The following is a 575000-nucleotide window of genomic DNA, read 5'->3' on the forward strand; positions in this document are numbered from 1 at the left end:
CTGTTCCTCACACAGCAGATATTCAATAAGAACAAACCATGCAGGGAGCTGGCGCAGTTCAGGAAGAGGCTGCTGGCAGCTGGCGCTCAGGTGCAGAAGTGAGGGTCTGCTTCCAGACATCCTGGCATAGTCCAGTGAAGCCTCTCCTCCTCTCTCACCTGTTTCTTGGTGAAAATGAAGGTGTATGCTCATCCTTCCTAATTCAATGTATTCTTTTGGTCTGTTCCTTGATAGACACTCTCAGTTCACATTGCCATAACCAGCCAGGGCTCCTGACTTTGAACAGCTGAGGAAGGATGACCTCTGGGTCCAGGTCAGTGCTAAGTCAGTACAGCTAATGCTTCTGGTCAGAAATGTCCTAGGTCAGAGCAAGGTGTGTCTCCCATCAGTCTCTCCCTGCCAGAGAGCACAGACTAGCATCCAGGCATTTGTGTGATGGTCTGGCAGGAACCATTACCCTGCTTTTCCTGAATGGCCTACTATTTGGAAGTGAAGGTGGAGAATGAAACTAAGGAATGGAAGGATGTGACATTTCCAGAGTTCACATCAGCCTGAAGCTCTGATAAAGAAAACTTTGTGGCACACTTCCTTAGAACTTCCCCTAGTTATCACCCTGTAGCATTTATTTCTCCCTTCCCCTGAGCCTAAGGCAAACAAAGCTGCTGTATGACATTTCCTATCAGTGTAAATTCCTCCTCTTTTTCCTAAATTCCCTATCCTGCGGCCATGCTCCCCTAGATAAGATGTGGGGAGATCTCAGGCATTCAAGTTTCAGTTAAAAAAGAAAATTGAATTCTATTTATGAAATGCCACAGTAGCCCCTTCACAAACACACACACACACACACACACACACACACACACACACCACAAACAAACAGATGTATGTCAGTTGTAAAAAACAATATGAACCAGGTGTCTCCCATGTATAATCCTAACTACTCAAGAGTTTAAAATCTGAGGATCACAGTTCAAAGCCAGCCCAGGCAGGAAAGTATGTGAATTAACTATCAAAAAGCTGAAAGTGGCGCTGTGGCTCAAGTGATAGAGTGCTTGCTCTGAAGCTCAAGGACAGCACCTACCCTGAATTTAAGCCCTAGGACTGGCACCAAAAAACTTAAAAAAAACATTTATGTGTGGGTATAAATATATATATATGTATATGTATATATATATGAGAAAGGGAATAGTCCTCATTTGTTTAATAGTTTCCTCATGTAGCATTTGCTATGGGCAAAACCAATGTCCATAAACAAATGTATTTCCTCAAGAAATACATGCTAACTTTTCTAAAAACCCTCCCTCCCTCCCTTCTTCCCTCCCCCACTTTCTATTTTTATACTGGCTCTAGAAAGCCTGGACTCAGGGCCTTGTGCACTCATTTGGACACAAAAAGGAAGGTATGTCAGCTCAAATAGAGAGCAGACTCAGCCTTTCTCTGTCTTGTGTCTTTTGGTCCCTCAAAGGATCCACACCCAGAAGGAATGTTTTAACAGCTCAAAGCACTCCTTATCCCAGTCAAACTGACACATAAAGGGAGCCATCACAAAAACAATTTTGATCAATTATTGGGGAAAGAAAAAACAACCTAGTATTCTGAGGTGGGGCCATTGGGGCAAAGCAAGTCCAGGAAGCAGACCCGACACTGGTTTGGCACTCTTAAGAGTCTCTGCCAGAAATTTCACCTAAAAGAAACTCAATATAGAATCCTGTACAGAATAACTTTCATTTTAGATTTCACAATCTAAAACTTAAAAGCCCATTCCAAGCCAGGCATGGTGGCTCTCGTCTGTAATCCTAGCTACTCAGGAGGCTGAAACCTGAAGATCTGTGTTCAAAGCCAGCCTAGGCACTAAAATTTGAGAGACTCTTATCTCCAATCATTTCCACAGAAGTTTAAAGTAAATCACTGGTCTGCCATGCCAATAAACAAAAAGTGAGATAATCAGCTTATAAAGAGAAAAGCTTTATTGCGACTCTCAGTTTTACAGGTTTCACTGCTTACCTTGTAGCCAGGAATTAAAAGGAGGAAGAGGGAAGAGAAGAGTCAGAGTTTGGAGGCACAGCTCTCTTTGAGGGCATAATCCCCCCAAACCCAGTAACTTAAGGATTCTCCACAAGCCCCCTCTTCCTAAAGGCCCCCAGTACCTGACATGACAATAGCATCACTCTGAGGACAAGGACTTCAACATCTGGATCTTTGGAGGGACAGTCACAGCAAAATTATGGCAAGGGCTCAGTAGATGGATAGGACACAGGTCAGGCTTTCTTCTGGTTCTCTTCCTTTGCCAATACAGAAGTGAATCATAGGTCCTTTTCCCCAAAGGCAGGTAGTATTTTCTCCCATCTCAACAAGAATTTAGGAAATGTAATTGCCTCTAGCATTTCATTAGTCAGCTAACCAGACTCTCAAGTAGGGCTACCCTTAAAGACCTGTGTTTAAGCTTATGCCTATAACCCTACTCAGGAGGCTGAGATCTGCCAATCATGATTCAAAGCCAGCCTTGGCAAAACTATCTTTGAGACTGTTGTTGTTAATTAACCAGCAAAAAGCCAGAAATGGAAGTGTGGCTCAAGTGGTGCAGCACCAGCCTTGAGTAAAAAGCTAAGCCAAGTTCTCTGAGTTCAAGTTCCAGTACTGGCATGCATGCATGTGCACATGCACACACACACACATGCACACATATACACAATCTATGTCTGTCTATAGCTGTCTGTATCTGTAGCTCTCTATGTATATCTATCCATATCTAGATATTCATACATCTAGTCATAGATCTATAGGCATTTATATCTATCTAGATATAGAAATCTATAGATAGATAGATAGATAGATAGATAGATAGATAGATAGATAGATAGATAGATAGACAGACAGATAGAAATGTGCCTCTTTGATGGGATATGGTTCAGTGGTGGAGAGGTAGCCCCGGGGTGAATCTCTATCAATACAAAAAAAAAAAAAAAAAGAAAACTCTCTCATACCTCTTCATGACTAAGAGACACTGGACTAGTTATATTAAAAACTATAAATTGTGAGCCTCATCTTGTCTAGCTGGGAAAACTCTGATATTGAACATTTCATTCTCTCTTTGCTCTCCTGATACACATAGCCAGGACTCCTATTTGTTAACTTCTGGGGGAATTAAAAAATCTTTTTGCTTTCCTTATAACATCAGTCACGTTCTTTCTGTACCCTCCCTGAGTTTTCCACAGGAGTTCTCACAAGGGAAATTCAATACCCACTTTTCTCTATATTTGCTCCGCAGCTTGCACACTCATCAGAACACCCAAGCCATTTGATACTTCAAAAGATTCTTTCCCCCTTAGGTGATGTGGGAGGCCAGGGGAGCTGGGCAGGGCTCAGGTGACTGGGTTCTGTTCTCATTTCTACTACTGACTCTGTAAATGCCCTTGGGTAAGTCACTGAGCTTCTTCATGCTTCAATCTCTGGGGATGAAACCTGCCAACTGCACCATGTGGATCTGAACGTCATTGCTCTCTGGGATAAAAATGGGGGGCGGGCTGTTTTGGTCTCCACGTGTCCCCAAGATGATGGGCAGAGGATAACCAGGGGACTTCAGAGATATCCTTGAGCTGGAAACTCTGTAATATGATCATGAGATATCAGTGGCCCGTGGGATAAATTCCAGCACTTAAAAAAGTTTCCTAGCCCAAACAGGGAGTGATAATAGCCTTCCACTCCCAGAAATACTGCAGTGGCAACTTCTCTCCATTTTCCCTGCCATAATATTTGCTTTTGATGATTATTACCTGCTTGGTTACTAACCTCCTAGACTGGAAGCTTCTTGAAGGAGAGGCTCATGTCTGCATTATGCAACATCAACCATTAGTATCTATACACAAAAATAGAAGTTGTTTTTGATTATGTTCTAAAAACTAAGTGCCAGTGATTGTATAGATTCCCTTCTTGAACACTTGTTTGTTAAACATGTCATTTGAAAAATGATGTAAAAATCAATGTTAATGAATTTTTTAATAAAAAATAGAAGTTGTGCAAAAATTACTTTGCCAAATGAACAAGTGAGTGAATGCTACCTAGATTCCATAGAGTAGTGTGTTTTAGTATCATCACGCCCATCTAGTCCTGGCCATGATGCAGTGGGACCATGTTGTAAGGAAAGCAGGTCATACGCCTCCTACATCATTGCCTCTACATAGTTACTAGTATGAAGATCCAAAAGCATGGGTTCATCTGGTTCTGTACAGTCAGCAAAGTTCAGGCTCTTTGACGTTTCAGGTACCTTGTGTGTCCATCATATGAAAGATTCTCTTCAAAGAGACAAAAGAATATTCTGATGACCACATGCTCATGAGCACCAGATGGAATTGTCTGGATTACGGTTGAACAAAGGACATGTTTAGAATCACACTTCTGATATCATTCTAAAAAAGCTAGCCACAATTTTGTATCTAGCTTATGTAAGAGTCAGGTAGCCTGAGAGTTGAACATCATCAGATTCCCTAAATGCCCAATGAAAGCATCCTTTTCTATGATGTCTTTTTATTATGAACAAATGCAAATGCTGTTTCTATCGTTTGTTTTACTCATTATCCAAGCTTCTGCTGCTATGGATTACAGATGAAGCTAGTTAAAGTGGTTAGGGCAACTAGCTAAAGAAAACTTTCACAGTAGCTGGGTGCTAGTGGGTCATACCTATAGTCCTAGCCACTCAATAGACTGAGATCTGAGGATCACAGCTCCTATCCAGCCCAGGCAGGAAAGTCTGTGAGACTTTGATCTCCAATAACCACCAGAAAACTAGAAATGGAGTTGTGGCTCAAAAATGACAGAGTACTACCTTTGAGTAAAAGAGTTCAGAGACAGTGCCCAGGCCCTGAGTTCAAGCCCCACAACTGTCAAAAAAACAAAAACAAAAACAAAATCTTTCACAGTTAACTAATGGACACAAGTGAAGTGGCCCATGTATTATGAAAGCAATGTAAGAGTCCCAGGAGTTCCTGCTCTTTGGAAATGGAAGGAAGGGTATCTTAATATAATGGGCTTTCTTCCAGGCTTCCTCAGCCCTCAGGGAAGTGTGCTCTGTGAGCTAGCTGGCTTTCCAAGGTGAACCTCGGTGCAAAGCATGTAACCTGGAGGACTGGAACACTTACAGATTTCCTTACAACCTCCTTCTCTATGTAGGTAATTGCAAGTGGAAGGGAAAGAGATCTGACAGACAGGATAAGTTACATTTATTTATCTCTTTCCTCTTTTTGTTCTAGATATATACTAGGGCTAGGTCAGATAAAGATTTATCTTAGATTTCTCCATGTTCTCACTCAGTCTTCTTGCCTCTCAGCTTTGGCCACCATTGCTCTGCACTTGTGATTCAGCACACAAAGGTCAGGAACATGCATCTTGTGGGGGGTGGTATTCCCAAGTTATTAATATCACTATTGATCTACTGCTCTGTGATACTATAGCTAATGTGTCCCCAGAATTGTATCAATATTCTCATACACACACACACACACACACACACACACACACACACACACACACACACTTCTATCTTTTGTGTCTACTTAGCCTTCAAGTTCTTCATTGGAATTTGTGATTTTCTCTGTATTTCAGGCAATTTGGAGATTCTGCTTAGATGTAGTTGCTCTGTTCTGTAGTCTAGAACCTGCCCCTAGCATAACTAGCTTCCATACATCTCTAGATATAATACACGGCTTGGTGCTGCTAACCCCTACTGTACTCCTGGGTGAATTCTGTCCTGACCACTCCTGAAGGGCAAGGCCTAAATGGGAATCTTCTAGCATCTCTGCTTCCCCCGTGAATTTGACTCATAGTGTCATCATGGCCTCAGGATAAGTTTAGGAGTCTTTTCCCATAATAAACAAATGCTTCTTATTATCTATCCCTTGTAAGGGGAAATACTAAGGAGAAGCTGTAAGTTTTTAGATTTTGTGACTGTGACCTTAACACAGATTTCTTCAAGACCAGCCGATCAATTGGTTGAAGTGGTGCTGAGGCTCAAGTGGTCGAGAGCCAGCCTTGAGGAAATCCAAGGACAGTGCTCAGGCCCTGAGCTCAAGCTCTGGAACAAGGGGGGGGAAAAGAAAGTTGAGCACATGGATGTAGGAGTAGGGCTGCTGCTTCCTGATCTACTTGTGTGCTGGGGAACCAACCAGGGATATTTATAAACCATGCCATAATCCTCTTTGTGGCAGCATGGCACAAAGCCACTGCAGGAACCCAGGCAGCCCTGGCATGTAGATGCCAGTGGGGAAGAGCAGCTGCATGGAGAAGCCCCTTGCATTCCACAATGCAGCCCCCCTGACCCGGAAGAGCTCTGTGAGCAGGGCCAAAGTTTCAGGGAATTATTCCAGACTTCTCTCAAAGTTTTTGTTCACATTCAGAGCCAGAGGGAGCCCTGGAATGGTAAGGTTGTTTGCTATTATTTCACGTGCAAGGGAAGAAAACGTCTGAGTTTTGGGGAGGAGGGGAGAGACGAGCAAGGCACTGCTCAGACTTAAACCCAGGGCCTTGTACGTGCTAGGCTGCTGCTGGGCCGCTGGGCTACATCTCCAGCAGCTATTGATTTCTTTACCTACCTTACTGTAGTTATATTATCTTTATTTGTTTAGTTCTTTAAGCCACTCCTTAACAGACTTTGTACTCTTTACAAAACTTTTTTATTGTGATTATAAATGGTGATATACTGAGGAGTTACAGTCATATAAGTCAGGTAAAGAGTACATTTATTTCTGGACAATATCACCTCTTCCCGCACTCATAATTTTCCCCTCCCATCTCCACCCACAGGTTGTATAATTCATTTTCAACACAGTGTCCATTGAGTGTCACTACTGCATTTGTTTGCTCTCTGTCTCACCATTCTGGTGCCAAAGACATATTGGACTTTTCTTTTTCTTAATGTTGAAATCCAGTCGGCAGACACTAACAGTTGTGTAGTTGATATGCAAGTTATATCACCACCATAGCTTAACATCTTAGGTAATAGTAGATGCAATGACTTAAAAAAAAATAATGAATTTGGGCTGGGAGTTTGGCCTAGTACTTTGTGCTTGCCTGGCATGCACGAAGACCAGGTTTGATTCCTCAGTACCACATACATTAAAAAAAAAAAAAAGCAGGAAGTGGTGCTGTGGCTCAAGTGGTAGAATGGTAGCCTTGAGGAAAAAGCCCAAAACCAGTGCTCAGGCCCTGAGTTCCAGGCCCAGGACTGGTTAAAAAAAAAAAAAAAAGAAGTTATTTTTAAAAAATCCTAAAGGTGCTATACAGAGGGATTACAGTTATATAAGTCAGGTAATAAGTGCGGTTTGTTTTTTGTGGGGCTGGGGGGAGAGAGAGGAAGCGTGGTCCTGGACCTTGAACTCTGGGCTGGAGTACTGCTCCCGTCTTTTGCTCAAGGCTACTGCTCTATTAGTTGAGCCACAGTACCACTTTGGGATTTTTGAGTAGTTTATTGGAGATAAGAGTCTCACAGACTTTCCTATCCCAGACTGGCTTTGAACTGTGATCCTCAGATCGCAGCCTCTTGAGTAGCTAGGGTTACAGGTGTGAGCCACCGGCAGCCAGCTACATTTCTTTTTATTTTCTGCTTTGGGAATATGTTGCGATGGCTTTTATTTCCACAAAAGTCAACCTATTGATTGAAGTTTAATTTGGACTTTACCCCTTTAGCACTGGTGTCAGACTTTGGAGTGGGCTCTCGGGATCATCTCCCTGGAGGTCCCTCCTTACTCAGCCCTCCACCAAGAGCTGAAGTGGCAGCATCCATTTATTGGAGAGAGACAGTTTCTGGCTCGCCATTGTCCTCTACCTGCCATTGGTATCAACTCAGCCGAAACTTGTCATGAGATATGCTCATAGTCCTTTGCTGGCACATACATTCATAGACCAAATCTCACTTGAGCCTCCAGTCACAAGGCCCACGTTTTCTCTTGATCTCAGGCTTCACTGCTTGTGGCAGTGCCCTCCAATGCTGCTGAACCTCTTGTTTGCACAGGCATGACTGCTTCTCTACCCCAGCTGCCAGGGCATGGGTAGTGTCTGAGACAGTCACATCCACCCTTGCTGGTACCTTGTCCGATGAGGGCTCTTCTATGCTTGCTCAGTCCCTGGCCCAATCTCAGGGTTAGTGAATCATGGCCTGAGCTCTTCTTGTCCAACATGGGTGTGGGCTGTTCCACCTGCTTAGACTCAAGCAAGTAATCAGCACATTGGCTGTTTGCAGCCCTCCTTTCAAAGATATTAATACTGTTTATATCAATTTTTTCCCACAAATGTTCTCTCCTCAGATGTACAGTTCTAGATTACATGGCTTCAATAACAAAGATGTTAAATACTCCTAAGTAAAGTTTAAAGCAATGCAATCTCACTCAAAAGTCTAAACTGTGGGCGAAGCATGGTAATTCTCTACTGTAATCCCAGTTCTTGGAGGGCAGAGATGAGAGGATCATAAATTTGAGATGTCTTGGCTGTATTACAAGATCCTGTCTTCAAAAATAAAAAAAAATGAATGTGCCTACCTATAATTTATTTTAGGAGAAACTTGGTATACTTATTCTAATTGTGTAGGGAGAATTAAGTTCCACAGGTAGTTAAATCTTGACATGGTAGAATTAAAGAGAGTAAACTTTCTCCCAAACATTGAGATACCCTATTTCAATGGAGTAGAATAGGACAACAAGAAAACTAGTTTCTCAGTCTCTATTATTCAAATTGTTTGTTTTTCAGGCAGAAGGTTTAACTATGTAGCCCAGGCTGGCCTCAAACTCTTCATTTTCTTTCTTAGCTTCCCAGGTGCTAGGATTACAACAAGTGCTAGGGTCTCACCACATCTGGCCTAGAGTTTGGGTGCTGAATAACCCTCAAAGGCTACAGGCCTAAAGCAAAGGCCAAATGGGCATGGACTAACATTCCCAAAACAAAATAGACTTGCTTTTCCTTTCTATTTCTTTTTTCTTTCAATTTATACTATGTGAATTGGCTATATGAAATAGAGGGCAGAGGGGCCAGCAGTTTGGCCTAGTGCTAGAGTGCTTGCCTAGCATTCATGAAGACCTGGGTTCGATTCCTCGGTACCACATACATAGAAAAAAAAAAGCTAGAAATGGTGCTGTGGCTTAAATGGTAGAGCGCTAGCCTTGAGAACATCTAAGGACAGTGCTCAGGCCCTGTGTTCAAGGCCCAGGATGAGAGAGAGAGAGAGAGAGAGAGAGAGAGAGAGAGAGAGAGAGAGAGAGAGAGAGAGAGAGAGAGAGAGAGAGAGAGGAGGGAGGAGAGGGAGGAGTGAGGAGGGGAGGAGGGAGGGAGGGAGGTGAGGGAGGGAGGGAGGGAGGGAGAGGGAGGGAGGAGGGAGGGAGGAGAGAGGAGAGAGAGAGAGAGAGAGAGAGAGAGAGAGAGAGAGAGAGAGAGAGAGAGAGAGAGAGAGAGAGGCCTTCTGGGTTGCAAAACAGATGAAGGTACCTACTGAGGATGTATGCCCAGAGAAGGCCTGGAGGCTCCTTGCCCCTCCCACATTCCCTGTCCTTGGCACTAATTCTTCTTGGTGTTCATCTATATCTTTGGTAATTTCCCTTGGGATAAGTAATTCTAAGATTTTTTTTCTTTTTTCTGAGTTCTGTGATCCACTTTGGCAAATTCATTGAACCCAAACAGTGGGTCATGGGAGCCCCAGTTTATAGCCAACTGACCAATCTGAATTTGAGATTGACATCTGAAATGAGAGGCAGTCTGTGAGACTGAACATATAACCTGTGGGCTCTGAGGCTGTCCCTAGGGAGACAGTGTCAGGACCAAATTAAAGTAGAGCACATGCAGCTGGCATTTTCTGGAACAGTTCAGGGTGTGTGGGGAATAATTGCCACAGACGTGGTCAAAGAAGGGTTTTGTGTTGTGAGTGGAGGAGGAGGAAGAAAGACTTGTTGCTGTTGGAACTGTATCCTAGGAGAAAGAATACAAATGACAAAGGTAAAATTAGGTAGAGGGCTTTGAATGGAACGTATGCAAGAGGCAGCCCTTAAACTTAAGCTTTACTAGACTCCGGGTGCCTTTGCCTTCCAATATAGAGCCATACAGTGAGCCACAAGGAAACTACAAGGCCTACATGGCTGTAACAACTCTAGCTGTTTGGGGAAGATAACAGGTAAAGTTATGTCAATACCATCTTCATTGTTGAGATAATGCTATAAAGTATTTGCTTAAATTTAAAAAAAATGTAAATCCTAGTGATTAAGGAAGGTCTATTCAGGTCCACAGATTGCAGTTTGCAGCCAGACTAGGCAGGAGAATCTATGAGGTTCTTATCTCCAATTAAGTGGGCATATGCCCTCTCGTGCATGTGCTCGCGCGCGAGCACACGCACAAACACACACACACGCTCACACACACAAAGCAAAAGTAGAGTTATGGCTCAAGTAGTAGAGCACCAACCTTAAATGAAAAGCTCAAGTACAGTGCCCAGGACCTGAGTTCAAGCCCCAGGACTAGGACAAAAATAAAGCAAAACAAAATAAAGGGCTAGAGTTATGTCTTAGTGGTGGAGTATTTTGTTGGCCTGAGCAATGTCCTAGATTCGATCAACTAGCACAACAAAAGAAAAGCAAAGCTGTATTGTGACAGAAGTAATCCCAGCCCTTGGGAGGCTGGAGCAGGAGGATTGTGAAGCCAGACTGGGCTACAGAACTAGACTTTCTTCCAAAACAAAGGGAATGGGGGTGTGATATTCTAATAATGGGAATAACATGGCTCAAAAATCTCCCGTCTCTCAGGCTGAGGACTAACTACATGTGAAAACCTGCAGACAGACCATAGAGATAAAGTCAGGAAGTCCTCGTGCCCCTGGCCTGGCTAGGAATGGTTAAAGAGAATTATTTCACAACATTTCTGCATGTGTTTGTTTATTTTTAGACAAGCCTGTCTACCAGGAAAACTGCTTGAACTAAGAGGCTCCTTGAGATTCGTTGGGATGTGCTGTGACTTGCCAGGCTCTGCTCAGGGCTGAGGGTGAGGGTGTGTTCCTGGGCCGTTGCTGATTTTCTCTGCCCCAGCCAGTTTTCTGGGAGGAGATTGCCAAACTGTTCCTAGTGGGGTGGTGGAAGCCTGCAGCAGGGGACAGCCCCCAGGAGGAGAAACTAGTCTCTCTTAAGTGGCACTTATCATAGCAAGGGGACTGCAGGAGACCAGGAGATACCAACACACAGCATAGCACTTCGCAGGATGATTCTTTGGATTGAAGACAATGAAAAAATAACAGACTCCACAGAAAGCTCTCTCCCTCCTTCCCCACTATTTGCCTAAAAGCAGGCTTAGACTCTTAATCACCGGGCTCTTTGATCAGCCCAGAGGAAGAATGAGAGGAATCTATACAACAAACATGAAAACAACCCTTTCCTTCCATCCGGCTCCCCCATGTATTTACCTTCCCACAGCTTGCTGCCCTTCTAAACATCAGACCCTTCTCTTTCCCTTCCCAAAAAGTCATTGTCCTTTGTTAACATATCACCTAGGCCCCAAGTTCCAACATTTCTTTTTGAATTATTTCTCCCAGAGCTTCTCCTGTCTGTATGTGGACTATGCCTGTTAATAAAGTCTTTCTCTCTCTCCTTTCTTCCCTCTCTCCTTTCTGCCCTCCTACCCACTTTCCTCTGGCTGTCTTTAGTTTAATTGGCAAAGCCCCAAGTAAGGAACCAAAGAAACAAAGGTAGAAGCTTTCTCCTGGCCCAGCTATAAAGAGCAAGAGCTAGCAGCACAAGCATGTGAACAATGCCAGCTGTGGCAGGTGTTCCCTGGTTCATTTCATGCCCAAAATAGATATACTTTTACTAGTCTTCTTCCATGCAACAAAATTATCTTTGATAATTTCCAATAAAATGGAATAGATGATAATAATGGTCAGAAAAGAAACAGCAGGGTTTTATTGTTCTTTAGGCCTAAATTGCTTTGGTCTCAAATTCTTGAGCTCAAATACTCTTCCTCTCTAGCCTCGCATATACAAGGATTCTGGAAGTGAACCACCACACTCAGCTCAGGAGTTTTGAGACAGGATAGACAGATGAAGAGATGGGGACAATAATAGTTCTTTTAAAAATAAGTATCAGACTCAGAAGCAACTAGAAAAAAATGGTTAATAACAGCCTCCTGTCAAATCTCTATAAATGGGTAGAGACAGAAACATAAGTATATCTGGAAAGAAGTCCTGAAACTTTCCATGTGATTCAAAGTTTTGGGAACATATTGCAGAAACACCTTCAATGATTTAGAATAATCAGCCACATTCATCTTGGCTACCCAGAACCATGGTCTAATGGTTGGGGATTGCTAGGTGATGAGCATGCTCAGAAAAAATAATGGCACGCAGATTATAGCTGTCATTTTGAGTCTTTAACTACCATTTCCTGTATGGGGAGCAAGGAATTTTCTCTTTCATCTCCTTTTCTTCCTGCTTTAATGTGTTATACACTAATAAACTCTTTTTTTTTTTTCCAGTCCTGGGGCTCACGGCCTGAGCACTGTCCTTGGGTTTTCTCAAGGCCAGCACTCTACCACTTAAGCCATAGCACCACTTCTGGCTTTTTTCTATGTATGTGGTACTGAGGAATGGAACCTGGGTCTTCGTGCATGCTAGGCAAGCACTCTATCACTAGGCCAAACTCCCGGCCCACTAATAAACTCTTATTTAGACAAACTTTCACCTTTTTCAAAAGCCACTCTACTGTGTATCAAAAACAGAACAGCTTTCCTTTTAATAATTTTATTGTAATATTTATTTCATTTAATTTTTATTTCTTGGTGGGCATGGTTTATATATATGAAATTTGATTTAAAAAGACTACCATGCAGCCACATGCAGAAAACTAAAACTTGACCCTCACCTTTCACCATGCACAAGCATTAACTCAAAGTGGATCAAAGACCTCAACGTCAGACCGGAAACCGTGAAACTGCTACATGATAAAGTAGGAGAGACACTGGAACTCATAGGCACAGGCAAAAGATTCCTGAACAGAATCCCAGGGTCACAACAGATTGGAGAGAGACTCGATAAATGGGACTACCTAAAAATAAAAAGTTTCTGTGCAGATAAAAACATAGTCGCTGGGGTCGGGAGTTTGGCCTAGTGGTAGAGTGCTTGCCTAGCATGAACACCTGGGTTCGATTCCTCAGTATCACATACATAGAAAAAAGCCAGAAGTGGTGCTGAGGCTCACATGGTAGAGCTCTAGCCTTGAGAAAGTCCAAGGACAGTGCTCAGGCCCTGAGCCCAAGCCGAAGACTGGCAAAAAAAACAAAAAAAAAAAACACAGAAAAACAATAAAAAAACCAAACATAGTCGCAAAAGTAGAGATACAGCCAACCAACTGGGAAAAGATATTCACCAACAATACATCTAACAAATGCTTAATATCCAGTATCTATAGGGAACTCAAGAAACTAATCTCCCCAAAACCCAATACACCATTCACTAAATGGGCAAGGGAACTAAAGAGAGACTTATCAGAAGAAGAGATTAAAATGGCAGAAAAGCATATGAGAAAATGTTCATCATCTATGGTCATAAAGGAAATGCAAATAAAAACAACCCTAAGATACCACCTTACCCCAACAAGAATGGCCAAGATTTTGAACTCAGACAATGACAGTTGCTGGCGGGATTGTGGAGAAAAAGGAACCCTACTGCACTGCTGGTGGGTGGGATTGTAAACTAGTTCAGCCACTCTGGAAAGCAGTGTGGAGGTTCCTTAAAGAACTGAAAATAGACCTTCCCTATGATCCCGCCATACCACTTCTGGGCATCTATCCTAAACATCATGACCCACAATATTATAAGGACACCTGCTCAGCTATATTCAGCTCTGCACTATTCACAATAGCTAGGCGATGGAAACAATCCAGATGCCCGACTGCAGATGAATGGATACAGAAAATGTGGTATATATATACAATGGAATTCTACATAGCCAACAGACAAGATAAAATAATGGCATTCACAGGGAAGTGGATGAATCTAGAGCGAATCATGTTGAGTGAGACAATTCAAGACCTAAGGATCAAAAGGCGCATGGTATCCTTAATATGTGGCTATTAAATCCAAAGAGTACAAGAGCGAGGACTCAATAACTGCATGCCCAATGCTATGGACATGGTAATGGAAATATAATCCTAACTATATAGATATAAAAACCTATGACTCTATAGACATAATGTTTTATTTCATAAATTAATATGTTTCTATGACATACAAACCCTTAGTCTAATTTTGATTAAGTTCTAAATGCTAAGTCCCAGAGATTGTAATTAGAGATTCCCCCCTTGAACACTTGATTGTTAAACTTGTCATTTAAAATATGATGTAAAAATCAATGTTAATAAATTCTTTAATAAAAAAAAAAAGACTATCTCCTGGGCTAGGAGTTTGGCCTGGTGGTAGAGTGTTTGCCTAGCACGCACGAAGACCTGGGTTCGGTTCCTTGGTACCACATACATAGAAAAAAAGCCAGAAATGGTGCTATGGCTCAAGTGGCAGAGTTCTGGCCTTGAGAAAGCCCAAGGGCAGGCCCTGGGTTCAAGGCCCAGGACTGGGAAAAAAAAAAAAAGGACTGTCACCAGAGAGTAGATGAGGGATAAGGAGTTCCCTCAGCTTAGGATACACTCATGAAAAGCATTTCAGGGATCTCAGGAGATGAGCATTCTGACAATGGTTAATTTCAGCGTAATAACACTAAAATAAATAACCTCTGCCACATAGTAACCTGTTATTTACTTCATGATCATTCCACAAGCAGGAACTCTGTTTCAACAGAGGCATGAACTCTGGACTGGGACCTCCGGAACCATGGCCCCAAATAAATCCTTTCTCCCTTAAATTGTTTCTGCCAGGCATTTTATCACAGCAATGCAAAGTTTCACTAAATATCCATGAGGGACTCAGTAAATAAAATGGATGGTGACTTTGGTGGGGCACAAATGAGAACCTCACTGAGCATCGTAGTCTGGAATACCTAAACTGTATTTATTTTGAAGGGTAGGACGCCAGGTAGCAGGGCTGAGCAAAAGGCAGCAGGCACAGAGGGAATAGCATATGCAAAGGCACAGTGGCCCTTGACAATAGGCAAAGGATTTACCATGTTTCTCTGATGAATGGAATGTGATAAGGCAGACACCCAAGAGGCTTAGAGTGCCTCAGAGACTAGTTTGCAGGGAAGAGCCATTGGAGGAAGAGATGGAGGATACAAGTCTGAAACAACCAAGCTGGAGCAGACTGGAGGATCATTGAAGGTAAGCCATGAAGAGGCACTCTGTTGCCCTCCACCCCAACCCACCCCAGACTTCTTTCTCTGCTCTATCTTTCAGTTGTATTTCATGCTGCAATCAATTTAGTGATACTTCCCACCCAATCTGGATAATGGACTACTGAGCAAAACAACCTCTGAACTTGGTTTCTGCTCTGGAAGTTCCCATGCTTACAGCACTGCAAGGTGTCCTGAATTCAGCTTGAAACTGAGTTCCTGCAGGGCTCAGCAACTCGGAGCCACTTGTTGCCCTGTCCTCCTGAGAGAGGCTCAGGGAAACATGGTAACTAGGGCTCTGTGGCTTGCTCAGAGGGCAAAGGTCTTGCCTGCTGCAGTCTGTGCTAAGGCAATTTTTTTTCTTTTTTTATATTTTTTATTGTATTTAATAAAAGGGTTACACGATATTTGCCAGATAGAAGGTACATTAATTCACATACATTGATACCCTTTCTCATGTCTTGGTCCCCATTACCCTCCCTCTAACCCCCCATCTTGGTTTCCCCCCTTCCCTATCCAATTTCAAATAACCAAATACAAATATATCCAATATATCAGATAACAAAGTGAGATACTGTAACAATATGAGATAACCAAGGGACAGCAAAAGAGATGAGAGATAACATAGTACATTAAGGACAACAATCATTCGTTATATGGCTTTTGTTTCAGTATCCTGGAGGTCTTTTCAATTAGCTTCAGACTATATGGCCTTATGTACCAAGGTTTTGCTCTATTGCAAATCTCTGCTAGTAGAGCCCAAGGTTTCTACTGATTATGACAAATGAGGGAAACCATTGAGCCTAAGTTCCTTTGAGTCTGGCTTACTTCACTTAATATGATTTTTTCTAAGTCTTTCCATTTCCTAACAAATGGGGCGATGTCATTCTTTCTGACAGCAGCATAGAATTCCATTGTGTACAAATACCACATCTTGTTGATCCACTCATCAACTGAGGGACATCTAGGTTGGTTCCATATCTTTGCTATGGTGAATAATGCTGCAACAAACATTGTTGTGCTAGTGGATTTAGTATGTCCTTGTTTCTGGATGGTTGAGTAAATGCCAAGTAGTGGAATTGCTGGGTCATAGGGGAGCTCTATGTTTAGTCTTTTGAGGCACTGCCATACTGCTTTCCATAGTGGTTGAACGAGTTTGCACTCCCATCAATAGTGTAGTAATGATTTCTCCTGGCCACATCCCCTCCAGCATCTGTTGTTATTAGGTTTCTTGATCCTGGCCATTCTAACTGGAGTAAGGTGGAATCTTAGAGTTGTTTTGATTTGCATTTCTTTTATGACCAGAGATGTCGAGCATTTCTTCATGTGTCTATAGGCCATTTTTGTTTCTTCTTCAGAGAAGACTCTCTTTAAGTCTTTGGCCCATCTTTTAATGGGATGGTTGTTACTTTGGAGATCAGTTTTGGAGTGATTCAATTAAGGCAATTTAAATGGAGAGGAGAGGGATGCACAAAGCTCCTTCTCCGCCAGCTCTGCACTGATGGCGTTATGTTTAGGACATGGGGGAAATGCCTTTCCTAACCCAGAGGAAATTCAAACTTATGAAGGGGAAAACTTGGCATCACTTTAGCAAAATTCAAGTCAATTCCACATTCTACTGGAACCATGTAGAACGCCTGTGCTAGTTTTGTCTTATACTGCAGGTGACACTCTGACCGGACAACCTTGCTAGGTTATGACACATTCGAGGCGACACTATTTTGCCTCCACTTTTTGTTTGTAATGTAAAGAGGGATTACAGTTAAATTCACCAGGTAGTGGGTGCATTACTCCTCACACATTGAGACTCCTTCTCATGTTTTTGTCCCCATTTCCTTCCCCCCAGTCATCTTATTTCCCCCTTCCCTTTCCTATTTCAAATAAATAAACATATATACAATATACCAGGTAACAAACTCAGATACAGTAACAATATGAGACTAACCAAAGAGCAAAAAAAAAAAAAGAGAAGAGAAATAACATTAAGAACAATAATCACACAAGATAAAGCTCATGTTTTATGCCCTACGTTTTTCAGAAGAAGAAGGAGGAGGAGGAAGAGGAGGAGGAGGAGGAAGAGGATCTGGAGGAGGAGGGGAAGAGGGGGAGGAGGAAGGGGAAGGGTAAAGGGAAGGGGAACAGAAAAGGGAGGAGGAGGCAGAGGAGGAAGAGGAGGAGGAGAAGGAGGTAGAAAATGATGACAAGATCTGAACTTTTGTGTGCTGATGCTGGGGCTGGAACTCAGGGCCTGAGCACTATTCCTGAGTTTGTATACTCAAGTGTAGCACTGTATCACTGAGCCACAGCTCCACTTCTGAGTTTTTGGTGTTTTTGGAAAGAAAAGTTTTCCCCAGGCTGGCTTCTAACCACAGTCCTCAGATCTCAGCCTCCTGAGCTGCCAGAATTATAGGTGTGAGCCATTAACACCTGGCTGAACTATTTTTCAACTATTAAAATTGTTGGCTGCTCTCTACTCACCCGTCACTGCTGGGATCCGCACCGTGCCTCTTCTATGGTCTTTAGATTTGGTTAGACTAAAAGTCCCTGTGCTCATCAGGGATCTCCTGAAGTTTTCTCTTCAACCTTATATCGTGCACCCATAAATTTACTTAAGTATTCTAGAGCAATCTGTAATCATTCTGGGACCCCTGGAGGCCAAGCACTGTTAAAGATTTTGCCTGTGTTAGCTTCTGTCTTTTGTAACATAAAGAAGGCAAAACAAATGTAATGAATTTCACTTTATTTATTTGGCAGCACTGGGATTTGAACTCAGAGCCTCATACTTGCTAAGGTGTTCTGCCACTTGAACCATGGCTTCAAGCGTTTTATTTTTAGTGTTTCCAGTCCAAGTTGCACAGCAAGAGTCACCCTGTAGAAGTTCCATGAATGCCTGTTGACCTGACTTTACCTCAGGCTGTGAACCTTCCAAGGAAAGGGATGGTGGCTTTTTTTTTTTTTAATTTTATTGTGGGGCTAATGTATAGAGAGGTTACAGTTACAGTTACATTTACCAGATAGTAACTGCATTACTTCTCAGCCCTTCTCATGTTTTTGTCCCCATTTCCCTCCACCTCCTCCCAATCTTTCCCCCTTCCCTTCCCTATTTCAAATGAACAAATAAATGTGTATACAATATACCAGGTAACAAAGTCAGATACAGTAACAACATTAGATTAACCATAAGGGCAATAAAAGAGAAGAGAAATAACAGTAGATTAAGAACAACAAACAAGATAAACCTCTTGTTTCCTTATCCTGGAGTTCATTTCACCTAGCCACATCCTATATGACTTTATGTATCTAGGTTTTGAGCTATTGTGATCCTCTGCTAGGAGAGTCCTAGATGTGTACTAGTTATTACAAACGAGGGAAACTACTAAGCCTATGTTCCTTTGGGTCTGGCTTACTTCACTTAATATGATTTTTCAAGTCTTCCCATTTCCTTATGAATGAAGCGATGTCGTTCTTTCTGATGGCATCATAGAATTCCATTGTGTATAAATACCACATCTTCTTGATCCATTCATCTACTGAGGGGCATCTGGGTTGGATCCATATCTTACCTATGGTGAATAATGCTTCAGTGAACATCGTAGTGCTAGTGGCTTTAGTATGTTTTTGTTTCTGGACATTTCAGTAAGTGGGATGGTAGCTTTTTGTGACCTTCATCAATGAAGTCCACAGATGTTCTAGTTTTTCTTAATTTGGTCTGTAGGCCCAAGAGCCTGTACAAGTTTCCCGGAGCAAAGCATGTTATAGTGGCACATAATCGCAGTATTTAAGATTTGAATTAAAAAAAAAAAGAAATATCACTTAGGGCAGGCAAGAAGAAAGAAGTCTTCAGAGTGCTGAAATTGCCCTGCCATTTCATACAGGTGTCAACAGAGATTCAGGATCAAACAGAAAACTACCTGCTTTCAAACGTGAAGCATCACCAGCTCAGTATAAGCCTGGTGATTGATAAAGAAAGCTCTGTCTGTCCCAGTATGACAAATGCATACCACCACTTCTGATTTCATCCTCTTCATGGCCACGTGGCCATGTAGTGATTACCTTCCTGACAGATGCATAAGTAATATAGCTCTTAAAACTGATGTATTTATTGGTCAGGGTTCTCTAGAGAAAAATCAATATGAGATCTCTGTCTCTCCCTGTTTCTGTCAATTTCTCTCTCTCTCTCTCTCTCTCTCTCTCTCTCTCTCTCTCTCTCTCTCTCTCTCTCTCTCTCTCTCTCTCTCAATCGTTCTCACTCTCACCTATCTCAGTGTGTGCTCCCTGATGCATGTAGAAAAAGAGAGAAGCAGTCACACAGAATAATTGTGAAGAATTTGGTTTATTATGAAGAATTAGAATTATTATGAAGAATTAATAGCATCATCTACAAGGTGGAGACCCAAGAAAACTGGTGCTAGAGTTCAGTCCAAGCCCCGAAACCTGATAACCAAGGTATCCAATGGTGTATTGCCTACTCCTGTAGACGAGAGGATAGATGTCATCTGCAAAAGACAGAAACATCACTACTTATCTTGGTGCACTACTGATCTTTGGATACTACCTATAGGATTTCTATGACTATTATGAGAATGATAGGAGTTAAATGACAATCATCATGAAGTCCCTTTATTAAAAGTATTAAATTCAAGCACTTATCTGAACTCTAAAAATGTTATTATGGCATATAATCATAATGATAATAATAATAATGCTGAATGTCTTTGATTAAAAGAAGATAAAAGGGTGACAAGCAAAAGTCATGTGTAATCTTTTTTAAAAAATGTATCTCAGGGCCGGGGTTTGGCCTAGTGGTAGAGTGCTTGCCTAGCATGCACGAAGATCCAGGTTCGATTCCTCGGTACCACATACGTAGCAAAAAGCCAGAAGTGGTGCTGTGGCTCAAGAGGTAGAGCCCTAGTCTTAAGAAAATGCAGGGACAGTGCTCAGGCCCTGAGCTCAAGCCCAGGACTGGCAAAAAAAAAAAATGTAGCTCAGTAAACACTTGCCTAGATGTACAAGGCTATAGGTTCAAATCCTAGCAACACATGTGTGCATGTATGCACACACATACACACACACAAAAAAGAAAAAAGTTAAATTTAAAGAATATTCTTTATATTTTATAGTCTATCCGTTTAATATATTTCCATCAACTACAATTCTACAATTCTGTATATGTATTTATCCAATCAATAAAAGTTAACAATTAGAAAAGGCAGGAAGGAAATAAAGGAGCAAATAAATCTCTCTTTCTTCCACCCTTTGTTCTGGCCCAACTTCAAAGAGAGCGCCACCACGAACTCAAGTATAGAAGAGGGCCATCTATTTTCTTGAGCCCAGGAATTCAAATGTTAATCCCACCTGGAGGCACATTGTGTGTTCCATCTTCTCTGAGATGAAATCACTAGCGCAAGCTACTTAAAGGAAGGATTTATTTTACTCATGGTGTCACAAGCTTTAGTCCATCATGGTGGGTGGGCGTCGTAAAGCTGAGAGCAGCTCCTCATTATGACTATCAGGAAGGGGGAAGAGAAAGAGAGAAAGACAGTCACAGGGACAGGGACAGAGAGACAACAGAGACAGAGAGATGGAGAGAAATGGAGAGTGAGAGTGCATCTCAAATACCTACAAATACCTATGCAAGCTGGCTTCTCCTTTTGTCCTTCTATTCTACTCCAGCTTTTTTTTAACCAGTCCTGGGGACTGAACTCAGGGCCTGAGAACTGTCCGTGGGCTTTCCTCAAGGTTAGTGCTCTACCACTTGAGCCACAGCACCAGTTCTGACTTTTCTATGTATGTGATACCAAGGAATCGAACCCGGGTCTTTGTACATGCTAGGGAAGCACTCTACCACTAGGCCAAACTCCCGGCCTACTCCCGCTTATTATAGTGCCACCCACATTGCAGGCAGGGCTTCTTGATTACGTTACTGGAAATACCCTCACAGGCACATCTGGAGGTATACTTTACTCTTTTCCCAGATGCCTCTTAATCCAATCAAGTTGACAATCAGGATAGCCACCCTGCCTTTGTAGACACACCCAGATACAATGTTTAATCTGGGTATCCCGTGGCCATGTCATTTGACCCACAAAATGAACAATTATGTCTAACTTCTTTAGTATCTCCTAAGAGGCCCATAATTCCTTATACCCTTCCATAAGGTTAGAACCATCAGTACCATGCTGCCCCAGAAAAGTTAGTATTGATAAAATGTTATTATCTAATGTACAGTTCGGTCTTTTTCTAGTCATTCTAACAATGTCCCGTATGTGTATACATATAACTAATATATATGTAAAGCATTCATATATATAGTCATGTATTAATATATATGTACTAACCCATGTATCATACACATATTAATAAGTATTAATATGTGTAAAATGTATGATGAATTTTCCCCCTGAGCCAGGATCCTGTCAAAGATTACATGTAGCATTTAGTTTCCACATGCCTTTAATCTTTTTTTTTTGTTTATGTGTTTGTTTGATTTTTGGCAGTCCTGGGATTTGAACTCAAGGCCTGAGCACTGTCCTTGGACTTTCTCAAGGCTAGAGCTCTACCACATGAGCCTCAGCACTACTTCAGGCTATTTTTTTTCTATGTATGTGGGACCAAGGAATCAAACCCGGGTCTGCATGCATCCTAGGCCAGCACTCCACCACTAGGCCAAACTCCCAGCCCAACACATGTCTTTAATCTTATTTACACTAAAACACCTAACAATTATGCATTATTGTTACTATTACTATTTGGACCTTTCCAAGAATAGTCCTACAACCCAGGGAGTCTTTAGAATCTGCTTCTCTGTTCACTTGCTTACTGGTAATCTCCAGCTCCTTGTGATTACAGGACTAAGACCTTCATTTGGGATTGATAAATTCAGAGACCACCCTCAGTTCTCAGAGAATACCCACAATGCCTTGCCACATAGCCTGCTCAGCATGCCGTTTGCTTCCTCACAGTTAGCAAGGGGAAGAAAGAGTGTAGTATGGTGACTTGTGTGGGACTTGATCGTATAATGGTGTACACATGTTCACACACATTTTGCTACCTCTGTTCTATTCTGTCGGCATCACAGTAGGTCACAGAAGATTGAGACTGACAGTCGACCACTCAAAGTGTAGGATCATCTACTAAGCTTTAGGTGTTGCTATTCACTGAAACAGGCAAGACACAACCAGAGCCCAGTGTTTGCCTCTATCCCAAACCTCTTATGAATTTCAGACTTGTATGAATCACAGGCTATGAAATATCTTTTATCAGACAGCTCAACTGGCATCTCTCCTTGTTTTTGTTAGTTATGGGGCTTGAACTCAGGGCTTGGGCACTGTCCCTGAGATTTTTCAGTGAAGGCTAGAACGCTACCACTTTGAGCCACAGAGCCATTTCTGGTTTTCTGGTGGTTGTTGGAGATAAGAAGCTGCTTGGGCTGGCTTCCAACCATGATCCTCAGATCTTGGCCTCCCAAGTAGCTAGGATACAGGGATGAATCTCTCTCTCTCTCTCTCTCTCTCTCTCTCTCTCTCTCTCTCTCTCTCTCTCTCTCTCTCTCTCTGTGTCTCTCTTCCTCTCTCTGTCTCTCTTCCTCTCTCTGTCTCTCTTCCTCTCTCTGTCTCTCTTCCTCTCTCTCTCTCCATTCCCCTCCCCTCTTTCTCTCTCTCTCTGTGGATCATAAGGCTTGAACTCAGCCTGAGCTCTGTCCCTGAGTTCTTTAGCTCAAGGCTACCATTTCCCATTTTCTAGAGGTTAATTAGAGATAAGAGCCTCAGATCCTTTAGTGCCCAGGCTGGCTTTGAACCTTGATCCTCAGATCTCAGCCTCCTGAGCAGTTAGGATTACAAGAGTGAGCCACTTCGCCTGGCTAACATCTCATTTTTAACATGTCCCAAGATACATATACATCCTTGTTCTTTTCCAAGAGGAAGTAGGTTCTATGCAGTTAGGGACTTGTATTCACTTTTACAGAGCCTAGATCAATATTTCTTGTGTAGGAGATGTTCTATAAGTAATTGCTAAAAGAATGATTTGCTATATCCCCAATGTGACCTGAGAGGTCATCTGGTCTGGACCCAATCCAGAAAAGGATCCAGGCTTCCATGCATTTAGTCAGCAGTAGGGCTGGGACAAGAACTTGGGTTTCTTTTCCTCTGATCCATCCATCTGCCTTGTCCACTACTTTCTGTATGAGATGAACGTTCTACATTGTCAACTGGTAGTTAAGTCAAACAATAAGAAATAATGTTGAACGTGTTCCTAAAGGGTTAGCCAAGTGAAACTGCTTGACTTTTAAAAATCTATTAACTTATCACTAAAAGCAAATGTCAACAGTGAACAGAAAGGATCGAAACATGAGTTATTATAACAGATAAAGTAGAGGATTATTGATTAAGTGACTCACTGTCCCACCAGAGAACAATGGCCTAACTTGTCTACTAAGAAAAATAATTGGTAAAAACTCACATTGGGAAGAAAAATATATTACAGACAGTAAGAGGCTACTAACAGTAACTAGTAATGAGAGAGAATAATTCTTGAATGAAAAAGAGAAATCAGTTGGTTCCTTTAAAGCACACATAAACGATTGGTCTTGCTCTGACCAATGGCCCCTTTCACTTTGTTCTTTACCTGAAAAATGGCTTCTTGAGCTATTTTTCAGACTCAGTGTCTCACATTAAAACTTAGGAAGAGATTCTTTCCCCCTCTAATGGCTTGTCTGCTTCTGCATAAAGGATGACTGTACAGAGCAAGGCACACCTCTTCCCTTGTGCCATCCTCACCTTCTTCCTTTGCAAACTCTGCTTCGTTGGAACAATCTCATTAAGTGAAACACAACTTTCCAGATCCCCTTCCCCCCACTGGGCTGCTTCTTTCTCCCAGTTTTCATGTTATTTCTTTTCTCTGTACTCTGTTCAAGTTTCTTTTCTTTTGCTTTTTTTTTTTTTTTTGGTCCTATGACTTGAACTCTGGGCCTGGGTGTTGTCCCTGAGCTCTGTGGTTTGTTTTGGGGTTTTTTTTTGGTTTTTTGGTTTGTTTGGTTTTTTTTTTTTTGCCAGTCCTGGGCTTGAGCTCAGGGCCTGAGCACTGTCCTTGGACTTTCTCAAGGCTAGAGCTCTACCACTTGAGCCTCAGCACCACTTCTGGCTTTTTTTCAATGTATATGGTACCAAGGAATGGAACCTGGGTCTTCATGCATGCTAAGCAAGCACTCTACCACTAGGCCAAACTCCTGGCTCCCTGAGCTCTTTGGCTCAAGGCTACCACCCTCCCCTGGAGCCAAGCCTACTTCCCCTTTTCTAGAGGTTAATTGGAGATAAGAGTCCTTTTGTGCCTGGGCTGGCTTTGAACCTTAATCCTCAGATCTCAGCCTCCTGAGTAGCTAGAATTACAGGTGCAAGATACCACACCTGTTTTTTTTTAAATTAATTATTTCTATTTTTTGCCAGTCCTGGGGCTTGAACTCAGGACCTGATCACTGCCCCTAGGCTTTCTTCAAGGTTATTGCACGACCACATGAGCCACAGCACAACTTCCAGCTTTTTCTATGTCTATAGTACTGAGGAATCAAACCCGGGTCTTCACGTATACTAGGGAAGCATTTTACCAGTAGGTCAAACTCCCAGCAACTGTCCTTAAACTCTTTTGCTCAAGGCCAGCTCTCTGCTATTTTGAACTATAGCATCACTTCTGGTTTTCTGGTGCTTAATTGGAGGTAAGAGGCTCACAGACTTTCCTGCCTGGGCTGGCTTCAAACTGTGATCTCCAGACTTCAGCCTCCTCAATAGCATATGTGACAGGTGTGAGCCACCAGTGCCCAGCTGAAGTTTATTTTCTATAGTGGTCATGTTGTGCCCAGAGGAGGGGTCCCCCAAAGAAGACCACTGAGATCGAGGCGTCCAAAATGCCACAGCAAGGGTTTATTGCCAGATACAAGCCAGGCAGGGAACTCTTCTGCAGGCACACAGCAGCGGGGCTGGGAGGAGTTGATAGGGTTTACACAGCCCCTTTAAAGGCAAAAATTACACCCATCAGGTGGTCGAGTGAGATAGGGAGCTTCCCAGGCTGGTGGAAACTGACAGAAAGTTCTCACGCCAGCTGGGTTCTATTCAATTGTTATGGTTTTCAGAAGTTCCTGTTTGTACTGAAGGGGGTGGGTCTGGGGGTCCCTACACTCACACACTGAGGTGGGATGAAAACTCAAAGAAGAATAAATAATAATACTTAATTGGCATATTTCTATAATTCATACTGCAATATGACAGGTGAGAGTTTAAAGAAGTTTAAGAAGTTCATTTGTTTTATTGTTTTATTTTTCTAAATATTTATGTACAACATGCTGGTTTAAAGTGGTAAATACTGTGCTGTACATATATGTAAATTTTCTCCAATACTGTAAGAGTCAAGGCTATTAGTTGAAGAAATCTACTCAGAAGACTACCATCTAGAAGTGGTTATGCAAGCATTGTATTATTCTAAAGCCAGACATGGTGTCACACACCAGTTATCTCAGCATTTAGGAGACTGAAGCTTGGGCTACATAGTAAGACTCTGTGTCAAAAAGGAAAAAAAGAAAGCACAAGACAAGTAATACTACATAATAGTATTCTGCTCTATGCAGCAGAATCTTCACAATTATTCAGTCTAGTGTCCTCTTTGAAAGATGAAGGAATTAGCAAAATGAAAATGGATAGTTATTCAAAATTACATACCTTGTTAGTAGCAAGGATTTATCAACTGCCCCAAATCTCATGAATATGGTGAACACTAGGTAAAGAAAGCTTTAAATCTGTAGTGTCAAACATTTTTGGATAATTATTGGAGATAAGAATCCCATGGTAGGCCGGGAGTTTGGCCTAGTGGTTATAGTGCTTGCCTAGCATGCACGAAGACCCGGGTTCAATTCCTTGGTACCACATATATAGAAAAAGCCAGAAGTGGTGCTGAGGCTCAAGTGGTAGAGCTCTAGCCTTGAGAAAGTCCAAGGACAGTGCTCAGGCCCTGAGCTCAAGCCCAGGACTGGCAAAAAAAAAAAAAAAAAAAAGAATCCCATGGTCTTTCCTGCCAGGCTGGCTTTGAGCTGTGATCCTTAGATCTCAGCCTCTTGAGTAGCTAGGGTTGCAGGCTGAGCCCACTTGCATCCAGCTGACAGAAATGTTGTAAGAGGCAATACAGGCTCCTCGGTGGGAAAATAGGACCCTTAGATGGGAACTTTAGGACCAGGGAGAGATGAATAGCAGGAAAGGGGAATATAATAATGGAGTCAAGAAAGAAAAATTAAACAAGATTTGGCTACCCCTCAAAGGGAGACTCTATGTGGGTTGTTGTGAAAGTGTAGATTTTGTTGAAGAAGTTAAAAAGTCTAGTAGATTAGTTAGGGTCAAAAGCCCCCAGGGAATATCTTTGTAGTAGAAAGTATTGCTAACTTGGCCCACAGAGCCCAGAGAAAATACAAGATTGTTTAAAAAAAAAAAATTCCAGCTGCAGAGTAAAATAGAATGCCTGCCTTTGTATCTTTGGGCACTACTACGTAATAATCATAGAAGTAGGGGGCATTGGTGGGAGGGAGATGCATGAGGCAGACCTAATTGAGAGCCAGGTCTGCAGATTCATAGAGATTCAGTAGGCCTTTGTCCTACACCCTATTTGCATAGGAATAGCCAATACTCCTAGACTCAGCTACCTGAAGAGAACAGCAGCAGCTTTCCAGAGAGATACTTTCTCAGAAAGATAAAAATGGGAGAAGTCATTGCTTGTACTGGGATGTTACCTAAGCAGTGGGTGCTGTTTACTGTGAGCAAAACAACAACAAAAAATCTGTATCCGCTGAAGACTTGACATTATCTCTAGGATCCATATAATTGGGTAATGGTTCCATAGTAGAAATTTGTCTTTTGGTAATACATTTTATGCATATAATTAAATAAAATCTATGACATGTTATTGACCTAGACTTAGCTTCTGAAAAGATTAGTCTAAAAATAAAAATGATGTCAGTTGTATTAAAGTTCTTATCACCAGGATAAAGATTACTCATATAGCTGGTCTTTCAAGAATCTAGGATTTGAAGTAACAGCCAAATTTCCCAAGCAATCCAGCTTCCATTGGCACATATTGGAACTATCTCTACTTTAATGCTTACTTACCCCAAAGAAGTAACTTGAAATAACCTAATATTAAGCATCAGTTATTTTCTTATTCTGTCTTCCTGTTCCCACCTTACAAGGAAAATAAAGTTAAAATCAACCATCAATCCACTTTTTTTTCCCCTCTGTTTTCTTCAGGTCTTTTGTTTGAAACCTCTGCTTAGTCAACAGATCACTTAAATTCTCTTATGGAATGAAGTATTGCTTGATTCTACAATTTAGGAAGATCTTTGCAATTACAGTTTTCTGTTAAGAGTTACATTGCAATTTATCTTTTGCTAAGAATCTCATAGAAAATTTGGATGCGTTAGCAATCTTGGGTTTTAAAGTATTTCTACTCTAGTATTTAGATTGCATTCTTTCCTGTTGGTCTATCACTCCCCAAACAGCTCTTATGCCCTCGGGCCCTGGCTATAGCATCCAGTGAAGTGAACAGAATGCATAAGTAGAGTGAGGACTGTGGACTCTCATTCTGTTTTCTTCAAGCCATTCCTATTCAATTTGCTAGACTTTTTCACCATATGTAAGTATATCTTTATACTTATAGTATAATAGTATAAAGACTGAAGATTTGAACCCCAGATCCCATTTCTTTCTTTTTGTGGGTTATGGGGGCTGAACTGGGCCCCCAGCGCTGTCCCTGAGCTCTTCAAATCAAGGCTACGACCCTACCCTTGAGCCAAGCCCCACTTCCTATTTTCTAGAGGTTCGTTGGCTGTAAGAATCTCAGGACCTTTTGTGCTAGGGTTGACTTTGAACCTTGATCCTTAGATCTCAGCCACCTGAATAGATAGGATTACAGGCAGGAGCCACTACAAATTTGAAGAGTAAGGACTGCCTGGAGGGAGAAGGGCAAGAGTTTCTTCATTCTTGAATGAAGGAAGAAGTGGGAAAGAGCAGGGATGTTTGGTAGGAATGACATAGACTACAAAGAAGATGAACGGAGAAGGGCAAGATTGAGGGCACAGCCACCAGAAATGAAAGGAAGAAATGGCCGTGAGCAGTGGCGGGCCGTGGTTCTGCCCTTCAGTGTGGTTCATGGACAAGTGGAAGAGTTGCCTATGAGCCAGGTAGAAATGCCCTGTCCCCATGGACTCTCAGAATTTTAGCAAAATTCCTAGATGATTTCTGTACTCTTTAACGAAATCTGTAAACTTGACTGTGTTTTTCTCTCGTAGGTGGGGAGCACACTCAAATCAACAGGAAGGCCTCCAACTATTTGTTAACCAAAATTTATTGGGGAGATTTCCTAACTCAGTGGGTGGCATCCGGAATGTGTCACTTCCTTTGATATTTTGATCTAGACAGAGCTCGTCCAAGTTAGACTCTGACAGGATTCATAGAATGTCTCTTCCAGCTCCAAAGTAATAGCTGTGGAGGAACCAGGAAGTGGAGTGAATGTCTTCCTCTATCAAGGAAATAGAAAGATCAGGGTTGTCCTTCCAAACATATCTGGTAGTAAAGCAGACACCCTTCTACCTGTCTCTTCAGCTCCTGCTGCCCTACTTTGCCTCTGAACAACAGAGAGACTTTTGTGCCCTCCATTTAGGTCCTTCATTGTGAGTTCTGTAGAAAGAACAATGTAATAATGGCTTTGGGCAAGCTACTTTCTCTCCCTGCCCCAATTCCCTGACATGAAATGAAAGCTTTAAGCACTGCAGTTCAGTGCCCAGGGTTTCCCAGTGCAGCGGGGACTGTAACTGCGGCCTTCTGCTCATGATTTGTACTGTGGATTGCATTTCTGTAGCTAGTCAGGTGAAGCAAATGGGAGGAGTTGTTCAGTGTAAAATAAGAAAGCCAGGGAGCATGAGAGAATACTCGCCCTGTGTCACAAAGACAATTACTGCTCAGTCTTGCCAGTTTACAGTATGAAAGGATTTCAGCCCCAGGATAGCCAGACAATTTTTTTTTGTCCAAGAATAGTTAAAATTTCAGACTTTTAGGCTACTTAATTTTTTTTTTTTTTTACCAGTCCCGGGGCTTGAACTCAGGGCCTGAGAACCATCCTTGGACTTTCCTCAAAGTTATCACTCTACCACTTAAGCCACACTATCACTTTCAGCTTTTCTATGTATGTGGTTCCAAGGAATTGAACCTGGTCGTCGTGAATGCTAAGCAAGCACTCTACCGCTAGGCCAACCTCCCAGTCCTAGGCTACTTAAATTTTTAAAATGCTAATAATGAATTCATTTTGACAAAACAAAACAAAAATCTGGTTCTTATACAAAACAAATTTAAGGGCTGATATAGCCCAGAGGTCACAAGTATATGGCTTCTGTCAAATGTCTTTTACAAATGAATCGGCATTTTCATCAAACAGGATGAAGATTTGCGAATTTACTGCCTGTTTCAGTGTGGAGGCTCTGGTGATTTTTCTTGGGTTTGAACTCAGCACCTTGTACTTACTTACTAGACAGATTCCTTACCACTTCTAACACACACACACACACACACACACATACATACACACACACACACACACACACACGTACACTTTTGCTTTAGTTATTTTTTGGATAAGGTTTCATAGGTTATGGCTATTGTTATCAGGACTTGAACTCAGGACCTCATGCTCATTTGGCCTTCTTGCTCATGCCTGGTACTCTACCACTTGAGCCATATTTCTAGCCTGTCATTTTGCTGGCTAATTGGAGATGGAATCTCATGACTATTCTGTCCAGGATGGCTTTGAACTTTGATCCTCCAGATCTTAGCCTCCTGCATAGCTACGATTTTAAGTGTAAGCTACCAGCACCCAAAAATTTGCTCTTCTTGATGGATATATTGTTGTCACAGCCTTTCTTTGCAACCCCATCTAAAAACCCCAAAACATTCAACTAGTCATGTACTATGGAATGAAGAAAGCCCATCACAATGAGTTGATTAATCATTGTCAGTCTCTTGTTCTGTCCTGATACATGAGTAATGTATGTTCAGAGTATTGATTGCATCTGAGCTAGAATTCCTTTTTGGCCAACACCTGAAGGACACAATGACCACAGAGGTCCACCTCAAGTTACTGCCTTTTGCAAAGTGATAATGGGGTGCACAGCCAGATGTAATTCAAGCACATCTTCCTACAGGCAGTGGGTGGTTTTTGCTGCACCACTGTAGCTGTATTGCTTTCAGTCTTAATGGGAATCTTTATTGAAACAGAAACCTAATTCCATTTAGGTTAATAATATGCCCACTCAATCTTCCTTTCCAGAACCAGCTTGATCTTTATACTTTCTGAAGGGAGTTGGCAGTGATTCCTTCTTTTGTAGGTGACTAGCTCACTAGATAAAGCAGGATTAGAAATGACTTGCTTTTTACTCTAAGATGTTTTGATTCCTTTTCTCATAGGAAAGTGCTGTAACTCTCTTATCTCCCATGCAGTGGTACTAAACGTGGTAGAGGACCGTGGTAGGGAGCACATTTGTCTCCTCAATGTATCAGCCTGAAGCTTGAGATGGGAAGAACATGCTTTCAGAGTGGGAATCAGGACTACACTTGCTGTAACTTTGCTCTTTCTATGTAGACTCTTTTGCCTGCTCAGTGGCTGTAGAAATCATTTACAGGGAACAGAAGTGGGGTTCTAGGAATAGGACAACCAAGATGTGACTTCCATCTTTCCTATGGTCAACCCTCAACTTCTTGGCTTTCAGCTATTTGCCAACTCCACAGGTGACACGGTGCAGCAAGCGAGGCCTTGGGCTTTGGTGTTTGTTAGAACAAAGTATCTGAGATCATCAAGTTAAAGAGAGGAACGTTTCTTTTGGTTCACAATTTTCCAGTCCTTGGTCAGTTGGCCCCACTTACTTTTGTCTATGAAAAAGCAGTATATCATGGTAGGAATGTGTGGTACTTGAAACTGCTCACCTCCTTGTGTCCAGGAAGCAAAAGAGGGGGCCATGGGCTCACTTTTCCCCTTAAGGTCCTGTTCCATTTGACTTGATTTCTTCCCACTAGGTCCCACTTTTTAAAGAGCTTGCCACTTCCCAATAATGGCACAGATTAAGGATCAAGTGTTCAAAACACAGGCTGTCGGGAAACATTCTAGCTGTAAACTATAGCAGGTAAGTTCCGGGCAGACAGCATTGTGAGGTTCTTTCTCCTTCTTCCTACACAATCATGCCAAAGAGAAAGCATGGAAGGCAGGAAACCCAGAGAACTGGGCTACTAAAGACCCAGTGCTGGGTTTTCTTACCAAAGCCAAGAAGAAGCTAAGGCTTCTCTACCTTGATGCCAGAGTGGTGTACAAAGTCTGGGGGATGGGAGAGAGGCATTCTGCAGCTACTAAACAGTGAACTAGCTGTTTCTTTGGTTCAGCCTGTGAAATCTCAGAGTTCCTCACCTTCTACCATGTGTTCAGTTTGTACCACTGAAAGCACTCTATTCCCACAAACCCAAAGAGCCACTTTGAAAAATAAGATGTACTTACAAAGAGCCTGCATCCAGAGAGAGGCTAATCAGAAAAAGCAAAATTCATCCCAGCACGAGAGTGCTGAGTGTGGGAGGGGTGGGAGTGGAGGTGGCAGTGTAAATGAAAATCTAGCCTCACTTCTAATGGAGATAAACAATATTCCAAGGGTTTAAGAGGGAAAAGAGAAAGAGGTGAAGTGATTCTAAGGCTAGATTCCATGTTGAGTCAGGAGAATCAGGAGATAGCAGAAGCTATCGTCTAAGAGGGGCTATGCAACTTTTGATGACAAACAATAGTACAGGTTGAATATCCATTATCTGAAATGCTTGGGACAAGATGTGTTTAAGATTTGGGATTTTCCCCCCAAAATGGGGTTTCCCCCATTTGTATGGAATGTCTATAAACACAAAATTCACTAGGTGAGACCTCATCTTAAAAATAACCAAAGCCAAAATGAGAGTGTGGTTCTTGTGGTAAGATATCTGCCTGGAAAGCACAATGATCTGAGTTCAGTCACTATACTGAAGAAGAAGGAAGAAGAAGAGGAGGAACAGGAGGAAGTAGGGAGGGAGGGAGGGAGGAAAGAAGGAAGGAAGGAAAAAAGGAAGGAAGGAAGAAAGGAAGGAAGGAAGGAAGGAAGGAAGGAAGGAAGGAAGGAAGGAAGGAAGGAAGAAAAAGAAAGTTGGAAATAAAGGAACTGAAAGCAAAGCTAGAAGAAAGGAGCCAGGTACAGTAGTATGTACCTGTATTCTCTCCACTTCTCAGGCGGCTGAGGCAGGAGAATTACAAGAATTTAGAGACCACCTTTGGCAACACAGTAAGAAAATGAATAAATAAATAAGAAATATTATTACATATGATGCAATAAGAAAAGCACTACAGAGAAATTATTATGTAATGAATCCAAAGGCCCAACTAACATAGCAGTCAAAACTAAGATCCCCAGAAATTCAAGAGAAACCCACTCCCCACCGAACAAAATGGTGGTGGAACATTTGTATATTCTCCATTTGTTGAATACATATAAAATAGAAACAGAGGACAGAGGAAGTGAGCAATATGATCAATATAGTTGAGGCACAGACATTCTGTGCCTCAAAGAGAGAACGTAGAGTTTTTGTTGTTGTTGTGTGTCAATTAACCCCCCCCCCCCAAATCAAACAAGAAAGTCTGTACTTGGTCATAAAGAAGATATCACATTTGCTGTACCAAGGCTTTAACTCAGGAGTCTTATGCTTGCTTGGCTTGTGTGCTTGCTCAGCCTTTTGCTCACAACTAGGTGCTCTACTAAAAAATTTCTAAGACAGAAGACAATGTATAAAACTTATAAAAAAGACTACCAAAAATATATACAAACATTACTTCTTCTAAATATCTGAAAGAAAATGATGAGAGATTGTTCTTGAGTAGTCCTACTTCTGTGATGTTAGTTATGAATCTAGGCTATATCTTTACTATAATTCCATAAACTATGGAGCACCTAGAAGCACTAGTTTTAAAATCCCTAAGATCCATGTTTCAAATGATAGCCTGAGGTAATTTTATCTTCGGCTGTTTAAGGCAATATAGGTCCTGGGAGGACTCAATCAAGAGCAACAAAATCAGATTTCCAAAGACCTCCTCCCTCCTTTCCTGTGTCCAACCTACCCTTCCTCACATAGAAATCATCTGCACCCTTTCCTATGGAAAAATTGTGTCACTCAGTTCTTTTTCTTTTTTCCCCAGTCCTGGGGCTTGAATTCAGGGCCTGGGCACTGTCCTTTGGTTTTTTTCAAGGCTAGTACTGTATCACTTGAGCCACAGCACCATTTCTGGCTTTTTCTGTGTAAGTGGTACTGAGGAATTGAACTGGAGACTTCTTGCATGCTAGGAGAGCATTCTTACCACTGGGCTATGCTCCTGGCCCTTACTTCGTTTCTTGGTGCCAGAGCAGTTACTAAAGTTGCCTTTAGTTCCTGGAGCATCATGTATTATCTGATTCACAGTAAACAGTAAGATAACATCTTCCTGGAAGAATAAATACTGGGTCTGGTCTGAAAATTTCAAACTGTTCTATCTTGGCTTTGAAATTTTTTTTCTTTTTAAATTCCATAACAACAAACTTAAAATAGCTCTCGGGGATAGTGCCATTTGAGCAAACTCAGGAGGAAGTTCCTAGGGGAAGGAAAGTCTTCTGTACCGGATTAGGAGCCATGCTGGAGCTGTTTTCATTCAGACTCGGGTGATGTGTGTCTGGGGAGGCAGATGGTCTGTCTTGAGCACCTGGGGAGGAGCTGTGGGTGTATCTCAGAGAACTTTAACCAACAACAATAATAAACTGTTCTCCAAACATGGGTCTATTGAGAACAAAGGAAATGACCTAGTAAAGACTTCTCTAGTCTGGCTAGGAGACCCTTGAAGTGGGCCTAACAGTTTACACACACACACACACACACACACACACACACACACACACACACACACACACACCATAATTCCCTGGAGGGCTACTTCAACAACATTGCTGAGTTCCCGGCCAAAGTTGCTGATTCTGGAGACTTGTATAGAGATGAAGAATTGTCATTTCTCACAAGTTTCCCAGCAGTGCTGCTTCTGGGGCTACACTTGAGGGACTACAGCCCTATGGCAGGCAAAGGAAATCCTCCCACCCACATTGTTCTGCTTGGACAGTGACCTTAAGATCCTTTGAGGAAGAAAAGCCATTGAGTTGGATACTGGGGTCACCTTAGAGCTGTAACTCTTAGGTGGGGGTTTACTGGGGATTGTACTTGGAGTTTCCATTGTGGTCAAATGTTCTAAACTTAAGATATGCCCCCTCTCTTTCCTTGTTTGTGTTTTGTTTTTTGATACCTTTGCTTAGCTGGTTGGCCTAAAACTTATAATCCTCCTGCCCTTACAGTCCTCTTAAATCCACCTACCAGATTTTGGCCCCCTTGATCTGGTATGCAGACACCTGTTTCTACACTAAGTCCTCAGACACCTGACATGTGACTATCATCCATCATCTGTGGCTTGAATGGTGGATGGGGCTTTTGTTTGTTTGTTTTTTAACTACACCAGAGTCTATCCCCCAAAGTTATACGTTAATGACACTGGGGACGGGGGACTTAATTCAAGCAATATACTTAGAGCTGTGAGAGTGATTCATATTAGAAAAAGTCATGAGCATGAAGCCTCTGTGATTGTGTCCGGCAGACTTTGTAAGGAGACAGCTCAGACAAAGACCTCTTCCTCCCTGCCTTTTGTTCTGTGATGGGCTATGCCAATTTGGGACTTTGCTAGCAAGATTGCTATTGCCAGCAAGAAGGCTATCAGCAGATGTGGCCCTAAGACTTTGCATCCTGAGAACCATGAACCCCAATAAACTTTTATTCTTAGTAAAGTAGCCTGCCCATTATTTTGTTATGATAAGAAAACAGATTGACATACTATTTTGTTAATGCTACTTTATGCTGGGCACTTCATGCCCTGCTAGTTCCTCTACACTAACCTTGTCAGATGTATTTCTACTCTAAGGGGCCATAGACTGTCTTCTTGATCTATGTAGAGGAAAATAGCTTTCCTACCTAGATTCATGGCTGGGTTCCTTCTAACAAGGGGGATTAACAAATGCAAAGCACAAAAATTATTTATTGTACATTTTACATGACATGGAAGCCTCCACCAGGAAATGAAGACGTAAAGAAAGGAGCAGGCTTTTGTATTTATTCATGTTAGGCTTGATGAGGAAGTATATAGCTGCGAGGATAACACATGATTAGGCAAAGTGAGCAGGATTTAATGGGATAGCCTGAAGATCACTAAGCAAAGCGTCTTTGTTTGGTGATGGTTGTGGTGGTGGTGGTGGCAGTGGTGGTGGTGGTGGTGGTGTGTGTATGTGTGTGTGTGTGTGTGTGTGTGTGTGTGTGTGTGGCCTTCCTATTTCTGCTATTTGTTTGAATGCCTAGGTGTCGTGTGTGGCATATTTGAATCCTGGCACTCAGATACACTTCTCCCACCCAGCTTTTCATACTTTCCACTAGGGACTTTGTACAGTAATCCATCTGTCAGGGAACCCCTTCTAGCACCCACCTAGGATCTCAGCACAGTCAGCTCCCCAGACTGCCTGTGGCTGTCGCCCCTCCCCTGAATTATTCTCTCTCCATGCAGCTGTTGCTAACATTCTACAGGCTGTGCCTGTCCTGTTTATCATCCACCAGGGAAGCACAAGGAAGAGGGTTATGTCATTGTTATGACCTAGTCTGGTATACTGAGCCTAGAACTTTCTGGTAGAACAGGCACAGTGAACAAAGGAAATCTTCACTGAGCCAAGCATTACTTTGTGGAGACTTGCTGAATTTAGTGACATGGTAATTAGACCTCTCATTGGTTGGAACAGTTTGAATGTAACAGTAAGAAAATAAAACAGAGAATGTGGAGTTGGGGTAAGCAGGGCACAGATTGGGCAGAGAGGAAGCTTGGGCCCTGGCACTGCTTACATTGGCCCTGGGGGTGTTTCTTCATCAGATCTGAGTCAGTGGCTGTCTCATTGGCTCTTACTGGAGACAGAATAGAGGTAGTCTAGTTAGCAAGCCTGACAAACTCTACACAGCCCTAGTGCAGGAAAGCAGGATTTCCTTCTCAAGTGCAAAGGAGTGGCCCAAAGAGTGTCTTTCAAGTAGCCAAAAACTCAGCCAATTTTGGAGGGAACTTGAACTAGTTTGTCACCTAGAAGTAGCAGCTGGACAAGCACCAGCTGGCATCGATTAGGTAGGGTCAAACAAGGGTGTTTGTGTAGGAGTCACTCGCAGTCAGCTACCAGACAGATCCCGAGGCAAAAAGGTAGAATCTAGACCTATAATTTAGCTGCATATGCAGACTTAGTTTGGTTGGAGTGTTGTCTGACAACATCCTTGCCTAGTGGAAAAATTAAGCATTTCCCCTCAGCACCTGTTTCTAACGGACAGCTGAATGGTGACTATTTTGCAGCAGTAGAGAAATTAAGTTCCTTATTGAACTTTAAGGAGAGACCGCAAGTTCAGGCTACTGGGGCTTATCTCGTATTTGAACATGAGAAAAGGGGTGGAAGCTGAATGGTTGAGTTCACATAGGCAGGTGCTCTGGTCGTGCTTCATGGCACAGCACCCATGTGAAGAAAGATGAAAAGGAATAACATGATTTTACAATGAATAAACAGACTATCCACAGTGAGCAACTGACTAGCCACTGCATTCAGTACAGTTCAACTCCACAAGTAGCAGTTGCGACTTAGAACAGGAAATCCTCCGTAAATAAAAGCTGAAGAGAGGGTGTGATGGCTGTGCCTTCTATACTGCAGGTCCTCAAGTTGTTCAGTAGGTAATTTAGAAAACATTACTCGTATCTCCATCAGGAAACTGATGAGAATCTACGATGTGATGCTAGGTATAGGTGGTATTTTGGGGAAGAGACATCAGCTGGAAGCTGCGTTCAGGGACAGTTTAGTAAAGAACTCCAAGATCAAATGTTTGGGGACCTCTGAGTTGAATAAAGTTAATCCTGTCTGTTGATGGCATTCTTTTACAGGCTAATGTGTGTGGTAAATTTACAAGAGAAGGCAACAGGACTATGTCTCAAGTTATTTGACCATAGAAAAACTCGACAGTCATGTTCCCACTTGCATACATTTTGGGACCTGTTGGGCAGAAGGCTGGGTCTAAGTATACAGCTGATAAGCAGATTCCATTTGATTGATTGGAAAAGGTTTAGTCACTACTAGGTTAGTGGATGAGCTTGCTCGCTCTTGGTCTCCCTCCCTCCTTCCCTCCCTCCCTCCTTCCTTCCTTCCTTCTTTGTCCTGATCTCCCTGTCTCAGCCTCTGTTGTGCTGAGATTACAGATGGAAATCACTATACCTAGCTAGATTGATGAGTCCTGGAAATGGAACATCCGTGTAAGTGCCTCTGCAGACAAACTCAAGGATGACCTTTCCCGGGTACACATCCCATCACAAAGCTCTGACCAGACCTGCTGGGAGGTTTTGGTATTGTATTTGTTTTTGTGCATTTAAAGTACAGTTAGCAGTCTACCAGGCCGACTTTTACTAACCTAGAAAGGATTGCAGTTTGCAGTCTGCAAACCACCAAATTCTATCTAAAATAAGCATATTAAATCTTTAGGCTTCTTTCTTGGAAGAAGTCCTTGGGTAAAAGAAGAGCAAAGGGGAGCTTTGAGCTGTGTTTTTCTTCCAGGAAAGGTCAGTATATACGCAGTATTGCACCTGTTTCCCCGGTACCCAATCTGGACTAAACTTGTAGTTTTGGAAGAGATGAGGAAGAACTGTGGTTAAAACTGTTGTTAACATATTACTTTCGAATTTTAAGTGTAGTTTCATATTCTAATCTTATTCTTCTATAAATACCTCACATCTGTGCCCTATATTAGATCTAATGGAACTAACATGCTTGTTCCTTGCCTTCTGGTATACCAAAGGCATGCCTTATGATTTTTTAAAATAGTAACCAAATGTGATATTTTACAAAGCATTGTGATTTTTTTCCAAGCCTTCAAGAGGTCTAGAAAAATTTGTCATTTTAGTTTTCCATTTTCACTCTTTCCTCTTTCCTTATTCACTTGGTTTCTTTCTGAGCAGTTTGGCTATGGATTTCCTTATTACTGTTCCTTGCAACAATGTCTGAAAAATAAAATGCAGTCTTATTTGCAAAAATAAAGGGAATATATAAAGGGCAAGTAAAGGGCTTAAGGAATAGCCATGGTGATTGGGAGCAGTAGAGATGCTAGAATAATTGTAGTCTACTTGGAATGGCAAGTCATTCATCTAATTTCAAGACCAAAACAAAGATTGGACTTTACTGTCCTAAGTCAATTTAACTGTTCAAATGATTATTGCTCCCCTGGTACTTATGAAAGCATGACAAGAAAAGGGGAGGATGAATCAAGATTCCGAGGTTTCAGAAATTATTAAGTCCACAAGGTCCAATGGACTTTTGACTTGATGCTATCAACCCTAACCTGCTGCTTGCTATGTCTGCCTTAACTTGGTGGTCGAGAGAGTGCCTCTGAATGTGGTCTCTAGCCTTGTCTCTGCTAACGACTCTGGGTATCTACAGGCAACTCACTTGACCTTACCAGGCCTCAGTTTCCCACTTTGAAAATGGGAATCCTTCACAAATGTACTTACTACATAAGGTTATTGTCAGGATTTAGTGAACTAATACATGAAAGCACTAAAAAGTTCATCATGTGAATACTCAATGTATTCTGTTAGGAAACTACACAAAGAGAGTTGCTACAAGTAAACCAAGATTCAGAGTGTGGCAGAGAAATCCACAAAAGTCATGCAAAAAAAATCAGCCTGGAAGGCTTCTTATTCCCCACCCCAAGCAGTGCAGATTTGCCTCTGAAGCAACTTGCCTCTCCAGACACACTTGCAATGTTCAGAGACATATTTGCCCATCAAAGTGCAGATCCCTATTGATTTATGATGGAGTTATGTCCTGCTAAACTCATCATAAGTTGGAAATATTGTAAGCTTGGATTGCATGTAATACACTTAACCAACGGAAGATTGGTTACACTGTAGAGTCTGAGCAACTGTGGTCGTAGGCCCAACAACTTAGGAAAGCATACTGCATATCACCAGCCTGAGGAAAGATCCCAAGTCAAAATCTAAGGCACAGTTGCTACTGATTTTGTACAATCATGAAGATAAGAAGTCATGAAGGCCATCCTAAATCAGTGCTGTTTAAAGTGTACATAGGGAAAGAGAAGAAGGAAGTGTGACTGGCATCTAGAGCAGAGCCAGGAATGCTGTTTAGCAGCCTGCACTGGGCAGAATCATCCCATCACCCACACAACAAATTCATCTGGACTAATATGCCACTTGGCTGAGGTTAGGGGGGAAAAAACAACCACAACAACTGACCAACCAGTCATTTCAATGTCTTGAATGTCAGGGTAAAAAAGAAAATAAAAAACAAAGAAGGAAAGGAAAAGCAAAGAAACTCTAAGCAAAATCTTAGGAAACTTATAAAAGAAGTCTGAATTCCTTAAGGGTCACACCCTATAGAGGAAGAAGTAGGAAAATCAGAATAGCGGAGTGCTTATCCACATTCTGTTCCAGTCTGAGCACAAGTTTACTCTAAGGGTTTAGTTTGGCAGGAAGAGAAAGTTTTGATGGTAATGTGGATCCTGAGATTAAAGGACAGAAGTACTGACTCTATGTACTGCATCTTGACTAATCATATCTTAGATTCATTTTAAAGTAAATATAGCTCAGGATAGATCCTTCCTAGAATGCTTGTTTTGCTTCAAACAAATATATTAAGTTGTTTTGGTGGTTCTCTTAGACATGTATAATTCCAAAATTCCTATTGACTCTTGTCAAAGAGGAAAATGTGCTTTCAGGTGTTGATGACTTCTTGTCTTCAATTTGAGATCAGAGCATAATGAGACACCATCTAAATCAGTCTGAGAAATGTCACTGTCACTACTCCCCAACCCCCTGCACCCCCGCCCGCTCCCCCACCACCAACCATCCTTGAAGAAGGAGTAATGCAGTTCTCAGTGAGTGAATGGATGAGGGAGTCTTCTGAATTTATTGTCTATTGTTACAAGCCACCTTTGGCTTTTATCTAGCAAGGAGGAAGGAGATAGAATAGCAATGGAACCTGTAGAGTACAGAAGGGCAGTCTGGAAGCTCTTCTCTCCACAGCCTCTGGGCATGCTTGGGCATTTTACCTGAACTGGGTAAGAGCCACTTCTATGGTTGATGTAGGGAGGTTGGAGGAGAGCATAGCTAATGGAAACACCATGCAGAAAACCCTTGGAAAATGGCACCTGTCTTCATGTTAGCCCCTTACCATCCCATGTGGCTATTGAGTCCAAGGTTACCGGAAACAAGCACTCTGCTGCCTTTTTTTTTTTTTTTTTTGCTAATGCTGGGGCTTGAACTCAGGGCCTGAGCACTGTCCTTGGGCTTTTTTCTCAAGGCCAGTGATCTGCCACTTGAGTCCCAATACAACTTCCAACTTTTTTTCCATATGTATGTGTTACCGAGGAATCGAATCCAGGTCTTAGTGCATGCTACGCAAACACTCTGCTGCCTTTTTATTCTTTCATTTTGAGACAGGATATTACTAAGTTGCCTGAGTTGGACTTGAACTCCACATTCTACCTCAGCCTCCAGAGTATCTGGGATTATAGGCTTGTATTTCAAGTGGCTCAATGTGCCACTTGAACTTCCATTAGGGTTTACTCCACTTTAAGAAATCCTAATGAAAATTGGATGCTGGTTACTCAGGACTGGAATCCTAGCTACTTAGGAGGCTAAGGCTCATAGTTTGAAGCCAGCCCAGGAAGAAAAGTGCATACAGCTCCAGAAAAAGCTGGAAATGGTGATGTGGCTAAAGTGGTAGAATGTAAGCCTTGAGCACAAAGAAGCTCAAGGACAGCACCCAGGTCCTGAGTTCAAACCCAAGGAACAAAAGCAAAAGCAAAAGGAGGAAGAGGAAGAGGAGGAGGAAGAGGAGGAAGAGGAGGAAGAAAAGAAAAGAAAATCGGGCTGGGAGTTTGGCCTAGTGGTAGTGGGTTTGCCTAGCATGCACAAACACCCGGGTTCAATTCCTTGGTACCATCTACACTGAAAAAAGCCACAAGTGGTGCTGTGGCTCAAGTGGTAGAGACTTGAGGAAAACCCAAGGACAGTGCTCAGGCTGTGAGTTCAAGCCCCAGTATTGGCAAAGAAAAAAAAGGAAAAATCCTCTTGAATTTGTTCTCAAATTTAAATTGCAATTGGAGCTTAACCCCTTATATTATTACTCTGATTTACATTTGAAAATGTTTCAAAATAATATAAAAATTGTTTGGGGAACAGTTAAGCATAAGGGACACGCTGATCTACCATTTCCTGAGCAAGTGTAATCTTATGTTATGTTTCAGATCAATCACAGGAAGTCAGTACAGATTACCCAGCTGCTTCACTTGAATGCTGTGCTACACGGTAAAACTCCTTAAAAATTTAGTGTATATGGTCACCTTTATTGCAGAAAAGCAATTCAAGTGGTTCTCATAAAGTCAGTAGAGGTGGCTCAATAAAACATTTCAAGGCTGGAATGCTCTTCAGAGCACAGGAGGAAACATCTGCAAAAAAATAACTTCTACTAAGCACTGTATTTTGACCACGATGTAATAATTTCCCCTCTCTTCAAAATGTTTGGCCAGGGAGAGGCTCTTACAGAACCCAGAAATCAGTATGAGAAAAACTAACAGCGAATGGAAATAAATATGATTGACAGAGTCCTGGTTCTGGAACCCAAAGAGTAGGCAAGCTTTCTACTACCCTGTGACTCTCAACAGTCACTCTCAACCCTAGAGCCCCATTAGTAACTGAAGACAGATGATGGCAGCTGCAGTGTATTTGCCACTGGGCTGTGAACTGGGCTGAGGAAGACTCATATACTTCCACAAACCACCAGAGTCTCGCTGCTCTCATTAAAAGGTAATGAGGGAATCAAATTGTATTCTATTAAGGAAATATGTTTATAACCAGATTGCTTCCTGAGAACTTTGTGTTTCCTGGCATGGTCTTTCATTTTGCTCCTAATATAAAATCTTTTCCTGAAGTAGAAAATTGTGTAGCTAGTAAGTATATTTTAAAACATCCAATTTTATGGACATCTCCTTTGGTCTCATCTCTTTGATCATTTGGCGATCTTAGACAATTGGTTTTTATGACAAGGCATAGAAGCTCATCTAAGTTAGTACAAATAAGAGAAAGCTGGCTACAAAGACACAACCAAAACATTTGGTTGCATCCTATATGCATCACAACTGAAGTAACCACTCCACCAGCAAACCTCACTATAAGTCCAGGAACCACAACTTCAGCCAGGCAGTGTGCCCAGACTCAGAGGAGCTTACTGCTCTCATCTTGTCATGCTTGATACAGTTTCTGTGTCTCCAGTTAATTTCTTTCCTTCTTCCTTCTTTTTCTTATCTGGAATGCAGGTGTGACGCAGTTTGAGCCACATTAACTATCTCTTTAGCACTTAACAGTCTATTCAGAGTACACTAAAGCAATAATTCACTAAAGCAATAAGGTGAAATATTCACTAAGGCAATAATGTGAAAACACATTTGTTAGTGTACTTCCTCAGAACCACCTCTGGACAATTGCTCAATCCCTCTGTGCCTCAATTTCTTTATCTGCCAAACAAGAATATTGTTCCCATCTACAGTGCCTGGTCCATAATTCTGAACATTTGCCATTATCATTATAAATTTCAGGGAGAAGTTAATTTATGAGACCACATAATCTAAATTCTTAATTAAAATCTAAGATAAGATGATCTGCCTTGATCATCAGGCAAACCCCCAGAAAAGGTGATTTTTACATAGGTCTTGAAGGATGTGATTGAAATGACTTGAGAGAGAGATTCGGGTTTTCAAAGTTATGTAACAAACCATGTAAAAATTTAGTGGCTTGAACTATTAATTACTTATAATTCTGCAAATTGTGAGGGGTTTGACATCTCTCTCCACCTGGTGTCTACTGGCTAGGCCATCCCAGGTAGTCTCCTATTTCCATATCAGATAGGGGCTGGCCAGGAATCTCTGCTCATGGGCCTTTGACTTGGGCTTCCTATCATAATGATTGTCTCAGGGTAGTCAGTCTTACAACTCGAATTCTCCAAACACAGAGACAGAAGTTCCAAAATGTGATTTCTGGTCAAAGCGATCAATCATAAGTCTGGTTGTAAGAGTGTGTTAGCTTTTTGTCATTTTATATACATGTATATAGATAGATAGATAGATAGATAGATAGATAGATAGATAGATAGGTAGGTAGATAGGTAGATAGATAGACAGAGACAAAGAGAGGCAGATATATGTATACATACATTTTTTTAAATTGAAAGAACCTACTTGCAAAGAGAAAAGGTTGATCTTGATTCACAGTTTTTGAATTCAGGTATAATCAATTGGCCACATTGGTTTTTGGGCTCTGGCAAGGCAGAAGCACATTCTGATGAGAGCACGTGAAGGAGAGAAGATGCTCTCCTCATGGCCAGGTAGCAAAAAGGAAGACAAAAGGGCCACGAATCCCTATAAGAGCACAGTAGGTCTCTCTTCATGAAGATGCCACCATCTGCTCATAGTGCTATTTGGGCCCTCAATGTGTGCTTTGTGGAGATGTTTCAGATACGAGCTAGAGCAGAGACCATCCCTCTAGAGAGGAGTAGCCTCTCACCAGAGGAGTAGCCTCTGCCACAAGCACCTGCTGCCACGGTGTTCTGCAGCAGCAGGGGCTGGGAATCAGCAGAGGAAAAGAGCTCAGCTCCCAGCTGGTGACTGATGCATGACTGTCACCCTGCAATGAATCACACCCCGCTTGGCAATTCCTATTTTGTTCCCCTTGTTTGTCCCATAGGACTCTTCTCCCTGCACAGACGTATCCAGGGAAAACAAGAAATGAGTTTCTTAGAAACAGCTCTGTCAACAGCTACCCCCTTCTTCCCCATTTCCCAACTCTGCCAGGAGTAGTAAAACTGTAAACAGCTTTTATCAGAAAACTGGCACTTGCAAAATACAAAACCAATTAGGGGGCTGTGAAATGGCTCCGGAGACAATCATCAGAGAGCTACAAGGGAGAGCTACATATATATATTGGACATGACCTTTAAGATGTAACCTTTCGGAAGACAGTATTAATTGTAAATAGTCGAGCTCTAAGTTTTAATCATTCAGTGGTAACTGAACTTTTAGCTAACAACTTTTTGTGCATTGTAAGATGTTGGACTGAGTTTTTATCAAGGGAGAATGTCTAGCTATTTTTTTCTGGGAGATGTTTTATGTGATATACTTTTGCCTTGTATATTATTAATTCATCCAGGCAGCTGTCACAAGGTACCATAAATGGAGTGGCTCCAACAACAGAATTATTATTTTTTCTTTCTTTTTTTTTTTTTTTTTGTAGTTCTAGAGATTAGAAGTTCAAGAGCAAGGTGTCAGCAGGTTGGCCTCTTCTAAGGCCTAGTTCCTTGGCTTGCAAATCCCTTCCTCCCCCACCCCCCATCTTGCTGCCTTTTCAACTGGCTGCTCCTCCCAATGTCACCTCTGGGGTCTCTTCCAGGACACCAGCCACTTCCTTTTACCTCTTCAAGGGCCATTTGACAGGAATTGTGAAGCTCCACAATTCACTGCATAATGCTCTATTGCTTAGGGGAATTGAAAAATAACTTCCTTTTTTCCTTTTAACACTCATTCTGCCAATTTCTTGAATTGCTGAAACCAGGAGGGGCTGCACACAGCCCAGGGGATTATTCAGGGAACTTCAGGAGGGACTGCAAGAATATGAGTGCTACGTTGTCTGCGTTGTCTGCTCTTTAGTTCAGTCTAGCTGCACCTCTGCCTCTCTTGTGAAGATCTTTCAGTTCTTCCCTTTTCTGTCTTCCTTCCTTCCTTCCTTCCTTCCTTCCTTCCTTCCTTCCTTCCTTCCTTCCTTCCTTCCTTCCTTCCTTCCTTCCTTCCTTCCTTCCTTCCTTCTCCAGTTCTGGGCTTTGAACTCTGAGCCTGGATGCTGTCCACACTAAGCTCTTTTTGCTTAAGACTTGCACTCTACTACCTGAGCTACAGCACCACTTCTGGCTTTTTTTGTCATAAATTAGAAATGAGTCTCATGGATTTTCTTGTCCAGGCTAGCTTTGAACTGCAGTCCTCACATCTTAGCCTCCTGAGTAGTAATGATTACAGGCAGGATTCATTGGTGCTTGGCTTCTTTTCTTAATTATTAACAAAAGAATTCTTGTATGTTCACTACTGTGGAAACACCATAGGAGGTAATATGATGATATTTTCATCTGAGTATAGGATAAGGAATTGGCTTGCAAGCTCTAGGTTCTCCATTGCCAAGGGATACATAACATTTACAGTTTTTTGTCTTTTATTTTTGGCACTATTACTGTTTGATTTCAGGTCCTTTCTCTTGTTAGAAGAGAACTCTACCATTTGAGCCATACCTGAAAGCTCATTTTTTTCCTTTTCTTTTCTGTCAGTCATGGGGCTTGAACTCTGGGCTGTCTCTGAGCTCTTCAGCTCCAGGCTAGTGCTCCACCACTTTCAGTTTTCTGGTGGTTCATAGGAAATAAGAGCCTCATAGACTTTTGTGTCCTGGCTGACATTGAGCCACAATCCGCAGATCTCATGCTCCTGAGTAGCTAGGATTATAGGCGTGAGCCACCAGTGAGTGCCCAGCCCGTATTTTTTCTTTGAATTTACTTTGCAGGTAGAGTCTCCAGTTTTTGCCCATTATCACTCTCAGACTTTGATTCTCCTACTTCCATTTCCTATAGCTGGGATTATATGCAAGCACCACAACTACTACTTCTTCCCCTTCTCCTCCTCCTCCTCCTTCTTTTTCTTCTTCTTCTCCTTCTTCTTTTTTGTGGGTCATGGGGCTTAAAATAGGCCTGGGCTCTGTCCCTGAGCTCTTCAGCTCAAGGCTATTGCCCTAACCCTGGGGCCTGGGTGTTGTCCCTGAGCTCTTCAGCTCAAGGCTACTTCCTTACCCTTGAGACAAGCCCCACTTTCCATTTTCTAGAGGTTCAGTGGAGATAAGAGTCTCAGATCCTTTTGTGCCCGGGCTGGCTTTAAACCTCGATCCTCAGATCTCAGCCTCCGGAGTAGCTAGGATTACAAGCATGAGCCACCGTGCCGGCACACCCACAACTTCTAATGGTATATAATACACTCCCCAAGACAGAAAACTTAGGCTCAATGTGCTAGCACATATCAGCAATCTTGGGAGACAGGAAGATCTTGAATTTGAGGCCAGGCAAAACAAATTTAGTGAGATCTTATATCAGATTGATATACTTAAAATAATAATAGTTCCCTTTTTAAAGGGAATTGCCATTCTCAATGTGCTATTTTAGCCTTTAGCACATAAGAAGATAGACATATTATCTTTATTCAATGAGTTTGTCCATTATTACTGTAGACTAGAATTTAATGAACTATGTCCCAGATAAATGTTACCAGAGGGATGATCTTGGTATAGCTGTGGGATGCATATTTTTGATGCTATTGGCTTATGGGAGTTCTATATTCTACTTTCAGATCATAACTAGATTTTTTTCATCTCCCAAAAGAAATGTCCTAAGCTGTCAATCAGTGGCTCACACTTGTAGTCCTAGCAACTCAGGAGGCTGAGAGCTGAAAATTGAGCCAGCCCAAACAGGTAAATCCATGATTTGAATCTTAATTTGAAATGCTATCATTTTTTCCTTTCTTTGTGAAACGCATTTGAGATGGTATCATTGAGAAATTATGTGCTATGTTTTGTTCTTTCCTTTTGCGTCAAGAGCCGTTTAAACTAATTTAAATTTCACAGTCATTTTTTTGTATGTAATAGATAATAACTGACTGAAGCTTATATTTCCTTTTGAGGCTGCCTAAATACTTTTCTCACCAAATAGTAGCAAATGGAATAATTTACATAATTAGAGCAATTATTTAATATTGAATATGCAAATTCATGTGTTTTCACTTATTAAGGTCTTTATCTTGTGTTTTTGGGAAAATCTTCCATACAAAAGTATGCCTTAGCACAGTAAACATTAGCACAGTATATACATGATTTACAATGAAGCAACTTCTATATAGGATATATTTGAATATTCTGATTAAAAATTTAAAATCTATTGACTAAGAGTAAAAACAAAGCTTTTCCTAAAATTAAAAAAGAAATGGAAAGATAGGGAGAACAATGGAAGGGAGGACTTTGGTCAAGATGCAAAATACTTATAAACTAATACACTGAATTGAAATCCCTTTCTACAACTAGCAAAAGATTACAGGGGCTGGGAGTTTGGCCTAGTGGTAGAGTGCTTGCCTAGCATGCATGAAGACCTGGGTTCTATTCCTCAGTACCACATACACAGAAAAAGCCAGAAGTTGTGCTGTGGCTCAAGTGGTAGAGCTTGAGCCTTGAGAAAGCCCAGGGACAATACTCAGGCCCTAAGCTCAAGACCAGGAATGGCAAAAAAAAAAAATTATATATATCGGACCTAGAGTTTGGCCTAGTAGTACTTGCCTAGTATTCATGAAGACCTGGGCTAGATTCCTTAGTACCATGTACATAGGAAAAGGTGGAAGTGGTTCTGTGGTTCAAATGGTAGAGTGCTCTAGCCGTGAGAAAGCCCAGGGACAGTGCTCGGGCCCTGAGTTCAGGCCCCAGGACTGGGAAAAAAAAATATATATATATATAATATATATGTGTGTGTATGTATGTATATATATAGATATATCTACAACGATTGCATATACACACACATAGATACATGCATATATTTAAAAAAGAGAAAAAGTTGAGAGAAATCTTGGAGAATGCATTTACAAATTGCTTCTTACAGGTTAATTTTTAACCTGTATTTTGCATATTTGATTCCATAATATTTCATCCTGCTTACCTTGCATACCTCTGCAAAATTCATTCTTGTTACCACAATGATTTATTCTTTTTTCTTGACTTTTTTCTTCATGGAAAATGTACTAATTTCCCAAAGTACATTGGAAAAGTTACACATGTTTTGAAAGTGTTTTTTAGTCTCTCACATCCACATAATTTCTTTCCCCTCCACCCTTGTTTTTCTTCTTCCTCAGTGTGTGTATGTGTGCGTGTGTGTGTGTGTGTGTGTGTGTGTGTGTGTGTGTATGTGTGTGTGTGTACTGGAAATTGATCTCGGCTTCACACGTGCTAAGTACATTCTCTACATATGAGCTACATTCCCCAAGCTAGAACAATTTCTCACTAGACATTTTTTTTTTGCCAGTCCTGGTATATGAACTCAGGGCCTAAGCACTGTCCCTGGGCTTTCTCAAGGCTCCTGCTATTGCACCACTTCTGGCTTTTTCCTGTGTATGTGGTACTGAGGAATTGAACCCAGGTCTTCATGCATGTAGGCAAGCACTTTACCACCAGGCCAAACTCCCGGCCCTCTCACTAGACTTTTAAAAATAGTTTTGCTTCCATTTAAACAAGTTAAGTGGGATTCTTAATGTGTCAAGGAGTTTACATAACTGTTAAATCTTGAACAATGCATATAATATTGGGTAGGAATAGTATATAAAACTCCTTATGACAATAGTAGGCTGTTATCAAGTATAGACCACATAGCACACTGCTTGACAAGTATAAATCTAGAGAATAAAGGACTCACCCAATAAAAGGAATGAGATCTCTGAATACAGACTACAGCGTTCCACTCTGTATTCATAGATTCAACTAAACATTTTCTTTATTATCATACTAAGTGAAGTAAGCCAGACCCAAAGGAACATAAACTCAATGGTTTCCCTCACTTGTAATAATTAGTACAAACCTAGGACTCTCCTAACAGAGGACTACAATAGCTCAAAACATAGATATATACAGCCATATAGGATGAGGCTAAATGAAAGGATTATCGGGATGTGGAAACAAGGGCTTTGTATTATGAGATTGTTGTTCTTAATGTACTATGTTATTTCTCTTCTCTTTTTTTTTGCCCTTTGGTTAATCTCATATTGTTACAGTATCTGACTTGGTTACCTGGTACATTGTATATACATTTATTTATTTGAAATAGGAAAGGGAAGGGGGGAAACAAGATGACTGGGAGGGGGTGGGGGGAGGTATATGGGGACAAAAACATTAGAGGGGGTGTCAATGTGTGAGAAGTGATGTACACTCTGGTGAATGTAACTGTAACCCCTCTATACATTACAATTTAAAAAAATCTTCTTTACTGATGGCCTACTGGGCTCCAATGTTAAGATGAAGAGTAAATTAGAGGTCTATGTAGTCCAGCTCTAATTACACGAACTCTACTGACCAGGACAGCCAGTGAGAAATGCCAGTATCTCTTAGACAGGTACGATGAGTTTAAATAATAATGTATAGAAGGGCAGGGAGAGTTGCCAAATATTAATTATCTTCTGCAAAGCCTGGTAACTATTTTTATATTTCAACCATAGTTTTTTCTTCTCTTTCTTTCCTTCTTTTCTTTCTTGCCTCTTTTTTTTTTTTCTTCCTGGTCCTACGCTTGAACTCTGGGCCTGAGCACTGTTCTTGAGCTCCTTTAGCTGAAAGCTAGTGTTCTACCACTTGAGCCGCAGTACCACTTCTGGCTTTTTCTGAGTAGTTTATTGGAGTTTCACAGATTTTCCTGCCTTGGCTGACTTCAAACTGTGATCCTCAGTAAGCAGGTGGCATGAGTAATACTGTCAGGTATTCCTTTTTATTTATTTCTTTTTTTCAAGTCTGGGGCTTGAACGCAGGGCACGGCACCATCTCTGAGATTCTTTGTGTTTAAGACTAGTTAGCACTTTACCACTTGCACCATAGTGTCACTTCCAGCATTTGCTAAATAGTTTATTGGAGACAAAAGTGTCACAGCCTGGGCTGGCTTTGAACTGCAATCCTTAGATCTCAACCTCCTGAGTAAGTAGGTGGCATGAGCCACTAATCCAGCTTGGTATTTCTTTAGAGTGATGTAAAAGTATCACACTGATAGAGAAGTGGTCATCCATGGATGCTAAGGTGAGTAGAATTTTTTCTGGCTACTCATTTGTCTTCTCCATGGACTGACCCCTCAATCTCTGCAAACTAGGTCCCTTGGTTTCCAGTCCAAGTCTACCACTCATTACAGTAATCACATCTATCTGGTTTCTCGGGTTAAATATTAAACCTGGCATGTATTGTACAGAAGGGGGTGAGTTGGGTTTAGGTGGAGAGGAAATATCCTGTAATTTCCATTGCTATTAGTAGCCTAGTTCTGTAAAAACAGGACTTCATCCCTGGCCTATGGAGAGAAGTTATCACTACGTTCTCAGAGACATCATGCCTGTCTCCCTCACCTGCTATTTGCTACCTTGGTGTCTACAGAACAAAATTATCTGTGCCTGACACAGAATATTTACTCCTGCACATCTGCTTCTCTGAGCCTTGGAATCCTCTTCTGATACCTGCCAAGTCAATGCCTTCATTTCACCCTCACGTAGTGTGGATTATTGCTTTTCCCTGGATGCTTGCAACCATTCTAGAGGTGTTTTTGCACCATTTTCTGGGGCCCTGCTGGAGTGTTGCATCCTGCATTCCATGACAACACTCTTAATAAACATTGAAAGTCATACTTGGCCTGGTTTTATCAAACACTCTCAGAAATGTCCCATGGATTTTCTCCTGGCTTCTGCTAGTATCTTGCTAGGCCTTGCAATGGCTCCTTTTTAGTCAGATAAACTACATTGTGATGTAAGCCTAGTCACTGACCTAGTGGCCAGGAGAGAAAGTTGGGGACACACCTTATATTGTCCTCAAGAAGATAGTAGTGGTCCATACCAGTGGAAACTGATGGGCCCACTCAGTTCTGTAGAGACCTCAACTTAGATGCCCTATTCTATCAGGTTTCTTCTATTCTCTCCAGTTGAAGAGATTAGTTTTCTTTGAATCTATCCTCAAAATAAATTCTGAGCCCATCTTTAGTTTTCTCTGTACATCTGCTGTAAGAGACGACATCCCTTTAGTGAAACCAAGGGTGTCCTTTGGCTTTATACACTTCTCTTTGAAAATAAACCAAACAATCACAGACTTTCCCAAAATGCCACTTAAGCATAGCAATAGCCGCCTTTGTTGTCTTTGAAGTTATCATTTTTGTGCATTGTTGAAATCACAGCCTGTTGAAGCGAGTGCATTGCAGCCACCAGGTTCAAAGCCAGCCTGGGCATAAAAAGACCTGAGACTATTATCTCCAATTAACCTCTCAAAAATGGAAAGTAAGGCTTGGCTCAAGGGTAGAGTGGTAGCCTTGAGCTGAAGAGCTCAGGGATAGCACCCAGGCTAAGTTCAAGCCCCCAAACCTCCCCTCGCCCCCAAAAGAAGCACCGGTAATTATAATTTCCTGAACCCATTCAATTTCATCTTCTCATAATTTACACTGTGGAATCATTATAGACCACTTAGACCCATCACTTTTGGTATAGAAATGCCCATTTTTGTTTACTTGTTTTTTAAATTAAAGAACATACAAATGTATCTGACCAAATATTAAGTGCATTAATATCAGGTATCCATTACTAGCCAAACACTTCTTAAGCAGAGTACCAATTCTCACCTTTCAGACAAATTTGTTGCACTAAAATCTGCATTTGCTGCTCATGGAATCTTGGCAGCTCTTACATAGGAAATCACAATACTGCCTGGAACCAGTGGCTCATGCCTCTAATCCTAGCTACCTACTCAGGAAGGAAAGTTCACTAGACTCTTAATCTTCAATCAACCACCAAAACCTAGGAGTGAAGCTGTGACTCAAGTGATAGAGTACTAGCCTTGAGCTAAAGCTTAGGGACAGAGCCCAGGCCCTGAGTTTAGCCCCTGGAACAGTTATAAAAACAAAAACAAAATGAAAAGAAAGAAATCACAACTCCTAGGACAGAAATAAAGTAGGAGACATCACACACATGCGCGTGCATGCATACCACACACACACATAGCCCCTTACAAAGAAAACTAACACATTTAATGTGAACTAATTCAAACCTAAGTAAACCGAAATACGTAGACCATAAAAACAGTATGGACAGGTGCTAGGTTAGCTGATATTTCTGAAAGCACTAAGAGCCCTTTCTCATATCATTTACTAATATATATTACAGACAAATATGATACCAAAGGCAAAAGTTACCAATACAAAAATAGATAAACTGCACTTGATCAAAATAAAAGCTTTATTGCTTTTAAGAAAATCATTAAGGGCCAGGAGCACAGCCTAGTGGTAGAGTGCTCACCTAACATGCATGAAGCCCTGGGTTCAATACCTTGGTACCACATACTCAGAAAAAGCCAGAAGTGGCGCTGTGGCTCAGGTGACAGAGCACTAGACTTGAGCAAAAAGTGTCCAAGGACAGTGTCCACGCCCTGAGTGCAAGCCCCAGAACTGGTTAAAAAAAAGAAAAAGAGGCCGGGAGTTTGGCCTAGTGGTTAAAGTGCTTGCCTAGCATGCACAAAGACCCGGGTTCGATTCCTCGGCACCACATACATAGAAAAAAAAAAGCCGGAAGTGGTGCTGAGGCTCAAGTGGTAGAGCTCTAGCCTTGAGAAAGTCCAAGGACAGTGCTCAGGCCCTGAGCTCAAGCCCAGGACTGGCCAAAAAAAAAAAAAAGAAAAAGAAAAAAAATCATTAAGAAAGTGAACACCATAGTTGGAAACCAGGTAACTTGTACTGTGGCTCACTACTGCTGCACAGCATAGAAAGGGAGACTAGTTTGGGACAAGATGAAACTCTATATGGTCTGTATTAGATGTATATTGATTTCATACTATCACAAAGTTGAAAATCATTACATCAAACTACCTGTATTTAAAAGTCCTTTAAACTAAACAATAAAGAGACAAGCACATTTTTTTTTTTTTGCTTGGTCATGGGACTTGAACTCTCGGCCTGGGTGCTGTTCCTGAGCTCTTCAGCTCAAGGCTACACCCTACCCCTTGAGCCACAGGGCCACTTCCAGTTTTCTAGTGGTTAAGTGGAGCTAAGAGTCTCACGTTCTTTAGTGCCTGGGCTGGCTTTGAACCAAGATCCTCAGATCTCAGCCTCCTTAAGTAGCTAGGATTACAGGCGTGAGCCACCTCACCACTCTGACAAGTACAATTTAAAAAGGAAAAAAAATGAATAAAGAACAGACACTACTTCAATAGACATACTTCAATACACATTTTTACAAAGCATATAGAAAGGGCTAGCTAGTAAGCATATGAAAAGATATTTGATGTCATTAGTCATTAGAGAAGTGCAAATCAAACTACGATAAGATACCACTTCATATCTACTGGGATAAAGACAGACAACAAAAAGCTCTGAAGGATGTAAAAATCAAACAAACCTGGAATTATTGTATGTTGTTAGTGGAAATGTATCATGGTGTAACCATCTTGGAAAACAAGTGGGCAATTTCTCAGAAAAGTTAAATTCACAAGGCTGGGTATGTAACTCAGGGACAAAATATTATCTAGCATCCATGAGATCATGGATTTGATCCCCAGCTCAGTAAAAATTATACATAGGCAGAGTTGCCACATGGTCTAGCAATCCCACATGTAAATACATATCCAAGCAAAATGCATATATGTTCTTATACATGAATGTTGGAAGCAGCAGTAGTCTTTACAGCAAAAATGAGAGACCACCAATGTCTATCCACATGTCATATGTCTACAAATTGGTCTATTCCTCAGTCAGAAGAGGAAATGAGAAACTGATAGGTTTGTTACAGTGTGGATTGACGTTGAACACATTATGGTATGCAAAGAAGCCAGACACTGTCAGTCACTTACTGGATGACTCCATTTGTATAAAAACATCAGAATAGGCAAATTTATAGAGGCAGGAAATAAATTAGTCATTGCCTGAAGCTGCATGTGGAGTGGTTGTGAATAAGTATGGCATTCCTCTGAGGGATGATGAAAAAGTGCTGGAATCTAGTGGAGATGGTTGAACAACCATGGGAAGTTTGAAACCAGACTGATTAATAAAATGCATGCGACTTCAGGCATACATATTGCTAAAACAAAATAAGGCCATTTGCCTGGGGTTAGTGTAACCAGTGCTGTTAGATTACCATGTAAAAACTTAATTTGGGGGCTGGGAATGTGGCTTAGTGGCAGAGTACTTGCCTAGCATTCATGAGGCCCTGGGTTCAATTCCTCTGTACCACACCAATAAAATAATTTTTTAAGTTAAAAAAGCCCAAAGCCTTAATTTGGAAACATTTCTAGTAACTGACATGGCTAATATAGGTAGCCAGCTAATTAGCTATATAAGTTGGGAAATGCTATCAGACTACAATTCAATAAGGCAGAAATATCTAGCAATAGGAAATCAGGTGATTTCTCTGCTTTGCTCTTCTGTTAAGCCTCTATCAGGATACCACTCATGATGTGTGGGCTTCTTTCAGTCTTGTCTTGTTCTGAACGCTGCCAGATTCATGAATTATTCTCAAAGCAAGTGTTAATTTTTTTCTAAAATTCTAAACGTGTATGGACTACCTGAAGAGAGATATCAAGTGATTTTTACCTTCCAAAAAGTTTGAAAAGAAAATTTCAAATGAAGCAGGCCCCTTAAATCCCAAGTTATTTTAGACAAAGAGACACATCCTTATTAACTGTGAACTACTACTTCTAAGATTGCAACAGGCAGAGATTTTTTTCTTTTTCCTTTTTGTCAATCCTAGGGCAAACTTGGGGCCTGGGTGCTGTCCCTGAGCTCTTTGGCTCAAGGCAAGCACTACTACATAGAGCCATGATGCTACTTCCAGTTTTCTGTAGTTAGCTGTGAATACGGGTCTCACACACTTTCCTGTTCGGGCTGTCTTTGAACTGTGATCCTCAGATCTCAACCTCCTGAGTACCTAAGGATTATGGGCATGAGCCACTGGTGCCTGGCTGTTTTCCATCTTCTTTTACTCTGCTTATTCTTTTCCTCCCCTCTTATAGTAAATATTACCTTTGCAGTTAGTTAAAAAAATTCAAGTTAACACAATTCTAAAGCTGAAATTTTAGCCGTGCAAGGAGACTCATGCCTGTAATCCTAGCTACTCAGAAGGCTGAGATCTGAGAATCACAGTTCAAAGCCAGACTCGGCACAAAAGTCTGTAAGACTCTTATCTCCAATTAACCCCCAGAAAACTAGAAGTAGCCCCATGACTCACGGGGTAGGGCAGTAACCTTGAGCTGAAGAGCTCAGGAACAGTGCCCAGACTCAGAGTTCAAGACCCCTAACTGAAAAAAAAAAATTGAGATCTTAAATTTCTCTAATCATTTAGATGACCTAATGTAGGCTATTTTCATTAAATTCCAGAATTAAAAATTGTGCTGGGACAATAATGAGAAGATTCGTTTCTGTTGTAGTGGAGGGGCACATTGATGGAAACGGCAGGAAGAAAGTGCTGGAATGGATAACAATGACCTGCATGTTGATGGAGGTTTTAAATATACATGAGACCATTTGCCAAAGCTCACGGAATGTACTACAAACGGTACCTTTTATTGCATGTAAATTTCACAAAACCCCCCACCAAAGCACTGTATTCAGGGTAGTTATATGCATATCATACTAATTAGAGGAAGTCTATCTTGAAACATGTATTTAATAAAGTGAATTAGGGGCCAGGAGTATGACCTAGTGGTAGAGTGCTTACCTAGCATGCAGGAAGCCCTGGATTTGAGTCTTTGGTACCACATACACAGAAAAAGCTGGAATTAGTGCTGTGCCTTTAAAAAGCCCAAGGACAGTGCCTAGGCCCTGAGTTCAAGCCCTAGGACTAGCAAAAACAACAAAAATAAGGTGAATTAGACCAATGCCATCTAATCTTTAATAAGTAAGCCAAAATCATAAGATGGAAGAAAGTCTCTTCAACAAATGATGCTGGCAGAATTGGGTATACAGGGGCAGAATCAATTCCAAATGGATCAAAGACATCAGTGTAAGATCAGATGCCCTAAAGATATTATAAGAAGTCTTAGAAAAACACTAGGGCTCCTTGGTACAGGTCAAAACTTCCTAAAAGACCTAGAAACAACAAGTCAAAGAAAGGCTAGATAAATGGGATTGCATCAAACTGAAGAATTTCTGCCTGGCAAAGCATGTAGTTAGCAAGATAAATAGCAAGATGAATAGAAAGTCCACAGAATGGGAGAAGATTTTTACTAGTTATTCCATCAGACAAGGGTCTCATATCCAAAATATACTTAGGTACTATGTTGGAAATGAACTTTACAACTTGGGGAGTCAGGGGGACCGAGAAGGGAAAAACTGGGAGAAAATTAGGGGGGGTAACACTGTTCAAAAAATGTACAAATTATCTGACTTATGTAACTGTAACCCCCCTGTACATCATTTTACAATAAAATTTGAATAAAAAATAAGTTGATGAGGAGAGGTAAGAGATGCACAGTAAAGCAAATATTGTAAAAACTTAGTGTTAGAATGTAGGTCATGGATGTTGGGTGTTGGTTACCTCATATTTAGAATTTTTAAATAAAATATGAGGAAATGAGGAACACACTACAAAGATTCTATTATCTCCAAAAGTTTGAATGCCAAAACAGCATCTTCCTTAATTGCCTCTTTTTCCTGTTAGGTATTTCCGTCGGTTTTAGAGTTCATCTTCAACTCTAGCAAATTACTCCAGCTTTTCCTTTTTTATTACTGGTAACTCCATTCATCTAGTTGTGAACATTTCCCAGGAAAAGAGTAATTATTCTTTCCCTTCCTTTTCTTCTAACCCAGCTTTACATTCTTCTATTTTCACTGTATAGTGACACACCATTTGCATCATAGTACCATCTTAATTATACATCAAACAGCACCCTAAGACAACAGTGTACATGTAATTTAAAAAGATATGACATTACAAGTTGTCTGTTGAATAGTTCTAAATAGAATACTGCATTAGAATATCCTGTTAGTCTCCAAACTCTGAATGCCATTCTTACTTCCTCTTTATATGGTGATGACTTGAAATCAACTTTGATTAATTTAGATGGATACACTGTATCACAAAATACAAAGGCAAGCATTTTATACTCTGGTTGATCTCCCTAAACAATATCCCTGTTAAATGAACTATGATAAAATCATTATTTTGGCAGCTATTGCCACCAATCTACCATATTATTTGTTTATCAACAGGTCTATTTATGACATATACCTTGGAAGATTCCAAGATAATTACTTTATTCCATGGAATAAAATTGCCATAGTTAAGGTATGTTAACTTCTTTTTCCTGATAGATGTACCAGTGGGTTGTTGATAGCCTCTACTTAAAATGTTTAAGTCAGTGCAGCTAAGAACTTTTTATTTTTTTATTTTTTTTTGCCAGTCCTGGGGCTTGAACTCAGGGCCTGGGCACTGTCCTTGAGCTTTCTCAAGGCTAGAACTCTACCACTTGAGCCACAGCATCATTATCAACTTTTTTTGTATATGTGGTACCAAGGAATTGAACCCAAGGCTTTGTGCATGCTAGGCAAGCACTCTACCACTAAGTCATGCCCCTGGCCAGATACAGAAATTTGTAGTCTTATTTATCTGTCTGTATGTTGGAATGCAACTAATTTTAATGAGGTAAATTTGGGCTCTGTCAAAACTTATTCACAAACTAAGAACCTAGGCTATTTAGAAGGATGAAATCTGAGGATCCTGAGTTGAAGCCAGCTGGGGTAGGGAAGTCTGAGAGATTCTTTTCTCCGGTTAATTATCAAAAAAGCTGCAAGCTCAAATGGTAGAGCATGAGCTTTGAGTGAAAAAGCTAAGGAGCAATGACCGGGCCCTGAGTTCAAACCCCAGTACTATCACAAAAGAATAAAAAAACAAAACCAAATTTTATTCACAAAACTGTGGGTGGTCTTTAGGGCCAGGAGTTTGGCCTAGTGCTAGAGTGCTTGCTTAGCATGCACAAAGACCCAGGTTTGATTCCTTGGTACCACATACATAGAAAAAGCTGGAAGTGGTGCTATGGCTCAAGTGGTAGAGCTCTAGCCTTGAGAAAGCCCAAGGACAGTGCTCAGGCCCTGAGCTCAAGCCCCAGGACTGGCAAAACAAACAAAAAAAAGGAAATAAAGAAATGTACTTGTTGTTTGATTTATGTAACTGTAACCCCTCTGTACACCACCTTTATAATGGAAATAAAAATTTAAGGCTCCTTCTGTGAAAAAAATTTTTTTTTTTTTTTTGCTGGTAATAGAGGGTAAACTCAGGGCTCAGGCAAGCATTTCTACCACTTGAACCACATTCCCAATACTTTTCATTTTTGTTTTTCACATTGGATCTTTTTGTTAAGATTGGCCTCAGACCTTAGTTCTCCTACCTGTACCTCCCAGGTAGCTACAATTATAGGCATGAGTCACTAACTAGCCTCTTTTCATATATATTTACTTAATGCCTGCTTTGTCAGGTATTATACTAGATGCTTTCAGTGTACTATTAATGTATGAAACAGACACCCTTATTTTAGAAATTAGGATACTGAAGCTCAAACAAGTTGCATAGCTTATAAATGGCAATAAACTGGTTTCAAGGGGAGGTTGGTTTGCTTTTTAAATCTGGTGGCTTTGCCCTACTAGGTAATTCTCCACTATATCACACACTACAGAGCCTTTGACATAAATGGAAGTTAACCCCTTCACAAATAATTGTGTCTTTAACCTTATTTATAGTTTAACAGTGGCTTCACTTATATTCTCAACCTTCCTAAACAAAAAGAAAAACAGCAACAAAGAAAAAACACCTCATTTCCATTGCCTGTAGTTTATTTGTTATTTATTTTTGTCAGTGATGGGGCTTGAATTCAGGGCCTGGGTGCTGTCCCTGAGCTTTTCACTCAAGGCTAGTGCTCTACCACTTGAGCTACATACAGTTCCTGTTTCTGGTTTTTAGTGTAATAATGTATTTCTAAACTGACTAAAATCCTTTTGGATTCATACCCCATTCAGGTATAAAGAAAAAGGAAACAAAAAGTTCATCTAAAGCTCTCTAGTAGTTACTTTCCCTTAATGTTGGCTGAGTCTTCTCAGGTTTCTTATCTGGTGTACACACTACTTATGAAAGAGCGGAGGACTTTTCTATTTTAGACTGCCTCTGTTGCTTGTAAACAGTGAATAAACTCCATCATATGCTTCCAACAGCATACATTTAGTCTTTGTATGGATAATCACATGTCTGAAGAAAGGGGGCTGGCTAATGATCGAATGTTCATAACAAAAGCTAATTTAAACATGGCATTGTTTGTCCCCTTGCTTGGAGGGAGCACACAGCTTGGAGATCTACTAATTGCTATCCTGGGTACATTTCACTACTATCTTCAGTCTGCTCTTAAAATGCCAAAGGTACCTGTTCCCATTAGGAAGTACAGGTTATCTCCTACTAGAAATCAATCTTCGTCATTTTTGGAAGCTGTTCTGTACATGCTGCCTTTTTCTAGATGGCCCAAGTTCATTGTCATAATACAGGACCTGATGTTAGAGAGCCATTCAGAGGGAACATTCTGCTTTGGTTTCAAGTGAATTTCTTGGTAACAGTAAGTGTGAGCTAGCACGGAACACTGGATTGCTTCTTGCTCCTTTGCAAGAGGCACCCACCTGGGGTTATCATTTAGAGTTGCATCACGTTTCTTTTTATACTACCATGCTTCTACTGTTGATTCAGACCATTTCTCCTTTCTCTATATGGCATGGTTTGGTTTTGACCTGATCAAAACACTTATCTTACACTTGTAGTCACTTCGCTGCTTAGAAGTAACTCTTGACAATTTCAGGGGTCAATTCTCTAAGTCACAGACAACATCTGTGACTTGAATTCTCAAAGACTTGGCAAATGAAACGCACTAGGTTTGGAGTAAAGGTGGAGAGGAGCAACACTACATAGCATCCTTCCATGTCAGTTGACTATTAATAATGGGGGAACAGTACATGTTGAATCTCTGTTTCCAGAATCAAGTAATTAGTGCATCCAGTTGAGACATGGGAACAGGTGTATACTTGAAAAAAAAATTCAAACTGATACATGTTATAAAAAAAAAAAAGGCTCAGCAAGAATTCTTTTTTGGGGGCCGGAAGTTTGGCCTAGTGGTTAAAGTGCTTGCCTAGCATGCATGAAGACCCGGGTTTGATTCCTCAGTACCAAATATAGAAAAAAGCCAGAAGTGGTGCTGAGGCTCAAGTGGTAGAGCTCTAGCCTTGAGAAAGTCCAAAGACAGTGCTCAGGCCTTGAGCTCAAGCCCAGGACTGGCAAAAAAAAAAAAAAAAAAAAAGAATTCTTTTTTGCCTGCTTTTAATATTTTCTGGTTGCCTGAACCTTTAGGTAACTGAAGTAAGGAGATCAGGTCTAAGTAAAAGGCTTTACTAATAGAGAACATCGTTTCGATTACAAATGTGTTTGAATTGGTAAGTTCTAGTCCGCATTTGATTTGTTTTGGCTTAATTTAACATCTTTGTTAGATTTGAGTGTCCACTGGTTTTTTTAAATTTATGTTCACATCTGATTTGCTTTCTACCTTTTCATTTCATGCACCTTGTGTGGTTTTGGGGTATCTAAGCAGTGTTGGTTCTATTCTGGGCAGTAGGGCTTTGTGGAGTGCCCCTGCCATCTGCTAGTGCTCCAATAAAGACTCCAATCTGCCTTTTAAGGAGTGGCTGCTCTGTTCTCATGCCTAGATCTACCACACAATAGTGTGAAATCCCAATGGAGGTAGAAGGCCAAATAGAATCCAAGTTTCCTATTAATCCTAGGGATTCAGGGTTGCAAGAATATTAGTGATCTTGACACACAAAGCTTCTGTTTGAGCATCTGGGGGTGGGCAGATCCCAGTGAAGAAGCAAAACTAGTAATAAAAGAAATGGGCAGCTTAAGTTCTTCTGGTAAAACATTCTAGTGGTTCAGTTTCATTATATTTTCATGTACTGTGAATTTACAAAAGATTTTCTTTCTGACTAATCAAAGAGATTTGACGATAGAATAATTTAGCTTCCTACTGACACTGGTTAATCATCTGTATGTGCCAAGCTAGAATGCCTGATGAGCATGAGGTGAAAAGTGCCCTAGTAAAGACAAAAGGAATCCATAATGACACCTCACTGGAGTTAAAAGAGCAGGATTTCCAGGAAAGACGGCCAAATACTAACATTACTATGTCTTTGACTTCAGGGCCCAAATAGAGAACATTTATGAAAGATGTCACAAAGAGGTACCTCAAGGAAGATAGCAACTGGGAAAGGGAGGGTCTTATCTCTGATTTCTTTATGAAATTACCAGATAACCTAGTTTCTTTTTTTTCCTTTTTGGTACCAGTACTGGGGCTTGAACTCAAGGCCTTGTGTTCTCCCATGGTTTATTCCCTCAAAAGTGGTGCTCCACCACTTGAATCACACCTTTTTGGGTGATTAGCTTTCTGCAGCTTTTTGTTGATGAGCTGGAGATTAGTATTTTGGATATATCTGCCTGAGCGGGTTCAAACTGTGATCCTCAGACCTCAACCTCTGAACTAGCAAGGACTACAGGTGTGAGCCACTGGGCCCACAATCTGCAAGTTTTGTCAATTGCTTGTTACTTACACATTGTGCATCTAAGACAAAATCATAATGTAATGTAATCTCTTCAGTGGTAAGAATGCTTCTCATCTGTAATTGGTAAAAAAGAGAATGAACTCAGTGTTAACACTGTAACTTTAACTGTAAAGAAGAAAGAAAACAAGTTAGATCATTTTAGCTGTATTTTTAGAGAACTAAAAGGTATCTGCTCCCAGGGCTCCTCCCCAGAGAGGGGAATCCAGATCTTGCAGATCCTGAGTCCTGGCAGAGTACTGCCTCCCATGATTGGAGCTTCTCTCGAAAGACTGCACTACGCTAGGCTGTTCTGTGCGTCTTTGAATGTTTTCCGAGGTATCCTCTACCATACCGTAAGTGCCCTTCCAGGCTACAGGTTATCTCTGGAGGTACAATTATTGCTTTTGTTAGTGCTCTCATTATAAATATATAGAGATTTTGACATTTGTTCCCCAAGCTTACTGTAAGTTCTGTTCTCTTAATAGACATGTTATAAACTGTGTTCAGTTTGTTAGGTACATGTATTTTATATCATAGAAGAAATCCTGTCCATTGCACTTGGATGTTTACCAGGCAGGAAAAATCATTATAATTAATTAACTACATCACAGGAATTATAAAAAGTGACTCTGAGGAATGACTATATTGACAATGATCCTAATTACAAGAATTAAGCGTGGTTGTAGGACTAGACTACAGAATCTTCAAAAGCAATTTTTATTTTCATGATCCATTTATCATTATTGTTTTAGAGAAACAGAAGGTAATTTTTCATTACTGAGAATTGATGAATGATCTTCCATGAATTCAAGCTGAATAACTGGAAACTGTACTTGTTTTTCAAACCACTTGGCAACTGTGAGAACCTGCTTGTCACAAAATGCAGGTCCAATAAACTGCAGTCCTATTGGCAGCCCTTGGCTTGAGAGAGCCACTGGGATGTTCACTGCTGGCAACCCTGAGGAAAAGGAAGAAATTGAGTTGATAAATTCTCCAGTCAAAGATGTAAAGACCTCTTCCATTTTCTTCTTTTTTTTTTTTGGCCAGTCCCGGGACTTGAATTTAGGGTCTGAGCACTGTCTGTGGGCTTTCTTAAGGCCTAGTGTTCTTGTGCCACAGCACCACTTCTGGCTTTTTTTAATGTATGTGGTACCAAGGAATCGAACCTGGGTCTTTGTGCTTGCTAGGCAAGCACTCTATCAGTAGGCCAAACTCCTGGTGCTATCTCTTCATTTTCTATGCTAAGAGCTATAGGAAGAAAAGGTTGTACAAAAATGTCCCATCGTTGGGAGTGTGGCCTAGTGGTAGAATGTTTGCCTAGCAGGCTGGAAGACTCAGGTTTGGATTCCTCGGTTCCTAATACACAGAAAAAGCCAAAAGTGGTGTTGTGGCTCAAGTGGTAGAGCACTAGCCATGAGAAAGCCCAAAAACAGTGCTCAGACCCTGAGTTCAAGACCCAAGACTGTCAAAAAAATTCTATCACATACATATTTTTGCTTTGTTCATTTAACAATATATCTTAGAGGTTGTGTTGTCTCAGTTCATAGAGATCTTCTTTTCCTTTTTATAGCTGTACAATGCTTTTATTATGTGGGTTTTTGCCATATTCACCAGTCCTCTACAATTGGACACTGAGGTCATTTTCAACATTTAGCTATTTTATTCAATACCTTATGTGTCCTTGTTTTTTGATATTTTTGAAGAAACTTTTTATAGATGAAGAGGGCTTCATCAAGGGATAAATGAACATGTAATTAGAAACTCCCCTCTAAAGAGGGGAGATGCTTCTTTTCCTATATCCTTGCTCTGTTTGGACCAACCCATTAGATAAGAAAGTACCTCAGAACCAATGGAGTCCCAGATTTTAAGTACATTACCTTCAATGTAGTTTCCATTCAACACATGCGAGAGGAAAAGTACAAGATCCTAGATATCTTATTATGCCATAAAAGCAAGAAAATTTTCAGTAATTGAAATAGAAACAAGTTTTGAGGATATATACAACTTGAAAATTAGGACAACTTCAACATCAAAAACAATGACAATAATTTCTTATGAAGAAGTAAAAAAAGAAAAGAAACCCAACGGGTTGAAAGTTTGGCCTATTGGTAGAGTGCTTGCCTAGCATGCAGGAAGCCCTGGGTTTGATTAGTTGGGATCACGAATACAGAAAAAGCCAGAAGTGGTGTTGCTGCTCAAGAGTAGAGTGCTAGCCTTGAGAAAGCTCAAAGACAGTGCCTAGGCCCTGAGTTCAAGCCCTAGGACTGGCAGGCAAGCAAACAAACAAACAAACAAACAAACAAACAATAGCCAGGCACAGTGGCTCACACCTGTAATCCTAGTTACTCAGGCTGAGATTTGAGGATCACGGTTCAAAGCCAGCCTGGGCACTAAAGTCCATGAAACTCTTATCTCCAATTAACCACAAGAAAACTGAAGTGGCGCTGTGGCTCAATGGGTAGAGCGGCAGCTAAAGAGCTCAGGGACAGCCCTCAGGCCCAGAGTTCAAGCCCCACAAGCAACAAAAAAAGGTAACTGAGGCATAGAAATAGCTTCCCAGAGAAATTGCTCTTACTTACAGAAGGGTGATAGCTAACAAATATAGAAGAGAGCAACCAGCATTTTGTAATTCTCTAAGTAGTAAGTGATTCAGGAAGAATTATCAGTGGATAAAACCTGGGTTTGAGATATTGAGGAAATAATGTAATCATGTTTCTATTGCTCTAGAAGTTTCTTATAAATGATAAAGGAAAACTATACCTCTATACCTTTATAGGGACAATCTGGCAGTTACCTCCGAAAGTTATCTCAACTTAGTTTCCAAAAATGGGACAAAATGATACCAATTGCTTTGTGAGGTGAAAAGTATATAGTGTTTCTGCCAAAAATGTTTAAGTCAACCCAACTATGAGGGGACAATCTGACAAATCCAGAGTATAATGGGACATCTTACAGGACAAGTGGATTAAACTCTCCAAAAGCCATCTGTATTGCTAGGTGATTGTGCAATGGTGGTACATGCCTGTAATCCCAGCACAGGAGACTGAGGCAGGAGGATCATGAGTTTCAAGCCATAGCAATTCAAGGCCTGAACTATGCAGTAAAACTTTATCTACAAGTGCTGGGGATGTAGCTTAGTGATAGAAGATTTGCTAACTGTGTGTAAAGTCCTGAGCTTGATCTGCAGTACCATGGATATCACTGAAGACAAAAAATTTTAAAGTTGGGTGACTTCTCATTAGAAATTTCAGTGGGACAAAACTAGGTGTCACAACATATTTCACATGCCAGAGATGGAGACTACTGAGCCAGAATACCATATCCAACAAAAATAACCTTTAAAAATGAAAGGGAGAAGCTAGGTATGCAGTGAAGTGGCAGAGTATCTGCAAACACTCACGAGGCCCTGGGTTCAATCACAATAGAGCATCTAAATAAAAGAGAAGGGTGGATGATATGCTTTCCTCTGCAGTCATTACATTATGTTTGATGACTAGGACAAAATTATAACCTGCTTGATGTGGTTCTTTAAAAAAAAAAAGAAAGAAAGAAACCTGAGAAACTTCAGTGATTGCTGTAGATTCTTAAAAGATATTATAAACAAATGTAATATCTTTGGGAGGAAAGGCAACTATAAAAATTTAGTACAACTGAGAAAATTGAAATATGGACCTAGTTCAGATTATTATTGAATAAATTCCAACTCTTTAGGTATGATCAAAGGAACTCTGGTTATGTAGAACACCTTTTTTTATGCAAGAAGTATCATGCCTAAAACTTTTAAAATAATTATGCTAAAAATAAAAAAGCAAGGGATGTTGTGTCCGTGTGTGTGTGTATGTGTGTGTGCATTTGTTTGCATCTGTAGAATGAAGAAAAAAATGAGGCATACTGTTAACAATGATGAATTCAGATAAAAGGCTTATCAGTATTCATTATATTACTTTACAACTATCTGTGTATTTCATTATTTTCAGATTAGAACTTTAAAAATGTTAAATGTGTGTGTGTGTGTGTGTGTGTGTGTGTGTGTGTGTGTGTGTGTGGTATTAGCATTTACATTCCTAAGTATTCCAGAAGAATAGGCTATTGCTTCTAGGATACAAGTCAGCTAGAACCTAGTTGAAGATAAGGATGTTGTACAAAACTTTGGAAGAAAGCAGAACATTCTTTTTTTTTTTTTTTTTTTTTTTTTGCCAGTCCTGGGCTTCAGCTCAGGGCCTGAGCACTGTCCTTGGACTTTCTCAAGGCTAGAGCTCTACCACTTGAGCCTCAGCACCACTTCCAGCTTTTTTCTATGTATGTGGTACCGAGGAATCAAACCCGGGTCTTCATGCATGCTAGGCAAGCACTTTAACCACTAGGCCAAACTCCCGGCCCCGAAAGCAGAACATTCTTAAGGGATCCTCACCTGCCATATTTACAGCCTGTGTAAAAATATCATCCTGGGCACTTCGAGTTCTGTTGTCTTCTTTGATGAACTCCACGTATGGCACTGCCTCACTCAAGGTAGTGGGAGTCAGCAAGACATCCACTCCAGAGTTAAACACACTCACAAAATCGTTTGCAATGAGGCGCCTCACTTTCTGTGCTTTGATGAAATAATGCTCATAGTTCCTGTGGGAATAAAACAGATGACACTCTAAGGACATTATAAAAATACTTTTACATTATGTTTTTGTTAAAGAATCACTGGATTCTCAGGGAAAAGGGATACATAAAGCAAACGAAAACTAAGTTGGATCACTGAATTTTTTTAGACAATAATAAAACTCCCTGCTTAAATCTCTAACAGCAATAAGCCAAGGTGGCAATAACATTCAAATAATAGTTTTTGAATATACGCAAATATTATTTGGTTATATTCCATACTAAAAGACTGATTTCCATATTGACCAGATCCTTATAATGACTTAGGTATAGGAAAAATGAAATACTGTCTCAAAGTTTCTTATGCAAAGACTTTTTAAACTGAAGACACTACATTTGCTGAATACAACTGATGAGAATCACTAAAATAATAGGATAATTAGTAAAACAAATCCTTCAGGGCTTCCTACTTACAGTTGTGCTTATTATTTACTTGGCACAACAATTAAAAAAAAATTTAAAGTATCATACAATAGGCCTTTCCTAGCCCAAGCATGAGGATTTTACTTAATAAACCTGATAGATGTGCTACTGTTTTATATTTGAGATTATTTTGGGGAAAATTCTCTAATAAACTGTCTTACTCTTTTAATAAGAAAAAGTTTCCTGAGAGAATTCTTCCTCTCACCACATCATTGAATCCTTCTCTTCTGGTTGCAGCATACATGGCTTCAGTAGACACACTAGTATTACACCTGTGACCTGAACACAAAAGAGTAGTAATATTTTGGCTGAAAATTAGGCCTATATTGAAATTTTTGGAAATTGCACTTCGTAGTTCTTCTTCTCTATCAGCCTTATGACTGACCACAGAAAGAAAAGAACATAATCAAAAAACAAACTTCATCCATCTGTTCACTCCCCACCCCCATCTAGCCTCCAGCCACCTGCCCATCCAAACATGTATTGAGTTCTACCTTTTCTACCTTGTGTCAGGAACTACATTAGATGGGCTGAGCCCACAAAGTCATTAGCTCTTTCAAATATTCAGTCTGGAGAAGTAAACAGAACATATATTTATGATGAAGAGCTTATGCACATAAAATGCTAAAATGACATAGTAAAATGATTCATCAGTTTACTTTTCTGAATCATTACTGTTATCTTAGGTGTGTGTGTGTGTGTGTGTGTGTGTGTGTGTGTGTGTGTGTGTGTGTGATTGTGTGCCAGTACTGGGATTCGAACTCAGGGTCTCATCCTCTAGACTTCTCAGCTGTTCACTCATGGGTGGTGCTCTATTACTTGAGCCATCCCTCTACTTTTTGCTGTAATTGGTGAAAAGAGAAGTCTCTCAGATTTGTGTGCCCTCAGATCTTGGCCTTCTGAGTAGCTGGGATTATAGGCATGAGCCACTGGTGCCCAGCTCAAGGGAACCTTCTGAATGTCTGCGGGGCAACTAATTAAAAAAAAAAATGCAGTATCTGCTGGGCATCAGTAGCTCACACCTATAATCCTAACTACTCTGGAGGGTGAGATCTGAGGATTGTAGTTTGAATCCAGGCTGGTAGGAAAGTCTATAAGACTCTTACCATTAGCCTTGAACAAAAACAGTTTAGAAGTAGCACCAGGCCCTGAGTTCAAGCCCCGCCACTGATGCCAAAACCAAAACCAAAACAACACCCAGCTATCTTACCATATTCTAGACCATCAAATCTTGCCATGTTTGATGCCACTTCGGATGTACACAGTACATGGTAGCAGACAATCGAATAACGGGTGTGGGGCAATGACACTTCAATCACTTTGGCTCCCTCAGACTTAAAGAGGTCAGCAGCTTTGGACCAGAGAGATTGTACTTCACTTGATAATTCTGGTACAAGATATTCCTTATAGGAAAAAAAGCCAACATACAGAAATGAAAACATCGATATAGGTTTATAAAAACTTGTATACTAAGATCACTTATAACACCTGATAATAGACGGGTGCTGGTGGCTCATGCCTGTAATCCTAACTATTCAGGAGGCTGAGAGCTGAGGATCACAGTCCAAAGTCAACCTGGGCATGAAAGTGGTGAGACTCTTATCTTCACTTAACCACCAGGAAACTGGAAGTGGCGCTGTGGCTCAAGTGGTAGATCACTGGCCTTAAGTTGAAGAACTCAGGAGCAGCACTCAGGCCTGAGTTCAAGGCCCAGGACCAAACCAAACAAAAAAACAGCAATCAAAAAACTTGACAATATTGCTGGTAGAGAGTAAGAAAGATTGAGCCAGGAGTGTTTATGTTACAAGGACAGCCCCAGTTGTTATAAGCTGGATATAATAATTTAAAGATTGGAGATCTGGCTGGGAATTCATATTTGCTAAGTACTTAAGTATTACATAATGTGCTACATGCCTTCAAAGGTTTGCTCATTGAATGATTCTGACAAATCCACTATGGAGGTATTATTGTTCCTCATTTTATGAATGAAAGGTATTGAGACTCAACAAGTTAAGTAACACTCCTAATATTTATAGTAGGCTGGGATCCCTTAACTGGGTCTGTTTCCTAAGCCTGTGGTCTCAGTCCTTAAAAGGCACAGGTAGTTAATTATCTTTTTTTTTTTTTTTTGCCAATCATGGGTCTTGAACTCAGGGCCTGCGCACTGTCTTTGGACTTTTCTTAAGGCTAGAGCTCTGCCACCTGAGCCACAGCACCACTTCCAGCTTTTTTCTATGTATGTGGTACCGAGGAATTGAACCTGGGTCTTCGTGCATGATAGGCAAGCACTCTACCACTAGGCCAAACTCCCAGCCTAGTTTAGTTACCTTAATGAAAGACTTTTTAATAAAGTAGCATTTCTCTAGAGTAGTGGTCCTACCTGAGGGCAATTTTTGCTTCCTTTTCCCAAGCCATGGGGCATTTGGGAATTTCTGGGAATTTTTGCTTCTTTTTCCCAAGCTATGGAGAATTTGGGAATTTTTGGTTGTGAGGTTGTGATGGTGGTAAGAAGTGCTACTGGCCTCTAGGGGACATAGATGGAGGGGCCAGAGGTGCATGTAAACTTCTGATAAGTACAGCATCATCTTCTGCAACAAAAAAAATCAACCTGCCCCAATGCCAGCTGTACTAAGGTGGAGAAACCTCCTTATTCTGCAGGGTAATATAATTTTGTAGGCAAGGAAACGGGCCTGAGAGATATTAGCACATACTCAAGTTGCATGTCTAACAAAAGTAGTGGTCTTTCTAAGCCTATTCAGTTTGAGATTGCAGTTTTTCTGTAAAGAAATATAAGAAAAAATAGCGCTGTGGCTCAAGTGGTAGAGCACTAGCCTTGAGTAAAAGAGCTCAGGGATAGCACCTGGGCCCCAAGTTTAAGTCCTACAATCCAAAATAAACACAGCTTCATATATAGGCTGGGCACTGGTGGCTCATGCCTGTAATCCTAACTACTCAGGAGGCTGAGATTTGAGACTGCAGTTTGAAGCTAGCACGAGTAGAAAAGTTTCATGAGACTCTTATCCCAGTTACCACTCAAAACCTAAAGTGGTGCTGTGGTTCAAAGCTAGCCTTAAAAAATGCTCAGGGAAACCACCCAGAACCTGAGTTCAGGCCCCACAACCAACCTCCCACACCACCCCCCCCCCAAAAAAAAGTAAGAAAAAAAAGCTTACCTTGGGAATTCCTATACATAATTTGCTCACATCTGTCAAAATTGGAGGCACGAATGGCTTAACAGGATCTTGTACTGTGGTAGAATCTTTGGGATCGTGTCCAGCCAGTACATCTATAAGGATAAATAGTTATGTGCAACAGTCTCATGTTATAATTTTATAGTAAAAGGGTTTCAAATAATATGTAATAAAATAGATACCCAACACAATTGCTGTATCATCCACACATCTGGTTAAGATTCCTGGCACATCCATTGAATTCACCAGGGGAATGAGACCATGACGAGAAACTAAGCCATAGCTTGGTTTGAAACCAACAAGCCCACAGTGGGCAGCAGGATTTCTGGTCGATCCTCCAGTATCTGATCCTAAAGCCCTGCAATTTAAATGGAACTCTCTTTAGAAGAATGGTATATTTCAAGTATGTTTGGAATCTATCTTTTTACAATGTGTACCTTAAAAATATACTTTTACAGGGTGCCAGTGATTCACATCTGTAATCCTAGCTACTCAGGGGGCTGAGAATTGAGGATTGTAGTTTGAAGCCACACTGCACAGGCAAGTTTATGAGATTCTTATCTTCAATTATTCACAAAAAGCTAAAGTGTAGCTGTGATTCAGGTGGTAGAGTGCTAGCCTTGAGCTGAAGAGCTCAAGAACAGGGCTCAGGCCCAGAGTTCAAGCCCCACTATCGACCCCCCCCCCAAAAAAAGAAAAAAAAGACAGTATTCAGGCCCTGAGTTCAAAGCCAGCACTGGCACCAAAAAAAGTTAGGCTCGGGGCCAGAAATTTGGCCTAGTGGTAGAGTGCTTGCCTAGCATGCACAAAGACCCAGGTTCGATTCCTCGGTACCACATAAATAGAAAAAAGCCGGAAGTGGTGCTGAGGCTCAAGTGGTAGAGCTCTAACCTTGAGAAAGTCCAAGGACAGTGCACAGGCCCTGAGCTGAAGCCCAGGACTGGCACCAAAAAAAAAAAAAAAAAAAGTTAGGCTGAAGGTATGGCTCACGGTTAAAATGACAGACTACCACTAGGAATGTGAGACTCCTAGTTAAATCCTAGTACTGACAAAAAAGAAAAAAAGAAAGAAAACAAAAGGAAGGAAGTGAGAAAGAAAAGAAAGAAGAAAAAAAACAATGAAAAGGAGGAAGGAAGAAAAAAAGGAAGGAAAAGTAAATTTCTACTAACTAGAAGCAAAGTCCAGTCTCCTACTGGACATATATACCTTCCTTTGATATTATTGTATAGTTAATGTCAATTTTTAAATATGCCTTCACATTGATTGCTTTTCGATGATGTGCATGCTTTGAAAAATTTTCTCGTTTGTATGTATACTACCCTACTATAGTAACTATTCATCTACTTGCCTACACACTTCTTCCAGAAATTCAGATACAACCTTCTGCTAGAATCATGGTGGAGATGTACCTTAACTTACATAAATATTTACATCTGTCTCCCAAGTGGAATAGTATCTCTGTAATGGACACTTTTTTTTTTTTTTTTTTTTTTTGCCAGTCCTGGGCTTGAGATCAGGGCCTGAGCACTGTCCTTGGGCTTTCTTAAGGCTAGAGCTCTACCACTTGAGTCTTAGCACCACTTCCGGCTTTTGTCTATGTATGTGGTACCGAGGAATTGAACCCGGGCCTTACATGCATGCTAGGCAAGCACTCTACCACTAGGCCAAACTCCCGGCCCCTCTGTAATGGACACTTTTAAACGTAAGGTGTTTGCCCTTGTATCTGGTTACTTATAGACTATATTCCAAGAAGCAATTTGTAATTATAAATTTTTGTCATTATAAATTGTTGACATATTGACCAAACTACTTGCCAGGAAGAGTATTCCAATTTGTATTTCTAACTGTACAAGATTCAGTTGTTTTAGTACTTAGTATCCTTACTAAGTACTAGTAGTTTTACATAATAACCAAAAGTTTCATTGATGTGCATTTCTGAAAACTTTTTCACTCATTTGTATGCACACCAACTATAAAGTGATTATTCACACTTACAGGGTGTGAATCCTGTTAGCACAATTTGTTTACACTTATAGAGTGTTAATCTTGTTGGAATAACAACAACAAAAACAAAAAGCCTACCTTGAAGACATTATGCTAAGAGACATAAGCCAACGACAAGAAGATAAATACTACAGTACTAAAGCACCATAGAGACAGCAGAAATGCAGTTACCAGGGTTAGCAGGGAGGTTAGTAAGAAAAAAAAGTCCTAGTTGTGCAAGATGCAAAGAGTTCTAGTGATTAGCTGTACAACAATGTACTTGACAGGACTGAAGAATGGTGAGGATAGCAAGTTTCATGTTTAAAATAAAGTTTCAAACAACTTTCAGAAAATTTAGGGGTACTGATACAAGAGTAGTATATATCTATTGCAAAAATTAAATGTAATGTTATGATATGGGGAAAAAAACCCTAGCCCTGTTTTGATCTTTTCAGCCAGACATTTTCGTGCAATGACTGATATCCATACTGTTATTATTTTCAATAGAAATAGGACCATACTCATATACTCATTTCTCTGTAACTTGTGTTTCACCTTAACAGTATACCCTGACAGCTTCCCATGTCACTATATAGCACACTATCATTCATTTTAGTGGCTGCAAAGCACACCAACACAAACAACAAAAACAGTATAAAAGGAATAAATCAAAAGGGAAAAACAAAAACAGAAAACTTCGTAGCTTGGGACACATCAATGTGGTTACTTTTAGTCTGTGCTTCTACTGGTTGCATGTAGGGTAAGAAATACTCCTAACAGTAACATGGCACTTGGGTTCCTCAGAGAATGCAAATTATATTTCTTTTCTCACCAAGTCCATTAAAACTACAAAATCAGACGGTTGCTTTCACAGTTTTAAAAGATACATTCTCTCATTAGCATTCACTGGCGGCTGTGTAAATGTAAAATCTACATTTCCATAGGAATTATGTGTCAAAATGCCATCTTCTCAAAGCACATTCAGAAAGATGAACACTAAGTGGGATGATGAGGACAGAAAAAAGCACCTAACCCTGCAGTTCTAACTTGTCAGAATGCTCATTAATATTAATGCAATGCTATCAAATTCCACAGAGATAAAAATGAAATGGTTTTACTTGTTAACAAGATTTCAGGAAAACTAAGAAAAAAATGTGAAGAAACTAAGGCTCTACATTCCAAATTATATATATAACTTACTGGTTGCAATGTCTGTGAAAGAGCCAGAGCTTTAGTGGATAATTAAGAAGAGAAAAAGCACATTTCGTAGTACTGAAGAAACATTTCAATTAGGTAAAAAGAGACTAAGAAATATAACAACAGCCATACTTATTTATTCTTCTTTAGATGCTGTAAGCTTAAGAAATGCTTCAAAAGTGGGACTCAACGTATGACTAAGGGATTCCTACCAAATACGCAGTAAGGCAAATAAAGAAGATTGAAATCCTGTTCACCTCTTGTACAACCATTTGCAGATAATTAAAAAGTTGTTTACTGATACAGTTTTAGCTGTACATACAGGAAAGCGCTATTCTAAATAGTCTATTGATATATACTAAGGCAATTTTTTTCTTTTAAAGTCAGATTATATAGAGGAGAAACCACTATCAGCTCAAGAATATTGAACTAAAGCCATGGAATTATAGTCCTTAATATCTGTTCACTCAGTAAGTAGATATGAAATGCACTGAAGTCCATTTATGCTCACTGCTTTATTATCTAAAGTCCATAAAATGTCTTAAAAGCAACCAGATAATTAAAGTAAAATATATAAAGCATATATATAGTGTGTTGTACAGCTCAGTGTACTCGTAGGATATAATCCTGATGTATTTTTAAGCACAGACAGCTTACTAAAAAAGAAATAAAAATACCAGTATAGGAATGACCCTATTGTTGGGTTTTGCGTGTGGTTTATGATTATTATTTGTGTTTGGATGGAGTAAATACAGACTGGAAAAGCATCTTACACAAAGCATGTGAATGCTGCCACAGCAGCAGCACTTCCGCCGGAGCTTCCACCAGTTATGAGCCAATTAGAATTCGTGTTCTCTTCACAGGGTGTCTGCTGCCCCCTTTCTCTATATTGTCTTGAAAAACTCCAGGGGTTTTTAACTGGTCCAAATATACCATCCGTGCTCCCAGATCTGAGATAGAGAAGTGAGGCAAGATACCTTAGTAAAACTTCCAGTTTATGTCCAATTCTCAATTCCTGAGTCAATTATTTGCTCTGATACTTTTTTTTTCATTTATTTTATTTTATTGTCAGGTAGTAGGTGCATTACTTCTTATACACTGATACCCCTTCTCATGTTTTTGTCCCCGTTTCCTTCCCTCCACCGCCTTCTGATACTTTTAATCTTTAAAAATCCACTGTAATTTGAGTTGGAAAAGGTAGGAAGCCTACTCAGCAGGCATTTGTACTAAACAGGCAGTTAAAAAGATGAAAAAAAAAACATTTTGGGGGAAAGTAGGAGAAATAATTAGCTAAGGAAATACTAAATCCGAACAGATAATCCAGTTCAATTAAAGACAATCTCTCTTGTAAATTAAGTCTTTCAGTTGAAAAGAACTCCAATTAAGAAATCCTCTGAGCAGGACCAGGAGTGTGGCCTAGTGGTAGAGTGCTTCCTTAGCATGCATGAAGCCCTGGTTTCTAGTCCTCAGTACCACATAGGACTGGGGAGGCAGGGCGGGGAGGGGGGCGGGGAGAGGAGGGAAGGAAAAAAGGAAAGAAAGAAAAAGCTGGTGCTATGGCTCAAGTGGTAGAGCTCTAACCCTGAGTAAGCCCACTGACAGTGTTCAGGCTCTGAGTTCAAGCCCCAGGACTGGCAAACAAAAATCTCAAAAATAAGAAATCCTCTGAAAGAATCTGTTCTCCTAGCAAAAGTTTCAAGAAAAGCATTGTAAATAGAAGCTTACAGCTTATTTCTAAATTTTGAAATAATTTTATTCGGATAAATTATTTAAAAAAATCAAAACAATTTGTAAACCACTTCATACACCATCCAAAGTAATGTATGGCTAATATTTCACACACCCGTTGTATGCTTTTTGTGTGCTTATATCTGTACAAATATATATATACTTTCCCCTCCAAATTTAAATTATATATACCATGCCCTTTACCTATAAATACTTTAGCATGTATTTGATACTCATTTTCTAAGAATAAGGGCATTCTGTAACAAAATCAGTATAGTTATCAATCAAATGAAATTCCCTTCAATATAATAATGTACTGTAGGCAACCCATCTTTGACAGCTTATTTGATAATATACTTTACAGCATTTTATCCTTTCCCAAGATCAAGTTCCCAATCAGATTCTGCATTTGGTCATCATTGTCTCATAGTGTCTTTTTTGCTGTGACTGTTTTTGTTTCTTTAATCCTTTGTCAGTAGATGCTGGGCAATTGTGAGGTTGGAGTAATTATGAAAAAGCTACTATAGATGTTGTACTCAAAGGTTCTTGCCAGTGCTTTTGTAAAAGCATAAATCTTCATCTCCAACTTACATCTTCCAAAATTTTTGTTTGTTTGTTTGTTTTTGCTTTCTCATGTTTTAGGAGTGTCTTTCAAAGATCAGAAGTCTTTAAATTATAACAAAATCCAATCTATCAATTTAGTAGATTTGTATTGTATGCATTCTGTGACATTGTGCCTAACTCATGGTCATTCCCAAGTTTTCTTTTCTAAATTTTATGGTTTCTTGTTTTACTTTTCTTAGACTCTTTAATTTGTAGCATTTTCACAGATTTTGTTTTCACAATATGCACTTTAGATTTAGGTTAAACATTTTCTTCTACTAGAATATCATCTAAGTAATGATCTATTCTTAAAGAATCAAATTAAGTTCAGAAACTTAAGACCAAAATAAGGCAAGTCAAGTGCATTTCATCCTCCCTAGCAGTGTTTATTTTAATAAGAGGAAGAAGACAACATCCAAAGAAACATTTGTTCAGGTTTACTTCAATGGATTAGTTCTTTAACCACATTCCTACAGAGTACCAAACACCGTAAGCTTGACAGTCAAGGGCTTTGTTTCTATAGGGAACACAGACCAGGCAAACATTGCAGATGTGACAACTATTGTAAAGGGAAAATCTAAAGGGCTTTTGGTGAAAAACTGAATGCTTTTTCTCAAAGAAAAGAACAGGAACAAGGCAGGAATATCTGTTTCCACACTCAGTTCAATAATATTAAAGCTTTTAACTGGTACAGTATGTTATATACATATATACACACATATATACATATAAAATTAAGTATTATATATTAGGTATTCCAAAGAATTCATGAAGAACAAATAAGTGAACTTTAATTAAGAAAGTCATGGGACATGCAATTAATATAGAAAAATCAATTATATAGGCCGGGAGTTTGGCCTAGTGGTTAAAGTGCTTGCCTAGCATGCATGAAGACCCGGGTTCGATTCCTCGGTACCACATACATAGAAAAAAGCCAGAAGTGGTGCTGAGGCTCAAATGGTAGAGCTCTAGCCTTGAGAAAGTCCAAGGACAGTGCTCAGGCCCTGAGCTTAAGCCCAGGAGTGGCAATAAATAAATAAAATAAAACATATATTAAAAAAAAAGAAAAATCAATTATATGTCTATGTAGTAGCAATAAACAATGTGAAATTGAAGAAGATTCCATTAAAAAGTATAAAGCTGGGGGCCAGGAGTTTAGCTTAGTGGTAGAGTGCTTGCCTAGCAAGCACAAGGCCCTGGGATCAATTCCTCAGTACCACGTACACAGAAAAAGCCAGAAGTGGCCCTGTGCCTTAAGTGGCAGAGTACTAGCCTTTGAACAAAATGTGTTCAAGGGCAGTGCTCAGGTTCTGAGTTCAGTCCCCAGGACTGGCAAAAAAAAAAAAAAAAAGTATAAAGCTGGTTGCTGGTGGCTCACAACTGTAATCTTACCTACTCAGGAAACTAAGATTTGAAAACTACAATTCAAAGCTGGCCTGGGTAAACTAATACTGCCAATAAACTAGCAAAAAAAACCCCAAAACCTGGAAGTGGAGGTATGCCTGAAGTGGCAGAACATCAGTCATGAAATTGAGAGCTTGAGGTACACACACATTGTACATGCACATGCACATGCACACACATACACACACACACACACACACACCCAGCATAAAACTCTGTGGAGTATAAATTATATATATTGTTGTGGGAGGGTAAAAAGTAAACAATATCTCAATGTTGAAAATCAAGGTGTTCACATATTAGAAGATAAATAGGAAGACACCAATTTCTCTTTATAGAAGTCAGTCTAGGGGGCCCAGAGTTTGGCCTAGTGACAGCGTGTTTGCCTAGCATGAACAAAAACCCAGGTTTGATTCCTTAGTACTACATACATAGAAAAGCTAGAAGTGGTGCTATGGCATGTGGTAGAGTGCTAGCCTTGAGGAAAAATCCAAGGACAATGTCCAGGCCCTGAGTTCAAGCCCTAGGACTGGGAAAAAAAAAAAAAAAAAGGAAGTCTATAAGTTCCACACAGTCAAAATTCCATCAAACTTCTTTGTAGGAAGAAATCAATTCTAAAATTATTATGAAACACAAAGCACTTAAAACATGTAAAATGTTTTAAAATGAAAAAGAACAACAAAATGAAAAAGAATCTCACTACCTAGTTTAAAACCAGAGTCCAGAAAGTCTTTTTTTTAAAAAAAAAAGCCAGACTGCTGGCTCATACCTGTAATCCTAACTACCTATGTGGCTGAGATCTGAGGACTGAGGTTTAAAGCTAGTCCATGATGGAAAGTGCGTGAGATTCTTCTCTCCAATTAACCACTGGAAACCAGAAGTGGTGCTATGGCTCAAGTGGTAGAACACTAGCCTGGAGCACAAAAGCTAAGGGACAGCACCCAGTCCCTGTGTTCAATCTCCACAACTGACCAAAACCAAACCAAAACAAAACAAAAAAACAAAAACAAAAACTAGTGCAGGTAATTTAATGAGGACAGTATTATTATTATTATTAAAAACTAATATAGGACAAAAATAATGTAGGAACTAGTAGATATTTATATGTGAAAAATACTGAGTTGTTTTGTACCATATACAAATTACTATACAATGGATAAGTCTAAATGTATGAACTAAAACTAAAAACTTCTAAGAGAAATAGCCTTTAGACTTTGAGCTACTAAGGACATACAAAGAATAAATAATAAAAGAAAAAGTTGATGAACTGAACTTTATCAAAATTAAGAAACCAGAGACTTGGAGAATATATTTGTAAATCATCTGTCTGATTAATATACCAGAATTCAGAATAAAGAAAGAACTCTTACAACTCAACCCAATTAAAATAACAGACAAAAGATTTGAATGTATTCATCATTGAAGAAGATAAAGGAATGGCAAAATAAACACATAAAAAGATATCGGGTGTCATTATTTATCACTGAAGCAAGCTAAAACCAAAATAAAATATGCTTATCTTCCTCTTAGAAAACCAAACATAATCATACAACAGGATTAAGAAATTGGTATTAGAATCTCCAAGAATCCTCAAGGTACCTACATTTAGTGATATTAAAGGCATAGATAGGAGAAATACAACAGGAGAAAATTTCTGTTTTACTTACCCCATGGCAAACTCATCTAAATTTGTTTTTCCCATTAGTACAGCTCCCTGATCCAACAACTTCTGAACTACTGTTGCATTATAAGGTGGTACATACCCTGAAAAAAAATTGTTACTATTGCTGAAAATAGTGAACATGGAAATGATATGCAGGAAACACAACTTTAAACTTTAATCGATTCATACTGATGCATTAATTATTCCTAATTTGAATAGTAAGGTTGAATTTTCTTTTAAGAGTTCATTTTTTCTCCCAATAACTACATGTTTTCCATTGGTAGTCTGTACATTATTTATTGATTTCAGCCAGGTGCTGGTGGCTTATGCCTGCAATTCTAGCTACTCAGGAAGCTGACATAGATGTTCAATGCCAGCATGGCATGAAAGTCTGTCAGACACTTCTCTACAATTAGTCATCAGAAAACCAGAAGTGGCGCTGTGGCTCAAAGTGGTAGAATACTGGCTTTGAGCAAAAGAGCTCAGGGACAGTGCCCAGGAACTGATTTGAAGCCCCACAACCAACCAATAAATATTAACTCCAACTATAGCATGACAGTAATATATACCCAATTCATTTGATACTTATTTCAAATCATTATGTTGCTCACTATGCTTGAGTTTTCTTCATGGATGATATACGGTTAGAAATTTTATTCTCAATTAAAATTTCCGCTACCAATTAAAAAAATTTATCATATATTCCAGAACCATGAGCCCCAATCCATCCACTAGAGGAGACTGGAGCATGTTCCTTATAGACTATTAGTGTGATATTCAGTCAACTTCTTTTTCATTTTATTTATTTTTACCCAGAATCTAAATATCTTGATAAATATGCTTGCGTTAGACCTACTAGACTATGAGGAACAAAATTAAACATCAATATACTGTGCTAAAGAGATGGAAGAATCAGGAAATAAATAACTGTTGATTTAAGAAATTCTCAAACCACCCTTAAGTGAGGAATAATGACAACAGTTCATAATTGTGCCCTTGTTTTACACAAATTGGAGCTGGAGGTCACTTTGTGTGTTTGTGCTGATCAGTTACTGAGTCATCTTAAACAGAATTTCTAAAACTTCTGAGATAGAACTTATTCATTAAGCTGATCTAACCTAAAGAATATTCTGCATTCTAAAGGAACAGTAAAGAACCCTAAGTATTTTTCCAAATTACCATTAGTCTAAGATTATCTTGATGCTTTAGTATTTCATCTTTTACTAAAAAAATGCTCTGATCGGTTACCTTTTAGCATATTTGATGCACATGTTGTCTTGATGCCTGATGTGCTGAAATTGTCTTTTACGGAAATAGGAATTCCATCTAAATCCCCAAGTGACTGACCTGAATTAAAATCCAAAAGAGTGATATAGGAAAATCTGATTCAAAATATAAAGATGTATCTTTAAATAAATACATATGTATACATTTTAATATGCTTTTAGCTGTTTTAATAATTACTACTTTTAGCAAGGGGGAATTAAATTTATCCTTTTATACAGTTAGACATTATAAAGCATCACATATCTATTAACCTCATTTTTACTATACCTTGTGGCCAGTTCTTTAAATACAGGTATGTTTTATATTTAACTTTTCACTTGCCAAAAAAAAGACCACTGTATCCAATTAAACTCTTCCTCTAGAGATATAGCAAAGTACCTTACCTTTCTTATAATTAAAAATAATTTACCTTCCTTATATCTTTTCTCTGATTCTTCAGCTTGCTTTAAGGCCACCTCTTCTGATACAGTAATGTAAGCATTTAGAAACTTGGTTTTCCTGATGAGGGACAGACATTTCTGACAGAGCTCTGTTGGTGTAATCTGGCCTTGTTTCAGTGCTGCAGAAACCTATGTCAGATACAATTCAAAAACCTATTACTATTATATGAAGTGGGCAATAGACAGAATGGCTAGAAAAGTTTTGAAGTGAATCTCTGATTCAAAATCCAGACAACCCAATATTTAAGATAACATACTGAATGAAGGGTAGGATGTTAATCAGCTTGAAGATAAAAATAAAATAAAATAAATAAAAGTAATGTGGAGGCAAACTTCTTCCTGGCTAATTTTCTAAGTTAGGCTTTAGCTGCTGATAGAAACAGTTTTTGTAAGTCATCCTGGCAAGAAGCAGCTAGAACTCTGCTGAGTAAAGGATGAGTTAAGGAAGATTATGTATAAGGAGCAGCTGACTGCACAGCAATTAGTCCAGAGAAAAGAGAAGGAAACTGAACAGGCACTGAAGGACTTTATGTTGCTGGATAACATCATTATATCTAGCCAGAAACTGGTGGCTTATGCCTGTTATCCAAGCCACTCAGTACTCTGAGATCTGGAAGATCTCAGTTTGAAGCCAATCCTGGCAGAAAAGTCTGGGACTATCTCCAATTAACCAGCAGCAAAATGTTGGGCTGGAGGCATGGCTCCAATGATAGACTGCCAGCTATGAACAAGAAAATAGAGTGAGAACCCAAGGCTCTGAATATGAGCCCAAGTGTCAGTTAAAAAAAAAAATCTTAAATGAAAACAGATTTTATATCTGTTGTGGAATTGAGCAAGAGACATTATAAATTGAGAGTAAAGCTAGTAAGCTATAGGTTCAAGGGCAACTGAAAACTTCAGGAATTCTGTCTTTTGTGTTCTAGGAAGGCTAATGAGGAAATTGTTTAAACTACAGAAGAAATGACCAGAACTTGCATGATAGGAAGTAAGGCCTGAAATGAAGTGATGATTATCTAATATTTCCTGTAGTCGCTAATAATAATATGAGCTAATGAATCACAAAAAGTGGAGGTGTGGCTTAAGTGGTAAAGCACTTACCAAGACAGGGCCCAGGCCCTGATTTCCAGCCCTAATACCAGCATACACACACACACAAAAGAGTTTTATCATCCCCTGAGACAAGAGTTCAACAATAGAGGGGGATGGGGAGAACAGGAAAAGGATTATTATTACTATTAGTAGTAATTAATATTATTAATAATTATACTACTAGTAGTAGTATTTGCCAAGAGGTAGCCACTGTTGATTCATTTGCCTTGGTAACTCATTTAAGACCAAAACAAACAAACACATATGTTCAGTATTACTAACCTTACTTGACAGATAAACTAAATCTCAGAATAGTAAGGGGGAGGGTGACTTCATAATACATCTTCCTCACTATTTCTGCCTCTGTTCTTGTGGAAATGATTTTCCAAGTACTGTATTTTCCCACAGCTGATATGCATCAAGTATCAGGAATTTGCAATTGAACATATTATTAAAGGCACAGCATTTTCAGGGTTAGGGTTAGTGAGAAGAAGGGAAAGAAGCAATTGAGAGAATCCCTAATGCTTGTGGATAAGAGAACTAAGACTTCCAGTGGAAGGCTACAGGAGCAATTAAGAGATGTGACAATGTAAAGATGTAACTCAGTTAACAGTGATATTTCTATTGACTGGCTTGTCAATAGAAATGCAAAAGAAGAAATCAGCTAGAAAGAAAAGATAGTTGTGTCCTAATGTTCTGAATGGAAAGTGCAAAGACAGAAGACGATGGTAGGCTGGGTGGAGGAGTTTTTACTAGCAAACACCAACCCCAGACACACAGAAGTAGATAGAAGCCTATCACATGGCAAGCAGTGCTAACACAGAAACTTGTGTCTGGCACTCCTCTCCTTTCTTGATCCTGATTTGTGTGAAATGAAGAGTTCAGAGGTTACAAGGTAGTTAGATGCTCAAGAAAGGGTTATGTAGGAGCACTCCCTGAGTATAGGGCAGATCTTCATTAGGGTCACCTTTAGGAATCCAGTGTTGAGAAAATCAGTAAGGGAATTGGAAAACAGAAGTGAAACAAAGATGCTAATTAGAGTGAACCAAGCATAAGGATATAAATGTAAATTGATAGCCCTCTTGGGATAAAACTGCAGGTGTCATATCTCAATAGAAAACAAAGTTAATTTTTTTCTAAAAAACCATAAATCCTTTTTATTGTTAAGTCATAAAGAGGTATCAAAATTAAAAGCAAAAATTACAGGGCAAGACCTAACAAAACTATCAGGAGCATCAAAGGAAGTAGGCGCAGGGCAATATGAATTAATGAACACGGGAAGGACAAGGATAGGGAGAACACTGAGCATGTGCTGAAGAGCTAGGGGAGAGGAGCTGGTGAAATTTTGATCTTAAGACATGCGCCTAGGTAAAGAAATAATAGGAAAAGATCCCTAAGCCCCACTATGTGCTTAAAAGTCATCCTCGCCATTGGCGCTGTCTCTGTCATCCTCTCCTTCCTCAGCCTCTTTTTCATCATCCTTGATCAACTCCAGCTGGTCTTCCCCCTGATCTTCATTATCATCATCATCCAGTAGGTCCCCCTCCTCTGCAGTCATCTGCACCCCCTCAGACTCCATCTTCACATTAGTCTCATCTTTCTTCAGGGAGCTGCTGCTCTGTTCCTCTTCTGACTTATCATTCTTCACCTCTACGGTCGATGATAAGGACAGTTCTGCTTGTTTGCTCTGTTCCTTTTCTATTTTTTCCAGGCTGTCCAGTAAAGAATCCACTTTTTGTTTAATCTGGGTCAGCTCCTTCTTAATGGCTTGAAGGTCATCTCCTTTCAACTTTCCAGACTTGGAAGAAGATCCTCGCTGACTACTCTTAGAATTGAAGCCACTTTTGCCCCTGCGTGAGGTGTTTCCTAAAACACGCTGACGTTTAGAGGGCACTACAGCCCTAACAATAGGAGGCGGCGGTGGCACACGTGTTGGATAACTGTATATCCTGTCATAATAATCTCGTTGAAAGTCATAGTCCAAATCAAATGAGGAGCTGAGTAGAGGGGATGGAGAAGGGTGTTCTGGTACTGACCCGTACATCTCCGCTGCAGATGGCTTCACACCTGCTTTTCCTCCATTCACTTTTGGCTCTGCAGCCAGATTAATATCTAAAACCTGGCCGGCAATCATCCTGCCATCTTCTCCTGCCACAGCAGCAGAAGCATTTCGCTCATTAACATACTGCACAAAGGCAAAGCCTTTATGAACAGAGCAGCCTACAATTTTCCCATACTTCGAGAAGATTGCTTCCACATCAGACTTCTTGACCACAAGTGTATTGAGATCCCCAATGAACACACGGGAGTTCATGGAACGAGGATCTGTCTTGTTGGTAACGTTGTTAGCCATTGTGTTTGATAGTTTGGCTCCTCACAAAGTGTAGCTGAAGATCAAAAAAATCTCACTGAAGGCGGGAGGGAAAAAGAGATTCTATTCGAATCTCCTCTCCCAGGTTCTGTGAGAAGTCGACTGCTGCTCGAGGTCGACAATGAAGAAACAACTGGCCAGTCTTCGTCTCTTCACAAAAATACAAAGTTAATTTTTAAAATTTTTATTTAAAAGATTCTCTCTTCTGGCACATGTCTACTGGAAATTGAGCTTTCCCGAGACCACTGTTGCCCATTTTGCTCCTACCTAATACATCTCGCAGTCCAGTGGGGAAGGGGTGTGCAGGTAGGTGTCTTCCTAGTTCCTTCATACCCTTGCTCTTCCCTCTTCTCTTAACAAGCTCAGGCAGTCTCAAGCTCAAGCTTTGGAAATGATGGTCCTATCCTCGTCACTATCATCTTTGTTCCTATTGTCCTAGTTCACTTCACACTTCAAGTCCATGTGCAGTGATAACCAGCCCTTTCCCACTTTTTTTTTTGGTCCATCATAGGACTTGAACTCTGGGCCTGGGCGTTGTCCCTGAGCTCTTCAGCTCTGGGCTACCACCCTGAAACTGTGAAAACTTTTCACACCACCACTTCTGGTTTTCTGGTGGTTAATTGAAAATTAACCACCTCAGGGACCTCTGTGCCCAGGCTGGCTTTGAACTTCGATTCTCAGACCTCAGCCTCCTGAGTAGCCAGGATTACAGGCCACTGTGCCTCACCCTGTCCCTCCTTTCTTTGACCTCAATTCACACAAACTGTTCTTTAATCACATCCCAGTTACTAGCTTGCCTAAAGGACAGCATTAACTAATCCTACAATGTCTACATATCAATTCTGCCATCCACATCTTAGTCCCACAACCTCAGAAGACACCCAAACCTCCAGATAAAACAAAAGCTTTTAGCTTTGTGATTCTCTAAGCAGAACCTTCTCCATCTACAACTGTCAATAAAACAATTAGAGTGTTTCTAAGCTACAAAGGTTTTTTTTGTTGTTGTTGTTTTTGCTATTTTTAATTATTATATCTACTTTAAAAGAATGGAAAACAATGGAACTAATCTTAGAAAGTAGGGGAAGGGAGGAAGTAGCACTGTGGCTAACGTGATAGAGCACTAGCTGTTAGCACAAAGAGGCTTAGACAGAGTGCCTAGACCCTGAGTTCAAGACCCAAGACCAGAAAAAAAAAAAAAAGAATTGGTTGGGCCAGGAATTTGGCCTAGTGGTAAGAGTGTTCACCTGGCATGCATAATTCTTTGGTACTACATACACAGAAAAAGCCTGAAGTGGTGCTGTGGCTCAAGTGGTAGAGCACCAGCTTGAGAAAGCTCAAGGACAGTAACCAGACCCTGAGTTCAAGCCCTAGGACTGGCAAAAAAAGGGGAAAGGAGAATTATAAATAACCTGGCAATTTTGTCCTTGTTAAAAAAAAATAATAGCTAGTACTTACTTACAGACATTTTCTCAAGATGCCTTATATTTCTTTGAATGTTTACTTCCACACTGAGGAGCTGATGTTATTAACTGCATCTTACTGATAAAGTACTTTAGCTTCTGTTTGAAGTCATATAGCTAAAAAGAGCTGGAATTCAACCAAGGCCTGATTATGTTTCCAGAAATTCTTGATTGGAATCACTAAATTAGAATATATCTGTGTGCAAGGCACTATGCTATCTACTTAATGAAGTAGAACATTGTTATGTACATGTGCCAGACCTGGAACCTGGACTCTGAGCACTGTCCCTAAGTCTTTTTGCTCAAAGCTGGTGCTCTACCACTTGAACCAAGACTCTACTTAGATAGTTAGAGATAAGAGTCACCTGGCTTTGAACTTTGATGTACAGATCTCAGCTTCCTGAGTATCTAGTATTACAGGCATGAGTCACCAAAAAGCAGAACTTTTTTTTTAGTAATTTTTAAAGGTAATGTCTGAGAATTACTTAGACAAAGAAATGTCTCTCAAGAAGAACTGCCTTTGGGCCGGGAATTTGGTCTAGTGGTACAGTGCTTGCCTAGCATACATGAATACCCAGATTCAATTCCTCAGTACCACATACATAGAAAAAACCGGAATTGGTGCTGTAGCTCTAGTGATAGAGCTCTAGCCTTGAGAAAAAAGCCCAAGGACAGCGCGCAGGCCCTGAGCTCAGGCCCAGGACTGGCAAAAACAAAACAAAACAAAACAAAAAACAACAAAAAAAAGAATTGCCTTTATAAAAGCCACAGCTTCAAAGCTGAGTGTCCAGCTAGCTGATATTCTCTTTAATATACAGCAGTCATGTTTTGTGTTCATTGTTTCAAGACTGCACATTCCTAAAGCTAGCAGTCAATAGCTTGCCCTTATTTTCCAGTACATCACCTCAGTAGCATGAAGATGGGATAGTTTTGGCACACTTCACCTGGGTCTAAGCGCCATGCCATCTTAGTTTTTCTCTTGCCCCTTTGGGCATTTCAAGGTTTCTTATGCTGGTTTTACTTACTATTGCTGACAACAAAAGGATGAAAAATTTTAGGCCTTTTACTTTTAGTCATTCTCCCAAGGTGATCTCATCTGACCATGTAATTGGAACTATCTTCTATACTCTTCACCCATTTATAGCCTCAACTACTGTGGTTTCCTGAGCTCTAAGCTCATTTCCACCTGCTTGTTCACCCTCTTCACTTAGATATCTAGGTGGCATCTGAACATTAGCATCTCTAAAACAGAGCTCTGAACCTTCTCCTTCCAAACATGCTGCCCATCAGCAAGCCTCCACTTTAACAATCTCCAGGCTGAGGTGTAGCTCAGGTGGCAGTGTATCTGTCTAGCAAGTGTCGGGCCCTGAGTTCAACTCCAATATCATTTCTGCCCTCCCTCCCCCAAAAAAAGAAAAGAAATTCCCCTTTACATTTCCTCTACTATCACCACTTTGCCATCTTTTAAAAAAAAAAAATCAATGTAATAGCCTTCCAACAGTTCTTCCTTCTTTCTAGGTTATTTCCTATAAATTGAAATCCTTATGATCAGGAGAAACTGAAGGAGCTATTAAATGTTGAATCAGATGATGTCCACAAATTCAAAACTTCTACATTTCCCAGTAGACTTGAAATAAAATCTGCCTTCTGTACTGTAGTCAGCTTTAAAAGTTATGATTTGGCTCTTGCTGTTCCTCCCTTCCCCAAACCTCATTTACTTCTCTCCAGGTATCCCAGTCTTCAGACATTCCTGTAATAGACGGAGCTTGCTCTTCTTAGCTTTCGTACATATTAGTGTTAATTCTACCTGAGCACAATTCTCCTTTCATATCCCCTCAAGTATCATCTACTCAATTTGAAAAATGTCTCTGACTAGCTGAGTCACTCTATATAAACCATCTAGCTTCCACTGTTTTTCTCCAGAGTTTTTATATTACTTGAAATCGTATCCTTCACTTAAAAAATTAATTCTTGCTTTCCTACCAAAAGAAGAAAAGTGTATGTTTCATAAGAAGAAGACATCTGTCTTCCATGTCAATCTCTAGTGTTTGGAACAAAGGCGCTTAATGAATGTTAGCTGAATAACTAGATAGCATTTCACTTCAGAACAAATAAATCCCTTTTAGTTTAGAGTCTCAAGAAGACTATTATTTTAGAATTAATAAAATTAACTAGTGTTGAACTCTAAGAAACACTGAGATCAAGCCACAAATGAGAAAGATAACAGTGAAATGGTTCCAACTTTCTGAACATACCTGAGTAAAATTTACATGTAGAGTTTTACCTCCTATTTATCATCTTATTTCATTTCAGTGCTTCTTCCCAGAGCTCATCTCTTGTCCTAGACTTCTATCTCTAGTCCCCAAGTAGCCTCAAATGTCCAGTTTCCAGTTCTTCTCTCTTACTCCCCTCTTTTTTTCAATTATTATCTCAACTTACATGTGGCTCATGCCTATACTCTTAGCTACTTAGGAGACTGAGACCTGAGGATTCTGGTTGGAATCCAGGCAGGGAAAGTAAGTCTATGAGAGGCTCTCTCTCTCTCTCTTTTTATTTTACCTGTGTGTGGGGGGGGGAGGGTCATGGGGCTTGAACTTGATCTGAGTGCTGTTCCTGAGCTCTTCAGCTCAAGGCTAACACCCTACCCTTGAGCCTAGCCACACTTCCCATTTTCTAAAGGTTAATTGGAGATAAGAGTTTTCATGTCCTTTTGTGCCCGGGCTGGCTTTGAACCCAGATCCTGAGATCCCAGCCTCCTGAGTAGTATGAGACTCTTTGATCTACCAAAAGCCAGAAATGGAGCTGTGGCTCAAAGGGCAGACTCTCTTAAGCAAAAAAGCTCTGGGACTGTGTTGGAGCCCTGAGTTCAAGCCCTAGGAGTAGCATACACACATTCAATCATAGCATCAGTACACACTGAAGAGAGAATATATACTAAATTAATCTCTAATAGGTAGAATGGGAGGCATCAGAACACTAAAATGGAAAAACAGAGCAGACAGAAGATACTTTTGGAGGCAACAGCAGAAATCAGGTGAGATGGCAGGAGTATAGCCTAGTGATACAGTGCTGGCTTAGCATGCACAAAGCCCTGGGTTTGCTTCCTCAATACCACATACACAGAAAAATTCCGAAGTGGCACTGTTGCTCAAGTGGTTGAGCTCTAGCCTTGAGCAAAAGGTGTCCAAGGGCAGTGCCCAAGCCCTGAGTTCAAGCCCCAGGACTGGCCAAAAAAAAAAAAAAAAACCCAAAAAGTCAGGAGAGAAAAAAAACAGATTGCAATCATATTTACAAGATAAACTGGCTGGGCCTGTAATCCTAGCTACTCAGGAGGCTGAGATCTGAGGATCAAGGTTGAAAGCAGCAGAACCTGAGATTCTTATCTCCAATTAATCTCTAGAAGTGGAACTTGGGTCAAGGTTAGGATGGTAGCCTAGAGGTGAAAAGTTCAGGGACAATACCCAGGCCTAGGGGTAGGGTGGTAGCCTTGAGCTGAAGAGCTCAGGGACAGCATCCAGTTCGATTTCAAGGCCCATGACCCACCCAAAGAGAGAGAGAGAGAGAGAAAGAGAGAGAAAGAGAGAGAGACAGAGAGAGACAGAGAGATAACTTAAGAGGGCCTGGTGATTTATTAGCATCAAAGATGAACAATTTAAGAGCCAAAGGGATAACAGTTACACTATTTAAATAATCTTTAAAGGACTACGTAAAAAAATCCAGGAAAATCAAGGGATGCTTGTTTTCATACGGTTACATGATGACTTCAATCTTGGTTTCGGTGTGAGTTGAGTATGGGGCCCAGAAAGCCCTGGAGACTGTGTCCAGGAAATGGAGGCAGTGGTCAGGAATCAGGTAATCTTGGAGGCATCTGAAGCCTAGAGGATGACTTTTTTTTTGGGGGGGGGTGAAGGCATAATTCTACTACCTGATTTTTCTCCCTCCAACCATCACCTGTGGGTTCTAATTTTTTATGTGTCGGATTCGCCACGACCACAAGCGAGAATGGCACACCTGGAGAGAGGTGGGGCCAATCTCCACAGCCCCCAAATGGTCAAGCCCGACCTGGTTCCAAGGCTGCACAGACGACTCATTGGGAGAAGCTGGTTGAGTACACTCCACAGCTCCGCGGTGCTCTGCCCTCCGCCCCGAGGGGCTGCAGTCTCACGGCCCAGAGGTGCGGATCCCCCACCCAATTCGGCTACTGGGCCCAAGAGGCGTGCTCAGGCCCTGGGACGGGTCCCCGAACCTTTCCTTCTTCCAGGGACCCCCGCCGGGATAATGCCACTCACTTCTCGGAGGGTCCGGCCCAGCATAGTCGCTGTGTTCAGCTTGTCCCTAGTCACTAGAGCCAGGTGACCGGAGGGAAAAAGAGGTCAGGAGCAACCGGCAGTGTTACATGGGCGCAGCCATCTTGGATCGTCACGCAGCGCTTCAACACCGAGCCTTCCGATTGGTCCATTCACAGCCCGAGGAAATGATCCGAGCACATGATTGGCTCGCGCTCCAAAGCTTTCGCGGGAGGCACCGGAGAGGAGACTGGCAAGGAGACGCGGGGCTGGGGTCGCGGCGGGAGCCGGGGAGCCTCGGATTCCGCGTTGCTTTCGGGGTCGTCAGCGCTGTTTAGTAGTCCCGCCGTGGGGACCAGACTCGGAGCCGGGCGTTTCACGCATGCTCTTTTGTTGTAGGGGTGGCGGTGTGTCAGGGAGGGAGGAGAATGGGCAGAATCGTGATGGGATGTTAATTGGCCCCGTTCTCCTGCCAAGTGCGGAATCATAATTCCGCATACTTTCGTTAGTCTCATCAGGTTCCAATTCATATTTGAATGCTCAGTTTTTGAAAACTGTGTAGTGTGTGGGGGGTGAAAATTTGAGTGCACTTCCTCGGAGAACCCAGTTCCACCACTGTTTGCAATGGAGGTTTTGAAGACTTGTGTACTCAGAAGAAATGCTTGTGTTGCGGCCTGTGTCTGGAGAAGCAAGGTTGTAGCCAGGTCTTTAATTAGGAAGATTAGTACTACTTCTCCAAAGAGCACTGTCATGCCCGCTTGGGTGATAGATAAATATGGGAAGAATGAAGTCCTTCGATTCACTAAGAACATGATGCTACCTCTCATCACCTATCCAAATGAAGTCATTATCAAGGTCCACGCTGCCAGTGTAAATCCTATAGATGTTAATATGAGAAGTAAGTTTTCCGAAACGTTGTTATCTTTTTTTTGTTTTAAGTCAGAATTTTGCTAGGCATGCCATTATTATTATTTTTTTGGACAGGGTCTTCTTTTGTAGCTCTATCTGGTTTCCTGCTCAAAATCCTCCTGCTTTAGTGCTGGGATTATAGATGTATATTACCACATCTGGCTAGGCACACATGCTCACACACACACACACACACACACACACACAATCACTTTTAATTTGACTACACTTTTGCTGACAGGAAGAAGTGATTTAGGTTTTTGATATCTCTAAATATTTCTGAAAACTTTTGAGATCTGAATGGCCAGAATATACTTTATAATCTTTTACAAAATGTAAATTTGATTATTTACATGTTTCCTTAAAATGTTAATTGGGATGAGAGATATGTCTACAAGTCTATTTTCATGACAATCTTAGATCCATCACAGGTTTGAGAGGTATTTTTATGTTTCTGCATTAGTTCTGAATTAGCATTTTTATAATAATTCCTATTTTCTTTGCTCTGATATCACTTACTGAAGGATTGAGCCTGAGTGCAGTGTCTTCCTACCAGTTGATCTGGTGGCGCTCACACAATTTCTTTTATTGATCCACTGAGCAAAGCAACAGCACTTTGTCTTACTTCTCTCTAGGATGTGAGCACATTTTCTTCTATTTTATCTTTTTAAAAAACAGATAAGCTGGGCGCAGTGGTTCACACCTGTAATCCTAGCTACTTAGGAGGCTGAGATCTGAGGATCATGGTTCAAAGCCAGCCTTGTCACTAAAGACTATGAGACTCCTATCTCCAATTAACCACTAGAAAACTGGAAGTGATGCTGTGGCTTTGCTTCACATAGAAGTGTATGACTTATCTCAGCATTCAGGAGGCAGAGAAAGGACAATCAAGGGTTGTGAGTTCAAGGCCAACCTGGGCTATATAGTGAGTGAGCCCTTGTGTTTACAAACAAGCTGGATGCTGATGGTTCAGGCCTGTAATCTATAATTCTACCTTCTCTGGAGGCTGAGGTCTAAGGATCACTGAAGCCATCTTGGACAGACAAGTCCCTGTGAAATTCTTATCTCCAACTTACCACTCAAAAACTAGAAGTGGTGCTATGGCTCAAGTGGTAGAACACTAGCCTTGAACACAAAGAGGCTCAGGGACAGTACCCAGACCCTGAGTTCAAGCCCCATAACCAACAACAACAAAAACCACCAACAAGCAAAACAACTTTTCCTGTTCTGTTCCTTTTTATATTGCAAAAATATCTAATGGGGGGGGACTGATAAAAGTTGGAAGAGCTCTATATTCCTTAAAAAATATGTATATATACATATATATACATATATATATATATGGATCTTTATTATAGTGCCAAAGATTGATTTGTATGAGTGAAATACTTTGGCAAATAATTGACAAAAATATTGTCACTCTTGCTGGTGAAAACTCATCTATATCTCCTGAAGGCATTGAAAAACATCATTTGGAGTGATTAAGCTCACTATTAAATTACAGATAGTTTGCCACCGTGTTAAGTAACCTGCTGCCTGTCATTTCATTTATGCATGGGTTAGTGTTTTGAAGGGCTTATGTGTACCTCCATAACAATTCTCATACATGATGAGAATTAATCTATATAATGAATTTATTTTTCCATATGTATATTCAATTGTATTATTAAAAACAATGATAGAAGGAACCATTTCATGGAATTTATAGTGATGTAAATGTTGTGACCTCAATTTCTCCCCCCAACCTAAAATGATATAATAGAGTAAGAATCATTTTTCTTCCCTCCTTTCCCCTCCCCTCCTCTCTTAATCTCCCCCCTCTTTCCTTACCTCGCTCCCTCCATCCCTCTATTCCCTTCCTTCCCCTCCATTCCCTCCCTCCACCCCTCTCTCTCTCCCTCTCCTCTCCCCTCCCCTCCCCTCCACTCCCCTCCCCTCTCCTTTCCTTTCTTTTCCTTTCCTTTTGGTTTCAAGACCTCTTTGCACTTAAAAGTTTCTAGAACTTATGTGACCTATAACTACATTATTTGAAACTAAAAATGTTAAACTATTTCTTTGTTTTGGCAGGGGGGCTTTTTTTTTTTCTTTTTGATGGTCATGGGGCTTGAACTCTGGGCTTGGGCACTGTCCCTGAGCTCTTCAGCTCTAGGCTAGATCTCTACCACTTGAGCCACAATGTCACTTATGATAAGAGTCTTATGGACTTTTGTGCTCAGGCTGGCTTTGAACTGTGATCCTCAGATCTCAGCCTTCTGAGTAGCTAGGATTACAGGTATGAGCTACGCAGGCACCACCTGACTCTTTTTTAAAAAAATTTTGGCACCACCTGACTCTTTAAAAAAAAATATTCTTTATTATCATAGTGATGTATATAGGGTAATAGTTACATTTGCAAGTAGTGGGTACATTGTTTCTTGAACATTGTCACCCCTTCCCATTTTTCTCCCGCTTTCTCTCCTGCTACCCCTCCCAAGTTGTAGGGTTCATTTCCAATGTATCCTCTTGTGAATACCATTGTTATGCTGGTTCATCCTTTGTCCTTTGACTCATCTTGTTTTTCCCCTTCCCTTCTCTGATTCCAATAAGCAAATAAATTTTATACAAAGCACCAGGTACCAAAGTCAGACATAGCAACAACAGAGGATAAACCATAAGGAAAAGGAAAAAAGAAAAAGAGAAAAAAAGGAAAGAAATAACTTCACATAGTACATTAAAAACAACTACAAGGATAAATCTCTTGTTTTCCTACTCTGGAGTTCATTTTGCTTAGGGTCTTCCTATATGGCCATATGCACATAGCTTTTTGAGCTATTGTGCTCCTGTGCTCGGAAAATCATAGATGCATACTAATTATTACAAATGAGGGAAACCATGGAACCTTTAGTTCTTTTGGAACTGGATTATTTTACTTAATATGGTTTTTTTTCCCAAGTCTTTCCATTTCCTTACAAATGGTGAAATGTTATTCTTTCTGATAGCAGCATAGAATTCCATTGTGTAAGTATACCACATCTACTGAGGGGCATCTGGGTTGGTTCCATATCTTAGCTATGGTGACTAATGTGGCAGTGAACATAGTTGTGCGGGTAGGTTTAGTATGGCCTTATTTCTGGACATTTGAATAAATGCCCAGGAGTGGTATTGCTGGGTCTTTTCAGGAACCACTACATTGCTTTCCAGAGTGGTTGAACAAGTTTACATTCCAAGTTAAATCAGGAAAAAATATTAAATGGTTGTGAGAAAAATACCTGAATGAGAGACAAGTACATATGTGAAGTACTAGAACCTGAGGTCTAGTATCAAAGAGTATAATGAAGCTAGGTATTGGTGGTTCATGACTGTAAATCCCAGGTACTCAGGAGGCTAAGCCAGGAAGGATTACAGTTGCAGGCTGGTTCAGGTTAAGAAAAAAGTTTGCAGTATCTCATCTCAACAGAAAACTGGATGTGGTGACCAGAGCCTTTCACCCCAACCATAGCAGGCTGCATAAATTAGGAAGTTGATGAGCTAGTCTGGCCTGGGTCAAAATGCTAGACCTTATCTCAAAAGTAACTATAGCAAAAATGGACAGTCTTGGCTTAAGGAGTAGAGCATCTGCCTAGCAAACACAAAGCCAGTTCAAATGTCAGTAGAATTTTTTTTTAAGTTATAATGAAAATAACTATTTTGCTAAATGAGGAAATGTAGTGAATGGGTTAGCGTTTTTCCCCCCATCTTTACATGTCTCTACTGTCGAATAAGACAATGATTTTCATAAGTCCTTCTGCAAACTAGGATGAGATGTTTGACATTTTTCTTTTTTTGTACTACTTGAAATTTGACTGCGCCCGGTGAATGCTGCTATCTTTAATTTAGTGATTATTTAGACTTATGCTGCTGAGTAGTCTCATGTGGCTAATTTCAAATAGTACAAAAAAAGAAAAATGTCAAACATCTCATTTAGGTTTTTTATGTTAGTAAGCATAGCTTGGTTGTACAGGACTTCCTAGCTTTCATAAGATGGTGGTTTGCATTTCTAGCACTTAAAGGAAAAGCAGCATTTCTTCCCCACTTCCCAAAAGGCATTTCATGGCTGTAATACAGCATTTGGGAGGTAAAGGCCAGAGAATTTAAAATTCCAGGCCACCTAGGCTACATGGCAACACCTGTCTTAAAATACGAAGAATTATATATCGATTACAATATTAGTCTGATAGTGTTATGGGTATTTTGAGTGAAATAATCCTAAAATAAATTAATTCAGTGTTAAATTATATATTATAGATTGTGGTATTTCTTTTGGACAGCACTGGACTAGACAATGTGAGAGTAACTATATTGTACAGTTACATATTTGGGAGAATAGATTTAGAGGAAGTCTTTGGAGTCTTAAAATGTTTGTGGCTAGGGGCTGGGAGTTTGGCCTAGTGGTGGAGTGCTTGCCTAGCATGCATGAAGGCTCAGGTTCAATTCCTTGGTAGCACATACATAGAAAAAACCGGAAGTGGTGCTGTGCCTCTAGTGGTAGAGCTCTAGCCTTGAGAAAGCCCAAGGACAGTGCTCATGCTCACGCCTGGAGTTCAAGCCCCAGGACTGGCAAAAAAAAAAAAAGTGTTTGTGGCTAGATACATCTATTAATCTATTAAGAGTGAATTAAAGCTGAGAATTGGTGGCTCATTCCTAAAATCCTAGCTGCTCTGAGGATCTTAGCTGAGATCTAAGGATCATGGTTCGCAGCCAACCTGGGCTGGATAGTCCGTGAGATTCTTATCTCTAGTAACAAGAGTGAATTGAAATACTTTTTATCATTTTTGTGTCATGAAATCTGTTTTTTGTTTTGTGTTGCTGAAGATTGAACTTGGGCTTTGAGTATACCAAGCAAATGATCTACCATGAAGCTACATTTCCAACTGTATTTTTGTTTTGAATAGTTGAAATACACTGTACAAGAAACACTGAACTTTGGAAGACTTATATTTATGTCTGAGGATAATTGAACTCCTACAAAGTGCTAATTGCATTTATAGATTTGCAAATCCCTCGTTTTTTTTTGTTGTTTTGTTTTTGTTTTTGTTTTTTTTGCCAGTCCTGGGCTTGAGCTCAGGGCCTGAGCACTGTCCTTGGACTTTCTCAAGGCTAGAGCTCTACCACTTGAGCCTAAGCACCACTTCCAGCTTTTTTGTATGTAAAGGTACCAAGGAATCGAACCCCGGTCTTTGCGCATGCTAGGCAAGCACTTTAACCATTCGGCCAAACTCCCGGCCCACAAATCCCTCATTTTTGACTGTTCTCTTCAAATCTAGATTTCTCACAAGCCCAAATCCCTTGCTCATACTCAAGCTGCCTCTCAGCCTGGTCTGCATACTAATTATTATAAATGAGGGAAACCATGGAGCCTTTAATTCTTTGGAACTGGCTAGCTTTCCATTTCCTTACAAATGGTGAATGTCATTCTTTCTGATAGCAGCATCGAATTCCATTGTGTAAGTATACCACATCTACTGAGGGGCATCTGGGTTGGTTCCATATCTTAGCTATGGAGACTAATGCAGCAGTGAACATGGTTGTGCTGGTAAGCTTAGTATGGCCTTATTTCTGGACATTTGAATAAATGCCCAGGAGTGGTATTGAATAGTTGCTATTTCTTATTTATTCTTTTTACAAAAGGGCTTTTGCTTTACAAGTTGCACTTACATGATTTTTGTTGTGTTAATGTTTTTAATCTCAGTAGATGATTTCCTTGGTTGTTATTTACTGTACATTTTACGTTTTTTTCCCCCATATTCTTGAGATAGTTTGATGCTTTGTGACTGGACTGGGAGTACTATTTGCAGTTATCCAACTATGGATTTTTTTTTTGAGAAAGCGTTATTGTTTTTGCAAAAGATATCTGTCATGGTAGCTTGGGGAAATAAAATAAATAGAAGATTATAAAACTTCTAGAAGCAGTTACTTCTCTTGCCAAGAAAACAAAGGATGCATATATTTTATTTTGAAAGATGATGGCTGGCTGTTTTCTGAAGACAACTACCCGTTGGATATATAATTGTAAATAATAGAACAGACTAGAAAAATGAGGAAATTTAAAAATACAGCATAATATCAACAAAGCTTAGTTTCTTTCATGGAAATAAAGTCTGTGAAACTGATAGATTTATTGAACCTTGTTCTCCGCTAATCAACCCAACTCTAAACAAGTGAAACCTCTGAATGAGGTGAAACTCTCAAGAGCCCTATTCATTATCACCAAGCAGGTAGGTTCTCAGCGACTACCAGCTGGCTACCTTCTGGATTTGGGCCAGTTTGGATAGGACCAGTGTGCCATGACTACACTGGATGCATTAGCTTCCTATGGTAGGCTCCCCAGGTTCATATGCTTTCTCTTGGTCCAGCAGCATATGTCAGATTACTATCTACCCTCTAAGTCTCCTTTACCCCTTACCCATCCTGGAGGAAATTCTACACCTCAAGGACAAAAAGCTTCTAACCAAGGCACCAAGAAGGTCTGCCCAGTGGAGAGAGATATCCCAAAAGCCAAATAGTCAAGGTAGTCCTTAGAAGATGCCAATTGCCTCAGGCTTTCAAATCAGGCCAAAAGCAGTTAAGGGGCTTTAAACAAATCGGTCCAACAACATATAGACTTAGACAGGAGTATCTGCTATGGAATGATGTGCTTGAAAGAAAATGGGAAAAATAAAGCAGTGGCTGGATGTAACAGGACAAGAAGGAGGGCAGCCTGAGGGAGGGTTTTGCAGTGGTTTCTCCTCCTCCAATAGGGAGAAATGACAGCAAATTGATGTGTAATGTGAATAATCCAGGAGAAAAGAAGAAGTTGAAAGGCAGAAGAGAATTGTTGAAATGATACTCTAGGGTAGAAGAGAGGGGTTGGGATCAAGAACACAAGCAGAAGGCTGGCCTTAGATGGATGGCACCAATGACAGTACAGAAGCAGAAGGCAAAGTAAATTCAGGGAGAGTCGGTGACAGGTGGATTAGCATGCAAAAGTTGTTTTTCTACTGAAAAATCAAGACACATTGGAGAAAGTGTTTGAAAGCTGAGACCGTCCTAGAAAAATCTAAGCTGAGAGGTTATGCCAGCATGATACATCTACCATCTGGAGAGTTAGGACTGTACTCTATCAGAGGGGAAAAAAAGAACTTTACATGTGAGAGTCACAAAGACCATAAGTTCACTTTTCTTGTTTCACATTCCTTTCATTGCTATGATAAACAATTACTCACTGAAAGTATGTTACGTGGTTTGAACAACATAAGTGGGCAGTAAGCCCTATCAAAGTTCAGCTGTTTCACAGCTGCAAGAAGATTTCAGTTCTCTTTAGGGTTCTGAGTCAGGAACTCAAGGGAGTTCATAAACTATTCTTTATTACAGATAAAGTACCCAGTTTTTTGAGCCAAACAAATTATAATTAGATTTTTTTCAGCCTTTTGAAACTGATATGTATGCAAATATTTTTTAAAAATAAAAAGGTATGTACAGGAAAGCAGTTGACCTGATTTAAGCGATCAGAACAGATGCAGCCCAATGGCTTTTTTCCAGTCAGGAACCTTTGTGCTGAATCTAAAGTCATTTTTTCTGGAAAGACTTTTACGAATCAGTGCCAGTACTTTATATTCTTGCCTTGTTTGTTCATTAACTTTTAGTATAAATATTAATAGCTTAACATTTGTGTACTTTACCAGAGTTGGCACCATATATTTTTGTTGTTTAAAATGTTCTTGAACAAGTCTACTGCTGGTGGCTCAGCCTGCAATTCTAGCTACTCAGCCTGCAATGCTAGCTACTCTAGCTAGCAGCTGACATTTGGAGATTGTGCTTTGGAACTAACTGGAGCAGCTCCAATTAACAACCAAAAAATCGGAAGTAGTGCTGTGGCTCAAGTGGTAGAATGCTAGCCTTGAGGGGAAAAAAGAAGCTTGGGATCAGTACCCAGGATCTGAGTTCAAGCCCCAGGCACACACATGCATATGGGGGGGGGGTTCGTGGTGGGTGAGGGTCAGTGGCTGGTGGTACAACCTATAATTATGAACTCAGAGATGGGAGAAAGAAGATTAAGTTCAAGGCCAGCCTGGGCTAGATAACAAAAAATAAAAATAAAGAGTTTACCAATTAATAAAATAATAAAGAGCTATCTTTCTTTCTTTCTTTCTTTCTTTCTTTCTTTCTTTATTTATTTATTTATTTATTTATTTTGCCAGTCGTGGGCTTGAGCTCAGGGCCTGAGCACTGTCCTTGGACTTTCTCAAGGCTAGAGCTCTGCCACTTGAGCCTCAGCACCACTTCTGGCTTTTTTTTTTTCTATGTATGTGGTACCGAGGAATCGAACCTGGGTCTTCATGCATGCTAGGCAAGCACTTTAACCACTAGGCCAAACTCCCGGCCCCAAGAGCTATCTTTAGAAGGCAAAGTTTTTGTTAGTATTTATTTATGGTGCTAGGAATTGAGCCCAGGACCTCAGGCATACTAGGCAAACAATATATTACTGAACTTTATTTCAGCTCAACATCACTAAAAGTTCTGGACAGTTTACACATCTGTTTCACCTGGATTTAAAGCAATTGTAGCTTCAGTTTATAAGTGATTGTGACTGTCCAAGTGATTTTCTTTGAATAAAAAGTCCTGTTGTTTTTATGCTTTCTTGTATGGTGTCAAAAAGTTATGAAATGTTAATCCATTTATAATATACATCTTAAGATGCTCACATCATTCTTGGCCTGTGTCCTGTAGTTGTTTTAAAATCATATTGATCTTACTTTTGTAGTAAATGGCTCATTTGTGGTTTGTAGGTGGCTATGGAGCAACAGCTTTGAATATGAAGCGTGATCCTTTACATTTAAAAACCAGAGGACAGGAGTTTCCCCTGACTCTGGGTCGGGATGTCTCTGGTGAGGTGATGGAATGTGGACTAGATGTGAAGTACTTCAAGCCTGGAGATGAGGTGCGTTAAACCTTTTACTCCTTATTTCTTATTTTTTATTCCTCATTCTAAATGTGCAAATGTTCTCCTTTCTCTTTGGGAAGTATGTCTATACCACTGACTAGTTTTCTTCTTTTCAGTTAATGGCCTAAGCCTTAGTCAAGTACTCTTGATTTTGCCATTAGTAGTTTTTCAAATAATTAAAAGTAGCCTGACTGTTATTAGAAAACTTGATTTTTCTAAGTGGAATGTGTAAGAATCACAAGATTGTGTGGGTCTTAAAATTGGGAGGCAATGATGAAGAGGAGACACCATCTTACCCAACAAGTGTGTGTGTCTGTGTGTGTGTGTGTGTGTGTGTCTGTGTCTGTGTCTGTGTCTGTGTCTGCATAATGGCACAGTTAGGATTGTGGTCTTCAAGTCAGCTCTTGTAAAAACAAAACAAAACACTGGGCCAGGAGTTTGGCCTACTAGTAGAGTGCTTGCCCAGCATCCATGAAGACCCGGGTTTGAGTCCTTGGTACCATATGCATAAAAAAGCCAGAAGTGGTGCTGTGGCTCAAGTGGTAGAGCTCTAGCTTTGAGAAAGCCCAAGGACAGTGCTTAGGCCCTGAGTTCAAGGCTCAGGACTGGCAAAAAAAATAGGAACCAACTCCCCCCCACACACAAAAAACAATAACTGAAGTAAAAAATGACTGGAGACATGGCTTAAGTGGTAGAGCATCTTTTTGCAAGTCAAAGACCCTGAGTTCAAGCCCAGGTACTACTAACAAACAGCAAAACTCTTTAAAAATAGAATTAGAACTTTTTTTGGAAGGTCCTTTAAGTGACAGCTTCTACCTGTAGATTAGATGTTCTTAAAATAGCTAAAGTTTGTTGTAAGTTCCTTTTACTTGTCACTTTGAACATTTATGACAAGAGATTTTAGTGAGCTCATAAGAATAGTATTTTGGTTGCTTCACATAAATAGCTAATCCTTGTGAGGTGGATGGCACTCAGCTTAGCACACAGATGAAGAAGCCATGCTATAAAAAGTTCTAGAGCTAAGCAGTGGTTGAGCCAGGATTCAAATCTCAAAGACCAGATCTTACTGGCACTTTCAGGTATGTTGTCTGCTTTCAGTGTAGTTTCACCTGATCAATGCAAACTCATAATTTGTTTTTATCATGTGGAGCTAATTCTTTTTTTTTTTTTTTTTTTTTTTTTTTTGCCAGTCCCAGAGTTTGTACTCAGGGCCTGAGCAGTGCCCTTGGACTTTCTCAGGGTTAGATCTCTACCAGTAACTTGAGCCACAACACTACTTCCGTTTTTTTCTATGTATGTGGTATGTAGGAATCGAACTTGGGTCTTTGTGCATGCTAGGCAAGCACTCTACCACTAGACCAAATTCCCAGCCTGCTCATTCTTTTTGTATATTGTTCACAGAGAATATGCATTAGGTGCACCTTCATACTTACCTTTGGTCATCACATTCCTGTTCCTTTAATGAGGCTGTATGTCTGTGTGTTTCAGGTCTGGGCTGCAGTTCCTCCTTGGAAACAAGGCACTTTCTCAGAATTTGTTGTTGTCAGTGGGAATGAGGTAACTCGTCGTCTTTGCTGAAATGCCATTAGAAAGTCTAAAAAACACTGACAGATATCTCAGAAATGATTGCTTATTTTTAGGTCAAGTTTGTGTTTATGGTAAGTTTTGAGGAAGCTGAACCAAATGAGTTTTTGAAAGATTAAATAAGGATTTAATGTGACTCAGTAGCACTGCTTATCAGAACAGTTGTCTTTGCCTACCGTAGTGGGGATGTGGTATGAGGTCTAGAATACTGCTGGCTTCCTAACTCTGCCTCACATAAACAGTGGAACCAGAATGCCAAGGGACAGTATAGATTCATCATGTTTAGGCATGGAAGTGTCAAATTGATTTGAATTACTTTAAACACAGAAGCCTAAACCCAGCATGATGTTGCAGGCCAATAATTAACACAAGCTATTCAGGAAGCAGAGACAGGAGGATGGAGAGTTGAGAACAGCTTGGGAAAATTGAAGTTGTATCTCAACAAAAACTGGGAATTGGGCAGGGAGTTTGACCTACTGGTAGAGTGCTTACCTAGCATGCAGGAAGCTCTGGGTTTGATTCCTCAGTACCACATACACAGAAAAAGCTGGAAATGGTGCTGCTTTTCAGGTGGTAGAGTGCTAGCCTTGAGAAATCTCAGGGATAGAGAAAAAGAAGGAGGAGGAGGAGGAGGGAGAGGAAGAGGAAGAAGAAGAAGAAGAAGAAAACCAACCCAAACTTCTGGGAACCTAGCTCACATGTAGAGGATGCCTCAGTAATGCAAAAACAAAACCAGGAACAAAGAAAAAGTGCTATCAGATATATTCTGACCAGGGACAAAGCTCAAGTGATAGAGCACTTGCTTTTGAATAGAAAGGGGCTAGCATTGAGGAAACTGGCTACTGAAGAGGTCTTGGAAGAAGATAAAGAGTGTTAGTAAGATTGTAGAAGGCTTTAGGAAGTTTACTTTCCAGAAAATGAAAGTGAAGGAAGCAGTCAATTGCAAAAATAAATTGGAGGGCCGGAGTTTGGCCTAGTGGTAGAGTGCTTGCCTAGCATGCACGAAGACCCGGGTTCGATTCCTCGGTACCACATACATAGAAAAAAGCCAGAAATGGTGCTGAGGCTCAAGTGGTAGAGCTCTAACCTTGAGAATGTCCAAGGACAGTGCTCAGACCCTGAGCTCAAGCCCACGACTGGCAAAAATAAATAAATAAATAAATTGGAATGTGTTTATGAGAGTTCAAAGTCTAACTACATGTCTGTCTGAGGATAGGGCTAATGGTATTATTACATATAATCGATTTTTATAAACAGTGCAGTAACTAATAATGTAGTCTACAAAATAGTACAGTACCTGAATATTTCCCCTTCCCCTCAGGTTGTGGGCATGAGCTCAAGGGCCTGGCTGCTGTCCCCAAGCTTTTTTCACTCAAAGCTGTCAGAGACCAGTGGTTAAGTAGAGATAAGAGTCTCACAGACTTTTCTGCCCAGGCTAGCTTTGAACTGTGATCTTCAGATGTCAGACTCCTAAGTAGCTAGGGTTATAGGCATGAGCCATTGGCAACCAGTTTTGGAGAATATTCTTTAGAAACAATCTTGAAATACACTGTACAAGAAACACTGAACTTTGGAAGACTGTTTTATTTATTTATTTATTTATTTATTTAGCCAGTCCGGGCCTTGAGCTCAGGGCCTGAGCACTGTCCTTGGACTTTCTCAAGGCTAGAGCTCTACCACTTGAGCCTCAGCACCACTTCTGGCTTTTTTCTATGTATGTGGTACCGAGGAATCGAACCCGGGTCTTCGTGCATGCTAGGCAAGCACTCAACCACTAGGCCAAACTCCCGGCCCCAAGACTGTTATATTTATGTCTGAGGATAATTGAACTCCTACGACATGCTAATTGCATTTATAGATTTGCAAATCCCTTATTTCTGACTGTTGTCTTCAAATCTAGGTTTCTCACAAGCCCAAATCCCTTACTCATACTCAAGCTGCCTCTCTGCCATACGTAGCCCTCACAGCCTGGTCTGCCATAAACAAGGTTGGTGGCCTGAATGACAAGAATTGTGTAGGAAAACGGTAAGTGTATCAGTGGTGGCAGCTATCCCTTCCTTTTTTTCTTTTGTTAGTTCTTAAGAGCAGATCTTTAGAAGCAGAGTTATGCTAATATTTGAAACAATTGCACTTTCAATTACACTCCAATTAGCCCAATCAAATTGGGGATTCTAGAAGAGTAAGATGGACTGTGTGAACTGTCTGTAACAATGTAAAAGTTTACATGTGAATCTTGAGGAGGTCACTCTATCCACTTTTTTTTGTTGGTTGTGGGACTTGAGCTCCTGGCTTGGGCACTGTCCCTGTGCTCTTCAGCTAAAGACTTCCACCCTACCCCTGGGCCTGGGTGCTGTCCCTGAGCTCTTCAACTCAAGGCTACTTCCCTATTCCTTGAGCCACAGAGCCACTTCCAGTTTTCTAGTGGTTAATTGGAGATAAGAGTCTCACAGACTTTAGTGCCTGGGTTGGTTTTGAACCGAGATCCTCAGATCTCAGCCTCCTGAGTAGCTAGGATTACAGGTGTGAACCACTGCGCCCGGCCTCTATGTACTTTCTGAAGAATGATGTTGAGATGAATTTTTTTTAACTAACCAGGAATTACTCTTATGTTTATATATTTCTCTGAAAATGAGATATAAAAGGCCCACAAAACATCGGCTCAATCCTTGATACCCTCTCAGTCAGCTCTGGTGTTCTATGACTTGAATGTATGCTTATCTGAGTTAGAAACAGCATACTATCCAGAAATATCTCTGGTGTCCAGTCCTCCCCCACTAGTGGTTTCACTTTCTGTATTTTCACATAGGTTTCTATACCTGTGGTTAGCCATGGTCTCAAAGGCTGAGTACACTATGGTAAGATGTTTTGAGAGAGAAAGAGTACATGCACATTTGCAAAACTTTTCTTACAGTATATCATGTAGTTATGTCCTGTTAATGCTTTACTTGAGCAATTTGTCAATTCAACTTTTATCTAGGTCTGTATGTATAGAGAGCAATATCATGGATACAGGTACTATCTTCAGTGTAGGCATTGCTGGAGTTTTGGAATGTACACCTGTGGCTAAGAGGAAGTATTGTAATTGAATTTGGGTTTAGGTTCTGCCACTTTCTAGCTGGTTGACTTAGTTGAATTTTTTTTAGTTTGTGTTTTAAAGATTAAATGAGAACACAGTAAAGCTGGTGGCAAAGGTGTGGCATATGGGAAGCTCCCTATAAATATTAGCCCCTAATATTGGTCAGAATATAATGTACTCATTATAGAGAAAATTGATACTTTCAGGGTTTAATGAGAAAACTATGTACATTGTACAACCACTTAGTGATTGTAATGAAGGGGAGAGCCATAAGCCAAATTATAATAAACTAAAATAACAATCCTTTTTTTCTTTTTGTGTGTGTGTGTGTGCGCGCGCACACATGCATGTGCATGTGCTGTTCCTGTTGCTATCCTTGAGCTTTTTTTTTTTTTTTTTTTGGCTTAAGGCTAGTGCTCTACCATTTGAACCATAGCTTTCTTGCATGTCCTGGCTTTTATCTGTGATTCTATGATCTCAGCCTCCTGAGTAGCTTGGATTACAGGCATGAGCCACCTGTGCCTGGCCATCATTCCTTTTTATTACTAAAGATTATGCAGCTAAAGTGTGTATTATAAAAATACAAAAAGATTGCACTTTACACATAATTGTGGAGCAATAAAGCATAGACTTCATTGCAAGTTCAAGCATTATTTCTGAAAGCATTGTGAAGACTATTCATCTAATGAGGTGTGGCCATTTATCTTAGAATTCAAGACCAATGTTTATTCTAAAGGTCACTTCTGTTTAATTTTAAGCTTTTGTGGAGTATCATTTGTGAAGTTGCCATTTTGGTTAAATACTTTGTTTACATTAAATTTATGGATCACATTTTTTTTCTAATGGTCTGCTGTAGTTAATCACCTTGCCAAAAAAAATCTCAGCTCATAGTTTTAGACTTTTATTATTGGTATTGTAGATCCTGCAGTGACATCACTATTTTATTGCTTTGGAGTTTTCCCCCCTTAAAAACATGTACCAGCATGATTGTAAGAACAACGATGGTTAGAGAATTCTCTGGAGTTCAGGACTCTCTGGATATACTTTTAGAATACTGTAGAAAACAACTTAGAGACAAAGAACTGGCTATTTTTCCACTGGACTCACAGTATGTGCCCTTAGTTTATTGTTGGCTTCGTAGTTACTTCTTCAGTACACTGTTATTGTCTGTGTAAGCAATAATGACCTACAGCTGGGAAATTGGAACTCTAGATCCTACTCTCCAGTCTGCCATTAAGTAACCATGTGCTATTTATGGTTTCTGAAGTTTCCTCTGAATTACCAATTGTAGGATGCTGTAGACTGTGAGGGGAACTTAGAGAAATGGAGAGTATCATACCTCATAATGCTATTCTATATTGTGTTGGTGGTAGTGGTGGCGAATGTGTTCACTGATCTAGAGTGAGATCCATACTAGAGTGAGATCCATTGTAGAGTCTCAGTAATTCACGTCATGGACTGTATCCTCCTTGTGTGTATAGTGACCAGGAGGATTATATGTTGTGAGCAGTAGGAGAGAGCCTGATGTCTGGATCCCTTCAACCTGCTCTAAGTAGATATCATAAACTGGTGACTTACAGATAACACATTATTTCTTACAGTTATGGATGTTGAAAGTCCAGGATCTAGACACCAGTATATTTGGTGTATGGTGATGGCCAGACAGAGCCTTCTTACTTTTCTCACACTCTGAGAGGGGCTGCTCTTTGGGGTCTCTTGTAAGGGGACTAGCCTTATTCATGCCCTACATAGGCATACCCACATATCCTAAATACCTTCTGTACCTTAGGGGGAGCTCTCAACATCTTAAATAGAATGGTGGGACCCAAACACTGCAGACATTTGAACCACAGTGCTAGGTACTTGGTGTTCCTAGAAATGCCAGTTTACTAAAAATTACCAACCATGGGTTGTTTGTAATATTGTCAATTTCGTCATGCTTTGGTATTACTACAAACATCAAGTAAAATTATTCCTTTGTTAGCAACCTGTCCATGCTTTCTTCATGATTTATTTGTAGGAACACACAGATAACTTAGAGGTTTCAAGATGAATAAGAGCCTATTTAAAAAAAAAACTTTAAACTTTTAAAATTTGATATAATCTGAGGGTCCTTTGCCTGAACTTCATCTTTTGCGGGGAAATTTATACTTGTCTGACACACATTATAGAAATGGAGCAATTTCTCTTCCACAAAATAAATTTGACTTTAAAATTTTATACGCTTGAAACTCAATGCAATGAACAGGAGTACTTTTCAGCTTCATTTTTCAAAATAGGGTTTATCACATTAGGAATTTTTCATTTAAGTGCAAATTAAGATTCTGAGTAAGCCAGGTGCTAGTGGCTCAATCTGGCCTATAATCCTAGCTGCTCAGGAGGCTGAGATCTGACACCAGTAAGCATAGCATCTCTTGAAATTAAAATGATGGCCTACTAATTCTACCAACTTCCTTCTTTCCCATGTCTTCACTGCTTATGCTTCACCTTACCACCCACGTGGCTCTCTGCACTCCGCTCCTGCCACCTCTCTAGACTTTGGGTTTCGTCTGCATGTGCCTGGGTTGTATGGTTCCAGGCACTGCGGAAGAATAAAGAACCCAGTCCTCTAGTATTGTAACTGTGGGATTGTGGAGAAGAGGGTTGAGGCACTAGCCTGGTCAGCGCAATGCAAATGAAGCTCCCCTTACTTTGAGCCCCTTGTTGAAACCCTGAAGTTCTGTGAGGGATTTGTGGAAACTTCACTCACGTCAATTGTCTTTTATGGATTAAGGGACTGTCTTTTGTAAGGCCTAGAACTTCTTTACTCACACTGCTCTGTAATCTAGCTCCCAAACCTTGCCTTTCAACTGTAGCTGTCAGAGATAACTAAGTGCCCAAACTTAATGACACATTGAATTCCTTAGTCTAATATGGTCTATCTGAGGCAGCTGGCATGGCTGACCACCGCCTTAAAACTCACTGTTTGTGTGTCTTTAGGGACACTAGATTTCTCTTAACTTCCCTCTTGGCATTTGGGTTATTCTTGTAATATCTGTAAACTACTATTTTCTTCCTGTCCCTTAAATATATTGTATTTCCAGTGTTCCACTCCATCCTTCCTCTCCATCGCCCAGGACTAGCTGATCTACTCCCAGGCTCGATTTAGATTTTGCTAACTTACACTTATTTCTCCTTCCTTCCTTCCTTCCTTCCTTCCTTCCTTCCTTCCTTCCTTCCTTCCTTCCTTCCTTCCTCCCTCCCTCCCTCCCTCCCTCCCTCCCTCCCTCCCTCCCTCCCTCCCTCCCTCCCTTCCTTCCTTCCTTCCTTCCTTCCTTCCTTCCTTCCTCTTTTTCTCTGTTGGTCATGAGGCTTAAACTCTGGACTTGGGCACTGTCTCTGAGCTCTTCAGCTTAAGGCTACCGTCCTACCCTTTGAACCACAGTGCCACTTCCAGTTTTCGGACTTTAGTGTCCAGACTGGCACTCAGATCTTAGCTTCTTGAGTAGCTAGGATTACAGGCGTGAGCCACCATGCCCTGCAGGTTGTAGCTTTTTCAGTCTTCCACATGCATAGTGTTTGCTCTTTCATGGGAGATCGTATTTCATTTGTGAAACTGGAGGTCAATAGGTCAGATGATGTTAGCATATTTTCTTGTGCATTTCTGAGCTGAATAGACATCTGTATTTCTAACCCTAAACTTTTCTACTGAGTACCAGTTAGCTGTTTCCATTTTTTTTTTTCTTTTCCTTATCAGTTGTGGGCCTTGAAATTAAGGCCTGGGTGTTGTCCCTGAGCTTTTCTGCTCAAGGCTAGCACTCTACTGAAATAGAGAGTTGGGGTCTGGCTGGTGCCATCTTGACCACTGGGAGTTTTCTGTGACCCTATCTCTGACCTGACCCTTGACCCTCTTTAGGCCCTGACCAGATCAGGTGCCTTAATGCCATGCCATGTAGCTCTGTCCCTTGACTGTTCTGTTGTCACCATGGTGTCCCAATTCAGTGATCCATTGGAGCTGAATTGGTTTGTTGGTGTCATTTTTTTGTTCTTTCTTTCTTCTCTGGCCTTTATGGCTTAGTTTCCTAACTGTGTTAAGTATATTTGCTGGCTGCTGGTCTTGAGACAAGAGTCCCCCATGCAATCACTACCCTTTTAATAAAAACTCCTAGAGTCAACCTCTCAAAATGTGGCTTCTCTGATTTCCCACCATATAATATACCACTTTGAACCACAGTGCCACTTCTGGTTTTCTGGTGGTTAATTGGAGATAAGAGTCTCATGGACTTTCCTGCCCTGGCTTTAAGCCTTGACCCTCAGATGTCAGCCTCCTGAGTAAATAGGATTACAAGCATGAGGTACCAGCACCTGGCAAGCCATTTCCTTTGTATCTCAAACTCAACTTGTGAAAAACAAGACTAACTGCATCAAAAGAAGACATATGTAATCTCTAACTTTCCTGGCAAGGCACTATTATGTTATCAGAAATTTGGGACAGCTAAATTGACCTCAGTTCTTTGTTTTATGGAAATTTGATCATGAGATACAGAGCAGCTACATTTTTGAGCAGTCAAATTAAGATTCTTTTTTATAAAGCCAATGACTGTGAGTAGACACATGTCCCCCAAAATTTGCAACCTCTAATACACTTAATGCTGCTTAAAACAGAGCCACAAGGGTAGTAAAGGATAGAAAGACCAGACAAACATTGTCAACAAACCTGATCAACTCTAATGGAGAACTGAAAAGGGTTGCCATGGTGACTTAAAGACTGTCAGGAGACATGAGGCATGGTGCCAAATAGCATGGCACAAAATGGCAGCTGAGCTGGTCCAAGCCTAAATAGGGTCATGGGCAGAGGGCAGTGTCACAGGAAGCTCTAGAGTGAGAGTCTTAGGAGTTCATGGCACAGGACTGGCAAGTGCAGTAACCTCTTGTCCAAGTCCCTGCCTCTGCCTCTAGGAATTCAGGCACTCCCATCACCAGGGGGTGGGACTTCACCTTCATCTACCAAGAAGACAAGATGGTGCCAGTTAGACCCAATTTTCTATCATCCACCATCTTACCAAGAGAGCACCAGTTAGACCCAGTGTCCTTATTTCATCTTGAGTCTGACAAGAGAATTCAAGGGAGAGGAGGCCACTGTAAAGGTGATAGGAAAGTTTATTAGAAGAGCTTACATGGGAGAGAAAGACATAGGCATGCCACGGGATAACAGCATGTCAGCCCATGTCAGTCATCTTGCCTTATCTTGAGTGTTACAGAGATTGGCCGTGGATTGAATAGGGAGAACTGGGAGTCCTTGAAGATGGCTTTCTGATTACTGGGTCTCTCTTTTGTTTCCTATAAGGTCCTGGCACCAAAGATTTAGTGTCCTGTCTTTGCTTCCTTATTCTTTTTAGTCCTTCTTCCTTGTTCTTTTGTAGCCTCTTGCCCCCATTTAATTTGCAGGCAGGTTTTGGTTTATCAATTTATCTTGCAAGCTGTATAGGCCTCAATTCCTTGATTACCTGATTTTCTACTAAGTCCTGTCACTAGTACCTGGACTCTCCTCTGTATTCCTAATGTCAGTTAATTATTATTTACTTTAAGCCCAAACTTGAGAGTTGTTGTAAAACCTGCTCTGTCCTCTTCTACTGCATAATTCTCCATTGTTCATGCCATGTAAAATTTAGAATTGCTGTCAACTTTGGAACAATCTCTTCTCAAATTTCTTTTGTATATGAGCTGTAAGTTTTCTTTTGTATATGATTGCAAGGCATTTCAAATTTGTAGTGAATAAGCTTAAAATACAATTAGATTTTAATTAACAAGCCTTATTAAGTAGTTTGTTGTTAATGTCTTCCCTATTGGGATGTATTAGAAGTTTTTGCTTGTCTTAATTGGAAGAATTTTTTGTAGACCAATTTCTGGTTCTGCACATCACCAATCTTGTTAAAATTAACCTTGTTTGTCCTTTAGTATCCACAGAATCCAGTACTAGGTGCAGTGGCACTCAGTTTTACCTTTAATAAAATGTCATGTTTTGGTGAGTTGATTTGGTGAGCAGTTGGGATATTCTTAGAAGGAAATCTTAAACCAGAACAGCTGGCAATAACTGAATCTGGCAGAATGACGGTGAACTACATCAGCTTTTCCCACTTAACCTAAAGCAAATGTACAGTAGTCCTCTTTTATCTCTGAAGGGATATCTTCCAAGACCACTAGTGGCTGCCTGATAGTATAGAATTGTATGTATATTATCTTTTCCTGTACATACAAACTTATAATGAATTTTAAGTAATAAAATAGGCACAATAGAAGATTAACAATGAATAATAAAATAGAACAATTATAACACATAGTATAATAAAAGTTATTTAAAATTTGTAAATTATTGTCTGTGAGTTTACATTTAATCTCTGTGGGCTGCATCTTACTGTAGGTAACTGAAATCACAGAAAATGAATCTGTGGGTAGGAAGAGACTCCTTCTCTAAATTTAACTTTTTAGCTAAATCTAGTATCACCTGGAACTAGGGGAAGTATGATGGAGGAAGTGTAGGAATGGAAAAAGTGCAATCTCAACTACTTGTAATTGGCATGACTTAATTTTGCGGATTTTACAGAAACATGTGCCCATACCAGTATACTGCTGCCCAGTTCCTTCCAGAGCTCTGTGTGTAAGGGAAAGGCCTGAAATTTCAGCTTCTTTGGTTCTTTGTAAATATAGTTCTCTGACCATGCTACTTCTCTCTTTCATACACTGTTATTATTAACCTTATAGGCATTCCAGCCCTCCATCTTTTTTTTGTTTCTTTTAGTGCTAGGGATCAAACCTAGGTACTTTCTTGTGCATTTGAGGCAAACACATGTGCATTGAGCTACACTTCCACTCTTCCTCTGTCGCTTTTCATATGTACAAGATTGAAGGAACTATTGATTTGGGGCAATTCCCACTGCCTGTCCCATTTGGGATACAGTCTAGTAGCCCTGGTTGAGATTCTGAATACATCTCAAATAATAGAACCATTGTTATCCCATGTATGAAGTTCTGGGTCTATTATGCATTAGCTAAACCTTTATAAACAGCTACCCTGGGCACCTTGCCAAGATGTATAAATAGCTTTGTTTTCACGGGAAAAATGTGTTTAAAATCCAAATGTCTAATTCACACGTGAACTCCCCTGTAAATTAGGAAATGTCAGCATGAATTACAGAGGCTTAGAAGAAAACACAAATCAAGGCAATTTGATCACATTCAATTGATTTGTTTTATAGCTCTAGTATTCTTCTTATTCAAATTAAGTTTCTTATTCACTATAGGGAGTAAACAGCATAGTGTGTTAAAGATACTAATCTTTCACCCTTCTTTTCCCTCAGATTTAAAAAACAGTATGTGAAGCTAAAAAGTGAGATATATTTTCAGCTTCTCTCTCTTTATCTGATTCTGTTTCCCCTCCACCAGTAATGGGGCTTGAATACAGGTCTCTTGCTTGGGTTTATTGTTTTTGTTGTTGTTGTTTATGTGTTTATTTTTTCACTCACCCTTCTATGAAATCTCAAGGATTTTCCTTCCTGGGCTGGCTGTGAACTTTGATCTTCAGATCTTAGCTTCCTAAATAGCAAGGATTACAGGCATAAGCTACTGGCTTGAACTCAGAGCCTGGGTGCTGACCCTGCTCAAGGCTGGTGTTCTACCACTTGAACCATTTCTGTACTTCCGGCTTTGGGGAGGTAGTTAGTTGGAGATAAGAATCTTATGGACTTTCTTGTTTTAGCTGGCTTCAAAGCTCAGTCCTCAGCCTCCTAAGTAGCTAGGATTACAGACATGAGCCACTAGCACTTTGTTTATCTTAATTTCTTAAAGAAGATTGAACCATATTTTAAAAAAATCATCTTTGTTTCTAAGCCATTAGGATTTAACACTAATTTTGTGATTTGATCTCTTTCCCCTCCACAAGTATGCAGTCTAGAGGTAATCAGGAAGGCTGTGTACTTCTATGGTAGAAAGGTGGAGAACTGAACTGTAAGTTGCTTGAAAGCACCAATTGTTTTTCATTATATTCCCAGAGTATACCTCTGTGATCATCATTTCATAGGTGTATCTGAGACATAGAGATTCCATTAGTGAGAGAACTGAGACTTCCCAAGTTTCTAATTACCCAGCCCTCCTATTCAAAGACTTCTGGGGCCAAGCCAGAATACAGAAATTTGAAAGATGATTCTCTCCCTCTGTTTCTTCTGCTGTTTTGTAATTCATTGCACATATTTATATATATTTATTTGTAAGGCAGTAGATGACCTGCTTCATAAAATTGAAATACTGAAAACTGATCTTAGGTACACATACTAAATAACAAATGGTCTTTGTCATGGAGAAGGAGACAATTGCTTTAATACTCTATCATTTAGGGACAAGTCAGATATGAGACAGAAATGATGAGCAGGTTAGAATTCAGGACTTAAGAAGGCAGAGTGGTATAATAATTACTCAAGCTTTCCCCATATTTTCTGTATCTGTCACTAGTGCAATCCCCCTTCATTCCAAAGAAAGCTCTCCATATGCACGAGGAAGTCAAAGAGGTATGTGATTAAAAGTCATGTCAACTTTGAATTACAGTGCTTCTTTCAAGTGTAGTTTTAGGACCACATTTTCCTGTAATAACCATATATATATATATATATATATATATCTCCTATATAACCAAAATACAGCACACCTTTCTTCACTGAACCAAGTAGGCATGTACTTTAACAAGAGTTTGCGTGTATAGTGTAACCAGTAAAATTACAGCAAGCTAGGTGAAACATATTCCATAAATGAAGAGCCACTCTGAGGTAAACAAGAGCCATGTTTCTCCTTAGCACCCAAGTACTTTGAAGAGTACAAATATAATTTAGCCACAGGTCTTCAGACCATTCAGCCTAATGCTGTGACTTGAACATTTATTTTGTCTGCTGTCCTTTTAGGGACTTAGTTTATTTGGAAAGGAAAAAAAATATGGGCCCTGGCTGACCCTGCACAAAATATAACAAAGTTTACAGGATGGAGAATGTCCTCTGAGCTTTTTAACAAGCTGACAGCCTTGAGTGGGCCTCATTGATTCTTTTGCACTTTAGGGGCGCCATCAGGTGACAACATGAGGAACTGCAGCTGATGTTGCTCACCCTCTGCCTCTGCTGTCCAAGCCTTCCGTGAATAATAAAACTGCTTTTTCATTTGAGGAAATGAGGCTGCTTTGAGTAATGGAGAAGAGCTGAACAGGCAATTATGAGGTCAGAAGAATATCTGACAGTTGGGCCCATAAGTGGCTGATATCCTTCCCATATAGCCTTTTCAGAAGAAATTGAGAAATTTCAAGGTTTTTTTGTTTGCTTGTTTGTTTTTTTTTACTGGAAGAAACTTCAGTGTAGTGTTTGTAACACCTAGATAATCCCCTCACTTAAGGTGGTAGCAGACTGTTGACCTGATCATAGGATGTCTTGAGATTGGTTTTAAGGTCAGGAGACATTGTTCAGGCATCTGCTACATCCAGGACAGTATGGCCAGAATAGGACATTAATGGGAGGTCTCTTTCTTTAAATACTTGCAGAATCACTTGGAATGCAGGATGTATGTACAAATTCATAGCACACCAAATGCCAAATGTGTGATGTAGTTATCAGATTCTGGATTATGTCAGAATATTATGGAGGAAAACTGATACTTGGTCCTTCAAGGGACCAGGTACTAAAGGCATTTTAGATCTGGAGGAACAGGACCTATGTGTAGAGGTTGTTGGGAAGGGTGAAGAGACTAGGGTCTCTGAGGAGGAGAATTACTTTCAGGAAATAGAAGAAAAGTAGAGAGTTGCCATGATTAGATGATATATATATTTTTTTTTACAGTCCTGGGGCTTGAACTCAGGGCCTGAGCGTTGTCCTTGGGCTTTCTCAAGGCCATAGACCATTTCCAGCTTTTTTCTACATATGTGGTACTGAGGAATCGAACCTGGGTCTTCATGCATGCTAGGCAAGCACCTTACCACTAGGCCAAACTCCCAGCCCCTGATTATTATTATTTTTTTACTAGTGTATATTAGTTGCACAGGGGGAATTTCATTGTGACATTTAATCTATTATATACTCATAATATATCCCTCTCCTCTCACTCCCTATCCCCTTTACCTCCTCCCTTCTCCTGTCCCACCTTTGGGATAAGCAATCAGTTGGTTGGTGGGTCTCAAGGAGCAGCATGAGCAGCCCTGTGAAGGTCCTGGAGCCCGGATGCATGTGCTGCTAGGGCTCATTTAATTAAATACTTTTAACAGGATCACAGCAAGGATAAGATTATTGCCATTTGATAAGCTTTGCATATCAAAAGGTCTGAGCAGGACAGGAATGTGGTCAGGAATATGATTTTTCGGGAGGGGGGGCAAAAGCTAAGTCTAGTACATTTTAAAGGCCCCAAATATCCCCCTTGCAGAAAAAGCTGTAGTAACTCTAGCCTACAGAAATTTTAAAGCAGATAATCCAGAATACCATACCAGCTACTAAAAACACTTATAGTTTTGTTGATATTTAGTTTTCTTCATAAAATTTCATAGACTATCTGATGTTATATACTTGACAGCTCCTTAGTGAACCCAAAGCAGAAGTCTTTGTGTGATGTAATCTTAGGGAACTGAGTAAGTCTGTTTGCTTTGGAAACTCTCCCTGAGTAAGTTGTAATTTTCAAACATTTTATTTATCCAGTGGTTTCTTTTGTATTGCAGTGTTTTAATCTTGGGTGCTTCAGGTGGAGTTGGTACTTTCGCAATACAGGTAAGACAAATTTTTAATCTTCTAAATTTTGATTTTATAGATTAACATGCTATAAAATATGTTTCCTTCAAAGCTGAAGGAAAACTAATTTCAACTTGCTTTTCTAGAATGAGCATATTCTAATAAAGAAGTAGTAATCTTTCTAGTAGTTTAATATGTATGCTGGGTATATGGAGAACTCCTTGAAAGGAAGATCATTGGCAGAAAGTTGAGGTGGGGCTTAAGGGGTAGAGTACCAGTCTTGAGTAAAAAGCCAAGTAATAGTGCAATGTCCCCAAAATAGAATTTTTTTCTTTATTAACATTGATTTTTACATCATATTTTAAATGACAGGTTTAACAAACGAGTGTTCAAGAAGGGAATCTCTATTTACAATCACTGGGACTTAGCCAAAATAGAATTTTTAAAGAAAGAATATATACAAATGGTTCATGAGTTCATTGTACTTACTCAGCTTATAAAGAGAAAAGGTTTATTTTGGATCATAGTTTGGAGATTTGAGCCCACGATTGCCTGCTGTCTTGCTTTTGGTCATGATGTACTATGGTAAGACAGCACATTGTGGCAGCAACATCTGAAAAAAATGTTTCACCTCATTGCCAGGACATGAGGAGGGAAGGGAAGAGGGAGAGGGATTACTAGAGTCCTGTGATCCTCTTTAAGGGTATGCCCCCAATGACCTGAAACTTTTTACTATTGAAATTACTACCCCCTCCCAACTGAGAACTAACCATTTCACACATGACCCTTTGGGATATTTGAGGTCCCTCATACATTGCTGAGGGACCATAAAATACTGTAGCTGACATGAAGATAGTGTGTTGTTTTCTTAAAGTGGTAAGCATTCATTCAAACAAAAACTAGCACACTAATGTTCAAACCTGCATTACTCATGATAGTGAAAAATAGAACTAGCTATGGTATGAACTGATAGTTGGATAAACAAAATGTGCTATGTACTTATAGAAAATTATTCTCTATAAAAAGAATGGAATTAGCTGGGCACAGTGGCTCATGCCTGTAATCCTAGCTACTCAGGAGGCTGGGATCTGAGGATCAAGGTTCAAAGCCAGCCCGGCACAAAAGGATCTGAGACTCTTATCTCCAATTAACTGCTAGAAAACAGGAAAGTGGGGGCTTGGCTTGAGCCTACCCCTTGAGGGTTGGGTGGTAGCCTTGAGCTGAAGAACTCAGGGACAGCTCACAGGCCTAGTTCAAGCCCCATTACCCACAAAAAAAAAAAAAAATGGAATTATGACATTCAACAAAAGCTAAACGAATCTTAAAAACATTATGCTACGTAGATAGGAATGATGGGTGAATCCTGTAGAATTAGCTCCTTAGGGATGGAGATGAGGAGACCACTTGCGTTTCGTGAGACTCTGTCTCAAGCGACAGCTAGGTGAAGCCAGCTAGGTGAAGCGGTGCACACCTGTCCTCGCAGTGGCTTGGGGGAGGATCACACTCCAGGCTGGCAAGGTCATAACATGAATCTACCTTGGAAATAACCAACTTGAAAAAGGGTAGGAGCCATGGTTAAAGAGGTACAATGCCTGACTAGTAGGTGTGAGGTCCTCAATTTGGTACTGCCAAAATAAGTAAAATTAAAAAAAATATATATATATATATGCTAAGCAAAAAACTGCCAGAAATAAAAGGTCACATACTATTTTATTTATCTCATATTCCAGAGTAGATAAACCCACAAATACAGAAAACAGATTAGTAGTTATCTGTCTTTTCTGATAAGGCACTGATCCTTCTTGAAATGGATTGATTAAAACTTCCTGCTATGGTCAGGAGGCTTGGTTCAAGTGGTAAGAGGCCTTGCCTGGCAAAGGAATTCAATCTTCAGTACTATAAAAAAAAAAACAAAACAAGGAAGTGGCACTATAACTCAAGGGGTAGGACAGTAGCCTTGAGCCGAGGAGCTCAGGGACAGCACCAAGAGTTCAAGTCCCATAACTGACAAAAACAAAACAAAACAAAACAACCCTAAATGCCACAGAGACACCTGATTCTCTTATGGAAAACAAAATCTGTTTTTCTTTCTAAACAAACATTTAGTCACTTTTACTAGTTTCAAAGGCTTCCTATAGTTCTCAATAGGACAAAGTACTTAAAATGTCGTAGAGAAAAATTAATATATGTCAGTAACTTAAAAATAATCTGTTTTTCTGTTTGATTCCTTTTTTCATCAGATAATGAAGGCTTGGGGTGCTCATGTGACAGCAGTTTGCTCTCAAGATGCCAGTGAACTTGTAAAGAAGCTGGGGGCAGATGATGTCATTGATTACAAGTGTGGAAGGGTAGAAGAGCAGTTGAAAGCCTTAAAACCGTATGTATTAGAATAACACTCCTGCTGGGCACATTGGCTTGTGCCTTTTCTTTCTCTTAGTTATATGGGAGGCTGAGATTAGGAAGATTGTAGTTCAAGGCCAGTATGGATCAAAAGCTGTCGAAAACCTCATAGATACCAAGGAAAAGCTGGCTATGGTAGTCTGTGGCCTGTGATCCTAGCTACTATGGAAATGTAAATGAAATGATTCTAGTTCAGGCTGGCCTAGAAATAATAAATGTGAGACTTTCTCTAAAAAGAACTAAAATAGCAACAAAGTCTGGTGGCTTGACTCAAGAGGCAGAGCACTTATATAGTAAATGCTTGTCTAGTGAGTTTGAGCCCCAGTACTGTTACCAAAGAAAAAAATAGCAAGAACTAGCAATGCTCCCATTTGAAGTACACACCAGGGCAGTTGATAATGTAGGTGTCAGGTGGTTTGGTGGCTTTTCAATTATGTTGAAAGGAGATCTTTGAAAAGTATCTGAAAATATAAGAGTACAAGGGAAGGAGTGACATTATCAAGAAAGAAATGCACTCTCTACCTGACTTAATGTAACTATAACCCCTCTGTTCATCACCTTCATAATAACAATAAAAATTTTCAAAAGGAAACAGTCTGAAAATATGCCTTCGAGTTAAGGTACATTAACATACTATGGTATTTACTGAAGAAGCTACTTTATCTGATCTTTTTCTAATTTTATTTTTCTTCTGGTCCTGGGGCTTGATCTTAGGACCTAGGGGCTTGTCCCCCTTAGCTTTTTTGCTGTATCAATTGAGCCATAGCTTTACTTCTGCTGCTGGCTTTTTGGTAGTTAGTTGGAATAACTAGACTTTCCTGTGAAGGCTGGCTTTCAACTGTGATCCTTACATCTCAGCCCCAGGAAGCTAGGATTACAGGTTCAACTTCTTTTGCTTATTTTTAAGATAACTTTATTAACATGTATTGCTGGTTTGTAAAGATCTGCAGGTAAAATTGGAAGTGCTGCTTCTCTGGTGTATGTCACACAGGAGGAGTAGAGTAGTTCTTAAAACCATGTGATTGACACCAAACACAGCTCCAGTGTTTTGGAGTTATAAGAACCTAAGAGAAGCAATGTAAGGGTAAATGCTAGAGAGAGAGAGAGAGAGCACCCCATGTCCTCAGTGTGTCTGAATGCTCACTAGGCTGTGGTTTGGCCTGAAGCAGTGAGAGGGGCAGATTTTCTTAAGCTCTGTTGCTCCAGACCATGATTCCTTTATTAATCTGATTTTCATTGGCATGACAGAACCCAAACCAAGAGACTGTTTTACTGGCGTGATTTCAAAGATCTTCCTTTAAAAAAATATATTTTAATTAAAAAAATTGTTTGGCCAGGCACCGGTGGCTCATGCCTATAAAAACCTAGCTACTCAGCCCAGCGTGGTGGCTCACACCTGTAATCCTAGCTACTCAGGAGGCTGAGATCTGAGGATCAAGGTTCAAAACCAGCCTGGGCACAAAAGGACCTGAGATTCTTATCTCCAGTTAACCTCTAGAAAATGGGAAATGGGGCTTAGCTCAAGGGTAGGGCCAGTAGCCTTGAGCGGAAGAGCACGGGGACAATGCCCAGGCCCAGGGGTAGGGTGGTAGCCTTGAGTTGTAGAGCTCAGGGACAGCACCCAGGCCAAATTCAAGCCCCATGGCCCCCCACCTCCACACACAAAACTCTAGCTACTCAGGAGGCTGAGAGATCTGAGGATCATGGTTCAAAACCAGCTCAGGCACATAAGTCTGTGAGACTCTTACCTACAATTACCCACCAGCAAACCCAAAGTGGTGCCATGGCTCAAGTGGTAGAGCCTTGAACTGAAGAGTTCAGGGACAGCGCCCAGGCCCAGAGTTCAAGCCCCACCACTGGCAAAAACAAATATTTTTTCAAAACCCACTTATTCTTGCCCATGTTGAGTAGATTATTTCGATAGGTTGAAAGACGAGAGATCCCTATGACCTACCCATAACACTCTGAGGTACCTACCCAGAACATTACAGTTCAGGACACAGTAAAGACACTGTGCACCCACGTTCATTTCTGTACTATTCATAATAGTCAAGTTATAGAAACGGCCCAGATACCCTACAATGGATGAATGGATTAAAAAAAAAGTGCTACCTATACACAAGGGAACTTTACACAGTAGTATATCATTTGCAGGGAATTGAGTGGACCTAGAACAAATCATGTTATGTGAGGCAAGCTATGCTCAGAGAGACGGGGTATATAGTCTCTCATATGTGGAAGCTAGATCGAAAATACAACTGGACACGATAATTATATAAAAGCTTCTAGCCATTCACACACAAACTGACGGAAAGGCAAACCCAAAGGTGTTAACACCACTGAGCATTTAAAATATTATTTATCAAAATGAATTCCAGGAATTCTTGAATACTTGTTTGTTAAATATGACATTTGAAATATGATGTAAAATCAATGTTGAGACATTCTTTAATTTAAAAAAAGAAAAAAAATGAATTCCAGGAAATGAAAGCATGTTCTATTTTTGGTGTTTGTTTTTACTTTTGGACGTTTTGTTTTTGTCTTTGTTTTTCTAGGGGAGGGTGAGTGAGGGGGCAGAAATGGAGGGAGGAAGGGTGAACAAACAAATTTGAACTGTGCAACTCTGTAGAGGGATGAGGGCTAATACTGGAGGAAAGTGAAGGAAAGAGTGACATTGTACAAAAAGAATTGTATTCAGTACCTGAGTTAGGAAATATAACCTCTTTGTACAACGCCATACTAAAAACAAATTATATTTTTTCAAAAGAGTGCAGGGAGGAGCTCATCTCTGACAATGCCTACTCTTGGACAATCCACCAACTCCAGTGTAGTACAGCATGAGCCAGCTGAGTCATCATTCCTTTCACTATTTAGCATCTACCCTTGCCAGTCCTATCCTAAATCTTGGAATAGCGGTGAACAAGACACTTCCTTGCTGTGATGGAGCTTACATTCTAGTTGGGAAGTTTTAGTTTTTAGTATTCTGAGAAACATTGATGCAAGAAAGGAGGAAAAGTAAGTGATTGGAAAGAAGGTTGTTATAGGTGGAGTGCTTTAAAAATGCCTCTTTGATGGGTCCAAGAGTGTGCCCTAGTGGTAGGGTGCTTGCCTAGCATGCATGAAGCCCTGGGTTCAATTCCTTGGTATCACATAGCCAGAAAAAGCTGGAAGTGGTGCTGTGGCCCAAGTCGCATAGTGCTAGCCTTGAAAAAGCCCAAGGACAGTGCCCAGGCCCTGAGTTCAAGCCCCAAGACCAAGACCGGCAAAAAAAAAAAAAAAAAAAGTTGCTTCTTTGAGCTAAGCTCTTGTGGCTCTTGCCTGTAATCCTAGCTACTCGGGAGGCTGCGATCAGAGGATTGAGGTTCAAAGCCAGCCAGGGCACAAAAGGACCTGAGGTGCTTATCTCCAGTTAACCTCTAGAAAAATGGGAAGTAGGGCTTGGCTCTAGGGTACGGTGCTAGCCTTGAGCTGAAGAGCTCAGAAACAGCACCAAGACCGAGTTCAAGCCTCATGACCCCCCCCCCAAAAGATAAATAATCAACAAAAATTGAAAATGAAGCTGGGTGTGGTGGCTCACACCTGAAATCATAGCTACTCAGGAGGCTGAGATCTGAGGATTGAAGTTCAAAGCCAGCCTGGGCATGAAAGTCTGTGAGACTCTTATTTCCAATTAACCACCAGAAAACTAGAAGTAGCACTGTGGCTCAAGTGTTATAGAGCTAGCCTTGAGGTGAACAGCTCAGGGACAGTGCCTAGGCCCAGAGTTCAAGCTCCACAACCAACCCAAAACAAAAAAACAAAACTCTCTTAAAGACTCAAGGTTAATGAAGATGGCAGAAGCCTATCTTAGAAGCTTTGATGTTTGACATCATCCTGATGAATTTAGATGGGAATAAGTTTTACTCAATCAATGGATTTGCTTAATTTATTCTCTCTCTCAAAATAGGTATTTGTTTTCAAACAAGTATTTAAGATCTTTAGAGGGCTGTTATTTGTTTTAAGTAGAATACAGTGATTATAGCTGTTTTAGGTTAGATTTAAGGATATGAATATCTCTCAGATCCTCTGGATTCCATTATGATGGATCTTTTGGCATGTTAGAACAGAATTGAAGAGCAAGAGGAGGGCATTAACCTCTCTTCTTATATCATCCTTATTCCATACATGAAATTAAAACATAGAACACTCCAAAAGGTAACAAGGCTACTTCTACAAGCATTTCTGGCTGAGGAAGGAATAAAAACAAATCTATCTTATAAGCAAAAACGTATTCTTTTCTTTCAAGTATTCATTTGCACCAAAGTATACGTTGAATGCATTGAGTGGATACCTTTGCCATTTTCTTAGTTCCTCTATTGATTATTTAGGATTTCCTACTTTTTTGGTATGAGAACCTTTTCTGTGCACCTGAGCTTTACCACTGAGTTTAAGTTGTTTCCAAAGTTTTAGAAAATACTATGATTTTTACCGCAAGAAAAAATCGCTTTCAGAAGTGGAGCTGTTGCTCAAGTGGTAGAACATTAGCCTTGAGCAAAATAAAGCCCTAAAGGGGCTGGGAGTTTGGCCTAATGGTAGAGTGCTTGCCTAGCATTCACAAAGACTTGGATTCAATTCCTTGGTATCACAAAGCCAGAAATGGTGCTGTGGCTCAAATGGTAGAGCTGTAGCCTTGAGAAAGCCCAAGGACAGTGCTCAGGCCCTGAATTCAAGTCCCGGGACTAGCAAAAATAATAATAATAATAATAATAATTATAATAAAATGCAAGGGATGGGAGTTTGGTCTAGTGGTAAGAGTGCTTGCCTAGTTTACATGAAGACCCCAGTTCGATTCCTTGATACCACATATAGAAAAAGCCTGAAGTGGTGCTGTGGCTCAAGTGGTAGAGCATTAGTCCTTGAGGTAGCCCAAGGATAGTGCTCAGGCCCCAGGACTGAGCTCAAACCCTGGTACTGGCAAAAAAAAAAAAGCCCAAGGACAGCACCTCCGGCCAGCGCAAAATTTACCTTGGAAAAAAGTTACTGATTGAGTGGGAGTCATCTTCCATAAATAGCTGCCCCTGTGCTACATGCATAGGGAGCCACAATTTATAAGCTGTCACTGCAATAAAATCTGTCGACAGTGGATAATGGTGAAATAGATGTATCAGAGCCTAGTGAAGAGCTAACAAAGATGTTTTGATTTGACTTTCTGTCTCCAGGTTTGATTTTATCCTTGATAATGTTGGTGGATCCACTGAAAAATGGGCTCTAAATTTTCTCAAGAAATGGTCAGGAGCCACCTATGTGACTTTGGTGACTCCTTTCCTCCTGAACATGGACCGCCTGGGCATAGCAGATGGCATGTTGCAGACAGGATTCACCATGGGTACCAAGGCGTTAAAGGTAGGAAGGGCAATCTTTGTTGGTGAGATAAAGAGCAAGCAAATGCCTTTGTGCTCAAAATTAGTTTGCCAATTTACCTTCTCTTCTCTTAGAACACTGTATCTGTCAGTCAAGGCCTGGATTCAGATTCTGAGTCCTACTCAGAAGCTGTGTGGCCCAGTACGAATTACTTAACCATCTATGAATCCAATGGTTTCCCCTATAAAATGAGATTAATAATCTATGTACTTTACTGAATTTTTGTAAGCATCAAATGAGATAATCAATGTGAAGAACTCGGTTCAATGCATGGTATATTAAAAGATTTTATTAAATATTAGTCATTATTACTATTCATCTGATGCCCTTGTACTTTCTTCCTGCTTATACTTGATGTCCTCTATTTCACTAATCTTAACACAGATAGCTCCTTGTATTTAAAAGTAGGAACTTCATTAGGTCAGTATACAGTTGCTGCTTTTATGACAGAATGGGGATATAGCAAATATTCCTATTGGAGCTTTCTGACTTTATGCAAGGTTACTGCATTTTATTAAAGGATATTCAACTACTATTGTAGTTGAGGCTTCAAAGGCTAATACAGCTATCATTTCCCTACTGAGATTATATCACTTTGTCCTGGCATGGAATATGTCCTGTGAATTATAAACTCTAGTTATTAATGGCATTCTAGGAGTTTTCTGGACTTGATTAGTTAGCTTGACTCTGCTCATAGTCTGCTGTTGCCAGGATTGTCCAGAGCTAAAATCTGAATGTACCCATTGAGTGGTGGACCTTTGAGACTAGCACTCACCCGTCTCAACTATGAGACTGACTGTAGAACTTGGGAGTCTGCTCTGGACTTAATGCCCTGGTTTGTGTTCATCACAATGAGGACAGAACCTTATAATTCCAGGTTATAAATGGTTGGTAATTATAGATCCCTGAATTAGTGTTGAAGTGTAGAGTATGTAATAGGAAAAAAAATGGTTTTTAAATTAGACTCAGGAAAAAGAAAACTCAAGTTAAAAGGTTGAGTCACTGGGTCAATTCAGCCAATTCTTGCCTTACTTGTTAGACAGTAGGCATGCTAATTATTTTTGGCTGCTTCTCTTCCTCTGCCTTCCTCCTTCCCTCATCTCCTTTTTTCCTTTCCCTCTCTCTTTCCTCCTTGCCTTGGAATGGTACAATTCCTATGAAGTGTATGGGTAGTAGAGATGAAACAAAGCAAGCTTTGCATCTTGGCATTGGAGAAAGGGATCTTAGCTGTCTTCTGTCCCCTCCTCCTCTTTTTTGAAAAGCCTAATTTTTCCTGTCTTTTAAAATACAAGTTGTATCTTTTTATAAAATTCTACATTTTCTGCACCAATCAGACCTCTTTCAAGTTGTCTTTCAGAGCTGTCTCCAAGAGTAAAGACTCCACTCTTGGTTTACCCTTCAGCCTGTGCTCACATCATAGTTGTGGGTGGATGTAGAAAATACAGAGCAGTAGTATCACCTCTGGATAGTTCCTTTTGATGAGCTGTAGTTGGCGAGTCATTGAGTATTATGGAAACAGCTCAGCTGAGAGGCTGAGGCAGGAGGACTGTGCTTTTGAGATCCACTTGAACTACATAGCAAATCACTGTCTCAGAAAAATCAGAGGAGGGGTGGGCTAAAGGAAACCTGTGCTTTCAATAATTGACATAAAGAATATTAGTTAAAGTGGGCACAGGAGTAGAGTTAAACACTCTTAGTGTAAGATTTTTGCTCGTCTTCATCTGGAGAGCTCTTTGTCCCATAATAGATGGGTTGGTATTTGCCAGAGTTGTAGGGGAAACCAGGCAAAATGTAAAGTACATTTATACTTTTGACTTTAAAGCTGCTTTATTTCTGACAGAGCCCGAAAAAAAAAAAAAACCCTGAGTTTTCTTGTCTGAGGTAATATTTTGTTGGCTTTTTTCTCCTGAGACAATTTGAAAATTGATTTTTCTGATGCCTCTAGTCCTTTTTTAAACCTTGATGGAGAAATCTGGCTGTCCTAGCCCCATTTGTCCTAGGGAGGCAGTTTGGTGTGTGTCTTTCAGGGAAGGATTTCCTGTGCTCACTACTCATCAACTTGGAGAGGAAGCCTGAGCTGACATGAACACATCCTGTTCATTTGTTTATTTCTTAACCATTATGGAGTGTCAGGTCTCTGTCAGTCACGTGCTAAGATGCCAGGCATAGCACACATGTGCCAGCATGAAGTGGAAAATCAATTTATCTTAGTCATCCGGGAAAGGCCTTTCCCTGAATTGGTATTTATCCTCTTCTATGTTTGACATGTTTTGCTTTCTTCTTTTTAGCATTTCTGGCAAGGAGTCCATTATCGATGGGCCTTTTTCATGGCTAGTGGTCTATATCTAGACGAAATTTCAGAATTGGTGGATGCTGGAAAGGTAGGTGTCTCTGAAAATCTTTTATTAGGAACTTAAAAAATGTTTTGCTTTTATTATAAAGGGGATATACAGAGGGGTCACAGTTACATAAGTCAGATAAAGAATACATTTCTTGGGGCCAGGAGTTTGGCCTAGTAGTAGAGTGCTTGCCTAGTATGCACAAAGACCCGGGTTTGATTCCTTGGTACCACGTACATAGAAAAAAAGCCAGAAGTGGTGCTGAAGCTCAAGTGGTAGAGCGCTAGCCTTGAGAAAGGCCAAGGGCAGTGCTTAGGCCCTGAGCCCAGGCCCAGGACTGGCAAAAAAAAAAAAAAAAGAATACATTTCTTTTTGGACACTGTTACCCCTTCTTTCATTCTCAGTTTTTCCTTCCTATCTCCATCCACAAGTTGTATAGTTTATTTTCAACATAGTATCTGTCCAGTGAGTACCGTCACTCTGGGTTTTTTTCACCCTTTGTCCCTCCCTTTCTGTGCCTCACTTTATGCATATAAATGAACACATATAAATGAACAACTGGACAAAAAGAAAAGAAGACCAAACAGTAAAAAAAAAAAAATAGGAACTTTTGTATTACTGGAGCACCTCTTGTAGACCTGTCTACCGTGCCCTCCATGGCAACTCTATGGGGCAAGCCTGGCAAGATTATGTACCGCTTTCCCTGTCCAAGTTGAAGTGTCATTGTCATATTTTTTTTATTTCTGTTGGCAAGAGAATCATAGACACAGACTGAAAAAGAACTTAAACTATCTAGTTCACTCTCAGGGTTGGTAGGAAAAGAGCCAAGTCCCAGAAGGTTTTGTTCCTCCCCCCCCCCCGGCCCCACCCCACCCCCCCCAAAAAAGACAAGCGACTCTGAAGTAGATGGTAGCAGAGTAGCAGAGCTGAGATCTGCATTGGGCTGCATATGTGAGAACACAGTAAATGCCGGTACAGCTGCATCTAGAGCTTGTTCAATCTAAGGTGAGGCTGCCCCAAAGGTGAGTTACCAAATGAGAGAGAGACAAGTACTACATCCCACTGTAGCTAGATTAGGATGTCCCCAATGTCTCTGGAGTTCCAGTGTAGTGTTGTAAAATCTAAGACAAATAAATGGTACACAAAGGTCAAAGGCTAGGGTAATGGGTGATGATTGATGGGGTGGCTGATATTCTCTGACTATTGTCATCTGTCCTGTGGGAGGTTTTTGTGGAAAGAGACTGCTGCTTCAAAAGTCTAGTCATCCCTTTTGTTTTCAGAATCTCTTTCAGGGATCCTGAAGATAGGAAGGCTTCTCAGCTGCCACTTGCTGATTTGGGTTCTTATGGGCTGGAACTGCCCTGGCTTTCCATTCCTGACATATCCAGAATTTATAGTCTGGTGCTGATTCGTGTGATTCTAATGTACTTCTATTAAGAGACTTATGGAATTATAAGATAAAGAACCTGTGTACCTTAGAGGGTTATATGAAATCATAGATACAATGATTTTTCAGGTATGAGTGAGAAAACTAGTTCAAAGGGGAAAAGGGATTTGGAGACATGGCTCAGGTGGCAGAGTGCCAGCCAGTGAGTAGAAGATCAGATACTGAGAGTCCCAGTCTTTTTTCAAAAACATTTTTTATTGTTATTAGGAAGGTGATGAACAGAGGAGTTACTTTTACATAAGTGGACAATGCCACTCCTTCCCTCACCCCTCCCCTACCAACAAAAAGTGGAAAGGGATGGGTTTATGCTTTCAGAAGTAGGACCAGAACTCATATCCCCTGATTCCCAGTTCAGTGCTGTGCTTTTCCTTCTCCACAGTACAATCATTTTCTTAGTGCTTAGGGCTGACTTGGGACTTCAGTTTTGGGGCTTGTCATTTCGCAGTGCCTAGGAAAAGGACTGAAGTCGAGCCAAGATTGCCATCCAGGAGTTCAGACATTTGGATAGAGCCCCTGGAGGCTGGCTGTCCTCTGCCCTGTGCCTCCAGCTAGACTCATGCTCCTTGTTGACTACCTCCTCTTTCCATTCTGATTGTAGAAAAGAGTAATTTTAGGAACTCTAGTGTCTGCTTTTTGTGCATTTCAGTTTTTTAATTCTATATAGCGAAAGAACTACATATAGAATATAGCCAGTTATTGCTTCTTTAATTTTTGGTTCCAAGTTGGTAATCTTTTTCTTGGGCTTTTAGATTTTGGCATGTCTTGGGTAGAGAAGGGGTTTAGTGACCGTGAAAGTGCCTCTTTGTGGCCTTCTTCCATACCCCACAGGGATGCTTATTTTACGGATGGAAAGAATGAAGCAAACTCATCACGTAAGTGCTTCATCAGAAGGTTCCATTGTTAAAAGAGGTCTCTGGCCTCCAGAATGAAGATCCTGTTCTCATGCATCAGGCTGTCCACCTACTTGTTGTTGCTCTTTTTATTAAAAATATTATGACTTTCTCTCTACCTAGAATTTATTATTTACCCAACAGTGATGAAAGGTGACTGGCATGTATGTACCAACTTTAATTTGGCAGATAACTGGTAGAATGGCTCAAAAAGAAAGATCAAAAGATGCCCTTGACATGTCCTTAAAAGAGGATGAGTAGCTTTTCCCTTTCCTTGGATTATCTGCTCTCCTATCCAAGGTGTTGGGCTTGGGACTCACTTTGACACTGAAGGGCTCTGGGCCTGTGTAAGTGGATAGTTGACACTGGATGTCCTGGTGAGGTCAGCCATCTTGCTGTGTCCTTGCTTCCAGGAGAATGGGAGTAGTCATTGCCTATGTATATGGACACAGCAGATCTTAGGTTATGGTGAGATCAATAGAGATTTGCTGAACTAGATGAAGACACTTAAGTTTGTCAGACTTTAGCCAATCAATTAGCAGTTATTAGATGAGATACAGAGGCTTCTTCTTTTTGGTCGGTTGTAGGGTTGGACTCTGGGCCTGGGCACTGTCCCTGAGCTCTTCTGCTCAAGGCTACTTCTACCACTTGAGCCACAGCACCACTTCCAGTTTTCTGGTGGTTATTTGGAGATAAGAGTCTCACAAACTTTCCATCCCCAGACTGGCTTTGAACCACTATCCTCAGATCTCAGCCTCCTGAGTAGCTAGGATTACAAGAGTGAGCCACCAGTGCCTGGCTTAGAGGCTTCTGTTTCATTATTTTAGGTAAATATATTCACAAGATTCAAACCCCCCAAAATAGGGAAAGTTATTTCAATTAAGCTTTCCTTAACTCCTGTTAGAGACTCTTGCCAAATACAGTTAATACTGCCCTTTTTGATTATTACAAAGACATTGTCTCATCCAAATGGGAAAATTTTTATCTATTCCAAACACTACCATCTTGCATTTTTAATATCAGGCCTTGAACTTTATTTCACATTAGTATATAAAAATTTTCTATGCTGACCCCCAGTGTCTCTTGCCTGTAATAGCTACTCAGGATATTGAAATCTGAAGATTGCAGTTCAAAGCTAGCCCAGACAGGGCTTCAGTTAACACTAGAAAGTCAGAAGAGTAGCTGTGGTTCAAGTCACAGAGTGATCAAAACACCCAGGGACATCACCCAGACCCTGAGTGCCAGCCCCCAGGACCAGCACACAAATTTTTATTTTTATATTTTTGTGGGTCATGGGCCTTGAACTCTGGGCCTGAGTGCTGTCCCTGTGCTCTTCAGCTCAAGGGTACTGTCCTACCCCTTGAGCCACAGCCCAACTTCCTGTTTTCTAGTGATTAATTGGAGATAAGAGTCATGTTCTTTAGTGCCCGGGCTGGCTTTGAACCACAATCCTCAGATCTCAGCCTCCTGAGTAGTTAGGATTACAGGCCTGAGCCACCACACCTAGCAAAATTTTTTTAGTTTTTATTTTCTAAACAGCTGCATGGTATTCCTCAGTCTTTTGTTTTATAAACAAATTCATTGTATTCCTTTGTGTATGTGTATTTCATCATTGTAATACTTCTGTGAATAGCTCAGTATTTGTGTAGAGTATATAACTATGAGTACATCCATATCTCTTTATAGAAATGGAATTGCTTGAGTTAGAATAGATCCACAATTTGTAATTTTGATAAATATTGTAATAGCTAGCTTTTGAAACTTTAGTGTCTAGAATTTCTCTTGTTGCCTCCCTTCTAACCTTTTTTAAAATTTACCATTGTCTTAATTATTTCTAGAAATGGGATGGTCTGACACTCTCCCTTTATCACTTGTCCTAATTTTGTAAATGTGATGTGCTACAGTAAAAATGACCAAGACTGAGAGTTAATATCTATAATAATGAGCATTGTCAGTGAGTCCATGAAAGCTTTCTCCTTCTCCCAAGGTTGGCACTCAGTAGATATTTTGAAATGGATAGTTCTCTGCCTTTAAATATAACCACCTTTCTGAGGCCCAGAAGTGATGAGGGGCTTGTGGAAGCTCCCAATCCATCCCCCTCAAGATACTGTCTAGGCATTGTATTACATAGCTATCGGTTTGAGGGCATCAGTAGGATGTCATAGTTACATTAGCTGTTCATAGTTTGACTCTGAGTTCTAAGTAGAATTCGCATTGTATCTTAGCAAACTACACCAATAAGCCAAAGCCAAGATGAGGCTTTTAAAAAATATCCTCTGAGGGGCTGAACTAAGAATGGCTTTTTAAAAATAATTTTGAGGGGCGAGGAATATGGCCTAGCATAGAGTGCTTGCCTAACATACACAAAGCCTTAGGTTCGATTCCTTGATACCACATACACAGAAAAAGCCTGACATGGTGCTGTGGCTCAAGTGGTAGAGTGCTAGCCCTGAGTTCAAGGCCCAGACTGGCAAAAAAAAAAAGTTTAAAAAATGTTTAATGTTTTGTTTTAAAAACTTACAAAACAAAGAAAAGTATAGATGATGTGAAGCTTGCAAAGTCTCAAATATTTCCTGTCTAGCCCTCGATTGAAAGAGTTTGTCGATCCTTCTTTTAGGCTACTAGTTAAGTTTTTTTTTTGAAGTACTTATTGTAAAGGTTATGTATAGAGGGGTTAAAGTTCCACAGGATGGGTAATGAGTACATTTCATTTTGAACAGTGTCACTGTTTTCGCCCAGTTTTTTTCCTTCCCAACCCTCCTCTCCCATAAGTTATATAGTTCATTTTCAACATAATGTCTAGTAAGAGTATCCACTGGTGGATTAGTTCACCCTTTTTTACACCATTTCTGTTTTTAATCATGTACAGAAAAGGCAGAAGAGGAGCTAATAAGGAAATGACAGGCTTTTCCTACAAATGATCCTTCTCTTTCCCTGCAGCTGTTCCACATCCCCAAGGACCTCTCGCTCTCAGATCAGTATGCAAAACTGCTATAGGATAGGGATGCAAAGATGTAGGGTCCATTTGCAGCTGATCATATAAAATAATTATCGGAATGTACTCCAGGAAGTAGAAACAAGATTTTTTTTTTCCTTTGTTAAAAAGAAGAGAAAAGCTACTGGCTGGGCAGTCTCAAAAGGAGTCCTTGTTATTAGTACATTAAGTGAAATGGACTGCTAGTGCATGGAATTGTGCTGCCTTCCTGAAGTTTCTCTTAAACACAGTGAGCTTCGCTCATCTTTTTAAAATACTATTCAGCAAATCTTTTAGAAAGTAGAGAATAGGAAATCCACAGCAAAAATCACGTTCAAGTCAAGCATATAGCATTGTAATCAATGTAGCATAGGTTAGACGCAGAAAAACCTAGTACTTTTCTACTGTCCTTGGCTCTCATCCTCACTCTGCCAATGTGTCACATCTGAACAGAACAATCTCTAGGAAATTAAATGGCATGCTCAAAGTCACACATTTAGGTCCCTTGACCTCCTAGGCGACTTCTACCTACTACCTTTTGCTGTCTCCATTGTTTCCTCATTGTATAGATAATCATTCAAACCAGATGTCAGTGGCTCACGTCTGTAATCCTCACTACTCAGGCTGAGATGTGAGGATCATGGTTCAAAGCCATTCCAGGCACTAAAGATCTTATCTCCATTTAAACACTAGAAAACAGGAAGTGGTGCTGTAGCTCAAGGAATAGGGCAGTAGCCTTGAGCTGAAGCGCTCAGGGACAGTGCCCAGACCCAGAGTCCCAGCCCCTTAACCAACCAACCAACAAACAAACAAAAAAACAGAAATGGTGCTGTGGCTCAAATGGTGGAGTGCTAGCCTTGAGCACAAAGAAGCTCAGGGACAATGCCCAGACTTTGAGTTCAAGCCCCACTACTGACAAAAAAAAAAAAAAAGTCATTCAAACATTACAGAGAATTCTTGGAATTTTGTCAGATCTTTTTGTCTTTGCTCATTGTTTTTCAGAGCTAAGGAGATGGGGTAAAGTAGATTCATATCTCATAGTCATAAAAATGACTGTTTCAAGGCTAGAAGTTTAGCCTAGTGGTAGAGTGCTTGCCTAGCATACACAAAGATCCGGGTCGATTCCTCAGTACCACATACATAGAAAAAAGCCGGAAGTGGTGCTGAGGCTCATGTGGTAGAGCTCTGGCCTTGAGAAAATCCAAGGACAGTGCTCAGGCCCTGAGCTCAAGCCCAGGACTGGCAAAAAAAAAAAAAAAAAAAAAAGACTTTCAAGAAAAAATATTTTTACATATGTGATTATATATGAATGCATATGTTTCCTATCTCTGTAACAGATTACAACAAATATGATGATTTAAGATAGCACTTATTTATTTATTTATTCATTTATTTACTTATTTGGTAGTAGGGCTTAGTCTCAGGGCCTGGCACTGGCCACATATATTCTCATGATTCTGAAGGCCAGAAGGCCAGAAAGGCTGTGTTCTTCTTGGAGGAATGTAGAGGGGAATCTGTTGTGTTGCTTTACCCAGCTACTAGAGATTGCCTGTATTTCTTGCCTGTGCCATTCTGATTTCCATTCTGTCATGATGTCTCCTTCTCTGACTTTTACCTTTCTGCCTCCCTCTTGTAAGCACTCCATGATTTCATTGGGCCCTCTTAGATGATCCAATTGACCTCTCCCATCTTAGGGTCCTAAACCTAATCACATCTATAAAGTCCCTTTCCCAGGTAAGGTAATATTTTTACAGATTTGGGGAAACACACTATAGGTATATATAATATATATGTATTATTAATAAAACATAATTTAGTATTTTATTAATATATAATGCTATGTATTAAATAATACATATAATATATATTGTTTTAACTACCATGATGTGTAAAATGTCTGGAGGGATAGGAAAGGATCTTGAAATATTCGTTGCCCTGAGGATGGAAACTAGATGGCTAAGGATCAAACATAAAAGTGACAATTTTTCTTGTTTCCTTTTCTCCATGTATGTATATATTTAAGGAATACTATGTTGCCCAGGCTGACCTTGAACTCCAGAATTCAAGTAATCCTACCTGCTCAGCCTCTGAGTAATAGAGACTACGGGCATTCATTGCCATACCTGGCTCCTTTCTGTATTTTCTGAGTATGTTTATTTATACACTTAGATTTTTCATACAATTGTATGTTACAAATTTAATGGTCCCAAGTATCCAAAATCCTAGTTGATCAACTAAGCTTCTTGGTTAAACAGTGATGCAGACTTCTCAAACTTTTAGTCAGCCTTGGGAGAATTCCTAGAGTTCAATTAAAACTTTACTGAGAACCCCTTAGTACTCTGCTTCATGTAGTTGGGTATGGAGAGATGTGCTGAACTCGCTGAGTTAACCTGAGCAGCACTGACCACTAGAACTTTCTGCAATGATAGAAATGTTGTGTCTGCATTGGCCAGCATGGCATCAACTAGCCACATGTGAGTGCTGAGTGGCTGGTTCAACTGGGAGGCTGAATTTTTATTTACCGTACTTGATTCAATTTAATTGGCCACATGTTCCTAGAGGCTACCCATATAGGGAAATGTGAGTTCAGAGGCAGGTAATTTTCCAGATCCTTCTATATTACCAAGCCCTAAATTAGTAGTAGACTGTTTTCCAAACTAGAAGTTCCATATTGCAGCTAGATTCCATCCATAGAAAAAAATGTAATGATTAGATTGAACTCTGAGGACTACTACAAAGTTAGCTTGCTGCGTATGGCAAGTTTCTTATGAATCTCATAGCCCTGATGCTTCAGAAGTATTTCCAGATGTTTTGATTTTTGTTTTCTGACGCTAGTCTTACCATATGACCTAGGCTGGCTTAGAACTCGTGACCCTCCTATCTACTCCTGAGAGCTAGCTGTTACTGGCATGCCTTTTCTGAAGTTTTGTTGATACTCCTGGAATTGTTTCCATGGGAGAAATATATGAAGGGTTTGTCTGTCAGCTGGCTAGGATAAGTACTTGTGGAGAAGTTCTGAATGCTTTCTAAAATGTGGATATTTACTTCCATGGAGAGCACCCTCGTCCACACCCACCTTCTGTCTCGTCACCTGTCTTCTGGCTCTGACTTTCCTGGAAGCATGAAGTACTTAAGAAATAGCAAACTGGAGCAAAAGTTACTTCTCAGCTCTTTTTCCCTCTTTTCATCTCAGGAAATTGAAATTCATCTTCTTCCCCTTTTCACTGACCAACTCTGGGAATACCGAGCCTGTCACAGGTCGGCCATACCTGTCTAATGAGTGTTACTGGGATCGTGGTTCTGCTGCCTGTTCACAGGCATGTGGATTTACACTCAGACCAGGAGCCCTTGGTGTCTGTCCTCATACACTGCCCTAAGACCTGTAGCTTCTGTGCCTAGGATGGGGCCAAGGAGCTGGGGAAGGATTGGACAGACTGACACCCAAACCACACCCATGTCCATTAAACCATGGATCCTGAGTCCAAGACTGACTCTGTTCCTGACTCTGTTCCTGTGTGGCATATTGCACCCAACTGCTTGTACTTCAGCTTCTAGTGTGTCAAAACAGGCATGCCCAGCGATGGGGATTCCTTTTGGCACAGTTCTTTTTGTACTTGGGGGAAAATGAGATTTACCAGAAACTTCTCTGCTTGCTCGTGTGTCTGCCTAGGTGATGTCTTCTCTCCACTGGAAAACTCATTCTTGCAGAGTTATAGGTTTTTCCTTACCCTGTCCCTCAAGGGCAGACAAGTCTTCTGCTTCAGAGTGGCTAGAAAGTGGCAGTATTGTAAGGCCACATTGAGAGTGTGTAAGGTTCTTCCTGTCTCTGTGTTATAGAAGGGATGTCAGGCAATGGTTGCCAAATCCTGGGGCCTGACTCGATGCAGCCTTTGTTAAGAAGAGGAAGGAATCCCTAGGAGACACCACACATGAAGCCAAGGCTGAATGAGGCTGTAGTAGACACCCCCTGGTCAGCCGTGAGCCTTGGTGTCTAGGTGGCAGGGTGGGTGGCATTGTGCCTGCCTGCCTGCTTTATAACAGGTCACTGTGCCTGCCACCCTACAGCAGTGTCAGCACATAAATGCCCCCACTTCACTGGGAGTAACCTTTCTTTCCCCTCTCTGGATTTTAACTCTGATCCCTTTGTCCTTAACGAACAAGCACTCTGGGTCTGATGGGAGGCCGTGCCTAGACACTGCCTCATTATGCAGTTAATCTCCATTTGCTATCACATATTCAGCCAACAGTGGCATTGCCTGCCTGTAATTTGAAAGCCTTTTTTTTGTTGTTGTTGTTGTTTAATTTTTTCATTGTCACCTACAGGACTAGCTGAATGACTCATTATGCCATGGTCAGCCTCCTGGGTTCTCTGCTACAATAGGCCTGCCCAGCCAGATTAAAGGGAGCAGCCACTGCAAGCGGCCAGGTCATCAGGTCAGCTTCTGTGGCTGTGGAGGGCTCTGGAGTAGATGAGGCTCCCGGTAGGCAGTTCACTCCTAGATCCTGGTTCCTGCTCAAGATTAGTACCTTGCACTTAGCTGGCAGACACCTAGTGGATCGTTGTGGAATGGATGAGTAGGTGTACCATTAAGTTGAGGCCTCTGAGAATAATTAGCAGAAGGACACAGTGATTCCTACTATAAATGCAATGCACATCTCTTGGGGAGCTTAATCAAAATACATTTTTTTTTTTTGCCAGTCCTGGGCTTGAGCTCAGGGCCTGAGCTCTGTCCTTGGACTTTCTCAAATCTAGAGCTCTACCACTTGAGCCTCAACACCACTTCCGGCTTTTTTCTATGTATGTGGCACCAAGGGATCGAACCCGGGTCTTCGTGCATACTAGGCAAGCACTTTAACCACTAGGCCAAACTCCTGGCCTCAAAATACTCTTCCCACCCCTAAGGAGCTTGATATAGTTGTTCCAACAGGGGTCCTTGATACTACAGTCTAAGCATATATCCAAGTCATTTGGTATCCAGTTAAACAGCATCTAGACATCAGTGTCCTTGGGGTTCTATGGAGAGTGATGGGGTTTTAGAAGGTTTTCCCTAATGTGTGATATAAGGAAACCTGAATGCCTGCCTTCCTTTAAAAAAAAAATAAACAAATTAAAAAAAAAATCCCAGAGAAAGCCATCTCAGATCAGTTTGTAATGGCTGCAGTGTTGAGGGACGTGAGGACATGCTCAGTATGCCGGTGTTAATCAATTAGTGATGTCCTCCATGGGTAGATGGAGTGTTGGCACGTGCCAAATAATCTGTCATCTTGGGGACCTGGACAGACTGTCTATAGATCAGACCCTCAGCTTGCACAGAGAAAGCAGACCAGAATGTAAGTTGTGATGTTATCCTGGATACCTCCCACTTCTTTAATGGGGGAAAGGAGGGAAGCAGCAAGTGATAATGGAAGCCTCAGCATGTAATGGTGAGAGCAGTGGCATTAGGTTGAATCCTGACATACTACTTAGCAGTGGCTTACTTAGCTCTGTCCCTCAAATTCTTATAAAATGGGAATAATGGTTATACCTAACTCAGAAAGTAGTTATGGGTTTTAATGGAACTCTTGAGCAGTGTTTGGCACATAGTGAGGAGTTTGTGCTAGATGGTTTTGTTATGGACTTATTGTGGGTTGTGGTTATGAAAAACTCAGCTCTTGGAGAAGGGACCATTCGGGGTTGTGGTGTTCTTCTGGTGGCTGGGCTATGAAAGCCACACTAGGAAGCTGCCTCACATGTATCTGATGTCTCAAGGACATGTCTGCATTTTGTGAAAGAAAAAGCTGCATCCAATGTGTGGGTGACTTGGGCCTTCAAGCAGCCAGTCCCACCCAGTGGAGCTGTGGGAGGTGGGCCAGAGAGATTTCCACTGGACAGTGGCAAAACTTTGTTTTGAAAAGGAAGAGTTCAGTTGGACCTAAGCATGGAGAAGAGAGGCATTCCCTGAGACTGAAAGTAGGCTGGAAGTTATAGTATCTGATGGGAACCCCCAGCAGCACCCTAGACTTGCTGAGCTAGTGGGAATCAACGCTAAGCACTGCGCTGCTGTTTAGCACAGCCTCCCTGAGTAAGCTGTGGCTTGACTCATGTTCTCCAGAACGCTGTCGCAGAGAGCTCAGAGGACACTCCTGCTCCCTACCTAACCCACTGGTTTTCACTGAAGTGACAGCCAGTGATTAGCATTATGCTGGGGGATAAAGGTAGATAGAAAAGAGTTGACTTGAAAGTGAAAGAGTGATAGAGGAGGTAAGATTGATTGGAATATACTGTAAATGTGTGAAAATGTAAAAATGAAATCCCACTTTGTCTAACTAATGTAAAGCTAGTTAATAAAAATAAAAAATAAGGGCCGAGAGTTTGGCCTAGTGGTAGAGTGCTTGCCTAGCATGCACAAAGACCCGGGTTCCATTCCTTGGTACCACATACACAGAAAAAAGCCAGAAATGGTATTGAGGCTCAAGCGGTAGAGCTCCAGCCTTGAGAAAGTCCAAGGACAGTGGCCAAGCCCTGAGCTCAAGCCCAGGACTGGCAATAAATAAATAAATAAATAAATAAATAAATAAATAAATAAATAAAATAAAGTTAAAAAAATAAAAAATAAGAAAAGAGGCCAGCCTTTAGTAGCTCATAACCTGTAATCCACCTGCTCAGGAAGCTGAGATCTGAGGACCACTTTTCAAAGCCACCCGAGGCTAGAAAGACTATGAGATCTTAATCTCCAATTAACCAGCAAAAAGCTAGAAGTGGAGGTATAGCTCAAGTGGCTGACTGCCAGCCAGCCTTGAGTAAAGAAGCTGAGAGCCCAAGCCTCTAAATTTGTATTGGTGAAGAAGAAGGAGTGGTGGGGGGGGGGGGAGGAGGAGAAAGGAAGAGGAGGAAGGAGGAAGGAGGAGGAAGAAGAAGGAGGAGGAGGAGGAGAAGATGGAGTGGTGAAGAAGAAGAAGGAGGAGGAGGAAGAAGGAAGAGGAGAAGGAGGAAGGAAGGAAGGAAGGGAGGGAGGGAGGGAGGGAGGGAGGGGAGAGAGTGAGACAGACAGTTTTCAGAGGGGAAGCATTCCAGAAACACAGCAAGCACAGCATCTTGGTAAAGCATAGACTGCATGAGGGCTGAGGTCAGGGTGGCGGTGGCTTCTGAGTGCCAGGCTGCATTGTTGCCGCCAAGTTCTGAGTAGGAGTGACAGGAGAGCAGCGAGTCAGTTGGAATGCTGGTGGAGAGGGGGTGAGGAGGTGTGATGAGCAGCCCCAGAGGCTGCTCCTTCCCAGGCACGAGTTCCCACCCTGGCACCTGAGAGAAACCTAGAAGAGACTGGCCTTGAGGAATTCTGAGGAAATCAACCAAGATACTGTCTACCTTGAAAGATGAAGGTTTTCCTTTTTTTCTTTTCTTCTCTTTTGCCAGTCCCAGGGCTTGAACTCAGGCCTGAGCACTGTCCTTGGGCTTTCTCCAGGCTAGAGCTCTACCACTTGAGCCTCAGCACCACTTCTAGCTTTTCTATGTACGTGGTACCAAGGAATCAAACCCAGGTCTTCATGCATGCTAGGCGAATACTCTACCACTAGGCCGGACTCCCAGCCCCAAGATGAAGGTTTTCTTAGTAACCAATTTCTTCTTATGTTTTACAGATTCGGCCAGTTATTGAACAGACCTTTCCTTTTTCTAAAGTTCCAGAAGCCTTCCTGAAGGTGGAAAGGGGACATGCCCGAGGAAAGACTGTAATTAATGTTATTTAAATAAATATTGTGTGCAATTTTGTGAATGTTACTATTCTTTGGTGAGTTTATGTAGTCCAAATGTATTTCTCGCCATCTCCCACAGATATCTCCTTGACTAGATGATATATTTAAAAAATAGCCATACCTTTTAACCAGTAATTTGTCAATAATTACTATATAAGAACTTGTTGTCTGTGGTCAGTGAGAATTACACATTGTTTTCTTTGAGCTAAGTTTTTTTTGGTTCAGCTTTAACATTACAGTGGCACCTTCTCTTCCAGTAACTCAAGCCTTATTAACCCTTATGAGGTCCCAAAGTTGTCAGTGTGCGGATATTAGTATGACAAACTTTAAGATCTAGTCTCTTTGTGATTTCATCAGTGAGCATTTTTCTGACTGGCTGCTACAGTTTGGAATTGAAATGTCTCCTGATGGTCCATGTGAGTGGCTTTGACTCTTACCTCTGATGATATTGGGTGGTGGTAGACCCTTTAAAAAGTAACTTAGTGGGAGGAAGTTGGATCAAACAGCATATCTTTGGGGGAGATTGAGACCCTGGCTCTTTCTGGCCTCTGTATCCTGGCCACCATGAGGTAACTTTTCCCTTACCACTTACTCCCACCACGATGTGCTAATGACACTATTTTGGGTGGTTATGTAAACTAGGAAGTAGCATAGGTCATCTAGGTGTGTCTTGAGGTAGCTTGGTCAGGATCCCTTCCTGCTTCCCCCTCGTCTGCTTGCTATGATGAGATGAGAAGCTCCTCCTGCCATTTGATGTTCTAAACCCTCTTAAACTGTGAGCTAAATCTTTTCTTTTTTTCTTTTTTGCCAGTCCTGGGCTTGAGCTCAGGGCCTGAACATTGTCCTTGGCACTTGAGCCTCAGCACCACTTCTGGCTTTTTCTATGTATGTGGTACCAAGGAATCTAACCCGGGTCTTCCTGCATTCTAGGCAAGCACTCTACCACTAGGCCAAACTCCCAGCCTCTTAAAGTGGTTCGGTCAGATCCTTGGTCACAATAATAAAAGCAGTGAATACAGGGGTCTTTGGAATGAAGGCTGCCCATGTTAACCTGGCAAAGAACTTGGGTAGTTCATTCATCCATTATGCATCTTTGTGTGAGGCTGAATTTAAAAGTGAGGACGAAATTTGGAGACAACACAGCCTACAGGCAAGGCAGCAGGAGGGGTAGTTACTGAGTACTCTTAGCCACTTTTACAGTGAGAATAAAATAAAGAACAGAGCAGAAAAATGACAATCTTTTTCCAGTTAGACAAAATTGAGGATGCTGCCGAAGAAGGGGAAGTTGCTAAAGAGGTTAGCACCATGGTGTGTAGGGGAACACAACCCAAAAGTACTCTGCACCAAGACAACAGAAAAGATGCCTGGCATCTTTTCCTGCCAGGAACTATGAAGAGCCTGGGGGCGGCAAACTACCAGGTGTAAACTTATTTCAGCTTCCTTTGAGTTGCGAACCCTGAGGTGATAATGTTCACAGGGCCACGTAGAAAACTTTTTGCTTGGGGTCACTTCCAAATAGTCATGGAGGCATTGAGGCCACTCAGCTGTGGTTTGAGAGCATAGGTGCCGCTCACAGGTGAGTGTCACCCATGGAGCTGGTTTTGCATGCATGAAGCAATGCAAGAGTCACTGAAGCATCCTCCAAGAATTGAAGGAGGGTCTCGGAGGCCAGCAAGTGTTTAGTAGGACTAAAGTGCCCGGAGACTGCCTCTGATGGGGTGATGTATGGCTCTGAAAGTGAAGCCAAGGTTGCAAGGGAGACCCCAGGAAATTAGCACATTGAGAACCTGTCAAGGGAAGATGTAGGCTGTCAAGCATAGCCAGCCCAAGAGAGTAGGTGGGCATAGGAGCTGCGACCAGCAAGGCCATAGTGATGGGCTACGCAGGCTCTGTGAAGCTCCTATCACATCCCATGTATCCCAGGTGCCAGACGTGAAGCTAGAGGGTCTAATGTGTTCAGTCTTGCCTTGTTTGGATGCGTCCTTTTCATACTGCATGTTGACCCCTGGGCCACAAATCTATCTTACAAGTATGTAACCTGGTTTTATTTGTACAGAGCTCTCAAGTTTGCCTTGACTCTCCAAGGAGATTTTGGGCATGGATTGTTGAGCAGTGCTGACTCTGGAGAGCAGCTGAATGCATTCAACGTTGTAAAATGGATGAGCCTTTGGGGGCTCAGGTCCTCGCCTGGGCACTATTAGGGGTGACAGGACCTCGGGGAAGTTGGGTCATTGGAATAGGCCTTTGGAGGAGATCCTGCGGCCTTGGCTCCTTCCTGATGAGCAGAGCTGGGGGTCTTCTTCCACCATTCATTCCCACCATCATGTGCTATCTCACCACAGTGCCAGAAAGCAACAGAACCAAAACAGCCATGGAGCAAAACCTCCCAAGCTAAAAGGTTAGCTGACATTTCCTTTTGCTTATTTCCCCATTTCCTCATCACAGCCTTCACAATTCTGAGTTGCATAGGCTTCTGTCTAAAAATTCTGTCATTCATTTTAATGTCATAATACTGGAAGGTGATGCTAACCTTTTTATTTTTTGCCAGACCTGGGGTTTGAACACAGTGCCCGGGCACTGTCCTTGAGCTTTCTCAAGGCTAGCCCTCTATCGCTTGAGCCACAGTACCACTTCCGCCTTTTTCTGTGTATATGGTACCAAGGAATTGAACCCAGGGCTTCGTGCATGCTAGGCAAGTACTCCACACTCCCGGTTCAAGGCGATGCTAATTTTTTTTTTGATGGGTCATGGGACTTGAACTCAGCCTGGGACTCTTCAACTTAAGGCTACCACCGCACCCTTGAACCAAGCCCCATTTTCTGTTTTCTAGAGGTTAATTGGAAATAAGAGTCTCAGGACCTTTTGTGCCTGGGCTGGCTTTGAACCTTGGCCCTCAGCTCTCCGCCTCCTGAGTAGCGAGGATTACAGGCGTGAGCCACCGCGCCCGGTTGGTGATGCTCAACGTTCAGTCTTTTTTTTTTTTTTTTTTTGGCCCCCTTCTCTTTCTGGCCCCACTCGCTCCGGCCCCGCTTGCTCCGGCCCCTTTCTCGCTCTGGCCCCGCTCGCTCCGGCCTCGCTGGCTCTGGCTCGGCTCGCTCCCGCACGCTCCGGCCCTGCTCGCTCCGGCCCCGCTCGCTCCGGCCACCACTCGGTTGGGCTCCGCTTGCTTGCTTTCGCTCTCTGTCGCTTGTTGCAGTCTTGTCTCTGCCACTTTTCCGGTTTGGTTGTGTCTCGTCTCTGCCACTTCCGGCTTGGTTGTGTATGTGGGATACCGAGGAATCGAACCCGGGTCTTTGTGCATGCTAGGCAAGCACTTTAACCGCTAGGCCAAACTCCCGGGCCTCAACGTTCAGTCTTACCTTCCGCATTCGGAGCTGGGCCTCCTTCAGTAACAGACAGTGTCCCATGGCCACTGCCCTCATTCCAGGAGTCTGCTGTTGACCATCTCCTGACCTCACAGCCTACATTTAGGTTTCTCACCAATAAACCTTCTATGACATGTATTACTCTATCTCCAGGCATCAAAGCTGTGTTTTACTATTTTATTCATCTATATCTCCTAAAAGCTTAGATATGTTCTTCTACCTTTTGATGTCAGTAGACCTGTTTTTGCTTTCTACTTCATTACTTCCTTTTGAGACATTCATCTAGTCGCATGATGGATAATGGGACTTTCTATGGGGTTCCTTGTAGAATTTGCCCTCTTGGCTTCTACATGGTGTCTCAGCTCTTGCCTCTGAGGACTCCAGGATGGAAGTGAAGAGTTCCGTATGAGGAGGTGGGGGGAGAGAATGTGACCCAGGATATCCCCTCCTCCCTATCTAAAAAAGTGAGGATTAGTCAAACTCTTCCTGCCCTAATGTATAATCTGTCAGATACTTGCTTTTAATCTGCCAGTTGACTCCTGGAAGTGTGCTGAGGATTCCTGAACAGACTCAGATCTCAGCATTGTACCAACCAGAAGTTTATTCAAGAGAAACATTCAGCAGAACCCACTGTAAAATCCCCTGCCCCACCATACTGTTACGATATATGTACACAGAAGGCCTAAAATCAGAGCTACACAGGTAAGACTGAGCATATTAAATGCTGTTATATGTGTGTGAATGCTGTAAACTGATGACAAGATCCTACCATGAGCCCCAGAGAAGGAACACACTCTAAGCAGATATAAAGAAAATCAGATTTGTTCTACCTGTGACACGAGCACCAGTGTTCAGTGATCAGGACAAAATGAGGAAAAATATATTCAAGGAAATGTTTACAAATTTTGTTTAAAACTGGAACATACCGTGAGCAGCAAGGGATGAGCCCATGTGCCGACAGCAGTTAAAGTTTCAATTTGCATTCAATTTGCATTCTTGAATTGCTTAAGAGTTTTAAACAGCCCTGAGGGGCTCCTCTCCTGCGCTTTTCTGGATCAGTGCTAGTATTCCTCTGGGGCATTACACCCCATTTGTGCTACCAGAAGAATGTGATATTGAGGCAATAGCGCCAGAAATGAGGCTGGAATGTCTCTATGTTAGCAAAAAAACTGCAGAACATGTCTTCAGTACTTGCTGTAGATTAGGAAGGAGGGTTATTTAATAACTTAGGCCATGGTAATACTGTTCCAGTAGCAGCTGTAAAAAGGCATTAAGGGCTCACTTGGGATATTTAGTACAGTCCATATATGAGTTGTAATAATCCAAGTCCTGCTAAAAAATGTTAGCAGACATGGACATGAAATTTCACAAATGCCTTCTTATTTTTTGGCCAGTCCTGGGGCTTGACAGGGGCAGGGGCCTTCTCAAGGCTCAAGTTCTACCTCTTGAGCAACAGCACCACTTCTGGCCTTTTCTGTGTGTGTGGTACCTAGGAATCAAATCCTAGGCTTCATGCATACTAGACAAGCACTCTGTCACTAGGCTATGCCCCCAGACTCCTAATTTTAATATTAATTGAAAATAGTGTTTGTTTATACTCACTGAATTTATACCATTTCTGAATCTATAAGACTTTCCACTATTCAACATAATGGTTCTAGTAAATGTTGAGGCCATAGACCAAAAATATAGGCCTATTCTTCTCAGATATGAACAGTCTTTTCCCTTACACACCTGGCTTCTAACCTTCCCTTTAAAGGGGCTTGTAAGTCCACGAAGTCAATAAACTTCATCTTTTTCCCTCCTGTCAATGCCTTTGAAAATAATTTAAAATGTACAGTTGTGATATAACATCTTTCAAAACTCAAATGCTGCTAAGGTTTAAGTAGCTACTTAGAGGAACTGAAAGGCAAGAAATGAAAGGGGGACAGCTACTGGTTCAAAACTACCAGTCTTTGAAAAGATGAGATAGTTCTCCTAGGCATGGCCGTATTAACCCAGGTCTGAAGGAGTTTGTCCACTTCCCACTGGGCTCCTCCGTTAGCACTGAACTTTTATGCTCCTTAAATAAGGTGGCTGGGAAGACCCCCAGAACGGTTGCTCCTTCTTTCTTCCTTCAGCTTTACAACACCATGGCTTCCCACACTTGCGTCAACTTCTCTTGATTGACTGTGTTGAGGATAATGTGGTTTTGATCGTATTGTGCACCTCCTGGGAAAAAAAAGGACAGTGAGCAATGCACCCAGGGAGAAGGGGCAACAGCACACACACACTCTCTCTCTCTCTCTCTCTCTCTCTCTCTCTCTCTCTCTCTCTCTCTCTCTCTCTCTCTCTCTCTCTCTCTCTCTCTCTCTCCATTCCAGTGGCCAGGGAACAAGAGTTGACAGGGCAACACTGGGCTCCAAGGAAAGAAGCTGGATGAAGGCCTAAGGTCTGTGTAACTAAATGGTCAACCTGCTGTACAAGATACGAAAACCCATCACACAGGATATCTTATCTTGTAGGTTTCCTTTCTTATACCCAGTTCAACAAACCAGCCTACAGTCATTCCATGCCTGAAACTGGGAAGCAATGGGGACAAATGTAGAGGAGGAAGAGAACAGAGACAGCACTGGAGATTTAGTGATGAGATGGCTTTGAGATAGTAGAAAGGTCTAAGCGGGCAGACCTAGAAGGGTAGTAAGGAGTGGCTATGAGAGGCAACATATTTTGCATGAGTAACGAAACACAGTTGTGATTAGGGGAAAGGCCTGAGTAAGCACAGGGATACGGAAGCACTCCTGCTGCTGCTGCGAACTCAGTGGTCTTCTACAACTTCATAGCACTTAAGATGCTGATCACCACTGCACTGTAAAAGCAGGGTCACAGACTCCTCAGCTCTCACTGGAGTGTATATGAGATGGCTGTTCCAAAGGTACTTACTAGAAATTTCAGATACCTTAGCAGAAAGCCAGCTTCATGGCTTGTTCAATAGGAAGGAATCATCAACAAAGAAAGGGTATTCTGATCTCCGCTCCCCCACCATAGTGTGGAATAAATACTTTCAGATACCTTAATCTTCTTCAGCCAAAGCCTCAACCAAGGCTTTTTCATCAGGGACCCCACAGAAATAAAACTGCACATGTATGCGGGGCATGCCTGGGAAATCATAGTTCGTCCTTAGGCCAAGAAGTGGCCATCTTTCCTTTAAAACATATAGAGCACATGGTATCCTTAATATGTGGCTATTAAATCCAAAGACTACAAGAGCGAGGACTCAATATTTGCATACCCAATGCTATGGACATGGTAATGGAAATATAAACATAACTATATAGACATAATGTTTTATTTCATAAATTAATATGTTTCTATGACATACAAACCCTTAGCCTAATTTGGATTAAGTTCTAAAAACTAACTCCCAGTGGTTGTATATAGCGATTCCCTTCTTGAACACTTGTTTGTTAAACTTGTCATTTGAAATATGATGTAAAAATCATTGTTAAAATATGACGCTAAATGAAAGGACCTCTAGGATATAGAAAAAAGGCCATATAATGAGTGATTGTTGTCCTTAATGTACTATATTGTCTCTCATCTCTTTTGCTGTCCCTTGGTTATCTCATATTGTTACAGTATTTCACTTTGTTATCTGATATATTGGATATATTTGTATTTGGTTATTTGAAATTGGATAGGAAGCAAGCAGCCTTGAAATTGGATAGGGAAGGGGGGAAAACAAGATGAGGGGTGAGGGTGGGGGGGAGGAAAATGGGGACACCAAGACATGAGAAAGGGTATCAATGTATGTGAATTAATGCACCTTCTATTTGGCAAATATAATGTAACCCTTCTATTAATTACAATAAAAATATATGAAAAAATATATAAAATGAAAAAAAAGTTTGTTGAAAGAATAAATAAAAATGAAGAAAGAAAAAAATCAATTATTTAATTAAAAAAAAACACATGTAGAACATCAGAAACAACTTACATGGTGGGCCTAGGGAGTCAGGGAAGAAGTCTTCCTTCCTACTTCCATAAGAAACCAGTGTGTTATCACTGATAACCCAGAGGCTCTACCCTGCAAGGCAAGCTGCCATGGGCCCTTTATGGATAAGCTTGCAATGGGACATAAAAGTTGCCACCATTCAGACACCAGTTGGAGGTGAGCCCTGGTTCAAGAGGTAGAGCACCTGCCAAGCCAGCACAAGGTCCTGAGTTCAAACTCTGGTACCGCAGCAACAAAAAAGCAAAGAGACCACGAAGATTTCAGAAAGTACCAAGGGCCTTACTATGTACCTTACTATGTACATTTTTTTGTTTTTTCCCTACAGGACATTTTACTATTTAGCTTTAATTATCTTTATTACTATTATTTAGCTTTTAATAGTAGTACATGAATGTTATACCTTTTTATTAAAGAATTTATTAACATTGATTTTTACATCATATTTCAAATGTCTTGTTTAACAAACAAGTATTCAAGAAGGGAATCTCTATATACAATCACTGACATTTAGATTTTAGAATATAATTAAAATTAAGCTGAGGGTTTTTATGTCATAGGTACTATGTACATATTTTTATGTATATTACCTTGATTCTAATTAGCATCATAAAGCCTAAAAAGTTCTTGAGAAATAACTTGGTTAAATTTTGGGGATGGGAGGGAAAATTCAAATCATCCTAGTTCTTTTTATTATTTACCTCTTTAAAAAAATACGGGACTAGTCAATACAGACAACGGTATGAGACAGTACAAATGACTATGAAGCTGAACAAGCCTCTTTCTTTCTAGACACAAATTTGATGACAGAAGGACTCTCCTGCAAAGCCTGATCCTAGAAGTATAAACAGAAAATGGATCCTCCATTGCCAGAAGGCCCAGCTGCCGCCTGGCTATTCCAAGTCATTCTTTACTGCTAACTTACCTGGGAAGGGCTGTTATATATGTTACATTTCAATTCTTGGCACGTAGGACTTAAGAGTAACTGGAATAAATTTTACCTCTTATTTTAATGAAATCATTCTTACTCCCTTAAGTATTAAGTTTCAACAGAAAGGTGCTGCCAGCATTGTATGCTTGCAGTCCTAGCATCCAGAAGAGACAAGGAAGAGGAGGAAGAAAGCTGCTACCTGGTTCATTTAGTTTTCATGATCTACACAGCTGCTTGATTTGTTTGCCAGACTTTTGATGTTTGGAAAAGTGAGCATGATCCACTGTTGTCAGATAATGTGGTCTGGATAATACTTGAATGTCTCCCAAAACAATTTACGCCCCAAATACAAGCCGAAGAAAGAGTTGATCTAACAAGTCCTATGGTAGTTTTTACAGGTAACAAATGGTTCCCATGTAGCTAATGAAAACCATGGCTTTCTCCTAAGGACTTCTTCCTTGCATAGGAGGCAATCTGTGCCTTACTCTCACATGTCCAGAAGGTGGCACCATTCACCCACATTCTGAATGGACATGGCACAGAGAATCTGCATACTGGGCAAGTTATTAGTGCCTGAAATGAAAACTCAGGAACCTCCTGGAGCCCCATGGCTTGGAGCCAAGGACATTTCTCTTCACTGTCAAGCACAGAGCCTGCCACACAGTGGCTGCCCACACAAAGAGGACTTCCCTGAACAGAGGAAACGAACCACACTGGAGCAACACAGGTGTGTGTGCTTCTTTTGGGGGGGTCTAAATAGTCTAATTTTCTGTATTTCCTCAAAATTCCAATGTTTTCAATTAGTTAATTTCCTTGTCTTCTCTGAGGATCATACTCTTGTCTGGATTGAGCAATCTTGTCACAAAGTTGGTCATAGTAACATTAAAGACAGGTCTAGCTCAGTGATCCTAACCAGTTTGAGTTGTAGACTGAGCATTTGTAAAACGGGTATTTTGCTTCTCTGCTGTACCAGTGTTAATAGAGGAAGGTATATTTGAGTATTACATTTATTTTCTATATCTAAGATATGTCCTTGTATTTTATATTTCTACCTATAATACATTTTGGTCCCCATCTATCCTGCAATCCTATTTGTGTGCCCTAAGCATGTCCTCTGCCTCTCTCAGCCCCTGCCCACTTCTCAGTCTTTGCGGTTCTAATCTCACAGAGCAGGCTGGCCATTCTGCCTTCCAGACATCATCAGACTTGAAAAATACTTCTAGTTCCCCTGCAGGAATCAAAGTCCTCGGTGAAAATGTTCCGGCTTTACTTTCCGTTTTCCAGAAGTGTCTTAACAAGATCCCAACTGTTCCTTTACTTAGTCTTACTTTTTCATAATAATATTAACCTGAATCACTGACTACAGTAAACTTGAACCAGCTCTAGCTATGATTTGGAATGGAGGAGCGAGTACGATATTCTTACATTTTCACAAGTTCACTGTATTATAAAGCTTAATCATACTGGTTTTCTTGATAGGGAATAGAAAAATACCTATTGATAATTTGCAAGGTATTTCAGATAAGAATAAACACTGCTTCCATGTGCTTGTAAATAGCAAAACACTAGCTCATTGAGTTCCCATGCAGAGGTTAGGGGCAGTTTTGTGTAAATTGCTTTAAATTTCCGTTAACTATCCTCCTGCGTGCGATTGCAGCATTCGCAATACCCAGGTTCTTGTTAGGAACATTCCCTGGGTCAGTAGCTCCAAAGACAAGGCCATTAGTATGGGGTTTCACCCTGAGCCACACCTCCAGCCCATTTTGCTTCAGATTATTTTTAAAATTTCTTCCCCCTCTCTTTTTTTCTTTTCTCTTTTTGCCTCACACCGGCCTTGAATCTCAATCTTCCTATCTATACCACCCCATAGCTGGGCTTATGGTGTATGCCCAACTTATTTGCTGAGAATGGGGTCTCAAAAATATCCCTCCTCCTAAGCAGCTGAGACTATAGTTATGAGCCACCATGCCTGGCCTCAATCTATGTCTAAAACACACTTTCTAAATGAGCTACTACAAATGAAGTTTGAGGACCACTGGCCCAACTTATTCTTTCCAAGCACCATCAATTCACTATGGATTAACTTCATCGAACGCATCTTCCAATGAAATCCTCCTGGCAGTTAATTCTTTTTATTACTTAGGTCTGTTAAATAAAAGGCCACAGGGGCCAGGAGTTTGGCCTAGTGGTACAGTGCTTGCCTAGCATGCAGGAAGACTCAGGCTCGATTCCTTGGTACTACATGCATAGAAAAAAAGTCGGAAGTGGTGCTGAGGCTCAAGTGGTACAAGTGGGAGAGCTCTAGCCTTGAGAAAGTCTAAGGGCAGTTCTCAGGCCCTGAGTAATAACAATAATAATAATAATAATAATAATGGCTACAGGTGCCAGGCACTGATGGCTCATGCCTATAATCCTAGCTACTCAGGAGGCTGAGATCTGAGGATTGCAATTCAAAACCAGCCTAGGCAGGAAAGTCTATGAGACTCTTGTCTCCAATTAAATCACAGAAAATGACTGAAATGGGGCTGCAGCTCAAGTGGTAGTGTGCTAGCCTTGAGCAAAAGGAGCTTAGAGACAGCACCTAGGCTGAGTTCAAGCCTCAGGACTAGCAAAACAAAACAAAAACCTACAGGAATACAGATAAGAACTACATTAAGTAAGAAGAACAGAGCATTTTAACTGTTACTTTTAGACTCACACAGTTACAAGAAGAAGAACAACAACAACAACAACAACAGGGCTAGGAGTATAGTCCAGTGATATAGTACATGCTTAGCATGTGCCCTGGTTTCGTTTCTAGCACCGAGAGAGAGAGAGAGAGAGAGAGAGAGAGAGAGAGAGAGAGAGAGAGAGAGAGAGGGAGGGAGGGAGGGAGGGAGGGAGGGAGGGAGGGAGGGAGGGAGAGAGAGAGAGAGAGAGAGAGAGAGAGAGAGAGAGAGAGAGAGAGAGAGAGAGAGAGAGAGAGAGAGAGAGAGAGAGGACAAATCAGTCAAATGTCCAGATTCAAGCTTAGCACTTACAGAGATGAGCCATGTAGAAACTCATTAACCACTCTCTGCTGTAGGTTTTTTTGAGCTATTGCTTTCTGGCTATTAAGCTGAAAGGGAGCAGAGCAGGAGGGATGGGGAGCACAGACTGTTTCGACTGCTGTGGACTGAGTTGTGTGTATGGACTGTTTCACGCAGTGGCCAGCAGGGCGGCACTTAGGTCAGTGCATTAGCACTCCTCCTTTTCAAAAGTTAGGAGGAGACTTTTTTCCCTTAACATGAAAGGTATACTGCAGTGAAGGAAGTTCTCCTTACCTTTGATATCTAGAACCAAATTAGGCTTTAGCTTGCTGTAGATCCTTCCATCTGACTTCATGCACCAGAACTGACAGTCAGCATTCTGGTCCAGTGCCAGGCCAAGCTTGGAACCCGATGTTACCAGGCTGCCCACAGTGGTCAGGCAGCAGTCTTCCGCTATCTGCTCAGTGGAAAACAAAGTGTTCTCAAAGAAGGATATAGGTTAAATCTCCAACTTTATTCACAAAACCAACCCAGGCTTCCTTTATCCTATGTGAGGCATTTCAACTGTTAGCTAAAATAACTAGCACCAAACAAATATGGCTTTTATTTCAGATGATCTGAGCAATGTTCTTACTCCCCATTCATTGCATAGAAGACTTCTGTCATTCTAAGACTCTCAGGATAACTAGTGAAGCGGCCTTAGGTTAGTAAAACACTCGTGCAGGTACTTTTTCTTGGAGGCAGTGACTGTGATCTGAGCCCAGGTCTGTAGCTCTCTCTCTCCCCGACACTCACACCACTGCATTGCTCGACCTTCCATATGTGATTGCGCTTGTAATACTCAAGCGCTGGGGTAGCTACACAGCATTTTATCTCAAAACTTGAAATTACACTGGCTGCCTGTCTTCCCCTCCTAAGAAATTCCATCAGTATGCTATCCAGATAGAAAAAGTAAAAGAAAATGCAAGCTCTCTGGAGGCCATTTAAATGTAAACATTATATTAAAGAAGCCAGCCTGCCCTTGTCTATTAACGGTATGGTAGTCATATGCCCGTATACCACTAACATGCTTTTTTTGGTTTGTTTTTTTTTTTAAAGCTGGTGGAAAGGGTACTATTCTATGCTAGAGGTGTAGCATGGTGGCAGGATACTTTTCTAGCTTGTGAGACACTGGGGTTTGATACCCAGCACCACAAGAAAGAAAGGAAGGAAGGAAGGAAGGAAGGAAGGAAGGAAGGAAGGAAGGAAGGAAGGAAGGAAGGAAGGAAGGAAGGACGGACTGTAATACTATGTTGAGACAGAGCCACTGTGATCATAAATTAACATTTCACTTTCTCAGTGACTTACTAAAGTTGAATAACATCACTTCCCAGCTATGAGAAATCAGTGCTGCAAGTACCACTTTCTTGCATGCATGCAAGTCCAAGACAAAGTGGCTTCTATCTGCTGTTTCTGAGGTGCTAAGCTGTGCTTGTTTATGGAAGAGTTTTTCTCAAGCACAACAGCCCTGGAAGGCCATGTGCTCCTCTCACAAGGCTCTGCCCTCTGATGACTCATGGGTAGTAAGGTTTTAAAGCAGCAGGGGCATAAAGCTCATAAAGTGAGGGAGTCAAAAAGATGCTTCCAATGACAGACGCGTGAGCTTCGCTCATCAAACCTAATGACATCAAGTGTTTGCATGTTTGGCCCTGGCGGGAGGGTTGTGAGAGGGTGATGGGCCATTTCTCACTTTTTCATCCCACATTTTTCCATTAGTAACAATTCGTTGTACAAGAGTCATTTCTGTCAATGTGCTGGGTTACAGTTTACTTCTACAGGCAGATATGGGAAGGGTAAGAGTAACATCACTTCCTTAAGTTGGAAGTAGAGATATGGCTCAAGTGGTACAGTGCTAGCCTTGAGCAACAGAGCTCAGGGGCAGTGCCCAGACCCTAAGTTCAAGCTCAGAACATCTCTCCCCGCCCCCTCTCTCTCCCTCTCCCTCTCTCTCTCTCTCCCTTTTTCTCTTTCTCTTTCCTCTCTTCTCTCCCCTCTTCTCCCCCCCCCTCCTGTGCTATATTTGCCTAGCATTTTAAGTTCTCTGAACTGGAAACATGTTCACTAGAAAGACCTTTAGATTTGTTCCTGAACACGCTCCAGGAACTGTGAAATGAAGTCAACTTGAAGACAGGACAGAGAACAAAGGAAGAGTCACTTGGTGGCCGAGGCACTACAGACTCCATCTCCTCTTAAAGCTCACCCTGCATTTGATGCATCCTTCCTGATAAATCCATATCTGGTCATCAGCACCAACATCTTCCATAACCTGTATTCTTAGAAGCTTCAGGTCATCTAAGTTGCCATTGGTTGACAAAAATAACCCTGTTGTTTTGTTTCGAAGTCTGAAGTAAATTCGTTTCTAGAAGACAAGAACCCAGCAATGGTCATAAACACACTGCTGCTCGAGAAGCTAGACAGACATCAACATCTGCAGAACCTAAAGTGATCTATCGATGAGGGAGTCCGGTTTTCAGACTTATTTTTTCAGTGATGAGCGATAGAAGGGCCAGGCCCCGTTGGCTCATGCCTATAATTCTACTACTCAGGAGGTTGAGATCTGGAAGCACAGTGCGAAGCCGGTCTGGACAGAAACATGGTCAAGACTCCATATCAAATTAACTATCAGTGAAAGTCCAAGCTGGGATTATGGTTCAAGTGGTAGAGTGCCTGCAGCGAGCAAGAAACACAAGCGGGCTCAAAGTCCTGGTACTATCAAGAAAAAAAAAGGAACTGAGGCAAGGAGCCTGCCTGTGGACAAGCCAGAGCCTGGGACCCCCTGTGTTTGGTGCTGGGTTTAAAAGCATGTCTAGGCAGCCACACGTCTTGATACCACAGCCCAAACACTGAGAGTGGGGGCGGGGGGACGATTGTAAGCTTTAAGTAAAAACTAAAAGGTTGACTTGCATACTGGTTCATGACTATTATCATATTTGGGAGGCAGACACTGGATCAGCCAGCATGTGCAAAAGTTCACAAGACCCCATCTCAACCAGTAAACACTCAGTGTGATGATACATGGCTATCATCTCAGCTATGAAGGAAGCATAAATTGGATTGTAGTCTAGGCTGGCTCAGACATAACTATGAGACTCTATTTGAAAAAAGGGAAAGCAAAATGGTATTCAGGTATGGCTCAAATGGTAGTATATTTGCCTGGTAAGTGAATGAGTTTTGAGGGGAAGTCGTAATACTACTTCTCCCTACCCCCCAAAAAAGCTAAATTATATTTACAAGAAATAGTTCGGGGAAGAGTTTATTTATAGAAGAGAAATGAAAAATGTACCTGAGCAAATGGTCGTAGAGAACCTATTTGGCGACAGCCACTGAATTCATACCAATTAGGAACTTCTGCAGGGGACAGCAGGAACTGACGTCCTCTATAGTTACCAAACTCATAAGTAATCCATCTGCAGAGAAAAAGCAGAGAGTCACTGGACCATGGACCCTTATCCATGCTTTTGTTCTTAGAATGCTACCCATTCCGAGGCAGGACTTTATACATCGTGTGCGTGTAAACTATTTTCCAGAGCACTTAAGAGTCTTTTCGTGTAGAAAAATTTGAGTATGGCTTTATGCTCAACAGGCTCTTGGTCTTTTAGCAGGATTCCCTGGTCTTCTCGAGTTACTCAGGGTACACTTCACTGTGAATCTTCGTTTAGGTAATTCATATTTGCAAAGCTTTCAGTATGTAGCACTAGGGAAAGGTCAACAGATTAAATAAAAATAACTTTTCATTTAAAACTAATATGAGTGATAGGATGAGGTGGATTGGGATGTTACATATATATAAATAAACCTCCCTTGGCCAGGCACTGGTGATGACCTGTAATCCCAGCCACTCAGGAGGCTGAGATCTGAGGACTGTGACTCAAAGGCAGCTTGGGCACAAACGCTCATGACACTCTCCTCTCCAGTTACCCACCAGAAAACCAGAAGTGGCACGGTGGCTCAAATGGTAGAGTGCTACTTGAGTTCAAGAGCTTAGGGACAGCATCCAGGCCCAGAGGTCAAGCCCTACAATCCACTGACAAACAAACCTCCCTTGCACAAGTGTCTGCTAGTTAAGAAATGAATGTCTTCCTTAAAGACAGGAAAATGGTGCCGCTGTTTGGGCTGCTGGCACTGTACATGTAAGCAGCACCGGAGACTGGCAGGTGTGTGGCCCGCGGCCCTCCGTCCTGTGCTGTCACAGCAGGCGAGCCCTCCCTAGCAGCAAACCTGGCGTTCTCAATGTTGACCCTGTGGCCACATTCACAAGATACTCTCTAAGGTTTGTTAGAAAGATTACCACCTATAATTCAAATATTCCTTTTAAAAACAATGCACACACATGGAGCAGAGTTGTGCGTTTAGTGGATGAAACATATTTCCAGTCAGGTGTGATATATACACTTGAAATCTGAGCATGTGGGAGGCTGATGGAAAGTCTGAGAGTTTGAAGCCAGCCTGGATTGCACACATAGTGAGGTACTGTCTCAGTTCTCTTTCTATAAACACACTTAGTACATTGATGACCTTTATTTTTATATACTATTGAATTTCAAAATTATTTAAAATTACAAATCCTCCCAAGTTGCATTTTAATCATGTGCAACTCCTGCCAATGAAAGAACAAGCTTTCTCTTAGCTCCCAAACCAAAATCTTATTCAGAAACTACTCAGAAAAAAAGCCCAAAATGGAGCTGTAGCTCAGTGGTAAAAGCATTAATTATGAGCAAAAAGCAGCCAGGGACCACACACAGGCCCCACGTGTAAGCCCAAGGGTGCACACAGGTGCACACAGACAGACACACGTGCACATGCACTGCGCGCACATGCCCTACGTATATCTTTAAGGCCACCTATGGTAGCGCATGCCTGTAACCCCAGCACCCAGGAGGTTGAAGCAGGAGGACTGTGAGTTCAGGATCATTAGCCTGAGTTGACAGTGAGAGGTTTCTTTTCTTTCTTTTTTGTTTTGTTCCACACTGGGGCCTGAACTGCCTACCTGCCACCATTTTCACTCACTGAATAGCATTCTACAAACTAGTCACGCCCCCAACTCTGTAAGATATTTCTTCAAAAAAACCAAAAAAAAATATTTGATTACATCAACAGGCAGTGAACTCACATGCCACCAATAACCTGAACAGAGCGTATCTGTGTGTTGAATCCCAGTGACTGGAGATTAACTGTTTCAGCATTAAGTTCAATCTTTTTTCCTTTGAAGTTTTCTCTTTCAAAAAGAATTATCGCTGGTTCAGAAAACTCCTGTTTGGGAGAAAAATAAGTCTCTGTTATTCAAAGTGAATGTAAAAGTCATCTAGTAACAAGGCCAAAGCACACAACTTGCCAGAGTCGCTGATTCGTACACTCTCTTCCCCAGGCTTCAAAGCTAACAGGACGCCGGATGCTGGTGTCTGATGCCTGTAATCCTAGCTATTCCAGAGGCTGAAATCTGAGCATCTGTTTAAAGCCAGACTGGGTATGAAAGTCTATGACACTCTTATCTTCAGTTATCAACCAGAAAACAGGAAGTGGTGCTGTGGACCCAAGTGGTAAAATGCTAGCCAAGGACAGTGCCCAGGCCCTGAGTCCAAGCCCCAGGACTGGCAGAGAGGCAGAGAGGCAGAGAGAGTCAGAGAGACAGAGAGACAGAGAGAGAGAGAACCAGGCCCAGAGGAATAATTAGATTATAAGCATAGAATAGGAGCGCTTCTGATGCAGTTTCCAAGTATTTTTCGGTGGAAGCGAGGGGCATAAATGGTGAGGATCACGGGGCTGCGGTGGCCTGGCGTGCACTGCACAGAACAGTCTGCCCTTGCATGTGTTGTCACATGTCCTCCTTCATCTTAACTGCCAATTGGACAAAGATTTTTATCATGCTCCTTAACTTTCCTGTATGAGTCACTTTGGGGGGGGGAGAGGAGGGGACTTGGAACAGTTCAAACTTGAGCATGACTGCATGGTAAAGAGGATTAAGCATATATTCCCATTGATTTCAGTAAAACAAAAAAAACAGCAGCCTTCCCTTGTTCAAATTAGGCATCTGAACCTAAACTAAAATCTGCGAATAGTATTCCTAAAGTAAGAAACCATGTACCAAAACAGCATGTGGAGTTACAGTGGCTTTCCTACTTGCTTACAATTTTGCAGCAACTATATGGCACTTTCTGGCTTCATTTGTGTGATGTGTCTGTGTAGGAGATTGTGCCCATCACTAAACAGAGGGGATGAGTGTGTGTACACACGCACACGTGTGTGTACAAGTGTGGTGTATGGTCTAGGAATTAACTTATACAAAACACACAAGAAGGAGATGACAAAGATTACAGCAGCACTACATTATCAGTGTGGATAAAAGCCAGTAACACAACTTGGAAGTATTAAGTTACAATTAAAAATGTAAGCTAAGCATGGTGGTACATGCCTACAATCCTAACATTGGGAGATGAAGATAGGAGGATCGTGAGTTTCAAGCCAGCTTAGACTCAAACATGTTTCAAAGAAAAAATATAAGTAAGGAGAACTAGGGATGTAGCTCAGAGGTCATGTTTGTCTAGTATGCATTTGGCTCCAGTTCAATCTCATATGCACACACATACACACACAAATCTATTTTTATACGTGTGTGTGCTGGTTCTGAGGCTTGTACTCTGGCCCTGGATGCTGTTCTGAACTTTTTTGTTGTTGTTGTTCAAGGCCAACACTCTACCACCTGAGCCATACCTCCACTTCCGGTTTTTGGTGGTTAATTGGAAATAAAGAGTTTCACGGACTTTCCTGCTTGGGCTGGCTTTGAACCTCAATCCTCAGATCTCAGTCTCCTGCGTAGGAAGGATTACAGGCCATGAGTCACCAGTTCTCAGTTATCTGTCTCCAGTGCTAATTCCTCAAGAAGTTTTAGCTGCAATGTGAAGCACCCATTTCTATAAGGCTGTGTTCACCATTGCAAGTACTTACAACATCTATAAAACGAAGCGACTTGAAGGTTGTTCCAGGCAGGAGGCCCATTGCAGAGAGACAAGGATAGTGCCCTTCCTCCAGCACGTACTGATTACCAGAGAAATTTTCTCCATCGTAGGCAACCCAGCTGCAGCAGGGGGAAAAGCACATGTACACGTACGTACACACACACACACACACACACACACACACACACACACACACACACACACACACACACACACACAATGAGATTTGAATAATCCTGTTCAGAAATAAGATTTTCAGAAGCAACCTGCTATTAAAAAAAGAAAAAAAAATCAACCTAAGTTATAGCTAAATATTCTTTCTTTGAAGATATCTGGGTATTTATGGCATTGACTGATCTTTAATCAGTGAACTTGGCAGTTGTAGACTGACCTTCATTTAGACTGACTCTCCCCACCCCTAGGTGCTACCATGCTTCCACCAAGGTGGCTTCAGGCCTGGAGACAGCTTTGTCAAATGATCTCTTCCATCTGTGCAGGTATCAGTCACCACGGTTTATCCATATCTTCTGAAAATTTCTCTCACTATTGTCTTTTCCTGATTTCCAATCCCTCTGCCATGGGCCAGGAATGCAAACATCACTGTGACATGAATAAGTCCTTTAGCTTCCCTGGGTCTTTACTACCTATGCTGGTCAAATGGTACTCTTCCGTGCTTTCCAAGCGGAAGTTTTATGTTTTTTTTCTTAAATACAAACAATGGTCATGGAGGATGAATTACATGCCAGGTAATTTCACAAAACAAAGTCCCTGCCCACTTGAGGTACCTACTCCAGTGAGCTGAGACAGACCCTAAATCACAAAACACACATATCTGGCAGTGATAAGTGAAGCAGGGCTGGGAGGTAAAGATCTCAGTTGGGGTGAAGGTATCTGCTAAGAAATGGAAGCTTCCCACTGGGTCTGGTTTGAGTGAGAAGTCATAGTCCTTTTGCTGTGCCTCGCTAACTGGGGCGATGGCGCCTCAGCCCATGAAGAACTGTATGACTGGAGCACTGCAGCTGTTATGCTCTCTTCTTTACAGATGGCTCCCAGGATTTCTGAGTTTCTCTCACCTCAGACTTGACCTTTCCTAATGAGGCTTTGGTAAAACTATTGCATTTAGCCTAGAGAGCAGAGTCTATAGCTTTTGTCCCATCTTGTTTCCTTTGGGGTCCATTGAAACTCATGATATGCTCGGGGGAATCTTCATAGATGCAACCACCCATTCCAAGCCGGCTTCGCTCCTGCCCAACACGAAGCCTTTGCAGGCAGGACATGTGGCTGCCCCTTGGCCAGCAGACTCATCACTTCCCTTGCCTACTATGCACAGCGCCTACCCTACTCTGCGTGCCTGTAAAACCGCTGGCCTAGGGAAGTACCTCAGCGACCACCTCAAGTCCAGCTCTCCTTTTCCAGATGATGGAGCAGGCGTTGCCAGTACAGAGCCAGCTTGAACTCCACTGCACGCTGGAGCTATCTCAACTTCTCCCACTCACACCATCTAGACTCCAGTGCTACAGGCTTCTTCCCAACACACATGGTGCTTCATGTGGTGCCACACCCCTAGCAGTTGTCACCAAGTACTTGTGGATGTGTGAACTCTGCCCCCCCACCCCTGTGATCTGACTCTGACACACCACTATTTGCTTACCTGCCTCCCAAAATTCTGCAAGACTTAGTTGAAAACGAATCATCAATTTGACTTGTAGTCTCTTCAAAACTTTGACTTTGACCTTGAAACTGTGGTTCTGAAAACAAGTGAACCTTTGAAAACGTAAGCAGAAACACAAATTATTTTCCCAAGCATGCTAAAACTCAACTTTTGAATTGATAACCCAAACCTGACATGCTATTTCATATGACAGTAAACAGGTGTCAATTTTATATATCCTTTCATTTTTTTATTTCATCATTAATGGTCAATTAGAAACATGCTGGCTGAGCCATGTTCAGAAACCTCAAAGGAAACCTCAAAATAGAGGCGATTTTCTATAGCACACCCTACTGTTAACAAGCTATGAGGCGTTATGAAGCTTTCTTGTGGCCAAAACTAATTGTTCATCAGTCCTAACATGAACTATAAACTGTATTTTGGAAACATGTAGACTAATTTTCCTTCCTCTCGATGGAAGATACTTGCTGACTTATCAGAATCAAATGCAGGCTAATAAAGGCAACTATGCTGATATTTGTGCCTTTATAATTACGGCTGTCTGAACACTTCCATTAAAAAACCTAACTAACAAATGGAACACTCCAGATGATTCCAGAGTCAGCAAGCAAAAGGCTTGAGTAACAATATATAAAATGTCTATCTAATGCAGACACAGCAAATCTGAAAACTAATGTTACTATGTTATTAGAATTTCTTAGTATACTAAATTCTAATTCAATGTTCTTTATATATAGTACTTAATGAGAAATAGATATGGGTTAATACTATCAATGAAGTAATGAAGCTTAATTCATTTTATTTTTAAAATGCAATTATGTTTTGGAACATAAAAATGGGTAAAACTAACAAAGTGTCCCAAATAACTAATATTTTATACATATGAATTCATTTTTTAACAGGAGGCTAGATTATAAAATACCAATTTTTAGTTGTTTTTTTTTGTGGTTGTTGTTGTTGGTTATGGGACTTAAACTCAGGATGTTGACACTGTCATGAGCTTTTTTGCTCAAGGGTAGTACTTTACCACTTGAGCTACAGCACCTCTTCTGGTTTCTGGTGGTTAATTGGAAATTAGACTGCTGCCTGGGCTGGCTTTAAACCATGAGTCTCAGATCTCAGACTCCTGAGTAGCAAGGATTACAGACGTGAACCACTGACACTGAGCTTAAAGATTCTTTAAAAAAAAAAAATACCTGATTACGTCTCCTTGGGCCAGCAAAAGAATCCTAAAATCAAGGAAAACAAAATTAATAGGGCATGTTGAAAAGTTTTTCTTCCATATCATTAGTAAATTCTGCTGAGGATCACTTCAGAATATTTTCTGTAACAATCAAGTTTACATGAACCAGAAACACATAAAGGAAATCCAGATTGCACTGAAGTATTCTCATAGGAAAGTTAATTCCTTACCAAACATATGGGCTGAACAGAAGAGATCTTACAATTTTTTCCTCCCCAGTCCTCAAAACTGGTGTAAAGACCTTTATCCAGAATGTACTGCTCTCCTGTGAAGTCAGGATTTTCATATGCTACCCATCTAAAGAAACACAAACACTAGTTATGGCTCATATATTATACATAACACTGTCATACACATCTGGATAAATATGCTTCATATAAAAACATCCATTTATTTACTAGTCAATAACCTTAATTTTCTGGCCCTGTTCACTTTTAGGAACAGACTGGATTTGTCTATATAATAAATCACAGTGATAATGAGAAATTTTTTGCTTTATGTGAATTTTTTTGTGTTTTTACTCATCAGATCTTTATTCCTTGAATAAATTCCAATGAGGATAATTCTCCATGTTTTTTTTTCCTCCTTACTTCTACTTTAGGAAAATAATTGGATTTTCAAAAATAGCCTACTTCTTTCAAATTAAACAAGGAAGAATTATTTGTGTGTTCAACACAAAGACTGAAAAGATCTTAACTGGAAGCTATGTGTCAAACAAATCACACTGCGGAACAACAAAAAAATTAAATGCTAAAAAACATTGTTTCAAAAAGTATTTCCAGCATAACTCAACAAAATAAGCAAAATCAAACTCACAGAAATATCACAAAAGAATCCTTTTGGAAAGTTTGCATTTCACTTTTCAATGATCTACATTTAAAGAGGAAATCGACTATGGCTACCCAAAGGTAAAGTCTTTATGGGAAAAGCCTTTGATTCTGTCATAGTGCAGAGATACTTGGAGTCTACTTGTATTAGTTTATTGCATAGTGGCACTCTTACAAGGGATAGGAATAATATCTGTCTGTGTAGAACTTCCCCAAATTGCCTCCACAACTATCAAATCACATTTACCTTAGGGAGATATTGGCGTGCTCATTTCACAGGTGTGGAAACAAAGATACAGGAAAGTAGATATATATGTTCATTCAATAAACACTGGAAGTCAGGTGTGGTGGCTCACATCTGTAATTCCAGCTACTCAGGATCTTGGTTCAAAACCAGCCTGGGCACTAAAGTCTGTGAGACTCTTATCTCCAATTAACCACTAGAAAACCAGAAGTGGTAGTATGGCTCAAGGAGTACGGTGATAGTCTTGAGCTGAAGAGCTCAGGCCCAGAGTTCAAGCCCCACGACCCACAAAAACAAAACAATAACAACAAAACAAACTGGAAAGCCATTTGCCCTGTGCCAGAGATTCAAACATGAAAAAGACCAAGTGCCTATCCTCAAGTGGCTCAGAACCATTATAAGGATTAGCTGGTACTTGTTCTAGATGGAACTTTGTCTAGAGTCTTGTGTCAACCAGTTAATGGTCATAACATGGCTGAGGCTGCAAAATTTAAAGGTCACCAGGCACTCTACTTTATGACCTGCCTTATAAAATTCCCTTTCCTTTACTATTCTAGTAAACCACACCTGAAAGAGTCTACACGCTTCATAATTAAAAGATGCAATTTTACTATCTATGGAACTGATTAAACAAAAGTACAAATATAATCATTGCCAGGAAATAAGGAGCCATCAAAGAGAAAAGGATTATACAGAAATCTCAAAGGAAGCTGGGTAAGATGCCACATCTTTACAATGGTCTTCAGCTACTCAAAAGGCTGAAGTCAAGATTTTGGTTTAGGCCAGTACAGGCAAAATTTCATGAGACCTCTTTCTCATCCAGCAGCTGGTAGGTGGCATGTATAGATCATTCCAGCTAGAATAGTAGAAACAGAGTCCACATATGCCCCTGGTGGGGACAAAAGGGGTGGAAAGGGAACTACAGCCATCTGACTCAGCTATAGAGTGCCTGCCAGCAACAGTGAAGGGCAGCTTGCACACACTTCTTTAAAACAAAGAAGTCAGGTGCCAGGGGTTACACCTATGATCCTACTACTTAGGTAGTTGAGATCTGGGGATCTTGTTTCAAAGTAGCTTAGGCAGAAAAGTCCATGAGAACTGGTAAGGCTATGCAACATGGGCTACCTACCACACTTTCTCTGCACACAGCCTTAGGCTACCTTCACAAGAATACTAATGAAAGAAGACCCGGGTTCAATTCCTTGATATCACATACAAAGACAAAAGCTGGAAGTGGTGCTGTGGCTCAAGTGGTAGAGCTGTAGCCTTGAGAAAGCCCAAGGACAGTGCTCAGGCCCTGAGTTCATGCACCAGGACTGGCAAAAAAAAAAAAAATAAAATAAAATAAAAAATATATATATATATATATTTTTTAACAAAATTCAGGACTTCCAAATGTAGTTAAGTTGTAACACAAAAGATTTCCTGGTAGGGATTTAGGTCCCTAACAGTTTCAAGAAGAAAAGGCTAAGCCCGGGCACTAAGGTCTGTGAGACTATTATCTCCAATTAACTACCAGTAAACCAGAAGTGGTACTTCAGCTCAAGGGATAGGGCCTTGAGCTGATGAGCTCACGAACAATGCCCAGGTCCAGAATTCAAGTTCCATGACCAATAAAATAAAAAAGAAGAAAAGGCCAATGGTATTTTTGTTTGATCTTAACTGTGGAGAATTAGCCCGAGGGCGGAAGGCGACACTGAAAAGACACCTGAGCTCATGAGTAGCCAGCCAGCCCTCTGTTTTTTGTTTTTTGGGTTTTTTTTTGGCCAATCCCAGGGCTTGAACTCGGGAACTCGGGGCCTGAGCATTGTCCTTGGGCTTTCTCAAGGCTAGAACTCTACCACTTAAGCCACAGCACCACTTCTGGCTTTCTTTTATGTATGTGGTACTGAGGAATGGAACCCAGGTCTTCATGCATGCTAGGCAAGCATTCTACCATTAGGCCAAACTCCCGGTCCTCCAGTCCATATTTCTAACTAACAAGCTTACGTGATATTTCCCAGTGAAATGAAAATAAACTATTTGTAAGAAAACACCCAATAGCCAGGTAAGCCTATCTAATTCACTGAGGCTGGAGCAGGAAAATAGCTCATTAAGAGGTTTCCTAACCTTATGCCTATAATCCTAGCTACTCAGGAGGCTGAAATCTGAAGATCAAGGTTTGAAGCCAGTTGGGCAGAGAAGTCCATAAGACTCTAATTAACTACCAAAAAGCTAGAAGTAGAGCTTTTGCTCAAGCCTTAAATGACAAAACTCAGGGACAACACCCGGGCTCTGAGATCAAGCCCCTCTATAGGCACCACATACATTTTTTTTAATGGGTCATAGAGCTTGAACTCTGGGCCTGGGCCCTGTCCCTGAACTCTTCAGCTCAAGGCTACCACCCTACCCCTTGAGCCACAGCCCCACTTCTCGTTTTCTAGTGATTAATTGGAGATAAGAATCTTATGCTCTTTAGTGCCTAAATTGGCTTTGAACCCCGATCCTCAGATCTCAGCCTCCTGAGTGGCTAGGATTACAGGCGTGAGCCACCACGCCCAGCAAAAAGATGTTTTCTATAGAGTAGCAAGGTTCTCATTTCTAGGCACAGCCCCAAGTGAATGAGGAACAGAAGAGAGGGATGAACCCCAAATGCACAGATATGAGAGTTTGCCCTATATATGAGGCAGAGTCTACATATAGTTAGGATTCCTTAAAAAAAAAAAAAAAAAAAAAAAAAAAAAAAAAAGGCCAAGAGATTGATCTAGTGGTAGAGTGCTTGCCTAGCATGTGGGAAGACACGGGTTCGATTCCTCATTACCACAAATATAGAAAAAACTGGAATTGGTGCTGTGGCTCAAGTGGTAGAGCTCTAGCCTTGAGAAAACCCAAGGACAGTGCTCAGGCCCTGAGTTCAAGCCCCGGGACTGGCAAAAAAAAAAAATGACAAAATAAAACAACAACAACAAAAAAACCCACACCTCTCTGGATACATTCATATGGATTCTGTGTATGTGAATCCATTCTTCTCTGTTTAAATGTGAATGAAGAGCACAGAGAGAGGCAAGGTGAAGTGGTAACAAGTCAGGGTTTGGCCCTTGAAATAGCTGCACATGTCATAAACGCAGCAGGGCAAACCTGCTGAAGGAGAAAGACTAAAGGAAGACGAACAACGAACAGCAGCACTTCTATTTTTTCTCTGAACTCAAAAAAAGACTTCACTTTCCTTTTTCTTTTTTAAAGTAGTCACCCAATTTGCACTATATGAGCCAGAATACAGTACAAAACTAGACATAGATGAGAAACAGGACTGTAACAGGAGTCTGACACACCAGGAAGAAATGTAATGCAGGCCCTAAAATTCTCAGTTGGTTTTTTAAAGGCTGTTGCTGTTGGAGAGCTAATAATGAGTTTGCTACCTTGGAAATTTAGTGCCCAAGATCAAGCCTCCTGGGAGATATTTTCACAGAGCTTGAATTGCAAAGAGTTGTTTTTTGTTAGTTTGTTTTCCTAACTGGGCTTGGTGGCAAATACCTATAATCCCAGCACCAAGGTGGATGAAGCTGGCAAATGGAGACTTTCAGACCAATCTGAGGTACAAAGGGCAGCCCTGTCTCCAAAATGAAAACACAACAAGATAAAGAGTTTCCTAACTCTGCCTTTCATGGTAAGAAATAGACAACCATCACATTTTAGATGCTTGTTTACTAGAAAAAAAAAGTCATTTAAATGAAACCATTCTTCTTTGAAATTTAAAAATGAAGAGGGTAGGAGTGTAGGTAGAGTGCTTGCCTAGGAAGCATGCAGCTCTAATCCCCCATTACTTCAAAAAGAGGGGGGAAAAGCTAGTGTTCCTCCTCATTTTGGCGCAGCTTAACCTTCTCTTCAATAAAAGTCTTATCTGCACCCAGAATACAAATTTCTATCTGGTTCATTTCCAAAACATTTAACTTCTTTTTTTGTAGCAATAAGTATTTGTTTTACATAGTACTGTAACTTCTCTGAGGACATATGATACTTTGCATGTACAATAAATATTCACCAAAATGAGGAAGCAGCTGAGCTGCTAACACAGAAGCCTTTCTGCAAACAATTTAAAGGAAGTGTGACCCTGTATGTGGGCCTCCCTTCAACTTCCTCTCCTCACACCAAAAAAAAAAAAGCCTAAGCCAGGAAACACACCTAGGAATGCCTAAAAACACGAACAGATGAGCAAGATGTTGTCATGGAAACTGCTTTTGAGTAAGCAGGGTCTAGGGAGTAAAGAAAGACCTAGTTCAGCTCAGTAGCACTACCTGGGCCAACGGTACAATCTACACCAATGTCTACCCTGCATCCTTTGTGGCCACTTTTGCCAGAGGAGATGACTGGACTATGACTCATGGAACCAGCACACCTAGTGAATATCAAATGCACAACTCTTTCACTGGAGTTAGTGTATTTTTCTGTCAAATAGTTAGTTGTAAAGGTGGATCCACTGCATCATTTCAAATGCCTTCTCAGCTCTGAAGAAATGGAGACAGCAACCATGATTCTATAATACCACGGCTTCAGAACATGATCTTAATAAAAGGCATTCTCTGTGAACACTGGAAGACCCAGATGAGACTGCTGTCATATTGGCAAGATGGCGCCACAAGTAGGAGCCTATACAAAGATGTGCTAAGCATGACTGACAATAGAAAGATACTTGAAGCCCACCTCAGATATACACAAAATACAACAGTGATGAGGCTGAATGGACTCAATAGCCTGTGTCAGTCAATGACATAAGAAACAACTAACACCAACACTTTCAACAGAACCAATGTCACTTTCCCCACCCCATTTATCCATAAGAACATTCTCACATCAGAAATTAAAAGGGACATCAACTGAACCACGAGAATGATCATGCAACTCCCTACCATACACACTGCTTATTCAGCCATGTGGGATCTATCTGCACTCCTTATGGTTCTGGGCAGAGTTCACCCTCATCATAGCCAAGTGGCTCCTGGGATGGACCAGGGATGGCACATCACCCAGGCACAGCCAGTGTGATGCAGTGAGAGGGGAGAACAAAAATCACAGAGCACCAGAGGGAAGAGGGTGGCCTAAGGTGAAACAGCCTGAAAATAGCTCAGGCAAGACATAGCAACCAAGTTCTCAGGAGAGTGCTGGATCTCTTCCAGGCACTAAGACATAAAATCTTCTCTAAGACGCTTCATTTTCTAAGCCGATGAGTTCCATTTTCACCACTTGCTCCAATAAAGTATGGCTCCACTTACACCCCAGTTATTTCTCTCACTGCTCATCTTATAATAAAAACTTTTGTCATTAATACAATGTTGAGCTGGATGTGGTGGCACACATCTAGAATCCCTGCACTTAGAAGGCTAAGGCAGGGGGATCATGAGTTTGAGACCAACTTGAGCTACAGAGGCAGACTATCTCAAAAAAATATACATGCATACATATGTACTGCCACTTCACACAGGCACTGCTACCTCCTCGTACACATGTGTACCTGCGATAAGCCACTGAACTGCTAACCTCAGGGAAACTGAAATGACTATTAAAATAATAATGAGAAACACACTGGAACAGGTGGAAGAGCACAGGAAAATTCAGTGAGACTTTGTTGAGGCCTCAGGTTTAATGTTAAAGGGCTATTATTGACTGTCATAAGATATTTATAATCTTTCTATGCTGAATGACATAGGAAGCAGATTGGCAGATTTCTGTCCTAATAGTCAAAAGTCTACTTCAATGTTCTATAACACGTCAAGGAAAGGTTACATGAGAAATCTTTGTGAAAGAGAATTACAGTAAATATTAGGGGACCAAATTGGTGTTTAGCTGTTGTGATCTGCTGAGTGGCTACTTTGTGTTACCCACACTATTAGTTTACCCTGAAACAAGATAAAACCCAAGTTCAAGGGCTGGGAATTTGGCCTAGTGGTAGAGTGCTTGCGTAGCATGCACAAAGGCCCGGGTTCGATTCCTCGGTACCACATACATACAAAAGAAAAAGCCGGAATGGTGCTGAGGCTCAAGTGGTAGAGTTCTAGCCTTGAGAAAGTCCAAGGACAGTGCTCAGCCCCTGAGCTCAAGCCCAGGACCGGCAAAAAAAAAAAAAAGTTCAAGATCCCACCTGGAGGACTGCACTTACACTCCGCTCAGCACATGAATAGACTGTGTCTTCACGCCATATCCGGTCTCTTTTAAATCAGCCACAATCCCTAACACATCAATACTGGAACTTTTGGATCCGAAGTTCTTTTCACTGTACATTATCATGTGTGCATTTGAAAAATCCTATTAAGAAAAAAAATCCAAATTCAAAGGGGAGCTATTCATCACCAAAGACACCCAGTCCTAACCATTAGCCTTTTTTAACTTACACCTAATATAGGTCGTAAAGACTGAAGCTCTCCATTGTAACCGCCCCAGTCTTTCCAGTCCTTGTATTCTCCTTCTTCTAGCAAATACTGATGACCAGTAAAGCCAGGCTTCTCATAAGCCACCCAGCTGCAAAGAAAGAGCGGCACAGAGTCATGGTTTACACTTCTCTCACACACAGCACTGTCATGACAAATACCAACAGCTATGAAGCAAGTCATAAATTTAGGTATTACTATAATACTCTAAGGTTTAGGAAAACAGTACATTAAAAAAAAAAACAAACAAACAAGAGACCAAGAGTTTGGCCTAGTGGTAGAGTGCTTGCCTAGCATGCATGAAGGCCCATACATAGAAAAAGCCAGCAGCGGTGCTGTGGCTCAAGTGGTAGAGCTCTAGCCTTGAGAAAGCCCAAGAACAGCACTCAGACCATGAGTTCAAGCCCTGGGACTGGCAAAATAATAATAATAATAACAATAATAAGGGGCAGGAAATTTGGCCTAGTAATAGAGAGTGCTTGCCTAGCATGCACAAAGACCTGGGCTCAATTCCTCATTACCACATACACAGAAAAAGCCAGAAGTGGCGCTGTAGCTCAAGTGGTAGAACGCTAGCCTTAAGAAAGCCCAAGGACAATGCTCAGGCTCTGAGATCAAGCCTCAGGACTGACAAAGAAAAAAACAAAACAAAACAAAACTAAGAAATACATACCTGGACTGATGGACTGGGTCAAATAGTAGAGAACCTGCCTAGCAAGTGCAAGGCACTGACTTCAAATTCCAGTACTGCTAGATAAACAAAAGCAAAGCCAGGTACTGGGGACTCATATTGCAATCCTAGCTATTCAGGAAACTCAGATCTGAAGATTGTGGTTCAAAATCAGCCTGGGCAGATAAATCCAAGAGACTTTGATCTCTAACCAGAAAAAAGCCAGAAGTAGACACATAGCCCAAGTGGTAGACAGAGTGTTAACCTTGAGCAAAAAAGCAAAGAGCCAGCATCCAGGCTCCGAGTATAAGCACCAGTAGTGGCAAAAACAAAACAAAACAAACAACAACCAAAAAAAAAAAGGGGGGGGGAGATGAAGAATGGCACAGAGAGACAGAGAGAGAAAGGAAAGGAAAGAGGTAACTATGTATGAAAAAGGGAAAAGAAATGTAAAAAAGGAATTACTGTATCATAGAATAAGAATTTTATTTTGGGGAAAATAGGTCATTTCTTACTTTATCAAGAATAAAGGAAATTCCTACCAGTTACTCCTCTACTTACATGCCTCTTAGAACTTTCATAGAGCCCACTGATGTGAAAGGCAAATGACCATTTCCTGTTGTTTCTTCTGCTTCGCCTCCTTCTGTCAGAAAACTACATATTTCTGTTTCTAACTCCATACATTTTCCTTCAAACAAAGGCTTTTCATAAATGATGACCTACAACAGAAATAAGGTATTCCAGGTTAACTATCTCAGCAACTTAAATAAATTAGCCAGCAGGGCACAGTAGCGTACACCTATAATCCTAGCTACTCAGGAGGCAGAGATCTGAGGATCATGGTTCAAAGCCAGCCCAGGCATTAAAGTATGTGAGACTCTTTATCTCCAATTAACCACTAGAAAACTGAAGTGGCACTGTGGCTCAAGCAGTAGGGAAGTAGCCTTGAGCTAAGAGCTCAGGGACAACGCCCAGGCCCAGAGTTCAAGTTCCACAACTGACAAAATAAATAAATAATAAATTAGCCATTTCATGCAGAAACTTCTAGAACACAAAATAAAATTCTCTATATTTTCAATTTCAATAGAGAAATTTTCTATTTTCTATATGCACTTTTCTTTATTTTCAATGTAATTTTCATGATGTAATTTTTAATTAAGTAAATAATAATAACTAATAACAGCTTAAAAAATTACTGGGCTTTTCTTCCAGATGTGGAACAGTCCAAAGCCACGGTTCAAAAGATGGCTTCTTTTTTCTTTTTTTGTGCTTGAACTCAGGGCCTGGATGCTATCCCTAAGTCTGTTTTTTGCTCAAGGCTTGCACACTTGGCACTTGAGCCACAGTTCACTTCTGGCTTTTTGGTGGGTAGCTGGAGATATGTGTTTTAAGGACTTCCCTGCACAGGCTGACTTAACCATGACCCTCAGAGCTCAGCCTTCCAAGTAGGATTACAGGCTTAAGTCTTAATTTTTGTTTTAAGCTGGGAACTAATACTTAGTACACTGCTTAGATGACACTAAACGGAGCCATCCTGGGCAGACAAATCCAAGAGACTCCTACAGACAACTACACAAGCAATGAGCATAGCATAGCATAGCACAGAAAAAATAGTAATAACAGAAAGAACTATTTGGGAGTAGGAAAAATGGGCCTTGAGGAAGTTTCTTCCTGGCTATGGGCAAGCAGTGACAGCCCATACAGTTAGCAAATACAGCCAGAAATAATAAACTTAATGGAACAATGAGCCTTGAGGGTGGGGCTACACATCCTGTTATTGATATGGAATGCCCTCAGGTTCATCTTCCAGCCTGTGGACACCTGGGTAACTGAGGCCCACCAACTCTGGCTACAGCAAAATGGGATAGAAATTGGTATATGTACAAGTCACATGAGATGGAAGAGGCATATATCGACACACACATGTGTACATACAACAAGCACATTTACCTTTGGATCTGTAGGGAATTCCACTTTACGGCCACCCTGGGGGGAAATAACAGAAGAAAAATTGTTTTTCATTGCTGCCTTACCACTACCCACACCCTCATTTACATAAGAGGATGCTAAAGTTACCAATAATGGAAATGAAGACATGAGACACACAGCCTAGACAGACTCAGAAACATATAGGCTGAATGTGTATGGGAGGAGAAAATTTCTCAGTTAAAAAAATCAGTATTTCTCATTTTATTGACAATCATAGATCTGGCCATCTGTGAACCTAAATCCTCACAGGCAGCCACCATTTCCTAGTCTGGTTCATTCTGCTCAGGACGGGTCTTTGACCAGTAGGGGCACTAGCTGGAGTAAGCCACTTCCACCTCTCCCCACAGTTCCTCTACTACCCAGCCTCGCCCATCTGCATTTCCTGCCTGGCTCCAAGAGCCATCTCACTCTGCAACCCATAGCCTACAAAACTGCTGAAGATCATGCATACAACCTGGAAGACTGTGAAATAATATGATATAAACTATTAGATAGCATTTAAAACATCCCAAAGGAGGGTGTAGGGGAAGTTGCTATACTTTTATAATAAACCAGACTAAAAATCAATTAGAGAAAAGGTTAAAGTAGTTCACAGGTCAAGTTAAAAGTCAGCAGTTGGAGAGTCAGAACCTCTCTCATCAATGCGTCTTTAAAAGCTTTGAAAAACTGCTGTTCAAGATGTTCAAAAGTACCTAATGAGCTGTGATAATGAAAGATTAAGTCTGGTTTTGCTCAATAGGCCAGAGCTTATAGAGCCAAATAAATACTCTTTTTCAAAAGGAACCCTGTTCAGTCAGTGTACATCCATAGGTTTAAAATGATCCTTGTATCTCTTTGCAAAACCCCAGGGTCAGGAGTTTGGCCTAGTGGTAGAATGTTTACCTAGCATGCATGAAGAGCTAGGTTCGATTCCTTGGTACCACATACATAGAAAAAGCCAGAAGTGGTGCTGTGGCTCAAGTGGTCAAGTTCTAGCCTTGAGAAAGCCCAAGGACAGTGCTCAGTGCCTGAATTGAATCCCTAGGTCCAGCAAAAAAAACAAACCAAAAAACCATCTTACATTCACAAAAGTAGAAATTAAAATTTAAAACCCTTAATTATCTACAAAAAACATTTAGATGTTAAACAAATGCTGTGGCAGGAGGTATAAAATGAAGATAAAAAACTACCTTCCTAGGCCAGGAGTTTTGCCTAGTGGTAGAGTGCTTTAGCATGCACCAAGACCTGGTTCGATTCCTCAGTACCACATACATAGAAAAAAGCTGAAGGTGGTGCTGTGACTCTAGTGGTAGAGCTCTAGCCTCAAGAAAGCCCAAGGACAGTGCTCAGGCCCTGAGTTCAAGCCCCAGGACTGGCAAAAAACAAACAAACTACCTTCCTAGCTGGAGCCAGTGGCTCACCACTACAATCCTACTGCAGGTCTACTGAGAGGCCTGAGATCTGAGGATCCTGGTTCATAAACAGCCTGGAAAAAAAGTTTGTAGAGCCACAAGTAGAGCTGTGGCTTAAGAGGCAGGGTATGAGCCTTGGGAAAAGCTAAGAGATACTCCCCAGGCCCTTGAGTTAAGCTAGAGAAAAATAAAAAGATTATTTTCCTAACTTTCTAATTTGTCTCACATAAATTCTGAAGACAACTGCATGGTGGAATTTCACCAACATGTATAATTCAAGTATCCAGTGAGGACCTACTATAGTGCACAGGGCACAGACAGTGGCCTTGCTCTTCCCAAAGCCTGTGGCGAATCAGAAGAGACAAAGAGCAAGGCAAATACAACAATTCCAGATGAAAGAAGCAGGAGCTCCTTCTGGAAGGGCAAATACTTGAGAGAAGTGTGTGAACATCCAGCTTCCCATAGCTGCCAGCTGCCCAGCCTCCTGTCACTACTCAGGGGATCTAGAAAGCTATAGCTCCTTATTTCTAGCCAGGAACAGGACCCAACTTCATGTTGTTCAATGCTTCAAAATCACAAAGAGCCTCTGCCTTCAAGAACACAAATCCATCTTCACCATTTTCAGAGGCCTCATGGACCCAATGTATGCTTCTTCCGTATCCCAGAAGGATAAGTCAGGGTATTCGCCAGGCTCCAGGATGAAAGGGACACCTTGAAATCCAGGTTCTTCATAAATCAGCCATCTAAATAATCACCAAGAAAAGGCAGAACTGGTCAGCTCAGCATTGATTTCAGCTACAGGACCCCTGACAGGAGGAACACAACAGAAGAGGATGCGGAACAGCAGCTGTGTGGTAGGAGGTGTGGACCTTCTGTCCTCTTCCTCTCTCCTGGGCTAGCCCTGCCTGCTAATTGCTTCTAAAGGAAAACTTCCTATTTCCTCCACATAATAAAAGTAGTTTGCTTTTTAGAGTATATTTACTCAGAGAGAGCAAGGTGGGAAAACGCAGGCCTGGTTTTAAGTGAACATCTCATCTGTAACCAAATACTTAGTGGTCCACCCTAATGATTTTTCACGGTGTAGTGTCAAAAATTCACCCAGAGCGGACATCTCCCTAAAGCTCATAAGGCATGCCACCTACGATTTTATCTAATCCTCACAACAGTGCTGCAAGGAAGGCAAGGAAGAAGTTTTTACAGAAGAGATTAAGTCACTGCCCCAGGCCACACAGCAGTAAGTGTCAAAGGCTGGGTGACCCAGTCTGACTCCAGAACCCAACACTTAGGCTTCCTGTTACTAGCTCATGGGTTTTTCTCATTATAGGGAGTAGACCCAACAACTTACTCTTTTCACAATTACTTAGGATCAGGCTCTGAGCATTACTCACAGTGATGAGTAATTGCTCAAACACACAGTGGTATTCTTAGGAGCTTGAAAGGCCTATAGGCCTGTGGACCCAGCTGCAAAGCTTTCCCAGTTCTTGGTTCTGATTTTAATGGCTTTGCAATGCCCCACCCACATATCAAGTTAGTCAGCTGTCAGTTCTGCTTTGGTCAAGGAATGGCAGCCCCACCCTCCTCTCTGGTGCTAAAGCCTGGGGATCATCAAACCATGCCAGTCAGGACTCTCTGAAGACTGTGGTCCTGTAAGGGCTCTGGGAAGGAGAGGTTGAAGAGGGGTGATGTATGTAAGATAGATGTTGTAGGATGTCTCACACACAGACTCAGCAATCACTTCCACTTGACACACTTTGTTCTTCCAGCAGCAAGGCTAGTTGTGGTATCCCACCATGTTGCATTCCCCCCACAAACCCGGGCCAGCTCCAAATAACATGGATCAAAACCAGTCTGAGGCTCCACTCCTTGCTTTTCCCCCTATACTCAATTTTGGCACAAGGCACACTTTTAGTGCTAGGATTCCTCTGGATAAATCAGTAAATTAGTTTAGAGTAATTACAACACGATTTATCACCAGAATCCTACTAACGTTCAGTCCGATAATGGCACACAAAGGATACTGGGTAGCTGGGTGCGGTACACAGTGGGGATCACAGCTCACACTCAGCAGCGTAAGAAAGCAGAACAGTGAGTGGATGGAATATAGAAAACACGGGGAGGAAGAATGAGAGACTTCTGAGGATGCTGGAATGTTCTATTTCTTGATCTAGGTGACAGTTCCACTTGTGGAAATTTGCCTTAGGCACTTCCGATTTGCTGTAGAGCTTTTTGTACAAATGACATACAGAACAAATTAACTGAAGGGAAAAATGTGGCTTGTCTTTTAAATATCCTCATAGGGCTGGGAGTTTAGCCTAGTGATAGAGTGCTTGCCTAGCATGCACGAAGACCGGGGTGCAATTCCTGGGTACCACATACATAGAAAAAAGCTGGAAGTGGTGCTGAGCCTCAAGTGGTAGAGCTCTGGCCTTGAGAAAGTCCAAGGACAGGGCTCAGGCCCTGAGCTCAAGCCCAGGACTAGCCCCCCCCCCCCCCAAAAAAAAATTAAATATCCTCATAACCACAAGAAAACAAGTAGGAAGGGAGCACTTTAAAGCTGCTAATACTTAAAGACACGAAGGATGTATTATACATTTTTGGAGCTCAGAACATCACAAGCCTACTCTGTGTCCTTTGGAATAACTTCCATTTTTGGCTAACAAATCAAAGGCCTCAGAGACTTACTCCATCAAGTGAATGGACTTTAATCCTTTACAACAGAAGGTGTGGCTCTTGACCATGGCACTGAAGATCTGAAAGGAAACTTTCCAAAGGACCCTTTCTTTAGGCCTTTCCTTCTATAGAGTTGGAGTTCTGGAAGGATTTTATCTGCTGATACTAAAATATCACTTTCCTTGGAGTTGGGCTAATCACCTGACATTAGGTGGAGGAAAGCAAATTGGGGCAGAGAAGATTAGCAAAACCCTGAACATACAAACTGGTATATTCTGAACAGACTATCATAGTACTTCATATGCATATATAAAAATAGAATAATGAAGAATGTTCGCATTGTTCCTAAAAAGTGAGGGGAGCTAAGAAAGAACGGAAGAATGAATTCTATCCAAGTACATTATATACATGCATATAAATATCATAATGATACCCTTTAATATGATTAATATGCATTACGCTGACAACTGATAATGCTTTTATGTGTTTTGTGCCAGTACTGGGACTTGAACTCAGGGCCTAGCACTCTCCCTTGGCTTTCTCAGTCAAGGCTGGTGCTCTGCCACTTGGACCATATTTCCATTCCACACCTTTTTTTGTGCCAGTCCTATATACTTTAACTAGGCCAGGTCTCTGCCCCGACGCTTTCTTGCTCAAGGCTAATGCTCTCCCCCTTGAGCCACAGCTCCACTTCTGGCTTTTTGGATGGTTAACTGGAGACCAAAGTCTCACAGACTTTCTGCCTGGGCTTTTCCTTTCTGCCTGGGCTGGCTCTGAACCTCGATCCTTATATCTCAGCCTCCGAAGTAGCTAGGATTACAAGCAGAAACCACCAGTATCCGGCAATTTCAGATAAGAGACTCATGGACTTTTCTGCCTGAACTGGCTGCCAATCATGATCCTCAGCTCTCAACCTCCTTTGTAGCAAGGGCTACAGGTGTGAGCCAGTGGTGCCCTACTCAAGACTTAATAAGTCTTAGCCGGGACTTGCTGGGTACCTCAGACGCATATTTACGAAGGCTGGGTGCACTCTGAGATCTGAAAACTCATATAAAGCATGATCAATTTTTCAGAAACTGTTCCAACAAGATATAATACTCATGAGGCTATCAGAAGAGAATGGAAAGTATCTTCAGGTGATGTTGTTTCCGTTTATGAAGGTACTTTCTTTTCCTTTGCATTTAAGCAACGAGCTTTTGCCTGTATACAATAAAAAGCATGACTAGTTGAATGTGGCTGGGAACGACTGTGATCTTGGAATTCAAGTTGCTGAGGCAGAAAAGTTATTAGTCAAGTTAATTCTGAGTTACGTAGCCGGACACTGTTTAAAAATATATGTGTGTGTAATATATATGTGTATGTATATATATGCACATGTGTATATGTGACTTTAAAGTAATAAACTGTACTTTTAACAAACATGAGTGCAGACAAATGTATTCATAACAAACATTGTTGAGGTAGTAACAACGAACATTCACATGTGTATTAAAACTGTGATTATATCTTTTATACCCTTTGACTCACCCAAGAAAAAATTGGTCCTATCTTGTCTACTTATTCTTGAACAAGTAATCTGTTATTACTACCTACGAGGCAAAGTTAAACTTACAGTATTCCCAACTGGGTCCTGACATGTGGTTGAACATAAATACTGGTCACTGACAGGAAAAAAAACTGGACACTTCAAAGCTTAATGTGAATGTTACAGCTTTAAGTTACATAAAACACAGTGGCTGTGACTCTCAAGTAGGAAATGTACTTTTAAGTGGCACCACTTCAACTGAGCAAACAAAAGTTGGCATCATTAACAGGCAAGCTGGTTAGTACGAGTAATCCAACTGGGTAAAGCCTAAGTATATGGCACTAACTGAATGAAGCATCAAATTTTCCAAAATTTGCCAAAATTGTTCAACCTGCATTGAAGGTATGGCACTAACTGAATGAAGCACCAAATTTTCCAAAATTTGCCAAATTTGTTCAACCTGCATTGAAGGTGTGGCTCAAGCCACGAAACACGTACCTGGCAAGCGTAAGAACCTGAGTTTAAATCCCAGTACTACACACAAAAGCATGGTTCCTCTTTACAAAATACATTCCTGAGAAAATGTGATTATGAGCCATAGATTGCCTACTGTGATAGACATATTGCTAAGTTTTTCTTAGTTAATGATAATGCAAGTTGTTCAGGAAAAGGTCAGTATAAAGAAATAATGAGTAAGGTCAATATAAAGATAATGAGTAAGGAGGTCTGCTATTTGCTACTTCTTTTCAAGTGCTTAGAAAAAGATGACACATGATCCCAGCGACTAGATGGTAGAGAATAGGAGGATGGAGGTCCAAGGTCTAGACCTAGACCAAAATATGAGATCCTATCTGGAAAAGTGACTAAAGAAAAATGGTTTGGGGCATTAACTTAAGTGGTTGAGAGCCTGTCTGGCCAATATGAGGCCCAGAGTTCAAAACCGGTACCACCAAAATCAATAAAAGTGATTAAAATAAGACAAAATCAGTGGATCAAGCAGATGGTACACAGGTGTTTATTTAGCTATTTTCATGGATTTGAATAATAAAAGCCTTTGTAATAAAAATTGGGCTCTAATGGTGCATGCTACACAATGAAACACAGTAACTATTAAATAGCATTTTTTTTAACACTAAAACACATGACTACTTACCAGTGTGGATAATCTTAGGCCAGAAGGGGACTCAAGAAGGTGAAAGAGTTCTGATACAGAGCTGGGAATGGTCTGGGGTATGGGTTAGGTAGTTTGTTCATGAGGGTTTGTTTCATTATTAGGCTCCATAATTCATATATGTATATATTATTCTGTAGATATCAACTGTTATGCAATAAAAATGATCAAAGACAGTTTGGCCAGTAAAATCCAGGCCTTTCATTACACCCATGGCATTCTATGCACAATCGGCTACAACTCGCCCTGGTCTGAGGAAAGTGAACAGACTCTGTTCTCCTTGCTTAAGTGAAGGTGCCAGCTTGAACCACAAACATTATGAGGTTTAGAAGTTCTGTTTATATTAGAAATGTAAAAATACACATTTTTAATGAATACAAAATAAATAGTATTTTATGTCTTTAGGAAGAGCTGGTATTACTAGCTGTTTAAAACAAAAGTTGAAAAACAAGATGTCAACTGAATCTGAGAGGCAAAATTAGTTAGGAATTTCCTTTCCTTAAATAACAATTGGATAAATGTCTATGTGAAGAAACCCATTTTGAAGTAGCTGGGATCTAGAAAAGTTCCCTTTCCACTGAGATTTCTCTACTTCAATTCAGGTTGCTGGTGCACCAAGATAAGCAAAATTAACTTTTTTTTCTCAAAATGAACTTTTATAACAGACCAGTCACATGCTTTCAACCAAGCCAGTCCTGGTGGTACATGCCTGTAATTCCAGAACTGGGGAGGCTGAATTAGGACTGAGTTGGAGGTCAACCTGGGCCACATCAAACCTTGTGGGACCCTGTCTCAAAAACTCTCTCTGAATTTAGGTTATTAAATTTGCAGGCCTGAGTTTGGCCTAGTAGTAGGAGTGCTTGCCTAGCATGCACGAAGACCCGGGTTCAATTCCTTGGTACCACAAACATAGAAAAGGCTGGGAGTGGTGCTTTGGCTCAAGTGGTAGAGCTCTAGCATGAGGAAAGCCCCAGGACTGGGGAAAAAAAAAAACAAACCAATGAACAGGGCTGGGAGCATAGCCAGCCCTGTTCATCTAGCATGCAGAAAGCCCTGGGTTTGATTCCCTGGAACCACATACCCAGAAAAAGCCAGAAATGGTGCTGTGGCTCAAGCAGCAGAGAGCTAGCCTTGAGCAAAAAGTGTCCAAGGACAGTGCCCAGGCCCTGAGTTCAAGCCCCAAGACTGGCAAAAACTAAATAAAAAAATTTAAAAAGATATTAAAAAGAAAACAAGGAACAATCTGGGCACCAGTGGCTCATGCTTGTAACCTCAGGTACTCAGGAGACTGAGATCTGGGGAAGCTTAAACTTGGAACTGACATCAGTAGTAGAATCCATGAGCCTAATGACAGAAATGAATAGCTAGCAAAAAGAAGTCTATCCCCGTGAAAGGGGGACAGACACATCTGTGACCACCCTTCCCCACCCCACCCCCCCAGGAGGCACAGCGACCCTGCTGCAAAGATTAGAGAAACGTGGAAAAACAGCTCCATCAAGCCCAACATGGCTGGATTCTGAGTCATGGACCTTCCCAGGCCCTGTGATTAAAATCTTCAGGCTGACACCCTTCTCATTCTTCTCTCAGGTTAAGTTCACTGCTCAACATCACTGCTCTGAAAAAAGCTATAGATTCCTTTGATGTACAACAAAAGAAAGAAATCAAAAGGCGGCAAGACATAAAGTCATTTTCCTTGACTTAAGATTGCTGCTTTAACTCCCAAGTTCTAAATATGCAAGAACCTCAGACACATGTGCCCCATCTCTCTTCCCTCCACAGCACTGTTGCCTCTGGACTGTCAGGCAATGCCTGGCTTAACACCCTCCCTAGGTGAGGACCCTCTGTGGATGTGCAATGGCAGCTCTGACTCTACGTGTCCAAAATCAACCTGAATTTCACTCTTCTACCCAACCCACTCATCTACATCTTCATCTCAGTACCTGGCCCTTTCATTCAGGTCCTCACACCTGCATAAAAGCTGTCAGCAGATGCTGTCCACTTGAGCTTCATAATGAGCCCCAAGTCTGGCCATTCCTTATCCCCATTACTACCCTGAATAATGTATGCGCCCCAAATCCCTACCCTCATCACCACCCTGACTGATCCAGATTGGTTTCCTTGCTTCTACCCTTGGATAGAAGAGGTAGTGATAGGAGGACTGTGGTTCAAGGTCAGACAGGCAAGAGCAGAAGACCCTATCTGGAAAATACACTAAAAAGCAAGAGGTGTCACTCCAGAGGTAGAACACTTCACTAGGACAGGTAAGGCCCTATACGCAATCTACAGCAAGTCAGCCTGGATAGAAAAGTCCATGAGAATCTTATCTCCAATTAGCTAAAATAAAATTCAAAAGTGGAGGTGTGGTTCAAGTGGTAGCATTAAGCAGAAATTAAGGAACATCACCCAGTGGCTCTAAGTTCAAGCCTCAGCACTGGAGCACACACGGGCACATGGACAATTTTGAAAGTAGAAGGTGAATATGAGGAAAGGAGCCAACAGGAGAAGGGAAGGGAGACAGTAGAGGGGAAAATATAATCAAAGCATACATGTTTGAAAATTTCATAATGAAGTACAGTACTTTGTACTAACTGAATAAAGGGCAGATCTGTTACAAAGCCAGTTCAACTTGGCTTCTTCAATCTGCATTTTGCCATGTGATCCCTTGTACTCCCCCTGAGATTCTACAGATTCCCTCCAGCAAGACCTTCATTAGATGTGAACTCCAGACCTTATGAGCCAATAACCTATATTCTTCATACATTACTCAGCCCACGATATTTAGCTATAGCTCTGAAAGTGGATTAACATGGGGAGCTGTTTTCTGAGCAACGGCCTGGCACAGGCTTCTAGGGACAGGCTGTGTGAGAGTACTTGAGTACTCATTAAGTTTTAACTGGACATTTACATTTTTTCAAGGTATAGTTTTGGTAAATAATAAACGAACAGCCACAAAGGCTATAGCTAATTCACACCTCAGTCCTCCTACAAAGCCACAGATAAATCCTCGTCTGTTCTGTACTTGAATACTTCCTATTCACTTCCATTTTTACCACTTTAATGATTTGAAAATTCTTCCTGGGTCCAAAAATCCTTCCTGGGTCAAGTCAGAATCTACCATTCTAATTTCTACTGATTTTCCCTGAGACCTTGTTTGGCCTACCAGAAGCAAGGGTGATTTCTCTTCCACATGACTACCTTGCAACTCTTCAAGGCTGCAACTCTTCAACTAACTCATATTTGCAATTTCCATGCAATTCTCCATTATATTAGTTTTGCGCTGGTACAAGGCTAGCACTCTATTACTTTGAGCCACAGCTCTACTTCCAGTTTTCTGGTAGTTAACTAGAGTAAGAGTCTCACAGATTTTCCTGCTCCAGCTGGTGTTGATCGTTGCTCCTCAGATCTCAAGCCTTCTGAGTAACTAGAATTGCAGGAATAAGCCACCGACACTCGGCCAAAAGGTTTTAGTTCCTGATTTCCAAGATTCTGCAGCTCCTACATTCTGAAAGTCCAATCATTTTCCATGTTAAAAAGAAAAACTAAGTAAACAGGGCCTGGAGTGTGGCCTAGTGGAAGCATGCACAAAGCCCTGGGTTCAATTCCTCAGTACCACATACACAGAAAAGCCGAAACTGTGGCTCAAATGTTAGAACAAAAAAGCCAAACAAGAACACAAATCCCTGAGTTCAAGCAACAGTACCAGTATTCACATTAAAAAATGTATGCTCCCCCACTGCCATCATTCTTCTAATAAAGTTATTTTTATAAACAAGGTAAATCACAGTAATACAGGTATAAAATAATCAGAATTTAATGTGCCATATAAAAAATATCTTGCAGTCCATATTACTGAGTGGAACATCTGATCAGAAATAGAGTATCTCAATCTCTGGCTCCAGTGCTACACTCCCAACAAAGCTTCATTCCAACTATCCACATAGCAAATACTCACGTGCCCCAGTGCACTTTAATGGAACAAGTCTTCTGCATTACACCAAAGCCCTGCATTTCTTCAGTGTCGTCGAAGTAGGAGTTAAGGAGTCCTAACCCTTCTGGCTCAGTAAATAAGTCAATTTGACTAATTCTGTAATCCTGAAAAACATATACACATACACATAAGACAGCTAGTAATCATCTTACTACATACTTAATTCTATACTAAGCTCACCATTCTTTTTTCTAGTCACTTTCCAAGTGATTAGAATGAGCCCTGTCAGGTTTCCATGACTCATGCCTGTAACGCTGTTATATAAGAGGTTGAGGTCTAAGAATTGTGGTTTGAAGCCAGCCTGGGCAGGAAAATCCAAGAGTCTTTTAGACCCCTGATCAAAAAACAGAAAGTGAAGCTGTGTAGAAAAGCTCAGAAATAGTGTCCAGGCCCTGAGTTCAAACCCTAGGACCAACATATACAAAAAAAGAATGAGGGATTGGAGGCATGACTCAGGTGGTAAGGCACTTGCAATGAGTGTAGAGTCAGATACCAAGTTCAAGTCAAGGTCTCAAAAAAAAAAAAAAGGAGCATTTAATAGTCATATTCACAAAGCTCCTGTCATTATTGTATGCCTTTCCCGTTTTCAGTCTTGAGTTCAAACAGTAACCCCTTGAGGGATATACAGACATACTACTTTTGTCACAGACCTCAGAGTCACACTCAAGCCTGGGTCATTTTGAGAATCTTACTGTCACCCTCACTTGACTTTCTTTAGTCAAAGGAGTTTGCCTGCAAAGTAAGTATCCAAGACCATGGTCTATGAGGTTCCTTGGCTGGTACTAGTCCTTTATGATGCTAACTTGATCTAAAAGGTCAAGGATAAACACACATTCACAGTGACTTGCAAATCTCTACATTTTAGTAATTGTTCTAGTAATTGTTCCATGTCCCATATACCCAACCACCCACTAAGCACACTGAACACACTAGGGTTGTTTCCCAAGCTTCTTCTATGCACACAGCCAGGTAAATTACAATATAAGAGAAAAAATCTTCATGCTTGGCCAGTTCAGGTGAGATTCAATATCACTAAAAGCAGTAAAAATACTAAACCAAAAGCAATGTCTGGGCCGGGAGTTTGGCCTAGTGGTTAAAGTGCTTGCCTAGTATGCACAAAGACCCGGGTTCGATTCTTTGGTACCACATACATAGAAAAAAAAAGCCAGAACGGGTGCTGAGGCTCAAGTGGTAGAGCTCTAGCCTTGAGAAAGTCCAAGGGCAGTGCTCAGGCCCTGAGCTCAAGCCCAGGACTGGCAAAAAAAAAAAAAAAAAAAAAGAAAAGAAAGAAAAGCAATGTCTATCTCGAACATATATTATGACTTATGGTTCATGTTTTAAATATCCAGCACACAATTTATAAAGAAAAGGTAATCTATACCTATCAGGAACCCCAAACATGCTCCTCTCCTTCAATATAGTAGTATTCAGAAGAATTTAAACCAAGGAAATTATAAAAAATGAATTTTTTTAATATTTATTTTGTCCAGTACTGGGTTGGAAGTTTGGAATCAGGTGCTCATTTAGTTCTTTTGCTCAAGGCTGGTACTCTACCACTTGAACCATAGCTCTCCTCTGGCTTCTTGGTATTTAATTGGAGATAAGAATCTCAGACTTCTTTGTCTAGGCTGACTTTGAATCTTGAACCTTTAGATCTCAGGGTACTGAGTAACTAGGATTATAGGCGTGAGCCACCAGAATCCAGAAAAAAAAAAAAGATAAATTATTAAACATACAAAAATCTATTCTCATAGTATTATTTACAATGGTGGGGGGGGGAATGGAGAGAAAGGACCTTAAGTCTACTGATAGGGAAAATACTCAATGATGCTCCCTCACTTATCTGCTTAGTGATAAATACTAACCCTTTATTTCAAGGAAGTAAAATGTCAAGCTAAACCACAACCCACATAATGATGTAGAAAGCACTGGCTCTATTTGCCCAGTAGGAGCTCTCTTTCCCAATATGTTCCACTTCCCTTTTCCCACCATCCAGTGTACCAGATCCTCTCCCCACAAGATCCCACCACCTCCCCCAGTCAGAAATCACTGAGGTAGCTTCTTGGGAATGTGATCAGAGAAACAAAAAGAATTAAGAATTACTTTTAAGAGGAAAAAACAGAACAATGGATTTGTGTTATGGTTACAACAGAAAGAGCAGATTAGATCATGACCAGCAAAATGAGAGAATTGAAAAGTGATTGGTTCATTATAAAATAAAACAAAACCACACACACACACACACACACACGCGCGCGCGCGCGCGCCAACCACAGTGACACACACTTGTAATCCCAGCACTGGGAGGCTGAGGCAGGAGGATCTCAAGTTTGAAAACAGAAGTCTTGGCTACAAAGTGAAGCCTTGACTCTAAGAGCAAGCAAATAGACAAAAGGCAACAATAAAAAGAATAACTCGTACCATCAAGTTACCAAATAAAGTACACTTGGAAGACTGAAATAGGAACCAGGATGAGAGATTTACACCTTGAAGACTTACCATGGAAAAATATCAAGCCTAGTAGAACACTTCTTTGCCATGGAAAAATATCAAGCTTAGTAGAATGCTTCTTTTCTAATTCATTTAAGGCATGCAAATATTTAAATTATAGGACATATACCCATAGAGTACCAATAAAATACTCTCCAGATCATTTATATCATAAATTCAACATCTCTTTTAAAATACAAACCAAGGCTGGGAGCTTAGTCTAGTGGTAGAATGCTCACCCAGCATGCACAAAGCCCTGGGTTTGATGGCTTGGTATCACACACAGAAAAAGTCAGAAATGGCGCTGTGGCTCAAGTAGCAGAGCATTGGCCTTGAGCAAAAAGTGTCCAAGAACAGTGCCAAGGCCCTTACTTCAAGTCCAGGACTAGCCAAAACTAAAAAAATAATCCTGGGATGAGATATTTGTTGTACGAATGAATTCATATTTACCGTAACATACCTGGACCACATGTCTGATTGAACCAATCACCACAGGCTTATCAGTCTCAGCTTCCTGGTTTCTTTCCAAAATATCTTCCACACTCCAAAGACCAGAAAGTTCTAATTCACCTTCTTCAAGGGGAACAGAATGCCCTTCAAAATTTGGTTTCTCATACAAAATCCAGCTAAGAATAAAACACAGGAACACCATTAGACAGTGTTTGAAAAGTTCCAATGAATCAAATATTCAAGCCAATGTATGGTACATATCAGTGACCAGGCCTCTAGGAACTAGAATAACAAACACTCTAAAATAAACTTTACTGGGGGGGGGGGGGTGAGTGGGGGGGAGGGTAATGGGTACCAAGACATGTGAAAGGGTATCAATGTATGTGAATTAATGCACCTTCTATCTGGCAAATATCATGTAACCCTTTTATTAATTACAATAAAAAATATAAAAAAACTTTACTGGAATAATTAAACCTCTGCTAATTCAAAACCTATATCAGTATCATGAAGAATTTTATGAAGAATTCTAGGAGAATTTCAACTACTAACACTGCTAGTTAGTGGAGACTAGAAATTATAGTAGATCAACTATAGTAGATGTTTATAACAATATATTCCTTATGCAGATAAAAAACATTAATTTTAAAGGAATTTTATTTTAATAGAAAGGAGATGTATGCTAATAGAGAGTTCAAGCCCCATGACAGACCAAAAGAAAAAGAAAGAAAGAAAAGTCTTTAAGTGAAAATCTTATCAAACATTTAAAACTCAGGAGAGAGCCAGCACCTGTGACTCCTGCCTGTAATTATAGCTACTCAGGAGGCTGAGGATTGAAGTTCAAAGCTGGATTAGGCAGATAAATGCCAGAGATTCTTATCTCTAACCAGCAAAAACTGGAGACGTGGCTCAAGTGCTAGAGTGCTAACCTTAAGCAAAAATCAAAGGCACTGCATTAAAGACCAAGTACCCGCCCAGAATAAAACAACCAACTAACCAACCAACCAACAAAACAAAACAAAAACCCTCACAAACCAAGAGAATATTCTGGGCCATGATGGATAATACTCTAAAGCTATGTTCCACAGGGAAATAAAGAAAATGCTCTATTGCACTTTCTGACATTTTTCCCATAAGCACATATACCTCCTCTACTCAGAAATATGACTCAAACTCAGTTTCTTAGCTGTGAACTCCTCACTGGACCACACGTAGTATTTCTAAGTAGGGAGAGGACCAAAAACATAAAGATGCTGGGCATTGGTGGCTGTAATTCTAGCTACTCAGGAGGCTGAGATCCGAGGATCATGGTTCAAAGCCAGCCCAACCAAGAAAGTCCATAGGCCTACTATCTCAAATTAACCAATTAAAAAACTGGAAATACAGGGCCAGAAGTTTGGCCTCGTGGTAGAGTGCTTGCCTAGCAAGCATGAAAACCTAGGTTCGATTCCTGGGTACCACATACATAGAAAAAGCTGGAAGTGGTGCTGAGGCTCAAGTGGTAAGAGCTCTGGCCTTGAGAAAATCCAAGGACAGTGCTCAGACCCTGAGCTCAAGCCCAGGACTGGCAAAAAAAAAAAAAAAAAAAAAAAAACTGGAAATGGAGCTATGGCTCAAAGTGGTAAGATTGCTAGCCTTGAATTAAAGAGTTTAGGCTCGGTGCCCAGGACCTGAATTCAAGCCCCATGACTGACCAAAAAAAAACCATGAAGAAGGAGGGAAATCACAGGCTAAGCAAGGATGGCCCCCACACACTTACCATCCTCTAACCACTTTCACGAGGATCACTGGAGAGAGGCTCCAGGAGCTGCAGTCCTGAATATCTCCAAACACCTCAATGCACTCCTCCGAGACTTCAGGCTCACTGAATATCACTACCTACAAGCAAATCAAAAGGCTAGCACCAGTTCGCACTGCATCAGAGCATAATACAATCCAGGCCAGAAACAGAGTTGAGTCTTACCTTCCCTGGCCGGGGATTAAGTTTACTTTGCAAGCTTCCTCTAAGGGTCTAGAATCAGACAAAAAAACAAAACAAAACAAAAAAAATAATAATTAAAACTCTACACAGCAACTTTTTTTCTCCCTCTGAACTTTCAGAGATCATACTTACTAATTTATCAATTTTAAAACATGTCTGTCCACCCAGCTTTATGCTCAACTTATATTAAAATTTTCTTTGAGTTTTGCTTATTAAATTTACAGGCTGAGAGTTTGGTCCCATGGTACAGTGCTTGGCTAGCATGCACAAAGACCTGGGTTCAATTCCTCTGTACCATATACATTAAAAAAAAAAAACCAGAAACAGTACTCTGGATCAAGTGGTGGGGTGCTAGCCTTGAGAAAGCCTAAGGACAGCACTTAGGCCCTGAGCTCAAGTCCAGGACTGAGAAAAATAAATAAATAATAAAATAAAACTGCAAGCTTCTCTTATGCAACTCAATTTGCCATTTCAATTTTGCCTCATTTAAGCCTTTTTTTTTTTGGCAGTCCTGGGGCTTGAACACAGGGCCTGAGCACTGTCCTTGGTCTTTTTCCTTGAGGCTAGTGCTCTGCCACTGAGCCATAGCACCACTCCCAGTTTTTCTAAGTATGTGGTACTGAGGATCAAACCTGGTTCTCTGTGCATGCTAGGTAAGCATTCTACCACTAGGTCAAACTCCTGGCCCCATCAATTTCCCCTCATTCAAATGTCAAGAATATGTCCACCAATGCTAGAAAACTCAGGGTCCAAGTCAGAATTCAGTTTTATATGAGTTCACAGGGTAAGAACCAACGGTTAGACTATGATTCAAATAATTTCAAACAGATAAACATTAGAAAGCACTTAATCGCTTATCTACAAGAAGCTGAATCAATTTTGTTTTGTACACACACACTATCTGGAGGTGTAAATATTGTGTTGCCATGGTAACAGCCACCATCATGTAACAATTAACTACCAGTCTAAATAAAAGTTGGTAGGTTATACTTTATAACACACATTGTACCCAGTATATTAATATAATCTTCTCTTTCTTTTTTGTTTGTACTGGGGTTTAAACAGCCCTTGAGCTCTCTCTGGGCTTTTTATCACTCAGAGCTAGTGCTCTACCACTTGAAACACACCTCTGCTTCCCATTTTTGTTGGTTAATTGGAGAATCTCACAGATTTTTTTTCCCAGTCTGACTTGCTCAGATATCACAGCCTCCTAGGTAGCTAGGATTACAGTCGGGCATGAGCCATCAGTGCCCCTGTAACCCCCTTTACTGATGCACAAAGTAAGTATCTTTTTATATGGCTTCAAAAGTAATCATTTTCAAGACCATGTGACATGACCAGTAAAACTTGAAATCCATAAGATAATAAAAACGAAAATTACACATGCATAAAATATTACAAAACCTGTACCGTGTCCTGTCCTGACAGAGATGCCTGCCTTTAATCAGACAACTCTTGCATCACTCCAGTGGAATATGACCACAGACTAGAGAAAGGCCCACTGTTACATTCTTATTACCTACTTGGCCTAAACCTATCTATATATGTGTGTGTTAGAAGTAGAGAAATGAACAAGAAGCTTAACATTTAAAACAAAATTAGGCAAAACATTAAAAATAGGAAGAATTGATGGAAGGGGCTAACATTGACCAAGATGTGTTATTTTCATAAATTGACATAGTTTTTTTTTTGCTTGGTTGGTTTTGTTTTTGTTGGTTGTAGGGCTTGAACTTAGGGCCTGGGCGCTGTCTCCGAGCCTCTCTGCTCAAAGCTAGCATTCTACCCCTTGAGCCACAGGGCCACTTCCTAAATTGACATATTGAATTGAAACCCCTTGGTATAACTAGTTAAATTTTTTATAAAGATCTTAAAAAGCAAAAACAGAAGCATTAAAAATAGAATAGCTTTATAGTCAACGAAGGCTAGAATCTGTAAGACAGTTTTGGGGGCAGTCAGCGTTTGAACTCAGAACCTTGAACTTGCTAGGCAGGTTTTCAACACTTTGAGTCATGTTTCCAGGCCAAGAAAGACATATGAATATATTTATTTTTATCATAAAAAGGTCTAGAAAAAAATACTATGTATTCGTTTCTTTTTTTACTCTATGTGACTTGCTTTTTATAGAGAAGCTTTGTATATTTTGTTATCAAGACTGTCAAATTGCAGTCAAGTAACACATAACCTAAGAATAATTAAAAAGATCAAAGCTATAATGAATAAGAAGTAGACCAGCAGAAATTTTGTGCTGGAGAGAAAGAGTTAAGAATCTTAGCCAGAGGCGCTGCACAGTGCCTTGCTAGTCTTGAGTACTACTCATGACTGAAATCCATAGATTATGATTCCATCTCTGGTTAATTAGCAAAATGCGAGGCTAGAGGGATGGCTCAAGTAGTAACATGCCAGTATAACCTGGAAGGCGCTGAGTTCAAACCTTAGTACCAGAAAGTAAAAGAGAATCTTAACCAGGAATGTAAGTTTGTGCCTTATAATCCTTTCACTCAGGAAGCTGAGGCAGGAAAATCTCAAGTTCAAAGCAGCATAAACTACATAGTGAGACTCAAAAAATAAATCTATCCTGCCCCTCCCTGCAAAAATCTTAGGATTTCTGAGTAATACAGTTAGACAGATACTCTTCTGTCAAAGCTATTTTCATACCTTCTTACTTTTTTGAGTTACATTCCTCAAAGCATTCAGTGACCTGCATGGTTCTGTGACGTGGTAGTATCATTGTTCTGAAGGCAAGCAGCTTGTGCACTTACATTTTCTGGTGTTTTAATTTTTTTTTTTTGCCAGTTTTGGGACTTGAACTCAGGGTCTCGGCACTGTCCTTGGACACTGTTTTTTTTTTTGGGGGGGGGGAATATATATATTATATGTATATAAACAAAAGCTCTTTGAAGTTCTCAATTTTTAATGTAAATGGATCCTAAGACCAAAAAGGAACCATCACAGGAACAGCGGGACTGGGACTACTGCTGCTAGACATCTACATACACATTTCTAGAGGTCTTGCTAACTAACCTAAGCTGGTCTGGAGCTTGAGCGTCTTCTGCTTTTGCTGCCTGGATACTGGTATGACAGTTATGTTTCATCACATTTGGCCAACTTTGGATTTTGCAAGAGTTTTTCAAATCACATCCTTTGACAGAATCATAGTAGAACCAATGCAAATCACTGAACTCAGTACTAGGTAAGGAAACATGGCAGGTCATTTCTGCCTAGTGAACCATGTAAGATCCCAGTCTGCGCCTGCATGTATTTAGCTAGTAGGGTAGACCACTGCTATCCAAGCTCCATTCACATTGCTAGACAAAGACACATATTCTGCCTTCTTCTTTCATTTTCCTCCCTCAACTTGAATATCAAGTATGGCAGCAAAGGGGCACAAATTCACTTGAAAGCTGAATAGCAAAGACAGTTGCTGGGCTGGAGAGGAGAGCTCAGTGGCACAGTGTATGCTTAGCAGGTAGAATTGGTTTGATTCCCATCACTTAAAAACAACCAATCAATTGGCTGGCCTGTCATCCTAGCTACTCAGGTGGCTGAGATCTGAAAACTGCAATTTGAAGCCAGCCCGGGCAGGAAAGTCCATGAGACTCCCATCTTCAATTAACTGCAAGAAAAGACTAAATAGAGCTGTGATTCAAGTGGTAAAAAGCACTAGCCTTGAGCTGAAAAACCCAAGAACAGCACCTAAGCCCCGAGTTCAGCCCAGAACCTACACACCCCAAACACACACACACACACACACACACACACACACACACAACCTAAACAAAGAAATAAATGATAAAACGTGTAGCAAGCCAGTAGTGATGGCTCATACCTATAATCCTAGCTTCTCAGGAGGCTGGGATCTAAGGATTATAGTTCAAAACCAGACTGGGCAGAAAAATATATTAGACTCTTATCTCCAATTAACCAGCAAAAAGCCACAAGTAAAGATTTGGCTCCAATGACTGAGTGACAACCCTGAGCAAAAAAGCTAAAGAAGAGTTTGCAGTCCTAAGTTCAAAGCCCAGTGCTAGCACAAAACAAACAAACAAACAAAAACTATTGCAGATTAAAGACAATGAAGAAAAGATAATTGTCTCTCAAAGACATATTTTACTGTACTCTTTATAATATTAAAGAGCCAGTGGAAACCAAAATGCAGGAAAAATTCTTTCACAGCTCTGTAGGACATACACTGCTGCTTCTGGGAGAATGAGGGAAATCTCACAGCACAGAAGGAAGAAGGAAATGGTCCCTTGGCTGGGTGGGGTCTTGGCAAATAAAGGGAATTGTTCCACAAGTCTCCTAAATTCTCAGTACAATACCGAGTGTTATTACTCAAAATAGGAAAGAAAAGGTCCGGTCTACCCAAACTCAAAACATCAATTCTACCAGCCACATATGTAGACTGCACATGAAAAGTACTTTCGTACCTTGTTCTTGGGCCTTGATGGTTTCCTGTGCATAGCTGGTTTTCAAATACATGATAAGTAGAAAATGATCAGGCATAGACACAACTGCTTTCCAGGGACAGCACAAACTGCTTATTGTCCTGTCCCTCCCAGCTTTGTAAATACCCCAGGCCACTGGTACACGGCTGGTACTTACCGCCGAATCTGGTAATGACATTCCAGAGAAAGAAATGCCTGGGTCATAGCGGCTTGGCTTGAAAAGACCCATGAAGTCAGCATCACCATTTCCGTGGTTTGGCAAGTGGGGCTTAAGAGCACTCTCCATGTGGTTAGCCTTTTCTATACCCTCGTGGTTCCTCGGCTTGGAAACGTCAGAAAACTTCATTTCTGGCAAGTGCAAGTTGCTCCGTGAATTCACTTCTTCTTTGGTTTCCTCTTTTGGTGGATATTTTTCCATGTGGCTTGAACTTTTCAAACTTGAACAAGATGGACTGGATGAGGTGAAGTTGAAGACCTGTATGGAGCTGTGGGGTGCCGGATGGGGCTGTTCTTTGTCTGAGGCACAGGGCGTGGCACCTTCTGTCCTAGGCTGCGTTCCTGAAGAACGTGAGAGAGAAGGACTTTGCGAAGTGCTAAAAGATGTGGTCATCGTATTGACTGATGTCACTGAGGGAGAAAAGACCTTCTCTTGCGGCAAGGAGGACAGCATGCTGGAGAAGAGGGTGCTTTTTTCTAGCCTCGATCTCTTCACTCCACCATTGCTGACCTCCCTGCTCCCCTTGTCACTGACTTTGGGGGTGGCCTGAGGCTCACTTTTCCCACTCCCATTAGAGTGCAAGGACTTGAAGAGGATACTCTGGTCCGCAGATGCACGTTTGGGTCTCAGTTTAGATTTGGGATCCAGGTTGTCCATTAAATGCAAAGCTGGTGACAGTTCTGGCAGGCTCTCCTTCTTCCTCCCCAAACCAAAAGTGAACACATTGGGATCCAACACCTTTTCTAGATTGTCCTCGTGAATAGGAGGCATAGCGAAGTGAGGGGCAGGAGAGTTGGGCATCCTGGCCTTCTTCTTCTTCTGAGGCACGCAAACTACGCTGTCCATGTTCTTGATGATTTCAGTGAATTTTTCCATATCAGAAGAAGAATCAAAGACACTATCATCACTAGCAGCAGAAATGTTCAAATGACCTGCAGGACTGTCCTGGCCATTCACAACATTTTCATTTGGCCTCGGAGGCATTTCTGACTGAGTTCTAGCTCTGGGGAGGTTGGGGGAGCTGGCTTCCGCAGAGAGGGGGATCCTGATGCTGTGATTTGGAGCATGAGTGGTCAGCGATCTTGCAGACTCTGGTGGCACAACAAGCGAACCTGGCTCTACCACAAGTTCCTCTGTGTGAGTAGTGTCTGTGGGCGAGGTGCTCTTGTTAACCGTTACTTCCTCTCGCTGAGGATCACAACTGGTAACGGAAACCACTTCAAGTTCATTACTGTGGCAACTTGGCAACTGTGCTTCTCGAACTTCAGAGCTTTCTGAGATGATCTGGGTACTCACATCCTGGGTGCTCTCTGCAGGAAGCACAAAGGACCTGACCTGTACAAGGACCTTGGATGGAGCCTCATGTCCCACGGTTTCTGAGCTGTGCTCTGGGGACAAGGGAGGGTTGTCTTCTCCCGCTGTAGCTGCAGAGGGTGGCACTTGCTCAGTGTGAGGAGATGATGGCAAAGTGCATCCATTATGGCTTTCTGACCCTTGGAGGTTGGGGCACAAGTGGCTTACAGCAACTTGAGCACAACCATCTTGGGGAATGTCCACAAGGGGAAGAGAAGGCCCCTGACATGACTCAGACGGGGGCTGTGAGTCACAGAGCAGATTCTGTGGCTCTGGAGGAGAATCTTTGGTATCAACAATGGCAGAGCTCTCCTGAGCTGCATTGAGCACAAGTCTTTTGCTGTCTGCAGCCTCTGAGTCATCCTCTCCTGAGAGCACAGGGTTCTTGATGGGAACCGGACTGGGGGCCTCTGGTTCTGAAACACAGCCAGCATCTGTCTGCACATCAGCTTCGCCTCCTTGGTTAGGCTGAGGAGCGAGGGTGTGGCTCTCAGGGAGCTCTCGGCCAGCTCCTTCAGTCACTGGGAGAAGATGAGCTTTGGTTTCTGCCGGGGGTTCCTTCTCCAGCACCCCATTCTGCTGGCCATTTGGCACCATTTTCTTTTCGAGTTGCTCCATTTCCTTGGCTTTCTTGGCTAAATTCAGTTTTGCCCTCCCAACAAACGTCTTATTGGAAGGAGGAATGTTCCTCGCGTGGCGGACGTCAGGGTGTCTGGGGGTGCTGTTCATCCGCTTGTTTTCAAATAGAGAGATTTTGTTGGCCGTGTTTCCCTTATGAACTGGCTGGCTAAATGAGTTGTGCTCATTTCCTGAACTGTCAAGATTCTTAGGGGTTTTCAGATTTAGTTCCACATTTTTGGGTCTGGCAGGGCTGCAAGAAAATAGCAGGACAGTTATCAACCTGGTTTTAAAAAGTTAATTTACAAACCAATTTGCTACAGAACTATAGTCACTTTCCTGGTATTCAACATTTATTCTCTGTTTTGTTTATGAAACAGATTACCATGTACCCAGCTGGTCTTGAATTCTCCATCCTCCTGCCTTAGCCACCTAAGTACTACAATTACAAGCATGTACTAACATGCCCAGCTAACATTTGCCTTTTTATGTATGTGCCAATCCTGAGACATAATTCAGGGCCTGGGTACTATTCCTGAGCCCTTTTGTTCAAGGCTAGCTCCCTACAACTTCTGGGATACTAGTGGTTAATTGGAGATAAGACTCATTGACTTGGCCGGCCAGGTGTGGTGGCTCACGCCTGCAATCCTAGGTACTCAGCAGGCTGAGATCTGAGGATCAAGGTTCAAAGCCAGCCTGGGCACTAAAGTCAGTAAGACTCTTAACTCCAATTAACCACTAGAAAACTGGGAAGTGGTGCTGTGGCTCAAGGGGTAGGGTGGTAGCCTTGCGCTGAAGAGCTCAGGGAAAGTGCCCAGGCCCAGAGTTCAAGCCCCATGTCCTGGGTGGCAGCGGGTAGGGGAAGACACATGGACTTTCCCAGTTAGGATGGCTTTGAACTGTGATCCTCAGGTTGTAGCCTTCTAAGCAGCTAAGATTACAGGCACGAATCACTGGCATCCAGCCAGTGCCTTTTTATGAACCTTTTAAAACAATCCTAAATATACTATCAGCTAAGGTTTGTTTGCTTTGTTTTTAGTGCCAGTACTGGAGCTTAAACTCAGGGCCTGGGAAATAGCCCTTAGCTTTTTTGCTCAAAATTAGCATTCTACCACTTGAGCCACATCTCCACTTCCAGACTTGATGCTGGTTAACTGGAGGTAAGAATCTTATGTAGGAAGTGGTGCTGTGGCTCAAGTGGTAGAGCTCCACGACTGACCAAAAAAAAAAAAAAAAAAAAAAAAAAACTTACAGATTTTCCTGCCCAGATTGGTTTCAAACCACAATTCTCAGATCTCAGCTTCCTGAGTGGATAAGATTACAGGTTTACATCTGGCTACCAACTAGTTATTTTATCAGTAGTTATTTATTTTTGGTACCAATCATAAGGCTTGTTCTCAGAGCCTGGGCAAAGCCTCTGAGCATTTTTGCTTAAAAGTACTGCTCAAGTGAACCACAGCTTGCTTCTCATTCTTCCAGAGGTTAACTGGAGATAAGTTTCCTACACTTTTCTCCTTGTCTGGCTTTGAATTATAATAGTTATCTCAGCCTCTTAAGTAGCTAGAAATACAGGTGTGAGCCACCAGTTTGAAGTTTAAAAGGTCTTTTTAATGTATATATACCAAAGTCCGCCATATGGATGGACTTAGTTATTTACTAACTAACCAATGATTTGTGTTGTCACCATTTCCTGAGCAGTCACACTTCCTGTCTAATGGGATCACTACCTTCGAATGTACAAAGAGAAGGTGCTGTCCGGCATCTGCTCCTGGCTCCCACACTAACTGTGATTTGAACTTGGTCAAGTTACTTCTCCCCTGGCCTCTGCCTTCTCTATCTGTAAAAACAAACATAAACTAAACGGCTTAGAACAGAGAACAGCACTGCAGGACAGCGCTGCCTATTTTCATCCCTATATGTGTTTTGTTTTTTTTTTTCTGGTCAAACTGGGATATGAACTCAGGATCCTCAAGCTTGCTAGGCTGGTGGGCAGGCTAATACCCCTCTCCTATCTCTAAGCCTGCTTTACACTATCTTTAGAAGAGGGTATTGCCCGCTGTTCCCAAGCTGTGATAATGACTTTCATGCTTCCTGTCATCAGTGGGATCACAAGTCCACCACCACTTCCAGCTTCCTTTCCGTGGATAGAGTCTCATGGACATTTCTTCTCAGACTGGCCTCACATAGTAATCCTACCAATATTCCATGGCTTAGGACAGCAGTACCCACCACTGTATTCAGTTATGGCTTAAGATGTGTCTCTCACCTTTTCCTGTCTGGGCTGACCTTGAACAATGGTCTTCCCATTCTCCACCTTCCAAGTAACTAGGATTTCATGAATGTGCCACAAACACCTGGCTTCACTTATGTAGTCTGTTCATTTTTAGTGCCCATCCCGGGGCTTGAACTCTGTCCCTAAGCAAAAGATGCTACAGCACCACTTCCAACTCTAAGTAGTTTATTGGAGTTAAAGGTCTCTTGTAGACTCTCCTGCCCAGGCTGGCTTTGAACCACAATCCTCTGATCTCAGCTTCCTGAGTAACTAGGATTACAAGCATGAGCCACAGGCATCTACTCCCACTTATATTTTGGCTTTCACATATGGTTTGTTCTATTTATTCATTTAGTTAGTCGATTATGAGGCTTGAATTCTGGGCCTGGGAACAGTCCTTGAGCTTTTCAGCTCAAGGCTAGTGCTCTACCACTTTGAATCACAATGCCACTTCCGGTTTTCTGGTGGTTAATTAGAGATAAGAATCTCATGGACTTTCGCGCCTGAGCTGGCTTTGAACTTGGATCCTCAGATCTCAGCCTCCTGAGTACCTAGGACTACAGGCATGAGCAACCAGTGTCCAGGTTCACTTATGTTTTACATATCACTTATACATAAGCTTTCAGGAAAGGATTTCAAGGGTTAAAGACAATTAAGGGTAAAAAAAAGAAACACATTAGTCTAGTAGTTAGGAAAACAGAAGAGATACATAAGAACTACTCACAGTCAGATTGCCAAGCACTTGAGAAATGCTTCAATCTAGCTGACTTACTGTACAACTTTGTACATTCTATTTTGGGGATGAAACTGAAGCCACACAGCTAGATGGGGACGTGATTTGTAATAGGTACTGTGGTGTCAGATGCTGCAAGACTGCCCACTGAACTACTGTGATTGTATTTAGGGCCAGAAGTAGCTATCCCATTTTATACCACTTGGTTATCAGGAGATCTTTAAGATAGTCCGGCTTTAGAGAACACTTAATAATAGAACAAAAGGTGAGAAGGCACAGAAATCCATACTGTCTGGCAGCAGGTACTTGGCCTTTAAGAAAGGCTGGGCCTGGGGCCCTCCGGAAGAGCAAGCAGTGGGGATAGGAGTTGGTAGAAAGCCAGGCAGTAGGAGAATCAAGGCCTGGCAGCTTGCAGATGGCAGGATAAGCTGATAAACCCACACAACGACATGGGGGAGGGGACAAGCAAATAGTAAGGAAATAAGACAGGGTACTAAAACTTTTGGTGCCAGAACTGGTAAGAAACAGGAAGGAGACATACTAATCAGCGACTTTCAGGACACTAATTCTCACTATTAACAGTATTTATAATTTAAGGCCAATCTCAATACTCTGAAGATTGCTGAGGTGAGCTGAAGTGCTGTCCTCCACGGCCTGCGCATGCCACAGGCTCCCTGTCTATGCTGCATTGCTCTTCTAATAAACTTTCCTGTCACCTTTACTGTGTTCAAGTTCTACTGAAATTCTTCTCTCGTTAGACAAGGATGGAGGCAAACTTAGCTGTCTTAAGTTTCTGGTCAGACCTTCCCCTTGGATGAAATGAGAAGTCTGTGGTAGTGTGGTAGATATCCTCCAGTCCTTTCCAAATGAGAATTTAGATTTTTATTTTTATTAATATAACATTTTAATAATATTTTAATAACACAACATAGTATGTTTACTCTTTTAACAGCATATTAATAATATAGTATATAATTTAATATCTTAATAATATACATTTAAATATGAAATATTTAATCCTAATAATATTACTGTCATTAATATTTGTTTATAAATGTATCCCAGGAATTGCTTTATGTTACTGCAGGCTCATATTGTTAATTTTAAAGCAAAATTAGAATAAAGATTAAGGTTTTAAACCAGTATGCTTAGAAATAGAATGTTTACAGATGCAGAACCAACTAGTGATGGATGGTCACAAACCACAGAACATTAAAACAAATTCTCACCAATCAGGGCAAGGGATAGTACTCCATCAAAGATCAAAGCACACCCTATGATGTAAACAGAAAACCTACAAGCTAGCCAACAGCTCTCTAAGGACAGGAAACACATTAAAGATTTGCACTGAGATCAAAATACCATTTACAACCAAACTTCTGTGCTATTAAGCTCTGTTACCAGAGTCACTGCAATTAACCTAGTTAAGAATGATTAGAAGGAAGGCTCCTATAATTTCTGTCATAATGCCATCAGCTAAGGTTAGAGGGAAGAAGAATCTGGAAGTTGAAAAGCCAAAGTGGAATTTTCTTCCTATTTTAAATACACTATTTGAAGAATTTCAGCAGTCAGCACGTGGTAGAAAACTTGGAAAATAATTTTTCTAGCAACATTACAACCAGGTAACTTCTTGGTCATTTTTAGGTAGTTTTTCTATCTTTTCGATCAAGTTTTGTTTTGTTTTTTTTAATAGTCCAACTATCATCTTTACTTAGAATACGGTCATATGGGACCAAGTGCTGGTGAATCACACTTGTAATCCTACCTACTCAGGAAGTTTGAGATCTGGAGGATAGGGGTTCAAAATTAGTCTGGCAGAAAACTCCCAACATACTCTATCTCCAATTAATCAGGAAAAAAAAAAGCTGGACTGGAGTAGTAGTGGCTTTTACATAGTACAGCACCAACCAACAAGCAACAACAAATACAGTCATATGAAAAATCAAAGGGTCTCAAAACCCCTGTTGAATAGAAATGGGTCAGAGGAATAGAAAGAATTACTGATTTATGGTCCTATAGTTTGCCAAGTGTAAGGTACTGAACAAAACTAAATAAACTGAGGTGGAAAAGAAAATGTGTGTAGGCAGAAAACAATCAGTACTGAGAAAAAAAGGACATGTGGTTTAGTTCTAGGAAGCAGCACAAGAAGAAGAGCAGCATTGTAAGGTCCTTTCCTGGGGATGTTAGTTTACCCTATTCCTTAGCAGTGTAACATTTCTGGTTTGTCCACTGCTGCCTTCTGATTCAAGACAAATTAAGTGTTCCTAATCAGGTAAGGAAGCTAATGTTTCAGAGGTTTCAGCAATTCATTCACCTGGTCTTATGCAAATAATGAGCATCATTCCACTTAGGTTATTTTTTTCTCTGATGCTACCGTTACAGAATAAATAGCTGACTCTATCAAAGGTCTCCAGGCTAGCAGTGGGAGTGAGGTAACCCATGTTATTCATTAAGCACATTTTCCTCAAGTTCTTCTCAAACACACTTCCTAGTTCAGAAATCTAATAGAATGAAGCCATTCAGTCCTCAGAATGCTTATGCTGGGCAAATCATCAGCTCTTCTTAACTCTTCCACCTGTACTAAAGGATAGGGAATGGCTGTGTAGCCAACTACAACCTGTTCTGTAGACTGTCCTCTCTGCCCTGTTCAGTCTATACAAAACACATTCGCCATCAAGGTCCCAGCTCCTCCAAAAACAGAAACAAACAAACAAAAAAGCAGTGATTTTTTTTCCTTCCCTACACTTCTCCAGCCTTTACACTTTACCCAGAAAAGGAAGCCAGAAGCAATTACTCAGCCTTTACACTGGTTAAAATCCATCTGGCAGTTTAATCAGATAACTCACATTTTCATTTGGTTTGTGTGCTTTTTATGTGCCAAAAGGGCATAAACGTTTCAAGGGCAGCATGCTGAATCATCCCAAGACAGAAACTCCTCAATAAACATTGGTAAAATCATTAAGCTTAACTGCACCTAGTTACAGTCTGCTGGTTAGTGCCCTTTCATTTAGCATATAGTTTTCCAGCAAAAAGACTGACTTGGGTTGAGGGAGCTGATCAGTGGTAAAGTGTTAGCCTAGCTGTGTTCTATCTTCAGTACCAAAATGAAACACAGTGATCTTTCTGCATTTCAATAACTAAAAACTAGCATTCAGCCCCAGAGCAGGAAGTTTACGAAACGTTTACTATCACCACAGAGGGGAAGCACAACCAAGGTACTTGTATTACAGAGTACCTTTAAATGAATCCTAGCTACCTGGGGTGACCTGAAGATTGGGGTTTGAAGCCAGGAAAGGTCATGAGATTCATCTCCAATTAGCAACCAAAAAGCAGAAAGTGGAGTTGTGGCTCAAGGGGTACAGCAAAATAGGTAAGATAGCCCTCAGACCTTAAGTTCAAGCCCCAGTACAAGTGTATGTACACACACACACACACACACAGTGCACTACATTCTATAATAGGTCCCCCTGTTGTGCCTACATACATACATCTGGGAAAATTCACATAACTCGTCAGTCCAGAGAAGGCTTAGAACAGTAAGCTTCAAGAGAGATCCTAGTTTTACACTCATTTAACTCTAGATCTCCCACTGAGCTACACATTTTCTGACTGCCCCATCCTACCTTTGTTCAGGAAACTGGCCCTTCCCATTTTGGAGTCCAACTCAGGAGCAAATTCAAGGCAGATCACTTCCACAAACGCGAAGACCACCCGTTCCCCGCCCCCCAGCCTCTGCAGCCTACTCACAGGGTCACTTTAGTGGTCACCGTCGATCTGCCCACGCCGAACTGGTTCCTGGGTTTCAAGCCTTCGGGGTCGGAAGGTCCGGTGGCCCGGCCCAGCTCCCGGCCCCGGCCTTCGAAGTGGCTGGGGAGTGGACCCCTCTTGTGCTCGGGCTTGATCTCGGGCAGCAGCGAGCTGCTCTTGACCGTGAGCTCGCGGGGGATCACCCGCGCCCCGTCCTCGCCGCCATCCGCCGCCCCGGAGCCCTTGGCTCCCGAGCCGGGGTCGGGCGCCGATGCCCTCTTAGGCGGGGACTCCTTGGCGGGAGTGCAAGGGCCGCCGGCAGGCGCGCTGGGCCCGGCGTCCGGAACGCGGCTCCTGCCCTTCCTCTTGGTGGGGGATGTGGCGGCGGGCGCGGGGCGGCAGCGCTCGGGCTCCCCGCGGAGCTGCGCTCGGGGGCCGGCGGCCGAGGTTACGCCCCCGTCGGGCGCCGCCCGCGGAGATTTCACTTTCCTTTCCGCCGCCGCTGCCGCCACGAGGCTCCCGGGGACCGCGTCTGGCGCCACCTCGTCGTCGAACACCGCGTCGTCCCGCGCGGCGCTCTCGGGCGGCCCGGCGTCCGCGCCCGGGGAGTCGGTGGATTTCTGCGATCGCCTCCGCCGGCCAGACCTGCGTCCGCTCGACTTCCTATCCATGTCGTCCGAGTCGCCGAAATCTTCTTCTGCCGCGGGAGCGACTCTAACCGGCTCGTCCGCCGGCGCCACCTCGGTCTTGCACAAGTGGATGTCCAAAGTCAACACTTTGGAGGGATGCGCGCGCTCACCCGGGGCGGGCTGGCCGCACGCGTCCTCGGGGGGCTGGTGGCCGCCGCACGCACCCACGTCGGGGGCTGCCTCGGGGACCTCGCCTCGTCCTTCCTCCGACTTCTCCCGGGTGGGTGATCCCCGGGCTGCCTCCTGTGGGTGGCCAGCGTCCTCTCCGGGATGGCGGGCGTGTGCCTCTTCGCTCTCTCGCCCCGAGCAGTTGGGTGCTGAGGAATGCGGCTGCTTGGCAGCGGTGGTGGCATCTGGGAACCGCTCTCCCTCTGCCTGCAGGGGTTCTAATTGAGGTGAATCACAGTCGTGGCCCGGCTGCCCGGCCTGGGCACTTGGCGAGCAAGGTGACATTTCAGCCGCGGCGTCGCCCGAGGTTGCCTGGACACCGCCCTCGCCTTGGGTCTCCTGGGAGGAGCTGTCTTCGCTCGGGTCCGGTGGCTTGGGCTGGTGGTTCTCACCTTTGCTTTTCTCACTGGCTCTTGCAGGGGCGTTAGAAGAGGTTAGGTCTTTGGGAGAGGCTGGCTTGGTGTTTGAACTGGTGGAACTCTCGGAGCCATTCCTGGTGTTCCTTCTCCTTCCAGCCGCGAACAGAGTGCCAAGTTTCCCCAAAACCGGCTTCTTTCTGGTATCTTCCGGTGGTTGTGCTCTGGACTGGAAAATAAAAAGGGGTCAGGGAAAGGAAAGTGAGAATCCGGGTTTTCTCCCCTTTACTAGTACATCACAGAGTCACTAGAAGCCACTAGTCACTAGTCACAGAGTCACTAGAAGCCACAGAGTCACTAGTTAGCGTGTTAAACTAGAGACATTTCATTTCAGTTAGACCTCTGGCTGACATTGCTAAAATAAAATGGGGAGGGCGGATGGGGAGGGTCCCGGCTCACACCTATAATCCCAGCTGCTCAGGAGGCAGAGATTTGAGACGCCGCATTCAAAGCCAGCCGTGGCGGAGTCCAATTGACTAGCAAATGGCTAGTGTGGTTCAAGTGAAAGCTTTGAGGGTAAAGGCCTGGTGAGAGTGCAAGGCTCAGACTGAGTTCAAGCCCAGGTGCAGGCACATTGAGACTGAGGCAGAGACGAAGAGAGAAAGTGGGGGGGGGGGAGACAGGGAGACACAGAGCGTCTTTATTACATTCTTACCAAAAAAAAAAAAAACCCTCCCTAGTTTTATTTTTTTGAGCTTTTACTAAATGGAGTTCTAGTGCTGCGTTAACTTGGAACGGCATTTCCTTTCATTTGCATTCTTGGTTTCTTAAAGGCGATCAATGCACAACGCCCAATCAACCCAGACGACCGCGCACTGCTCAGTTTTTGCCATGTTTCTGCTGTTACCGCCTTCCTCAATAAAGATGCGATTCAGAACCTGGGAGCGGGGCGGGGGGCGGCGGCGCGCACCGAGGCACCTGGAGATGGGGTTCCAGAGCCACGCGGGGCTCCTTTTCTAGGGGGGAAAGGGGCGAGGGAAAACGACGGACTGGACGCCCACCCCACCCCCAAACCAGTAAGCAGTCACGAGGGCACCACACCTGCAGGAAGAAAACATTAGGAAAGTGGCACCCCACTCCGCCGGAGCGGCGCGGCGTTCCTCCAATGGCGGAGGCCCACTGCATTCAAACTCCCGCCGCCCCGCCCAAGCCCGGCTTCACGCGAGCGCCCGTCGGGGTGGATAAATACCGGGAGGGACCGGAGACAGGGGGTGGGGTGGGGGGGTGCTGGCTGGATCGGGATCGCCCCGCACACCTGGCCGGCCGCCCGGGTACGCGGGCGGAAGGAAGCACGCGGCCCGTGGGATCCGCCCTCGGCGGGCGGGGCGGGGCGGCGGGAGACCCTCCGCGGGAGTGTCGGAAGGAGGCGGAGAGGGGAGAGCCCGCCTCTGACTCCGCCCGGAGCCGCGCGACCCGCACCGGGAAGCGGATGCTCGCGGGAGAAATCAATAAACGCAGATCCCACTGGGAAAGTGTTTGCCGAGCCGAGAGAAAGGATGGAAAAGGAGGAGGCTGGGAGAGGAGCTCTGAGCCCACCGTGGCCTCTAGGTGCCGTACAGTCCCCCCAAGAATTAACTCTTTGCTAGGCACCAATGCAATGATCCTAGCCTCCCAGGAGGCTGAGATCTTCGGATCCCGGCTCAAAGCCAACCCCAAGGAGGAAAGTTCACGAGACTTCAATTAACCAGCAAAAACTGGGAGTGGAGCCGTGGCTCAAGGGGTAGAGAGCCAGCCTTGAAAAAGCTAAGGGACAGTACTCGGGCCCTGAGTTTAAGACCAGTACCGACACAAAAACAAAAACAGATCACTCTTACACTTAGAACCCAGGTGCTAGCTGGAGACCTGATGAGGGAAAAGCACGCGCCCCACTTTCCTAGGGAGGCCATGTGGACTCTCTGCAGAGATGCATGGCTCACTGACAGGGGCCCCATTTCATTGGAGCTCCCCCGGGCTTCGAGATGAAGCATCTGTTCAGGCAGCCCTGCAGTGTGAGGGCCTGGTGAGTAATTCTGAGAGTTACCCAACGGCGGAGACAGGGGGGGGGGGTGACGAAGCGGTGGGGAGGAAGTTCCCAAAGCAATTCCAAACCATATTCTTTCGGTCCATTCCGGCTGTCAGATCCACTCAGGACAAGGGGAGGCGCCCACCCACCACTGCCCTCCCCTCCCCCCTCTCTCCCCCAGAACAGAGCTGCTGAACCCATGGCTCAAGAGGCAGATCACACCCCCCACACACACATACTCCTCCCCACCCCGCCAGAGCCTGGGCCTGAGACGCGCCAGGTGGAACTTTGGAGGTACAGAGCTGGACTAATGGACTAAGGATGGCCCAAGGACGGAGCCCTTCTCCCAGCTCTCAAGACTGAGGCGGTGTGCTGCTTAAAACCTCACCAGAGGTTGTTGCTCGGAAAACAAACAAACAAAAAACTGAAGCTATCCTGGCTTTCCAAGGAAACATTTGGATTCTTTTACTACGAGTCAAAGGTATTTCATGATTTTACATCATAGCACATATTCGCAAGCCCTCCAGTGTGTTAGGACACCTGCTAAGTGGTTTATGTAGGTTTTTTTATTTTCTTCAAATAGTCTTCATGCTAGGTAGTCTTTTTATGCCCATTTGTCAAGGATGTGTAGCCAATGAAGTCTTTCTGAGTTTTAATATAGAGTTCTTTGTCTCTGCCTGGACAGGCCATTAAACCTACCTTGAAGAAGTTGCAGGAGGAAAGTAGGTTAGAATCTGTTGGCTCAGTTCCAGACCTTGCCCCAATACAACTAGGCCTGGATCATGCTCTCCTGCCCCAGGAGAGAATTATGTTGTAATCTCATTTTCCCATGCTGTAAAATGTCCAGTCAGCAGCAGCTTTCTCTCTGCTCACTATAGTTATTTCTTTTTCAAGTTTTGGCTAAATTTGCTTTTGGGGTTTTTTGGTTTTGTTTTTTTTTTTTTTATGCCAGCCCTGAGGCTGGTTCTCTGGGCATAGGCATTGTGTCTGAGGGTTGGTTTGTTGTTTGATTATTTTTCCCTCAAAGCTAATACTCTACCACATGAACCACAGCTCCACTTCCTGCTTTTTAGTGGTTAATTGGAGATAAGATTCTCACAACCTTTCCTGCTCCAGCAGATGTCAATGTGTGATCCTCAGATCTCAGCCTCCTGAACAGCTTGGATTACAGGCATGAGCCATCAATGCCAGGCAAAAGTTGCTTTTTACAAAACGAATTACTTGCTCTTCAATTTACTATCAACTGCTTGATTCCTCCTGCCCTCCAGTCATTCAGACTCTTTGGCATTTGCCAGATTGAACTGCTGAATTTTCTAAAAGAAGCTTTTGGAACATGTAATGACATAGGTGAATCTCAAAACATAATGCTAAGTGGGTCTAGGGGTTCAACTCTGTAGTAGAATGATTGGCTAGCACTCTTGAGGCCCCACAGCCAATCTCCAACTCCATAAAACTCCATTATCACATTTATATGACATTGAAGCCAATGTAAATCTAATACATAATGATAGAAAATAGATTGACAGTTGTCAAAGGCAAGAGGTGGAGGAGAGGGAATTATGATTAGAAGGAGACACAGAAACTTTGGGGGATAATGGAAATATTCTATATCTTAATTGTAGTGATTGTTACATATGTGTACATACTCTTCACACTTCATCCAACTGTACATTTAAATGAGCATATCAACTAGGCACTGTGCTTCACAACTAGAATCCCAGCTACAGGCAAAACTGCTTGAGCCCAAGAATTTGAGGCATGCTTGGGCTGCATAGCAAGACTCTGACTCTTTAAAGAAAAAAAAATGAGCATACCAAAATTTGGTGTAAATGGTATCGTGGTAAAGTTGTCTTAAAAATAAAGCTTTTGCCCTCCAACATAGAGAATACGCGTACAGTGTGTGGTACTGCCTGTCTGACTTCAGAACACATTTCACATCTTAGTAGGAAGGAAGACCCTTGAAGTCATTTGGAAGGGCAGAGTCATCTACGAAGAATGCAGCTTACCCCTGGGGGCTGTGATAGGCAGAAACAGATCTTTGATTATGATTTGGCTAAGCAGAGTTCACAAGATCCCATTCCTTGTATAAATGTCAGAAATCTGTGCTGTCTCTTCATTTAATGGAAAGCTAAAGGCCAGGACATTTAGGAAAATTATTAATATGTTGCAGTATGTGCAGTATCATACTTATTGTTCTGTGTGGATCTGTTAAGTTTGTTTTGATTTGATTACCACTTGGTATCACTGATTTAAATTTAGAAATACTTCACCTAAAATCATTTTTGGAGGATAAAGAAATATTATTTGAAAATGTAATCAACCGTTTTTAAAATACATCTTTCGCCAGGTTCTGGTGGCTCATGCCTGTAATCGTAGCTACTCAGAAGGCTGAGATCTGAGAATCAAGGTTCAAAGCCAGCCTGTACATGAAAGTCCATGAGACTCTTATCTCCAATTAACCACCAGAAAACTGGAAGTAGTGCTGTGGCTCAAATGGTAGGGGGCTAGGCTTCAGCTGAAGAGGTTAGGGAGAGCACCCAGGCCTAGAGTTCACGGCCCATAACTGATATAAATAAATGAACAAACAAGTACATTTTTCATGTATTACCTCCCTTTTCATTCCTTGATAGAACATAAGCCAGGAGGAAAAATGGCCTATGTGCCTTCTCAGAAGCCATCACAGAGGCCTCTGGCTGCAACAGGACATCAAGTATTTGCGGTGCTAAAGAATTTAGGAAAGGAGAGCTATGGTTCAAATGGTAGAGTGCCAGTCTTGAGTGCAAAGGCTAAGCAAGAACACAAGACCCCTGAGTTCCAAGAATTTAGGACCCAGGAGTGGTGGGTGGTACATACCCACAGTAACAACACTTGGAAGGCAGGAGGTCAGCTTCAGCTGTAATAGCAAGTTTGAGGCCAGCCTGAGCTACATAGAAAGGCCCTATCTCAAGAATAAGTATATGTGGAGCTGGGAGTTTGGGCTTGCCTAGCATGTACAAAGACTAGGGTTTGATTCCTTGGTACCACATACATAGAAAAAGCCGGAAGTGGTGCTGTGGCTCAATTGGTAGAGCTCTAGCCTTGAGAAAACCCAAGGACAGTGCTCAGGCCCTGAGTTCAAGCCCCCAGTTGACAAGAAAGAAAAAAAAATAAGTGCATATATATATATATATATATATATACAGAAACAATTAAGAGCATCCTTCTTCCCTTACAAGGAGTTCTCACCACGCTTGAGTATAAAACAAAAACCAAATGAAAATCTTTTCTGCCCAACACAGTATGGTCAAGAACTAACTTTTTGCCCACGGGAGGATTTTATGCCCAGACGCTGCTGTTGGCGCACACACTCAGCTCCTTCAGTTTTACTGCTGGGCCCCAGCCCAGCATTGACTCAAGAAGGCGGGTCAAGCTCTTTCTACATGCCCTGACCTGTGCATCCTTCCAGAATGTGGTCATCAGAGCACCAACAGTCTTTATGAAAACGTTTCTGATTCCTGAAGATCCCACTCTGTTCATTTCTAGAATTTGCCTTAGCTCTTAACTTCTCGTCAGCCATGATGAGCATGATTCAAGTGGATATTATTAAAACTAATAGAATTAGCAATATTAGTTTAGGTTCATAGCATATGTTTGGGTGCTTAGCCTTTGGTTTAGTGGACTTTTTTATCTGAATAGGTAAAAGCTAAGGAACAGTGCCCAGATTGTGAGTTCAAGTCTCAGTACTGGCATGTCCACCTGTACATGTATATAGATACACGCAAACACACACACATATTCGCGCGCACACACAAAGAGTGAAGACGAGCATTTGCCCTAAAGGATCATAGGGATGAACACACTCTTTAGTTACAGCTAATGAAAAGCATTATAAATTTAAATTGCCACATCCAGCCCTTTTGGTTCACTTTCCTATGGTAACACAGCAGACCTCCAGAGTTCTCTTCTCCACCATCTCTCCTCAGGCACACAGGGAGTAGTCTTGCTTGTCCCAGTGCTGTCCTAACACTTATCACTACTTCCAATGCCCATCCCATCTCCTAGGCTCACTAGCTGTTGTTTAATCTCTGGTATATTGTTTTTCTGGGGACTGGCATGGAGGTTGAACTGTTTGCTGCCACCTAATACCACACAACAAGCATGTCCCATTGTGCAAAACAAATTTATGATTACAATTTTTTAACTTCCAAGTTTCCTGGGGCTTGAACTCACGGCCTGGGCTCTATCCTTAGGCTTTCTCAAGGTGAGTGCTCAACCACTGGAGCCACAGCACCACTTCCTCTTTTTCTGTGTCTGTGGTACCAAGGAATAGAACCGGGGGCTTCGTTCATGCTAGGCAACCACTCTACCACTAGACCACACTCCTGGCCCAACTTTCAGGTTTAATAATGTCAAAGAGAAAGAAATACGGGAAAAAAAGAAAGAAGAAAGTGAGAGAAAGAGTGAGAAAGAGAGGCATTACTGAAGATGAAGTCAACATTTATGAATGAGGTTAATTTCATTACCTAAAGAGTTTAGTCCAGTGATAGTGGCTTACACCTGACATCCTAGCTACTCGAGAGGCTGAAATCTAAGGATCTAAGTTCAAAACCAGATCAGGCAGAGAAGTCTGTGAGACTCTTGGCAGAAGCTGGTGGTGTGGTAGAATGCCAGACTTAAGCAAAAAACGTAAGCAAGAGCACCGGGCCCTGAGTTCAAACCCCAGTACTGGTACAAATAAGTTTCCTTTAAAAAAAAAATCCCCAGATTCAGGGAAGAATTATGTTGAAATCATTTACTTCTTGACAAAGACAAAGTAAAAACTACTTCTTTAAAGCTAAAAGACAATATTGAGGATTGTTTGAATTGTGGGATCAATTACTTAGTAATTTCACTAACAATTATTGAATATCTACTTTGTGCCATTAGTGTCTTCTTACTTTAAAAAGGCAAATCATAAGCCAGGTTCCAGTGTCGCACACCTATAATCCTAATTACTCAGGAGGCTGAGATCTTAGGATCACAGTTTAAAGCTAGCTAGTGAGAGGAAAGTCTATGATACTTTTATCTCCAGTTAACCACCAAAAACAAAACAAAACAAACAAGCAAAACAACCCAGAAGTAGGGCTGTGACTCAAATGCTAGAGTGCTAGCCTTAAGGTAAAAAAGCTCAGGAACAGCAGCTAGGCCCCAGAATCAGCACAAAAATAAAAGGAAAAAAAAAGGCGAGCTATGGCTCAAAGAGAGTAATTTTCCTAAGACATAAATCAGGCTTTCTAGAAGTCAGCTCAGTAATGGTTCCTATTTGATAATATAATATGTTACTAGAAAAAATCAGACTTGCCAGCACAGTGGCTCAGACCTGTATTCCTAGCTACTCAAGAGGCTAAGATCTGAGGATCAAGGTTCAAAGCCAGCCTGGACACTTATCTCCAATTAACTTCTAGAAAACAGGAAGTGGGACTTGGCTCAAGGGTAGGGCGGTAGCCTTGATCTGAAGAGATCAGGTCAACGCCCAGGCCCAAAGTTCAAGCCCCATGACTGACAAAAAAAAAACCAAACTACACAAATTTTCATTTTAATATATAAATATATATGTATGTGGCCAGGAGTTTGGCCTAGTGGTAGAGTGCCTGCCTAGCATGCACAAAGACCCAGGTTCGATTCCTTGGTACTACACACAAAAAAATAAGAAATAAAATACAAAAATATATATATATATATGTATGTATTTTTTTTAAGTCTAAAGGTGATGAACGTAAGTAATGAGTACATTTCTTTTTTTTTTTTTTTTTTTTTTTTTTTTGCCAGTCCTGGGCTTGGGCTCAGGGCCTGAGCACTGTCATTGGACTTTCTCAAGGCTAGAGCTCTGCCACTTGAGCCTCAGCACCACTTCCAGCTTTTTTTCTATGTATGTGGTACCGAGGAATCGAACCCGGGTCTTCATGCATGCTAGGCAAGCACTTTAACCACTAGGCCAAACTTCCGGCCCCATGAGTACATTTCTTTCTTTTTTTCTTTTTGGCCAGTCCTGGGGCTTGAACTCAGGGCACTGGGCACTGTCCTTGGTTTGAGCACAGCACCACTTCCTGCTTTTTCCTGTATATGTGGTACTGAAGAATCAAACCCAGGTCTTCATGCATGTTAGGCAAGCACTCTACTACTAAGTCACATTCCCAGACACTGAGTACATTTCTTTTTTAAGCACTGTTACCCCTCCCTCCAAAACAGTATCAAGATTCTACCTTACCCCAGTTAGAATGGCCATTATCAAGAATCTAATAACAATAGATACTGTCAGGGATGTGGCAGGGATGTGGTGGGAATGTAAACTTGTTCAACCACTCTGGAACACAGTATGGAGGATTCTCAAAAGACTAAACATAGCACTCTCCTATGATCTAGTAATCCCCTGCCTAGGTATTTACCCAAATGACCACAAACAAGGCCACACTAAAGCTATCAGCACAACCATGTTCAGTGCAGCATTACTTACCATAGTTAGGACATGTGACCAACCCAGACGCCCCAGAGTAGATGAATGGATCAAGACGATGTGATATATATACACATGGAGTTCTATGCCTCCATTAGAAAAAAATGACATTGCCCCATTCATAAGGAAATGGAAAAAATTAAGGGAAGCAAGCCAGGCCCAAAGAAACTCAGGTTGCATGTTTTTCCTCATTTGTAATAACTAGAATATGTCTATGATATTCTTACCAGGGGATCACAATAGTCCTATTGCTAAGTGCATAAGACCATATATAATGAAGCGTATCAAAATGACCTACGAGAACTGGATATGAGCTGGGTGCTGGTGGCTCACACCTGTAATCCTAGCTACTCAGGAGACTGAGATCTAAGAATTACAGTTCAAAACCAGCCTCAGGCACCAAAGTCCATGAGACTCTTATCTCCAATTAACCACCAGAAAACTAGAAAACTGGAAGTGGTGCTGTGGCTCAAGTGGTAGAGCCCTAAGCTGAAGAGCTCAAAGACAACACCCAGGCCCAGAATTCAAGCCCCACAACTGACAAAAAAAAAATGGATATGAGGTTCTTTTTATGTCTGTATGTAGTTGTTTCTATTTTTTCTTTCTGTTTCAATTTTCTATACCCTTTGTGTTATATATGAGCTTCTCTGATCCATGCAAGGGAAAGGGAATCACAGAAGCATCAGGACAAGGAATGAATTAATGCAACAAGACACTCACTAGATACTATGTTAGAAGCAAACTTTACAATTTGAGGATGGGGAGTGGGGCATGGTGGGATGGAGAAAATGAGGTGTGCCACACTTTCTCAACTGTGTTCATTGTATGGAATGCATTACACTTATGCACATGCTCATTTCCAGGCCCAACAGTTCAATAAGAGATGAGGAAGCACAGGGCAGGTAAACCTGCCCTTGTGCTGGAACTCTGCTTGGAATTGTGGTAACAGTGTAAAGGACGTGCAGAGATTTCTGCTGGCTTACCTTTCTTGTCAATGTGCCAGGCACCTAATCATAATGGAATGTAGAAACTGACTCCTTTTGACCTTTGGTTTTGGTTGGGTTCAGTCAGTGTGGATCATTGATAGGAGGTGAGAAAGACACACACACACACACACACAGAGGAGGGTTGAGAGAGAGAGACAGACAAACTAAAAGGACATCAAGCCATTATTTCAACATGTTCCCTTTAGGACATATTGAATGTGCAGTTTGACAAGGCCTTTGTCAGGCAGTCCTGTCCTGTAGCTAGAAATAGGTTCTAGAAATAGCCTTCTCCTTCAGACAGGTCAAAAAGGGTCTCAACAATAATAATAAAAAAATAGATGTCAGTGTAATCCTCACTACACAGGATATGAAGATCTGAGGATCATGGTTCAAAGCCAGGCCAGCAGAAAAGTCTGTGAGAGGAAATGGCACTGTAGCTCAAGTGGTAGAGTGTTAGCCTTGAGCGGAAGATGTCAGGGACAGTGCCCAGGCCGAGAGTTCAAACACCATGACCAACAAAAAAAAAAAAAAAGAAGGAAAAGAAAGAAAGAAAGAAAAGTCTATGAGGCTCTGATCTCTAACTCCGCTGGTACCGTAACCTTGCATTTCCAGCCTCCAGAGTGACATCCTCTCTACCTTCCAGAATACCTTCTGGCACAATCTCTTCTAGTATTCTGCAATAGGGCCACAATACTCCCAAGTAAATCTGCTCTTCTTTGTGCTTTAAGTCCTGGAGCCTCCTACCTCCCATGACTTGTGCCTCAGGGCCATCATGAAGTAAAGGGAAGGGTTACTGGAGGCCCAGCACTGTGATAAAGCATCTGATAACTGACGGCCAGCACAAGGTGCACAGTGCGTGATGGTGACTTGGGTTGGGGCGGATGGGATAACAGGATACACAAGATCTGCTGCAGACAAAGACACGATTCAAAGCATGCATCAGCTCTATGCCTGGAGTTCTGCATTTGATATTGCAGATTGCAGGTCAGGTCACAGGTAACAAAACCCGTGTAAAGGAGAAGTCACAGATGGAGGGGAGGACCTCTATCCTCTTCTGTTCATGTGACAATAATTTCTTCATCTTCTCTTACTTACAAGTGCAGCTGAGGCTGTTTAAAATTCCCTTCAGAACTCAACTCGAAGGAAGTAAATAAATACATACATAAATCAGTAAAGCCCTCTACTCTAACGCTATGACAAAGACAGAAGCAGTGGGGGCAGGGGGCAATCAATCATTACCAGATACCAAAGGATAGACTGAAAGAATCTAAAAAAAAAAGTTGGGGTGGGAATGTGGCCTAATGGTAGAATGCTTGCCTAGCATGCACAAAGCCCTGGGTTCAACTCCTTAGTGCCACACACACAGGAAAATCTGCAAGTGGTGCTGTGGCTCAAGTGGTAGAGTGGAAGCCTTGAGCAAAAGTGCTCAAGGACAGTGCCTAGGTCCTGAGTTCAAGCCTAAGGACTCGCCAAAAATAGGTATACAAAGTAAAATGAGAAGAATGATAGGAGAAACACAACCACCACACTCAATGTGCAAACAGAACTAGGAAACTCCATGAAACCGGTGGAGGAAGGGGATTGTGGGAAGGGAAGAGGGATGAAGGGTGGGCTATGATCAAGACGTACTGTACACACAGATGGATGTGGTCGGTCAAAGGTAATATTCAACTTTCAAAAAGAATTAAAATTATGTTTGTGCATAAGGTCTTAGAAGAGGCTGTGTGAGTCAAGAACTTTTTTGACCACCATTGGACTCCTTAAAACCTTGGATATCCCTTTTAAACTATTCTGTATTACTTTTCTCAACTACTCAAGCTAGTGGGCTATGTGTTTCTTGGGATGAGTATCCAAGCAACAAGTGTGTTTGATGGTGAAGAAAAACTAAGCATAAATTCAACAGTCACTCAAGCATTTTCTCTTTCTCACAAAGGTACCTGTCAGATGAAATTAATTTGCTTTACAGCTGAGCTATATAATAATTTAGCAAATATTTTTCTTGCTCATAATGTCTAACTAAAATGAAATATAGGAATTTGTGATTGATTGCAAAAGTACTTCTTAGCTGCCTCCTGGGTCATATGCTTATCCTGATTAACATTATCAACTCACTAATGAGGGAACTTAATTTAATGAACGTTTAGGTAAATGGAAAAATGGGAAATTGCTCATTATGTAGTCAAATGAGATCTTGGACTCAGGAACAAAAGAAAGAAAAGAAATTACTATGCAATTTAAAAAGAATGGTCGGCACAACCTGTTCAAAGATCAAGAGTGGTTACTTTAAAATACTATTGAGCCCCCAGTGGGCCTGAGAATCTAAGTACTAAAGAAGCAAGGACTAAATCTTTAGCTAGGAATGGATGAAATTGACCAGGAACTAGTCCAGGAGAGAGGACGGACAGACTGAGGCCTTCCTACCAGCCTCTGAGGACCACCAAGGAGGCAGCACTGAGAGGTGATGGAGACCAGCGGAGGAATGGAGAGGGCAGCGCTGAGAAGAAGGGAAAAGCCTTTCCAACCCAGCGCCATTAACAGAGACCACTAATAGCAAGAACATGAGCCACCATGTTCCGATGCATTCTGCTTTTTAATTTGAAAAATATTAGCCAAGTATGGTGACATACATCTGTAATCCCAACCCTGAGGAGCCTGAGGCAGGAGGATCTCAAGTTTGAGGCCAGGCTGGGAATGTGGCTTATTAGTAGAGTGTGTAACATGGTTTCAATTCCTCAGTACCACAGCGAAAGCCAAATGTCACACTCAAGTGATAGAGTGCTTGACTTTAGCAGAAGAACCCCAGGAATAGTACCCAGGCCCTGAGTTCAAACCCCTGGCAAAAAAAAAAAAAAAAAAAAAAGTTTGAGGCCAGTTTGAGCTCCATAGTGAGACCTTGGGAGAAAAAGAAAGGACTAGCCAGGCCCCAGTGGCTCATTTCTGTAATCCTAGGTACTAAGGAGGCTGAGATCTGAGGATTATGGTTCCAAGCCAGCCCAGGAACAGAAATCCATGAGACTCTTATCTCCAATTAACCACCAGAAAACTGGAAGTGGGACTGTGGCTCAAGTGGTGGAGTGATAGCCTTGAGCAGAAGAGTTTAGGGACAGCAGCCAGGTCCAGAGTTCAAGCTCCACTGCTGTAAAAAAAAAAAAAAAGACAAAAAAGACAAAAAAGAAAGAAAGGAAAGAAGGAAGAAAAGAGGGAGGGAGGGGGAAGGAAGAAAAATGTCTTTGTGAAGATAACTCAGAATATTATCATTGATCCTACTAATTCCACATCTGCTGTACAGAGGGTGGAGAAATACACAGAAAACCATACATATAAACATGCTTTCAAAGCATACAATATCCAAGTGACAGTTTGTATTAAGAGTCTGACATAGGGCTGGGAGCATGGCTTAGTGGTAGAGTGCTTGCCTAGCATACACGAAGACCCAGGTTTGATTCCTTGGTACCATATACACAGAAAAATCAGGAAGTGGTGCTGTAGCTCAAACGGTAGAACACTAGCCTTGAGAATGCCTAAAGGCAGTGCTTAGGCCCTGAGTTCCAGATCCAGGACTGACACAAAAGAGAAGAGTCTGACATGGGGCTCAAAATGTGCCTTAGTGGTAGGGTCCTTGCCTAGCATGCATGAAGCCCTGAGTTCAATTCTTCAGTACTACATAGACAGAAAGGAAAAAAAAAAAAAGTGGTACTATGGCTCAAGTGGTAGAGCTCTAGCCTTGAGCAAAGAGAGGCTCAGGGACAGAGCCTTGGCCCTAAGTTTAAACCCCACGACCATCAAAAGAAAAAAAAAAAGAGTCTGACATAATGCTGATGCTTTATACTACAGGCTGAGGTTGAAGGTGCTAAGTAACTACTGAGAGCCTAGTTTGACTGATGAGATGAAGTCTAATATAGCAGGGCGTCCCATGCAGTTTTCAAGAGTTAATGCATCATCAGGATGCATCTCTAAAGTGTGACAGCTGGAATTTTAAAAAATAACCACAAGTCTATTATTTACATTTTTTTGTTGTTGTTGTTGCAGATTATGTTAGCAGATACTAAGTCCAGTACGCAGGCCTTGGCTCATCCTGGGTAAAAGACCCTCACTTTCACTTTCTGTAACCCTGACTCCTTTACTTTCTTCTTAGCAAGTGGTACAGCTCCAGCCTTGCAGCAGCAGCAACAACAACAACAACACACAACAACAACAACAACACACACATACACACACAAAGTGAAATGTTGAGGCTTGAACTCAGGGCCTTATCTTATCTAGTCCTGATTTGATGGTACTGGTGCTTGAACCCTAGTCCTTGCACTTACTAAACAGGCCCTGTATCAGGGAATTACATCCCTTGGCCCAATTTCTTCTGAGCATAGCACCGAGTGTGTTTTAAACACTTCTTAGCCTTTCATCGTTTCCTCTTGTGATTTATATCAGCTAGCATTTTTTCAGTATTAACCATTGCTGGGAAATCCATAACAGCCGTGTGAGGGGTGGGCGCCATCCTTATTTCACATCTTCAACAACTGCAATGTATACATGATTTGTCTCAGGTCACAACTGGTGGGACAAGGATGCATGGGTGTGATATTTCTTTTCTCTGTCCTTTTCACTGGCTGCATTTTCACACACACTCCCCATACATATACATACACACAAGCAGAGTTTCTCTATATTTCATACACATACAGACATGAAAAGGGGAGAAGGAGATAGATCACTTAAGACACAGAAGTAGAAGCAAATCCTGCTGCAAAAGGAGGAAGGGTAGCCAGACCGGTATGGTAATCCAAACTTTTCAGGAGACTGAGTTCCCATAAGACTCTTATTTCCATTTAACCAGCACAAAGCCAAACCTGGAGCTGTGGTTCAAAAAGTAGAGCACTAGCCTTAACTGAAAAAGCTAAAGGACAGTGTCCAGGCCCTGAATTCAACCCCTGCCTCCTCATACCAGCACCAGAAAGACAAAACAAACACACACACACACACACACACACACACACACACACACACACACACACACACACGAAGGTAGGACAGGAGGAGGAGCCCAAGTAAGGAGGGGAAACAACCCTGGGCTAGGAGGGGCAGTTCCAGTCATGCCCCAAGCACTGCCTCCAAGATGGAGAGGCTCACCCTTTAGTAGACTGGGGGATGGGAGAGCTACAATAGTCATCTACCTGCCCGGCATTCATCAGCAAGTGTCTTTTTTCACTGCCTCTCTACTCCCTTTCCATCTCAAAAAAGATCAACTTCCTTTCCCCTCCTGTGGAGCCCAGCTTTGTATCCCCTCCTGTCTTTTGAGGGGCTGGTGGGGGGTGGGGGGAGGCTGGAAATCAGGACTAAATCTATCTCTCCGAGGAGACGATGCAGAATCTATTGCTCCTTCAGCTGTGAAAAATCGAACATTTCCTTGTGGGCCCATTCTTCCTGGCAGGAGGTGTGAGCTGGGTGCCTTCTCTCTGCCTCAGCTTGTGAGCTTGGATTGCATTTTGCAAACCCAGCTCCTGTACGGGCTTGAGGCGGACAAGCCTGCACACCCAGGCTTTCCTGCACTGCCCTCCTCCTCATTATGCCTGGAGACACAGGCCACAGGCTCTGCCCATTTCAACATCCCCAGTTAAAATTAAAATTCAGATGTCGTTCCCACTAGCCACTATACCACAGTGCTGCCGGTGTGGGTATAACACTGTGTACCTTTCCGTTTATCTTTAATCTCCTGTTGCAGAGAAAAATCAAGAGAGAACCTTCAGAATCATCAGTAGGGGCCCCTCCTACAGCTCTCCCAGCCCAAGCTTGTCCAGCCACGAGAGTTCCAGCAGTCTACTTATAACCTTTTTAGATATTTACAATGGGGCACTAATAAGATGGCTGGTCAAAACCAAAACAGAACCCCAGAATTTCACTTCTTAAACTTCAAAGACTTTTTGAAGTTTCATCATCACATTACTCTTATACCTAGGTGCTTGGATTTTTAATTTTTTTTAACTTGGCAAATCATTTCTTAAAATGCCATTTGATACCCAGACACTAGTGGTCCACTCCTATAATCCTAACTATGCAAGAGGCTGAGATCAAAAGATCTTGGTTCGAAGCCAGCCCAGGTAGAAGAGTCTGTGAGACTCTTATTTCCAATCAACTATTCAGAAAAGGCCAGAAATGGCACGGAGGCTCAAGTGGTAGAGCACTAGATTTGAACACAAAGAAGCTCAGGTAAAGTTCCCAGGCCTTCAGTTCAAGCCCCAGGACCAGCAAAAGAACTGCAATTTGTTTTGCAACTTTTCTATTTTGGTAAAATATAAAGAGACTAATTCTATAAAGATTTCCAAAAGAAAATCAAAGCTTACACCTTAGTGTAAAGACTTCTCAATAAATTTATGAAGCCATTGTGTCTGAAATTACCAATGACGGGGAAAGTGTTAAACATTAAAGTTTTAATAGAGAAAAATGAATGTAAAATGCTTGGCTCTTGCTAAAGTTTTATACCTGTGTCTGTATGATTAAACTAGTAAATAAATTTTAATAGGCCTTACATAAACTTCTTTTTCTAAAAGGTTTACAGGATTTTTTTTTCTCTTAACTTATTTTAATCCCCAGCACTTCTGGAATGATAGGGTTGTAAGAAGCTAAGTTGTTCCTATAAATTTCTGCACCCTAATAATTCCCCTTTGGGGAAAGTATGTGCAATACATAATAAGTTGCCAAGGTGCAAGGCAGGCAGATGCGAGCTGCTGGCAACCAACACCCACTGCAGAATATATTTGAAAGATAACCTATATTTTAAAAGAATATGCAGTAGATTTCGAACTCATGCTACTGTGAAGAGAAAGAAAATCCATCTGGCCTTTCAAAACAATGTTTCTCTAAGAGGTTTGTTTGGGTTTTGGGGGGTTTTTTTGTGTTTTTTTTTTCTCCTCACCAGGCTAGATATCAGTTTATCTTTAAAATTGACAGAGGCGGGGAGAAAAGCTGTTTTGAACTCCAGGGTAAGAACAGGATTAAATGAATTCTTTAGAGCACACCCAACCACAGGACTATAAAACAGAAACAGTGGTAAGAATGGCAGAACAAACTCCATTGTATTTAACAAGAGTAAGCTTGCTAGAGACCCCCAACTTCTTCATTTCCACTCAAGCTAAAGTTCCCAGGGAACTCAGCCGCCTCCTTCTCTAGTCCTTCTATTCACAAGTGCTTAAGATGATACAAGCCAGAAAAAAGTTTATGAAGCTATTGGATGCTATTAACACTAATACCTTTAGATAAGTTCAAAGCAAACTTGTAGGCAATGAAGAAAAAAAACTGCTTCATTTCTTACCATGGTGTTGCTTTCTTCCCAGATTTCTATCGAAGCACCAAGATAATATAAGAAATAGTTGATAGTTGGGCCCACATAACCAGAAAGAACCAGCTTCCTTCGGCCTCACACCTGGCCTCTTCCTCCTGCTCTGCCCTATTCAGCTGTGGCCAACTCACCAGAAGGACTGACACTGACTGTGTGAAAAGTACATCTAAGAAGGGTGTGTTTGATTCTAGAGTTGAAAGAGTTAAAGAGGTGTGCCCTTTTTTGGGGTGTGACATGAAGTCAAAATTGCTGAAAGACAAGGGAGAAGTCCTAGGTTGTTTGGGGAAAGTTGTCTTGAATATCTTAAACCATATAAAAAAAATCTGCTAAAAAAAAAAAAGAAAAGAAAAATCTTTTACAGGTGGATGAAAGTGAAGAGGGGAAAGGGAGTTTGGAATCTTAGCTTTGATTTCATTTTCTTTCTTTCTCTGAGGAACAGGTCAGTTGTCTCTTTTTCTTTTTTTATGCTAGTCCCAGGGCTTGAATTCCAGACCTGGGCACTGTCCTTGAGCACTTTTGCCCAAGACTAGCAGTCTGCCACTTGAGCCACAGCACCACTTCCAGCTTTTTCTATGCATGTGGTACCAAGGAATTGAACCCAGTGCTTCATGCATGCTAGGTAAGCATTCTATCACTAGACCACACTTCTGGCCCTAAGGCTGGTTTTTTAAAATTCAGTTTTGTTATAATTTCAGCTTTTACTTACTTGGGCACTTTTTAAAAAAAATTTATAATTTTTTTATTGTGATTAATAGAAGGGTTACATTATATTCACCAGATAGAAGGTGCATAACTTCACAAACATTGATACCCTTTCTCATGACATGGTCCCTCCCCCGCTTATCTTCATTTCCCCCCTTCCCTATCCAATTTCAAATAACCAATTAAGCACATATAAAATATATCGGATAACAAGGTGAAATATTGTAACAATATGAGATAACCAAGGGATGGCAAAAGAGATGAGAGATAACATAGTACATTAAGAACAACAGTCACTCATTATATGGCTTTTGTTTCCTTATCCTGGAGTTCCTTACATTTAGTGTCATACTATTTGGCCTTATGTCTCTAGATTTTGTTCTATTGTAAATCTCTGCTAGGAGAGCACTTGGGCACTTTTTTGTTTAGTTAATGTGAAATTATATCCTACCAATCACATCTTGGGTCACATTATTCAGTAATATGTGTGAGTGCAGAATGTCAGTTGCCTGTACTTGTAATCCTAACTACTTAGGAGACATCCATCTGAGGATTGAAGTTTGAAACCAGTCAGGAAGACAGAGACTTATTTCCAACTAGCCACCAAACAAACAAAAAAGTAAAACACCTTGAGCAGAAAAGCTACAGGACAACAACCAGGCCCTAAGTTCAAGCTCTAGAATAGGCACAAAACAATAAAAATAAAAAAGACAACTCCAATTAATGTCGCTCCTTCCTTAGCCCATGCAAAGAACCATTCTCCCTTCTTCCTAGGTAAGTTGCTCTTAAGACAGAATCATGGCCTAGTGGTGAGTGCTTGCCTAGCATGCACGAAGACCCAGGTTCGATTCCTTGGTACCACATACATAGAAAAAAGCCGGAAGTGGTGCTGAGATTCAAGTGGTAGACTGCTAGCCTTGAGAAAGTCCAAGGACAGTGCTCAGGCCCTGAGCCCAAGCCCAGGACTGGCAAAAAAAAAAAAAGACAGAATCACATAGAATTGATCTTTTGATGATTTGCTTGTTCTCTTTTGATTTTCATTTCCAGGAATCAAACCTAGGATCTCGCCCTCACACATGTCCTACCACTGAGCTACATTCCCAGGCCTTGACAGGCTTGTTTCTTAGCACAGCTACTAAACACTACATCCTCAATGGCCACCCATCCTGTAGCATGTCAAATATTAAATTTATTCATTCAACAAGCCTTCAACAAGGTTGATGGTTCTATGACCTAACATCAATAAACTCCCAGTTTGAGGTACATGGAAGGAATAAAGACAATACATAAAGGAAATACAAGAAATATGTTATGTAGAGATATGTATAGGATACTGTAGGTATGTAGTAACAGCTACCATTGATGAATGGTCCATGTAGAAAAATAGTGCTGTGTTAAAGTGGTGTCATTTGAATTAATATTTGCATGTACCCTACCTATGGAGGTTTTTTTTCTTCCTTTCTAAAGAAATACTATAGCTGAAAGCCAGGTGTCTGTGCCTTATACCTGTCATTGTAGCTACTCAGGAAGCTGAGATCTGAGAATCGAAGTGTGAAGCCCATCTGAGCAGACAATCTGAGACTCCTACTTCCAATTAGCCAGCAAAAAGCCAGAACCCAAGGTGTTGAGGTGTGACTCTAGTGGTAGAGGACCAGGCATGAGCAAAAAAGCTAAGCAAGAGCATGAGGCCCTGAGTTTAAGCCCCTTGTACTGGCATACATGCACACACCCATAAATGCATCCACACATGTGTGCACACACAAATACACGCAAATTGTAGTGGATAAAACCTTATACATTACTATTCATCAAATTAATAAATCAATTCTGAGGAATCATTCATGTTTAAAACTTTGGCATTATGACTGTAAGAGCATAAACTGAAAACAAGAATTTTCTTCCTAGCTCAACCTGGCAGAAAAGATGAAGCAGGGGCTGGGAGCATGGCCTAGTGGTAGAGTGCTTGCCTAGAATGAACGGAGCCCTGAGTTTGATTCCTCAGTACCACATACACAGAAAAGGCCGGAAATGGTGTTGTGGCTCAAGTGGTAGAGCACTAGCCTTGGGAAAGTCCAAGGTCAGTGCCCAGTACCCGAGTTCAAGCCCCAAGACTGGCAAAAAAAAAAAAAAGATATGAAGCAGGTTCTATCTTCTATGTGGGGCAGCCCATGTGCCCACCATCTAGGGGATAGAAAAGACAGGACTTGACTCCTAGAAGCTCATAGACACGTCCATAAAACAGCCACCAGTGCACAGGCAGACATATAATTAACTGCTGTCATGTGTAGAGCTGAACAAGTTCAAAGGGGAGCTCAGTGAGGGTGTTGGCACAGCCCACGGAGCAGCCTGGCAGCACTGAGCTAACGAGGCTCGGGTTGCTGGAAGACCCTGCAGACAGAGGGCATATCCTGACGAAAGGCAGCCTTGGGCACAGGGCCCTACTGGAATGATGAGGCACAGTGTAGGCTGGTGGAATATTCACGTGGAAGGTTGGATGAATCCTATCTGGAGAGCCTTGAGAGGCAGGCCTGGGAGTGGGGTCAGGGGAACTAGGAAGCAGGTGTGTGTGCTGGGAAGGGATGGGTTCTGTCTGGGGGGGGGGGAGGTAACAGCCTCTTCTAGGCCCCACTGGATGGAGACCTGGAGACGGCAGTTCAGATGTGAAATCAGATGTCGAGTCACCAACAGGTAGGGAAATGAAGGGAAGGAAAGCAGGGACTGAGCGGGCCCAGACACAGGAATAGACAAAGATGAGCACACTTCTCAGGATGCAGAGTGGGGAGACCAGGAGAATACCGGAATGTTCTACCCATGGGAGGGATGGGAACCAGCCTGGGTCACATTGAACTTACAGGACAGTTAATGTTCCCCCATTTTTACGCTTAAGGCTGTACATCTAGACTGTTGTGCTGAGTTTTGCTTTGAGAAGCCATTTGTTGGTGGTTTTTTCTTTTTAATTTTTGATGCCTGTACAGAGATTTGAACTCAGCATGGGTGTTGTCTCTTATTTTTTCACTCAATGCTGGTGCTCTCCCACTCGAACCACAGCTCTACATCTAGCTTTTGGGTGGTTAATTGGCAATAAGAGTTTCATGGACTTCCCTGCACCAAGCTGACTTAAAATCAGCTCCTCAACTAAGTGCCAGTGATTGCATATAGAGATTCCCTTTCTGCATACTTGTTTGTTAAACACATCATTTGAAATATGATGTAAAAATCAATGTTAATAAATTCTTTAATAAAAAAATCAGCTCCTCAAATCTCAGCCTCCTGAGTAGGTAGGATTTCAAGTGTGAGCCACTGGTGCCAGTCTATTGGTGCATATTAAGGGGTCTAATCGTGATCTTTCCATTTGTGCAAATGACGCACTTTGATCAAATTCACTCCCCTGTTGTTCTTTTATACATCTGTATTTAATCGGAGTGACAAAGTCACTAAGACTACAGTTTGGTAGGAAAAGTACCAGACTGTGTCTAAAAGGTACTACTGACTACTACAGAGCAGGAAGTCTTGTGATAACAAAGGCCTCCAGCCTCCAGCCTCCATCCATCGGGATTTTGAGTCCATCCCGGGTGTGTACCCTTCACACAGCTGGATCACACTGGACAACCTTTGTAACGAGCTCATTGAGCACAGGTAATAACTACATGATTGGTACTTCACCATTTTCTTTAAGAGGTTTTGGGGGGTTACCCTTTGTGATGATCATAATGAATGAAATAAAAATAGCAAGCTTGTAGTTTTATTTTGAAGTGAACTAATGAAATCTTCTTGCAAGGGGATTGCATTCCTTAAATGAACACCATCTGGAGATGAGAGGCAGCTATGGTAGTCTTATGTATTTCCGGCCGGCTCAAGAGTTCATATGATTTTATGAGGATACTTTGGCTAAAGAATAGATGGGTAACAGGCCCTGCAGGCATCATGAGTATCAAACCTTGTTACAGAGAGTCAAAAAAGAGGAGAAGTCAGCGCCTCTTCTACTCCCTGGCTTCTTCAGCAAATTCTCCAGGGGTCAATTCTAGTTTGAATTGACCTCACATGGTCACTGTTTCTGGGAATCTGTATTTATGCCCCCCAAATAAGAATGGATTTCTGCAAAACACAGATGTGTAGGTAGTGCAAAGCAAAATGCCTGACTTCCTTCCCTCATTTGTTGGCCCTTCCCTAACTTTTCCTTCCCTTGCCTTTTTTTCTTTTCCCTTCCCACCACATTGAGGGAAATAAATCCATGCAAACATATTTTAGCTACAGACATAGACTGTGAGTATACAATCTTGTGGCTTTCCCAGTGCCAAAATTCCATATTTACACTTCAAATTTTTCCAAAAACAAGAAAACTACATATATACCTTGCTGTCCTCTACTTTAATCTGATCAATTGGTTGTATTCTGTTTCAGTTTGATCTGCTTCCCTACTCTCCTAGGTGAAACATCATCCCACACAATGAATTATGGATTTTCTTTCTGTCCTTATTCCTTTTGTGAAACTCAGGCCAGGCCAGCCTGAGAAAAAGGTGGTTCTGTCATGAAGGGTTCTCCCTTCTAGGGAGACAGCCCTCATTTGCATGGGGGTAAAGGAGAAGTTCTGGCCCAGAAATTCATTGTACTTCAATTTTGGAGATCTATTTAGGTAAAAACCAGGGTAGAACTGGGTGCTGGTGGCTCACGCCTATAATCCTAGCTACTCAGGAGGCTGAAATCTGAGAATTGAGGTTCAAAGCCAGCCTGGGCACACAAAAAGTCCATGAGACTCTTATCTCAAATAACCACCAGAAAATCAGAAGTGGCACTGTGGCTCAAAGTGGTAGAGTGCTAGCCTAGAGCTGAAGAGCTCAGGGACAATGTCTAGGCCCAGAGTTCAAGCCCCACCACCACCAACAACAACAATAATAAACAACAACAATAACAACAACAAAAGCCAGTGGCTCACACCTGTAATCCCAGCCTAAGACCTGGAGGTCTTAGCCAGTTTGGGCAGACAAAAAGTTGGCCTGAGGCATAGGTCAAGTGGAAGAGTGTCAGTCATGAGCAAGTAAGGCCCTGAGTTCAACCCCTGAAACTGGCATGTGCACATGCACACACACACTCATACAGCTACACAGTGCAGTGTAGAAGCCTGAGAATTTGATATTGACTATAATGTGGACTAATTTATTAAGCTAAGGATTCTCTTCTAGTTGGCTGGGCTGTGGCTCAAGAGGTAGGGCGGTAGCCTTGAGCTGAAGAGTTCAGGGACAGCACCCAAGCTCAGAGTTCAAGCCCTAAGACCCACAAAAAACAAACAAACAAAAAAACATTGCCTTAATTTGTGTGTGTGTGTGTGTGTGTGTGTGTGTGTGTGTGTGTGTGTGTATGTGTAAGAATTCTAAGACCATTTCTAGATTCCTGCCTCCTATATACTTGTGTTGTATAATTAATCCCTTCTTTTTGGGTGTGGGCAGGACCTGTGAATAGGACAAATGTCATTCCCTTGATTAGACTGCATTTCTTGGCAAAGGTGAAGGATTTTTGCAGGTGTAATTGTTCCCTAATGAGCTGGAATTTGGAATTACTCAAAAGGAAGTATTGCTGGCCTAATCAGATGAGCCCTTCAAAAGAGTATTTAGAGGTAAGGATTTGTAGCATTAGAGTCTCTGATGCTATAATGAGGGGAGCTACAGCTGCAAAAACATGATGAGAGCCGTGTGAGCTTGGAAGATGTCAGCCTCAAATGACCTTCAGCCCTCACTCATTGCAGCCCGTGACACACTGAACAGTGGACTCATCTCAGCCTGGACAGACATCTGCCCCGTGCAAATGGATGTGACTGCCATGAAGAGTTCAGCTAGGGCACTGTGATAATGTATAATGCATCATGGAAAGTGAGTTCAATATGCCATAAATATTTCCTGGGTTGATCTTTATGTGCTAGACACGGTGCTATCCTTTGCATTGCGAAGGCACGGCTCAGTCGTAGAGCTGAGTTCAAACTCCACAGAACCAAAAGTGCTGAGATGTGGCTCAGCAACAGAGTGCCCACCTTACAAACATGCATGGCATTCTAGAATTCAAACCCCAGTACCACAAAAACAAAATTTAAAAACATCAATGAAATAGCAAGAGGTGGGAGTCCAACTAACAAGGCCAGTGAGAAATTCCTGGTGAGTGAAGACAAGAAATGCTGACAACCCAGCAGGCATTATATTAGGCCCTCAGTAAAAGTTTACTGCATGTTAGCTGGGTGTTGGTGGCTCATGCTTAGCTACTGCAGAGGCTGAGACCTGAGAATCATGGTTTGAAGCCAGCCTGGGCAGGGAAGTCTATGAACTCTTATCCCAGGTGTTTTGTTGCCAATCATTTCATATGGTCATTGAATCTGAAGAGGTGCAAATTGTTGTGTCTATTTTACAAAAGTAGAAAGGAAGTTCGAGCAAGGGTAAGTAAGGGGAATGATTACAAGCCTGGAGCTGGTGGCTTATACCTATAATCTTAGCTACTCAGGAGGCTGAGAACTGAGTTTTGCAGTTCAAAGTCAGCCTGGGCAGGAAAGTCTGTGAAACTTTGATCTCTAATTAACCACCAGAAAACAGAAAGTCGAGTTGTAGCTTAAAGTGCTAGCCTTGAGCAAAAAGAGCTCAGGGTCAGCACCCAGGCCCTGAGTTCAAGCCCCATGATTGATGGGAATAAAGAAACAAAACCAATTCAAAGAAGGCAAATAGAGTAACTCACGGGTACAGAATTCATTTCAGTGACTAACTCACACCCAGGGCCCCAGGACTCCAAACTGTATCACCAGCTCCCACAACCACACTCTCCAGAAACCACTATGGTTTTGTCTAAAGTTAGGAGGTGGTCAAGATGGTTGCCCAAGTGCCTTTATCCACTGGCTTGAAATTCCGGGGTTTGTGTCTCAGTCTGTTCTATATGTGATGACCATGCTGAACTTTTAAAATTGCAGGGAAGTCTTTGTCTCTCTTTTGCTTAAAATGCACTAATAGATCTAGGACAGTGGTTCATATCTGTAATCTTAACTACTCAGGAAGCTAAAATTGGCAGGATAGTGGTTCAAGGTCAGCAGACGCAAAAGTGTTGATGAGACCTTCATCTCAACCCATTCCTGGATATAGTGATATGTCCCTGCTATCCCAGCTCCAGTTGGTCCAGGCTACCTTGGCATGAATGTGTGACCATATTTAAAAAAAAAAAAAAGCCAGGCATGGTGGCTCATGCCTGTAATCCTAGCTACTCAGGAGGCTGAGATCTGAGGATCCCAATTCAAAGCCATTTCAGGCACAAAAGACCGTGAGACTTTTATCTCCAGTTAACTACTAGAAAACCAGAAGTGGTGCTGTGGCTTAAGGGGTAGGTTGGAAGCCTTGAGCTAAAGCACTCAGGGATAGTAATCAGGCCCAAAGTTCAAGGACTACCACCAAAAAAAAAAAAAAAAAGGTGGGAGGGGCTGGAAGTTGGTAGAGTGCTTGCCTAGCATGCAAGAAGACCTAGGTTCGATTCCTCAGTATTAAATACATAGAAATAGCCAGAATTGGTGCTGTTGCTCAAGTGGTAGAGCTCTAGCCTTGAAAAAGCCCAAGGACAGTGCTCAGGCCCTGAGTTCAAGCCCCAGGTCTGGCAAAAAGAAAAAAGAAAAAAGAAAAAGAAAAAAAAGGATGGGCAGCTCACATAGTAGAGAGCCTGCCTGGAAATCACAAGGTTACAGAAAGAAAAAACAAATCAAAGTGCCTATGATCATCTACATGCTCTGTCCCTCTTCCTACTTTGCCCCAAATCCTCCTCATCGGCCTCACCCACCTCTCTCCAGCTCCATGGTTTGTATATTGTTCTCTCATACCTTTGTAGTTGCTGCTTTTCCTTCTGGATGGCTCTTGAACCATGTTCAACAAACCAGTCCCCCCAGAGAAGCCTTCTGAGAGTCACACTCTACCTAGCCCACGATGCCCTTCTGTGTCTCTACTGCTTTCCCAGAGCTCCCTGTGTGAAAGATCTCCTGGGTTACTCTCTGCCTCGGGCTCGAATGGAAGCTCCTGGAAATGGGGCTTACATCAATATCCTTCATCCAAGTCCCCAGTGCCCGACGGAGCTGGCCCATGACATATTATAGGAGGCAATTCAGAAACAGTTATAGGATAAATAGATTCATTTCACATCATGGAATTATTTTTAAAAGCCCATCATGGGGCCCTGGGAGAGAGACAATACAAAACACAGTGTGGTGACTGGAGGAGAGTCTGTACATGCTGCCAAGGTATGTACAGGACCCAGAGAACTCTTAAGAGTAGTATCCCAGAGACCAAACAGGCCTGAAGATAAGAGGAGTGGCCATAGGATAGACACCTAGAGAGGGCTGTGCCCAGGGGATGTTGCCAGGGGTTGAAGGACCCAGCCAGCTTGCAGTGGCCAATAGGGAGGAATCTAGAAGGAAGGTCATGGCCTCGTTTCCTCAGTTCTCCACTTCTCGTTCTCTCATCCCTGCCAGGACTCCTTTGACCTCAACAGAAAGCCTCACCAAAGCTGGTGGATGTGATGGTCCCTGCTGGACACAGAGAAGGAGGGAGAGGGGTGGGACTGAGAGGAGGTAAGGAGGAGGATCTGTAGGAAATGAATGAATGCAGAGGAGGCCATGGGGAAGAGGGAGCTGAGCCTCTCACCAACACTTTCCCAGCAAGAGAAGCAGAGGTTAAGGAAAGGAATAGCTAAGGTCTAGGTCACCATATAGACTGTGGGACTTAGTAAGAGACTGTCAAGCGCATCTTATCCAACCTCTCCTCACTAAATTCTGTGCCTGGTGGGTTTTGTAATTGCTCTCTTCATGAACTCAGTGGTACAGTCACAGGAAGTTGAAATTTCACCTCTACTGTAATGGCCACATTTCCTTTAATACAAAAATCTTCTTGCTAACTCCAGACTGCAGTCAGTTACTTGATGTCCTGTTTACCTGTCACACAGTGACCAGTCACAAAAACTGTCACAAAACTGTCACTCTGCAGCTTATGACAATCTATCCTTCAATGATGTACTCCTTAGCATCAGGACACTGAGAAAACAGACTCTTTTCTAGCAAACTGTATCAACATTCCATCTACCTCACACACAAAAGTTAACTCCAACTAGATCAAACACCTGTGATGTGAAACTATGAAACAAAAGAAAATATATGTTGAAGTTTTGAACTTAACAACTAGTTTCTGTCTCTTTTTTCCTTCCTTTCTTCCTTCTTTCCCTTCCTTCCTCCCTCCCTCCCTCCCTCCCTCCCTCCCTCCCTCCCTCCCTCCCTTCCTTCCTTCCTTCCTTCCTTCCTTCCTTCCTTCCTTCCTTCCTTCCTTTTGTCAGTTGTGGTGCTTGAACTCAGGCCCTGAGCTCTTTTGCTCAAGGCTAGCACTCTACCACAGCTCTACTTCCAGTTTTCTGGTGGTTAGTTGGGGACAAAGAATCTCAAATTTTTCTGCGCAGGTGGCTTTGAATCATGGTCTTCAGTTACAGGATAAACAGATTCATTTCACATTGTGGAATTATTTTTAAAAGCCCATCATGGGGGCCCTCAGCCTGCTGAGTAATTAGGATTACAGTCATAAGCTACAAGAGCCTGGCCAAGTAAAAATTTTAAGGGAGAACTTCATCAAAACCAGACATTCATACATTGAAGAATGTTACCAAGAAGGTGAAAAGAAAAGGAAGTGGTGGAGAAGGCAGATTTGTTAAAGTATACTGTGTGCATGTCATATTACCAATGTATGCTAATTCAAAAATAAAAATAGTCATGGGTTTTAAAAAAAGAAGATGAAAGCCAAAGAATACTGGGAAAGTTTTCGCAAATCCCATATTTGGTAAAAATGTGGTACACAGAAGGCTTGAAATTAAACAGTGAATAAAAATAATCCTGATTAGAATGAACAAAGCTCCTGAAAAGACATTTCTACAAAGAAGATATGTGAATGGGCAACAAGCATATAAAAGATATTTAATGTGGTTAATCATTGGGGAAGTGCAAATCAAAGCTTAAGTGAGATTACAGACACGCCTAGAGGCAGTTAAGGTGAGGGAGATGAATGGTAGTGTTGAGGAGGTGGAGAAATGGAGGGATTGGGAAATGGTGAGGTTTGGCAGTCCCTTTAAATATGAAATACAGAAAGAATTACCACATGGCCCCATACTGAGAACTGAATGTTTGTGTCACCTCACTTTTCACATGTTGTAACCTTAACCCTGATATGATGGTAGTTGAGGAGAATCTTTGAGGGCTAAGTACATTGGGCATGCTTATGATCTCATGGTGGGATGAGTGTCTTTATGGGAAGAGATGTGGGTCGCTCTTTCTCTTCCTTTCCTTTTCTCCTCCCTCTCTCTCTTTCTCTCTCTATGTCTCTGTAAAATACACACACACACACACACACACACACACACACACACACACCCACCCAGGAAGGGCCATTTGAGTCAATAATAATAATAATAATAATAATAATAATAATAAACCCTATCTACAACTTAAAAGGAGAACACTCACCAAAAATTGCACCTGCCTACACTTCAGCCTTGGGTTTCCAAGCTCCTGAGGTGAGAGAAATGAACATCTGTTTTACAAGTCACACAGACTATAGTATTTTCTCATAGCAGCCAAAGCTGACTAAGACACCCAGTAATTCTGCTCCAAGATAGACATCCAAGAGGACTGGAAACATCTGCACATGTGAGAACTTGTCCATGAATGCACACAGCAGAATGATTTGTAAAAATTCAAAAGGTAGAAACAACACAAAATTTTTGTGAACTCAAGACTAGCTCAATAAAACACAGCCTTCTTTGAAAACAAATTTAAAAAAAATAAAGGAAAACTGAAGTTGCAAAAAAAAAATGGTATCTTGGAACAAGCTTAAGGCTAAATATATAAATGTAGCCTGAGGTTCCTTTATCACTCTCATGTTGGTGGCTCTGAAGAAAGGGAAAGGGAAAGAGGAGAGAAAAGGATTAAGGTCCGGAAAGTAACACCCATAAACTGCACTGACACCTAAACCTCTAAAACAGGGTGGAAAGAGAACATTCAGCCCTGCCTGGTGTTCTTGAGGAGACACACAAACTCGTATTACACTTTTCGGGGTTTTTTTTGTTGTTGTTGATGTTGTTTTATTTGTTCTTTTTTGTTTGGTTGTTTGTTTGTTTGCCAGTCCTGGGTTTGAACTCAGGGCCTGAGCACTGTCCTTGGACTTTCTCAAGGCTAGAGCTCTACCACTTTACCTCAGCACCACTTCCGGCTTTTTTCTATGTATGTGGTACCAAAGAATCGAACCCGGGTCTTTGTGCATGCTAGGCAAGCACTCTACCACTAGGCCAAACTCCTGGCCCCATATTTCACTCTTGATTGGCTATTTTGCCCAAAGCTGGCACTCCACCTCTTGAGTCATGCCTCCACTTCTGTCTTTTCGATGGTTAATTGGAGATAAGAGTCTCTAGGAGCTGGATGAGGTAGCTCACCCCTGTAATCCTAGATACTCAGGAGGCTGAGATCTGAGGATCATGGTTCAAAGCCACTCTGGGGAAGGAAAACCCATGAGACTTATCTCCAATTCACTACTAGAAAACTGGAAGTGGGCTGTGACTCAAGGGGTAGGGCAGTAGCCTTGAGCTGAAGAGCTTAGGGACAACACCCATTCCCAGAATTCAAGCCCATAACCAACAAACTAACTAACTAAATAAATAATAAAAAGAGTCTCTAGAATTTGTCTGCCTGGGCTGTATTTGAACTATGACTCTCAGATCTCAGGTTCCTGAGTAGCAAAATTCTCTAGAGAGAATTCTTCCCCCCCAACACTCTCTCTTCTTCTTCTTCTTCTTCTTCTTCTTCTTCTTCTTCTTCTTCTTCTTCTTCTTCTTCTTCTTCTTCTTCTTCTTCCTCCTCTCTCTCTCTCTCTCTCTCTCTCTCTCTCTCTCTCTCTCTCTCTCTCTCTCTCTCTCTCTCTCTCTCTCTCTCTCTCTCTCTCTCTCTGCTAATCCTGGGGTTTAAGCTTAGAGACTGAACACTGATCCTTAGCTTTTTGTTCACCAGGCTAGTGTTCTAACACTTGAGCTATGGCTTTATTTCTGGCTTTTGAGGGTGATTAACTGAAGAATCTCATAGACTTTCCTGCTTGGGCTGGGCTCAAATCTTGATCCTCAGATCTCAGACTCCTGAGTAACAGGATGACAGGCATGAACAACCAGCACCCAACAACAGCAATGCTTACTTTTAATGACATTAAAGACTCAATTACATTGAGAAAGGAATTTTTGTTCCTCATGAAATCACATATAATACATTACAAAATAACATGTTTAGTATATTTAACTTATAAATTATGTCATTATATTACATTGTATTTGTGTCAAAATATTAATTTGTGAGCTGGAGATGTAGCTTAATGAATGAACACTTGCCTACTGTATGTGAAGCTCTGGGCTCTGGGCTCTGCTCCATCCCCAACATGGTAACAAAATAAAATATAACACAATAAAAACGCATTAATTCATTAAAAGTAAGGATTTAGCACTTGAGCTTGCAGAGTTTGAGAACAATCAAGAGAACAAGCAAGACTACAGCTAAAAATTAAATTAATAAAGATTTAGAGTATTATCATTATTTTAAACAATGTCTTTGGTATTTGTTCGTGTGTGTGTGTGTGTGTGTGTGTGTGTGTGTGTGTGTGTGTGTGTCCCAAATGCTCAAAAAGCTATGCCAGGTTAGAATTTGCTATTCATGTCCTATGCAGCTTCTCCAAATCAAAAGCATGTGACACACAGAGTAGCTGTTGCAGGCTGGATGTCAGTATAACTCTAAAGGCATATGCTGAAAGCCTGCTCTGAGAGTGGAGTACTCACATGCCTTTAGAACCTTTGCAAGAGTCACCAGAATGCTGCCTTCTCCCTCTGCTCTGCTAAGGGAAGCTACAGAGAGTCAGTATTCTACAGCCCAGCAGAGGGCCTCATGAGATGCAAATCAAGCTGGTACCATGATCATAACCTCTAGAACTGATGTGGATACAGTTTTTATTGTTTATAAGCCTAAGGCATTTTGTTGTAGCAATCTGATATAAAACAGGGAGAGAAGAAAATCTCTATGGACATATGTAATAAAAGTCTCACAAACTTTCCTCCCTGAGCTGGCTTTGAACCATGATTATCAGATCTCAGCTTCCTTAGTAGCTAGGATTACAGATGTGAGCCACAGGTACCCAGCTAAAAAGCAACCATAGCCTACATATAAAGCACTCTGAAAACGATGCCTAATTGCTGGAAATAACTTTTACTAATGTGTAATGTCTTAATTTTTTAGATCAAAAACCATGTTCATTCATCCATTCAAATATTTATGGAGCATCAACTCTTATCCATGCAAGGTTTCTCTAGCTTCCTGTGTATGCCTAATGAAAGACAATACAGATTAGAATAAGCCTTCCTTAGCAGTGAATTGAGAAAGGCTTTGCCCACTAGGCCACAACAAGTTCAAGAGCAGAGCAGAAGGCAAGCAAGTGGCTCACAGCTGTTATCCTAGCTACTCAGGAAGCTGAGATCTAAAGATCACAATTCAAAGCCAACCTGTGCAGAAAAGTGTATGAGACACTTATCTCCAATTAACTAACAAAAACATAGAAGTGGAAGTGTGGTGCAAATGGTAGAGTGCCAGAAAAAGCTAAGGGGCCAGTGCTTGGTCCCCAAGTTCAAGCTGTAGTACTGGTAAAAACTAACATGAAAAACCACCAAGTAGAAAGGTGTATAGCCTTTCCCTGGGCTCTAGAAACATGGAATGGCTGCGCAGAGAATCCCTTTGACTTGGGCATACTGCTTAGTGATTTGTGCTCTGCCAGATGTCATAGTTCTTTGCAGATGTGTGAGAGCCACAGCAGAAACTCACACTATCCCAGGTGGCAATTATTCTCTGCACTAATTCAGCACTTACATCAATCTGGAGATTGTGGCTGTCTTCCATCTCAGCGCAAACCACAGTTTAACTGGCTTTATTTGCTTATAAACATAATTAGAATTAAGGTTGAGGAGGAGAGATAAGCCAGATCTAATCTTAACACAAAAGAAACCACATGAACACTCATTAGTTTTGTTTTAACTCTGTCCACCATCATTACTGAAGAATATCAGGTGGTGTGCAGATTTAACCTTGCAGGACTCTCTTGAAATCTTCTAACCCTACAGAGGCAGTAGGGAGATTCATGTCCTCTTCAACTGCCTTAGTCGCAGCAACAGGGCATAGCCTGACACTTGGGCTAGCCTTGGACACCCTGCCAGGGAGACCAACTATTATCCCCCTCTTTGTAGAAGGACTTCCCCTGCCCTGCAGGGGAGGAACTGGTGCCTTGGCGCAAGCCTTTCAAATGGTTCCAGTTCCACATTCTGGATCAACTCAGGGAGAATGACTTAAAATCCTTCAGACAGGAAGAAACATTCACACCCACTTTGGATGCGCCCCACAAAAATGGCTTCTTTTCAGCCAAGGGGCGTAGAGAAACTTTAGGAAAACCCGAGCAGAAAATTTCAAGAGAGAAAAAAGGAAGGGCAGGGCCACCACAGGCTCCATAGTCCATGTACTTCTTTCTCATTTCTGTTCCTTTTTTTTGTTTGCTTGGGTTTTTGTTGTTGTTTTGTGTTTGCTATTTGAACACAGCTCAGCTCACCAGGATGTCTGAGGGAGACCTTTTTCTAAGAGTTTTTAAAAACTCAAGTAAATGAAGTGCAATTTGACATAATCTCAGATATTTTGCTGACTATAGGCTAAAGACCAATCTTAATTTGCTGTCTAAACTGAGGGAGCTTTCCTGTCACTAGGGGCTCATACTGATAATCCTAGTTACTCAGAAGGCTGAATCTGAGAATTGTGGTTTCAAGCCAACTCTGACAGGAAAGTCCATGGGTCTCTTATCTCTAATTCACAAACAAAAGGCAGGAAATGGAGGTGTGACTCAGATGGTAGAGTGCCTGCTTTAAGCTGAAAAAGCTAAGAGAAAGTGTAAGGCCCTGAGTTCAAGGCCTGGTATGGGCATAAAATATGGAAAATAAAATAAAATGAAGGAGCTGGATGAGTTTTGGAAACTGAATCATTGCTTCAGTTGAACTTGACATTGGAGGTCCCTGAATTGCATCAAGACTTTTTCTTACAGACAGCTTTTCAATGAATATTCACTAGCTATGAAAAACACAAAGCAAGCAAGAACCCCTGCCTTCAATCATTCTAACGCTCAACCATTCATCCTGCTCTCTCCTATTTACTATTGAACATTCCTCCTTAAAACTAAGTGGGCAACCAGGCACAGAGATTCACGACTGTAATCCTAACTACTCAGGAGGCTGAGATCTGAGGCTCAAGGTTCAAAGCCAGCCCAGGCACAAAAGGACCTGAGACTCTTGTCTCCAATCAACATCTAGAAAACGGGAAGTGGGGCTTGGCTCAAGGGTAGGGTGGTAGCCTTGAGCTGAAGAGCTAAGGGACAGCGCCCAGGCCCAGTTCAAGCCCTATGACCCCCTCCCCCCCCCACCAAAAAACCCACTAGGGGCTGGGGGTATGCCCTAGTGGTAAAGTGCTTGCCTAGCATGCACAAAGACCGGGGGTTCGATTCCTTGAACACATATATAGAAAAAGTTGGAAGTGGTACTGTGGCTCAAGTGATAGAGCTGTAGCCTTGAGAAAGCCCAAGTGCTCAGGCGCTGAGTTCAAGCCCCACAAGTGGTAAAAACAAAACAAAAAAAAACCTAAATATGCATCCACACCAACTATATACACCCTTAGTAAAATGTAAGCACACAGAAAATGCCTAGAAACAATGTCATTCTATGCCTTAGGAATTATATTCAGGTGAACAACAATGAACATCATTCAAAGAGCTGAACTGATCTTGAAGAAAAAAAAGAAAGAAAAACTGGACCCACATAATTATGACTCTGTCTTCTAATGCCTTCCTAAATAGACATCTTTCTCATTGCTTTGCCTAATAATAATAACAAATATATCTCTCCTCAATTTACCAAGTGCTTATGGTAAGTGGTACTCTAGATACATGATGGGCAATAAACACACCTCATCTCACAAAGATTAATAAAATGAAGCACAGGTATATTAACTACCACAGGATCACTTAGCTATCAAGTGGTCAAGCTTGGGTTTGAACCTTCATGATATCACTTTAAAATCCAGGATTTTTTTTTAACCATTTCACCATACTTTATTCCTTTTCAAAGTTGATTGTGGTTCTGCATGAGGAACTGACTTCAGTCAGTGTCCTTCAGACAGTTCCTAAAATATTCACAAAGGGCCTCAGTGTGCTTTCCCCAAACCCCCTTCACTATTACAAAAGGCCTATCATCAAGAAAATTACATTAATAAGCTAATGTATTTTTCTAGGTGATTCACGGGGTGGGAGGGGGAGGGGGATATAATTTTACATACTGAATGGCTTAATAACATTGATACATAATCAACAGTAAGGGGGGAAAATTCACCTGAAGTTCCCATGAATTAATCACAGATAAATTCATTGCTGCAGCATTCTTTGATGTCAGAGTTGCCAGGAAATTCAGGGCATGTGACTTAGTGTATGTGGAAATCCACTTAATGCTCTGTTTGTGTTAGATCTACCTTACCTAACTGCAGAAGGACAGAGAGGCAAAGGGTCTGGAAGTGTAAGAACTTTCCTCAGTGATGCTGCCCCAGGCCCTGGGAAGACCATCACAAGAGCAAATGCACCCACGTCACAGTGTCAAGGCCTTTCTTACCACTCACCCTTCCCTCGTGATAGTTTTCAATAAAAATGTAATTGTTGCACCAAATTTCCAAATTGGTGACTTTAGCACTTGCCAGTGTTCGATATAGATAAAGCTAACATACTGATATAGCACAGGTTGGATTTTTGGCAACATATTTAATCTAACTCAAATAATGCATTTGATGATGTTCACTTATTTACTTAGAGAAGCAGGCAGCTCATATCATAAAACATAAAACATCTGGAGGTCATGAAATAGGAATGTGGTTTGTGGAAAAATGGGTGGTACTTTTTATCTCACTTAGAATAATAACAGAATAGAATGATAACAGGATAGAATATAACTCTATTATATTTCAACATCACTCATTTGTTCTCAGTAGAAAGTGTTGCCAGTGTTTCAGAAGTCCATTAGATGACATTCCAGTGTGTGTGTTTAAAATTTACTTATTAGATATTTTTTTTTTGCTTGCACTGGGGCTTGAACACAGTCCCTTAGCATTTTTTGTTCAAAGCTGGCATTCTACCACTTAAGCTACAGCTTTACTTTCAAGTACTTTCTTACCTAGGCTGGATTTGAACCCCCAAACCCTCAAATCTCAGCCTTTTTAGTAGCTAGATTATAGGCATGAGCCACCAGCACCCAACTTGTTCCACTGTCTTTGTATACAGATATCAGATCCTTGGCTTTCTCTGGTCCATGAGCTCAGGACCTGTGCCATCTGCTGAGTTCTTGTCTTCTGCCAGATCATCCAAGTAAAGTCACTTAATTATTCTCTCACATCATAGACTCTATCTCCTCATACAGGTTCCAATCATCTTCAGTGACTGTCCACTTTCTTCAGGACAAAGCCCATCCCCACACTCCCCTGTACCTGTCATTCTGCCTTATGTCTCTGTACATACTGTCCCCTACACCCAAACTACTTCCTGCTCAGGTCCCCAGATGTACCACTTGCCTGTGACCTTCCTTATCTTTGTTCCCTCCCTGAATGTTACTTCACCAGCTGGTGCCAGAACATTTCTGAGTCACAGGGTGGAGCCCAGCCCAGAGGTGTCCAGAGCAGCCCTGCCACTGCTCCCTACTCCTTTAATGTTTCTTTCCATAGCAGCAGCTTGTATTTGCTGTCCTCTATTGCTTTCCTGCCTCCATGTGCATTTCATCCAGTTTACAGATTGCTCTAGGGAAATAAACATATCTTAGACTAACAATATTCCTATATGCCTTGAACACATTTTTAAAAGGCAAATATCAGAGCCCTGTTGATTTCTTGTCTGTCCTCACTACTCTCCCTTTACTTGAAAAGCTAGTTCTTGTTGGGTGCCAGTGTTTCACGTCTGTGATCCCAGCTACGTAGGAGCTACTCAGATCTGAGAATCAGAGTTCAAAGCCAGTCCAGGAAGGAAAGTCTGTGAGACTCTTATCTCCAGTGAACTACTCAGAAAAAGCCAGAAGTAGTGCCATGGCTCAAGTGGTAGAGCTAGCCTTGAGAACAATGAGGCTCAGGGAAAGTGCCCAGCCCCTGAGTTCAAGCAACAACAACAAAAACCTAAAAGTTAGTTCTTAACACTCTTGGAGTGGTTTTATATGATTATTGTAAAATCTGACTGTTTATTGAATATATCACCAGAAAGAGCTTTTTACCTATGCCATGAGTTAGATCTATAGGTTAAAAAAAAAATGCCTGGGGCCGGGAGTTTGGCCTAGTGGTTAAAGTGCTTGCCTAGCATGCATGAAGACCCGGGTTCGATTCCTCGGTACCACATACATAGAAAAAAGCCGGAAGTGGTGCTGAGGCTCAAGTGGTAGAGCTCCAGCCTTGAGAAAGTCCAAGGACAGTGCTCAGGCCCTGAGCTCAAACCCAGGACTGGCAAAAAAAAAAAAAATGCCTGTTAGAATAAGAGAATTACAGGAACAAAGTAACTTACTCTTTGGGATGCTGAGGCAGGAGAAGCTCACATTTGAGGTCAAAGAACTCAAAATAATACTACGATCCCACCATACCACTCCTGGGAATCTATCCTGAACATCATAACCCAGGATATGATAAGGGCTATGTTCATCTCTGCACTATTCACAATAGCCAAGTGATGGAAACAATCCGGATGCCCTACTGCAGATGAATGGATACAGAAAATGTGGTACATATATACAATTGAATTCTACATAGCCAACAGACAAGATAAAAATATGGCATTCGCAGGGAAGTGGATGAATCTAGAGCAAATCATGTTGAGTGAGACAAGTCAAGACCTAAGGAACAAAAGGCGCATGGTATCTTTAATATGTGACTATTAGATCCAAACAGTACAAGAGCCAGGACTCAATATTTGCGTACCCAATGGTATGGACATGGTATTGGAAATATAAACACAACTACATAGACATAAAAATTTATGACTCTATAGACATAATGTTCTATTACCTAGATTAACATGTGTCTATGACACACAAACCCTCAGCCTAATTTTAATTATGTTCTAAAATCTAAAAGCCAGTGATTGTATATAGAGATTCCCTTCTTGAATACTTGTTTGTTAAACACATCATTTGAGATATGATGTAAAAAAATCAATGTTAATAAATTCTTTAAATAGAGAAATCAAAATAATAATAGTACCGACTACTACTAATGCTAATAAACAATGCGTCCAATAGAGAGCTCACCTAGCATGTATGAAGCCCTGGGTTTAATTCCTCAGTATCACATACACAGAAAAGAATGGAAGTGTTATTGTGGCTCAAGTGGTAGAGCACTAGCTTTGAGAAAGCTCAAGAACAGTGCCCAGACCCTGAGTTCAAGCCCTGGGACTGGCAAAAAGAAAAAATCCAAAACAAAAAACAATGTACCCAAATGTGCTCCAATGTTAATGACAAAAAGAGAACAAGACTATAAATGAAAACTCAACTATGGTATGTTTCAATATTTTTATAATGAAATTAGTTAAAATATTTTAATATCTTACCTTTTAAAAATATACTTTCAAAATGTTCTGAATCCAAATTTTCCCTCTCTAACCCATTCACTTCCATTCTATAATACAAGCATCTGCCCAGGGACATCTCATCTTCACAGTCATGCTCTGAATACATTTCTTTTTTTCCCCCAAGGGAAATGGCTTTATTTCAAAAGTTTCTTTGATAGTGGTTATGTTTTCCAGTTGTTCACAAAGTAAGTACTAATTCTGGATATAACATTTCTGTGTAGTAATTGCAGGACTCACTGTGAGGAGGAAATGAAGCACAAAGCAATCAGGCCCACAGTTTCTGAGCACTCTTCTTGTACATAGCCTCCCCTGGATTACCTCTTGGCTGTGGGGTTCCCTCCTGGCCACAAGATGCTAGCCCTCAGCAGGATAAAGAAGAGGCCCATATAGGACTTTAAAGGGAAGCCATTCTTGCTAAGAAAAATATTGGATCTAAACTTCACTTTTATGTCATCCTTTTTTTTTGGGGGGGGGGTAGTGTTGTTGAAATAGGATCTTACTATATATCTTGAGATACTCCTGTTTCAAATACCCAAGTGTGAAATTACAGACATGTACCACTAACACCCCTTCTTAACATAGAATTACTTAGAAATTTTAGGTACATTCAAAGCACTAAATAAAAAAGCAGTACATTTATGACTTTAAAAGATCAGTTAAACTTTTAAAAGACATTTAATCTTCTTCAAGGTAAAAGTACTTTTTTAAAGAGCCAGGCTTTCAAAGCTCAAACCTGTAATCCTAGATACTAAGAAGGCTAAGCTCTGAGAATTGTGGTTCAAAGCCAGCCCAGGAAGGAATTTCTGTGAGATGCTTATTTCCAATTCACCACCAAAAAATATCTGGAAGTGGAGTTGTGGCTCAAGTGGTAGAGTGATCAGAGATAAAGCTCAGGGGTAGCAGAGATAAAACTCAGGGGTAGCATCCAAGTCAGAAGTTCAAATCCAGGATACACACACACACACACACATACACATACACACACACACACACACACACACACACACACACACACACACACACCAAGTGCAATAAATGGAAACATGTAGTATATTTATGAATGATCGAAAGTTGTTATATACTATAGTGATTCCTAGTAAAATGCAATGTTTGAACGGCAAGAGAAGTTATATCGTAAAGTACTAGTGGCTGACATCTATAATCCTAGCTATTCAAGAAGCTGAAATTTGAAACATCACATTTGAGGCCAGTCTGGGCAGAAAAGTTCATGAGACCCTATCTTAAAAATAATGACCAGGGCCGGGAGTTTGGCCTAGTGGTTAAAGTGCTTGCCTAGCATGCATGAAGACCCGGGTTCGATTCCTCGGTACCACGTATAGAAAAAAGCCGGAAGTGGTGCTGAGGCTCAAGTGGTAGAGCTCTAGCCTTGAGAAAGTCCAAGGACAGTGCTCAGGCCCTGAGCTCAAGCCCAGGACTGGCAAAAAAAAAAAATAATAATAATGACCAGGCCAGGTGCTGGTGACTTACACCTATAATCCTGGCTACTCAGGAGGCTAAGATCTGAAGATTGTGGTTTAAAGCCAGCCTCAGCAGGAAATTTCGTGAGACTTTTATCTCTAATAAGCTATTCAAAAAAGGTGGAAGTGACATTGTGGTTCAAGTGGTAGAATGTTTACCTTGAGTGAAAGAAGCTCAGGGACAGCGCCCAGGCCCAGAGTTCAAGCCCCAGGACCAGGGGGAAAAAATAACCACCAAAAACCATGGCAGAAGATATGGCTCAACCTAGAGTCACAACCTAGAAAGCATGAGGCCTTAATTTCAAACCCCAATATCCGAGGCAGAGATGAAAAAGTAGGATGGGGGGAAGATATATGAGATCCTTGGTTCCATCCCTGGAACCATAAAACAAAACAAAACAAAACCAAAAACTCCAAAACACACATCAGTAAGATATAACAGTCACAGCTCATTAGACACGTAGTTTTCAATATATCCTTTTTAGAGAATGACCACAGCTACAGGTTACAAGACAAAGTTCCTTTTGTTTGTTCTAATCCTACTCCAGGTCAGCTTTCTGAGTCACAGGATAGTTTGCCAAATGTGATCACGCTCCCCATTCTTTCTGGCAAGCAGTGCTCTTATGAAAATCAAAACCACACGGAAACTCTGGATTCCTCGGGGAAGAAGTGAAAACACATTTATCCCGTGGACTTAGGGCAAGTCTATTTCACAGTTAGTGCAGATGACAACAGACTAATGCATTTCGAAACTACACAGCCTTCAATTGCCTTACGACCCACAGAAGGAAAAGAGAAAGGTTAGCCAAGTGACAGTGGCTTGCATCTGGAGGCTGAGATTTGACAATTATGGTTCAGAGCCCATGCAGATAGAAAGGTCTATGAGACTCTTATCTCTAACCTGCAAAAGAGCTGGAGGTGTGGCTTAAATGGTAGATCTTTAGTATAGAGTGAAAAAGCTAAGGGAGGAGGATGCTTTGGCTCTGAGTTCATGCCCCAGTACTAGAATAAGAAAAATAATTAAAGAAACTAAAGAAATAAGGATTCACTCTTACTCTAAGAGCTTGAGGTCAGCATTATAGTGAGCAAAGAGGCCAGGAAAATAATATGGAAATGAAGCTGCAAGTCAGCAGGAAACATTTCTGTGGCCCAGAACACTGTAGTGGCCTTCTGGCCCGACTATTGCCTATGTCTCTTTTCCTTCATAGCAAGAGACACACATAGAAGAGAGTAGGCAGAGGGGAGAAGTAGTTAGGAGGTGAATATAATATATGCCAGAGACCAACTTCTGATAGCTCACTTTAGCTTGTTTCTCTGTGCTTCCTGTGTCCTTAGGACATGAATGCCATCTGTCGCTCCTCATTCAGTGCTATCCCCAATTTGTGGTCCTTTCACATTAGCTTCTTTTGCAAGAACTAGGATTGCCTCAAGTGTATCTTTCCATTTCACTGGGAACATTAAACCATCCCAGGATTCTGCTGTCCCAATGCTCTTTTCAGGTTCTAGTTTTCTCTCGAAATCCTAAGCTGTATCTGTGTTCACTGTCTCCCTCTGTCTCTGTCTCTGTCTCTCTCTTGCTCCCAGACTTTTCACCAAGTAGTATTGGAGAAGTAGGATTTCCCCTGGTTATTTTCTGATTACTCTTTTCATCCTCTTTCATCTTCTTATATGGTTCCATAAACTAAAGACAAACCAAGTTTTTCTTGAGGTCCCAACTACCATGCTCCTGTGAAAAGCCTTTCTAAGGTCATATATTTTCCCTTTGCCTTTAACCATGCACCAGTCTAACAGCTTCCCATACCATCTCCCCCTTGCCTCTGCCCCTTGGTTTTCTCCTCCCTGTCACTTGCTGTTTTCCCTGAAGGAGTAAGGCTACTCACTACCCTTCTCCTGGTCTGCACATGGTCCTAAGAATTCTACACACTGTCCCAAAAATTGACTCTAAAAGATGGGTCAGTCTTTAACTACCCCAAGGCACATTATTTCCAATTGGATGTTGTGCGGTGGGAATGCTGAGGCTTGAACTCAGGACCTTGAGCTTACCTTTGGCTTCTTCATTCAAGTCTGGCTCTCTACCACTTGAGCCACACCTCTACTTCCAGATAAGAGTCTCTCTAACTTTTCTGCCCTGGTTGGCTTTGAACTATCACCCTCAGATCTCAGCCTCCAGAGTAGCTAGGAATGTAGGTGTGAGCCCCTAGCGTTCAGCTTCTAATTGAATGTATTTAATGCTAATAAAGACGGATTGCATAGTGCAGAAGACCCAAGTTCAAGGGAGGGTCAGGAATTCCCAGATTCTTTGGGGAGCCTGACGACATACTGCTTGAAGTCTGGGCACTGACACCTTGCTTTTCTTTGTTTGCAAAGCAAGGATAATGACACCCAACCCAGGAGTTCCAGTAGGGGCTAATTAATGATTTCCTAGTGCTATGTATATGGACGCTTCAGTGTACAGGCAGGTAGCATGGCCTTTCCCCAGTGATACCCATTAATTATACAGTGTGGGCCTGTAGAGCTGTCAGTCACCTTGACGAAGGAAGGTGGGCTAAGCAGATCTACATGCTTCATTTGTATGATTATATATTTGCTTTCCAGTTCCGGCTCCAAACTCGGCTTTATAATAGTGTTGAGTATTTTCTTACTATTTCCTCTGAGAGTACCATGAAGAAAGGGCATTTGGAGAGGTATTTTAAATGCTAGGTGTGCCACACTGTTGTTGGAAAGACTGAGGAGGAACCATGACAGCCCGCACCCACAAGTGAGGGGCAAGGGAGAAGATTCCGTGTCCCAGCGGAAGTCAGGGCAAGGCCTAGGCCTGGGGGCCAGCAGAGGTATTGTTCCTCCCTTTAGCACTGCCAGCTGGCACCATGACAGCTCACTGTCCCTACATGGCCATAGGAGGCAGAGTTGCCAAAGCTATTGGTCACAGAACTACCTCTCAATAAAAACTCCTGACTTGCTGCCATGTAACATAGAAGCAAAGAAAGAGTCTGTTGGTTTTTATGTGGTTATTTGAGGCAGTATGTAATTCAGGGCGGCCTCAAGCTTTTGATCTGCCTGGCTCCACCTCCCAAGTGCTAGGATTTCAAGCATATTTTAATATCTAATCTTTGTTTCATTCCTCCACCATCTCCTCCTTCTTCTTCTTCCTTTTCCTCTTCTTCTTCCTCCTCCTTCTTCCTCTCTCTCTCTCTCTCTCTCTCTCTCTCTCTCTCTCTCTCTCTCTCTCTCTCTCCCTTTCTTTCTCTCTCTCTCTCTCTCTCTGTTGGTTGTGAGGCTTTAAATCTGGGCCTGTGCACTGTCCCTGAGCTCTTCAGCTCAAGACTAGTACCTACTAGTTTGAGCCACAATGCCACTTTGGGTTTTCTGGTGGTTAATTGGAGATAAGGGTCTCACAAACTTTTTATTTTATTTTTATGTCAATCCTGTGACCTCAGGTCCTGGGCAATGTCCTTGATCTTTTATGGTCATGGCTAGTGCTCTACTACCTGAACCACAGCTCCCTCTTCTGGATTTTTGGTGATTAATTGGAGATAAGAGTCTTACAGACTTTCCTTCTCTAGCTGGCACTGAATCCCAATTCTCAGATCTCATCATCCTGAGTAATAAGATTACAGGTTGAGCTACTTGTGCCCAGCTTTTTTTTTTCCTTTTAATTGGGCCAGTGGATGAGAAAACTGTGGCTAAAGGAAACAGAACATGCTTCTGGTTTGCTGCCAAAGAATCCTGGCAGAGGTGATTACTCTCAACAGTTATAAAAGAAGCAAATTTAAATCAATAAATCACATCAAATTTAAAAACAGAACAAACTCCTAAGCTGTCCTTGAAAAATCAAATAATTAAGGAAACTAAGTCAAAAGTAAGAATTTCAGAGAAAACATGTACTCATTCATTCAAAAAGTATTTACTAGTAATGTGCCAGTGGCACATACCTGTAATCCTAGCTACTAATGAGGCTGAGATCTGAGCATTGCAGTTTGAAGCTAGCCTAGACAAGAAAAATCTGAGACTCTAATCTCCACTTAACCACCAAAAAGCTAGAAATAGAGTTATGGATCAAGAGGCAGAACTCTAGCCCTGAGGTGGAGTGCACAGCTCAGGGACAGCATGCAGGCCCTGAGTTTAAACCCTAGGAGGAGCGTGCATGCACAAATGTGCCAGACCTCATGCTAGGAATGTGAGTTAAGCAGTAGCCAAAGAGAATCAGGGCTGTTTCGTGAAGGATGTCACTGAGAAGGAAAGACAGATGATAAATGTGCCGAGAAATATTGAGTCAGATATACTATGCAGATAATTCTTAGAAGGTAAGGGGACAATGTGTAAAGGGCTTTTGTACAGAGGTTATATTTAAGTCAAATGTGAAGAACAAGCAGGAATCAGGGCTGCGGGCTGGGACAAGTGCATTCTGGGCTACATAAACAGCAGACGCTACCTCCCCAAGGCAAGAAGGAGCTTGAGAAACTGCTCTAAGGATAAAGCTGGGAGAAGGACAGCTCAAGGGAGTGGTAGGAAACAGGGCCCCTCATGAGGCAAGGACCCAAACACAGGTAGTAGGACCTGGCTTCTATATAAAAAGTTGAATTGTAGGGTATCAGGAGACATCAATGAGGCCAATTTCAGTGACTGTTGCAGGCCAGTAGTTGGGTTCTTAGACCTGGCTATGGCCACACCTGTGTCTTAGCTAGATAGCACCACTGTTGCTGGGTTGTCCATCCAATGTCCAGCAGCGGGGCCCAATTAAGTGAGTGCTCTGGGAGTATTCTGCAGTAGAATGGAGTGCACCTCTGATTCTGAGTTGGAGCATGTGGCCTTTGCTGGCGTGCCCACAGGTTCTCAGTGGTGGTGCATACTTGTACACCTGGCTCTCAGCCAGATAGCACAACTGTTGCTGGTTTGGCCACCCTGTTTCTAGAGGCCAGGCCCAGCTAAGAATGTGCAATTTTGGAATTCCTTCAGTAGGGCGGGGCACCTTTCTGGTTCTCAGGGTGGGCCCTCGTTGCTTGTTGGTCTGCCCTCCAGCTCCACGGGTGGATTGGAGTTGCCTGTCAACCATGCAAAGTCAGGCAAGTGCACAGTCCTGAGTTCAAACTTCAGTTTCAGAATTTAGAAAGATGATAACATCTACATAGAGCATATTAGTTTTTAATGGCAAAATATGTGTAACTATTTTCTCTAAGTGAAATAATTAAGAAGGCCTCATATCAGTTCTGGTCAAATTTTTGCTGTTAAAAAAGTGTTTTAAAAGTTGATCATGAAAATACTCTTAGGGCAAGTACCCAAAGGCACAATACCTCTGAACATTTAAAATGATATTTACGGAAATGAAATCCAGAAAATGGAAATAAAAAGTTGATAATGAAAAGAAAAGAAATGGGGGAGGGTAATGGATACCAAAACATGTGAAAGGGTATCAATGTATGTGAATTAATGCACTTTCTATCTGGCAAATATCATGTAACCCTTTTACTAATTACAATAAAAAAAAGCTTAAAAAAAAGAAAAGAAAAGAAATAATCAACCCTTGGGGTTTAAGGTATAGCTCAGTTGGTAAAGCAATAACTAATAAGCGAAATGCCCAGTTGCAGTTCTGATCTTGGGCCAAAAAAAAAAGGGAAGGAAGGAAGGAAGGAAGGAGGGAGGGAGGGAGGGAGGGAGGAAGGAAAGAAAGAAAGAAAAAGAAAGAAAGAAAGAAAGAAAGAAGGAAAGAAAGAAAAGAAAGAGAAGAAAAGGAAGTGGACCATCTTCTAATTTGTCTGATGATCTCTCAGATCTGTTCATACTTCTTGCTCTCTTTCTCTAATTTCTTTCCAGGATGATCATTTTAATGATGTCCCATCCACTTTTGCTCACAATATACACAGCTTACTTTTGTGGGCTCTCTTGACTCTGATGTCTATTCTAATGGTGAGACAAAGTGGTGTAGAATTTTAAAAGTGTCTTGCTTTAAAAGGGTAACTTGTCTTTTCTTCTAGGCCTTATTTAGGCTGAGTTCTTTGTAATTTATGTGAGTGATGCAGTGTAGATCTGCAGGGATTGTGTGTGTGTGTGTGTGTGTGTGTGTGTGTGTGTGTGTGTGTGTGTGAGAGAGAGAGAGAGAGAGAGAGAGAGAGAGAGAGAGAGAGAGAGAGAGAGAGAGGGAGAGAGAGAGAGAGGGAGAGAGAGAGAGAGAGAGAGAGAGAGAGAGAGAGAGAGAGAGAGAGAGAGAGAGAGAGAGAGGGAGGGAGGGAGGGAGGGAGAGAGGGAGGGAGGGAGGGAGGGAAGGAGGAACAATAGTAACTAGAAATTGAGGGAAGCTTTACAAATCAGGTAGTATAAATTAGAATTTTCAGGATAAATAGACACATATAATTAATTGTTCAGTATTAAATAAAAGAGAGAAGGAAGATGGCACTGAAATACTAGGGATCCAGCCTAACTCTAGCACACACACACAAAAAGAATGGAAGGGGGTCCCAGAAGCATTCAACAACTACAAAACTAGGAAGGAACAGAGAATTATACGAATTGGAAAAGAAAAACAGAAAAAGCTCATAACTAACACACTCAAAGAAAGAGAAGGACCCCTTCCGCACCCCTCGCAGCAGAGTCTTGGAGCCACAAAAGCAGCCAGGAACCCCAAGATTCCAGCAGGCTGCAGAACCCAGACGCAGGCAATGCACACAGTCTCAGCTGAGACGGGAGTGGAGACACACAGACAGGAAGGAGCCCTCAGCACCGTGCAACAGCCCACAGCCAGACCCGGGCGGGAACAGTGAATAGCCCACCAGGATCCCCCCACGCCCTCAGGAGAGCAGTGCTAGTGGCGAGTTACTGAAGTTAACTCCCACCCAAGAAGGAATGGCAAACGTTGGGGGAACAAGGAGCCCAGAGTCCTCCTGCCCCTCCCCACAGCCCTCTTCCCCAAGCCACAGACACTGGACATGGGCACTCAGACCCTGCATCCCTACAATACTATCAGATAAGTGTGTGTGTGTGTGTGTGTGTGTGTGTGTGTGTGTGTGTGTGTGTGTGTGTGTGAAGATCTGGTGGGGCTCTCTCTGCTGCTGGGAGCTGGTGAGAAGCCAGCAACAGCAGGGCTACCCCAGTGAGACACATTAAGACAAACACCAACAAAGGCCCTGAGCTTCCACTGGGAGTTTGGGGTGCACTCTGCCCCCAGGAAAAACAGAAAGAGTGGAGATAGCAACTCCAAGCCACCCGTGGCGCTGGAGAGCAGACCAGCAGCACTGTGCGCCACCCTGAGAACCAGAAAGGTGCCCCGCCCTACTGAAGGAATTCCCAAATTACACATTCTCAGCTGGGCCTGGCCTCTAGAAACAGGGTGCCAAACCAGCAACAGTTGTGCTATCTGGCTGAGACCCAGGTGTACAAGTATGCACCACCACTGAGAACCTGTGGGCACGCCAGCAAAGGCCACACGCTCCAACTCAGAATCAGGGGTGCACTCCATCCTACTGCAGAATACTCCCAGAGCACTCACTTAATTGGGCCCCACTGCTGGACATTGGATGGACAAACCAGCAACAGTGGTGCTATCTAGCTAAGACACAGGTGTGGGCACAGCCAGAAACTGTGTGCCTCCACTGGGAAGCCGTGGGTTTGTCAGCAGTAGCCGCCAGCTCCTATTGGGAACTGAGTACACACTCCACCTCACTTCAGAAAACCCAGAAGAGAGCAAGAGAGCACCTGCAGCTGGGCCCTGCTGCTGGACATCGGTGTGAAACATAGCAAAAGTTGAGCTACCCAGCCGAGACCTAGGCACTCGCACGGGTAGCATTGCCAGCCACCACTTGGAGCAGGAGGATGTGCCATCAACAGCTACCCGCTCATACTGGGAATCAGGTGAGTGCCCCGCCCTACCGCACTAAAACCAAATGCGCACATCAACAACTGAGCCCTGGAAACCTGGTGGACAAGCCAGCAATAGTTGAGCTATCTAGCTGAAACCCAGGTGTACACACAGACAACTGTGTGCCACTGCTGGGGATCATTGTGGGCATGCCAGGAAAGGTGGTGTGCCCTGCTGGAAACCAAATGTGCACTCCTCTCGACTCCAGAAATACTGAAAGTGCACATCCACAGCTGGACCCAGAGGCTAGAAACCAGCTAGCAAGCCAATAACTGCTGTACTGGCTGGCTGAGAACCACACATCTTCACAGATACCTAGAGAAAACCACCAGCCCAAGACCAAATAAAGAACACCAACCTGTTGGCCCCCAACAGAGCAGACTAACAGCAATAAGTGGCAAGGCTTTAAGCCCCAAGTCACAAAGACAAATCACGAAATTTATAAATAATCAAGGTCTCACACAAACTTCAAAAGTAAATAAAAGTGAAGAAAAGGGAGATAGGATACCATTGAAAGGGATGATATCAAACCTGGCCAACAAAATAAAAAGAGAATTCCAAAAACAATTCCAGGAACATAAACAGGGAACTGACAAAGAACATCTTGATTTTAAAATAAAAATAGAGACAAAAATAGACAAAGTGTATACTTCTTTAGATGGAAAGAGGGACATCCTCAGATCAGACATAGAAAATATGAAGGGTTCAATTTCCATAATACAAAGAAGAAGCTATAGGTAATAGAATAACTACACGGAAAATAGACTATCAGGAGCAGAAGATAAAACACAGAAGCTGGAGCTGAGAGTCATTAATCTGGAAAAATCACTCAGAATTCACCAAAGGGCAGACAGAGAATGGGAAGACACAGCCAAAAAATATAATCTTCATATAATTGGAATCGACAAAGGGAAGGAATTTCAAACGAAGGGAATACAGCACTGATTCACCATGATTATAACACAAAACTTTCACAATCTCAAAAAATAAAATCTCACTCACGTAACAGAAACCTATAGAACACCTAATAAACAAGACCCCAGAAAAAACACTTCCAGACACATCATAGTAAAAACGTTAGACCTGAATAGCAAAGAGCTGGTCCTAAATGCTGCAAAAACAAAGGAAGAGCTATACTACAATGGAAAGAAAATTAGAATCACTGCAGACCTCTCCTCGCAAACCTTCAATGCAAGAAGAATATGGCAAAATATCCAAGCCCCGAAGAGCCAACACAGATTGATACAGCCAGTGAAACTAGCATTTACATTCAATGGAAGAACAAAAACATTTCATAGCAAAGAAAAATTATATGAATTCATGCACAATGAGCCAGCATTACAAAAATATTAAGTAAACAAGAACAAAGAGTAGAAAAAAACTACCAGCAGGGGAATCACATCAAATAGCTATCATATGTAGACCAATTTAGTAAGCACAAAGGGGGTGGGGGAAGAAACACAGAAGGAATGAAGAAATGGCAAAAAAATTACTCACTTTTCCATAATTACCTTAAATATCAAGGGACTCAACTCTCCAATCAAAAGAAAAAGAACTGGGTAATGGATCAGAAAACAAAATCCGTCTATCTGTTGTCTCCAAGAGACCCACCTCACTGCCAAGGACAGAAACAAAGAGTAGCAGAAAACCAGAAGTGGAGCTGTAACTCAAAACTAGTAGAGTGCTAGCCTTGAGCAAAAGAGTGTAGATACAGTGTCCTTTGACCTTTGGCCTCCAACCACTGACCTTTGCCCTCGACCTTCAATATTTGACCTCTGACCTTCAGTCTTTGATCCTTGACCTTTGAGCTTTGATCTTTAATCTCTGCCCTTTCGCCTCTGACCCTCCGCCCTTGACCTTCAACCTCCGACCCTTGATCTCCAGCATTTACTCATGACCTCTGACTTCCAACACCTGACCCTTGGCCTTTGACCTCTTGCCCTCCCTTTGACCACTGACCTTGGACATCTGACCCCCGATCTTTGAACTTTTGACTTTTGGCCCTGGAACCAGTGGTTGTGAGACCAGCTGTGCTTTTCTCCCTACTCCAGAAAAAACAGACAGGCACATCCACAGCTGGGCCTGGCTGCTAGGAAGCAGGTGGCAAATCAACAACAGTTGTGCTATGTAGCTGAAAACCACACATGCGCACTGATACCCAGGGTGAACCTTATCAAGCGTTTTAAGTTTGGCCTTAATATCTGGGAAACATTGGGAGAAAAAGTAACTCATTATTAAATTTGGCTATCCTGTGTCTCCCGGTCCAAATTAGTGTATTGGAGACAAGCCTGTGTCAGGCATTGAAGGAAAACTTTGTTTTTCCTAAATTATTTGAGTTAATTTGTCATAATTAACAGCTTTGTTATTGGCTGTTTGGGGACCAGAGACAATGCAGGTTAAAAAGGACTGGTGAGGAGTTATAATCCCAGGGGGCTGGTGTCTGGGAGTGAGATGGTCCTAAGTGTGTGTTTTAAAGTGGAAGAAAAGAAAATTAGGACTACCAAAATGATTGTTTTGTTGCTATTCCAGTTTGCCTTGCAGGTTATTTATAACAATTACAGGCAGATGATTCTTTAAAGTTTGTAACTTTGGGCCTTAACAAGTTCCAGGTAAGACCATGCGTGAAAATGATTGACTGCCTTTTTGCTTTTAAAGTGGAGTTGCCTTTTAAGAGGATTCACTTGATCTTAAAGCTGCAGTTCAAAGCTAGCCTGGACAGAAAAATAAATCCCTGTGGGACTGGCATCTCTAGCCTGCCAACAGAGTGCTTACATGCATGCAAACAAACTTTTAAAATCAATTACCTACTTCATTAAATTATGGGTTGGATTCTAATCAGTACTTTGAGAAGAAAAAAATATATAAATAAAAAAGACCAGGTCAGTTTGTAGAAGTGAAGCTCACAGAAAGCATCCTACAGACTGCTTTCAATAGCTTCAAAGCCATCCTGTACACAACAAAGCAAATGCATAAATGACAGGTAGATTAGAGGGAAGTAAATAGGCAATAAACCTGAGCTTGGGCTGATTGTAAGGGCCTCTTACACTGCAGCTCAGGACATTTAATTCTAGAGTAAAACACTACTTTACAAATTGAGGATTGGAGGTCTTGAGCAAACAAAGTTGAAGACCTTGATTCACCTCTTAACCTTAAAACACTCAGGGAAATCTAGAATACCAAAGGACATTCTGAGATGTTGATTCCAAATCTGAAAGTTAGCATTCCACTTCTCAAAGTATGTTTATGAACTTGCTATTATCTAATTGAAATAAGATTTTGATCCAGATATTGGTATTACGAGCCTTAGGATCTGAGGATCACAGTTCAAAGCCAGCCCAGGGAAGAAAGTCCATGAGACTCTTATCTCCAATTAACCCCCAACACACTGGAGGTCATGCTATGGCTCAAGGTGGTAGAGAGCTAGCCTTAAGGGAAAGAACTCTGGGAGAGTGCCCAGGCCCTGAGCACAAGCCCACAACCAACAAAAAAGAAGGCTAAATCTCAGATTTAAAAATAATTGGCAGAAAAAGAGAAAGAGAAAAGAAGAAGTAGAGGGACAGAGATAAAGACATTAAGAGAGAGGAGATAAAAGAATAATAGTACATTAGTAGCTATCATTCAGGATACTTATAGATAGATGAGACTTAAATATTTAGTTAGCCATCCAGTAAAGTAATAAGTATTGATTTTTCAGCCATGTAAACAGCCTATTCAAACATTATTATAGAGAAAGTGGGGGGGGTGAGAAAAGGGAGGGAGGGAAGAACCAACGACTCAAAGAATTTCCTCAGCAAATACTTACCTCAAGATCTCTGTCATAGCACCTAATTCTGGAATTGTCATATCTATTCCGGCTGTCAAAGCCCCTGTTCCGAGAGTCCACACTCCTGCTTCGGTTGTTGGCACACCCATTACACCTGCCACAGCCACAGCCACAGCAGGTTCGACCTCCCATGGTGTTGGGTTGGACTGGCCTTCACACGTTCTCCAACAGAGAATGGTATTGTAGAATCAAAGTAATGTCGTCAGCTACATAAACAGTCAGATAGCTTTCTACTGCTCTCAAATATAGTCAGGGTTCAGCCAAAGAATGGTCTTTGTTCTTGACAAAAGAATGAATCCCCAAAGAGAGCTTTGTGATGAAAACCAATATTCTGTGATTAAGAAAGACCCTTCACCAATTCAAAAGAAGACCAATTCTGACTTTGTCATCTCTCCAGCCAAAATGATGAAATGATCCTCTCCCAATGGCCTCAGGAAAACAAAATGAGCATCACTGGCCAGTGACTCCTCTTTATTACAGCGGTGATGTCACCAGAGCTCTAATTTACTCCTGTATGGCATTTGCTGATAGGAATTCAGCTTGAATGTAAGAATGTCAGAGAACAATAACAGTAATTACCACTTACACCAAGCTTTATTATTTGCCTTGTGATTCCTAGGAGTGAGATGGGCTTGTTAGGGAGGCGGGTCACCACTGACAGTGAGAGATGCCCCCCACTCAAGCTGGACGTGGGGGGCAGCGTAAAGGATTTAATTTCCACATCTGATGTACTATGTGGAAGGGAGTTGTGAATATTTTCAGTGTCATATGCAAGGCATTTGTATGAACACAGGGAATATATTTCAGTTCCTTTACTGATAGACTATTTTACTTCTATTGATTAAAAAAACATCTCAGGGGCTGGGATGTAGTTCAGTGGCAAAGCGCTTGTAACTGGGTTCAATCCCCAGTACCAAAAAAAAAGAAAAGACACAAAAACAAGTCAAAAGCCACACTTCTCCTATGCCACCCCAAAAGCACTTTTTTATTTTTATTTTTTGCCACTTAATGAATTCTGCAACTTTTTCACATCCAAACCATACAATGGGTACAGATGCTAACTGGATAACAGCATTAATGAAAAAGGAGGAAGAGGAAATGAAGACAGAGAAATTTTAAATGCGTCATATAAACCCCAAATATTACCCATTCTAAATAGAAACGATTATGACTTTATCATAGCAACTTCAGAGAACCAAACCAATGTAAACACCTAAAGGAACCATAGAGAATTTTGTTTCCTGAGAAACAAAATTTTGTTTCTCTTAACTTCAGTCTGTGTGTGTGTGTGTGTGTGTGTGTGTGTGTGTGTGTCTGCTGTCTGTCTGTCTGTCTGTCTTTCAACAGTACTAGAGCTTGAATGCAAGGCTGGCACTCTACTACCTGAGCCACACCTTCACTTCCAGCTTTTTGCTGGTTAAATGGAAATAAGAGTCTCTTACATGTGTCTGCCCAGGCTGACTTTGAACCTCATATCACTGTCTCCTGAGTAGCTAGGATTCCAATCATGAGCTACCAGTGCCCAGATCTAATGTTAATTGAAGAATCACACATTCAAATAATGTAATACCGCAGACCAGCAAAATGAAAAGGACTGATTATACAATATTCATAGAGTAGTAGGAAAAAAGAGGCATCTTCATGTACTTTGAGGAGTATAAGTTGGTAGAAAATTCTTAATGAGCAATTTGATATGTACAAAAATATGTATTCATATTCATAAACATTCACACAATAAAATTATATATTTTTATTTTATTTTTTGTCAGTCATGGAGTTTGAACTTGGGGCATGGGTACTGTCCTTGAGCTCTTTGCTCAAGGCTCGCTAGCTCTCTACCATTTTGAGACACAGCACCACTTCTAGTTTTCTGGTGGTTAATTGGCAATGAGAGTCTCATAGACCTTCCTACCTGGGTTGGTTTTGAACTGCAATCCTCAGATCTCAGCCTCCTGAGTAGTTATGATTATATGTGTGAGCCATCAGAACCCAGTTTATATATTCTTTCAATTTAACAATCTCACTTCTAGTGAACTTAGTCCACAGAAATAACCAAGGAGAAAGTGTAGCACCAACATTGTTTATACAAGGTTAAAAAGTAGAAACAATTTAAATTCCCATAAATAAACACTAAAAAAACTATGATAAGTATCATAGTATATATGGGATAATATGTAGCAATAATTGCTAACTTGAAAGAGGATCACAAATATTTCTTAGTTTAAAAACCAAGTTAGAGAATTGTATGTAGTATGCAATATTTTTGTTTAATATGAACAACAACAACCCCCCAAAAGTAAATCTCTATTGGCCCAACTCTATAAATACATTTAAAAAACACCCACTCCAAGCCAGTCATCTCTCAAGGTAAAAAACCTTTTTGGGGGCTGGGAGTTTGGCTTAGTGGTAGAGTGTTTGCCTAGCATGCACAAAGACCCTGGTCCAATTCTTCAATACCACATACATAGAAAAAGCAAAAAAAAAAAAAAAACTTTTTGGTGCCAGTAGTGGGACTTGAACTTAGGGTCTGAACACTGTTTCTTAGATTTTTCACTCAAGACTAGCACTCTATCACCTGATCCACAGCTCTAGTTCATGTTTTGGACTTTCCTTCAAGGGCTGGCTTTGAACTGTAACCCTCATTTTCAGCCTCCTGAGTAGCTAAGATTACAGGCATGAGCCACTGATGCCTGCTACAAAATAAAGGTTTCTGAGGCTTTGATTTTTATACCTTTTTCTTTTTCTACTTCGTTGTTTTTTGCCAGTGCTTGGGCTTGAACTTGGGGCCTAAGCACTATTATTGAGCTTTCTCAAGTCACTCAGTATTTTTACTGTACTTTTCTATGTTTAGATATTCTTCTTCTGCCAGTCCTGGGGCTTGAACTCAAGGCCTGAGAACTGTCCTTGGACTTCCTCTAGGCTAGAGCTCTACCACCTCTAGCTTTCTCTATGTATGTGGTACTGAGGCAAGCATTCAACCACCAGGCCAAACTCCCAGCCCTATTTTTACACTTTTTGCAAGAAGCAAATAAATATAATATTTTCTAGAAAAATAATAAACATCTTTTAGTTTGGAAAGGGACAGGAAATGAACTAGCTAGTGCACATTTATGTTTATTTATACATATGTAAATAAGCAGCACCCACAATCACTACCTCAAATGAAGACACACATGTACTTGAGAAGAAAAGAAAAACAAATCACTCTCTGAGCTCAAGCAAGAAGGCTTTGATAGATAAGATTTCCTTGTCAAAAGTACAATCATGTGCCAGAGTATATTTTTTCATTAACTTTTGTAAACCATGTTTTATGGATAACCAAATACATTTCAACAGTTTTGAAAAATCAGTGTTAACTTTCCAGTTGGCAGAAGAAACCTGACCAACTCCTATTACTTGATACCTTTCAATTAAAGACATGCAAAAGAAAAAAAAGTGTTTCCGGAGGGCTGAGATGAATGTAACACCATACTCATCACTGCTCCCAAGCTTTCTTAATTCCCCTATTTTTTTTTTTTTTTTGCCAGTCCTGAGGCTAGAATTCAAGGCCTAGGCACTGTCCCTGAGCTTCTTTTGCTCAAGGCTAGCACTCTACCACTAAGCCACATTCCTCCCCTGACTTTTAATACAAAATCAAAACTCAAAACTTGTTCTCCCTCCCTCCCTCCCCCTCTCTCTCTCCCTTCCTTCCTCTCTCTTCCTTTTTTCTCCCCCTTTCCCCCCTGAACAATGTGTTCCACCTTTCAGAGCACAGGGTCTCCCACCATGTAGACACAGAGGCATGAGGCATCCTAATCTCAGGAGAATAATTAAAGAGAGAGCAACTAGCCCTGCATATGTGGATTGACTAGATCTCAGGGTGAGCTGGGGTGAAATGATATCAAGATCTCACTGATGATAAGAGCAGAGGTGTTGGATATGGAAAGGACCAAGGGCTCTGATCTATCTAAAGGCACAGGTAAAGCTGAGAATATAGCTGGGTGGTACTGTATTTATTGTCTAGCATGCATAAGGCTCTGGGTTTAAATGCACTGTATTCAGTTGGTCCAATAAATGCATCGATCACTTAAAGTGAAGTCCTGATAGAACAGTGGAATGTAGTGTTGGGGTGTCCTGTGCAGCAGTGAGGGAAGGTTGAACCTTGGTTAGAAAACACCATAGTCTCAGCACTGAAGTAAAGTTGAAAAGTTGAGTGGCCCCACTTCTTTCAGGATGATTTTAGCTGGTCCTGAGCTTAGCATGATTGACAAAATACAATGTGTAGCCCTAGTGACTAGTGTTCCTGCATTGGGTTTGAGGGACAGCGCAGCAGTGGGGAGACACTACAGCATGCCTCGGGAAGGCACAGGCTTGGGCTAGGGTAATGAGTCTGAGTCCTCTAATATCCTCAACTTGGTCTGGCATAAGAAATGAGATTGGAACTTTGGACAGTCACTGAGACAACAATGGAGCAGGGAGGAGCAGCTATGAAGAGAGCGAAAAGGGAAGAATAACAGGAATGGGAAGGGAGCTAGACAGAAGGATAATGGGCTGGGGTGGGGCTTTGAGGTAGAGTGTGTTGTGCTTGTTGAATTAAGTTGTTGCATTTCCTGACCACATTAAACCAGGCTGGGCACTGGAAACCACACCTCTTTGCCAAGTCAAAGGTGAAGTGGGCAGTGTGGAAGCTGTCACTGTGACCGTGGAAGAACCATATCTGTATGGTCTGTTCTGGATGATCTTGGAGCATGTTACTTTCAGGAGAGAAAGGGTAAAGATTCCAGATGTCTCAAATCACAGGGCAGAGATGCAGCACTGAGAACCCAGCTCTGTACCAGTGACTTCTGGAAAAGAAGGCCAGGATTTGGCAAGCTCTCTCCCCTCCATAATTACTTTTATTCCAAGGAGAAGAAAGTTCATCTGTCTTTCAAGAAAGTGCACACATGCACGCACATGCACTTGTACAAAATGGGAGATTAGGGTCTTACTGAGGTCTATGGCAGGGAAAACATTTCCTAGCACTGGTGAGGCTGAGGTGGGGTGAGGGGGCGTGCAAGGTCAAGGTCAGCTTTGTATGAACCCTCTCCCTCATACTAAAGTTTATTCAGCTGTTTATTCTGTTCTTATGCATTTTCTGTTTCTTATGGATTTGGTATTCCTTTTCTCTGTTAAGTTGAAAACATATAATCATAAAAAAGAAAAAAAAAGAAGAAATAGCTGGGTGCAAGTGGCTTATGCCTGTAAGTCTGCTATTCAGGAGGCTGAGATCCGAGGATTGCAGTTTGAAGCCAGCCTAGGCAGAAAAGTCCCCAAGAAGCTCTTATCTCCAATCAGCCACTCAAAAACCAGAAATGGCACTGGGTCTACTACCTTGAGCAAAAGAGCTCGGGGACAACACTCAGGCCCTGAGTGCAAGCCCACTTTTGACAAAAAGAAAAGAAAGAAAGCAATCAAGTAAACAAAAAAGAACCAAAGCCTGGGGATGGGAGTTTTGCCTAGCGGTAGAGTGCTTGCCTAGCATTCATATAGATGCAGGTTGAGTTCCTCAGTACCACATACACAGAAAAGCTGGCAGTGGCACTGTGGCTCAAGTGGTAGAGCACTAGCCTTGAGGAAAGCCCAAGGACAGTGCCCAGGACTGGCAAAGAAAGAAAGAAAGAAAGAAAGAAAGAAAGAAAGAAAGAAAGAAAGAAAGAAAGAAAGAAAGAAAGAAAGAAAGAAAGAAAGAAAGAAAGAAAGAAAGAAAGAAAGAAAGAAAGAGAGAGAGAAAAAAAGAAAGAAAGAGAGAAAGAAAGAAAGAGAGAAAGAAAGAGAGAAAGAGGAGAGAGAGAGAGAGAGAAAGAGAGAGAGAGAGAAAGAAAGAAAGAAAGGAAGAAAGAAAGAAAGAAAGAAAGAAAGAAAGAAAGAAAGAAAGAAAGAAGGAAAGAAAGAAAGAAAGTATAGCCAGGAGCATGGCCTTGTGGTAGAGTGCTTGCCTATCATGCATGAAGACCCAGGTTCGATTCCTCGGTACCCCATACATAGAAAAAACAGAAGTGATGCTTATGGCTCAAGGAGCAAAGCACTAGCCTTGAGCAAAGTGTCCAAGGACAGTGCTCAGGCCCTGAGTTCAAGCCCAAGGACTGGTTAAAAGTAAAAGTGCCCGGTGTGGTAGCTTATGCCTGTAATCCTAGCTATTCAGGAGGCTGAGATCTGAGGACCAAGGTTCAAAGCCAGCCTGGGCACAAAAGGACCTGAGACTTTTATCTTCAATCAACCTCTAGAAAACGGGAAATGGGGCTTGGCTCAAGATTAGCCTTGAGCTGAAGAGCTCAGGGACAACACGCAGGCTGAGTTCAAACCCCATGACCCACCCACACAAAAAAAGGTCTGATGTACTATAATTGAAGATGTTTTCTTGATATATAGAATGTCCCTGTACATCACATTGTTTGTTGATTTTCTAACTCATATTAGTTATTAAAGAATTTTCGAAGATTAAAATGCAAAAGAAGAAGGAGAAGGAGAAGGAGAAGGAGGAGAAGCAGCAGCAGCAGCAGCAGCAGCAGCAGCTTAGGTACTAGTGGCTCACATCTGTAACCAATGCTACTCAGGAGGCTAAAGGCTAAGATCTGAGACCCAGAATCCAAAGCCAGTCCAGACAGAAAAGTCTGTAATACTCTATCTCCAATTAACCAGCAAAATGCCAGACTGGGGTGTGTCTCCCTTGATAGAGCATTAGTAGAGCAAGCACACTTAAAGAGAAGACAAGGCTCTGAATTCAAACTCAGGTACTGGCATGAAATTAATTAATTATTTGTTAAAAATCCCTCCAAAAGGCTGGGAGGTTGCCCTGGTGGTAGAGTGCTTGCCTAGCATGCACCAAGACCCAGGTTCGATTCCTCGGTACCACATACATAGAAAAAAGCCAGAACCGGTTTGTGCCTCAAGTGGTGGAGTTCTAGCCTTGAGAAAGTCCAAGTTCAGTGCTCATGCCCTGAGCTCAAGGCCAAGGACTGACAAAAAAAAAAATCCCTTCAAAAGAGGAGAAATGACTCAAATAATTAATGCAAAAGTCATTTTCCCTCTGAATTAAATTGTATAATTTCTAGTTATTCCATTATCTGAATGTGGTTCAAAAAGATTGAAAATATAAAAAATATAACAATTTTACTGTAGCCACATAAAATTTTCTAGATCAAAGTAAGTAATTAGAATTGAAGAGCGATTAAGAGATTTTTTTATGCTGGGAATCACTGAATTTCTCACTAAGAGAACTATCCTCCTTGAAGATGGGGTATTGCAAGTAATACATTGTTCAGTCTTCTTGATCACTTTTAAAGAAATGCTTTAGTAAGTCAAGATATTTCTTCATGCCATAGAAATAACTTCTTACAGTAAAACAAAGACATTGTAACTTCAAAATAAATTAAGTAGTAAATTTCACATAATTAATAGAAGTACATATGTGGATACAAATGTAACAAAGTAATCTATGTTGTTAACTCTAAAATACAAAGAAAGAACCACACTTGCCATATATAACACATAACATTTGTGCTTTTACTTAATGAAACAACCTCTTTATGCATTTTTCTAATTCAAAATAATGTTCTGGAAGAAATAAAATACTTTAAACAAATATATTTTCTTCCTTAAAAAATAATAAAGAGGGGCTGAGAATGTAGCTTAGTGGTAGAGCCTAGCCTTGAATTTGCCTAGCATGCTTGAAGCCCTGGGTTTGATTCCTCAGTACCACATAAACAGAAAAAGCCTGAAGTGGTGTTATGGCTCAAGTGGTAGAGTGCTAGCCTTGACCTGAAGAGCTTAGGAACAATGCCCAGATCCAGAGTTCAAGCCCAATGACCGACAAAAAAAAATAATAAAGAGAACTGCATGCTGGTGGCTCAACATCTGCAATCTTGGCTATTCAGAAAGCTGAGATCTGAGGATCTCAGTTCAAAGCCAGCCCTGGCAGGCAAGTCCATAAGACTCTTATCTCCAATTAATTAGCAAAAAAACAGAAGGGGAGCTGTGGTTCAAGAGGTAGAGTGCTAACCTTGAGGAAGAAAAGCTCAAGGACAGTGTCCAGTCACTGAGTTTCCCAGGATCAGGACACACACAAAAATTACTAAAGAGTTATATATTTAATAGGTAAATATAAAATTCTCAGTGAGACTTCCTGCCTCAGACTTAACTTCTAGAAACATTCTGATTTATAGTTACACCTTTTCCTCTAGTTGTACCCATGTAATTGAGAGGTGATGCTATCTTTGTAATTATAAACCTGCATTTCCGTGTATACAAGCAAGTGAATGAAATGTCTTCTTTTAATGGAAGGATTCAATGTATCATTGTCAGCTTCAAGGAATGTTGTTACAGCATGCTAAAATAAGCAACAAATCAATAAATACAATAATTTACAATGGATAGAATAGATATAGAGTGAGTGAATCATGATTATCTAGAGAAATGCAAAATTGTTTTAGCTTTGATGAAAATTTAAAAATCCAAGTAATGTTTTATTAAATAGCTATAACTCAAAGGGCTAGCTCCATGAAGAGTTTTTTGTTGTTGTTGTTTGCTCCTGGTCCTGGGACTTGAACTTTGGGCTATCCCTGAGCATTTATGCTCAAGGCTAGCATACTATCCCTTGAGCCACAGCTCCATTTTCAGAGAGAGAGAGAGAGAGAGAGAGAGAGAGAGAGAGAGAGAGAGAGAGAGAGAGAGAGAGAGAGAGAGAGAGAGAGAAATTTAATAGAAGTAAGAGTCTCTCAGACATTTTTGCTTGGGGTGGCTTCAAACTGCCATCCTCAGATCTCAGCCTCCTGAGAAGCTAGGGTTACAGGCGTGAGCCCTGGCACCTGACAACACAGGGATCATAAGGAGAACTTGTGCCTTCTACCTGGGAAGGAAGGCCAAGGGTGACCCTGCTAGAACCTGGTTCAGCTTCATAGGAAAGAATGAGGGCTCCTGGAGAGAAATGCCAGAGAGAAGGGGAAATTAGGAGGTGGGGAGGTTGCCCTGGCACCCATCTTGGATATGAACTGAACAGAATTTTCCTCCTCCACCTTCGTGTGTGTGTGTGTGTGTGTGTGTGTGTGTGTGTGTGTGTTGCTGAAGATTTAACCCAGAACCTTGAATCAGGCAAGTTCTCTACCACTGAGCCACATAGTCAGCCCTTTAACCACACAGTAAGTGCAGTCAGCACTCGTTTCCTAGTAAGACTGGTGAGGGGGGCTGGGCAGGGTGAGCTGCTAGTCCACTTGGCCTCTCAGACATGATGTTAAAAGATATGAAGTTAAAACTATCAGTGGGGGGGGCCGGGAGTTTGGCCTAGTGGTTAAAGTGCTTGCCTAGCATGCACGAAGACCCGGGTTCGATTCCTCGGTACCACATACATAGAAAAAAGCCAGAAGTGATGCTGAGGCTCAAGTGGTAGATCTCTAACCTTGAGAAAGTCCAAGGACAGTGCTCAGGCCCTGAGCTGAAGCCCAGGACTGGCAAAAAAAAAAAAAAACTATCAGTGGGGATAAGAAAGGTTGTGGCTAAGCTGGGCTCTGGTCTGGTGGCTCACACCTATAACCCTTGCTACTTAGGAGGCTGCAATCTAAGGATTTCGGTTCAAAGTCAGCCTAGCAGAAAAATTCATGAGACTCTTCTATCCAATTAACCCCTTCAAAAGCCTGAAGTGGAGCTGTGGCTCAAAGTGGTAGAGTGCTAGCCTTGAACAAAAGAGCTTAGGGACAGGACTCAGGCCCTGAGTTCAAGCCCCATGACTGACAAAACAAACAAACAAAAAAGCTTGGGTCTCCTTTTCCAGCCCTTGCTAACAGAGAACAGGGGACAGAGGGTGTGGAAGGGTGGGGGACGGGGGGCAGGTCCTAGGGCAGTGAGGAAGAGGGAGGGAGGAATGCTAGAGAGAGGAAGTGAGGGCAGGGCTGGAGAGGAGCAGAGGAAGAGACAACAGGCAGATACAGATATAGAAGCTGGTTCTTCCAGATGGAGGCATCTGCACACCCCCCCTCCCTCGCCAGAAGAGTATGAACAGCCTAGACAAGAGGCACTGCCTGGCTGACCTCATTCCAGGTGACACTGCCTGCTTGCCCTTCCTTATGCTCTGCCTCCATCCTACCTTGGCAGGAAAGTTCTCTTGACCATTGCTCCAAGCCTTTGCCAGTACAGGGACTGGGCTCTTCCAACTCTTCTCCCGTGTGCTGCCCAGTACCCAAGGCTTCTTGGCTCCAGCCTGGGACGGTAAGCCATGAGCTACCAGACCACTGGTGTCGAGAAAAGACTGTGGCTAAGGACAAAGTAAGGCAAGGAACCTTGAAGCCTTTTCTTGATAGCATCCTCAGGAAACAATTGCTTTGAAATCCGTCATGGGGCTGCCTATGGCTGGGAGTCTGTGCAGTGTGGATTCCTGGGAGAGAAAGGTTTGCAGAAGCAGCCTTACCTTCTTCATCAGGGCAGAGTCTACAGGTGCAGGAGCAGGCATCTCTCCCATGGAGTGACATGCCTGGGACTCCCCACAGGGCAGTGGAAACTCCTGAGGTTCTTGCTGGCTTCCATCTGGTATATCCAAAACTCTATAGAATGGGAACAGTAATGTCAATAAGCCAACAACTCTGGAAAGTCAGCAAACCCAAAGGCGTTGTTCCCCATGCCTTTTTCTTTTCTTTCTTTTTGGGGCTTGATCATCGTGCTAGCTAGGCTGATAGTTTACTTTTTGAGTCACGCCTCCACCCCTTTCTGCTTATTTTTAAGATTTTCTTTCTTTCTTTCTTTCTTTCTTTCTTTCTTTCTTTCTTTCTTTCTTTCTCCCTCGTCTAAACCACAGTCCTCCAGTGTATGCCTCCTGAAGTAGCTGGGAAGGGTACAGGAGCATGGCCTAGTGGTAGATTGCTTGCCTAGCACTTGCCTTGCACAATGCCCTGGGTTCATTCCTCAGTACCACATGTACAGAAAAAGCCAGAGGTGGTGCTGTGACTCAAGGGGTAGAGTGCTAGCCTTGAGAAAGCCCAAGGACAGTGCCTAGGCCTTAAATTCAAGGCCCAGACTGGCAAAAACAAAACAAACAAACAAACAAACAAAACCCTGAATTAGCTAGAAAGAAGGAAAAAGGAGGTTTCATGGACATTTTTTTTTTTTTTTTTTTTTTGCCTAGGCTAACCTGGAACCTCGATCCTGTCAATTTCAGCCTCCTATGTAGCTGGCATAACAGGCACATAGCACCATATTGGTCGAGATAGGGTCCCATGAACTTTTTGCTTTTTCTGGCCTCAAACTGTGGTCCTTCCAATCTCTACCTCCTGAGTAGCTAGGATGACAGGTGTGAGCCACCAGTACCAGGCCTCCTTTCCTTTTAATTTAGTGGCTCCTGTTTGTCATCTTACTTGTGAAATATAGATCAGAAAGATCACAGTTCAAGTCCTGCTGGGGCAAAAAGTGAGATGTGAATCTCAAACGATAATCCAGACATTGTGATCCCATAAGTAGGAACATCTTTGTTCCAGCCAGCCTGAAACAAAAGCTTGAGACCCTATCTGAAAAGAACTAAGGTAAAAAAGGGCTGGTGTGTGTGTGTGTGTGTGTGTGTCTGTGTGTGTGTGTCTGTGTGTGTGTGTCTGTGTGTGTGTGTGTGTGTGTCTGTGTCTGTGTGTTTTTCAAGTGATAGATCAGTTGCCTGCCTAGCAAGCCCGTCCCACCTAAAATCCCAGCACTCCAGAGGCAGCGGCAGAAAGATTATGCGAGCTAGCATGAGTCACATTGTGAGATGCTGTCTGGGATAAGATGGAGCGTATTGTCACTTCAGGTATTCAAGAGGTTGAGATGTGAAGATTTCCATTAGAAACCAGCCAGTCTAGGCAAAAATGTCCTTGTGACTTTTATTTCCAACTAACTAGCATATAAAAACAGCATGAGAGGTGTGGCTCAAGTGGTAGAGCATAAGCTGTGAGTGGGAAAAGCTGAGTGGGAGTTAGAGGCTTTGAGATTAAATCCCAATAAAAGAAAGGAAGGGGGGAAGGAGGGAGGAGGAAAATGCTAGAATAAGACAAGGTTTTTTATTTTTGTTTGTTTTGTTTTTACAGTGCTGATCAATGCCAGGGGCTCACAGGCTAGGAAAGTGCTCTACTACTGAGCTACACCCCAGCCCTAAGATTCTAAGATCAAGGATTGCATGAAGCTTGTCAATGAAGCAGAAAGAGAACTAAATCTTTAAGGCCCCATTGCTTCACAGAAACAGTGTATCCATACTCTAGTGAAGTGTCCACCAAGTTGTGCCAAGGATGAAAAGATAAACAATACAAAGCACTAGTACTCAAAAAGGCAAGAAGGGTGTTTAGCAATGTGATAATGTCACCAATGAAAGTGTGCAAGAGATGAGTATAATCTGGTGAATGCAACCTTGCATCTTTGCATTATGTTAAATGTGAAAATATATTAGCAACAATATACTTCTTTTTGTCTTTCTATAATTTTTATATTCTAAAAACAATACTGCCAGGCACTGGTGGCTCATGCCTATAATCCTACCTATTCAGCAAGCTGAGAGCTGAGGATCATGGTTCAAACCAGCCCAGATTTCCAGCCTGGACAGGAAGTTCATGAGAATCTTATCTTCACTGAATTACCCAAAAGCCAGAAGTGGAGCTGTGGTTCAAGTGGTAGAACACTAGCCTTAAACAAAAGAGCTTAGAGACAGTGCCTAGGCCCTGAGTTTTTCCTTTCTGTTTTTCTTTCCTTAACTTAAGGGAGCTACATGGTCATTCTCAGAGAACTTTATCTTTGAGAGGCCTGAAACTTATATAAAATGCATTCCTGAAGAACAAGAAAACACATTATCTTTTTAAAAAAATGTACAGTGCTGGGATCCCTTCAGAGTCCTTGGATGTGGCCTTGAACCTTGAATTTTATCAACATCCTATGAATCTGCCTAGTTTTCCAAATGCTAGTTGGCCCCTGCAAGTATTTTGATGTGGTTGTGCAATGTATAGCAAATGAAATGTATTTCTTTACCCATAATTCTTGCTTCAGAGATAATGGGCATGTGAAATGATTTAATGAAACCCAGAGATCAACTTTAGCAGCAAGATATAAACCGATGATATACTGCCATCTATGGTCCATTCAAAGAATTACCAGTGTGTTCTGCAGACTCAAACGTATGGTTTCCAAGTTGCCCAAAGGTACCTGCCTCTATATGTATAAAATAACTTCCTAGAGGGGGCTTCAAACTCCAGTCCATAGAAGCACTCTTGTGAATTAAGACATTTGTTACACATCTATTATATAAATTTCTTGGCCACAAGAGAAAAGTGTGCGTGTGTGTGTGTGTGTGTGTGTGTGTGTGTGTGTGTGTGTAGAGGTGCCAGAGCTGGAACTCAGGGCCTGGGCACTATGTTTTAGCTCTTTTGTTTAAGGCTAGTGTTCTACCACTTGAACCACAGCTCCACTTCTGGCTTTGGGTAGTTCATTGTTCTAGGCTGGTGCCCCACCACTGGAGCCACAGGCTCCCCAGTCCTGGGGCTTGAACTCAGGGCTTGGGCTCTATTCCTGAGCCTATTTGTGCTCTACCACTTGAGCCACAGTGCCACTTCCAGCTTTTTCTGAATAGTTTATTGAAGATAAGAGTCTCACAGACTTGCCTGCCTGAGCTGGCTTTGAACTATGATCCTCAGATCTCAGCCTCCTGAGCAGCTAGGATTATAGGCGTGAGACATCAGCGCCAGGCTCACTTTAGCCTTTTTTTAGGTGGTTTATTGGCAATATGAGTCTCACAGACTTTACTGTCTGTCCTGACTTCAAACCAGTGCCTTCAGATCTCAGCCTCCTGAGTAGCTAGGATTATAAGCATGAGCTACTGGTGCCTGGAAAGGCACTGCTAATCCAGTAACAAACTGTGGCAAGCACCCGTATAGTAAATAGAGAAACACTGTCTACTGAGCAACCTCCATCCTTTTGACATTAGAGGTTGTATTAGATTACAGACACATATCATCAGATAGTCCAGGTCCTATAAAGGGTCCTTGCAATTATGTGGTGCCATTGTTTTAGGCATGTTTGAAAAGACATTGCCCCTGAGAAATCACGTGACTGATGGGACATGGAGTCCCCTGGTTGCCCATATGTCTGGAATGTGGCCAGTTTCCAAAGAGGTGCCTAATGACCACAGGAGGATAGAAGTCAGATGATGGTGGCTCACACCTGCAAGCCTAACTACTCAAGAAACTGAGATTTGAGGATCACAATTCAAATCTAGCCCAGGCAGGAAAGTCTGTGAGACTCTTATTTCCAATTAACCACCAAAAAGCTAGAAATGGAGCCGTAGTTCAAGTGATAGAGCACTAACCTTGAGCAGAAAAGGCTGAGGGACAGCACCTAGGACCTGAGTTCAAGTCCCAGGAGCAGTGTAAAACCCAAATCAAACAAACAAAAAATCAAGACAAAATCCAATAGGAGAGAGCCATATAAATATGACCCCTTAGAAATGTAAAATGAGCGGGGGAAGAGGGAGGGAAATGGGGACCATGTCATGAGAAAGGGTATCAATGTTTGTGAAGTTATGCACCTTCTATCTAGTGAATATAATGTAACCCTTCTATTAATTACAATAAAAAATAAATTTAAAAAATGTAAAATGAAAGTCCCTTTCCCTTGAAGGAAGGAATTTAAATATGCAGAATTGGCATTTCCTCAAGAAGCAATGTTGTTCTTCATATTTATATTTTTTCTCAGCTGACCAGAGGATGAAATACAGCAATGTGTGCACACAGATTTCAGAGTCAAAGACTAGCTTGGCCAATAGCTGTGTGATCTCAGGGTAATTAATACCTCAAAGCCTCAGTTTCCTAATCTAGGGTAATAATATTACAATAAGGATAATTAAATTAGGTAATCCCCATAATAGGCTTGGCCTAGTAGAGGCACTTAGTAGGTTCTCAATTAATAGCAGCATTTATGAATGTCAGTTGGTATTTCCTGAGTAATAACTTATAAGGTGTTGCTTTGAGGGCCTACATTTATCAGGCTGAGATATGAAATGATATACAAAAGAGAATATCTGAGCTAGAAGATGCTTTAGAGACAACCTCTAATCAAAACCATCCTAGCCTGTCGTGGTGGCTCATGCCTGTAATCCTAGATACTCAGGGAGGCTGAGATCTGAGGATCAAGGTTGAAAGCCAGCCCGGGCACAAAAGGACCAATCACTCACTAAAAAAATGGGAAGGGGGCTTAGCTTGAGGGTAGGGCATTAGCCTTGAGCTGAAGAACTCAGGGACAGCGCCCAGGCCAAGCGCAAGCCTGATGACCCCCTACCCCTGCCCCCCACACAAACCATCCTATTTTGCATATGAGTACATGGAGGTCCAGAGACTATAAGAGACTACACAGCTCCAAGCTCAAATTCTCAGTGCATTAGTTTTGCAACTACAAATCTCCAGTTTTCTGGGGAAACAGAAATGATTTTCCATACTTATTCAAGGTATAATTTTTCCAAACACCCTCAAAAAGCTTTAGCTTTAGCAACAAGTCTACATCCATCAATGCAACCCTTATTATCATCAAATGGTAATAAAATGCCCAAACTCTGCCACCTAGTGGCTGCACAAGATATCAATTTAGACATCCTGTTAAATGTTTTTGAAAAAGTAAGCCTCCCCTCCCTGAGTGCTGGCATTATCCTGGGTGCAGTGATTATTACTGGTGAGTTAAAGGCTGAGAGCCATTTCCCAATGTGCGGTGTGAACAGAAATGTCAGTTTCCCTCAGCTACACCATACAAGGCAGGTCATCCCCTCTCCAGCTGAAGCTGGGCCCGGGCTCTCTCCCTGCCATTTGCTCACATCTACCTTTGGGAGGCAACAGAGTCAGTGAAAACTGCCAAGCTATCTCAGGAACAATATGATATCATTTTTGATTAGTTGGGATCACTACATGCTAACCAACTATGAGAGTCACCTGGAGACAGGCTGAACTCAACAAGGTTTGGTTTTCTTAGCATAAGTTGCAGAGGAATGAACGGTTCCATTCCAGACAGGAGCAAAGAGAAGGAGGCCAAGGAACATAGCCTGGGAACTTCTGCATAAAGCCTCAGAAGAACTGAGGAATTGAGGGCTGTGCTTTGAGGAAGGGCTCAAGTTTAAAGTCTTGTGTGTTGCTGGGCATGGTAACGCACACCTGTAACCCAAGCAACTTGAGAGGATGAGGCAGGAGGATCACAAATTTGAGGCTAGCCTGGGTAACCTAGCAAAATCGACTCTAAAAAAGAACCCCAACAAACAAACAACAAACCCATTAGGACTAACAATGCAATTATGTGATGAGGATGAGCCTAGCATGCACAAGACATGAATACCACACCAAAGAAACCAGAGAAGGAAGAAGAGAAAGAACCGGAGGAGGAGGAGGAGGAGGAGGAGGAGGAGGAGGAGGAGGAGGAGGAAGAGGAGGAAGAGGAGGAGGAGGAGGAGGGAGGAAGAAGGAGGAAAAGGAAGAAATGAAAGGAAGGTGAGAAAAGGAAAGGAAGGGAAGGGGAGGGGAAGGAAGGAGGCAGGCAGGCAGGCAGGCAGGCAGGAAGGAAGGAAGGAAGGAAGGAAACAATATGGGTAATTACAGAATTTTATTTTCTGTAAAGTATTTGCTTTTTCAGGTCTGATTACACGAGCTAACATTTCTTTAGTTTTCCCATCCTTACCTGTATTGTTAAGAGGATATATTTTACTATGAATCCTCTATAGGATTCAGTTTAAAAAAAATCCATGAGGGCTGGGAGTTTGGCTTAGTGGTAGAGTGCTTGCCTAGCATGCACGAAGACCCGGGTTCAATTCCTTGGTACCACATATATAGAGAAAAAGCCAGAAGTGGTGCTGAGGCTCAAGTGGTAGAGCTCTAGCCTTGAGAAAGTCCAAGGACAGTGCTCAGACCCTGAGCTCAAACCCAGGACTGGCAAAAAAAAAAAAATCCATGAAACATGTGTCAGGAGCATGGCCTAGTAGTGGAGTGCATGCCAAGCATACATGAAGCCCCGGGTTTGATTCCTCAGAAAAAGCCAGAAGTGGTGATGTGGCTCAAGTGGTAGATTACTAGCCTTGAGAAAGCCCAAGGACAGTGCCCAGGTCCTGAGTTCAAGCTCGAGGACTGGCAAAAAAAAAAAAATCCATGAAACATTCCTACCTCACAGGTACAACACCTATCTCTCTTGGTCCATCCCAAGAATCATTGGAATCATTGTCCTAGTTCCTTACTTAATGTCTTCAGCTTAGTACTCCAGTGTCTCCTAGACTGTTTCTAGCTTTAGGACTAATCTGCCAGGTAGATTCACTTCAAAAGCTCTTAGGCGGTTTAGCACTCTCTAAAGAATGTAGTCATAACTTCACAATTTAGTTATCAAGTGTCTCCATCCTTTTTTTAAAAGTATGTGGTACAGAGAAATTGAACCTGGGTCTTCATGCATGGTAGGCAAGCATTCTACCAATAGGCCAAACTCCCAGCCAAATGCCTTCATCCTTGGTACCAGTCGCTTGTCCTCTGTCTTTCTTTCTCCCTCCCTTTCTCTCTTCTTCCCTCCCCCCCCTCTCACACACACACATCCTATTTCAGATAATCTTGTCAGATGAATTTGAGCTTTATGATAACCATTGGCAGTTCCTACTTTCATCTCTAAGCACAAAGTCCTTAATGGATCCCTGTGTAAGTTTCCCTTCATTTCTTGCCAGGGCTAAAACGACATGTCACCTCGGAAGATGCTCAAGGAGGGGTTCATGGGTGAGCAAATACAAAGTATCTCCTGCAAAGATGAGCTAAGCCAAAATTTCAGGAGCTGCCTGCTGAGCCTGTTTCTGTTTATGACTTTCAAATACTGTCAATAGAAAGCTTTGCTTCAAAAGCACCTCCTCCTGGCCCCAGCAGTTACATACCAAGTTTCTAGGTCTGGTATTCTTTGCAGATGTCTGTAGTGGAGATGTCACAGGCTTTGAAGTTGACTTTACAGCATCTTTAACATGCATCATCTACAGGTTTTGTTTACCTTTGCCACACCTTCACTCACTTGTCCAAAAAGGCTCATGAGAATGGCAATGAATAAAAGCCTCAGAAACTCTGGGGCCTCCTACAAGCTTCACACTGCATGTAGCAGCTACCATCTGTCCAGACCCTCAAGCACTACCTTCTTCAGTTTTGAGGTTTGCCAATGCACATATGCTGCCAGAAGGACTATTTTGGTGCATGTCTAGAAGCAATGTAATAACTATCCCTAGCATCAAAAATTGTAGCATTTGGGGGCTGGGACTGTGGCCTAGAGGTAGCGTGCTTGCCTAGCATGCATGAAGCCCTGGATTTAATTCCTAGTACCACATACTAAGAAAAAGTCAGAAGTAGTGCTGTGGTTCAAGTGGCAGAGTGCTAGTCTTGAGCGAAAAATGTTTAAGGACAGTGCTCAGGCCCTGGTTCAAGCCCCAGGACTCCTCCTCCTCCTCCTTCTCCTCCTCTTCCTCCTCTTTCTCCTATTTATTTATTTATTTATTTATTTATTTATTTATTTATTTGCCAGTTCTGGGGCTTGAACTCAAGGCCTGAACACTGTTCTTGAGCACTTTTTGCTCAAGGCTAGCACTCTGCCACTTGAGCCAAAGCACCACTTCCAACTTTTTCTGTGTATGTGGTATGGAGGAATCAAACCTAAGTCTTTGTGCAGCTAGACAAGCACTCTACCACCAGGCCATGCTCCCAGCCTCTCCGTCATTGTTCCATTGTAAGTGATTTCATTGTTGCGTTTTCATACATGTGTGGTTCAAGCATTTCACCCTCCCTCCAGTCTGCTGGTCTCCACTCCCAAACTGAGCTTGTTTCAATTCCTGTTATATTCATCCGTAAGGACAAGAATCCACATATGAGAGAGAACATGTGATGTTTCCTTCTCAGTCTGGCTTATTTCCTCTAACATGATGATCCCAGACTGCCAGTGAGCCCAGCTCTCCGCTCTTTGCTTACAGAGACATGCATACTGTATTCCAAATGACACCTCCAAATCTCCCAACGAACTGAACCTCCGACATCACTCTCATCTCCCCTTCCTCTCCACACAAACTCAAAATGAATGTGTGGTCCACGAGATTGATTTGTCTTCCCTTATATACATACAGCACATACAGGTGGCTTCATCATTACAAGTCTTTGCTTGAGTTTCCTATTCATGTCTTTGATAGAAAAATGACTTTAACTGGAAACACTCATCTACTCCCTTGACGGTCACATCCTGAAAAGTTCCAGAATTGCCCTCCTTTTAGATCAAGCTGAATCAACTCCCCCAACCCCGACCCTGTAGCATAAAACAGATAACCTGTAAACTGAGGGCCCTACTGTTGGGTGACAAGATGCTGTTAAAACAAACCCCCTCTCCTGAAACTCAAGATAAGATTCTTACTCTATACAAAAAGCCTTTTCCCTGTTCCCATTCTCTCCCCTCTACTCCAGCCCAAATCTCTAATCTCTTCCCAATGTGACATCACTTTTTTTTGCCTGATAAAAAAGAGACATGAGTAGTCCGGGAATCTGGCAATTTCTTCTCCAGTGGGGACTGAAGAGGACGTGTATGCCCTTCTCAGGTTGAAGTCAATAAATCTTTTGGCCTGTGAGGTTTGTCTTTCTGACCCCGTCTTTATTCACACTTGTGGTACTTGGAATATTTCCTTACAGTCTTCCCTTCTTCCTTTGCAATTTTAGCCTATCAAATTCTAACAAGTGTAATGTGAAAATTCTCTTCTTACAAATTCAGGAATCAATGTGTCCTTACTCTTTAGTTGTCCAATTTGTGCTTGAAAAAAAAAAAAGAAATCTCAAAATAACTCAAGAGTTTAGGAACCAAAACTTGTTTGTAGGTGATACAGGAACTGTCTGTGGTTCAGCCTGGTATTAATTTGTTCTCATGTTAGGTTTCCATGAACATATATATGTCAGTCATACACTTTGGAGGAGCCAAAAGCCATGTTGTTTTTGACCACAGAACCTGTGGGCATAAAATCAATGCTTTTCTTTATTTGTTGTTTAGTGGGAGAGGATATAAAACAAGTTTTTTCTTGTGCCACTGGCTGAATGAGAATCTAGGTTTCCAGTGCCAAGAGAGAATTGAGTCACCAAACCACAAAGCGTTCTGTCCCAAGGCAACACTGATTTTGTTTAACAGGATTTTATGTGGTGGGGTGGAGGTGGGGTATCTGCGTGAGTAGGCAGAGGACTGATTATTCTTCTGAGTCAGCCATCCCCATACACACAGCTCCATTTCTGCACTTAGGGTGAAAGTAGGAGCATTGACAACATACATGAGAATCAGGCATAATCTAGCAGAAAGAACAACATGGCCACACTCTGTGCTGAAGACCATCTTCATGCTGGTTTGTAACAACAACAAATGCTTAAATACTGCAGATAATGCCAAAAAAAATAAAGTTGTCTTTATGAATGAGATTAATGGTAGAACATCTGAAAATACTTCTAAAGTGATCAAATCATAAAACCAAAGAGAGATAAATTTCATTAAAAGTGTTCTGAAATGAACAGGTAATCCTAGTACTCATGAGAATGAGATCTGAGAATCATGGTTTCAAAGTGGTTCAAAGCTAGCCTGGTCAGGAAAGTCTGTGAGACTCTCATCTCCAATTAAAAAGCTGGAAGTGGTGGTGGCAGTGGATGCCTCAAATGGTAGAGTAGTAGTAGCCTTGAACAAAAAGCTCAGGCACAGGGCCCAGAAGAAGCAAAACGATGTTTTTAAAAATTTTAAAGGGAGGAACAGCACCCAGGCCATTGTACACACACACACACACACACACACACACACACACACACACACACACACACTCCAGCAATCTATACAAGGTCTGTCAGATGCAAGCCTGCCATGGAAATGGACTGTAAGTAGATCTACAAGGGTGGCAATGCTGATATCCCAGGCCTCCAGCAAATAAGACACCCTTCTGCACTGAAAATCCTCAGGGGTTCTATCAGCCAAAAAGCAGATCTCAATTAACCCATGTATTGCTAACAACGACCCTAGTCTTACACAGGGCAGAACACCTCAAGCTCCCACAAGCTGTCAGGCTTTCTGGCCTGAGAAGGAAGAATCAGTGCCCTCAGGCCTTACATTCCCGCAACATTTTTCAAAGTGAAAGGCAGTGCCATCCTGTCCATTGTCCCTTTACCCTCACAGCAAGCCTAACCTGTTGTTATTTTGTTTTGTAAAAATAATAGAGGGAAAATATTAGTACAAGAATAGAATACAGAGGTGGGCCCTTGTGGCTCACTCCTGGAATCCTGGCTACTCAAGAGACTAAGAGCTGAAGATCACGGTTCAAAGTTAGCTGGGGCAGGAAACACTGTGAGACTCATCTCTAATTTACCACCAGAAAACCGGAAGTGGTGCTGTGGCTCTAAGTGGTAGAGAGCTAGCCTAGAGTTGAAGAGCTTAGGGATAGCACCCAGGCCCAGAGCTCAATGTCCATCACCACCACCACCAACAACAAAAGACTAGCCCTCTACCATGTTGAGCCACAGATCTACTTCCAGTTTTCTGGTTAATTGGAGATAAGAGTCTCACAGACTTTCCTGCCTGAGCTTTGAGCTATGATATTCAGATCTCGGCCCCCTGAGTAGCTAAGATTACAGGTGTGAGCCACCAGCAGCCAGCTGTTGCCCCTGCCTCCTCCTCTTCTTCGCCTCCTTCTCCTCTTCCAGCCCCTCTTCCCTTCCTCCTTCTTCCTTCTGCTTCAGTTTAGGGCCTGGGCACTGTCCCTGAGCTCTATGTGCTCAAGGCTAGAACTCTATCAATTGAGCTATATTACCTCTACTTCTGGATTTTTGATGGTTAATTTGAAATAAGAGTCCCATGGACTTTCCTGCTGGATCTGGCTTTGAACCATGATCCTCAGATCTCAGCCTCCTGAGTAGCTAGGATTATAGGTATGAATCACCAGCACCAAGGTCCCATGTAAAATGTCTGAGGTGGGCAAAATGATGCAGAAATGAATGAAAGTTCAGAGGCGAGTAGAAAAACTCATACTTGTATTAAAGGTGATCCATTCCCCAAAGAATCTGGGTTATGAGGTGCAATTAAGAGATTATGGTTATTTGCATTTTTTCTTACTAAGAGCTTCAAGAGAGGAGTTGAAATTACAAGACAGCAATGATTTCTCATGCTAGAATAAACACACTAGTCCATTAAGACCATCTTTGGTATTTAGAGCAGTATTTCCTACCAAATAGGGACGGCCCATACCGTTTATAAGCTAATTGACACCTAAGTAAACAATGTAAAGAAGCTCCTTCAAGTCAACACAGCCTTGTAAGTGACAAATCCATGCTGTCATTTGTGCCAGCTGACAGACAACTCCTGGTCCTGTGAGGCCAAACTGGGCAAGCCCAGTGGAGCTTTGCCTCTGGCCAGACTCCTCGGGAGCCAGCCATACCAATTTACATGTATTGGAGGGGTGGTGCTGGGTGGAGGAGGAATATGAGCTTTTATGAGAAAGGTCCCACAAGGGAAAAGAGTGATCAGTAACATAGATAAGACACATTGACCTCCGCTCCCCTGTGCTGTGATCTTCCTATCTCTGGTTGAATGACGAAGAAGTCAATGAGATAGAATCATAGAATGATTTTCTTCAGATTAGTATCTTTGTTTGCCTGGAACAAGGAAAGTGTCCACCTGTGTCTGTAATTTCCTCTTCTTTGAGTCTACTGCATGCATAGTACCCAAGATGGTTTAGATCTGAATGTTTTACTCTAGAATGATCTTATAAAAGAAGCATCTGACTTGGTTAAAGATTGAAGTATTGAGTCCAGTATAATGGCTCATTGAGGCAGAAGGGAGTTCAAGGCCAGCCTGAGAGGTCACAGTCAGACCCTGTCTCAAACAGATTAAAGTGTCAACTATGCGTTAGTTTATATATCAGTTGGGTAAGTTGTTGATTCTTTTGAAAAAGGTTTAAAATAGTTGGGGCTAGCCAGGCACTGTGAAACATGCATTTAGTCCCAGCTACTGGGGAGACTGAGACAAGAAGATCAGTTGAGTCCTCAGGTTCAACACTGGCCTGGGTAACAAAGTGGGACACCACCTCAAAAGACAGAAACACCATCAAGCCCGGAGTGGTAGGTTCACATCTGTAATCCTAGCTACTAAGAAGCCTCAGCTCTGAGGATCACAGTTAAAAGCTAGCCCAGACAGGGCAGTCTGTCAAAATCATCTCCAATTAAGCACCAGAACAAGCCAGAAGTGGCACCATGGCTCAAGTAGTAGAGAATTATCATTGATCACAAAAGCTTAGGGCTAGTGCTCAGGCTATGAATTTGAGACCTACCCTAGGACTAGCAAAAAAAAAAACAACATAAAAAAACAGCTTGGGTTTTAGGTGGCCCTGACAATTCTTCCTTGCCCTGTATGGTGGCACAATGCTTCTCAAAGCAGGCACTCTTTTGAGTGCCTTATTAGAAATGCAGATATGGCTAGGTATAGTGGTTTATGCCTGTAATTCCAGTACTGGGTGGCTAGGGTGGGAAGATATGGAATTCACAACCAGCTTGAGTTACATAGCAAAATGTTGTCTAAAAGGAAGAAAGAAGCCAGGCCGGGTCACTAGCAGTGTATGCAGGTATGAGGAAACAGAGCATCACAGAGATGAAGCAATCTGTTTTCTACACACATGTACAGTAAATTGTGGACCTTGAACATCCACCTTTAATATAAAATAGTTTCAGGGGCCAGGAGTTTATACTAGTGGTAGAGTGCTTGCCGAGCATGCACAAAGACCCAGGTTCGATTCCTCAGTCCCACATACATAGAAAAAAGCCAGAAGTGGTGCTAAGGCTCAAGTGGTAGAGCTCTAGCCTTGAGAAAGTCGAAGGTCAATGCTCAGGCCCTGGGCTCAAGCCCAAGACTGGCAAAAAATAAATAAAATAAAATAAAATAGTTTCATTATGGCATTACTTTCACATTTAGAGAACAATGCACCCTATAGTAGCTAAAATGAAAAAGCTATTTTTGGTCTCAAGAAGTGACTTAAAGTATTTTTTTAATGTAATTCAGCATCCTGAGTATCTAAGATCAAGGCATGTGCTCCTGGCATCTAGCAGCCTGACCATCTTAGTGAAGAGCGGCTCCTGTGAAGCTGGCATTTGGTTTGCCCTCTCCCCTTGCTGGGCCCTGTCCTGTGCCATTTGCAGCTTCTGATGCTTTTCCTATGTCAACACATATCTTCTTGTTGTTACTCAGAGAGGACATACCCAGTCAGCAAGGCTGGGAGAGGGCCACAGGCCCACACAGAGGCGGAAAGTAGAAGAAACAGAAGACATTTTGCCAGAGGTTAAAGTTTCCAAATCACCAGCTCTGCCTGGTCTCAATTTTGTTTTTCTATTCCAAAGTATAAGAAGCTGTTTTTTTTTTAAAGTCATTGTTTTAACTGTTCTAACCCCAAGGTTTAGATTCTTCTAGAATCCCAATGAAGAAGGCTCATTCACAAAAAAGGAGTCGATACTCTCATTCATCTGATAGAGAAGTGACTGTGCCTCACAACACCTGGTCCCCAACTCCACAACTTCCCCAACTTCCACTGCTTCTCCACTTTGCCAGAATTCTCCAGAGTTTAGGATGACCCTCCAAGGCACTGAGCAGGCAATGGACTGGTGCATTTTCCTGATGCCAAACAGTTCCTATTTATCCTAAAGGAAAAAGAAGAATCTGATTTGGCATCTGAACATCCTACATAAGCCATCTTCACCACATCTAACTATACCAGTTTGGGCAAGAAAAGCAATCTTTCTGTGAAATAAAGACAATGAATCAGGGCACCAGTGGCCCATGCCTGTAATCTTAGCTACTGAGGAGGCAGAGATCTGAGAATCTCAGTGCAAGGTCCATGAGAATCTTACCTCCAATTAACCACCAAAAAGCCAGAAGTGGCACTGTACTATACTCAAGCGGTAGACCACGAGCCGTGAGCAAAAATAGCTCAAGAATAGTGCTCAAGCTCTGAGTTCAAGTCCCCCCACAAAAGAACAATGATACAGCATCATCGTTATAAAACATAAATGAGATAGCACTTATTATAGACTACAAAGCTCATTACCACTTTTGATGATTATATGGTCCCTTACTTTATAAGAACTTTTTACTATATTATTACATTAGTATACCACTTTCAATATTCCAAATAAAAGAAAACCCAGGGCTTCATGCATGCTAAGCAAGTACTCTACCACACTCTTGGCCACTTGTATTTTCTTTTTACATTAGATACATCAAACGCCAAGAAAAGTGAAAAATATTAATTTTTAGTACCTATTAATTTTTTATGTGCTGGTACTGGGGCTTAAACTTAGGACTTTTTACTCTCCCTAAGTTTTTTTGTTGAAGGCTGGTATTCTATCACTTGAGCCACAGTTACACTTCCAGTTTGTCTTTTTTTTTTTTTTCCTGTTTAATTGGGGATAAGAGTCTTATAGACTTTTCTGCTTTGGCTGGCTTTGAACTTGAATGCTCAGATCTCAGCCTCTTGAGAAGCAAGGATTATAGGCATGAGCAACTAGTGCCCAGCTCAATTTAAAGAGTATAATTGTGCCTTTCAATAGAATTTTAAGCAACTTGCCACAGTAAGTTACAAGCCTTCTCAAGGAACTTTGAAGGAGAGAGACTAAAGAGACCGAAAAAAGTGGGCTAAGGGGGTAGAGCGATGGAAGGACTGTGAAAGCTAGTCAGCGCAAGTCTCTCAGAAGGATAATGTCTGGCATAACATGGTGAGCCAAGCACATATATGAGCAAAGAACATTCTCATGTAGGAGACCAGCAAGATCAAAGCTGAGCTCAGTGTGGTCCAGAAAAGACAAAAAAGCCAGTGTTTGTAGGGCTGCACAGGAAGGCCAGCAGCAGGAGAAGATGCACTCAGGAACCAGGTCCTGGGCTCTACTTTGATTCTATTCTGGGTGTGATGAGGAAGCACTGGAGGGCACTGTGTAAGGCAGCATCACATAAGGCAATGCCATGGTGCATCATCCCGGTACAGACTGTAGGAGGAGCAAGAAGGAAATGAGGAAGACCCAACAGATCATTGGAAGAATCCAAGCTAACGATGGGCTACCATGATGCAGTGAATGTGCTAGATCTCTCGTCAGACTTTAGACATATGTACAGGGGAGGAATGAAACATAGCCAAATAGAGGGGCTGGGGAAAAAAATCTTGATGAAAGCAATCAACAAGCCTGGCTTAGTGGCTCACACCTGTAATCCTAGCTATTCAGGAGGCTGAGATCTGATGATCTCGGTTCAAAGCCAGCCAGAAACTAAAGAATATGAGAGTCTTATCTCCAATTAATCACTAGAAAACCAGAAGTGGCACTGTGGCTCAAGAGGTAGGGTGGGAGCCTTGAGCTGAAGACCTCAGGGATAACGCCCAGGCCCAGAATTCAAGCCCCAGAACCGACAAAAAAAAAAAAAAATCAAGATGGATACTAAGGGTGGCCAAGGGAGAGCCAGAATCGGAACTCAAGGGAATGCTGAGGTCCTGGTATGTGGATTGAAACACTGACTTACATCGGAAGTGGGTTCCCATGATGCTCTATCCTAGCCTTCTGATTTTCCTTTTCTTTTTTCTTTTTGCGCCAGTCCTGGAGCTTGAACTGGTGGCCTGGACCCTGTCATTCCTGACCTTCTCCTGCTTAAGGTTAGCACTAGACCTCTTTAGCCATGGCTCTATTTCTGACTTTTCATTTCTTTTTGTAGTTAAGTTTCAGGGATGTTTCTGCCTGGGCTGGTTTCAAACTACTATCTTCAGTTGTCATTCTCCTGAGTAGCTAGAATTACAGGCATGAGCCACCGCACCTGGCTTTGCTTTTCTTTCTTAGAGGCCCAACACTGTCATGTGAGCTGCAGAGGTCCTGAAAGCATTCTGGTTGCAAGCTGCTGAAGAACACATTTGCAGGCAGAGGCTTCAGCATTCTTGAATTCATTGTGTATAGCAAACTACCCCACTCTTCCACTGCCCCAAAAGGGACCAGACACCAAACTTTTGTCAAGTGCATGGCAAGAATACATCATCATCCAGACCTGAAACTCTGAAATTGCTTTCTACCTATGCCTTTACTTCCCCAATCCACATCCAAACAAGTGCTAACTCATAATGATATTTATGCTCAGATACCATGCATACATTTTGCTACGATGGGGCCTAGATGGCGACAACCACCTTTCTTCTTATCTGCCCTAGCCTCCATTCACTGCACTGCACTCTCCGTATCTCTTGGGTGTGCCTTGAAATGGAGGGGGAGTGACTCCCTTATTTTCTCCTCATGGGATGGCTTCCTTATCTTCTCACAAATCCAGACACTTGCTAGCAGATCTCCCTTTTGAACATCCCTGAATTAACTCTCTCACAGATCTGCAGGCAGATTGTTAACCTACTCCATCAGGTGAAGAACTGTGAGCACTGTGGAGACTGCTGGAAGGACTCCTGCACTGGCTCATACCTCATAAATTGCTGATACACTGAGGAAAGACTGCAGTAATCTGAGAGGAACTTGACAGACTGGTGACCATTCTATGGACTGACTGATCCATGGACACACAACTCTATATCAATATGTTAGTCTGGCTGGAGGGCTGGAGATGGCGTCAACCTCCTGTACAGAGGGGAACAGAGACTTCAACATGACTACATTTGATGGTTAGAAAATGTTGCTCCTGCTCTGAGATTTCTGATTATACATCAGAGTTGAAGCTGGGCATGGCAGTACATGACTATAATCTTAGCACTTGGGAGACTGAGGCTGGAGGATCTCAAGTTAAAGACTACATGTACTATATAGTGAGATCTCATATATATATGTGTGTGTGTGTGTGTGTGTTGTGTGTACATATATAATGTGTGTATATATATGCATACATATGCATACAAAAGTTCTAATGTTCTACTTTTTTCCTTCTTTTTTTTTTTTTTTTTTTTTTGCCAGTCCTGGGCTGGGCACTGAGCACTGTCCTTGGACTTTCTCAAGGCTAGCACTCTATCACTTGAGCCTCAGCACCATTTCCGGCTTTTTTCTATGTATGTGGTACCGAGGAATCGAACCCGGGTCTTCATGCATGCTAGGCAAGCGCTCTACCACTAGGCCAAACTCCCAGCCCCCTAATGTTCTACTTTTATTAATCACTAAAATAAAATTCATTCATTTAGGTCTCTCCCTTTGAGAGCACCTGCACTCTCAGAGTATGCCTCTGCCTTTCTGCTTGTCTTGCTGTGTCTGCTTGCTTGCTTAATCTATAAAGCTCTGCCACATTTTCTTAACTCCTCCCGCCCCCAAAATTCATTCACTTACTGAAATATTTACAGCATTCTCAAAATTTCAGCTGCAGCCCCGCCACACCTGGGAACAATGGGCAGTGTGTTGTAGAGACAGGCATGAGAGAGTCCCAGGCTGACAGAGGAAAACAGCAGAACTTGTCTGACAACTATCAGCCTTTCACCTCCAGCTTATATAATATAAAACTCAACACCTGAGTTGCTCTTTACAGTGCAGCTTATGTTTGGGGGTCCTTCCTGGGAAAAGGGATCTGGGCAGTGAGCATAGCTGCTTTCTCTCTCCAGTTGCAAACTAAGTGATGCCCCCAGGAAATGAAAAAGGGAGAATTAGGAATTCAAAGTGACCACAGGAAGGAGGTGGTTCTTCCTTCCTCATGCATGCTTTCCTGCTGTGGACTCCTGGCCAAGGCGCTGCACTGGTGCATGCAGTTTGCCCTTTGTGCTCTGGACTTTGGGACATCCAGAGATAGCAAGCGCTGCTGGCTTTCTGCCAGGACAATGTTCAAGTTTGCTACATGGGTGCTGCAAATCCACCAGCCTGTGTTGTCCTGACTGGAACCCTCAACATACCTGGCTGCTGGAAGCAGGACCCTTAAGGGCTATGGAAAGAATGATGCGGGGAGGAGCTCTGCGAAGCCATCTAGGAGGAAAGCAGCATCTCTTCTACAGCAAGGAGCCACCCCAAGTCATCCTGAGAACCAGCCAGCCAGCACTTGGATAGTTGTCCAAGAGTAAAGAGACATTGAACTTGTACAAGCTGAGTAAAAAAGATTTTTGCCAGGTGCAGGTGGCTCACACCTGGTAATCCTACATGAGAGCTGAGGATCGTGGTTCAAAGTCAGCCAAAGCAGGAAAGTAACTAAGACTCTTATTTACACCTACACCTACACACATACACATACACACGCACAGCCAGAAGTGGAGCTGTGGCTCAAGTGGTAGAGTACTAGTCATGAGCAGAAAAGCTCAGAGTCAGTGCCTGGACCCAGTGTTCAAAGGCCCAAGATAGCACCTCCCCCTTCCCCCCCCCATAATTTGTTTTTTTACAGGGTCCACTTTGAAGACTTTCTCCCCAGGCCCAACTTTGATAGTGGAAGAAGAATCTTGGAAAATAATTTTACTTAAACAGAACTTTGTTTTTCCGTTTTGAAACAGAATCTGGCTATGTTATTCAAGCTAAAATTACAGGTGTGTACCACCTTTATAAAAAGAAGCATTTAACCTACAGAAAACTAAAGTTGGGTCCTTATATATCACCCTGCACCAGAATTAATCCCAAGCAGATACCCTGAAAGCTGCACAGGAAGGAATAGGAGACACACTAGGGTTCCCTGGCACAGATCAAAACTTTCTTAATAAAGGCCCAGAAACACAGCAAATTAAAGAAAATTTGGACAAATGGGACTGCATTAAACTGTAGAGCTTCTGCATGGGAGAAGATCTTCATTAGCCATACAACGGATGAGGGTCTCATATCTAAAATATACCTACAACTAAAAAAAATTGAAATCTCTCAAGAACAAAGAAACAACCATCCCATTAATTGGTGGGCTAATGACTTAAAGAGAGGGTGCTCTGAAGAGGAAATAAGAACGATCTATAGACATGAAGAAATGTTCGACATTTCTGGCCATAAAAGAAATGCAAATCAAAACAAACTCTGAGATTCTACCTCATTCCTGTTAGAATGGCCATTGTTAAGAAATCTAATAACAGCAGATGTTGGCAGGGATGTGGCCAGAAGGGAATGCTACTACATTGTTGGTGGGAGTATAAACTTGTTCAACTATTCTGGAAAGCAGTATGGAGGTTCCTCAAAAGACTAAACATAGAGCTCCCTTATGACCTAGCAATCCCACTCCTGGGCATTTACCCAAATGTCCATAAACTGGGAAATACTAAAACCACTAGCACAACCATGTTCATTGCAGCATTATTGACCACAGCTAAGATATGGAACAGATCCAAATGCCCTTTAGTAGATGAACAGAGGAAGAAGATGTGGTGTTTATACACAATGGAATTCTATGCTGCTATCAGAAAGAACAATATCTCTCCATTTGTAAGAAAATGGAAAGACTTGGAAAAAATCATATTAATGAAGTAAGCCAAACCCAAAGAAACATAGGCTCTACGGTTTCTTCATTTGGAATAATTAGTACATGCTTAGGATTCTCCTAGCAGAGGAGCACAATAGTTCAAAAGCTATGTACATATGGCTATATAGGATGAGGCTAAGCAAAATGAACTACAAGATAAGGAAACAAATGGTTTATCTTTGTGATAGTTGTTCTTAATGTACTATATGAAGTTATTTCTTTTCTTTTTTTTCACTTTATGGTTTATTTCATGTTGTTACTGTATCTGATTATTTGAAATAGGGAAAGGAGGAGGAAAAACAAGGATTAGGAAGGGGTAGGGAGAGGGAAAATGGAAGAAAAACATTGGAAGGGGTATCGATGTTCAAGAAGTAATGTACCCACTACCTGATGAATATAGCTGTAACCATCTATACATCACCCCAACAATAAAATACAATTAAAAATAAGAAGAGGTGTTTATTTTTTATTTGGTTATTTTCTTTTGTCAGTCATGGAGCTTGAACTCAGGGCCTACATGCTGTCCCTGAGCTCTTTCACTTAAGGCTAGCATTCTTCTACTTTCCATTTTCTGATGGTTAACTAGAAGTGAGTTTCATACCATTCTTGTCTGGGATGACTTTGAACCAGCACCCAGAATTAAAAAATTAATGGTTAGCTGGGCGTGGTGGCTTACACCTATAATCCTAGCTACTCAGGAGGCTGAGATCTGAGGATCAAGGCTCAAAGCCAGCCTGGGCACAAAGGAACCTGAGGCTCTAACCTCAAGAAAACGGGAAGTGGGGCTTGGCTCAAGGGTAGGATGGTAGGGACAATGCTCAGGCCCAGAGATAGGACAGTAGCCTTGAGCTGTAGAGCTCAGGGATAGCGCCCAGGCCCAGTTCAAGCCCCATGACCCACAAAAAAAAAATTAATTGATGGGCCAGCAGCACTCTAGTGGTAGAGTGCTTGCCTAGCATGCACGATGACCTGGGTTCAATTCCTCAATACCACATATATAGAAAGCTGAAAGTGGTGCTGTAGCTGAAGTGATAGAGTGCTAGCCTTGAGGAAAGCCCAAGGGCAGTACTCGGGCCCAGAGTTCAAGCCCAGGACTGGCAAAAAAAAAAAATACTGTAATTATAAAGGTGATGTACAGAGGGGTTACAGTTAGATAATTAAGGCAAATGGTATATTTCTTTTTGGACAATGTTGCCCCTTCTGTTTTGCTTTTTTTGTTTTTAGCAGTTGTTGGTTTAGAGGTAAGGTTCAATGATAGAATATCTGTCTTGCTGAAAAAGCACTTGTTACACAGGATTACAATATCCACTATCTCATGCAATAATAGTAATTATAATAACCACCTCCTGGAAATAATTAATTACATCTAAAATATATCGGCATATAATCTCAATAAGGAACTTGGTGTTACATAATTTAAGAAGCTGAAGTCAGGCCCAAGGATATAACTTGATGGATGATCACTTGCCTAGTATGTGCAAGGCCAGGGGGTTTATCTCCATGCTGCACCAAAAATAAATAAATATATTAAAAATTTGAAGTATGAAATAGTTTGGATATTCTATCAACTTGACTCCGCATAGTCATGGAAACATAACTAAAAACCTGGCTGCATTATTTCTTTTATCTTGAAGCTAACCAGGTCATTTCTGGCAACGTTTGAAATCTGATGTGTCCTTTATGAAAGAGGAGGAATTGCAAATTGTGTGTGTGTGTGTGTGTGTGTGTGTGTGTGTATGTGTGTGTGTGTGTGTGTGTGTGTGTGTGTGTGTGTGTGTAGGAGATATGGCACTGGGGCTTAAATTTAGGGCATGTGTACTACACTTGAGCCACAGTTCTATTTCTGGCTTTTTGGTGGTAATTAAGATTCGCACAGACTTTCCTGGTTCAGCTAGCTTTGAACCACAATCCTCAGATCTCAGCTTCCTGAGTAACTATGATTATAGACATGAGCCACCATGCCCAGCCTTCAATTGGAATTTGAAAGCACCCTGGGTGGGTTGGAAAGAGATGTAGAATGCATCAATGACCTGTGCCTGCACAAAAGGGTTAAGATGCTGCCTCCCACACTCTCCACTAATGGAAGGTCACAGGCTTGTGAGCCTCCAGTGTCTTCTTTAGAAGAGCAGCAGGGAAAGGAAAACTCTTCTTCTCCTGGTCATCATACCTCTGTCTGGTCCGGGCATAGCATCCTAAACACTGCCTGTAGCCTAACAAGGTTCATATAGTGATAAGGCCAAAGCATACATGAAGTCCAGCCAAGGTAAACACATGGTGCTGCTTTCCTGCCTGCTGTGAAAGTAGACTTTGCTTATCTTTCTCGCGAAGAGAATGTAAAGAACTTTGAGCTCCACATAGTTGCCTCAGCGTACAAGTCAAGATCTTCTAATTCTCAGCAAACCTTTTGTGTGTGTGTGTGTGTGTGTGTGTGTGTGTGTGTGTGTGTGTGTGTGTCGTGGGCCTTGAAATCTGGGCCTGGGCACTGTCCCTGAGCTCTTCAGCTCAAGGCTATGGGCCTACTCCTTGAGCCTCAGCCCCACTTCCGGTTTTCTACTGGTTAATTGGAGATAAGAGCCTCACAGTCTTTAGTGCCTGGGCTGGCTTTGAACCGTGATCCTCAGATCTCAGTCCCCTGAGTAGCTAGGATTACAGGCATGAGCCACTGCACCCAGCTTCAGCAAAGCTTTTTTATAAAGGAAATCAGAGGAGCAGAAAGTGGTAGGACAGCTTTCCTTTACCCAGGCTCTGGGAATGACCCATGCCAGGGCAGACACATGCTACAGAAGGCTCTTGCTGTGTGGTTTGTGCCCCCCCCCCCCAAGCATATGAGTTCCAACAGAGTTCAGGTCAGGATTTATTTTCATTGGAAATGTTGTTTGCAAAGGCAATTTTCCACTATTCCAATAGTAGAAGACAATAGAAATTTTAGAAGTATCTATAAGGGGCCCAAACGATTTTTTAAAAACCTCTTTCTTTTTATTCTTTTGGTTGTTGTTTTTGTGTCAGTAATGGGGCTTGAACTCAGTATCTCACCTTTACTTAGCTTTATGCCTCTCGAGTCTGGTGCTCTACCACTTGAGCCACATCTCCACTTCCAGCTTTCTGCTGGTTGACTGGAGGTAAACGTCTCTTGGATTTGTCTTCCTTGGTGGGCTTCAAATCTTTCAATCCCCAAACCTCAGCCTCCTGAGTAGCTAGGACTGTAGGTGTAAGCCGCCATGCCTGGCTCAGAAATCTCTTATTTCATTTTACTGCTCTATTCTGATGACTAATATTAAGAAAAGTCAGGGACAGGAGGTGCTAAGGGACATCATATTGTGACATTCCATCGCGCCTTGTCTTCTGCAACAAGGTCCAGAACGCGCCTTGTCTTCTGCAACAAGGTCCAGAACAGCTTATGAACTTCAGGATGGGATAGCTCCCTGGCCCTCCTAGCTGCTGCTTCTTGATGCTCACAGAACTCCAGGGATAAATCAAATCCTAATTCTGACCAGGTATAAATCCTTTTAAAATTTGTTCTCTGTCAGTACTACATACCTATTTACGTTTGCAGGCCTAGACTTTTCTCTGCCTCTTTTTTTCCAGAATTAGAGCCAGTTACATTTTCCTGGGGGACTCAGTGCTACCTGGCTCTGACTGTGTGGTTCTGTGGTGACAGAATGAGTGCTCCAGGCACAGCGCCAGTGAGTAGTGAGGAGGCTGGGACAATCTCACTTCCCAACCTTGCTTATGAAACCCAAAGCTGGCCAATGAATCACAAGACCACATATTTTCTGAAGCAACAGGAAGGGAGATATTCTCCTTTTGTGGAGTTGCCAGGTCTGGAGGAGATGCAGTCAACTTGGGGAAAAAGCACTTCATGGCAGAGGGTGGGGGAATGCTAAGCTAAGCATGCAGCTTTCCTGGGAGAATACCAGAGCCAGGAGATGAAAAAGCAACCATTCCTACAACCAGGACTACCTGTGGCTGTCCAGCTGTGTGAGCCAATAAAGTGCTTTTTTCTTTGGTGCCTGTACTGGACTTGAGCTTGTTTGCTCTACCACTAGAGCCACAACTCTACTTTTGGCTCTTTTGCGGATTAATTGGAGACAAGAGCTGCATGCCCTTTCCTACTTGGGCTAGCTTTCAACTGGAGTTCTCAGATCTCAGTCTCCTGAGTAGCTAGGTTTACAGATGGGTACCTGGCTAGATTCTCTATGTCCCCTTATTTTAGAATTTGCATTGGATTTCGGAGTGGACACAGAAGGTCAATTTCCTCTGAGATAATCAGACAGAAGGCACTCCTTCAGCTTTGAGGGCTTCACATGAGAAATGAACCACATAAGAAGTGAAATTTGGACCTGATCAGGCTCAGAGGTGAAGGTGTAATATGGAATAATAATCTGTCTTTTTTCATTTAACATTTTCCAACTAAGGTCAATACAAACAAAGACAGATGTCCCTAATCGTAGCAACAAGGTTTATTTCTAGCTCCTATCAGCAGGGAAGTACTGTAGCTGTGATAACTGGGAAACAAAACCCACACACCCTTTATCAATAATTACCCTACCCTGCACATAGTGGGATAAAATAATAATGCAATAGCATGCTCTCCACACACAGAGTTAAATTTTAAGTCAATTAAAGGATCTTGATTGAAATGAGAACAATGAGAAAATTCTAGAATCTCCCTTTTCTCACCCCAAATACAAAAAATATGAATTCATAATTATATATAATATATATAAAAGCAAAAATAATTTTTGTGTGTATTGGTACTACGGCTTAGATTCAAAGCCTTCAATTCTTGGTTGTTTTTTTTCTTTTTTCTTTTCTTTTAGAGGTTGGAGGAAATTCTTTTTTTAATCTACTTGTTATTATAAAGGTGATGCAGAAGGATTATAATCATATGTCAGGTAGCTTTCTTGGCTTTGTCATTCGTAGTTGATACTCTACCACTTGAAGCCCTCCTTTGGTTCTATTTTTTTTTTTTTGGTGGTTAATTAGAGAGGAGAATCTTACAGATTTGTCTGCTAAGGCTGGCTTTGACCTCACTCCTCAGTTCTCAGCCTTCTGAGTAGTACTACTGAGTAATGGTAAGTGCGAACCAAAACCATCAGCATAAAAAGCATGACACTGGACTGGGAGTTTGTCTTAGTGATAGAGTGCTTACCTAGCATGCACAGTGCTCTGGGTTCCATTCCTTGGTACCACATACACTGAAAAAAGCCAGAAGTGGTGCTGTGGCTCAAATGGTAGAGCACTGGCCTTGAGGAAAGCCCAAGGGCAGTGCTTCAGCCCTGAGTTCAAGCCCAGGACTGCCCCCCCCCCCCAAAAAAAAAGCATGACACTCCCTGGTGTAGAATTGGAGCCAAACACAATCAGTGGAATGAGTCTTCAATGACAATGCTGGCTGGTTGGGGAGGCCTCCCCACCCACAAGGGGCTTCCCATGAGAGTGTTGCCAAAACTGTCCTACCTGTAAATAAGGCCTAGAAGAATTGAGCCTGCTGGCCTGGCAACAACCAAAAGAACTATGAGAGGGAGGGGAATTATTTAACAACAAGACTCTGAGCCTATGTAGATAAAAGACATAGAATCTGTGTAGATAAAAGTATTGACACACAGGCCGGGAGTTTGGCCTAGTGGTTAAAGTGCTTGCCTAGCATGCATGAAGACCGGAGTTCGATTCCTCAGTACCACATACATAGAAAAAAGCCGGAAGTGATGCTGAGGCTCAAGTGGTAGAGCTCTAGCCTTGAGAAAGTCCAAGGACAGTGCTCAGGCCCTGAGCTCAAGCTCAGGACTGGCAAAAAAAAAAAAGTATTGACACACAAACTCACACACACACACACACACACACACACACACACACACACACACACACAAAGAGAGAAAGAAAGCAGGCAAGCAAGCAAGCTAGCCTGGCTTAGTGGCTCACGCCTATAACCCTAGCTACTCAGGAGGCTGAGATCTGAGGATCACAGTTCAAAGCCAGCCCAGACACTAAAGTCCATGAGACACTTATCTACAGTTAATCACTAGAAAATGGGGAGTAGGGCTGTGGTTCAAGGGATAGGGCAGTAGCCTTGAGCTGAAGAGCTCAGGTACATCACCCAGGCCCAGACTTCAAGCCCCATGTCCCACAAAAAACAAACGAACAAAAGTACTGGCATACATCTAATGAGGGCTTTTTCTATGAAATATATCGTTCAGCAATTTACACTGTGGGGAAACGTAGAGTGTGCTTACTATAATATATATGCCATAGACTATACCCACAATAGCTGATTGTTCTCAGGGATCAAGTCAAGCACAGAGAAAATGATACAGTCAGGTACAGTAGCTCACAGCTATAATCTCACTCAGAGAGTTAGCAACACTCCATCTTAGCAAAAACCCAGGCACGGTGGTTCAGGCTTATTTTCCCAGCCATGTGGAAGATCAACGTGTAGACTAGCCCAGTGCAAAGCTGGGTTACTCTAACTGAAAAATACAAAAGCAAAAAGGACAGAGGGGCATGGCTTTGGTAGTAGAGTGCCTGCCTGGCAATCTCAGGAACTAAGTGTAAAACCCAGTACCACTAAAAAGAAAAACAAAAATGGTGCAATTGAAGAGATATGGGGAACACAAGATATATGAGACTGGGGCAGATCCTACAGTAATAAATTGTTTTATAATAAACTTCTGTTTTTATAAATGGGAGAATCAAATGGCATGTGCTTGATTTTTCTGGTTTTAGATGACAGCTAAAAATCAAACCTAAGGCCTACCACATGGTCTACCACCTACTCACACCTACTCTACTTATATTCAGTTCACTAGGTTTTGGTTATGTCAGCATAGCCAAAAACATGTGGTGTGCTTTGAGATAAAAAATTACTAGGCAACAGAAATCATTTGTCATTCTTATCACACCACTGTGTATGTGGCCTATCTTTGAGCAAAAATGACCTTCTGCGACATATGATATATACAGAGCCCTAGGTTCAAGCCCCAGCACCACCAAACAAAAATAAGTCAATATTAAGTGACTATTTGATGAGATCCTCAAAAGCCATTTACTTCTAAAATTCAGCAGTGTGGGGTAGAAAGCAAATTTTCAGGGGGTTTTATTGCCTGGCTTCCACACACAATTGCTTTCTGATTCATGCTCATTACTTATTAACCACATGTTAACGATCATCTTTTTACCCAGTTCTCGAGATTAAAATCATTCTCCCAGGCTTGAGCATTTTTATGATGAAAACACTTCCTAATTATTATTATTATTTTTGCTCTCACTCTTTCAGCCAACGTATTAACATATGTATAATGTGACTAAGATTTAGATACATGTCATTCTCATTATGAAACATTAAACATTGCCTAGATTTCTCAAGATGCAACTCACACACACTTCCGTTTTCATTTTAATAAGGTACCAACCAAGCATTATTAGCCACAGAACCTTCCAGTCGTCCTTCAGAAATGTCAAACTGGTCAAATACTGGGTTGTCAAATTCCCTTCCCAACTCTTTTCTTATGCATATGCAGTGCAAAGGAGAGACACTCAGCCCGGTAATAAGGGGGTTTGGAAACTAGCTCCTCACCTGCCCTCTACCCCACATCTCACCTTGCAGCAAGTTGCCCCCTTATATCAGGTTTCATGTTTATAAAACCACAATGATGTCGCTACTCCTCCACACAACAGCCTGGGGACTGGAGAGCCTAGAAGGAATCATGGAAATCAGGGCATTCATCCTCATCCTTGAGCATGTGTTCTCAGCTGGATGTGCTAACTCCTAAGATTCTGCCTATCTTGTTTGTTGGCTCCTTCCTTTCTTCCTTCTTTCCTCCCTTCCTTTTTTTTTCCTTCTTTCCTTTCTCTCTCTTCCTCCCTCCAACCCCTTCCTTCCTTTTACTGAGACTTGAACTCAGACTCTCACTCTTGCCTCTCATATTTGTTGACCCAGGCTGGCTTTGAACGAGGGTCCTCAGATCTCTGCTTGCTGAGAAACTAGGATTACAGGCATGAGCCACTATTGCTGGGCTAAGCCTCCTTGACAATCTATGGTGAGGTATTTTTTTTATTATTATTACTGGCACCTCTCAAGATTCCTGTTTTGTGCTTTGTTTTGTTTTGCTTGCTTGTTTATGGTGGGCGGGGCAACAAGGGCTTTAACATGCCAAATGACCAACACACTCCTGCACATTGCATACCAGAAGCTTTAATCCTTCTTAGATCTTCCAATATTGCTGTCTCTATAATTTTAACCCATATAACCTCATCATTAAAATATCTATTCCCATGGGACTGGGAGTTTGGCCTAGTGGTAGAGTGCTTGCCTAGCATGCACAAAGACCCGGGTTCAATTCCTTGGTACCACATACTTAGAAAAAGCCAGAAGTGGTGTTCTAGCCTTGAGAAAAATCCAAGGACAGTGCTCAGGCCCTGAGCTCAAGCCCAGGACTGGCAAAAAAAAAAAAAAATTACATATATATATATATTCCCAGAAGGGAGAACAGAGAAGGGAGGGGGAGGGAATGTTTGCCCCAAAAAGAAATATATACATTATCTGATTTACAAAACTGTAATCCCGGGCTGGGAGTTTGGCCTAGTGGTTAACGTGCTTGCCTAGCATGCATGAAGACCTGGGTTCGATTCCTCGGTACCACATATAGAAAAAAAAAGCCGGAAGTGGTGCTGAGGCTCAAGTGGTAGAGCTCTAGCCTTGAGAAAGTCCAAGGATAGTGCTCAGGTCCTGAGCTCAAGCCCAGGACTGGCAAAACAAAACAAAACAAAACTGTAATCCCACCGAACATCACGTTTATAATAACAGCAAAATGAATATTTTAAATAAAGTATTCCCCCAGAGGAATGTTTGCCAGGCTATACTTAGGTCATGAACTTGATCAAACCAGACTTAATAGCTACAAAAAAAAAAAAAAAAGAGCTGGGAGCGGTGGCTCATGTTTGTAATCCTAGCTACTGAGATCTGAAGATCAAGGTTCAAAGCCAGCCTGGGCAAAAAAGGACTGGAGACTTTTATCTCCATTAACCTCTAGAAAACAGGAAGTGGGGCTTAGTTAGCTCAAGGGTAGGTGGGTAGCCTTGAGCTGAAGAGCTCAAGGACAGCGGCTCAGGCCAAGTTCAAGCCCCATGACCCACCAAAAAAGAAAATCAAACAGAAAAGAAAACAAAGGAACACATCATACTGTGTAACACAAAACTCTGTTGCTAAAGAGTGATCTCAATTGTGCCTGTGGCTATGGGTTAGGTGAAATTTCTTTCTTTCTTTCTTTCTTTCACCAGTCCTGGGGCTTGAACTCAGTGCCTGGACACTGTCCTTGGTCTTTTGCAAGGCTAGCACTCTATCACTTGAGCCTCAGCACCACTTCTGTCTTTTTCTATGTATGTGGTATGGACGAGTCAAACCCAAGGCTTTATGTGTGCTAGGCAAGCACTCTACCACTAGTCCACAGTCCTGGCCCTAAAGTAAGTTTCTTATTGGTACTTTCTGCAAAAAGCTGGCAAGACAGAGATTGTATATAGAGATTCCCTTCTTGAATACTTGTTTGTTAAACATGTCACTTGAAATATGATGTAAAAATCAATGTTAATAAATTCTTTAATAAAAAAAAAAGCTGGCAAGACCTCTCTCTGTTCGCTGCAGAACAAATGTCATCCCCTTACTCAGAATCTCTGAATGACAGCCCACTGTGGGCACACAGCCTAATATCTTTGACACGGAATATGGAGCCTTGCAAGAATCTGCTTTTCTCTTTCCTTTTTCTTATTTCTTCCAGAATTACTATTCCTAGTTGCCCCTTGCTCTCTATGTCTCAGTCACAGTGGGAGTATTTTAATCCCTTCTTCATTGAGCACATCAAAAGAATTCTCAGAGGCTGAGATCTGAGGATTGTGGTTTGAAGCCAGCCCAGGAAGGAAAGTCCATGAGACTCTTATCTTTAATTAATTATGAAAAAGCCAAGTGGCTCAAGTGGTAGTACACTAAGCCATAAGCAGAAAGCTCACAGACAGCAATTGGGCCCTAAGTTTAAGCTTCAGCATTGGCACACTTATGTGCACATGCAAGTACACACACACACATACACCACTCTGGGTGTTCAAGGCAGCCTGGAAATAAGACAGACCAATATCCTGTCCCTCTCCCCCCTCAAAACTTCCCTCCCAGTCCCTGGGCAGCTTCTGGCCTAACACTGGTCACCACCTCCCTCCTCAGACCCCCACACATGCCACACATCAGTGGCTCAGCTGTCATTTCCTAGGTTACCTCTAATATGTCCCATTCATTGACCAATCCTGTCTTCATTCGGAAGACAAAAGAACAGTCATTTCACCCGGTAAATCAGAGATGAGACTGAAGAGCTCTCTGAATCTCACTTTGTCATAAAGGAAATGAAATCGAGATGATTCTCTCTAGTATATAATGTGAACAACTAAGTCCAAAGCATTCACTGTCAGGTCTTAAGATTCATTTGTTCTAAATGAGTCCAACTTTACTTACTGACCTGCAGGTTGGAAAGAGATAAGATTGTACCCAAGTTTAGATGTAATACCAAGAAAAAAGCTGCAGCTGGGTGCTGGAGCTCACACCTCCAATCCTACCTATGCAGGAGGCTGAGATCTGAGAATCACAGTACAAAGCCAGCTCCAGCAGGAAAGCCCATGAGACCCTTATCTCCAGTTAACCACCAGGAAACTGGGGATGGAACTGTAGAGCACTAGCTGTGAAGAAAAGAGCTCAGGAGAGCAACATACCTGGCCCTTCATATCTTTTTACTTGAAAACTCAGTTATAACCAGATGGTCACTGGATGATCTGAGAGCTTAGAAGAAGAGAGGAAAAGCCACGTCTGAATCATAAATCCACAAAGGTGTAAAAATGGAGGCCCTCCGAATATTCTGAAATAAAGTTTTTAGAACTATAACCTCTTGCTATATACTAACAAAAATGTCACATATATAGAGAGCAGTAGTAAGTTACTTTTTGGTCTCAAAAGTCAGAAAGGAGCCGGGCATGTTGGCTCATGCCTTTAATCCTAGGTACTCAGGAGGCTGAGATCTGAGGATCTCAGTTCAAAGCTCTTATCTCTAATTAACCTCTAGAAAATGGGAAGTAGGGCTGTGACTCAAGGGGTAGAGCTGTAGCCTTGAGCTGAAGAGCTCAGGAACAACGCCCAGACCCAGAGTTCAAGCCCCATGACACAAAAATAACTAAATAGTCAGAAAGGGACAAATACCAATGGCTCAAGCCTATTATCCACCTACTTAGAAGACTGAAATCTGAGTATGGCAGTTCGAAGCTGGCCAGGGCTGGAAAGTCAGTGAGACTCATATTCAATAAACTATTCAGAAAAAGCTGGAAGTGGTGCTGTATCTAATGTAGTAGAGCACTAGTATTGAGCAAAGCGCAGGTATAACACCCAGGCTCTGAGTTCAAGCCCCAGGACTGGCATAAAAACAAAACAAACAAAAAACACAAAAGCAAAAAAGAAATATAAAATGTAAGATGATTGATAACTGATGCAACAAAACAAATGCTAACTTATACAATGACAAGATAAAACACTAAAATTCCTTGTAAGCAGATTAGAAAAACTGGCTTCAGTGCTTGGCCTCTTGACTCATGTCAGGTTTTTCTGCATTCAAATTTATCCAAGTGCTGATAAAAAGATTTTTTTCTGAAGATGAAGAATTTGTGCTGTGGTGACTCATCAGTCCTCTTTAAATAATTCTTCAGTCCCTGGACCCAGAGCTAAATTAGGTGTTTCCAAGTATATATACATATGTATTTGTATACATTCATGTATATATGTATACATATGAATATGCATATATATATATATGTTGGATGCTTCTACTATGCAAAATGAATTGATTCTCCAGGCAAAATTCTTCACCGGGAAGGTATAATGAAAAGGCCAATTATAGTTCTTAGTAGTACCTAAATGTAAAAAATACTCAAAACATATTTCTCCAGCAGACAACTCCTTGTCTTCATTTACCATCTTCAATTGGAAATATGCCATGCATCACATATCATGCTAAACACTCAGGATAAAGGATAGTACTTGTTCACATTCTGGTTGAGAAAAAAAAAATGTGTGAAAAGCTGGGTGCTGGTTGCTTGCACCTGTAATTCTAGCAGCTCAGAAGGTTGATTTTTTTAATATATTTTTTATTGTAATTAATAGAAGGATTACATGATATTTGCTAGATAAATGGTGCATTAATTCCCATACATTGATACCCTTTCACATGTCTTGGTCCCCATTTCCCTTCCCCCCTCCCCCTCCCCTCATCTTGTTTTCCCCCATTCCCTATCCAATTTCAGATAACCAAGTACAAATATATCCGATATATCAGGTAACAAAGTGAGATAATGTAACAATATGAGATAACCAAGGAGAAGGTTGATTTTTAAGGATTGAAATACAAAGCCAACCCAAGCAGAAAAATCCATGATTGTTTTATCTCCAATTAACCAGCAAAAACCCAGAGGTAAAAGTATGTGCTAGACAGAAAAAGCTGGTGTTGTGGCTCAAGTGGTAGAGTACTAACCTGGAGAAAGCCCAAGGACAGTACTCAGACCCTGAGTTCAAGCCTCAGGACTGGCAAAAAAAAGTATGTGCTACAGTATATACTCAAGGCAGGCTTGAGTGAAAGAAACAAGCAAAAATGTGTGAGGCTCAGTTCAAGTCCCAGTCCCAGTACATATCACACACACACACACACACACACACACACACACAAGCATATACACATATACACACCCCATGTAAAGAAACAAATGCTAACCAGTATTGACACCTGTAATCCCCACATACTCTAGACACAGAGGCCCAAGAATCTAAGGTCAAGAAAGACAGTTTATAGTGGACACTGAAATGAAGACAGTCCAGTAACTGAAAAAATTGAATAAAACAAAAATGAGCCAGGCACTGGTGGTTCACACCTGTAATCCTAACTACTCTGGAAACAGAAATCAGAGAATCTTGCTGCAATGTCAGCCCAGGAAGAAAAGCCCATAAACTCTTACCTCCAATTAACCATCAGAAAACTGGAAGTGGCACTATAGTTCAAAGTGGTAGATTGATAGCCTTGAGCAAAAGAGGGTAGGGACAGCGCTTGGGCCCCCAGTTCAAGCCCCATGACAGACCAAAAAAAAATTAATAGAAGAACAAACAAGAGTTCTAAATGACTCATAACTCAGAGACATCTAACAGAATTACTGACTATTTAAAGATATTCCAGCTCAAAAGAATGTACTTCTGACAGGGAGTTTGGCCAAGTGGTAGAGTGCTTGCCTAGCATGCACAAAGACCTGGGTTTGATTCCTCGGTACCACATACTTGGAAAAGCCAGAAGTGGTGCTGTGGCTCAAGTGGCAGAGTGCCAGCCTTGAGGGAAAAGCCCAAGGACAGTGCTTGGGCCCTGAGATCAAGTCCCAGGACTGGCCAAAAAAAAAAAATGCATTTCCTATGTATCTTATAGGAAAGGGAATTTTGCAAACAATTGCTGAAATGCCTTCTGAATTCACTAGATATTAGTTCATTGGATTTTTTAAATTCCTGTTGTATCGTCTGTTTAGTATGCTCATGTCTGTGGAGTCTGAGAACTTTTATAAGTAAGAAACTTGGGCAGGGTCCTATCAATATATTGGCCTCAAAACTTCCTGAAAGAAAAAAATCTTTAAATGTATAATAGCTAGGTGTTGATAGCTTATACCTATAGTTTTAGCTACTCAGGAGGCTGAGATATGAGGATTGCAGTTTGAAGCCAGCTGGAACAGGAGTCTTATCTCCAATCAACCACTAAAAGCTGGAAATGGAGCTATGGCACAATAGGTGGAGTGCCAGCCTTGAATGAAAAGCTCAAGGACCGTACCTAGACCCTAAGTTCAAGCCCCAGTTCTAGATACTCGCGCACACGCATACACACACACACACACACACACACACACACACACACACACACACACATTTGTATATATGTATTTCATATCCATGCAACTCAGTGTTTTTGTACTTAGCTAGTTTGCAATAAGTACAAAAGCTCCAAAGGGCTTGCAAGTTAGAGTGCTAGGGAGAAGGAGACTAAGTACATTCGACATTGACTATCAATTACTTGACGTTTAAGTTAGATTTGATACAGAGATTTCCCAAAGTTTCCAGTGACACTGGAAAAGCAGTTCAGTTTCCCATAGGTGGGTGTTGCAGCAAAGGGAAAAAAAAGCAGGATTTCCTGGAAGCTCACAGGGAGGAGGCAACTATGTGGACCAACCTCTAATTAATCCTCTGCCAGAAATGTTCCAAACGCACAGACTACCCCGTGCCGCCATGGTCACGAGGTTTTCTGAGATGCGCTATGCTGAGTTCATTGATGTGAATATGCAGTAGCCTTCCACTGACCCCAAACCATCTAAGGCAAGGACACTGCTCATTGCAGAAGCCTTCCAGAACCTCGCCCTCTCCTTTATCCCCTGGACTAGAACAAGATTATGTTGAAGCACTGAACTGAATGGAACACATTCAAAGAGCCCAACCCTTAGCGCATTTCCCTTCTTATTAAATGCTTGTCTTATTTGAGGTAATTTGGGAAACAATGATTCTAACTTGTCTTAAGCTAATATAGTTGCAACCCTAGGAAAATGAATATGATTTCAGTTATGCAAAAAACTACATTCTGAAGCTGTGATGCATAACATGGCAATTAGCAAACACCTTAGCTGAAGCGCTCAACTTTGCTAAGAGGGTAGACCTTACATGTCCCCAGGAGCAAACAAATGCCAGGTAAACTGATGGATATGTTCATAGGCTTGATTGTGATCATTATTTCACAATGTGTAGTTAAACACACACCAAGTTATGCACCTTAAATAGACACGGTTTTTATTTGTCAATTAAGCTTCAATAAAACTAAGGGAAAGAAAGAAAAAAAATAGAATGAGGATAGAAGCCACTTGGGAAAAGCCTAGATCTTAATACTCTGACCTCATTTAATGCCACGCTGAAATATAGTGGGGATGTTTTCACATACCATGATACAATCAAGCAAAAAAATGCCAATGTCCCCACACTGGGAGTAGCCCTGAGGTCTGGTTTTTCTGGCAGAACAGGGTGTCAAGTCCACAGTCCACGGTTAAGAGGCAATACTATGCAACCTCACCTGCCAAGGGCACATGTGAAGAGCCACAGGCCAGAGATTCTGAGGTTGGGTTTTCTGTCTCTGGTGCTAAATTAATTGTCCGCAAATTTAAATAGATCCTTCCCGAAATGTAGGGAAAAAAAAACCCAAAATCGTAAAGTTCCAGCAAAGCTGTAGAATTCTGCTTTGTTGGGGACTGATGAAGTCATATATACTCACCTGACAATACTAAAATTACTTAAAAAAAAAAGAATTTACCAGGCCAGGAGTATGGCCTACCGAAGAATGCTTGCCTAGCATGCACAAAGCCCTGTGTTTAATTCCTCGGTACCACATATATAGAGCCTCGAGAAAGCTCAAGGACAGTATCCAGGCCCTGAGTTCAAGGCCCAGGACTGGCACAAAAAAAGATTAACAGGGAAAGGGACAGAGTTATATTGTTTACATGTATGGAGATGTCACAATGGAATACTTCTTATACAACTGAGGTATAATAATAGTAATAGATAAATAAGCATGTATTCATAAATATAATAATATACCATTTAGATAAATATCTGCTTACATAAAAATAATAGATAAATGCAAATATATTTATATTATTTATATATTTAATATTATTTATATAAATATTTTCATACAATATGTAACTATGCACTGATATATATTTACATATAATATACATATGTATATTTATATAAATATTATAAATATAGGTAGTACTTGTATAAATATTTATGTAAGTTTTGTGTGTGTGCGTAGGTCATAGGGCTTGAATGCAGCCTGGGCACTGTCCCTGAGCTCTTTCAGCTCAAGGCTACCACCCTACCCTTGAGTCAAGCCCATTTCCCATTTTCTAGAGGTTAATTGGAGATAAGAGTCTCAGGTCCTTTTGTGGCTGGCCTGACTTTGAACCTTGATCCTCAGATCTCAGCTTCCTGAGTAGCTAGGATTACAGGCCTGAGCCACCATGCCAGCTATAAGTATTTTTTTTCTGCCAGTCCTGGGCTTGAACTCAGGGTCTGAGCACTGTCCTTGAAGTTTCTCAAGGTTAGAGCTCCACCACTTGAGCCTTAGCACCACTTCCAGTTTTTTTTTCTATGTATGTGGTACCAAGGAATCGAACCCAGGTCTTTGTGCATGCTAGGCAAGTATTCTGCCACTAGGCCAAATTCCCTGCCCCTTATAAATATTTTTTAGAAGTCCTTATGAACATTGTTGTTTAGGCTAATAGCAAACCATGATTAAAGGAAGAAAACTGTAGGAGGCATGGTTGGAAGCATGGTTCCAGTGGCTAATCATTTGCCTTGCAAATGACTGAGTTCAAAATTCCAGTAACACACATACACACACACACACACACACACACACACACTTAATAAATAAATTCAAACAAATGAGGAGGAAATATAAAACCAGAAATTGATGGTATAGAAAAATAAATCATTGCGAGAATGTTAAAACGTTATTTTCATAGAAATATGATACCAGAGCTGGGGGCATAGCACAGGTGGTAGAACTCTTCTTGGCTAGCAGGTGAGGTACAACTAACTATGCTAATTTTAAAAAATCAACGAAAACACTATACTAAAATAAGTACCAAGTTTTGATAGCTGCAGCAAGTGTAACTCAAGCACCTTTTTAGGCACCTTTTCAGGTGTTGCTAGAGGTAATACAGAGCTCTCCCTTGTCCTGATCTGTCCTTTCCAAATCACCACCATGTCTAGACAGGCTCTTAAGTAGGTCTGCATTTCTCTGTTGAAGCTAAGGAGTTCAGAACATTTTAACATGTTTCAATCAATTTCTGATGTGTATATTTAACACATTGTTGCTATTATAATCTCCCTAAGGCAGTACAATTAATAGAGATTCTTTTTTCTCCTTTGAACGGTTTAAGCCTGTCAAAAATTTTAACTACACATTTGTTTTTTAACTTATCATCCATAAGCAGAAATCACATGGTTGACTTCACTCCAATTTGCTATTATGAAATACTTAACTTACTTGTTTAGAAACTGGTTTCCTGTGAAATGTAAAAAATAAATTTATGCTTGGTAAATAACTTACAATGACTATTTCTCTTATTTGTTTGTTTGTTTTGAAGCTAGTCCTGGGGCTTGAACTCAAGGCCTAGGTGCTGTCCATGAATATTTTTGCCCAAGGCTAGCACTCTACCACTTGAGCTACAACTCCACTTTCAGCTTTTTTGTTTGTTTATTTTGATAGTTAATTGGAGATAAGAATCTCACAAACTCCTGCCCAGGCTGTTTTCAAACTGAGCCTCAGATCTCAGCCTTCTGAATAGGTAGGATTACAGGTGTGAGCCACTAATGCCTGGTGAAATCCTTTATTCAGGTAAGTTTCCTACAATATTAGAAATGAAAGTCAAGTGCTAATGCCTAGGTTTTTTTTGGTTTTTTTTTTTTTAGAATTTTGGCAGTTTAGCCTAGTGGTAGAGTGCTTGCCTAGCATGCACAAAGACCTGGGTTCAATTCCTCAGTACCATATACATAGGAAAAAGCCAGAAATGGTGCTCTGGCTAAAGTGGTAGAGCTCTAGCTTTGAGAAAGCCCAGGACCTGAGTTCAAGGGCCAGGACTGGCAAAAAAAAAAAAAAAAAAAAAAAAAGGAAGAATTCAGCCTCTAAAACAATCTCTTAATAACTTTTTTTTCTTTTGAGCATCTCATTTTGTAGCCCAGCCTGGATTAAACTTGAGATCCTTCTGCCGCACCCTTCTGAGGGATGAGAGTGTACGCCTGAGCCACCACTCCTGGACATTAATAATCATTTCAAGATAATCTTACAAGAATATAATGGAGGGTTGGGAGTTTGGCCTAGTGGTTAAAGTGCTTGCCTAGCATGCATGAAGACCCGGGTTCGATTCCTCGGTACCACATACATAGAAAAAAGCCAGAAGTGGTGCTGAGGCTCAAGTGGTAGAGCTCTAGCCTTGAGAAAATCCAAGGACAGTGCTCAGGCCCTGAGCTCAAGCCCAGGACTGGCAAAAAAAAAAAAAGAATATAATGGAGCCAGGCACAAGGGTTCACACCTGTAATCCGAGCTACTCAGGAGGCTGAGATCTGAGGATAAAGGTTTAAAGCCAGCCCGAGCACAAAAGGACCTGAGATTTTATGTCCAATTAACCTCTAGAAAATGGGAAGTGGGGCTTGGATCAAGGGTAGGGCAGTAGCCTTAAGCTGAAGAGCTCAGGGACAACACCCAGGCCCAGGGGTAAGGCAGTAGCCTTAAGCTGAAGAGATTAGGGACAGTGCCCAGGAAGAGTTCAAGCCCCAAAACTCACAAAAAGAAAAGAATATAATGGAATGTCAAGCACAGGAGGCTCCTGTCTGTAATCCTAGCTACTCAGGAGGTTGAGATCTAAGAATCCCAGCCTGGCACATGAGACTCTTATCTTCAGTTTCTCACCAGAAAAACAGAAGTGGCACTATAGCTCAAGTGGTAGAGCACTAGCCTTGAGTTGAAGAGCTCAGGGACAGTGCCCAGGCCCAGAGTTCAAGCCCCACAACTGACCAAAAAGAAAAAAAAAAGAATATAATGAAAGCTTGAAGGTGCGAAAGAACATGTTTTTCAATAAATTCCCAATTCCATGTGACAAATGGAAATGAACATACCAATTTGATGACTGGTATTCCCAGCACTATAAAAACAAAAAGAAAAGAAAGGTTATCACTGCGGTAAATGCCTGTAATTCTAGCTACTAGCGAAGCAGATATCAGAATGATTGGAGTACAAATGCAGTTCAAGTTCAGCCCAGAGAGAAAGTTACTAAAACTCTTATCTCAACCATGCCAGCTACTGAGAGAAAGTAGTGTAGTCTAAAGATAGTCCCTAGCAAAAACCTGAGACTAACTGAAAATTACTAAGCAAAAAAGGCCTAGAGGTATAGTCCAAGTGGTAGAGCACCTATCCAGCATGCCTGAGTTCAAACCCTACAATGAACAAAAAAGAAAATGAGGAAATGAACTAGGTGTGGTGGCTGAGAGCTGAGGATCTTGGTTCAAAGCCAGCACTGGCACTAAAGATGGTGAGACTCTTTATCTCCAATTAAACACTAGAAAATCAGAAGTGGTGCTTGGCTGAAGGGGTAGGGTGGTAGCTTTGAGCTGAAGAGCTCAGGGACAATGCCCAGGCAAATGCAAGACACTATTGTACATGGATGGATGGTAGGAAAAGAAGAAAACATGTGCCTTCAGAAGATTTAGGAAACAAAGGAGTAAAAAACAAAATAAGAATTAACCAAAGCTGGATATCAGTAGCACACACCTGTAACTCTAGCTATTCAGATCTGAGGATGAAGGTTCAAAACCAGCCAGGGTAGACACAACCAGGGTGAACAAATCTGAAACTCTTCAATAAATCAGCAAAAACCTGGAAGTGGAACTGTGGTTCACATGGTACAATGTCAGCCTTTAGTGAAAAAGCCAACCGAGTACAAGGCTCTGAGTTCAAGCCCCAGAGTGGTGTGTTAACACACCGGGGCATGGTATCTGCCCCAATGATAAGGGATGGACTAAATACTCTGGTCATTTTCCCAGGATTCCTTGCAGAATTCTATCAATGGTAGAGAGTCTGCATTGTAAGCACCGGGTTCAAACTCAGGTATAGCCAATAAACAAACAAATCAACTAAAACTAGGGCTTGAATATTCCCAAGGCCTAAGAGTTCCAGAAATTCATGTAAAAGTCCCAAGAGTAGCTCAATACTGGTGGTCTGTAATCCTTGCTACTCAGGAGGCTGATCTGAGGATCAAGATTTAGCCAGACTGAAAAGACAAATCCCAGAGACTCTTATCTATGGTTAACCAGTAGGAATCCAGAACTAAGTGGCAGAACACCAGCTATGAGTGAAAAAGCACACTGAGAGCAAGAGGCTGTGAGTTCAAGCCTTAGAACCAAGCAAAAAACCTCAAGAGTGATAAGATAGCAACATAACAGTTACAACTGACAAACACACAAATTCCCAGCCCAAATGTGTTTGCATTATACTCATTTTGCATAGCCAAAGGGACATTAAGATATTTATCAAGGGCTGGGAGTTTCGCCTAGTGGGAGAGTGCTTGCCCAGCATTCACGAAGACCCAGGTTTGATTCCTCGGTACCACATATATAGAAAAAGCTGGAAGTGGTGCTATGGCTCAAAAGATAGAGCTCTGGCCTTGAGAAAAACCCAAGGACAGTACTCAGGCCCTGAGTTCAAGGCCCAGGACTGGCAAAAAAGAAAAAAGAAAAAAAAAGATATTTATGAAATAATACCTTTTCTGCTCAACCACAAAGGGGCATTCCTAGTAAGCAAAAACCAATCCAGAATGAAAACAAGTGTCATTTAGTTTCTTCCTCTTCCACAGAACCTTCGATTCCTCAGTTGTTAAGCAATCTAAGTAAGACTATCCTTTGTCCAATGATACCACTGGTTTGTGGACAATCTCATGGCCAAAATCTTGTTACAGGTATCTGTTTATTTTATTTTACAATGAAAAAAACAATTCATGTCCTACAATCGTATTGTGATTGAATTAATTTTTAGAATTTCATGGTTGAGGGACTGAGGATATAGCTCAGTTGTCGAAAGCCTGCCTAACATGTGGGTAGAAATTCCCTTGGTGTCGATTCCCTGTACCACAAATAAAAGGAAAAACAAAAACCTTTTGGTCATTCTTTGGTCATCTGGTCTCCTCTACACTTTCTTTCCTAAGTCCTACCCTCCCTACCATTGTAAGCCTCCTGGATTTTTTGTAGCTGTTTGTTTGTTTCTGTTTGGTTTTGTTTTTGAAATTTTGCTATGTAATTTAATCTGGCCACAAACTTTCAGTCTCCCCACTTCAGCTTCCCCAGTACTGAGATTATAAGCAAGTACCACCATCCTCTGTGTTCTTACTTCTTTATTTTGTTTATTTGCCTCGGTATTATTTTTTTTCTGTCCTGAGAGAGATGAAAAGAAATTAGACAATTGAGAAGATATTACATCAAGAGAGGAAGGAGATTCCCATTTTTATTGGCATTCCCTTCGGCTATTACCAAACCGCTGTTTACTCTTGAGTGTGTATGTGTGCAATGGGGTGGCTGAGGGAAGGCTTGAAGAATGACCAGAAGTTCTGCATATCAAACCAAACAAAAAAACAGCCTAGCTAATTCCAGTCCCTTCATCTCCCCTCATCACAAATGACTCCACCAAACCAATTTTCCTGGATGACACCTCCTCCCGGCCAGCCTCCCTGCACATCCCAAGGTGCTAATCAGCTTGTGTGATGCCCCTATTAGAATGCAGCTGTGGATGCTCACTGAGATCTAACAGGTGGCAGGGCCAGCCAGTGCAAGAACAGAGCGACAACAGAGGGCAGTTCTACCCTAAAGCTTCAATGTAGTTTTCAGGTACCAAAGCCCTGGTGTATTTCTTACTCTCAGGCCCAGGGATTCTCAGGCTACCCTCCCTTCCAGTGGCCTCCCTTTTAAGAAGAACCTTTGTCCATGCTTAAGTGCCTCGTCCATCTCTCCTATGTAGGAAAGGCAAATTACTTCTTCAGCCTCTTTCTTCCTTGCTTGCTTGCTTCTCCTTGTGTTTATATTTCGATGTTCCTTTCCCCATAGAGCTTAAAGCATGTTATTCCAATGACAGCCTCATGGTGGGAAGTCTACTAATTCTACCTGTTCTACAAATCACCCAATCCCATGCTGATGTTCTGTGCATGTTCACATCTGTTCCTAGATTGCATTTATCAGCCCCTTGCAACTAGATCCTAAGTCAGTATTAGGGACTGTGAAAACCAATCCCAAGAGCTTGAAGCGTAGCATAGTGGTAAAGTCCTCACCTAGCATGCACAAAGGAAAGGCCGGAAGTGGCTCTGTGGTTCAAATGACAGTGCTAGTCTTGAGCAAAAGTGTCCAAGATCAGTGTCCAGGCCTTGAGTTCAAGCTGCAGAAAAGAAGGAAGGAAGGAAGGAAGGAAGGAAGGAAGGAAGGAAGGAAGGAAGGAAGGAAGGGAAAGGAAAGAGGGAAAAAGAAAGAGAGGGGGAGGGAGGGAAGGAGGCAGGAAGGCAGGGGAGAGGGAGGGAGAGAAAAAGAAAGAAAGAGAGAGAGAAAGAGAGAAAGAAAGAAAGAAAGAAAGAAAGAAAGAAAGAAAGAAAGAAAGAAAGAAAGAAGAAAGCCAATCCCAAGTCCTGTTGTTCAGTCCATTTTAAGAGATGGTTAATAATATCACTCTACCTCATAAAATTTTCTCTCAGGGGCTACCTTGGAGAGAATTCTGAGCTGAGTGTGAACCTATATCTCATTTGGCTGACAATATGAATAAACTCACAACTTCATCTGCATCAGTCGTTCTAGGGTAGGCCAATATTACCAGCTGATTTAACATTTGCCATATTAACTTGGTTCCATCTCACTCAATCATGCTACAGTGTCCTGTGTCATCTCTCCCAATAAACTCCTTCAAACCCTTTCTACATTAAGAAACAGTTACAAAAATAAGAAAGAAGGGGGAAAAATAACAGACGAAAGCGAGAGCATTTCATTTTTCCTTCAAGCAGTGTCTACACCAAGCCCAACTTTGTCCCCTTTTGAGAAGAGGCCATTTGGCTGCTGCTCAGTGGTGGAGCACCTGCCCAGAATAGAACAGACTGTGTCAAATCCCTAGCACTGAAAGCAAAAACTCCACAAGAAGAGGAGTCTCATGTGTCTTGTGGAATGTCCCTGGTAGGGTACAGAGGGATGTTCAGAGCTTTGCTTTTGGTCAGAGTTCACACTCATGGTATTTCCTGCCCTAAATGAGGTGTCACCTGTCACTCACAATGAGCAGACAGAGCTCTGCAGATGACCAACTGGGCTGAGCTCAATACTCATCCCACCTGGTACCTGGTGGTCGACATTGCACATGTGCAGTAAGAAATGCTGATCATGAACAAGGAAACATTGTTTTTCCCTCTGTGCAGTACTGATTAGTCACACACCAGAAGATAGCCACAATTCCAACTTCTTTGACCCTATGTGCTAATCATGCCAAGTGATCAGTCCAGTCAACACTCAGCGGCTCAAAGTAGTGCATTCTTTAGAACACCTGGGAGATGACATATGAAAAATTAGAAAAGGAAGTAATCTGGGGCCAGCTTGCCAAGCAGAAACAATAGATGTGGAAACAAAGACGAGATCAGAGGAAATCACACATATCTGTGTCAGAGCCTTCTTAGAAAGCCAGTCTCACCAGCCCTGCGTGTTCCTTTTGCCTTATGCTCCTTTAGAAAAGAAAGCCCAGCCTTTCCCAATTATTCTTTCGTTTTCTTGTACAATTTTTTACTTGGCATAATTAGCTGTACAAGGAAGGTTTCATTCAGCTTTTTATACATGTCTATAACACGTTTTGATTTAGCTCACCTAATTAGTCTCCTTTAACTCTTCTCCACTGCTTAAAACTATTTCAACAGATTTCATTGTTCTTTTTTCTTTTTAATTTTACAATTTGCTATTTCTCTCTTTTTATTTGGGGGATGGGGTGGTCATGGGGCTTGAACTCAGGGCCTGAATGCTATGCCTGAGGTTTTTTTGTTGTTGTTCAAGGCTAGCACTCCACCACTTTGAGCTACAGTGCTATTTCTACTTTTCAGGTGGTTAACTGGAAATAAGAGTCTCACTGACTTTCCTGCCTTGGCAGGCAGCAAACACTGATCATCAGATTTCAGCCTCCTGAGTAGCTAGGATTACAGGTGTGATCCACCCACTCCTAGCTTAGATTTTTTTTTCTTTTTAAAACTGTTAGTATAAAGGTGATGTTCAGAAACCCACAATTATGTAAGCCAGGTAAAGAACACATTTCTTTTGGGGGTAATGTCACCTTCCTTGTTCTATTTTTTTTTTTTTCGCCAGTCTTGGGCTTGAGCTCAGGGCCTGAGCACTGTTCTTGGACTTTCTCAAGGCTAAGGCTCCACCACTTGAGCCTCAGTACCACTTCGGGCTTTTTTTCTATGTATGTGGTACCGAGGAATTAAACCCAGGTCTTCATGCATGCTAGGCAAGCACTCTACCACAAGGTCAAACTCCTGGCCCTCTATTTTTATATATGTAGATCAACTGCTTTATCCATGTCACCCTTTCTGCCTTCTTTTCTCCCACTGGTTGTTACCCATTTCCCCCAATTCAAGTTTGTTTCGGAATAATGATCTCTATTGCTTTTTCTTTCTTCACCCCACTTATCCTCCTATTGACAGCTTTATTGAAGTTCTTTATGTCATTTTCTTAAGTAGTAACTCACCTCCATCTTTCTTCTTTACTCTTAGCCTCCAAAACTTTTTTTCTTTTTTGCCAGTCCTGGGATTTGAACTCAGGGCCTGGGCACTGTCCCTGAACAGATTTGTACTCAAGCCTATGGCTCTACTACTTGAGCTACAGTGCCATTTCCAGCTTTTGTTGTTGTTGTTTTGGGTGGGGTTTTTTTGCCAGTCCTGGGCCTTGAACTCAGGACCTGAGTACTGTCCTTGGGCTTTCTCAAGGCTAGAGCTCTACCACTTGAGCCACAGTACCACTTCTGGCTTTATTTTTTCTATTTCTATGTATGTGGTACCAAGGAATCGAACTCAGGTCTTCCGTGCATGCTAGGGAAGCACTCTACCACTAGGCCAAACTCCTGTCCCCTACCTTCTTTTAGTAGTTTATGGGAAATAAGAGTCTAACGGGGATTATGCACTAGTACTGAGCATGATATCTAAACTGTAATTTCTTTGATTAATTTAAGAACAATGATTCACTAGCCATTTAATTGCTAGCTTTTTATTTTTATTTTTTATTATCACAGTGATGTATAGAGGGGTTAGGAATTACATTTGTACAGTAGTGGGTACATTACTTCTTGAACATTGTCACCCCACTAGCTTTTTTAAGCCTAATGCATGCCAGGCAAATGGTATAACACTGAATTATTTTCTCAGTCCTATTATTTTTCTCTTTTCCAGTCCTGGGGCTTGAACTCAGGGCCTGAGCACTGTCCTTGGGCTTTCTCAAGACTAGAGCTCTACCACTTGAACCACAGCACCACTTTCGGCTTTTTCTATGTATGTGCTACCAAGGAATTGAACCCCGGTCCCTGTGCATGCTAGGCAAGCATCTACCACTAGGGCAAACTCCCAGCCCCTCTTGGTCCTATTTTAAATGAGTCTCCTTCTTCTTCTTTTTAATTAATTAAAGGGAAAGCCTAGATCAAGCATAGTGTTCATACCTGTAATCCTAGTATTCATGAAACAAGCAAAGAGAATCCTGAGTTCAAGGTCAGCCTGGGATACCTAGTAAGACCTTGTGTAAAGAGAGACGGACAGACAGATTCATTGCAATCCTCCCATCTCACCTAACTCTACCTAGCTTAGTATTTTTCACCATGAAGTCACAAGTACATGGGTTATCAAAGGTCTTTGTTAGATTCTGTCTACCAGTAATATAGAAGTCATCTGTATTCATTTAGCTTTTGTCAGCATAAATGTTTAAAAAGTAAAATACAAACTTTACAAAAATATGAAACAGGAAGTAACGACAAAGGGATGGACATTTCTACAAAGTAGAAAGATACTTTTTTTCCCCTCTCCTTATGGTGTTGTTTATTGAACTCAGGCCCTTAAACATGCAAAACAAGCTTCCATTTATCACTCAGCTGCATTTCCAGGTCCAAATGATTATATAAAAATAAACTTTGTGGGGCCAGGGCATGGCCTAGTAGTAGAGTGCTCGCCTAGCATACACAAAGACCCAGGTTCGATTCCTTGGTACCACATACATAGAAAAAGGGTTGGAAGTGGTGCTGTAGCTCGAGTGGTAGAGCTCTAGCCTTGAGAAAAGCCCAAGGACAGTGCTCAGGCCCTGAATTCAAGCACGGGACTGGCAAACACAAACAAACTTTGTAGCTGGGCACCGGTGGCTCAGGCCAGTAATCCTAGCTACTCAGGAGGCTGAGATCTGAGGATCTCATTTCTTAGCCAGGCTGGACAGGAATGTCCATGAAATTCTTATCTCCAATTAGCCACCCCAAAGCCAGAAGTATTGCTGTGCGCAAAAGGTAGAGCACCTAACCATTAGCAAAAATTCTCAAGGACAGCACTCAGACCCTGAGTTCAAGCCTCACGAGTGGTACTTGTGTGTGCATGCGCACACACACTCACACACAGGAAAACAGAATGGTGGTGGATGCTTTTCTCACAGAGAGCAATGTGTAGGGTAGGGAGTAGTAGCTCAGTGCCACAGCACTTGCCTAAAGGGCTATGTGCTTGGTGTGGCCAGCCATCAGCCTGTAATTTTGACAAGTGACTGTGTGTGTCCTGTCACCAGCCCCTCCCTGGCCACCCAGCCACATGCCATTGTGTTTAGAGGGAGACAAAGATGCTGAGGTTGAGGAAGACTGCTGGGTTTCCTAGTATCCATTCGCTGTGTCCCTCACTAGGGTTTTCTTCTAGAAGGGAAGGTCTATCTCTCTTCCCTTGGTACTCTTTCAGGCCCTACTTTGGGGGTGTTGCTCTACTTTGGGCTCTACTGCTGGGACCAGCCTGTAGCAGCTGCCTATGGCCCTCAGCAGTGGCTGTCCCAGTAGACGGAGACATTCTGACTTTCAATCACCTTGAGGATTTTCTGGTTAGCAGGGACCCACACTGTGCAAGATAGGCAATGTAAACAAAATGGTACACTCCTAGAGCAGTCCATTGTGGGCAAAGCTCTTGTGTTATAATGGCCAACTTCCTGTCCCCTGAATTGACACAGCTCTGAATGCCACAGGAAGTCCAGACTAAAGGGATTAACCTCCACAGGCATCTTAATTCCTCTCTTATGACTGCCTTCCCTTCCCTCTTCCTCACTCCCTACAGGAATTTCCTGGATCAGCCTTAGACCTTCATCCTTGTCAAAGCCTGCTTCTGGAAGAACCTACCCAAGATGCCAATGTCTCAGGACCTTGCCTGGTAAAACTATCCTTCATGGGGTATGAATTCAGTGCTCAGGACTGGCAGCCATGTAACATCTGTCTTGGTGAAGCTCCTTTGGTTTCTCCCACCTTCAAATAAAACACATCTGGCAAGGGATCAGGAAGAACCTGTCAGCCCTCACTTTCCATCATCCAGGGGGCTGAGCTCTAAAATGCTGATATGATTTTTAGTAAGGTAACTCAGGCAGGAAACAGAAGCACCAAGAACAGAATTATGACATTTTAGCCACAGCTCAGGGCTGAAGACACTGGATCTGAAACCTTTAAAGAGAGCACTTTTGGATTAATACATATCAAGAGAGAGGAGGGCCCAGAATCAGTGGAAAGCAGATGGCCAAGTGCAGCAGTGGTCCCCTCAACAGCACTAGACACTGATGAAATGGAACTAAAAATGCAAGGGCGGTGATGGGAGAGATAGAGAATGAGAGAGAAAGGAAATAATTGATACCCTAGCAAAGGGAAGAAATATACGTAACAGCCCATCTGGAAGAAATAGTTTTATTGTCAATATCTGAAGAGTTCAATTTTTTTCCTATGTAAGACTAGAGGTTTTTGTATTTATCAACATTTGTAAGTCTTGTAGATTAAAACGATGATGCTTAGTATTATGAAAGTAAAAAAGTGATTGTGACGTTAGCTAAGTATATCTATGCCACAGTACTATGAATATATGTACCTATTTAATCTCAATAAAGAAATTTGGGGGGGGGGTTGGTCATGGGGCTTGAACTCTGGGTCTGGGCGCTGACCCTAGCTCTTCAGCACAAGTCTACCACTCTACCACTTGAGCCACAGCACCACTTCCAGTTTTCTGGTGGCTAATTGGAGATAAGAGTCTCACAGACTTTCCTGCCCAGGCTAATTTTGAAGTTGGATCCTCAGATCTCAGCTTCCCGAGCAGTGAGGATTACAAGTGTGAGCCACTGACGCCCACCTCAATAAACAAACAAACAAAAATTTTAGGTGGAGGAGAAGAGGGCAAAGCCAAAAGAATTACAGACAAGTGAAGAATATTCTGTCAGAATAATGCCACAGGTTAATCTATCTCTAGATCTATTGTTTGATCAATGAATAAATTCCTATACTACACAAGTTAGTTTGATATGTATTTTTGAGTACTTTTAGCCAATATTTTCTATCTGATAAAACTTTTTAAAACTAATTTACTAGCGTTGTCCATGAGCTTACTCAGTGTGTTTTAGTTTTATATAAGCATTGTTAGTTTTCATTACTTCAAATTGACTAAAGACTAAAACATTTCACACACACACACACACACACACACACACACACACACACACACAAAAGACATGACTACACAGAAGACAGATGTAAGGTTTCCTTCTTCCTCCAGTCACTCTTTTTGTGCCTGCCTGCCTGCCTGCTTGCCCACCAGTATTCCCTCCCTCCCATCCTCCCTCCCTCCCTCCCTCCCTCCCTTCCTTTCTCCTGCTCCCTCCCCCTCTGTCTCTCCCCCTCCCCATAATGGAAGTTGTTTGGGCTGGCCTGGTACTCCTGATCCTCCCATCCCAGCCCCCAGATTATCTAAGATAGTGGATGTGGGCCATGGTAGCCTCTCTAATTTACTTCTGAATTCTTATCTACTATTTAGTAAGGATTAGGCTGCAAATAAGAGTGCCTGGGGTATATTCGTACATATTTTGTGATTATATGCTGAATCAGTCAAATAATGAGTAAACACAAAGAAAACTTGTCTGGGATCCCTCAAAACAACAGAGATGCATTGCTCCTTCACATTGCAACTGTATTAATACACAGCTTCTGCCATTTCTTCTATTCTCTTTTACTATCATCTAAGATATGGAAGGTTTTCACTTAAAGGAGTCTACAAACTCTAACCTTGCCAGCTAGCCTTATAAAAATTATAAATTCGGGGGCTGGGAGTTTGGCCTAGTGGTAGAGTGCTTGCCTACCATGCACGGAAGACCCAGGTTCGATTCCTCGGCACCACACATACATAGAAAAAGCCAGAAGTGGTGTTGTGGCTAAGTGGTAGAGTGCTAGCCTTGAGAAAGCCCAAGGACAGTACTCAGACCCTGAGCTCAAACCCCAGGAATGGCAAAAAAAAAATTATAAACTTAGGGCCAGGAGTATAGTCTAGGGGTAGAGTGCTTGCCTAGCATGCACAAAGCCCTAGGTTCCATTCCTTGGTGCCACATACACAGAAAAAGTGAGAAGTGGTACTGTGGCTCAAGGGGCACAGTGCTTGCCTTGAGAAAGCCCAAGGACAATGTCCAGGCCCTGAGGTCAAGTCCTAAGACTAGCAAAAAAATAATAAACTCAAATATATAATCCAGAGGACTTTAAGACTAGAGTAAGGATTGAGCATAGTAGTGAATTCATGTAATACAAACTATGTAGGAGTCAGAAATAGGAGAACTGTGCTTTGAAGCTAGGCAAATTTTAAAAAGGTTAGCAATACTCTATCTAAACAAGCTGAATGTGTAGTTTCAGCTGGGCAGGAAGTACAGGTAGGAGCAGTTCAGTTTGAGGCTAACTGGACAAAAGCATGAGATCCTATCTGAGGAATAATTTACAGCAAATAGTGCTCTGGGCAGGACTTACTAAAAGTTTGCCAAACAAATACAAGGTCCTGAGTTCAAAACCTAGTACCAAGAAGCCAATCAAGCAAACAAAAAAAGAAGACTAAAAGAAACCTTATGAATAAAGACTAAATCAACCCTTCCTATTATTAATGAAGAATCAAAGCTCCAGGAAAGCCAAGTTGTGTTTCTGAATTAACACTGATTCAAGACTTTAGGCTGCTGGTTTTATCCCTCCCTCACCACCTCCCCCTTTAATCACATTTTTTTTTAATTCCTCTACAGTACTGGTACAAATAAAGTCCAAAATTAAGCTGGATGCAGTGGCTCATGCCTGTAATCCTAGCTACTCAGGAGGCTGAGGTCTGAGGATTATCATTCAAAACCAGCCTGGGCACTAAAAAGTCCCTGAGACTTTTATCTCCAATTAATCACAAGAAAACTGGAAGTGACACTGTGGCTCATAGTGGGATAGGGCAGAAGCCTTGAGCTGAAGAACTCAGGGTCAATGCCCAAGCCCAGAGTCCAAGTCCTAAGACTGACAAAAAAAAAAAAATCCAAAATTAACATCACCTTATGGAAAAAAGGTGGTCAATAAGCCACCAGCTTCATTTGCATGGCTAGGCCACAGTTCTATGGTCTGTTGCCAAGCTCTGGTGCCTCATGGGAACTGAATCCCAGCTCCTCAGAATTTCTGAACCAAGCCCAAAGCCTGGTTTGTGAGCTCCAGAATCTCTCAGGAGTCTGGATAGTGACCTTTTCAAATCACATTCCCCTTAGAAATTACTCTAAGGGGGGGCCAAGAGTTTGGCCTGGTGGTAAGAATGCCTGCCTAGCATGCATGAAGACCCAGGTTCAATTCCTCAGTACCACATGCACCAGAAGTGGTGCAGTTTCCTCAGCCTTGAGGAAAGCCCAAGGACAGTGCTCAGGCCCTGAGCTCAAGCCCAGGACTGGCAAAAAAAAAAAAAAAAAAAAAAAGAAATTACTCTAGGGATATTTGAAGAATCATCCAGTATTTGGATTTTCTTATTTAGTTATTTATTTACTTGAGACAGGCTCTCATTATGTAACCCAGGAACTCCCAATCTTGCCTCAGCCTCCCATGTGCTGGGATTACAGGTATGCACTACCACACCCAGCTCAGTTTCCGAATTTTCCAAAGATGTGTTCCACGCTACTGACATTTTCACTTAATAAAAATAAATAAAGATACTTGTTGGGACCTGAAGATAAACAGTTCTAATCAGAAAGGCGGCTGGGGATTAATGATGTCAGGTTTTGTTCTGATGAAGTCCTACAAGTTAGGGCAAAGTCTTTGGTTATCAGACTCCAAGAGTGGAAATGCCCTGGAGACCAAAGACTTTCAAAAGAGCTGAAGTAGGGAAGAGTTAAACTGAGGTTTCAATGGACACCCATTTGCTGCTAATAAAAATCCATGACTTTATACATTTAGAATTTTTCTATAAAATGAAGTATTTCTTAAAGGCTCTATTGAAAGTAGAGTGAGCTAAAGTGGGGTGAAGGCAGCTCAGGAAAAATATAGCCCAAGGAGTTTATGGTCAAAGCAAGTTTGTTTGCCTGTATGCCAGGAGAACAGTGAAACCTATTCAAATTGTTTTAAGAAGGAGGAGTGGCGTGAAAGTGATAGGTGAGTTTGATTGAAATACGTTGTATACATGGATGGAAATGTCTCAATAACCTTCCCCCTGCCTGGTACAATGAGTATATGTTAATAAAACCTTTTTCTTTTTAAGAAGAGGGTTGGGGCCGGGAGTTTGGCCTAGTGGTAGAGTGCTTGCCTAGCATGCATGAAGACCCGGATTCAGTTCCTCTGTACTATATACATAGAAAAAGCTGGAAGTGATGCCGTAGCTCAAGTGGTAGAGCTCTAGCCTTGAGAAAACCTAAGGACAGTGCTCAGGCCCTGAGTTCAAACCCAGGACTGGCAGAAAAAAAAATGAAAAGGGGGGCTAGGAATGTGGCTTAGTATAGAGTGTTTGCCTAGCATACATGAAGTGCTGGGTTTGATTCCTCAGTCCCACATCAATAGAATAAGCTGGAAGTGGCATCATGGCTCAAGCAGTAACTAGCCTTGAGCAAAAGAAGCTCAGGGATAGGGTCTAGGACCTGAGTTCAAGCCTTAGTACTGGCAAAAAAAAAAAGAGTGGGTTGAAATACAGCTCAGTGGCAAAACACTTGCCCAGCAAGTGCTACTTCTGGGTTCAATTCTCAGTACCAAAAAAAGAAAAAAAAGGACAAATAGTTAAATAAGTGAAGAAGGAGAAGAAAGAAGAGGAGGAAAAGAAAGAAGAGGAGGAAAAGAAGGAAGACAGAGGTTTGACATTGCAATACACAAATAGAAGTCTATGAGGAGATGAGAGGCAGGCCTTTTCCCTTTCTGCAGGCACAAGTCACTGAAGCACTCAAAATCTCTCTAAAATTCCAACTGGTGGCTGGCTACAGTGTCTCATACCTGTAATCCTCATGACTCAGGAGGCTGAGATTTAAAGATTACAGTTCAAAGCCAGCCAACACACATCAAAGACTCTTATTCCCAACTAACCAGAAAAATACTAGAAATGCCAGCAAAATATTAGAAATAGAGCTTGGCTCAAATGGTAGAGTACCAGCATTTAGCACATAAGCTAAGACACAGCATCCATGCTCCAAGTTCAAGTGTGTGTGCGCGCGCACGTGCGCGCACACACACAAACAGCCAACCCTATAAATCTATTCTCTGTAAAGATTACATTCCTGTATCTCTCAGCTATTCTCTTGTTCATGTCCAAGCACTTCTTTCTTATAAAGGTAAGTGCAGGAACTTCTCTTAGCTGAATTAATGAGCTCAGCTTCTCTAGCAGACCGCAGAATAAGCTATTTTCCAACTATAGAACTTCATTTGGCTCAGCAGTGAACACATCAGAGCCCTCCCTTGCCAGGGCCTCCCATGCTGCCCCCCCACACCCCCCAAGCACCCATTTGCATCGCCTGTACAACAGATGGACTAGCCTGGTCCTACACTTACATTCACTAAACCTGCCTGTGTGGCAGACACCAAACACAACCTCTGCAGACCACGCATGGCAACATTAAGAAAGGAGATGCCAGTACTTATCTACCAGGGCCACAAATACAAAGAGCCAATTCCATGCTCCCATTACTATTACCACTAGATCCCGTTGGGGGTTTTTTTAATCACAAATTATAATGAGAGTGTGTCATTTACCACAAAGAAGCAAATTTCCAACTGCACTCTGGAAATGGGACAATCACAAGTTATACTTTAAAATAACCACCTTAAATAAAAAATACTGTAGGAAATATTCAGTGGAGTATATTGTTAAAAGAAATTTGCTTACTCTCTTCTATGACCTACAGTTAGTCCTATGTATACAATATTCAAAGAAATGAATGGGCTTTTTTTTTTGTCGGTTGTGGAGCTTGGACTTTGGATCTGGGCATTGTCCCTGAGCTCTTCAGCTCAAGGCTACCACCTTAACCCTTGAGCCACATCTTCAGTGCCTGGGCCAGCTTTCAATCACGATCCTCAAATCTCAGCCTCCTGAGTAGCTAGGATTACAGACATGAGCCACCGTGCCCAGCTACGAATGGGCCTTTTTAAGTGTAGTGTCCAAAGTCAAAGTCTACTCAAAAATCAAAATATGTTTGGGTATGTTAGTATACATTTATAATCCTGGCACTCAGGAGGCAGAGGATAACCACATAATGAATTGGAGAGCACCTTGTGCTATCTCACGGGACCTGTATCTAAAACAACACAAGTGAAAATAAAATTTAATTTTGAGACAAACAGGCACTCAAATCAAACTTATAGCTCTGATTTAAAAAGGAAAGATTATATAAACAATTTTTGTTATTCTTTTATATCACATCTTCCAGATTTCAAGCCAGGATATCTCCTATTAATTTGTAGTTTGGGTCATTTACAGTTTCTTTATTCTTCTGGAGCTGTCGTTAATTCTATATAGAAAGAAAAATTTTCTAGTTTTTCACTGAGAGTAAGAAAATTTGCCCAGTAGCATAAGACACGATTTTGTGGCTTTGGAGCTAGACTGGAAGTCAGGTATACCAGTGAGATAAGTCACTTTCCTTTCCAGAATCCTGTGTGTGGTTTCTCAGGAAAGGACGCCTGCAGACCTCCCAAGAAACATGAATGCTTTTCTCCTGGATATTCCCTTCTCTGCAGCAGGGCCAGGAAATGTTCAGATAACCAAAACAAGGGAAATTGTCTTTCTTGGAGTTGGATAGGTTGTTTGCTTTTTCAATACTGTGGTATTTCCCTACCAAGCTCTGAATTGAGCTGGTTATTTTTTAGTTAGGGTCTTGCTTCCTGCCTGTGCACCTGACCTGGACTTCAATCCCCCTATTTTGGGGTTCGTGTCATTGCTAGAATGATAGGTATAAGCTACCAAGTTCAGTTTCCTCAACCCCCCCATACCTCTTGGCATGAAAGGTGTGTGTCACTGGGCCTATATCTATGGACTGAGTAGGAATCTCAGGAACTTTTCTTACTAGGCTGCACTGGGACCATGACTCTCCCATTTTTGGCTTCCTAAATAGCTAGGATTACAGGGTTGAGCAACCAGCTTGGGGCCTTTGTGGGTTTTTTTTGAGGGGGGGGACATGGGGCTTGAACTCTGGGCCTGGATGCTATCCCTGAGCTTTTCAGCTCCAGCATACCATCCTACCCTTTGAGCCAAGCGCCACTTCTGGTTTTCTAGTGATTAATTGGAAATAAGAGTCTCAGATTCTTGATTCTGTTTTTTTCCCAGTCCTGGACTTGAGCTCAGAGTCTGAGCACTGCCCTTGGGCTTTTTCAAGGCTAGAGCTCTACCCCTTGAGCCACAGCACCTCTCTAGCTTTTTCTATGTATATGAACCCAGGTCTTCAAGCCTACTAGGCAAGTACTCTAACACTAGGCCAAATTCCCAGTCCCAAGTCTCAGGTTCTTTAGTGCTGGGCTGGTTTTGAACCGTGATCCTCAGATCTCAGCCTCCTGCGTAGCTAGGATTACAGGCTTGAGTCACTGCACCCAGCCCTTGATGGCTTTTTAAAGGGCAAAGAGTAGAAAGGGATACTAAGATTTTTTTTTTTGGATGTTTCTCTGCTTTAGTTTCAAATACATACACATACCTTCTACCAACTACTCATTCAATGAGCTTTAGTTTAAAACTATTTGTGAACTGGGTTTAAATATAGGTCTGTCATGTACTTACCATCTTTAGGCTGTTTCTTAACTGTGCATGTGTGGGTAAAATGATTTACTTATTTATTTATTTTTCGGTTATGGGACTTGAACTCTGGGCCTGTGTGCTGTCCCTGAGCTTTTCAGCTCAAGGATACCACCCTATCCCTTGAGCCACAGTGCCAATTCTGGTTTTCTGATGGTTAATTAGAAATAAGAGTCTCATGGACTTTAGTGCTCGAGCTGGATTTGAACCAAAATTTTTAAATCTCAGACTCCTGAGTAGCTAGGATTACAGGTGTGAGCCACCACGCCTGGTTAATTGTTTACTTTTTGTTGGAGCAATTATGAAGATAAAAGAGAAGCAATGAACAGGAAAGAAACTTTCCACAGAAAGTGCTCAGTAATTGTTCATGCTCCTCATCCTATTTATTGAGGAAGGTTCCTATGCTCAGTTAATTTAGAAGACAGATTAGGGATTATCTTGCTGAAAAGAATTTTCTTCCAGGGACTGGGAGTTTGGCTTAGTGGTTGAGTGCTTGCTGAGCATGCACGAAGTCCCAGGTTTGATTCCTTGGTACCATATGCATAGAAAAAAAAGCCGGAAGTGGTGCTGAGGCTCAAGTGGTAGAGCTCTAACCATGAGTAAGTCCAAGGACAGTGCTCAGGCCCTGAGTTCAAGCCCAGGACTGGCAAAAAAAAAAAAAAAAAAAAGATTTTTCTTCCTCCCTTGTCCCTTGTAGGTCCATTTTCCTCAATAAACATGCACAAACCCAATTGAATATCGCTTTCGTTCTTTGTTGCTCAGTTATTGAGAGTGGTGTTAAGAGGGAAATTGTGCTCCTCTTTAACTTTTGCAGGTTTGAAAAACAGTGGAGGTGTAGCCCAGAAAAAAGAAAATAAGAAGTCTGTGTTAGCAAAGAAGGTGATGCATAACTTCCTGAGAAGCTTCTCTGAAGGAAAGAAATACATGTCTCCTCCATTCTGTCTGCTCCAACAATGATCTGACAAACCTAGGACTGGTAGCCCCTAGTAACAGTAAAGAAAAGCTACAGAAGGGCCAGAAATGTGGCTTAGCGGTGGAGTGCTTGCCTAGCATGCATGAAGCCCTGGATTCAATTCCTCAGTACCTCATATACAGAAAAAGCCAGAAGTAGTGCTGTGGCTCAAGTAGTAGAGTACAAGCCTTGAGACACTCAGGGACAGTGCCTGGGCCTTGAGTGCAATCCCCAGGACTAGAAGGGGGCGGGGGAAACAACCAAAAAACCCTACATTAGCTGGCACAATGGCTCACAGTTGTAATCCTAGCTACTCAGAAGGCTGAGATCTGAGAATCTCAGTTCAAAATCAGCCCAAGTAGGAAAAGTCCATGAGATTCTTACCTCTAATTAACCACCAAATAAAAAAACAAAAACCCAGAGGTGGAGCTGTGGCTCAAGTGGTAGAGCCTTGAGCAAAAAAGCTCAGGTACAATGTCTAGGCCCTGAGTTCAAGCCCAAGGAACTGCACGAGCATGCACACACACACACATACACACACACACACACACACACACACACACACACTCAGCTATTGAGGAGGGGTAGTACTGGGTATGAATTGAGAGACCCAGACCCACATTTGCTAGACAGGCACTCTACTATTTGAAACCCAGCCCCCTCCTGAAAAAAGTTTTATGTATGTGCTGGTACTGGGGCTTGAACTCAGAGCCTTGAGTTCTTAGATTTTTGTACTCGTGACTAGTGCTTTACCACATTGAGCTAAACCTCTATTTCTACTTTTTTTTTTTTCTGGTCCACAGAAGATAGGAGTCTTATGGATGCTTTTTTTTTACTTGACTGGCTTCACATTATGATCCTTAGATCTCAGCCTCCTCACAAGTATCTAGCAATGTAAGTGTAAGCCACTAGCACTCAGCTCTGTTTTTTATCTTTAAATATTTGTACAAAGAGGCTTTAATTCAACATGTTAATTTATAAGTTCAATGCCTCTTGGCAAAACAAAAACAAAAAAAATACTGTTTTGTACACATGGCATAAGAGCAGATATTCTTTGGAGAGGAATATAAAGGTTCAATGCCTATGTACCTCTAATCACATAAAATAATATTTATCTAGGTCCAGGAGTTTGGCCTAATGATAGGGTGCTTTCCTAGCATGCACAAAGATCAGGTACCACATACATAGAAAAAAAAGCTGGAAGTGGTGTTGTGGCTCACATGGTAGAGCCCTAGCCTTGAGAGAGCCCAAAGACAGTACTCAGGCCCTGAGTTCAAGCCCAAGGACTGGCCAAAAAGAAGAAAAGAAAAGCCTGTAATCGTAGCTACTAAGGAGGCTGAGATCTGAGAATCACAGTTCAAAGCCAGCCTGGGCACTAATGTCCATGAGACTCTTATCTCCAATTTACCACCAGAAAACTGGAAGTGGCACTAGAGCTGAAGAGTTCAGAGACTGCACTCAGGCCCCATAACTGACTCACAAAACAAAAACAAAACTAAATGAACTCCAGAAAAAGGGTTTTTTTCTTTGTTGATGTTTTTGTTTTCGCTTTTTATCTTCTTTGTTCATTTATCTGTCTTTGAGAGGGCAAGAGGTGGTGGCATAGAAATAGAAGGATAAGCTGGGCACATTGGCTCACCCCTGTAATCCTAGCTACTCAGGAGGCTGAGATCTTAGGATTGTGGTTCAAAGCCAGCCTGGGCACTAAAGTCCATGAGACTCTTACCTCCAGTTAACCACTAGAAAAATGGAAGTGGCACTGTGGCTCAAGGGGTAGGACAGTATCCCAGAGCTGAAGAGCTCAGGGATAGTGCCCAGGCCCAGAGTTCAAGACCCATGACAGACAGATAGAAAGGAAGGAAGGAAAGAAGGAAGGGAAGGAGGGAGGGAAAGAGGGAGGGAGGGAGGGAGGGAAGGACAAAGAGTGAACAAATATAGCAGTGGTCCTCACTGGATACTCTGTTGAAAATGAACTATACAACTTGTAGATGAAGACAAGTGGAGGAAAACTAATACAAAGAGCAAGAGAAGGGGTGACATTATCCAAAAAGAAGTGTACTCATTACCTGTCTTATATAACTGTAACCCCTCTAAATATCACCTTTATAATAATGATTTTTTAATCACAAAAAAAGTACAATTAAATACCACCAATCCACTAGCTATCCAAATTTCTAGGCCAAAGAACTAGAAACTTTTTATAGGATGAGATTAAAACAGTCACAAGAAGCAAATGGGGGGAAAAATATCCGAAATCTGAACAAGTACCAGACATTCTGTAGTACTTTGCTTTTATCTAGGACGAGGAGGAGGAGGAAGAAAAGGAGGAGGAGAAGGAGGAGGAGGAGCCCCAAAACCAGTGTTAAGAGTAGCTTGTCTAAATTTGTTTACGCCACATGCAAGAATACAACTGAATACAATTGCTCTTGCTCTCCTCATCCAAAGTATGGTCTAATGAATGACTCCTGGATGACAATTGAGTCACTTCCTCAAAAAGAAAAGAAGAAAAAAAAAAAAAACTAGTATTGGCTGTTTTGAACAGCCAGTAGCTACACAGCAGGAAATCAAGCCAGCAGTTGCAAAGCAGGAGAACCAAAAAGGGCTGGCACCTCTACTACCCAGGCTTGACAAGTACCAGTATGCTTTGCTTTCTAAACCACACATAAAGATGACAGTACTGGCTCAACTGCATCTATCAATCAAATCTGGATGGAAAAACATTCCCACAGACATGACTTGAAGTCACTATACAGCCCATGATCCTTCTGGTTTTTTTAGGTTTATTAACAAATTCCAGAACATGAAGAGGAGCGTTAGGTGTAGTGTTTTTCAGTAATCGGATCTCTTGCTTGAGCTGCTGGTAACTGCCTTTGGGATGCCATGAACCTAATTTCTGATGATTGACATTCAGAATTGCTGGCTGGAAATGACACATAATAATAATAAAAACAGCCAGTGGCCAACTTTCTTTGCCATCAAGTATTTTGCCAAGCATAATACCAACTTACTTTCACTCATTTTAGTTACTGTCTAAAGGAAGATTAAGAAATGGTATTCTCAGCTGGGTGCCAGTGGCTCATGCCTATAATCCTAGCTACTCAGGAGGCTGATATCTGGGGGTCACAATTCAAAGCCAGATGGGGCAGGAAAGTCTATGCAACTCTTTATCTCTAATTAACCTCCACAAAACTGGAAGTGGAGCTGTGGCTGAAAGTAGTAGAACACTAATCTTGAGCACAAAGAGGCTCAGGGACAGTGCCAGATCAGAGTTCAACCCCTGGATTGGCAAGAAAAAAAAAAGAGAGAGAGAAAAAGAAAAAGTGACATTTCTCATTCTTCATTTTATTTTTCTGTGGCGGTGACAGGTACAACTGGATTTTGCTATATAATTGTCAGAGTGAAGTTGCAGAGGCCATGAATGGATTTTGGGTTCGATACCTGGCTTGATGTCCCAAGCCAGGAGGTGAGGTAGTAGATTGGGTCTCCTGGTAATTTGTCAGTGATCCTCTGTCCTTACTTCAACTTTCCTGCACAAGACTGACTTTAAACTGCCATCTTAGCTCTCAGGCTCCTGGGTAGATAGAATTACAAGCACTAGTGTCCAGCTTGAATACACTCAAGGGACCTTTGGGACTTGGGTTCACTTCTGGCTATTAGCTGGTTAATTACAGATAAATAGTCTCCCAGACTTCTCCGCTCAGACTAGCTTGAACCTACATGCTCCAATCTCAGCCTCCTCAGTGGCTAGGATTACACGCATACAAATCCAAGAGGCTCTTATCTCCAATTTACCAACACAAAGCCAGAAGGGGAAGTCTGCCAAAGTGGCAGAGCATCAGCCTTCAGCAAAAATGGTAAGCAAGCATGTGAGCCCCTGAGTTCCAGTCCCAATGTTGGCAGGAAAAAAAAAAAAAAGAAGAAGAAAGAAAATTTACTGTATTTGTCTTTTACTTAAAAACTTATTTCCTTTTATCTTTTTTTCTCCTCAATGCTGGTGAACAAACCGTAGATGGACCACATGCCTTTACACAGGCTACGCAAGTGCTTAGAGCCCATTTCTAACCAACATTGCACAGCATACTTTGACAATAAAAGAGAATATTCCCACCACATCCCTGGAAAGAAATACCTAAAATGACTGTCCTGCCCGGCACCGTGTACACACCTATAAACACAGCATGAAGGCTAAGGCAAGAGATTTTCAAATTTGAGTGGCAGCCTAGGCTAAATGCAAGCTATAAACAAGGAAGCAAGAAAACAAATAAACCAAAAACTCACCCCAAAGAATAAGCAAGATACACGTGGAAAAAGAGGGGGAAAATCCACCAATTGAACAGTTCTGCTCATACTGTTCCGCATGCTTGCTTATTTGTAACACATCTCTTATTATTCACATTTGGTGAATGAGGAAATTGTGCCATAATAAAAAAAGGTTACTAATCTGCCCAGCATGACAGAACTGTGTGTCACAGTAAGTGTAAGAACAGGGATAGAAATGTATGTAGAGAATCCCTGCTCTGAATCACTGTTTACAAAATGGAAGTCGAATTTTAAAACCTAAGAAATGACCATCTGTGAAGGGGCCTGGGGCTAGCATCCACCACACTCTCAGTACACATACCCCGGTGGCATTATGACAAGACAATAATGGACTAGACAGGACAAAGATAGGCCTAGGGGAATAGCAACTCTACGAAAAGTAATACCTTATTAACATGCTTCTACCAGGCACCAGTGGCTCCTACCTGTAATCCAGGCAACTCAGGATGCTGAGATCTGAGGATCACAGATTGAAACCAGCCTGGGTAGAGAAGTTTAACAGACTCTCATCTCCAGTTAACCAACAAAAAGCCAGAAGCGGATCTGTGGCTCAAGAGGTGCAGCACCAGCCTCAAACAAAAAAGCTAAGGGATAGTGTAAAGGGCCCGAGTTCAAGACTCAGCGCGCTCTCTCTCTCTCTCTCTCTCTCTCTCTCTCTCTCTCTCTCTCTCTCTCTCTCTCTCTCTCTCTCTCTTTCTCTCTCTCTCTCTCTCACACACACACACACAGTGCTTACCTAGTCAAGTTAGAGAAAACTTGTAGCCATGTTCAACTTATTTAATGTAAATAGTGCATAGAATGTCTGTATTAAAAGTCATAAGAATATAAAAATCTAGCAAACTGTAAAGCATCTTTGGAGTAGTATTTGTCACTTACACTATATTTTTATATTCTAACTATACTGTGTTACTTGTTTCAAATATAAATATCTACCCATTAACATGAGAGGAAGAACATAGAGTAGGATGGGGGAGAATGGAAGAGCTTAATACTGCATATCTTAACACAGACAAAGGCCCACAGTGATAGGCCAAATTCTACCTCACTTCACCATCTCCAAGTCCTAGGGCAAAACGAATGGACATGAATAGATGCATCAACAAAGCCACATAGATCAAAGATTGACCAGAAATCATAATAAGATTCAGCTACAGGAATGCTCTCTCAGACATACATAAAGTAGTAGTAAAGATGATATGGCTAGGAAGACATCCAAAGACTGACCAGTGCATTTAGCCTCTCAGAAAGTCTATTAGCACTAAGTTCATTACAGTTCTGAAGGAAAGAATGAGGTGCTTCAAGATAGAACTAACATACATCTGCATTTGTGTACTGTTAGATTTGACAGAAGGGAAATGGTGAGATTAGGTCAGGTAAGGAAAACACCACAAAAGTGTTTAAAATTGTGTGACTGTGTGTGTGTGTATGTGTGCGCATGCATGCATCTGACAGACCTGGGGCTTGAACTCAGAACCTGGGTGCTGTCCCTGAGCAGGTTTTGCTAGTTTGTTCGCTCAAGACTAGCCCTCTACCATTTGAGCCACAGCTCCATTTCTGCTATTTGGTGGTTCATTGGAGATGCAAATCTCATGGACTTTGCTGCCTGGGCTAGCTTTGAACCAGGATCCTCATATCTCAGCTTACTCAGTAGTTAGGATTACAGGCATGAAGTACTACTGGTGAGGAGCATAGAAAATATCTATATATTTTCTATAAACCTATGATTAGCCATTTGTATTTTTATACTTGTACAAGGTCGGACTTGTGAGGGTCAGCCAACTAGGCACAAGCCTGTTAGCCTGTCCACATCTGGCCTCTTGTCGGGTTTTCTCCACTGATCACATATTGGGTCTGTCCCTTCACCTGTTAGTCTGGCCCCTTGTCGGGTTTTCTCCACTGATCACATATTGGGACTGTCCCTTCACCCTTTCAGTTCAAAGCTCAACAGCTCACTAAACCGACCAATGACTAGTCACGACCCTCCTCCTGTTTTGTATTGTGCCAATCATTTAATGGAATCTTGGTGCCAGTGCTTACTGGGACGTGCCCCCTACCTAAGAATGCATTAAAGGGGCTGTAATTTTGTGCTCGTGGCCTCTGGTCTGCACTCGACTATCAGTGCGCAGAGACCCATGCTCAAACTCCTCAATAAACGACTTATTGCAATTTGCATTGATCTTTGGTCTCTGGTGAGACCTGGGCATTACACTGGTGCTTGGCCCTAAAATACCTTTTAGGTAATTTAGGTCATGGGGCTTGAACTCTTGGCCCAGGTGTTGTCCCTGAGCTCTTCAGCTAAAGGCTAGCACTCTACCACTTGAGCTACTGCATTACTTCCTAAAATATCTTTTACTTAAGCAATGGTAAAGGTGCTTCATGGTTAGATATTTTGTTGTTGTTGTTGTTATTAGATGATGATGATGATGATGATGATGATGATGATGATGACGACGACGATGTATTTGGCGGAACTAGGATTGAACTCTGAGTCCTGTACCTTCAAGGCTGGTACCTGGGCCACATCCTCAGCCTTTGGATACCTCATTTTTTTCATATATTTTTTATTGTAATTAATAGAAGGGTTACATGATATTTGCCAGATAGAAGGTGCTGGATACCTCATTTTTAAGTTCTATACTTTGCCAGAAATTTCAGTATCTAATCAAGCTCCTTAAGTGTTTGAATAGAGCAACACCTTTTCTATTACAACTATTTGCCATATGGTAGATGAGACAATTTGATCACCTCTGCTCCAAGCGCTCACACAGGTTCATTGCACTCTGAGCTAGTCAACCTTCTCCGGAAGTGCCGTGTTCTTCCCAGTGTTAGTGTTGCTCACCATGCCCCTCTGCTGGGAACTGAGGTCCCTGGTTCAAAGCCATCTAGGCAAAAAAGTCTTTAGACTACTCTATCCAGTTAACCCGCAAAGAGATGGAAGTGGGGGAGTGGTTCAAATGGTAGAGCACCAGCCTTGACTTAAAAAGCAGGAGCTCTAAGCCCCACAGTACCAGAAAAAAGAAAAGGGGGGAGGGAGGAAAGAGAGAGAAGGGACATTTTACTAAGTGGATCTTTGTAGATTACAAAATTAAGATTGTTTTAGGAATAAAAGAAAAATATGTCTAAAATGTAAGTTTTGTGCAATTTTATTCTGGCCCGCATTGTTTATAAGGGTGTGATTTTAAAAACACATATAGAAGGATATACCTGGCATTGCCAAATATCCATTACTAAAAATGTTTTGCACTTCCAAATCACATAATTGATGATTGTTCAACCAATGCATCAACTATGATAGTGTAATTGAATAATTAATTATACACATAGAACAAAACCACCACAAACCGGGCCGGGAGTTTAGCCTAATGGTAGAGTACTTGCCTAGCATGCATGAAGATGGGGGTTCGATTCCTTGGTACCACGTACATAGAAAAAGCTGGAAGTGGTGCTGTGGCTCAAGTGGTACAGCTCTAGCCTTGAGAAAATCCCAAGGACAGTGCTCAGGCCCTGAGTTCAAAGCCCAGGACTGGCAAAAAAAAAAAAAAATCAGCCACCACAAACCTCTATGAAAAATGAGAAAACGATGAAAAAAATCACAAAACTTTAACTACTTTCGCCATTTACTCCAACGGAGACGTTTACCCTTCGGTCCCAGTTTCTCCGCCCTAAGCCGGGGTGGAAGACATCAAGGCAGGCCGTGGTCGCGGTTAGGGCGTCACTATGAAGCATCACGGAACCCCTGCATCCCGGTGACCCCCACCCTCCACTGGCCTGCGCCAGGTCTTAGACGAAGTCCCCGGGGTTGGAAACACGTTCCCCGGGCGCTCCGGAGAAGCTATGTGGAGAAGGGGGTGAGATGGCGGGACTCGGCCGGCTTACCTGGCCTCATCGACGGGCGCTGGGTGCGGAACGAACACTCCGCACTGAGACAGCGGAGGCGGCTGCTTCTTTTTGGGGCGCCAGAGATGAAAGGAACCGTGTTTCTTGGGGGCCTTGGACGGGCTAGGCTCCCTGGGATCGCCTTGGGGTGGCGGCGAAAGCGGCATCTTCTCCGTCGACCTCCTCTCCCGGCTGCTGGGGCGCTGTGTTCTCCACCGCCCGGCCCGGGCGCAGCCACACACCTGAGCGCAAACCTGCCCGCCTCCCCGAGCGCGCGCCGGGAACCCGCCCCCTGGCTGCTCGTGCGGGCCACAGGCCACAAGCACTGGAGCAGCGCAGCAATAGGGGCGCCCTGGGCTAAGGAGAGCAAGGGATCCCGACGCTGCGCCTCCGCGAGGCGCCAGCTGCAAGGTGCCCAGGTGAGACACGCGCGCCAAAAGCCCCTGTAAGGCCCCCGGGGCGCAGCTTCCCGGCAGCGACACCTGCTGGACACGCGGGGAACCGCGCCCCCTGCATCGGCTCAGGGTCTGGAGCCACCAGGCTTCTAGAGCCATGGGTGACCCCACCGAAGACTTTTTGGCCTTTCTTGAAGCTTGGATGACTGCTTAGTCACGAACCCCAGTGGCAGAAGGATGGGTGAGGCATATCCCCTGGTCTAGCAACCTGGCTCTACTCTGGCCTTTCGGACCCCTGACCAATGTCATCTGCTGGTAGCTTCTATTCCTGTTTGTAAACATCAATGATAACTTCCTCTTCCATCAAGAGTCTGAACAATTAATCTGGATTTCCATGTCTCATAAGGCACAAAAGGATTTTTCCATATATTTTGGTTATCTTTTTCCATATATTTTTTATTGTAATTAATAGAAGGGTTACATTACATTCGCCATATGGAAGATGCATTACTTCACATACATTGATACCCTTTCTCCTGTCTTGGTTCCCATTTCCCTCCCCCCCCACCCCACCCTCATCTTGTTTTCCCCCCTTTCCTAACCAATTTCAAATAACCAAATACGCATATATCCAATATATCAGATAACAAAGTGAAATACTGTAACAATATGAGATAACCAAGGGACAGCAAAAGAGATGAGAGATAACATAGTACATTAAGGACAACAATTACTCATTATATGGCTTTTATTTCTATGTCCTAAAGGGCCTTTCATTTAGCGTCATACTGTATGGCCTTATGTATCTAGGTTTTGCTCTATTGCAAATCTCTACTAGAAGAGCCCAAGGTTTCTACTGATTATGATAAATGAGGGAAATCATTGAGCCTATGTTCCTTTGAGTCTGGCTTACTTCACTTAATATGATTTTTTCTAAATCTTTCCATTTCCTTACAAATGGGGAGATGTCATTCTTTCTGACAGCAGCATAGAATTCCATTGTGTACAAATACCACATCTTGTTGATCCACTCATCAACTGAGGGACATCTGGGTTGGTTCCATGTCTTTGCTATGGTAAATAGTGCTGCAATGAACATGGTTGTGCTAGTGGAGATTTAGTATGTCCTTGTTTCTGGACAATTGGGTAAATGCCAAGTAGTGGAATTGCTGGGTCATAGGGGAGCTCTATGTTTAGTCTTTTGAGGAACTGCCATACTGCTTTCCATAGTGGTTGAATGAGTTTGCACTCCCACCAACAGTGTAGTAGTGATCCCTCCTGGCCACATCCCCTCCAGCATCTGTTGTTATTAGATTTCTTGATCCTGGCCATTCTAACTGGAGTGAGGTGGAATCTTAGAGTAGTTTTGATTTGCATTTGTTTTATGGCCAGAGATGTCAAGCATTTCTTCATGTGTCTATAGGCCATTCTTATTTCTTCTTCAGAGAAGACTCTCTTTAAGTCTTTGGCCCATCTTTTAATGGAATGGTTGTTACTTTGGAGATTAGTTTTGGAGTGATTCAATTTTTTGAGCTGTTGGTATATTTTAGATATGAGGCCTTTGTCTGTTGTATGATTAGTGAAGATCTTCTCCCACTCTGTAGGCTTTCTAGTTCATTTACTAGCTATGTCCTTTGCCATACAGAATCTCTGCAGTTTAATGCAGAGTCCCACTTATCCAGCCTTTCTCTGATTTGTTGTGTTTCTTGGTACAAAAGGATTTTTTTTATGTAGTGCAGTTGGGTGTCAGTGGCTCACACTTGAATTCCTAGCTCCTCAGGAAGCTGAGATCTGAAAATCATGTTTCAAAGCCAGTCGGGGGAAGTAGAGCTGTGGCTCAAGTGGCAGAGTGCTAGCCAAAAATCAGTGCAGAAAGGGAGGGTAGTGCAGGTTTGTAACCTCATCTCTCTAAGGCTGAGGTAGGAGATACTCAGGTTTGAGGCTAGCCTGGGCTGCATGGGTTTCAAGCTGGAGTACCAAGGCCTCTACACTCTAATACCTTATTCTTTCTTTTCCACTATGAAGATGCAGCTAATTCTTTTTTTTCTACTTTTTTTTCTTTTTTTTAGCAGTCTTGGGGCTTGAACTCAGGGTCTGGGCACTGTTGCTGAGATTCTTTTGCTCAAAGTGGGAGCTCTACCACTTGAGCCACACAGCACCACTTCCAGCTTTTTCTGTTTATGTAGTACTGAGGAATCCAACCCAGGGCTTCATGAATGCTAGGCAAGTACCCTACCTCTAAGCCACATTCCCAGCCCTAGTCTGTAGATTTCCTAATAGCTAAAGTCATGTGCCCTTTTGGCCACTGTTGAACCCCTAATGACTGGCACAAATAGGCACTGGATATACATCTGCAATTTCAATTATTCAATAATTAGATGTAAGCTTGCCATGGTGGTTCAGGCTTGTGAGTTTAGCACCCAGGAGGCTGGAGAAGGAGGATCATGAGTTTGAGACTAGCCTGGACTATATAGTAAGACTCTATCTTGAAAAAAAAAACCAAAACAAGTTAGAATTGCCTGTAGAAGGAGAAATATGGTACCTGAGATTAATCTAGTAAAGGAGTCAAACATGTAAGCAGACATGGATATAAATTTAGTAAATGTTCTAATGAAGTTACTTCGGTCAATATTCTTTAGTCACTATAAAAAAAAAACATACCCATTTAGATTTTTTTTGTTCCCCACTCCTCCCACCCCAAACAAACACAAAGGTTATTTGAAAGAAAAAGATGGCTGAAAATTTGGCTTAGTGGTAGAGTACTTGCCTAGCATGCATGAAGCCCTGGTTTCAATTCCTCAGTAGCACAAAAGCAGAAAAAGCCAAAAAAAAAAGTGGCATTGTGGCTCAAATGGTAAAATGGTAAAATCTTGGAGCAAAAGAAGCTCCAAGATAGTGCCCAGGCCCTGAGTTCAGTCCCCAAGGACTGGCAAAAGAGAGACAGAGACACAGACAGAGACAGAGACACAGACAGAGACAGAAAGAAAGTTATGAAAGAAATAGAAAAATATCTACAGAAGAGTCGTAAAAGGAATCCCTGGATTTATTTAAGCAATCATTTGACTTACTGTTTGGTTATTTACTGAAGGACAGTAGGTAGTGTATAAACTATTTAGAGCCCCGAGGAGTCAAACTCTGAAGCCCAAATGTATGAGGCAACCCAGAAAACTGGTCAGGCAAATACTACTTTTCACAAATTTTACTTCATCTACTACTTACCAGCAGTTCTGCGACTAGCCACCTTAAAGCTCAAGGCCTACCCAGACAGGTCTCAATAGATGGTGCTGCCTCACTCTCCTGGTAGTACTTTTGTAAAAAGGCAACTTTTTTTTTAATGGTTTTGATTTTTTTTTGAGTTTTGCATTCAGAAAACTTATTTGGTAAAAATAGATGGATTTCCAAGTAACAAACATAAAATTTCTAATGAGTAGTATGGATGGAACTAATTAATTTATACTTATATATTCTAGTGCCATCACCTGGGTAAGATGGACATATACAAAAACGATAGTTAATTCCCATTTGAGACTGAGAATAGTGTTTAATTTAGCAATTTGAGCTGGGAGCCAGCAGTTCATGCCTGGAATCCTAGCTACTCAAAATGCTGAGATCTGAGGATCTAGGTTCAATGCAAGAGGAAATTTTAAAACTCTCTGAAAGAACTAAAATTCTCCCAAATTTCTATCTGTGTCATTTGATCTGAACCCATTGAAATTACCTTGCTTGCAGGAGGAAAGATTCAGAGAAGCATCTTATGTGGAAGGCAAACTGCCTCCTAAACAAGCGATGGGGTCTTCTAATCATCTTAAAGCAAACAGCCAAAAACAAGACCATCTTGTTCTTGCTTTGCTCCAGTAATAAAATGAGAAATTTTCTGGAACTGCTCCAGGGACAAAGATTGAACTCAAGATAAACCAGGCCATATCTTTGATTTTATGCATGCCTTTATAACTCTCCCTCTTTCTCCCTTTTTAAACTGATGCCGATGTCAAGATCTCTGAAGATGTACTCAAGTGCTAACTTCCCACAGGCTATCATGTAATAAATTCTCTACCCTTCAACATGTCACTCTTTTTGGCATATGGGGGTAAATGGCCAGATCTAACTTGAGACCCTTGGACTTTAGACTGGTGACTGAAAACCCAGATTCAGTTCAGGGGTATAAAAAAGTTCTGTAGCTGCTTGGTGGTTCACACTTAGCTACTCAGGAGGCTGAGATCTGAGGATCAAGGTTCTAAGCCAGCCAGAGGACAAAAGGACCTGAGACTCTTATCTCCAATTAAACCTCTAGAAAATACAAAGTGGGGCTTGGCTCAAGAGTAGAGCTGTAGCCTTGAGCTGAAGAGCTCAGGAACAGTGCCCAGGCCAAGTTCAAGCCCCATGACCCACACACAAAAAAAGTTCTGTGGCCAAGTGCTCGTGGCTCATGCCTGTGGCACATATCTGTAGCATATGCCTTTAATGTTAATTACCCAGGAGACTGAGCTCTGGGTGTTGTGGTTCAAGGGCAGCCCAGGCAGGAAAGTCCATGACACTCTTATCTCCAATGGGCCTCCCAAAAGCCTGAAATGGTGCTGTGGTTCATGTTGATAGAATGCTAGTCTTGAATACAAAAGCTCAGGGAGGGCTCCCAGACCCTGAGTTCAAACCCTAGGACTGGAAAAAAAAAATCCATGTAGGTACACTTAATTGAAAGACCTTGGGTCATTTAACCCTTTCCTGACTACAGGGAAATTTTGGTTCTCTGGGTTCTACCTCAGAGAAATGGAATTTATGTGGCTAAAACTTGGCTAACAGGAACGGTATTCAAAAGGCGCTGTGGTCAGAATGTGAACAATGAACACAGCCAAAGAAAAGGGCAAAGGGCTATGGGAACACAGAATGACTAAGTCTTTCTCACTGACTCAGGGAAGTCTTCAGCTGGGAAGTGACAGGTTACTGAGCTGTAATTGATGAATAAGAATTTACTAGTTATAAAAGAAAGGGCAGATAATCTAGGAAGAATAAACAGCATAGGTCAAAGCCATGGATTGTCCACAGGCATGCGCAGTTTGTGATGAATAATCACAAGTTGGGAAAGGTGAAGAAAAGGGGAAGAGGTGGGGCAGAAAGACAGGAGATGATATTGATAAAATCAAGTAGGGTCAGATGGCTGCTTATTTCATAAGTAAGACTTTAAAGGAGTTTGAACTTCACTTTGTAGGCAATGGGGACTGCTATAGTTTCGATCATATTTCCCAAAGCTCATATGATAAAGGCTTGATCCCCAGATTGATACTATTTGGAGGTGGTGAAATCTTTACAAGGTGGAGCCTATTGGGTGGTCTTCGGGTCATTGGTAGTATGTCCTAGAAGGGAAAAGTGGAACACCAGCTTCTTCTTCTTTTTTTTTAATCAAAATATCCTTTATTTTATAAAATGTTAGGGAAAAAATTATCAAGAAAGAAATACCTTTTCAATAGATGGAAAGATATTCAGCTCTATAAAAATAAGTATTTTTACCCTAGCACATATTTTTGCTGCAGTGTAAAAGGGGCTTGAAGCATAAAATATCTCCCTAGGAACAATCTATGAAGCAGAGTCTCTGTTCCCTAAGTGAGGGATGCAGACTGAATTACATCTGGTCTCCAAAGCATGGTTTACTGGCCTGTGTAGGCAGATTAGAGATCTGTTGTTTCAGGAACTGTTGTTGACCCACTTTGGGCTATGATGAAGCCTATTCTTCATCCTCGGGATAACATCTCATGACCTTGGTAGAATCAGGCTGGTTGGAAAGTTTAATTGTGATAGTCTCTCTCAGTGGCATTGTGGGGTACTCTTCTATTTCAGGTTCCATTTTGCAATTTCCCATCAATTATGAATAACTACTATTATCCGTTATTAGCATTTCCCCCTCAAGGGACTGAAATCCTGAAATCTTTTAGGAAACAGAGTTGAAGACAGTCTTTGACTTGTTCCTTCTGGCATGGAATTGAGCTAAAAGTAATGTGAAGAAATAGTTCACTAACATGCCTACCTAATTCCCAGACCTGTTTACCTTCCAATTGAACAGAAATATCCACCCTTGCTTTTCTTTCAACTACTACTTGCTATTTCTGTAGAGTCAAGATTCTGTACATCCAGGATATCAAGGATGCTTCTTCCACTAATTGGACTTTAAATTGTTCATTTTTTAAACTGGGGTTTACCTTTATCTTCAACCAGCTTCTTGTGTCTCCCCCCTCCCCCCTCCCGCCCCTGCCTTTGCTTCTGGCCTTGAGATAGTAGTGGTTTCCCTCTGCCATGCTCCCACAGGCCTAAAACAATAGAGAAACTATCATAAACTGGAACTTTTCAAACTTCCTAAGTAGCTAGGGTTATAGGTTTGGGCCACCCATTCCCCACCCAACTTACATTTTTAAGTAGAAGAGTTGTTTGCTTGTTTTTTTTTTTTTTTTTTTTTTTTTAGGATTTAAGTTTTTTATTTGAAAAACTAAAAAGCCTATTGGGTTCCTTCTTCTTCCTTCTTGACCCTTTTAAGTCCAGGCTCAGTTCTTTCTGGGTTCTGTTCAGTTTGCTGAGTTAGCCACTCTTTCTCAAATTGCTTCAGCATGTCTGGAGTAAGGAGTCCTTGCTGCACCAACCTGGAAGCCAAGGAGATCTGGGGATAGGAGTCTCAGAAGCTTTGCTTCCTGTGATTTTGATGCTGCGCAGTCTTCTTGATGGGCTCTTCAAGGTTCCCGACAAGCCCTCCAAATTCAATAGCTCCCGTGTCTTAGAGATTTTAGTCAGTTTGGTGATGTTGTGCACGCCATCTTGGATAATTTCATCTAGTTCTTCCTGGAGCTCTCGAACAATGCTGGCATCTGGAAACATATCCATAAATCGGTAGCTTAGCCACAGGTAAAGATCCAAGACATCATGGACAGCTTCCAGATCCATAAGGTCCTTAAGATTTTTAGGTGGAAGTAAAGGCCATCTGATGTATCTGTAACAATGAGGAACAGACAAAAGCTGCTTCTTGTTGATAGGAGCTGTGCAGAACACATACCTCACTCGCAGACTTAATGGAATATGCTGGATCAACTAATGAGATTAAAAAGTGTTGTAACGGGGCGATGGTAGGCAAACATTTCAATCTGCTCAGCAGTTGGATGAAGCTTTATTGGAGACACAGGCCCATTCAAAATTTCCTTTAATAAATGGAGGTCTTCTCGATTCACTGTTGTGACTTCTCCTTCCTTAAACTGCGAGCTGAACCTCCCAGCTCTACCAGCAATCTGCAGAGCTTGCGAGGTGGTGATCGGCTCTATTTCTTTCTCCCCCTTTTCATTGATACTGGTCTTTATGAGGAAGTAAAATATGATTCTCCTTATGCTCAAATTAAGCCCCATGCCAATAGCATCTGTGGCAACCAGGATTTTGCATGGATCATTGGGATCATTAAGTTATTTTGCTAGGGCAAGTTTGGTCCCATATATAACAGCTGATTCCAACCCTTGAACTTCAATCTGTCAACTAACAGAATAAATATCATTCTTGCTAAAACAGACAATGCAGTCTCCAGGCTGAAGGTTATCTAAAGATTCCAGTGCATGGTCCAGAATGGAGATGGGAGTTAGCCCCTTATACCTTTGAACCTCCACCTCCTCCCTGGTTGTGTAGAGCAGTTCAGTAACCAGGTCAATAGCAGCAGATTCTCCACACAAATGGACTTCTTCAGCACAGAGTCCTAGAAGTGCTCTGGTCTAGGCCCATCCTCTGCCTGGATCTCCAATCATCTGAATTTCATCTATTACAGCCACTTCATCAGGAGTGGTAGCACTGCACATCTCAACAGTACAGGACCCATGGGCAGCTTGTCTGCCATCAGCCTCCACTGTCACATGCTCTTCACCTGTCACCAAATCACATGGTATGCCAGCAATATTACTCTTTGCAAAGATCTCATGGGCCAGTAATTTTAAAGGGCCACAATATATTCCAGACTTGGTTGACAAGTATTTCTGGATCGCATGGTAAGTCTTTCCACTGTTTGTGGGTCCCGAATGAAATACCAGTTTGGTGGTATTCTTAAGTCACTGATTTTACAGTCCAAAACAGGAAATATTTGTTTGGCATGTGTCAGGAAAAATGTCTCCACGTGTGCTGCACTGAAGCAAATGTCATTCAAAACAATGTGAATGAATGCCCACATCCAGGAAATGAGACTGTAGAATATAATTTGGGAAGCTGATGAAAGCTTGGTGAAAAAGACCAGCATCAACACTCAGTTTTTGAACTTCTTTCCTTTTGTAAAACTTGTCTAAAATCTTCTTTACCTCATTCTTGGCCAGAGGCCTGGTCAGCTTAGGCCATCAGCTCTGGGGCCCTGAGGTTTCACAGTCAGGGGCATGAACAAGGATGTGTTTGGAGTTTTGGAGCCATCAGATGTCGAGGAGGCAGTGAGGGCAGGAGTGTGCCCCAAAGGCCCAGGAAAAGGATGAATGTGGAGACCCAGGGCAGAAGACTCGGCTGCCCGCTGGCCTGCCCGTTGCCCCACCGTGAGCGGGGCCCACAGCAGGGCACACCTGGGGAAAGACATGGAAGCCGAAAGCTCTATTTTTGTTTTAATGCCAACACTAGGGCTTGAACTTAGGGCCTCATGATCTTCCATTGCTTTTTTTGCTCAAGTGTAGAACTCTACCACTTGAGCTACATCTGTGCTTCCAGCTTTTTGATGGTTCACTGGAGATAAGAGTCTCTTGGATTTGTCTTCCTAGTCTTGCTTTGAAGCTCAGTTCTTAGACCTCAGTCTCCTGAGAAGCTAGTCTTACAGGCAAGAGCCACCAATGCCTGGCTACTACTTAGGTTTTATAAAGAGGAGCTTGTTGAAGTGGAATAGGGAGACTAATCAGGTGAAGAAGGTTTGCTGGTCTTCAGGTTGCTGTAGAAAGCAGGGCAAGAACGAAGAAGAGTAGATGTCTAACAAGATGCACACAAGAGATGAAATCAAAAAGAAATAAGGATGACTTAAAGGTTAGACTTCCAGTTTAGGAAAATGGATAGAGAAGTCACTAACTATACACCTGAATACCAGAGAAAGGTTATTTACACATAAAAATAAAGTTTTGTTTTGAATATCATATCGAAGCCTGGCAGTTATATTCGTAAAGTCTGAAAAGCTAGTGAAAACTGTGGGCTGTAAAGGTCATGGAACATATAATGCAGAGAAAGATAGGAGAAAGGGGAGAACGAAAAGGAGAGGGAAAGAGATGTGGGGTAGGAAGGGAGGGAGAGAAGGAGAGAGATAATTGGATGTCACTGCATTGGTGGAAGTTGGTGCCATGAAATTGGGTAAGATTACCTGGGAAATACGTAGGTGAAGAATAAAGAGGAGCATAGGTGAATCCTTGGGCAACACTAGCACTGAAGTGACTTAAATGCTTACATGAAGTGACTTATATGTCTTCTTTACCTAAAGGAGAAACTACATAACAGCTGAGCAGTCTAGGCAGCAGAAGAGGTAGGAAGATAACTGGAGCAGATTACCAGGCTTTGGGCTAAACCATATGACATTTCTGCAAGATTTTACTCATCTGGTTTCTCTGTCTTGAGGTCTGTCAATAGCCAGAAGTGCTCAGGAAGTCATGAGCTGACTAGATTGTGCTATTAAAAGACTTACTTTACTGGGTACTGGCAGCTCACACCTGTAATCCTAGCTACTCAGAAGGCTAAGTCACCTGTTGGAAAACAGGACAGTCTGAGAAACACTTATCTCCAATTAATCACAGATAAAGCTGGAAGTGGCTGTGTAGCTCAAATGGCCCAGTGCTATCCTTGAGCAAATATAGTTCAGAGACAGTTCCCAAGCCCCGAGTTTAAGCCCCAGGAACTGGGAAAAAAAAAAAAGTAAATAAATAAATAAAAGACTACTTTGGGGGCTGACTAAAGTATTGGAGCATCTCTCTGGTGGCCATGATGCCCTCAGTTGAGCCCCTATGCAAAATAAATAATTTGGAAGACTAGTTTTTGTTTTATGTAATATATATATGTACATATATTATCTATAACTATAAATATGTTAACATACTATATAATATATATATATGTTTTATATATATATATATATGTTTTATATATAGTTCAGAGGACTCAAACCCGAGTCTTCGTTCATGCTGGGCAAGCACTCTAACACTAGGCCAAACTCCCAGCCCAAGGACTGGTGTCTTTATTTATTTATTTATTTATTTATTTATTTATTTATTTATTTATTTTGCCAGTCCTGGGCTTGAGCTCAGGGCCTGAGCACTGTCCTTGGACTTTCTCAAGGCTAGAGCTCTACCCCTTGAGCCTCAGCACCACTTCTGGCTTTTTTGTATGTATGTGGTACCGAGGAATTGAACCCGGGTCTTCGTGCATGCTAGGCAAGCACTCTACCACTAGGCCAAACTCCCGGCCATATATATATATATATGTGTATATATATATATATATATTTTTTTTTAAAGCCATGCTGGGTGCTGGTGGATCATGCCTATAATCCTAGCATCTCAGAAGGCTAAAATCAAAGGATCTAGGTTCAAAGCCAGTTCAGGCAGATAAGTCCACAGACTTTTTTTTTTTTTACATATTAAAAGTTTTATAGCATCTGTCCAGAAAAGATTATACACTGTACAAACTATTCAAGTCATACAAAATCATTTTTCAGTGTCTTTTCAACTGAGAAGAATCTTATTCAGCACGCTTCTCCTCCTGAGGAGTTTCATACTGAGCAAAGCTTTGCTTTCAGTTTTTTATTTTCTTCTACAGTAGCTTCATATTTTTCTTTCATTTCTGCCAATGCTTGGTGAAGCAGCTCTATTTCTGCATTTTCTGGGGTGGCAGCATCTAAGTGATGCTTTAAAAAATCCAAAGCACTATTAGGTTTCTCTGGTTCTTCATATAAGGTTACCAACACTTTGCTCAGTGTGTCCAGCCCTCCCCCCAACTGACGTCTCCAAGTATCTCCAGAACTGCCCATGCTCCCAGTCGGTGGCTTTGTAATGGGCCATAGTGACAGGGGCGTCGCTGGTGGTCTTTCACAAGACTTTTTTCAGGAAAGGAAACCTGATGCATGGTTCAGGCAGAAAAGAGTTTCTTTCAGGGAGAGCAAACTGCTGGCCTGCACAAGATGGAGGTGTGCAGAGATAGAGGGGAAGGAAAAGAGAAAAAGAAAAAGAGAGGAGGGGACTCATGTTGAGCCAAATTATATAGGGAAAGGCAGGAAGTGGGACCACAGCAGATGAAGAGGTGACCTCAGAGTGTAGGGAACGTCTCTCTGTCTGAGGGAGGTGGGACAGGGCTGTTCAGAAAATGACCTCAGCAGATGAGGAAGTGACTTCAGAGTCAGGAGATTGACAGGTGATTACTGGTTTCAGGGAGGTGAAGAAGTGAGGAGGGCCTGTTTTCCTCCTGGGCAGACCTAACACTTTTACTTATTTATTTTTTTGTCAGTTTTGGGACTTGAGCTCTGGGCCTGAGCTGCACAACCAACAATAATAATAATGATAATAACCCACCAGAATAGGAACTAAGGCTCAAGTAAAGGACTAGCTTTGGCCCTTGAGCACAAAAACCCTAGCTAACATCTATGATCTGAGTTTAAGCCCCAGGACCTCTACAAACAAAAACAAAACAGCAACAACAAATCAGCCAACTCAATTTGATTAGTGGATCATTCTTTGTTCTTTACACTTCCTTATTATCCATTTTGTGGTCTGGCTAGATTTGGTTTATCAGCTTATCCTGTCATCTGCAAACTCTGTAGGCCCCAATATCTTCACTGCCTTATTTGCTACTAACAGAATTGACTGAAGGCAATTCTTTGCACTCCTTATAAGATTAAAGGGAACCTGACTGTCCCATCTGAGCTAGTTTCTAACCACAATCCTCTAATCGCAGCCTCCTGAGTAACTAAGATTATAGGTATGAGATAGCCAACATCTGTTTTTGTTTCTGTTGTAAGAACTTAAGAGAAAGAGGTTTTATCTTTTGAAATGTAAATCCAAGTGTGACAGCAACTAACAGGTTTAAAAAACAAGCCAGGGAACATGTGATTTTTCTCTACCTTTGAATAAGAACTTTTAACCTTTAATAAGAACTTTTTTTTTTTTTTTGCCAGTCCTAGGCTTGAGCTCAGGGCCTGAGCACTGTCCTTGGACTTTCTCAAGGCTAGAGCTCTACCACTTGAGCCTCAGCACCATTTCTGGCTTTTTTCTATGTATGTGGTACCGAGGAATTGAACCCCGGTCTTCATGCATGCTAGGCAAGCACTCCACCACTAGGCCAAACTCCCGGCCCCTGAATAAGAACTTTTAATGCCATTTCTCTGCCTTATAGACTGAAAGGCTCACTCTAATCTACAATAATTTTCAGAGCTAGGATAGGTAGGACAAATACTAGCAAACTGCTTTAAGCTCAAGAAACTTTGTGATGTGTGTGGGGTGTGTGTGTGTGTGTGTGTGTGTGTGTGTGTGTGTGTGTGTGTGTGTCCCTGTCCTGGGGCTTTAACTCAGTGGCTGGGCACTGTCCTTGAGCTTTTTATTTTATTTTTTTCCAAAGCTAGTAGTCTGCCACTTGAGCGACAGCTCCTCTTCTTTCCTTTTTGGTGATCAATTAACAATAAGGGATTCAGTCTTTCCTACCTGGGCTGGCTTCTTAGATCTCAGCCTCCTGAACAGCTAGGATTTCAGGCTTCAGTCACCAGCACCAGGATCCACCTCTAAAGCATTCTGCCATTTCCTAACAGTTCCACACACTAAGGAACAAGCCTAATCAAGACCTGTCCAGGTCATAGCCATGTTTTAAGAATTTAGGTGATCTTTATTTATAAAGTTATTTTCTGTGGCAATTTATGTTTATCTATTGGGATGAGTTTCCAACATGATTCCCTTTCCATTAGAAGGAAGAGTTTCCTTTAACCAACTTTCCTTTCTTCCTTTTTTTGTGGTTGGTCATGGGGCTTGAACTCTGGACCTGGGTGCTGTCACTAAGGTCTTCATCTCAAGGCTAGCAACCTACCACTTGGAGCCACAAGCACCACATTGGGTTTTCTGGTGGTTAATTGTAGATAAGAGTCTCACAGACTTTTGTGTCCTGACTGGCCTTGAACCATGATCCATAGATCTCAACCTCCTGAGTAGCTAAGGTTACAGGTTTGAGCTACCAGTGCCCAGCCCCTTCAACATTTCTTATAATGACTATATGAAGAACAACAATTGTTCCAGTTTAAGAAACGATGATACTGACTTTTGAACTCAGGGCCTTGGACTTTCGGGTTGTTTTTTTGTTTGTTTTTTGCCGACCCTGGGGTTTGAACTCAGGGCCTGAGCATAATCCTTGGGCTTTTTCCTCAAAGCTAGCACTCTGTCACTTGAGCCACAGCACCATTTCTGGCTTTTTCTATGTATGTGGTACTGAGGAATCGAGCCTGGGTCTTGGTGCATGCTAGGCAAGCACTCTACCACCGTGCCAAACTTCCTGCCCCAGGCCTTGTACTTTCTAGGCAAGTGTGCTACCCCCTGGAGCGATGCCTCTAGCCCTAAACCATTGTAATGGTTCTATTTAGTGTTCAGACTTCATAGTGGCTTATCTGAACTAGGTTCTGGTTCTGATCTGATCTAAAAACCCTAGCTTCTAAAAACCCTTCCACACATTTGTATAGAGCAACATAAGCCAAAGGGACCACACTTATGTCTTTAGCTCAGCTCACATTATCACACAGCTTGTGTGAAGTCAGTCTCTCTGTTGATCAAACTGTAGGGAACAACTAATTAACTATACCGTATACTGTCCTAGGAATATATATTAATGGCCGTGAGTTTGGCCTAGTGATAGAGTGGGTTCAACTCCTTGGTACCACATTCATAGAAAAAAGCCAGAAGTGGTGCTGTGGCTCAAGTGGTAGAGCGTAGCTTTGAGAAAGCCCAAGGTTAGTGCTCAGACCCTGAGTTCAAGTTCCAAGACTGGCAAAAAAGAAATATATATTAATGATCCTTAAAACAGAGAGAGAGGGAGAGAGAGAGAGAGAGAGGGAAGGAAGGGAAACTATCAAGTGATTTGAGGTTAAAATGAAAGAACTGCATTGATCTTCTTTATCATTATCAGGTTACTGACCTAATACATAAAAATTGGTCATAAGTTCTATTTCTATGTAATAAGTCAGTTTTATTTCCTTGGCCATACTTTAGTATACTCTTATTATTACTATCTTCCACCTTGTCCTAAATCACCAGAAATCCATTCTTGATTTATTGAGACATTAACATTGCTTGGATTGGGTATTATCCTGAAATGAAGACATGACACATCTACATACCACACAGGCTAACTACCTGCTACTCATAGTAAATTAAGAACATTATAAAATTCTTCTAGATGAGTAAGGTTTTTGCAAGAGAGGACATGATTATTACATGAAGAAGTGGAAATAACATTTCTCTCATTTGCAACACTTATTAAGTTGCATAAATTATGCATTACTGGATTACTTATTTATGTTTGCCTTGTTCCAAAAAAAGATTTGAAGGCAGTAAGTTAAATATGGATAACATATAAGCAATGAGCTATGTACTTGATTTCCCTACCCAGATACATGGAGTATAATTTCATACACTGTTGTAACAGCATAGTAAAGTTGCTTGAGTACTTAATTAGCTACATTCAAACATTAGCAAATACTAGCTATGGGTAATTTACCTATGTGATAATCTCTTTTTTTGAAACTTTATTGTCAGGGTTACAGTTACATTTGCCAGGTAGTGGGTGCATTACTTCTGAAACATTGATACCCCTTCTCATGTTTTTGTCCCCCTTTCCTTCTCCCTACCCCCTCCAATCATCTTGTTTCTCCCCTTCCCTTTCTTATTTCAAATAAACAAATAAATGCATATACAGTACACCAGGCAACAAAGCCAGATACAGTAACCACATGAGATTAACTCTCAGGGGAAAAAAAGATAAAAGAAATAGCTGCACATGGTACATTGAGAACAACCATCACAAAGATAAGCCTCTCGTTTCATATCCTAAAGTTCATTTTGTTTGGTTTCATCCTGTATGACCATATGTACCTAGGTTTTGAGCTATTGTGTTCTTCTGCTAGGAGAGTCCTAGGTATGTACTAATTATTACAAATGAGGGAAACCATGGAGCCTATGTTCCTTTGGGTCTGGCTTACTTCACTTAATTTGATTTTTTCCAAGTCTTCCCATTTCCTTACGAATGGGGTGATGTCATTCTTTCTGCTGGCAGCATAGAATTCCATTGTGTATAAGTACCACACCTTCTTGATACCCATGGGATAATCTATCCTATTAAGTGCTTTATTTGCTATCCAGAGCAGTTCCTGTCGATGTAGACTAATTTATTTTTTAAAAAACTAGTTACAATTAATATTCTTTTATTGACTGAACTAATTCTGACTATATTATATTCATTACCTAAATTATGGAATTCCAAGTACAGGCCTATGGTACCAGATCTTGGGTAGATTTTCATCTATAAAAGAAAAATGAGGTTAGGAGTTTGGCCTAGTGGTAGTGTGCTTGCCTAGCATGCAGGAAGACCCAGGTTCGATTCCTCTGTACTACATACATAGAAAAAAGCCAGAAGTGGTAGCTCAAGTGGTAGAATTCTAGCCTGAAGAAAAGTCCAATGACAGTGCTCAGGCCCTGAGTTCAAGCCCCAGGACTGGCAAAAGAAAAGAAAAGAAAAATTGGTACCATCTTAACTGTTTGTGATAAAGGCAGAACACAAATGCAGGCTGCCAACAGCAAGGAGAACAGTTGGAAGATGTTGACATAAAATACTAATTCTACTATAAGAAAATAAGAAAATATTTATTCTTGGTCCTGAGGGACCTTAGCCTAGAAACACAAATCCAGGTTACTCTGAATGACATGTCCCATTACGTTACAGAAAAGAAAGTCATAAATCAATGTATTTACAAAACAAAATAGATGGGATCATTAAGCAGGCTATCTACAGCAGATTGATTGAGTCTCACTGTGTAGCTCTGGCTGGCTTAGAAGTTGCTATCTAGTCCAGGCTGACTGCGAACTTGTAATTCTCTTGCCATAATCTTTCCAAATCCTGGGAGTACGGCACATACTACCATGCCTGAATGTTGTCTTCATTACAGTCCTAGCTTTAGGTTGGGAAGGATAGGGGTGTGTCAAGTTTGGCATTCCAAGTTTTATCTGAAAGTCAAGACGTTGTTATAGACGCAGAAGCTAAAAGTAAGGATGTTTAGCACTTTTTTGGGTTTTTTTTTGTCAGTCGTGGGGCTTGAACTCTGGGCCTGGACTCTGTCCCTGAGTTCTTCAGTTCAAGGATACTGCCCTACCCCTTGAGCCATAACACCACTTCCTGTTTTCTGGTGGTTATTTGGAGATAAAAGTCTCATGGACTTTAGTGAGTCCCTGGGCTTCTTTGAACCATGATCCTCAGATCCCAGCCTCCTGGGCGCTGTCCCTAAGCTCTTTAGCTCAAGGCTACCACCCTACCCCGTGAGCCAGTGTGCCACTTCTGGTTTTCCAGTGGTTAATTGGAGTATCTAGGATTACAGGTGTGAGCCACCGTGCCCAGCTTACTTACAGCATTTCTAACTAAGCTAAGATAATTTTAACTCTTCATCCACAACTTCTTACCGCTCTACAATCACAAGGTCAGCCAAGATCAAGTCATCTGCGAGGTCTTTAATGTACTAGAAGCTTCTTTGGAGAACCTCAGTTCACAAAGGCATACAGAGCTCTGAGATACAGAAACTGTTATTTCCACTTAAATTTCCTGTGAATATAAATCTAGTCTAAAATACAGAACTTATTGTTGTTGGTCAAGGCTTAACACTGGGCCTGTCCTTGAGCTCTTCAGCTCAAGACTAGTACTCTGCCTCTTGAGCCACAGTGCCACTTTCAGCCTTCTGGTAGTTAGAGATAAGAGTCTCACAGACTTCAGTGCTCCAGCTGGTTTTGAACTAGGATCCTCAAATCTCAGTCTCCTAAGTAACTAAAATTATAGGCGTGAACCACTGGTATCCAGCCCTATTAAATTTTACTCATATGTGCACACATGTGCAAGTGAATGTGTGCACACACATCCTAGTACTGGGACTTAAAATTGAAGTTTCTCAGCCTTGCTTGGCTTTTTTTCTTTTTCTAAATTCTAGTGTTCTACCACTTCAACCACACCCCACTTTCTACTTTTTGTTGGTTAATTGAATATTAGAATCTCTTGGAAGGTGGACATTGGTGGTTCACGCCTGTAATCTTAGCTACTCAGGAGGTCAAGATAGGATATGACGTTTGAAGCCAGTCAAGGCAGGAAATTCCATGAGACTTCTCTTTAATTAACCAGCAAAAAGCTGGAAGTGGAGCTGTGGCTTACTTAAATGGTAAGTTCTTAAAGAAAAACAAAAACCAAACCAACCAAACAAACAAACAAACCCCCACCCCGGCCAAAAACTGCTTTTGGGCAGCTCCCAGGCCCAGAGTTCAAGCCTTATCACCACCACCATAAACAACCAAAGGTTGATTTCAGATGGGTACTGGTGGCTCATGCCTGTAACCCTAACTACTCAGGAGGCTGAGCTCTGAGGATCATGGTTTAACGCTAACCCAGATAGGAAAGTCTGTGAGACTCTTATTTCCAATTAACCAGGAAAAAACTGGAAGTAGAGCTGTGGCTCATGTAGTTGAGTACTAGCCTTGAGCACAAAAGTGTGCATGTGCATGTGCTCAGGCACTCGTGTGAGCGCGCGGGTACACACACACACAGGAACACACAGACACACACGGTTGATTTCAGGGCTGGAGCAATAACTAGTCTGCAAGTCCCATTTCAGTTATGACTTCTGGCTTCTTTGAACATTTGTGATAGTTTTTGTTTTTCCTTTTGACCCCTCCCACTTGACAGAGTTGCCAAATCTCTTTATGTAATGGTCTCTCAATCTAACAACTCTCAGGTAGAACTACCACAAAAAATTCAGATTGTCCTCCATATTCATTTTGGCCTAAGAATATCAGGACAGCATAAAAACAGATCAGGGAGTAAGACAGTGATCAGAAATGGAACTGGAACACCGAATTACAGTTAAATCGAGAAATTTAGATTCTGTGCTGTAGGTGGTTTTAAAAAAAAAATGTTTTTTAGGGCTGGGAATGTGGCTTAGTGGTAAAGTGCTTGCCCAGCATGCACGCAGCCTAGGGTGATATCTCAGCACCACATACACAGAAAAAGCCAGAGGCTCAAGGACAGAACCCAGGCTCTGAACACAAGTCCTGTTTTTGTTTTTGTTTTGTTTTTTCACCAGACCTGGGCCTTGATCTCAGGGCCTGAGCACTGTCCTTGGACTTTCTCAAGGCTAGAGCTCTACCACTTGAGCCTCAGCACTATTTCTGGCTTTTTCTATGTGTATGTGGTACCAAGGAATCGAACCCAGGTCTTCGTGCATGCTAGGCAAGCACTCTACTACTAGGCCAAACTCCTGGCCCCAAGCCCTGTTTTTTGTTTTTGTTTTTGTTTCTGTTTTTTCTCTGGTCCTGGGGCTTGAACTCAGGGCCTGGGTACTGTCCTTGGGATTTCTGAAGGCTAGCCCTCTACCATTTGAGCCCCAGCGCCACTTCTGGCTTTTTCTGTGTATGTGATACCAAGGAATCAAATCCAGGGCTTTGGGCAAGCTAGGCAAGCACTCTACCACTAGTCCATACTCCTTGCCCCCTCCCAAAATGTTTTGTTTTTATATAGAAAAACAGAATAGAACCATAATGAGAACTATGTAAAAGGAGATTACAGTGTCAGCAGGTTGTAAAATGGTTTGGTGCAAGTTAGGAGGGCAGAGTCTAATGAAGGAATAAAACGATAGTGCATTGTTCACTGTGATGAATATTTCTTTTCTTTCTTTCTTTTTTTTTTTTTGGTCAGTCTTGAGGCTTGAATTCAAGGTCTGGGTGCTAAGCTTTGTTGGTCAAGGCTAGCTCTCTACTTTGAGCCACAGGGTCACTTCAGATTTTCTGGGTATTAAGTGGAAATAAGAATCTCATACGCTGGGTGCTGGTGGCTCCCACCTGTAAACCCTAGCTACTCAGGAAGCTGAGAGCTGAGGACCATGGTTCAAAGCCAGCCTGGACACATCACATGATAATCTTCAAATGGCCAGTTGTTTCCTAGTCAAAGCACCATTCCATACACAGGGGACTGGCCCGACCATGACACCTGCTGACAGCCCTATGGTATTGCAAGGACCTGCTTTTTCCACATGTGTGTTCACACTGAAAAATTGATTTGTCGTACTTCTGTTTCTTGTTTTAATTTATTTATATTGAGAAACAATTCTGCTCTAGGGCCATGCTGGCCTGGAACCTACAATCCTACTGCCTCAGCTTTCCAAGTGCTGGGATCACAGGTACACTCTACCACAGAAGCCTATTTGTATATCTACTTATTTGCATATCTATTTAGTTACTCATTTTATTGGTAGTAGGGCTTGAACTTAGGACTTGTTTTTCCCAGGTTGGCCTTGAACTGTGATCTTCCTGATCTGCTCCTCCTAAGCATTCAGGATTACAGGTGAGAGCCACGTGTCCAGCCTCTGATTTCTTTACAAGACTGATGTGCTGCCTGCTGCGCTAAGAAGGTACTTGATTTCTTTCTTTCTTTCTTTTTTTTTTGTCTTTTTGCCAGTCCTGGGGCTTGAACTCAGGGTTTGGGCACTGTCCTTGGGCTTTCTTAAGGCTAGCAGTTTACGACTTGAGCCAAAGAACCATTTTTGGCTTTTATTGTATATATGGTACTGAAGAACCGAACCCAGAGTTTTGTGCATGCTAACCAAGCACTTTACCACTAGGACACACCCAGACTTGTTTTATTTTAAATAGAAAAATTAATGCTGGAACAGTTAAGTAATCTGATTCAAAGATGATTAATGAGCTAAAGATCTCAGGATCAGTGTTGAGGCCCAGAGTTAAAAATTATCATTGTAGAAAATACACACACAGGGGGCCAGAAGTGTGACCTAGTGGTAGAGTGCTTGCTTAGCATGCACAAAGCCCTGGGTTTGATTCCTCAGTACCATATACACAGAAAAAACCAGAAGTGGTGGTGGTGTAGTAGAGCACTGGCCTTGAGAACAGTCAAGGTTGTGCCTAGACCCTGAGTTCAAGTTCTAGGACTGGGAAAAAGAAAAAAAAACTAATCAACAGGGGCTGGGAGTATAGTCTAGTGGTAGTGTGCTTGCCTATCATGCAAGAAGCTCTGGGTTTGATTCCTCTGTACCACATATGAAGAAAAAGCTGGAAGTGGTGTGGCTCAAGTGGTAGAGTGCTAGCCTTGAGAAAGCCCAAAGACAGTGCCCAGAACCTGAGTTCAAGCCTCAAGACTGGGGGCAAAGAAAAAAAAGAAGCTGGGCGCAGTGACTCACGCCTGTAATCCAAACTACTCTGGAGACTAAGATCTCAGGATCAGGGTTCAAAGCTAGCCCCGGGCACAAAAGGACCTGAGACTCTTATCTCCAATTAACCTCTAGAAAATGGGAAGTGAGGCTTGGCTCAAGGGTTGGATGGTAGCCTGGAGCTGAAGAGCTCAGGGACAACACCCAGGCCAAAGATCAAGCCCCATGACCCTTCCCTGCCCAAAAAAAAAAAAAAAAAAAAAAAAAAAAAAGAGTCTCACAGACTTTCCTGCCAGGACTAGCTTGAATCTATGATCCTCTGATTTCAGCTTTGTGAGTAGCTAGGAATAATTGAAAGAATTTTATAGTGAATATACATTTCCACTAAATCCACAACTTGAGGCCAGGATTCTTTCTTTCTTCCAGTACTCAAGTGGTGTTCTACCACTTGAGCCACACCTCCACATCTGGCTTTTTGTTGGTTAACTAGAGTCTCCAGACTTGCCAGCCTAGGTTGGCTTCCAACTGAAGCTATGATTACAGATGTGAACCTGCCAAAAATATATTTCAAAGTCCTATCTAATGATACTACATACATACTCAAACAAACATTTTATCTTTTTAATTTGATTTTATTGTCAGGGTGATGTACAAAGGGGTTAGTTATATATATATAAGGTAGCCAGTACATTTCTTGCTTAACATTTTTATCCCCTCCCACATTTTTCTCCCACTTTACTTCCCCTCTCCCTCCTCTCATATTGTAAAGTTAATTTCCAACATATTGTCTTGTGAGTATGGCTGTTGTATTGGTTCACTCTTTTCCCCTAATTCAGATGAATACATATACAATGCATCAGGTAACAAAATCAAATACAGTGACAACAGAGGATAAACCATATGGCGTAAAAATGAAAGAAAAAAGAAGTAACTTCACATAGTACATTAAAAACAACAACCACAAAGAAAAACCTTATTTCCACATCTCAGAGCTCATTTTACTTAGCTTCATCTTTTATGGTCATATGTACACAGTTATTGAGCTATTGTGATCCTCTGCTAGGACAATTCTAGACATATACTAACTATTACACATGAGGGAAACCATGGGGTCTATGATTCTTTGGTTCTGGCTTACTTTCCTTAATACACACCTCCTCCCCAAGTCTTTCTATTTCCTTACAAATGGGGTGATGTCTTTCTTTCTGATGGTAGCATAGAATTCAGTGGTGTGTAAATACCACATTTTCTTCCTTTTAAGAACATTTTTATTAAAGAATTTTTTAATTTATTTTTACATTATATTTCAAATGTCATGTTTAACCAACAAATTAAGCTGAGGGTTTGTATGCCATAGATACATATTTATACATGTAATAAAGCATGACATCTCCAGAGTATATAGCCCATCATAGATTTTTATGTCTATGTAGCTATGTTTATATCTTGGGTACCCAAATATTGAGTCATTGCTCTTGTACTGTTTGATTCTAATATCCACATAGTAAGGATACCATGCGCCTTTTGTACCTTTGGTCTTGACTTATCTCACTTAACATGATTCACTCTAATTTCATCCACTTCCCAGTGAAGGCCATTATTTTATCTTGTCTGTTGGCTATGTAGAATTCTAGTGTGTGTGTGTGTGTGTGTGTGTGTGTGTGTGTGTGTGTATATATATATATATATATAGTGTATATATAGATATCACATTTTTTGTATCCATTCATCTGCAGTAGGGCATCTGGGTTGTTTCCATCATCTGGCTATTGTGAATAGTGGAGAGATGAACATGGCTGAACAGTTATCCTTATATCCTGGGTTATGATGTTCAGAATAGATTCCCAGGAGTGGTATGGTGGGATTTTAAGGCAGGTCTATTTTCAGTTGTTTAAGAAACCTCCACACTGCTTTCCAGAGTGGCTGAACTTGCTTACAATCCCACCAGCAGTGCAGTAGGGTTCCTCTTTCTCCACAACACCGCCAGCATTTGTCATTGTCTGAGTTCAGAATATTGGCCATTCTAAATGGGATAAGGTGGTATCTTAGGGTTGTTTTTATTTGCATTTCCTTTATGACCATGGATGATGAGCATTTTCTCATGTTTTTCTGCCATTTTAAGCCTCTTCTTTTGATAAGTCTCTCTTTAGTTCCCTTGCCCAATCAGTGATTGGTTTGTTGGGGAGCATTAGTTTCTTGAATTTCCTGTAAATACTGGATATTAAGCATTTGTCTGATGTATTGTTGGTAAATATCTTTTCCCAGTTGGTTGGCTATCTTTCTACTTTAGAAGGCTATGCTTTTATCTGTGCAAAACCTTTTCATTTTTAGGTAGTCCCATTTATCGAGTCTCTCGCCAATCTGTTGTAACCCTGGGATTCTGTTCAAGAAGTTTTTGCCTGTGCTTATGAGTTCCAGTGTCTCTCCTACTCTATCATGTAACAGTTTAAAGGTTTCAGGTCTGTTATTGAGGTCTTTGATCCATTTTGAGTTAATGCTTATGCATGGCAAAAGGCTAGGATCAATTTTTAGTTTTCTGCATGTGACTGCCCAGTTTTGCCAGCACCAGTCGTTGAATAGGCTGTGTTTGTTCCACTGTGTATCTCTGGTTCCTTTGTCAAGTATAAGTTGACGATAGGTATGTGGTTTTATTTCTGGATCTTCTATGTGGTTCCATTGATCTTCTGGTCTATTTTTGTGCCAATATCATGCTATTTCTGTTATTATGGCAAATACCACATTTTCTTGATCCATTCATTACTGAGGGGTATCTGGGTTGGTTCCATATCTTAGCTATGGTAAATAATGCTGCAATGAACATAGTTGTGCTGGTAGCTAAGGAAACAGTTTAGAAAACAATATTTACCTTTTATCTATGTGAATTGTGTTGATATTTTCCATTACTACTTCATGTAAAATGATGCTAATCATTCTCTGCTAACTGTGGATTGTAACTAATCATTTGAAATTCAGGGAACTAATCAATGTTCACAAAGATGCTAAATAATCCTGTGGAGCCAGCTAGGCATGCTGGGGTAGGCCTGTATTGCCAGCTAGAGCTCTACCACTTGAGTCACAGTACCACTTCCGGCTTTTTTCTAAGTGGAACTGAGGAATCAAGCTCTGGTCATTGTGCATGCTCGGCAAGCACTCTACCACTATGCCATACTCCTGGCTCTGAGACCAAGGTGTTCTTTATCCAATTATTCAGAGCCTGTTCTGAGTGTCTACCTTTTCTTTCTTTTTCTTTCTTTCATTCTTTCTTTCTCTCTCTCTCTTTTCTTTCTCTTTTTTTCATCTCCCTTTCTTTCTTTCTTTTTTGGTCAGTCATGGCGCTTGAACTTAGGGCTGGGCACTATCCCTGAGCCTCTTTGTGCACAAGACTAACGCTCTACCACTTGAGCCACAGCACCATTCTGGGTTTTTTGAGTGATTAATTGGAATAAGAGTCTCACATGCTGGCTTCCAAATTTTATCCTCAGATCTCAGCATCTTGAGTAGCCAGGATTACAGGTCTGAGTCACCAGCACCTGGCATCTATGGTATTTACTTTGCACACAAGGCATCACAGCATGCATTAAACGTAACAAAACAACAAAAAAACCCACAAAGACCCTAAACACGTACTAAGACTCTTGGATAGATCTAATTTAAATACTCTTTAGATGTTTATTAATTGCTTCACAAACAGTAAGAGACAGTAAGTGGGGGGTTCACAGCCATTAACTTGTACCGTAAATTCTAAAAAAGTTGAAAAGATTAACTGAGAAAACCCATGTCAAAGCACCTTGCAAGTGAAGGTTTTAGTAAGAGTATTCAGTGATGAGGAGTCTTAAGGAGACCTGGCCCTGGGAAGGCAGTATCTTGGTATTTAAAACGCTGTTCTGCCAGACGCTGGTGGCTCATGCCTGTAATCCTAGCTGTCAGGAGGGCTGAGATCTGAGGACTGCGATTCCAAGTCCACCCAGGTGTGCAGCGAGAAGCTCATCTCCAATTAACCAGCAAAAGCCTGAAGCGGGGTAGTGGCTCAATTGGTAGAACGCTAGCCGGAAGCGTTCAGGCCCGAGTTCAGGCCCCCAGACCGGCACAAGAACAAAACAAAACACCACCAGCAAAACACCGCTGTGTTGTGTTACATTAACCTCTCTAAAAGTCACTGACCACGCGTTGGCTCGAGACCCGGGTCAGGGCAGACCCTACAGACTCCCAGAGGTTCTGCATCGCCAGCCAGCGCACCACACACCCGGTCCGGCACCCTGCTTGATCTGCGCATGCTCGAGAGCGGCCGGAGCCTCGCGGGGTTGGGCTGGGTGCTGAGGGCGGAGCTCAGGCCACGTGGGTCCCGTGACGTCATCTCCGGGCGTCCAGGGTGACTGGATTCGCGGTGGGCTTCCAGGATTCAGCGGCGCCGCTGCCGGTTGTATTCCCTGAGAGCCGGAGGGCGGAAGTACAGCCGGGATTCGCTCGGACCGCGGCGTTGGTGCTCTCTGCGGCTGCGCGAGCTCCCGGGACTCCTAGATCCAGTGCGTCTGCAGGACAGTGTGGGTCAGGCAGGCGGTGCTGGGACGGTGCCACCTCACCGGTGCGGGAACGAGAAAGAGCCGGCGCTCGAGGAAGGTGTGTGTATGTGTGTGTGTGGCCGTGCGTGAGGGAGGACGTGGGGCGGACGCCGGGTCAGAGGGCCGGGGCCGGGGACCGGGTCAGGGGGCCGGGGGCCGGGGCGGGTGCAGGTGGACTGGGACCCGTGCACCCGGGGCGGCGCTGACGGAGCGTCTCGGGACACCGCCCCCGGAGCCCTTGGCCCGGCCTTGTGCGGACAGCCCTTCTGGACAGCGTGTCAGTGCCTTTGGGGGTCGAGTGCCTGCTTCGAACAGTTCAGATGTTATCCAAATCGCTATTCAAATGTTTCCCAAGGTGTTTCGACTTTGTATGAGATCGGTAAGTATTTACTCTAGGAAATTCTATCTTCAGCATGGCATTTCTTAAGTTTTCATAATAAGATTTTGTGTTGCTAAAAGCACTTTCTCAGACTTCTGTTATACTTTGGATCGTTTTCAGCTCCTAAGTGATCGAGAGGGAATCTAGGATCTAAGGTGGTTCTAGATTTTTCTGAAGGGTGAAAATGCCTTGCATACTTTCAGCAGTCAGAACCCAGAGACTTATCAAATAGCAGTTAAACCTCCAAGACCTTCCAGAGTTCACCTGATAAATCCCTTGAGTCCTTGAGACTTGAATACTTGATTATGACTGAAGTAATTTACTGCCAGAAGTTGTTAGCTGAACTTTGAAAATGAGGATATTGGCCCTAGGGTAGTAATTGAGAGGGATTTTACACTATATTTAAACGGGTCTTTTTGATCTTAAAATTGGGGGGAAATCAACTGTGGGAGCTGGATGGTTGTGGCCTTGTAAATGTATGTATACTTGCTGTGTGTCAGCACTGAATCAAACAGTAAACAAGTCACTGAGAAGTTCACTTTGGGGATGAGGAACATAATACACTGATACAAAAAGTATACCTCAGGCTCAGTGCTATTGGCTCACAGTAGTCATCCTTGCTTGTTAGGAGGCTGAGATCCCAGGATTGGAGTTCAAAAGCCAGCCCAGGTAGGATAGTCTGTGAGATGCTTATTAACCACCAGAAAATCAGAAATGGAGCTGTAGCTCAAAGTGATAGATGTTCTTACACCAAGAAGCTCAGGGCCAGCTCCTAGGCCTTGAGTTAAAGTCCTGCTGTTGACCAAAAAAAGTATATGTCAAGTCGGGCCAGTGGCTCATGCCTGTAATCCTAGTTACTCAGGAGGCTTAGATCTGAGGATCAAGGTTCAAAGTCAGCCCGGGCACTAAAGAACTTGAAACTCTTATCTCTAATTAATCACTAGAAAATGGGAAATGGGACTTGGCTCAAGGGTAGGGCAGTAGCCTTGAACTGAAGAGCTCAGGGACAACGCCCAGGCCCAGGGGTAGGGTAGTAGCCTTGAGCTGAAGAGCTCAGGGATAATGGCCAAGTTCAAGCCCCTTGACCCACCCTCCCAAAAAAGTATGTCGGATGGTGGATGAGAGGTCAAGTGGAATAGAAACTGACTTTTCATTGGAAGACCTGCCAAGTGGAAGGAGCCATGAGAGTTGGAGTACACAAGCTTATTTGGCTGAAAAACAGTGAGCAAATGGGGAGGGAAGTAGATTCTCTGGTAAAAGTGGGGCAAATTTGTGTAGATACTTGAAAGCTTTATTAGCATACTTTTTGCTTTGATTGAGATAGATTTTGAGTGCAGTGTAAATCTAACTAGGATATTAAAAAGGTGAGATTGCTATATTGACTGTAGGTCTGCAAAAATGAGAGCTGGTAGTATTAGGCCTTTGCATTTATCCAGGTTGAATATCAGGGTGATTTGGATTAGGGTGGTAGCCCTGGAGATGTTCCCAAATGATTATAGATGGTAGACTTGTTTCTCAATGTAACATGAAAGAATAGGAAGACTGGTTTGTAGTCCAAGAAACCAGGGAATAGAATTACCATTTAGTGAAATAGAGAAGACAACAGAATAATAGGGAAGAAGAGGGAGGAAGGTCTTAAATACATTTCCAGTTTTGTACATCTTGAATTTCTGGATGACTATATTAGTGTGCAGTGGTATATAGAGTGAAGCAAGCTCATACTTCTGGCTGACGGTGTAAATGGGAACTGTAAATGTGTAAATGATATTTATATAATAGTCTGGGAAATCTCCAAGGGAGTGTCTCTAAGACACTAAGTGCCCTGGAGCACTTTAACATTTAGGGAATTTACCAGATCTCCTTATCCTCACCCCGGAGAGCGGAGAGCGGCAGTTAAGTAAAATGAAATGAAAGGAAATAGAAGCAAGATCTTTTGCTGTGGGTTGGTGGGGAAGGTTATTTAAAATTTTGAGGAACAAGAAAATTTACCCTTGGCCAGGAATTTGGCCTAATGGTAGAGTGCTCGCCTAGCATGCATGAATATCCGGGTTCGACTCCTCATTACCACATACATAGAAAAAGCCAGAAGTGGTGCAGTGGCTCAAGTGGTCGAGCTCTAGGCATTGAGAAAGCCCGAGGACAGTGCTCAGGCCCTGAGCTTAATAAGCCCCGGGACTGGTAAAAAACAAAACCAAAAAACATCCTAATGATGGTGGAAGTTAGGGAATGTAGATGGATTTGGGAAATATAGGCATGTTAGACTGTACTTATCATCCTCTTTTGAGGGGTTTAAGTTTAAAGGAAAACAGGAAAACCAGCAAGTATTTACTATTAGTTTTAGTTGCATACAAGCTTATTCCAGCCTATATTGTGAAATTTCTAGGTAGTTGTGGATTTTGTTCAAATAGCTCTAGGTTAACCTTTCTTGGTAGGTGATGTAAAAGACTTATTTGTATTATTATTGTTAGTTGTGGGGCATGAATTCTGGGCCTGGGCACTGTCTGTGAGCAGTTCAGCTCAAGACTAGCACTCTGGCACTTGAGCCACAGCACCACTTTTGGTTTTCTGCTGGTTAATTAGAGAGAAGAGTCTCATGGACGTTAGTGCCCTGGCTGGCTTTGAACTGGGATCTCAGCCTCCTGAGTAGTTAGGATTACAGGCGTGAGCCGTTGGGCCCAACTCCCGTCATGGGCGGAATATTTTTACTTATTCATTTAACAAAAGTTCCCAAGCCTGTTAGAACTAATTGTGTTAACTGGAGATAAGGTGGATCTGATTTAACTTTTGTCTTTGTTATTAGAGAACTCCTAGTTCAAAGAGGGGAGAGGCAAGAGACAGATAAATAACATGATTGCTATACTTCCTAGCATAGGCTGCTAAAGTATTACACTGGAGGCTGCTTTGGGGAAAGCTTCCCAAGGAGCAGCAGTTCAAGAGAGGATGAAACAGTTGGCCAAAAAAGAGGCCAAAAGACCTGGAATCTTGGGAACTACTCAGTGCAAACAATTATTGATTGAACACTAGAATTATTTTCACACTACAAAGATATAGGATTAAGAGAGGACAGGTTTGTTGTTCAGTGTTACACAACTAGTAAGTCAGATCTTAAACCCCTATCAGTTTGATGTCAAGGCCCACTTTATCTTATAGCCTGCTGTCAGTATTTAAGTGCTCCCTGTCTTCATTCTTGCTTTACAAACTGTAATTCATTCTTCCTTTGAAAGATTCATATTATCTCTTAAAAGTCCAGTAGTACTTTTCTAGATTGAGTACTCATTTCTTTATGCCTTAGTTGCAGAAATTATTTCCAAGCTAGCTTAACTTGAAGTTCTCCTTGTGTACTACTGCCAAATGGTTGCTTTTAGTTCATCTTCATCAAACCTTTTAGATTCTCTGGGCTTGTGGATAAAACTGAGGAGTCCTCTCCCCCCTAAAATGTGGTATACTTAATGAACTTTTACAGATAATAGCATTAAAGCAAGAATTGTGCATTTTATATCATGTATTTTTTCAACTTTGTGACTCAGGTATTCATTTTCAGACGTAAAGTAGGTTGAGGCTTAATGAAGTAATTTGCCTAAGATCATGTATGATAGTAAAACATATGTCAGCTATTTGATTATCTACTCTTCCACTTAACTCAAAATTTCCTAAAATGTTGATAAATGATGCCCTTGCCCATTCAATAATGGAATATAGTTGCTGAAAGACTTACAGGTTAACAAATGTCATTGTGTGTGGGGGGGGGAGAGGGGGATGTGGCTTAGCATGCATGAAGCCCTGGGTTCCATTCCTCAGTACCACATAAACGGAACTGGAAGTGGCTTTGTGGCTCAAGTGGTAGAGCACTAGCCTTGAGCACAAAGAGGCTCAGGATAGAGCCCAGACCCTGAATTAAAGCCCAATGACTGACAAACAAATGTCAACTAGGCACCTACTGTTGTAATCCCTGAGATGAATGCAGAAATAAAACATCACATAGGGAAGTGTCTGTCTTCAGTTTGGGATATTTTAAGTTAATGATGACTGTATCATTATGTGAAAACAGTACGGATTCAGTAGAAATCATACTGATAAGTTTTTTAAAAGTTTTTTTTTATTGAGATAGATTAGTTATATGAAGGGAAGTTTTATTGAGACTACATATATACATACATACATACGTGGTGTCCTGATCATTCTGTATCCCTCTGTAGCCTGCATTCTTTCTCTTTCTTTTTTTTTTTTTTGCCAGTCTTGGGGCTTGAATTCAGGGTCTGAGAGCTACCTGCCCTTGGGCTTTCTCAAGGCTAGTGCTCTACCACTTGAGTCACAGCACCACTTCTGGCTTTTTCTATGTATGTGGTACTAAGGAATAGAACCCAGGTCTTCATGCATGCTAGGCAAGCACTCTATCACTAGGCCAAACTCCCGGCTCCCATTCTTCCTCTTTCATACAGAATCATTTTTAACAGGTTTCACTTTTCTGTTTTCATAATTCACATAAAGAACTTCCTCTTTCATCCTGTTTCTCATTCACCCTGTTCTTCATTCACCCTCTCCACTGGCTCTTCCTTCGTGGCCTTTCCTTTGCTCCTGCTGCTGCCTAGCTCCTCAACATAGCTCAACATAGCTTATTTTACTTTATTGTAATTCATTTTTTTTCTTTAGCATGCATTGCTTGTACAAAGGAGTCTCATCATGGCATTTCACATGATCATTTTATAATTAGTCAGATTAACCTCATTTATTGTTTTTCTTTCCTGGTCTTCACCTATTTAATAGCTTTCAGTGAGTTTCCTTATGCTATTCTCATACAGAGACACCATATATTTCTATTTTATTTGCTCTGTCATTCTTTGTCCCTCCCCATTTTCCTTTGCGCCTTCAGACAGACCCAACCACAGTTACATGTTCTTGATTTTTTTTTTTCCTGGTTGGCCATTTGTGTACGGTGTATATGCTCTCTTGTGATGCCTGGCAGCTGTGGCAAAGTGCAGCTCGCAGCCACTAAGGAATCCTAGGATAAACAACCTATAATACAGTGTACTGTATTACTAAGCTGGGATGTGTTCAGTAGGTTAACCTATATTAAATGAATTTTCAACTTCTGATATTTTTAACTTAATATTTCTAGAATATAATCCCATTGTAAATGGTTTTTATTCCTTAAACCCTACTGTAGAATTTTGATGAATTTGACCAGAATGTAAGATTTTTAAACCTCTCCTTTAGTTCGATTTCACTTCAAGACCATTCTTACATCTTGGGGGCCTACTCTCCAATGAAAAGCAAGTGTAGCACCATGCCAGCTATTTATTGGTTGAGATAAAATCTGGCTAACTCAAATTCTCACGGAATGGGCATTTGTGCATCTACAGTCTCAGCTACTAGGGAGGCTGAGGTCAGCCCTGACAAAGTTATCAAGAGCCTATCTCAGAAATAAAACACCAAATCAAACTAAGTGTTAATGATTCATACCTGTAATCTTAACTATGGAGGAGGCTGAGATCTGAGAATTAAGGCTGGAAGCAAGCTTGGGCAGGAATGTCTGAAACTCTTATTTCCAATTAACCTTCAAAAACTGGAAGTAGAGCTCAAATGGTAGAGTATTAACCTTGAACAACAATAGCAACAACAAAAAGTAAGGGACAGTGAGTACTCTGTTCCCAAGTTCAAGCCTCAGTACCAGCACCAAAAAAGGGGGAAAAACCCCAAAACACACCCCCCCCACCATCCTCCCCCACCTGAAAACACACCAAATCAAAGAGCTGAAAGTGGTAGTGGCCATGCTTGAGATACTGTGTCAGTCCTCAGTACTACCAGGTAGCAGTACTTAGAGTTGGGCTATTAAATCATAGTGCTTAGGTGAAAAGTTTTTGTTAGGTAGTTACAAGACTTCTGGGCTTGAAAAGTTGATGGAAGTATAGTTTTACTTTGATAGTGTTTCATGAGTATGTACTGAACATTTTATACTTTTTTTTTTGTCAGTTGTGGCACTTGAACTCCGGGCATGTGCACTGCCCCAGAGCTCTTCAGCTCAAGGCTACTGTCCCCCTCCCCCCCCCCCCCCACAGCACCACTTCTGTTTTTTTGGTGGTTAATTGGAGAGAAGAGTCTCATGGACTTTAGTGCTGACTTTGAACCTCGATCCTTAGATCTTAGCCTCCTGAGTAGCTAGGATTACAGGTGTGAGCCACCGTGCCTGGCCATTTATACGTTTTTGATATTGTCTCACTAAGTTGCTCAGGCTGGTGTCAAATTCTTTGCCCTCCTATCTTAGACTTCCTAGTGCTGGGATTATAATAAGTACCCAGCTTTGCCTATGATTCTGAAATGTTGGTATTTAATGAGCCTTTTAAATAAAGTAGGTCAACATTTAGAATATATTTTACCTTAATTCTAAAGGCTTGATCATGTTTTTTTTTTTTGTAATGCTGGGGAGTAAACATAGGACATTTGCACATGCCAACCAATTGTCCTATTGAGCTACATGCCTCTCTGCCCCTCCCCCAAATATATATATGTGTGTGTGTGTGTGTGTGTGTGTGTGTATAAAAGAGCTGGGGCTTCAAGTAGCCCAAGCTGGCCCCAAACTCCTGAACTTAAGCAATATTCCTGTATTAGCCTCCTGGAGGGCTGGGACTATAAGTTTGTGTCACTCTGCTTGGCTTAATCATCTTCATTTCGTTTTGTTTTGCTTTTGGTTAGTTCTAGGTCTTGAACTCAGCCTGGGTGCTGTCCCTGAGTTTTTTGTTCTAACTCCCTGTTGCTTGAGCCACAGGACTGTTTCTCTCTCTCTCTCTCTCTCTTTTTTTTTTTCTTTTTTTTTGCCAGTCCTGGGCTTGCTCAGGGCCTGAGCACTGTCCTTGAACTTTCTCAAAGCTAGAGCTCTACCATGTGAACCTCAGCACCATTTCTGGCTTTTTCTATGTGTGTGGTACCGAGAAATCGAACCCCAGTCTTTGTGCATGCTAGGCAAGCACTCTACCACTAGGCCAAACTCATGGCTCCCATGTAGATTTTTTTTTTTTTTTTGCCAGTCCTGGAGCTTGTACTCAGGGCCTGAGTGCTGTCCTTGGGCTTTCTTAAGGCCTACCACTTGAGACACAGTACCATTTCCAGCTTTTTCTATGTATGTATATGGTACTGAGGAATTGAACCTGGGTTTTCATGCATGCTAAGCAAGCACTCTACCACTAGGCCAAACTCCCAGCCCCTCTCCCCCATGCAGATTTTTTGAAGTGAATAATTTTTATGCTATTCATTTTCTACACACACATACACAATTTCAAAAGTTCCCCAAGTAGTTTTTTTTAATAAAGGATTTTAATTTAGTTTTTCGTATAAACTTCTGTTTTATAGAAGGTTCATTCATACTTGGAAGGATCTAACTTATGCTGTTCATTTATTCTCAGTTTGGCATTGCTTGAAGAAAGAATTTAGCCTTTATGTACTGCTTTAACCACTGGAAGAATGACAGATGACAAAGACGTGCTTCGAGATGTGTGGTTTGGACGAATTCCCACTTGCTTCACTCTGTATCAGGATGAGATAACTGAAAGGGAAGCAGAGCCATATTATGTAAGTATGTTGGTGGTGACAAGGGAGATGTTGAATTTTGTCTGGTTTTGTAAATAATATTCTAAGAACCCAGAGGCTATTATCCAGTATTTTATGTGTAACTAATCCATGCTTTGGTAAAAACTAAAAGATACAGGTAAGCAAAATAGAAGGAAGCACATGCTCGTGGCTCATGCCTGCAATCCTAGCTACTCTGGAGGCTGAGATCTAAGGATGATGGTTCAAATCCAGCCAGGGCACAAAAATCCGGGCACAAAAGTCCATGAGACTCTTATCTCCAGTTAGCTCCCACAAAACCAGAAATGGCACTGTGTTTGACATGGTAAGAGTCCTAGGTAAGAGTCCTAGCCTTGAGCTGAAGTTCAGGGACAGCGCCTAGGCCCAGAGTTCAAGCCCCACAGCTGACCAAAAAAAACAAAACAAAACAAAAAAAACCCCTGTGTAATTCTACCAATTGTAGTACAAAACCATTGTTAAATAATTACATGCTTTTTTTTTACTTTTTTCTTTTTCTTTTTTGTATTGGTCCCATGGCTGGGACTCTGGGCTTTGGTATTGCAATGCCCTAGATTTTTGTTTTCTTTTTTTTTTTGTATGGGGGTCATGGAGCTTGAACTTTGGGCCTGGGTGCTCTCCCTTAGCTCTTCAGCTCAAGGCTACCTACCACCTTACCCCTTGGCCACAGCTCCACTTCCCATTTTCTAGTGATTATTTGGAGATAAGTGTCTCTGGTTCTTTAGTGTCTGGGTTGGCTTTGAACTGCGATCCTCAGATCTCAGCCTCCTGAATATCTAAGATTACAGTCGTGAGCCTCTGTGCCTAGCTTGGCTTTAGATTTTTTTTTGCTCAAAGATAGTGTTGTACCTAGTTAGTGTTCTACCACTTGAGCCACAGCTCCACTTCTGGCTTCTTTGATGCTTAAGTAGAGATAAGAGTCTCATAGATTTTCCTGCTTGGGCTGGCTTTAAATTATCATCATCCTCAGATCTCATCCTCCTGAGTTCCTAGGATTATTGGCATGAGCAAGCCGCACAGGCTGACTTTCTTCTTATGCATATAGTGCATCTATAACATATGATAATGGAATTAGGCTAAGGGCAGGACTTAGTAGAAGAACCTGTGTATATACAAGGACATACAAGGCCCTGAGTTATGGGGTTTTATATATTTAATAGAGGAACCCTAAGTTATGTGCTATGTTCTAGTAAAAAGCTATTGTGAAATAATAGATTCACATTTGATTTTTTTATACTTAGGTGATTCCAAGCAAATAATTTGTTAAGTAATTTTATAGCTTAGTGACCTTGTTCATATATTGTGATAAATATGTGCTCTATTATAATGTGTAAATATAATATAATTTTGCATTAGTATATGCATTGTAAAATAATGTTTTAGACTGGGGATGTAGCAAAGTATTAGGGCATCTGTTTTGCATGTTTGAGGCCTTGGTCTCTTCATTAAAATCAGTTTCTGCATATAAGCTTACCGGTTTTGTTTTGTTTTGTTATTTTGGTGGTATTGGGTTTAAACTCAAAGCCTTGTTAGTGCTTCATTAGGCAAATCCTCTTACCATTTGAGCCACCCCTTTCTCCCTTTTGCTCTTATTTGTTTTTAGCATCTTTAAGTAGTTGTACAAAGGGGTTTCAATTCACCAAATAGCATTATACTTATAATATACTCTGTGTGTTTATTTTTGTGCTAGTACCAGGGCTTGAACTCAGGGCCCAGGTGCTGTCCTTTTGTTTTTTTCATTTAAGGCTGGTACTCTACCACTTGATCCTCTTGGGTGAATTTTGAGCCTCAGTCTTTTCAGCCTCCTGAGTAGCTAGGATTACAGGGGTGAGCCATTGGTACCCAGCTCATACTAAACTAATTTAAAGATCATTGAAAACATGCTAAGTACAATCAATGTCACAAAAGGCTCTAGATTTTGGCCAGGAGCATGGCCTAGTGATAGAGTGCTTGTGTAGTATGCATGAAGCTCTGGGTTCGATTTCTCGGTGCCACATACACAGAAAAAGCTGGCAGTGGTGTTGTGGCTCAAGTGGTAGAACGCTAGCCTTGAGAAAGCCCAAGGACAGTGCCCAGGCCCTAAGTTAAAGCCCCAAGACTAGCAAAAAAAAAAAAAAAAAAAAAAAAAGAGCTTTAGTGTTGGGAGCCAGAGTGGAATCAAACTGTACCTTGACTTGCATCAGACCTTGGCTTTATTGTCTTATTGCTTTCTGGCCCTATTCTATGTAAATGACCTGAGAATTACCATATGAATGTAACACCTGGAGGTTCCCTGGGTCTGGAGGAGGGGAGAAGGGGGAGCGGAAAATAAACGCGGCAGTCGGTCTCGGCAGTCTTTGCCTGGACTGTGGACATCCCGGACCCGGTGTGTCTGTCTCTCTTCTTTTTCTTCCTAGTCCTTGTCCCCTATTTCAGGAACCCCAATCTGCGAACCCTGGTTTGCTGCCGGTTGGCCCCGGCACTTTAGGTTCTAGTTTTGTGAGGTCTGTCAAGTAGTTAAATTCATAGAGATGGAAAGGTTACCAACCAGGAGCTAGAATGAAAAGATAAGGAAGTTAACTGTTCAATGACTAGTTCCCTCTGGGATTGTACCACTGTGTGGATGTGCTTTGTGCCACTGCACTTACAAGTGGTTTTTTTTAAATGTTAAATATGGGGCCAGGTGCATGGCTTAGTGGTAGATTGCTTGCCTAGCATATACGAAGCCCTGGGTTGGATTCCTTGGTACCACATACACAGAAAAGCCAGATGTGGTGCTATGGCTCAAGTGGTAGAGATCTAGCCTTGAGAAAGCCCAAGGACAGTGCTCAGGCCCTGAGTCTAAGCCTCAGGACTGGCATTAAAAAAAAAAAAATTAAATATGTTATATTACTACACTGGAAAAGAAAAAGACAATGCAGCTTGGGGCATGCCTATAATCTTAGTTACTCAGAAAGCTTGAGATCTGAGGATCAGGATTTGAAGCCAGACAAGCCAAGAAGTCTTGTCCAATAAACTACCAGTTTATTGAGCAGTTGTGGCTCAAGTGATAGAGTGCTAACTTTAAGCAAAAGGAAGCAAGGGATACTACCCAGGCCCTAAGTTCAAGTCCACAACCAAAAAAAAGAAAAAAAGGTAGTGTGATTCACTTACATGATAAACAGTCATATAGTCTGGAGGGAAAAGGCAAGATGATGTTATTCTGCTATAACTTTCTTTTTGTGTTTGCCCATGTAATGATTTCCTAGGCAAATTGTATCTGTGTATATATTACTATTGTTAATCTGAAATCATGGTGATTTGCTAGTGTTACTCTGAGTATTTATGTTACTTTTGGGTTATTCACATGCCAGTTTGAAACACAAGATTACAACTACATTGTATACATGGCTTGACATAGGTTCGTTATTCCTTATTTGTCAGTTTTGGTTCTTTGCTTCACTTGACCTTTGATATTTGATTCATTCTGAAAATACTTATTTTGTGCCTTCCATTAAGCATTTACTATTTGGACATTGGGAATGAAGAATTGGAACAAAAGAGACAAAAATCTGTCAAAATAGCCAGGTGTGGTGGCTCACACCTGTAATCCTAGCTACTCAGGAGGCTGAGATCTGAGGATCTCAGTTCAAAGCCAGCCTGGGCACTAAAGTCTGTAAGACTTTTATCTACAATTCTACAATTAACCACAAGAAAACTGGAAGGGACACTGTGCCTCAAGCAGTAGGGCATTTCCAACTAATCACCAGAAAACCGGAAGTGGCATTGAGGCTCAAGGGGTAGGGCAGTAACCTTGAGCTGAAGAGCTCATCAACAACTCCCAGGCCCAGAGTGCAAGTCCCATGATCAACAAAAAAAAGAAAAAAAATCTGTCTAAATGGAAGTTTTATCTTAATGTTGTACATCTTTATTGTTAGAAGATTTCAGGAAACCATTATTTAACAACATCTAGTAGAAAAGCAGAAGCTGATATTCATACTCTTTATTTTATTTTTTAAAAGTTTTTTTGTGGGTAATAGGGCTTGAACTCGGCGTGGGTGCTGTCCCTGAGCTCTTCTGCTCAAGGCTATCCACCCTGTCCCTTGAGCCACAGCATCACTTCCAGTTCTCTGGTGGTTAATTGGAAAGAAGAGTCTCACCGGACTTTCGTGCCTGGGCTGGCTTTGACTCATGATCCTCAGATCTCAGCTTCCAGAGTAGCTAGGATGACAGGCGTGAGCCACCATGCCCAGCACTTTTTATTAATTAGCAACTTAGAAATACCACTTCATTATGCTACACCCTTTCTGTCACAGTTTCACTTTGTCATTTCAGAAAGAATTTGCTTCTCTATTCTTATAGTACTTGAAGGTGCCCTATCTATCTTTATCTATCTATCTATCTATCTATCTATCTATCTATCTATCTATCTATCTATCTATCTATCTATCATTCCAGTACTGGGCTTAAACTCAGGACCTGAGTGCTGCCCCTTTGCTTTTTATTCATCAGTCATGGGGCTGGAGCTCTGGGCCTGAGTATTGTTCACGAGCTATTCAGCTGAAGGCTACCGCCCTGCACCTGGAGCCACAGTACCACTTCTGGTTTTTTAGTGGTTAGTTGAAGATAAGAGTCTCACGGATTTTAGTGCCTGGGCTGGTTTGAACCGCGATCCTCAGATCTCAGCCTCCTGAGTAGCTGGGATTACAGATGTGAACCACCGTGCCTGCCTTTTCCCTTAGCTTTTTTTTTTTTGCTCAAAGTTGGCACTCTACTTCTTGAGCCATGGCTTCACGTCTTGCTTTTGGTAGTTTATATGTAATAAAAGTCTCATGGACTTTCCTGCCTGGGCTGGCTTCGAAACTGGTGCTAAGATCTCAGTTTCCTGAGTAATTAGGATTACAGGTCACTGGTGTCTGGCTTCCTTTTTGTTTTGCTTCTGAAGTGAGGCCTCATAACGTTTTGCCTGTTCTGAACTTGAACTTGCTATCCTGCTTTTACCTGTTGAGTAGCTGGGACTATATAAGTATGTACCACTACACCTAGCTGCTGCTATATATGTAATAGCATATGATTTTGGCAAGCTATTCAAGCTCTATGCATAGTAAGCGATAAAACTACCCATAAGGGGGAAACACCCTCCACTTTTTCTTATACAAGGTATTTTCTTTTCCTTTCTTAACTAATCAATTACTTTTTTTATTTTTCATTTATTTATTTTGAGACTAGGACTGTTTTAATTAGCTAGCATACTACTATCAATTGAGTCACACCTCCAACCCTGTTGTTATTATTATTATTTCTCCTCCTCTCCCTCCTCCTCCCCCTCTTCCTCCTCCTCTCCCTCCTGCTGCCCCTCCTCCTCTTCCTTCATGTTGATGTTGTTGTCTGGTTGTGGGGCTTGAACTCTGGGCCTAGGTACTGTCCCCTGAGCTCTTCAGTTCAAGGCTTGCACTCTACCACTTTTAGCCTCAGTGCTGCTTCCTGTTTTCTAGTGGTTAGTGGGAGATAGGAGACTCAGTGACTTTCATTCCCGGGCTGGCTTTGAATCATGATCCTCAGATCTCAGCCACCTGAATAGCTAGGATTACAGGTGTGAGCCATAGGCATTAAGCACAATTATTTTTTTTAATTTTTAATTTTTATTTTGCCAGTCCTGGGGCTTGAACTCAGGGCCTGGGTATTGTCCTTGAGCTTTATCAAGGCTAGAACTCTATCACTTGAGCCATAGCACCACTTACGGCTTTTTCGGTGTATGTGGTATGGAGGAATCTAACCCAGGTCTGCCTCATGCATGCTAGGCAGGCACTCTACTGCTATGCCACACTCTTGGCCCAACAATTTTTTAAAGCTTTTTAATATTATTACTATAAAGGTGTTATAAAAAGGGGGGGAGGTTACAGTTATAAAGTACATTTTTTTGTACAGTGTTACTCTTCCCATGTTCTCTCCTAGTTTTTCCACCTGTTCGAACCCTAAAATTGCATAGTTCATTTTTAGTATAGTGTCTAGTGAGTACTTATGGTTTCTTTATGTAAGTGGTAATGAGTTTTTCAAATTTCCCTTTTGTTTTCTTTGAGAGTTCTGTTCCTGGGGAAAACATGTTGGTTGTTTTTGTTTGTTTGTTTTGTTTTGTTTTTGTGGGGGGAGGGATTGATTGTGGGGCTTGAACTCTGGGCCTGGGCATTGTCCCTGAACTATTCAGTTCAAGGCTATTACTCTACTACTCGCTCAATCACTTGGGCCACAGTGCCACTTCTGGTTTTCTGGTGGTTAATTGGAGATAAGAGTCTCACTGATTTTAGTGCCTGGGCTGGCTTTGAACTTTGATCCTCAGATCTCAGCCTCCTGAGTAGCTAGGATTATAGGCACAAACCATCAGTGCTAGGCAACATATATCTGAATAGTATTCTAGTAGAGCTTTTAGCCAGCCTAATATTCTTTCTAAGTCTCATTGTGAAATTATGATTGATAAGTGTGTATGTACATTAGCATGGATTTATTGTCTTCTAAACAGTTTAACACTGTCCATTAATTAAAAATTTTAAGTTAACTTGATGGAACTAATAATCTGGAGTAGTATTGTTTCTAATAATATTGTACTTTTGTGTAAAGTAGAACAGAAAGACTGTAGATAGATTTGCATGAATTATTATAGGCATGTAGACAAACTATTAATTAAAAGAAATGTTCTCGTGCTAGAGACATGGCTCAAGCCATGATTGAAAATGCTGAGGGAAATCCGTTCAAGGCCTTGCACAAACAAAAGAAAACAAAATAATGCCTCAACCAGACACACTGGCTCATGACAGTAGTCCTAACTACTGCAGAGATAGGAAGCATTTTTGGTTCAGGCTTGCTTAGGCATAACCGGGAGGCCATATTCAATACCTAAAGCAAGAAGAGATGGGGCCATAGCTCAATGACAGTGCCTGCTTGGGAAGTACAAATTCCTGAATGGAAACTCCAATACGATTGGTGGGGAGGGGAATACTTCAGAAATACTCAATCATGATAATGCTTACTAGCCTTTGATTTTTCTGTAGAAAAGAGTTGACTGTGTGTTGGTTATTTAAATAAATGCAAAGATTGTGGCTGTTTTTTCCTTAAAATTAAAACATTTAGCATATTTTTTGGAAAAAATAACTAGTAAATACAGTTTTATAAATTTTCATTTCAGTTGCTTTTGCCAAGAGTAAGTTATTTGACGTTGGTAACTGACAAAGTGAAAAAGCATTTTCAGAAGGTTATGAGACAAGAAGACATTAGTGAGATATGGTTTGAATATGAAGGCACACCACTGAAATGGTGAGTGAATTTCTCTGCATTATTAAACATAAAGTATATGCAATATAGCACAGTGCCCTGAAAAAAGTTAAAAGAATATCTATAAAAAGAAATAAAGCTGGGTGTGGTGGTTGCACACCTATGAGCTCAGATACAGAGGTGGGGTGGGGGAGGCAGAGATGGAAAGATTGTGGTTTGATACCATCTGAGGCAAGTTAGCCTGTACCCTGTCCAAAACACAAGCTGGACATGCCTGCAATCCCAGCTATGCTACTCAGGTTTCAGACTGGCCCTGGGCTAACGCTTGAGACCCTGCATGAAAAATAGCTAAAGCAAATGGCTAAGGGACTAGTTCAAGTGGTAGAATCCTTGCCTCGCATGTATGGGACCCTGGGTTCAATCCCCAGCATTGTAAAAATTGAACAAAGAAAGAATGAAGTTACTACTACAATTCTCTGCCTTCAATTTGGATGCAGGAATGACTAGACAGATTTATGTATTTTAAGCAATTTATATGTATACATGAACATATATGCAATTATTATTATTATCATTATTATTATTATTACTAGTCCTGGGGCTAGCTCAGTTTCTGGGCAACAGCACCCCCTGAGCTTTTTTGCTCAAGGCTAGCACTCTTAACACAGCTTCACTTCTGGCCTTTTCTGAGTAGTTTATTGGAACTAAAAATATGGACTTTCCTGTTTGCACTGGCTTCAAACCTCAGTCCTTATATCTCAACCTAGGATTGCAGCTAGGATTACAGGTGTGAACCACCTGTGTCCTGCCAGTAATGTATTTTTGTTCGTCAAAAGAACATGCAATCAACTATGTCAAGATGCACAAACAAGTTCTGGTTGTGCGTTCCTATAATTCTTACAGATCAGGCTGGTATTGGTAAAAAAACAATACCTTATCTTGAACAAAAGCTCTATCACTTGACTCAAGTTTTGCCTGTCAATCTCGGTACCACTAAAAAGTGTGTGTGTGTGTGTGTGTGTGTGTGTGTGTTTGTATGTAATACATCATCATATGTGAGATTATGACTTGTGAATAGTTCTAGACCTCAGGTAGCCTAGTTAAAGCATTGTTTTCTGTTTCTTATTTCTTAGGTTTTTTTTTTTTTTTTTTGTGGGTCATGGGGCTTGAACTTGGCCTGGGCACTGTCCCTAAGCTCTTCAGCTCAAGGCTACCACCTCCCCTTAAGCCAAGCCCCACTTCTGTTTTCCAGTGGTCAATTAGAGATAAGAGTCTCAGGTCCTTTTGTGCAGGCCTGTCTCTGAATCTTGATCCTCAGATCTCAGCCTCCTGAGTAGCTAGAATTACACAGGCATGAGTCAATGCGCCCAGCTTTATAGAAGTGATATTTTAAACCACTTCTCAGAAGGTGGTTTAAAGGAAGCATAAAGAGCAGTGACATAGAGGGAAAGGGAGTGGGGCAGGAATTGTGGATGAGCAGCAATAGGAGAGAAGTACTTGACAGTACTCTCAGTATTATAATTAGACATCTAAATTTTATTTCTTTATTATTTTTGGCCAGTCCTGGGACTTGAACTCAGGGCACAATCCTTAGGCATTTTCAAGGCTAGTGTTCTGTTACTTGAGTCACAGCACTACTTTCAGCATTTTCTGTATATGTAGTACTGAGGAAGAGGCTTTGTGCATGCTAGGCAAGCACTCTACCACTAGGCCATGCTCCTGATCTTTATGTTCTTAATAGGTGTATAGATTATACAGGGCTTTTTGTTGTTGTTTTGAATAGTCAAAAGCCTTACTTTTACCATTATAAAGTAGGGTTTCATAATAAGACTACAGTTGGCATTTAGAATCTGATAATTCTTGGTTGTGGGACTTCTCTATACATTGTAGGTTATTTTAACAGCATGCATGCAGTCTTGATCTCTTCCCACAAGTCTCCTACTTCAGTCAATAGGGACATTGCCAAATAGGGACATTGCCAAATGTCCCTATTTGGGTGCAAAACCAAGTCTGATTGAGAAACTCTGGAAATTTGGAAAACCACAATTTATCTTTTTTTTTTTCTTTCCTTTCCTGGGGCTTGAACTCTGGGCATGGGTACTATCTTTGAGTTTTTGCTCAAGGCTAGCACTCTACCACTTGAGCCACAGTGCCACTTCTGGCTTTCTTTATGTGTGGTACTGAGGAATTGAACCCAGGGTTTTCATGCATACTACCACTAAGCCACGTTTCCAGCCCCCACAATTTATCTTTCAAAGTAAGTGATTATTGCTGTGGGCTGATGGCTCCCAATTGTGTTCCTAAAGAGGATCGTGGTTTTGAGGTCAGCCCAAACACAGTGAGATTATTTCCAGCCATAAGTTAAGCTGTGGCTCAATGTGATATGCTCTCCAAGAACCACTAGAGTTACAATGACAGACATGAAAATATGGAATTGTCTTAGCGAGGTATAGCTTACTTCATTAGAAAGGTGCACCATTAGTAAGCACACTGAGTAGGCAGACTGCAATTTATTTTCAGCAGGCCCTGACCCTTTGCCCAGATTGGTTGAGCTCAGGTTCACAATCTGCTGGGGATTGTCTGGTTTGAATAAAGTACGATATATTTGTATAAGGTGACAAGATTTACACAAGTAGTCTCAAAACACCCACACCCTCCTATTTCTTAAACAATCTGAGGTGTTCCTTTTGTGGTATGTTTTAATTCTATCTTGGGAAAAAAAAACAGTTGAAGATAAAACCTTATAGTTCAAAAATCTTTCCTTATTCCAAAGAAGTTCTTTCCTTAGCAAGAGCTAAGATGCTAGGCCAAAGAAATAACTGCTAGGCCAAAGCAATAACTTTTTTTTTTGTCTTTTGCCAGTATTGGGCTTGAACTCAGGGCTTGAGTACTGTCCTGGCTGGGACTTTCTCAAGGCTATTGCTCCACCACTTGAGCTACAGCACTATTTCTGTCTTTTTCTGTGTATGGGGTATGGAGAAATCGAACCCAAGACTGTGCATGTGAGGCGAGCACTCTACCACTAGGCCACGCTCCAGGCCTCAAAGCAAGAACTTTTAAGTGACACTCTTTAATAGAAAAGTCATTTCCCTCCCCCCTCACATTAAGGAGTAGAGCATTAACCACATGTGAGCTCAAGGCCCTGAGTTCAAGCCCTGGTACCAATACCGAAAAAATTACAAATAAAATGATTGCTTAGTCATCTTCTTTAGATGGTATTTTATTCTATCTTATATTGTGTTTTGCATTTTAGTATGTAGTATGGTTTATAAGTTTGTAAGTTTTAATTTTAGATACCCAATAAACTAATGCTTTTGGTTCATTTTTTTTCCTTTTATTATACAACAGATTTCGGTTTATGTGAAGAATGAGTAACTTTCAGAAGCAGAGTATTCATATAGTAACCATTTTCCTTCTGGTCCCCACCCCCCACTAGAATTCAAACTTGGGCACTGTCCTGTTTTTTTTTTTTGCCAGTCCTGGGATTGAGCTCAGACCCTGAGCACTGTCCTTGGGCTAGGGCTGTCCCACTTAAGCCATAGGGCCACTTCCAGCTTTTTCTATTTTTCTATGTATGCGGTACCGAGGAATTGAACCAGGGTCTTCATGCATGCTAAGCAAGCACTCTACCACTAGGCCAGATTTCCAGCTCTGCACTGTCACTTTTTAATGGTTAGAGAGAAGAGTCTTGTGGACTTTCCTGAAGTACTACTCAGGCTAGATTTGAACCACAATCCTCAGCTCTCAGTCTTCAGAATAGTTAGTATTACCAACATGAACCACAGGTAATCGGCTCTGCAACTCCTGCACATCCCCTTCCCATGGTTGGATTTTGCTGTGTAGCCAAGGTAGCTTCAAATCAGTGGTTCACCTACCTTAGTCCCTGAGTGCTGGCTTAAACAGGTTATAATATCATGCCCAGCTCTTCCTTGGAATTTTCTATGTAGACAACTATGCTATCTACAAATAGATGTCATTTTAAACTTACCGTATTTTGTTGAATAAGACTAATGAGTGTAGATGTTTTGCAACATTCTCAACTTAAGGAGAGTGTATTCTTTCAGTATGCTCGCTGGTGTGTGATTTTTTTTTTTTTAATCAAGTAGAGGAATGATTCTCTGCCTAATGTGGTAGGAATTTTTTTTCCATGAATTTGACTTTTTTCTGAGTTTAATTACAGATTAAGATTCTTTCTCTGAAATACTTATCTAGAAATGCTTCAAGTGTCAGATTTTGGAATGTTTGTGTAAATATTTTGGGGGTACAATCCAAGTCTAAATATGAAGTTGATTTGTATTTCATACCCACTCCATATACATAGTGTAAGTGTATTATTTATTTGTTTATTTTATTTTTATTTTTTTTGCCAGGCTTGGGCTTGGGCTCAGGGCCTGAGCACTGTCCTTAGACTTTCTCAAGGCTAGCATTCTACCACTTGAGCCTCAGCACCACTTCCGGCTTTTTTCTATGTATGTGGTACCGAGGAATCGAACCTGAGTATTTGTGCATGCTAGGCAAGCACTCTACCACTAGGCCAAACTCCCCGCCCCAAGTGTATTTATTTTTATATTTAGTGTTCATGAATTGTGTGCTTGTGTGTGTGCATGCATATACACACACATGCACACACATGTTGCTGGGGATTGAATGCAGGGCATCATTCGTGTTAAGCATGAACTCTATTGCTAAAGCTACACTTGCATTTTGACTATGGACTATTGCACAAGATAAGTTGTGGGATTTTCTTTCTGTTGGTATACAATAAGTAAAAGATTTTAGAATACTTCAGGGTTTTGGGTGAGAGATGTTTAAACTGTAATATCATGGAATTTCTCTAGCTTGGATTACATTCATGACATTGCAAGGAGAGGATGCTGAAGTTTGAATGTGCATCATCATGCTATAGCCATGATTTCTGATATTTGAATTGTCTTGCTTAGATTTATGATAAGCCATGGACTTCTTAAATCCAAATGGAAAACTTACCATTGGATTGAATTTATTAAATTGAGTAATTAAAAATACACTGAGGATCTTTGTGTTTTTGTAGTTTTTAAATTTTTAGACTGTGTAATTTGGTATTATAATATTGGCCTTAAAAATAAATGATTTGGGGCCAGGTGCTGGTGGCTCATACCTGTAATTTAGCTACTCAGGAGACTGGAATCAAGAGATTGTGGTTCAAAGTTAGCCCAGGCTAGAAAGTCCATGAGACTCAATAGCTTAAGTGGTAGAATGCTAGCCTTGAGCAAAAAAGCTAATGAACAGCACTCAGGCACTGCGCCTTAGGATTGGCATGAAAAGAAAAGAAATAGGAAATATTCTGTCTCCTTGCATTTTCTGAAAAATATTGTTCTTTCCAGGATGCTGTTTTTCCCTCATTATTAATTTATTAATGTCTTTTTCATTGATCATGTCTTTTCTAGTGTATCATCTCTTTTTTTAAATGATTTTCTTATTTCTGAAAGTTTTCATCTCTACCTTCCTGTGATTGCCACACCTCTGTGTAGACACTTCCTTTTTTTTTTTTTTCTGTTGATACTTGGGCTTGAACTCTGGGCCTGCGTGTTCTGTCTGAGCTCTTAAGCTCAAGGCTAGCACTCTGTTCCTTGCCAGTGTCACTTCCGGTTTTCTGGTGGTTAATTGGAGATACTGTGATTCTCAGACTACAGAGTAGCTAGAATTACAGGGGTGAGCCACCAGTGCCTGGCTTAGACACGTCTTATATACTTAACACATTGTCACTGTGTAAAAGATTCCTGTTCTTATCACTGGATATATAATCACTGAGCAAGTTATTTGACTTGGAGATAATAGAGTCCTGTGCTTCCATCAGTGTATTTCAAAGATTTAGGTGCATCAAACACATGTAAAATTCAGGGGATAGTGTGTAGCCCCAGGCTCAATAGGCTCTGCCTACCAGTGTCATATTCCTTTCCTTGTAGTTTGTGTTACGTGACTTAAATGTGTACGATACTTCATCAGGCTATTACGCAATAGCAAATGAAAGTCACTCAGGATTGTTTCACCAAATGGATAAATGAACCTAAATGAGTCCCTTGCTTACCTGCCTGTCTACTTTCCTTCTTTCTTCCTCCCTCTGGTTTAAGCCAATTTATAAAACTGGCTTCATTTTCAGTTTCAGAGTTGAGCAATGCTTCATTTCATAAAAAGGAATATATGTCCACACTTTGCTTTTGTTTAGAAAACAGATTCAAGTGCAGTCTCTTGATCAAATAAGTATGATTCAGTTGCATTATTACTATTTTTGTCTTTTATAGCTTTTTTTTGTTTTAAATAAGTACATTCAGATTTGAGTTCACGCCTCTTTCTCTCTCCACCATACCTGCTGAGAGTTTATTTAAAAAAAAATCCCAATTTTGTATGTTCTCTCTAATTCGCTAATTGCTTTAAAAAAGATTCACCCCAATTAGAAGAGAAAAATCTTTAAGAAGGTTTACTGTTATTGGTAAATAGATTCTAAGACAGAGCTGTATCCACTATGCAAATTCTCCCCCTGAGCTTCATTCTCAGCCCTGGCTTTTTCTGTTAACTTATTGTATTATTTACATACCAGTCAGTAATAGCAAATGGACAAAGAACTCTGCATCAAAAGATATATTCATTTTGAGAATTAAGTCTTGTAATGACTAGAAAAATGGAAAGAATAAAATAGGCCTAACTATATATTCTGATATAATGGGTTATAAGATGGTAGATTGAGCTGTTAGCTAGGAAGTTTTTTCTTCTTAGATATATTTCAAGTGCATACCCTTGCCATTTACTATTAAATATAATGTAGATGTCAGGAGTAGCAGTGAAATGGCTACACTGTGCTTTATTTGCAGTTTGGACTTAAGTGGTCTCTGTGTTGTGGATTAGCAGCCTGTTTAAAGGAGTTGTGCAAATTAGTACATTTGAGATTCTTTAAATTGTAGTATATGAGTTCAGTGCTTTTGAATTTTGATAGTTCTATTTTCTTTTATAGATTCTTTTGAATATTTTATTGTCAGGTAATGTATAGAGGAGTTACAGTTACATTTGTCAAGTAGTAGGCGTATTACTTCTTGAACATTGATACCCCTTCTCATTTTTTTTGTCCCCCTCTCCGTCCCCCTACCCCTCCGAATCATCTTTTTTTCTCCCTTCCCCTCCTTGTTTCAAATAAGCAAATGAATGTATATACAATACACCAGATAACAAAGTCAGACATAGTAACTACATGAGATTAAACATTAGGGGAAAAAAAAAAGAAAAGAAATAACTGTACACAATACATTGAGAACAATAGTCATAAAGATAACCTCTTGTTTCTATTTCCTAAAGTTCATTTTGTTTAGTCTCATTCTGTATGACCATATGTACATGGCTTTTGAGCTATTGTGGTTTTTTGCTAGGGAGAGTCTTAGATATGTACTAATTAATACAAATGAGGGAAACCATTGAGCCTATGTTCCTTTGGGCTTATTTAATATTATTTTTTCCCCCAAATCTTTCCATTTCCTTACAAATGGGGTGATGTCATTCTTTCTGCTGGCAGCATGGTATGCCATCGTGTATAAGTAACACATCTTCATGATCCATTTATCTACGGAGAGGCATCTGGGTTGGTTCCATATCTTAGCTGTGGTAAATAATGCTACAGTGAACATGGTTGTGCTAGTAGCTTTAGTATTCCCTTTGTTTCTGGATATCTCCCCCCCCCCCCCCCGTCCCCCCGTCCATCCGTCCGTCCCCGCCCCCCCCCCCCCCCCCCCCCCCCCGGCTCCCTTGCTTGCTTGCTTGCTTGCTCGCTGGTCATAGGGCTTGATCTTGGCCTGGGAGCTGTCCCTAAGCTCTTCAGCTCAAGACTACTGCCCTACCCTTGAGCCAGTCCCCACTTCTGGTTTTCTAGAGGATAATTGGAGGTAAGATTCTCAGGTCTTTTTGTGCCCAGGCTGGCTTTGAACCTCGATCCTCAGATCTCAGCCTCCTGAGTAGCTAGGATTACAGGCATGAGCCACTGTGCCTGACTGGACATCTCTTAAATATTAATAGTTATATCAGAAGGGAAGTCTGGGGAGCAGTGATTTTTGCAGCAGAACCATTGTGGGGTTGGGGATATGGCTCAGTGGTGGAACCCTTTCCTAGGCACAATCCCCAGTAGGACAGAGAACAAAGAAAAAGTTATCATATGATGTGCTCTTCTTCCATTTAATGGTATTTGAAGAAAACAAATGATTTTATGTAGTGCTGGTGATGAAACCCAGGCTCTATTAGGGTTTCAGCACTTGCCTAAGTGCTCTACCACTGAGATACTTTGCCAGTCTAAGAAAAATTTAAATCTCATGGCAGCTCATAATTTTACTGTAATTTTTAATGTTAGCAAATACAGTTAGAATGATCACTCCAATACCTTTTCCCCACTTCACCATCATCAGATTCCTTCCAGGTATTTTTATGTACATTGACCTAAAGTATTACCCACTGTCAAGTAAATCATACCATAAAAGTAACAAAGGAATAATGCCATCTATTCTTTTAGTAAAAGATGGTTCAGGTTCTGATGGCAGAATGTGCAAATGAAGATTTTTTTTCTGTTACATTATGTAAGTTGATAAAATACCATTACTTTCCTTCCCCCCTCCCTCCCCCCCCCATGTTGTTGGGAGTTTTTGTGTTTAGGGTATCATCATCTAAGACAGTCTTGAGATTTCACTCTAATCATGTTTCACCAGTTACTAAAATTGGAAGTACTGTCATCTCTTCATTTTCACTTATTTGTCTAATCATTGTGAAACACCTTTGTGCCAACTTTATTTCCTACTATAAGGAGAAAATGAGAAATTTTGAATCTTTATCTGTGTTAATGATAGGGATCTGCATTTTCCTTCCTTCCTTCCCTCCCTCCTTCCTTCCTTCCTTCCTTCCTTCCTTCCTTCCTTCCTTCCTTCCTTCCTTTCTTCCTTTCTTCCTTCCTGGTTTCTTTCTTTCTTGCCAATCCTAGGGCTTGAACTCAGGGCCTCAGCTTGAATCACAGTGCCACTTCTGGCCTGTGTATGTGGTACTGAGGAATCGAACCCAGGGCTTTGAGTATGCTAGGCTACTTTCTTAAAAGATGATGCAGTACTTAGCATAATGGGAAATTAGAAGAGTACATTATTATTATATCATCCTTCCTGACATCTTTTTTTCTAACAGTTATTACCTAAGTTTGTTTTGTTTTGTTTTTTTTCTCTATTTACTTAATCTGGAGTTTTGCATGAATTATGTCCCCAGTCCTTGTTTCTTTTTTGAATGTCAGTTGTGGGCACTGTCCCTGAGCAATTTTTGCTCAAGACTAGCACCTTGCCCGCGTCTCTAAGCACCTTGCCCGTGTCTCTACTTCCAGCTTTTTGGTGGTTGATGGGAGAAAAGAGTCTCCTGCCTGGGCTGGCTTTGAACTGTGATTCTCAGATCTCACCTTTTTGAGTAGCTAGGATTACAGGTGTGATCCACTGGCACCTGGTTATATTATTGTATTTTTTAAAGTGAATTTTGTCTGGCTTTTGGGATGCCAATATAATAGAACGAAAACCATGAAGTACCAATCATTAGACATTAGAGATACTCAGAAAGGAAATTCAGAATTTAAAATTGTGTACTTTTGATTTTTATTTACTGTATGTAAACCATCCTCTAGCTCTGTTGATATGTTTGTTTGAGTGGTATGTATTATCTGTTTGGTAGAGTGTCAGTGTACTTACTGTCATTCATTTGATGTTATCACAAAGGCTGTGATATAACAAAATGATGTGCTTTGTTTTTGATATATAAGGAAGGAATGTGAATATACTTAACTTGCATTTTGATCTGCATGTTTCTTTTCAAAGTTATTTGACTTTCCTCCCAGACATCAACTGCCTTTAGGATATTTGGTTTGATTACAGAATTAGTTTATAGTTCTTTTGTGAATGATAGGGAATGCCCGAAACAATGGATTGCCAGTCATTTTTATATGATCTCAGTGTAATTTGCTTAAAGGTGTTTTGTGTAATTTTATTCCAAATGCTGTTGAAAATTTGGAAAGTCATAGACAATAATGTTAATCTAAGGCTATTTAGAAAGTGTGTGTGTGTTTGTGTGTGTACATACATGTGTATGTGCTTTCTTCTACCTGACATCTTCTGTGGCATTAAATCCAGTGCTCACACACTGTATGTAAGAATTCTCCCACCAACCCATGCTCATAGCCCTTATAGTTTTAATAGTTTTGAGAGATGGATCAAAGTTGGAAAGAATCTGTAGCTTGTCTGTGGTGTAATATTTTAGGGTATTTAAGTCTTGGCCGAGGTCAGATTTTTCCAGGTTCCAAAGTTTTTCTTAATGTTTTCTATTTGTGAAAAATTAGTGCTAGGTGCATTTAGACAAAGTAAGGATTGTTGTTGAGATTGTTTTTATTTTTACCAACAGGGCATACATTATAAACTCATTTAAATACATGATCTGTGGGAAGCAATGACCTTTTCACAATTATAGAGAAGTAAACAAATAATATTAAATAATATTAGCTTTTAGTGGCAGGGTAGGGGCCTTAGCAATCTTGCAGCTTAATCCTATGGCAAACAAGTATTTGACCACTAAGCTCCCCGCCCCCCATTCCCTTGTAGCTAATATTTAACTCTAGATAAGAGTTACTCATTCTGAGTAACTTATTAGAGACTTTCAAGTTTTGTAGTGACTTAACAGAATGACATAGAACATATTCATCCATTGAAACCTTTTAGATTGGTGTTATTCACATTTGTTTATTGTAAAGTAATTTGATTCACTGTAATAGCTATTTTAGGAAACATTGTTATTTAGGAAGTCCAAAATTTAATTTAAACAAGTTAGAATTACTGCTTTGGGAAAAAATGCTGACATTGTACTATGTAAAAAGAGCAAGTTATGAAAGTGATTCTGTATTTAGATGTTTATATTGATAAAAGATTGGGTATTTTATATGCTATGTCATTACTAATAATAGGTGATTTGTTTGCTTCTTAGGTACTTGTCCTAGAATGTTCTAAAATTTTAAATTGTTTAAATTTAAATAAACTTAAATATTTAAATTGTTTAATATTTAAAAAAAAAAAAAACCCAACAGTTTCCCTGGGCTGTACTTGTGACTGAGGTGGCAGGGCACCTACCAATTAGTGTAATGCTTGAGATAAATAAAGAGTTCGGAATCCCAGTCTGGGATGAAAAACAAAACGTTTGCATATCATGAAAACTCATGAATACTGAGGGGATCATTTTTCTTTTCTCTCTCTCTCTCTCTCTCTCTCTCTCTCTCTCTCTCTCCTTCCTCCCTCCCTCCCCTCCCTCCCTCCCTCCCTCCCTCCCCTCCCTCCCTCCCTCCCTCCCCTCCCTCCCTCCCTCCCTCTCTCTCTCTCTCTCTCTCTCTCTCTCTGTCTCTGTCTCTGTCTCTGTCTCTGTCTCTGTCTCTGTCTCTCTCTGTCTTTGTCTGTCTCTCTCTCTGTCTCTCTCTCTGTCTCTCTCTGTCTTTCTGCCAGTCCTGGGGTTTGAACTTAGGGCCTGATCACTGTCCCTGGGTTTTGTCAAAGCTAGCATTCTACCACTTGAGCCACAGTACTATTACTTCTGGCTTTTTTCTGTGTATGTGGTATGGAGGAAACAAACCCAGGGCTTTGTGCATGCTAAACAATCACTCCACCACTAGGCCATGCTCCTACACCTGGGACAGTAATTTTCTGTAACAGATTTTAGCATAACAATTGATAGGGAATGGTTTATTCTACTCATATCACATATATTGATATTTCTGTGGGAAATGAAATGGTTACAAGAAAAATACTTGATGATTCTAAAGTTTATAAAATTAGTCTCAGAATGTAGCTATAATACCAGATCTGGGTTGTTTGAGTTAAAAATGTACACTGGAAATTTGTTTTAGTTAAAACTTTTTTAGCTTTATTCTCAAAATATACTCTTTATTTTTAGGCACTATCCAATTGGTTTGCTGTTTGATCTTCTTGCATCAAGTTCAGCTCTTCCTTGGAATATCATAGTACATTTCAAGGTACAGTATATTGTCACCTGTCCAACTTGTTGTCATTAAAAACGTGGAAACTGCCCCCCCCCCCCCCCCCCCAGTACTGGGCTTGAGCTCAGGGGGCTGAGCACTGTCCTTTGGAAACTTTTTCTTTTTTCTTTTTTTTTTTTTTTGGGTGGGTCATACAGCTTGAACTCGGCCTGGATGCTGTCCCTATGTTCTTCAGCTCAAGAAAACTGCCCTACTCTTGAGCCCTATTTCCTGTTTTCTAGGGATTAATTGGAGATAAGAGTCTCGGGTCCTTTTGTGTCTGGGTTGGCTTTGAACCTTGATCTTCATATCTCAGCCTTCTGAGTAGCTAGGATTACAGGCATGAGCCATCACGCCTGACTGGAAATTTTACTTTAATTTAAATTTTTTTTTAAACAGGGCTAATGTTTCCCTTATTTTCTCTCTTCTTCCCCCAGGTTGTAAAGTTCGTTTCTAACATAGTATCATTGTTGAGTTAATCGATTCACCCTTTGTCCCCCCCTTTCAATGATTCCCCTTCAAAGGGGAAATGAAAAACAGTGGTACTAAGGAATAAACCAAAAGAGAAAAAGAAACCTAAAACAATATAACTGAAAAAAAAAATAGGACCTGGAAAGTGGTCATAGGAGTAAGAAGAGTGCTTGCCTAGCATGCATGAAGCCCTGGGTTTGATTCCTTGGTACCATATACACAGAAAAAGATGGGAGTGGTACTATGCCTCAAGTGGTAGAGTGGTAACCTTGAGAAAAACCCAATGACAGTGCTCAGGAATTTGAGTTCAAGCCCTAGGACTTGCAAAACAAACCCCCAAACCCCAAAATACCTCTTGCTTTCATTTCTTGGAGTGCATTTTGATAATCATCATTTTATATGCTTAAATGCACATAGCTATTGAGTGATTGTGGTTCTCTTCTAAAAATATCCTCCTTTGTTCTCAGTGTGGGAATGCTTAGAGTGCTGTTTAGTAAATCATGTCCAAATGTAATTATTTGTCTTTTACTATTTATTTGATTAATTTAGCAATCTTGCAGCTTAATCCTATGGCAAACAAGTATTTGACCACTAACTTGTAGAATTATAGACATATTCTAGTTTTTACAAATGAAGAAATCCATGCAGTCTGTGTTTCTTTGGGCATGTTTTACTTCACTTAATGTGATTTTTTTTCCTCCAAGTTAAGAGAGGTGTTTTTTTTTTTTTAATTTAAAATTTTAAGCACAGTTATACCTTTTTTTGATATTCTTTTGGGGGGAGGTCCGTTTGGGGGCTTGAGTTCTGTCCTGAGCTACTTTTGTTCAAGGCTCGCACTCTACTTCATGAGCCATGGCACTACTTTCTGAGTAGTTTATTGGAGATAAGAGTCTCATACACTTTCCTGCTTGGACTAGTTTCAAATCATGATCCTCAGATCTCCGCTGCCTGAGTAGCTAGGATTATGGGTGTGATACTAGAACCTCATACTTGCATGGCTTGCTTGTTCAGTTGGTACTTTGCCACATCTTGAGCTCTGCTTCTTCTGGTTAATTGAAGGTAGATTCTCATGAATTTTTCTGCTGAGGCTAGCTTTGAACTGATATCCTGTGGATCACCACCTCCTGAGCAGCCAGGATTATAGGTGTAAGCCACTGGTGCCTGTCTTTCAATTTCTTTTTAAGTTTTAGAAGAATGATGTAAATTTGAGATGCACAAACATCTTTAAAGTTAAATATACCATGTTAAATATTATAATAACTTACATACACTTAAAACAATTGGCTGTGCCATTTGTGCCACATCTTCAGCTCTGCAAGTCATATATCTAAAATGTAAGAGTACACTTAAACAAATCTTCCAAGGCTGGAGGCATGGCTCAGTGGTAGAGTATTTGTTTAGCAACTATAAGGCCCTGAGTTCCAACACCAGTACTGCCACAAAACAACCAAACCAAACTAGACAAGACAGAAAACAAAAACAAAACAACAACAAAAAATCTTCTAATTAAAAAAAAAATAAGGTTAATAAGCAAACTGAAATATTTCTCTAGAGAGAATATATAGGGCTGAGTATGATAGCTGTAATAATCCCAGCTACATGGCAGATAGACATCTGGAGTAATTGTAATTGCTAAGCATAATTAGTCATTAAGGAAATTAAAAAAAAGACCATGGTGAGTTATTCCTTCACACCTACTAGATTGATTATATCAAGAAAGTGGATAATAACAAGTTGGAGAGAGGGTGTGTTCTAATTAGAACCTTCACAAAGTGCTGATGGTAATGTGCAGCTTCAAGCATTATGGCATGTCCTCAAGTGATTAAATATTGATATAGCATGTGACCCATTAGTTTTACTCAATAATATACCCAAGGGAACTGAAAACATGTCCACACCAAACCTTGTACCTGTATACTAACAGTTGCTATTCATAGGGAACAAAAAGTAGAAATAGCCCAAATGCCCATCAGTTGATGAGTGGGTAAATAAGGTATGTCATACATACAGTGGGAACTCTATGATACAGTTCTTTCATGAAAGCAATGAATTACTAATATATGCCAAAGTCTTGAATGCATGTTAGGTGAATGAAGAAAGATTAAAAAAAACTGCATATATCATATAGTTCATTTCTATTAGATGTCAGGAATAGGTAAATCCTTACATAGCACATTAGTGGTTTTTAGGGGCTGGAGGAAGACCAGCTCAGGAAGCTACTTAAACTAATGGGCCTAGAATTTCATCATTTCTTCTTCTGTGATGGATGGTAAAAATGTTACGGAATTACATAAGAGCTGATAGTTGTGCCACCATGAGCCACAATGCCACTTCTGGTTTTCTGGTTGTTAATTGGGGATAAGAGTCTCATGGACTTTCGTGCCTGGTCTGGCTTTGAACTGCAATCATCAGCTCTCAGTCTACTGAGTGATTACAGGACCTGGCTAGCATAATTCTTTTTTTTATTTTAATTTATTTTTTATTGTAATACATAGAGGGGTTACAGTTATTTTGCCAGATAGTAGGTGCATTACTTCTCACACATTGATACCTCTTCTCATGCTTTTGGTCCCATTTCACTTAATATAATTTTTTCCAAGTCTTTCAATTTCCTTACAAATGGGGTGATGTCATTCTTTTTGATGGCAGCATAGAAATCTGTTTTGTCTAAGTAACACATCTTTTTGATCCAATCACCTACTGAGGGGCATCTGAGTTGGTTCCATATCTTTGCTATGGTAAATAGTTCTGCAATGAACATGGTTGTGCTAGTGGCTTTAGTATGTCCTTGTTTCTGGACGTTTGGGTAAATGCCAAGGAGTGGAATTGCTGGGTCATAGGGGAGCTCTATGTTTAGTCTTTTGAGGAACCTCCATACTGCTTTCCATAGTGGTTGAACAAGTTTACACTCACCAACAGTGTAGTAGCAATCTCTCTTGGCCATATCCCTGCCTGCATCTGTTATTAGATTTCTTGATCATGGCCATTCTAACTGGAGTGAGGTGGAATCTCAAAATTGTTTTGATTTGTATTTCTTTTATGGCCAGAGATATCAAGCATTTCTTCATGTGTCTATAGGTCATTCTTATTTCTTCTCCAGAGAAGTCTCTCTTTAAGGTTTGGGCCCATCATTTAATGGAATGGTTGTTTCTTTGAAGATGGGGAGATTCAATTTTTTGAGCTGTTGATATATTTTAGATATGAGGCCTTTGTCTGCTGTATGGTTAGTGAAGATCTTCTCCCACTCTGTGGTCTTTTCTATTTAGCTTGTTAGCTATGTCCTTTACTGGCTAGGATAATTTTTTTTTTTTTTTTTTTTTTTTTACCAGTCTTGGGCTTGAGCTCAGGGCCTGAGCACTGTCATTTGACTTTCTCAAGGCTAGAGCTCTACCACTTGAGCCTCAGCACCACTTCCAGCTTTTTTCTATGTATGTGGTACCGAGGAATCGAAGCTCCGTCTTCGTGCATGCTAGGCAAGCTCTACCACTAGGCCAAGCTCCCAGCCCAGATAATTCTTTAATGAGATGTTCAGGAAACATTTAATTACTAAATTATTTATAATTAAATATTTGATTATTTTTAGAATTTAAAAAGTCACATCTAGATATATAATAATTAAATTGATGATAACAGATTATAAAGAGAAAAATTTGAAGGTAGCTAGAGAAAAATGATTTAAGAGAGATTAAGGGAACACTTTAGTTGATGGCAGAAGTCAAAAGACAGTGAGAAAGTGCTATGAAATGTAGAAAATGGTAAATAAGTAGTAATAATAAAAGGTTTATTCTTTTTTTGGTTGTGTCACAGCAGCACTTCTGGTTTTGTGGTAGTTATGACTTTCGTGGCTGGGCTGGCTTTGAACTGCCATCCTCAGATCTCAGCCTCTTGTGTAGCTAGGATTACAGGCATGAGCCACCAGTGCTCAGCAAAAGATTCTTTCTTGTCAGGTTCCTGTGGCTCACTCTTATAATCCTATGAGTTGCAATTTGAAGCTAGCTTAAGCAGGAAAGCTTGAGAGTCATTTTTATTTTTGCCAGTGCGGGGCTTGGGCTCTGGGCCTGAGCACTGTCCTTGGACTTTCTCAAGGCTAGCGCTTTTACCACTTGAGCCTTAGCACCACTTCCTGCATTTTTCTATGTATGTGGTACTGAGGAATCAACTTGGGTCTTCATGCATGTTTGGCAAGCACTCTACCACTAGTCCAAACTCCCGGCCTCAAGAATTCTTTTTTTTTAATTAGCTACCAAAAAGCAAGAAGTGAAGATGTGGGCTGGGTGCGGTATAATCCTAGATACTCTGGAGGCTGAGATCTGAGGATCAAAGTTCAAAGCCAGCCCTGGCACTAAAGAATTTGAGATTCATCTCCAGTTACCTAACTAGAAAATGGGAAGTGGGGCTGTGGCTCAAGGGTACGTCAGTAGCTTTGAGCTGAAGAGTTCAGGATAGTGCCCAGACCCAGGGGGTAAGAGTGGTAGCTTTAAGCTAAAGAGCTCAGGGAAAGGGCCCAGGCCCAGAGTTCAAGCCCCATGACCCACCAAAAAAAAAAAAAAAAAAAAAGTCAATCTGTGGCTTTAGTGCCAGCCTTGAGCAAAAAATGCTCAGGAACACTACCCAAGCCTTGTGTTTAAGCTCTAGTACTGGCATAAAGGAAAAAGAAAATGGGAAAAGTAAAAGGACCAGAACTGAAAATTTGCAGACCTGTATAAATTACCAGTAATCATATGAAAAGACACTCAACATTTCAAGTTATCAGTTACAGTAAATAATACTTGATATTCACTAGCATGATCAAAGACTGACGGAACTGTTTGAGTACATGGAACTGAAGCTGTTAACATTGCTGCTGGGAGTTTTGAAAAAGAGTTCTGAAGTTTCTGAATCATGTTAAACATTTCTGTCTGACTATGGCCCAACATTTCTTTTTGGAGGGCCAACATTTCTTTTTGGAGGGAGGAAGGCTGAATTTAGGGCGTGGGCTTTGTCTTTAGCTTTTATGTTCAAGGCTGGCATTCTACCACTTGAACCACAGCTCTACCTAAGGCTTTTTTCTTCCCTGGGCTAGCTTCAAACTTTGGTCTTCAGCTTCCTGAAATAGTTAGAATTATAGGTGTGAGCCACTGGCTCTAGCACAACATTTTGCTTTCCATCTGTGTAATCCAGAAAGATAAAAATATGTCTATAGAAATTTAAATGCTGACATTGACTTTATTATTTATTCATAGTTAAAATCTGTAAACAATACCAATATGCTTTAACAGGGTTTTGGACGAATAGACCTGGGATATTTTCATTTGCATCATACAACTTGTCAACAAAAGGAAACTAATTACTGATATGTGCAAATAATATGAATCTCAAACATTATGCTAATTGACAGATGATAGATTGTACAGGAATTCATGTGTGTGTCTACTTACATGAAATTTAGCACAAACAACACTAATATTTGGTTCTAAAAATCATAATAACTAGGTGATGGTAGGAGGAGGAGAAAGTGGTGACTGGGACCATGATAGTAGTGGTTGTTGATTGAACTGACAGTTACTTTATCAACAGCAATTTTCTTGAAATTCCTGCCTCATTTTATGCAAATTGGACAAATTTATTAAGACAAGTAAGAACAAGTTACAGTGTCTCTGCCTTGCTTATCAGAGAGTACTGATCCTTATGGATAGATGCATCAACAGGATTTGTCCTACTGACATGTTTTTACAATTTCAAATCTGGGCCCATTGTGAACTTAACTCTGACCTGATGGACAAAGGGAAAGCTTTCCAAAGGAACTGTTGTAGAAGATACACTGAAGCTGAGAACTTTGGGACCAGGTGTGTTTGTGTTTCAGTAATAGACAAGGAGAAAGTGTGGTAGGCAGAGGCTCCAATGTAAAATATCAATTAAAGAGCATTGGTGACAGTTACGAAGATTTTCAGAATCCATCAGACTTTTAGATGTACAAGGAGAGGGTTTGTACGAGGAGAGCGTCACTATAGAATTCCACATCTGTTTAAGTTATAAACAGTTTTTTAATTTGCTGAGTTTTTTGTGCCTAAGAAGCAGTGCAGATTTGTACAGGGCTGAGGATTATGGGGCAATATCTTGTCAATAGATAGTCATCAGTCTGTTATAGATGTAGGTAATGTTAATCAAGGTGAGTGTATGGGATGATAAAGTGAGGAAGTGTCAGGTTAGAAACCTTAAAAATAGCAATATTTTAAAGATTGGCTTTGGAAGAGGCAAAAGTGGCTCAGAATAGAAAAAGGAACATTGGAAGTTTGGTAACTAGGAATTTGTGGGTGGCAGTTTCATGGAGTATAGTCAGCTGTTAGATGTTTGATGTGTACTTTGAATGGATACTGTTGACCTTTGAAAGAAAAGTTGTAGTGGAGATAGCAGATGAGCTGCAGAGGATTGATGAGGGTTCAAAGGCCTTGGTGAGCTTAAATTGAGTGTAAATGTGAGGTTTTAGGTAGAGAAGAGGGAAGGGTTTGGTTTTAGTTTTGGATATCAGTTTCAAGTTTGAAACTCTGATGGGAAATGAGGAAAAATAGCTAATGATACTACTGTGGAAAGAATTAAAATTGATCTGGCTTTCAAAAATTTAGCATTTCGGATTTAGGAAACAGGATGAGACCTATCCCATAGACTATAATAGGAAATGAGACTACTGATTTAGGTAACTTTGCAGTTTGCATCTTGGAAGAATTAGAAAATGGAATAAAATGAAGACATTGATTTTAGCATTGGTTTACTTTTTATTATATTCCTGTATATGTGTCTATGCTTTCTAATATATTGCTGCTAGGGATTGAACCCTAGGCCTTGCCACATGTTAGCAACCACTTGAGCTGTGCCCCTAGCTTTGTAATAGCCTTCCTCATTATGAAAATTACACTTTGGAAGAAATGAAACTCCTTCCCTTCCCATTATGTGTACACACATTTACATAATACTGGAGATTTTTTTTTTTTTTGCCAGTCCTGGGCCTTGAACTCAGGGCCTGGGTACTGTCCTTGGGCTTTCTCAAGGCTAGAGCGCTACCACTTGAGACACAGCACCATTTCTGGCTTTTTTCTATGTATGTGGTACTGAGGAATCCAATTGGGTCTTTGTGCATGCTAGGCAGGCACTCTACCACTAGGATAACCTCCCGGCCTTTTTTTTTTTAAAAAGAATTTTATTAAAATGAAGCTTTTAGATTGTGGCTTTATTTTTCTGTATCATCCAGTTGGGAAACATGTGGCTCTCTGTCTGAAAATCTCTTGGTACATGACAGGGATAGATCACATATGTTTCTTTTTGGTTGCTGCTGATAGCCTGTATGACCCTTGAATGATGTTATGAATATGCAAATAGCCCTTGTAGAACACACTCTTTCTGGAATGCTAATCTATTGGAGGTGACTTACTAATAATAATTTAAGAAAACATTGTTGTGTATTCCCAACTACTGAATGTTTAATCAGATGATAGAGGGGTGTGTGTGTGTGTGTGTGTGTTCGTTCGTTCAGGCTTGAGTTTGGGGCCTGGTTGCTGTTCCTGAGGGCTTTTTTATACTTCTTTTTCCTTTTTTTTTTGCTCAAGTCTAGCATCCTACCACTTATGTTACAGCCATACTTCTGGCCTTTTGCTGGTTAGGTAGGTAAGATGGTTAATGGTAGGTAAGATAAAAAAAAGCATCTCATAGACTTTTCCTGTTGAGGCTGGCTTTGAATACAGATCTTATTTCAGCTTCCCAAGTAGTTAGGATCACTGGCACAAACCATGGGTGCAAGCCTCTTTTTCTTTTTTTCCTTCTGTGTCAGTTATGGAGACTGAACTCAGGGCCTGTAGCTTTTTTGCTCTAGGCTGATGCCGACACTCTTCCACTGTAAACATAACCTCCACCTCTGGCTTTTTTGCTGGAGTAGAAGAATCTCAGACTTTACTGATTGGGATGACTTTGAACCAGGGTCATCAGTGTTAGGGTCCAGTCCTTCAATATTAGGGTCTGTGATCAAAGGAACAAGCCTGACTCAAAGCGGAAGTTAAACAGTTTTATTCTGCACCTAGATTCAAGAATCATACTGACAGGTCAGGGCGGTCTCTAAGATGTGAGTGAGAGAGCAATCCCGCCTAATCTTACAGCTACTTTTAAAGGCCACCAGCCATGTGGTTGGGCTGGGCCATACACAGGTGGCCAATGAAATCCCAACATACTTGAGTGATGGCTAGGGCAACCACTGACCTATAATCTCGGTGGGCTTCTGGTACACTGCTCTGATGACAACAGAAAGGGAGGGAGTTTCCTGCAGGTCAAGGGAGTTGGGTGGGGGAGGAATTCTGGTAACTCCACCCCGTTTAACTGCTCTTGTAATCTGAGCTGTTACAAGGAATTTACAGACCCCACTTTGAGTCAAGTACTCCTTTGTCATGAAGTCAGGAAATGCCTATAGGGGATGGATTTTGGGGGAAGTCAAGAAAAGGGTCCCTTCAATCAGAACTTAGCTTCTTGAGGAGCTAGGATTAGAGTCATGAGCTACTGCTGCCTGTTTCAGTTGTTAGATTCTGTATAGGTCGTAGAAAAATATATTTTTTTATTTTTTATTTTTTTGTTTATTGCCTTGAGTTTTTTTCTTTCTTTTTTTTTTTTTTTTTGAGTTTGCAATATGGTAGATGCAGTAGGTGAATGTTGTGTTCCCACCTTCTTGGTTTTGCTTTCCTTTAGTTTTAATGATGGCTAATTATCTCTAATGTATGTTCTAGGAAGTCTGGATTAACATTTTAACTAAATTACACTTTTAATACAAATATTGAATTTAGTGTGGAACTTTTCAAATTACGTTTGTAAAAGTGAAATGAGGATTAGTTTGTCATGCACCTGATTTAGATTAATGGAAGAGAGTAAACTTAGGGTCAGATTCACCATCTTTACAAGAATTTGTTTGGGTTGGAAAGATAGGCACTTATAAACAATGGCTAATGCACAGTAGAAAGGATTAAAAGTGTGATGAATCCAGGTTTGCTTGTAATTTCATTGGGAAGCTTTAAAAAAAGGACTTTCTATCTCCACCTCCAATTAGTCATTTAAAGAGGGGCTCTTTAACTGATATAATGATCATTTTCTTTTCCACATCTAATTAAGTTACTTTGTTTTGGCTGTACAAGCATAGCCCTTGTTTTGCTGTTTTTTTTTTTTTGTTGTTGTTGTTGTTGTTTGTTTTTGTTTTTTGTTTTTTTCCCTTTCACATTTCTCCTGATTTCATGTCATTAGTGCCACTAGATGTAGACATTCTTTTTTTTTTTTTTTGCCAGTCATGGGGCTTGAACCCAGGGCCTGAGCACTGTCCTTGGGCTTTCTCAAGGCTACCACTTTAGCCATAGCACCATTTCCAGCTATTTTTCTATGTATGTGGTACCGAGGTCTTCGTGCATGCTAGGCAAGCACTGTACCACTAGGCGAAACTCCTGGTGATGTAGATAGACATTCTTTTGAAGCTTAAAGGTACCCAGCTACCTGTACAGCCCACACCCCAGCAGTACTAGGGTTTGAACTGAGGATCTCAGGCTTCCTAGGGAATTGTTTTACCACTTAAGTCAGGTCCCTCATCCTGTTATCTGTACTCTCTTGACAGGCTTACCTTGCTCTAAAGCTGCTCATTTATAATTGTCAGCTGTTCATTATAGGAATCAGATATTTGTTAGCCTTAAAAACCTGCAGTGAAAATGTGGGAAAAGAGCAAAGCACTTGTGGTTACATGAGCCACTTGTCTAAGTAGCCTAAGCTGAACAAATTATTATGAGGCTAAAGAAAAGTTTCTCTTCAGGCTCTTGCATGTACACTGTTTTGAGAAATAAATTCCTTTTGTTATACTTACATTCAAAGTTTTAAGGAATTAAAACAATACTGAAAAGGGTAAGTAATTAAAATTGTCTGAAAAGTAACTTCTTTTGGGATACAAATATTCCTATTTGCAGTTAATTATAACAAAACTGTATAATCAACATGGAGAATTGTATATTATATGAAAAGCTATATTAGACATTAATTTTCATTTACTTATCCCTCTCTACCTCTCTGTCCCTCCTCCCCCTTCCCCACTTTTTTCAGCGTAATACTAGGAATTGAACTAAGGGCTTTGTTTTCTAAGCAGTGCAGCAGTTGCTGTACCTTGTGTGCCACACCTTTGTCCTTAGACATTGTCATTATTATTATTATTTTTTTTTTTTGGAGGGTCATGGCTTGATCTTTGGCCTGGGCATTGTCCCTGAGCTATTCAGCCAAGGCTACTGCCCTACCCTTGAGCCAAGCCTCACTTCCCGTTTTCTAGAGGTTAATTGGAGGTAAAAGTCTCAGGTCCTTTTGTGCCCTAGCTGGCTCTGAACCTTGATCCTCAGATCTCAGCCTCCTGAGTAGCTGGATTACAGGTGTGAGCCATCTCACCCTGCTATTATCATTATTTGCCAGTCCAGGGGCTTGAACTGTCCTTGAACACTTTTTTACTCAAGGCTAGCACTTTGCCACTTGAGCCACAGCACTGTTTCTGACTTTTTTTTTATCTGTGTATGTGGTTCTGGGGAATCAAATCCATGACTTTGTGAATGCTAGGCGAGCATGTTACCACTAGGCCACTCTCCAGAACCTATAGTGCAAATCTTTAGGCATATGATATCATTTATTTTATTCATTTTATTTTTTGCCAGTCCTCCATCTTGAACTCAGGGCCCTAGCACTATCTCTGAGCTTCTTTTGCTCAAGGGTAGCAGCCTGGCACTTGAGCCACAGACCACTTCCAGGTTTTTCTGAGCACATGGTACTGAAGAATTGAACCTAAGACTTCATACATGCTATGCAAGTACTCTACCATTAAGCCACATTCACAACCCCTTTCATTTCTTCTAGATAAAAACCTAGCTGGAGAGTACTGCGGTAGATTGTGTTTTATAAGTATTTGTATCCTTTAAGATATGCACAATCAGTGTCTAAGAGTTCCATTCCATGTCCTTTCAAATACTTTGGAATGGCTAAATTGTGGTGATTGATGCATGCCTATAACTCCATCATTTGGTATGCTACGAAAAGAGCTTATGAGATCAAGGCCAGTCAAGTGAGTTCCAAATCCAGGAACTGGTCTATATAGTGCGATCTTGTATTTAAACAAAAATTAGCTGGATGTGGTGGCTCACACCTGTAATCCTAGGTACTCAGGAGGCTGAGATCTGAGGATCCTGGTTCAAATTCAGTTCGGCACTACAAAGCCCATGAGACTCTTATCTCCATTTACCCATCAGAAAACTGGAAGTGGCACTGTGGCTCAAGGGGTAGGGCGGTAGCCTTGAGCTGATGAGCTCAGGGACAATGACTAGGCCCAGAGTTCAAGTCCCATGACCAACAAAAACATAACTAAATCAATATCCCTGTCTCAATGAAACAATTCTGTTGGTATAGTCTCTTGGGGGCCAGTGGCCCCACCCTACCACTCTAATGGTAGAGTGCTTGCCTAGCACGCACAAAGCCCTGGTTTCGATTCCTCAGTACCACACACTCAGAAAAAGCTGTAAGTTGGTGCTATGGCTCGAGTGACAGGACACTAGCCTTCAGCAAAAAGTGTTCAAGGACAGTGCCCAGGCCCTGAGTTCAAGTCCTAGGACTAGCAAAAAAAAATACAAATTACGCCAAATAAGTAATAATCTTTTTTTTGTTTGTTTTTTTCCTTCCACACCTGGTGCTTGAAATTGGGCTTGGGTGCTGTCCTGAGCCTCTTTGTGTTAAAGGCCACTCTGCCACTTGAGCCACAGTGCCCCTTCTGGTTTTTGAATAGTTTAGTTAAAAAATATTTATGGGGCGATGTCATTCTTTCTGACAGCCACACAGAATTCCATTGTGTACAAATACCACATCTTGTTGATCTACTTATCAACTGAGGGACATCTGGGTTGGTTCCATATCTTTGCTATGGTAAATAGTGCTGCAATGAACATAGTTGTGCTAGTGGATTTAGTATGTCCTTGTTTCTAGACAATTGGGTAAATGCCTAGTAGTGGAATTGCTGGGTCATAGGGGAGCTCTATGTTTAGTCTCTTGAGGAACTGCCATACTGCTTTCCATAGTGGTTGAACGAGTTTGCACTCTCACCAACAGTGTAGTAGTGATCCCTCCTGGCCACATCCCCTCTAGCATCTGTTGTTATTAGTTAGGAAATGGAAAGACTCAGAAAAAAGCATATTAAGTGAAGTAAGCCAGACTCAAAGGAACATAGGCTCAATGGTTTCCCTCATTTGCCATAATCAGTAGAAACCTTGGGCTCTCCTAGCAGAGATTTGCAATAGAGCAAAACCTAGATACATAAGGCCATATAGTATGACACTAAATGAAAGGACCTGTAAGATATAGAAACAAAAGCCATATAATGAGTGATTGTTGTCCTTAATGTACTATGTTATCCTCATCTCTTTTGCTGTCCCTTGGTTATCTCATATTGTTACAGTATCTCACTTTGTTATCTGATATATTGGATATGTTTGTATTTGATTTTTTGAAATTGGATAGGGAAGGGGGGAAAACAAGATGAGGGGCGGGGGTAGGGGAGAGGGAAATGGGGACCAAGACATGAGACATGTATGTGAATTAATGCACATTTTATCTGGCAAATATAATGTAACCCTTCTATTAATTAGAATAAAAAATATATAAAAAATTTATGGTAAAAGATGGTTTGGAATAAATATGGGAGTAGCTAATTTTGTAATATGTATACTCTAACATTTTTTCCTTTGATAGAGTTTTCCAGAGAAGGACCTTCTGCACTGTCCATCTAAAGATGTAATTGAAGCTCATTTTATGTCTTGTATGAAAGAAGCTGATGCTCTAAAGCATAAAAGTCAAGTAATTAATGAAATGCAGAAAAAAGATCACAAGCAACTTTGGATGGGACTACAAAATGGTAACTATTGCAATGTATAATGTCATAATACTATCTTTATAAAATACAATAAAACTAACTCTAAGTAATTTACACATTTAAAAATAGATGTCAGAAGTTAATTTTATCCTCTGTAACCAAATAAGCACATTAGGTACTTTTTTTTATTATCCCTTATCATATAAGGGAAAATATACACACACATATATGTATACGTATATGTGTGTGTATATATATGCACATATAAAATAACATATATATGTATGTGTATATATATATATATATATATATATATCAATCTAGTGCATTTTCTATTTACTTATCCCAGAACTTAAAGCAACATGAACTTGTGTTTAGCTTCCCCCATTGTACAGTTCAGACTTCAGTTGCTGTAATATGTTAACTATATTTATATTATGCAGTTTTATTGCTCATCAGTCCAGGAAGCATGACATTACAACATGTGTTAGTGGTCATGAGTACATCATACCACATCTTAGTACCGTTGTTAACAGTCTGTTATGTAGACGCCATTCATGTTATCCACAGATGTGTTGCTTGTTTCAGTTGGTATTTTATTTATTTTTTTGTGCGTCTTGGGGCTTGAACTCTGGGCCTCGGCACTGTCCCTGAACTTTTCAGCTCAAGGCTATGGCCCTACCCCTGGGCTTGGGCATTTTCCCTTAACTCTTCCCCTGAGCCACAGTCCCACTTCCCTCTTTCTAGTGATTTATTGGAGATAAAGAGTCTTAGGTTCTTTAGTGCCCGGATTGGCTTTGATCTGGAATCCTCAGATCTCAGCCTCCTGAGTAGCTAGGATTTTAGGCATGAGCAACCATGCCCAGTGACATTTTGTAAAAACAGATGATTGGAAAAAAGACTGGGTTGTTGGTAGCTCACATCTGTATTCCTAGCAGTTCAGGAGGCTGAGATTTGAGGATCACAGTTTTGTAGCTAGCTACAGTAGGAAAATCTGTGGTACTGTTATTTTCGATTAACCAGCAAAAAGTTGTTAGTAGAGCCATGGCTCATGTGGTAGAGTGTGAGCATTAAATGTAAGAAGAGACAATGCCCAGGTCCTTAGTCTGGTACCATCAAAACAATGAGAAGAAAAGAAGAAACATAAATACGAAAATACAGCTAACAGTAATAGCATTAGAATATATGGTAATGTAAACATAGCTGACTTTGGGAATACTGACCTAGCAGTCAGAAAAACAGTAAAGGTGAATTATTTAAAAGCGGCAGATTAGTTGTGACTGAGGGATAAAGATCAACCCCCAGAAAGGGGTGCTTTTACTACTTGCTGTGAAGAAACTCTTACAGATGATACTTCATGGCAGTGAAAGTACAAATCACAAAAATGCTAGAAATTTAAACATTGAAATATTTCACTTCACTTTGGCATAGGGAAGATATTTTCCTGTTTTAAATTTATTAGTATTTTGTACAGTAATAAACTTTAAATTCTGTTTCTAATGTTTTAAATCACACCACACTAATAATATACTGGTTTTATTTGTCCCTTATTTACCCAAATGACATTATAGTACTATTATTTACTATAAATAAGATGAATTTTTAATGTTTTGAAAAAAGATTAAAGATTACTGAATCATAATATCCTCCATTGATAATTCTGTAGAATTTGAGTTTGCAGGCTGGAAGTTTGGCCTAGTGGTAGAGTGCTTGCCTAGCATGCACGAGTACCCAGGTTCGATTCCTTGGTACCACACACATAGAAAAAGCCAGAAGTGATGTTGTAGCTCAAGTGGTAGAGCTCCAGCCTTGAGAAAGACCAAGGATAGGGCTCAGGCCTTGAGTTCAAGCCCCAGGACTGGCAAAAACAAAACCAGAATTTGAGTTTGCATGGTCTTTTCCAGTCCATTATGCAAAATTAGGACATCCACTAATTTGTCTGTCTGTGATATTTGGCCAGAAGACTTAATTTAATGGAAGTTCTTGAACTTCATGATAGTCACAAGTGCATTAGTACCAAGCCAAAGAAGTATTTGTATTAAGTAGTATTAAATTTCATTATGGTGAGTGACTTCAGTAGTACAAAGGGCACAAATCGTGCCATGTACCATAAATGTTTTCTCATTTTTCTTTTTTTTTATTAAATTTTTTATTGTAATTAGTAAAAGGGTTACATGATATTTGCCAGATAGAAGGTGCATTAATTCACATACATTGATACCCTTTCACATGTCTTGGTACCCATTTCCCTCCCCCCCCCTGTTTTCTCATTTTTCTTATTTAGATTTGACCACTGTGATATGGAGTTTCTTCTCCTTCGTCTCCCTACCCCTCCCTTCTTTTTGGTGGCAGTTCCGGGGCTTGAACTCAGGGCCTGTGCACTGTCCCACAGCGTCTTGCTCAAGCCTGGTTGCTGAGTGCTGTACTACTTGAGCCACATCTCCACTTTTGGCACTTGATGTTTATTTAGAGATAAAAGTCTAAAGGACTTGGTTGTTCAGGCTAGCTTCAAACCTGATCCTAAGATCTCAGCCTACTGAACAGCTAGGATTACAGGCTTAATCCACTGATGTACGGTTTAGTTTCAAACTTACGTAGTTTCACATTAATTATTTTCTTTATATAGGAAAGAGTAACAAAAGAAAAAAATATCAATTCCTTTATTGTAGTTCTCATGTCAGCACAGCTTTTTATAAATAGTAAAAAATGGTAAATAGTTGTGGAAATGCCTTGTTTGAATTTATGAATTTTATCTGTAAAAATTCTCAAAAGAATTTCTTAGTGTGAAGTCAAAGAATTTCACCTTTATTTTTTTAATTTTCATTTTTTATTGTTGGGGTAATGTATAGAGGGGTCACAGTTACATTCTCCAGGTAGTAGATGCATTACTTCTCACACATTGATACCCCTTCTCATGTTTTTGTCCCCATTTCCCTCTCCCCACCCCCTCCCAATCATCTTGTTTTCCCCCTTGTCTTTCCTATTTCAAATAAACAAACATATATACAATATACCAGGTAACAAAATCAGATGCAGTAACAATATGAGATTAATCAAAGGGCAAAAAAAGAGAAGAGAAATGACATAGTGCATTAAAAACAACAATCACCTAGAGATCCGTACTATGTTATCTCTCATCTCTTTTGTTGTCCCTTGGTTATCTCATATTGTTACAGTATCTCACTTTGTATTTATATTTGTATTTGGTTATTTGAAATTGGATAGGGAAGGGGGAAAAACAAGATGAGGGGTGGGAGTTGGGGGGAGGGAAATGGGGACCAAGACAGGTGGAAGGGAATCAGTGTATGTGAATTAATGCACCTTCTCTCTGGCAAATATCATGTAACTCTTCTATTAATTACAATAAAAAATATATGAAAAAAAACAACAATCACAAGATAAAGCTCTTGTTTCCATATCCTAGAGTTCCTTTCATTTACTCTCATCCTGTATGACCTATGTACCTAAGTTTTGAGCTGTTGTAATCCTCTGCTAGGAGAGTCCTAGATGTGTACTAATTATTACAAATGTGGGAAGGCATTGAGCCTATGTTCCTTTGGATCTGGCTTATTTTACTTAATATGATTTTTTTCAAGTCTTTCCATTTCCTTAAAAATGGGGCGGTGTCATTCTTTCCGATGGCATTTTCCATTGTGTATAAGTACCACACATCTTTTCCATTGTGTATAAGTACTACAATCATCTGAGGGGCATCTGGGTTGGTTCCATATCATTGCTGTGGTAAATAGTGCTGCAGTGAATATCGTGCTAGTGGCTTTAGTGATACTTTACCTTTCTGTAGTAGAATTGTTAATTTGTTATAATCAAGAAACAACAGATGCTAATGTGATTTTACTGAGTTCTGCACCTGTAGAATCTAACAACTAAACAGAAATTTCAACAAGTTTTGAATATTTTCAAATGCTAATTTTAATTTCTGAAGCTCTCTGGAGGTGAAATAAAAAAAGCTTATGAAACTAAGAAAACTCATTTAAGACATACTGTGCCTTTCAGGATTTGTTGTGGGCTTTCATTTTAGGTATAAAAATTTTCAACCTCTCTGTAAAACAGCCACAAGAAAGAAAGTAGCATTTTTATTTCTGAGGCAGTTGTCACTACTTGTACAGGCTATTTTCTACTTAATGTCAAATTGTTTTTCTTATGAACTCAAAAATTGAGGAAATCCTTATAAAGCAATTTTGTTGACCTAATGACTTACTTTTCATCCCCTATTTTTATGAGTACATGCTTTTTAAAGAAATATAGTAGCAATCTTAAGTTCCATGCACTTGCAAATAAAGGCAACGTTTGACTGCTAATTTTGTTAGCATTTTACTTATTTTTAGTTATGTTTTTTCCATATATTTTTATTGTAATTAATAGAAGGGTTACATTATATTCACCAGATAGAAGGTGCATTACTTCACAAACATTGATACCCTTTCTCATATCTTGATCCCGAGTTGGTTTTACTTTGAATTATTATTTTTATTTATTTTCCTTCTCTGTCTCTCTCTGTCTCTCTCTGTCTCTCTCTGTCTCTCTGTCTCTGTCTCTCTGTCTCTCTCTCTCTCTCTCCTTTCTTTCTCTTTCTTTCTTTCTTTCTTTCTTTCTTTCTTTCTTTCTTTCTTTCTTTCTTTCTTTCTTTCTTTCTTTCTTTCTTTCTTTCTAGCTTGAACTCAGTGACTTGTAGCTATCTCTTGAGTCTCTCTGTGTTCAAGGCTTTTGCTATAGCACTTGAGCCACAGTGCCATTTCTGACTTTTTCTGTTTTTGTGATACTGAGGTATCAAACCTAAGGCTTCATGCATGCTAGACAAGCACTCTACCATTAATCTACATTCCCAGCCCTGAATTAATTTATTTGATCTATGCCATTTAATTAATTTATTTTTTGGCCAGTCCTAGGGCTTAAACTCAGGGTCTGGGGGCACACTGTCTGGCTAGTGTTCTACCTCTTGAGCCACAGTACCACTTCTAGCTTTTTCTGTGAATGTGGTATCAAGGAATCGAATCCAGGGCTTTGTGTACTCCTGTCTGCCATTTTATTTTTGAGAAAGGGTCTCAGTGTTTTGTTAACCTTGGCCTGGAATTCATCCTTCTGCCTTTACCTTCAGTGTTTTGTGATTACATCAGGTGCTACAGTGTCCCAGCTTTAACTTTAAACTAGTTTCTGAAAAGAAATAGTGATTGTTAACAATTCAGCACAATTTGAAAACAGTTTGGTTTGAAAGGTGGTATGAAAGATAAGTGCAGTAGCCTTATTCCTTTGTAGTCTTGTATATTAGACAAGTATATTATCATTGTGTCTTTTAGTTTTATTATTGGTTTATAGAAGAATAGATATTATACTGAGGTAGAGGGCTAGATTTCTCATTAGTTGTTCTGTTTTCATTTGTGTGGTTGTTGACTGCACAGGCTATAAAATCTCATAGGACTTAAGTTCAAGGACTGTTAAGCAGTAACCACACACACTTAAAAGATTTCTTTTTTTTCTTCCAGTACTGGGGCTTGAACTCAGGACTTCCAGCTCTTGGTTAGCTTTTTTGCTCAGTCTGGCACAATAATCACTTGAGCCACACCTCCACTTCTGGCTTTTTGCTGGTTAACTGGAGATAACAGATTCATGGACATTTCTGCTGGGGCTGCCTTCAAACTGCTATCGTTAGATTTCAGCCTCCTGAGTAGCTAGGATTTCAGGTATGAGCCTCCAATGTCCACCTGATTTTTTTTTTTCTTTCAAATTGACTTTAGCTACCTTCAGTTTCTCTCATTCCTCCTTTTTTAGCAGGATTTAAGTAACTTGCCAGAAATAACTGTTGTGTCATAAAAACTGCCAAAACACAAACTGAGTGCAGCTACTGACTGTATACGTATCCTTTTTCTTTTTCTTTCTTTCTTTTTTTTTTTTTGGCCTGAGTTCAGGCCCTAGGAACTGTCCTTTGCGCGCTCTCCCCCGCCCCCCTTCTTTTGCCAGTCCTGGGCTTGAGCTCAGGGCCTGACCCCTGTCCTTGGATTTTCTCAAGGCTAGAGCTTGAGCTCTACCACTTGAGCCTTAGCACCATTTCCAGCTTTTTTCTATGTATATGGTACCGAGGAATCAAACCCTGGTCGTCGTGCATGCTAGGCAAGCACTCTACCACTAGGCCAAACTCCTGGCCCTCCTTGGACTTTCTCAAGATTAGCACACTACCACTTGAGCCACAGCATCACTTCTGGTTTTTCTGTGTATGTGACACCAAGGAATTGAATCTAGGCTGTGTGCATTCTAGGCAAACACTCTGCCACTAGGCCATGTTCCTGGCTCTTGTATGTGTATCTTAAAGCTGCCATTAGTATGATTTTTTTGTTACAGTGTCATCTAATCTAGTTGTAGGTACTATTAGATATTCCTTCTATCATAACAGCTTTATTGAGCAAAATTGCCAGTGGAAGGCATTAGAACTCTTCTTGAACTTTTTGTCTCCTTGAAAGATGACTATTTGGCTAGGCACAGTGGCTTACACCTGTAATCCTAGCTACTCAAGAGGCTGAGATCTGAGGATTGTGGTTCAAAGCCAGCCTGGGCACTGAAGACTGTGAGACACTTATCTCCAATTAACCAGTCGAAAACCAGAAGTGGCACTGTGGCTGAAGGTGGTAGCCTTGAGCTGAAGAGCTTAGGGATGGTGCCCAGGTGAAGAATTTAAGCACTACAACCTGGCGGGAAAGCAAAACAAAAAAGATGGCTATTTGATAAGTGTGTGTGGGCACAGGTGTGCATTTGTGCATTTGTATATGTGTGCACATGCCAATCCTGGGGCTTGAACTTGGGGCCTAGATACTGTTCCTTTGTTTTTTTAATTTAAGGCTAGTTGCTTTACCACTTACCACAGCTCCATTTCTGGCTTTTTAGTAGACTTTCCTGTTCAAGCTGGCTTTGAACCATAATCTTCAGATCTCAACTTCTGAGTAGCTAGAATTACAATATGTGAGTCATCATATCAGAAGGTTTTTCTTTGTAGCTACCTTGCTATTTAATTCAGGGGTAGAGCATTCCAATTTCTGTTGTTTGCTTGTTTTACTTTTTTTGAGACTGTTTTGGGCAGTCCTTGAGTTTCCCATAACCTTGCCTTTGTCACCCCCCCCCCCATATCAGATGGGTAGTGTGTGCCCACCTCATAAGAAGGTTTAGAGGGAGGCACATGTCACACAAGCACATGAGAACCCATTCATCATACTTATGAACTGGAAAAGGATCCGCCTCTGCCTTCTGATTGTTGAATTTATAGGCATGGCCACCACGCCTGGCTCAAGAATCCCAATTTTACTAATCCCAGTTTTTAATTGATGTCTAAATAGTGTTAGTAAATGCAACTTGGATATGAATGAAACAAGTCTAATAGAGTATATGCTTTAACACTGAGATGAACTGAAATTTTGGAACTGCTTATTGCTAAAGATTAATTAAAAGTTCTGAGTGAAAAAAGTATTTTTTGTTCAAAATAAATATATTCCTTTTTTTTTTTTTTTGGAGGGTCATGAGGCTAGAACTTGGCCTGAGCTTTTTAGCTCAGGAATACTGCCTTACCTCTGGGCCTGGGCCTTGTCCCTGAGCTCTTCAGCCCCACTTTCTGTGTTCTAACGGTTAATTGGAGATAAGATTCTCAGGTTTTTTTGTGCCCCTGCTGGTTTTGATCCTCAGATCTCAGCCTCCTGAGTAGCTAGGGTTACCGACATGAGCCACCATGCTGGCAAAAATAAATATAATCTTGGATTCTGAGTGAGCTATTAAGTCGCTTTAAATATATAGGTTATAGGAAAGGAGAAAGTGCCACTATCAAATCAGATAAGGGAATTAGATTCAGAATATAAAAGAATTCTTACAAACTCTAGCCAGAAGGACCAATTATAAAAGACAAAGGTTTTGATAGACATTTCTCCAAAGATGATGCACAAAAATGCCAATAAGCACTTGAGAAGATAGCATTATTAGTCATTAGGAAAATGCAAATGAAAACCATAGTTTAGTTACTTCTTTATGTCAACCAAGAAGACTGCAGTAAAAAAGAAAAAAAAAAGAGTGATGGCAGTGATGTGGCCCTATTAGAACTTTCTTGCATTGCTGGTGGGAATGGAAATTGGCTTAGTCATTTTGGGAGACATCGTTGCTATATAGCAGTTAAGCAGAGTTGCCATATGACCCAGCAGTTTTACTCCTCAGCACTACCCAAGTGAATTAAAGCTGTACCTCCTTGCAGAAATGTGTACACTAATATTCTTAGTGAATGTGCAAATGTGTGTAAGCTGCTAGATAAAAGTCTTGTGTTTTCTTACTATGAAATGCTTATTTTTTTCATAAAAACAAATGACGTTTCTTACACATGCTGCAACAAGAATGAGCTTTGAAAACATCATGGCTAGGTTTGGAAAGCAAGTGGGAAATACCATAGATTATGTGACCCACATATTATAAATGGCTCTGAACTCTGAATTCTTTTTTTAAAACCACTAAATTGTGGAATTTAATAGTTTAGATTTATAGTCTTATATAGTAGTGTAGATTTATATGTTAGTAACTTTTTAGTGAACCTAAACCATTGGAAAAAAAAAAGATCAGTCAATTTGGGGTCTGCAATTGAGAGTTTGCTGCGTCAATTCCACATCTCTTTCAAAATTCTTTAATGCTTAATTAATTATGCTACATGCATATATCTTTTTTCACCTTTTATACAGGTTCTTGCTAACCTTGGTATCATTTAAGTGTGGTTCTTTTATCTATTTATTTATTCATTTATCCTTGCCAGTCCTGGGGCTTGAAATCAGGGCCTGAGTGCTGTCATTTGGCTTTTTCCTCAAGGCTAGTGCTCTACCGAATGAGCCACAGCACCACTTCCGGCTTTTCTATGTATGTGGTACCAAGGAATCAAACCTGGGTCTTTGTGCATGCTAGGCAAGCACTCTTCCACTTGGCCAAACTCCCAGCCCCTAAATGTGTTTTAAGTTAGCATTTGAATTAGATCCAGGAGCTTTTTACCACCTAGTGCTCTTTGCTTTATATAATGGTCATGTATCCCCTCCCTCCCTTCCTCCCTCCCTCCCTCCCTAGCTTTTTTCTTTTCTTTTCCTAAAGGCTAACACATCAGCACTTTCAGTTTTCTGGTCATTAATTAGAGATAAGAATCCCACAGATTTTTCTGCTGGATCTGGCTGTGAATGGTAACCTCAGATTCCTGAATAGCTAGGATTACAGGCATGAACCACTGGCACTGGACTTGGGATTCTAAGAAAAAATGTCTTATAAGAAAAGAAAATGACTTATAAAAATAATTATATAAACGATGAGGAAAACGTTTTGATCTTCATATCTTCATATTAGGTATCTACTTTAATATTCATTTTTAATAATGTAATTTGTATCATTTCAGACAGATTTGACCAGTTTTGGGCCATCAACCGGAAACTCATGGAATATCCTGCAGAAGAAAATGGATTTCGTTATATCCCCTTTAGAATATATCAGGTAGGATATAGCACTTTTTTGGGGGGGGAGGGGGGCTAATCCTTGAACTCTGAACCTGAGCACTGTCCTTGGGCTTTCTCAAGGCTAGAGCTGTACCGCTGGAGCCACAACACCATTTCCAACATTTTTTCTATAGGTGTGGTACTGAGGAATCGAACTTGGGTCTTGGTGCATGTTAGGCAAGCACTCTTACCACTAGGTCAAACTCCCGGCCAGATATAGCACTTCGAAAAAGTACTTTTTCTGCTTTTTGTGTGTTTGTTTGTTTTTGCCATTCCTGGGGCTTGAACTCTGGGCCTGAGCATTGCCCTTGGGCTTTCTCAAGGCTAGAGCTCTACCACTTGAGCCGCAGCAGCACTTCCTGCTTTTTCTATGTATGTGGCACTGAGGAATCAAACCCAGCTATTTGTGCTTGCTATCAAGCACTCGAACCACTAGGCCAAACTCCTGGCCTATGTTTGCTGTTTTTATTTGGAAATAGGGTTTGCTGAGCTCAGACTCCAGCCTCCATTTCCTAAGTGCAAGCATGGGCCACCAAGTCCAGAGAAAATTACTCATTTTTGAAAACCTCAGACTCTTGGTCTCATAGTAACAAATAATACTAGGGTTTTCAAAACTGTCATTTTGGAGGTGGTCAAATTGGGCATTGCAGTGACAAAATATTTGTCTCACATAGAATTGCTACTGATTATGGTAACTTTCTGTGATTGCTGATTTACCTACTTGTTACAATTTATATGTAACCTCTGAGTCAATACTTGAAGAGTTTTAAAGGCTATCACAGATGTACAGAATATTAAAATAATTGATGTGTCTAATAAACATTAACCTGAGATTGAATAAAGCAACTCTGATACCATACTGAAAATAAGTGCTCTTTTCACGATCTTGTTTTAAAGTATGTATTTTAGTGGGTTTTGTGATGTGATTTTTTTTCTTTAATTGTATTGTCAATGTAATGTACAGAGAAGTTACAGTTACATATGTAAGGTGGTGAGTAGGTTTCTTGTTGAACATTGTTTTTGTAAAGTCTGTATTTTATTTTTTAATAAGTATCGCAAGTTCTGTAGTGGCCAGAGGACTGAGTGTGGGCATATGGCTGAGAATGGTTTGATTGGTTTTGAGACAGGAATTTGCTGTGTAGCACAGGTTAGCTTCAAACTTCTGCCTCAGCCTCCCGAATGCTAGGATTCGGGTATGTGCTACCTGGCCCAGCTCAAGAGAGTGTTTTTTCTTTTAAATAAAATTCTACCATTAGAAAGTAGAGAATTCTTAAAAGTTGCTTGAACAATCCTGGCTGGCAGACTGAGATTGTCTTTGAGCAGCTTTGCCTGCTTGCCTGATGTTTTCCTTTGTATAGGAAATTGGGCAGTTTCTCCTTCAACAAAGGAGCAGAGATCCTGAGAATTTCATTGGTTCTAATATAACTTTTCTCTTGTCTCTATACTCTTCCCACTTTGTTTTTTTATTTGAATTCTTACAGAAATCTAAAATTCTTATAGAAGTTTAAGTGTGAATTGTGAGGAAATATTATAGAAGTTTAAGAGCTGTACCTTTTAGTAATTTATCATTTTCTAGCTTTCCTCATTTCTCCTATTTTGAATGCCCTAACAAAGGAAAATGAGTCTTATGTTAATTTTTTGTAATTGTGTAATCTAAAAGTGACATCAGATTTTAGTTGTTAATTTCTGATTGGTATAGATGTTAGTTATAGATGTTATAAATAGTTATCAAATGTTATCAAATATAGTTATGTAGCATTTTGATAAGTCAGCATATACCCCTTTTTCTCAATAGGAATCATCTAACTTAAAGTATGAGGAAACTGAAGGTCAAAGAATTTATGTCATATGCACTTGTTCATATAAATGAAAATTTCAAGAAATAAATCCAGACCTAGTTCTGGAGTATCAAAGTTTAGAGTGTTTTCAAAACACAATAATCAAAAGTTGATAGGAAATTTGTAAGCATGTGATTGCTGGTATTCTATACAGTTATTGGAAAACTGTTTGGTTCATCTGTAATATGTTATCATGGACTTGAAATTTCTATAAACAAATGACAGAATTGTAGTGATAAAAGATAAATTCATTCAGCTCTCTAGGGAAACAGACCATGTTTCTGTCATTTACATAACAGTTTGGTTTGGTGTGTGAGTTTCAAGTTTGTGTTCCTGAAATCCAGGTGCTTCAGTATGAGCCAGTATTCTAGAAATGAGGTTAATGAATGAGAGGAAGTGTTTCAGAAATATAACCGAAGTCTTATTTAGAACCTATATCTAAGCAGATAATGATTTAATATAAGATTACCTTTCGAGAAGATAAATACAGAATGGCCTTGAAGTCCTTAGCCATTAGTATGTTTTGTAATGAAAATTAGGTATTGGTCATTTCCATGTCTTGATCTATCATGTCAAGAAGCATAATGCAGTACATGTCAGTTTACAGCATTTCACTATTGTTAGTTCTGCTGAAGTAGATATATTTTCTCTGTGAACAGTGTAAACCCTCCCATGGACAAACCCTATTTTACTTCTTATGTTCTATAGATGTTTTCAGACTTTGTCCTAGTGAATAGTTTGTTTGGTGTAATGTGTTTAATGTAAAATGTACATCTTTAAAAAGAAGTAGGTAAATTGAAGCCTGTAGGTGGCAGCCCAACACAGTAAGTTTTGGATGTCCTTACTGACTAAGCAGCTAGTCAGATCTGTTTAGGCTTAATTACTTCCTTTGAGAATTCTGTGCGTGCGTGCGTGCGTGCGTGCGTGCGTGTGTGCGTGCGTGCGTGCGTGTGTGCGTGCGTGTGTGTGTGTGCGCGTGTGTGTGTGTTGTGCGCGCACCAGTCCTGGGGCTTGAACTCAGGGCCAGACTTGGGCTTTCTCAACGGTAGAACGCTACCACTTGAGCCACAACACCACTTCTGGCCTTTTCTGTGTAGGTGGCACCAAGGAATTGAACCCGGGGCTTTGTACATGCCAGGCAAGCACTCTACCACTAGGCCAAACTCCTGGCCCGAGAAGTTTTTTTGGGAGGGCCATGGGGCTTGAACTCCCGGCCACTGTCCCTGAGATCTTCAGCCCAAGGCTACCACTCTACCCTGTAAGCCCCACTTCGCATTTTCTAGAGGTTAACTGGAGATAAGAGTCTCAGGTCCTTTTGTGCCTGGGGTGGCTTTGAACCTTGATCTTTTAATGGAAGCAATTATTTGTAAACTGTTTGGGGCCATATTTTAAAACTACAATGTATAGGATTTGGAACAATTCGATGCAGAGTTGTGCTGTTTTTAGCATATTGATTGAGAATAAATGTTTTCATTTCTTGAGCTTTTTGAAAATGAGCTGTATCTAGTAATTTCCGAATAACCTGATGGGGGAAATATTTCCCTTTATAGCTAAAGGTGCCAAGTTAATGGTATTATTCCCAGTTGCTAAAGTTGTTCTTTAACAAAGCCAACATTTTCTCCTTGCTTTGTTTCATAAAACTAGGTCATTGTTTCATTCAGTACTTGTGAGATCATAGGCCTAGTAATTAAAATAAACTATATATGAGTAACAATATTAACTGATATTTGTTGTACTTACTGAGTGGTAGATACTGCCTTAAATATTTTTCATGTATTCTTTTTTCACTTGATCATCACTGTTGGCCACTGGGTTATGTACTATTTTGAGATTAGTATTGGTAAATGGAAACTTGTCTACCTTTGCCTATCTAGCAATTAAAAGGACTCCCCCGCCTTTTTTTGTGGTGTCTATACTGGGGCTTGAATTCAAGGTTTAACTATTTTCTTAAGGCCGGTGCTCTACCATGTTACTATACTTTCAATTTCCAGCTTTTTGCTGGTTGCTTAGAGATAAGAGTCTCTTGGATTTGTCTGTCCAGGCTAGTTACAATCTGGGACCCTTAGATCGCTGCTTCCTTTTGAATAGGATTACAGGTGTGATCCATAAGTGACTGGAATAGAAGAACCAGTATTTGAATCAGATTATGTAGTATAGCTCCAGAGCTTATTGTTTTTTATAGTTTAAAAAATGTATTGCTCTAGTTTTTTTTTCCCCTCAACTTTCTTGTGTTATAACCTTTCACTCAAGACTGAGTTTCAGTTTTCATACCTATCAAGCTTTTTATCATCTTTTTTCTGTGGCTTCCTAAAATCAGCCTTTTTTGCTTCTAATACAGAAAATGCCTTAGCAGAAAGTAAAAACATGGCCTCCTTTTAATGTGAGTTTAGTATGTAGAAGGAGCTATTTTTAAAGTTTATTTCCTCTCTATTACTATCTATATTTTAAAGCACTCCACATCACAGTTAATGTTGTCAGAACTGGTATCGAATGCCAGGAATAACCTGTACATAGGACAGTTCATTCATTCTCATAAATTCCTGATCCCTCTGGCCTCATATAATGTTAGCAGTAGCACTCCTATGCTTAGTCTCTGACCAAAGAATTCATTTCTTCAACCTAATTCAATAATATCTTAGGCCTAGATTAACTTCTTTATGTCCTATTACATTTTTACTTCAGTTCTTTCTATAGTTGAGAATGACAACCTTTAGAATGATGTTTCTTAGGATGATCATTCAACCTATTGACAATTTCAGGTTTCAGAAATCTGCCTAATCATTTATCTATTTCAATTGTGAAAACGACTAATTTTTCCCTGTTCTTCTCATAAATGATTTTCATATACCATGCCAAAACACACAACACCTGTCTGGTAAGAACAGAATTACTAGGCTTTGATTCTTAGTAGTGGTTCCTTCTTTTTGGTAAATATGAGAGTTGGCTTTTGGTCTAATTACTCATACTTCAAAAATAACTACTGCTAATACTTTCAAGAAGGTTGTATATAAGAAAGTATTAGATAATATGAGAGTAATTTGGGAATATTAGAAGAAAAATCTATTGAAAAGACTAATTAGTGTTCTTTTTTTTTTTTTTTGATTGGTTGTGGGACTTGAACTCTGGGCCTGGGCATTGTTCCTGAGCTCTTTTTTCCTTTTAGTTCTTTTTTAAAATTTTATTTTCTTATCAGAGTGATATATAGAGGGGTTATAGTTACATTCATAAGGCAGTGGCATATTATTCCTTGAACATTGTTTCCCCTTCCAGTGTTTTTCTCCCACTTACTTGCCCTCCTCCAAACCTCTCCCAAATTGTACAGTTCATTTCCAACATATTGTCTTGTGAATATCACTGTAATATTGGTTCTTGAAATTTCAGATCCAAAAAGATTTTGACTAAAAACCTGGTAGAATACTGCTGAAGCATCTTGTCCTTTTGGTGTTAAAAGACGAATCCATCGTGTCCCAGGTTGATACCAGTGATCCTAGCTACTCTGCAGGCTGAGATCTGGAGGATCAAAATCTGAGTGTCCCTGAGCTCTTTAGCTCAGGCTACTGCCCTCCCCCCTGCACCACAGGGCCACTTCCGGTTTTCTGGTGGTTAATTGGAGATGAGTCTCATGAACTTTTGTGCCCAGGCTGACTTTGAATCACAATCCTCAAATCTCAGGCGTGGGCTACCGTGCCCAGCTTCTAGTCTTAAGTGTATGTCAGAGTAGTTGGGTCATACTTTTTTTGTTTTTTGTTTTTGCTAGTCCTGGGGCTTGAACTCAGGGCCTGGGCACTATCTCCGAATCTCCCCCTTTCTCAAGATTAGTACTCTACCACTTGAGCCACAGCACCACTTCCAGCTCCCTCCCTCCCCCCACCCCTTTGGATGTGGTACCAGGGAATTGAACCCAGGGCTTCATGCACGCTAAGCAAGCGCTCTACCATTAGACCATACTCCTGGCCTGGGTCATATGTTTTTGATTTCGAATATTCAAGGTTTTCTAGGATATCATATTTCCTTTGCTTTGTAGTATCATTCAGCTTTTCTAAATAATAATTACTGAGTTGATACAGGTACAGTTATATGTATGTACAGGTATGTTCATGTGTATACAGACTATATTGATACCACCTATGCAAAGATTGATATTTATATTGACATCATATTTAAAACCTCTGGAAATTGTTAATTAGGCCAGTAACTTCTTTGCAGCTTGTAATATATTAGAATAGTAATTCTCAGTTAGCAAATATAATTTAAATATTTAGCCACATTGTCTGATTTTACACCTTGAATTATTTAGTAAAATATATTTTGTACTGAATAGGATACATATTTCAATGGCCCCCTTAAAGACCTGGTTTAAAGGAAAGTCATTGCTGGTTTAAGGAACCACTTAGTATTTGAGAGTATTGCTTAGAGAGTTTAAAAAGGCAGAGATTAGCCCCTAACAATTGAATCTGATTATAAATATACTCAGTAGGATTTCAAAATCATAATTAAGCAAACTGCATGTCTGTTGTGGATGTGATATTTTGTGAAAGTTGCCTGCCTGTGCTCATGGGTATTGGGACATACTTATGAGTACTTTACAAACTAATTCAAATTGAATTAGTGGAATTATATCCATTATAGCTTCATATGGCTATTGAATTCACAGATAAATTATGCACAGTTACTGGTCAAGTTAATGTGAATGAATCAGAAATAAAACTAAAGTAAATTGCTTTTTTGCTAAACATGGTTAAAATATGTCTTTATGTTATTAGAAATGTAGAAATGCAGGAAAATAATATATATTAAGAAATAGAATGCTTTCAAAGCTAAAGACCTTGTGCTCTAGTGTGGTGCTTGTTCTTAATATTTTGTCTAGTTTTCAAACACAAATGAGAAACAGGTTACTTTATAGTACACAGTAGGAAAGAGCTTATTGTACTTGTTTAAATAATCTATTTCAGTAAGTCTGCCTTGATTTTCTTTTTATCTTTTTCCTGCCCCTCTTTCCTTTCTTATTTTTTGCTGTCACATCTTTTCTTCCACTCATCATCCTTTATTCTTTGCCTTTCTAACCTGAAAAGTGTTTTTACTACTTGTAAAGCATTTCCTATTTTAATTAAAGTCTGGAACTTTACTTTTTAAAGCAGAGCTTTGCTAAAGGAAAACTACCTCTCTTAGCTTACATTTAACTTTTCATCATGATGAGGATAATTATCTGTTACTTCTAAGAAGTAAGCCCTAGCTAATTTCTGACTCTGTTCATGTTTAAAGTAACTTAGAATCAGCTTCAGAGAGTTCTGACGTCTGCTTATGTAATGTAGCATCCATCCTCTTCACTAGGTGTTCATTTTAGCTACAGATGCTTCATATAAAACAGGGTAGAGTAGCTTTCAAAAGGATTTGCACAACAAAGTATAATCTGAACTCTACCTTTTCATTGCTTGAGGAATGGGTAATGGGAGTAGAATTAACAAATTTGCTTTCTTCCAATACATTATCAGTTTTAAGAAACTTTCCGTACTTTTAACTTTCAAGGCTTTGTTCCATATCATATATAATGGTGTAGTAGTATTATTTGGGGATGGTGAAACAATATCTCAATATATATTATTGTAATTCATGTTTTATGCAATGGGAAAAGTTTCCTTTCGGTACAATTAATTCTGATCAGTGACACTGCCATCCCCCCCCCCCCCCCCCCCCCCGATTGTGGGGCCAGGACTCTGGGCCTGTGTGCTGTCCCTAAACTCTTCAAGCTCTTCAGCTCAAGGCTACTGCCCTATCCCTGGGCCTTGGTGTTGTCCCTGAGCTCTTCAGCTACTTCTTGAGCCACAGCCCCGTATCCGGTTTTCTACTGGTTAATTGGAGATAAGAGTCTCATGGTCTTTAGTGCCTGGGCTGGCTTTGAACCAAGATCCTCAGATCTCAGCCTCCTGAGTAGCTAGGATTACAGGCGTGAGCCACTGTGCCTGGCAGCACTGCCATTCTTGAAGCCTTAAACAAAATGCTTTATTCAAAGTTGTAGTACCATACAACATGATTTTGTAGTTTGGTCAATAATTATTCATGGGTCCTGTTTCATCATTTAAAAAAATTTTTTTTTTCCAAGTCCTGGGCTTAAGCTCAGGGCCTGAGCACTGTCCTCGGACTTGCTCAAGACTAGAGCTCTACTACTTGAGCCTCAGTACTACTTCCGGCTTTTTTCTGTGTATGTGGTACCAAGGAATTGAAATTGAACCCAGGTCTTTGTGCATGCTAGGCAAGCACCCTACCACTAGGCCAAACTCCCAGCCCTCATCATTTTTATTTTTATTTATTTTTATTTTTTAATACTACGGTCCTGAGACATCTTCTGGCAAAGGTAGTCAGCTGGCCATCAGAACAGAATTTCACTTTCCAATGTCACATAGCCATTTTTATTTGACATTTAGTTTTTTTTTTAACTACTTGGATTTCTTTATTTCTACAACTTAAAAATGTTTCTTAATTTGTTTTATGAAGTATACCCTTAAGATAAAAAAAAAAAAAACTCATAGGGGGTCAGTGACTCACACCTATAATCTTTGCTACTCAAGGAGGCTGAGATGTGAGGATCTTGGCTCAAAGCCAGTGTGGGCAGAAAAGTCCCCATGAGGCTCTTATTTCCAGTTAACCACTCAAAAACCAGAAGTGGTATTTGGGCTCAAGTGGTAGAATGCTAGCCTTGAACACAAAAAAGGCTCAGAGACAGCACCTAGGCCCTGCCTGAGTTCACGCCCCGCAACCAACGGGAAAAAAATTAAAAGATTATAAAAAGTTCATATTCAAAAAGATTTTCTTTTTGAAAATACTGATTACATTATTCTTGTATTAGTTTTTACAGTGTGATACAATAAAAGTAATAAAAATTGGGGCCAAAATCAGGGCTAGGTTAGCTTTTTGCTCAAGGCTGTCTTTCTACCACTTGAGCCACACCTCCAGTTCTGCCTTTTTTGGTAATTAATTGAAGATAAAAGTCTCATGGACTTTCCTGATCCAGATGGTGTGAAACTGTGATATTCAGGTGTCAGCTTCCTAAGTTGCTAAGATTACAGGCATGATCCGAGTCTTAAAGCGGGTGATATATATTGTATAACATATACTGTACAGTTATAGGATGGACATACATTGTTACTAATATTAGGTCATAATATATTTGGTATTGTATAGGCTGACTTAAAATATAGTATAAAGAAGACTAAACTTTAAAACAGATGTGTGGATATTATTTGCAAGAGTGCTTTTCATTTAAACCATAGTACCAGTTAAAACACTGCTGCTTTGGAGATTATGTGTCCCTAACTATAGTGATGACAGCTTTCCAAATGTTAATTATTATTTTTTAGTGTGTAAGGGATATTAAAAATGGGCTTTAGACTCTCCCACTGCTTATTTTCAAGTCTCCTTCCCTCTGTAAAAGATAAAGGATCCTCCTATTCCTCTCCTGTTCCCTCATTTCCCACTATCAAATACTATTTGCTGGCTAGTGGTAGTGTGTTCACCTAGCATGCGCAAAGCCCTAGTTCAATTCCCTGGAACCACATACACAAGAAAAGCCAGAAGTGGCACTGTGGCTCAAGAGGCAGAGTGCTAGCCTTGAGCAAAAAAATATCCAAAGACAATGCCCAAGTCCTGAGTTCAAGCCCCACGACTGCCCCCCCCCAAAAAAAAACAAAACAAAACTAACCAACCAAACAAACAAAAAAAACCCATTTACTGTAAAGGTGGAAAAGCACTAGTGTTAATTTGGTCTGTTCTTTTTGTAAAAGTGTATGTTCTTAAGTTAACTCAAACATGAGCCACCTTTTGAGAAACATGTGATGTAAAATTTGACTGGACCATGCCTATCTTAGCCTTGAGCTCTTCAGCTTAAGGCTACCATCCTACCTCTGGAGTCACAGGGCCACTTCTGTTTTTCTGATGGTTAATTGGAGATAAGAGTCTCACTGACTTTATGCCTGGGCTGGCTTTGAACCTTGATCCTCAGATCTCAGACTCCTGAGTAGCTAGGATTATAGTAGTGAACCACCAGTTCCCAGCTCCTAGATTCCTTATTTAAAAAAAATAAAACAAACAAAAAGCAGTGAATTTTAAGCAAATGAGCATGTAAGAGATTTAAGACTTTTGTTGGAAAACAGTATTTTCTTTCATAGGCCTTGCCTTTAATGTAAGTTTTTGATGATTTTGTTTATTTATTTTTGTTTAGTGGTAGTAGTGTTGAAGAAAATGCTGTACTCCTGAGCCATGCTCCTCAGCTCATGGTTAAATTGTACACAGCAGTGCTCTAAAGTGGTGGTGGTCCTGGTAGTGGTATGGTCTTTAAAGTTAGGAGTTATCATATGTCAGGGTTTTATTGTTTCAAAAACTCTACAAGGTAGAGTGTGTGGTCATTTTCAGTTGAGAAAATTGAAGTTTATAGATGTTTATGTATTGTGCCAACAGTCATAGAACCAAGACTTGCAGCCAGTTTTTATGATTTCAGTGCCTGTCCCCTCTTTCACATGTCCCTTACTTTTTAAAAAAATAGTACATATTCAAATCATCCATATGACTCAGACTCCCATCTCCATTTGTGGTAACGTTCCTTTTACAGTATCTGTACATTTTCTAATTTTTAAATTTCTAGAATATGTCATTTTTTTCTTATTTTTCTCAGCACTGATGTTGACCTACTTGGCTGTATTTGGGATAGGCTTTTTCTTTGCACCTGTTATATGAATGTAGACGGCACTGAGAATTGTCATGGTATCACTACAGAATTTAGTTATCATTTACTAAGCAAATATGTTAATTGCAAAAGATTGTTAAGAGCAGACCTTTTAAAAATAGCTTTTGAGGATAGAGACTAGAAGGTACTGAAAAACAACAGGGCATTTTAAATTTTTTTAAAATAGAGGGCAATATCTTTCTTAATATCTAACTGAGTAACTTGAGTATACCTGGTTCCATTGTTTTCAGGTAATTTACCTTACAGTACAGACTACAAAAGGTCCATTTTAGGTGTTTCTTTAAATTAAGAGTGCATTTCTGCCTTGTCATTCTCCTGTCCCGGTCATCACATAAGCTTGCCTTATTCAGCCAGCCTCTCCTTGACTGGCCAGTCTCATTTTTGCCTTTTAACCAAATCATCACATGCGGTGTGGCTTTTCATTGGACCTCACAAAAGACCTTTCACCATTTCAATTTCCTTGCCCCTTCCTAGCCAGGAAGACAGAGTAGAAAGCTCTAAGTTAGGTGGTGGCTGTCTTATTACTACTGAAGTCCTCTAGCCATTTCTTCTGTCTGAACTCTTATCCCTTATTATCTTCACCTAGTGAACCACTTGTCAGGGCATGCTGTTGCTCTTGGTTTCAATTTGTGTAGAGAACTATTTATTATCTTCTTAAATTGAAGAACATAGCCAGGCACCAGCGCCTCATGCCTGTAATCCTAGCTGCTCAGGAGGCAGAGATCTGAGGATCTCGGTTCATAACTAGTCTGATCCGCAAAGTGTGTGACACTTTTATCTCCAATTAACCACATAAAAGCAGAAGTGGAGCTGTGGGTCAAGTGGTAGCACACTAGCTTTGGGCAAAAAAAAAAAAAGATGCTCAGAGATAATGGCCAGGCCTTGAGTTCAAGCCCCAGGATCCCTCACTGCACACAAGATTTTAAGTACATCAGTCATACATTAAAAAATTTCTAAACACGTCAGTTTTGTGCAATGCATATTACTTGAGATTTTAGTTCTTTCTAAGACAGAGAGAAAGGTTGCAAATTAATGGTTAAGGAGAAGTAGTGGAAGATCCTAAAGGCAATGAAGACAGTGTCCGTGACACACCAGCTGGCAAGAAAGAGCCTTTGTATTCTCGGCCATGATGCCTCCACCATGAAAGCTGAAGAAAATGAAGCATAAATGTAAATATTATTGTAAATATTGTGCATCAGTTCTTATGAGCTTGTCATGCCATACAAATTTGCTTAATAGCAAAAGTCTACTTCTTAGTTATCTCAGAGTTTTATGATAGACTTGGAAAAAAAATACTCTAGTTTTTTTTGGGGGGGTGGTTGTTTTGTTTTGGTTTTATTTTGTAGGAGGCCAGTATTGGGGCTTAAACTTGTATTGATAAGTCACTTTTGTCCCTTTTTAACTTTTTTGTATTTCAGGTGTGCATGCTTAAATTCTGATCAGAATTGCTCTGTTACTTTGTTTTGTTTTTCAATATCTGACTTTCTAAAAATTCTGACCAGATATATTTAGAATGTCTTGCATTCTTGGTTGGTATGATTGTTTCCTGAGGATTAGATTTACCTGAATATATATCATGTTAATGTTTTTCCCCAGTGATACCACTTCTCTGATGTTAGGGACTCTTTCTTACACTTTATATCATGACAACTAAGGCCTGCATAAAAATGTAATGATTTATTAATTGTAATTAGCAGCAGTGAAGGTTTAAATTTCTTAGCTTATGTTTTTTATTGTTATTTTTCAAATAGACAACGACGGAGCAGCCTTTTATTCAGAAACTATTTCGTCCAGTGGCTGCAGATGGGCAGCTGCATACATTAGGAGATCTCCTCAAAGAAGTCTGTCCTTCTGCAGTTACTCCTGAAGGTAATGTTGAGGATAGCATAAAACCTTCCCATTTCTGTTCTAAATGCTTTGTTACTTAGGTAAGCTAAGCTTGTTTTCATATATAAATATATACACATTACAGACAACTTTGTGGTAATTTTCTATAGTATTTTAATGATTTGACTGAGCTGTCACATAGGGTCAGATGTGGAATTTCTCAATTGTGCTATCATATTGAGTGTATTAGTATGTAAAGTGTTTTGGATTTGAAGGCATTTCATATTTGCAATTAGGGTTGCTTAATCACACACATGTGTACATGTACACACACACATTTCTTCTATTATTCATTTCCTGATGTCTGGATTCTAATTCCAGTCCTGTGGTTGTTATTGGTTGACTTTAGGAGAAATTTACAGGGGCACATGTTCATTGATAAATTGAATAGCCCTGTGTTATATTAGTTTAGTGAGGAGTAAGGTATTAATATGAAAGTAATATTTTAATGTTGATTGATTGTTTTGCCAATACTGGGGCTTGAACTTGGGGCCTTGTGCTCTGGCTTGGCTTTTTCACTTAGGGTGAGAGTTCTACCACTTGAGCTACATATCCCATTAAAAGCAAGTTTGCTGGTTATTTGGAGATAATAATCTCATGACAGACTGGACTGTCCTGTCCAGGCTGGCTTTGAACTGAAATATTCGGATCTCAGCCTACTGAGTAGCTAGGTATCTATAGGTGTGGGCCGCTAACACCTGACTCTATTACATATAATTTGTGGACTTCCCCACCCCCAACTCTATAACTTGTCTTTTCATTTTATTTTAAAGAATACAGATACTCCATTTTGGGGAGATCCTTTTAAGTACCAATTCTATATCTTTTCTTTCTTTTTTTCCCCCCCAGAGCTAAGGACCAAACTCAGGGCTTTGCACTTGCCAGGCAAAAGCTCTTCTGCCGAGCTGAATCCTCAACTGCAAACCTGTACCTTTTCTTTAGAAAATCTTTTTTTTTAAACTGGTCCGGATGCTTGAGCTTTGTATAGTCCCTGAACTCCCTTTGCTCAAGGCTAGCACCCTACCACTTGCGCCGCACTACCACTTCTAGCTTTTTCTGTGATTAACTGGAGATAAGAGTCTTAATGGACTTTTCAGCCTAGGCTGGCTTTTCTGCCCAGGCTGGCTGCGAGCTGTGATCTTTAGTCTCAGCCTCCTGAATAGCTAGGATTGCAGTTGTAAGCCATGAGTACCCAGCTAGAAAAATCTTTTGTCTCGTTTGGTTACATCATAGTTATAGAAAATAATTGTCACTTTAAGAAGTTCTAAGGAGGATAGCATTGGTCCACAGTTTCAGTAAAGAACTGCTCACTATTTATGGTTTAGTATACCTATATATTGTGAGCTTTGGAGCATTTTGACATAATGGCACCCAAGTGTCAAAGTCTTCAACTTGCATGTATAATATGGATAAGAACTGGCTGTCATCCCATGAAATAAAGAGAAAGTACATGTGGCTCCATTGTCTACCGCTCCCTACAAGAAGTGATTCAAGTGTCAAGGAATTTTGTCTTAATCCATCATATGACAGTAGAGTGTACTAATACTATGTATACGTGCTTTAGATCATCATTCTTGGGACTAACTCATCATGACCTGGTTTACGTCTTGTCTTCTTTTGATTTGTCAGTACCTAGGGGAGTTAGCCTAGTTAGAGGTAACAGGAAACAATCAAAGGTGAGCTCAGGTAAATTGTTTCTTGTGGTTTTAGCTGTAATTAAAAATGACTCAGATTTGAGCTTCTGTACCATACCTGAGTGAAATAATTTATTTGTTCATTAAGAAAAACACATGCTGAAGTTTCAGTAACAAAATCTTAGTGTTAAATTTCTACTTTGGACAATATAACCATGGTAGGGTTTGCTTGGTCATATTTATTTCCCACTCTGGTAAACTAGAGTGAAATAGAAATGGCCTTTCTCATCTGTAAATTGATGTCAAGATTTTATTGATTGGTCCTATAAGTGTTGGACAACTCATAACCTAATTTCATGCTTCACTTGCACGCTTGGAGCACATGTTTAAAGAAAGGCATTTATTCCATGACAAACAAGTTCTGTATCATTCTTGCCAAAAAAAACAACACTGTGACCAATGGTTTTCCCCTTTCCATTTCTGTCCTGCTTCATGACTTCTTGATACCTTTCCAGCTACCATTTAACTTTAGGTTTCCATGTGATGCCACAGATTTCATTATCTGTCAGGCATTTTCTTTGCACTGCATATACTACCTTGTGATATGAAGGAGTCTAAGATATGAAGGATACAGTCCCTGCTCAAGCTTTTGTTCTCAGGTGGATTGGACAGAAAAATTGTACAGTTGCAGTGTGGTCAGGACTGGAGAGAGGCAAAGAACATTAGGAAGGTCTTAGCACTGTCCTAATTGATTATGGAGAAGAGAAAGAGTTGGAAGCACAGCCCAAGTGGTAATAAGAACAAGACCTAGAGTTCCAACCCCACTACCATCCACATATAAGAGTGGAAGATAAAAGAAGTTAGACATATAAAAAGTAGAGGATCAGGTCACATATCCCACATGCTCATTATAGAATCCTTCACCCACCTACCTATGGGCTGATTACTAGAGGGTGATTGGTGCTGTGAAATTTGCTGAGGAAGCAGTATTTTTCTTCTTTTTCCACATACATACGCATGAAGTTTTCAGTGACATTAAAAATATAAAAAGGTATTGAGGAACTAGATGAAGTTAAGTGTTGAAATTTAGCATACTTCGTTTGACAATTGTAATTTAAAATTCTTATTCTTAATATGCTTTATAAAATCAGAATAATTGTTATAAGAAACGTAGTTCACACTTTTTTCTCCTTTGTTCAGTATGATTAATTGTTTTTATTCAGTGACTTCACTGTATGATGGGGTGATACATTTTTTCAGGCATAAACAATTAAGAAACCTTCTACATCTCATGCTGACCATAGCAGTGTTTGGATAGAATTAAAGCTGGTTGATTGCATCTTATGACCTGAGGTTTGAAACCTGCAGTAGTCATCTGCATGATGACACTACCATCTCCCCCTCTCCCCACAAACACAAGCCAAGCCAGACTTCCTCAAATGGAAGGCTTAAGAGTTAAGATAATGATGGTTTTGTAATTCCAGTTTTTGTACATTCATTTAGAATTGGAATTAAAATCGATTTGTATCCCTCTTTACCTTCCCATATTTGAATTGTGCAGTCATGAAATGGGTTGGGTCTCTCTGTGTCTCTCTGTGTCTCTCTGTGTCTCTCTGTGTCTCTCTGTGTCTCTCTGTGTCTCTCTGTGTCTCTCTGTGTCTCTCTGTGTCTCTCTCTCTCTCTCTCTCTCTCTCTCTCTCTCTCTCTCTCTCTCTCTCTCATTGTCAGTCCTTTACTTATTGTAATACAATTTACAAGTATCTTGCTGTTTTTAGTAATTCAAACAATGGAACTTTTTTTTTTCTACAAAGACGGCAATGTTAAAATCAGCTCAGTAAATTATTCCTTCTTTGCCTGTATCTGAGGATAGAATTTGATTTTCATCAATGTTGAGTAGCAACATAGAGCTAATTTCAGTCCGCTCTTTTGTGATGTTTTCCAGGTGTGATTGAATGTCAGAGTCAATTTTTTTTGTCATCAGAAGCGTTCTTATTGTGCTGCCCATAACTGTCATCTTCATTCTCTGTTCACTAGCAGTGGGCTCTATACTCTTGGTAATTTTGCAGCACATCAGCATTTATATTATCATAGATGCTCATATTCTCAGTGCTTGCAGTGGTACTAAGAGTCTCTACTGTTGCATTGAAAATTGCAGGTATAATTTGATTAGAGGTGATACAGTCATTCTTCATCAAACTCATATCCAGAATTGAGTAATTTAAGGGCAGTCACTAAAACATCTCCAAAAATAGGGGCTTCTCATATTTGAATATAATCAGAGACATGTCAGAATGAATATTACAAAATATACTACTGATTGTTACTAACAAGCATGACTTCTTTTCCAGCTGCCTTGAGTATAGCTATCTCACTTTTCATCAGTTAGAAACCGAACATTAAAGAGCAGCATAAAAGTCTCTTCAGACACCCTTAATTATCAACCTTTTCAAACAAGCTCATCATCTCCCTAAATTTAATGGCACTCTCAATGTAAAAATTTAGTACAATACACTACTACTAAGTCAGATAAGCACTGATGTATCATGATTCTATTGTTAAAAGATTAAGACTTTGTGTGTGTGTGTGTGTGTGCACGCGCGCGTGTGTGTGCATGTGAGCACACGCATGCACCAGTCCTAGAGCTTGAACTCAGGGCCTGGGCACTGTCTTTGAGCTTTCTCAAGACTAGCACTCTACCACTTGAGCTACAGCACCAATACTAGCTTTTCTGTGTATGAGGTACCAAGGAATCGAACCCAGGGATTTGTACTTGCTAGGTGAACCACTAAGTTACACTCCAGGCCCAGAGTCAAATATTTGATTCCATATATTCTGGCCAGTTTGAGCTCACTCAGTTCTCATGTGTTTTGTTGGTTGCCACCATTTTCATAGATTTGGTCATTTTTCTGGATTTTTTGTTTTTTTACCTGATATTGTCTGTCAAAGTTTGTCACATTTCAAATTTGCAACTTTGTGAGAAACAGGGCTTTGGTGCACACGAGCATTAATTAAGTTTTTTATTTTGCTCTTGTGTTTTCCCTAGGTTTCTTTTTTTTTTTTTCTATATGTGGTACCGAGGAATTGAACCTGGGTTTTCATGCATACTAGGCAAGCACTTTAACCACTAGGCCAAACTCCTGGCCCCATTCGCGCACGCACGCACGCGCGCACGCGCGCAAGCATGCACATGCACGCACACATCCATACACACTTGTACCACTGCTGGGGCTTGAACTCAGTGTCTTATGCTCTTACCTGGTTCTTTTTGTTCAAGGCTGGTGCTCTACTACTACTTGAGCCACCCCTCTTTTTCTAGCTTTTTGCTGGTTAATTGGGGATAAACATCTCACCGAGTTTTCTGCCTGGGCCAATTCTGAACTATAATTCTCAGATCTCAGCCTTCTGAATAGATAGGATGAAAGGTGCTAACCTATTATCTACATGAACCTTGAACCTTAGTCTTCTTTTTTTGTTTGTTTGTTTTGTTTTTGTTTTTTGTTTTTTAAATGGGGCTTGAGCTCTGGGCCTGGACACTGCCCCTGAGCTCTTTTGCTCAAAATAACCCTCTACCACTATGAGCCACAGCATCACTTTTAGTTTTCTGATGGTTAATTGGAGATGAGTTTCAAGCACTTTTCTGCCAGGGCTGGCTTTGAACCATAATCCTCAGATATCAGCATTCTAGGATTTCAAGGCAAGAGCACCAGTACCTAGCTTAGCCTTAATATTTTTGTACAAACTGAAATATATATATATATATATTCATGAAAATCAGTTTATATAAAGAAATTATATGCACTTGTTATTAGTTTATAATCTTCAGCAAAGCCAAATTCTAGTTAATGAAAGAAAGTATAATCTACAGTGAACTATAACTGTAAGTCAGTATCAAATTCCTTATGAAGATAGACACTTAAAGTGCGCTGTGTTACTTGCCACTGTGTTACTCTAATTGTGTTTAAAATCTATAAAGCCCAGCCTGTTCGGCAAATAGGTTTTGTTTTCTTCAATTTATCATGAATTCTTAGCTTCAGTTGGCTCATTCCCCTCTTTTCCTTCTCTCTGCTTTGTCCTCACATATGGACATTATTGACTTGGTGATATAGAATCTCTTAATATCTGAGGCCATTGATACGTCTTTCTAATATCAAAGAACTATAGCTAAGTACTCTCCTTCATTAATGGAGATTATGAGATTGATGAACCTAATGAAAGATGCCTCTGATTCCCCTCTTTAATTATTGTTCTTTATAGTAAACCCCTGAAACTATGGGCTAACCTGACTTACTAAAAACTAGGAAAGAGAGGCCATACATCTAGCATTCCATCTTTGCACTTCATAACAAAATTCTCTTGCCAAAATAGTTTATATGCAGACAATTTAAAGCACAGTGTCTTTATTAAAACCCATCTGTGAAACTTCAGTCTGACCATGTATACACAGTACAGTTATTTTATAATCTCTATGTGGCATTTAATAGTCCCAACTGGAATTACTCTTGCTTGCTTGCTTGCTTGCTTGATTGATTGATTGATTGATTGATTTATTGCCAGACGTGGCTTGAACTCAGGGCCTGAGCACTGTCCTTGGACTTTTTCAAGGCTAGAGCGCTACCACTTGAGCCACAGCACTACTTCCGGCTTTTTTTCTATGTATGGGATACCAAGGAATTGAAGCTGGATCTTTGTGCATGCTAGGCAAGCTCTTCACCACTAAGCCAAACTCTCTGCTTATTTATTTTAAAGAGAAAAAGTATTTTGAGCATATATTTTCATAATTTTGATTTTAATGAATAGATCTTAATATCTTAATTTTGGTATTATTGTCAAGAGGCTTTATCGGTGTATTAAAATGATCTTACTGGAAATGGAAAGACTTAGAAAAAAATCATATTAAGTGAAGTAAGCCAGACTCAAAGGAACATAGACTCAGTGGTTTCCTTCATTTGTCATAATCAGTAGAGACTTTGGGCTCTCCTAGCAGAGATTTACAATAGAACAAAACCTAGATACATAAGGCCATATAGAATGATGCTAAATGAAAGGACCTCCGGGATATAAAAACAAAAGCCATATAACAAGTGATTGTTGTCTTTAATGTACTATGTTATCTCTCATCTCTTTTGCTGTCCCTTGGTTATCTCATATTGTTACAGTATTTCACCTGGTTATCTGATATATTGTATATATGCGTATTTAGTTATTTGAAATTGGATAGGGAAGGGAGGAAAACAAGATGAGGAGCGAGGGTGAGGGGAGGCAAATGGGGACCAAGACATGAGAAAGGGTGTCAATGTATGTGAAGTAATGCACCTTCTATCTGGTGAATATAATGTAACCCTTCTATTGATGTCAATAAAAAATATATGAAAAAATAAAATGATCTTACCAAGTTTTAGCTAGTTATGGATTTTTAAATTTGTTTCAGGTCCTCACTACCAAACATAATTAGAGGGAAATTTTAAATGAATCATGTTTAGACATCTTTTGAGATTCTTTAAAATATTAAAGGTTAAGGCTCTGAAAATACATTGGATTCGAAATAATACAAAATAGAAGCTATTAGATTTATAAATAGGTAAAGATGAATGGGATATATTTACTAGAATTTGTGTTCATTAAATCCATCCTACTAAGTGCGTATAAGTCCGGAAGATGTTAATGTAAGTATTTTTAAATGGGTTTGTCGTTCTCTGATAAGCAGCAGCACTCTCCTTCTGTTTGTGATCATAGGATAAAAGCTCTGTAAGCTTGTATATGTTCATTTTTACTGCTACATCATGTAGTATGCTCTTAAGATTGAGATCTCTTTCCCCAGGAAGCATTTGTGTCCAAGATTAATTGCCCTTTTAAAATCAGCGTTTGATGTATTCCTTTGACTATATCCTGGCTTGGTTTAACCCCCTTTGACCTGACCTTACTGACTGTTAACCGCCACAGCAAAGTCAGAATCCTTCACCATGATGTATGCACTTCACATTTCAGCCTGTGATTTTTCGTGTCGATGGATTCAATTACTTGGTATTTTACTAATGAATGTATCAGAGGTTAAAGAATTTGTCAGATAGACCAAAACTGTTCAGACTAATGGCAATCCAAAAGCTTGCCTATTTGTTTAAATCTTTTTCAAGACTATTACATATTTTGTCCATGTTTTCCTCTTGGCTATAATAAATAGGAAGTCAGAAAGTTAAATAATGGCTACACTATTGATTCTACCATTTTATTATTCCATACTTTTGAAAATAATTTTTTAAACTCATATTTTCTCATCAAAAGCTTTAATCCCTTATAGATATGCCATTCATTTTGGTCTCTTAAATTCAGATTTTATTAATGTATTATTAATAACAATACTCAAGCATGTCAAAAGAATCACAAATAATTTATTTTTACACTTTTAGGTTATTTATCTGCTTATTGAAATTGGCCTTAGAAATAAGTACTAAAATACAGGTTGCTATCAGTTTAATTTCATTAGTAATAGATATCTTTAATACGTAAAACTCATAGTGTGGGCTAGAAGTTTGGCCTAGTGGTAGAGTGCTTGCCTAGCATGCATGAAGACCCAGGTTCGATTCCTTAGTACCACATACATAGAAACAAGCCGGAAGTGGTGCTGTGACTCAAGTGTTAGTAAAATGCTAGCCTTGAGGAAAAAGTCCAAGGACAGTGTTTAGGCGCTGAGTTCAAGGCCCAGAACTAGCAAGTAAGCAAGCAAGCAATAAATAAATAAATAAATAGATAAATTAAACTCATTGTGTGATTTCTTCAAGAATAATGCACATAAAGTAACAAAATATTTGTGTGTGTGTGTGTGTGTGTGTGTGTGTGTGTGTGTGTGTGTGTGTGTGTGTGTGTGTGTGTGTGTGTGTGTGTACAGTCCCTGGGCTTGCACTCAGGGCCTGGGCACTGTCCTTGAGCTTTTTCAAGGATAGCTCTTTACCACTTGAGCCACAATACTACTTATGGCTTTTTCTGTATATGTGGTAACTCAGGACTTCATACATGGTAGACAAGGACTCTACTGCTAGGCTAAATTCTACTGCCAAGCCAAGCTCTTGTCCCTTGAAAACTATTGTGCTATTTCAGTTATCTCTCCCTTCATCTCCCTCTTTTACACAAAACAAAACAGAAGAAATCATACACAGTTAACAGAAGCTAATCACCAAAAAAATTCAGTTAGGAATCAGGCCTATTTACAATGAGGATACATGTGAAATTAAATTAATTAACAAGTGTAATATTAAGCTCAGGGCCTGAGCACTGTCCTTGGGTTTTCTCAAGGCTAGTACTGTACCACTTGAGCCACAGGACCACTTCCAGCTTTTTCTATATATGTGGTAATGAGGAATCAAACTTGGGTCTTTGTGCATGCTAGGCAGGCACTCTACCACCAGGCCAGATGTCTGGCCCCATAGGTCACATTTTTATCCCTCATTTTAAATCCTCTAGATCCTACTTCTATTTTATTATTGTAGATTTCTAGTTCCTGGGAAGGGAAGCTCTCCAAGAAGTGACAAAAATCTATGCAGTGTATCCACCTTTTTATTTACAGTATTTTTATTTGTTTATTTTTTTTTGCAAGTCCTGGGGTTTGAACTCAGGGCCAGGTAATGCCCCTTATTACCAGTTCGTCACCAGAAAACCAGAAGTGGAAGGTGTAGCTCAAAGTTGTACAGCACTATCATTTAACGTGAAAGAGCTCAAGGATAGCACCCAGGCCCCGAGTTCAAGTCCTACCAACTCACCCCCACCCCCCCCCAAAAAAAGTCTTAGTCTTTTAATAATCGAATCATGATACATTAGTGTTTGACTTAATGACAGTGCATTGCACTCAATTTTTAAATTTATTCAGATAATGAGTCTGAGGTTATTTTGTTTGTTTTTTTGTGGGTCATGGGGATTGATCTCAGCCTGGGCACTGCCCCTGAGCTCTTCAGCTCAAGGCTGCAGTCCTACCCGTGGGCCTGGGTGGTGCCCCTGAGCTCTTCAGTTCAAGGCTATCGCCCTACCTCGTATATTGAACCAAGCCCTACTTCCCATTTTCTAGGGGTTAATTGGAGATAAGAGTCTCAGGTCCATTTGTGCCTGGGCTGGCTTTGAACTTTGATCCTTTTAGCTAGGAATACAGGTATGAGCCACGCACCTGGCTAGACTGTGGTGTTTTTCTAAACAAGGTTCAACCTTCCCTCAGTGCTGCTGTTGTCTTTTATTTTTGTCATGGGACTTGAACTCTGAACCTGGGCACTGTCCCTGAGCTCTTGAGCCACAGCTTCACTTTTGGTGTTCACGTGGTTAATTGGAGATTAGAGTCTCATGGACAGTGCCTAGGTTGACTTTGAACCAAGATCCTCAGAACTTACCTCCTAAGTAGCTAGGGTTTCAGGCATGAGCCACTATTCCCACACTCGCTCGATACCCTCCTTTTTTATAAGAGGAAATAGCTGGAAAGAGGTGCTTCCTGACCACAGTGCTCATGATTTTTCTTTTTCCTTATTTAAAAAAATCTATATATCATCCTTATCATTCTATTTATGGAATGAATGGATACTTGGATGGATATATTTTTCTTAGAATGTTAACAGTTCTAAAAATGTTCACTTAATTTTGTTTTGTTTTGCTTTGTTTTGTTTTGTTTTGTTTTTGTATGTGTGGAAGTCCTGGAACTTGAATTTAGAGCTTGGGTGCTGTCCCTGAACTTTTTCCACTCAAGTCTAGTGCTCTGCCATTTTAAGCCATAGCTCTACTTCTACCTTTTTTGGTGCTTAATTGAAGATAAATGTCTTACAAACTTTCTTTCCCAGACTGGCTTTTTGAACTGTTATCCACATCTCAGCCTTCTGTTTAGCTAGGATTATAGATATGAACCACCTGGGCTCAGCCTAATTTTTGAGCTCCCTCTCCACCCCCATCAGCCATGGGGCTTGAACTCAAGGCCTGGCACTATCCCTGAGCTTATTTGTGAAAGGCTAGTGCTTTGAACCACAGCACTCACTACCTCTGGTTTTCTGTGGTTAATTGCAGATAAGAGTCTCATGGACTGGTCTGGGCTGGCTTTGCACTGCAGTCATCAGCTTCCTGAGTAGGGAAGATTACAGGCATGAGCCACTGGCACCTACCTAATTTGCCTAATTTTAAAAAGATCTTTACAACTTAACTTTTTTTTTTTTTTTTTTTTTTGCCAGTCCTGGGGCTTGAACTTAAGGCCTGAGCACTGTCCTTGGGTATTCCTCAAGGCTAGCGCTCTACCACTTTGAGCCACAGCACCACTTCTGGCTTTTTCAGTGTATGTGGTACTAAGGACTTTAACCCTGGTCTTTGTGCACACTAGGCAAGCATTACCACTGGGCCACACTCCCAGCCCCACAAGTTAACCCTTTTTAAAGATCTAAGTGGGGTGGAGCTTGGTGATAGAGTACTTTCCCTAGATTAGATCCTTGTCCTTTGAGTGATTACATATGCCAGGTACCATGCTATCCAGAGGAAGTACAATAAGTAAGAGCAAGACTTTAGATACAATTCCATTACTTGCAGTCCCATTCTAAGAATACTTCTGCTCACGATTATGATGTTCCTCTGAACACAATTATGTTGTTGTAAAAGTCAGAAAACAAATAAGTGCAGAGGAAATAGGTTGTGAGAATAGGTTGCACTTTAGAACTGTTCTGTTGGGATGCTGCAACATCCCAACATTATATTCTCTCTTTTTTGCAGGGGGGGGGGCAGTCCAGGGACTTGAACTCAGGGCCTGAACCACAGTGCCGTGCTCACTTCCAGCTTTTCTATGTATGTGGCATTGAGGAATTGAACCAGTTTTTCGTGCATGCTAGGCAAATACTCTACCACTAGGCCAAACTCCTGGCCCCTATATCCTCTTCTTAGTAGTCAACTATTTAATGTAGAAACTGGGATTCAACTGGCTATTTGATACTTTATGCTCATTAGCAAGTGCCCTATCATCTGAGCCATACCTCCAGCCCTTTGATAACAACTTAAAAAAATGATCTCAACATCCAGTGAGAGAATCAGTGCTCTGAATTCAGGGCTCTGATAATGTGATCCAACAGACTTGGTACACAGTATATAATAAGTAATGCTTACATTGTCCGACTTCTTTTGCACAGGTAGAATTCTTGAGTCAGGATTAGTGTTTTGCAGACATACTGTGTGTCCATGAACTGTGACATTCATTTGCTTTAGAACAGTATTTGGGTTAGTGAGTTATAACTTGTTTGTTTCTATTTCAGAGGATGCAAAGGTAACTTTGGCATTCAGAACAACTTCACACACACACACACACACACACACACACACACACACACACACACACACACCACTTCTCAGTCATGTTTTGACTCAGTGCAAAGTAGGAACAAGATTCTGAGAATATTAAAATAGTTCAAAGAAATATATAAGTACAAAGAATGCTATAGCAGAAATGATTTCAAATATTCCAAGAACAATATAGTAAAACCTTTGCAATCAAGAATTTGCAAAAAAAAAAAGAATGTAAAAATTATAAATGTATCATTCTAAATACCTGAGAGTTTATCCATTTTGATACCAACACTTAGAAAAATCTTCTCGAAGTATTCATATGTTCTGTAGTATTCTGTATATATACTTTAATCTTTTCTTTCTTTTTTTTTCTTTTTTTTTTTTGCCAGTCCTGGGTTTGAGCTCAGGGCCTGACCACTGTCCTTGGACTTTCTCAAGGCTAGAGCTCTACCACTTGAGCCTCAGCACCACTTCCAGCTTTGTGGTACTGAAGAATCGAACCTGGGTCTTCGTGCATTCTAGGCAAGCACTCTACCAATAGACCAAACCCTTTTGTTTGTAGATAATTTATGGTATTCTGTACATAATCTTTCATGAAGAGGTGATTTGTGCTAGTCTTTTTTAAACAGTACTCAGTACTTTTTGAGATAAACTTGGAGACATTACTGAAAACAAGCTTAAGTTTCCATTCAGTGTGTCTAATACCTTCTCAAAAATAGATCTATGTCTTGATGATTCCAGTCACATTTCTGTTTTACATTTTAAAATTATGTAGGGACATTATTCTCTATGCCCTTGTCATTTCTAGTGGCCACCTGCTTTTAATGTAGTACTAAACAATTTTTGTCAGTGGGTTTACTGGGCTGTTTTTGCCACTATGGTTTCATTAACGTCAGACTTTGGTAAGCACAGTAAGCACAGTAATTAGGAAAGAACAAATACTTTCACATATAGCAACTGAATTTTTATCAGAATTCATTGTAAGCCTCAGGTTTCTGTTTTGGGTGATACATATCACAACATTTAAACTTTCTCCAAGCCTGCATTTCCTGTTCAGAGGACAAACAGCTTTAAAAGCTACTTAATTCACTAAGATTTGTGAATAGGAATAAGAATATTTTTTCTTCCAAACTTTGACTTTTGTTGATTATTGTTGGGAATTTGTTTCTTGGAATAGATGGGGAAAAGAAGAATCAAGTCATGATTCATGGAATTGAACCAATGCTGGAAACACCTTTACAGTGGCTCAGTGAACATCTGAGCTACCCGGATAATTTTCTTCATATTAGTATCATCCCGCAGCCAACAGATTGAAGGAACAACTCTTTGCCTGAATGGAACCTCCCTGAAACAGGATTTATCAGAGCATGTCACCCTTTGCTGCAGAATCAAGTTTGGATGGAGGCAGCCTAACCATACTTGGCTGCTGCCAGCCAAGCAAAGAGGAGGACTCCCTGTGAGAGAGGTGCCCGGGCTCGCCTTGCTTTGCATCACTGCTGCCTCTTCCACTGTGTCATTAACCCCAGCTGCAGTGTGGAAGACAGACACCACAGGACCACTGCCGCCTTCTGTCTTCTTGTAAAATATAATGAAGCTGAGGCCTTTGGCCTAAGATGAAAATGGGAATACTCAGTTTGTGTTTCTGATTAACAAATAAACGGGGTATTTCCTGAAGTGACCATGGTTGGACTTTAGCTCAAGAGAGTGGAAACATTGGTTGAATTTCCAAGATAATTAGACTTAAGAAAGTAAAAGAGAAATTTGGTTATCAGTAACTTATAGTAATTTTTTGTAAAAGATCAAATTACAGTAAACCCATCTTTCCTTAATGAAAATTTCCTATGTTTACAGTCTGTCTTGGTATGTAAACAATCTTGTAACTTTGATTATGAACAGTGAGAGATTTTTAAATAAAACCTCTAAATATGTTTTGTCATTTCATAACATAGAATTTTACCACTTTTCAAGTACTTTCTGAATCCCATGCAGGAAATCACTTTCTATTCTCTGTGTTACCATTTATCTTTGGCATAGGTGGATAGAGGGCAGAGGGTAACTTGTCTCAGGAGCTATCATTGAATTTACTGCTGCCAATTTAAAAATCTGTGTTCTCTACACACTGAAAGTATAAATAATGTTAACTGTCATTACTGTTTTATCACTGTAATCTTGTCAAATCATAGTATCCTAAGTATCTGTATAAGAATTTTGCATTTTCTGGAAAAGCCCATTTTGTTCCAAGGTAGCATTTTTCATTGGCTCCCAGTCTAATCTTTCACTGTGGCCCTTGGCAACCAGTTTTTGAAGCCTAAACATTACCTAGGTTCAGACTGCAGTAGCTTTTCCTTACCTTTACCAAAAATATCCAGATTCATTACTGGAGTTCTTATCACTCTAAGGAAAGTTTGCTGCACTTTATTAACAGACTGTGGGAATTTTCCCAGTCACATGTGTTTGTGCATTACAGTTGATTATTTGTGAGCTAGCCTGCTGTCCATATTGAATGTCAACTCATTTGAGTATGCTAAAAGACTTATATTATCATACAATAATGGTTTTAGACTCCACAATAAAAATGAATGTTCTTTCTTACAAAAGAAGTATTTCAATGATCAAGTAAGATACTATTAGTTCTAATTGCTTTCTTTTCATTTTTCCTTTTGTGATTTTCCCTATTTAGCAGTAAGTATATTCCCAGAATGAGAAAGCCAAAGAGCAAATATTCTGGAATGGAAATTCTAAAGTATAACCAAAACAGAAAAATAATGTAGGGTAGCAATCACAGAAGAATCAAAGTACAAGTAGAAAAGAACACTGGTCAATGTAAACAAAGCAAAGTGTGATTTTTGTAAAGGCATGGGGGAAAATAGCACTGTTTTCAGTGACTTGTGTTTTTTCGAAAAAGGTTGGTTTGAATATGATTGTTTACATTAAAAGAGTTTGCCTATTGGATTTTAAGGGGTGGGGTTCCCCTTGATGTTTTGGCAGACTGAAGTGAGCACCATTAGGCCAGAGGATCAGAATGCCAGGGGCTGCAGAGTAATGATAAGACATGACAAGATGCAGCCATGCAAGTGTTCCACTCACCCCCCTGGGTGCGGTACTTGTACCACAGTGGACTTGAGTTCTCTACTAACCTATACTTCCAGATTGGAAAGTACATTTTATTGAACACCAGTTACTTGTTCATTATGTTACCAGCATCATAATATTCTTCTTCTGTAACCCAGGTAAGTCCAGCCTCCAATGCCCTGGAAGAAGAATAAAGCCAGAAATGAGTGCTGGTTTACATTTATTTTTTTTCTTTGAATCTTTAAATTTTATGGTTTATTAAAAAATTAAGGAAATGTTGTGTGTGTCTTTATTCCCAGCAGTTGAAGTGTTTGTGTTTTGAGATAGATAGAATCTTGATAATTTTTTTACCAAGGGTGGATTAGTACAGAAAATCCTACTAGCTCTCTGATTAGCTGGGTGGTACAGGTGTTATTCATCATGCAGCTGCATTATGATTTACGTATCTAAATACTTGCCTGATCTAGTGAACAATGTGATTATAACATGTAGAACACATTCCAATCTGAATATGAGAGAAGTCTGAACACTAAATAACGAGTCTTGTTACGCTTACCCCTATTCCATAATGTTTTTTTTTCTTTTAGAGTTGGAATTGTGCCTGTATGTATGCATGATGATGTGTGTGCATGTGAGTGCCAACACCGGGACTTGTACTGAAGGCTTTATAGTCTCAGCTTTTTCATCCATAGCTGACAACATTGTACCAGCCATGCCCCTTAAGTTTTGAGTGTATGTTTGTATTTTTTTTTTTTTTTGGAGGCCAGGGAGGTAGTGCTGGTTAATTACAGATAAGGGTCTCTTATTTGTCTGCCCTAGCTGGACTTGCACCTTGATTCTTTTTTTTGGGGGGGGGGGGTAGTGGGGCTTGAACTCTGGCATGCACACACTGTCCTTGAGCTCTTCAGCCCAAAGCTACAGCCCTACCCCTGGGCCTGGGTACTGTTCCTGACTCTTCTGCTCAAGGTTACCATCCTACCCTTGAGCCACAGCCCTATTTCCCATTTTCTAGCAATTGATTGGAGATAAGAGTCTCTCTGCTTTGTATTGCCCTGGCTGACTCATGCTTTGAACCTCGATTCTTAGATCTCAGCCTCCGGAGTAGCTAGGGTTATATATGTGAATCACTAGCATGGTTCATGGAGTTATCCCAAAGAACAATAATCTCCCTTTCCACTTGTCTTACTATTGATATTTAGATCTGGCATGAAGTGAGCTTCCTGTTGCATGTGCCAGCATAGTATAAATACAAGTGTAAAAGTTGGGGTAGGATGAAAGGAAAAATCAAATATGGCCATGTGTAAGAATATTTGGGTCCATTTGTAGACAATCACTGAGATCCTGGAGTTTGCAAGTTCTGCCATCCCTATAAAACTGGTTTTTAGGTATTTTCAGCTTATCTGAAAGCATTTAAAATGATAAAGGTGGGAGAAGGAACAGGCAGGTATATACTCAGATCTTTCAGCCACACGTAGTAATTAGATTCTGATGGTACAAGAGTGACAGGCAGTCAGCATGAGATACAGTTTAAGATTGTGATCTTTTTCAGGTTAGCAATACTAGGATATTCTCAAGCTGGACAGCAGCAGAAAGTCTCAGCTCCCAGCCAGCCACACAGTCCTGAGGGTAAAGACCACTCCTCCACAACTTACTGGGATATGGTTCTGTGTGTTGAATGTACTTTTCGTTGGGATTTTCTTGCCATGAAAATCAAAACGCATTTCTATAAAGGTCATTTACTGTGCATTCCAGTGCAGTCAAAGGATTGCTCATGTTCTTTCAAACAGGAATTCCACATGAAGTTATCCAAACATAATAGCAAATGTACCACTATGGACTAGTCACTAGCAGTGACCACAGAGTTACAGGCTCAATTTCTCCATCCTTAAGATGGTTTACTAAGCATATGGGTTTTTAAATACTTCATTGTTTTTGTTCACCCAGAATGTGTTAGAGCTATAAACAGCGAGCTAAAGATAATTGGGAAGATTTAGAGATGTCCACATTCTCTGATAGCACTGATTTCTTCTGAAGTGATGTTTGCCTTTTCCTCTCCACTCTTCACTCCACTCCTCTAAACCACAAACATACAGCTAGGCCTTCTCCTTTGCTTTCCTTAAGTCTTAGTAAAGAAACTAGCACATGTCTAGTGCTTAAAAATGAAAAAAAAAATATTTGAAGTTGGTCATATATCTAGTTACTGCCTATAAAAATAGGAAGGGCCTTGTCATTTAGAAATCGATATACAAAGTTCAGTTGGTTTGGGTGGCATCAATGACCAGAGACTTGCTTACTCAAATCAGCCACTTTCAGTAGGGACCACTGAAGACTAGATCTATACGTCAGTTCACATTTCATTTGAGCTGTAGTGTAGACCACAACACACATCTTTGTTTGAACAGAGCTCTAATTTAAGCTACCCCTTGAAGTGGAGCCATTCTTACCAGGCATCTGGAGGTATTTATTAATTCTGACCTTTTCATAAATGAGTGGTTTGTGTCTTGCTTTTATTTCTAGACCTTACTCTGAGAAATGAGAGCTGTTTTAACCTAACATTTCCCAAACTTTCCCCGACTAGAATTCTTTCCCCCCTGCATTATCCTAATATCCAACTGAACTCAGCTTGAAATACTACATGGAGATTCTTCGATCTAATGATTTCAGTTTGCAATGGGCCTCTTATTCCCCCATTTCTGACAACTATTTGAAAGAAGCTCTCAAGCCTGGTGACTCATCTCCAAACACAATTTCTTGTGTGTTCATTCTTTCATCCAGATGTCTCCCATTATGTTAGTGTCACACTTGAATTTTTTTTTTTTTTGGTGCCATCTATACCATGTCATACTTGCATGTAATGGGTTAAAGAAAAACCCTTCCCAGTCCTAAGCAGTGAGAGTAAACAGGAATCAAATGGGAATATGTTGCTCTTAAGAGAGTCAAGAGTCTTTTAAAAAGCAAGATTGGAGAGTTACTAAGCTAAGCGTGCTGGGAGCAGCACCAAGAGCACCAGATTGAGTGAAGTTAAAATCATACAGGATCAGTTCTCGCAGGGTGTAGGTCTCTGGTATTACAACATACTGCAGGCTTATTTTTGTCTTTTTTTATTTAGTTAAACAAAGGAGGTGCCATTTAGCAAAGCAGTTTATGAATACAATGCATTTTGATTGTGTCAATGCCTTCAACATTTTCACTCCCCTTTGACATACCTCTTCCCTTAATTTTGTGTTATATGCAATGAATTCTTGACTGCATTCTCCCCTTTCCTCCTTCACTTGTCTCCCCTTCTCCCTTTGGCCCCAGTGCCCCACCTTACATGTATTTCCTGGTGCTGATTTTACTGGGCTTTGACCTACTCATAGAATGTATTAGTCTGCTCATTCATTGTAACTACTTGCATATAGCCCAGTGTATTTACTTACATATTTATAGGTTTGTTCCATCTACTATAAATAAGGGAATATATGTTACCTTTCTTTCTCTGTGTCTGGCTTACTAAGTATAATTTTAAGTTTTTCCAAGTCTTCCATTTTGAATGGCCAGCATGCATTTCTGTTCTTTAGCTAGATTTTGAATTTTTTTATTTTAGTACAATGGTTATTTTGGCTAGTACATACATTTCATATAATCTATGTGCTAAAAAGCTGGAAGGAATTCCAGGGCTTAAGATAGTTGAAGGTTGGGGGAGGCTTACACATGGCAAAGTGAGCTGTATTTGAAGTAGTTACTGGGGGATCTAACTTGAACTGTAGTCCCAAACATACCAGGGCTTTCAGGAGCATCCTCTTACTGATGGAGGATAAAGTTGTAGCCTTAACAACTCTACTCCAAAGAAGACCTGGAAGGTTTTCTAGACACACACACACACACACACACACACACACACACACACACACACACACACACACACACACATAAACACATGCACACACAGAGTGGAGGAAGAGCATCTCAAAAGTACCATTACCATTTGCTTATCATAAACACAAGTCCTACTGCTTACCATTTGCTTAAGTTCAGAGATTTGCACACTGTGCTGAGCATTGAAGACCCTAGAGATAAAATGATGCAAGTGAATATGCTCGCCAAGACCTGACTCTACTAAGTCTTAACCTCTCACCGCCTCCCAACCTGCTGAAACCTCTGCTGGGTTTTGATGTTTGTTTTATATATATATATATATTTTTTGACATAAGTTAGGTCTGATCTCTATAATTTTGTGCAAGAGTAGAGTAAAAATTATTTCCCTGACGATCTCATCTTAACTGTGTTGCCCTTAAAATTTTTGTCATTGCTAGTGCTTATATTTCTAAAGCGCTATAGTCCCCTCCCTAGTCATGGTTTTGGAATTGGATGAAATGTCCCCTTTCCTGGTGTCTCTGATGTGCTTGAATGGTGCGGGTATTCATATGGCAGAGATAATGATGACCAGGTATCACTAGGTCCTAGAGCAGATTGTTTTTTGCATTAGTATGTTCCAGAGGGTTATAGTTACGTAAGTCAGGTAATGAGTACATTTCTTTTGGGGGTAATATAACCCTTTGTTTTCTCTCAGTTTTCCCCTCCCATCCCTATATACAAGTTGTCTAGTCTATTTTCAATATCATATCTATGGGGTATCACTATGAAAGCAGATATTAAAATGGGGGGAAGAGATCATGGGTAAAAGCCAATTTTTGGATGCAACAGTACATGAGACATTGAAGTTAATCAAGCCATTTACGACTAGCAGTTGTTCAACTCATATACTTAGTGAACAACAGTCATTCTAGGCAAAATAAGGCCTATGTACTATTCTTTTTGTTTTGGAATCTAGGTAGCATAGACTGGCCTTGAACACCTGATCGTCTTGCCTCAATCTCCTGAGTGCTGTAAAGTTAAAATATAAATGACATCATGGTAGTTCCTTGGTCAAAACATTCCAGTCTTCTTACCCAGAAGGTTGTATATTTCTTACCAAGTTTTGATTCTTCTGGTCTCTGTGAATGCTACCTATTTCTCTCTCCCTCAGCTACTTTGTGTTTTTGTCTTGGTTTAGTTTTTGCCACTCCTGGGGCTTGAACCCAGGGCCTGAAACACTGTCCCTGAGCTTCTTCTTGCTCAAGGCTGTCACTCTACCACTTGAGCCACAGCACCCATGTTTGGCTTTTTCTTTTTTTTTTTGCCAGTCCTGGGCTTGAGCTCAGGGCCTGAGCACTGTCCTTGGATTTTCTCAAGGCCAGAGCTCTACCACTTGAGCCTCAGCACCACTTCCGGCTTTTTTCTATGTATGTGGTACCAAGGAAATGCTTCATAGAAGCATTTTCTGATAACCTGATTAAAAGTATTACTACCTGCTCCCAGCCCCCTCTCACCACCCTCTCTCCCCTTCATAGTACTTTCTCTGGAAATGTGTCTGTTGATATATAAACATCATTGACTATTTACCCAAGCACCATTCTTTTTTTGTGGATCATGGGGCTTGAACTCAGCCTGGGCACTATCCCTGAGCTCTTCTGCTCAAGGCTATCGCCCTACCCTTGAGCCAAGCCCCACTTTCTTTTTTCTAGAGGTTAATTGGAGATAAGAGTCTCTGGACCTTTTGTGGTCCTTTTGTCCTTGGGTCCTTTTGCGTCCAGGCTGGCTTTGAACCTTGAACTTCAGATCTCAGCCTCCTGAGTAGCTAGGATTACAGGCATGAGCCACCATGCCCAGCCCCAAGCACTGTTCTAAATGCTTTCCAGGTATTAATTCATTTCATTTTAGAACTAAATGAGATAGTTACTAATATTTTCCCAGAGAGAAACTGGGACACAGGACAACTAAACTCTTTCTGCATGGTGAAGTGAATGATAAAGTCAGCATTTAAACCCAAACAGAGCTCCTGGCAGCCTAAGACAAGAGGATCACAAATTTGAGGTTAACTTGGGCTGTACAGAAAGACTCTGACAAAAAAAAAAAAAACAAAACCCAGGAACAATGGGTCCAGATTCTCCCTTTAAACCTACTTCCTGCAGTTACCTCAGCTTACCTTTGGTCTCTCAACAAACCAGTTGTCCATTTTGTTGTCTTAGAACTGAGGCTTTCTTTTCTTTATCTCGGTATCACCAGCAATACCAGTGGCTTATTAAATATTTGCTGAGTGCATATGTTTCCACAACTTTGATGTGCTTTAGGAAACGCTTTTCTTGAAGAGGCTTTTGAACTTGGTCATGAAGAAAGGGTGAAACTGAACAGAGAGAAGAAACAGGGATAGCTGGAGAGAGCCACATGAACAAAAGCTCAAAGGATAGGTTGTCCAGTTGGGCTGGCACTCAGGGAGGAAGAACATATTTCAACAAGATTACAGAAAGCCTGACTGTCAGAATGAAGAGACTATTAAGTGTGTAACAGATCCTCTGGAAGAGAAGAGGGACAGGGCAGGGGAGGAGCCAGCTGAAGGCAGGCCCTGTCCATGGCAAGAATAAGCATTTTATGTTTAGGTAAAATTTGGATTTGAGAACATTTTTGTATTTGTCATAATTAACAAGTGAATGTACATTATTATTAACTAAAGGCCATATCTTTCTGATTTGTTTATCCATCTGATCTGTTTATTCATCTGTACATTATTATTAACTAAAGACCATTTTTCCAGTTTATTTTTGTTTATCTGATTGATTTCTTTTTGTTTATTCCCATACAATGGGGAAGAGAACAGATAAAGTCCTGCATTTAAATGCCAACCACATGGTTTGTGAGGTAGACAACTAGAAAATCTTAGCAAGGAAATGCATAATTACAGCTTTGATACTTTCACTGAAGGGACTATGATCTGAGATTAAAAAAAAACAAGTCAGGGCCTGGTTTAGATAAGGAAGTTGGAGACAGCTCTTTTTTTTTTTTTTTTTTTTTTTGCCAGTCCTGGGCTTGAGCTCAGGGCCTGAGCACTGTCCTTGGACTTTCTCAAGGCTAGAGCTCTACCACTTGAGCCTCAGCACCACTTCCGACTTTTTTCTATGTATGTGGTACCGAGGAATCGAACCCGGGTCTTCATGCATGCTAGGCAAGCACTTTAACCACTAGGCCAAACTCCCGGCCAGGAGACAGCTCTTGTGAATGGCCGATATTTAGGGGACAGCTGGAAGATGAAGAATTAGCCATGGGAAGAGCAGGGGGTAGAGTGTGCCCCAACTAGCCAGTGAATTGGGATTAGCTTTCTAAAGTAAAGAATAACAAAATACTAGGTGTATTATGAAACTTTTATGTGCAAGTGTATGATGAATATGTATTGTCTCATGATTAAAAAAAAAAGACAACACTTGTTTTGAGCAGTATCTCACTACATAGCCCAAATTCCTGATCTTCCTACCTCAGCCTCCCAACTGCTGAGATTATAGGCATAAGCCACCATACCTATCCCCCCCCCTCTTCCTCTCTCCCTCTCCCTCCCCCTCCCCCCTCCCCCTCCCCCCCTCTTTCTCCTCTTCTTTGTCAGTCATGGGGTTTGAACTCCCCTTCCCCCTTCCCCCCCTCTCTGTCTTTCTCCTCTTCTTGGTCAGTCATGGGGTTTGAACTCTGGGCCTGAGTGCTGTCCCTGAGCTCTTCAGCTCAAGGCTAGCACACTACACAGTGCCACAGCACCACTTCCCGTTTTCTGATTGTTAATTGGAGATAAGAGTCTCACTGACTTTAGTGCCTGGGCTGGCTTTGAACTGTGATCCTCATATCTCAGCCTCCTGAGTAGCTAGGATTATAGGCGTGAGCCACCAGCACCTAAGAAATATACTAAGGTATATTTCTTAATAGAGATAATGATTTTTTTTTAATTTCAAAGGAAACTGGCTCCACTGGCGCACTGCTGAATTCTAGCTTCTCAAGTTGGAAGCAAACTTTGACAGGAATGTCCATGAGACTTATCTCCAATTAGCCACCAAAAAGCCAAAAATGGAGCTGTGGATCAAGTGGTAGTGTACTAGTCTTGACCACAAAAGCACAGAAAATATTTCCCATGCCCTGAATTAAAGCTCCAGGACCAACACACAAAAGAAAGTGCTTGAAAAGCTCAGAAATGATGCCAGCATGCTTGTGAGGGGATAAGAAGCTTGGGATGAGAGGGACATGGACTTGCCCACCAAAGCCTAGGAGACCACATGGTATATAAATTGGTACATGAAGAGAAGCCCTTGGAAGGTTTGGGGATTTTTAACAACAGCAACAAAACCCATTTCCTGGAGTTCCCTTGGAGAAGCACTGATGTGTTGAAAAGTTCTTTTAGACTACAGCATGAAAATATGATGAAGGAGCAAAGGATAAAGCATGATACTGGGTATTGATGCTCATGCCTGTCACTCCAACCACTCAGAAGGCTGAGATCTGAAGATCACAGTTTGAAATCATCCAAGACAGAAAAGACTATGAAACTCCATCTCTAAAATACCAGGCAGGGGAAAAAAGCAGGGCTGGAGAGGTGGCTCAAATGGAAGAGTACCAGCTCAAGGCCCTGAGTTCAAATCCCAGTAATAGAAAGGAGAGGAGAAGAGAGAGAGAAAGAAGAGGGAGGCAAGAAGAACAATTGAATGCAAAAACAGGAGTAAGTCAGTAAGACTCATAGAAGTCCAGGCAGGAGAAATGACTAGAATATGTAGCTCACAGACCCTGTTTAGTCTTCTCCAAGCCATAGGAACAATGCCTGTAGCATAGCAGACCTCCATTATATATTTATTGAATGAGTAAATTACACAGCTGTGAGAAAGATGGAGACAAGTGAGTTGTCATACTTGGAATATAGTAAGTCTAGTTGATACCTAGGGTGTGGAGGAATTGGGGATGGAAAGAGGGATTCCCCCACTTTAAACTTCTAACCCCAGCACACTCATTTATGCTTTCTTCTCGCCATTGGAGTACAGAGGATAGGTACAAGGTTCTTTTAACTGTGCTTAGTCATATTGACCAGGAGTGGAGAAACTGAGATTTGAGTAGAATCACAAAAACCAGTTCACAGATTGCAAACCTATAAACTATATTGTAATGCTGAATCCCCAGGGCAGTCTCAATCACAGTGAACTGGTGAGGTAATCGTGTATGTTCCTAAAATCTTCTGTCTCGTTTTATATCATATTGCATATATAAACTGGGCACTGGTAGTTCTCACCTGTAATCCTTAGCTACTCTAGAGGCTGAGCAGCCTGGGTAGGAAAGTCTGTGAGACCATCTTCAATTGACAGGCAAAAAAGCCAGAAATAGAGCTGTGGACTAAGTGGTTGAATGTCAGCCTTGAGTAAAAAAGCTAAGGGATGGTGTGTAGACCCCAAAGCCAGGCCTCAGTACTGATGCATGTGCATGTGTGTGCATGTGGGCACTCCCTCTCCCATTATGTATTGTGGCAGAATCCTTCCTGGAAATAACTTTTCTTGTCACTGTGCTATCTAACACCTGCTGATTTCCTTAGTAAAGGCTAGCAAAGCCAGATGTCAGAAGAGAAATCTCCAAGTCTCTGGAATATCAGGAAGAAATCACAGATGGGTGTGTTCTGGAAACACTGATGGATTTTGAAGGATTGGTTATTTTGGTCAAATAAAGGGTTTTTTTTTGTTTGTTTGGTTTTGTTGTTGTTGTTTTGTTTTTGTTTTTGCTTTGTCGGTCATGGGACTTGAACACTGGGCCTGGGTGTTGTTCCTGAGCTCATGAGCTCAAGGGTACTGCCCTATCCCTTGAGCCACAATACCACTTCTGGTTTTCTTGTGGTTAATTGGAGATAAGAGTCTCTCGGACTGTAGTGCCTGGGCTGGCTTTGAACTTCAGTCCTCAGATCTCAGCCTCCTAAGTAGCTAGGATTATAGGCGTGAGCCTCTGTGCCCAGCCCAAATGAGGTTTTGGGTTTTTGTTTTGTTTTGTTTTGTTTTTCTGGCCAGTCCTGGGTCTTGAACTCCCGGGCTTGAGCACAGTCCTTGGGCTTTTCTCAAGGCTGGAGCCCTACCACTTGAGCCACGGCACAATTTATGGCTTTTTCTATGTATATGTGATACCGAGGAATCGAACCTGGGTCTTCGTGCATGCTAAGCAAGCATTCTACCACTAGGCCAAACCTCCAGTCCCCAAAAGAGGTTTTTAAATTATTATTATTTACCCAGAAGCCAAAACAAAAATCAAATGTTATTAGGAGTAGTACCAATAGTGTTTTCATGGGTTAAGAATTTCTCTGTGACACAAATTCAAATTCAGACTGGCTTGAGCAACTAAGGGATTGCTTTGACTCATATCCTAAAATCTCCAGAAATTGATCTAGAAGTTATATTCTCTTTATGAGGTCCACATCTGTTTCATTCATAAATACTACCTTTTCTGTATACTAGATCCTCATGCTGGCACCTCTGGTGACACAAATGCCTGAAAGAACTTGGGAACTTACATTCTTCAGTACATCTCAGAAAGGGGGATTTCCCACTCATTCCTCTCCCCCGAACCCACCCACACACCCATTGCCATGACACTGAGTAGTCTTTTCCCCAGAAGCTCTTACAAATGCTTCCTCAAACCTAATTGGCTTGAGCTAAGTCATAGATCCATTCCTGAACCAGTACCTCAAGGTCCAGGCCCAGGACAGCTCTGTATGGGTTCTCACACACATAGTTTCTAGTGAAAGGGGAATAAGTAAGTAGGGACAAAGCTATTTCCTCAAAGATAAATCTTGGTGGTATATCAGCAGGGGGCAACCGTTCCTGAGCTTTGTTTGCTTAAGGTTAGCACTCTATCACTTAACTCACAGCTTCACTTCCAGCTTTTTGGTGGTTAATTGGAGATAAGAGTCACATGGACTTCACTGTCCAGGCTGGCTTTAAACCTCCATCTTCAGATCTCAGCCTCCTGAGTAGCAAGGATTCCAGGCATCAGCCCCTGGCATCTGGCTCTTTGTTGTGTGTGTGTGTGTGTGTGTTTTATGTGTCAAACATAGTTATTGAAGTCAAGATTGATCCCACATGGCCCCTGGCAGGATAAAAAAGCAAATGGAAAAAAGATTGGTCACTACAAGTGCTGGGCAAGTCAGGGCTCATCCCATGTCTTCATTGCAAGAAGTTTCACTGGTTCAGAACCAATCTTAAGCAGCAGGTGTTCAGTGCTGGGTGTTAAAGTTTCAGCTTTGATTTTTCTATGAAATCGTTCAGGTTATTAAAATGTCAGCCCTATTCTCTTGTTTAAGAACTGGTTTCATTTCTAATGACACAGCACCATCATGCCATTCCTTGATTTAGTCACAAGAACCAAAACTAATGTGTGGCTAGTTTCATGTCGTTTTTATAGCAGATAGTACAGAGAACAACAGAGTCTTGTGAAAACAGATGTATTTTACTAGTTATGTCTCTATCTGTGGCCTCCCAGACTCAAACCCTCATTTCTGCCATGGCTTACTCTTCAGGGCTGGCTTTGCTATACTATTCAGGAAGAAAAAAAACATGCGGTCTCCAAACCTTGCATAAATTCTAAGAGAGTGACAGAAGACTTTTCTGCTCTTGAGAGAAGATTTCTGAGCATTACTGTGTAGTATGAATACACTGCATGGTTCTTTGTTTGTTGAGCCTCTCAAAACTTAAGGGCCTGGGAGTATTGCATGAAAATGTGAGCATATTTGTTATTTCTGTAAAAAAAAACATTGTCTTAGTAATGATGCTCTTAACAATATAGTCTCCTCACAAAAACTTTATCATTTACAATATTTCTATAAAAAGGTTAAACAATGAATATTTACCAATAAAGAAATAGAAACATTAGCTCTAACAGGATTTCACAGAGTATAATAGAATTTAATTCGAATCCTGTGCTAACATTGCTTGATCTCTCTTATTCTTTGGTTTCCCTGTGTATGAAATGCAAATAAAAACAATAAATATCTCAGAGGATGGTAGTAAAGATTATATGAACTAAAAGACAGGAAATTTGTGGGTTCAAAACTGGCCTATATAAAAGCAGTAGAGATTCTAAACAGGTATAGAAGAGCTGGAAATATGGATGGATGGTTAGAGTGCCTTCCTAGCAAGTGTGAGCATGGGAGTTCAAATCCCAGTATTGCCAAAAAATAATAATATTAAAAAACAAAAGGACTGGAGTATATGGATCCAGTGGCAGAGCACTGCCTAGAATATGAGAGGCCCTAGGTTTAAACTAAGAGAAGAAAGGTTGGAGAGGAGGAAGATGGAGAAAAAGAGAGGAAAGGGAAGGAAGGAGAGTTGGACAGGGAGGGAAGATTATATGACCTAATATATGCAAAGTGTTTGGAACAGCACTTGGTACAGAGCCTGCTCTTCATCTCTTTCTCCACTGGCTTCCCTCAAGCTCAGCCATCTGATCTTTGATCTCAACCTGTCTTCCAGTGTCTGCTTCTGTCCAAATGTGACAGACTAAGGCAGCCTTGCTTCCATGCTAACAAGCTGGTATTCTCTTCAGCCATCCAGGCAGTTTTTTCTTGCCTTTGAATACTAAATGGGTTTCCTAGGGTACAAAATCAAAAGAAAATTATTTTTAGATGTAAAATATCTGGGAAGACCCAAATCACACAGACTAGATTTGGCTAATTCTTGGCTTTGACTGTGCTGTTATGTTTTTAAGCCCATGTTCTGGAACTTCCTGGTCCAGTTTTCAATGTTTCCTTCTCTGCAAATTGTCTATCCTAAAAATAAGTTTCTATATTAAGCAAAGTAAGCCGGACCCAAAGAAACATAGGTTGCATGTTTTCCCTCATTTTAATAATTAGAATGCACATATAAATCTATAAACCCAAATGGGTAGTAAAAGACAAAAACTTATACTTGGAAATGAGAAATTAAATAGGACTCTAAACATTTACCCTGTGAGACCAAAGGAAGATATTCTTAGGAGAGGATCACAAGGGCTCAATAGCTATGTGCAAATGATCATATGATGCTTATCCAAATGAACTCCAGAAGTGGAAACAAGGATTTTTAGTTTTGCTTCTTGTGGTTCTTTTTTTCTTTTTCTCCTGCTTTTTTTCCCCACTTTGTTGCTATGTTAGAAATAAATTATAACTTGGGGGGGAGGGATGTCAGAAGGGAAAAAAACTAGGAGGAAATGAGGGAGGGGTGACATTGTTCAAAGAGAAATGTACTCAGTATCTGACTTATTTAACAGTAACTCCTCTGAACATCACCTTTACAATAAAAATTTAAAAGATTGCCCTCTAAAAAATAAAAAGAATTATTTTCACAGGAGTTGCATGGATGGCTCAATTAGTAGAGTGTGCATGTATGCGTGCCAGTATTGGGGCTTAAACTCAGGGCCTGAGCTCTATCCCCGAGCTTTATTTGCTCAAGGCTAACACTACCACTGGAGCTATATCTCATCTCAGCCTCCTGAGTAGCTAGCATTACAGGTATGAGCTATGGGCACCCTGCATTCTTTTTTTTTTTTAAGATTCTCTTATTCATTCTGTCAGCTGATATTCTTATGCCCCTATGCTCATCTGAGCCATCCAAATAATATTGTCCTAACTTTGGAATTTCTTTTTTTCTTCCTTCCTTCTTTTCTTTTCTTTTCCTTTTTTTTTTTTTGTCACGAGGCTTGAACTCGGCCTGGGCGCTGTCCCTGAGCTCTTCAGCTCAAGGCTAGTACTCTACACTTGAGCCACAGTGCCACCTCCAGTTTCCTGGTGGTTAATTGGAGATGAGTCTCACGGACTTTTCGTGTTCAGGCTGGCTTTGAACCTCGATCCTCAGATCTCAGCCTCCTGAGTAGCTAGGATTACAGGCATGAGCCACCCGTGTCCAGCTTCTGGCTTTGGAATTTCTTGACGTCTATCCCCCATAAAACCATAAACAGTCTCTTTGGGGTTCAGGTCATGAGAAGGCATATGAATCCTTCTGACCTTTTTCAGAGGAAAAAGGTCTCCTTTCTCCTTATGGAGAGTCTCACAGACCTCTCTGCCTGAATTTACACCTTGGGCAAGCAGAGACATTCCCAAGCCTCTGGCTGCTTGAGCCTGTCCTTGGGTCTTTTCAGGTCATGTGTCCAGTGTTGTTGCACATGGCCAACAACACCCTCTGTTGGTGTATGTTTTGGCAGGAATACTTCTCATTTCCTCAAACAAAAGAGTGTATCTTTTCATCTCATTGTGTTTTCCTTGGTCTAATTTCTTTTCTCCTACCTAGTCTCACTGGCCTGCTTTTCCTTGATTCCCTTTTAGAGCCTTTTTCCTTCCCCTGAGGCCTCTCTTCATGCCTTGGCAATTATGGTGCCTGGTCCTTCAGTGTGTCTCACTTTGGTTTCTGTTCCCTCTTGTTCTTTTTCACTTTCCCCCGCCCACCAGTCATTTTTAACAGTGTCTCCGTGACTTACAGTGTGGGAACACAGTCCTCACTGGCTCCCACATCACACAGCCACCCGTGGATTTCGTGGGACCGGCCTTCCTTTAATAAACCACTTGGGGAAGAAAGATACATGTGCAGATGCCAGAGTCCGGCTCTCACAGTGAGTCCCACTTCCCGCCCATCGCAGTGGGCAAGAGTAAGATTGAAGATGGAGGCCGCAGAGAATCTCCCAGACCCCCTGACACAATGCTATTGGTTGGTGGGTGCTGGGTGTGAGCCAAGATAGTACTCAGAACAGCTTCACTCTATGAAAGCACAGCGGGGCGGGGGTGGGGTGGAGGTTCTGAAAGGAATAGCATGGGCTGTGGGGAAGAGGTGGGGTAACGCATATGACTGACACCGGGGAGGTTTCTAGTGCTGACATGACTGGGCCTCCTAATCCACAAAACTCAGCTGAAACACCCTGACCCAGTGAATAACAGGGAGCTAGTCATAAGTAGAAATCGTTCTTCCCCTTTCTCCCTCAGCACTGCACATTCGGCTTGTGCAATCTGTTCTTATGTAAAGGTTTGCAAACAGGTGAGCTCTGGGATGGCTTGGACACAACCCCAGGGGTCAGCCATCAGCCAGGACAGCTGGGATGGCGTAGATGCAAAGTGAGAGAAGCAAGGAGCTGGGAATGGGGTCTTTTGGGCCAATTTCAGAGAGCAAGACATGTTATTTCAAATATGCCGATCTGGATTTAACCAAATACTCTGTGTGAAAGGCAGCTGCCCTTTGAAGCCAAGGACCAGGGTAGAAATAAAGCTCATGTCTAAGAAAAATTAGGTTTCTGCTAATCGTCCATTTCCTGCTGATTTGATGAAATGACCCTTGGGCAGAAGCCTTGGGGCACCTGTGGCAGCCAGCCCCAGCAGCTGAGTGAAAGTGAGTTGTGCCTCCAGGCATTGGCGGCTTCTGGGCTTTGTCTGAGCTTCTGGCATGCCCTTCCCCAGTCTGCCAGGGAACCATATGGAACAGGATGGCTGAGGGGAGAAGTGAGCCAGGTCTTTTCCTATCTTCTTATGTCCCAGAGCAGAAGTGCACCTAAGCTGCCATCCTCTTCCTTACGACCAAGGAGCAGTGGTAAAAGCCCACTAGCCACAGTTGGACCACATCAGCCACGTGGCATGTGTTAGAAACAATACAACAATGGTGAGAAGTTAGAGCCTCCTGAGAGCTAATGAGGGTGAGGGAAATAGACCTTACCCTTTACCCTTTCCTTTGGGGTTTTTGTTGTTGTTGTTTGCCTTGAGATGACATAGCAAGAAAACTTGAGTCAGTCTTGGACTTCCTGATCATAGAACCCTGAGCTAATAAGTTTTTGTTTCTTTTTTTCTTTCTTTTTTTTTCTTCCAGTCCTGGGCTTGCGCTCAGGGTCTGAGCACTGTCCTTTGGATTTCTCAAGGCTTGAGCTCTATTACTTGAGCCACAGCACCACTTTTTTTTTTTTTTTTTTATGTATGTGACACTGAGGAATCGAACCTGAGTCTTCATGCATGCTAGGCGAGCACTGTACCAGTAGGCCAAACTCCCGGCCCACTTTTTGTTTCTTATAAAGTAGCCAGTGTCTAGTATTATATGATAAAATCTGTGATGCAGACAGTACAGCCATGCTCAAGATGGATATTTGTCCTCATAGCCAGCATGCAATTCTAAAATGCACTTCATGTTTATGAACCATTTTGACATGTAAATAAGCTAAAGCTCATGGGAGTTTTGCCAAATGTAATCAGGAAGACATTTAAAAATTTTTTAACTTAACACACCTGTTTTTAGTATTTATTTTTATTGGCATATAGTAATTGTACAAAGGAATTTCATTGTAATACATGCATATATATACTGTTCTTTGAGTGCTTTTTTTGTTAGTATTGGAATTTGAACATAGGGGCTCTTCTTGCTCGGTAGTTGATCTAGCACTTAAACTGTACTTCCAGCCAAGAAAAGAAATTATTTTACCTGCATTCACATTTATAGTTTATTTATTTATTGTGTGTGTATGTGTGTGTGTGTGTGTGTGTGTGTGTGTGTGTTGTATACATACCAGTCTTAAGGCTTGAACACAGAGCCTGGATACTGACACTGAGCTTCTTTTTTAATTTTTTTTTTTGCTCAAGATTAGTGCTCAACTATTTGAGCCACAACTCTACTTTTGGCTTTTTGGTGGTTAATTGGAGATAAGAATCTTGCTGACTTTCTTTGATCCTCAAAGCACAGCCTCCTGAGTAGCTAGGATTACAAACATGAGCTACCAGTTCCCTATTTATAATTATATTAATTTGAAAAAATGAGAGCAATTAAGCTGTAGGGATAGTACTAGTTGTTCCAAACATTTACTGTATATAATTTGCTATATACATGTTTACAAGTACATAGTTTATAATTGAATATAAGTATGATAGGATTCATATTCATTTTTATTAGACTATATGACCAAAATATGACCAAATAGGACATCTTCTAGCTGGTGTGGAATAACAGACCAGATTTGGGTAAATTTGGTCACCTGCCACAGCTTCCACAAGAGAAACAAACAAAAGTAAGAAAGCAACAATTTTGCCAATATCAGGCCCAGAAGAGAAGGTCCTTGAGAATCAGGAAACAAATGAGGGAGACCTCTCCTTACTTCGGTTTCTTTCCCTCTGTTTATCTTATTTGTTAAATAGTTATATATGTTTTAAAAACTGATTCTTTCTTCCTCTTTTCCTCTCTCCCTCCCTTCTTTCCTCTCTTTTTATTTATTTTTATTTTTTTTGTTATTGGGGCTTATACTCAGGCCTGGGCTTTGTCCCCTAAGCTTTATTGCTCAAGGCCAGTGCTCTACCACTTGAGCCACAGTACCACTTCTGGCATCTTTAATGCTTAACTCGAGATCAGAGTGTCTTGGATTTTCTTGCCAGGGTTAACTTTTAACTGCAATTCTCATATCTCAGACTCCAGGATTATAGGCTGAGCCACCATCACTTGCTTCTTTCTTTAAAAATAAAAAAGGGACTTGCTGGGTGGGGTGGCTCATGCCAGTAATCCTGGCCACTCAGGAAGCTGAGATCTAAGGATCCCATTTCAAAGCCAGCTCAGGCAATACAAAGCTGTGAGTCTCTTATCTCCAATTAATCACTAGAAAACTGGAGGTGGAGCAATGGCTCCAGGGTAGCCTTGAGCTAAAGAACTCAGGGACAGCACCCAGGCCCAGAATTCAAGCTCCATGACACCCCCCCCCAAAAAAATGGGACTGTAAACTCCTTGAGAACCGTCTTGTAATCATTCATAATCTATCTCACCATCTCAACAAGCACAGAAGTTGTCTTTTTGGTAGTGACTAAATGAACATTTGTTAAATCTGTAGCTGTCAAGGAAGGCCCCAGGACAGTAAGATAAAAGATGATGGGATGTTGGGGGACCTTATGTAACTTAGATATTATCTATTTTATTTCCTCATAGTATGGATGAGGAAACTTGGATCTAAAGCCATACAGTGACTTACTAAAAATCACACAATCCTTGATTGCTAGAACTAGTGGGAATATTCTTCCTTATAAGTCAGTACTTAAGCAAGTCAGCACACCAAAACTGCAAGCTGACTAAGTGTCTGTGTGTAGGCTAATTGTTCCTACTCACCAGAGCACAGGTAAGATGACCACATTTTAGAGGTTAAAGGTAGTATATTTAGGAACAGAAGCAGTGGCCCAGAATTAATGTGAGCAAGGCCACTGGCATGGTGTAAGGTCTTCTTCCCTTCCTCCCCTCCCCCAAAGTCCTTATGTTGAAGGTTTGGTCATCAGGATGATACTACAGCGTAGTGGTGGAGACTATAAAGGTAGGGGAGGGTCTTTAGGTCAATGAGGACCTCAGCCTCTTCCACTTCTCACTTTCCCATCCCAGTGAGAACAGTCTGCTTCACTTTGTGCTCAACCATCATTTGCTGCTCTGCCACAGGCCCAAAGCCATGGAGCCAATTGGTCATGACAAAACCCTTTAAAACAGTGACCCAGAACAGCCCTTTTCTCTTTGTAAGTTAATTATCTCAGATACTTATTACAGAAATGGAAGGCTTACTAATTCTGTCACCTAAGGTTGACAGTACAAATAGACACTGCTCTGTTCTAGAAAGAGGCTGAGCAGAGAAGCTCAGGGGGTAGATGCTCACCCGAGCCTCCTGGACAGACACTGCAGGACCCTGAAGCCAGGCTTAAGGTCCAGGCCAGCTTACCTAGCTAGGAACGCAGTCCACCAGAGAATGATCATGGGCTTAGAGACCTATGCCAGGCCAGTCAGTGCCTCCCAGACAGTCCTGAAACTCCTTTGGCATGCACTGAGAAAAAGACACAGTCATACTATTTATAGGAGACTTCTGACTTAGAGAGATGGGAGCTAAAAAGTGGGTAATGTTTGAAACCTCAAAGTTGGTAGTGTTTTTGTGTAGCAGTAAAAAAAACTAATATAAGTGAATATTAAATCATATTAGAGTTTTGAATTTCTTCTTTTTCTTTCTTCTTTTTTTTTTCTTGGCCAGTCCTGGGCTTGAGCTCAGAGCCGGAGGCACTGTCCTTGGACTTTCTCAAGGCTAGACCTCTACCACTTGAGTCTCAGCACCACTTCCAGCTTTTTTCTATGGTACCAAGGAATTGAACCTGGGTCTTTGTGCATGCTAGGCAAGCACTCTACCACTAGGCCAAACTCCCTGCCCTCTTTTTCTTTTTTTTTTTTTTTTTTTTGAGATAAGATTTCCCTATACATCCCTTGACCTCTTTATCTTCCTGCCTCAGCTTTCCAAGTGCTGGGATTACAGACATGTAAGCTAGTGTGTGTGTGTGTGTGTGAGAGAGAGAGAGAGGGGGGGAGGGAGAGAGGAGAGAGAGAGAGAGAGAGAGAGAGAGAGAGAGAGAGAGAGAGAGAGAGAGAGAGAGAGAGAGAGAGAGAGAGAGAGTGTACATGCACACATGCCAATCCTACGCCTTGAATTCAAGACTTGGGTGCTGTCCCTGTGCTTCTTTTGCTCAAAACTTACATTCTACTACTTGAACCACAGTTGACTTGCAGATAAGAATCTCATGAACCTGGGGGGGGGGTGTGGGGGGGTAATGGGTACCAAGACATGTGAAAGGGTATCAATGTATGTGAATTAATGCACTTTGTATCTGGCAAATATCATGTAACCCTTTTATTAATTACAATAAAAATATTAAAAAAAAAAAGGAATCTCATGAACCTGCCAACCAGAATCCTTAGATCTTAGCCTTCCATGTAGTTAGGATTGCAGGCACAGCCACCAGCACGGACATAATGTTTTTTTCTTTTGGTACCAGTCCTGGTGCTTGAACTCAGAGTCTGGTAGCTGTCCCTGAGAAATTTTTGCACAAGGCCAGTGCCTACCACTTTGAATCACAACTCTACTTCTGGCTTTTTGGTGGTTAATTGGAGATAAGAGTCTCAGAGACCTTCCTGCCTTGGCTGCCTTTGAACTTCAATCCTCCGATCTCAGCCTTTTGAGTAACTAGGATTATCGGCATGAGTGACTGGTACCCATCCCAGACTGATTTTTTTTTTTTCCTGCCAGTCCTGGGGCTTGAACTCAAGGCTTTCTCTTTCAAGGCTAGTACTCTACCACTTGAGCCACAATGCCACTTCTGACTTTTTCTGTGTATGTGGTACCAAGGAATCAAACCCAGGCTTAATGCATGCTAGGCAAGCACTCTACCACTGGGCCACATTCCCAGCCCCTAGACTGATATTTTAATATTTATCCAGGTACCTGAGTCTTAGAGGAGGAAGGACAGATTGTGCTCTTGCAGCAAGCAGGAGAGCTTGCCTCCTGGTTCACTGTAATTCAGCAGCAAGAGGGACTGGGCCTTGGACACAAAGCTAAGTTTGACTTTTTGGCCCTCAGGGGGTTCTGATCAGGTCATTAGAGCCACAAGTAAAGAGTCTCACACAAAGACAGAAGAGATGGAAGAGAATACTAACTAGAGATCAAGAGAAGGGAAATTGTACCCAAACATGAAATAAAATCCTTGAGGGATGATAATTACATGCACCTTGAAGGCTCACTTGAAGGCTGAGTCCATTTTTACCTTAGGGATAAAGGTAGGAAATTAAGAGTGAATTGGAGAGATTCCCTGTGGCTCAACTGCACAGGATATACGGTATTTGATAACACAGACTTAGTGTGGGCTAGGCTGGAGATAAGTTCTGAGTTTATAGCTTGGGAAGACTCTTGAGCCACAGACAACACTAAGTGTAGGTGATTTTGAAAGGAAGATAGGCCACAAAAAAGGTTGGAAGTTAGACAGGATAGACACAAAGTAAAGTGAGTGTGTAAAAGGAATGGGAAGAAAATGCAGGAAATGAGGATTATTTCCAGACCGTGGAAGCTTGACTAGGCAAAAGTCAATCAGTCTTCATGGTGGTTCTGGCAGTTGGGATAAAAAGGTGACAAGTGTCATAACCACTGTATGATGATAAAATAGCATCCAGTAGAGCCCCCACCCCCTCCATCCAGCTTTCTTCCATCCCAGTTTGTAAGAACAGGCTACATGTCTTTTCTATCAAATCATCCATACCAAGTGCTGCTGAAAAGGCAAAAGTCATTCATCTGAGGAGCAAAGAATGACCAATACCAGGCAAGAAATAGTGAGTCCTGTGGCTAAAGAACAGCAGGCTTGGGAGGGGGGTAGAATGGCACACAGCTACAGCACAGGATCTTCAGGAAAGAATGGAAGCATTGCTTCCAGACGGAAAATTTGAGAAAGGACAGAGTAGTTAGGTGTGGTGGCATGGGCCTGTAGTAACAGCTGCTCTGGAAGCTGAGGCAACAGGATTGCTTGTAGCCAGGAGTTTGGTACCAGCCTGGGCAACATAGCAAGAACTGATCTCCCCAAGCCAAACAAGCAAGGCAAATGTTACTGGACTTTGGGTGTGATTCGGTGGTACAGTATTAGAGACAATTCCAGCATTGCCAGGAAAAAAAGGAGGAAGGGAGAAATGGAGGAAGTAAGAGAGGAAGAGAGAAAGAAGGAAGAGAGGGTGATGGGAGAGGAAGGAAAGAAGGAATGTAAAAAGAGTAAGCTAGTATTTATTCTCTAAATTACCAAGTAAAGGCACACTTTGCCTATCCTTTGTACTCTGTATCTGTCTGTCTGTCTGTCTGTCTGTCTCTTTCTCTATCACACACACACACACCCTTCACTCAGCTACAGCCTAATGAGTCTAACTCAAACAACTTTTCCAATGACAGACACAGAGAAACAGTTATTCCTGTCCATGTGTGAGTTGGGTTGTTCTTGAAGACAACTTGGTAGCCATAAAATTGTCCTTTGGGCTATTCTTTAGACAATGGCCTCCTTGGCCTCTTTCCTTGACTGATTGCCCAAGCTACAGCTGAAACTTCCTAACCATGAATTTATAGGGTAAGCGGCATATAACACTGTCTTTGTTCTAGCTACCACCAGACCAGTTAAGGGCAGACTAGGCCAACAGAGCTGTTCTCCTTCCCGCTCCGTCTGGGTAAGCACACATCTTCCACCCTTACTTTAAAGGCAGACAATTTGTTTTTATCATTTGCCAACACAGCTGAGGATGATTATTAATTAATCAAAAACACTGACTTTTAACTTCCCACGCTCTCTCCAGAGATGCTCCAGTGACAGCTTGCATCTGGACTTCAGAGCTGTTTAGATAGAAGTGGGCACTGTGCAGCAGAAACTTGGTTTTTTTTTTTCTGGTTTCTTCTTCTTAAAACGCAACTCAAACTTAATCCCATTTAGCCAGTAAACTTGATTTTTAAGGTGGTCTCATTTTGTGGGGTTTTTGTTGGTTTTTTTTATACAGCCTCCTTTGAACCCAGAGATGCTGTGTCAGGATTTCACGAAAGGGAAATAAGTTCAGAGCACATTTTCTGTTCATCAAAAGCTTGAACCCAAACACACACACACACACACACACACACACACACACACACACACACACACAGAGTATGTTTCCATGAATAATGAAATGCCATTGTCTTATTCTGCTTGCAGTTGTCTGTTCTGGTATTTTCCTCCAAATTGAAAGACACAGAGATGGATAATCCGTTTCTGAGAGCAAGTTTGAAATGCTACATGCATCCCAACAAAGACTTGTGTGATGCAGTTGACTGAGGGCTAGGCAGCCGTTTGGAGGGTGCTGCCTGCTGCTGGTGAGCCATCACGCTCTGTGGACCACCTTTGTGATGAGGCAGCAGTTTTCAGGGCAAAAAGAAAGGAGCAGGGAGATGGGGGAGGATAGAAGATGTCTTGCTTCAAAATTACACTTCAAAGCTGAATGGCTACGAGTTAGATGGTAGTGCAGACTTAATCACCTGGCAGAGACTAGAATTTAAAATTCTGATGTTTTGGGGGACTGCTCATACTGATAAAAGATCTTGAGCAAAACTTAACAGGAAGAAACGTAGTACGCATTGCTTTCATTTAGGGAGATCCCTGTCTTCATCCCCTAGAATACCTGGACTGTATTGTTTTCTAAACCAAACAATGCAAACTTTGGGAAAGTGTTGTGGGAATGCAGACCAAGAATAAGAGATTGCCAGGTGCCGATAGCTCATGCTTGAAATCTTTACTACTCAGGAGGCTGAGATCTGAGAATCACAGTTCAAAGCGTGCCCAGGTAGGAAAGTCCTTGAGACTCTTATCTCTAAGTGACCATTAAGAATCCAGAAATGAAGCTGTGGCTCAAGGGGTAGAGCACCAGTCTTGAGTGAAAAAGCTAAGAGACAGTGCCCAGGTTCTGAGTTCAAGTCCCAATACTGGCAAATGAACAAACAAACAAAACCCATTATCCTGTTACATTCTTATGTTCATCTTTCAGTAATATATGTCTCGAAAGCCCACTAATGTCTTTCTTCCTGATGTGGCTGAGATAGTGCTCTGAGGCTTTGGTTTCTTCTCTCTGGTCTCCTGCTACCTGTCTTTCCCTATTTCATTAACATCTCTGCTCTCCAGCAGTTGTACAAAGGAAATAGAAGATAAAGCCTCCACTTGTGATAGTCCATTTGTTTCTTATCCATAGCTCTGGTAAAAGCTGAAGAGAAGCCAGTTGTTAAGATCAGAGTTAGATGTGACTTTCTGATTACCTATATAATTCATTTATTTGTGGTTCCCCTCCCAACCAGCAGAGAAAAGGGGGAGGCCATATTTATTTCCAGGAAGTTTGGAGTAAAATTCTGCAGTCATTTCTAAGAGTTGATCAATAGAATATGATGAGATAAACTTAATTAAGCTACTTTATGTCTCCGTGACATAAAGTATAGTAGCTGTGAATAAATTCCCACTCCTTTGTAGGAAGCCAGTTGCCTTCAAAATGGAGAATTTTCCTGTGTCTTATTGGTCAGGGCAAGAATTTTGCTCATTGTCAGTTTATTACATGTTTCTGGACATCTCTACACAGTTCTTCTGAATCGATAGTAAAGAAGAAAATTGAGTAAGATCAGATCTTTCAGTTCAAGTAATTAAAATGAACACAAATTCCCCAAAGCTACCTTATTAGAGACCCAGCTGATGGATTTCATGGGACTATCAGGTGGACAGAGAGCTGGAAGACTTTCAGGACTCTGGCTCCACCTCCCCAGATTATTCAATCTATCCATCTCCAGTTCTCATGTGTAACTACCTAGTCTTCTTGCCTCACCTCCCATTTCCCCTCCAGACACAGGGTCAGAGAGATACAGCTGACCCAATGTCCTAAATTCTCATGATGACTGGGCCATCCATAAAGAAACAGAGGCAATTCTCTAATTGGACCAGCTTGGTTCAGGTGTCTGCTGATGCTTCAGTCAGCTCAGCTCTGATGAGAGAGGAAGGTCATAAATCTAGATAGGGCTGCTGGGAAGAGAGGCAGTGCTCAGGAAGAGTGTAGGGGCATTTGTGGTAGGACTACTTCCAGGTTTATTAATTCAGGAGGAGACATGTTATCTGCTCCCCTCTTGCTCACAACCTGGAAGTAAAACCTACATATTGTAAGACAATAAAAATAATTTATTGTTAATTACTGTGAAGAGAAAAACTGATTATAATGAATTCATTTTTATGATGAGTAATATTTTATTATTTATTATTTTTAGTATAAAGGTACAATACAGAGGGATTACTTTTTCATAAGCCAGGTAATGAGTATACTTCTTTTCTTTATTTTGTTTTGTTTTTGTCAGTTAGGGGGATTGAACTCTGTCTGGGTACTGTCCCTGAGTTCTTCAGCTCTACCACTTGAGCCATAGAGCCTCTTCTGGTTTTCTGGTGGTTAATTGGAGATAAGAGTCTCATGGACTTTCATGCCTGGGCTGGCTTTGAACCATGATCCTCAGATCTCAGCCTCTTGAGTAACTAGGATTACAGGGGTGAGCCACCAGCGCTAGGCTTACACTTCTTTTTGGATAGTGTCACTCCTTCCTTCACTCTCTCCAAGATTTTCCTTCCTGTCCTTAACCCCGAGTTGTACAGTTCGTTGTCAACATAATGTCCATTGCATACGTAGTAAATTCTTAGGAAATAAGCAAAGTAACCCAGCTTCAGTTGACTAGGTTAAATATTTTGAAGATGTGCAGAAAATAGAACCTACACATAGCACTGAAAATAAATGGACCACAATGTGCTCACACCATAGGTATGGGTGAGTCTCAACATTATAATACTGTCTAAAAAATACAAATCATGGAAAAAACACATGGAAGATTATTTTACTTACACAAGGTTCTAAAACATGCAAAAATGGATGAAATAGATTTAGGCACATCATCGATGTGACACAGTTATGAGAAACAAAATGATAGGCTAGGGCTGGGAGTTTGGCCTAATGGTAGAGTGCCTGCCTACCATGCACAAAGACCTGGGTTCGATTTCTAGGTACCACATATATAGAAAAAGCTATAAGTGGTGATGTGGCTCAAGTGGAAGGGCTCTAGCCTTGAGAAAGCCCAAGGACAGTGTTCAGGCCCTGGCAAAACAAAAACAAAAACGAAATGATAGGCTAGAATGGAGAGTGGTTACAGGTGACATAAAAATGAAGTCAGAAGACAGAGAGCTTCACTTCTATTTTTTACACTGAGTGATGGCTTTGGTGGGATCAATTTATCATTATTTAAGGCTGTGGCTTACTTGATAGAACACCTGCTTAGCAAACACAAGGCCCTAAGTTCAAATCCAAGTACTGCCACAAAAACATTTTTTTGCCATTGTTTAATCTGTACTTACACACTCATTACATGGTGTATCAAGCAATAAACACACATGCCATTTATGTATTCTGCCAAAGGAAACCATTTTCCTGGCCTGGTTGATGACTGTGCTGTGCTCACATGGTTGGGGCAGTAGGGAGAAATTCTGTTTGTCACATGATTTTCTGGTTTCTGTTGAGGTCACAACAGCCCTGGCAAGGGGAATGTCTGAGAGGCCCGATAGCTCTTGGGCACAGACTGCCTGAGGTCCAGCCATTCTTCTACAGCATGCTTTCCTCTGATGCCATTTCTGGTCTCTACTCTCAGCTCAAGCACCCCAATCATCTGCACCTAAGAGTGCAGTTAAATAACTGCGCTATATTTCCACTGGAACAGAATTACAAACTGCAACTTTCTCACTCTTTCCCTCCCTCCCTCCCATCCTTTCTTCCTCCCTCCGTATCTCCCTCCATGCCTTTCTTTTTTCTTTCTTCTTCTTCTTTTTTTTTTTTTTTTTGCCAGTCTTGGGACTTGAACTATTGCCCTACCACTGGAGCCACAGCAGCCACAGCACCACTTCTGGATTTTGTTTATGTATGTAGTACTAAGGAATCAAACCCAGAGCTTCATGCATGCTAGGCAAGCACTCTACCACTGGCTACACTTGCAGTTCTGGAAGTTTCTTAAGAGGCTGAACATGGAGCTACCATATGACTGACTCAGGAACGCGACTCATGTACACAGTATGTATACCATTGTGTACACTAGAACTGGTCCCAGTAATAATCAAAAAGGAGAAGCACCTCAAGTGGCTAGCAACAGATGAATAGATGAGCAAAATGTCACCTGTCCATTCCTAGTGGAATATTAGTCTCCCACAACAAGGAACTTTTCATTTTTACCAGTCCTGTGGCTTGAATTCAGGGCCTTAGTGCTGTCCTTGGGCTTTCTCAAGGCTAGAGCTCTACCACTTGAGCCGTAGCACCATTTCCAGCCTTTTCTGTGTCTGTGGTACTGAGGAATCGAACCCAAGGCTTCATGCATGCTAAGTAAGCACTCTATCCCTAGGTCACACTCTTGGCTGAACTTTTATTTTTTCCAGTTCTGGGGCTTGAACTCAGGTCCTGAGCTCTGTCCCTGAGCTTTTTCAAGGCTAGTGCTCTACCACTTGAGCCACAACACCACTTTCAACTTTTTCTGTGTATGTAGGACCAAGGAATTGAACTCAGAGCTTTGTGTATGCTAGGCTAACACTCTGCCATTGGGCTATGTTCCCGGACTCCCCTCCCCCTTATTTTTTATTAAATAAGTTGGGGTCTTACTCTGTAGCCCAGGCTGGCCTTGAATACATGACTTTCTGGCCTCAGCCTCCTGAGTGCTGGGATTGTAGACATGTGCCACCACACTCAGTTAAGAGATGAATTCTGATACCTTGAAAACAGGCTAAATGAAATATCCAATATTGTATAATGTCTATGTATATGAGATACATAGAATAGGTAAACTCGTAGAAAGTAGAATGGTGAATGATGGGAAAATAAAATGATTTGGTCTTAGGTTTGTTTTTTTTTTTTTTTTTGACTGCCCTGGAGCTTGAACTCAGGGCCTGGGCACTGTCCTGAGCTCTTTTTGCTCAAGGCTAGCACTCTACCACTTGAGCAACAGCACTGCTTCTGGCTTTTTCTGTTTGTGTGGAACTGAGGAATTGAACCCAGGGCTTCATGCATGCTAGGCAAGCACTCTACCACTAAGCCTCACTCCCAGCTCAAGTGTTATGGTCTTATAATATCATGATTTTATTAAATACCAGTGAATTGTATATTTACAGATGGTTAAAATGATTGACATTTACCACTATGAAAAAGAAGTACAATTATACAATGACACATATCTGGATGAAGGAAAATGGTTCTGGGGAAAGCAGGTGGGGGCAAGACACATTCTGGCCTTTCTTGGCCTCCAGTGTTCCTTGTGAATTCTCTGAAGACTATTGAGACATCATTTGCAGCAATGTTTTCAAATATGACAGAATGAATACCTACCTCGTGGAGTTTGATGTTCCAGCCTCCTGTCTATGGAGGAAGGAAGTCTGTGGATAGCCACAGGCCTCAACAAGCCCTGACTTGCCTTCAGTGTGTGTAGAGCCTGATTCCCAGCTGCGGTGGCACCTGCAATTTAGCATTCCCTGCTAGTGAATGCTGCATTCTGTGGCTAATGGCCAGTGGGTTTTTTTTAAATTGTAATTAATAAAAGGGTTACATGATATTTGCCAGATAGAGGGTGCATTAATTCACATACATTGATACCCTTTCACATGTCTCAAATAACCAAATACAAATAAATTCAATATATCAGATAACAAAGTGAGATACTGTAACAATATGAGATACCCAAGGGACAGCAAAGGAGATGAGAGATAACATAGTACATTAAGGACAACAGTCATTCGTTATATGGCTTTTGTTTCAATATTCTGGAGGTCCTTTCAATTAGCTTCATACTATATGGCCTTATGTATCAAGATTTTGCTCTATTGCAGATCTCTGCTAGTAGAGCCCAAGGTTTCTACTGATTATGACAAATGAGGGAAACCATTGAGCCTAAGTTCCTTTGAGTCTGGCTTACTTCACTTAATATGATTTTTTCTAAGTCTTTCCATTTCCTAACAAATGGGGTGATGTCATTCTTTCTGACAACAGCATAGAATTCCATTGTGTACAAATACCACAACTTGTTGATCCACTCATCAACTGAGGGACATCTGGGTTGGTTCCATGTCTTTGCTATGGTAAATAGTGCTGCAATGAACATCACTGTGCTAGTGGAGATTTAGTATGTCCTTGTTACTGGACAATTGGGTAAATGCCAAGTAGAGGAATTGCTAGGTCATAGGGGAGCTCTATGTTTAGCCTTTTGAGGCACTGCCACACTGCTTTCCATAGTGGTTGAATGAGTTTGCACTCCCACCAACAGTGTAGTAATGATCCCTCCTGGCCACATCCCCTCCAGCATCTGTTATTATTTGTTTTCCTGATCCTGGCCATTCTAACTGGAGTGAGGTGGAATCTTAGAGTTGTTTTGATTTGCATTTCTTTTATGACTAGAGATGTTGAGCATTTCTTCATGTGTCTATAGGCCATTTTTGTTTCTTCTTCAGAGAAGACTCTCTTTAAGTCTTTGGCCCATTTTTTAATGGGATGGTTGTTACTTTGGAGATTAGTTTTGGAGTGATTCAATTTTTTGAGCTGTTGATATATTTTAGATATGAGGCCTTTGTCCATTGTTTGGTTGGTGAAGATCTTCTCCCACTCTGTAGGCTTCCTAATTAATTTACAAGCTATGTCCTTCGTAATGGCCAGTGTTTTAAGAGGAAGACAAGGGGAATGGAAAATGCATTTTGGTCAAGTGTATCTTCTGGTTGCTTGCTTGGTTGTACTCGGGATTGAACTCAGGGCTTAACACCAAGTGCCCTCCAAACAAAAGCTACCCTGGATGTGATCTGATCTGAAGAGAACCCCTAAAACGAGAGGTTTCTTCCCTCCCTCTTTGTCTCTGTCAGTCACATGTCTGTTTCCCTCTCTCCCTCTCTGGCAATCTTCCAGGAGAGGCAAGAGGCCATCTCTCTTGGCCTGGAGATGGGAGAATACTGCCTCAGTGAGGTGGAACCAGGAAAAGGAAGACCTGTAGCCTGTGGGGGAATGCCTATCTCCTTGAGCTTTCTGTTTCTGCTCTGCAATCTTGTCATTATATGGTAGCCCTCAGGACCTGCTTGTTGAGCCACCGCCTGTGGGTTGTGCTTTAGGGAACCATAGTAGGTCTTGGACATAGCAATGTAGAGACAGAGCACGAGGCATTAACAAGACGGACAGTAGTGAGAGACTGTGAGACAAGACGAGGATGGATTTGGAGAGGAAGGACTACTTCCAGGAAGTCTTGGAAGGCCAGAAGGATGGAGAGAGTTGAATATTCTCACCTGGGTTACTCAGGACAGGGTAATGGGAGGTCCAGGTTTTATAAGGATGTATTGCCAGTGAGCAGGGAGGGAACAGAGGGAGCATACTCTCTATGGAATTCCTTCAGACATGGTTATTTATGAAAGTAAGCAGGATATGGGTTCAGACTTTGGCTTTTCAGCCAGCCCAACACATCCAGCTATACTGCCACCCTCCTACCAGCCTTTCTGCATCTTTATCTTCCATGTATTTTGGGAGCATTATTTTTCATTACCAAAGTATTCTGCATTTGAAGGCATTTAGTGAAATGTGGTATTAAAACCTAAAGGGCTTGTAGCATTTTTTCGGCCTTGGTTGACGGTGAGCATCTTTCTTGGCTCAGCATGCTTTGCTTCCCTGTCCATCCTGGATCCCTCTCTCAGCTTGACAGTGAGCTCTCCAGGGCCCTCCATCCTGAAGAGTTAAAGATACTTCAGCCAATAGGAGAGCCACAGTTATTGACACATTCCTGAAGAGTCACCATGTGACTGCAGCAAGGCCCAGAGCTCTGGGAGTGAGAATGAAATAGTGCTCAGGAGAACACATTCTTGCATATGACAAAATGTTAACTTTTAAATTCCCATTGCTTACAACTGCTTTACATCCTGCCCCTCTTCTTTTGCAAATCGTACCCCACTTTTAGAGGAGCCATTGTAATCCCCATATGTGACACCACTAGTCTATAAGAGACCACCCCCATACCCTGCCACCATGGACACACATATGACCTTGCCTAAGCAACAAGAACAACCTATCATCTATTGCAGTGACCCATAGGGCATCGGATCTACTCGCTCACCATGGTGGGCTGAAATCACCACTGCACTATCAGCCAAATGCTCTCCACCTGCAGGGAGCTAAAGAAATTGCCCCCCCCCATCCTGCCCCAACTCCCAGAGTAGGCAACCTGAGTGTAAGTGGCCACTATCTCCTCATAAAGAAGCCCTGACTGAGGACAATGCCAAGAAGAGACTTGCTACTATTGTCTTGATTTCGTCACAGGGAATCAGTGGGTCCTGAAGCTGCCTGGAGTTCTTAGACCAAACCACCTTGAATGCAGTTTTTCACTAATAATAACGAAAAGAGGGTAGAGTAAGGCTATTTTTTAAAATACTTTTTTCTAAATATGATCTGTTAGGAATTTATGCCAGAATTTATTAATTTATTAGCTATAAGAGTATGAGTGAGATGACTCAAGTGAGGCCCATTGTTTGTTTGTTTGTTGGTACCCATGCTAGGGTTTAAACTTAGGGCCTTGAGATTTAGCTTGGATTTTTTACTCAAGGCTAGCACTTTACTACTTGGGTGACAGCTCTCCTTTTGTCTTTGTGCTGATGAGTGATCAGAGTCTCTCAGATTTGTCTGCCTGGGCATGCTTTGAATGTTGACCTCAGGCTCTTGAGTAGCTAGGACTATAGGCATGAGCCACTGGTGTCCGACTGTATTTGCAGTTTCAATTTAATGCATAATTGGAGAAAAGTAAACAGAAGACAAGTAAAATTTCACATAATGTTTAAGAAATTATCTTCAGTTCTAAGTGCAGAAGAAGTTGTAGCAATACATTAGCAGTAAATACAAAGCACTAGAAGTGCTTTGATCCACATACACAAACAATAGGAGGCAGAGGAAGAAGGCTACAATCCAGGTATACTTACTCTTACTGGCAGGGTTTGAAATACTGTCTTTCCTTGCATAAAACAGACATAACACTGATGGAGGCATGCCTGCCTAAGAGCAGTAGATAACTGGCCTGGAAAGAAGTAGAAGACTCACTCCGTACTTCATCTTTTATTTTTTTTCCTATTTCATGAATAGGCGTGAACTTTGTTGTTGTTCCTAAGTCCTTGATTACAGACAGATATAATCTAAGTCTCAGAACAGGAGATACGCTTCAGGTATGCTACTTCAGATATACATACCACTGAGTCCTTGTGTGGCCTTGGAAAAAGCCTCTTAACCTCTTGGCCTCAGTTTCCCTGTTTGCAAAATAAGGATCATAATCCAAACTGAGGTGCCTCATTGGGCTGCTGTGTGCATTAATTATTGTTTATAGTGCAAGTGGAAGTCGAGTTGTGTTAATTATTATTATCATTCCAGAATCTTCCAGCCAAGTTTAAGTCAAGCATTCACCTTGCTTTTAGTTTCTGAGATCTGACAAGATATCGCCCAAGGCCATGAGCAGGGCCACAAATCAAAGGCTAATCAACAGGTGATGTCTATCTTTCTGGATAAGACACTGGTCCTGCATGCTCTCCATAAAGCTTTTGGCTCTGGCATTCTGGGGCAAGCCAGAGTTGTACTATACCTGAGCTAGAGTTCTGAGGTGGCTGTCACATTTCTGTCCCTTACCTCTTTGTGTATCTGCCATTTAATTGACTAAGAAGTCTGAAGATCAATAAGAAGAGCTCACCCTGTCATTAGACAGGCCGTAAATTGCAAGTTCCAGGTAAAGAGAGCTTCAGAAGTATCGTGATCACTCATGAAGACAGATGACTAATGCTTTCTTCGGCTCACCTATTTGGCTTATGACTTTGGCATCTATGCTGTAAGGACAACAGTTATCAGATTGTCACGTCGTACCTAAATAGCAACAATCAGGATGTCCAGTTTCTTGTAGCACACTTGTGAGTTCTGCCACTTTGCATAGTCCTGAGTTGTTTGTGGGTTTTTTTCCTCCACTATGTTGTGAAGTTCAGGAGACAGGTGGAGGAGAGAAAGCTCACTTCCCCTCATCAGCATCCCTTGCCATCTGTTTCAACATCGCTGTGTGTTTAACCCTTTGCAGTGACTTTACTCTCCATTGTTCAGTGCAAGGTGGATAATTTCAGCAGATCTGGTTATCTGCTGTAAATAGAGCATTGTAGTTTAGAAAAACAACCCTAACTGATGCCAATGGCTCTACCTAAAATCCTAGCTACTCAGTATGGATGAGATCTGAAGATCCTGGTTCAAAGCCAACCCAAGCAGAAAAGTCGGTTAGACTCTTATATACAATTAACCAGCTGAAAGCCAGAAGTGACTCTGTGGCTAAAGGGATAAAGTACCAGCCTTGAGTGAAAAAGTTAAGTGACAGTGCCCGGGCCCATACCCACATATGGATGGGTATGCATGTACACACACACACATGAGTGCCCGAACACACACACACAAGAGAGAGAGAGAAAGAGAGAGAGAGAGACAGAGACAGAGACAGAGAGAGAGAGAGAGAGAGAGAGAGAGAGAGAGAGAGAGAGAGAGAGAGAGAGAGAGAGAGAGAATAATTCCAAAATGCACCAACAACTCCCAAATCAGGGAAATTTATTTTTTACTGCACTATCGGTATCACCTATTTTTGGTTGGTTGGTTGATTTTTTTTTTTTTTTTTTTGCCAGTCCTGGGCTTGAGCTCAGGTCCTGAGCACTGTCCTTGGACTTTCTCAAGGCTAGAGCTTTACCACTTGAGCCTCAGTACCACTTACGGCTTTTTTCTATGTATGTGGGTACCGAGGAATTGGGGTCTTCGTGCATGCTAGGTAAGTACTTTGCCACTAGGCCAAACTCCTGCTCCCCCCCCCCCTTTTTTTTTTTTTTTTACCAGTCCTGGGCCTTGAACTCAGGGCCTGGGAACTGTCCTTGGGCTTTCTCAAGGCTAGAGTTCTACCACTTGAGCCACAGTACCATTTCTGGCTTTTTTGTATGTATGTGGTACTGAGGAATCAAACCCGGGTCTTTGTGCATACTAGGTAAACACTCTACCACTATGCTAAACATCTGGCCCTGGTTGGGTTGGTTGTTTTGAGACAGAGTTACTCTGTGGCTCATGCTGGTATGAAACTCACTGTGTAGCAAAGCTAGTTTGGAATTTCATCTTTCTGCCTTAGTCTCATGAGTGCTAGAATTACAGGCATACCATACCACACCTGGATTCGATATTTCTTTTTTGCTGGTTTTGTTTTTGTGCCTCTACTGGGGTTTGACTTCAGGGCCTTGAGTTCTCACTTGGCTTTTTTTGTTCAAGGCTGCCACTCTATCACTTGAGCCACACCCTTTACTTCTGACTCTGCTGGTTAGTTGGAGATCTGAGTCACATGGCCTTTGCTTCCTGAGTTGGCTTCAGACCATTAGCCTCAGATCTCAGCCTCTTGAGTAGCTAGGATGGTAGGCATAAGCCCCAGCCCCCAGCTTGGTTTTAAGGAAATCCTAAACCCCTCTCCACCCCAACACTACCTCCATCTTCTCAGTAAATTTAAACTAGCTCTAGAATAGATCATGACTTGCCAATGTGCCTGACATACTCTTTCAAGACCTTACCACACCTCTTCACTTAACTGTCTTTCTCCAGCTGTAGTCCTGGCTATCAGCACCACACCCCCCAACCCCACCCCACCATGACCCTCACTTTTCCTAGCTGTGCAGTCCCCTAGAAGACCAGCAGGTCCTGCCAGTCCTGATTCTTTTGTCTGCTCAGCAAGCAGGCAGATTCTAGGTGGTGGTGAGTGCTAGTGAACTAATTAATGATTGTAAAGCACCTTGAAAACATAAAGAAGGAGATAAATGCCAAGTATTATTGTTATTAATGATGAAGAGGCTGTTGAGTCATCTTTTGCCCCCACTGTGGCCGCAGGGTGCTCTGTGAACTGGGAGGAGAGTGCCTCCTCCCTGCAGGCACTGTTTCACACTGAGTCAGTGACCAGGGTGTAGGGCAGGGGCCAGGAAACCTCTCCTCATCTCCCCACCTGCTCGCGGCTGGCAGGCCGACATTTACCGAAAGCAGACTCTGAAACTGCCTCTTTGTTTCTCATTCACCTGTTTAGTAAGTTCACTGGCATTGACTCGAGGTCTGGAGTATGCTGAAGTTCAAGGTGAAACCCACTTTCCATATAGCAACTGGATTCACTTACACAGATGATAAGCATCTCCTTTGCATGTTTGAAGGCTTTATTTTTCTTCTAAATGCTTGTATGTGTGCCCTTTTTCTTTGCTAGGATAACTTGGTTAGGGTCGGCAAACTTTATGTACTCCATTTTACAGATGAAGAAAACTGAGGGTTGGGGCTGCGTAATGAGCATTACCGCTCATGCCTGTAAGGCTAGCTACTCACTCACGAGGCTGGGATCTGAAGATTATGTTTCAAAGCCAGCCTAGGCTGGGAAACCCCACTCTTACCTCCAATTAACCACCAGATAGCTAGAAGTGGAGCTCTGGCTCCAGTGGTGGGTATTTCAGCCTTTAGCAAAACAACTCAGAGATAGTGCCTAGGCCCTGAGTTCAAGCCCCAGGTCTGATACCAAAACAAAACAAAAGCAAGAAGGAAAACCTGAAGTTCTGGGGTAATCTAAGTCCCAGGGCATTTACAGTTTGGACAGGGCCCTGATCGTCTACAGCTGAGCAGTTCCTGCTGACACATGAGGTGTCTGTAGATATTAGCTGCCTGTCAGAATGTGCAAGAAAATGGTAAGCATCCACCACAGGTTCTAACAGAGGAAATGTGATCAGGAGTCCATTTCTCTCTGCAGCTGGGGTAATGGCTAGCAGTAAGCAGTGCTGTGTCCCACTTGGAACTGGCCGTCCTAGAGTCTGACATTCCATAGAACACATTAGGTTCCATGTGTGGAACCCTCCCTCCCTCCTTCACAGATGATAAAACTTCCTTAGTGATGGCCAGAAGCAGTTCAGGGTTGAGGTTTTGTGTGTACGTGTGTGTATACACATAGGCACATGCCAGTACTGAAGCTTGAATGTATTGTCCCTTAGCTTTTCCACTCAAGGCTACTGCTCTGTCACTTGAACCATAGGTCCTCTTCCAGGGGTTAATTGTAGATGAGAGTCATGTGGACTTTCCTTCACAGGCTGGCTTTCAGTCTCCTTGAGTAGTTAGGATTCCAGGTGTGAGCCACTGAGGTTGAGGTTTGATGTGTGCTTTCTCTTCTCTGGCATAGTTTCTTGCTCTACATTCATTTATATTTCTCTATTGCTAAAGGAGGTTCCGGGGGAGTTTCTTGTTCTTTGGAGTTTTCTGCAATTTCCAAAAATTCTTCATATTCTTTCTGAAATTAAAATATAGAAGTAATCAGAAAATAAATTATTGTTCTATATGTATACATGTATTATGCATCAAATATAGATTTACTACCTTTCTCTTCCCCAATCATATGACTCTCCCTTTAGTTAAATCCATGTGTGTGTGTGTGTGTGTGTGTGTGCATGTGTGCATGCGTGCTGTGGGTGCACACGTGACACTTGGACTTGAACTCAGGGTTTCATGCTTGCTAGGCATATACTTTCCCATTTGAGTCATGCCTCCAACATTACTCTGTCTGGTTATGGTCTTCAGAGGAGGTCTATTGGAAAGTTCAGATATTGCTAGTTGGCTTCTTCCATTTACTTATTTATTTAGCAAGTATTGGGGCTTGACCTCTGGGCCCGGGGGGCTATTCCTTAGCATTTACAATCAAGGCTGGTACTCTTATCACTTGAGCCACCTATTTGCTTTTTTTTTCTTGCCAGTCCTGGGGTTTGAACTCAAGGCCTGGGCATTGTCCTTGGACACTTTTTTATGTAAACAAAGAAAAACATTTATTTTTAAATAAAAAAGTAAAATGACTCCAACAATCTGGCCCTTGGACACTTTTTGCTCAAAGCTAGCACTCTGCTACCTGAGCCATAGCACTACTTCCAGCTTTCTCTGTGTATGTTATAACCAAGGAATTGAACCCAGGGCTTTGTGCATGCTAGGCAAGCACTCTACCACTAGGCCCCTATTTGCTTCTTAACTGGAAATAAGAGTCTTATGGATTTCCTATCCAAGCTGACTTTGAACCATGATCCTCAGATCTCATCCTCCCAAGTAGCTAAGATTACAGTCATGTTACCCCCAGCACCCAGTTGACAAGCCTCTCCCCTTTTAGTTTCCTCTTATACAATCTCTTTATAGAAAATACCTCTTATAGGAGGTATTCTATACAGCTACAGGTCAGTCTAGGTCTAAGATCTCAAAGGCGGGGCTGTGGGGTGGGAGATGATGATTAGCCTGCTCTTACCACTCAAGGTGGAAAGGGCCCTCTTCCACCATCTTGGCAAGTCACTGCCTGAGAAACCATTTCAAAGGGCCTCCAGTGACCACCACAGCAACTGTGGCTCGGCTAACAGCTCATGCTGTGCACTTCCTTCAACAACACCCGTGACCTAGTGCTGGGATCTGAGGCGCCTGAAGACCATCTTCTTTCAAGTACTAAGTTTATGACGTTGCTATGTGTTCAAAATTGGCAGCTCCAGGTTACACTGAAGTTCAGAAGTATATCTGAGATGCTGCCATGGCTTAGAGTGGCCCTTGCGTGTAGGACAGCTCAGGCATAGCTTTGGCCTCTCGGTTCCCCCCACCCCCCGCCCCCACCAACCTTTCTCAGTTCCCAGCAGCCCTTGAGCTAACACTGCTGCCCCCATGGGGCCACAGCCTTGTGATTTTTTTTAAATTGACTTTTGAGTGGTGCTTTATCCTAAAGACTTCTAGAATGTCTGTAGGAAGTAAAGGGGAAACAGAATCCAGTGTCCCAAGCAGAGGCATCAGATGCACTGGAGAAGTGGAAAGTAAGCATGGACTGAAAAAATTCAGCTCCTCTTTTGGATTTTCTAGTGTGAGTAGCATAATTCACATGCCCTAGAGAAGGAGGAGGAGGAGGAGGACAAAGAGGAGGAAGAGGAGAAAGACAAAGAGGAGGAGGAGGTGTGGGAGGAAGAGGAGGAGGATTGGGAGGAGGAGGAGGATGAAAGATAGAAAAATTACTTCCCAGGGCTGGGAGTTAGACCTAGTGGTAAGAGTGCTTGCCTAGCATGCACGAAGACCTGGGTTCTATTCCTCAGCACCCCACATACATAGAAAAAGCCAGAAGTGGTGCTATGGCTCAAGTGGTAGAGTGCTAACCTTGAGAAAGCCCAAGGACAGTGCTCAGGCCCTGAGCTCAAGCCATAGGACTGGCAAAAAAAAAAAAAAAGAAAAATTACTTCCCGCCCAGAACCAGAGTCACATCACCTGTTACAGCTACCCCCCACCCTCCATTTCTCAGCACAGCTATATAGATAGAGAACAGAGAAAGTAAGAGGTGTACCCAGGCACACACAGCTCATAGGTAGTAGAAATAGTATTTAAACTGTGTTCTCTTGGTTCAAAGGATTTGCTCTTTCATTTCCTATACATTTAGACACCAGGATACCACCCAAGTCCTTCTAATCCCATTGGCCCCCTCAGGATGAGAGAGTATTCTGCAATCTCTTGTAAACATGAAGAAATGGGGCTAGGGAGATAACAGGGGTGTTGGTATGCTGCTTTGACGTATCACATGACTAGAGGAGAGGTGTGTGTGTGTGTGTGTGTGTGTGTGTGTGTGTGTGTGTGTGTGTGTGTCCCCGTTCTGGGGCTTGAATCCAGGGCCTGGATGCTGTCCCAAAGGTTTTTTGCTACAGGTTAGCACTTTACCACTTGAGCCACAGCTCCATTTCTGACTTTTTTTTGTCAGTCCTGGGGCTTGAACTCAGGGCCTGAACACTTTCCTTGAGCTTTCTCATGGCTAGCACTCTACCCTTGAGCCACAGTGCCACTTCCAGTTTTTTCTGTGTATGTGCTACCAAGGAATTAAAACCAGGGCTTCACGAATGCTAGGCAAGCACTTTACCACCAGACCAAACTCCCTGGCCTCTGTGTCTGACTTCTTGATGCTTAATTGGAGATAAGTGTGCAATGGCTTTCCAGTTTAGGCAGGCTTTGAACCGTTTGATTGTCAGATCTCAACCTCCTGAGAAGCTAAGATTACAAGTATGAATAACCATGCCTGGATTCTGGGGAAATTTTTGTCAGGGGTGCTGCTCTGGGTGCAGAGAAGGGTGCAAAGTAGTGCACTTCTGGTCAGTGTGGAGAAAGCCAGGCTTCTAGGCTATATTAGAACAGTTGCTGTTTCCTGTTCTACATCCACACCTTTTCCACTCCTATCCTAATCCTCATCCATACTGCTTTACTAAGTCTCATTTACAAGCACAAAGGCATAGGTGCAGGGAGAAAAGGATTTCAAGAATACTTCCTGTGCTAATGGAGAGTATGCATACCATTTACTTAGCTGGGCTTGCATGAACTGCCTCCTCCCAAGAATACTTTACTGGCCTATTCAATCAGCAGTAAATTTGGGTTCACAGAATCTAGATTAAGGGTTGTGCAGTCTGCCCTGAGTGCTGATCCTGGTTTCCCATTTGCCTTATCAATGTGAGAATGGTCCTCTTCTGGAAAAATGACTTAGAAGCAGGACATTCAAGACTCACACCTGTAATCCTAGTTACTTAGGAGCCTGAGATCTGAGGGTCACGGTTCAAAGCCAGCCCAGGCAGAAAAGTCCACAAGACTCTTATCTCCAAGTAATCAGCCAATAGCTAGAAGTGGATGTGACCCAAGTGGCAGAGCATCAGCCTTGAATGAAAACGTAAAGGGGCAGTGCCCAGGCCCTGAGTTCAAGCCCTGGTACCTCTCCTAGCCCCTACCACCACGAGTGACTGGAGTAGAATGTGACAGGTAGGAAAGCAGCTTGCTCACATTCTTCTATAGAAAGCCTTTCACTGGCCTGTGTGCCCATGAATTATAATTACTCCTCTCAGCACTTCTGCTCAGGAGGTAAGAGGTTACCTCTTTTTTAATGGGTTGGGACAGGGATGGATGAGCTATGGAATGACTTTCTTCATTCAGCACCACCTTCCGCCCAAGAGATGGGACTAATATCTTTGAATAGTTCCACTTCTCAGGTGACAAAGCTCTGATCACTGGGTCCCCTGGCCACCTTTCCCACACCATCACATTCACATACCTTCCCCAGAGCACACAAAGGCAGCTGTTACAAGGGGTGACTAGAGTGTGGGTAGACTCAGGAAGAATCTCAGAGACTCAAGACTCAAAGGGAGTAGAAGAGAAAGAGTACAAAAGCTATCTGTAGTCCCAGAGGAGATTAGAGGTTCTCTCTGACTTCCTGTAACTAGAATCCTAACCAACCACATGTGAGGAAAACCAAATGTCATGCGAAATAGTGAACTTGTCACCCTCAGGGGGTGAGGTCTTGAGGCAAAAGGTCAGAACAACCTGTTTTCTAGCAAAGCTGAAGTCCCTGTACTATTTCTAGAAACTCCTTGAATTTGTCACCTTCCCATGATACGAGAACCAAAGAATTAAAGTTCATCACCCAAGAGGACAGTGTCCCATTTTTTTTCCACATTAGCTGAGGGCTTCTAGAAGTGTACCCTGAACACAAGTGAGCAGAATGAATCACATCATGAATGCACTGGGGCTCCTAATACTTAAAGGACTTGGGTGGAGAATCGAGGCCACAGCCTGTCATTATCCGACCTGGGAAGCTCAAGGTCACTAGTGGTTAGGAGTGTGGACTTTGAAGTACTAAAGCAGACCTGCGCGCCAATCCCAGCCCCACCTTCCACCATAGCTGTGGTACTTGCAGTGGCTTGACCTCTTTGAGCCTCAGTTTCCTCATCTGTTAATTAGGCCTTGTCATGCCCTCCCTCCCAGGATGATTGTGAGGGTTGTGTGATAATATTCATTCTTAGTAAGTGGGCAATGAATTAGCAGCTATTATTGTATGCTTAAGTTTTACATATTGTTTTCTTTTTTTAATTAAAAGGATAACTTTTCAATGACTAGAAGATGGATCTGAGCACTCAGTTTCCTTGAGGCTCTAGAATATACTATTTCTGTGAGCTGCAGGAGAGTGTCTATGATACATGACTAATTTTGTTGGCCTCAAAGTACCTTGTTCTTCTGTTCTTCACTTCCCCTGGGATAAGCACAGACCAAAATGGAAGCCAGTGCCATCCTGAGCTCACCTACCTGGTCCTACTAAGCCAACTCCCATAGTTTGATCCAGCAGATTAGCCTAATTCCTTAGAATGAAAATACAGTGATTGAACTTTATTCAGAACCCTCTTAAGGATCTGATTAATATTACAGTTCTCTTCCTACCATTGCTTCTCATTATTCACTGTCATTTTATTCTAACAATGGGAATTACAACTAGCAAACACTAAGCCATTATTCCTAGCAGAAATACGGAGTTAGGTTCTTGTGAGCCTGTGTCACATTTCCAGCAGATAGTCAATACATAGCCATGATTCTTGGTGAAGGATAGGTGTGTGTGTGTGTGTGTGTGTGTGTGTGTGTGTGTGTGTATGTTGTGTGTGTGTATTTCTGTGTGCCTGTGTATGTATATGCCCAGGTTTCCTGTGTGTTTCTATGTGAAGAATATATGTATAGTATATATAACCCATTTACCCATACATATATACATACATACATACCAAACACATAGGGTTCATTAACAGAACTCACCACCAACAGCACTGTAAGTTGTGCTTAAATGAAGCTTATCTAACACACTCAGTTTCACAGTAAGGCACATCACAGCCTCTGTCCTTAGGAATGTTCAATAGCATTCAACACGGCATTAGGGGTCACTGTAAACAGCAAAAGCACAAAGAGGTCAAACAAACAGACAAACAAAAACAACCATGAGAGTTGTTTATAATGTGAGCACTAAAGTAAGAAGTCATATCATTGTCTTGTACAACCTCAATGAGGCATGGTGATTATAAATACATTTTAGAGAGTTAATGCATCTGCCTCTATGGAATCTATAACTAATGAGGACTGTGTATTATTGGGGTTCAGAGCCCATGGAAGCCTGTCCTGTATGTGGGACAGAAAGATGCAGTTCATCTTTTTTTTTTTTCCACTCCTGGGGCTTAAACTCAGGGCTTGGGTACTGTCCTTAGGCTTTCTCAAGGCTAGTGCTGTACACTGGAGCCACAGCATCACTTCTGGCTTTTTCTATGTATGTGGTACCAAGGAATTGAACCTGGGTCTTTGTGCATGCAAGGCAGGACAAACTAGGCCAAACTCTCAGCTGTGGTTCATCTTTTGCAACCCATGGAAACTCATCTAAAGTAGGAATGAATGAATAATATGTCTTTCTGTAAGCAAAAGAGTTTCTTTTGCCAGGCATTTTCATTACCCCCACTCTTGGTATTTTATAGCTCCAGAGTTTGCTCAAGGTCTTGTAATCACAGAGACATTTGCAAAAATATATATTAAACTAAAACATTTAATGCTGCCTTACATTTATTATTAGCTTCAGCAGCAAAATGTTTATCCTTCTGGTTATAACTGTGAAAAAATATGTTCTGCAGAAAAATCAGAGGAAAATAGAAAATAAAAACAGTTGTTGAGGTGCAGAATATGAATTTTTTCTTCGTAATGTGACCTTCAATGTTGGGGACCGAATATCGGGTCAGTGACCTTGAAACTGCACAATGGAGTACACAAGGAAGTAAGCTGTTATCATGATTTTGGGCTGTGTCAATTGCTTCTCATTTAACCTATTTGAGACTTGATCGCTGTTTTGTACGAATGTAATCCCTGGCAGTGTCCTGGTTTTAAGAAAGGTTTTTGAGGTTGGAACTTGAAATAAACTAGGCTACAGTCTTAAGCTCACGGCCTTAGGCTACAGTCTTAAACTCACCTTAAGCTGGAGTTTTGGGCTGCTGACTTGGGCTTAGTCCTCCTGACCCCATCTTTTTTGTCTTCTTTTCCCAGTTTTCACCCCCAAGGTCAGGAATCCAGGTTCACTGCTGGCTGGCTCCGGCACTTCAATGTTGATGTTATGTGATCTCAGACATAAGTAAGACAAAATGAAATTAAAACAATATCTCTAGGAGTAGAAAATGGCCAATGAAAATAATTTATAAAGAGAGAATGAATAATCTTTTATCACCTTTCCCTTGGAAATTCATCCGCCTCCATCTTGCCTATCCTTCTAATCCCATAAGATTTAGACAGTCATATTGGTCCTCCCCTTTTGTGTGTTATGGTACTATGGCTTGAACTCAGAGTCTGGGTACTGTTCCTAAGCCCCCCCCATCTTTTCTGCCAGTTCAGGGGCTTGAACTCAGGGCCTGGCACTGTCCTTGGACACTATCCTTTTTGCTCAAGGCTTGCATTCTGTCACTTGAGCTACAGCACCACTTCTGGCTTTTCCTGAGTATGTGGTACTGAGGAATCAAACTTTGGGCATGCTAGGCAATCACTCTACCACGAGGCTACACTACTGGCCCTTCCTTAGCCTTTTTGTTCAAGGCTGGCACTCTATGGTTGAGCCACAGCTCAGTTTCTGGCTTTTTGCTGGTTAACTGGAGATTATCCAGAGTCTCATAGACTTTCCTGTTCAGACTAATTTTGCTATGAGATCCTCAGATCTCAGCCTCCTGAGTTGCTAAAATTACAGGTTTGAGTTGCTAACACCTGGTTACTGTTCCTCTTCTAAACCCTTTAGATGCTTTCTTCTTGTTCTCACAGGATGGTAAGACTGAAAGTAGAAAGCTATAATAGTCTGGTGGCATAGGTAGCTCTGGGAACATGTGATCTTATAAAACTTACCACCTCACATGTGATTTTTATGAAAATTACCATGGAGAATTTACCAGAGGGAAATTACTAGTGTAAGTGTTAAAGTGGTCTCAAATAAGGCAGATTGCAAATAAATGTGGCCTGCTCCCTCAGAACTCTGCATGTGATACAACAATTTACAGGTCCAAATGCTGGAGCAGGGCTCCTCCTGAAAAATAGCCACCAGCCCATCTGAGTTTTACTAAGCACATTTTATATGCCAGACTAGATCACGTGTGGCACCCACTAAGACCAATCAAACCTGATCCTTGGCTTCAGATCATGGCTCGCTTGGAAACACAGAGTTTAGTCATCAAAGGAGCATACAATATGAGAGAGAACTATGGGAGCAAGATACCAAGCCCCTACTGGTGTCAAAGCCAAAAGCCAGAATAAGAGAAAGTGCTTGTTGTCAGACATTATCTATGGGAGAGACATATAATAAATATTAAAATAAATAAACAGGATCATGTCTGACTGAGCTAGAGGAAACTAGTCCAGAGGGCAAAAACAACACATATAAGGAAGGAATTCTGTAGGAGGGTGGAGAAAGATGAAGTAATGCTGGACTTTATTCTGTAGATCAGAGATGCTGTATTCCTTACTCTCCTTGCTGTAACAGACATTAGTAATCTAATCTAATATTCTCTTCTATCAGGCCCAGTGAGATCTCTGAAGCATAGACTACTAATCAACTGGAGTTGATGTATTGGTGAAAGACTAATCATCATCATCCTATCCACAGTGGGAAGCATGAGACTACCAGAATAACATGTTAAGAAAGATTACTTTGAGCAAGGGACACAGGATCACTTACAGGGATCCTGAAGATTACTTAGAAAATATTCACTGTGTGTAGTTACTAAACTCTCACTGTGTGCAAGTCCTTTATCCATTTTCAACAACCTCAAAGGACAGTATCATTTCCTCTCACTGGGCAGATAGAGAAAGTGAACCTTAAAGAAGGTGTCATTTTCCCAAGTGGAGAAGCCAAGATTTGAACCTAAGTGGTGTGGGTCTAAAGCCCTGACTCATTTCACCACAAAATACTGACATTTTTTTAAGTACAAGGTGAGAAGAACTTGGGATAGAAATGGAAAGATTAGACAGAGATGAGAAACACATTCATGAGAGCTGACTCCAAAGTCTGGGTCAAAGATAATAATAGCAAAAGAAAATGCCTTGGTTTGTGCATAGAAAAAAGATTTGAATGGCACATACTAAACTTCTAAGGAGTAGAATGAGAATTGGGAAGGCATTATTATTTCCTTTTTTTTTTTTTGCCAGTTCTGGGTCTTGAACTCAGGGCCTGAGCACTGCCCTTGAGGTTTCTCAAGGCTAGAGCTCTATCATTTGAGCCATAGCACTACTTCTGGCTTTTTTTTTTCTATGTATGTGGTACCGAGGAATCAAACCCGGGTCTTAGTGCATGCTAGGAAGCACTCTACCTCTAGGCCAAACTTCCAGCCCCCTATTATTTCTTACTTTATAAACTTCAGCATATTTTTTTAAAAACATAGATATGTACATTATGGTATATACAATATACCATATATGCCATAGACACATAATGTACATATATTGTACATATACAATATATACATCTATCTATCTATCATCTATCTATCATATACACATATATTGCTGGTGCTTGAACTCAGGACTTAAGCACTGTTCTTTAGCTTTTATACTCAAGACTAGTGCTCTACCACTGATTTGTGTCTCTACTTCTGGCTTTAGAGATGAGTCTCTCAGACTTTCTTGCGTGGGATGGCTTTGATCCTTGATCCTCAAATCTTAGCTTCTTGGGCTGGGAGTTTGGCCTAGTGGTTAAAGTGCTTGCCTAGCATGCACAAAGACCCGGGTTCGATTCCTTGGTACCACATACATACAAAAAAGCCGGAAGTGGTGCTGAGGCTCAAGTGGTAGAGCTCTAGCCTTGAGAAAGTCCAAGGACAGTGCTCAGGCCCTGAGCTCAAGCCCAGGACTGGCAAAAAAAAAAAAAAAAGTTAAAAAAAAAATCTTAGCTTCTTTTATTTTGCCGGTCCTGGGGCTTGAACTCAGGGCCTGGGCATTGTTCTTAAGCTTTCTCAAGGCTAGTGCTCTACCACTTGGGCCACTTGGGCCACAGCACCACTTCTAGCTTTTTCTGTGTTTGTGGTACCTAGGAATCAAACCCAGGGCTTTGTGCCTGCTAGGCAAGCACTCTACCACTAGGCCATGCTCCCTGCCCCAAATCTTAGCTTCTTGAGTATCTAGGATTGCAAGTGTTAATCACTATGGCTGACTAACAAACATATTTTATAATTGACGGTGACTCCAAGGTATTTTTCTCCCGAGTGACTGAGAGATGCCACTGATAGAAGTCAAGTTTGCTTTTTGACATGTTAAAGGAGGCTTAATGGTGGGTTGTGTTTATGGCCTGCTGGGCTTTCATTCTAACTCAGGACTCCAGCATGGTCAAGCTTTCAAAGACTGAGTCTTCCTTTTGGGATGTCATCAGCATAGGTTATGCTGTCTTGTCAGTAGACAGTCTCTATGAGGCAAAGCACAGTCCCCAAGCTAAGTTCATCCAAGGCCTATGGTAAAACTTGGCTTGGAACATAGGACCGGAGCTGGACTGGGCACTGAGTGGGCAGGCGCCACTCTGAACATACCATTGTTTTTGCTCACAGTGCCTCAGGCTGGCCCTGGCAAGTTGGTTAGGGAAGAAATAAGAGGACTACTTCTACCATCCTGGGTCCCCAGAGAGACTTTTCATATCTTGCTTGACCTCCCAGTGCCCCACATAGCACCACCCCATCTCTGTTTACCTCAAAGCAATGGGGTTGTGAGCAATGGCTAATAAAAAGAGGGATGTAACAACTAGTCATTTACATATCATAACCAGAACAAAACCAATAATAATAATGACCTGTCTAGGAAAAACAATAGTTCTCCGAAAATTTGAGAGTAGATTCCTGAGGTGGGAAGACAGATGCCCCGTAATCATCTTACTCAAGCTGCTTTTTAATAGAAGGCAATAAGCACAAATGAAACCATCATCATAATGTATGCCATGTCATAAAAAGTAATTGCTGGCTCAGCCAGGCTCCCTGGAGCAAGCCTTCTGCAGCCCTGTGTCTCCCCTTCCAGCTGTAGGCTTTGCTTCCAGTGTGGCCGAGGCACTGGCTCCAGGGTGGCCTTATACCCTGAAGACTCAAGAAGCTGATATGTATTGTCCCAGCTTCCGGTTTGTAAGCTGTGGGGTAGCTTTGAACTCTAGGAGTGGGCTGTTTCCTCTGAGAGGGAGCAATGCATAGGAAGATCCAGAATGAGCACATGTTCCATTTACCCACCTCCATTTGTTTGCCATATGTGTGGCTTCCCAAGCAGTCTGGCTGGGCTTGGTATCACTAGACAGGCCTCTGTGGGGTGGCCCAGACTCGAAAGCCTGTTTCTAAGAAGCCTGTGCCAGAAGTAGCTCCTTAACCCCAAGGCCTACTCATGTGTGATTTCCTTGCAAATCAGCTTACAAACAACTAGATGTACCAACTGCTCCCACATTCCAATATCCCCATTGGCACTGGGGGACCCCTATGAGTCATCCTCTGCCAGGCCCTGTCATGTGTCATCTTGGCAGTTTATGGCCTGACATTTGACCTGCAGTCATTGTGTTCTCCTGGTCAGTACCTCTCGACCCTGGAACTCTACTTTCATTTGAGAAGGTGTCATTCGAGAGCATCCCTTCACACTGGTGGCCTTTGACCGGGAAATTCCTCCTGGCAGCAACAGGCCAGTCTTGTGGTGGTTGGCTGTCACCCAATACTTTTACCTGGGTCAGGATCCCTGGCTAGACTTGGGAAATTTGGGAAAGATCCCAGTTTCTTTAGGAAATAGCAACCTAAGTATGGGGATAGCCCTGCCCTAAATTACTCACACTTTCAAAGTTGATTCACTTCTGTGATACAGAGAATTGGGGAATCTGGCAGCCACCCTGTTACACACCTCTTTGTCACATATAATCATGTAGAATCATCTGGCATAACTTGGATGGCTGGACACGGAGATAGTGTAGATTTTATTTCTAAAGACTGAAGGGAGGCCCAGTCTGCCTGGAGCCCTCATCTCTGGAGATCAGGTATCGAGAGCTTCAGTCACTAGTGGACTTGCTCTGCCATGTGTCTGTGCAGTATCTCATTCTCCCCTCCCCCTGCACCCCTCAAGTCAAGTCTGCTCCTCTTGGACTGCCTTTCATCTCGGAGAAATCTCTGGCTGATGCGGTTAGTGGCTCTTCCTTCCTTGGCAAGCGCCCTGAGCTCAAGGCAGACAGGATCAGCTCTGCGGAAGGCCTGCAGTCAGTAATCCCTCCAGCCTGCAAGTCTCCTCGCACTTCCTCTTTCTCTCCTGTCTGCCCGGGCCTGTTGCTTCTCTCTTGACTGCCCAGAGGCCAGAGGACATACACTGCTTAGATTCGCAGAACTCTTAGAGTCTCGGAACTCAAAACTGATAAGCAACTTCCCCTGTTTTCCCTTTGTGGGGCCCCTAGAATACGTACTACTCCCCTTTAGCCTTTAAAAATTATCTTTAGTTATACAAAAGGGTTTCATTTTATGACTGTACCCTTCCATCACTCTTCCCCTCCACCATTTATCCAAGCCTCCCACCTCCACCCCAATTTCCCAGTTCCATCTTCATAGATGTGTGTTGAGTACATTGAATATCATGGCTGTATCTACCCACCACTCATTTCTCCCTTTCCTTTTAAGAAACAAATCCAGAATGTGGCCTGAACACTGAACGTTCAAGTGGTGATTACTATACACGATGGGCATGAGGAGAGAATGATTTTTGTTGTTGTTGTTGTTGTTGTTTTGGTCTGTCATGGGGCTCAAACTCTGGGCCTGGGTGTTGTCTCTGAGCTCTTCAGCTCAAGACTTTCACTCTACCCCTTGAGCCACATCATCACCTCCAGTTTTCTGGTGGTCGATTGGAGATAAGAGTCTCATGGACTTTCTTGTGCCCGGGCTGGCTTTGAACCATGATCTTCAGAAGATCTCAGCCTCCTGAATAACTAGGATTAGAGGCATGAGCCACCTGTACCTGGTAGGAAATGACTTTTCTTTTCATTTTATTTTTTGTTATCGAGGTAGTGTATAGAGGGGTACATCCGCCAGATAGTGGGTGCATTACTTCTCACACTTGATACCCCTTCTCATGTTTTTGTCCCCATTTCCCTCCCCCTACCCCTCCCAATCATCTTGTATATATAATATACCAGGTAACAAAGTCAGATACAGTAACAATATGAGATTAACCAAAGGGCAACAAAGGAGAAGAGAAATAACATAGTACATTAAGAACAACAGTCATTCAAACTAAAGCTCTTGTTTCCATATCCTAGAGATCCTTTCATTTAGTCTCATCCTATATGACCTTATGTACCTAGGTTTAGTGCTGTTGTAATCCTCTGCTAGGAGAGTCCTAGATGTGTACTAATTATTACAATTGAGGGAAACCATTGAGCCTATGTTCCTTTGGGTCTGGCTTACTTCACTTATTATGATTTTTTCCCCAAGTCTTTCCATTTCCTTACAAATGGGGTAGTGTCATTGTTTCTGATGGCAGCATAGAATTCCACTGTGTATAAATACCACATCTTCTTCGGGTTGTTTTTTTTTTTTTTGCCTGTTGTGGGGCTTGAACTCTGGGCCTGGGCAATGTCCCTGAGCTCCTCAGCTCATGGCTACTGCCCTACCCCTGAGCCATAGCCCCACTTTCCATTTTCTAGAGGTTAATTGGAGACAAGGGTCTCTCGGACTTTAGTACCCAGGCTGGCTTTGAACCATGATCCTCAGATCTCAGCCTCCTGACCAGCTAAGGTTACAGGCGTGAGCCACTACACCTGGCGTACCACATCTTCTTGATCCAGTCATCTACTGAGGGGCATCTGGGTTGGTTTTCTTTAGAAAAGAACTTTTGTGTTGGCTTAGTTGGCATCCTAGGTCCCTGAGGAGTGTTCTTTTAAGCTTCATTGCCACTGATGTGATGTTTATGGCTGCTGCTATTATTAGAACCCATTTTAGTAATAACCATAATAATGGTGTGTTGAGCTAAGGTGGGTCAAACAGTGCACAGGAGTAAAGTGCACATGCATTCACCAATGGAGGCTCTTGGGCCTCCTACACACAAGCCTGCAATGCAGACTGTGTGAGCCATGCCAAGAGTGCTTGGAAGCCACACATATGGTAAACAAGCAGAGGGGCCATGTGTTCATCCTGGGTCTCCCTCTTGAGGAAACAGTCCACCGTTGGACTTCAAAGCCTTCCTATAGATAATAGAGCCTAAAGTCGCTGGCATTGTAGGTGACTCCATTCAGGGTATGCTGTTTCCCCCCCATGACGAATGCAGTCCTGCAGTCCCTCAGCCACAGGGCAGCCCTAGTGTGTGAGAGAAGATATGTAGCCCTGGCTGGACCCAGTGCAGGGTTCTCCTGCTTTAGCCTCACACATGACTGGCTTTGAACCACCATCTTCAGATCTTAGCCTGTAGAGTAGTTAGAATTACATATGTGAGCTACCTCTGGAATACTTGTAAAATAAACAAACAAAAGATCAAATTCAGTAGGGTACTTTGAAGATCCATATAATGCTTCTCCTTTCTGAAATATTCAGCTCCTTTCGCAAAGGAGACTTCCCCCAAGAAAGGGCACAAAGACTTGATGGTGTCTTGCCCTCAGTGTGGCTCTGAGACCACCCAGAAGGTATCTTGACAATGGTGTGTCACCAGAGGGACTCTAGTGGGTGGCCCGGGGAAGTCACAGTGCCCCACCCTCAAGTTGTCAGTCAAGGAGCAAGTGCAGCAGGAACCAAGGTGACAGCACCCACCCTTGGACAGCCAGCCTTACATCACTGTGGGAGGCGGGAGGAGTTTCTGCGGAACCAGAAGAGCTGAGTTCCTTGCTCTTGGTGGTTCACGGGCTGAAGGAGGAAACCCTCACCATGCATTATCTCCTCTCGGGCAGGCTCTCTGGGCCATGTAGCAGGTTTTAAAGAGAGCCTCTCAGAACTTTCCTGGGCCTCACTGCAAATCTTTCCAGTCGAGTTTTCTGGGATGAAACCTAGAAATCTACACTCTGCCAAAGCCTCCTCCCTGCCCCCTGCCCACTACGAATACAGCAAAGGTGCAAGTCACCCACACTGGAGCATCACTGACAGGCCACCAGCCGCGCCTGCTCAGTCTTCCCTCACACTTCCTCACTGGCAGCCTTGTCCTCTCCTTTGCCTCCCCGGTCCCCAAAGCCTATTTTCTACCATTAAAACCGTCCCGCACCTCCATCCCCCACACTTCAGAAGCTGAGATCTGAGGATTGCAGTTCAAAGCTAGATTGGACAGCTTATCACCAATTAAGCAAGGGGGGAAAAAGCCGTAAGTGGAGCTATGGCTCAAGTGGTAGAGCACTGAGCACAAAAACTCAGAGACAGAGTTCAGGCCCTGAATTTAAGCCCAGTACTGATGCCCAGGCAGTGCACACCTGTGCATGAGCGCGCGCGCGCGCGCGCGCGCACACACACACACACACACACACACACACACCACCTCCTGTCCCTTCCCCCCCACCCAGACCCTTTATCACCATAAAGTTTGTAGTTGGTGGTGGTGGTGGTAGGGCTTGTCTCTTCACACACCAGACTGAGAAAGGGCCCTTGTAAGACAATTAAAGCAAAACTGTTAAATTCCAGGTGTTTTCATGCTTTCTAATTAAAAAAAAACAACAGTACTTTTTTATTGAAGAAAAGATCAACATGAAAGATCTAAAACACAAGGAAGAAAATTTAAAAACCCACACACTTATAGTTCTCATCATAATACATAAATGAATTATTCTCTTCTTTTCATTTTATGATTATTATGTACTACTTTACCTTTTGAGGATACAAAATGCCCTTAGCTCTTTTACCATGAAGATTGGTAAGATGTGAGCTCTATTCTACTGGGGAGTCTCCTTCCTTCCTAGGGAGTCTCTTCCTGGGACTACTCAGTCCAAACATTGTTGGTCTAGTCTTGTTGCCCACTATAGGGCCACTGAGAGGTGTTGCCATTGCCTACCATTTCATTTTAGTATTTTATGTTGTTTATAATTTTATTTGTGTCAGTACTGGGGTTTGAATTCAGGGCCTGGGTGCTGTCCCTAAGTTTTTTTTTTTTTTTTTTTTTTTTTTGCCAGTCCTGGTGCTTGGACTCCGGGTCTAAGCACTGTCCTTGGGCTTTCTCAAGGCTAGAACTCTATCATTTGGGCCACAGCACCACTTCTGGCTTTTTCTGTGTATGTGTACCAAGGAATCAAACCCAGGTCTTCGTGCATGCTAGGCAAGCACTCTACCACTAGGCCATGCTCTTGGCCAGTTTTTTTGTTTGTTTGTTTTTCTTAAGGCTGGTACTCTACCACTTGGTTCACAGCTTCACTTCTGGCTTTTTGATGGTTGCTTGGAGATAAGAGTCTCACAGACTTTCCTGCCTGTACTAGCTTTGAACCTTTATCCTCAGATCTCAACTTGTTTAGCCAGTTTTGCAGATAGTAAGCATTGACACCTGGCTTTTATTCCCTTTTGGACTTAGAACTCAGACTTGCCTTTTTGAGGCTGTAGGGATTCCATGACACACCTCCAGGAAGCCAGTTACTCCTCACCAACCAGAGGGGCTTCAGTGATATAGGACTCAAGTCTGTCTGTGTCTCTCTCACTCTTGTTCTCGCATGGCTCCAATAGTAGAGTACCTTCCTTGAGTTCAGTCCTTGGTACCATAAAAACAAATGAACAGACAAAAGTGTAAAACCAGCTAAAAATTGTTTCTTAGCTATAGTTTGCTTTCTATATCCAAATCCGTAATATTTTCCCATTGCTAAAAAATAATGTAAGTTTTAGCTCTTTGTTGTTGTTGCCTGTCTTAGGCCTTGACGTCTGAGCACTGTCCCTAAGCTTCCCTGGCTCAAGGCTAGTGCTTTACCACTTGAGCCACAGCACCACTTCTGTGTGTGGGTTGTTGTTCTTTTGAATATATAGTTTTGGTGGTTATAAGGGTTTCATAGACTCTGTTGCCTGGGCAGGCTTCAGACCACAATCCTCAGATCTCAGCCTTCTGAGTAGCTAGGATTACAAGTGTGAGCCAACAAAGCTATTTTTTTTAATGCTTAAAGGATGCTATTTTATCCTTTCTACCACTCCCAAGTCCTAGTAATAAATATGACTTAAATATAAATATGTCCTGAGATATCATCTTAAAACAAAGCCTCTCTGGGCTCATTCTGACAAGTACTGGGAATCTGGCTTTCTTACCTCGCAGCATTTAGTTTTTTCCAGGCCCTGGTCTTCTGCTGGGAACAGGGATGTTGGACTGTCCTAAGTCTTCTGTTCCAGAACAAAATCATTTGCTGAAAACCAACTCATTCTAATAAACCCAGTTCTAAACCAAATTTAGAATTTCCAGCAATGCCTTCTAAGCAGGAACATTTGCAAGGAGTGAGGAAAGGAAAGGAGGAAGGAAGGAAAGGGAAGGAAGGGACAGGGGAGGCACCGAGCAGGAGTCAGGAATGAGGACGTTCATCTTGAGTGGGGTTAGCACTGACAGCCTTCTCGTCACACTCACAGGCGGCTGTTTGGCTGTTTTGCTCTCCCAGAGGCCACCCCAAAGAGTTCCAGCCGCTGGAAAGTTTAAATAGAAAGTGTTTCATGTAGGCTCACTTGCATACTATTTGACACACATTGTTAACAATTGAGTCTGGGTGATAGATACACAGAAATTCTCATTTTTCTATTAGAGATTTGACATTTTCCATAATAAGATAATAAAAATGTTCTTTTTTTTGCCAGTCCTGATTTGAACTCAGAGCCCAAGCACTGTCGTTGGACTTTGTCAAGGCTAGAGCTCGACCACTTGAGCCACAGAACCACTTCTGGCTTCTTTTCTATGTATGTGGTACCGAGGAATCAAACCCAGGTCTTTGTGCATGCGAGGCAAGCACTTTACCACTAGGCCAAACTCCCGGCCCCACAAAAATGTTCTTTAGCCAAGTACAAAGGTAGCATTAGAAGCTGGTGGCTCACATCTGTAACCCTACCTGTCATGCTGAGATCTAAGGGCTGAGGTTCAAACCAACGAGACTCTTAACTAGCAAAAAGTTGGAAGTGTTGCTCAAGGGCTAAAGTACCAGCCTGGAGTAGAAAAGCCAAACAAGAACTCAAGGCCAGGAGCTCAATCTTCCATACTGGCACAAACCAAACAAAGTTAGTAATAATATAGGGATTCTGAATATGTGAATTTCGAACGTAAAACTCCATTGCTTCATTCTGACACATAGAACCTGACAAGTTCATTTTGCATACAGGGAATTAACTGAAATAATCACACAAAAATGTGCTACAAATCCAGTTCCTTTCCTTCTAGTAAAATCATATCTTTATAATCCAGGAAGTAAAGTAGCATTATTCTAAAAGGGAGAGAAACATTCCAGGTCCTCTGAAAGGGATTAGGAGATTTTTTTCTCCTGTATACAAAGTAACCACCATACCAGGCCTGCCTCAACTCTTGCCTGGATCAGCCATGAAACCTGCCCTAGTGGAAATGCAAGGTCTCATGAAACACACATACTTCCCAGATTCTGGAAGTCACTATGAACTATTGCTTCATAATCTGAGAATATTCTGGTCATCAGAACCTAGTTTCATAAGTGATGGATATGTTGCATGCAAATACACAAAGTAAAACTTGGCCCTCCACAAGTCCTAGGGAGAATGAGTCACCTTTACTCTTGATGTTGTGATAGGTTTCAGGAAATAAAACTCCAACAAGTGTACATGGGGATTCCTTTACATGAGTCTTTTTATCTTTACTGCCTTGGGTCCTGCTCTGTTCTTGTCTTGGTAGTTGCAGATGGGATGGGGTGATGAACACACTCACTGCATCTCCCAGTGTTAGGAAAGCTATGGGTGGAGCTACCATCCCCTGCTCTAGGGCATCACCTTGATGACTTGATTAAGCTCTTCTTCCACCTTTCAGCTGCCTCTGCTACCCACTCCTGGAGGCTGGTTTGTCTGTACATTCCCTTTGGCCTGGCCTTTTGCTTTATGCCTGGAATGCAGGCTCTTTGCCCTTTAGACTTGTCTACAAAATATCCAGACTTCAGTCTAAATGACTCACAATGAGGGGCTTAACTAACTCACTACATGCTGGGTTTTAGCACTAGAGGTTATGATGGATCAGAGATCAGGATTTCTTCTTAATATGACAAGTGTATACTTAGTAGCAACTTTACAGTTTAAGGTACATATTATCTTTCCTTCAGAAATACAAACAGCTGAATTTTTTTCAGTCCTGGGGCTTGAACTCAGGGCCTGGACATTGTCCTTGGGCTTTCTGAAGGATAGCACGCTACCCCTTGAGCCATAGCACTACTTCCAGCTTTTTTGTATGTATGTGGTACCTAGGAATCGAACCCGGAGCTTGTGCATGCTGGGCAAGCACTCTACCACTAAGCCATGCTACTGGCTCCATTTTTTTTAAATTTAATATAATTTTATAGAGGGGTTACATTTACGTTCATAAGGTAGTCAGTACATTACTTCTTGAACATTGTTACTCCTCATGTTTTTCTTCTACTTTCCCTCCTCCTAACCCCTCCCAAGTTGTAAAGTCCATTTCTAACATATGTCTTGTGAGTATCACTGTTACATTGGTTCACCCTTTGTCCTTTGTCTCATCATGTTGTTTTTCCCCTAATTCAAATAAATAAACAAATAAATAAACATATATAGAATATCAGGTACCAAAGTTAGATACAGCAACAACAGGGGATAATCCATAAGGGGAAAAATAACAAAAGAAAAAATAACTCCAGGCAAGTGTTGGTGGCTCATGCCTGTAATCCTAGCTACTCAAGAGGCTGAGATCTAAGGATTGTGGTTCAAAGCCAGTCCAGGCACTACAGTTTGTGAGATTCTTATCTCCAATTAACCACTAGAAAAATCAGAAGTGGGGCTGTACTGTGGCTCAAGGAGTAGGGTGGTAGCCTTGAACTGAAGAGCTCAGGAACAGCATGCAGGCCTAGAGTCCAAGCCCCACCACCGACAAAAAACAAAACAAAAAAGGAACAAAAAACTTGACCTAGTATATTAAAAACAACCACCACAACAACAAACTTGTTTCCATATCCTGGAGTCCACTTTACTTAGCATCACCCTATATGGCTGTATTCACATAGCTTTTCTTTTTGCTTTGCTTGGCTTTTTTTTTTCTTTAGTTGGCCATAGGGCTTGAACTCTGGACCTGGGTTCTGTCCCTGAGCTCTTCATCTCAAGGCTAGTGCTCTACCACTTGAGCCACAGCATCACTTTCACATAGCTTTTGAGCTATTGTGAGCAGATCAAGATTTTTGTTTTCATTTTTTTTTTCCTTTTTGTGCCAGGACTAGGGCTTGAACTCAGGGCCTGAACACTGTCTTTTAGCTTTTTCACTTAAAGCTGGCACTTTCCAGCTTTTTGTTAGTTAGTTGGTGATAAGAATCTCATGGACTTTACTGCCTGGGCTAGGGTGAACCACGATCCTCAGGTTTCAGCCTCCAGAGTAGCACCTGAGCCACCCATGGGTGGCTCAGGTCAGTGTTCTAAAATGAGGAGGTCTTATTGTCAAAATAGCAGATGATTCTCATACATACTCCTTTTCTGTGATAAACTCTGTAATCAGGCTACACATCTGGGCTGCTTCTCCATGTCTCCAGAGAGTCCTCCGGGAGGAAGTGAGAAGTGAAAGCACTTGGGCTCAGGCCAGACACCACGGCTTCTTGAGGAAGCAGTGAGCTTGGGTGACTTATTCTTCAGCTTTATGGTCTCATGAAACACAAACTCAACTATAAGGAAGTACAGTCTTGAGTTGTTAATTAAACACCAGTTTGGTAAATGAGAAGACTAAGCTGAAAATGTGACATTATTCATTTAGAGACCTACTTCTGCTCCTCAATTTGTTGGTGAAGTCATGTACAAAGACAGCCTGGAGAACCCCTGTGCTGTGGCTGGAATTAAGGAGTGAAGTTAGCTTAGGTGCTTTTTAAACCACAATTTTTATTATTATAAAAGTGATGTACAAAGGGGTTATAGTTATTTAAGTCAGGTAAAGAGTACAATTCTTTATGGACAATCTCTCCCCTTCCTTTGTTCTGTCTCAATGTTTCCCTCCCATCTCCACTTGCAAGTGCCAACACCTTTTTATCCACCAAGACTTAGGGTATTGGACAGAAGATAGGACTTTTGAAGCTTTCAGTGAAACCACTCAATAGTTAGAAAAATCAAGAGAAAGACTTCCTGCTTCTACCCAGGAATGGGGAAAGCCTCTCTGTACTGTTAAGCTGCTGGGCTATCACCACTGGAACAAAACAAGGTGGTTGGTGGTTTTTGTTGTAAACATTCAGCTCCAAAGGAATACTTTAGCAGCTGGATGAGCCACTCTGAGTCATGCTGCTTAGATGGTGGAAATTCCACTACAAAAGTAGGAGGCGTTGGATGAGACAAGATTAAGTCAGGTGTCTGTCTAGATTAAGTCAGAGCAGAGATTTGAGGCAGGGCTAAGAGAAGCTGGTTCTTGTCCACATGAACTCCAAGAGGTACAGAGCCTATTTGCTGAAGTCATTATGAAACAGGAAGTTCATCTTAGTAAGTAGAAAGTAAATCTTATCAAAGTACACAGGTGAGATGTCTGGCAAGATGCACGTAGCCAGCACCCAGGAAGAACAAAGCTTCAACAGCCAATGGGGCTTCTCAAGTCCAGTCTCCTCTAGGCTAGATTTGATCATGCAAGGTGGCATCAAAGAGCAAAAGATAAGTGGGTTTCAACTGAGGAAAATTTTGGCCTTTATTCCCTGTGCCTTTTTAAAAATTACTAGATAATTATTTCTCAATAGAGGGAAAAAAGGCAAAAATAGTTAACTTATTTATTGCTTTATTCTTGCTATAGAAGAATATGAGACTGTAGGAAGTTGCATACAATCCACCACAGATGAAAATTCATGTAAGATTCATTTCAAGGCACACACACACACACACACACACACACACACACACGTGCATGTGTGTGGGTACTGGGGCTTGAACTCATGGCCCGGGCATGAGCATTTTTGCTCAAAGTTAGCACTGTACCAGTTGAGCCACAGCAATACTTCTGGTTTTTGTTTGTTTGTTTGGTGAATTAGGGATGAGTCTCACGGACTTTCTTGCCTGGGATGGCTTTGAACCGAATTCCTCAGATTTCAGCTTTATTTGTAGCTGGGACTACAAGTGTGAGCTGCCAGCTCTGGGCTTTCAAGATATGTGTGTGTGTGTGTGTGTGTGTGTGTGTGTGTGTGTGTGTGTGTATGGGAGTGGGGCTTGAACTCTGGGCCCGGGCACTGTCCCTGAGCTTTTCAGCTCAAGGCTACCATACTACCCTTGAGCCAAGCCCCATTTTCCATTTTCTAGAGAGTAATTGGAGATAAGGGTCTCAGGTCCTTTTGTGCCTGGGCTGGCTTTGAACTTTGATCTTCAGATCTCAGCCTCCTCAGTAGCTAGGATTATAGGTGTGAGCCACCATGCCTGACTAAGGTATATATTTTTGATGTTGAAATCTCTAGAATGAGCTTGGTCATGGCAGGGAGGTTTTCGTACCTTGAAGTGTATCTGACCAGGAAAGTGTGTGTGTGTGTGTGTGTGTGTGTGTGTGTGTGTGTGTGTGTGTGTTATATCACCCACCTCCTCTCCAGCAGGAAAAGGAACTTTCTGGCTTCTCACCCTTACCATATACCTAGTTTCAACTGCGTGAACAGTCAGCCCTTGGAAGTTCCTTAAGGTAGGTTCTAAGTGGGACTTAGCCTGCCTGTCCTCATAGTGCTGGGTTTGGGGTGACTCACCACCTTATCCTTGTGTCATGGCTACAGAAACGTCAAGGGGACTCTCAGGATGCAGTATTGTTCCTGAGCACCAGCCTCAGTTGAGTTAGAGGATCTAGAGTGAAGTTCCAGCTTGAGGCCTGATGTGGCTTAGAAGGTCACTGTACTCCAGAACCTGCTGGTATAAGAATGAACCAGGAGACCTTTGGAGCTGAGAAGGCATGAGCCATCTTATGACAAGGACCAAGATCACTCCATGTTCTCCGTGGTGATGAGGGTACCCACAAATGTGACAGTCACTAAAGATTCTCCGTGGGCAAGAGCCTTCCAGCTTGCTCTCTTGTGTCCCTCTGACCCTCTCCCTTTTGATGAATGGTTCTGAAATCATCACCTAAAGTGTCATGTTACTTTTTTTTTTTTTTTGCCAGTCCTGGGGTTTTGACTCAGGGCTAAGCACTGTCCTTGGGCTTTCCTCAAGGCTATTGCTCTACCACTTGAGCCACAGCATCACTTCTGGCTTTTTCTGTGTATGTAGTACCGAGGAATCGAACCCAGGTCTTCGTGCATGCTAGGCAAGCACTCTACCACTAGGCCACACATGGCCCCATGTCATGTTACATCTTATGCATGGGGCCTCCATTACCAGCCTCTCCATCCTTATCTTAATGTCAGAAGCCTTAGGTTGGAACTGACTGGAAAGAGAGAGGGCAGGAAACACCCACCCCTTCCTCCAGCAGAGCCATCTCAAAACCTCTTGAAATGAATCCAGTACATCTCCAGACCTCTACGAAACATTCACTCCCTAATTGTCTCTTATAATTTTCTAGTTTTCAGTATTGAGAGCCTGGTCAGAGGATCAGGGCACGTGTGTGTGTGTGTGTGTGTGTGTGTGTGTGTGTGTGTGTGTGTGTGTGTGATTAGAATGTAGGAGTTGGGCACTATCCCTTATCTTCTTTTGCTCAAGGCTGGCACTCTATCACTTGAACCACAGCTCTCCTTCCAGCTTTTTTGGTGGGCAACTGGGAAATAAGAATCTCATGGCTTTTCCTGCCGGGGGTGACTTTGAAGTGTCATCCTCAGATCTCAGCCTCTTAAGTATCTAGGATTACAGGTGTAAGACAACAGCACCTGACTACTAAACAAGCTCTTCTCCCACAATATACCCCAACTCCTGTTTCTTCTCCCAAGGCATCCACATCTCCAGATGCCAGTGAATCCCTGCCAAGCTATTTAATGTAAACACTGGGGGTATGGCTCAGTGGCAGAGGGCCTGCCTAGCATGTATAAGCCCTGGGTTTGGTTCCTGGTGATGCAAAAACAAAACCAAGCAAATTCAATGCATGTACAAGACTTTGCATATAGACTTCTAGTTTTCCCTTTCATAAATGAAATCATACTACTCACTATTATATATTCTTTTTTTCCTGTTAAAGATATATTTAGATCTCTTCCATTTCAGCACATACACAGCTGCTTCATTTTTAAAAAAGATTACAACAGAGTAGTGTATCATATAGATAATCTTAATTTATTTTATCAGTCTTCTATTAGACGTTTTCCAAAATGTTGTTATAGTGAGAAATGTTGCTATGTACGTTCTTGTACATATAACCGTGCCTTGTTGCTCCCAGCCTTGAATTGGTAGTTTTAGTCTCATGTGTAACTGTCTGCTCTTCCTTTTCTTTTTCCCCTCCCTTATTTCTTTCCTCTGCTCCCTCCTTATTTCCCTTCCCTTCCCTTCCCTTCCCTTCCTTTCCCTTCCCTCCCTTCCTCCCTTCGTCCCTCCCTCCCTCCTTCCCTCCCTCCTTTCCCTCCCTTCTTCCCTCCCTCCCTTCCTTGTGCTGGGGATAAATCCATCTGTATTTCAAAATGTATTTTAATGAGATTGCAAGCGCCTGGTGAACTAGAGCAAACATTGTGCTGTCTTGCAACTCCAAAAATAAAATATAGCATTATATACATAGGTTGGGTCTCAGAAATATTGGATAACTAAATAAAAACTCAACTGTAACTGGGCATGCCTGTAATCCCAGCACTCTGGTTGAAGCAGGAAGATTGTGATTTTAAGCCTGGGCTACATAGTGGCTTGCAGGCCAACCTGAGATACATAGACTCTGCTTCAAAACAAAACAAAATACATCAAACAAACAAACAAAACCCTCCATTTTGCCAGTGATACATACTTAAGAGAGAAGCAGGTGGTATTTGAAAGGTTAAATAACCTGCCTAAATTACAGACAACCTATCAAAGGAAAGACCAATAAAATAAGTAGATAAAAATAACCTAGATATCTAGATATATTCTGAAAGTAGAACATTTACATGTGTACTTAGATAGATAACCCGTTGGCTGGCCCAGTGAGGAGAGTAAACAACTCCTCTAGAAAAATCGGTCATCTCGGGAGGCAGGCAGTCAGATATCTTCAGCTTTTGGAATTCCGTTTAGCAGGTGTTGACTCCAGTCCACAGAATGGTGTCCTAGTGACCTGGAAAAGTTCCAGGTAAGTATCACCCAGAAAGCATGACTGAACAGTGGAAGAGATTTCCTCTCTAGAGCAAAATCTAACTCAGCTCAGAGCAAGACAAAAGAGGAGAAGGAAGAAGGAAGGATCTGGAGGAGGCAAAGCACACACTGAGCACATGACAGCTCTGGAATAAATCAGGAAAAAGAGGGAATGAGTAGATGACTTTAATTGTGCCGCATCAGCTGTCATGGGTGATACACGAGGAGAATGCTCTTTTGTTAATAAACAAGGAGGGTGTTGTTATCGTGATGCTTAATGAACACTCATTATGATCTGGTAGTTCAAAATGTGTGGTCTGATTGGTGGATCTCAAAACAATTATGTCGACATCTCCTAGCTTAAGGATCATACAGCTCTGGTGTTTCGCAATGCTATTACCCCTTCAAAACAAAAAAGGTTTTCATACACTAAATGTTGTGTTTAATCTTCCTGGATCTCTTCAGGGATTTCTAAAACCTGCACCTAGAGTGAGTCCAATGTTGACATCATTTTTTTAATGTTATTTTGTGTTTTTGAGCTAGTAAGTTTCCTTTGCCCTAAAGGAAAAAGAATGGGGCAGAGTGCTGAATGTTTTCTTTAGTCCTTAGACTCCACCCCTCCACCAATAAAAGCCTTGCCATCAAGTTTATGGGTTGGAAGACAACCAGCAAACTCTACCACATGGGGCAATAGGAAGCATGGATGCCACATGGCACTGAAATGCAAGAGTAATTTGAGGAGCATAATTATCCAAGGTGGCAGTTTGGTGAAGATGGAAGGTGACACTCCTAAGCTTGAGTAAAGTGCCCTGGAATCTGAGAAGCTATTGAAACAATTCACATTTCAAGTTCCTGCCTCACCCCCAAGTGTTGGCATCAACCTCCTTCCAAGGCCCACCTGGGCACCTGCAGCCCTGACCCACAGGGCAAAGAGCCACACGCTGACTCATCAGCTCCTACAGTGCTGAGCCAAGAGCTACAGGGCAAGTCCACCTGGTTTCCTTTTGCTACCACGACCAAAACACCATGCCAGGCACGGACTAGAAGGACGTGTCATCCGTTGATGTGGCATTTCAACAAGGCTTTGTGAATGTCAATGTGTTTTTATTGAACAGACCAATGAGCTTTACTCGTATTGATTTGTAGAAATGGACTGAGAGGTCATCTGGTTTAATATTGCATTTTACAGATGTGGAAACAGATGTGGAGAAGCCTTGCTAAAGTCACCCAGCTGGTCAAACCTGGAATAAACCCAGCTCACTTGATCACCTGTCTCCCAACATTCTCCAGCATAGTTCTCTTTCCATTTCCATTTCCTGCCCCCAACACCAACAACATTCTGGCTACTGCTCTGGAGTGCATTCTTTTGATATGAAACAATGGCTGGCTGAGAAGATTTTGTGCATCCTTATTAAATATGAGAATGTTTTGAGGGTAAAACCTAGGACATCTAGAAGTGAATGTTTTCATGTAAGATTTCAACATTGTTTATGACTCTGTCCAGAAACTCATGTTTCTGAAGATCTACATATAAATGATGTTGTAGTCTTATTTCAAGAAACCAACCATTTATTCTTTTTTTTTTTTTTTTTTTGCCAGTCCTGGGCTTGAGCTCAGGGCCTGAGCACTGTCATTTGACTTTCTCAAGGCTAGAGCTCTACCACTTGAGCCTCAGCACCATTTCCAGCTTTTTTCTATGTATGTGGTACCGAGGAATCGAACCCGGGTCTTCGTGCATGCTAGGCAAGCACTCTATCACTAGGCCAAACTCCCGGCCCCCCCATTTATTCTTTTTTAAGAAGGTTTTGTTTTTAAATTGGCATATGTTAGCTATACAAGAAGGATTTCATAGTGACATAGCTATACATACATAAAATGCATCCTGATCAAACTTACTCCTCTCTATCACTCCCCTTATTCCTCTTCCCACTTCAAACAATTTCAACTTGTTTCATTGCTCCATTTTCATACATACATAGACAGTCTTCGACCATAATCACCCGCTCAATTCACCAGCCACATTCCTTAGGAAACCCATCCTCCAACAGAGCCTGTTGGACTTTGTCATTTCTTGTCATCACTATCTACTCTAAATGATCACCAACTCATAATCAGATTTAACTATTATTGGTGTTGATATTCTGACAACTTTCATTGTTGTTTCTTGCAAAGCCAGAAACCATCCCCTATCCCATGCAAGGAAGAGGCTCTTGCACTCAATCACTGTAGTTGATAATCTGTCTTTCACTGCCCCATTAAGGCTAGTATACATGTGACTGAATGTAGAATGTGGAATTTTCTATTAGACATCTGAACCCAAATACAGTCCGAATACTGTTCTCAATCAGTCGGAATACTGTTCTCAATCAAATAGCTTTTTTGACCCAAAGATCAACATAGGCAAAAGATACCAAAAGTACCTATAAAGTGAAAGGGCATATAAAAATCAGAACTGGGCCTGACTGTTTTTAAACAAATCACATCTTTCTTAATAAGATATTAAGATAACTAATTTATTTAAAAGGGATCAGCAAACCAATCAAATTATATAGTCCACTTTCTCTCCTGAGGTAGGTATTTCTTTGGGTCAAAGTCCTGGCCCTGTTCATAGCTGACACTCCTCTTGGCCTGGCCCAATATTTTAAGCATAAAAGCAGTAATACATGTCCCTAGAATGGATGGATGGATGAATGAATGGGTAAAAACATCAAAATTCTTTAAGATGATCAACCCAAAATGAGACAAAAGTAAAATTTAAAAAGTCTTAGGATTTTATGTATTTATGTATCTTATGAGAGGATTTAAAAATAAGACTGTTATAAGGGAAGATTTCATAAACTTTTTTTTTTTGGTCAGTCATGGAGCTTGAACTCTGGGCCTGAGCATTGTCCCTGAGCTCTTCAGCTCAAGGCTACTGCCCTATCCCTTAAGCTGCCTCAATTCCCATTTTCTAGTAGTTAATTGGATATGTGTCTCATATGTTCTTTAGTGCCTGGGCTGGCTTTGAACCGCGATCTTTAGATCTCAGCCTCCTAAGTAGCTAGGACTGTAGGTGTGAGCCACTGAGTCTAGCTCATAAGCATTTTTCATTCTGTAAATAGGTCACGCAAGAATTGTGTCTGTAAAATTTGAACTACCTTTCAGACATTCTTCCACACACTAATTGGATAGCACATGATAAAGGAGGTTTCAAAATATGTTTGAGATGCCATCTCCAATGATTTCTGTATTGGGGAGGTGAAGGCTGATGTGCTGGTGTAGAGTGTGCAGGAAGGGCATAATTCCACCACAGTTACTAGTTGTGTGATTTTTAAACAAGTTAGTTAGGAATGTTTTCTAGAACCACTGGGTAAAAGATCTTTCCCTGGTTCATCTAATGTATATACCCCTTGTGGATTTCGTTTTCCTCATATGTGATATAAATTTACCTTAGGCAGAGCACTAGTGGCTCACACCTGTAATCCTAACTACTATGGAGGCTGAGATCTGAGAGCAGTGGTTCAAAGCCAGCCCAGGCAGGAAAGTCCCTGAAACTATTATCTTCATTTAATCAATAAAAATCTGGAAGGAGAGCTGTGGCTTAAGTGATAGAGTACTAGCTTAGAGCACAAAAGCTCACAGACAGTGCCAAGCCCTGAGTTCAAGGTAAGACTGGCACTAACTAACTAACTAAATAAATAAAATCTTTACTTCAAAGGGTATTTGTGAGGACAAAATAAGACAATATCGAGACAGCTCTAGTAACTTATTCAGGATACACCAAATGTGAAGTATTCTTTTCATAATTATTATTGTATCACAGAAGCTGTATTTAAGGCTCATTTTTACTTTCTGTTTCTTCTTCTGGAACGATGCCATTTTAAATGAATACTACAGAGGGAAAATAGGTGTGACTCATGAATCATGTGTTCTTTGGAACTTTAATCTCTAGTTCTCTTCATTTAGCTCATGAAACAAATGAACCAACGAAAGAAAAGCCACAACCAAAGCTAAGAGAAGATGAAAAATGACCATAAGAAGTGTTCAATGAATTTCTAGAAAGCTTACCAGCCGATGGGACGGTCAAGCACTTGAGAGTATTTTCAAGTCTCGAAGACAAATGGAGTATGATTTGTAAATCTCTTTGTATTTTGGCTCCCTAGCATTTCTAGTGTTTTAAGAGTGTCAAGAGTTAAGAAGTATATTGTAAAAGCCTAGAAGCTTTGTTCTGGTCTGGGCAGGACTCTGATCTATTGAAAAACAAGCCAACTTCATTCTGAGCTTGAAGCTTGACAGTGTCATTTACAGTGACACAGTCATGCAGTAAATGAGCAGAGTTCATGACTGTTGTGTAACAACAACACTTCAAGGGTGGCTGCAGGCAGGAAGCACAGTGTGCTGGCCCGCCCTGGTGTGCTGTGTGGTGAATGTGGGGGAGCCACGCCTCTGGAATGTGCCATTGCTCAAAGGCCTTCCTTGCCATCCTCACCAGCCACGCAGCGCGCTGCGGGTGGGCGGGAGCAGGACTGACTGGAGGGACGACTCTATTTTCAGGGAATGACAAATTGATGGCACTGATTGGGTGAGAGTCGCTACCTGTCCTCTGCTCTTGGACAACCTACGGGGAGGATTTGTTTAGTAGTGACTTGTACGAGGAAGTGTTACAGAGCAACAAAAGCACCCAAACAATCTGCTACCAAAGAGGACATCACCAAGGCTGGACTAGAAAATTCTCCACCCTATGTCCCAGCAGCCACTGGGTTGCTAGAGAGGACATTCTATTCCACTGAGAATGAGGGGGGGAAGGGAGGAATGGAGAGAGAGAGAGAGAGAGAGAGAGAAGATGGCAGCTCTAAATTACATGTGCAGTAGCCCAAGAGGCTTGTAAACACTGAAGGACTTGCTGGTTATTTTCATTCCTGCTGGGTTTGGTGGCACACATAACAACTCCATAAACAGAAGAGTGCTGAGGGCATACAATTGGGACAGAGGTCAACAGTGAGCAATGAATGTTCCTGCCATCGTGAATCCAACTACAGGCCTGTTGATGTGTGAAGTCAAAAGAGGCCCTGGTAAGGAAAAGGTGTCAGGCCTTAACTAAAGGCAAACACTTGTGATCACTAGCACGATCAAGTGTCACTACCCTGAGGCTGACAAAGCGGGGAAGTGGGCACAAGTCGTTCAGGGTACAAGGTTTCAGCACTTTTTTTTTTTTGGCTGAGTGTATGCTAGCACTAGAGCTTGAACTCGGGGCCTGGGCACTTTCTCTTAGCTTTTTCATTCAAGTCAGGTGCTCTTCCATTTGAATCATACTCCTTTTCTGGCTTTTTAAATGGCTAATTGGCGATTAAGTCTCTCCAACTTTCCTACTCATGTTGGCTTCAAACCTCAGTCCTCAAATTTCAGCCTCCTGAGTAGCTAGGATTCCAGACATGAGCCATTGGTACCTGGCTGAGTTTCAGTTTTGCCAGATAGAAAGGCTCTATCTGAGACCTGTTAAACAAAGAGCATACAGTTAATAATATTGTGCTGTAGGCTTCAAATGCTTAAGATGGTACATGTTCGGTGAATGTGTTTGTGTAAAAAAATAAAAAGAGGCCAGGAGTTTGGCCTAGTGGTAGAGTGCTTGCCTAGCATGTACCAAGACCCAGGTTTGATTCTCTGGTACCACATACATAAAAAAGCCGGGGGTGGTGCTATAGCTCAAGTGGCAAAGCACTAGACTTAAGGAAAAAGCCCAACAATAGTGCTCAGGCCCCCAGTTCTAGCCTTAGGAATGGCAAAAATAAATAAATAAATGAAAAGAAAAAGAAAAGAATTGGCACTTACTATAGTCTGTTCTCAAATCGTTCAAACTAGATATAATGCCTTAATCTAACTACCACTGTGCCCTTCCTGTCTCTATCAGTGCAGGTGCGAAGAGACAGGCAGAAGCTATTCTCAGCCCATACAGGGTCATCGTGGCCTCTCTTTGGGCTTCCCAGGACCACAGAGCCCTTAAAGTGAATGCTTTTTTCTTTAATGATCTGTTTCTCCTCACCTCAAGGGAAGGATGCAGTGATAACTATGAAACATGATTTCTGTGCCTTTAAGCGGCCTAAGGGAGATCAACCCAGGGACCTCTCCTCTGCATTCCCCCCCCCCCCCCCCGGCACTTCTCTCCCAGCTCCCCAATACCCTCTACCCCTATATGGACCACCGAAAGGGACTTTCCCTCTCTAACCACCAGGGTCTCCAGCGGTGAGCAGAAGGTGATGACAAAAGACATGATGTGGTTTCTGCTCAGTTAGAAGGACAGGAAAAACTTTCAAACAGCCCTTAGAAGGAAGAAACACCCAAGTACGGAAGGAAGTCTGTGCCTTCAGCAGAGACATTACCCTGCTCTTTTTTTTTTTTCTTTTTAAATCTTTCAGAAATACCTGTCTATCTTTTGTAAAGCACTAACAAGTGTCTCTCTAACCCTCATAGGAACTCATGGACAGCCAGGGTGGACAATTCACCAGCAAACAGCCATTTCCAAGTCTCCACTTTTGGACTCATTTGATGTGAACACAACTCAGGGCTGAATTTATGAGAGACTTCTCTCGCCTCAAGTTGTAAGATTCTTTCCTTCCTTCCTTCCTCCTTCCTTCCTTCCTTCCTTCCTTCCTTCCTTCCTTCCTTTTCAGCCAGTCTTTTTAAGAGCACATAATTCTTCAGGCTATATATTTTGCTGGTACACTCAAATTGGAGCAAAAGTTTCAACAGCTGTAACCTATCTAGGATGGGTTGAAAGATTTGCTTTGGAGAATGTAATTTTCGATCTGGAACCCACATGCAGGTCAAAAGTAGAGGAGACAAAAACTACCATTTTGAAGTAAGAGGACTATAAATCTCCTAAGATTTCTGTTGGTTACAACAGCTATGTGGCAGGCGGGCACAGGGGAAGTCTTCAGATAATCTTTAATGGAGTTGTGCCGTTTGGGATTCCATTGCCTGAGAACACACACAAAAAAATGGACCAGATTGCTCTTTCTCAACGCCCATCAGCCAACAATATACGGGCAGCATTTAAAACAGAGAACATACCTTCTTTGACTCAAGCATCGTTTGTTTTTATGGGCACTTGAAACAGAAAATATGTCCATTTATATGTTTCCTCTCCTTTGTAGCAAACACAGATTCCATGCTCCAACATGGAATGAACTTTAAAGGCAGTTTATTAAAGAAACAAAATCAGAAAACATCTGAATTCTTGTCATCATTCATGCCTCCTCCTCGGGGATTGCTGTGCTGCTCAGCTGCTCTCAGGCCTCTGAGGCCTGCTTTGAGAAGAAGGGGCTAGCTTGGTGCCTCAGTTTCCTCTTGGAAATCCCGTTGACCTGTAGCTGACAGAAGTGCTAAAGCCTGGCAGCTATCCTTCTGCTAAAGTATACTCTCTGGCACTTTTGGAAAGGCAAAGATTAAAAAAAAAAAAACAAAAATCAACAACCCTGGAATGAAGCTCAGCTTCAGAGGCATGGATGTTTGTGCAGGGTTAGAAGTGAAAGTATGTCTTGACTGAGGGAGAGAGGGACTGAAAGAAAGTGGGAACAGATAAAGGGAAAGAGGCATAAGACTCAATTGGCATATTTAAAAACAGAACTGGGGATCTGGAGGAGGCGGTGGGAATGGAATAGATAGGAGATGAGAGAATGATGGTGAGGGGTGACTCTGATGAAGATGCGCTGTGTATGTAAATGGACATTTTAAATTACAACCCATTCGTACAACTATTTGAAGACAGCAATAAAAAGATGGGAAAACATTTAACACACACACACACATACACACACACCAAGTCAAGAAAGTGAAATAGATTCAGAACAATGATAGGCCAATATTCAATCTTCTCCTTCCTGACATGTTTTAGAACTAAAAAAGAGTCAAGCTTCTGCCGAGGAAAAAGATAGTCATCTAGAATTGTAAAACTCAGGCTGCTCATGTAGAAAACAGAGTATCCTGGGTATCAATCTTGATGTTCTACGCTTTTAGTTTTCCATTTCCAGGCTGGCAATATGCCAGCCTTGTCTACTTCCTTCTGGAACAAACAAACAAACAAAATAACTCTGGGAAGAGAGTATGTTGCCATAAGCCTTTCCACCTGCTCAAGGCCAGGACTTCCTGGTGCCTCAGGAGCAACAGCAGATAACACAACCTCCCAGATGCTGGCAAGAAAAACTCAGCCCCACTGGCCAATGCACAGAACAACCGTCTTATCCAGTTAACTCATTCTTTGATTGTATTCCCTACAGTGTGCATGGGTTCACTGCTTCTCTGGGTCCAAGGGGCTTTTCCAGCCCCTAGAATCCATGGTGCTTCTGGGAGTCCACCAGAGAGAGGTATGAGGGTGTGCTTAGGGAGGGAGGGAGGGAGGAAGGGAAGGACGGGGGAGGATGCTCAAAGCCCTCATGCAGCTTGGGATTGACATTCATTTCCCCCACACCTGGTCTTGAAAGTTAACTTTCATGAGTTAGTCTGTGTGTGTGTGTGTGTGTATGTGTGTGTGTGTGTGCGTGCACGCGCGCGTGCATGCATGCAAATCTAGACCCTTGTCCTACTTAAGGTAGGAGGGGGGGCACTTTGCAGCTTGGGAATGGCATTTGTCATTATTGGACACTAGCTAATTTCATGACACTGGGCCTACCTATCTTGCTGTGGTCCCGAACACTTGTTCACCTGAACCCTCTGGAGCAACACAGAGCCATACTGGTAGAACGGGCTACTTCCCTAGTGCTACCTGGACTGTTTCAAGGCTGATGCCTTTTCCCTCATCTATCAAGCAGATGCTGTGCTTGTCCTTTAGAGGGTATTGGGGTGTCAGTAGGTTGCAGAGATGACCAAGTGGTGTGTGTATGTTCAGGGATGTAAGGTGACCCACCCATGTCTGTGGTGGGGGCGGGGGTAATCACAATGAAACTGAATACTCAAGTAGAAAACCGTGTCCGCCCACAGAGATCACTGCCACCAACTGCTACAGCGCAGGGCAGGATCGGAGCACTGTTCAGGTCTGCCTCAGGCTTCCACGGGGCTGGTGATTCAGTAATAACTGGAAGCACAATTGCTTTTTCACTCACTAAAATTTTAACGGTTTATTCATAAAGCAATTTTTTTTCACTTTTCACTTATTTTCAAGCCCTTTCACATCTATCTACTCACGGTTTCTGTCTTGCCTTAACCTTTACCTCTTTCAGCTCAGTTTTTCTTTATTCCCCTTTTTAAACTTTGAACCGTTAAAAGTGGTGTCAAGGCCTCGATTGCTTTGCTAACTGAAATGTTTACTTTCAACATTTCTTTAAGGGTCTCTGCCCTGGGTTCTCAACTGCCACTATTTCTGTCCCTTGGTCCTTTTTATGTCACAAACTTAAATCTTCCTCACCCATCCTACAAATTTGCCTTTTCTTTAAAGGAAAGAAAGAAGACAAGGAAAGAAAGAATAAAATCTATTAAACAGCCTACTATTCATATTCTAGCAGGGGTTTGATTAAAGCAGAACCCATTATTTCCATTAAAAGAACCTTGATTTCCTTCAGATGAGCACATTAATTCCTGGGGAAAGTTCTCACAAATTCGTAAGACCTCTGCAGGCCAAAAGAAGCCACAATGGTTGTTCCCATGCAAGCCTGTCCCTCATTTCCATTTTCCCTGACATCTGCTCTCTAAACAACAAATATCTGCCTATAGCAACAAATAAGAGATCCAAGGAAAACAAAGGGCATAAGAGAAAAGGATGGAGTCTTAGTATATTAAAGGTAGAATACTTCTGGCACAGCTGGAAGACAACCCAGGAATGACTCCTATTTTAAGAATCGGGAACCATGAGTCCTGGAGAGGTTGCAGGACTTTGAGAGTATGGAGTTGACAGAGTTGACAGAGGGACTAGAGCACAGCCCCTCAACTCTGGGTACACTGCCATGTCCAGGAGAGTAGGGGTTCAATCCCAGCTTCCACCTTTAGACATTGGCCCTGAGAACTATGGAAGAGTTACTGAGCTTCAGTATTGGTTTCACAAACACATCACTCTTCCATGACTAAACGCAGGCGGGTAGGAAACAGTTGCAAGGAAGGGGATGAAGTATGAAATGAGTTTCCTCTACCTGTGTGGATGGGGAAGTGGCACTGACAGGAGGAGGAAAAGTAGAGATGTTTCCTCTCTTCTCTGATAAAGACTGCACAGGAAACAAACTGGCCTGCGGGTGGCTCTAACTCAAGCAGTGCCCAGTGCCATAGCACTGAAACATGGTGCTGTGACCCCTCCCTCTTTCATCCTCTTTCATGGTCCCTGGGAATTTCAACGTGGATTCTCTTTTAAAGGGTTTTACAAAATATACAGCAGAATCTATTTCATTATACTATGGACTCCTCTTCAGAATTAGGCGAGTCCCAAATTGGTCTGATTACACACACACACACACACACACACACACACACACACACACCCTAGGCAGCTTCAGAAACACAACAGTCCCTATTGAAGCCTTCTATCTGTCTTGTCTCAGGTACACCATCATATACAAAGTCGCTAGAAATGCTTGAATTGGAGAGGCAGGACGTGCTTGTGTATCCTGAGCTTTCAAACTTGCCCACTCTAAGCTCTCCAAGCAGAAACTCTGCTTTTTCCCATGGGAAGGAATCCAGTGTATTACTGACTTTACAGGTAGCTAGTTTTCTCAGTTTTAAGCTCATGTGCTTCCTCTTCCTTTCTTTGCTTTGCTGTCCACAAAAGAGATCATGGCTGGCTGCTGTTAGCCACAGGTGAATCCTTCAGATGCTGGAAGCTAGGAAGCTTTGTCATAAATCTGTGAGAACAACCTCCCCTTTGTTCACACACTGAGAAATTGCTTACCAAAGGCATTCAGTGGTACTCATCCGTCACTTCCTCCTTGACAGAGATAGATGAAGACTGAAAGATGACTCTGTTCATGTTTATGAGAAATAAAAAAACTTTCCATCTTAAATTCAGAGAAGGAGGTGCCAATGGGCCCAGCACTGGGTGAGTACGTGCCAAGTCTGAAAGGAAAAGCAAACTTGGAGAGGGTTTATTCGTTTATAGTATTCTGCGAAACCGGGTGACAAAAAAGAGTATTTGCATACATCTGGCCAAAAATAACATTTTGGAATCTTGCTGCACTTTTTGCCTGAATCATACATTAAGGCTGTATTGAGATTAAAATGACTTCTCACTTATTTAGGGAGCAGCTGGCATAGCAGTTTGAGCAGATGGACTTGGGGATTCTGAGCTGCTGAAGTTTGGAAATGCATCTGATGGAGGTTTCTCCATGGAGTCAGAAACATTTATTATGCCCTCTGTCTACCCAGAAGTAAACTTCAAAGAGATGCCCAGTGCTCACAATGATTTCTCCTGGCCAGAAGTGAATGAAATGGACGGGTTATAAACCAAGAGCTTCGTGGAATCACAGAGGAAACAGGAGCATCTTGTGGACTAGTTCAACGAGCACGTTTGAACTGACATTCCACTTCATTAATTGTTTTAGCTGCTCCATCTGTGTTCTACAGCTTTCCTTCCTCCACCACATTATCCGAGAGGCCTAGCTGTATATTAGAAATCTTTCTCCATATGCTTCTAATTACTTTCATTCCTTTGCTCCTTTCTCATCATCTCTTTTTAGAGACAGCAACACACACACACAACACACACACACACACACACACACACACACACACACACACACACACGAAGAACCTTACTTAGGACAACTAAGGGATCCTACATAGAGTTCATTTCCTCCAGTGGAAAAGCAAACCATCTAGAAATGTGCCCACAAAACCCTACAGTACTGTAAATTGTTTCATGGTGGGAAAGTTTAGATACTATTTCTGTATATATACATTTTATCTAATTAAGTCCAGAAAAATCCAGAGACAGGTGACTTCTTCAGTCTCGTTTCATCACATAAACAGCCATGGGAAGCCTGAATCCAATGGTATATGAACTTTCACCAGTGGACTGGAATTTACAGTGCATATTATTTTTCCATACCATATATATAATATATATATATATTTTTTGTGGGGGGGTCATGGGGCTTGAACTCTGCCTGGGCACTGTCCCTGAGCTCTTCAGCTCAAGGTTTACCCTTGAGCCAAGCCTCAATTCCTGTTTGTTTGTTTTTTTTTCTAGAGGTTAATTGGAGATTCTCAGGTCCTTTTGTGCCCAGGCTGGCTTTGAACCTTGATCCTCAGATCTCAGCCTCCTGAGTAGCTAGGATTATCGGCGTGAGCCACCTCACCCAGCTTAAACAGCTAAGTTCATCCACTAGTGTTTCCAAGGTCTCAGGAAAACAAGATTTTCCAAGTAAATAATTGTTTTAAACTTGAGCTTGTACCTATCGCATGATGGATCTCATTTGGCTTTGATTTGAAACAGAATTTAGCAGTGTGAGTAGCACCTTTTGGTACATTTGTGACAAGAAGGTTCTGGTTTTCTTAATTCCACTTGAATGTTGGCGGCATTCCAAATTCTTGGCATCAATGTCCAATTTGAAGATGAACTATTGAAAACACAGGGTGACTGAGCATCCAAATATAGAAATGTTATTTCCTTCCCATGGAACTGACAACTTGGTAATGGATGAAATGGGAACCATACAAATCATTTGCAAAGGACTTCTAGATCTCTGCACAGAAGGCACTATCGCTTTGCTAGAAGCATCTCCTACTCGTATTTACCAAATCAAATTCAATTGTGCCTTTTTGTTTTTCTGGAGACAGGTTATTTTCTAGAGCATTCCATCCAGGCAAAGCACATAGATTCATAATCCCCACTCACTCCTAGGCTCTCTGGTTATGCCATCATGAGCCCTGCCATTCACACAAATGATGCCCAGATTCTGGTGAAGGTCAGCTTTCTGAAAATTCACTCTTGAGTGCGCAAGTAGCCTATTTACTTCCCAGGTGAAGATGTGAAGAGGAAAATGAAATGTGGGGCAGTCACTCCCAGTGGCATCCAGCTGCTGAAGCAATCCTCACCAGTGGAGGATTCCCGAAACCTGGGCTCCTTCTAGTTCAATAGTGGATTTGGTCTGCACACTTGCAAGCTAGAACCACCACAGGTGTTTTTGAAGTGGATTCAGCCTTCCTTCCCTCCTTGCCATCATATTCATCAATGAAGGCTAACAAATCTCCCCCCACTTACTGACTGGTACTTAAAATACCTTCGAAGAAAGTGCTTTTAGTTCATAATTATAGAAAACTCTTCCACTGTTAAGAAAGACACAGCACATCAATGCTGTTAAATTCATCTCTAGTAGAGACCTGCAGGGGAGGAGATGATTAGCCATTTTGGCTGGTGCTTCTTAGAACACAGAGAGGGGTGGAGCAGGGGAAGAGGAGTGGCAAACTGTGTAGTGTTTAAAATGTGGACTTGAGGGGAGGGGATTGTGGACTAGTGGTAGAGTGCTTGCCTAGCATGCATTAAGTCCTGGGTTCAATTCCTCGATACCACATAATAGAAAAGCCAGGAGTGGTGCTGAGGCTCAAGTGGTAGAGCACTAGCTTTGAGAAAGCTCAAGGACAGTGCCCAGGTCCTGAGTTCAAACTCCAGGACTGGCAAAAAAAAAAAACCAAAACCCAACAGCAATAAAAACAACAGGACTGGATTCACCCTCCCATCATCCTCCCAGTTTGATAAGATGTAGCTATTGGCCCTTCACTCATGACACTAGACAAGCATTGTTTGAAGCATGAACATTTATATTTAATTTACATTTTAACAATTTGCACATAAATAACAATGTAAACCAGTACGTAAACATAAGATGTTTTGTTCTAGCAAAGTAAAAAGTCAATAACTTTGGTCAGTCTTAACTTTGAGTAGAGGAAAAAAAAAATAAAACCACTGTTGATTGTGGGCTCAACATTCACATGTAAGAGGCCTAAGAGGAAAAGAGAGATGATAAGAGGAGAAATCTTAAAAAATTCTCAGAGAAGAGCACACAGGACAACACAGGTGTTTGCTGGGAATGAAAAGTATTGATGTCAATGTCAGTACAATGCTTTGGTCCACCTACAATTAAAGACTGTGTTTGTCAAATACTGATACATCAAAAATTGTCAGTCTAAAGCTAACGGTACTAGTTCAGGGGTCAAATGATTACTAGGCATATGCTAGGTTTTGGGCAAAAAAAAAAAGTCCTGTGAGTTACAGGAATAGACAAGTAAGGCTCATGGGTTTCCCTGGATTGTTTGAAGTTTGTTTAGTTGGTGTGAACAAATGTTAAACATATAAAATAGGTTGAATAGTAATGTGTCAGTATTTAGGAAAGAGGAAGAGAGGAAACATAGTGGTAAAAAATAATGATTTCTGTGACTTGCCCTGGTGACCACATAATCATTACCTGGCAAAACAAAAACACAACTGAATCAGATGATCCTTTAAAACCCAAATGATGGATCTCTTTCTTTCTGCTTGTGATGTGGTCCTCACCTTGGTATGGAGGTTTTAGGCTTTCTGGAAAATAGGCACAAGGATGCCTGAGCTCTCATGTGATGTGTTATGATGTCATTCAGTTTGAAGCAAAGTCTCAGAGATTCTTTTGCTCTTAGGAAAAGTAAGTTCTTTTACATGGCTTGGCTCACAATTGAAGTGGTTATAAATATATTATATATATACATACACATGGTATAGTGGCATAAATAGATTTATAAATATACACCATTCTTTGCTACACTTTGAATGCCAACAGGTAATCTTTGGGCTTACTAGCACGGTAAAAGATAGAAAGACCGGTCTATCTTTCTGGACTACACTTACTCTGTGTTTTCTAGAATAGCAAATCATATCTAAGATATCACTTCCACCAACTCCTGGACACACTCAATGAGGTAACTGTTGTTGAACAACTTTGCAATGCCCTTTCATCATCAGTTAAATTAACTATAAAATGCAAAAACACAAATACTGAGGAGATTGGAGTTTTACAGCAAAAAGAAATACAATGAATGTGTTGGGGACAGGAAGCTTCATTACCCGCATTTTACCTAAAATGACTACAATACCCGTTTTTCTTCTGTTTGCTTTTTGATTGTATTTTAAAATGTGGCCCGGGCCTATCTACTTCAAATCCTTCCTGGTACAGCACCACCTTTGTGCAATTTTGACATTTATAAAACAAAACAAAAAACAAAAACAAAAACCAACAACAAAATGACATCCAGACTGAAGCCCTCAAATCTCACACACACAAAACCTCTGTGCTTTGGGACCATTCTCAGTGGTTTTTAACATGGAGTTTTGTCTTCACATTTTCAGATAATACATTGGGATGCAAAAGTCATGTGGCCACTCTGAATGGTCATATGATTTGAGCTAAGAAGGGAATCTTATTTTTTGTTTTTGAGACACAGGTTGGCAAAGCCTTCCTGGTACATTTTTGGTAAAAATTGTGACTGGTATAAACAAAAACAAACAAAATAAAAATCCTATTGGACAGAAACACAGAAGATTCCTTTTCATGTTCTTTCAATTCAAGTTATTATTGGGTAATTCTGCACACATACCCCCAAATTATTCAACGCTATATATATATGATCCTATGAGTTGACCAAATGTCTAACTTTGGCAATACCAAAACCTCATTTTCAAAACGATATAGAGAGAGGTTGACTGACATCATATAAATCTTAGGTACTTAAACAGATGTGCAGAAACTGATCTACAAAGAATGGCCACAAGACAAAAAAATACAACATTTATATTCAAATTACAAAGAATCTTTCCAGTCATTGTAAACTTTTTTTAATTATTGCTTTTTTGAATGATAAACTGTATAATAAATTATGAAGGATTATCATTGAAAAAATAATTATGGCTAGACAATAGTCTTAGTAATGGGAAGGCTATGCAAACATATCCACACAAATATTCAAAATACACAGGTCAAATATATAGACATGGGTGTAAATAAGTATATATAATATGTATATATATATATATGTATATGGAGAGTCTTTGCCTCATTTTTGCCCTGAGATTTCGGTAACTTTGGAGTCCTTCTTTAATTCCAGGGAGGTGAGGGAGGATTCACCTGCCAATAAAAGAGCTTTCTTTGTAGAGCTGGAATTATGCATAAGCAGTTTGCTTACAGACACCCTGACTCACACAAGTCATAACTTAAGAAAGGAAACAAAACACTTGTCTTCTGGAAATCTTAAGGATCCATCGGTTCAACTGTTTCTTGTTTGACCTTTACAGGTACCAGAGGTAGTGGTTTGCTGCGAGGCAATTTCACGAGGGAAAGGTCTGGTGACTCATAGAGGCCACACCCAGAAGAGAGGAGTCCACTCCCCAGGTTTCTTTGCAAAGCCACTTTCAGGCCAGTTTCTTCTTTCTCTTTTCTGACCGCAGCTAGAATGTCCTTCTCCACCACAGCAGTCAAGTCCATGTTGTCCTCCATGTCTTCTAGCCGGTCGGCATTGTCACTGATGTCAAACTTCTCAATTTCCTCATTGATTCGGGTCAGGTCCTCCATGGTCAGCCCACTGGTGGGGGCCACGGGACAGTTTCCCTTCAGGTGGACCTGGAGACTACACAGGTGGATGTAACTCTTCTGGCACTGGGCACACTTGTGAGGCCGCTCCCGGGTGTGGAGTCGCTTGTGTAGCTTCAGGTGCACGAACTGGGTGAACTTGGCAGGACACACCTTGCACTGGTAAGGTTTCTCTCCCGAGTGGAGTCGCAGGTGGGTTTTGAGATTGCTGGTGCTGCTAAATCGCTTGTGGCAGACCTGCAGTGTGGGAGGAGGAAAATGGGGGTCAAGGAGGAGGGATACAGGGAAGACTAGAACATTAAGACATGCCAACAAGGAGGGGCAGGCTGGCCAACGCCCAGCAACCTGGACGGCCAGCCATGCCTCTCAGTGGCAGCCATGCCATAGTAGCAAACAGGGATGTGGGAATGCAGCCCATGATTCCCTGCTTGTTTCCCTACTATTTTCCCACCCATTGGAAGCTGGTCTGTCAGCAGCTGGAGACTGCACGCACCTGGCATTCATGTGGCTTTTCTCCTGTGTGTACCAGGTAGTGTTTCTGCAGGTGGGCAAGCTGAGTAAAGCCCTTGTTGCAAGTCTGGCATTTGAAAGGCCGTTCTCCACTGTGTACTCTCAGGTGGACCTGGGAAGAAGCCACATTTGGGTGGGGGGCAGTTAGCTGTGCTGTCAAGATGGGGGTGAGACCTAACACTTAACGGTACTGCTCAAAGATGGGGAGGTTGGTGATGCAAAACTCCCAAGAAAAGCACCCAGGCAAAGGCTTACAGAGAACACGCAGAGCTCCTGTGTGTTTCCAGTGCTCTAGTAGGGCTTGACTAAAAGAGCAAAAGTGATAAGGCTAGCAGGGCATGGCGCTAGCCCAATTTCTGCATGTTTATTAAGAGGAGAGAGAAGGCAACGTTTCCTGAAGCTGCAGAGCTAGGAATGGCAAGAGAAAAGCGCAATCCACACACATCAGGCCCAGGCCCGGTGTGTCCATGCAGCAGCGATGAAGCTCCGCAAAGCACAGGCACGCCGCTGTGGGCACCACGGTTTAAGGCCTACCTTGAGATTTGAGAGCTGGCCAAACGTCTTGGCGCAGACGTTGCACTCATACTTGATCTTCCCGTTCTGCTTCTTCAGTGGGTAAGGAAGCGTTTTGTAGCCCGTCATGTTTCTTTTGTTTTTCATGAGATTCATGGCTTCTTCACTGCTGGGGGCTGCCATCACTGCTGAGGTAGCTTTGGGTTGTACCACGTGTTCTGACGTGGCGGCTGTCCCCGCCGTCGGAGAGCCACTCGTGGGGCTACACGTCTTGTCCTTCATGCTGGCTGCAGCTCCAGTGAGGGAAAAGGCACTGTGTGGCGCGGGGACCAGCACCTCTCGGGGATGCTCTGGAGGAAGCAGTCTGCGGGCTCCGTCTGAGGGCAGGGAACTGGGCAGGGAGGCTGGGGTGAGCATGGGATGGGGCAGGGTGCCCCCTCCCAGGAGGTTACTGTAGACAGGGTACAGCCTGGGGAACAGGCCAAAGTTGTTGATGCTGCTGTTGATGTTGCTTACGGCACTCAGGCCGTTCCGATTCATGCCATAGGGGGGCAAGAGGAACTTGGGGTAGTGAGCATTGTAGGAGGGGATGAAAGCTGGGGGGAGGTGGGGTGCAGGAGTGTATCCAGGGTAAGAGCCCAGGCCTTCGGTGCCATAGGGTGCGTTCAAGTAGGTGCAGGAGTCCCGATGTTCTTGAGAGCCAGGGGCCAGAGGGGATACCGTGGCCCCGGGGCTGCTGTGAGGGCTGGAACTTTTGAGGCTGTGATCTGGGCTGCTTCTTGCAGAAGGACTCGGAGTTGTAGATGATGGATGGGGAGAATGAGTGATGTAAGTTGGTCTCTCCATCCCATAGGCCAAGGAAGCTTTCAAAAAGTCTTCTGGTAGAGGGGCCCGGATGGGGTAGACCACCCGAGGGTATAAGGGCATGTCAGGGCTTCTGTTTTTTCTAAAGTCATCCAGGTCCTTTTCTGGAGTGAAGGGTGAAATGTTAGAACGGTACAAGTCCTTCCCTTTGGAGGGGTTCGAGTCCATCTTTAAGATTTCCTTCACACTATACTCTCTCTTTGGAACGTTCTTTGGGCAAAGTTCATTTGTATCAGCATCTGCTTGCTTTGGGTGGCTGGGGGTTGGTGCTGAAATGAAGAAGAAGAAGAGAAAGGTGGTTACTCAGAGGGCTATGGCCAGCTGAAGTGAAATCATGAAAGCTGTTCTCTTCTTGTGAAAACCTGAGCAGCAGTTGGTGGCAACCACCCACCACCTGGTTCCGAAGGCCTCTCGCTCTTGAGGCCCCTGGCCACCCACTCAGACGTGCTGTCTTATTTCCTCCACAGCAAAACGGGAGCGTGGCTGGGCCACTGGGTGATGCTGCTTCCATCTGTACAAACTTTATGACAGAAAAGGGCTGTGCACACAAGCATGTAGCCCTAGCGGGAGGTGGCAGGTGTGTGTGGAAAAATACTGGGGTTGTCACCTGTCATTCGGACGCTCTGCTTAGGTTATCTAGAAGACATCAGTGCACCCCACAAACTAGATGTGAAAGATAAAAGATTCATTTCAAGTAATAAATAGCCATTGATTTTCCATTCGATTCTTGTTTAGTAGGGACTAACTTTAGTTCAAAATGCCTGTGCCAAATAGATGAAGGAGACAGACGCCACCCCTTAGGCCGGATTGGCTGGCAGCAGTGGCATTTCACTTAGGTTCTGGTCTAACCAGGCTACCCGCAGAGCTGTATCCTGGAATCACGAGGTGTGACCAGTCACCTCTGCCAAACCATAACAGGTACTTCCAGAGCCAGTTCAATTACTTATAGCACCAAGGAAAACAGAGGCAGCTCAGAAGAAAGCATTTATCCCGAAGCCGGCAAAGATCCCTCGGTAAACAGACTGTTTAGGAACATGAACCATGAGGACAGTTTTAAGCTATCTGTGGCTCTGGCCTGTCCATTACATAGCACGAAGGAGGCCTTCAGGAAAACACCTATCAGAACGGGACACCCTGAAAGCCTCCGAGGCTCAGGCATCCCCTGCAACCAAATAAACAAGTGGGGCATGTACTCGTTCCTAGCACCCTCCCTTAAACCAGCACAACTGCCCCAGGAGCATACTGAGGGCAGCAGCCTGGGTGTGGGTGCAATTCAGAGTGGCAGCAGGGCTGCTTGGCTTTGGAATGGAAGATGGGGCAGGTTCTGGGATTGTTCTGAAGCCATTGTGTAAATATTCTTTATCATCTTAAATGTACCTGCTTGGTGGGTACCAGTAGCTCATGCTTTGTAGTCTTAGCTACTCAGAAAGTTGAGAACTAAAGATCATGATTTGAGGACAACATGGGTTGGTGAGAAGGTTCATGAGACTCATCTCCAGTTAAGCAGCAAAAGTCTTGGGGTGGATGGAGCTGTGGCTCAAGTAGTAGAGCACACCAACCTAGAGCCAAAAATCTAAAGGAGAGTGCCTAGGCCTTGCAATCTAAGCTAGTATATTGGCACCCCAAAATATAAATGAACAAATAAACAAAATAACTAAAATGTATCTGGCTTGATTTAATTGAGGAAGAAGTCTTGGCTTGTTATCCTGTAAGACTCTGTTGAACTCTAGAACTAAACTTTTGAAATCCAGGCTGACAAGCTTGAGGGGTGGGGCGGTGGGATCTGATTCCAGTTTGAGAGCCTCTCAGAGAATGTTATCTGCTAGTTGTTATCATGGGCTCCTCTGGGCCAGCCAGAAGCCCCAGAATAAACATGGGGGAACAACAGTAGTATGGGGGGAGTGCTGATGGGGGCCATGATAGGAAAGGTTGTTGAGGGAGGCATTATCTGAAGCCACTAACCCAAAATAAATACTCCCTTATCAGACCAATATCTGTCTTTCAGTGAGGCCCTGCAGGCAGGAAGTTCAAATTGTCACTTTTGTTTTTTAAAGCTGAAGTGGCAAAGGCAAGGAAAGACAAGTAAGAGGGAAAATGGATAGGCAAGACATCTCACAGCCTTGGAAAGCAATTTCATGGAGGTAGAGGGTGGGAGGAAGTGTCACATCCTAACTTTATCACTTGTGCCACTTCTATGTGGCAAATTATATCTAGGTTTCAGAATTTCTCCCCCCTCCACCCAGTGGTTTTCAGTACTCCTATTGTCTTAAAAAGATAAAATATTTGGGCTAAAAAAAAAAGCATCAAAAGTTTGAGTTTATTCACAGAACTGAATATGCTTTCATGTATAGTCATGTGCTCTTTTAAAGCACCTCAGTTTAATTTGATTATCAAGCTAACATAAAACAAATGATTGTGGCCATATTACACACAAAAAAGTCAGAACCTTTCATTTTCTATGAAAAAAATACTCAGTATACAGTGCCTGTTGTATACTCAATCCATAATAAATGTGTGCTATCTCTGATGTCTTCCGTTAAGCAGATTTGTGCCTTATTCTAAAAAAAAAAAAAAATCCGAAAAAAAAATTCCGAGGAGCTAACGTTAGCCTCTGTAAAATGCTCTGTAGGTGGAAATTGTGAAGTCTGTATGAAGGTACATTTTTAAAACTCATCCTTCAGCAGCTGAGTAATCAGGAGAGCTGGTGTCATTTCTGACTCTCCTACTTAGCACCAGTTTGAGTTAACATGAAAAAGAAAATCAAGATCTGTTTTTGTTCTTAAATCTTAAATGGCTGTAGGCGGACGGAGTCATTTCAAGAGTGAACCGCTTCTGAAGGCTCTGAATGGCTTAATTATGCCGACTCACATTTTCGATCTATAATAAGAATCCCAAGACTACAAGAAAAGAACCTAGAAGTTCTGCAGTAGGCAAAACAAAGTCTGTTTTCAACTGAAACTGAGAAAGCAGATTAACATTTAGAAGTCTGTAATTTGGTCAACTGTTTTCTAGATGGATTAGTTAGATAGATAGAAAAAAAATAACCAAAAATAATTGGGTGAGGTAGAAACTTAATAGTTCATTTTTTCCTTTTGCTATACCTTTTTAAAAAACAAATTGCTGGGGCCAGGAGTTTGGCCTAGTGGTAAAGTGCTTGCCTAGCATACACAAAGACCCGGGGGGTTCGATTCCTCAGTACCATATACATAGAAAAAAGCCGGAAGTGGTACTGAGACTCAAGTGGTAGAGCTCTACCCTTGAGAAATCCCAAAGACAGTGCTCAAGCCCTGAGCTCAAGCCCATGACAGGCAAAAAAACAAAAACAAAAAACAAAACCACCAACCAAATTGCCAATAAGTGATTTCTGGCCACTTGATTTTCTTTCGTTTGTCCTTGTCTCTTTGTCTCTTCTTCTTAGCCAATGCTACCACGAAGGATCTCACTGGAGGGCTACACGAACTTCTATTATGCTCTAGTGTGGAAGCTCAACACAACTCATTGTGGACAATCTACCTATGAGGCTTGATGAAATAGTGGAAATTTTCCTGATCAGCGACTCAATCATCAGTTGCCACACCTAAGCCAATTTCACAATCGGCAGCAGGAATCTTGTAATGCGACTAGTTGTTATTATTATGAATGTTGGACAACCATGATGAGGACCTAAAATTGCTAACTTGCCACTTAGAAAAATTCTACAGACATCCAAGGGAACATGCATTTGGAAGAAGAAAGGCAGCCTTCTATTGCATGCGTGAACACTTGGATCTTGTGGGGGAACAAAAATACTAGGCCTTCAAGATCTTTGATTAACACAAAGTAAGGGAAATATGGTTATTATTATGTAATTATATTATTATGTGGGGGGTGTGTATGTGTATGTGTGTGTGTGTGTGTGTGTGTGTGTGTGTGTGTGTGTACACACGCTCACACCAGCAGTAGGGCTTAAACTCAGGGCCTGTACTCTGGCTTGGCTTTTTCCACTCAAGGCTGACCATCTATCACTTAAGCCACACCTTTATGGTTATTCAAGTCAGTGGAATGGAGGGGTTTCGGAGGGGAGGGCTAAGAAGGGTGGGGAGGAATCTCTCAGTGACATTACTGCTTTAACAAAATAAAAATCAAAGACTGTCTAAATTCATAAGTGGTTAAGCTGAAGAAATGGAAGGTGACACAGAAGAGGTAGTGAGAAGGTTAGGGAAGCAGCACATTTCTAGGAGAGGCCCTAAGTGAATGTAAAGCCCGTGGAAACGCCATTGTCCCTTTGTGTCTTTTACCACTGGTTCTTTAGCACGGGGGGTTGATGCCAAGATGGGATCCATGGCCCCAGACGGATGCTCATGAGCCCAGGGGAGTGCTGAAGAGAGAGATCCTTTGGGTGAAGACAGATGACATCCATCCGCTCATGTGGAAACTACTTTGTTCCCAAACATCCTAATACCTTTCCCAATATCTGGAGGATGAACTGTGAATGTGCTCAGGGTTTCTGTTCACACATCCTAGGATATTATTTTTCTTTCTTTTTTCTAGGTCTAAAACGGGGACTCACACTCAGTACCTGCTGCCCCTTTTATTCACTGGCTACTGCTCTACCAACTAAGCCACACTACCAACCCCTAGGCTGTGATCCTATGAAACTCGTATAGCCCCAGATTTTCAGAAAATTTCAAATAAGGTGTTCAGACCCAAAGGAAAGCAAGCAAACAGAAAAGTGTGGAATTGAACGCTAGGTAGTTAGACAGCTAGATTATGTGATGACTAGGATATATAATTGGTATGCCAATTGATCTTAAAGTTGACTCAAAATTTTCAGTTTATGTTAACAGTAATATCTATTTCAAATGTCTTGAGTCTGAGCTAGATGCTGGTGTCTCAAACTTGTCATTCTGCTACTCAGGAGGCTGAGATCTAAAGACTGAGGTTCCAAACCAGCCCAGGCAGAACACATGGTGAGGTTCTTAGCACCAATAAACCACCACCAAAAAGCTGGGAGTGGCGCTGTGGCTCCAGAGGTAAAGAAAGCCTTGAGCACAAAAACACTTAAGCAACAGCGCCCAGTACTGGCACAGAAAGAGAAGAATAAAAATTGGTGAGTCTAGGGGTTAGGGGTAACAGGGAATTTTTTTCACTTTCCTTGAAATGCTCCTTTCAATGAAAAATAATAACAAAACAAATCGTTATAAAAATCTCGGACATTGTTTTAACTTTTCAACCAAAAGGAACTTTCTTTTTAAACTGCTATACAATTGAGCAGTCTACGAACATACAACTACTGTTAGAACTGAGGTTAGGATTTTAAATTAATTCTTAAATGATTCACAGAGATCTCTTGAGAATGACTAAAGCCAAGAAGGCCTTTGCAGAAAGGTCACGACAGCGATTTTAACCAAATGGAGAAAGTAAAAACTTATAAACAGAAGGAACTGAGAATTTGTTAAGATGAAGTGATAGGTGGCTACTGTAATACTGATGAGAAGATCAGATTAATTCATTTTACCATAAGGAAGGAAGCTAAGAAATAAAATCTTTAGGGTTATTCCATTTGAATAATGCTTGAAAAAGATCATGACAAGACTTTTTCTAGAAACAACCTCATGGATGCTCCACATTAGCCTATTTAAATGTGCATCACCACACGATTTCAACACACAATTTCAGCACTCCCAAGGGTGATCATTCGTACTTGCACATTCAGTGTGCCGGGAACGATCCCTATTCAATTCTCAGCCACATCTCCTTTTGTTGCATACACTGAAATCAGATATATAGTATATATTTCTTACTGTAACCTTCTGAATTCAACATTCAAAACAGATGATCAAGTCTCATAACAAGGAACTAGGGACTAGTTCTTTTAATTCCTCTTCCTAATCCCTGGCTTAAGCCATCTTCTTTATAAAATAGATGAAGATATGTAATTAAATAGCATGTCATTAGTTCATAGGGGCAGAAGGGACATTATTAGCATTGTGTACACACACACACATACACACACAAATTTGTTTTTATAATCCACTTACTGAGATTCATCCCTGTGAGCTCTCCGGGATAAGGGTAGTGAAGTCTTTCTGCAAAGTCCCGACAATACCACACAAGAAGTTCCTGGTTGGCAGGGATGGGTTTAATGGTGTAGAAATAGATGTTCATCCCGTTCTGACATGCAGCCAGGCTTTGCTCCTGGGCATAGTGGGCTGGATTCACATAACGCATCCAGTTGCTTTTCTCCTCATTAAAGCCATCAATGAAGTGGTGAAGTTCCCCTCTAGAGTAAATCTGTCCAAAAAGAGAAGACAGACGTGGGATTTCTGTGAGGAAGTTAGCTCAAAGCAATAGAAAGCTTTCTCAACACCCAGATTAGATTCCTGCTCTCCTCCACTGCCCAGAATCAGTCAGGGTGGCGGGTGTCATCTTGAATCAGCAGAAATCAGGGCGGAAACAGGTAAGGCACCGGGTGTCAGTTACCTTTTCCATCTCAGTTGTGTGGTCTTTTCATGTGGAAGGCTGGGGAGTAGGCGCGGCGGGAAATAACCGAAAAATGAAACTCAAATTTTCATCTAAGGCAAGGCTTCAAAACTGATTTCAGCCACCACAGAGAAGCACTTTAGCTATAGCAGCCAGTGACAAATGGGCGACTCTGCAAACCTGCGTTTCGATCACGGTGACTTTTAGTGCTTTGAGTCACTGGGTAGAAGAGCAAGCTGACTGCGTCAAACCCAGGCTCAGCTTTTTCTATGGCCTCTGTGCTAGCTGTTTCCTACACCCCCGCCCAAGGGCCAGACTATGCAAACATCCTCCACCCCCCAACCCTTGAGTCCTAAAGTAACACTTGTTCATATGAATACTTGGAACTGTGCCTTTTTGTGGAAACACTGGGTGGGGCAAAGGTGATTTTCACCTGCCATAACAAAGAGAGCACTGGGACGGAGGCCAGAGTCTGACAGGGAAGTCACTTTTCCTCTTGGGCTACATGTTCAGCCTTGTGCTGCTTCTTTTTGAGTCAAAGGAGGGAAGAGAGAGTCCCCCCAATATTTGAGAAGAGCTTGATTAAAACACCATATGCCCAGCCCCAGGCTTGAGCTTTTGGAAAAAACAAAACAAAACAAAACAAAACAGGCAGAAAGAGTGTGGTTCCTTAAAGGCAGTGAATGCATAAAGAATTCCACGTCTGTCTCTGAGTAATACTACCTCTGGTTCACATATGCACGTAGGGTGCTGGCCAAAAGACAGAATTAAGAATAAGAAAAAAAAAAATCAAAGGATATACGCTCACTGAAACCACATGGCAAAGCACACTCCTTACCCTTGGGCAGAAGGTCTCACCTCTCCCTCAGACTTAAAAGAGTTTTCTTCATCCCAGATAGCTGATGCCTGGTTATGTGCAGCTGGGGGTCCCTCAAGTGGTGAGACACTTGATGGGTCTCACAGGACAGCCAAGTGACTTCTTTCCTTTCAGCCACCACTGTCTACACTAGTCCACGAATGGGTTCTGTATTTCGCTCCAATGCGATCCGAAATAAAAAGGAACTCTGTCCCTTTAACCCAGGCAGTAAACATCAGAATCACTTTCTTTTAAGAGTAACTTCCTGTAAATTGTGAAGGGGGAAATACGTGTGGCTTCATCAAAGCAGCTTGTGAGAGCATTTGCGGTGTGTGTTGTTAAGAGAAAATGGAACAAGGCTGGGTGAATTGGGCTATCAAGAGGGGTTTTCAAGTTTGTTTACTCTCATGAGCAAACTTCCAGGAACATAGGGTTCCATCACTCTAGCCGTTTTTCACTGGGGCGGAAACTGCTTTCTAAAGCTACTGGTATCTTGATTCCAGTTAGCTTTCCACGGACTACCATTTACTGTATCTTCATTTAAAAACAGAACTGCCAACACCATGAGGTCACACACACACAAACACACCCACCAGAAAAGAAAAGAGTGCATACGTCAAATGAACACGGAGGCTTTCACCTGCCTGCATTTCCATCTGTTATCAAGAAGATTCAAAAGGCGCTGACTCACAGTACAGTTACAAGAAATGTCAATGCTTTCTCAACTTGAACATCTCTTTGCCAGTACGATTTGCATATAACTTTTTCTTTCCTCCCAGCTGATGTACAGATTCCTTCTGCCAAGCAAAACCCAGGATGTTTTCAGCTACAACCGAGAAGTTATCTCCTACTATATCCTTGGCATGTGAAGGACAAATTCTAATAAATCCTCCGCAGGAAGTCTTTCTTGGGAGGCTAATTCCCAAGAAGGCTACTTTTATTTAAAGAGTCACTAAAAGTAGTGAACAGGAAACGGGGTCAGACACGCAAGATTCTTAAGTATTTCTTCCCTTGTTAAGAAGTTCTTCAAAATGATCCCATATTAATAAGACAGGCCGCATTGTCTTGATTCCAATCTTTTGAGTCAAAAATTAATATGCCTCTGGCTCACATCTCAGGAGAATTTATTGGCAGTAAAAGCCAAAAAAAAAGTGCACCCCCTCTCATATAAATAATGTTGGGAATATATTTTAAGGATGAATATATATACAAATCTTTTATGATACTTGTCCAAAAGATATTAAAGTTTTTAGGTGAAAATTACCAGCCAAAGTGAGCAGTTCAATGTTGGTTATTACCATGTAGTCCTTTTTTATCAAAGGGTTCAGCTCATATGTTACTTATGTTAAAAAACACAAACCTTCACTATTAGAATAAATGTGATGAATATTAATATAAAAATGGATTATAAAATTTAAGTAAGCATCTGTTGATTTTCTTTTTGTTCATACTGACAAGGTGGTTATTCCACCTGGGGAAAAAAATAAATATACTAATGCCATGGAAAGCTGGAATCTGACTTCTCTTTGATTAGTCTTGATCCAGACTCTAACTCAAAAATTCAATCTCATTAATGCCCTCCTCTGAGATCCTTTGTAAACGTTGATATTCCAAAGGAGACATATAAACTAGGTCTTGTCTGTTCTGTTAACTAGAGCTTGAACTCAAGAGCTTTTCTTTTTCTTTTTTCCCCCTCAAGCTTGGTACTTTACCAGTTGTACAACTCTTACCAGTTATAAACTAAAACCCCACTTTCCTGCTTTCTGTTGGTTAACTGACATAAAGTCTCATGTACTGTCTTGCCTGGACCGGCTTTGAACCATGATGCTCAGATCTCAGCAGTGAGCCCACCAGGACCTTGCTGTAGGACAGGTCTTTTGAGTGTATGATACAACAAAGTTTATCATCTCACATTATGTGAACTTTTCCTATGCTGTAGAAGGAGCTTACATATTAAATTTAGTTTCCTGGTGCAGTTGAATTTAAGGGCCATTCTGTGGTCCTTCTCCCCTCAGATTTCCACCCATCTTTCAGGGCTGTTATTATCAAAATATCATTTATGAAAACTTTTCATTCAATTAACATTAACTCAGCAATAAATTAAGAAGGGGTGAAATCTAAGGTTTGGTGACTCATTACCTACTTCCTACCTGGGCCAGAAGCAAGCCAAACACTGTTTCCTTTCATCACAAAGCTCTAATGAATTGCAAACATTAAGTTCCACAGTCTATTACTGCCACTACTAACCAGCCACATTTTGTATTTCTGAACTGAACATTTAACTGGTTTCCTTGCTCAGAATTCCCTATTTCCACGAAGAACCACCCCACCCCCCATTTTGAATACTTGTGGGCAGATCCCAGTATTTCTCAACACAGGGCTGAAAAAGGAAGTAATCCTACTTGCTCTTATAGCTCCAGTTTTTCCCCCCTTAACATTAAAAGCTTAATTTTTTTTCTTACTTACCCGCCAAAAATATTTCCTGTTGGCATTTTTGGGAACCGTCTCACTGGTATAGATTTCACCCACTAGGGGTCCGAATCGAGTTCCCTGTGGTATATATTCTTTACTCAGCACTCCAATAATCTAAAAGGACAAACATAGGAAACAATTACGTGTACTGTGACATGTTAGCCAATCTTGTTCGATGAACTGAATTGTTGAGTGGCAATCCAGTCCACGTGGGAGACTTTAATGAAGCCTCAACAGCTAACAGGTGTAGGAGGGGGGCAGCTCATCTAAGATCTGAAATCACAAACAAATATTCCACCCAGCATTAAAAGAATCTAAAGGATTTTTCTCCACCAATAAGGAGGCTCTTTACTTTTAATATTCCTCTTCATGCTAGGAGATCAGAAAGGATAACGATTCTTGTCTTGAGAATATGACACTGAAGAATTAGCTGGTCAAGATTAGATGATTGTAGCTCTCCTCCTACTTTCCTATTTCATTCTCCCTCAAACCATAAACATAGTGTAGTCTAGGGAAATAAAACAATTTTAACCTCAGAAACCAAAATAATACTTTTTACTTGTTCCACAAAGACTCAAAGAACCAGAAACCAAACACATTATGTTTTTTTTGTTTGTTTTTGTATTTTCATCCTACGTGAGCTCTTTCTCCCCACTCCCATGGCTTATAAGTTCTCTTTAATGGAAAAAAATATCTTGCAAGTAACTTTGTTCTTCTCTGACATCTATTCAAGAGTGGTCAAAGGCTCTCTTTTGAGATAGAATTGATACTGAGGAGCTGTGGGTGTTAAGCACGGTCGGTTCTAAGATCTGAAGAAATGACCTTATTAGACTCAATACATTTTGACTTAGGAGAGCCTTACTAAAGAAACATGCTCACTGTGTCACAGCTCCTGCTTGATCCTAAGTTTCTTTTGAAAGAATTGAAAAAAAAAATCAAGAATCAGGAAGTAATCCATTACTATTGAAAAAAACTCCAAAAACAGCCCCTTTGTAACATTTTTTAGTTAGTTTCACTTTGGTTTTAATCTTCTCCCTTTCCCATTTTTGATTCAAAACAGCCTACCAAGTAATTACAGAATAGGTTTTGAAATAGATCAAGGGGTGGAGTAAAAGATAACATTTGTTACCACGTCTGGAGGTGTGTGGTTCAAGTGGTAGATCACTTGCTTGTCCAACAAGCACCAGTTCAACACAGGAAAGAAAATGAAAAAGAAACCAAGAAACCAATAATAATATTAACTTCCAGTTCTATTATCCCCGGAAGCTCCTGTGTGGTTTTGATCCTGAAATGTCAGGCACAAATACATGAATTTTCATTCGTTTAGATGGCTCACAATGGCATGTGACAATTAGAATTATGAAATCCACTGCTGCCTATTAAAGCTCATCAAGAATTTATTCTGGGGGGAATGGAGGGGAGGGTAATGGGGACCAAGACATGTAAGAGGCTATCAATATATGTGAATTAATGCACCTTCTATCTGGCAAATATCATGTAACCCTTTTATTAATTACAATAAAAAATATAAAAAAAGAATTTATTCTTAGGGAATAGGTATATCTACACAGCAGTCTTTCTCATGTAAGTTTCTTATCAGGAAATGATTTTTTTAAAGTAATTTGGTATTGAAACTACATGTCAGTGTAGCATACTAAAGACTAGATGGGGGGAGAAGGAGGGGAGGGAAAGAAGGAGAGAGGGTGAAAAAAAGAATTTCCTATATCTAACACAAGTTGAAACAAGGCTGGCAAGCTCTAGTGTTATTTTTGGTCCTTTATGAATTTCTGGCAGAGAGCTGAAAAAAGCAGATGTTCATTTCATCCTCCTCAACCTTCATTTACATCTATCTGCCCTTTCAAGAACAGTTTGTTGTTATTGGTATTTGTTAGCAGCTCAATTGCTGGGGACAGGAGGTGGCATCTCAGAACAGTCTCCAGATAAAAATACATCCTGAAAGTTTAAATACTTATTCGCCCAGAGGATCACTGTCTAGGACACAGTATTGGACACATTATTAATTTGAAAACTTCATGGACTTGCCTTCTGTGACACACAAATCATCAGGAACGCCATAACATTGAAATGACAAACAGGAAAAACAAACAATACCATTTGTTGGTGAGCCAATAATTAGCAGCTGATATTTTCAACACATCCACTTTAAAGTAGTAATTTTAAGCAAGGTACTCAACTGGTTCCTCAACTTTGTTTTAAATGATAGTCTCTGGGAGTCAGAGTTTGGTTACCAACAAGGAACAGTACACGAAGGTCACAAGTTTCCTTCCAAACTGCCATTCTTCTACAGAAGGTGACTCTAGATTTTCAGTTATCAACCTTACATGAAGAAGACACATGCTTTGCTTTTGGCACCAAAGGAAAGCTAAAGTAGAGTCATGTTCTTATGACAATGGAATGCAGGGAAGGCACAGATATCAGGGCCCATTAGGGCCCAATCACTGGGAAGACATGACGTGGTATTGAACGCAGTGACGGATCACCTTACAAATCTAACTCAGTAGTCAAGATCTGAGGGTGGTGGGAAGAAAGTAGGCAGGAGTGCTGGCTTGGCCTGAAATCTCAATTACTCCAGAGGTTAAAGCAAGAGGTAGATAAGGTCCAGGCCCAGCTTGGGCAAATTTACCAGAGCTTGTCTCAGTGAACAGCACCAAACAACAATAACAACAAGAAGAAGATTAAAAAGCTTCAGAAATTGGTTATCTTAACAAAGGAATGAAAGAGAGCCCTAATATTTAAAATTCCTGCTTTATAGAGACCTATGAAACATACATGAGCTAATACCTAGAGATAAAGAGATGCAAGTGACTGTGGATCTGTGAGATCGGAAGGAATCTTGTAGCTTACACACCACCTACAATCACGGCGGGTGGTAGTTCCCTGCCATCCTAGCGCTTGGAAGGCTGAGGCAGGAGATTCATGTGTTTGACACCTGCTTGGCCTACATAGCAAGATTCTGTCTCAAAAAGCCCAAACACATAAATAAAATCAAGATAAATCACTGATAGTCACTCTAAGTACAGAATAAACACTTTCATCTCAAATTCATGTCAGAGATATTGTTCAAAGAAAAACATAAAGATTGCAGCACTCTAAGATTAAGAGTTGGTCCATGTTCCTGTGACAGGCACCAGCGTTTCTCTGGAGGAGGAGGAGGAGGAAGAGGAGGAGGAGGAGGAGGAGGAAGAAGAAGAGGAGGAGGAGGAGGGAGGAGAGAGGAGGAAGGCAGGAGAGGGAGAAGGAGAAGAAGGAGAAGGAGAAGAGGAAGGGGAAGAGGAGGAGGAAAGTCGTAGTTCTCCTTCTGGTCCTTGAAGATCCATTGTATATTTTAGCAAACTCCTTCTCCCTCAGCCATTATTTACAGCATTCTGTCCTTGGGATAGGGAAACATGGTGCAGAAGCATGTTAAATACTTGGGATTTTACAGTGCCAAAAACCTAGGAGTATAGTCATATAATTCAGGAAGGAAAAACAAAACAAAACAAAACAAAACAAAAATCTCATTGGAACTGACCAGGGTCCTAAAGAATTACTGCTGGGGACAGGCTGCTGTGTGCCTTCTATAAACCTATCAGGGAGAGGACACTGCCTTCCACACATGCAGGCTTCATCGGCCCCTAACAGAAGCCATTTCTTGTGTACTTTATATGCCACATAGGTCCCTTTGCCATTTGAGAACATCTATCTCTGTCAATGGCCTCAGCTATAGAACACACTTTGGTGGAAGCTTCCAGGCCAAAAAACAAAACAAACAAACAAAAAACAAAAAAACTGAGGCTTCTTCCTAACTTTACATAATGAAGAATTTACAGCTAAGATGCATTGGATGGGGGTGCTGAATAAAAGTCTGATAATAAGGACAATATTAAATATTTAATAGTAATATTAAATATTATTTGAAAGGCAAACTGTTTTTATGGAGGATCATTTCAATTACTAGCTATCTCTTCCCCTCCCCGAATTCCAACTCACAAAAAATGACTTGATTAAAATTCTATGTTAATGATAAGGATATTACTTTACAAGGACTCTTGTGGAGCTCTATAGTGGATCAAGAGAGTTTGTAATTCACCCCATGCGTAAAAGGAATATGTTTTTTGGAAAGTGTTTTTTTTGTTCTTCCTTCACTTTTTCAATCTGAAAGGAAATTCAGCGATTTCTTGGTTTATCACCTCCTGACTCAAAGAGTTTGAACACAGAAATTGCTTATTAGGTGGAGATATTTTCTTTTGTTTGTTTGATTTTTGTTTTTCTTGGCCCTGGGCTTGAACTCAGGGCCTGGACACTGTCTCAGAACTCTTTCTTACTCAGAATTCATGCTCCACTATTTTGAGCTATAGCGCCACTTCCAGGCAGAGATACTTTTACAGATGGCCTGAGATAATAAAGGACCTCCATTAGAAGGGATTCTGAGTGAGTCCTCCCCATCCAACTGTGTTGATGTTTATCAGCCCAGGACTTTGGGAGGTCAGACTGACAGAAGACAGTGTCTCTTGGGAATAAGTAACCCCAAGCCCAGAGCCTACTTCATCTCAGATACCAGTGTTGAGATGGGTTTTTCTAGAGTCACGTAGTCACAGATTAATTCAGGAGGTTGAAGGGGAAAATCCCTATAACAAAATAACCTACCATCCATTTAAACAGCTCTAAAGTTCTCAACAAGACATCTATGCTTAGTGTTTAGTTTCAGAAATAAGGAAGCAAGAAGAGCCTCAAGAAAGGCATGAATTTAAGGCCAAAATCAGAAATCTGATTTGTATGTTTTGTTTTTAAACCAAAAGGGTGGAAAAAAGGTGCTGACACATAGCACAAATTCATAATGAAAAATGATTGTGTTGAAAAAAATTCCCCGGTATGTCAGCATAATAGCACATAATGTAACCTCTTCTATTTTAATGAAAGTCCTTAAAGAAGAAAGGCAAGGTAGATTAGTCAGATAAAAACTACACGTAGAAAAGCTTCTTCCCTATTTCCGTGGCTTGTAGGACAAAAGAACCATCTGAATGGTGACCATGTAAACACCTCATTGAACCCTAATGCTTCTGTCCTAGAACTGGTTTATGGATAGCACACCCTCAATGGCTCAATTCCACCTTCCTCTTTCACCATCTCCAGGGAGCTGTTTCTTCCCAAAGCTCAAAACAGAAGGAGAAAGACACAGCAAACAGAGTAAGTTTGAGACAGGATGATATTCAAATCCTTTTCTTGATTGCTTTCCCAAGAAAGCGACTGAGGTGTTCTCTTCTGGAGCCAAGTGCTTCCGTGAAGTAAAATTTGGGGGGAATAGAAGAGAACCCTGGCATTTGAGATGTTTTGAAGGATCTCCTTCAAGGACACCTATTCTGTGGTGTTTTGTTTGCTTGTGTCTTAGTTTTCTTTCTTTTCTGTTGGGGGGAGGGGAGCATGGACATCCTGAAATAGGGAACTCTATGTTCAAAGAGGAAAAAAATAAGCCTAATAAAAGATCTGTCTGAAATATATTGACAATAATTAGAGCCACAGTGACACCAAGAGGGGCCAGAGTACCATCATCTAACAAGCATTTGTTGGAGACAGCATAAGAACTTTGTTTCCACTGCCGAGTCTGGCTTCAAATACAGCCTGTGGGCAAGTGACTATCTCCCTGAACCTTGGACTAAATGATCTAAGAGCATAACTTGACTCACCTATAGTTTTCGGTACAATGATGAAAACTGAAAAAAAAAAAAAAAACTCAAGCTAAGAACTGAACTGAGAATAATACAACTGTGAGATAAGGAAGGGCAGACATGCCCCACCGAATAAGAGTTCTTGATTTCAGTCCTCCTGGACTGAGAAGACAACAATGATACAGGGAACCTTGTGAACAGACCAATAATTAATCAAGGCTGATAGGAGAGAGGGAAAAAAAGAAAGCAAGAAAGCAAGAAAGAAGCTACACCTTTCACAGCCACAGCCAAACAAATGCTAAATTGATTCCAAAGGCCACATTTTCAGAGACTTTCTATTGAGAAGAGCATTACTTTCAGGAAGAGGTATAATTAAAGCCGACCTCTGGGGTTAAAAGTTTTAAAAATAATTCACATACAACTACAATTTAAATTTTGATTTTTATAGAACCTGCTACTAATCTCTCAGCAGGAAAAAAGGGGGAAAAATGAGCTTTCCTAAAACTCCAAGTAGAATGGCTCTATTTAATTTTAGACAGCTGTGTCTTTCCTCCACTAAAAACACTGAAGTCAGACACACAAACAGGAAAGAGACAAAGCGTTTCCCAAAACAAGACTCCTGGGTTCCTTCAAATGCAGTTGTTCCTGAGGGAAGGGGAAAGTGATTTGAATGCCCCAGCAACAAAGTCCATTCTTGCAGCACTGGACTCCCCTCGCACTGTTTTCCGAAAGCCACAGGACTACAGGGACCACCTCTGAGGGTGGAAAGTCTGCTGAGGGTCAGATTCCTTTTCCTCTGCCCCAGCCATCAGCCAGCACAACCTACAGAAGCCAAATTTCCAAAACGGGGAGGTGGTTCTGCCAGTTATTTCACAGCTAAACATCACACCTCACTTAATTGTTATATTAAAAAGGGTAAACACAGATCACTTGCTCATTCCAAGTTTTAGGTTTTCAACCTCTTTGAAACAACAAAGAGTGTACCCACTTCAGAGGCCGGTAAGGCATGATCCTGTCAAACGCAGCCAGAGCAAAGGAGCCTGGGCTAATGGGCAGCGGTTAGTGAAGTCATCGGACAGAGGACACTTTTACATGGCCCCTCTGGCTTGGGTTATGCCAACACTTCAGTTCATAAACACGTCCAGGTTTTGAGAATAATTTTAGAAACCCAGCTAATAAAGCTGTCTCATTAAAAAGAATAAAGCCACTGCATGATGGCAGAGGGAGACAAAAAGACACATTTCTAAGGGGGGGGGGGTTTCTCCCTGAAAAACAAACAAACAAATAAAAAGACCCTGGGAAGAGGCAGGGCTGGTGGGTACAGAACTCTCCCACAGCCTCCTCTCCCAAACCCCTCGGCAAAGAGTGACTCAGAGAGTGACCCACCGCTGCTGTGTGCTGCCCCTCAGCTTTTCCCAAAGGATGCCAATTTGCCAAAAGATTTCACTGTTTACTAATTAGCTGTGGAACAGCTGAAGGCTGGAGGAAATGAGAAGGAATTTGACTTGGGGACAGAGAACTAGGAAAGGAGTTGAGCATCTATGGAGGATCCAGCCTTTGGGGATACTTCAAGAGATTTCTCCCAGATCTGATCTCCTCACCCCTGGAGCCACGAGTAAGGGAAGATGGGGGCGCCAGGTGCCAGGGTAGCTCAGCCATCCATCAGCCTTACCTCTTGGCTGTCTGCGGCGTATTTGAAAAGCAGATTCCTGGGCAAGGAAGCCTCCGCCTGCACCACCGGGGTCTCCCCATCCGAGCCCGAGTCCCAGGGGTGGTCGTTGACAATGTAGGTACAGTTCAGTTCAAACTCAGCCTCGGTCCACTGAGTCATGTCCGCGTCCTTCACGTCCATTTTCATGGTCTTCTCGGTCCCTGCTGCCAATCCTTGAAACTTCACAGCAGCCGAGCTACACTTGGGGGCAGCCTGGAAGGGAAATGGAAAAGGGCTTTTCACGTCCAGGCCGCAGACCCCGCGGCTCCCCGGGGACCCCGCGGCCACGGGGACGAGTCCGGGCCGGGGACGAGGAGTCCGGGCCGTCGGAAGACTTGGAAAGCAGATGCGCAGTAGTGGGTGCAGTTGAGTAAGAACCCCTGCCCCTACTTCTCCACGGCTCCCCCCAAAACCGCGCGAAGCAGGCTGGCTTGAAGAAGCCAGGTTCTTAAAAAAAAAAATCCTCTAAAATTAAAAAAGAAAAGAAAAGGGGGCTGGGCGGGTGGGAGGAGGGAGAAGGTGACAGCCTCGCGGGACGAGGAAGCGTCCTGGGACAATCTCTGTCTGCTTTTACCTCTCGAGGCAGAGCAGGGCGCTGCGGCCGTCCGGTGTCCCGGAGCGCCCGGGGTCATGGCCGCCAGACCCTCGGCCTCGCCGTGGAAAAGTGTCACAAACAAGGGGAGGAAGAGGAAGGCGCTCCGTCCGCCTCTGAATGAAGCTAAAAATGGAAAGCGCGTGCGGCGCGGGGACGGAACCCGGCCAGCCCTTTCCCAAACCGGGAAGACCGAACTTTCCCACCGCCTCCCAACTCCACACCAACTTTCAAAACAACTGCCCCCTCCCTCCTTCCCGCCCCCCCTTCCTTCCCTCCCTCCCTCCCCGCCGCCGCCGCCGCCGCGCCGGCACCCTCCGCGTGGACGGCGGACGGAGAGGGGCGCACCCCGCCAGCATCCCGCACCGGAGCTGCAAGCCTTCCCCCAGGCGCCTTGGGGCCACCCAGGAAAAGAATGATAACCATAGCAGCACTCATCATCATCATCAATCATCATCATCATCATCATCATGAGTGAGGGATGGATGGATCTCGGGATCGGCTGGGCATCTCTAAAGCCGAGCTGAGAATGGAACAGATCAGCCGGAACACTAACTACAACGCCTCCGTAGAATTCCCTGCGGAGGGTTCCTTTCGGAACCCCCGGCTGCAAACAGCACTTCCCATTTCAATCTGAAAGTGTGCAAATTCCCAGAAGCCCCGGCTCGGCTCCAGTTGACTGTCACCACTGCCCACTTATACATGGAGAAGAACAGTCTCCTTTTTCTTCTTCTTCTTCTATCCTCACTCTGGGCTTTCCACAGAGGACACAGAGGTGAGCCCTTCTCCGTAACCGATCCCCCGGCACGGGCGCGTGGGTGAAGAGGCGAAGACCCACGCGTCTTCTTTCCCACGGAAAACCGGGCGTTTCGCGCGGCGGAGAGCCTGCAGGTTGAGTTGTATCCTATTTCACTGGCTCGCTAAATATAATCTTTATTTCCCTCCCACCCCCCAACTTTAAAAGAAAATTAAATGAGATTGCCAAGTCGTCTGTGCCTCTGTGGCCACTCGTGCACACCGGCTTATTTTTATTTACTTCTAGCCGTGCGGAGCAGTCTCGATGCCCAAATAAAAATGGAAATACGATTTTCAATAACCGGAGTGGCGAAGCCGGCCTCGCGCGGTGACTGTGCCGCCGTGGGTGACGGGGTTGTAGGCAGGAGTAAGTACTGAAATTTCAGTGAAGGGCCAATTCTGTGCAGAACCGAAAGGGTTACTGATTCATAGGGGGAAAAAGTCTTATAAATGTTTGACAGTCTTACGCGCACGCGAGTGTCTCTTGCTTTTATTGAGACTACAAGAAAGAAAAAAAATTTCTTTAAAGTTTCCAGATCCACGTTTGTTTCCAGATCCAAAAAAAAAAATCAAATGAAATCAAATGAGATTCCTTACCAAGGTCGTACCCGCACGTTTATCCAGGCAAAGATCCAACATCGGAGACGAGTCCGGCTCATGACCACCCGCTCCGCATTTCTCCCCGCAGCGGCTCGGGACGGGCGGAGCGCTCGCTGACCGTCGCGCGTTCGATCGCTCACTCGCTCCCCCTTTCCTCCCGCAGCCGGGGAGCTCGGTCGGTCCCCGGCGGGCTCGGCCGGGCGGGCTGGGGCCGGGCTGGCTGTCGGCGGCGCACAGGTGCTGCTGCGCGCTGCGCTTGCCTCTCCGCGACGCTGGAGGGCCCAGCGAGTGTCTCTCCAGCCGCAGCTCGGGCTGTGTTAACCAGACGGGCGGCTTTCCCCTCCCTCCCAGCTGCAGATTAACCACTCGTCTCGTACACTCCCACCGGCGGCCCGGAGTGGGGGCGTGGCCAGGTACCTGGGCTCCGCCGCCGCCGGGCCGGGCCGGGCCGCGCCGCCGCCGCGCGCCAGCCCCCCCCCCTCCACCCCTCCTCCGGGCGGATTGCGAGAGCCGCCGCGCTTCCTCTCTTCTCGTAGAAGACACATTTCAACATTTACTTGGAACCTTCCTACTTCCCTTTCTAAGCCCTCCGCGTGGAGCTCTGGGGGCTGCTGCGTGCTATTCGAAATACTCCAGATCGCTCGGCTTCCGGTTGTGATAGGATAAAAGTGAGTGTGCGTGTGTGAGTGAGTGAGTGTGTGTGCGTGCTGGCAGCCGGCACGCGCGCCGCCGAAGCGAGAGAAATCTTTAAAAACGAAAGGTTCGATGGCTCCCCGGCCGGAATCCGCGGCGGCGGGGCATAGGGAACTTTCGTGGAAAGATCCGGGTTGGAGCGCTGGTGTGTGGCCTCGGGGGAGGCCAGGTGGCTCTCCACCCCCCGCCACGGCCATCGCCGCCCGCCCCCCGTCCCCGGCCGACTACAGTTCCCGTCTCCCGCTAGCCACCGTGGGGCGGGGGGCGGCGGACTCCCCTGTGTCCACGGCGGGACAGTCTGGGACGCGGGAGAGCATACTGATGAGAAGGACGCAGCCCCGCGCGCTCCCTTCCTCCTCCTCCTCCTCCTCTCCAAGCCCACGGGCGGACTTGCGAGGCGCGTGGACCTAGTAAAAACCCAGGGAGTCAGGTACCCGGGCTGGCGGGCGGAGTGAGCGCGGACGGCGGCGGTCATTAGTGGGGTTCGGCCCGACCGGGCTGGCTTTTCCTCCAGCCTCGGTCGTCTGGTGAAGGAAGGACATCCTGTGATGATGGCATACAATGTCCTGTTTGTTTATTATTAAGACTGAGGACCTCGCATTCCTGCTGCTCCTTACAAAACAAACCAGATGCTCCACTTCCTCCAGGGGTCTTCGCGCCTTCAGCAAGGGATCCTCTAACTCGCCGCCACCAAGAGACGAAGGGTCCCTTTACAGCACGCACCCCATCCCAGCTAGTCTAACGACCCCTGAAACAAGTCTCCCACCCCATCCCCCCATTAGGAAAGATAGGGGAGAAGCATGGAGGATGGCACAGACCAAGCGGTTTGACACTCATAATCTCATTGAACGGAAACCCCTGGGTTTAAAAAAGAATAACTTAATAACACAATTTTTTTTAAAAAGCACCCCTCCTTCCAACTTTGACTGCAGTCTCCTTTCCTAGCGTTTAAAATACCCGAGTGCATACACACCCACCCACAGACACCTCCACCCCACATCCACACGCCCAGTTCTGACTTAATGACACCAGCTTCGTCATACAATGAAGTGGACATTTGGGTATTTGTTTACAGGAAGAAACGAAACAAAGCAAAACAAAAGCCCAAGCTCCATCGTTAAAGCGGGTCTGTTTATCTTTAAAATTTCTTTCAGGAAACTTTTCTAGAATATATTTGGGGGGAGGGAGGAGGGAGAGGAGAAAGGAAGGTGAAAGGTCAAAGATTTTATGCTACAAAATGGCATGTGTGTCTAAAGCCCTGCTACAAGCTCTGTAGCACACAATTAAGTTCCCACTAGGAGACATAAGTAGCACACACACACACACACACACACCACTCGCACACATCCTTTTTTTTTTTTTTTTTTTTTTTAGCGTTGGGCCACCTGCTATTGTGTGTTGTGCCAGAGGGGACGCTAGCATCAAGAAGAAACAGGACGTGTAGCTTGCTGGCTGATGTGCTAGGGGTATAAAACGAAGTGAACAATTCTTAAGAGCTCTAGGAAAGCTTTGAGATGATAGTTAAACAGGAGAAATCCAGTCTTCTGGAGAGGGTTTATTAACTGATGCTGAGTCAGCTCCCCAATGGACAGAAAAACAATGTAGTCATACTGCAGGCCCGCCTGCTCCTGCTGCTGCTTCTCACAATCTCCAACAGATCAGTTAACAAGTATTTCACTTCCCTTTCAGAATCAAACTCTGTACTTGAGCCACAGATACCATGCAAAAGCTGGTGACTCACCCAGGATAGAGTGAGGAACAGGTCAAAAAAAAAAAAAAAAGGCTGAAAGCTAAGGTGGGAAGAGAGCTATTTTCAGCCAAATATTTGCTTTAATGACTAGAAGATGCCGGTGAATCAACTCACTGTTAATTAATATCAGCCTGCACTCACCTTCAGAGGTGGTGAAATGGGCTTGAGTCTACAGAGGACGCAAACATCAAATACCAGTGTGGGTCTTAGCCAGGCAACCCTTAAATGAATTCCAGGTGCTCCAGCTGAGCTGGACCAGACCACAGGAGGGGCTTGGAGGAAAGGAGATTCGGGGACAATACTGGAACAGAAGAGCCTTCAAATGTTTGCTTTTTGGTGTATGTCACAGTATTGAGGGAAATACAACAACAACAACACTTCCAGCCAACTTTTGATTATGATCAGGAGAGTCCAAGATAGGCAATCATATAACTTAAAATGAAGGCCACACAAAAAAGGAAGGATTTGAAAGTAAGGAAGCAAGCTCCTCTTGTGATATGTAGGTATCACCAGTTTGAAGAGCTACAGGGCAGGAAAAAGGCCTGACCTTGTGAACTTCAGTCCCACTTTCCAGAGGGCAACCAGGGAACTCTTTTCCATGGCTGACTAAAGCTGGAGAGGATGGCACTGCCACACTGCACGAACAGATCTGTGATCTGCGTGGGATCGCCACTCTCCGCAACCAAAATTCTCAAAAGAGTTTGTTCTAAGTAGCTTCTGTGCTGTTCCCCTCCCCCAACTCCTCCATTAAAAGAATCCTCACCAGTTATCTTAATTCAGCAGCATTTCTAATTCTAGGCAGAATTCTCCAATTTGGTAGCGATCCTGATCTGTTATTCTCTAGGAGGGCATCTTCACAGCAGTTTAACATGCCCACAGTAATGCAGTTTCAGCTACTGAGCCAAGTTTTGTTTCTTTTCTTTTTCTCCTCCAGCACTTGGGTGGGTTAGGAATGGCAATGTAGGCAGCCAGATGACTACACAGGGGGAAAAAACCTCCTGTAGCAGGAAGGGAAATTGAGTGTGCAGTCTGGAGACCTGATTCCACTTGAGAAACACACACACACATACACACACACACACACACACACACACACACACACACATTCTTTTTTTTCCTAAGGAAAGTAAGAAATGGGATGAAATATACTCAAGATGAAATGTGTTTTCATTTTCTAATTCAACTCCTGCTGTACCCAAACAAGGTCAATGACAGGCTAACCACATCAAGAGATTCCCCCCCCACACACACTCTCTTCTCCCCACTCCCTACCCAGCCACCCACCCTCACCCCCCCACACCCATTTCCCACTTCCTGTAAGCTAGGCATCTTCATGCTGGTAAACATTTGGGGACCAACTGTAAGCCTGAGTCTAAAAGAGGGGCACTGTGGCTTTGAAGCCCTCCCACATGTCTCAAAGCCAGGCTAAAGAACTAGAGGGGACACTCAGTTTTTAAACTTTAACAGTTCCTTTTCAACTTAAATCACTGGGCTTGGCTTTCTGGCTGCCTTCTTTCTCTCTTAATGCCAGACAAGAAGAACAAGTACATGTGTGAGTGAGAGGGAATGTATGTATGACACGTGCTATGTTACAGTGCGGTATGTGTCATGGGTATGATATGTGTATGATATGTTTTAATGATGGATGAAATCAGCTTAAAAATAGCATAATAACAGCTTCTATCTCATCTCATAGCTCACTTCCCCTAAACTTTGACCAACATATTTGAGTCTAAACTTTGGGATGGAGACCCTACCCTGCAATGGCATTGGTTTGTAATGAGACCAGTGCTCTAACTTATTAAATAAGAGAAACAAAAATTAAATATGCTGAAGAGACAAAGTAAAGCACTTGTCCCTTGTCTAGGAATGAAGGTGGGATCCGTGGTCTCTAGAGGCCATTATAAAACCCACATGGATGGCTGAGCTCTAGGGGTTCAAAGAACCACCTGTGTCCTGGTGGCTAAGGATCTTTTGGCCTTCCTATCAGACAGACAGGTGTGGAGTGGTATGGCGGTATGTGTATGGGTGCATGGGCTGGTACTGGGGCTTGAACTCAGGACCTCATGTACACTTCATTAGCATTAAAGGGTGCTGTATCTGTTAGCTAAGTCATGCACTTCCACTTCTACCTTTTTGATAGTTAATTGGGGATCAGAGTGTCACAGTTTTGTCTGCTTGGGCTGGCTTTGAACTGGGATCCTTAGATGTCAGCCTCTTGAATAGCTAGGTGTGAGCCACAGGTCCACTTGTGTTCTTAAAAAAAGAGTGACATACACTGAAAACTTTACAGGAAGGCCTCCTTGGCACAGGTAGAATCTTTCTTAATAAGGACCAAGAATCACAACAAATCAGAGAAAGGCTGGATAAGTTGGACTGCATTAAACTGCGGAGCTTTTGTATGGCAAAGGACATAGCTAGTAAACTAATCAGGAAGCCTACAGAGTGGGAGAAGATCTTCACCATCCATACAATGGACAAAGGCCTCATATCTAAAGTATATCAACAACTCAAAAAATTGAATCACTCCAAAACTAACCTCCAAAGTAACAACCATCCCATTAAAAAATGGGCCAAAGACTTAAAGAGAGTCTTCTCTGAAGAAGAAACAAAAATGGCCTATAGACACATGAAGAAATGCTCCACATCTCTGGTCATAAAAGAAATGCAAATCAAAACAACTCTAAGATTCCACCTCACTCCAGTTAGAATGGCCAGGATCAGGAAAACAAATAATAACAGATGCTGGAGGGGATGTGGCCAGGAGGGATCACTACTACACTGTTGGTGGGAGTGCAAACTCATTCAACCACTATGGAAAGCAGTGTGGCAGTGCCTCAAAAGGCTAAACATAGAAATCCCCTATGACCCAGCAATTCCACTACTTGGCATTTACCCAACCATCCAGAAACAAGGGCATACTAAATCCACTAGCACAACAATGTTCATTGCAGCACTATTCACCATAGCAAAGATATGGAACCAACCTAGATGTCCCTCAGTGGGTGAGTGGATCAACAAGTTGTGGTATTTGTACACAATGGAATTCTATGCTGCTGTCAGAAAGAATGACATCGCCCCATTTGTTAGGAAATGGAAAGACTTAGAAAAAATCATATTAAGTGAAGTAAGCCAGACTCAAAGGAACTTAGGCTCAATGGTTTCCCTCATTCGTCATAATCAGTAGAAACTGTGGGCTCTACTAGCAGAGATCTGCAATAGAGCAAAATCTTGATACATAAGGCAATATAGTATGAAGCTAATTGAAAGGACCTCCAGGATATTGAAACAAAAGCCATATAACGAATGCTTGTTGTCCTTAATGTACTATGTTGTCTCTCATCTCCTTTGCTGTCCCTTGGTTATCTCATATTGTTATAGTATCTCACTTTGTTATCTGATATATTGAATTTATTTGTATTTGGTTATTTGAAATTTGATAGGGAAGGGGGGAAAACCAAGACGGGTGGGGGGGGTGTGGGGGAGGGAAATGGGTACCAAGACATGTGAAAGAGTATCAATGTATGTGAATTAATGCACCTTCTACCTGGCAAATATCATGTAACCCTTTTACTAATTATAATAAAAAGAGTGACATATTCTTACATTATTCATTTAGTTTAATATCTACCAAATAGCCCTAGCAATAATAATCCTCTCCATGACATTTGTGGGGGATCTGAGGTGAGTTTCCAATTGAGTTTTCTTTCTAAGTATGTGTTTATAATGGTGAGTATTCAGACATGAAAGGGATTTTAATTCCTGCAAAGGCTGTGGGGGTAGGGGTCATTTCTGAACATTTTTTAATCCTACATTTAGTGAAAAAGGAATAAATGTACATAACCAAAGGCACGAGTCCTCATGAGAAGAGAGTATGCCAGGGCAGGTTGCACATATTGAAATGCATCTTCCTCTTCTTGGGATTTATTGGGGAAGAATAACTTCCACTGAGGAAACCATGTTACAAATATTCACTTCTCCCACTGAAAGAGGGGAGAGACCCAAGTGGAAAAAAGAAAGACTTCAGAGAAGAGGAAGATGAAAGAGAAGCCACTAGAGTAACAGGGTGAAAGGCAGTGGAACCATGAGTGGAGCAGCAGAGCCAGGAGAGGCAGCTCAGAATTCTAGGGGTAGGAAAGGAAACCTGGGGTGTGCCTGCCAGCATGTCTTCCCTGAAAACACAGAATACTAACCAAACAATCAAGGAATGCTGATCAATTTTTTCTCTAAAAAAAAAAAAGAAAAATTAAAAGTGACTAATGATTTTGTCTTAAATTTTGTGAGGGGGGAGGGAAAGAGAGAGACAGAAAGAGAGAGAGAGAGAGAGAGAGAGAGAGAGAGAGAGAGAGAGAGAGAGAGAGAGAGTGTGTGTCCTGGGGTTTAACCTCCCCACTTCCTTTTTTTTCTTTCTTTTTTTGTTTGTTTCCTCTGGTAGTTTATTAAGAATCTCAAAGACTTTCCTGCCTAAGTTGGTTTCCAACTATGATCTGCACATCTCAACCTCCTGAGTAGCTAGGATTACAGTTATGAGCCACCAATCCCTGACTTCTTCATGTCCTTTAAGAGTCAAGGCTGTTGAAGCTCTCTGTGTGTGTGTGGGTGTGTGTGCGTGTACGCATATGTGCATGCATATGTGTCAGGGCAGTTAGGAGAGAATGGTTAATACTGAAATCATGTACTCTCCTTGCACCCACAAACATTCTTCATGGAGAGGATTTAGTACTCTGCTTGAACTGAGGATGGCAAATCCAGAACTTCGCCCCTTTTTCTGAGGACCAGGGATCAGAAGGTGCTTTCTCCGGGCCTTCCTTACTGTAACTGATCTTTGAGAACCTGTACCTGAGATGCCAGATACTAAGCATCTCGGCTCTGGCTGCCGATCAGATTCCTGAGGAAAATTGGAGCTAAGATGCACCATTAATCCCAGAGTTCTAAGTTGGACACCCCGCCCCCAAGTCCAACTACCAGGCCTGAGGTATAGGCTAGGAGAGAGCCAGTACCCCAGCCTTTTCAATGTGAACTAGGTTAAAGGTGAATATTAAAAATTTCACACCAAAGGCATTGCCTGGAGGAAAGTCCTTTCTTTTACCCTGGTTGCTGGAGGAAAGAGAAGGCAAAGGCATTACGACAAGCCACAGCTTAATAGACACCTTATCTTTTGAGAAACTCTCTACAGAGGCCTGTGAATAAGCTGAGTCCCCTTTTAACTGGAAGATAGGCCACAGGCCCTGACTTATCTGTTTCCATCTTCAGCTCATTGTTTCCTGAAAGTACTCCCTGGGGAAGTGGGATGTTTGGTGACGTTCAATAGGCATCTCCCCGCCACCCCCTACCCCCTGAAGGTGCACCCGGAGGCCCGAAGGGCAACACAGCATTACCCTACAATGCAACCAATCACAGAGAAAGTAACAGCCCAGGGCTTTTCCTGCCGCTCCTTTGAAAAGAACTGGCGGCACTGTCCTTTGGATGGATAGCTAAGCCCACAATGGCAGTCCATTAAAAGTATTAGGAGGTAGCTGGCCGCCAGAATCCTCGGGAGGAGAGCTCTCTCCTGACAATAGACAATTAAATCTGGTAAATCCCAGCTACTTGCTGCTGTTCTAATTCCTCCTAATTGTATGCTACTTGCCCACGATTCCAGCATTTCAGGGATGAGGCAAGCCAGTCTAATCTCCCAAGTACCTGACCTACTTCCTGCAGGATCTCTTCAGTTTTCTTTCCCTCCCATCTGGACCCCATGTCGCATCTATTTTTTCCCCCTCCCCTCTTCCTGAGAAGTCCAAAAGAGAAGGGGGGTGGGGCGGATGTTGGCTGGGTTGGGAGAGGTCGGGCAGAAGGCTGTTCAAATCAATAACTCCTGGGGCTTCATACAGATCACTAATCGGTTAACAGCTAATCATGCTGATGGGTGTGGCCGTGATTAAACCACGCTTTTGCATTAGGCTCAACAAGTGGCACAGACACATTTAGGATCCAACTGTCAGATCAATGCTGGCTGCCAAATCAGCATGTGCTTCTAAGTGCAAGTACATGCCTCAGTGATTCCATTTGTAGTTGATGTTTTGCCAATTGTCTGCCAACACCAGCTGGGCAGAGACAAGTGCCCATTCCCACCTGACCAGCCAAAGGATAATCCCATGGAAACACACTGGACCTTCTCATGCCAGTTTGCCCACATGTGCCTGTTCTTCTAGAATCTATGAAGAGCAAAGCTTTGTAATGCAGTCTTCTTGGCTTGCCTGTGTAAAAAGTACATAGGCCTATTTGTGTGTATATTTCTTGGTGCTAAGGATTGAATCCAGGACTTCTGCATAGATGAATCAAGTGTTTGCCCACGGAGTTATGTCCCTGGCTCAGGGATTGTATTTTTAGTGCTAGAAAGAAAGACAGACTTATGTATTCAAAAAGAGAAAAATGGAGTTGAGGATTGGAGTAGTAGAGCTGAAAGAGCTGCATTCACACCAATAGCTCTTCTATACTTCAAATCCTAAAGAGGGTGTGACAATCTTTCCTGAAAATACGTATGATTTAGAATAAATTCCAATAGTCAAGAATAGTGCATGGAAAAAAAAGAATAGTGCATGGTTTTTGTATTTAAAACTTTTAACTACAACTCCTCGGTATCACCTTTACAATAACAATAAAAACCATAAAAGTAAAACATTAAAATTTTAGATATACTACATAGAGAATACTTATAGATGTAATTATAGGCTTTGGGACATTGCTTCCAAATCATTAGAGGTAGGGTACAAATATAAACAAGCCAGCTTTTTTGCCTTTTGTCTTATATGTGTGTGTGTGTGTGTGTGTGTGTGTGTGTGTGTGTGTGTGTGTGTACTTGTGCTGAACCTGGGGTACTGTCTCTTAGTTTTTCACTCAAGGCTGGTACTCTACCATTTGAACTATGGCTTTACTTTTGGCTTTTTTTGGTTAATTGGAGGTAAGATTTTGGGGGATTTTTCTGCCCAGGCTGGCTTCAAACCATGATCCTCAGATGTCAGCCTCTTGAATAGCTAAGAATACAAGTGTGAGGAACCAGAACCTGGCACACCCCAGGTCTTCAGTTTATAATAGCTGAACTGAGAATTTAGGATATTACAGTGTTGCTGAATATATTTTATGTCAAATTCTAGAGTTCCTTAATGTGCTACGCCAAACCCTCGATAAGTTTATCAACCTTGTATCCATACAGATGAAAGTTAAATTGAAGCATAACCAAAATATGTCAGCTTTATTTACAAGCTGTCACAATGACACCCATTAATGTACACAGTTAATACACACTCATTTAAAATATATTAAAGGAAATAAAAGTTAAATAGACAGGGAGAAGGCCTGCTACCTGCTTTTGTTTCTTGCCCTGTCCAAAGAACCAGTCTTGGAACTGTAGTCATTTTGAGAAACACAATTTTCCAATGCCAGCAAATAGAAAACTCTTCAAGCATGCTAAAAAGATGCCAACAATCATCAAATCGGTTTAACTTTGGCCATTTGATGAAGCTGAAAGTTGTGTCTCACGTTGCAATTTTACAACAGACTTATTAGGAAATGCCTACGAGCCCATTGGGGGATGAAAACTTGTGTGTTTGGAGGCAAAACTCTGCTCTGGCATCTGAAACTGTGGCACAGTGAAGTGACCTCCCTCCACTGCATGAATGGCCTAGGAAAAACTGCAGATAATTCACTTTTTCTGCCTTGGTCAACTGAGCAAGTGGCTGGCGGCACCTAGCAGGGACTCAGCTGATAAACCCTGTCAAAATGCAGCCATTTGTCAGCTGGAGAGAGGAGCTCAGACTGCAAGATGAACCCAGGAAGTAGATTTATCTGGTGCAACACATTAACTAGTATAAATACCAGCACGAAAAGTAAACACAGGTTCCCAGCAAGAGAGAACTAATCACAGGTACCTCTCTGCTTAACTCCACGTTCTCCAAGCTTTCACCACATAGATAGTGGCACCAATTTGTCTTGCTGTGTTACCCAGAATAGATTTAAATAAATCACAGGTTTATTTTCATAGTGATCTCTATTTTTTAACAACAACTTTCATTAATGTAAAAAGATTCTGCTGGACTTGAAGAAAGTTTCTCTGGAGATAATGTTCCTCCAGATTCTCTAGAAGAGAGGTTTTTCTAACCTACTTTTATGGATGAAAACCCAGTCTATGAAATTTTCTTTTAAATGTATTATTCATATTCAATTCACACATCCACTTATATGATTTGGGATATTCTTGGAAATGTTTATGTATTTTGGCAGTTCTGGGGTTTGAACTCAGGGTCTCAGGCTTGCTGCACTGAGATTGTACCAGTCGATACATGCCTCAACTTCACTTTCATAATTAGGATTAACTACAGCCATTAACAAGACAAACTCCTTGCTACTTAGTGGGCTGATAATCTGGATGGCAAAATTTTTTTAGGACAGTTTGGGACAAAGACAAGTTATTCAACTACTCTGTATATCATCTATTTGTATGTATGAAATAGAGTTCTACATCTTAAATTTTGTAGTCTAAAGTTACATTTTACTAAAGATTGGCCTCAGAGAATATTAATTGAACTTAGATTATGATTTGTAGTGATATGGAGTTTTGAACTATTCAGAGACACATGTTATTGTTCTTTACTAGTAAGTTAAGTTTCAGGTCCATATGCATTTTAGAAATGGAAGAGTAATGTACATAGAAACGATGCTACCTAATTCAGAGTGACTTTCAGAGAATATGATTTCATGTCTGAAGTGTTCACATTACATTAGCTTTTTTTTTGTCCGTTGTGACACATCAGTATTTTTTATTCACATAAAGTGGTACTATTTTCAATATTTATTAATTATTTAATACTAGTAACATATGGTATTCTCATCTTTTAACATAGTATGTTTTATAAACTTCAGTTTGATTTTACTTATTGGGACCTTTTTTTTTTTTTTTTGACCAATGCTGGGGCTTGAACTCAGAGCCTGGGCACTGTCCCTTAGCTTCTTTAGTTCAAGGCTAGCACTCTATCACCTGAGCCACAGTACTACTTCTGGCCTTTTCTGTGTGTATAGTACTGAGGAATCGAACCCAGAGCTTCATGCATGCTAGGCAAGCACTCTGCCACTAACACATTCCCAACCCTGCCTATAAGGATTTTTATGACAGTCTTATGTCAAGTCCCTTAACTTTCAGACCAAGAGTAAGGTGAGGAATGGAAGCAACTTTCTGTAACTCTACACAAACAAAGACTGTGTATATTCAATTAAGGTCCTATACCTCTTTCTATTGGAAGTCCTATGAAGCATCTGATAGTAATAAAAGCCTCGATGTGTTAAAACTGAAAAGCAAGCCATAATGACCTGCCGGGCCTAGTGAAAAAAAAGACTGAAAACCAGACACATGTATGGTGAATATAAGGCTGCATTTTATCTCTTGGATTTCCAAGGAATTCCTTGATGCCAAGGATTATATCCATATTTTGAATAACAGGGGTCACTGGGAATAAAAAGCCAGCTGTTATATAATTGGTAAAGAGTCAGAACTAAAATCTTACTTTAGTTTCTAGAAATCTAATTTAGTACATGGAAATGGTTGTGGTTTTTTTTTTTTGTGAAAGTGTTTTGCTTTAAAAATGAAGGCTAATAGAAATCATTCTTTTGTTCAAATATGGATTCACTTATTAGAGTTTAGTTTTAGAGAAAACTTCTATGTATGATATATGTAGATACAGTGAGTATTAATAATAAAAACCAAGTTATTTTTCCTTTTTTATTTATTTTTATTTTTTTATTTTTATTTTTTGCCAGTCCTGGGTTTGAGCTCAGGGTCTGAGCACTGTCCCTGGACTTTCTCAAGGCTAGAGCTCTACCACTTGAGCCTCAGCACCACTTCCGGCTTTTTTTTTTCTATGTATGTGGTACCGAGGAATCGAACCTGGGTCTTCATGCATGCTAGGCAAGCAATCCACCACTAGGCCAAACTCCCGGACCCTTTTTATTTTTATTTTCCAGTCCTGGGGCTTGAATTCAGGGCCTGAGCACTGTCCTTAGTTTTTTTTCCTCAAGGCTAGCCCTCTACTGCTTGAGCCACAGCTCAAGTATGTAGTACTGAGGAATTGAACCCAGGTCTTCATGTGTGCTAGGCAAGCACTCTACCACTAGACCAAACTCCTGGCCCCCAAGATATTTTTCAATAATCAAAATTAACTTCTCTTCCACTTTGACTGATAATCAATATGACTGATGCTTTGGGGACCCATAGTTTAAAAATTAAAGTTAAACCAAGGATTAAAAATAATAAATATTAATCTCAAACTATTGTATGTATATATATACGTATATATACATATATACATATACATACGTATATATTTATACTACAAGTACAGACACACACACACACACACACACACACCTCAATGTAGTTCAGTTTGCTCATCTTTTGTGTTGTGCCAAGGCCTTCTGTACTTCTGCCTGGTCATAGTACACAATACAGTGCACAATATCTTTATGCAGAAACCCTTGGAGTGTTGGTGGCTCATGCCTATAATCTTAGCTACTCAGGAAGTTGAGATCTGAGAATCACAATGAAGTCAGTCCCTGAAGAAGAGTCCTCAGACACACACACACACACACACACACACACACACACACACACACACACACTGATAATTCCTGAAATAAGAATACCACAGACAAACTTGAGCCAGGTGACAGTGGTGAGCCTGCTGGGAAGAGAAGGTGGTATCCCCAGATAAATGGTACCAGTCAGGTCCTTCAGAATTCAAAATGAGAATCAAATATTGTTAATACCATCAGGTCTGGTGACAGGAAAAATTAAACAGGGAAAATGGATTAAAATCGAACTCAAAGTCAAAACATAACCCTTGAGTGAAGACAAAAACCACTGTCTTTCTATGTCCTGGTTTCAGATCCCAGGTAGCTTTATTGCATTTGCCTGTAGATACCCATGAAGTTATCTGGTATGCCTTGTCCATAAATCCCAAACAGAAAACTGTATAATTGACATGGTTTAGATGGGCTTATTATTTTCTGCCACCAAGTAAGCCTTTACAAAAAGCCATTGTGAGCTATTTAGGGTAAAATCTAGCACCAAGTATGGGAATCATAGAAAATGTCAATCGCATTTTATAATTCTTCATCCCTTACCAATGTGAACATTCTCCCATGTCTACATTATTCCTAATTGACACAGAATAAAATCAATGACCAAACATGCATTACAAGTTTCTTTGGGGGTGGGGGATTGATGAATGAACTCAGAATATCACACATGCTAAGAACACCGTCTACCACTGAACTACACCCAGTCATAAAGTATTTTCAAATTGTTATAGAGAACACTATGTTGGAAATGAACTTTACACTTTGGGAGGTAGAGAGGGGAACTGAGGGGGGGGACGGAAACAAGAGAAAAATGAGGGGGGGGTAACACTGTTCAAAAAGAAATGTACTCATTACCTTACATAAGTATAACCCTTCTGTATATCACCTTGACAATAAAACATTTTTAAAAAAGTATTATAGAGACTGTGAGAAATTTATGGTCTGAGTCTGAAGTTTATGAAAAATGACAATGTCTAGAAATCTTACTTCATTTCTGTTTTCAAAGTGAATGATTTTTAGTCATTTTCTTTGTTTCCCCAGTAAAAAATAAAGACACAATAAAGTATCTGCAATCCCCCAATCCAAAAAGCTCTGAAAATTCCAAGTTCTTTCATTATCTAGTCCAACTGTCACAGATCAACTCTTACCAACGAGTTACTTCAATGACCTTGTAATTACTTTCTCCATGTCCTTTTTGGCTCCTTTGTAGTTTCCATCACCTCCCATGCCACTGAAGTTGCCATTCTGAATCCACAGATTTGCTATGGCCTTCCCTGCTTTCCGGTCCTCCAAGATTGCTATCCACCTTGTTGTAGCGTCAATCTTTGTGCCCTTTCCTGTTGCTGAAATGAGACTCTTAAAGAACACCTAACAGGGTGTTCTTCATATCTCCTGAATCTGAAAAAATCAGAACTGGAAGCCACATCTAGGCCCTGAGGGACTTAGATGACAAACCTTAGTTGCCAACTCCAGAACCAGGCCTTTCTCATTGGCCACGGAGCTTGTTTCCATGTATGGTCACTGATCTTGGTCTAAACAAATTTTCTTGTTGATACCATTTTCCTTTTTCACACAAACTTCAAACAAATAACCTCTAAATAATAAAATACCTAACCACTTATTATCTGGGCAAAATTATCCATGAAAATAATAGGCCCTTAATAGTGTTGAAAGGTCATGGAAAAGAAAGTAATGGCTGAATCATTTTTAGAACATTTCTAACACGAAGGAACAACACAGTAGTGTTCTGAACATCGTTATCGACAATATAGCTTAACCCTCTTAAGGCTGGGTTCCCGTCATCCATGTCACCTGTAGCACACAAAGCTCACTTTGTGGTGAAGGAACAGTCAGCAGCCAGTTCTCATCCTTTCTCGAACATCCCTCCTAACAGCACTACTTCCTCCTCCCAGACCCACCAGAGTGAAATCTGTACACAACACACGCTGTGACTTCCGGGGAAGCTCAAAGGCCTGCTGGCATAATGTTCCCTTCAAAGCACCCCTGGAAGTCTGTGTGGGTTGAGGAGGATTGAAACCATCCTCTTTCCAGAGAACAACTAAATCCACCCCACCATGTTTCTGTTCTCATTTACCAGGGGCTCAGGATACAAATGGTTATAGAGGTTGTCCTGAAGCTCCCCCACGCAGGCAGTACCACAGCCAGCAGGAGAAGCCACACTCACATCTGGGCTGAACCTCCCAGATGGGACATGTGACAATATGGTTATCTGGCCTTGAGTTTTATTAGAACTGGATCATAGAGAAAAAAAAACAACTGTAAGACTAATGTTGTGTGTGTGTGGGGGGGAGTGGGTAATGGAAAAGAGACTTGTTTATTCTCTTCTCCCTCCTCTCTCTCCTTCCTTTTCTACTTCTATTCCTTCTCCTCTTCCCTGTTCTAATGATAAAGAATAGGGGAGATGCCTTATAGCTATTTAGAAATTGCTTTATTCACAATCTAGAATAGCGCTTAAGACTCATACACTTCTTCCCAAAATAATCCTTTTTTTAACTTTTTATCTTCTCCTCTTGGTTTTGCTCACAAAGAGATATCTGAGAAGTTAAGGATTTTATCCACACAGTAGGTATTTAGGCAAAGACATCTGAAAATGGAGCACACTGATAATAGAGTGTTAAAACACATCCCAGCAATGCTTTCAACGGCTCTCAAACCTAGCTGCACGAGAATGACCTGGAGAATTTTGAGACATGGCCATTCATGTTTCATCTCAGACTGATTAAATCAGAGCACTGGAGTGGGAGCCAGCTGTCATGATTGCTAAAAGGCCTCAGGTGACTCCAGTGTGCTCAGGGCTTGGGGAGCACTGCTGCACTTAAGTAGGTGCACACTTCTTAGATATTATTTACACCCAAAGTATCTTCTTACATGACGCCTCCTAGCAAGGCAAGTTATGGGGATGGTGGAGCAGTGTGGGTTGATCATAGAGACTCTGCTTCTTACTTAAGCTCTGGAGCGAGGAGGCCAGGCATATGAATCCTGAACTCAGAATAGTCCTTTACAATGGTCTGTAGCCACTGATTGTATTCCTAAATCCAGTTTTGCAAATTTTGTGACTTGGGAAGCAAATAACCCCCAGGAGTGTAGACAGGTAAAAAGCAAAAGCAACACCTGACATCAGAAAATCCACACAAAGGTTGACATTCTGCTCAAGGATGTTAGTAGGTCAGTATCATCTTCATATGCTAATTTTCTCTTGGAAATAGAAAATTGCTCAATTCGGATCATTCTAAATGGATGACAGGACAAGAGGCGTTCTCAATATAACTGATTCAAGTAGGTCATTCTAAATCATGTGATTTTAAAGGAAATATTCCAGAAGTTCCTTTGAGATGGTCTTAAAGAGTAAACATTTGAAGGTAACAAAAGCTACTCTTTGGGGTATCACATAAGGACTGGCACACAGTCAGAGCCTAGTAAATTTCTCAAACAAACCAAAGTTAGAAGTACAGGACGCTTCTATGCTACAGGATAATTATCTACAAATTAATGCTACTACCAATATTTACATAGAGAAAAACATTTGAAAGATATTAAGTTAGTTCTTAAAACCTAAATTTATAGATACTTACAAATCGTACTTTGTCTATGTAGCTTTTCAGAAAATAATTTAAACAAGAACCTTAAAGATTTGTAATCTTTGGTCAAGTTGATTGTGTTATATATATCCACAGCAAAATAACCCACAAGAAGTAACAAAGTCATATAAACATATTTAATTATAATTTTAAATATACTTATAATAAACTGAAAATGGGTTGAAGATTCAACCTTATGGAAATTTGCTAAATGGATTATAATATTGATCACATGGCTATCATTCAGTTGTTACTTAAGGAGTTTAGAAAACAATGAGATGAGAAAATGATCCAGAATAAGAAACATACGAAGCAAAAATATATATGTAATATATTATATATATAAAATGTCTGTTTGTAGTCTTCTTACAACTACTAAGGATGTCCTATCATTTGTGTAAAAGAGAAACAGCTAGAACAGTTAAAAAAGGGTATCTGAATGCTGACTCCCAATTCTGTACCTCTAATTGGTCTTAATGAATTTAGGAGTTTTGTCATAAATTTCAATTAACTATAATCCCCATCACACGCACACACACACACACGCGTGCACACACACGCGCGCACACACACACACACACACACTTGCTGGTCCATATGTTACATCTTTCACTTGGCCAAATCTAACTGCCTTTGAAAACTGAGCTAAACAAAACATGTCAGGGACAGAAAATGACAGTCACCAAAGGAAGTCTGAAACAAATAGAAGGAGAGGTGCTGGATGGAAGAGAGAGGAATTGCACTGTCTAATTTCCAAATTGTCTTCTTTCTGGCATCCGTTAACTCAGTGACAGCCCATAAAGAGTTGAGAGAGATGTTTCAGGATGAAGAAACCCCAGAAGGTGCTAGAGGACAGCTCTCCACTTGCTCTCCCCTTCCCCTGAGGAGCTACTCCCCTTGAAAAGAGAAGAGCGGGAGAGTGTTTTTTTTAAAAAAATTTTATCCAGCTGAAATATTTAGCTTGGCTGTCTGCCAGAGAATTCTGGAAGAATGGACTGAATTAGGGATTTACCTTCCACGTGTTTGGCACGTGGAATGTAGAGTATTTGAGATGCTCCTGTCTTTTTCTCCCTGGTATCTGAGCAGTGAACAGTGTTGTTAAACTGTAGGAAAAAGAATATAACTAGCTCATCTGAGTTCACAAACAGGGCTTTTCTTCTACTTTTTCTTACTTTCTGTGATTGACACAATTAGAAAAGGATATTTAAAGTATCTACTGCTGTTAGAGAGGAAAAAAGTCTACCATATTCCAAGATGCTTTCATTTTTAAACTCTTTAAATTAAAAATACTATTGTAAAGGTGTTATATAAAGGGGTTACAACAGTTACATAAGTCAGGTAAAGAGGATATTTTTCTTTGGTCAATGTCACCCTTACCTCCTTCTCCCAGTTTTTCACTCCCCCCCCTTTTTCTTAAACTCTGAATGACACTGTGGAGTTGCACAAACCCATAAATAATTTTGAAATTCCTTTTTTTTTTGGTCAGTCCTGGTGTTGAACCAGGAGCCTGAGCATTGGCCTTGGGCTTTCTCAAGGACTAGTGTTCTATCACTTGAGCCACAGCACCATTTCTGGCTTTTTCTATGTATGTGGTACCAAGAAATCAAACCTGGGACTTCGTGCATGCTAGGCAAGCACTCTACCACTAGGCCAAACTCCCAGCCCGTTCCCAGGCCTTTTTGTTATAAGTTTTTACTCTCCTCCCCCTAGCAGACAGGGTCTCTCACTTTTGCCAGGGTCTGCCTTTGACAGTGATCCTCTTACTTTCACCTCCTGAGTATCTGGGATTATAGGCTTGCATCCCCATACCTGGGCTTTTAATTTATTTTTATCTTAGATGCTATTGACAGTCATATAAATTGAGTTACTGAATTTGTTCCTAGCTTTGTATTATATTTTCTAATTGATTTGGCCTCATGCCAAGCTACTAAACACTTGGTAGATTTTAGATGTTAAAAGGACCCTTATACCAGGTACTGGTGCCTCATATCTATCATCTTAGCTGCTCCGGAGGCTGACATCTAAGAACTGTAGTTCAAAGCCAGGCTTGGTATGAAAGTCTGTGAGACTTCCCCACCTCTGCCCCGCCCCTACCTCACATCTGGCTTTTTCTCTATATGCTCTACTGAAAAGCAAACCTAGGGTTTCATGCATCCTAGGCAAGCACTCTACCACTAGGCCAGACTCCCAGTCCCAGAAACTCTTATTGTCACTAAGCTAAAAATAAAAACAATCCAGGAGCTGTGGTCAGGTGGTAGAATGCTAGCCTTGAGCAAAAGAAGTTCAGAAACAGTGCCCAGACCTTAAGTTCAAAGCCGAAGAATGGTACCAAAAAATCCCCTATAGTTCTTAATTTTGTAGGAGAAGATAAGTGATTAATCAAAGGTAGTTAGTGATGGTAGGGTCTAAGCTTGTTGTCTGAACAATGGCCAAAGGTGGGGAGCCTGCTACAACCTCTAGCAAATGCTCATCAAGCAGACAATTCCTGAAGAAATGGTCTCTCTCACCTGGTTACTGGCAGCGTTCAGCTGGATGACTATGGGTGCTTTGAACGTTTAATCAGGTGTTTCAAAAGTACATACATAGAAGTGGGATAGGGGTCTATAAATGTGAGTTTTAATGAGTGCTTTACAAGATACTATAATTTATTTGAAAAGGAAGGAAGGAGGTTATATGTACTGCATAAAGATACACGTATGGAATGCTGCAAAAGACAGTAAACGTAAATGGTATCTCTGAAGAAAATAATTGGGTAACCGGAGATGAGTACACAGTACTGGTAACTGGATCTTGAACTCAGGGCCTTGGTGTTGTCCAGGGTGCTTAGCTTAGCTTTTTTTTGTTCCAGATTGGAACTCTGCTACTTGAGCCATAGCTCCCTTTTGCTCCTCTCTCTCTCTCTTCTCTCTCCCCCTCCCTCTCTCTCAATGGAGGTAAGAGTTTCATGAACTTTTCTGTCTTGGCTGGCTTTGAACTTTGATCTGCAGAACTCAGTCTCCTGATTCTCTAAATCTTGGAGAATGGATCTTATTTTTATAATCAGAAAAAAATCTTAAAAATTGTGTAAAGGAGGAACAAAGACACATCATTTAAAAATACTCATCATCACTTTTAATTTGAACATATTATTGTTGAATTATCTTTTGAAAATGCTGGATGCTAAAACCCAAACTGCTTTGAAAATCATGCAGCCCCAAATTCTCTTCCACAAAAGTGCCTCCTATTTAGTTCAAATCTTACTTAAAAATCTATACTACAATTGAATCCTCATCCTTAGTGGTAGAGTCCTGAAGCTGTCTTAGCCATGGCTTCTTGTCAGCTTCCTCCCATCTTTTCACATAATCGGCAAGCTCCCCTCTACTGGGGTGATGAATTAAATGTATGACAGTTATGACAGGTGAGGGGTACATGGAGGGGCTTAACCAGTGGGGATAAGATAAAGCCCCCATTTAAGAACAAAGTCCCACTAAAGCTGGCTCATTAAGGACAACACACTGAATCTCTTTATTTGTCCCATTTGGAAGGAGCAGGCAGGGACACCACAGACAATGAGTGGCTGGGCAGATGCCTGCTTCTCCAAGGGCCTCTCAACCAATGAACTGAAAATCCTTGATATTCTGTTAAATTTGTCTGGAAGACAGGCTCAGCGTCCATGACCAAGGCAAGGCGGCCATTCACTGCATTAATACAATAGACTTAAATTTACAGCTGGACTAAGTGGAATTACTACATGCAAACCATAATATCTATCTGCAGGGATCCAGCTAAGCCCTCAAGAGACTAAACCAGCAGGACAAATCCAAGGAATTTTGGAAGTCAATCCATTAGGATTATATAGCAGCCCCCTGATTTTGGACGACATAGGCTCAATGGATGGATGCAAACACAGTCTCAAATTTCTTTTATCCTAAACTCTTATCTGAAGGCCTTTGGACCCAGTTTTTGCAAAAGACAAACTGAGAAACTACAGATGACATTATAATCACTGTAGAATACCTACATAAACTTATTGGCTAGTACACCTACTGTACAATTGTACAGGAGTTAAAAACATATTTTGAAAGCTATTCAGATACATATTAAAAGTAACCTGAGAGTCAGAAGCATGGTTCAGCTAGTGGAACACCAGCCACCAAATGAGAGTGTTACATATGGAGGTTTGAGTCCCTGTCTCAAACAACAACAAGATAAACTGAACATCACTAAAGATACCATGTGTAAATAAGGTGGTCTTGCTGATTATGATGTCCTCCTTCAAGACTTTTAGCCTGTATGCATTCTAGCTTATTAAAAGAGAAAGTGTTGTAAAGGAGTTGAATTCTCGGATGTATTCTGGACATGTACAGCTCTCTTGAGTCTAGTTGTGGTGGATTGGTTTGTGTGGGGACAGGCATATGAAGAGCAGTTACCCAAGAAATACATGGTTGAAGAAGTAATAAATAAGGCCATCAACAAAAAGACTAAAGCCAGACGTTTTCCAGATATCAGGTAACTTCCCAGTGCCCTGTTGACTGGAGTAAATGTGGAGCTGGGCTGCTTGGCCATTGCATGCAGGGTTAGTGGCATGCACACAGGGGTGGCTGGTGGGGGACTGCCCGGGAATGTCATGGACTGAAGCAAGAAATGCTATCTGCCTTCCAAGCTGAGGAAACACAGATTCAGCTCATCAATTGTCCCACCTTCAGAAAGCAGCTCCATGACTGAGGTGAGAAACCCACTGCATCCATAAGACTCTTTCCAAGGCTACCTGCAGCCCCTCTGCTCCCACCCCAACATCCGTGACAACCCTGTTCATATGTGCTCTTTCCTTTGCACTAAGTGCTCCAATGAACCATCAGGGGAACTTCAGGAAGAGAAGGGACCAGATCACACTTCCAGTGCCAGGGAAACCAGAAACAAGTTTCTCCCTGCTACTCAGGATGGAGGAAAATGTCAGCTCCCTGTGGGCTCAAACCCAACCCTGCGACTGCTCACTCTATCTGCTCCATGCAGAAACACCCCAATTCCAGAGTCCCTTGGCCAATTCCCTTCAAGTCTCTATTTGGGTCCATTACAGACACATCCACCTGAGTTTTAACAGCCTGACAGTTTTCCTCTATGGCCAAGCAGCTCACTTAGGGTCAGAGTGATCACCTTTGCTCTGCCTGGTGAGTGGGCCTGGATTTCGTCTGTCCACGGCTCAACACCCAGAGAGGACATTTTGCAGAAGAGCCAGAGAGATGTGGAGGCAAACTACTTTAGAGCTTATCTCAACAGTGATGCTTAACTTTCACCACCTGGGTTGGGACTTGCAGAGAAAACAGCCACATTCAATTATTGTCTCTTTTCCTAGACAACTACTGTTTAATCCCACCTCCGGCTGTGGAAACACGAGGCTATTTTTAGACAGGACAATGATTTCTTCTTTCATCTATGAGAAATGCACTTCCTCTTATAGCTGGGCCCAGCCCAGATGCTGGATTGGGAGTAAAAATTTAGTACAAGGGCATTATTACCCTTTACAGAATGAGCAAGCTTTGATCTTCCTCAGACACTTTTAAATTCAGTTATTTTATATGCTGTTCTCTGTACAGAGAGATGAAATCTCAACAGGCCACACTCTGATGCAGTGGTAAACAATACTTAAAAAAATAGATGAGGGCCAGGAGTTTGGCCTAGTGGTAGAGTGCTTATCTAGCATGCACGAAGACCGGGGTTCAATTCCTTGGTACCACATACATAGAAAAAGCAGGAAGGGATGTTGTGGCTCAAGTGGTAGAGTGCCAGCCTTAAGAAAACCCAAGGACAGTGCTCAGGCCCTAAACTCAAGAGCGAGACTGGCAAAAACCAAAATAAAACAAAACATAGATTAGCATACAGGAGGGAAATTAACCAAAATAGCATCCTAAAAGCTTCTTGATAATTTCTACCTATATATCCTCTGTGGTCATCCTCACACAGCTGTCTGTCTGTACCATTTTTTTCAATCTTTTTTTCCTTTTTTGGTGGTGCTTGGAACCAACCCCAGGTCCTCATATCTATTAGGCAAGCCTTTTATAACTGAGCTACATCATTCATCTTTTAAATCTCAAGCTAACAAATGATGTCATCAAGAACTTGATTCTGTAGATAATAAACTTAACATCTTAACATGAAATCCCCAGAATTGACTAATACCTGTTTTGGGGATTGGTCATAACATATTTCTCAATTTCATTATTTGAAAAAATATTGTGTGTATGTGTGTGGGTGATGGTGGTGGTGGTGGTGTGTGTGTGTGTGTGCGCGCACCAGTACTTGGGCATAATCTGAGAGTCTTATGCTCTTACTCAAGACCGGTGCTCTACCACTTCAGTCACATTTCCACTTCTGGATTTTGCTGGCTAATTGGCGGTTAAGAGTCTCATGGACTTTTCTGCTTAGTCTGACTTTGAACTGCAATCATTAGATTTCAGAGTCTTGAGTAGTGAGGATTACAGTCATAAACCACCAGCAGCTGGCTTTGAAAATTATTTTTTAAGGAACTAGGAATTACTAAATTGACATCTACCCCCCCCCCCAACTCTCTCTTTGTGCTGGTGCTGGGGCTTGAACTCAGGGTCTGAGATTTTTTTTCCTAAAGGCTAGCACCTTACAACTTGAGCCAAAGCTCCACTTTTGGCTTTTCATAGTTAACTGGAGATAGTCTTATGGACTTTTCTTCCTGGGTTGGCTTTGAACCATGATCTTAAGATCTTAGCCTCCTGAGTAGCTAGGATTCTAGGAATGAACCACTGGTGCCTAGCTCCTGACTCATTCTCTTTAGGCCTTAGGGATGTCCTAGAGGAAACACATGCCTCACAGGGCCAGCAATAACATCGGATTCTTGAATAGCTGAATGCCAGAGAAACTCCACACCTGACATGCTAGCAGTCTTTGCTCCTGCTTTAAAAGGTGACCACTCATTTCTTCATTTCTTGGGAATAGAAGGCACATCCAAAGGAGGCATTTATTGGAAAGACGTATTTATATATCAAGAATTAAAAGACTACTTGTGATACCAACTGTGGACCAAACTAGTTGATGTCAAGATGAACCAAAGTGGGAAAGTCTGTGGAGCCTTTGAAAGTCCAAACACATGATTTTCTCTAGCATTTTTTTTTCCCATTTGCAGAATGATCTGGAAAGGAGGTGTTGAGTTAGTTTACATTGACCTCTGACTGACCTGGAGGTAGAGGTTTTAAGAGCTGAGCAGCAGTCAGTCAGGAAGCCCCAGGAAAACATGACAACGGAAGGAGAGCACTGGTGGGGACCCCGTGCCACCCCGCTATTCTTACTGTAGATGGAGGGCAACCCCTCCGCCCTTTAGGGGAAGGAAAATCCATCCATCTTCATTTAGACTTTTTTCTAGGGGAAGGGGGTGAAAGGAGACTGGACTGTCATTTCCTTTACTCTTAAAAACAGAACTCAGTAGTAATTATTCATTTCTACCTCCCATGCCCTTCAGCAAACCTTTCTAGCAGCAACCAGGGAAGAACCAACATTCTCTGAACATATTAGTTGTTCTCTGTTTGGAAACAAGCTGTTACAAATGTGCTAAGTAGCAGCAAGCTAAAACCTACAACTCAAAGAGGTGTGATTTTAGAGGAAGGGTATTGGATGGTTCTTATGTTGTAGAAAAGTTTTGAAGACTGTGCACTGACTTTTCTATATTGGAATAACTCCTATTGAGGTGATGTGCTATGAAAGATATTTCACCCTCAAAGGGCCAACAGCGGCCCAAGTTTCTAACCTTTATTCCATTACAATTACTTACAGTCTATTCTTTTGTATTCTCACGGCCTCTTCGTGGTGGTACCAGAATTCTAGAAGTATATCTTACATGGGTTTGTGGTCTAAATCAGTGGGAAAATCAGTTCTAAGATCTGGATTTTCATGTTATGAATTAGCCTCACAAAAGAATCCAATGTTTTTCTCCCCTATATCCAGTTTCCTGTAGGATAAAGAATTAGAAAATTACCCATGGTAACATATCTCTGGGGGTGGGATGTATGCAGTGCTGAGCACTGAACTCAGACAGGGCTGTAAGTATCCTAAAAATGTTGATAAAGGCAAGATATAGAAGAGATTTTTAAAAATTGAGCTAGACATGTTCTCTAACATTAATGAAAGAATGGACTTATTTTATTTTATAGCACTGGGACTTGAACTCAAGGCCTCTTAGTCTCAGTTGGTTTTCTTGCTTTTGGCTCGGATGCTACCTCTTCAGCCCAGCTTTTTGCTGGCTAACTGGAGGTGGGAGTCTTGTGGACTTTTCTACCTTGAACTTTTCTACATTGAACCTTGATCCTCTAGGTCTGACTCCTGAGGAACTCGGATTACAGGCATGAGCTCCATGCCTGGATGTTGGACCATCTAGCCTCTAAAATGGTGAGAATGAATTTCTGTCCTTTAAGCATTTTTTTTAAAGAACAGGTCCTCTTATAACTATGCTTTGAAACCCTACCTACTTAACTTCTAAGGCTCCTAGATAGTGTAAATTCTCAGATACTTCTCTGAAGGAGAAGCTGATCATAGATGAGCCAGAGCTGAATTTGCCTGGTGGATATCATTAACAATTCCCAAGGCCTCTGAAATGCATGAAGACCTCTGCCCCTAATTAGCTGAGAGCTTTAGGCCCATCACTCACTGTCTCTGAGCCTCAATTTCCTTATTAAGGCTTCAACTTAAAAAAATAGTGTGTCTTATACGGCAGTATTCTTTGTTTGGATGGTAAGAGGCAGTCTTCTTAATGGGGAAGTGATCACAATACAGAAATACGGAAATGATGCTGGTTGAGATCACCATGAACCAAAGAATGTAAGGATCATGCCACAAGGTAGATGAGTTAAGCCAGAAGAAGACTGGTGGACCCTGTTGAGAATGGAAACTCCTGAACCAGATGTTTCTGGACAACTCAGGTTGGAACTGTTGGAAGATATCTAATTTAGGTTAATAGAGCTGCTTCATGGGCTCACTAAATCCAAGGACATTCAGCTACACATCAAAGAGAGAAGCAAGGGTTGACACTGGAGTGGGGTTCTCTTTGTTTTCGTGTCCACTTCTGGATCATTTCCCCCAGCTTCAACCTTGGCTCAAACCTGATATCTCAGACATCGACTTAACCATAGCTTATTAGCACTATCCACAGGTCATCTGGGCATCCTATTCCCATTATTGCTGCAAGATTTCTATACTCACCTCACCACATTCCTCCCTACCAGTACTACTTGTTACTTGTGGAATCATCTAATCTCATCTCCTCCTTCAACCCCATTCCTGCCAGGTGCTCCTGGTATCATACCAAACATCATACCGTACAGTACCAGGAGGCACACTTCTTCCATGGTTCATCTTTCCCACCTCCCTCCTCCTTTTCAGTTTTCCCAGTCTATTCCTACTGTGATATTCAAAATTTCCTCTGATTTTCCTATCCTATGATGTTTTCTTCTCTGCATAATTAGCATAGCATGAGCACTTCTTTTTCACAGTTACCCAACCCCCAAAACTCAAGTGAGTCCTCTGTGTCTTCTAGAGAACCTTTCTCCCTCTCATCCCAACCTTCCTCTCCTCATTACAATCTCTCATCCCCACTGGATTGAAATCACCCTACATGGTGACTAATGGCTTCCATCTTGCCAAATGAATGAGCAGTGACTTCTCTGTTCTTATCTTATCTGTGAGCAGCACTTGATAAAGTCATGATGTCCTTCTTGGGAAAAATCCTTAATTTGTCTTCTAATCACTATATTCTCCTGATTTTTATCTTCAGATAATCTCTTATACCAGATTTCTATTAAAAATTCTTTTTTTAAATTGTGTTTTGCAGTCCTGGAGATGGAACATAATTGCCTGCACATGCTAGACAAGTGCTCTACACTGATATGTACATATACTTATACTCAGTCCTTAAAGTTACTTTTCTTTTTAGGTCCTAGACCAGGACTCGAACTCAGCACTTGCCCTCTTTGCTCACTTACTAGCTAGAGCTCTACCCACTGAGCCACATATCTAACCCCCTCAAATAGTTTCTTATTTGACATCTCAATTTGGGTCATTTTATGGCATGTCAGTCCTAACAGCCCAAAACAGAATGATTTTCTTGTCCCCAAATTGCTAAGCCCCCTACTTTTCAATTTTAGTGACTGATACTTCCATTCACGAACATCACACTCAGAAATAAACATTCACTTATGATCCCTTACGTTCTGCTATCTCCACCACTCACATATCATCCATCATCACCTTTTACTGGCGTTCCCTTTCAAATATATACTTTATTGGGGTCAGAAAGAAGTCTGGGACAAAAATGACTCAATTAATAAATGACTAAATAAAAAAGTTTGGGGGCTTGGTTCAGATGGTGAAGTTCCTGGTGAGCCAGTCAGTGTAAGGACCTGTACCACCCCCAAAATAGAGTGCCACAGAGAGTTCCTAGCCCTGCTTTCTACCCTGTGAGAATACCATGACAGTCTGCAACCTGGACGCAAGGCAGACTGAACCTAATCACAATGTCTTCACCTTGGACTTTCCTGACTCCAGAATGCTAAAAATTACCTTTCTGTTGTTGATAAACCACATTTTTGCAATAGTACTTAGGTGTAGAAGCATGCACTGACTGACTTAAGGTTATTCCAAGAATCATGAGAGCTGGAAAGAACTTTTGCAAAATAAGTGTAGGGTAGCAACAAATGGAAGGACAGGTCATGGAGAAGGAGCACAATGTATTTCAAGAACATTAACTTACACAACTAAGAAGTAATGAGGTGAGGACCGGAGTTTGGCCTAGTGGTAGAGTGCTTGCCTAGCATGCACGAAGACCCAGGTTCGATTCCTCGGTACCACATACATAGAAAAAAAAGCCAGAAGTGGTGCTGAGGCTCAAGTGGTAGAGCTCTAGTCTTGAGAAAGCCCAAGGACAGTGCTCAGGCCCCAAGTCTAAGCCCCAACTGGCAAAAAAAAGAAGTAATGAGGTGGGCAGCAATGGCTCATGCCTGTAACCCCAGCTACTCAGGAAGCTAAGATTTGAGGATTGTGGTTCAAAGCCAGCCTGGGCAGGAAAATCGGTGAGACTTTGATTTCTAATTAATTAACAGAAAATGAGAAGTGGTGCTATGGTTCCAAATGGTAGAACACTAATCCTGAGCAAAAGAAGCTCAGGGACAGAGCCCAGGCCGAGAGTTCAAGCCCTAAGGCTGGCACACACAAATAAAGACATAACAGACTGGAAGAATGGCTAAAGTGGTAGAGCACCAGTTGAACAAGTTCTGTGCCTTCAGTTTGAACCTTGGTATTGGCCAGGGGCAGAGAGGAGAGAGGGAGAAAGAAGATGTGACTTGATATAGCAGCAAGGCAGGAAGACTATACATTAATTCATATCAAGTCTACCTATTAATAGCAAAAATTGCATTTTCAGAAGATAACTGTTATTCTGTCTTTCTTATACTTGTGTAATTAAAAAGAAAAATAGTTTTCTTATAACTTAAACTTCGAGATTTAGCTCAGCTTTCTTTTGAGTAAAAATACTGAAAACTGAGCCAGATGCTGGTGGTTAATACTTGTGATCCTAGCTACTTAGGGGGCTGAGATCTGAGGACGTTAGTTCAAAAACAGATTGGGAAGACAAATCTGGGAGATATTTATTTCTCTACTAGCCAACAGAAAGCTGGAAGTGAAGGTGGAGCTCAAGTAGTACAGAGCCAGACTTGAGTGAAAGAGCCCCAAGTTCAAGCTTTAGCATCTGTACACACACACACACACACACACACACACACACACACACACACACACACACACAAAGAACGGACACAAAACCGTTTTCTGTAGAGCAAGAACATACTGATCATTATATCTAGCTTATCTTACAGGATGATTTATGATTTTTTTTCTAGGAATCTTGTCACTACAAATGATTTAAAATAGTACTTTGACATCCTTTCTATGGAAACAGTGAATTTATATGTATAAAGGTGATTTGTAATAAAGAAAAAATCTGTATTGTTCAAGAAACCAGTAAGTTTTCCTACACATCCAGAAGAAAAAAATAACTCCCTCCCATACACCTGTCAATGTATACTTTTTCACCATGCATTCTAAATCAATAACTGAAAATGAAAGGCCAGTGGCTCATTTCAGGGTCCACAAGAAAAAAAAAACTGCATTTATGTGAATCTCTTTGGCAGGTGTATGAAACAAAGAGCCTCTTTTTTTTTTTTTTTGCCTTTCTGTCCAAACTGAACACAAACAACAGTGCTCTAGCATGCTTTTCCCTAAACCACTCATAAAAATTCTTGAGGTTCTTAACCTTACTGGAAAAGAAAACCTCAGATGACTATAAAGTAAATACACAGCATATTCTCAATATCATGGCCATCTTCAAGCAATTTCTCACACTTATAATGCATTTATTTTTATATAAAGCAGATGCATGTCTTTGGGGCAAACCATGCCTTTTATTCTTATGTTGTGAAAGTTCCTTCTAATTAAAACAGGAAATACAAATTTCCTTGTCTAGTTCTAAGTATAAATCCTACTTAGCACGAGCAGCTGTCTGCAATTTCTGGTGAACACTTTCTGGCTAAATGTACTCTGTTGAATTCCTTTTTCTGGGGCACTTCAGCCCCCATATCCCTTGTCCCACAAACTCTTCACCAGTTCCTTGCATGGCTTCAGCACCTTCACAAGCCAAGTAACTAAGATCAGTGCCAATGCTTCAAGGCCTCGAAAATCCAAAAAGAAGAGGCTATGTTCTGGATGGGGTGCTGAGTGAAAGTGGAAAAAAAAAAAAAGAGAGAAATCAAAGAAAAAATTTAGAGTTGAAATGCAAAAATGAATGAACATGATTTTCTTTTTTTAAAAAATTCATTCTTCTTTAAATGCTTTGCATTGCAGCTCCAATGGCAATTAGGAAAATGTGGTCCCACCCTTCTAATTAAAAAGCACAAGTAGTTCCTTTACTGACCACTACAAAGCGAAAACAGACTCACATCCACTTCCTCTGTGTGAGCTTCTTCCTCTCTGTTTCCAAGCAGGCAGCGTATCTGGTAAATAGCCCAGGACAGCTGATAGCCATTGTAGGGTACCATAGTGTGTGTGGGGTGTGTGTGTGTGTGTGTGTGTGTGTGTGTGTGTGTGTGTGTGTGTGTGTGTGTATGTGTGTGTTGGGGTGGTTATTTCCAGTATCAGAAAGGCTAGATCAGTAGTCTGACTAACTGTATTTTAGGAACAGGGGAAAAAAATGGCATGACAGGGAGCAAGTAGAGACTGCCCCGCTCTTGGGGATGGGTGTGTGAGTGTACCCTTTCCTGGGGGCCTCTGCTCTGCTACAGAATGCTCATGGAGTAGGAGTGTCTGGCTCTCAAGTCCTGCAGGCCTATTCAACAGACCCTTGGTGATTGAGGCTTGTGATTCAATCATGAAAACTGCTTTGTAGTTTCATCTGTTAAGAATTATGATATGGAAAATTTTAACTTGAAAGTGTTTTTCTTTTAACCTTAAATACCTCAATTTTGACTTTCTATATCTCAAGCATTTATTTGTCCCTTTCAGTGAAAAAGTTGTTTGTTCTTAAGAGTGACCCTCCTTCTTATCCTTTCCATATACAGCTTAAATTTGATTTGGACACTCAGTGAAAAGAATCCTTTCATTTAACCCAAAGGTTCAAGTTCTACCATCTATGGTGTCACTTTGAAATAACAACAGGCACATTGGCAATTGAAGCCTCAGTGTTGACTCTGGACCCTTTAGACATGTAGAGTCAGGGGCTGGGAGTTGTCCCTTAGATTCTCCATAAACATGACAAGAAAGTTAATAAACACCCGTCTTTTTCAACTGCAGTAATAAATTGTTCAATTGGTGAAATGTCTACAAGTTCTGCTCAAAACACCTTGTGAATTGTTTAATTAGCAAACTCTTGCAACACTCAACAAATAGAAATTGGCAAGTTAGAGAGACACAAGGTCCCTTAAGTATTAACTGTGCTGATAATCTAATCTGCAGGTTTTTCAAGAGGACACATAATCCATTCTTTTTCTCCTTCCCTGAGGTTTCAGAGACTGAAATGATAAACATTTTCCACTTAAGATGTTTTACCAAGTAAATAAAATACAAGAGAAGAATGGACAGCTAGTTATAGTAGTGAACCTGGTCGCTAACTAAACAGTTGATCTCATCCACATTAAGTATTTCATGTATATAATAATGTATGTATCCTCCTAAAATAATAATAGCAATTGCTTCACACAAATACAGCTAGATTAAAGAAAAATTTCTTTAAAAGCCCAGTCTTTTGTTTCACTAAGATGCAAAGTAGGTATTATGAGATATCTGCTTAAGGGCTCTCGGCCTACCCACCTACAAATCAGAATGGCATCGCCTGGTAGGAAGCTTCAATTAGCAGTGATTTTTGGTTTTTAACTTTTGATTGTATTAGGCCTTGAACTCTGGGCCTGGGCACTGTCCCCGAGTTTCTTTTGCTCAAGGTCAGCACTCTCCCATTTGAGCCACAGTTCCACTTCCAGTTTTCAGGTGGCTAATTGGAAGTAAGAGTTTCATAGCCTTTTCTTACCAGGGTGCCTTTGAACCACAATCCTCAGAGCTCAGCCTCCCAAATAATTAGGATTACAGGCATGAACCATTAGCACCCAGCAGAAATGGGTGGCATAGAAAAATTTGAAAAGCGTTAAGTGAAGTTTCTTTTTCGTCTAGAAAGTGCAGTACAGTCTTCATAAAATAACCAATGAAGTTGAGCAAAAGTACTTTTAGTTCTACACAAAGAAGTAAAATGCCTACTTCCTATCTTACATCCGCATTCCTTCCTTAGGCTGAAATGTCATGTCTTTCATATATTAGTTTGTAAGGGACAAAAGAAAATGCAATATATTGTTTAAGTTGAAGGGTTATCTTATCAGCATGCTGGTTTTAAAAAATACATATTCTGGAAAGAAAATCTTGAAAGCAAGTCAAATGCCATCAAAGAGACCCCCGCCCCACCCCTACCTCCTACACTTAGTTTATAATTTGTTGTAAGTAGGAAACAGATGCACAGGAGGGAACAAGAACCAATTCACCTTTCCATTTTAAGCACAAGTATACAGAGCACACATACACACCCCAAGATTTTTCAAATACTTTTCAGAAGAATGAAGACACAGGTCATTGATGGCAAAGTCAAAAAGTATCTTCAAATCCCTTTGTTAAAGTCCTGAGTTTGTATCTTCATTACACATGACTGCAACAATGTTTAAGTGAGGCTTTACTCTGTTTGCCTGTGCCCATGAAATCATGGCGGCTCTCTCATGACCATCAGTCTCCAGCCAACCACTTAAACCCAGAAGAAGGCAGACTGGTGCCAGGAGGAGATGACTTATGAGCCAAGATTTTAGCCTCCGTGAAATAAAGAGAGCAACGTAAAGTTGGTTCTCTGGGATGAAACCCTAAAGGGGCTTTTCCTCTGTAACTTTTTACAAGTAGTCCATAACCTTTGTACCCTGGATACTCATTCAGACTCTCTCACCGCTCTGTAAGCCAGGGGCTAAGGGTGCTCTCAGGCATGAACTTTCTACCCAAACAGAGTATTGTAAACATCTGGGGGAGGTACGTGCTACTGCGAAAATAAACCATAAAAAAGGACATTAGTCAAGACATTTTTATTCCGGAACCCTCTCCATTCAGAAACCTCCATTCAATCTCTATCTTTTGTTCAAGAAATAGGTCCCAAGACAACCAATAATGTTCTTAGAGTGCTGACTTTTCAAGATCTGTAAGCATCCTTAGACATTAATAGGTACATTTAAGAGAACCAAAGCAAGCAGGATACGATAGGATAGGATGCTTATATCCTAGATTATATGTATATGTATAAGTATAGTAACAAGTATACATATAATACATATAGATATATATGTCTAGATCTCAATTGTATTTTCTCTTTTTTAAACTGTAAATAGAACAAAAAGCCTTTCAAAATGAAGCAAAAATATATAAAGGGAAGAATGTTTCTCTTAAGAGATCATTAATATTTCTGCTTTATCCTACTTTGGTTGTTTTAACTTTAAGCTTTAGTTTTCACTATGTGATCTTCCTTCTGTTAGATTTTACTTTGTTTGGGCTAGAAATAAAAATGAAATTATTTGTGGGCAGAGAATGTGCTCAGAATGCTTGCCTAGCATGCATGAAGCCCTGGGTTTGATTCCTCAAGTACCAAACAAAACAAACAGAAGTCATTGAATAAAATATAAAAACTATTGGAGGCATGGCTCAGTAGGTAGAGTGTTAGCCGATAAGCAGTAAGTGTCAGAAGCTCAGTTCAAGTCCCAGTCTTGCAACAATGGAAAATAAATAAATTAAAAAAAATAAATTAGTTGGAAGAAGATCTATTATCTGCAGAGAAGATGAGAGTGAAGAAACAAGAGTGCCTGACAAAGGAGCAGCTGATCTACTGTGCTCTGAACTTGTAATAAAATCACCATGGGAAACATCAGGAAGTAGAATTGTATCCCTTCTGTCTAGGTGGGATAAAATAATAAATTTAGGATTAAAATGCATTTAAAAGAAAATTGTATTAAAATTACTAAGTTGAAATATAGTGTACTTCAGTAATATTTAGATTTTAATAGCCTCTTGATCATAAATTTTTGAAAAAACCTATTTTTGCACATCTAGTTGAGAAGTGGTTGAGATAAGTCTGCCAACTAACCAAAAGACACTATTAAATGCTATTGAGACAGCTTGTTCTCCTACAGAACCCCAAATAGTTGTTCAATTTAATATGATAGGCATTTTACTCTGCTATAGAGATAAGCTATAAATCATTAACATCAAGTTGACAATTATTTTTAGAATCGGTAGTTAAACGTAAAGTACATACACATAAAAGACATCATTAACTAAACTTTTAAGAAGACCATGCCTTGAACACACAGGATGTGGAAAGTCTTTCATAGGGTTTGAAAAAAAATCTTGTCAAAATTTTTAGTTCACTTAAGGGAGAGAGGAATGAAAGAAAGGAAAAAGCTAAAAAAAAAAAAGCTTTCTGGATCAAGCTTTTATAACTGCTCTCTAAGGTATCTTATAATCAATACATGCTTGAACAATATTTAAAAAAAGGATTTTTATTATGGCAAATTACACACAAAATTTTAACCCCATGTAGGTGGCAGTAAATGCATTCACATTGGGAAATCATTGCAATTATCTATCCCCAAACTTTTCCCTCACTCACTAATCTACTAAACAATAAATTCCCAACTATTCTTCCTAAGTATCTCTATGAATTTGACTAGTTCAAATACTTTATGCCAAGAGAATTATACATATGTCTTTTAAGTCTGGCTTATTTTGCTTAGTATATTTTTACTGTTCTGTTTAATTTTGGAAGAAAAAATATGAATCCTAATTAGCCAAGTTCTTCATAGAAAGAGAAAGCAAGTAAACTTGTCACCCAGAAAATGAACAGGAAACATCATTCCCAAAATACAATAAGACTCAAACAACAGGCTACCCACTCACCTTTTCAAGAAAATTTTTACCTTCTAGAAAGAAAACTCAGGTTTCTGCATCATTTATTTCCCCCTTCTAGGGCTCAGACTTCAGTATCTCCCTAGCCAAGCAACTCTGGGGTCTACTTTTTGCCCCTCTTTCTTGCAAGACAGAAAAGACAGTTATGCCAGCTATCCTAAGCAATTCTTTGCTGCACCTCACACCTGTTCAGACAACGGGTCAGTTAAACAAGCAAAATAACAGCTGAGAAAGTCAGGTCAGCTACCCTGTGATCTTGAAGACATTCACAGAACCAATCCCCCTCTTTGCCTTCTTTATTTGAAAATAGCAGTTCAAGTAATATGATTCCTTCCCTTCCTGTTTGAAGAGGCAGTGAAAGCCGGCCTGCTGTGAGTCCTCTCCCTCAGTCTGAGAAAGAGGTGGCCTCAATCCTCAAACTTAGTACCTAAGCCTGGGACTAGAGGGGGACTCCTGCTGTGATCCTGTTTGCTCAAGGAGCTGGGTCCAACACTTAAGAGTTAACCATTAACAAGGGCCTATTACATTCACATATTCTTGTATCCTGGGTTTTCACTCCTACAGATACTTAAGGAAACCTCTTGATGTGCTGATCTTAACTTTGTCTTATGTTTCAGACCCAAAGATCCTAATTATAAAGGAGAGAGAGAGAGAGAGAGAGAGAGAGAGAGAGAGAGAGAGAGAGAGAGAGAGAGAGAGAGAGAGAGAGAGAGAGAGAGAGAGAGAGAGAGAGGGAGGGTGCCCTCGGGAGCACACTAGTCTAAGAGGAGCCTCTCGATGGTGGAGTACTTGCCTAACATATGTGAGGTTTGATCCTCAGCACTGCAAAACATAACAAAATATTTGAAAACCTTGATACGTTATATCCAGATAATTCTATTTGAAACGTACCAAACATAACACCAATTCTTATGTATACTTACTCTCTCTTAAGCTTCCATTCTAACTTTAGTAATGTTCCTCTTAGGTTTTCTTCAAATCACATCATTTTGACTTTTTTTTACTTTTTGTTGGGTAGAAGGCCTTTTTCACACTAAGGCTACACTCTTACTAATTTTAGAATTCTGAAGGCAACTTCAGCAGCAGTGGAACAATCCCCAGCCATTATATCATAGTAATGGAACCACCACTGGTTTTTTTCCCCTTTTAAACTTTCTGAACTCTTAAGGTAACTTTAACAAATAGAACAGATAAAATCACAAGTCTAGTTGTGGAGGCAACATTCATACTCAAGAGCCACAGTGCAGACCCTCATTACAGAAGTGGAAAGCGAGGCCCTGTGAGATGAAGTGACATGTCCAGATTCACAGCAAACCCGTGAGGGCCTCAAGCTCCTTCCATAGCACATGCCCCAGCCTATGCGCCACCAAAACCTGGATGGTCAGAAATTCAAATAATTTCCCATGTTTTATGTCTAGGAAACTTAAGCAAAAGGTTAACAGATTAATGTGGAGGGAGGAGTGTGATCTGGAATTCTTGGTTGCTTAAATTCTGATTGTTTGAAGGCCCCAAAGACAAGAAATAAAGAGAAAAGGGGACTTAGAAGGACAAGGAACGCATTGAATTTGAGGCAAAAGGCAGCCATGCTTTTCTATACTCATTTGTTCAGCAGATAGTTATTTTAGATAGGGGCCAGGTGTTGAGATACACTTGGATACTTTCTGGACACTGTACAAATGCATGCATACACACAGCCTTACCCAATCACACTGGTCATTCTAACAGAGCTGGAGGGTGTATGTCTAGAACCTGTGGCTGAGTCTTTATTTCCTAGAAGAATGCATGTAAAACACATCAAAACAGGCAGCGGTGCATACAGTCAGCCCAGCACCTGAGGGTTGTTGGCAAAGGAAAGGTCCACGTTTAAATGGTCTTGAGGTATTGTAATTGTCTTTGGCATCTGTCACATGAGCATCTTTAGACCACAGTGTGTACACAGCCTGCAAACCTACACCTCCCACCCACCCGCAAACTCCATTCTCAAAGAGTAAATCTGAAGCAAGACAAAAGTAACAAGGATAAGTAGAAAAGCCTTCTCCTACCTTCCTGGCCTTCAGTATTCCATAAAACACCTTTGTGTCCTGAGAAAGCTTTGATCCGGACTGCACCACACAGCCCTGTTGTCTTTTTTAAGGATATCAATGCAACTAGGAGAGCCATAAAGTTGTGAAACTGAAAGAAAAGGGGGATGAGTCAAACAGAGAGTTGCTGAACCTGGTCGATGCTGGAATAGTCAAACTGTGTTCTGAGCTTGCAATGCCACAGTAGGGTCCATTCTGTGTGCCCAGGTCCTGCCACCTCCACAGATACACTTGTGGCTTCTCTAGAGTTTGTCTGAGGGGCAGACATGGCATCTCTTCTATGAGCTATCTGAAAAATGGAGGGGATTTCTAGTCACCCATGCCATATAAAATATAAACAAAGATAGAATACTTGTTTAATAATGACCATTTCTTTTGAGAACTCCTGGCTCAAGTTGTCTAAGAAGTGCTGAATCTAAAGTTTTACAGCTTAAAAAAATACTATTCTTCTACTTGGAAAGTATTTATCAAAATGTCTCAGACTTTTATTGATGCATAGCTCTAGCCTAGGCTTTTCATTTTTGCTCTCGGGAAAGCAACAGAGGGTCAGACTATGGAATTTGTTCTCACTTGGCCAGTCAATAGGAAAAATAAGCCACAAGCTTTGTGGTGCACATTTGCCAGAAGGGCTTGCTTATTAGTCTTAAAACTTTGAACAAAAGTCTTTTTTTGCTATTTTTTCGCTAATTTTTGCTATTTTGGTATAACCATTATGACAAATGTAATTAAATGTGACTTTAAGGATGTTATGAAAGACGAGATCACTGCTTGGGGGTCCTATCATTCCGGTTCTCCATATTAGGTCTCTTCATTTTCCTATTCTTCTATGCTAGCTAAGCCACACACAATGAAAAGAAAGAATACAATCCTCAATTTATATTTTAACCAACTACTCATGTATCTGTCCATCATTCTATGGGCACTGTCACTGAAAATTCATTCTACTGCTAAAGACAATTGTAAAAATCGTTGCTAATAAAACTCAATAATACTAATAAAACTCAAATTAATAATACCTCTTACCACTTTTAGTCTCGGAAACCAGTGAAACAGTATATAAACTTAAATTGCTAAGCTGTAACAAAAAGTAAAGGCCACAACTCTATAAACTACTTACAGTTAAGGAGCTAGGCTTAATTTTCCCCTTACCTCCACTAGCTCTTCTTCTTTCCTTCCTAATATTTCTTATATAGGTATTAGCAGAAAAATAAAAATGGGTACAACATGCTAACACCTGGTGAAGGTTCATGGTCTTTAGTCCTCAGTATTACTTTGTTAAAACAAAAATCAGAGAAGGTCATGCCAGTTACTTCACAGAGTAAAATGCTGCATTTTTCTTTTCAAATTTCTAAATCAGTAAAGTGATCAGTTCCTGACAGCCACTTCCTGAAACTTCAGAATAAAGTTATCAGGAAGAATGGCATTTTATACCCAGAAGAAAGAATAAGTTCTCAGGATGTCATTAGAAGCTGAGAGAATTAACCCCTCCATTCACTTGTCCTTCTTTCTTCCATTTGTCTAGACTAAGACTTTCCTACTAACGTTGAAATACTCACTTCTCCACTCAGGCGGCCTGGAATGTCTGCAAGGTTGTCCCTGAGTAGAGTTTTCCCTTTCCCCTGTACAGAGTTGGCCAGGTCCAAGCCACTGGCTTCTCTCCCATCCTAGACTATGGCCTGTGTCAACAACCCTATCAGAAGGATCACATGATGCCATTCGCCTTTGTCTCCCTCCTGCTGGCAAGTCAGTGGTCATGGCCAATGACTACAGCCAGGGACTGAGTGCTTGTGGGTGAATCTCATTCTAGCTATCCAAAAACAAAGTGAGCTGTCTCCCATCACAACTCAGAAATGGACCTGCCTCTTATCTGTGTATGGACAACTAGAGATGCTGGAGCGTAAAGCTCCAGGCAGGTTCCACCCCACTCTTCCTATTCTGTGGAAGTGAGGACACGTTGCTTTGACCACTTGGAGATGCTTCTGAAAGCTAACCCTACCTTAGCAGCAGCTGTCTCTCCTCCCTCTCCCAGCTTGAGTATCAGGCTAATCAGTTTGATCTGACAGATTTTAATTACATTAATTAGGGTTTTACTGAAGAGGCCTGATTAGCAACCTGCCAGGGATTTCATGGTTATTGTTGTTTCTCTTCTCGAAAGCAGGACTAATACTTTGCTTTCTTCCACAGTGGTGGTGTTTTTTTTTTTTAATCTTGCTCAAGGTAAATAGGCACTTGATTGCACTGAATGTGGACTATATTTTATAATGAAATAGCACAGGCAGATCTGGAGTACGTATCTTGTGAGCCTAAGTGGGGGAGAAGAGATATTATCGAGGACATTTTTCTAGATCACCAGGTATTGGTTTTGTTTACCCCTTTGTCTAGTCAATGCTCTATGTTTAGTTTGTTTTAAGTATGCAATTTCTTCCAAAATCTTCCCCTCATACCTCCATCAAAAGGAAGGGCAATGAGAGTGTGCCCCCACTGTATTGTTTTACCCACCCTTCTCAATTTGAAGCGAATCAATGACAGCGCCTAAAAGGCCCAGGGAGATTTCTCCCTTGTCCCTCCATTGGTTCCTTTTTAGAATAAAAATACCCAGAATGCCAACAAAGCTTTTGCTGAGAAAATTTCCCAACTACTTTCGCCCTCTAATAAAAAAGAACAACATCCATTTCTCAGATCAGTCTAAGATTAGCACAGCATAGATTTGGCCTCCTGGGCTATCTGCAGTGTAATTTCAACTTTAAAATATGCCATTCTGAATAAGCCACAATAAATGAGGGCAGAGTTCCAGATACCAGGAAGAAAATCTATCAAACTACAGTTAGTTTGCTTTTTTTCCTCCAGTCTAATGTGAAACTAATTTTTTTTAAAGCCACCTATCTTAAGGAAAGCAGTAAAAGTGTGGACTTGTGACCCATAATCCTAGTTTTGCCTCTTAGCGACATCCCTATCTCCAGGAGCGCCTTGTGCAATCACCACAAAGCTGCTCCACTCATCTGAGCAAACTCATAGAGATGGAAGTTTTACCCAGATAGTTCCTCAGTTGGCAGAGATTTTAATAAACTTCTAGTCACGATGCTTTACCAGAAAGATAATAGTAAGTGTTTAAAAGAAATCAGTAGACATAAATTTGAATGCTGTATTTTCCAGGTTCAGTGAATCCAGTCATCTTATCTTGAAGTGTTCATTTAGACTTCATATTCCCAGTCTTTCGATTTTCTAGGCACTTTGAAAGGAAAATGGATTTTTGCCAAGTTGTGTATCTGCTAATCTTTTGGGGAAAATAAAACCCTCAATAAAATGGGAATTTGCCTTTTGCCTTTTTTGTTACCACGTAATTCTCCCTGGAAATCAGAGTAATCTTTTTTTTTTTTTAACTTCCCCTCATCTTATCTGGGTGGATAGGGTGTCCTTAGAGAAGGAACCTGACTTCATTCTACCTGAGCTTAACAATCACAAGAGAGTAATGTTCAAATTACCTGCACAACTACAAGCATAGGTTCTACATATGAACCTCTAGATCTTTGATCCACATTGGAGTAGATAATTCAAACATTTTTAGGAAGCATGAACCAGGCCTATAATTCTAGTTATTTCAGAGGCTGAGATAAGAGAATCAGAGCCTGGGCAATTTAGGAAGAATCAAGTCTCAAGTAAATAAATAAATAAGAATATATACAGAAACAAATAAAACACATTTTCTAGGAAGTACTGGTTAAAAAAAAAAGATTGGCAAAATCGAAAGATAGAAAGGATAACAGATTTGAAGCCAAAACAGTATTGCTGTTCCTCTTAAATCTACCTTATCCTAGATGTTCTCTATTTCATGCATTGAATGATGGTTAATTTCTAGCTTTCCCCTGAATTTATTAAGCACATACAACAGAAACGTAAAAAAAGCTCTTATATAACCTACTACTTAATGTTACTCTTAATCCCTAGCTGACCGTTAGTAATTCTTGCAACTATAGCAAATAAGAAATAGCCATCTGATCTACTACAGTAGGTATATATTCAGACACCTGGGCCCCAGGATCCAGATTTGAACTAGCAAGTTTGCTTTTACACAAAAGCTGTAGATTTCTGCTGTGAGGATTCTTAATCACTGAGAAAGTAGAACAGAAACTGGATTTGTATCTCTTAAGCAGACGATCTGCAAGCCTCTTCAATCCTTTTACTGGTGGGGCTGAACACTGGCTTGCATGTGGATGGAAGCAGGGAGCTCACAGTCTTGTCTATCTGTGCGTGTGTACAAGTAGTGTCTTTATTCTAACAATGCCACTCTCTCTCCTACTCACTTCTGTGCAACCATCTTGGAAAAGAGGAGACAGCTAAGTCAACAGGTCACTAGTAGTCACCTTAGGAAATTTGCTGGATACTCTGATTTCTTCATTAATGCCCAGAAAAGAACAATAGGCCACAGTCATTAAGTCCTGAGCAAGATAAGAAAGAGTTAAGTGGGTGATATTGGTTGCCTTTAGTGGAGTGTTAAACACATGGTTAGCTGCTTAACCATTTCTTCCACCCTGAACAGTGTCCAAACACACAGGAATGTTTCTAGTAATTTGGTCACAATGATGGGGGAAAGAAAGAGGGTTTCTACAGAAGTTTGGGAAGTTTGGGAAGAGGGTGGAAGAGATGAAATTTATAGGGTGGGCAGACCAGAGGGATACCACTGGCAAACCGCCACTAGGAAGCTAAACCATTTCTTAATTACCATTTGGGAAAGAGGCTAAACACAATCTCACTAAGCTGTTGTAGTCTAGTGAACTGATTAAGCCAGGGATGTCAACAAGAAATACTTATTTCTAATATTATATGACAATGGACTTGTGACTAACCCATTTAATACTACTGTTCTGCAAACTAGCTCATTTTGACTTTATTTAACTCATGTTTCACTGAACACATCAAGGGTAAAATTAGGCACTTATTTAATGGTAAAGGAGACAGAAGAAAGCTAATTCCAGATCGCCTATATTTTCATTCTTATAAAATAGAAACAGCAAATTTATACATAAAAGGATTCACTTATCTCCTCAGTGGAAACTTAAAAACATTAAAACAAACTCTTATTAATTCACACACCAAAATATTGCTTCATCCTCAGGATGAAACCTAGGACCTTAAATGTTAAACAACTGCCGTGCTATTGAGCTATATTCCTATCTCACCAAATATTATCTTGTATTCTTTATTTATTTTTTTGTATTCTTTATTTAATAACATTTATACACACACAGACACACACACACAAAGGTCTTTGTGTCTATTTTCTAAGGAATATTTTTACTCTCTAGGGAAACCTCTCAGCCTCTCTCCATCCCTCCAAAGTAGACCAAAAGAGTAGTGATAACTACAGAATCAGAGTCTAAAGCAGCTATTTCTATACCTTCTAAGTGTATGGTCTACTTATAAAATGTGAGCCAGGAAGAGGATAACTTATTTATTTTGGGAAAAAAAGCTGTTTGTTTTGTTTTGTGTGCTAGTACTGGGGCTTAAACTTGGGGCCTGGGCTACTTGACAGGCAGCTCTACTTTTGGCTTTTTGGTGGTTAATTAGAGATAAGAATCTGAGGGTCTCTCTTGCCTAGGCTGGTTTCGAACCTTGTTCCTCAGATATCAGTCTCCTGAGTAGATAGGATTTTAGATGTGAGCCGCCCACGGGTGCCTAGCTTATTTTGAATATATGCCCATGTTTTGTTGTATTTGGTCCTTTCAGTAATATACTTTCAGTGTTTAACCAAACAAATTCTGTTCAAATCAGAGAACAATTCCAGAAAATAGGTGTAGGAAAATAAACAAATATGTTTAAAGTGTCATTTGGGGGCTAGGGACATAGCCCATGTCTAGCATGCATGCGTGAGGCTGTAGGTTTGATTCTCAGCATTGGGGGAGGGGAACAGGGAGGGAGAAGGGTTGAGAGCAAAGATTCTGGAAAGACGGCTGAGTAGAGAATCTTCATACCTAGACAAGAAGCACACCGGTAGCCTATTTTCATCTGAATACCTTCATTTCTGTGCCATTAATATCTCAATATATGAACATACTATTAATTTATTAGTTGAACCTTGGTTACTAAATATTCAAGTTGCTTTGAACACTTCACTGTTACTGTGGACACTGACATTTTTGTTTCTTATTTTTTTATTTTTCCCAGTCCTGAGGCTTGAATTCAGTGCCTGGGTGCTGTCCCTGAGCTTTTTTTGCTCAAGGCTGGAACACTACCATTTGAACCACAACTCTATTTCTGGCTTTTTATGATTAACTGTAAATAAGGATCTCACAGATCTTCTTGTCTTGGTTAACACGATTCTCAGATCTCAGCCTCATGAGTAGCTAGGCCTACAGGTATTAGTCACTGGTACATGGCTACACTGGTACATTTTTCACATTACATTTTTTGTTATTTCTTTAAGTTGTTGTACAAAGAGGTTTTAATTCAACATGGCATTTTTATAAGCATAATGTATCTTGATGCACATTGATATTTTCAATGGGAGTTCAAGGAAAATTCTCAGCTGCTTTTCTCAATGGTTCAACATAAATGTTCTGTTTTACAGACAGGACATTTTAGTGTGTGCCAGCTAGTACTGGACTTGAACTCAGGGCCTGGGCACTGTCCCTGAACTTTCATGCTCAAGGTTAGTGCTTTACCACTTGAGCTACAGCACCAGCTTTCTGGTGATTAATTAGAAATAAGAGTCTCACTGACTTTTCTGCCCAGGCTGGCTTCAAACTATGATCCTGAGATCTCAGTGTTCTGAGTAGCTAGAATTACAGGCAAGAACTTTTTCTTTCTCTTTCTCTCTTTCTCTCTTTCTCTCTTTCTCTCTTTCTTTCTTTCTTTCTTTCTTTCTTTCTTTCTTTCTTCCTTCCTTCCTTCCTTTCTTTCTTCCTTTCTTTTTTCCAGTCCTGGGCTTGAGCTCAGGGTCTGAGCACTGTCCTTGGACTTTCTTAAGGCTAGAGGTCTACCACTTGAGCCTCAGCACCAGTTCCAGCTTTTTCCTATTGTATGTGGTATAGAGGAATCGAACCCAGGTCTACCACTAGGCCAAACTCCCGGCCCCTCTGTGAACTTTTGCTAAACCATAATCTTAGATGCTGTTCACGCCCGGCCCCTCGGTGAACTTTTGCTAAGCCATAATCTTAGATGCTGTTCTAATATACATATATATATATATATATATATATATATATATATACATCCAGCCTAAAAGGTACCAGGCCACCTCAAAATGAAGGAAAATTTGTATAAACCCACCCCCATTTGGAAGAAATAAATACGTTTACATGGTAGATTAACAGCATAGAGATATCTTTCATTTGGAATGCTAAATTAATTATCCATCAGCTCATGTACCTGTAACCCTAGCTACTCTGGAGGCTGAAATCTGAGGATCATAATTTGAACCTAGTTTGGGCAGAATAAACCAATGAGACTCTTATCTCCAATTAACCAGCAAAAGTCAGAAATAGAGCTGTAGCTCAAGTGTTAGATCATTAGCTTGAGCAAAAAAGCTAAAGGATAGTGCTCCAGGACAAAAACAAAAGCAAAACAAACACAAAAACGCCTCACTTAAATCAGCTTTAGAAGTACTATAGAAGAAAAAATATTACAGGTATTCAATGTGCATATGGGCACAGAAGAGGAAAGAAAAAAAATCTCCAAAGAATATCATATTTTTTTTTTGTGCTGAAAATTACCCTTCTGTGGAGATAAGTGAATTAAGTAGGTAAATTCACTATGTGCAAACCCACACCAAGGCCTGCTGTCTTGGGCTAAGTGACTTAGAGGAATGGAATGGGGCCTGAGGCCAGCACTAGGAAATGTGATGAGTTAGTAAAACAGCCAAGGAGCACCTTACATGGTTAAAAAAATTGTTTTTTCTCTCCTCAAAAATATAGGGACTCCCACCCCACATTTGGAAGAACTTTACAAATGATAAAGTCCAAATAGTGTATACCGTATTTAATACTTATTTGGTACTTTTAAGAAAACCTCAACTGCTAACTCCCCTCCTCTCTGGCCCTCCCTGGAGCTCCTCCCCCTGGTCCTGTGCATGGGCACCTATTTGTGGAGTGGTCTGTGCTTTACAACTCTTCCTCTCCCACTGCAGCAAACCTCTCCTTCATACAAAAACTGCCCTTTGAAGTGAGCCCTCCCATTAGGGCTTTGGTGTAGGTATTTTGACTGATCACACAAACCCCTCCAAAACCCCGGACCATCCACGTTCTGTCGTATACAGTTGTTTCATGTGGCTTGTGATTTACAGTCTTAATTAATGCTCAAAAGAAGAAGAGCACATTTTGGGTGGAGGGGTATTTTCCCCCCCTTTCTCCCCTTCTTTCTATAAAACAGGACTCTTGGGGTTTCTGTGGACATTGTGCAGGATGGTTTTGCCAAACGGAATGAAACACAGTTAATACTTTTCCTTTATAACCTTTGCCATAAATCAGCTGGCACTCCGTTTGCACAAGTGCAGGGATTAATGTCTTGCCCCTCCCCCCAGCACTTCCCGAATTTTAAACAGAATAGGAGTAAACTGAGGGTGAGCAGAGCCAGCGAGGCCGGTAAATCAGTTTAATGAGATCTGAATAGATCGCGCAAGACAGACTGTTCAGCAGAATAAGGTTGGGTGGGTGGTGGGGGGATCCACATTTCAACAATGTGCAGGAAGAGAAAAGATGGAAGTTGTGGTAGGCGATGCTCAAACTCTGACACATGTCTTTGGTAAAAACAGAACATCTTACGTTTTCTTTCCCATTTGCTGAAAGTCACTGCTGGGACTCGTTTCGATTTAGCACCATTTCCTGTCTGTGGTTTTGCTGTTCCATGTTTTCTCACAGACGGAGAGTTTGTTTGCTTCCTCTCATCCATAACTGTCTCGATCTGCGTTCATGCTCATCCTATCGTCTCCCTTCTACAAATATACATCTTTGCATGCAAAGATAATTCCCTGTAAAAAAAAAAGGCAGGAAAAAGAAAGGCTTGTATTTTTAACCTTTTTCTGCCAGTCCTGGGCCTTGAATTCAGGGCCTGGGCACTGTCCTTGGGCTTTCTCAAGGCGAGAGCTCTACCACTTGAGCCACAGCACCACTTCCAGCTTTTTTGTCTATGTATGTGGTACCAAAGAATTGAATCCGGGTCTTCATGCATGCTAGACAAGCACTCTACCACTAGGCCAAACTCCCTGCCCCAAGAAAGGCTTGTACTTCTAAGGGCTGAACTCAAAATGGGGCTATCAGTTACCCCCATCCTTGTTGGGCCATTAGAGACTGCTGGTATGACTTTCATTTACTGTTACCAAGGGGTGAGAAATTTAAACTCTGCCTACCTCTCTGCTACATAAGAGGAAAACATGTTGCTCAGATTTCTGCTCTTTAAACCAAATACCCATCTGGGCTTTAGGGGCTCATGCCTGCAACCATAGCTAGTCAGGGGTCTGAGATTGAGAGGATCATGGTTGGAAACTAATCCATGTAGATAAATTCATGAGGTTCAGTCCCCCAAAAATCATCAAAAAGCCAAGCTGGTGGCTTTGCTCAAGCAGTAGAGTATCAGCCAGCAAACAAACTGAGTGGATGCAAGGCCCTGAGTTCAAATGCTAGTACAAGAGGGAAAAATAACTGGGCACTGGTGGCTCATAGCTGTAATCCTAGCCATGCAAGGGGCTGAGATCCGAGGATTGAGGTTCAAAGCCAGCCTGGCCAGGAAAGTCAGAGAAACTGTTACTCCCAATTAACTATCAGAAAACCAGAAGTAGAACTGTGGCTTAAATGGTAGATTGTCAGCCTTGAGCACAAAAACTCAGGGACAGCACCAGACCCTGAGTTCAACCCAACAACTAACTGAAGAAAAGAAGGAAAATATATAATGTGCCTTTAAAAACATTGTCTAATGGGGCTGAGATGTAGCGCCAAGGTGATAAAGCTTAATTACATATTTCCTTAATGTCACTCACAAACTCACAAGTAGAGTGTGTAAGTGTCACTGTCAGTACATTCTTAAGCATTACAGAATCTGAGGGAAGATTATTGAAGGAAATGAAAGAAGGCCTTCACCGATTCTCACTTCATTTGCATAACATATGAAGTCTGTTTCAAAACTTCCAAGTCCCTTGTATATAAGATTACCAACTTTTGGGCTGGGAGTTTGGCCTAGTGGTTAAAGTGCTTGCCTAGCATGCATGAAGACCCGGGTTCTTTTCTAGGTACCACATATAGAAAAAAGCCGGAAGTGGTGCTGAGGCTCAAGTGGTAGAGCTCTAGCCTTGAGAAAGTCCAAGGACAGTGCTCAGGCCCTGAGCTCAAGCCCAGGACTGGCAAAAAAAAAAAAAAAATTACCAACTTTTAGTTATGCTTATCATTCTTACTACCAGAAGATATTCATTTAATATGCTACAGGGCCAACTAATTCTTTGTGAGATCTCTGTACAGAACTTACCAACTTGCCCAAAGAGTACCAATTTGACAGTAAAAAGAAAGATGCTATATTATCACAATCTCCTCCTCCTCCTCCTCCTTCCTCTTTTTCTTCTTCCTCTTCTTCCCTTTCCTTTGGTGCTTCTAGTGTGCTTGAGCTCAGTGCCTGGGTATTATCTATTAGCTTTTTTTCTCAAGCCTAGTATTCTACTACTTGAGACATAGCTCCATTCCAGCTTTTTGGTGGTTTACTGGAGATTCTTTTTTTAATTGTGATTAATAGAAGGGTTACATTATATTCACCAGATAAAAGGTGCATTACTTCACAAACTGATACCCTTTCTCATGACATGGTCCCCATTTCCCTCCCATCCTCCCCCTGCTTATCTTGATTTCCCTCCTTCCCTATCCAATTTCAAATAACCAATTAAGCACATATAAAATATATCAGATAACAAGGTGAAATATGGTAACAATATGACATAACTAAGGGACAGCAAAAGAGATGAGATATAACATAGTACATTAAGAACAACAGTCATTCATTATATGGCGTTTGTTTCTATATCCTGGAGGTCCTTTTATTTAGCATCATAATGTCTCTAGATTTTGTTCTGTTATAAATCTCTACTAAGAGAGCCGAAGGTTTCTACTGATTATGACAAATGAGGGAAACCATTGAGCCTAAGTTCCTTTGAGTCTGGCTTACTTCACTTAATATGATTTTTTTCTAAATCTTTCCATTTCCTTACAAATGGGGCGATATCATTCTTTCTGACAGCAGCATAGAATTCCATTGTGTATAAATACCACATCTTGTTGATACACTCATCAACTGAGGGACATCTAGGTTGGTTCCATATCTTTGCTATGGTAAATAGTGCTGCAATGAACATCACTGTGCTAGTGGATTTAGTATGCCCTTGTTTCTGGATGGTTGGGTAAATGCCAAGTAGTGGAATTGCTGGGTCATAGGGGATTTCTATGTTTAGCCTTTTGAGGCACTGCCACACTGCTTTCCATAGTGGTTGAACCACTTTGCACTCCCACCAACAGTGTAGTAGTGATCCCTCCTGGCCACATCCCCTCCAGCATCTGTTATTATTTGTTTTCCTGATCCTGGCCATTCTAACTGGAGTGAGGTGGAATCTTAGAGTTGTTTTGATTTGCATTTCTTTTATGACCAGAGATGTTGAGCATTTCTTCATGTGTCTATAGGCCATTTTTGTTTCTTCTTCAGAGAAGACTCTCTTTAAGTCTTTGGCCCATTTTTTAATGGGATGGTTGTTACTTTGGAGATTAGTTTTGGAGTGATTCAGTTTTCTGAGCTGTTGATATATGAAATTTCTAGCCTGAGCTGGCTTTGATCTGCAATCTTCAGATCTCAGCCTCTTGTTGGCTAGGATTACAGGTATTAGCTATTAAAGTTCAGGCAGGATTACATCTCTTTCTTCCCCTAGAGGGACATAAAAATAATTCTTACATTGATATTTTCAATTAAGCATGAATGTGCCACACAGCCATTTAGTCTCAGTACAAAAATGTTTCTTCCAAAAAGTTTGTTCAAGATTCCCAATCTGTGTTTCAAGTAGAAAAAAAATTCAACAAAAATGAGCTCAGTCTTAAACTTGAATGGCTGCAGGTAATAAACATTAATTCAATATTTATAAACTTTAAAATTGTCAGGATGGTAAACCTGAGAAATGTGGATGTGCCATTTCTGGATTGTCTATGGAAAATCCAGACCTCTTTCAATTCTTCACTACTTTGTAGTATGGAGTATGTCCAGCACATGGCATAAAAATTCCTGAATTCAACAGCACACAGGAATCCATCTGTGGAACAGCCTAAATTACACAATAACAACTTTTGCATTTTTACATTCAGGCCTTTTCAAATTTAACATAAGGTCTCTATCTCTACTGCTCCTTCTTTTCCTTTCTCCTTTAAAATGTGAGAGAAGTTGATTGCTGACATATTTCAACTTTCCCAGATAGCTCACACATGTTTGTGCTTGCTTAAAAGCATTAGTGATTTTTAAAGAGTTAACATGACATTCTTTTTCTTTCCTTAAAGAGGTCAGAGATGCTCTGCCTTGCAGAAGCAAGAAATAGAAAATTCTGGAAACTGTACATCCATTCCTAAGTGCTACATTGCAGGCAAGCATTTCCTCTGTATAGAACCCTTTCAACATTTTTGTTATTGTTTTCATGGACTTAGGCATATTAGCACATATTTCAGGCAGATCTAAGGGTTAAGAAGAAAGAGAGATTTCACTATTTCCCCTTTCTAGAGTATGATAAATAATCTCTTGAAAGAATGAGCTAAACACAAGTGCCTGGGACATAGTTGGTATAAAATCAACTTTAAAAAGCACATGGAACCCCACGCGGTGGCTCACACCTGTAATCCTAGCTACTCAGGAGGCTGAGATCTGAGGATCAAGGTTCAAAGCCAGCCTGGGCACAAAAGGACCTGAGATTCTTATCTCCAGTTAACCTCTAGAAAAAATGGGAAGTAGGGCTTGGCTCAAGGGTAGGGCAGTAGCCTTGAGCTGAAGAGCTCAGGGACAGCACCCAGGCCCAGAGTCCAAGCCCCAGAAGACCAACCAAAAAAAACAAAAGAAAGAAAAAAAAAAAGAAGAAAAAAAAGAAAGCACATGGAAGCTGGGTGCTGGTGCTTCATGCCTGTAATCTTAGCTATTTGGGAGTCTGAGATCTGAGGAATGTGGTTCAAAGCCATCCCAGGCAGAAAAGTCTGTGAGACTCTTTTTTTTTTTTTTTTAAATTGTTAGGGTAATGTATAGAGGGGTTACAATTACATTCACCAGATAGTAGGTACATTTCTTCTCTCACATTGATACCCCTTCTCATGATTTTGTCCCCATTTCCCTTCCCCCACCCCCACCCAATCATCTTGTTTTCCACCCTTCCCTTTCCTATTTCAAATAAAGAAATAAACATATA

General features: G+C 41.5%; 5 protein-coding genes, 1 non-coding gene and 3 pseudogenes across 11 annotated transcripts; 2 read left to right on the top strand and 7 right to left on the bottom strand.

Annotated features, from left to right (window-relative positions):
- Positions 1 to 19601: 19601 nt before the first annotated feature.
- Qrsl1 (glutaminyl-tRNA amidotransferase subunit QRSL1) lies at positions 19602 to 89845 on the bottom strand. 3 transcript variants are annotated; one of them, XM_090338358.1, is made up of 13 exons: positions 89720 to 89845; positions 80480 to 80639; positions 80032 to 80130; positions 78788 to 78884; positions 74159 to 74335; positions 70388 to 70563; positions 70188 to 70300; positions 68225 to 68417; positions 67176 to 67293; positions 66353 to 66558; positions 62720 to 62899; positions 61951 to 62016; positions 19602 to 19783 (listed from the first exon to the last, which is right to left on the bottom strand). In XM_090338358.1, exons 1-12 carry the CDS (start codon positions 89741 to 89743, stop codon positions 61994 to 61996), a joined length of 1566 nt encoding a protein of 521 aa, XP_090194484.1. In that variant the 5' UTR covers positions 89744 to 89845; the 3' UTR covers positions 19602 to 19783; positions 61951 to 61993. The 3 variants fall into 3 exon arrangements, with proteins under 3 accessions (XP_090194484.1, XP_090194485.1, XP_090194483.1); XM_090338359.1 differs by lacking the exon at positions 19602 to 19783 and adding an exon at positions 60670 to 61220; XM_090338357.1 differs by lacking the exons at positions 19602 to 19783; positions 61951 to 62016 and having other exon boundaries at positions 62682 to 62899.
- LOC150059854 (heterogeneous nuclear ribonucleoproteins C1/C2 pseudogene) lies at positions 82982 to 84124 on the bottom strand (annotated as a pseudogene).
- A 115-nt stretch (positions 89846 to 89960) lies between the features above and the next one.
- Positions 89961 to 138150, top strand: Rtn4ip1 (reticulon 4 interacting protein 1). Its single transcript, XM_090337690.1, has 9 exons — positions 89961 to 90614; positions 99409 to 99560; positions 101052 to 101120; positions 103048 to 103172; positions 114935 to 114983; positions 117185 to 117321; positions 122543 to 122726; positions 125033 to 125125; positions 138012 to 138150. The coding sequence occupies exons 1-9, from the start codon at positions 90341 to 90343 to the stop codon at positions 138117 to 138119; spliced, it is 1191 nt and encodes a 396-aa protein (XP_090193816.1). The 5' UTR covers positions 89961 to 90340; the 3' UTR covers positions 138120 to 138150.
- Positions 138151 to 142301: 4151 nt separating this feature from the next.
- Crybg1 (crystallin beta-gamma domain containing 1) lies at positions 142302 to 260727 on the bottom strand. Its single transcript, XM_090338360.1, has 21 exons — positions 260569 to 260727; positions 198510 to 199951; positions 189727 to 192010; positions 185107 to 185154; positions 184903 to 185021; positions 183154 to 183319; positions 180168 to 180307; positions 171466 to 171592; positions 169420 to 169455; positions 168031 to 168188; positions 166764 to 166890; positions 166532 to 166677; positions 159498 to 159624; positions 159281 to 159313; positions 158064 to 158176; positions 156402 to 156531; positions 154570 to 154709; positions 152743 to 152866; positions 151660 to 151818; positions 149715 to 149877; positions 142302 to 143701 (listed from the first exon to the last, which is right to left on the bottom strand). Exons 1-21 carry the CDS (start codon positions 260617 to 260619, stop codon positions 143613 to 143615), a joined length of 5922 nt encoding a protein of 1973 aa, XP_090194486.1. The 5' UTR covers positions 260620 to 260727; the 3' UTR covers positions 142302 to 143612.
- Positions 260728 to 331445: 70718 nt separating this feature from the next.
- LOC150059857 (ATP-dependent RNA helicase SUPV3L1, mitochondrial pseudogene) lies at positions 331446 to 333564 on the bottom strand (annotated as a pseudogene).
- A 2129-nt stretch (positions 333565 to 335693) lies between these two features.
- LOC150059858 (c-Myc-binding protein pseudogene) lies at positions 335694 to 336013 on the bottom strand (annotated as a pseudogene).
- A 13752-nt stretch (positions 336014 to 349765) lies between these two features.
- On the top strand, positions 349766 to 494359 carry Atg5 (autophagy related 5). 2 transcript variants are annotated; one of them, XM_090338362.1, is made up of 8 exons: positions 349766 to 350004; positions 357723 to 357888; positions 365042 to 365169; positions 377092 to 377170; positions 390401 to 390563; positions 399928 to 400022; positions 412351 to 412468; positions 494261 to 494359. In XM_090338362.1, the coding sequence occupies exons 2-8, from the start codon at positions 357781 to 357783 to the stop codon at positions 494356 to 494358; spliced, it is 789 nt and encodes a 262-aa protein (XP_090194488.1). In that variant the 5' UTR covers positions 349766 to 350004; positions 357723 to 357780; the 3' UTR covers position 494359. The 2 variants fall into 2 exon arrangements, with proteins under 2 accessions (XP_090194488.1, XP_090194487.1); XM_090338361.1 differs by lacking the exon at positions 494261 to 494359 and adding an exon at positions 425579 to 427278.
- Positions 397653 to 397759, bottom strand: LOC150059860 (small nucleolar RNA U13). The gene has a single exon (XR_016536514.1). It is a non-coding gene; the product is annotated as a small nucleolar RNA U13 (small nucleolar RNA).
- Positions 494360 to 503782: 9423 nt separating the features above from the next.
- Positions 503783 to 525471, bottom strand: Prdm1 (PR/SET domain 1). 3 transcript variants are annotated; one of them, XM_090337694.1, is made up of 7 exons: positions 525357 to 525471; positions 523334 to 523585; positions 515990 to 516109; positions 512226 to 512478; positions 505363 to 506474; positions 504812 to 504940; positions 503783 to 504555 (listed from the first exon to the last, which is right to left on the bottom strand). In XM_090337694.1, the coding sequence occupies exons 1-7, from the start codon at positions 525396 to 525398 to the stop codon at positions 503980 to 503982; spliced, it is 2484 nt and encodes an 827-aa protein (XP_090193820.1). In that variant the 5' UTR covers positions 525399 to 525471; the 3' UTR covers positions 503783 to 503979. The 3 variants fall into 3 exon arrangements, with proteins under 3 accessions (XP_090193820.1, XP_090193818.1, XP_090193819.1); XM_090337692.1 differs by lacking the exon at positions 504812 to 504940 and having other exon boundaries at positions 525357 to 525447; XM_090337693.1 differs by lacking the exons at positions 515990 to 516109; positions 523334 to 523585; positions 525357 to 525471 and adding an exon at positions 512668 to 512676.
- Positions 525472 to 575000: the final 49529 nt, after the last annotated feature.

Source organism: Megascapheus bottae, chromosome 8, assembly GCF_031878675.1.
Source record: "Megascapheus bottae isolate mThoBot1 chromosome 8, mThoBot2.hap1, whole genome shotgun sequence".
NCBI lineage: Eukaryota > Metazoa > Chordata > Mammalia > Rodentia > Geomyidae > Megascapheus > Megascapheus bottae.

Excerpts from the sequence above, each read along its gene's own strand:
- Crybg1 (XM_090338360.1), bottom strand. The coding sequence starts at position 260,619 with ATGGGAGAGATGCCTGCTCCTGCACCTGTAGACTCTGCCCTGATGAAG. Across the intron at positions 185,155-189,726 it reads TGTCATTACCAGATTCGGCG|ACCCTTAGAGGAAGCTTGCA; the intron begins GTAAGTACCAGC and ends GTCTGATTCTAG. Across the intron at positions 143,702-149,714 it reads TTTGGTTCTAGATATCAAAG|GAGGTGCACAATACGATCAA; the intron begins GTAAGGAGAACT and ends TTTTTTTCCCAG.
- Prdm1 (XM_090337694.1), bottom strand. The coding sequence starts at position 525,398 with ATGTTGGATCTTTGCCTGGATAAACGTGCGGGTACGACCTTG. Across the intron at positions 523,586-525,356 it reads AACGTGCGGGTACGACCTTG|GCTGCCCCCAAGTGTAGCTC; the intron begins GTAAGGAATCTC and ends TTTCCCTTCCAG. Across the intron at positions 506,475-512,225 it reads GCTCACAGGGATGAATCTCA|CACCAACCCCCAGCCACCCA; the intron begins GTAAGTGGATTA and ends TCTTCATTTCAG.
- Rtn4ip1 (XM_090337690.1), top strand. The coding sequence starts at position 90,341 with ATGGAGGTTTTGAAGACTTGTGTACTCAGAAGAAATGCTTGTGTTGCG. Across the intron at positions 99,561-101,051 it reads ACTTCAAGCCTGGAGATGAG|GTCTGGGCTGCAGTTCCTCC; the intron begins GTGCGTTAAACC and ends TGTGTGTTTCAG. Across the intron at positions 122,727-125,032 it reads TGGGTACCAAGGCGTTAAAG|CATTTCTGGCAAGGAGTCCA; the intron begins GTAGGAAGGGCA and ends TCTTCTTTTTAG.
- Atg5 (XM_090338361.1), top strand. The coding sequence starts at position 357,781 with ATGACAGATGACAAAGACGTGCTTCGAGATGTGTGGTTTGGACGAATT. Across the intron at positions 377,171-390,400 it reads ATATCATAGTACATTTCAAG|AGTTTTCCAGAGAAGGACCT; the intron begins GTACAGTATATT and ends TTCCTTTGATAG. Across the intron at positions 390,564-399,927 it reads TTGGATGGGACTACAAAATG|ACAGATTTGACCAGTTTTGG; the intron begins GTAACTATTGCA and ends GTATCATTTCAG.
- Qrsl1 (XM_090338357.1), bottom strand. The coding sequence starts at position 89,743 with ATGCTGGGCCGGACCCTCCGAGAA. Across the intron at positions 68,418-70,187 it reads TATGTATAGGAATTCCCAAG|GAATATCTTGTACCAGAATT; the intron begins GTAAGCTTTTTT and ends TTTTCCTATAAG. Across the intron at positions 67,294-68,224 it reads ATTTGATGGTCTAGAATATG|GTCACAGGTGTAATACTAGT; the intron begins GTAAGATAGCTG and ends TTTTGTGTTCAG.